The following is a 576,716-nucleotide window of genomic DNA, read 5'->3' as shown; positions in this document are numbered from 1 at the left end:
AGCTAGTTGACGCTGCGTTACATTGTCCCACACCAGTATGCACTTGAGTGGACTGGATCTGCAGCTCATGCAGACCCGTCTGAATGGTGACCAAGGCTTGCTTATGTTGTTGTTTGAATTTTTGTAGCAGTTTCGCGGTCACATCCCTCACTGTGTCCCCGATATCATTCAAATCACCTTCAGTCAAAGTGATTGGGTCAAGTGATGATTTTTTGGCCTTGGACTTCTTCTGCGGCCCTACTTTTTCCTTCTCCCTACTGCGCTTAACCCAAAATGGAGTAGTCTTTGGGTCTGTGCCTCCCTTTCCTAATTGTTATTCTTCTTCCTCCATCTACAGTGAAGGAGACTTCTGACTTCTGTCAGAGTTGTGGTCTTCTTCTTCTTCCTCCTCTTCGGCCCGCTTCTTAGCAGCGCGCTCTACCTTAGCTTCTTCCTCAGCATCCTTTTTCCTTCTTTCGGCCAATTGCTGCATCTTCAGCTGGGCCTCTTCCTTCTTCTGCTTCACAGCGGACTTACTAGACTCAGCTGACAAGTCTGAGGTCATGCACCACTCTCATGTTCAAATCCCTAAGACCGATGTGATTGCATCATCTGTTGCCAGGTATGGGAGATCATACCATTTTTTCTCGGGTTCCTTCCGCGCTCAAATGGAAACACAGTGGAAGTTCGCTTTGAACTCCACATATCTGGACAACTGCTCAAAGACACTTGGGGATAACCTCAGCTTGCAGTTTATTGCAATGTGGATGCTTTCCTCCATCAGCACCCAAAAGATTTTTGTGTCCTTGACCCACGCGGTGTCCTTAGTGGCCCAGAGTGAAACAAACTTCGTTGCTTTAGGTAGATCTGACGCAACCAGAGGAAACTGGCTATCCTTTGGTAATTCCCAGGAAACCAACACAATTGAGAGTAAGATCCAGGAATAATGGAAGGTCTTACTCTCATCTTGTGCTTCTCTATTGTTCACGAGGAACTCACCATAGAGGTAGTGCGCCCAATTAAATTGTACGCCCTTTGCGCACTGGGTCGCTAATGATACAACAGGTGTTGGCAGTTCATCTGCACGACCCTTCCTCGTGATTTTCCCAGCAAAAATATGGGTGGCGACCTTAACCGCGGGGTTGGCTATGCTGGCAATTGAGTATCCACGCGGTTTCTTGGTGAGATTGAATTTTTCCTTCATTCTTACGGCGAGGTCACGCTCGCCCGTCTTTCTACCAAATGCCATGGACGGATTCAACCTTAAATGTGGTAACAACGTGACCCTATGGATCAACATATCCATGATGGGTATCTGTTCTCTTAACCACAGGCACCCATTTTGCACTAATCATAGAAACTGTTTGATCACCATCAAGGTTATGGGCGTGTGGTGGTAATGCGGCACCCATAGCAAGTTTAACAGCCCTGCCTTGTCCACCCCTTTTATCCATTACTGCGGTGACACCAGAATCCTTATAAAACACACAGGTCATAAAGGTATCAGTCGCCATATGGGGGAATCACTTTGTTTCCACCAAGTCCCAATCCTCCAGCTTAAGACTAGGAATGTGCACCAAACACGACCCTTCAAACGTGATCTGGTCTAGAAGCAACGGGGTATTTAGCAGAAATTTCCCCACATCCGGGTCCTTCGGGACCTTCACCTTACCTTAGCGCAAAGGGATGTACTCGGGTAGCATTGAGATAGGGTCTACACCCTCTATGTCAATGTCCTCAGCAACCATATCCACATCTTCAGTGGCCTCCTCAAATTCTAAGTCTACCACCATGCCTTTCTCCTACGCAGTGGGCTTTCCCTTCTGGTGCTTTCTTGGTGACTCACGCATCGGCTATGTTGCTTTATGCTTATCCTTCTTTGTCTTGGGACCCTCTTTGGGCAGCATAGGCCTCGGCCTAGGCGACCTCTATGATTTTGGCACTTCTGCAGGCATTTCCACACTCATAACCTTCGAGGCTGCTCCCTCAGATGCCATTGATCCTCCAGCATTGGTGGTTTCCACAGGTGCCGACATAAGTCTAGTAAGAAGCTCCTGGGTTTCTTTAGGCAATTTGTCAAATACTAAACTAGCCACCAAAGCCTTGAAATAGTCAAGGTTCATGCGCCCCTAATAGCTCAACACCTCAATTCTCATAATGCAAATTTTTTTTGGTTGGGCAACCATCTATAATTTATAGGAAATTTTGAATTTGAATCCGACTATTTCCCCTAAAATCTACTCATAAATGCTAGATTGGCGGCATATTTTCACAGATCTCGCTCTTAAATTCTGACTTAAATGTCGCCCCCCCTCCCCGCTCCACTTAGACATTTTCCCACTATCACTTCATGAATAGTGACGTGACCATAACGATAACTTTCTAGGTGCCCTGCACAGTCTCTCCTTCTATTGCGCATCTCCCTTCACGCTTCCGCCGATATTGTGACATTCCTCGCTTCCGCGCAGTTCCCCAGTCGTGCAACTCTACAACCCAGGTAGTGTAGTTTATAGTCCCACGCCTCCTTTCAGCTGCCTGGAGCACTAATCTTGTGCCTCCACCATACATTCATCTAGCCAGATCCCCGATATATGACTTCAATTGGCTGCCATTCACCTTCCTTGGAAATGGCTCTCCATTCAACTTCACCAGTTGAACTGCTCCACCATCAGTAATCTCGTTGACGACATAGGGCCCCAGCCAATGCATCTGAAATTTTCCTATAAATTTATCAAACTTGTTGTCATACAATAATTCTAAATCATTTACCTTGAAGGTGTGCAATTTGATGTGTCGATCGTGCCATGCCTTTTCGCACTCCTTTTGAACTTGCTTATGGAATCCAGCCAAAAATCGATCCTCTTTGAGTTCTGTAACCTGCGTGAGCTTTTCTTCCAAGGCTCCACGATCCGCCATTCCTATAAATGCTATTATGCGCAGACTAGGTACAATGCACTCCATCGGCATCACAACTTCTATGCCATAAACCAGCGTGAAAGGCATTTTTCCAGTCAACTTTTTGCAAGTCGTCCTGTAAGCCCATAGCACTGCGGGTACATGCACATCCCATTCATTTCTTTGTGCATTGAAAACCTTCATCAACGCATTCTCTAATATCTTATTAAATGCTTCCACCGTCCCATTAGCCTGCAGGTGATACAACATAGTCTTATGATGATAAACCTGAACTCCTTCATCAGCACGTTGATCGTCTCATTAAGAAAATGTGTACCGCGATCGCTCATCAAAATCTTCAGGCAAAAAATCTAGTCAATACATATTCAAAGATGAACTTTGTTGTTGCTACCCCTGTACAGTCCTTCACAAGCTGCGCCTCCGCCCATCTAGTCAAATACTTAGTCGCAGTGATGATGTATCGCACACCCGCCTTCTTTCTTGGAGGCTGAATTGGTCCTACAAAGTCAATCACCCACTTTTTGAATGGTTGTAATGATATCTGAGGATTCAGAGGAAGCTCATCCCTCCATGATGTCCTACCTATCCTCTAACATGCATCACATACCTTACAATAATCCTTGGAATCCTTATGAAGCGTCGGCCACCACAACCCAATGCGTAAAATCTTCTGTGTTGTTGCTTTTCCTACATAATATCCTCCTGCGGCTCCTCCATGAGCTTCGACAAGGTTGTTGTTTCATTCAAAGTCAGGTACATAACATCATAGAATTTCATCCAAGCCCATTTTATATAAATGCCCTGCAATGACATAAAATTATGTCGCGTGCACTACTAGCTCCTTATTTTGTTGACTAGTATACCCTTCTGGAGCCGTCCCCGTCGTTAGGAAGTGTATGATATCTGCAAAGTGATTGTCTGCCACATGTACTACAAAGAGATGTGAGTTAGTCAGTCCTTCCTGCAAATTAGTTGGCTCCTCTCCGGTATTCAATCGTCCTGGCTTCACAATAACTTCGAAATCATATTCCTAAAACAGCAACAACCATTTGCATATCTTCCCCCCCAACACAGGCTTGTTAACCAGGTACTTCAATGCAAAACGGTTTGTATACATCTTGAAGTGTCCACCTAATAAGTAGTGTCTGAACTTCTGAAGCACGTACACCATAGTCAAACCTTTTCACTCTGTTGTTGAATAGTTCTTCTCAACTTTATAAAAATTCCTACTCGCAAACGCTATAGGGTGATCCAATTCTCCCTCACCAGCTTGTGTAAGTACTACCCCGAACGCAATACATGATGCGTCCACATGCACATGAAATTCCTTCTTCCAATCTGGGAAGACTAGGATCGGCGTGGTGACCATATTTTCCTTTAACACATCTAAGCTTTGTTGACGCTCTTCATTCCAACATAACGTAGCATCCTTCTTTAACAGCTTCTCCATCGGCATGTAATCTGGGCATAGCTTTTGATGAAATTTCTATAGTATCCTATATGTCCCAACGTTGCGTCCAGCTGTTTCATGCTTCTTGGTGCCTCCAAATTAATTATAACTATGATCTTAGCAAGGTCTACCATCAAGCCTTGTCTGCATACCACGTGACCCAGCAAGATCCCAAAAGGGACACAGAACAAGCATTTCTTCAAATTGAGCGTGATCGGGTACCTCCGGCATGCATCCAACATCAAGCATAAACTAGCTACATGGAGTTTTACCAACCCAAACACCGTCCAATCATCGAAGTATACCTCCAAAAACTTGTGAATGAAGTCCTTGAACGCCGCGATGACCACACGTGAAAATATCGTCGACACATTCTTCAATCCAAAAGGAATCGCAATGTATTGAAAGCATCCCCATTTAGCCGCGAAAGGCGTCTTACTTCTATCCTCTAGCATGATCTTGATATGATGGTACCTAAAGAACCCATCAGTGAATGAATACGCTTCATGACTGCCAACATTATCCAGTACTTCGTCGGTAAACGGAGTCGAAAAGGGATCATGCACGCAGGCATCATCCAATTTCCTGAGATCTATGCATATCCTTATTTCATCCTTCTGTTTCTTTTCCTAAACTACCATTGGGCTTACCCAATCAAACTCTTCTATTGGTTCAATGATGCTTGCCGCAATCATTTTATCCAACTCTAAGCGGACCCTTTCTTTATACTTCAGATTGAGGCGGCAAGGCCTCTACTTGATCACCTCCGCATCCAGTTTCAATGTAGTTTTCATAACCCCCAGATCTCCTATTATCCCCTTTAGTTCTGAGAACTTCATAGGGAACAACTCCTGGTATTCACGGAGCAATCAAAAACCTTATATACTGTCGCGTTGAAGCGAACAAAGTTCCTTCTACAAATTAATTACTCCAGAAGACTTGGAATAGGAAGATATCCATGAGGATATAAATATTATATATTAATTGTGTGAATAAGAATGATGATGATTTACAATGAGAACGAGAGGCTTGCTTATATATCAAGTAAGTGTCTCTTCATGGAGAGTCATGTCCTATTTAGACATGCCTCTTCAACCTAACTACTAATCATTATTACAGTTATCCTCATTACTTATATTTATATTATTTATAATGAAGTGAACAAAGTTCCTTCTACAAATTAATTACTCTAGAAGACTTGGAATATGAAGATATCCATGAGGATATAAATATTATATATTAATTGTGTGAAAAAGAATGGTGATGATTTAGAATGAGAACGAGAGGCTTGCTTATATATCAAGCAAGTGTCTCTTCATGGAGAGTCATGTCTTATTTAGACATGCCTCTTCAACCTAACTACTAATTATTATTAACTAATCATTATTACAATTATCCTCGTTACTTATATTTATATTATTTATATATTTTATTCGTAACACGCGTCATCCTAGTAGTCCCCAATATTTTCAAACTTCGGCTCCGCCTCTGTCCCAATGTTTACTTGTCTTGTTTTTAGTGGCGCGGTGATATCTGGATTTTCAATTTGCGGTCCTTCAACTTCGCGGTGACCTTCAATCTCTGGGATGTTAATGTTCCTCGGGTTCTCGTCCTCTTCTTCGACAGTCACATTGTAGCACTCCAGCATGTGGCTCAGCTGGGTGGTCCAATCCAATTGAATTAAGTCCAAGGGATCCTACAGTACTCTGAAGATTGTTGCCTTAACTTCCTGCAATGCCTCGTTAATACTTTCAAACCTATCCTCAAAGCTAAACGTCAGCAATAATCCCTGTCGAAACACGTCCCATTCTTCAGTTCCATGGCGGATCTCTATTTCCAAGTACCAATTCATCGGTATTACATCCAAAGTATGAAAAAATAGTTGTACCCAATTAGGCTGAGACTCCGCTCCATAAACCTTAGTCCATTTGGCCAGGTGATCGCGTAGGTCATTCCTTCCATCATACTTCTCTGTTAGCTATAATTGTGGTGACCAAACCGTAATCTCATCATCTTTTTATGCACACGTCAATCATCAAAACCGTCTTTGTGCGTACCCCACCATCTCGCATGCGTAGCGTGCAGTGCCCAATCCAAGGCCTGGAAGCGATGCTTCTCTGGCACTTCCCTTTTTGAATGCATCCAAAAATTTATCGCCATCAGTTAGTCCATCATAGTAAGGCATATTTCTTACCTCTAACGATACACAGCGCAATGACTTAGTCATCATATTACAGCGTAGCATAGATACTTCATGCAGTTGATTCTACCAGTGCTCCAACTCCTCATCTGAATCTGATGTGTAGGAACTTTCTTGGTCCCTAGCAATGCATCCATCTACTGTCGGATTCACCCAATCTTGATCTCACACCGTTATCTTATAAATCTGGTCCAAATCATCATCGCCTTCATAATCATGGATCGTTCAGTATAGCACGATCCTTCTACAGGGTCCAAGGGTACTACTACGCAGACCAATTTATTCTCAAATATCATATTCCACTTCTTCAAATTGATTACCCCATTCATGTCCATGGCCCAATCGATCCCAAGGAGCACAAGGTAGGGATTGTTGTCATCCACAATCTCTATCACTTCAAAATAAGTGAATGCGCTCGTGCCCTCAATATCCACTATCACTCCCTGCAACCTTCCCATGGGGATGATTTTCTGCTAATTTGCCATTCTTAACTTAATCGAAGACCACTGCAACGTAGGCCTCCCCATCCTCTCCCATGTCTGTTTAGGCAGGACATTCACGTCCAACCCCAGATCCAAAATTACTTGATCCATCTCATATTCTCATATCTGCGCAGTGAGCCTCATCTCACACCTCGTTCTTGCCTTATGCTTACCAATCTTTCTGACTACGCAGGTCCTCCATAGTGTTTTCTTTCCCGACACACTTATTTATCAATTCATGTAGTCCTTTCACAGCCTTTCTGTCGCGCAACAGCTTCATACAGGTCTCCAAGAAATTAGTAAGCATGGAAGGGTCCATCTCTTCAGCTAGCTTGTCCTGACTTTCTAAGGTAGAGGCCTCAGCGAATCTTTTATTTGCTTCCATAAATGTTTCTCATGCGTGCTTTAGATCAATCTCGACCTGCTTTTCTGGAGCTTTGCTAACCCATTCACTTTCTTCAAGCTACTTCCCCTTATCTTCACCAGTCGTCATCCCACTCCACAACATAATATTTACATTGGGATCCTCTTCGCGAGGCTTAGCCCTCATCATCTACAGGTTCTGAGTCGGTTGCGGAGGCTGCGCCCCCTTTTCACATATCTTAGCCAACAATACCTGGCAATATTTAGTTGTGTGGTCAAACTGAGTATAATAGCAGCATGACAGATGCGTTGGATTCAGGAAGTCTCACGCGTAGTGTCCTGGTCCTCCACAGTTGTAACAAATGACCTGTCCCTGACCTCTACCAAGTCCTCCTCCACCTCGGCCTCATCCGCGCTCCTCGTATTTTCCTCGTGCTCCCCAGCACCTTGGTCCAGAGGCCGGGTTTCTGCCTACACCCTATATGAGGGCATTCTATCCATCATTAACTCGTAACTACGGCAATTGCACTCATCATGACACACCAATTGAAAGAAGTTGCAAAAGAGTTGTTGTGGTGTCTGTACAAATTTCTGCAGTAAATGGCAATTGTCTGTCGCATGTTTTCTAGCTACCTAACAGATAGCACACCATAGCGCGGGCCCTGTACTCAGCCCTACTGGAGCTTCCGGCCTCAAAGGCATTGGCCCCCCTGCTACAACATAATTTGTGAAGACTTGATAGTGATATTTGTCATGCCCCTGACCTTTGCACTTCAGGCACCAAACTTCTTCCCGCACCTCTAGCCGATTTGTTCTATCTTTCTTCAGACTCTGCATTTCTAAAAGGTTCTGCAACTGCGCATGAATTTGTTGAACCCCCAAATTAGCATCTTGCATTGGTGTCTCATGTAATCTCATCGCAATTTCCAGGGCTTCCACCTGGGTCCCGATATTTTGTTGTGATAACACAACCCTTAGACGAGGCAGGAGCGAAGCCACAAACCATTCGGGGTGTTGCCAATCTGTTAGATTCATGTTAGCTTCGCGGATTGTAAACTTCAATCTTTGATCCAGATCCTATGGCATCTCACTAGGCTTCATCATATCTCTTTGAATCCCACAATTGATTGCGCTTCAGACTTAGGTCTACTGAATTCCTTATTCAACGCGGTCTAGATATCTACCAATGTGGATGTCAGGTTATCAGTGCCATACATAATGTACCACATTAGCGTGCATTCCTGAAAAGTACTAACCAACATTTCTTTCTTCATTTAATCATTTGTGATACCCTGAGCTTCCCATACAGCCTTCGCAACGAACCAAAATTGGTCTAGATCCTCATTTCCCAAGCCCTTGAACACAAGCAGCTTTACTGAATTTTCCAGACTGAACGGTGGAAGAGGTGGCAGTGGTGTAGGCAAAGGTGTATGCAGCGGAGGTGAATATCGAGGTTGTGTGGGTGGATGGGGTATTTGCAGGAACCCTTGCTTTATCAACTAAAAAACGCTCTGCGGAGAAGCCTATGTTACTTTCTCGTCGTCACTCAGAGGAGGTTCAATCAGAGGGCTATATTCGAGGCCTTCTTTCCCTCTATTCCTAAAGTTATTTCCACTTCACGTATCCCCAAACATCAAGGTAGCTGCATAACCCACTTTTCACACAAGAGCATCTTAATACAGGTATTTAAAGACTTCAAATACATACCTCGCGACCCCTTGAATAAGCGTCGCTCTGCTTCACTGTAACTAACTAAGGTATCGACCGCAAACTCTGTCATGAACCCTCCTATGATATGATCGAGCCAGTGATTGAAAACACATGTGATCTTATCTTCAAAGGCTTATAATCTCCGCACTAACTCTGGGGTCCAGATTATTGGACTGTCAAGCCTCCACCTTCCTTAGTCGTCTGCCAATTTCACGATCCACTCATATAACTCAACCGGGAAGGAACAGAAGAAGATCTTTTGTATCTCTATGTACATATGTCCAACCACTGTTCTTTCATCAATCACGGATTCATGTTCTCTTGTGCCACGAATTCGTGGATCTTTGTATCCAACCAGTCTTCGATCTCCTTCTTAGTTGGATTCCAGTAGTGCGACATCACACATCTCTTTATGCAGATCTTGGTCCCGATAATGGAACTATTTTTTGGCTTGATGGGCCCTAACCCAGGTTTAGCGTTAATTAGCCAAGCAAATCCCTACACTACTGGCCCTTTTGGCATCAATCTGCGGAGCATGGACTGAAGTCTCACCTGAAGTAGTATGGGGGGATGCAGGAACCAAGTTCTGCACCCAGAGATGGTAGTGATGTCGTTTTATACCCCAACCCTTCTTTCACGCAGACCGATAAGCATTTTAGGGCTTATCGATATACTTCTCTTATTCAGCTTCGAGACCTTCACGAAGGTCTGCGATCGTCCTTCACATACCCTAAATAGGTGATTCAGACACTTACGCGCCTTTGTGATTACTCTTACTACTGTATTTACCTGGATTATCTTAGGTAGTTGATAACTTCAACATGCATTATGATTATATTCACGTAAACAGATATTCTTACTTGCGTTCATATAACAAAGTAAAACACATAAATTCGCGCATCAATACAGCATTAAATCATAAACCCATTATTCAACATAACATAATCGCGTACATTCATAACAAAAGTAAAATATCTCATACATATGTATTTCCAAAATGATTCTCTTTATTGATGTTCAAATCTCCTTCACAGACTCTAACTACCCTGCGCACAAAGTTGCATGGGTCCATGCACTCAGTTGTAGACTTCTACCCTAGGCCTCTACGCACACAGCTGCAGAGCCTCTCTCCTATGCTAAGACTCTTTGCTCTTAGCTCTCACAGACCCATTACATCAATGACTCTTCAAAACATATCTGAACTGAACTAAAAATTGCCTTAGACTCTTCTAAGACTTCCCTTTTTATACAATCCCATGGTCCGCGGACCAAGGGTGGATCTCATAAAGCCGACACAAGTTACATAAACTAAGGGTGGAAACCCTTGATGACTCTTTACATATTCACGCTCCATGACCACAAAATGCGGAGACTTTACATTCTTTATACAAAACTTGGGCCTTTAGCCCCAAAACCTGGGCTTTTAACCCCAAAATTGACCCTAGGGGACCCATTCCCAACAATACCACAACTACGCCATGCACATACATAATATCGCATGCCCGCAACACAACATGTACAACATGTGCACAATACCATATGTACAATATATACACAGTACCACATGTACACAACACATGCACGTCACCACCTGCACAACACGTACACAACGCCACATGTACACTGCACCACCTGTACAACATTTGCACAATACCACATGTATACAATACCATATACACGACACCACATGTACACAACATCACATGTACGAAATGGACGCAGCACCCCCTGCACACAGCGTCACATGTACAACATGTACACAACACCACTTATACAATCATGCACACAACACCATATGTACATATCACCACATGTACAACATGCACGCAACACCACATGTATATAGCACTACATATCCAACATGTACATAGCATCATCTGTATATATCACTGCATATCCAACATGTGCACAGCACCATATGCACACAACACCTCATATCCAACATGTACATAACACCATCTATACCCAACAATGCATATGCAACATTCACACAACACTATCTGTACCACCTTGCACATAACATTGCATAAGCAACATGTACACACACTATATATACACAACATCTCATGTGCACAACATCACAGATGCAACATGTACAACATATACAACATATGCACAACAATAGTAACACACATCCAAAACCACACTGCCTCTACCAAGAAACCTTGCTTTCAGTGTCTATCTGCCATCCATGCTTATCTTGGCATGACGCAAGGCACATTTTTTTCATTCCACTGATGTATCCTTCAGCGTTACCTATCATAACATAAACATAGGCATAATACAAGCATACAATATCAATTCATATCCACATGATACTGACCTCATATATTTTCATGACTACTCTTCCCACTAGATTCCTCATGAACTAGGAATCTCCTCATTCCATTCACCTGCAGAAGCAATCATTCCTCCACAAGAAAGATTCTTGATGACCCCGTCAGACAACGGTATGCATACATACATACATTCATACACATAAACATTAGCATAAACATGATCCTGTCAAACAACGATATGCATACACACATATATACATATAAATATTAGCATTAAACAACCATGATCCATGAAGACCCTCTCAGACACGACATACATACATACTTACATGTATACATATATAAACATTAGCATAATTATTATCATAACATAAATACCAAATGTCATAAGGCCAAGGTTAAGATAACTCCCTTTATCTGTGCACACCATGCACAACATTGAAAACAATCGTTCCCAACATAGCCAAGGCATTTGGCACCTCAGATACATTTACTTCACCTTTCATGTTACCTTTCTCATGATTGTATTGCCACTGTCCATTTACACCAATGGACCCAACCAATACAACTAGTTGTCATACTCTTTCCTTCAATGACCCTTATACATCCATCGGATTCATCTGAGTCTTACATTGCCTACTAAATGGCGTTCATCTCTCCCTGAGCTCCACTAACTTTCCTCTTTCCCAACCAATTCCCAAGACTCAAAACTTAAAAGGAAAGCCCAAGAAACAACAAGAATAAGACCATGAAAACCAATAACAACGTGACACCACAAACAAAGTGGCAAGGCCATGCATAAGATGCAAACAAAATCACAATCAAGCACAACAAATCACAAAAATACCAAAAACACAAGACTGACAGCAGACACCATGACTCAATCCCCATGGTTCCCAGTTCTTCCAAGGGAAAGCTCAACTTGAGCCTTCTTCAAGATTCCATGGCAATTTCCTTTCCATGCAATCCCTTGCATCATAGTGCCAGTGCTTAAATAAACATAACAATACAATGGTTACCTTACCTTGTTATTCCAAGCACGCTGCCTTGGCAATTGAACACATCCACGCCATCTCTCAAGGGACTCCAATTTCCTTGACAAATCCACCTATAACTAGAGACTAGATAATATACCTATCAAATACATGTTCATGAATATAGCATATATCCCATAATGTCAGACAAAGTCAAGGTTAAGAAGACTTCCTGGATGCAAAGCACTTATTCGTTTGGAATTAGGGTTTCCAAACATAGCCAAAGAAATTCTCTTCCAATTCCTTTCTTTTACCTTGTTACCTTGTTGCAATTGAGGCTTACTATGTACTGTCACATCACCCAACTGTTAGTTATATAAACACATCAATTTTTACCTTGTCACACTAATACCAAGCATGTTTCCTGCAATTGTTTACACATGTCAACCACATGTTCCAAATATCAAGACAATCATATCTATCAATTTGAAATCAACCTTTACCAAAACTAACAATCATGTCATAATCCATATTCAACTCATAGTCATTAGACATAATGCTACAACTATCACCTACTTACACTCAAGTACATATCAACTATCTCAACACATATGTGTTAGTACAATCATCTTAAAACAGCATCATTTGAACACATACTCATATTATGAAATTCATAAAACATTCGTCCAACTTGCAAACATACCATGTTAAATAAATCAACTAGATGAAATAATAGACACCAAACACTCAAACACCAAACAGACGACATAATCAACATTCAAGCACCAAGTAGACGACATAAGCAAATTCATACCTTGATGTATCTCAGGGGAGGCTATCTGGTCTACACAATCAATCTAGATTAGCACGATATAACTTCACAACATATAAACTCAAACATAAATAAGATCATAATATCCATAACAGTCACTAGATAACATGTTCACATCATAAGATCATAAACATTTGTCATTCATGCATAACAATCACGTATGTACGATCACTCTAGATTAGTATGAAATAATATCACAACATATTAAATCATACATGAATGTCATAAACTTAACCATTTACATAGACTAATCCAAATTAGTATGATACATATAACATCAAGATCTTAATGTAATAACCCTAATCTTCAAGTTACTAGCATATAACAACAACAAGTTATATATCATGATCATCAACAACATATAACCTAATCATCAAGCTAACTATCATATAAAAACAACAAAGTTAACTTATAACTTACTCAACAACAACATATAACATATATCATAATCATCAAGTTATCTAACATAAAACAACAATAGCAATGCATAGGACCACAAGTTACTATCATTCATGACTATCCGACACATGTGCATCTAACTACCCTAGTCAACTGTAACCATAACATCAACAGACATGTACATAAACCTATGTTAGGATATTCCGACACATAGGAAATAGTTAAGTACAACTTGGTCTAGTGTAGAGTTAGGTATAGAGTTAGGTAAAGTGTGTTTCTTTACCGTTGTACATTTTGTAACTTACAATCCGACGGTCACGATATGTAGTGATCCGACGGTTCATTCTCTCCTCGGTATTACCGACACTTGATCCGTGGCTTGACACCCGATTGGTCCATGAATTCTATTTAAAGCGCATGGAGGGTCATTTGTAGGGTAATCCGTGCATGAGAGAAACATATGTAAATTTTCATTCTTTTATTAATAAATTGCCTGAAGTGGCCACGTTGGCTCAGGCCGTGGACTGTTTCCCTCTTTGAGGGTTTTAACCACGTCAAAATACTGGTGTATTGATCTGCGATCTGGTTGTGAGCGGTGTCCTTTTGGTGTTCTGTCTGAGGAACTTACCCTGTAAATTCCTACATGGTATCAAAGCTATTTGAGGGTCGCTTCCGTTGGTGATCCAAATCCGAAGCCGGTAGAACTGCATCCGACTGCCGTTTCCTAGATCTGTTGTTTCTGACTGCTTTCGGGCCGAGAGGACTGCTCTGTTGTGTTCGAAGCATCTGTTCTAGTGAGGAACCCCTTTCGTTTCACGCGAAAAGGTTTCCGGTAGCCCTAGCTGCGTCATTTTTAAGATCTGGAGGTATACAGTGTTTATTTGCAGTTTACTGTTATTTTCTCTCTGTTTATTTCGGTTTCGGTTTATTTAGCCTTTTTATTACCGGATCTATACCTTTCATTTCTGCGTATGCTCTTTGCCCTGCGACTCTGTGCGATCTGGGCAAATCAGAAACAGAAAGGAAGGATTTTTCTCATGCGTATGCTCTTTTCCCTGCGCCTTAGGGTGATCTCGGAAAATCAGAAACATTGAGAAAAATATTTAGTTTCCGGCCAAAGCTAACTTTGAGTCGCAAGGTTCATTTTTGAAAATATTTAGTTTTTCAGATAAAGCTAACTTCGAGCCATAAGGTTCGTTTTCTTTGCATGTCCGTGCTGGGTTTTGTGTTTTGTGTTTTGTAGGGAAATAGAGCTTTCTCAAGGCAAGCACGCAACCCAAAGAACCCCCCCCCCCCCTCTCTCTCTCTCTCTCTCAAATTTTTTGTATAGATCAATTGGTTCAAAGCTATTTTAAGAGAGTAGAGGTCTTGGGTTCAAGTCTCCATTTTGTGGGGGTGGACTTTTTCATTTCCGCACATTCCCGCACTTTGTCGGCAACTTCAACAACTTTTTTTCAAAAAGCCATAACTTCTTCATCCGGAAGCCGTTTTCAGAGCCGTTTTTTTTAAACCGGCCTAATTTTTCGAGATCTATCCATTGGAACACTTATTTTCAGCATCTTTAGCTTTAGTTTCCATTGAAATGGAAAGTCAATACCAAGTTACCCTTGACAGCACCAACTACTTCCAATGGTTGGCTTACATTGAGGATTTACTTAGACATAAAGGTCTCTTCAGAATAGCCTCAGGCCAAGAAAAGAAACCGAAGGATGAAGATAAGGCTGCTAAATGGGAAAATAGGCAATATCAAGCACGTGGACTGATAGGGATGTCTATTTCTCCAGATCTTAGATTCCATATTGCAGAAATTGATTCTCCTAAAGAAGCAATGAAACAAATCAATAAAGTTTTTGGCATTAAAAATGAAATTAGAGCCCATCAACTTGAAAATGAGTTGCTTACATTGGACCCTAATAATTTTTCTTGCATTGAAGATTTCTTGTCCAAGTTCAAGACCCTTAGATATCTTTTGGAAGGTGTTAAAGTTAAGAAAGAAGATAGTAATCTTATCTATTCCATTCTTACAAGTTGGGACCAGCCTACTCTGTGTTTGTTTCCACCTTCCATTCTACAAGAGAAGCCTTCATTTCTCAAGGAACAGACTACAAGCCCCCTTCCTTTGACTCTTTTTGTGATTCTTTAATAAGAGAACAAGAAAAACTCTTACACCTTGGTCTTCTTAATCTTGGAAACTCTTCCAAGAAAGCGTTAGCCGCCCAGCAGCAACCAAATTCAAAGAATCCTAAGAAGTCATATCCTAAAAAGAATGGTCCTAAACCAAACAAGGGTCCTAAGCAATTTCAGCCCCAAAATGAAAAATCATTTCAACAAAATGATAAAGCAAATAAAAACAAAGGGAAGAAGACCGATAGACATTGCAATTTTTGTAATCGAGATGGCCACTTAGAATCAAAATGCTTTAAGAAGATGGAAGCCTTGGAAGCAGCAATGAAGAAGCATAACATCCATTTGGGGCAATCTTCAACTTCAACTTCATCTTCAGGAATGGCACTTTCTGCATGTGGTTGTCAAGCATCTCGGTCTAGCTATGCATTAAATGTATCTTCTTCTTCTCATTCTCATGAGTGGCTCATTGATTCTGGAGCTTCTTATCACATGGCCAAAAACAAAGCCATGTTTTCTTCTTTAAATGATTGTAACACCAAAAATATATATGTTGGTGATGATAGATCTCTTAATGTTGTAGGGACTGGAACTGTTCATCTAGACAATGGTCAGTTTAATGATGTATTATGTGTTCCAACCTTATCATGCAACCTTCTATCTGTATATCAGATAACTCATTCAGGTGAAGGTAAAATCGTTGAATTTTCACCTCATGATGTTGTAATCAAGGACTTAAGAGATCCTAAACATATTTTGGCTACTGCCATTGCTGATGATTCTACAAGGTTGTATAAGTTTCACAATTTTGGATCATCAAATCTTCCCTCAGTATTTGTTGCTCATAACGATGAAGTGAGCAAACTTTGGCATGAGCGATTTGGTCACTTAAACTATCGCTCCCTTTAGCATCTATGTAAAGAAAATATGGTGACAGGTCTTCCTATGGTATCTTGCAGAGATGGTGTTTGTTCCGGATGTGTACTCGGAAAACATCATCGGGACAGTTTTGAAAAACGTGCCTCTTGGCACGCCTCGGCCCCTTTACAGCTTGTGCATAGTGATTTATGTGGTCCACTTCCAGTTGTGTCATTCTCTGGCTGCAAGTATTTCTTAACTTTCATTGATGATTTCTCCAGACGCACTTGGGTATACTTCTTAAAACTCAAGAGTGAAGTATTTAACACTTTTTTGGCCTTCAAGGCTTTTGTTGAAAAACAATCTGGACATCAAATTCTTAAGTTAAGATCTGATAATGGCGGAGAATATGTTAAAAATACATTCATCAACTATTGCACTGAGAATGGAATTCAAATGCAACATATTGTTCCATATACTCCACAACAAAATGGTGTAGCTGAAAGGAAGAATCGCACCTTAAAGGAAATGGCTAATTGTATGCTACAATCTAAAGGACTTGGTCTTAGTTTTTGGGCAGAAGCAATTAACTGTGCAAATTACATAATAAATCGCACTCCTACTAAGGCTTTAAAGAATATCACTCCAGAAGAAGCATGGAGCTCAATCAAACCAGATGTAAGTCACTTTCGTGTTTTTGGAAGTGAAGCATGGGCCCATATTCCAGATGAAAAGCATAAAGCTTTAGAACCTAAGAGTGAAAAATGTACTTTTGTTGGATATTCTGAAGATGTAAAAGGCTATAGACTTATTCCATTTAAGTCCAAAAATGTTATCATTAGAAGAGATGTAAAATTTGATGAAAATATATCGGCCTGCGAGCCTAGTCCGGCGGTTGTGCCACCTCTCCCTATCTCTTCTACTTTTGAAAACATTTCTTCTTCAGATGATGAAAGTGAGGATGACAATCCTCCCCCACCATCTCAGGATCCTCCTTCAGCTCCTGAGCTTCCAAAATGGGTTCGTGCTACTCGAGATGCAGCAGGTGATCTTGCCGGTGATCCTACAGATCAACGACGCACACGTTCTCAGTTCGAGAGAGCCTCTTCTTTACTGGCTCAAGCTCCAGTAAATTATGATCCTGACACCTTTGCAGAAGCTTCAGGCCATCCAGATTGGGAAGCAGCTATGAATGAAGAATATCATTCATTATTGGCAAATGATACATGGGATCTTGTTCCTCTACCAAAGGGATGAAAACGTGTTAGATGCAAATGGGTTTACAGAACCAAGTATGGACCAGATGGGAAAGTTGATAAACATAAAGATCGTCTTGTTGCTAAGGGTTTTTCACAGGTTGAAGGCATTGACTACACTAAAACCTTCTCCCATGTTGCCAAAATGAACTCTATCTGCCTTGTTCTTTCCCTTGCTGCCTCTTTCAAATGGGAAGTCCATCAGATGGATGTTAAATCTGCCTTCTTGCATGGGGACTTGCATGAAGAAATCTATATGGAACAACCCATTGGCTTCATACAAACAGACTCCAGCCTTGTATGTCGACTTAAGAAATCCCTTTATGGTCTCAAGCAAGCTCCTCGGGCTTGGTATGCCAAAATGGATAGCTTTCTTTTAGAATCTGGATTTTCTAGGTGTCATTCTGACAATACTGTCTACACCAAGAAAGTGGGAAACTCTCTTATCATCCTTGTTCTTTATGTTGATGATCTTATCCTTACTGGTAGTGATCCCAACCTTATAAACCATGTGAAGTCTAGCCTTAAAAGGAAATTTGAAATGACAGACTTAGGACACTTACACTATTTTCTCGGTCTTCAAGTCTTGCAATCCAAGGAGGGTATTTCCCTTTCCCAGTCCAAGTATGCTTGTGATATTCTACGTCATTTTCACATGGAAGACTGTAAGCCAGCCCCTTCTCCCTTTCAGTCTGGAGTCAAACTTTCAGTCACTTGTAATTCTCCTGAAGTTGATGCTACCTTATACCGTCAACTTGTAGGAAAACTCTTGTATCTAACTCATACTCGTCCTGACCTTTCCTTTGTTGTTGGCCTTGTTGCTCGGTTCATGCAAAACCCCCGTGAAAGTCATTGGAAAGCAGCTAAAAGAATACTTCGTTATGTTCGAGGTACAGTTCAGTTTGGGATTCATTACAGTGCCGAAGCATCTCCTCTATTGGTTGGTTTCACTGATTCCGATTGGGCTGGTGACCCTGATGATCGGAAGTCTACTGCCGGTTATGTGTTCACTCTTGGTTCAGGACCTATTACATGGGCTTGTAAGAAACAAGCTGCCATTTCTCTTTCATCAGCAGAAGCAGAGTATCGTGGTGCCGTAGAAGCTAGTAAGGAAGCCTTGTGGCTTCGTCAGATCCTGTCAGAGTTTGGCTTTCAGCAGCAACATCCGACTACACTTTGGTGTGATAATCAAAGTGCCATTCAGCTATGCAAAGATCTAGTCCAACATCATCGCAGCAAACAAATTGAACTGCACATGCACTTCATCAGAAAGCTCATTCACGACCATGTTCTTGAAGTGCAATATTGTTCAACAGATGATCAAGTTGCAGACATCTTCACAAAGGCTCTCACAGAGGCGAAGTTCACTAAACTTCGATTTATGGTTGGAGTTCAGGAAGTTGTCACTAAGGGGGGATAGGCTCTAGTGCCTCCTTCCTTCTCCTATTGTGTCATATTTGTAAATCGTTCAATCCTATCCCAAGTTGTTCTTAAGGGGGGATGTTAGGATATTCCGACACATAGGAAATAGTTAAGTACAACTTGGTCTAGTGTAGAGTTAGGTATAGAGTTAGGTAAAGTGTGTTTATTTACCGTTGTACATTTTGTAACTTACAATCCGATGGTCACGATATGTAGTGATCCGACGGTTCATTCTCTCCTCGGTATTACCGACACTTGATCCGTGGCTTGACACCCGATTGGTCCATGAATTCTATTTAAAGCGCATGGAGGGTCATTTGTAGGGTAATCCGTGCATGAGAGAAACATATGTAAATTTTCATTCTTTTATTAATAAATTGCCTGAAGTGGCCACGTTGGCTCAGGTCGTGGACTGTTTCCCTCTTTGAGGGTTTTAACCACGTCAAAATACTGGTGTATTGATCTGCGATCTGGTTGTGAGCGGTGTCCTTTTGGTGTTCTGTCTGAGGAACTTACCCTGTAAATTCCTACAACCTAATGTATATAACCCTAGATTTTAGACATCTGTGGTTTATATCTTCTATGTAGGTTTTAACCCCGTACAGAAATTACCTGCATACAAATTCTAAAACACAGGAAATAAACAATGTGAGAGCATAACACATAAAACACATATGCACAGAGATTTTCCCCTGGATCCCAAAACCGGGACTACCAGCTTGATTTTTCATTATGTTCCTTTCAATGTAATAATACATATTTATACATGCCCAAGCATCCAATACCATGGACCAAAAACCATCGCGTCCAAAAAAAAAACATGTGCGAAAATCATGCACAAAACCATAGGTAGGTCCGCCCAACCTAACATAGGGTCCAAAACCAAAATTTTACGGGGCGTTGCCCCGGACCCCATAAAGTGGGGTTATCGGTACACCTCAAAGCCCCTGTGAGCCCCCCCCCCCAGCTACACAATCGACACAATGAAGGGGGTGCTCTTCCCCCTCCTAACCCTCCAAGTTAACTATGTGGGCTAGTCGTGGAAAGAGTATAACACAACCCAACATTCTCCCACTTGTTGTTTTCTTTCCACAAGGGGCCACAAGAGAGCTTAGTCATTTTTCCAGCCCTGCAACACCCATTGTTTCTCTACACCAAGAGAACTTCTTAGAGCTCACAGATTTTGTCAATGCATCTGCAGTATTCTTCAAAGTGTCCACCTTTACCAGCAACACCCTTTTGTCTTCTATCATATCCCTCACAAAGTGATACTGAACATCAATGTGCTTTGTCTTTGAATGATATGCAGGGTTCTTTGCCAAGAAAATTTCACTTTGGCTGTCACAGTCTATCCTTATAGCTTCCTGTACTAACCCCATACTTGAACACAATCTCTACAACCAAACTGCTTCCTTACTTGCATGAGTGGCTGCCATGTATTCTGCCTCTGTAGTTGATAGTGCCACTACAGATCGTTTCTTACTCATCCAACTGACTACACCTCCAAATAGGTTAAACACATACCCACTTGTAGATCTTCTCTGATCCAGATCTCCAGCCCAGTCTACATCAACAAAGCCATGAATATCCAACACTATGTCCAATCCTAGTCTTCCTTGGTAGCACAAACCATAATCACTAGTGCCACGCAAATACCTGAAAACCCGCTTCACTGCTATCCAGTGCTCCTTCCCTAGTTTTGACATAAACCTACTTAATAGTCCCACTGCATGTGCAATGTCTAGTCTAGTACAGACCATTGCATACATCAGGCTACCAACTGCACTTGCATATGGAACACGGGACATGTCCTCTTCCTCTTCTTGTGTCTTGGGACACTGCTCAGCAGATAACCTCACACATACAGGAATAGGAACCTTCACCGGTTTACTATCCTGCATATTAAACCTCTGCAGTATTGTCTCGACATACTTCCTCTGGTTTAACCAGAGCTTCCTCTTTTCCCAATCTCTTTTGATTTCCATGCCTAAAATATAGTTTGCAGCACCAAGATCTTTCATGTCGAATTTGGAGGACAATTGGGTCTTCAAATCCTGGATAAATTCTTTGTCATTTCCAACCAGCAACATATCATCCACATACAAGACCAGATAAATAACACGGTCACCAATTAATTTAACATACACACAGTGATCTGCTTTGCTTCTGGTGATGCCAAGTTCCCGTATAAATGTATCAAATTTTTGATACCACATCCTTGGTGACTGTTTTAACCCATACAAAGACTTCTTTAACTTGCATACTAGTTATTTCTTACCCTTCACTGCAAAGCCTTTAGGTTGCTTCATGTAGATTTCCTCTTCCGGATCCCCATGAAGAAACGTTGTCTTCACATCCATCTGTTCTACCTCAAAATCAAAAGCAGTAGCAACAGATAAAATTAATCTAATAGAAGTTACCTTGGCAACAGGAGAAAAAATATCACCAAAATCAATTCCCGGCACCTGGGAATAACCTTTTGCTACCAACCGAGCTTTGTATTCCTCCACTTTTCCTTCTGCATTTGTCTTCTTTTTGAACACCCATTTGCTGCCAATGGGTTTCCTTCCAGCCGGCAACTCCACCAGATCCCAAGCCTCATTTTTGTGCAAAGATGCCATTTCATCAACCATGGCCTCTTTCCAAAGTTTTCCATCCTCTAAATCTACTGCTTCCTTCACAGTTCTGGGATCATTGTCAGTAATAGATAAATCAAAATTTGAAAAAAAAGCAGATGGACTCTACCTTTCATGCTGCCTTCTTTCTCGAACTGATCTTCTCACAGCCGGAGTTTGTGGCTCTTCATCTTTTGATTCCTCCTCTACTGTAGAGTCTGATTCTTCCTCCTTTAGCTCAAACTCTTTCTTCTCAGGTTCCTTTCGTTGGACTTCATGTTCAATAACAACTTTCACCTCTCTGAACACCACATCTCGGTTGTACACAACCTTCCGTGTGATTGGGTTCCAAAGCTTATAACCCTTTAAACCATCCTTGTACCCAATAAAGATGCACTTTTCAGATTTACTATCCAACTTGGTTCGTTTCTCCATTGGAACATGTACATATGCATCACATCTAAATACCCTCAGATGTGAAAGAGAGGGTTTCTTACCAGTCCATACCTCTTGTGGAGTCTTATCCTCCAACGCTGATGAAGGTGACCTGTTGACCAGGTAACATGCAGTATCCACCGCCTCTGCCCAGAATTCCTGTCCTAACCAGGCACCACTGAGCATGTTTCTTTCCCTTTCCAACAACGTCTTGTTCATTCTTTCTGCAACTCTATTTTGTTGAGGTATATATGGAGCAGTTTTCTGCCATGATATACCACACTTCTTACATAATTATTCAGATTCCTTGTTGCAAAACTCTCCACCATTATCTGTCCTCAGCACCTTTATCTTCTCCTCTGTCTGATTTTCCACAAGAGCCTTAAATTCTTTAAACCTGTCAAAGACTTCAGATTTCTTCTTAAGGAAATATATCCATGTATTCCTCGAGAAGTCATCTATAAATGATACATAGTACACAGACTTACCCAGTGATGGAACCTTCACAGGTCCAAACACATCACTGTGCACAAGCTCTAATATTTGTTTCGCCCTCTTACTACCAAAGGGGAAACTCACCCGATTCTGCTTCCCATATACACAATTTTCACAAAAATCAAAATCCAGAGAGCTATTATTCATGCCTTCTACCATACCTTTACCATGAAGTATTCGAAGGCCCTTCTCTCCAATATGTCCAAGCCTTTGATGCAATAGCATGGTCTTCTCTCCAGAGACCACTAGATTTTCTATTCCACTTTCAGGAACCAGAGAACTATTGCACCCATCAATAACAGTGCTACCTTCAAGGTTGTATAGAGTTCCAATCCGAACTCCCCGCATCAGTACCAATGCTCCCCGAACCATCTTGCAGGTATCCTTCTTGAACACTATTTTTACACCTGCACCATCCAACTTGCTTATAGAAATCAGATTTCTGGCCAATGCAGGAATATGTAGAACACCCGGAAGTGTTCTAACCCTTCCACCTTGCAACTTCAACTTTACTTTTCTGCGACCAATGATTCTAGCCTTCCTATCATCCCCTAAGAAGACATCACCACCATCGTATTTCTCATACTCACAGAACCACTCTCTATGGGGAGTGAAGTGAAAGGATGCACCTGAGTCAATCAACCATGCCTCGTGATCTACATGTGTACTTGAAGAAGCCAAGTACACATCCCCACCTTCATCTGAAGTGGTTTTCGCCTCTGCAGAAGGAGCATCATCAGATCCCTTTCCTTTATCAGGAGCTTTAGATTTACAATCCCTTTTGTAGTGCCCTTCCTTTCCGCATTTCCAGCACACCACCTTTACAGGTTTTCCTGGAGATTTAGATCTCCCTCTAGATTTAGATCTCCCACTCGATGACTTATTTTTGTTCTGTTCTAGGACCGTCCTCGTATAGACAAGGCATCACCATTCTGGCTCTCTGTATTTTTTCGTCTCAACTCCTCCATCAGCAAGGATGAGACTATTTCATCAAAATGCAAGGCAGTTGCATTGCTACCTATTGCAATAACCAGACTATCCCACGAATCTAGTAGAGAACACAACAAACTGATGCACTTATCTTCATTTGAAATTTTAATATCAACAGATGCTAACTGACTTACCACAGTATTAAATGCGTTCAGATGCTCTGTCACCGAATCTCCATCTTTCATCCTCAGGTTATACAACTTTTTCCGCAAGAACAGTTTATTCACCAGAGACTTAGATTGGTACAAAGTCCCTAACTTGTCCCACAAAGCCTTCTCCATAGCTTCCCCTGATACATTTAGCAATACTGAATCTGAGACACATAATCGTATTGTGCTCTTTGCCTTCCGATCCAACTTCTTCCATTCTTCATCGGACACTCCCGTTGGTTTAATACCCAGATCTATCGCGATCCACTGATCTTTATCCACCAATAGATCCTCCATCTTGAGTTTCCACAACTCAAAACTTTGACCATTAAATTTCTCGATCCCTATCTTTCCACTGCTCGTCGTCTTCTTTCACCACTAGAATCGATCTTACAAATCTCCCACTGAACAGGGTCTACCACAGGCCCGAGCAAAACCCCTCAACAACAAAGGCGTTCCCTTGAAGCCAAAACAGCTCTGATACCAAATGTAGGTTTTAACCCCGTATAGAAATTACCTGCATACGAATTCTAAAACACAGAAAATAAACAATGCGAGAGCATAACACATAAAACACATATACATAGAGATTTTCCCCTGGATCCCAAAACCGGGACAACCAGCTTGATTTTTCATTATGTTCCTTTCAATGTAATAATACATATTTATACATGCCTAAGCATTCAATACCATGGACCGAAAACCATCGCGTCCAAAAAAAACATGTGCGAAAATCATGCACAAAACCATAGGTGGGTCCGCCCAACCTGACATAGGGTCCAAAACCAAAATTTTCCAGGACGCTGCCCCAGACCCCATAAAGTGGAGTTACGGGTACACCTCAAACCCCCTATGACCCCCCCCCCCGCTACACAATCGGCGCAACGAAGGGGGTGCTCCGCCCCCCAACCCCCCCAATTAACTACGTGGGATAGTCATGGAAAGAATATAACACAACCCAACATTCTGAGTTAGTTACCGAAGAACCCACAGAAATAACCATATTCTGTCAAGGTTTTAAATCAAAACAACTCACCTCATAACTATTTAAAACTCTCATTTAGCTCTTCTACTATCAACATTCAGAATTAGTCCTGATGATGGATCCCTATTGGGATTTGAAACGTTGACAGAATATGGTTATTATTGTGGGTTCTCTGGTAACTAACTCAGAAGATATAAACAACAGATGTCTAAAATCCATAATCATTTCCCTGTATGAAGGGGATACATGGAGTGAAATCAGTTTACTTGAAAAAATCAGAGTGAAGCTAGCAAGAAGAGCTACAGACCTTCAATTTCTTAAAAACTGTTGTGACAATAACCTTATTCCCTCATTTGTGAAAATTAATCATAGATTAAATAATAAATATAACAATAATGCATTTCTAAGATTAAGAATTACTTTAGTACGGGCAAAAATTAAAAAGGTTAGGGCTTCTTTGGAGGCATATCAATTAAAAAAGACGTTGAAACAGAGGCAAACGCTGAAACAAAGGCAAACACTGACAATCAGGTCAGTAGCAAGCATGATAAGATAAAAAAATGTGGACAATGACAGCTTCAGAGGTAGCGAACAACAAGAGTCAGACAATGATCATCGGTCTTCAAGAAACAACAATGTTATAGCTACGATGTTCAACGAAACCATTGATTGCATAATGTCCGAACCATGTGAAAGGGTAAGGGTAGAAGCCATTGAACAGTAGATTAAAAACGTGGACAATGAAAGCATCAGAAGCAGAAAACAACAATAGTCAGGAAGCATTCATCAAGATCCAGGCTTCCGGTCTTCAGGATACAGCAATGCTAAGAATTTCATTTCCAAAATGAACATCGATACCTCTATCAAGGCGAAGGAATCAGCAGATAGGTTAAAGGAAAAGATCAAGAATGTAGTAGGAGGCAGTGACAGCAACAACGCCAACCCAAAAGCCAGCACTTATGAACCTGATGAAATAAGTCATTTGGATAAAAACCACAATTCTTCAAAGGAAAGTTCCAACCTCTCGGAGATAAAACCCAGAAGAAAAGTGGTTAATTTGTCTTCTCAAGAATTAGGTCCAGAAGTCATTAATGTTCTCAACAAAGGCTTAGGGTTTGCAGTTTCCCCTAAAAACATACCTGTTGAGAATATCATCTGTAGCATAGAGGATGGGATTAATAACCTATCTTTGGAGGATAAGGAAACATTAAGGCAAGAATTTTCACTCATTATGAGAAAGGCAAAAACTCCCAAAAGTAATTTAAGTAAAGAAGAACTTCTTGCACTTAAGTCCCTACGAAATAATGATAAAATTGTAGTTCTTAAGGCTAATAAGGGAGGGGCAGTAGTAATCTTAGATAAAGAAGACTATGTCTGTAAAATGAATGAACACCTCGCTTGTGGTAGTTATAAGAAGCTTAGCAAAAATCCCATTCCCAAAATTATGAGGGAGGTAAAAAAGACAATTTCAGATTCCAACCTTGATGAGAAATTAAAGAAAAAATTAACCCCTTCTTGTGAAACTATCCCAAGAATTTATGGTTTACCTAAAATCCATAAAGAAGGAGTTCCTCTTAGACCAATAGTTAATACCATTGGTTCCCCAACCTATGAACTCGCTAAGTATGTTGCCAAGATCCTTAAGCCTCTTGTCGGGAATACTGATTCTTTCATCAAAGACTCCCATGACTTTGTGAATCTTATTAGAAATGAGAGGATGGACCAAGATGACATCCTTGTGAGCTTTGACATAGTATCCTTATTCACCAATATTCCTCTTGATGAATCCATTCTGGTTATAAAAGATGTTACTGATCCAAAAACGGCAAGACTGGCTGAGATTTGTTTGCGATCAACTTTTTTCACCTTCCAAGGAGGATACTTTGAATAGACATCTAGAGTGGCAATGGGATCACCCCTCTCGCCAATTGTGGCCAACTTATACATGGAATACTTTGAAAATAAGGCCCTTGAATCATACCCTTTGAAACCAGCTTGGTGGAAGAGATTCGTAGATGATACCAATATAAAATGGACTCATGGTAAAACAGAGCTTGACAAGTTTTTTATTCACCTTAACTCTATCTCCCCCGAAATAAAATTTACCATGGAGATGGAAGAAAACATGAGCATCCCATTTTTAGATGTTCTTATCATTAGGAAGGAGGATGGCTCCTTAGGGCATAAGGTATTTAGGAAGTCAACCCACACAGAGAGCTACCTCCACGCCGATTCCCACCATCACCCATCCCAGAAGTTTGGTGTTCTGAACACTCTGGCTATCAGAGCTCTTAGAATTTCTGATTCTGAGCATTTGGACGAGGAGAAGAAGCACTTAGTCTCAGTATTTAAAGGTATAGGCTACAAAGAAAAAGAAATTAGAATAGCTATAGAAAGGGCTGAAAGAAGGGTGTTATCTCAGGAGCCAAAAGCTCAAGACCAACCTCAGTGTGGGAGGGTATTTCTACCTTATATTCAAGGGGTGACAAATAAGATTGCAAAAATCCTGAGAAAGAAAGACATAATCACTCAGTTCTCAGCACTTGGAACAATTAGACAAGGTATGAGGTCTGTCAAAGATAATATTGATAGACATCAACTTAAAGGAGTTTATAAAATAGATTGTTCATGTGGAAAAAGTTACATTGGTGAAACAGGTCGCTCCTTGCAAACAAGACTGAAGGAACATGTAGCTGATATTAGGAATGATAGGTCTCGTACTTTGGCCCTGGCAAAGCATTCCTCTAAAACTAAGCACCATCTCTGTTTGGAAAACACCTCAATTGTCACAAGAGAAGAACATCATCATAGGTGAAAGATTAGAAAGGCTCTTGAGATTATGAAACGTCTACATAATCTCAACAGGGACAATGGTATCGAGATCAGCGGTAGCTGGTTTCCCTTAATCAGAGAAATTAAGACCACCAATACATCCTAGGTGTAACACTCAGTAGGTAGCTATCTCCCTTCCCTATCCATCTTAGGTTAAAATTAGCAAAACAAATTAGTTTTATTACTTTTATTACTATTATTGTTACTCTTAATAATCAATCTCAGGATAATAATAATTAATATTTAATTATAATAATTATTAATCAATTAAACTATTAGTAAGAATTAGTAGTGAATATTTATAATATTTACTACTAATTATTAATTATGACTATTAATTGTTAGTATTATTATTAATTCATATTAAGAATCATTTATATTTAGATTAAAAATTAAGAATAAAACCAATTAATTAATTAACCTCTAAATTATTAGTCAAAAATCATATTAATATTCATTATAATTAATAAATTGATTATAATAATTATTTGTAATAATAATAGTTATTATAACATTTATTATTAACCTTTATTATTTATAAATAACTAATAAAAATTATAATATCTATTAAAACTATTAATAAAAATTAGTAGTGAATATTTATAATATTTATTACTAATTATTAATTATTATTATTATAAATTATTACTATTAATTATTATTAGAAATTATTACTATTAATTAATTATGAGTATTATTATTAATTTATACTAAGAATTATTTATATTTAGATCAAGATTAAGAATAGTTCTATTAATCATATAATTAATCTCTTGATAATTAGATTTAATAATAAATAGTTTGTAATAATTATTATTTTAATATTCTCCAATTAATGAATTAACTTCTAAATTAAAATCATCATAAAATAAAAATTATAGGAATTAAAATAAAAACTTAATTTAATAAAAAACCTTAAAATATGGATAATAATAATTATTAAGCAACTGACCTTCATCTCTTCCTTAAATCAAAACAACTCACCTCATAACTATTTAAAACTCTCATTTAGCTCTTCTACTATCAACATTCAAAATTAGTCCTTATGATGGATCCCTGTTGGGTTTTGAAACGTTGACAGAATATGGTTATTACTGTGGGTTCTCCAGTAACTAACTCAGAAAGTATATAACAATAATTCATATAATAATCCGTTAACTAACATACTTGCATGCCCGACATATAAACTTGTATGATGACATGCTCTTGCCTCGAGGTCCAATGTTGCAACTTCACTTTAATGATCTGCATCTCCTGCTCTATCTCATCCAACACATCAACATCATAACAACCAAAAACATCATGATGAACTAATTTCATACAATGACCTCATGTACAACAACCTTCACCATGAAAATGCATGCATAAAAACATATAAACATTGACATGCATAACAAATGCATGTACAACCATACACTTATGACGACAGTGGCACACACATTCCATAACAACACCATCAACCTTCACATGGCGACATCATTACAACCGTGATCAATGCAAAATGCAACAAGCACATGGACTACAAGCATAAGGAACACATATGCAACCGACATGAATGCACGACCAACACACCTCCCATCCAGTCTGAGGGGTGAACCATCCTCTGATACCACTCTGTAACACCCTCCTCCCACATCTACCCAAGTAACCGTCCAACCAGGTAAACATGCGACGAGAGGTTACTATGATTGGATTCAACCTCCTATGCGACCATAAGGAAACGGAATCGACAGAAACACAACATATAGACCTTCCACATCAGCTACAAGATCCCTGAGGACCATGACAACACTTCAGGCAGCTTGTCCCTAGGTCCCACTGAAGTTTTTGACCACTTGACCTTTGGACGCTCTCATGCTATGGGCATGCCAACGTCCAAGGACCTTTGGACACTCTCACAGGCCTACAAGCTAGTGTCAAAGGACCATTTTGTCTAGTTTTGTGACAGCATCCCCGGGATTTGAGCCACCTTTTCAGGCCCAGAGCCCAGGTCACTGCCCAGAATGGAATGACATCTTCAAAGCAGCAAAATAACAAGGAAAAAATGATGCAAAAGTAATTAGTGTTGAATTTTCTAAGTCTATCCATTAGAAAAATACTTTTTATTTTGTTGGTTTATTTCTTCTACTTGTTTAAATTCGAACAATTTTTTTGATACATTTAAATACTGAAATAAACACAATACAGTCACAACATCTACAGCTCATCAACTGAAAGTAAACAAGCATACAAGTGACACTGTTATTTTTGGACAAATGTCCTCGGAAAAACCCAATGCGAGAAAATTGGTGCAGCTATTATGAGGTTTATATTATTATGCAGTATTTCTGAGTACAACTAGGTTCCGAACCGGCTCACCCGACAAAGAAAAATACACGGAAACAATACCTCTATATCCGGAAATAAGTATTCAGAAAACCTGTACCACGAAACCCTCTCTGGCGCAACTAAAGCTCAGCGCTGGCCCTTCTGGCCTCTGCATCAGCCTCTTGCTAACCTGCGTCAACCCTCTGAAGCACTGTGCAGCCTTTGGGAGCCTCTGTTGTGCTCTATGTAGCCTGGATTGACTGTTGCTCTCACTCTCTCTGCTTCTATGCTGGTCTCCCAATATTGTCCCTGCCTCTCTACCTCGTACTCACTGCCCCTTGCTGCTGATCACTAATTCAACTTTTCTTAGAAACCTCGCTCTAGCAAAATGAATGACTTATCACTCTAGTGTATATTCCAACTAACCCTCAAGCCTCCTCTTATACTTTTCTTGTTGATCCTTCAATGACCAAGATTAAATCTCTAATCAGCGGCTAAGATTAGATTTGGCTTGATCCATGACTTTTGGAACCTTCTAACCCAGTTGTATATTAATACCCATTAACATTTTATTTTTCCTAAGTGTTATAGACATTTTTGTGCCTTACAGATTTAAGCATGAAATTTCCATAATTCAAGGGATCCAAAGTCCCTAAAGATGTTGTTACAGCTCCTAAAGGAACAAGGTCAGCCAATGACAGCTTCTCCCAGAGGTTCTCCACCAAAAACCACTCAGAACTAGTCAAATCAGGATCAATTCAGAAGCTCCACTAGCTGCCTGCGTTGCAAAGCACCCAAATACACTGGCTAGGTGCATTGCAACGCACTTGAATGCACTACCCAGGTGCGTTGAGCGGGAAATGACAAGTGGCAGAGTCATTCAACGAGGTGGAAAGACCATGGAAGCTTCCAGAATCTTCTCCAATGACACTTGCCTCACTGAATTCGACCAAGTGATGAGTAAGAGGCTCTCAGTCTCCAAGTGGAAGCAAGAACTGATAGAGAGAAGCCACAAGTCAAAACATAAGCTGACTCATCCTCTCTACTTACATCTATATATGGATCGCTCATCCCAGAGATCCAGAGGCTGGAATTTTGTACTTTGCAGAGAATTGTTGTTGGTTTGAGATTGAGATTAGTACATTGGGTGATTTATGCTTTGTTGGAGGAGAGGAAGGGATTCCTTTGCTGGGAGGTAGATGCTGGATCGGGACTCACTTGGTTGTATCTCCTCTTGGACTTTCTTATCATATCAATAAAATTATTTGAGTTTCTCCTACATGCTGTGTATCAATGATGTTTTGTTATATTTGCATGTTTAGCTTAATCTGATCCTGAGCTTTTTATGAATGTATATCTATATCTTCGTGTAGTTTCTCTCTCTTGTGATCTTGCAGGAATTCGGTGAAGCTGGGCCGGTAAGGGAGCAGGGAGCTGGGAGCTATTGAAGAGAGGAGCGATTGGATCAACAAACTAGCGAAAGACATGGGTTAGTTACATCCTTTCTCCTCATTTACATCTCATAAAGAAGAATACTCAAGTAGTTTTCCTTGTTTGTTGCTAAGGCACTATCACACCTTAGAGTGGGATAGGGGCATTCTGAATAGATACTTTTCCCAACAACAAATTGGCGACTCCGCTGGGGAACGTATCTAGTTAGTTTATTTGTGTTTCTATTGTTGTTCTTCTCATAAACTTAAGAGTGCTGAATCGAACTGCATTTGCCATTTACAAATGCAAAGTAGAGATCTGCCACTCTAGTCCACTCACTGGGCCTGTTTATGATCTGAACAGCTGATCCACAAATGCTCTAACTGCCCTTTGTGATAGCTCTTAGTCCTCCTTTAAATCATCCTTCTAATTGTACCTTATTGATAGCTTTTATCTGGCCAAAAACCTCAGATCAAACTGCAAACCGTGACCCAGAACCCAGAGACAATTCTCGTTTCTGCTTCAGCGCAGGCTCTGTGAAGAGACTCTGCATTTCAACACAGGTCCCGAGAGGGCTACCTGCGCTGCAATTCAGTTTCTATGTGCAACAGGTGCGCTGATCAACCTTTGCCCTGTGCAGTTGTGGTTCTTTGCATCCTTGTGTTCAGTTTTTTCTCTGTTTTTTGCAGCCTGTTATCAGTGTGTGTACCTATCTGAAAACCCCTTTTCTCTGCCTTAATTCCACCTCAGTTGTATAAAAGAAACTGTATTTGTTTTTGTGTATGTGTTACATCATTTGCAGTTTCCCATTACAAAAGTAAACTAGTCATATTGTCGCCCTTAGATCTAGACCTGTCGTAAGTGTCGTTTTGATCTTAGGAGTAAATTTGTTTGCTGTTGACAGTTGATTGCGCTTTTACTTTTGTCTTTTGGTTTGAATTTGTGAATTTCTAGTGTCGAAACAAGTGTTTACTTCAAAATCATAAAGTGTCGTAATCGTCTTTTTGATTTCAAAAAGAAACTTGTTTGTGTTTTCACTTGAAATCGAATTCAAATTTGTACAACAGCGTTCTTTTTAGGCATCAATATTAAGAAAGTGAAAACAAATACATGCATTTGTGCATTTGCATTTTGACAGTTTGCATGCTTTGATTTAGGAAAAGTGCATTTACAGTGTGCTCTATGCTCTTTGAGAAAAGATTGTGTCTTTCTTTTCCCCTTGTAGTTGGGATTTTCATTGTTGAAAAGAGATAAAAGTTTGCTTATCATCTTTAGACTACATTTAGGAATTGTATATACATCTCGTGGTGATCCAAAAAGGAAAACTTCTAAGAAAGATCAACCTAAAATAAATTGAATGAACTTAACAACGCATTGGAACTTAACGCACAACATAGAGGTCTAGGCTAGAGATGTGTTCTGGCGTCGTAAAACCTGGTGACTGTCGGCCTCACTGATGGTTGGGTGATTCCTCCTGAGAGACGATAAGCGCCAGTACGGATTGTGCTCCCACGTACCGTCGAGTATATATTGGGAGACCCCTATAGGCATAAAACCTTTATCCATAGGAAGCCGTGTCGACCTCCCTACTGATCGCAATGCACTGAACACAGCTGTTGGAGAGGTAAATCCCCTCTGCGGACAGAGGCGATCCCACTAGCCCAAAATGGGTCTAACAACAATCAAATCACGCTACTATGCAAGTTCCTAGTTGCATACTGAAAGTGGATTACGAGAACCAACCTGGAGTCCAACGCTAATGTCGAAGAAGAGTTGATACACCCGTTCCCTTGCTCCGGCAGGTCACAATCCTTGCAATCCCCGCGTATGGATACCTGCACATGCAAAGAACGAAGCGAATACAAGCATAAAATCCACTAAAATACAACTATATTTCAGTCAGAAAGGAAATAAACCAAACATTATCATGATGAACAATGAGATTGGAACCATAACAGTAGTCGTTTATTAATGAATAATCAACAGAGAAAGATACAACCAAGGTTCTGACGTTGAACCTCTCCTCTGGCTGGGCGAGCAGCTATGTATATCTTGCAATAGACCTTCTCTCTCTCAGACTTCCGGCAGCATAACCTCCCTATGCTTCAAGACTCTTACTATCACTCAAGACAAGCATAATCACAACTAGCATTACTCAAAAGCTAGCTTGTCTAATGCATGAGGACAGACTTTTATAGATGGAGAAGGGAGGAAGATACAATGCACCAGGACACCCATTATGGATTGACATTATCTCTGAAAAGTCGCTGCAGATAGATGTCAAGGATAGATGATGACTCTCGACCTCTATCAGATAAACTTTATCCTCAAAAGACTTCGTGATCTGAAGGGAAAAAACATCTGGGCGCGCGTTTGTCAAAAAACATTACCAAACTTGGTTGGCGCGGGTGTTGTTCTGAGACAGAGCGCCAATGGTCGCACCCCCTTTTGAGGATCTCAGTTATTGGCGCGGGTAAGACACTGTGGACCCGCGCCAATGGAAAAAGGGCATTTTTCAGGGATATTTTGCAGAAGGTGTCTTCAGGGAACATGAAGTACATACTCAGGGGAACATAATGCAAATGTTTCTAGGTTATGTCACTGTTCACAGGTCCCAAAATGTGTCCTCCAATGTACGGAAACAGGGGTAACAGGGACGGTGACCAATGGTGACAAATTACTGTGTAACAACAGCATTCGGGAAGATTGATCGCCCGTACCTTAAAAAGTATTCTGCGGTTTTGCGATTGGTTTGGCACACCCTCTACCTAGAACTCCAGAGCAATCCCTTTCATTCCTTTTCAGACTCCTTAACGGAAAAGGTCCATCTAAGCACTTGTCACTTCAGGCTCATTAAAAATCGAAGGAGACTAGAGTCGTCTTTTTCTTTTTCTCGACTCTTTAAAATTGAAAAAGCAAGTTGTGTCCAAGCGTCGTTAAAATTTATTTTAAACGGAATATTCATACCCTTTTTCCTGCGTTGATCTTTAGGTTGATAAAATGGAGCCTACCGACCAAGGAATTCCCCTTGGTGGAAATCCTAGTCCCTTCTCCTCTTGGGGAGATGTTGGTGCGCCCCATATGGCCACATTTTCGCTTCCAGGACTGACAATTGGCTTGCCAGTCTGGCTCTTCTCAACCAATGTCGTTCAGAACACCACTATTCCTGAACAGTCGAATCAGCAATTAGACCAGTCCAGAGTTACCCACCAACCTTCTACTTCCTCTAATTCTTCCTCTCTCCCTTCCTCTTCGCTTGACGGGACTGGCAAAGCTAAAATCCAAGTTCCTAAGGAGAAGAAGGAAAAGAAGAAGAAAGAGAAGAAGAAGAAGGAGCCAAAAGCGGCTGGGGGCAGACGAGTGTCGTCTAAGGAAAATCCACACACTGCACTGACCAGGCCTAAATTGCCATGTGTCATTTGCAAGCGAGACCACTTTCACAGAGATTGTCCCTGCATCCCTTGGATACTAAGGGACTGGTCTCCCCGTTTGCACAATCCGGTGGCGTCAACCTCTGATAGCCATGTTGAAAGCACACCGTCAACTAGCGAAAGTGAAGTCCCAGGACAAAAAGGGAGAACTAGATCTCCTTGTAAACTGTGCGAAGGCAATCACGCCATCCACCGTTGTCCCTTCTTAGACGAGGCTAAAAGAGTCTTGGATGATCGTCCAGTTTCACCGTTACGACTCCCTCCTGGATATAAAATACTCTTGCCGAGTCCTTCGTTAGTTGAGAATCCAGCTGGCCCGCTCAAGTGGTCAGCTGAAGCGCCGGTCATTGAAGATGAACCAGCTGAATCCATACCCGACGAAAGTCAAAAGGTCGAGGCGGCAGTTGACCCAGTCTTGCCTTCAGAGGTTTTATCTTCGAATGATACAGTCACTGAGGAGAATAAGGATGACATCGTCCAAATTCTCTTCATCAACACAGACTCCGAAAAACACAGGGGCAATCCACCCACTCCTTTATCGCAGGAAGGAAGTTCGTCAGAGCGATACCCAGCCGTCTACTCGGTCCCACCACCAAGCAACCTAGTTGTCTCCTTCGACTGGAACCAACAAGGCAGACCCCATTTGCCAGCAAGCATACCATTCAGAATTATTGTCCAAATACACAGAATGGTCATCGTTGGCACCATCATTGATAAGGGGGCATCTGTGAGTATCCTTTCCTCTACTGCTTGGAAAGCGCTTGGTTCGCCATCGCTTTTGCCTGAAATGAGAAATCTGACAGGCTTCGATAAAGGAACCAGTCGACCTTTAGGGATCCTCCCCAATCTGCCCATAACATTGAAAGGGAAGACCGTTCAAATGAACGTGATGGTCGTTCAAGGACCCTTGGATTATAACCTACTCCTTGGACGAGACTATATATATTGCGTGGGAGCCATCGTCTCCTCACTCTTTAGAGTAATGTTTTTTCCGCACGAAGGAAGAGTGGTCAAGCTCGTGGACCAGCTTTCATTTCCCGGATCACGCATCGCAAATAGTCATATACCATCCCTAAATGGTCTCTTCACGCAAGAAATGTCTCAACCCACGGTCCGTCCTCCCGATGAGCGCGAGTAATTCGGAGGGATATGACTGGAACCCAGGGGGCATGCGTCCTGGTCTGCTTTGGCAGGAAAACTTTGGGTATAGGGTAGGTTTCCGCGGGAGAATATGACTAGTCTGTACCCTGTCCGTGATTGGAAGAGGGGTTGTTCTAGAATAAGATTCTCTTGTCAAAGTTATGTGTTTGGCGCTCGTTGTCACTCACCTTTGTCTATCTCGGTAGAAATCGCCGAAGAAATGTTTTGTTTGCTGCGCAAATGAGACAATCTTTGGTAACCTGAAAGAGGTAGGCCTTTCCTGGTAGAACAAATGTTTTATCTGCAAATTGAGGGGTAACCTTGAAATCGTACTTTATACCTGGGGGCATGCAAACCTTTTGGAGTGCAAGCAAGGGGCGGCTAATTATTTTTTAAATTTTTAGGACCTCTAACCCTTTAAACTCGTAGGATTAGTCGTTTCCAAACTTGCATAAAGAAAGGATTCCGGAGCAAAGCTTTGTAAGGCGCAAGCTCCATAAAAAATGGCATCTTACATGAGACATTCTTATCATATGACTGGATAATCGAGTAGTTTTAGCACATAGTTCATGCTCGTTAAAAAATAAACATAAGATCGAGCAAGTGTTTCAACCCGCGTTTAAGCTCGTTATAAAATGAACTACCCTCCGGTAAATAACCACCGTGAATGTAACATTATCAGCCATTAAATCCTTGGTCGTGTTTGCACCGTCACCTCCACTTTTCCATTGGCCGATCATTCACCTCCATTTGATTGTTTACCCATTTTGAGGAACAGCTGCGAAGAGTGATTTCACTAGCCATCCTTGTGACACTGTCGTGCTTGGAAAATTCCAACCCTTACCTGGAATCAGCTGCTACCCATTTTATCACTCGTTCCTCAAAAGACGAGTCTTCTTTAATCTCTTTTCATTTGACTCGTAAAATATGAAAAGATTGCCGAGTTTTGGCCTTCCAGCTCGTTAAAGCGACCGGAAGAGCTATCCCTCCTCTAGATTTTAATCTTTTTGGACCTGAGGGATTATTGCACAAAAAGATCGAGCACTTGTTTTGTTCGGCTCGTTAAAACTATCGAAAATTCATCCCTTCTGTATTGTTTTATACTTTTTCGGACTTAAGGGATTAGATGACGAAAAAGGAACTCTGGAGTTAACTTTACGTACCTTTTCAGACTCTCTAAAAATGAAAAGGACCGAGTTATCTTTGTCGTTAGACTCGTTAAAAAGATTAATAGCGACAAACTTGTCTTTAGACGAGAACGAGTTTCACTATCGCTAGGCTCGTTAAAACATAGCGATGGGTTTGCCTGAAGGGAAAATTATAGAACAAGCATATGTTATCCTCCTCAAGCTTGATAAAAATAAAGAGGTACTGGTCAGCAATGACTGGGGAAAAATTGGGAAGAAACTCAAAGAACCTTTATTGGTAGCAAGTCGCTCTTGAACATGACACTTCCACTCCGTGCCTGAGTCGGGTTGGGTTGTTTCATTCACCGGTCACATCACCATGGTCTCGCCATACCATCTACTTTTGGGGTAAATACTACCATTCCATCACACAAGTGTCGCCGATATGTTCAAGAGAAGTCATCCAGAGAAGTCAACCGTGTCCCATCCACTACCATACATTATACTTCATTCTTTCATGACCGCCACCCTGAACCTTATATCATCAAACCGTTTTCACCTCCATCAAAATCATTTGTTCCGTTCCGTGTCATTGATGTGGGATTCATCAAGGCCCCCCTTTGACGGATCGCTTCTTGTCGACATCAGCTCATTATACAAGAAGTTGATCTAGGAACACCCCCCTCAGTACTTTGAAGCTTGCATGCCTCAATGGCAAGTTTCTCACTTCCGGCGACAGGTATACATCAATGACTTTCGACCGAAAGATTTTGCGTGGTGTTCGACGCCAAGTCCTTTATTCACACCACGTGAATTGTACTGCAGTACCTTGAGGGTCATTATCATTATCGGTGATTCCTCTCGCGCTTGTTAACAGTTTACATCATTGACTGGTAATCAAGCGATGTCTTTCCATGTTCGACTTCAAAACATTTCTCACATGGATCGACTTGTACTTAGAGTGAAGATCGGACGAGATTGAATACCCCGGATCTAGTTTCATCCATCCGGGCTGCGATATATATTCAGGAAAAATAAAGACATTGACATGTACAGCATTGCAGAACAGATAATCATCCTACCAAAAGGATGATGATTTCATCAGAATCATCAGTCTACCATCAGACGATTGTCTATCCTATGTACATAAAAATGAATTTATAAAGCTGAGCATGGGAATGCCCGCCTCAGCTAGATCATGAAAACAATATGAAAAATAATGTATTGTATTGTATCTTATTACAGGTCTCCTCCCAGCATTGAATGAACTTCGGATCCTCCTAATAAAGCATTTCACCCGATAAACGACCTCATACTTTAGGGGGAAACTGTTATAGACATTTTTGTGCCTTACAGCTTTAAGCATAAAATGTCCATAATTCAAGGGATCCAAAGTCCCTAAAGGTGTTGTTACAGCTCCTAAAGGAACGAGGTCAACCAATGACAGCTTCTCCCAGAGGTTCTCCACCAAAAACCACTCAGAACTAGTCAAATTAGGATCAATTCAGAAGCTCCACTAGCTGCCTGCGTTGCAAAGCACCCAAATACACTGGCTAGGTGTGTTGCAACGCACTTGAATGCACTACCCAGGTGCGTTGAGCGGGAAATGACAAGTGGCAGAGTCATTCAACGAGGTGGAAAGACCATGGAAGCTTCCAGAATCTTCTCCAATGACACTTGCCTCACTGAATTCGACCAAGTGATGAGTAAGAGGCTCTCAGTCTCCAAGTGGAAGCAAGAACTGACAGAGAGAAGCCACAAGTCAAAACATAAGCTGACTCATCCAATCTGCTTACATCTATATATGGATCCCTCATCCCAGAGATCCAGAGGCTGGAATTTTGTACTTTGCAGAGAATTGTTGTTGGTTTGAGATTGAGATTAGTACATTGGGTGATTTATGCTTTGTTGGAGGAGAGGAAGGGATTCCTTTGTTGGGAGGTAGATGTTGGATCGGGACTCACTTGGTTGTATCTCCTCTTGGACTTTCTTATCGTATCAATAAAATTATTTGAGTTTCTCCTACATGCTGTGTATCAATGATGTTTTGTTATATTTGCATGTTTAGCTTAATCTGATCCTGAGCTTTTTATGAATGTATATCTATATCTTTGTGTAGTTTATCTCTCTTGTGATCTTGCAGGAATTCGGTGAAGCTGGGCCGGTAAGGGAGCAGGGAGCTGGGAGCTATTGAAGAGAGGAGCGATTGGATCAACAAACTAGCGAAAGACACGGGTTAGTTACATCCTTTCTCCTCATTTACATCTCATAAAGAAGAATACTCAAGTAGTTTTCCTTGTTTGTTGCTAAGGCACTATCACACCTTAGAGTGGGATAGGGGCGTTCTGAATAGATACTTTTCCCAACAACACTAAGTTTAGACTTAGGAACTCCATTAAAAATATAAATTATTTTAATATCTCCCAAACCGAGTACAATCTGTCCAAACCATTTCTGGGTCTTGGAGATCTCATGTGCTTTAGCCTCTCCACTAATTTTTATGGATAGATCACATTCGATGCTACCCCAAATCAAGTTGAGAAAGCCCTTAACCAGACCCCTACTAGCCATGACAAGCATTTCATCAAACATATCACAAACATGTAATCTACGGGTGTAAACAATAGATTTAAGCATAGAGATCTCGTACTTATCTGAGAATCGCTAAGAACCATTGTTCCCTCATGTCATTTGCTGCATTATCATCTATTAAGTCATAGATACATTGTCCATTCATTTACAAGTAAAATCATGATAAGAGCCATACATAGTTGTTGTCATAAAACATATACATAACCAGCATAGTAACAACAGAAATACCATAAATACAGCAGCCATAGAAGCCACAAATAAACCAGTACATTTACACATGAAAAACAAAGAGATGAATTTCTCATTAATGAATGTAGAAACCAACTGGGGATGGTACTACAACGTTCCACCCAACTATAGATTGGCTAAGCCAAATCTCTCTTCAACCAATCACCCATGTGCCATATTCCAAGCATGAATGTGGGACTCATAACCAACAAAAAAGAACCAAAAAAGCATGGATGCTACCAGAGTTCTCCACCTACACTGTGAGGAATTTGAGTGCCTCCTAGTCTCTCAGGCTTTACTGTAATCCATAGTCTGATCCAGGGATCACTAGGCCCTACACAAAAACCCACTCTCCATGATTTACTGTACATCCCATCCCGAGACTACTAGGCCCAACAGATAGCAATCCACCTCTTGGATTTACTATATATCCTGCCATTCACTTGAAAGTATTCCTAGGCCCACCTAGGCACATGATCTTGGCTTTACCACAACCCACAATCTGGCTCAGGGGTTACTAGGCCATTAGCTTTACCGTGATCCACAGTCCAATTCAGGGACCACTAGGCCATGTGTTTGTCATTTCAAAGATCCACCTCACTCAACTTCAAATCCATCCGGCAATATAGCTCAACTGAAGTATGAGAACCCATCTCATCAAGGCTATCTAGAAATGGCAAGGCTAGGCTGAAAACATTATCACACCTGAAAAAACCCATGCCATGACAGAAAAGAACCACATGCAATACCATGCATGTTAAATATAGCAAGGAAATTACACATGCAAATCAATACCTACAAAGAATCTTGTTGTGGTTGATTGACCCTGCTCTTCCTTGCTTGCTCCTTCCTTATTCTTGTCTTCTTTTTCCTTTCTTTCTTCAATGCCAAAGTGCTCCAAGAAAACTCTGAGTGTCCAAGAGTGAGAGAGGGAGAATAATGAGAGAGCTTCAAAACTGAACTGACAATATTCCATGAACTGGCACTCATAATCCTTTTTATCAATGGGGCCTCTATTTTCTTCATTTTCTATTATTTTCCTTCAATTTCCTCCTCACATGCAACCTGTGACCTTTCACCTTCCTTTTCTCGTAATTTCCATTATTTTCATAAATAAATGTGCCAAAATGCCATTTTGTCTTTCCAAAGCCTTTGCCAATATCCTTTAGTCATATAACTAAAATGATCACTAGGATGTCTTTCCCACCATTCAGCTTGAAATATGTGTCCCATCAGTTGTGGCCTTATAATTTTTACATGGATTTTTTACCAGGGCTATTATAGAAACCTCATGGAGGTGCTTCTGCTAGTTCTCCAATGCCTCATTTGAGTATGACAAACTTGAATTAACTCTTTGAAAAATTACTATACCATCTACAGTCGAGTTAACATAATCGTTGCATCGAGTTGTTATATTATAAATGTTATTGAGGTCTACTACATCGAGTTGTTATATTATAAATGTTATCGAGGTATACTAAATTGAGTTCTTCTCTTACAAGTTTGTTGTAGGTTCCCCTTCCTTAGGATCCAATGGAGCAACTACCTATAAATATCCAACCTCAAAAGTCATCCATTTTTTCTTCAATTTAATTATGGCTTGATTGTTGAAATCCCATTCAATACCAAGCAATGCCAAATAAGGGTATATGTCGTCCACATTCTCAATGACTTCAAAGTCTACCAAAATACTTACTTTTTCAATATTAACTTCAACATTTTCTAACTGCCCAATAGGAAATATTATAATTGGTTGGCAAGACACAACTGAATTGGAAACCATTCAAGCTTTGGCTTGCCCATCAACTCCCATGTCGTCTTTGGTATTATATTTACATCAGAACCTCAATCTAATATAGTTTTATCCATATCATTGTCTATAATCTAAGCACTGAACCTAAATTCTTCATTTGTGTTCCTCCTGCACAATTTTACCATCCCCAAGGATACCTACACAAAACTATCTTCCTTCTCCTGTGGATAGTCATCAATTTTTTTTATGTACAATGATCAATCATCCTACGCATTCTCTCTAAAGAATTTTCTTCCTTCATTAAATCTAAAAAACTTCACAAAAAGTTTTGAATGGGGCTTACCTCCCATAGAGTCACTTTAAGTGGAGGCTCACCATATATCGTTAAGGTATCACAAACTAGTGTCCCATGTGGCTATCTTGTCGCACTCGACGCACCCTATTTCACTGCCAATAAATATCTTGTTTTCTCCTTATAGGTATGTTATTCTCTGGCGGGGTCAAACCTCATAGAAAACTTTGTATCCTTATGGACCCACAGGTGAGGTTTCTCTGGATTTACAACATCCATGTTGATTCGAGTTCCACCTCTTGTCACTGGGCACACCTGAGGGTAGTCTCATTGGACTTTAGTTGTAACCATTTGTACATTTTGTCCTAGTTTATCCTACCACTTTGTTAGTAATTATAGGAAATCCTCTATAGCATGGTTGAGTTGCATGTAGTATGTGCAAGTCGTATAAGGGTTCAAACTATCCCTTCCTAGAGGCATAATTATAACATATCACTGGCCCTCTCCCTCGTCTAAAACCTCCTCGCCCTCTTGCAAGTGGGTCATGTCTTCTCCCCAGTGGTCCTTATCCTCGGGCTAGCATGGGGTAGTCTCTAACTAGATATTGTTGAGTGTCACCATCGTCTCCTACACATGGTAAGTGTCGAAGGTCCTCTCATGTAACAACTCCATTGCCTGGCAAGAGCGAATGTCGTGTCCGACAAACTTGCAAAAATCACAAAAGGAAGTATGTCTTGAGATTTAATACTTCTACATCATGGAGCAGTTGGTCAGAAAATGCCCCTACACTTGGAAAATATCGTACCAAAGCCCCCTACCTTGGGCTAAGGAATTCACCACCCCTATAGCCACCTAATCCATCACAGTTAGGGGCATTTGTTGTGGTTGTGGCCTTATCTCCTACATATTGTACACCCCACCTTCTCGCTCTTTTCTTTGACCTTTTCCAAGTCCTGTAATTATAATGTCAGAGTAGTCAACTACGACTGCACTTGCACCATACCTATAATATTGTCCCCACCAGTTGGTGTAGCCTCCAATCACATGGATATTTCCAATGCCTTGGGATGCGAGGTCACCTTCTATTGTGTGAAAAATAGTTAGATATGTGGTAGAAACCTTGCTAAGTAACATTCCCTATTTTGTGGGTTGGGAACTTTAAATGTTAGTATATCCATAAAAACTTTAAAATGATTATTATAATCCCATACTAACTCACAATCATTTTGCTTGATTTCCTTGATTTCGGTGATGCATTGTGATTTTGATTTTGGCTTTTAAAATTTCTTCAATAGTGCCTACTTGATCTCTACCAACATCCTAGGTTGTCCTAGGGGAGTCATAGCCTTATAGTTCATGTACCATTCTAGCGCATGGTTCCAAAAAGTTGTTTCTAACTGGGGCAATATTTGTCCCCTGATTTAGAATCTTCTTGAAATCCCAAAATGCCTTACAGATTAACCAATATTGTTCGAGATCTTTAGTCCCAGTCCCATAGGACATTGCTAACCTTAATGTCGAATAAACACCAACCACGGTTTATCTTCTGGTGCCTAGCTATTCAAAATTCACTATCTCTTTCATGGCTAGAATCACTTCAACTACTTATCCCACCTGTACTTGTTGTTCCCCTCCTTCAACTTCTCCTTCTTCTTCGCTACTATCACTTTCATTGTCCAAATTTCTATGACATTCTAAAATTGATGACTAAGAAAATTCAACAAACAATGAAGATTTTATCTCAGATTGTGAAGGTGTGAGCAGGGTCATTGGTTTGATCTAGGGGATGGCCATGGCATGGACAGCGAGATGCAGTGGGTATTTCAAGTCGATCTTCTTTTTCTTCCTCCTCTATCACTTCTCTACTGATACTCAATGGTCGATACACTTCCTATCCTTCTCTTTTGTCGCAGTAACATTCTCCTTTATCTTAGGTGGTGGGCCCTCTCCATGGTACAATGCTCCAATCCTGGTGTAAGCACTCCTCCTTTGCACCATCCTCTACTCTCCCTTCATCTTGATCCTTGCAGCAACCTAAACCTTCTCTAATCTACCTGCTTTGACTCTGCATGACATGCCTCCTTTTCGGTCTTCCTTTAGAGATCATCTATGTCACAGTTCTCTTACCTCTATTTGAACCATGGACATACCTTGTTCCACTATGCAGAGTGTCAACTTTGTGGATTCCCTCTCCCACTCTTGGTGATGATGTGCAAGTATCCATTGCTCCTAAACTGGCCATGGAAATGACACTCCTCCACCTTCTGGGAGATCTCCACCCCCTCTATAAATCCTCTTCTAGTATTGAATTAGTTGCATCCCCATCACTTGTCCCTTTCTCAGCATCTTTCTCTACCCTTCCTTTGAATCCTTAGCTCTTATACTGCACACTTCTCTATTTCTCCACCACTATTCACACCCCTTGTCCCTTCTCTTATTAAATTCATCCCGTGATCATCCCCTCAGTTCCCTGTGTTGCATAGAGCTTTAGCCACTCATGGTGTCAAACTCTAGTGACATCATGCCCTTATCACATAACATCATTTTAATCCAAGTTGATAATATCCTCAAATACCTTCCCAGTAGTTCTCAGAAGAAGTCTTGTTTGGCTACATTTAAGGACTAGGTGGACTCTACTGTAAATTCAAATATGTAGCCTTCTAGCACCCTAGTTAACTAAAAATAAACAAATCTAAATACTGAGTTACTTACTGTATTTATTCTTCATAGCAACTTTGGCATCTAGTTGTATGACTATGGCTAAGTCCATAGTCCTTGCCACTCTGCCTAGCAATTGAGCCACTCCCATAGGATGATAGGGTACTCCATGAATAAAATCTCATGGAAATAAAAAAAGGTATCTTTACAACCATTTTTTTGGAGTAATATGCAAATTCCTGGTATGTGCTACCATGAACTCATATTGTCTCTAGTCCAGCCACCATTTAATTTCTTCTCTAGTCGATCTCCACATCCCCTATCTAACACAAAACTTTTGGTCCCGACAATAGAAACATTTGTTGGCATGTGATGACCCAGGTTCAATAGTATGCTAGCAAAACCCCCTCAAAATATCTGCATTTTCAACACTTGCGAGTAGGCAATGCCTCACCTGAGGTATATTGATGGGTTTATAGAACCTTTTAAGGTTATTGAAGGAAACAGGGGAAGGAGATAGCTTTGGTTAAAAATAACCTAACCCAATTAATGAGTGTAGTTTTCATATGTCACAAACAAACACATTAAATAGAAATACGTTCGAAAGCCCTTACTGCATACATTAACACATTCCCAACATCTACAACGGGTATTGGTCAAGCATGGTATATGGCTTAGCTGGAAAAGTAAACAATTGATAGGAATTCATTGTATACATGTAGGATTAGCTTCGATGTAAAACAGTAAGAAGGAACAAAGTTCATCCATTTATGCAATGACATAACTATTTACAGTACATAAATTATCAAAATAGAGCATTCCTCAAACAGCCTATAAGGACCCTGTAACTCATTCATGGGTACCGTCGTTGACACAAAATATACAAGCAATAGAACCATGGATCTAGAACAAAGCCTTTGGAAGTCTCACGTTTATATTAAACATCAAAAGTACAATTTACACGCAAGCTCCATATGTCTAACTATAGGAACTTAGACTATGATCATTAATATAGTACTAACTGGCCAACGCCATTACAATACATAGAGTTAATCATAATAATAGATTGATAGAGTATCATAGCATTATCATTCACATAACCAGATAATAGAACAAAGATAGTCTTGAATAAAACAAACAACATAGAACTATCAGATAACAGAAAGTAGTACCACAATAGCATCAAACAAAACCCTTTATCATCAATAACGGCTCCTTATATAGTGTTTTTCTCCAACATACGGCTTCAAGCAATCTCCAGCCAGCTCACCTTTATGAATATTCCTTGTATGTGTCGTCACAATCATTCATCGAACCATACCAATAGTTACCGGTCAAACGAGAAAGTTACCGATTACCCATCTTTTAGAGGGCTTATTTCTTACACTTTAAATTTTTAATGTATCAAGTATGGTTTTCTTTTAAATGTTAGTGACTTTCACGCTGATTTTGAAAAGTGTTAATGCAACATCAACATTTTTTGTTTAGAGGACTTTTTTTTACACTTTAAATTTTCTTATGTATTAAGTGTGGATAAAAAAATTTAAACGTTGATGATTTTCATGTTGGTAAAAAAAATTAAAAAAAAATTTTAAAAAAAAAAAAAAAATATATATATATATATATATATATATATAGATAGATAGATAGATAGATAGATATAACCAAAAGAAATCAAATATTAAACATTAAAAATAAATAAATAAATAATATCAAAAAAAAAGGGAAAATATTAAAAAAAACACATAATTTAAGAAAAAAATAAAAATTAACAAACAAACATCACAAACATTTTTTAAAGGTAAAAAAGTAAATAAATAAATAACCACATACCTAAAAAATAAAAATTAAAAAATTAAAAATTAAAAAACTAAAAATAAAAAAATTTGCCTCGACGACCTAGGTCGATTCCCGGAATCGACCTAGGCCACCCAGACAGCAGGGCCTCAGACTTGCAATATCATCCCACCTAGGCCCGAGGCCCTGCGGCCATGGCCAAGTGTAGCCCTGCCCCGCAGCCCTAGGCGACTAAGGCGGAGATCGACCTTAGTCGAGCGACGCTGTACACCCCGTACCCCCTAGGCCCAAGGCCCCACGACCCTAGCCGCCCAAGGTCGCGAGACGACACTGCACAGCGTCGCTCAGCCGAGGCCCCGCGGCCTGGGCGACGACCCTAGGCGGCAAGGTAAATTCGGAGAATCAACCTAGGCCGGACAGGGTAAAAAAAATGATCTTTTTTTTTTCTAATTTTATTTTGTAATTTAAATTATTTTTTTTTAATTTAATTTTTTTTTTTTTAATATATATATATATATTATGTGGGTAAAAAAAAAAGTTGATTTTGATGTTTTTTTGGTTAATTTTTAATTTTTTTTCATAAATTATGTGTTTTTTTAAGTATTTTCCTCTTTTTTTATATATATTTTATTTATTTATTGTTAAATTTTTAATTTTTACAAGTTAATTTTGTTTTTTTTTACATTTTTATGTTTTTTTTGTCCTTTTTATATATTTTTTATATTTGATTTTGTTTTCATGTTTTGTTATTATTTTTATGTTTTATTACTTGTTATTATTTTTATTTTATTTTTTGTGTTTTTTTTTTCAATGTTTGAATTTTTGTTTTCTTTTGTATTTTTCATATATATATATATATATATATATATTAATTTTTAATTTTTTTAGTGACCTTATCAATGCTCGACTAGCAACTTGATCCCATTATGTGTAATTTGATAGTTGATTTTTAAATTTTTATTATAATGAATCGAGTCTTCCCCCACAATGTGTCAATTTCATGGTTGGTCTTTAAGTTTTTGTTACAATGGGCCGAGTTCACCTTCACTGCGTTTCAATTGATAGTTGATCTTTAAATTTTTGTTGCAATGTATCAAGTTGTCTTAGGCTAAGATTGTAAAATCGCTATACATTTAGCATTTAAAAAGTAAGTCATTCTTGGTATAATAACTCTTTAATATCAAGTTGTCTTAGGCTAAGATTGTAAAATCGCTATACATTTAGCATTTAAAAAGTAAATCACTCTTGGTATAATAACTCTTTTATTTAGCATTTTTGTTGCAATGTATCAAGTTGTCTTAGGCTAAGATTGTAAAATCGTTATACATTTAGCATTTAAAAAGTAAATCACTCTTGGTATAATAACTCTTTCATTTAGATGTTCATTTGTAAACTTTTTTAAGTCATAAAATTTTTCCATAATGTCATGCATGAAATATTTTGAAAACTTAAGATTTTTTTGTAGTCCTAATCATTGGTTCTAATTCTATGGTTGAAAAATTGTCAAGATTTTATTGTTTTTCTAAGTCATGATATTTTATCTTTAATGCTATGGTTGATAAGTATTTTTTCTTTAGCACCACCACTGAAAATTGTTGGAATTTTAAGGTTTTTCAAAGACGTGGTATTTTATATTTAATGTCATGCCTAAAAATCGTTGGAATTTTAAGGATTTTCAAAGACGTGATATTTTATCTTTAATGTCTTGAAAATCGTTGGAACTTTAAAAAATTTCGGAGTCATGATATTTTATCTTTAATGTCATTATTAAAAATGTTGAAAATTTACCAAAAAAACAAAAAACAAAAAACAAAACAAAAACAAAACAAAAAACAAACAAAACAAAACAAAGCAAAAAAACAAAAACAAACAAAACATTATTCCAGCATCAACACTTTTCATTTTTATCCTGTTTTTTTTTTAATGTTTTTTTGGGGTTTTTTGGCTAGATTTCTCGTTTTGAAGTAATAGTTCTCCTTTGATTGGTAACTTTGTTTACCGATCCGAATCGCCACTTCTGCCCATATCTAACCAACTTGCACAATTGGTGGATACCATGTCGACTGATGAATCTTACAGTTATCTCGCACTCATCTCAGCCTCTTGTCGCACATTTGTGGAGTCTGTAAGGAATTTGCACAGCCTGTTGTGTGTAGTGTTGACCACCCTCTCCATAGTATCCCTATACTTAGGGAAATTTTTCAAAAAAAAATCCTTTTTCTTCTTAGCCCCAACAACAACAATTTATTAGCTAGGAGTAACAACACCCTAAAGATGATGGACTAACAACATCTTGCACTAGCTAGATCGATCTGTAAGCATTTCCTCAGCATATTATCAGTGATAACACCCAAAACAACTATTCTCCTTTCAAATGCAAGAAAAACTTAATGGATTGGAGTGACACAAAGGTTTGGCATACCTGAATCAAAATATGGGATATTAGATATAAAGACATGACTATTAAGGGTGAAATAAGAGAAAAAACAGGGAAAAGGATAATAAGGATAACTCAATTCTTGAACCCAATAGTAACTTCATATTTGGTTCTTCCTTCATTACTCATAGAATTCTTGAGTGAATCAAAAAAGATTTTAAGTTCCTCTTTGCATTCTCTTTTTGTTGTATGTGTGCTTGACTCCTCCTTGGAGTTCTCATGATTCTCTTTATAACTTAGTGATGAGCCTCAGTCTTGCAACTCCCAAGGCTACCAGCTTTAATTATCAACTCGGGGTTTATACCAACTTAAGAGGTGACAATGTTGTATGCACAATAGGCTAAGCTCTGCTCAAGTAACTTTGAAGTAATGGAGCAGACCAAGGTATACATATACCACTCTATCAACTGAATCTATATCTACAAGGAAGGAAATTGCATGACAGGAAATTTTTAATCTACTTGCAGAAATGGAAATGTTACTCTTTTTGCAAAAAAATGGAAATGTTGCTTGCTTAAATGTAAATTCTAACCTATTTATATAAATGTAAAGGCTACACTACTTACAGGAATGTAAAGGCTACACTACTTGTATAAATGTAACATTAATCTATTTGAAGAATGTAAATGTTGCATTGAAAGGAAACCTAGTCTATTCATAAGAAATAACAATGCTTGAAATAGAAACCCTAGCTTGAGAAGCATAAATCAAAGAAAGAAAAACTAAACTATCTTGAATAAAGGAAAGATCATGTAATTAGTTCTTTATCATTGCATTCCAAAGAGATTAGATCCAGTGACAGATTTCATTAGATGTTGCATGAGGTAATCAAGAAAATCGTCACTATGATATCCAATTCATAAATCTTTCAAATAACCCTAATTGCTAAAATATGTTGCGACGGTAAAAAGGCAAGTCCAAATAGTCTTTAGTCTTCCTCAATCATGGTTTCAGAGCCTAAGGGACCTTATTCAGGGATAGGAGGCATAAATCAATCTTTAGGGACACTTATGGTCAAGTTTGGAGAGATTTTACAAGATGCCACATGATTGTTATAGTATTGCTACATGATGCTATAAGATTTGTCTTGTTTTCCTACAGAATTGAATCAGTGAGCATTCTAAGGGTGAGAAAGGTGATCTAAAGGTGGAGAATGGTAATGGAGGGTAGATGAAAGTTGTATGAGGCCATTTCCTAGCTTAGTACCCATCTTGCACAAGAACCAATGCACACGATGGCCTTCAAGAAACCAAAATGTACTCTTAGTGAATAATGTTTTGAGGAAGTTGTTGAGGTTGAAGGAAGGAATATGGTGGTGAGATAAATAGTGTAAATTAATGACAATGCCAACCTTGCATACCAACAGTAGTACCTACACTCGATAGAAAGTTACTCAATTTTGCCAAACAACTAGAGCATGTTAACAAAGTAAATTGTAGAAAATTGAAATGACAAAGAAAGGATGAGTTGAATTTTATTGGGAATCTAACTATTGCATTGAAAGACAACCTATCTAGCAATTTGAATAAGACCTGCAACCACAAGAGGTTATGCTTCATGTGCTTAAGGAAAACTACTAAACCAATCACTAGTTTGCAAAAAACATAAATGTAAGAATAATACTAATAACGACTACAAAAGAAAGTAACTATATATTTTTGGATTGCTAATACATTATCCTCAACCACACTTCCCATAAAGGAGGTGGTAGATAGACCTACAAAAGCAATTTTCATAGACAAATTCTACTAAGAACGGAAGAAAATGTTGCTAGGAAATAAAATGCATAGGTAAAGTACTACACATGAGAGAGACTAGAGCCTCTAGGTTAGGCCCTAACCCAAGGGGACTCGGTCCTCTAAAACAAAATCAGATTGAAGATAACAACATGCTTCTCATTAATATAAAATAATGTTTGAGCACATGATGAAAAGGAATGAAAATGACAAGCTCGAGCTCCTAGCTTTTAGTAGTTTCTATATGCTCCTGAAAATTCAAATCATATTGAGCCCTTGTGCTTCCTTATTTATACAAAAATGACTAAGGGGAAACCTAATTGGAGAGACGGTTGCTTCCCTCCAAATTCCCTAGAAAGGTGGATCTATCTCGCTGAGATCCTCGTAATCCTTGAGTGCATTAGTTGTTAGTGGATATTCAAATTGTGGATGAGTAAATCCAGGGAGCAAATTAGGTTGTAGGTAAGTAGATGTAGGGGAAACGTCTCCTACATCTTCTCCAGCTGCCTCCAACGTATCTTTGCATAGTAAATGCACTCAAATGCACTATTTTCCTGCACATTATCATATTAGGCCACGAGATATGACAAACATCCTTTACTTTTCCTAATAAACACATTATGTAGATAATCTGTAGATTCACAAGCTCGTGTAATTTACTAAAACAAGAGACAAGAATCTGCTTCTACTCTTTACAGCGGAAGCACATAAATATCGAGCAAAACAATAATCCACAAGAGGAAGACAATCAATGGCACATAACACAATAAATATCCGGGGAAATCCACAACTCAAAACCCCACTATCTGTATTTCATTAATCAAAAATCCAAGATGATAATACAATGCTTGTTCTCTCAAGAACAATCCCAACACTAAGTAAAATCAATCTCCAACTCACAAGCAAGCTCTAGGCCAACACTTAGCCAATTCTCCTGCTCTCCAAGTCCCTATTTCCTTGTGCAATTCCTACGGTTGATTAGCCCATCTTAAAGGGAAACCAATGCATCCAAAACTATGTAATCCCTTCAAGGATCAGTTCCTGATTGCATGCACTATCTGTACAACTCAGAAAATTATACAACACATAGTACATTGTCCCTGCACTCTAGTCTCAACTAGTTCTTTCTTAGAATCGACATGCATGAATTTCTGATGAGGGAATCTTGAGTTAACTGGAGTAGCACTAGTTAATGCATTAGTGCACCAACTGACTATTAACTCACTATTAGTTCCTCGAACATTTTGGAACTAATTTAATTATAATTAACTCAGTAAACTGAGTTAACTAGTTATAACTCATACTTAACTCATCATGGATACCTATAATATAGGGAGAAAATATACATGATTTCAGAAATACTTCCAACTCAAAATTCCTAAGTTAACTAAGTCAATTCACTCTAGTTAACTATTACAAGTTGTTATGAGAATAAAATTCGATTTTAATTCTCAGTTTAATTCAAGGACAAATTAAACTAGAATTTCTTAATTCTATTTTTATCATTTCTTGTTGCTATATTCAACACTCCCTCTCAACAAGAAAGGAATTCAACATGATCCTGATCCTCAACCATTCGAATGTTCTGCATGCAACACTTCTCTCTAGTGTTGTTGCTCCAGCAACTCCAGAAACAAAAAAACATCCAACCTGAATCAGAATGATGCCTCTTTCATCAAAGTCTCTTACTGTTATTGCCTCTGTCGACTGAAAAAATTTGCGCTTCTGTTGACTCTGCCTTTCTGCACTATTGTCAACCCTTATCTACACTTATTCAATATCTGACTGCTCTAGCCTCGGTCACTTTGATCTTTGACTGCATCAATTCCATTGATTCGTCCCGCTACTATGTACTTTGGGCTCCCGTAGCAAGGTAGGATCCATGAGATAAAACCACTCAATGAACCCTGCCCAATTTTAGCCTTCTTGGGACTATCACTTCACATTGCCCCACCTCACACCTCGAGGCATGTATGCATGTGATCCCTCTGTCCACCTAGCTCGAAATTTGCCCCTATTGGAGGTCTCTACATGACTGGATGCCTCCACTCGATCTCCTCTCAACTTCTCCATTTGTGGTTGCTCCACAACTTCCTGAAGTTGCTTTAGAGGCTTCTTCTTAGGCTGCATGTTGAGAGGTAATTTACTCTCCCTCTCAACCACCAATTCACTAACCTTTTCCTTGCTCCTCAAGGTTTTGCATGCATCTTGAACCTCAAGAGCATGCAGGTTCTTGACCTGTGCACCGATCTGCTTCACCTGTCCCATGGTGATGTGTCTAAGGAAAACCTTTCCCTTACTAAAAACCACATCATAACCATGACCTTCCAATATCGCGACTAAAACAAAGATTCTTCTTTAGTCTTGGAACATACATCACATTTGTGATCCTGAGAGAGGAGCTAGACTCCCTCTAAAAGGTTACTGTATCGATCCCGGTAGCTCTATACCTCTCGTCATCTCCAAACTCTATGCTCTGCTTGAGGTCTTTCTCCTCAAAACCACTAAAGAAATCTCTATTCCCTGTCATATGGAATGAGTCAACGCTGTCAAGATACCACATGCCTCCCATGGCAGTGTCAGCCATGCATGCATTGAGAGTGAAATCAAGTTTGAATTATGAAGCTAGAGATTCACCTGCTACCACTATTGTCGGCTCCTTCTTGCTTTCTTTCTTCTGTAGGAAGTTCTTGGCATAGTGCCTTGCTTGTGACAGTGAAAACACTTGACTTTCATCAAGTCCATATTCCTTCTACCCTCCTCACCTTGGTACTTCTTTCCCTTGGCCTTCTTTTCCTTACTCACTAAGGAAAAATCCTCTTCCACTTCCTTGGAAGAGGTCTCATCTCTGGTGTTCCGTCGAAACTCCTCTTATACCAAATCTTACCATAGTCGTTCCCAATCTAGTAGCTTCTCCCAACCATTGATAGAGTCTTGATAACTATTCCAACTCTTTGGGAGTCCTAGAAGAGAAATACTCTCCATATCATCCTCGGCAACAGTGATTCCAACACTTCATCCCGACAATGAGTGAACTTGGTCAAGTAATTTGGAATTGAGTCACTGGCCTCCATCTTGATTTTTCAAAGTTCATCTTTTAGTGCCAACTTTCTTCAATCACTGTTGTTCTGGAAAATTTCCTTCAATGCTTTCCACATAGCCTACCGAGTTTCCTTCCCATGGAGACTCGAGACAATGTGGTCTTGAACTCCCTCAAGGATTATCTGCCTCGCCCTTGCCACACACTTCTTCCATTCAGCCAGATTCTAAGAATTTGATGCTAGTCGCTTAGGAATGTCCTGATCAATGAATTCCTTCAAGCCATTATACTCCAACATGGCCTCCATCCTATCCTTCCATGCTATATAATTCGAGCTACCATCTAAGTCATACTCGAGCCGCAAACCGTAGAACACCATCTGTCGATCCTGAAGTATGTATTGCAAATTTGAATTTCCCCTGTAACCCAAAACTCAAAATTTTGAAATCTCCTCTATTATATTGTTCTCAGCTCCGATACCATCTAGATATTCCTGTATATTCAAAATATCATGTAATCTACTAAAGCAAGAGACAAGAATCTACTTCCACTATTTATAGCGGAAGCACATAAAGATCGAGCAAAACAATAATCGACAAGAGGAAGGCAAATCAATGGCACATAACACAATAAATATTTGTGGAAATCCACAGCTCAAAACCCCACTATCTGTATTTCATTAATCAAAAATCCAAGATGATAATACAATTCTTGTTCTCTAAAGAACAATCCCAACACTCAGTAAAATCAATCTCCAACTCACAAGCAAGCTCTAGTCCAACACTTGGCCAATTCTCCTGCTCTCTAAGTGCCTATTTCTTTGTGAAATTCCTATGGATGATTAGCCCAACTTAAAGGGAAACCAGTGCATCAAAATCTGTGCAATCCCTTCAAGGATAAGTTCCTAATTGTATGCACTATTTGTACAACTCAGAAAATTATACAACAAATAGTAAATTGTCCCTGCCCTCTAGTCTCAACTAGATCTTTCTCATAATCGACATGCATGAGTTTCTGATGAGGGAATCTTCAGTTAACTGGAGTAGCACTAGTTAATGCATTAGTGCACTAGACTTAACTCAGTAAACTAAGTTAACTAATTACAACACATACTTAACTCATCTTGGACCCCTATAATATAGAGAGAACATATATATGACTTCAGAAAGACTTCCAACTCGACATTCCTAAGTTAACTAAGTTAACTCACTCTAGTTAACTATTACAAGTTGCTATGAGAATAAAATTTGTTTTTAATTCTCGGTTTAATTCAAGGACAAATTAAACTGGAATTTCTGGAATCTATTTTTATCATTTCTTGTTTCTATTTTCAACACATTATAGTGAAAAAAATGTTGTTTAATGTGAGGAAAGAGGTAAATATAGGTTGAAAGAAGCCGAGATGGACCTTATTATGTGCCTATTAATTAGGCCCATTATCACCCCTTGTTTAAGGAGTTTCTCACCCTCTAAGAAACTTAGTTAGTTAGTTCCATCTCATGTATAGCCTTGGTGGCTACCCTAACATCCCAAGGCATCTCTGAAGAAGTTCCCTCTTGAGGATGGAACCCTGCATTTCTTTCTATTTCTACCCACTCTTGTTGTTATTCAATCTGATCCTTTTTTTCCTATAGCCCTAGCAACAAAGGAGGGCTAAACTTGAGTCCAATCTAGTTGGTCTTTAGTCTTTTGAGATTCTCTTATACAAGGGTGTCTTCTCCAAGGCATTCCTCAATCTCTCTAGAGAGTGGTATTCCTGATTCGCAAACTACGGGGAAATGAATGTCATCTTCTCTAACAAATATGCAAGCCCTGGGTTTTAGCAACCTAAACATGTCCTCAAAGTGTTGAATGGCTTTCTCATGTCTCCCTATGTAAAGTGGTGTTAATTTGGGATCCTCAGAGATGAGCCTGTGGTTGTTGATGACAAGGTGGGGAGCCCTCAACTCTACTCTGGTCCATATGGGCTCATTAGTCTCCTCGGATATCATCAATTTTTCATCTTTATCCCTTGCCTCCTCATGGGTAAACCAAGAGGCCAATGCCATCAAATACACATCCCCAATCCTAGCATTTGTATCCCAGAAGTTCATGTCAGTCAACATAAGGTTGTGCATGTAAAACTCAGCCGTATTAGCTCAGTCTTCCACACTAGCCTTATGAAAAAATTCAATAAACTACTTGTCGTGTTGGAAGGGAAATGACCAATATTGCACCAAATTTTTTATTTTAAATTGAAGCCACTACTCTTTGAGGAATAGGGCATGTGTTTTTTAGGGATGTCTGCATTGGGTGGCCTCCTAGCCAAAATTTCCATGGTGGCAAGTTGTCCTTCTTTCTCCTACAGCTACTCTTTTAATCTCTTGTTTTCCATTTGCAATTTTTCCCTCATGGTTACCTCTCTTAGCCTCAAATCAGCCATTTCTTCACCCATGTTCTTCATTCTTTCTTTGTTTAGCTCAAGGAGGATAGGGACTACAAATTTAGTGGGTATGATTCTTCCATGATCATAAAATTTGTAGTAGGACCCAATATCTGGCTAAGGATTGAGATCTTGTAGCTCCTGTGATCCTTCTCCTCCCTATTGATGTGTTTTTGTACCTTCTTGTAGCATTTATTTTCCATCTTGTAGCAGCTTCTCTTCTTCCTGTAGCACTGCCTTGCTTTTCTATAGAATGGCAATTTCTTCTTGTAGTCATTTCATCTCAGCACCCCTAGTTTTTGGCCTTCTTGGGGAGGTTTGGGGCTGATTTCCATTAGCTTTGAGGGAGGTCACTTCTTCAATATTCCCTTTACCATTCGCTATCTCTTCCTCTTGGTGATTGGTTGATCCTTTAATGGTGATTGGGGTAGTTGTGGGAGGTTGAGGCTACCCTGTTTGAGTATGGTACTCCTTCTCCTCTTGAAGTACAAGGGACCTTGCTTGGGATTCCTCCCTTTGAGCTTAACAGATGTGCTAAAGGATTCCAAGGTGGAAGCCACTTCTTGCTCAATGTTTCCTTCTGAAAATCTTACTTGTTGTTCTTGTTTTCTCTTCTTTTGAGGCCTAGAAGATTCCCCAAGGTTTTCTTTGATTGTATCTAGTTTTTCTCTTTCTTTCCCTTCTTCAACTTCTTCTCCCTTTTCATTAGATAAATTTTGAGGCATAAAATGGGCCTCAAAACAAAAATGTACAACCAAAATCAACTTTATAAGAGCGAGAAGGATTCAATATAATGATGTCAACCATGGGGGATGATTCACATTTTTGGAGTGAAAAAAAAATGTTTTTTCAACTCGTATTTTCAACTTATATCCGAGAAATTTTACTCAAGGGATGAGAAGGATCACTCTTTGGATGTAGAATTTAATTCTTCATCCAAGTAGTACCCATGTTTCATACTTTCGAAGGACCCTACTACACGTAAAATGAGAAATACATGAAAAAACGTGATTGCAATCATGTTTTTTCATGTATTTCTCATTTTACGTGTAGCAGGGTCCATATAAAGTATGCAACATGGGTACTCATTGGATGATAAATTACGTTCTACAACCAACAAGTTATCTTGCTTTGAATTTGAGTAAAACCATAGGGAGATAAGTTGAAAATACAAGTTGAACAAGTAGTTTTTTCTTTTTTCCCTCTCAAATTTGATGATGTAATCTAATCTTATTTTATTATTTCCACTTTTATTTTATAATATTCCTTAGGAGGCCCATTTTAGACCTCAAAATTTCTCTAATGCTTCCTCCTTCTCCTCTCCAACCTCTTCATCAGCGGAGCTATGTTTTATGGCCTCTTCATGTTCTAGCAGAGCTTGGGCTTGAGTTTTAATGAAGTCCTCCCTATTCATGTCTACAAATTATGCCCATGACATAGGGTTCTTGATATGACTCAAAGCATCCATGACTATGAGCCTTATGAGTCCATGATGAGCAATAAATTGATGCTTCCCTTCTATCACTCTTTGGATCATTTCCACTATGGAATGAAGAAGGAAATGGGGAATACTAAGTCTGCTTGGGATAAGCAATTTAGTTTGGAACCTCGACTCGTAAAGTAGCCTAAACTCATATTCATAAACAACACTAAGCCTCCCCTCACAAGATATGTATTTTAATATGTTGTAGGCTACTTCATCCCATGGGTAAGGTAGGATTTCCCTCCTAACTCCATTTGTATCCTCAATTGTTTTTTCTACAAGGAGCAAGAAATTACTTTTATTTGTGATGGATTTTGTTCTATCCTCCTTTCCCACCTAACTCCTAAAGCCAATGTGGTCACCCTGCTAATGATTTTTTCACTTAAAAGGATGACAAGCCCTCTTACAATGGTGGTGGCACTATCTCCCCCTTGAGGTTGGAGGGCCATGGAAAATTCATGCGTAATTTCATCATCTTATCCCTTAATTTTCTCAAATAACCCCATCCATTGGAGATTTGTGAATATGTCCTTGACAAGAGGGTGTTGGTGGATTACTTTTTAGTCTGTGGGTTCCCTCCTGTTGAAGCCTCCTCCCATGTTTTCTATCGTGGCTTTCTCAAGATTTATTTCAAGGTATTTTTATGTAAATGATCATTTTTTTAGCAACTTAAGGTTTCAAAACAAAGATGGAGGAATGGTGCTCTTCTTCTCATCAAAGGTAGGAAAATTACATGCAAAATTCAAAACAAATTTACCCTTTTGCTAGCATTCCTTCCACACAAGAAGAGAATAGGGTTGGAAAGTTTTCAATTTTCAGGGGTTTGCTATAGGATGCTATAGAGACATAAATTAATCAATTCCTCAAACTTTTTGTGTATGGAAGGTGAGGAAAATTCACTACTTACGCCTCCCTTGGAGACTCTTTCATGGCTTTGGGGTTTTCGAGGAAAATTTACATACAATCGAGCCCTTTTCCAGCTCTTGGGCCAATTATGTAGCAACTGGTTACAGTCATGTACCACTTGTTTTGTATCATGTAGAACCAAACCCAGATTTTGTAGCATTGAGCCCAAATCCTATAGCAGCTAATACTTAGCCCTGTAGCACCTCTGTATCAGTCTATGGGACCCCTGGTGGTAGCTAGATCGACTCTCTACAATGTAGTGGACCTCTCTTACCATTTTTGGAATGAATATCATGGTACAATTGGGCTTAGGCCTACTTTTTATCCTTTTTTATGGTTTGGTGGTGGGCTCAGTGTGTTGTGTTAGCTGGGCCCCACCTACCACCTTCATAACCTCCTCATAGACCCATTGGCCCACTCCTCAAAATCATCACCCTCCTTTCTTTTTTTTCATTTTATCCACATTGGATGAGAGAGAGAGAGTTAACTCTCATTCAATTGTTTGAGCATGGTGGAGACTATTGGGCCACCTTCATCCTACAAAAACCTTGTTCCTCATGCATTTAAACATTTTCGAACTACTATGCGTTTAAAGGAAGAGGTGAGGAGTTTCATAATTTTTCTTACTAGAGAGTTTATACCTTTGTATTGAATGCTTGATGTCTGCATGTTGCTTGAAAAATATTAGATGATATATTGGCTTCTTGAGGTGCCATCTTCCCATACTTGTTGCTCCATGCATTGGCTTTGTTTTCCAAAAAAAAATGTAATAATTTTTTTTTATTTTTTTTTTTTTTTTTTATGTATGTTTGACTGATTGAGGCTTGTGAGGTTCTGCAGGTGGTGAATCAAGTGTTGTTGTTGAGGAGGAACAATAACCCTGTAGCATCTTTGCAAAAGTCTTGTAGATTCCTAAGATCAAGGAAATGATTCTTCAATGCCTCCATTTTGGTGCTCCCAAGTGCTCTAAATTGTGGTCTTATAGGGTTTGTGTAGACTGCTACAGGATTGTATTTCTTCCTATAGCAATCACACAGACCGCTTTGTGATCACAATATCCTTCATATAATGCTTCCAAAAACATTCATAATTCATGTCATTCTAAGGACAAGGATCAAAATCCTTGGTTGAAGTTAGAGTAATGAAAGAAGGGGTTAAAATGGGGTTTTTATATGGACATAGATGAATATTTGGGCGGAGAAGAAGCTAAATGATGTGGAGGATGGATTATATTAGTGTGGTGGAATTATCCTTTCACTCCTCTATAGAAAACATAAGAGTTGGACCTTTTTTGTCTGTTGATCACAATCATGTAGCAAATATGGACAATCTTGTAGCACTTCAGGAAAACCCTATTGCACTTTAGGATCGAGGAAAAATTGAGTGAGATAGGTGACTTGGTGTTATCTAGGTAAATCCTCTATGCAGACAAAGATGATCCCTCTAGCCCAATGAGTGGGACTAGCAACCTACGTGACAATCTACTAGACAATTTCCTAGGTTACAATTGAAAAGAGAGACGAAGAAGATGGCCTACCTTGTTTTGATGCTATCAAGTTGTCCTTTGTTGAAGATATTGAATCACTTGCGTCATGGGCTCGTTCCTACTTCTCACAGCGTTTATGCACCTACAAAAGAGATCAAGACACAACAAGGCATGCAAATACCAATAGCATATTCAAAATCAACCTACTTAACTAATCAAGGAATGTTAAGATAGATGATACATGAGCATACACATCAATGGAAAATGAACCAACAGTTGTAAATTAATAGAAAAGAAGGGGAAGCATACAACCAAGCCTTGATGTTGATACGCTTTCCTTGAATGAATGTCCAAGTCCAAGCTAATCTCTCCAAGCCAAATGAGTAGCATATAGGCACAATATTAGCATAAGGGTGCAGATAGACTTAGACCAACCATTTGGGAATGGGAGAGGATGAATATATAGGCTCGGAAAGGGAGTTAGGATCTCCCCAAAGATAGAAATAGGCCCTCATCTCAAGGAGGTAGCTCATAGGGAAAAGACCAAGAGGCCAAGTTGGGAGAATTTGACCTTATCTATGTCGAACAACCTCCAGCTCGCTACTCTGGAAGCTTCTAGATCACGAAGCTTCTCATCCTCTTTGGGAAAATTGCCTTTTTGGGATCATCGTGGGTATACAAGTAAACAGAGCGATGCCATCATGGGTTGAGTATGATATAATAGGCGACCATCGTGGTTTTTAGTATAATAAGAGCGATGACTCTCAAATTAGGGTTTAAGAGTTATTTCCTTCAGGGAAAGCTTAAGGCATTTTCCAATCAATGTCTTAGGGAGGACCTGAGCTGCATGTATGAATGAGTACACTACATAATGGTCATGTTTCGGGCTCTTCGGGGTATGTCACAGGGAAGTGCAGGAGGTGTGACAAAATACTGTGTAACAGATACCCCCTAAATCAAGAAGGCAGAATGGGGAGTGATGGTTGAGATGCTTTACAAAATTTTGTAAGGACGAGGACAAACACAGTCAGGAGACCTACAAATCAAGGGCGTATATACATATACATATCTTATATCAAAACATGAATCCACGGTACGGACGCAACCATCAGGATGATAAGGACTATATGAAAGGATCCATGGTATGGGCGCAGACATCCAAACAAGAAGGATCATTTGTAAATCTAAGATCCAAGGTATGGACGCAGCCACCCAATATAGAAGGATCATCATAAAAAGTCCCACGATATGGTCACAACCATCTGTATAGAAAAAGCATGTGTACAATCATGGATAACACATAACTCCACACAACCTGAGTCATATCATACAAGACTCAGGGTCTTGTGCTCCATCCCAACCCAATCAAAGTACGAATTCTAACATGCGAATGAATGTGTCGAAGTCGAACATGCTAGAAAACTACTTGATTACTGACCAATGATGTGGACCGTTAATGGGCATGAGAGAAACCACCAATAATGAAAATGTCTCTCAAGGTACAAAAGTACAATCTGTGAATGTGATAATGAAGTTGAAGTCAAATAGTCGTGGAATCACCCGATTGAAGGCCAATGATGAAAACTTGTCGTCATATGCGAAGAACTTGCCATTAAGGCATACAAGCTCTAAGGTTATGAAAGGGATTTTCTAAGTCATCTTCCCAGATAATGAGCTGAACTTGACAGGAAGTGACCCGTTGAAGGAGGGCCATGATGAATCCCCCATTATCGACATGAAACAAGGAATAAAGTGGAACGAAATGAATAAGATAAAAGACTATAATAATGGGTCAGACAATGTATAGGTAAATAATTGCAGATAGGACTTCTCTTGAACACTAGCAACACGACTCCAGAGAGTGGCAAAATTTGACTTAACATAGGACTAAAGGTCATGATGACAACTGGAGTAGTCATATGAGAGGCAAAAACAGATCACCCAAACTCAGTAGGACAAATGGCTGAGTCAGGATATCCCAAACCCGAAACAAAAACAGAAAAGTGGCATGTTCAAGAGCGACATGCTGCCTATACAAAGGATGTTTCATTTTCATTTTTCCCCGCTATTTCTAGCGAGCACCCCAATTATTTTTATCACAAGTTTGAAGGGGATAGCATATGCTTGTCATGTATTCTTCGAATGAATCCATCCTAGTAAGTTTTACAAGTCCTTAGAAGGAGAAACTCGGTCTAATCATGGTGACGAGTCTTTCATCGTAAAATTTTAATGAGCCTGATGTAAGAATAACTCAGTATATTTTTCACATTTAGAGAGTTTGAAAATAGAGACGAAAAAGAAAACTCCATCATGTCCCTTTTCGTAATTTTTCCCTCGAACCCGAAAAGGTAGAAAACAATATTCGAGAGAACCTCTTTACTATATCGACCAAGGTGTACCTTTTTCGTAAATAGTCAATTTCAGCCCGAAAAATGGGTAAATGTATACTAAGACGATGTCAATTCATTTAATTTAACGAGTTCGAAAGGACAAGTACTCAAAGATCTTTTGATGTTTTGAGAGTCAGAAAGGGCTTAAAGATGACTCCAGGGGGTTTCTTTTTTGTTTATTTTCACGAGTCCGAAAAAGAGATAAAACAAAAACTCGTTTTGAATCAGTCAATATTAATCACATGTTCATCAGAAAATACTTGTAACTGCACAAGGAAATTCACCCATCAATGATATTGAGATATATTAATAAAATATTGACAAAAATGAAACTCAAAAATTATAAATAGGCCATAAGTAAAAATGTTTTTACCATTTCACCAAAGTAAGTTTTGAGAGTGCATTTGTGCCCTAATTTTCTTGATTTTCAAATGACCCGTGCAGGAGATCCAATGTATCATTCCTCGAACCATCTTTAGTAGGTAAGAGATTTGCATGTACTCTTGCGATTCATTGTATTTTTATGCTTTTTCATGCAGTTTTCACTTATCAGTAGGAGGATTTTTGTTTTTAAATCATGCAGGCGATCATTGTGGGTTTCCTCATCGGACCCATGATGATCGCTCTTGAGCCTAAAGACCCTCGCGATGACATCACTCTGTTAATAAAAATAGGCGTGATGGCTCCAAGGCGGAATTTTTTGAAGGAAAAAACCCTCTTTAAAGAAAAATTCTTAGTTTTGATCCATGAAAAAGTTTCTAACTTGTGTTTAATGATGTGTTGCAGGATATTTCTACTACCATGGTGCTAGAATGGAAAGAACGGGGTCATGAGGTAGAAGACCATCATGCAACCCAATATCTCGAATGAATTAATGTTGTAAGGAATTGTGGATTGCTTAAGTTCTTCAAAACTACAGCACTGAGAGATCAAATGGAGCTCCTATTGTATTTGATCAGCTTATGGGACGTTGATCGAGAAATCTTCATAATCAAAGACTAGGAGCTAGTGCTTGAAGAAACAAATGTTTATTTCATCACTGGATTGTCTAGGAGGGGAGAGAGAGTCCAACTCTTTGGATCTTGTCCAGGAGGTGAGAGTACTAGTAGTCTAGTCAGGAGACATTGCCCAGTTTTAAAGATGACCATGGGCATGAAAGTGAAGACAACAACAATCACTAATCTTCCCCTAAGAACTATCTTGTTCACCATAGCTCGTGTATCTAGCACGCAAGCTCTTCATGAAGCCTCACAGTCACAATTCCAATATGTAGTAGATTGTCTAACTCCCACATTCTTCAACTAGTGTGGAGGGCTACTAGACAATATGAAGAGACAACTAACCAAGGGTAAACGAGGGAACCTGAAACAATTTGGTTTTGGTTCAATACTGGTTACTTTCTTCCTACAGCGGGTGCCCTTGTTTTGCAACTAGATTGCGTAGGTACCAGATCCTGCCCCCCAAGATCTAAGGCTAGTGTGGTGGACTCAGTTCATGCCTCGAGGAGGAGGGCGCCAACAGATGAATTTCCCTCCATAGTTTTTTGGTTGGCTATGTCACCAATTACTTGTTGTGGATGATTATGTTTATGTCGACATGGATTTCAAATGGGATCCTAATCTACCTCTACCACCAAGAGAACGGTGGAATGACGCAGGTAAAACTTGTTTTTGGATTTTTTCAAGTTTTATGAATTTTTTGTAAAAGTGTAACTGAGATTTAATTTGTGATAAATGTGTAGATGTTGGACCAGAAAGACCACTTGGCATGTCGCCAATAGCATGACGAATAGCCCAACAGATAGTAGGTGTTGAATATGAGGAGGGGGTAGACCCCTTGGTAGATATGGATCACAACCTGGATGCGATTACCCGGAGGATACCAAAGTATGCCACCATAGATGAGGTGCCACTGCGATGGCAGAGGCACACCATAGGAGTGTCAACGAGACTGCGTCGACTATTAGGCTAAGTGATCAGAGCAGTCTCATGCTACCATGAGCATCATGTGGGCTGATAGCCTTTCTAGTTGTTTTTACACATTTTGTAGGCTTTGAAAGCCAAGTGTCTCGGAACACTTTTTTTTTAAGATTTTGATGTAAACACTCTGACATATGCGATATATATATATATATGGATGTTTTATTTTCTACTTATGTGTTCATGCATCATGATTTTGTGATTGGTATTATAAATTATGCAAATGTCTATCAGAACATAGTTTTCTAATGCATTTGTTAATGTATTCAAATTGCGTGGAATATATTGATATGTGATAAAATCAAAATTTATTTCCAGTAATCAAACACGTAGATGCATATGAAATATCTGTGGATTTCTTACCGAATAATGATTGTTTAACTGTAACACAACGAGTTGTGAATCTAACTTGACAACTAAATATCTAATGCCAAGAGAAACCGCTTATGACAATAGTTCAATGACTGCACTGTATTCAACAATATTATTAGTTGTTCGACCGAGGCAAATACCTTGTAAGTCAATTAACTTGCCATCAGGGACGAAGACTGCCCAAGCTACAGAAGACAAATTCTGTGTGCTACAACAAGCACCATCAGCAAAACTGACGTAATGACCTGGCGACATCTACAAACCAAGTGGAACACAAGGTAGGCAGAAAAACACATGTCTAAAAAGAAAACAAACACACCAAAAATCAAAAAGTGCACACCAATGTATTCACACACTAATTTAAAAAAAGTAATAACACGAATTTCATGCATAATACTTTTTCAAATGGAATCCATTTCCAGACTCAGGTAATCAATTAACAGAGAATAAAACCGAAGTTTCACCATTGACATGACATGTAAGCATCGACTCGGCAAAATAATAGAGTAAAACTCATAAAAGGTTATGCCCCCATGCCCCGAGGCGAGTGAGAGTTATGAGTCATAAGATGAAAACCCCATTGCGATAATGGGCGAATAATAGAGACTCAGTGAAAAAAATCGCATGAAAGGAGGCACGAAAAAATTGATATCGTGATGAGGAAAAGGTGCCCCCAGTTCAAATATTTTGATGATTTCAGGTTGGACTGAAATGTCAGTGGGTAGGGTTACAATAATGTTTCCCATATGACCCTCAAACAGGACTTCATGCACTAAAACAGGTGTTTGAAGTGGTTGCATTGGGCTATGAGAAACGAATTCTTCAATACATGACGGCATCTCACTGAGGCTCGGAACAAATGAATAACGATGATGGAGATCATTCCAAGGAGTTTCATCCAGAGACATAACCTCAATGATACTCTCATTGGTGGGGAATGTCTCATTCAAAGGATCTATAGAATCCCATGAACCAAGCCAAGGAGATGGCACATAAGTATCTAGCTTCATACTGAAAACAACATGACTTTCTGAAGCAGCCGTTGAAGCCAAGACAATTTCTTGATAAGCTTGTTCTAATGGACTTAACGGCATAGAATCACCAAATGAATCAATTTGATCTAGAGTAGGAATAATCCAAGGATCCGTAGAAATAGAGATCATATTGATCGAAGTGATATTCGGAGGTGGGAGAGAAAAAGTACCCATTAAAGCAGAGTCTTTAAAAAGACCTCCCTCGACACTCTCATAAGGAATTTCGGTATTTCCCACATATGGTACATTTTCGTTTGACGTACGGAAAGAGAAAAAAGACAATTGGTCGACAGTGACAATTTTTCCTTCATGAGGAAAACGAAGCCCTCGGAACAAAGAAGAAACCACACAAAACATAGCGTGGGTCCAACTTCGCCTGCGAATAAGGTTGTAGTTGAGATTCACGTCTACAAATTCCACTTCTAGCTCAACGGTCTTTCCTTCCAATGTGATAGGAAAATTTTGGAGAATACCATATGGACAGGAGCCTCTACCATCAAAGACCTCCAAAGTGTTCAGGGACTGATTGAGAGGAGGAGAGTCAATGGCCTTCCAGCATGAAATAAACATGATGCAGGTGGAAGCACCTTCATCAGTAACAGTCTAATGGCTTGTCTTCCCTTTAATGATAACTTGAATCAGAAAAACAAATTGAAGAGGAAGACGAGGAATGTGGTTTTCAATATCAAAGGTAATTAAACTCAAATTGGCAGGATCAATGGAGCCTATAGCAGACAACAATGATTTTCACTGCATTAGACATGTTTGGAGAACTTCCAAAGCATACATCGCCGAAGGTTCTTCAGCTAAATCTTCAACATTATTATAATGTTGTGCGACTCTAGCATTTAGATTATAAGATGATTTCCTAAGCACACCTTTGGGAGATGGTCGAATTATGGATTCATTGTTAGGATGCTCAATATGGAGTGGACCAGAACTAGACGGAGTGGAAGTAGAAGGTATATCAGTGACTTATTTCTCCACCATCTTCTTTTGTGGGGTTTGATAGTCCTTTGTTCGAGTAGCAATCAAAATAGGCGATGAACCTTGCATCATGAAAACTTGGGAATCAGAGGAGGTAGAGGATTGTGTTTGGTATATCAACTACATCTGCTAAGATGGAAAAGGTTCTTTCAAAACAATCAGAGTCCCTTTCAATAAATGGTTAACTTTAGCACATTGAGGACAATCCTTGGTATAATGGTCTTCCTCACAGATGAGGCAAGGATATTTCGGATTTCTCTTGGAAGCATCATCAGCAGATGATTTGGTTGGATCCTATTTCAGGGTATCGGTTTTGGCTTTACCTTTACCCTTTTTATTACCTTTGGAGGCCTTATTTGTTGCAATAGACTGAACATCGTGTACCTCGGAGGTTTTACCAGGATTTGACGAATTTTTCGAAGGATGGTTGGAACCAGTATCTGAAACAGAATTTTGCTTCGAAGAAGTCTTAGTGGAGGTCTGGGACACTGATCCAATTATACCATCAACAGGTGGTACATCAGTAGACTTTGAAGTTTCCAGATTGGGATCCGAAGATGGTCTTGGAGCATCAGGCAACATCTCATATAATGTGCCAGATTGGGAATAGACTAAGTCTAGATACTGGGCACGAGCAATAGCTTGATCCTCGGTAACACAACCACCCATTGCTATATCCTTAGCAATCTTGTTTAAGAATTATTTTTTGAACCATTTGGTCAACAACTCATCAAGAATCTCGAATTCGATGAGGTGATGCCTACGTCTCCATTCATGGATATGATCAGAAATGTGTGTTGCGGTATCTTTCTTGAGAGATGTTAGCAAATGATTGCCAGTTTCATAACGAACTGGCAACTGGAAGTGGGTGAGGAAAGCCATATCTAAAGAGTTAAAGTCATCATATGTACCTTGAGGTAACTCGACATACCATTTCCGGCAACACTTGTTAAGGCTCTCTGAAAGAGGCGAAGACGAATAGAATCATCAACATAAGAATTTGAAGAGCACCATAAGTGATAAGTCATCACATGGGCTAGCAGTTCCTCTTTAGGTTTTCCTTTGAATTTAGGGAAATCTCTTGGAATTTTAGTTGGAACTGGAGGTCCGTAAGGCGAATGAAGAATAGGATCGTTTGTGAGCCTCAAGACATTAGGCAGTTCTAACATAGCCAAGAATGGCAATTGCGGATTAAATGGCATGTAGAGCCTTTGAGGAGGCACAAACTGCAGGTTCCATCCTTACTGGTAAGGATTCTTCCCCCACAGCGAAGTATTTTGACCATAGGGAACTTGAATTTTCCCCCACTGAAAGGTACCTTGACCATAAGGCAGATCTTGTCGAGGGTGGGCTTAATATTGATCTACCACAGGCTATTGATAAGCATTATATGTGGCATATGGGTTGTAAGGCTTTTGGACCTGTTGACCCTGGAACTAAAGAGATTGGCCCTGCTGCTGTAGGGGTTGACCTTGTGTTTTCAAGGGCTAACCTTGTTGATACGCATATTGAACTAATTGTTGTAGAGGTTTAGCTTGCTGCTGCAAAGGCTAACTTTGCTATTGTAAAGGTTGACCTTGTTGCTGTAAAGGTTGACCTTGCGAGTAAAAAGGTACAATAGGATGCTGAAAAAACTAAGTTTGTTGCTGCAAAGGATGTTGAGACTGCTACATAGGTTTCCCCTGTTGTTGCAAAGCTTTTCCTTGCTGTTGTAACAGTTTCCCTTGCTGCTACAACGGTTGTTGGACAATTCCTTGGGATATACCATGTGGGTATTGGAAATTTCCGAATTGAATCTAACCATATCCACCAGGAGTAGTGGATTTACCAAGTTGGACATCGGCACCTGCTTGTGGAATGTAAGATGGGTTGACCAAGGCCTGTGAACCATATGGGAAATAAGCCTGTTGGAGTGTAATCTGAACCGTATAAGGCTATTGATACTGGATATTACCTGACCCAGATGGACCAACAGGGTTAGGAATACCACTAGAATAAGGTTGACTGACTCCAACCATGTGAGATTGTAATCCACTCGCATGGGTTTCACCTGACACAAGAGGAATGTTCAGATTTTCCCCCGAGGCAGTGACACATTATTTCCACTTGGCAGAGGGGTGGAAGAACTAACTGAAACCTGACCTGAAACAGTCGGTTATACCAGAATAGAGGGTTGAAACGACGATACAAGTTGCAATGGGATCCTAGGTTGAACAGGAACTGACATAACATCAGTTTGTACAAAAAATTGAGAGACTGCATTTGGAATGAACAGACCAGTAGTAGGCATGGCAATTGAAGACCAAATGGGATTTTGATACAAAGATGAAGCACTAGGAGTACCTGAAACTAACTGGGCTAGGGTTGTATAACTAGGTGGAAACATAGGCCCATTGGTTTCAAGAAGTATGTGGGATGGGACTCTTCCTGCAAAAGGAAAACCATTTGGAGGAAATTCATACCCTTGTTCATCATTGACATGAGGAGTATGAGCAGCGGAAACTTTCGAATGACCCAGAGAAGAGGTTGGGATCTCACCTTCTGAATCCAGGGTGGAAACAATTGGCGAGGAGGAATCCAAGATGTAAGAGGAGATAACTCCAAAGGAACACTAGGTCGATCATAAGGACTATAAGGACGCTGAGGAGATCCCACAACAGGATCAAATAATGGATTCGACGGATATAAGACAAACCTCTGTGGACTCCCAGGGGTTTCTGGATCAGATTCTTGAGGTGACAAGGAATCTGAAGGTGGTGGACAAGAAGAAAGGGGTTGAATGCTCAGGACAATCCCGAGTTCAAAGTCTTGAGCTTCAAGTGACTGAGGAATTTTTGGATGAACTCCTTGTGAAGACCCTTCAGTATTAGACAACGAAGGGGAACTTTGGGGTGAACTCAATGATTCAATTATGGTGGTGGTAGACAAGTTAAGTAAAGTATCCCATTTTATTCTTGTTCAATCAACATATAAAACTGTTCAAATTGCAGATGTATTTATGCGGGAATTCTTTAGATTAGATGGGTTACCCAAAGTTATGATATCAGACAGAGATGTGAAATTTACATCAGCCTTCTGGAAAAACCTCTTTGTTGACCTGAGAACTCAAGTTCATTTCAGCATAGCATATCACCCACAAGCTGACAAACAAACAGAGAGGGTAAATCAAGTTTTGGAGGATATGCTATGGACTTATGTAATGCAACACTCGAATAAATGGGAGGAGTATCTCCACTTAGTGGAGTTTGCATATAATAACAATTATCATGAATCGTTGAGAATGAGTCCCTTTGAGGTTCTATACGAGAGAAGATGCAATACCCCCATTAACTGGAATAGTCTTGAGGACATATTCATGTTGGGCCTGAGATGTTGGCAGAAATGGAAAATATTATAAAAAGGGTTTGGCGGAATCTAAAAGTTAACCGGGATAGAAAAAATATGTATGCGGATAAGAAAAGGACCTTCAAGTAATTCCAAATAGGGGACCATGTTTATGTTCGAGTAAATCCCAAGGAAAGCACCATGTAGTGGAAGGGGTGTGCAAAGCTGGCCCCACGGTATTGTGGACCCTTCCAAATTTTGCAAAGGATTGGACCTATTGCATATTAGTAGCATTACCCGACTACATGAGAGTTCATAATGTGTTTCACGTATCCTTGTTAAAAAAGTATATATATGACTCTAGACACATAATTAACTAGCAAGAAGTGCAGGTAATCGTATTATTAAATAATGTGCACATTTTATTGAATTGAATGAGATTCTAAATAATTAAAATTTTTAGCATTTTGTAATATTGGAACAGGTAGAACCGAACTGAGAGTTCTTGGTAAAACGTCTATGCATTCTCATTCGGAGAGAAACAACACTACCGAAATGAGCCATCACCTAGGTTAAAGTGCACTGGAGCCACTTTAGCCTAGAAGAGGCCACCTGAGAGGATGAAAAGATGATGCGAGAATCATACCTTGACCTATTCCAAGGGCATGAATAAACACTGAGGATGGTGTTTTGCCCAAGTGAGGGAAGATGTCACACCCTTGGCCATGTAAATAATTAGCATTTACTTTTACTATGCAAGACTTGTTAGTTAAGGTAATTAGCAAGTATTTTTAAAATATGTTATTTTATTTAAAAAAAATACTTTTAAAAGAAATTATGTATAGTCAGGAAATGACTATAGAAAGACTGATAAAAATATATATATTGGTTCCAGACAGTTAAACAATTCTCTTTCCTTCCCGAAAGAGATTAAAGGAAAATATTTTAGGGAGAAAGGCATGTTTTTTTTAGAAGAGTGCCTAGAGGAACGAACAGGAAACTGTATGACAGGACGCTATCAAGAAAGAAAAGTGGTTGTTGTTGGGTCTTCTTGAGCTAGTCAAAACCAGTGGAAACCCAAATAAGATATTTTGGACTGCACTGGGAGTCCTAAGGTTATAGAATAGTCATTGTTTAAATCTCTCTGGTAATTAAGAGGCTCAGGTGGAGAACTTGGACATAATAGTCGGTCTCACTGGTTGGGAGGAATGAGTCTTTCTTTGGTTATCTTCTAGCAAGACGTACAAATAGATAAGTATTAACATTGATTGCAAGGTGTAAATAGAAATATTATGATGTAGAGGTGTTATACATATAAGTATCTTTGTTGGTTGGAAAAAAAAGATAGAAACATTTGTACATATCAAATCGTTATGTTAGCTTCTAAAAGCATTAATTATTACTGTTAGAAAGAAAGAAGAAAAGAATTCTTGGGAATTTCTAAGTAAAGTTTAATGTTAAATACAATTTAATGTCTTAGTTGTGTTAAGGGACACAAGTCCTCTCTGTGAAATCTAGGATTTCAGGACACGGTAATCTGTGTGTGAAAAGGAAAGGGGTATTATAAGCCCGAGTAAGAAAGGGATAAATTTGTATTGTCATTTATTTCATAAGTAAAATTTTCTACAAAATTACGAAATAATTAATAATTACCAAGTTTCAAGTTAAGGGCTTGATTGAGAAATATTATGAAGGGTCATGCATTAAAATAAAAACCCATATATACATATGTTGATAATAATAAAAGACGAGCAAGAACCGAATACCATCGTAAAACCTTAGGTCTAGGTCTAGATCTCATCATGGTTTAATACAATGTACAAATAATAAAAATTGGACGAGGAATCAGGTTATTATCCGCAGCAAGGAAGGGACCTCGCTAGGATAACAGTCCCAGATGTCCTGTTGACAACCCAGTATTTATAAATATCTAATAAGAAAATCTCTTATTTGTTCCACTGCCACAGTAACTAACACAACCAAGATTCCACACAAAAGAAATGTAACCAAAAAATTCATTAAATATAAACAAATGCATGACGACTGTAAAGAAAATTACTTATACAACCTCACTAGAGCAATGCGGAGCCAACCTTCACATAAATAACCAAACAAAAATTGTGATTGTAACGCTTATACAGAGGAAGGGGGTCGTGCCCAAAATAAACATGAAAATAACACTATTGCACTCCAAAACAGAAAACTCATCAAAAGAACAGTCACACACTTGTACATTAGTGCTCTCGGGGAGTTAACAGCAAGAAAAAGGAAACACAAAAATTTATTTCCAACATACTCATAATATTTATGGTATTAGCCACAATTTAATTGTTCAAGGAACCATGGTAGCTAAATAAACAAGAAATATTGTATAATCTTGGAACAATTTTCTAGGTTCTCTTTTAAAAACCCTAGATCAAAACATACATGAATGTCCTGCGACTTCATAGCATATATGCTCAGATAAAAGAATACATTCACTAAATTCAAACCCTAGCTATCCAAGCTTGAGAAAAAAGGGGGTAGAACCCAAGCACCTGAACAAAAGAACTAGGTGAAGTTAATGTCGTAGCTGAAGAAGGTCGATTTGAAAAACCCTGAAATTGGAAGGTCGTAGCTAGAACTCTTACCTAAAACCCCAACACAAAAGGATTATTAGAGCCTAATAAACACCACCAAGAAAACACATAAAAGGGTGTAATGAAAGTCTTCAGACTTGGTTGAAATAAGTTCTAAGTATTAACTGTTGGTATGACTCGAAAAAGGGCAGACCGCAAGTCGCAGTCCTGGAAATGGACAGATTTAGTGCTACAATTACCGTGATTCAAGTCCAGGTGCCAAAATAATTATAGTCGGTGTGATTCTCACCTGTGAAGAAGAACCCACTCTATGTTGGCAAGCAGAGCAAATGTCAAAGGTGTCATACCTCAGACTGTGCAATCTACATCATTACCCGCAGTTAAACCAATAGCAGAAATAGGAAACCAAACATAGTTGTGTTGGAACATAGGTGGAATAAGAAACTCACCGGAGCGATTCCCAGTTGCTTGAACCAAAAAAACCCTAACCTCCTGCAAGTTGCAGAGCTGTGTCGAAAGGCAAACAGAATGAGGGTAGCATTTGGCGCCTAAGGGGTGAGCGGTTGCATTGACCAACACAAACCGTTTGCCACCATAGGATTGGAATCCCGTGATTGGACGATCTGGGATGTGCCATTTGGATTTCGTTAAGGACATGTGGACCATTGCTTCGAAAAACTCCCAATATGAATTAAACCATAATGCATGCAAGTTGTAATTTATACTTATGATATAACATAAAATCATATGTGGAATAATGCACCCAGTTTAACTTTATGGCTAGGTTAGAGGCGAGACCATTATTATTATTGCAAAGATAGCCATGGTCGAATGGTTTAGTGAATATGAGATTTGGTTTATGGAGGATCTATCAAACTATATGTTTAGGTTCGAATATGTAAGAGTAAATTACATACATTCCCTTTAATCAAAGGTTAATAAAGCTAGTAAAAAAAATGATCTTTTTCACGATATTTTTTCTAGTTAATTTTAACCAAAATCCATCATCGCTTTTTAAAAACTTGAGTTTAAGTTGTTTAATCTATAGAATTCAAGAGCCCCAATGGTTATTCAGGGTGCTAAATCCACTTATGCATTCAACAATGCATTTTAAACAATGAAAAATCACATTCTTTCTTGAAATTGTTTTCGCGGATTTCGGTAAAAAAGTCTATTTCGACTATAAGTTAGAATACACCTATATATATATATATATATATATATATATATTCAAAAACATTAATTTATTAGATTATACTATTTTTTGTTTTTATAAATAAAATTATAATAATTTGAAAAAAATGCAGTTTTATCGGAAAGTTCACTTTAACTAAGTGGGAAAAAGTATAGTTACAATAATATTTTTTTGAAATTTTAAAAACAATTATTTTTACTTAGAATGGAAGCACAAGAAACCGGAGTACTTCCCCACATTTCGTGGATGGTAAACCCATGATCAACAACAACTAACAACAATATAACAGAATTTCACTTCTAGCTCTAGAGCACTTGAGCTAACATTTGGGACTAAAAATAGTGAATTGTACATGTTAACTAGATATATACATAGATACATACATACCTACATACATATATACATATTCTAACTAATAGACGAAATGACTTTTTGGCCAGAATACGACAATACAATTTTTTCTAAAATTGTGATTTCTTATTGTTTAAAATACATTTTTGAATGCATAACTGGATTCAACACTCTCAAAAACCGAAGGCATTCAATCTTTGCAAATCAAACAACCTAAATTTATGATTTTTATTAGTTGAACTAAAGAATATTATTGAACTTTAAACTTTTTCTGAACACATGTCACAATTAAAAAAAAATCATCTTAACACCCATCTCCTTTAACCGGTGATTACTTTTAAAAATAAATCCATGTGAAGTAATTGCAAAAAAATTGTTATTGTGAAGAGAATAAATGCTATTTACTCATATATATATATATATATATATATATATATATATATATATATATATATATATATATATTTGTAAGTTGATGCAAAAAACTTCTATTAATCACTGAAAAAGATTACAACATATATACATCCATAAGTGAGCGGTCGTAGCCAACATATTTATCCACACAATACAAAGCATTAAGACTCAGACTAACAACAGCAATAACTGTAGTAACCAGACCCATATCCCATAGCAATACCTCTCTCATCCCCAAAGGTTGTAATTACAACTTCACCTTTAAACCATGTTGCAAAGGAGAGAAAACCGAACCCAGAAAATGATAAGAAAATTACAAGTCGTGAGCACTAGAAACATAACCAAATACCCAACTTACCAACCAATAGTACGTCCAACCACCAACGACAACACCAAGAGAGCCATATTCCATCTGTGATGCCACAGGAATCCCGCACCCATACAAAATTATAACCAAGTCTAAAAGGGGCAACTAAGCTGAAGAAGAAAGAGAGCCAAAGAAATGCATAATCCCATTGAAAACATGTGTGCCCAACCACCAAAAGGAGTTGTATGCCAACATTTAACTGTAGAATTATCAAATTCATTTCATAGAAAGTTCCTTGCCCAAACCAAAAGTGTCTCCACGAGGGACTGCAATAGAAAAAATGGAAACCAAAATTCCATTCTCACTTTTGTGGCAAAAAACAAAAAATCCCAAATGGTCGAAAATCACTCTGGATCAGACAAAATAAGAGTAAGGTCTTGCACACTTTCAACAGGAGGGTCGACGTGATCCCAAGGATCTCCAGGCAGATCTGTGAGGTCCCCTAAGGTAGATTTTGAACCAATGGAATTTTCCACACAAGTCAATCTAGACTCAACAACTTAAGGACATAAAAACCCAGAGCCCCCAAGAGCAGACCAAATTGAAGGAAAAACCTGTGTGCATGCCCTCAACAGGAGCAAATATAATTGACTAACTATGCAAAATAAGACTCAAACAGGATAAGAGAAAAAACATAGGATGTGACTGACCATAAATGTCCAATAAATCCCAGAGGGACGAACTCCATGAACCCAATACACTTGACGTGAAATGAAACCAGGAAAAGCCCATAATACTGACAAAGGAACCATGAGCCACTAATAAGAAGATTAATCACCGGTTGCACCCCCGGCAGAATAATACCACAACACTAACATACATAATTCACATTTGAAGAGAATATGAGAAAAGTAGTGAAACCATATGCGTACTCAATATATTAACTATAATGTATAATACCTTTCGTCACCTGCTCATAGAAGACAGTTGATTACTCTCAAGCTCAATTTCATGCACCAGAGAACCCCATGCGAACACTTCCATATGCACTGTAATAGAGTGGGATGAGGGAGTAGCCTCACCACCCTTCACCCCAAAAACATCCTTTCACCACCCCAAAGGCACGAGACTACATTTATAACGAGTTAACAATTTATACGCTTCCCAACACCCACCTTCAAACCTTCAACACATCATAGCAAATGGAAGGCAATTGGAGCAAGCTCGCTTCACAAGGTGTCATTACCGCATGGGAGAACATCCCCATCGGGGGGCTATTTAAATGTGATTTTACTATTTAAGCATAATAATGAATTTAAAAGGTTGTGGGGACAGTTTTAAAAAGGGTAAGTTTAAAGAAGGAATGGAAAGGAACAGTTTAATGAGGTAACAAAAAAAATTGGTATGCTATCATTTTAAAAGCTTTGCGTGAAAAAGGAATTTTAGATAACAGAGTAGTTTAATGATGTATTTTTTTTTTGGCTAGATTTTTGGATGGATTTTTTGAAATTTAGATAGAAATTAGAAAAGTTGTAATTTTAAGTTGTTTAATCAATATAATTTAAGTGCTTGGTTTGTGTTTTTCCTTTTTTAAGTTCGATATGAGTTGTGAGGGTTTTGAGGTCTTCTGAAACTCTGTGGGTTTTTCTATTTATTTTTCAGGGGAGCTTGAACTTAAACCATTTATTGGGAGGACGGGCATGCAAGAAGGGCGCATATAGGGGATGTCAGAGAGCGAAAAGACTAAATGAGTGACTCATTGAATGAGAAGGAAAATGATGTAGCAGAGATACGCGACTCATATCCGTCTAAAGCAGGAAAACCCTAGATGCAGTGAAAAGCAGAACCTTAATCTAGTAGAATATTCAATTTACAGAAGATCCACTAGAGAGCTACTCCGCGGGTAAAAATAAATAAATTCGTGCCCAGAAAATTCCTAGTCACAGCAAGGGTAATATGTTTTGATCAGTTTTTTGTTTTGATGGATTATATGTCCATGAGACACAACCATGGCTTGAAATAAAGGGTGGATCTCAAACTACATGTAACTACAATTTTGGGGAAAAATTTAAAGTTCGTTGTTTCAAGCATCAGAGAATTGAATCAACTAGAAATGCATTCAAACATAACAACAGGACAAGTAATTTCAGAACATGTGGGAACAAATGACCTAGGGCAGGTGAAAAGTGCCTCATCTGTCAAAGCTGGGAAGTGGGTTGGGTCAATGCCAAACAGTATCGGGGCAATTTTAAAACGAAGACTAGCCCGTCTAAAATGGGAGAAAACAAGGAAAAAATGGTCTCAAAGAGAAAGTACTCGGGCCCTTTGCAATAAGCACTCAAACAAGTCCCCTCTGCAAGCATGTGGCAACAATAAGTCCAAAGGAAAAGACATTGATGATTCTATCTTCTGTAGTCCCACATCCACACTTCTCACATGGTCATCTGACCTTTATGTGAAAGAATTGTTAAACGAAAAATAGAGTTTGGAGGTTTTAGAAGTTAAAGAGCATGAAAGAGATCATAAAATTCATATAATAATAGTTGAGAACAAGGCTTTAGCAAAAAACAATAAATTTTTGAAATAACAAGTGGCATTGCTACAGGAAGCTCTCCTCATAGGGAATATATAATGACAACGCATGAAGTAGATTTGCAAAACATAAAGAAATCTGTAGTTGAAAGTACATAGGTGGTGAATGCGAAACCATCCCAAGATAAAGGGAAAGTGGTTGCCCAAATAGACAACCATGAAGAGAAAACAAGAGAAGAAAGGAAAGGAGATCCACAAAATTTTCCAAACCTTGGGCTTAAGTTATTAGAAATTCTACCAATAGGGAAGGAGAAACAAAAATTCAGGTTGATAACATGCAAGATAGAGAAATCAAGGAAAGACAAAATAGAGCAGCAAACATAATTATTAAAGGGATGAAAAACCATGGGAAAAATGAATGTACTATTGACCTTACAAGGAACTTCTTGAAAGACAAGTTGCTATGGCAAGGACAAATATGCCAAGCAGGGTGGGTGGGTAAGTTTAATAGTGAGAGGGCGAGGCCCATAAAATTCATCATGCCTAGCTTGTGTGATAAATATATCATTTTAATCAAGAAGCATCTCTTAAGGGGTTCTTGCTTTTTTCTAGAAGAAGATTTAACTGTAAGACAACAAGAGGAAAGGAGGGAGGAAATGTTAAAGGTTATGGCAATAAGAGATGAAGGCAAGAGAGCATGGATTTATAAAGGTAAAGTTGTGATAGTGCCATTTGGATCTCCTTCCAAAATAGAGCAGCAAGATGGTAATAAATAATAGGCAACAAACTCTTCAACAGGGAATCAGGGAGCAAGGTCAGTATGGGAAAGCTGGGACAAAGACTCAATTGTGAGTCTTGGATGTCAAAATAAATAGCAATCAAGTCATACCCAGGTTTCCTTAAGATTAGTTTTTTGGAACTACGGAGGTTATCCATGGGGACGAGGACCTGGGTTAGGGCCTATTGTGGAAGATAGAGACATAATTTTCCTCATAGAAACGCATGAGCATGAAGGGTGCAAGACACCTTTGTTTGAAGGATACTGGAAGATGGAAGTGTGGAACAAAGCAGCGGGGAATGGCAAAGGACACTGGGGTATCAAGGTATTAGTGAGGTAAAAAGAAGGTTGTCTCATTTAGTTAGAAAAAGAAGACTCAAATAAACAATTCATTTGGTTTAAAATATCAGAAAATGGAAATCACATCAGAATTGTAACATGTTATTTTGCACTGCAAGTTTCAAAAATCTACAAAAGTAGAGGGCTTGACCACAAAAATCCCTTTTTAGCCTTAAAAGAAGGTATTGCAACATATTATTAGCTAGGTGAAGTTCTTATAGTGGGTGATTTCAATGTTAGGACTGCAAGTGAACAAGTTAGCATTCTTTGTTGTAAAGAAGACCGTGACCCTATTTGGCTTACAGAAGAGAGTAATCATCAGCGGGAAAGAATTTCAGAGAACAAGGGTTGTAATCTCTTTCGCGAACAATTGCTTACTCTATGTGGGGCATTCAATTTAGTCATTTGTAATGGCTTGACTAGATGGGAAAAGTCCAGTAATTTCACTTGCAATACTTACAATGGAGCAAGTGTAGTAGATTATGTAATTTGCTCGCATGTTTTGTGTGAGAAAATGGAGGAAGTTTTGATTGGAGATATGCTTTTACACTTAAAATCATATCACAAGCCAATTTATTTAAGTTTCTCTTAGACTGGGAAAAAAATTAGAGTCAAAAACTCGGTGTGTTCAACAAAATCCCCCAAAGGGAAAAATTCTTTTAACTCCAAAAAATTGTAATACCTTCAAAATGATGCTAGAGCGGCTCATCAAGAAGGAGAAAATCTGAATTCACGGCCTTGATAGTCACGAATTAACACATTTAATTCAAAGCACACTTGTAGAATGCAAAAGAGAAAAAATTAAGAAGTCTGAAACAAATTGCTTTCCGGTTAATGCTTGGTTTGACGAGGAATGCAAAAAGGCAAGGAGAATGTGGAAAGAGTCAAACAAGGATAACATAAATCTCAAAGCTTACAAGCAGCTATTAAGAAAGAAAAGGTCGATTTCATGGTGTCAAGGAGGGAAGAACTAATCTTCCTTGGGAAAATTAATCCAAAATTATTTTGGAAGGAGCTCCAACCGAGAAAGATACAAGCTGAAAATAGTATTACAACTTCTAAATGGTTTGACTATGCAAGACAACTCTGTGATCAGGATCCCAAGGTTAACCCCCCCCCCTAGTCAACAATGATACTAAACTCTTCATGGTGCAAGAGGTAGAGATGGGTATCAAGAATGGTGTTGAAAAGCAAAAGACTTAGTTGAACTCGAAGCAGAGTATCTAAAGTGGCGCTCAAAGATTCTTGCACCTCACATTACAAAAAATTTCAACAACATCATACAACAAGGGTTCCCCACAAATTGGACAAATAGTCTGGCAACACCTCTTTTCAAGAGTGGTGACGTCAATAATCCCTCCAAATATAGGACCATAATGATAAACCCTTTGTTTGCAAAGTTATTTGGAAGCATGCTATAAAATAAAATCAGCAAGTGGGCAGAAGAAGGAGATAAGCGTGTTAAAGGGCAAGCATGTTTTAGACCTAAAGATTCCACAATTGGTCATTGTATAACTTTAAGGCACATCATTGAAAATTTTTGGGAGAAAAAGGAAGAAGTATTTTGTTTCTTTGTTGATTTCAAAAAAGCATTTGACACAGTTCCTAGAGATAAGCTTTTGCACAGAATGGAGGAACTCGAGGTTCCTAAACATTTGAGAGTAGTTGTGCATAGGTTGTATGAAGAGGTGAAAGTCAAAATTAGTACTTCAGTAGGCATTTCTGAAAGTTTTGGAAGCGATATCGAGGTCAAGCAAGGTTGCCCACTATCTCCTACCCTTTTTGGTTTATATATCGACAAGCTTGAGGAGCGGTTGAATTTGCAATGGGGTGATGGTATCTATTTGGGAAAGTTTGTTATAAGGCTTATTTTGTATGCATATGACCTTATTCTAATTGCTAAATCTTCTCTTGGTTTGCAAGAGCACTTACTATCCCTTGAGCATTTTTGTAGAAGGGTGGGATGCAAGTCAATATTAGCAAAACGAAAGTAGTGGTTTTCTCTATAAAAAAAAAAAACATAACCAGCATGAGTTCTACTTTGAATGCAACATTTTGGAAGAAGTTCCAGATTACAAATACCTCGAAATTGACTTCAACAAAAATCTACGTTGAGATGGTTGTAGAAATAAAAGAACTTTGGTGGGTTGGAAAGCATTCTATGCTTTCAAAATAGGTGTACAGAGGTAGAATTATGGGACTCGAAAACCACTCAAACTCTTTTTGGGCTTCTAGTGATTCCGGTGATTCTCTATGGTTGTGAACTATGGGTCAGCAGTACATCTAAAATGGAGTGGAAACAGATTGAGAATCTTAAGAAGCGTTTGATTACAAACAAATTCAAAATTAAAAGTGCAGTTCCTTATGCTATCTTGTTAAGTGAAAGAAACACGGGTTGCTCCTATTGAAGCAAGTGCTATGGTGCGAGTCATAAGGTAATAACAAAAAAATTGAGTAAATGGAGGAGGGCAGATGGCCTAAGGTTGTCTTTAATGACATATTGTGCAAAAGAAAAAAAGACTGGTATGCAACAAAATAACAAATGGTTTAGCAAATGGGGTATTTGCTTGAACGTGTGTCCCATAAACAATAAAGAGATAAAAGCTTTTGCTATGGATAAGTTCCACAAGCGTGCTTGGGATAAGGAGCTAGGGAGAAAGAAAAGTTATTTTGAAGTGTTTAATCCCACTCATAATCATCAACAAAAAGTGTACATAGAGGTCATATTTCTTGGACAGCCAAAATTCTTATTGCTCGGTTAAAGACTAATTCTCATCAACTTCATTGTGAAACAGGGTGTTGGAAAAGGCCAAAAGAAATGTGGGAGGAAAGAGTATGTATTTTTTGTTCTTCTGGAAAAGTGGAAACAGAAAAGCATTTCATTTTAGACTATGAAGCCTTCAAAGGCAACAATGAAAGTTATGTAGATATTATGGCAACTGGCTCTTGGGATAATCTATTTAGTGAAGGGCTTGTCAAGAACATCCATCTCGGGCTTGTCAAGAACATCCATCTCTCTCTCTCACACATATCAATTAACAATAATAGTAATCATTTTTCTGCCTCAAAATAAACTCAATTAACAACCATTAAATATATTTATAACTATATAATATAAATGCATATTCTCTATAGATGAAGAAGAAAAAAAAAAATTCACTACCCTTTCCAGAAGTGAGAGTGTAAAAGATACAAAAGTTCGTAAAAGATGAATAACTTCGCTCAATCACTAAACGTAGGGTGCATATGAACTTTAAGACCCACCTTTTTAGGTGAACACTGTGTCAATGTAAAACACATTATAAATATCGAGTGGTACCAATAAATATGGTGTGATTGTGTACGACAAGCCAGTCCTTGTTTGATAGAAAAGCATTCCATCATGTCAACATAAGGTACATCAATTTGTCTCGTTCATCTAGTAAATCATTCTTCCACGGTTCTTCATTTGACCACAAATTTTTTCAGTTTCTCTAGAAAATAAAATAAACTTCTGTAGATCTTTCTTACACGTTTTCTTATTGTCACACTTATTATTACACGACAAAAAAAGGAGAATAGACATTTAAGAGTGGACCATGACATTGAAAATATGAAGATTTAAATTTAGATTTCAGTTAATTCTTCATATTTTCCTAATAATAAATTATTAATGTTTTTAAAAGTAAAAGTGATTAATGTAATTTTATAAGAGCAAATTATTTTTTAATATATAAAAAATTATTTAAAAAAACACATATATAATATTTGATTTTTATTAAAATTAATAATGTTATAGTTTATTTATTTTAGATTTTAGAGTTTTTTTTGTTGTATAATTATAGTGGAATTTGCTTAAAATTTGGCCAAGAGAGTTTTTAAGGGCGTTGAATCTATTTATGTATTCAAAAACAAATTTTGCATAACAAAAATTCACAATCCAACAAAAAAATATTTTGTTGGATTCTAACCAACAATTTCAAAACATAGAATAGTTAGACAACACCATTAATAATATTTATTATCATTTTCATATTTGACATAAAAATAAATACTTGAATTTTTTTGATAATATGTAAAATCAAGTCATTAAAGTTATGTATATATATATATATATATATATATAAAATTTATTTTTAAGGTCACGATTAAGTTAGACACCAAATTCGTGTATGAGTCTCCCTTGTTTGTGGGACAATGGACCCGCCTTTGCACAACACTTTGACTGCTAAAGTTTATGAAGGTGTACATACTTTATCCCCTTTTGGTTTTGAACTTGTGATCTCTTAGGAGGAAACACATACTCTTAACTATTAGGCCCACTCAAGCTATGTAGGATAAATTATCTATAGTCTTAAGAGCAATAAAAGTTTATACTTATGCCTATAGTCTTGAGGTTTTCTCCAATAATGTGGCAAAAGCTATGCTACACTCCTACAAGGGTTAAATCCCGCCAAAATCTCAATATTCTAAACCTCATCGTAGTAGGGGATTCTAAATTAATTGTTAAGTATCCATTTCTTTATTGGTCTCCATTAGATTTATGGTCAGCATCTATTCTTGAAAGGATCAAGCATGACAAAAGACCATTTGAAAAGGTTCATAGCTATGATATTTTATGTGAGAAAAAGTCAGTGGTTGGTTATAAAGCTAACTTAGTCATCAAGGAAAAAATGTGGTTTTACTCATCACTGGCACAAAATGTGTAACAAATCCCCTAACTATATTATGAAAGCACCATATAACCTTGTATCAACATGGAGCATGGGGAATTTAATGGCACTCTTCTACCACGATACAATGTTTATTACAATGAGACACCATCACCCTTGTCACATGATTGCACGGGCATTCTTCTTCAATAAAAGAAGCATATTACCTTTTTGGAACAAGAAATCCATGGATTGTGTTGTTCTTGATCTAACAATCAACTAAGAGGCATGCTAAAAACAATGACATATTTTTCGATGCCCAAAACCCTTCCTTAACAAGAGATGGATACCAAGGCGCAAAATCAACTAACTCAAGTGGACAAACAAACATCACTGGTGGAAGCAAATGTAAACAGGGAAGCAATAAGAGGCAAGGAGGTTGTAGCTAGTTAACTTTCTCTGTTATTTTTTTACGCATATGTTTGTGGAATTCTATAACTTATCACACCAATTTTCTCAAGTATATATTGTTGGGAACATTAGACTTTTGATCTATTGGAAGTTTAACAACTACTAGATATAGACAAGACCTTTCCTTAAAAGTTCAACTTAGTTCGAAGGTTGTTTTTTTGTTGTGAGCTTCTGCTACAACCTTTTATCAATATATATTCACGAATTTATATTTAATTTCTTTTAAAATAAGTTGTATAATCTTTTTAGATTAATAATTATAATTTTGACAAATCCTACAACACTATAAGATAAAAGAATCTAGCCTCGACTTCTCAAGTAATAGGTTAAAGTGTAATCGAGTATAGTACCTGGTCTCATGTATGAGATTAAGGCTACATGCTACTAGAAAGTGCACAATCCTATGGAAGGTAACCTCAATTATTACCATAAAGGACATTGCCTTTCTTCAAGATATTGTCTAAGTTGAACCTACCTTTTGATCTTATAGTAAAACTTAAAATTGCTTATGGTTTTCTAAGAGCTTGTCTTCCTCACACACGAGGAAACAAATAATGGTCAAAGACCCATAAGCATCTAGCGAGAGTGAAAGTTTTCTCCTGTAATATCCCAAATAACTTTTTTGCAGATAATTGCTTCAAAAAAATTGTCATTAATTTAAATAAATAATTTGCACCATTATGAACCAGAAAATCAACATCAAAATTGGAAATAGATTCTACAATTGAAAAATAAGCAAGATAATATGCACAGAATCTCAACCTTATTTTATTAATATATAATATGTTGATACAAGAAAATGGAAATGGTTGAGGTGATGGCCTCAAATATTTGCAACAATGCCACAACTGGCCTCCAAAATAGACTGAAAATCAATAAGCTGCAACCTGTGAATTCTGGATGAATTCACTGAGGAGAGATTTGGGTACTCACACACTCTCACTGAATCACCTGAGGATTTCTGTCCTAGGGCTACTATGGTAGAGAATTGAATTCTCCAATCCACATCAAAGACAAATGCTCCAATCCAAGATGTCTCTAAATGACTTATTCCTTCTCTTTTATAGATTGGATGGATAGATCTCCAAGCCTCTAGAAGCATCTTATTTTATTATTATTCTAGAATCTCCTCCATTAACTTTGTCTTTTTTCTTTTTCTTTTTTCACTTAAGTCACTTTTGGGCATTTTCATCCATTTAATTATTTTTCCTTAATTAAATGACTAATTAAAGTCATTTTTAATTAAGGAAAATGGGAAATCGCCCACCATCCTCTCTCCAACCACTAGAAGTCACTTCTCAACATCACATCCTATAGATCTTCTCGTTCTGATTCCAACAAGATATTACACTAAGGTGTTCCATCAAGTAATCTCCGTAGAATGCCACCTTGAACATAATTAATTAAGTTAGGCCCCATAATAATGCTAATTTTTGAAAGTTGTCAGAATGCAATGGAACGAAAGAAAAGTTGTGCAGATGATGAAATATGTCAAGGGAATGCCATCGCATCCCATAAAAACTCCTCAAAACTCCCTCAGGACCCCTGATGATGTAATCTTGCTCCTACGACCTAGACATCACATACCTTGGAAACCCATCCTAGTTGTACTATAGAGGAAAATAAAAATGGGGACATGAAAAATCCTCCCACCCCAAGATTGCTTGCCCTCAAGCAATCTATATTTGTCCACCACAAAGGCATCTACAACCTTATACCTGGATCCCATTTGAACCATTGTGCCATGCCATTCCTCCATACAATCTAAACATGAACGGATCCCCTAATACATGGATCCCAATCCCATCTCTGACTCAACCTGCTATTAATAGATCCTCTTGGATCCCAATGCCACCATGGCCAATCAACAACATCCCTATCCCATGACTCTAGTTGTGCTTTGTCTTCGGCTATAACTATTGCTCCATTAATAAAATACCAACTCATCACCTCTCTCCAATCCAACCTCTAGCATAGGTCCAGATCAACCCCACTCTGCTGATGTTGGGCTAGTGCCCCTTGAATACTAATGAACTATCGATCCACATCCCACTACCCACTGAAACATACAGTAACCCTCTCATCTAAGGGCCCATGTTGTATTGTGCCCCTGACTAAGAATGATACTCCATCAATAAGATACCAACGCATGATCTCCCGCCAATATAAGGCATGGACACCAGTGTAAGGTGTTATCACTCCTCCAGATCTCCAAGGCTGAGGAAGAGTCCAGCTGAGGTAACCACAGACCAATATTTTGACTTGGTAGCTAGCCCTACCAAGCTGGAGAGGGCTCTCTCCAAATAATCATAGTCAAGAGGGTTGGATGGATTAGGATGTTAGGCTAGGTATAAAGTGCAGAGGTTGTTTTGATTTGATTTGATTGGGGTAGTCACTGGATGAGTGAATTAGGTCAGAGAGTGCACTAGGTCAGGGCAAAAGAAAATCAGAATTGCAGACATCTAATGGGGCAAGGTAGGCAAGTACTTTAACACTTTGTAGTATATTGATGGAATGGTTTAGACTGATGAGGTGCTAAAAAGAGCATGGAAATCATGAATTCTTTTTAAACTGAAGAAATGAAACAAATTATGATGATTTTCCCAAAACAGAGCATAGAAGATGAATTCTGCTTATCACCCTTGAAAATAAAACATATTTAGAAGTGAAATGGATCATGGAAAATACAAAACATTCACACACATGTAACTGAAGAAGAAACAATATCAAAATACCATGCCACAGGAATCCCACCAAAATAGTTGCAACTCATCCAATATATTCCATGCCAAAGTCTGAAACACTAGTACAACATCCAATGGAGTCCAACCTCTTCCAAGAGTGAAGAAGGGAATGATATAGACATCAAAACAAACTCCTCCCAACCTCAAGGGTCGAATCCATGAGAAGAGGAGCAATTCCACCAAAATCTAAACTGATAGCTAGAGTGTAGGGTGGTCAAAGTGACTCATCCCTAATTACATTGAAACTGATTCATCTAACTTGATGAAGACTATTAACCTAATGTATTTACCCCTAGGTAATAGTAAAAGACCATAATTACATTTATCATATCAATTACATCAGTAAAAAGTTGATTTCCCATAGGTGAAAATCAAATCTGGAGAAGAACAGTGAAAAATTAGGCCAACTGTCAAGTGCGCCATCTTTGTGTCAAGTGCGCAACGACTGTGGCAAGTGCGCAACCCCATCTTCAGACCCACTTTTCCTACCTTCCCAGTGTCCAAATTGAGCCTAGGATAGCTCATTGGAAAGCTTATCCTGTCTAGTTTCCAAATATTCCTTTAGTTTTTAAAATGGCTTTGATTTGAGCCTCAAAAACTTCATTCTCCCAAGACTTGTCAAGTGCACAACAGCTCGCTGAAAAAGAGGGCAAACCAGGGTTGGAAACATGGTTTTCTTAGATGTATTGGTCCTTGTACATCCATTGGTGGCTTCCATTTCTCCAAAAAGTACCCCAAAAAAATGTGTTTGACCATGCAGCTGATATTTAAATTGCCTAAAAAACACAAAAAACATAAATTTGCTAAAATGTGCCAACGGACTTCAAAATTGGTCAAGGAGATGATGTTTAGTGTCGCTAGGCTTGGAGTGAAGCCTCTGCAAGTATTTCAAGCTTCTCCTTCTCTTTTTGGTGAGTTAGGGCTTCAATTTTTGCCTTTGCAGCCTTGAGTTTTGCCCTGGCATTCCTTTCTCTGTTGGCATAGTGTTTTGCCATCTTCTTCTGAATTTCATTTTGCTGGTTAGATTTGTCTAGGAGCTTCTCTAGATGATGATTGACCTTATCAAGCCAATGCTCCCGATTCTCATTGATCAAGATGGCAAATTTCTCATTCCATGTGAGCTCATTAGCAAGCTCAACCTCCTTTTGTTTCTCTAGTTCTAGAGCTCTTTTCAACCCTCTAGTTCTAGGTATTTTTCTAGGTTCTTGCTCTTCTTCAGGTTCACCATACCTATCATAGGCCTCATCTAGAAATTCCTTGGCTTTCATTGCTTCCCTCTTTTCCTTGATGAGCTTAATCTCCATGACATCATGTTTGGCTTGAAGCTGCTTATTCTCCTGCTCATAATATGAGATGATGTATTTTGATCTCTCTAGGTTGATCTGGAGCTCCTTGATGAGTGCATCTTTTTCTTTGATGACAATGCTTGTGCTCTCACTATCATCATGCTCACCTAGGTCAACCAAGTCAAAATCCTGCTCTGTCTCATGGAGGTCCTCCTCCTCATGTTGAATCTCTGTCTTTGTCATCTTTTCCTTGCCCTTCTGTACCTGCTTTGCTGATGAAGAAGGCAAGGTCCCTCCCACAATTTGTGGGGCAAACACCTGCCTATGGCCTCTCTGATAAATGTGTGTCAAAGTGCCCAAATCAGCCCCTTTAGGCTTGATGACCTCAACCTGTTCAATCTGCTCCTGCTCTCTGATTTCATCTCTATTAGGTGAATGAATATGCTCATGAAATGGTGATGATGGAGGTGATGGGGAGGGTGACTGATCAAATAAGGATGAATTATCTATGGGATGATATGGAGGAATGGAGGTGGAAGGGTGAGATGATGAAGGGATATTTTGAACATTCTGAGTAGATGAATCAGTGAATATGGGATTGGCTATGAAGGTACTCCACGCAATGTTGAGCTCTTTGAGATTATAAAGGACTGTGCTTTTAATGAGGGAATGACGAAAGAGACTCTTCATTTGATGTTCACACTCCCTTTTCTGGACAATGTAGGCCATCTTATCAATGCTCTAGAACAGATAGTAGGGTATATTGAACATTTTTACCCTAGTGAAATGCATTAAAATCTGGATGTGATAGGAATAAAGCCTAGAAAATCTACCTTCACATGAAAAGTATTTCATGATAATTTTCATCATGGGAGCATATCTGTCTAGTAGGTGAGAAAAAGGAAAATAGCCCTTTATTTCATTTCGGTACCTTGGTTTTATGAAAGGCTCATAATAATGTCTCTCCAACTCACCTTGTTTAAACCATTTCTCCCCAACATCTGGGATTCTGGTGGCAGCTGATATAATGGCAGTAGATAAAGTAAAAGTGACACCTGCTAAAGTGACTTGGTTGTCTTGGAGTTTGGATATGAAGAGTCTAGTCAACATAGGATGGTGTTGGATTGCTTGAATTTGCTCACAAAAATCATAACAGCATAGATATTTGAAGGATGTCACAGCCATAGGAGATGCCAAGAGTTCCTTGAGATTTGTTGGCTCAAATATGAGTATTCTGCCTCCTTTGTTTGTTTTCTTGACCTCTGTTTCTTCTTCTTCATTGTATGGTTTATATTCCTCTTCTGCCATAATGTTTTAATATTAAACCCTAGGGAGGTATAAGGTTGTTGGAATGTGGCTTTTTTTGTTTTTGGAATAGGGAACGGGGAAGGGAAATATGAAGGAGATGGGTGAAGGGATGTATGTAATTGAGGAGGATATGGGTTATTAATATGATAGATTTTGGGATGGGGAAATTGTTTGCAATATAGGGGGTTCAGGAGCATAGGTAGTTGTAGCACCTAGGACTTAGGGTTTAGGTATAAAGGTTTAGAGAGTATTTGGGATAAAAGGGTTTAGGGAAAGGGAATGAAGGTGTAGGGGGTGTATGAAAGTGTAGGGGAGTTAAAATTTAGGAATTGAGAGTACAAGGGTAGTTTTAGGGATATACTAGGGTTTAGATGTGAAAATAACACCAAATCTTCAAAAAAAATTCAAATCACCATGAGAATGATTTTAGGAGGAAGAAACAGGTAATCTTCAGTGGTTACTTACTTGTGGGAGGTCGAATGCAACTTTGGTGGAGCTGAGGAGGCGATTTTAGCTCTCTTGGAAAAACGCACAGCACCTGTAGCAAGTGTGTAGTGCCTCTGGAAAGCGCGCAATTCCTAAAGGGAATGCACAATGCCCATGGAAAGTGAGCAGCGCCGGGAAAGTGTGCAGTGCCTGAAGAGAACGCGCAACGCCAGAAGAGAACGCGCAACACTTGCTCTGTTTTGCTGATTTTCGCCCAGAATTGTGAAAAATGGTCTCTTGGGGTTTGCTCAAGAAATGATAAGAGGCAAATGGAGTTGAGTTAGATGCTAGGAAGGCCTTTATACTCAAATTAATTTGATCTTTTAGCTTTAAAACCCACTTTCTAATGTTTCATTTCTCCTTTTTGAAATGCTTGCTAATTTCCCTTTACTCTCTGATTTTCTTTTTTGTAGGTTGATGATGCATGGAGTTTTGGCACTCTTCACATTTGAATTTGCTTGGATGAAGTTGGCACATAGTTCTTTGAGTTGAAAACTTAGGAATAGTAACTTATTACATATAATGAACATAAAATTACATAAATTAGAAAAAATATTACATCTCTGTTTTTTGAAATAAAATTACACTCTGAAATAGAACTGATACTTGGAATAAAAATTAGAACTTGGGCAAACACAGTCACACGTTTATCAATCCTTTTTTAAATGACAAAAGGCTATTATTTTTTTCACTCTCATACTTTTTTTGTTGGCTTTATGCAGTGAAGTGGAGTATTATTGGACCTTGAAAAAAATGAAACCTAGTGATATAATGGGACCTTGAATGAGTAGACCCCATGTGGACTTGACTGACACAAAACATGATGAAATGAGCCTTTATGGTCAATGTATGCTCAGTAAGGCACATGAAGGTGGGCTAGCAAATATCGATTTTTGAGAGAGAGTAGGGCTTTTGACATAGGGCTACCATCAATGAGTAAATTTTTAAATGAGGACTTAGGTGGAATGACAAAAAAAATAGAATGGGATCCTAATATGATATAAAAGAGGGGTTTTGATCACTAATGGAAGTATGCAAATACTGACTCTAACATAAGGAACAAGTATGATATGATGATGTTGGTCCACACTCAACTCATGCTGCTTTGTCTAGTTCCCCAACAAGATATGTCCAAGAAATTTGTCCTTCTCCATATAATGGGCAAAAGTGGGCACGTTGTGCTGCAAGCCTTGTCTATGTACTCCTGGAGAAGGTTGCTGCCTATAAATGTTGTAACTTTGTTGGCTACCACTACATCTATTTGCACCTCATCAATGGCTAGAACCAAAGATGGATTCACCACCATCTCCTTCATTTGACGAGGAATTCCACGCTCCTCTAATCTACCACCCTTCTAGTTGTCTGTGCAATACCAACTCAATATCTCTCGTCATCCAACCCCAAGGGAAGGATCGAATGCATGTATACCCATACACATAACAACCCCAAAATGCATATGTTGTGCCCTACACAACTCATGTCACCTCATCTCACTTTCCTAGTAAACACATGAGATTTGACTAGGTAAATCTGCCTCTCTCTCTCCCCAATGTGCAAAGGTAACCCAAAAATGCTATTAGCCCCACCTATGTATGCCTGAAGAGGGCTGCTCCAATGTTTACTCTTGTAGATGTACTATTAGGGAATCTAATTGTTCCCCAACATGAGTCAACTTGGCCACTGACTTGACACAAATTGTTCATGCCATCTAGTTCCTTGTTTCGCTGCAAAATGGTCTCTTGGAATGTAGTGGACTTCTTTCTTAATGATATTAAGACATCCTGGAATTGATGGACCTGTTGTGGGTGGCTAACATCAGCAAACTTGGGCACAACTCTAGGTACCTTTGTGTCTCCTGGCACCTCATCAATGGTGGAAGTGCCTCTCAGCACCTCATCAATGGTGGGTATCTCTGTGTCTCCCAACGCCTCATCAACGAATGGCCCTACGAGTGTAAGCTCAACTATCTTCACCAATGTGTCAACTGAGAATATCAAAGGAATCTCCAATAATGGTGACTCCTATGTCACACAGGGTGTTTCTACATGCTCCTCATCAATGGCTAGTCCAAAAGATGGTTGTTCATCCTCCTCTATCATGGGCTCAACATGAACCTCCAATTGACTCTCTATAAAAGGCTCATTAGGCATACTATGCATATCATCCTCCTCAATTGTCTCATGCTCCACCATATTCTACTCATGTTGAATCGTCACCGGTGTCTCATCACCCGGAATGTCTCCCATAGAGTCCATTGATTGCTCACTATACACACGGGAATATAAATCTGGTTTGCTCTCAACAACTCCACATGACTGCTCATGCTACTTAGATGCATCTTCGTATGAACCCATGGACTCATCCAAATAAGAATCCTCATCCTGAAAGTTAGAAGGAATTTCCTCCTTCTTTACCTCTACCATCTCATCCGCATCTCTCAAGCATGAGTGGTAAGGTCCCCAAGGTTCCTTGCAGATGAAGCAAATATCCTTCCTCCTAGCTCATTCTTGCTGCATGTTTGGTCACCATGAATCCTCCAACTCCTCTTGGGTTAATCATCTATTGAATAGGCCAATGTTTTACCTAACCAACCTTTAAGATAGTTCATAAGCAACAAGTGGGACCAATTTTTCTCTCCTCCAAATGATCAATAATCTAGACTACAACCTCCTACAAATGGCATCATAACCTCCCATACATGAGGACAAAATGGATTGCATGTTTGTTATGACTATGTCATGATGATGTTTCCTAATGTTGAAGAAGATTTGGAACATCTGCAGGATCAAGTTGTCACACCCTAGCTGAAACATGAGGTCATAAGATCTAACCAAGGCCATGGCTTATAGAATCTCTAGCCTCTTCCCAAATGTAGGGCTCTCACTATTATCCAAATCCTAAAAGGCTTCCACTATCAGTGTGAAGACTCTCTTGAAGAATCTCCTCATAATGCCATCACTGTAAGGGGGAATAGGTGCAGTCAACGTCATAATACTATTAATACAAGAGGCAACTAGAAATTTGAATCCTATACATGGATGGTCCAAATATTTGTGTTGTACTAAAGCAAGAATGGATGATTTTAGAGCCCAAATCAAGCTCTTCCCATCTAATGGATCTACCTTGGAGAGGAGTGAAGCAAGCTCTTCCAATTTGAGAAGGGATTTTACTGAAAATCCTACGTATCTCAAATCTATCCCAAATGCATAGATTTTGTAGCCCAACTCATGCTCTTTTTTTATGGTTGCTCCTGCTATAGCAAAGTAAGTATCCCCTTGGAAAATGATCTATTGATTTCCGTTGCTAGTTTATTAAGGAAATTTATGAAGGTTTGATCCATGTTTTAGATTATTCAAATGAGTTTGATACCACATGACATGCATGCAAAACCCATGTGAAATGAAGTAGACCCCAAGTGTTGGAAATGGCCCAAACAATTAGCACACACTGCCAAGAAAATACTATTGCTGCTATTGAATCAGAACTGAAGTTTCTACCTAAAAAATGCTCAAATTCTGAAAATTTAACATGGAGCTCTTCACACCAAAACCATAAAAACTCAGAAACGGTTTAGCTTAACTCCAAGCCAATATTAAGCCCACCAAGTGGTGTGAATTACCCACTTTACCAATAAAATGAATTGCTGAAGGAATGTTGATTTACAACCCGAATACTGCCAAAAAAAATTATGAAATTTTAACCATGAACTCTCACAAAACCCATAAAAATATTAGGAAAATTCAGCTGACCTTGAAAGCCCTAATTAGTGCAAATTCCCTTATTTGCCTAGCTTTATGCATTGCTTCAAATAAGATAAATTCGTACCACATTGCTCCAAATCTTCAGTCTTGAAACCCACTGCGAAATCACTGGCTCAAATGAAAGAAATCTCCTACAAAACCTCAAACATATAAATTAGGCTCTGACAAATAAATTGGGTTCTAGCAAATAAACTCAACCCCAATAGATAAATCTAGCTCCAAAAAATAAACAGGGCTTTGGCAAATAAACTGAGCCCAACAAATAATCTCGTCCCCAATAGACAAATATGGATCCCACAAATAATTACGATAAATGGAACAATAATACGACCTCAGTAAATAAAAATTCTTCAAAAAAAATAAAAAATAAATAAATAAATAAATCCAGAAGTAATTTATGCCAAAATTTTAATAAATTCCAACAAAAATTGGATAGCCGATGAACCACAATTTTTTTATTGAAAAATGCCACAACAAGAAACATGGCCAAATTTATTAATAATACCGAGGAAGAACCTCTTCACCAATAAATTCAACTGCTGCAAAATAATTGAACCTAACAAGAGAAATTAATAAATAAATCCAGAAGTAATTTATGCCAAAATTTTAATGAATTCCAACAAAAATTGGATAGCCGATGAATCACAATTTTTTTATTGAAAAATGCCACAACAGGAAACATGGCCAAATTTATTAATAATATCGAGGAAGAACCTCTTCACCAATAAATTCAACTGCTACAAAATAATTAAACCCAACAAGAGAAATTCAGGCCGACAAGAGAAATTTAGCATGGCAAGATAATTTTGGCCTAATAAGATAAATTTGGCCCAACAAAATAATCTCAATCCAGAAAGATAAATTCGGCCCAACAAAATAATTTCGGTGCAGTAAAATAATTTTTTCCTGCAAACCAATATTACTCCATTCAATATTTTCTCTTCGACACTTTGAGAAATCACATGCAACAATTATTCTTCGACAAATAGATTAAGAAATTTAACCCTCAAACTTTGCTCCTTTATTCTTTAGGAACAATACAATGACTTTGATTTTAACTGACAACTGACCAAAACCATGCTCTGATACCATTGTAATATCCCAAATATTTTTTTGCAGATAATTGCTTCAAAAAAATTATCATTAATTTAAATAGATAATATGCACCATTATGAACCAGAAAATCAACAACCAAATTGGAAATAGATTCTACAATTGAAAAATAAGCACGATAATCTCAACCTTATTTTATTAATATATAATATGTTGATACAAGAAAATGGAAATGGATGAGGTGACAACCTCAAAGATCTGCAACAATGCCACATTTGACCTCCATAATATACTAAAAATCAATAAGTTGTAACCTGTGAATTCTGGATGAATTCACCAAGGGGAGAGTTGGGGTACTCGACCACTCTCACTGAATCACCTAGGGTTTCTATCTTGGGGCTACTATGGTAGGGAATTTAATTCTCCAATCCAAGATGTCTCCAAATGACCTCTTCTTCTTCTTCTTCTTCTATTATTATCATTATTATTTTTAATGTCACTTTTAGGCCTTTTCCTCCAATTAATTATTTTTCCTTAATTAAATGACTAATTAAAGTCATTTTTAATTAAAGGAAATGGTAAATCGCCCACCATACTCTCCTCGACCATTGGAAGTCACTTCTCATCATCCCATCATGTAGATCTTCTCGTTCTGGTTCCAACAAGTTATTACATCGAGGTGTTCCATTAAATAATCTTCTCGAAATTCCACCTCAAGTATAATTAATTAAGTTAGGCCCCATAATAATGCTATTTTTTGAAAGTTGTTGGAATGCAACGAAACGAAAGGAAAGTTGTGTGGATGATGGAATATGCCAAGCGAATGCCATCGAATCCACAAAAAATCCTCAAAACTCCATCGGGAACCTTGATGATGTAATAATGCTCTTGTGGCCTGACCATCACATACCCTAGAAACCCATCTTGAATGTACTATAGAGGAAAATAAAAACGGGGACATGGCAACTCCCTTATAAACCACTATTAAGTTATTTGGGTGGCGTGATTTTCTTGAATAATAATATTGAGTTGGCTTGCATTCATGGACAATGGCTAATGATGGTTGTTTTCTTTGTTAATTGACTACTGAGTTATGATAGGTTTTGTCACTTTCAAAATAAAATAAAATAAAATTTGTCCAACTTGCTATAATAAGAAGGTGGAAATTAAAATATGGTCTTTTAAAATGTCTTGCTTATACTTACATTAAATCTTCATTTCAAAATATATGAACACTACCAATATTCAAAACTTGTTAACTTATTATAACTATGGAGATTTGAAAAGCTTCTCTTTGATCTCCTAAATCATAAAAACACAAATTAAATCAAATTAATTACTTCCTTATAACCATTAATGATTCAAACACACCTAAAAGACACTTGTCTTGGAATTGTTTCTTTGACATATATACTTATCTCTTACCATTTTTCTCAGTGTCCATTATATCAAGATTGGTCTTAGTGGATGGAAACAATAATCATTGTCATCACTATTATTATATTATGATGTTAATTTAATCGCTTTCTTACTTGGAATTCCATATTACAATGTTTTGTCAATATTATCATGTGATGGTTAAAAATTAGCTAGAATATATGTTATTTGTTAGGTATTGTGTATGATGGATATATCATTGAAATTGTGTGCATAATTATAAAAGAGTTTATTTTCTTTTTTTTTTCAATTATTCTCTTGTGGTCTTTTTCATTGTAACAAGTATAAGTTATATTAGAAATGTTGTGGCTGAATTGAACACTTTAGTAATGCAAAAGGATAATGGATGGTTATAACTAGTTATCCAAAACAATAAATTGCATATCTATCTTTATAAGGGGTCTATCTTCCTTGTTCCAACCTCCATAAGCTTGGTAGATGTTCTACCTTACATATTGCTTAAGCAAAAAAATAACATGACAAAACATATTAAACATTGAAAATAAAATGATTAATTCATGACTATGGTAGGCTTATGCTTGCAAGTCCTCATGTGGTTCAATTCTAGATTCATTAGAGCACTTGTCCTTCTCAATTGTAGTAGTAGGGATAACCTCTTTTGTGTCATTGACCAATTCCAAATTTTGAGAGCACAAAGTGTCCCTATGTTCCTCCAAGGTTGAAGAGAGGCCATATAGGGAGGGGTCTTCACATGGGATCAAGTTAATAAGATGGAGTGGTAAATTCACTTTTGGATGTAAGTTGAGTTGGGCCAAAATTATTTGAGATGGTATGCAATTCTTCTAGCTAATAGCTGCAAAGTTCTCAACTATCTATTGAGCTCCATGTGTTTCCTACTACGAACTCCTACTTGTTGTGTCAACCACAAGAATCCCCACTATAATTTTTCTTATGGATGTGCCACTCAAATTCATCTTCCCATTTATTCTAGTGAATGGTTGAATTCATTGTATGACATTATGTTTATGTTGTTTCCATTTCACACCACTTTACTTCTCTCTTCATCTCATTATGTTCATGTAAGACAAACCATCCACTCCTATACTAGAAATGTGCCATTGTAGGCATACTTCTTCTCGATAAGATGTATAATTTTTAACCAACAAAATGAGCAACTCCACTTACTGCTTACACTTGGAGAAAATGTTATTGTCGAGAGTGGGATTTTAGGCCATATCCGAATTCCAAACTTTATAAACCCACATGGCCACCACTTATTCTCGGAGAAGGAACTACAATCTACAACAAGGGAAAATAACTCAGGCTATATGTCAATTGCAAGCCAAATAAAGCCTCATGCATCACTCACCTCTACCATCATACAATGATCAATCACTTGCACCAGAGGATTGACGTAGAAGTGAAGGGGGTGACATTAGTATATTAATTTGTTATCCTACCAATGTTGCATGACATGGGCTCATCAAAATATTATACACATCATTGAAATTTTAGAGAGTTTGAAGTTCTTTGGAGGGACTTTGTGGTGTAGAGATCCTAGAATTACTCCTAGTCCCACCACCATCATTGCTTTTCGAACCCTTGGTCTTTTAACCTTTATATAATGTTAAAACTCCTACCTCATTATTGATTCAGATCCCCATCCCCCATGCAATTTTAGTTTCTTTCATTCATTTAGGTTCAAAGATGATCCATCTCCCCCTCCCCACACCTACCAACCTTGGATTTTCCTTTTGAAGCTCCCCCAGAGAAGACAATATATTGCTTTCATGCTTCTCTACACTCTCAAAACTCTAAATCCCCCATTCTAAGTTGCCAACTTGATGATTGACATGGTATTGTTATCAAATCCTTTGGTTGTTCGCACAAATTTATCATTAAACCTTTGACCCAACTCTTTTATTCTACTTCATAGTTTACTAAAAATATTGGTCTTGCTCCATTTGACCAAATTGTCTCATCCTCTTAAATGTTCTTTTTCATTAATACTTATTTCCACGACTTTGACTTACTCAATATATATCACCACGATATATATTAGCTCCCAATGCTTGATTCATTTTATGTTGGTTCTCTTGTTGCCAACGCTTTTTCATCATAGGGCACTCTTAGTATGTTCTAGTTTACTAAATGATGTGTTTTAGTGTGTTTCCTTTCCTTCTTGAAACAAAAAGCTTTTGATTTCCTTCTTTATGATTTGCATTATTCTTTCTAGAGCCATGAGGGATAAAACATAGTTTATCAAGACTACCTTGCCTAATGGGTTGACCCATTATGACCCCTAATCAATCATTTTGCTTATGATCTTTTGTAGGATTGATGTCCAGTCTAAGGTCTTCATGTATGTGAGGGTAGTCAAAATAACCTAGATAATTGAAGGTCTTCCAACAATTATGTAGAGAGAATTCAAGGACCTTGGCTATTTGTTACATTACTTGGTGGATAACATTCCACTTATAATTGTTGCTTTTTAGGTTGTGGATTTTTCTCTCAATAGCATTGAGATAGTCGTCCAATATCTTCTTAAATCTTTGAAATATAATTATTGAAACTGTTTTACTAAAAATGTATCATATACAAATCACTATTAACTATCTCCACTCCTCTTACTACATTAACAATATTATGATATAATATGAAAACATATTTATAAAATATATAAAAAAAAAACAGATAATAATTTTTTAATTTTTTACTTCTCTTCTCAATTATTTTGTTCTTATTATAATATTTTTTAATAATTTTAAAATTTATAATTAATAATTAAAATTTCATATTATTACAATTTATTTTTATTTACTAAAATTACAATAGATTTTTAAAATTTGAATTATTGATAATACTCAATTTCATTAGGATCTATGGAAATTTTCACCTTTGTCTTGAGGATGAACCACATTAGCTGGTTCAAAACGTCGACCAAATCCTAGTAATATGATTAAACCGAAAGACTCTCTCTTGTTTTACAATATGGATCACAAAAACTTAAGATCCAATACTCAATTTCATGTCAATATTTTTTATATCCATTTTATCTCACCAAATTCTAATAATACTTTGTAAAAAATCTCCTAAAATTAATTCATGAGTAGTTCCTTAATAAGAATAACTTCTAGGTGATGATTGTGGTTGAGGGAGAGGTGACTGGTTCCGCAGGGGATTCTAGGGTTTAACTAAGACAGTGATGGAGGGCTACAGGTTCCCATGGAGGCATAGGGAGGAGGGAGCTCCACTCCCTCCTACAGTAATGTGGTTTTAAACAAAGCAAGAGGAGGGGATAAGAACATGCCTCCACAACCCTTGGAGGTCAAGACAAAAAAACTGAAAATCAAAAGGCGGAAGGCAGCAAAGCCCATGCAGTTCAAGGGACCCACGAAGAAGATCGATAGGAGGAGAAAGCGGAAGACAAAGGTCAGGGAATAGAGAATAGAGCCAAGATGGGGCCTTGTAAACCCAAGACCATAACTAAACCTCGGGTTATTCTGAATGATCCAGCTCTGCAAGCGCACAGGGATCACATGGCAAACTATGCCATCATATGCAAATTTATGGGAATCTAGCCGTCAGAGAAAGCGTTGTACACTTGGATAAAATACAACTGGAAACCAAAGGGGGAGTTAAATATACATCTTGGATCCAAAGGTTTTTTTACAGTGGTGTTCACGAACATGGAAGACAGAGACAGGATTTTTGAAGGAGGACCATACTTCTTTGCAGTTGTTGGTCTCTATATGCGGCCGTGGATGATGAACTTTGTGCCAGAACGAGAAACCTTCACTTCGGTACCGGTATGGATTAGACTCTACTCCTTACCTTTAGATTACTGGATGCCGGAGTCTTTAAAAGCTATAGGCAATAAATTAGGTCATTTCTTAAAAATTTCAGAGGCAACTCTATGGGGAAAATATACCTCCTATGCCCATATATGTGTGGAGATGGACCTATCAGGAGCCCTTCCAGATGAGGTCATTCTAGAAGTCTATGACGAGGAATGGGTTCAAACAGTTGACTATGAACATATCCCGTTCAGATGTCACAAATGTCATGAGCATGGGCACCTATCTAGAGATTGTCCTCTTAATAGAAGGGAGGAAAACCTAAACACTAGCAAAGGGAAAGACTAGACAGGTTTCACCAAAGTAGGAGGAAAAGGAAAAGGAGGGGAAGGAAGACACAAAAGAACCCTATTGCGAATGATAACAAAACAAGAAGTCACAACAGTTTTGAGATCTTAGGAGAAAAAGAAGTAGATGGAGGTGATCAAGAGAGTACAGAGAATTAGTTAGCAAGGGGGAAAGGAAAAGAGACCAGCATGGAGTTCACTCAGGAACATAATGAACACACGACAGACCCTTTGAACACCATGCAAATAGAAAAAGACCAGGAAATGAATCAAAGCGAAAGTGGTACAGAGGACCAAGACTTACAGGAGATCCTGGAAGGGGAGAACCTAGAGCTGGAAAAGTATATAGAACAAGGAGGAAACCTGGGAATAAACTCCATCCCTCAGGAAGATGTGGACAAGGTACGATAGATATTCCTGAACAAGTCACATCAAACAGTTGCAGGAGTCAAAAGAGGACATGATAACCATGAAAATAAAGGGACTTTCTCAATAGGATTAATAATATGAAAACTAACAAAGAATCCAGGCAAGAGGAGGGGAAGAAAAAGACAGAAAGAACTACTGTTAGAGTGCGGAAAACTCATGATTAACTCTGGAAGGATGAAAGACCTTTTTAGTTACCCCTTTAAAACCCCATCTCAATGAAAATCACAACCTGGAACATTATTAGAGGACTAGGGAGCAGAAGAAAACTGAGGAATCTAGGTAACAAGATCAGAGAGGAAAAACCTGACATAGTATCATACAGGAAACAAAATGCTCAATGGAGAAGGTCCGCGAAAAACATAGCAAATGGTTAAATAGATATGAATACCTTGAAGTTAAGGCAATTAAATCTGCTGGTGGCATTCTCACTCTATGGGATCCACAAAAATTTGGTGTGATTGATGTGGAGGCATCCATACATCACCTTTCTCTGATTTTCCAACCGGTGGGTGATAGACAATGTTACATGATCACCAATGTCTATGGTCCACAGCCAATGGAGGACAAACTTTGACTCCTCACAACACTGGAGGATATGAAGAAGAGATACCCAGCTCTACCCTGGATTCTTGGAGGTGATTTTAACATGACAAAATCACTCATGGAGAAGAAAGGAGGAACTAGAACACTTGGTAGAGATTCAGTTACCTTCCAGAACTTCATCATCAATATGAAATTGGTTGATATGGAAACAAGCAATGGAGTCTTCACTTGGAATAACAAAAGAGGGGGCCCTACCCAAGTAGCCTCGAAATTGGACAGATTTATTGTTTCAGAGGAACTTCTTCTCATGGAAAGAAGCATTACTGCGCTCATACTACCTTTTGGAGGTTCAGATCACTGGCCTATCCAATTGGAAGCTTATCTTTTTGGTAAACCAAGGAACTCCCCCTTCAAGTTTGAGAACAATTGGCTCACACATTCAGATTTCCTCACAAACATCGAAAAATGGTGGAAGGAAGAGCTACACCTTCAAGGCACAAAGATGTTCCTTCTACACCGTAGGCTCAAACACATTAAAGGCAGACTCAAAGAGTGGAATAAAAAGGAATTTGGTAATATCTTCAGAGCTAAAGGAGATGTGGAAAAGAAACTAAAGGAAATAAACCATATTCTAATCACAGAAGGCTATACAGATGAAAGGAAAGAGATGGCAGAGTCACTCCAATAGGAATGGGACAATAGATGTCTTCAAGAGGAAATATTCTGGAGACAGAAATCCAGAGTACAATGGATTACAGAAGGGGAGAGAAACACCAAATTCTTTTACAGATCCACCATAGCTCATAGAAACAACAATAGAATTCTGAAACTTACATATCAACATGGAATAGAAAGAAACACTCATGAAGAGATGGAGAAGGTTCTAGTCCAGCATTTTCAGAAAATTGTTGAGGAAACCTCGAAAGACAGATACCAGTTTACGAAAAGATTTACTTAGTACATTCCTAAATTGGTTACTAGAGAATATAATTACAATCTCAACAGACCAATAACAGAGGAAGAAAATGAGGAAGTCGTTAAAGAGATGCACAATGGGAAAGGACCAGGGCTGGATGGCTTCAATGTGGACTTTTTCAAAGCTTGTTGGAGGATAGTAAAACAAGACATCTTGGAGGTAGTGGAAGATTATCGACGATTTAAAACAGGCATAGCCTTAATCCCCAAACAGGAAAAGGCCACCTCTCTAGACAGATTTAGACCTATAGCATTATGCAATGTGGTATACAAAATAATGTCCAAAGTAATTGCCAACCATCTCAAACCACTCCTCCCAATACTAGTGTCAGAGGAACAAATGGGCTATGTGGAAGGAAGACAAATTCTAGATAACATAATTCAAGCACATGAAATGTTTCATTCACTCATTACCAATAAACAGGCAGGAATGATAATTCAGTTGGACATAGCAAAGGGCTATGACAAACTTAGCTGGTCGTACATAAGAGCAATATTAAAAGCCTATGGCTCTCATTACAATTGGATTAAATGGGTTATGGCGTTAGTTACCACCGCTAGCTGTTCAATTCTTCTCAATGGCTCTCCCTCCAAAACCTTCAAGCCTTCTAGAAGTCTCAGGCAAGGCAATCCTCTTTCTCCTTTCCTTTTCATTCTAGTGATGGAAGGGTTAGGGAGAGAAATCAGAGCTGCTAAGGAGGAGGGAGAATTCAGGGTTTGAGACTCACTCAAGGTGGGGACACGATGACACATCAACAATTTGTGGATGATACTATGCTTCAAGGCACACCCACTATCAAGGAAGCCAAAGCTTTCAAGCAGGTTTTGAGTGAGTTTGCTACGGCAGCGGGCACAAAGGTAAGTCTTACTAAATCAAAGATTTTCTTTTTCAATACAAAGAAATCTTTCCAGAATTTTGGGCTTTCAAAGGGAGTCACTACCTGCGAAGTACCTGGGAGTTCCCCTCACCGAAAAACCGCTACACAAGGATATCTGGGAGGCTGTTCTTAATAAGATAAAAGATAAGATTAGCAAATGGACAAATAGAGCACTAATTCTAACAAAGAGACTGATTCTAACTAAGACTATCCTCCAACGTATCCCTATCTATATGCTATCAACCATCTCGACACCAACTGCTATAATTACTAATATAAGAAACATTCAGAGAGACTTTCTCTTGGGAAAGGTGAAGAAAAGAAGAAATGGGCCCTTGTGGCATGGGACAGGGTATGCAAACCTAAGTCCCATGGTGGCTTGGGCCTTCATGACCCAGGAATTCTTAACAGAGTTCTTGGTGCCAAAATCTGGTGGAGATGGCTAAAGGAAATACAAGCCCCCTAGGCAAAATTATGGAAGCAAAAATATGCAAGAGAGTGGCAGGAGAAGAACCTCATCAGAATGACAGGACAAGTAAAAGGTTCTGCAATTTGGAATAGGGCATGGGAGAACAGAGCCCTAGTCCAAAATCACAGTTTCTAGGAGATCAGAAATGGAAATCTGGCCTGGTTCTGGGAGGATAATTGGCAGTAGGAGGACAATCTCCGAAGTGAAGAATTAGCAGACATTCACACCGATACCGTCAATAAAGGATTAAGGTGGGTAAGTGACTATTGGGACCAATCAAGGAATAATGGGAAATGGAGAACATGGAAACTTCCAGATTACAGTGGAATGGGCATGTTGCATACTCAAGCTATAGCCCTTAAAGGTCTTTTAGACAAAAGGAAAATCTTAAACTCAACCTTGGACGATCAACTAAGATGGTGAAAGAACAAGGTAGGTCTCTTCAACCTTAAGGAGGCCAAAAGGATAGATTCAGGGCTTAACCTTCCAAACACTGATAAGACGTGGAAAGAACTCTGGGATAATCCTCATTGGATGAAAGTCAAACTATTCAAGTGGTTGGTTCAACAGGGCAGGATTCTGACATGGGATAACCTAAGAAAAAGAGGCTTTGTTGGCCCCTCAAGATGTCACTTATGTAGACAACAGGAAGAAACTACGAACCATCTCCTGAATAGATGCACTTTCACTATAATACTTTGGAATTGGGTTGGAGAAGTCTTTGAGCAGACAGACAGAAATGTAAATGACATCATTGCTACTTTGAAAAAATGGCGGAATTTTTTTTTATTTATTTATTTTTTTTTTTTTTTTTTTCAGATAATGAGATCATTAACTCCGCCTGGATGCTAACCCCAAGATTCATAATCTGGAATGTTTGGAAGGAGCGCAACAACAAGATTTTCAAGGATAAAGCGAGTCCGGTGAGCAACATCCTTAAGCTAATTCTTAAACAACTTAAAGGCACTGTTCATATCCTGGGAGGTGTAGCTACTGACAAACCCATCGGACAAAGAGAGGCCAGAATTCTGGAGAAGTTAGAGCTCAAGGTTCATCCCCCTCAGGGTTCTATGTAGATCAACAAGAATACCTCAGCAGAAAAGGCTTCATGGCAACCCCCTTCACATGGCTTTTTAAAATTTAACATAGATGGGGCCTCAAAAGGGAATTCGGGAGAAGCAGGATATGGAGGGGTCATGAGGGATGAGGAAGGAAACATACAAGTCATCTTCCACAGTTATCTAGGAAAAACAACCAACAATATGGCTGAGCTCATGGTGATGGAATTATGCCTGGAAATACTGCTCAAGTACAACATTCACAATGTCATCATTGAGGCTGACTCGGAATTAGTCATTAACTCAGTGAAGAGGATAAATGCTGGCGCTGCACCAGAGAAAATCTCAGGACACTGGTGGCTTCTACAAGTCTACCAAAGAATCCAAGCACACCTAAGAATGCTGAGAACTCTTAGGTTGGTGCATGTCCGCAGGGAAGCCAACAAAGTTGCGGACTGGCTTGCCAATGAGGGGGTATGAAACAAGCATATCGACTTGTGCTGTTGGTGGGAGGAGGTAATAGATGACAGGTTGAAGGAGGAATGCTCATCCTAGGCCCTCAGCGACAGACAACAGTATCATGAAAAATCAAGAGAAATAATTTTACTTCATCAAAATGATGGATAAGTTCACTTCAGACGGCCTTTCAGCGGAGATGCACTGTCGGTTTTCTAAGGAAGCTTCTAGAAACAGAGGTAGTAATCGAGACAGAAGATATCTGTTCACAGGAGGAATGATTCCATGGAAGACGAAGGCGTTAAAGGAAGAGATTACTGGGGTCAAAAACTGCCCGAGACATACCACCTACTTCGGGCGACCTTTGACCCGAGAAAAGTTTTCTCGGAAGACAAGCGATGCCATTTAGCAGGCGATGCGTGGAGGTGGATGGTCAGTGATTATTGCCTTCATCGCTGGGTATTTCGTAAGCAATTGTGTGGTCCGATTTGGTCTGTGGCCGTCAGATCTAGAGAGCGAAGATCAACGACCACCTTTTGGTGTGCAAGTTGGTGGGGCCAAAAGGATAAAACCACTAATGGTTTACCACCTTCATCGGGCGCTCTCCAAACCAAAGACGATATTAATGAAAAGCCAACAATTCCACTCAGGAAGCAACACGTGGCGGAGGATTGAAAAAGCAAACCGCCTTCATCACGCGGTATTCAACGGGCTTTTTAAGATGCGCAATATGAACTCTAGCCGTTGGATCCGAAGGAAAAGATCAACGGTTAGCATTGATCGTGTAACTTTAGGGTTTTTCGTGAGTAGTTGTGTGGTCCGATTTGGTCTGTGGCCGTCAGATCTGGAGAGGGAAGATCAATGACCACCTTTTGGTGTGCATGTTGGTGGGGCCGAAAGGATAAAACCACTAATGGTTTACCACCTTCATCGGGTGCCTTCCAATCCAAAGACGATATTAAGGAAAAGCCAGCGATTCCACTCAGGAAGCAACACGTGGCGAAGGATCGAAAAAGCAAACCGCCTTCATTGTGTGGTATTCAACGGGCTTTTTAAGCCGCGTGATATGGACTCTAGCCATTGGATCAGAAGGAGAAGATCAACGGTCAGCGTTGATCGGGCAACTTTAGGGTTTTTTGGGGGCTTCGCCCCTGTGCGGGTTGAATCTTGACCGTCGGATTGTTAGAAGACAAATCTTCGGTCAGTTTTGGGGAGCAGACTTCAGATCCACTTGCCCGCTCTTGGTTCCAGGGCAGTCTAGGCCTTGTCTCTGTCTGATTTTTGGAGGATTTTTTTTGGGTACTTAGGGTATTTTCACTCCCCTTTGGGTGAGTTTGTGCCTCTGGGCATATGTTGTAACATGTGTAAAATATTTTTTACCTAAGTTAATAGAAGGACCATCTCTTGCTTAAGCAAAAAAAAGAATAACTTCTAGGCTATCTCCTTTTCCACACTCTAGACATGTTATAAGGGCATTGTTTAATTATTACATGTTTTGCAGCTTTTGGTTTGAATTCAACAAAACAATTTTTAGTCTTATGATTTTGTTGTTTAAAATATGTTTTTGATTATGAATTTAACATCAAATCCCGAAAACCTGAAATTATGTCACAATTCAAACTTGTAATTCCAACAAATCCCTACGAAATTATAAACAAATTCAACTAGAAAATATACCAAAAAGATTCCAGAAGTGCAAAACTTATAACAATTTTTTTTTCAACTTATGATTTTGTTGTTTAAAATATGTTTTTGACTACGAATTTAACATAGGAGTTGTCTTTAGTGCGACTTTTTGGAAACTTTTCTGGTAAGTTTTTCCGGTCTAATTTCTCTAAAATCCGACAAGAATTAAAAGAAATCACAATTGATGGGTAACCTTGCACAATCGAGGTGCCTTAGGGGTTTTTGACGGTGCTAAATCCATATATACAGTCAAAAAACTACTTTAAATAACTTTTGAATCAGTTACCGGAGAATCCACAGTATGAACATTTTTATGCCAACGTTTCAAATCCCAACTGGGATCCATCATCAGGACTTAAGAATGATGATAAAAGAAGAGCTTCTTAGAAGGAGATCCGCAGCTCTTCTTGCTATCCTCACTCTAAATCTTTCGAGTAAAAGGATTTCACTCCAAGCATCCCCTCCGTATAGGGACAAGATTCTGGATTTAAGAGATCTGTGGTTTGTATCTTTTGAATCAGTTAACGGAGAATCTACAGTATGAACATTTTTATGCCAACGTTTCAAATCCCAACTGGGATCCATCATCAGGACTTATGAATGATGATAAAAGAAGAGCTGCTTAGAAGGAGATCCGCAGCTCTTCTTGCTATCCTCACTCTAAATCTTTCGAGTAAAAGGATTTCACTCCAAGCATCCCCTTCGTATAGGGACAAGATTCTGGATTTAAGAGATCTGTGGTTTGTATCTTTTGAATCAGTTACCGGAGAATCCACAGTATGAACATTTTTATGCCAACGTTTCAAATCCCAACTGGGATCCATCATCAGGACTTATGAATGATGATAAAAGAAGAGCTGCTTAGAAGGATCTGCAGCTCTTCTTGCTATCCTCACTCTAAATCTTTCGAATAAAAAGATTTCACTCCAAGCATCCAAGGATTTCACACAAATCAAGATTTCACCTCAATTTTTTCCGCCGAATCCCAACACCAGAAAGTCCAAAAAATCACACTAAAAATAACTCATTTAACCTAAAATCCACAAAACCAACCATTATTTCACAACTCAAACTTATAATTACAAAAAATTCCTTAAAATGCAAAATTTATAACTATACTACGGCACTGACTGACGGATGCTTCACAAGGCGTGCTTAAATTAATCAATTTTTTGGGCTACTATTACAATTACACTATGTTATTGCAATATTTTAAGGATTAATGTCACGGAAGTGCACTTAATGTGATGTTGAAGCACTCCTCCCATTATCATGGGAAACATAAACAAATTTTTAATATTTTTCAGATATCAAAGCATTTGCGTAATTAAGCGCGATCCAATGAAATTGAAGATAGATATGCCCAGGCTTTCGTCTTAGATTACGTTTTTTATTAAAAATACAAAATGACAGCGAACAAATATAATTTATACATTAAACCAAATAAAGAATATCTAAATTTCATCGAAACACGCATCGTGAGTTGATTTTTTTTTATGAGTATCACGTGGATCCGTGTCAGCTTCAAGCAAATATAAACTATATATACAGCGTCCACGCATACAACATGTTTTGTGCTTGTATTTGTTTTGTGTACAGAGTGATTTGTTCATCTCCGAGGAACAGTAGGTATGGAATATGAATCAGAAATGCAAAGCAAATATAGTGTGCTTAAAGTCCATTTCATTTTTATGTTCATTTGATTTTTTTTTTTCTCGGCAGAATCAGGTGAGGAGTTACAGAAGTGAAGTGAGCGACCCATGGCGTCTGCAACGGTGGGTTTCATTGGACTAGGTTCCATGGGGCTGGGCATGGCCTCCTCACTCCTCAGAGCAGGATTTCAAGTTCAAGCTTATGATGTGAGTTGCTATCTTACCCCCTTCACATTTAAAGTTTGAGATTTAACGAGCTATAGGAAGTTTAGAGCATGGTGTACCTCAGAATGTTGATATTCCCCCTATTCCCTGCTATGCAGTTTGAGTTCTATGCAACCCATTTGGTGAATCGATGCAATTATGCTTTCTTATATGGATTCTTTTGACATCTCTGTAGTTTGTATTCCATAAAAACAGAGAGAGAACTATAAGAAGTAAAGATAGTTTTAATTTTGAGCTGCAGAACCTTAGATCTTTAACTTAGATGAGTATTAAACCCATGTTCTCAGTATATCGTTGGAGTTTCACATTGACTATTCACGAAATTTTAATCACCATGGTCTATTCGTTTAGGATTTTTCCCCTCGTAATTTCTCACCTAGCTGGACTTCTGCTTCTAAATATCAAATTTCAACCTCTGTATTCGAAGATCAAAGTTCAAAGGTCAACCAAAGAATGCCAGCTCCATGTATCTACCAGTAAAACACAAAATTACAAAGAAAGAGGGATCGCATTTCGATCCAAAATCTTGGGGAGATTAAAACCTCTGGATCCATATATTTATGTACACTGGGATCATTTTTTGGTTCATATTTCAGCCGAGGCAGTGAAGCTGATAGACGACGAAGTCCTCTTGCTAATCGCACTCAGGCATCTCTAGCCCAGTATGAAGAGACCATCGCTTACTATTGGGTGTAAGGCTGACGTAATCTTAATTATTGTACATCCCCTAAAAAATATTAATAACGAAATAAATCTCCTTTTCGTGTGTATATATTGTAGATATATACATTACAAAAAAATCAATATTAACAAATTAAATGAAATTATTTTTTTCCTGCTGGAATACAATTCAATATATTCCATCCTAATTATGACTTTGTTAAAGGAAGGAGAGATTAAAATCTTTGATCCCTCTCTACTCTTAATACATTAGGGATTCTTAATATATTAGATGTTAAGATGGATCTACACTATGTAAAACATTCAAAATAATGTTTAAAACTTTAAAGAGTTTAACCCCAGGAAATTTAATCCGTCTCCGGTCTTAATACATAGGGATTAAAGTAGATGTACACTGTTTTGTAGACAAGCAAATTATAGCCTGTTTAGTAGGATGGTGCGCACTCTCTCGAATAAGCTGGGCATATTGTGCCCATCTGACATATACTGAGCCTAGGTTGCATAACTTGACATATACTGAGCATAGGTTGCATAACTAGTTCCTTCTGCACAGGGCATCGTGTAGTGCTATGTATGACACTTTCTCCAATAAACTCGGCATATTGTGCATAACTTTTTCCTTCTGCACATGGCATTGTTTAGTGCTATCTATGGAAGCCAAAGAGAACTGAACCATCAACTACAACCAGCCAAGAACACCCCATTTGGCATTAACGATGATTCGGAAAATGAAGCAGGAATAGCTTTTTGAGATATAGAAGTGTGGGGGATTTTAATCGATCCCAACTTTGTTGTTCCTGTAGAATTATTTGTAGATTCACAAGCTCATGTAATCTACTAAAACAAGAGACAAGAATCTACTTCCACTCTTTACAGCGGAAGCACATAAAGATCGAGCAAAACAATAGTCGACAAGAAGAAAAACAATGGCACATAACGCAATAAATATATGAGAAAATCCACAGCTCAAAACCCCACTATCTCTATTGCATTAATCAGAAATCCAAGATGATAATACAATGCTTGTTCTCTCAAGAACAATCCCAACACTCAGTAAAATCAATCTCCAACTCACAAGCAAACTCTTGACCAACATTTAGCCATTTCTTCAGCTCTCCAAGCCCCTATTTCCTTGCACAATTCCTATAACTAATTAGCCCATCTTAAAGGGAAATCAGTGCATCCAAAATTGCACAATCCCTTCTAGGTTTAGTTCCTGATTGCATGCACCATCTGTACAACTCAAAAATTATACAACAAATAGTACACTGTCCCTGCACTCTAGTCTCAACTGGGTCTTTCTCTGATTCGACATGCATGAGTTTCTGATGAGTGAATCTTCAGTTAACTAGAGTAGCACTAGTTGAGTTCATTAATGACCCAACTCACTATTAGTTCCTCAAATAGTTTGGAACTAATTTTACTAACCTTAACTCAGTAAACTGAGTTGTCTAATTACAACTCACAATTAACTCATATTGGACTCCTATAAAATAGGGAGAACATACACATGACGACAGAAAGACTTTCAACTCGAAATTCCTAAGTTAACTAAGTCAACTTAACTTAGTTAACTATTACAAGTTTCTATGAGAAAAGAATTTGATTTTAATTCACAGTTTAATTCAAGGACAAATTAAACTGGAATTTTTGGATTCTATTTTTATCATTTCTTGTTGCTGTTTTCAACACTCCCTCTCAACAAGAAAGAAATTCAACTTGATCCCGATCCGGAACCTTTGGAATGTTTTGCATGCAACACTTCTCTCTGGTGTTGTTGCTCCAACAACTCTAGAAACAAAAAAACATCCAACCTGAATCAAAATGATGCTTCTGTCATCAAAGTCTTCGACTGCCATTGCCTCTGTCGACTGAAAACTGTGCTTCTTTTTACTCTGCCTTTCTGCACTTTTGTCAACCCTCTCTGTGCTCTTCAGTATCTGACTGTGCTAGCTTCTATCACTCTGATTTCTGACTGCATCAATCCCACTGATTCCACCCGTTACTATGTACTTTGGGCTTCCGTAGCAAGGTACAATCCATGAATAAAACCTCTCAATGGACCTTGCCCAAGTTCAGACCTCTTGGGACTGTCACTTCACATCATCCCACCTCACACCTGGAGGCATGACTGCATGTGATCCCTTTGCCCACTTGGCTCGAAATTTCCCCCTACTGGAGGTCTCTGCATGACTGGATGCCTCCACTTGGTCTCCTCTCAGCTTCTCCAATTGTGGCTGCTCCACAATTGTTTGAGACTGCTTCTGAGACTCCTTTGCTTGAGTGGATCTCTCCACTCCGTCTCCTCTCAACTTATCTAGTTGTAGCTGCTCCACAATTTCCTGAAGCTACTTCCGAGGCTTTTTCTGGGGCTGCATGTTGAGAGGTAATTTACTCTCCCTCTCAACCACCAAGTCTGTAACCTTTGCCTTGCATGCATCTTGAACCTCAAGAGCATACAGGTTCTTGACCCATGCACTGATCTGTTTCACCTATCCCGTGGTGATGTGTCTAAGGAAAACCTTTCCCTTATTAAAAACCACATCATAGCCACGGTCTTCCAATACCGCGACTGAAACAAGGTTCTTCTTTAGTCCTGGAACATACATCACATCTGTGATCCTAAGAGGGGAGCCAAGCTCCTTCTGAAAGGTAACCGTATAGATCCCGATAGCTCTATATCTCTCGTCATCTCCAAACTCTATGCTTTGCTTAAGGTCTTTCTCCTCAAAATCACTAAAGAGATCTCTATTCCCTGTCATATGGAATGAGGCACCACTGTCAAGATACCACACGCCTCCCATGGCAGTGCCGACCATGCATGCAATGAGAGTGAAATCAAGTTTGAATTGTGAAGCTAGAGCTTCACCTGTTGCCGCTACTGTTGGCTCCTTCTTGCTTGCTTTCTTCTGTGGGCAATTCTTGGCATAGTGCTTGTGCTCGTGATAGTGAAAACACTTGACTTTCATCAAGTCCATCTTCTTTCTGCCCTCCTCGCCTTGGGACTTCTTTCTCTTGGCCCACTTTGCCTCACTCGCTAGGGCAAAATCCTCTTCCACTTACTTGGAAGAGGTCCCATCTCTGGTGTTCCTCCTGATCTCATCCTACATCAAATCCAACCATCGTCGTTCCCAATCTGGCAACTTCTCCCTACCATTGACAGAGTCCTTGATAACTATGCCAACTCTTTGGGAGTCCAAGAAGAGCAAGGCTCACCATATCTTCCTCTGTCCCGCCGTTATGAAATTTTCTAGAAAAAGAGCTGATTTTAAATCAGCGATAGCTCCCTCATCCGAACTCTGATTCGACCGATTGTGTTTTTGAATTTGGGTATTTTCTCGCAAGGAATCCAGATCTGCTATTTGTTTCTGAAAATTTTGCACAAAAAATTTCAGATCTTCTCTGCAAACTCGCAACCCAAAAAACAATCCAGCGCCAATACCATGTAGAATTACTTGTAGATTCACAAGCTCATGTAATCTACTAAAACAAGAGACAAAAACCTACTTCTACTCTTTATAGCAGAAGCACATAAAGATCGAGCAAAACAATAATCAACAAGAGGAAGAACATCAATGGCATATAACACAATAAATATCGGGGAAAGCCACAACTCAAAACCCCACTATCTCTATCGCATTAATCATAAATCCAAGATGATAATACAATGCTTGTTCTCTCGAGAACAATCCCGACACTTAGTAAAATCAATCTCTAGCTCACAAGCAAACTCTTGGCCAACACTTAGCCAATTCTCTAGCTCTCCAAGCCCCTATTTCCTTGCACAATTCCTATGGCTGATTAGCCCATCTTAAAGGGAAATCAATGCATCCAAAACTGCACAATCCCTTCTAGGTTCAGTTCTTGATTGCATGCACCATTTGTACAACTCAGAAAATTATACATCAAATAATACGTTGTCCTTGCACTCTAGTCTCAATTGGGTCTTTCTCTGATTCGACATGCATGAGTTTTTGATGAGTGAATCTTCAGTTAACTAGAGTAGCACTAGTTGAGTTCATTAATGACCCAACTAATTGTTAACTCACTATTAGTTCCTCAAACAGTTTGGAACTAATTTAACTGAACTTAACTCAGTAAACTGAGTTGTCTAATTACAACTCACAATTAACTCATACTAGACTCCTATAAAATAGGGAGAACATACACATGACGACAAAAAGACTTTCAACCTAAGTAACCTGACACATGGATTTGGGATTCGTAAGATACAGGGATTCGAGTGTCAGATTCAGACACGTTGACCCCCCGGAACAGGACAAGTAGGATTCGTATATATATATATATATATATATAGATCTATATAGATATTTCTTACACAAATTCTTATTAATGATACAAATTCATTGATTTCAAACATAAATCTTCATCTAGATGTTAGTTTTACTGTTTACAAAGTAAGTTAGTAACATTATAGCATGCATAGTACATACAAAATTCAAATACATGTCACATAAATCATGATTCATAAATGAAAGACAACTTACAAGATAGTAAGATAAAGACACTGACAGCTATAGTTTTCTCATTAAGTCATCAAATCAAAATGTGTTACATAGGTAGTGCAATGCCAATGGCAAATAGAAATAGAAAATATAAAACAACTACAGGTATACAAGTGTCAAGGCAATAGGTAGCCCATGACTCATGAGTCATCAATCCTCATAGTCATCATCAGAATCAACATCAATGACCTCATCATCATGGTCACCACTGCTCTCCTCTGCATCCTCCTCCTCCCCTGTATCCATAGTCACCTCTGCATCTGCTAGTGTGGAGGATGACCCCTCTAAAATATCACCGTCATCAAATCTAACAGGCTCTAGCACTAGATCATTGAGATCCATGTTGGCCAATGCCAACTCAACACTGCTGTCCAGACCCATATCATCAGGAAAGACATCCCACATCTTTGTCTTTCCCCTCAACCACTCTTCCCTCTGCCTGTAAATAAGACGAAGGTTGGTGTGCACATACACCATTGTCTTTGCCCTGGACTGCTCAAGCCTGCTCTTCTTCACACTATACAAATTCCCATATGTGCTCCAATTCCTCTCGCAACAAGAGGATGAAGTCACCTGAGAGAGGAGCCTCATGGCTAACTGCTGAAGAGGAGGGCTTGTTGCCCCATGATTTGCCCACCAAGAATAGAGCTTCTTAGCCGCCTGTCTCTAATCACATCATATCCTGCAAATCTACCAGTGCTAGTGGAAAACTCTGCAAAGGCATCCTCAACCTCATCAAGCAATGCTCTATCGTAGAAAACCCGCCCGAATGCATCTTTCCTCCCCTGTGAGATTTCACCATCCATGTGAGGAGGGAATCTGCAGGAAGGTCCACCATTCAGCCACTCATGGCTGTAGTATTTTGGATTCAGTGAGTGAGCCAAACAATGTAAAGGTGTGCAATTCTTGTCCCATCTGTTGACAATAATATCCTGTATAGTACCACTGAAGGCCTCTGGTGATGTCTCATAGTTGGGGCACTCACTCTGTAGAATAATGCTCCTCACAAACTCAATCATGGAATCCCATCCCTCATAAACCTCTCCTAGGATGGGTTCGTATGTATCTGCAAATCGAAGCAAAAAAATGATAGGATCCATGATCTGAATAATTAGATCTACCCTCTCCCACCAAGCATCATCTAGCACTGTGTCCTTCACTCTTTTAGAGGCTACTTGATCTGTCTTTCTCCAAAAAGACCAAAACTCAGAAATAACCATGGCCCCAAGAGTGGTTTTGACCTCCCTTAACCTCTTCACATGAGGAATGAAGAGGCAAACCGTGTATCAACAATCTTCAACAATGATAAATTGTTGTACTCCTTGTAGATAGTGAGGGCATTTGTATGATTTTGCACAAAGTTATGGGTATGTCGTGCATCCTCAATAATGTCACCAATCCAAAGCACATCAGAAGCAATGGATTTCAGCGCTAAGTTCAGTGAATGGTCAATGCAAGGTGTCCAAAACACTTGTGGATATTTAGCTTCCACAATCATGTCAGCAACCTTGCAAACAGGTGCATTATCTGTAATGATTTGCACACAAGAATCAACACCTACATCTTCAATAACTTTAATAAATAACTCACCCATAAATTGTGCATCCTTGTATTCTCCAAGTGTATCCACTGCTTTCAAGAAAACTGGACCATTCAAGGAAGACACCATGAAGTTGATGAGTGGGTGTCGTGCTGGATCTGTCCATCCATCAGAAACAATGCTAACCCCAGATGTTGGCCATGATGCTTTAATAGGCTCAAGCATTTTTTGCACCTCTTTTTTTGCCTTCGTCAACAATGTGGTTCTAAGCTTCTCTGAACCAGGAGGCACATACCATGATGGAGACCTGTGAGTTAGAGCTCGACACATCTCAATAAATAGAGGTGAGCGTGCAACATTAAATGATATGAAGTTTTGATAGAAAAATAAGGCAATGGTGAGATCAAGCTCTGCTTGTCCCCCAATAGAACTCTCAAATGGAAATTTGGTGGTGCCTTTCCTCAAAAATGGAAAGGGGTCTTCATTCTTGGTTTTTCTTGATTTTGCAGCCACATTTGCCATACCAACAATGAACTCTTTTTCCATTTCTTTCCTCTTTTGTAAAGGAACAACTTTACAAGCTCCAACTCCACAACCTGGTAAAGCCAACAAATGGCCTTTCACACGGTAATATGTGCTTTTGAAAGAACTGTGGAAAAAATTGCATCTCCATTGCTCATTGCCTCTTCCCTTCCCCTTGGTGCTTGTCCCATCCTCTCTTGTGACATATTTCCACATGGGATATTTCTCAATGTTGTCTTTAGGAGGAAGCCTTCCCTCAACATTACTTGCAACAGACTCTGATGATATTGGGGGAGGAGGGGCATCTCCAATGGAGACATTCTTCCCCTTCCTTTGCCCCCTACCTACTGCCCTTGATTGAGCCATGAACACTGTAAAAAAAAAAATGCACAAATTTGTAAAAAAAAATTCATATACAAACTGCTATAATAGAAATGCAAAAAAATAGAGATGAAATGCACTTACCAAGTGCTTTTAGCTCCTTGCTCCAAACCCTTAGCTCCTTGCCCACAACTCACTATTTGCAAAAACGAATGAGAGAAATGGTAAATAATGAAAAGAACAACGTTGTTTTTATGCAGCGGGTTTCACTTTTTTGGGATTCGAATCCCAAAATCGGGACACGACCGGGATTCGATTGTGTCCCATTAGGACACACCGTGTCCCATTTTTGGATTCGAATTCCCATCGAATTGTGTCGGATTCGTGGGATTCAGACATGTGGCCTGTTTTGGACAAATCCGGTTTCAGAGCTTTCAACTCGAAATTCCTAAGTTAACTAAGTCAACTTAACTCAGTTAACTATTACAAGTTTCTATGAGAAAAGAATTCGATTTTAATTCACAGTTTAATTCAAGGACAAATTAAATTGGAATTTCTGGATTCTATTTTTATCATTTCTTGTTGCTATTTTCAACAGTTCTCGTTGTTGCATAAATAAATAAATAATTTTATTTATTTATTTGTTTAAAGTTTATGATATATAGCAGGACCTATCTCTTCCAAGGTTTCTGATTCGTCTTCTGTTTTTTTTTCTTGAACACTTTTCATGGTTTTATTGCATGTTTGTTGGGAAAAGTTTTATCTGAGTTTTCCTTACTATCCTAGGCATATTATGTTGGACAATGTTTGGTGGATATGTTAAATTATTAAGAAATCTATAGGATTCAAAGCGTTTAACAACCCTTGTGCTTTTAATGCACTCTGACTTAGCATCATTTATAAATTATTCAAGGTCTACTTTATAAGATATTCGTGGATAACTTTACTACCAAGTGCAAATCAATCTTGCTTTGTGCAGTAGAAGAAGACAATGCATTTTCACAATAGGATGCACTGCTTTTTACCATAGGTGATTGTTTAATGTGGCCTCGTTACATGATGATTGTTTAATGTGGGGTTGTTTCACTAAGGTCTTTGCTCAGACTTGTTTCTTAGCATCTATACGATGAGTGTATAGCATGTTATGCATAAGGAAGACTGTTAATTTTTGATAACAATGGTATGTTCTGTTGATTTAGGGTAGCATCAGATGTGCTCTAGCCATGAAAATTGGCGGAGAGGCTAAAAAGCATGAGATCTCCAAAACCCAGAAATGGTTTGGGCAGATTTTACCCGGTTAAGGAGATATTAAAATAATTAATATCTTTAATGGAGTTCCATAATCTAAACTTAGGAAAAATAAAATATTAATGGGTATCAATATAAAACTAGGTTAGAAGGTTTTAAAAGACATGGATCAAGCCAAATCTAATCTTAGCCGTTGATTAGAGATATAATCTCGGCCGTTGAAGGACCAACAGGAAAAGTATAAGAGGAGGCTTGAGGGTCAGTGGGAGAATACACCAGAGTGATCAGTCATTGGATTTTCTAGAGCGGGGTTTGCCAAGAGAAATCGAATTAGTGATCAGTTTGCAGTGAGGGGTAGTGAGTACAAGACAAAGAGGCATAGATAGTGCCGGAAGACCAGCGCAGAGGCAGAAAGGCAGATGCAGAGCCAGAGGGAGCCAAGTAGAGGCTAGTAGGGACTGCGCAGAGGCCAGAAGGGCCTGCGTCATCTACGTAGAGGCTGTAGGAGTGATGCAGAGGGTCAGAGAGGCTGTGCAAAGCCTCAGAAGGCTAACACAGAGGGTTTCAGGCTAACGCACAGGCAAGGAGGGTTGAAGCTGAGCTTCAAAATTATGCTGGAGAGGGTTTCATGGGGTAGACTTTCCGAATATCTGCTTCCGAATAGAGAGGTATTACTTCCGGATTATTTCTCTGTTGGGTGAGCTAGTTTGGCACCTAGTTGTACTCAGAAAGACTGCATAATAATATAACCCTCATAATCGCTGCACTGGTTTTTCCAAGTTGGGTTTTTCCGGGGACGTTTGTCCAAAAATAACGGCATCACTTGTGTGTTTGTCTATTTCTTTCAGTTGTTGATCTATAGAAGGTTGACACTGTATTGTGTTTATTTCAATGTTTATATGGTTAAATAACTTGTTAGTAATTAAACAAGTAGGCGAAATAAACCAGAGAATACAAATAAAATTTCTAACGGGCAATACTTAGAAATTTCAACATGGTATCAGAGCATTGCAGATCACAGGAGAGCTAAAGGCACCAACTGAATCAGAGAATTTGCAGCAGAAACAACTGTCCCGAGTGACAAAAGCTGTTCCTAGCAGAAAGCATCAGAGAAGGGTTGATGCAAAGGGACCACATCATCAGTTCGTGTTAGAGAGAGGTCAGCACAAAGGCTGAGGAGCACAGAAGAGGTTCACAAAAATCCATGTAGAGACCAAGAGGGTTGACGCAATTGGCTAGTGGAGCAATTCAGCCAATGCCGGGATTGCGCAGAGCCTAGAATCTCAGTCCTTCAGTCGCTGGGGCATAGGAAGAGATGGGCAGATTATGGGGAATGAAGTTGGTGGGGTGCTGTTGCTGCCGAGACAAAATAGTACCTCGACAGGTTGAAGGAGTAGATAGATCACTTCCTCGATAGGTTGAAGGAGATCCGGGATCAACTGATTTCCATAGGGGCCATGCCGGATCAGGGGTTGACAGTGAGGACCGCTGTAAACGAAGTCTTGGAGGAGTGGGAGACATTCGTCCAGAGTATTCTAGGCAGAGCGAATCTTACAGATTGGGAAGAATTGTGGACGACTCTTTGCCAAGAAGAGATAAGATGACTGACCAAGACGGGAAGCAACAACAAAGGAGCCCGGGTCAAGACAGAGGAGGAAGAGGATGCAGCTCTGGCATTTGTGGGGAAGCAGGAGAAGAGGAAGAAAAAGGACCTCTCCAAGATAAAGTGCTTCAACTGTGGGGAACTGGGGCATTATGCGAACTAGTGTCTGAGGAAGAAGAATAAGGGAGAGGTGTCTGACTCCAAGGTAGCGCCAGCGAAGGTAGAAAAGGAGGTAGAGGAGGATGACGATTGTGCCATGAGTGCTCATGTACCTCTAGAGAAGAGGTGGGGAGACATAGAGCTGTAGTCAAGAAGACTATAGGCAATGAGGGGCAGGATCCTTGAGGCATCCAAACTCTTGCATTATACCTGGCTACAGTAGCCCAAAAGTGAGAGTAGCAGGATGACATATGTCAGTAGAAATAAATGCGGATGAAGCGATAGAGAGTGCTAGAAGTGCAGAAGTCCCATGCAATGTAGAGGGGGTTGCAATAGTACGAGAGGCACAAAAGAGGTTGCAGCAGTGCAGGATTGCACAGAGAGGTTTGCAGTGGTGCGAGAGGCACAAAGTTGTTGTAGCATTGTAGAGGAAGTAGAGGGAGCACGAGATAGCGGCAGAGAGAGCTTCAGCATCGAGAATGTTTCTAGCTTGACAGGGATGTCGGTGGTTGTATGGATTAGTTACTTCTCAGTAACTGAGTTGTAGTGCAGTGGCAGTAGCAGTAGCATGATGCAACATGATGAGAGAGAACTGCAGCGCAGATGCAGTGTTGGGAGAAAGGACCAGCAACAGAACAGATGTAGAGGGAGTTGCCGTACAGATGTAGCAGTGGCAGTGGCAGAGCCATGGGCAACAGTACAGGATGCAACAGTGCAGAGGATGTTGGATGGGGAGGCTTAGCATCAACACAGGTACCGGTGCCGTATAATCAGGGTGATGCTCAATGTGGAGTATTACTAGAGCACAATCCTCGCTAAGAGGGAGTGTTGATTTGGGGTAGCATCGGATGTGCTCTAGCCATGAAAATTGGTGGAGAGGCTAAAGCACATGAGATCTCCAAGACCTAGAAATGGTTTGGGCAGATTCTACCCGGTTAAGGAGATATTAAAATAATTAATATTTTTAATGGAGTTCCTAAGTCTAAACTTAGGAAAAATAAAATATTAATGGGTATTAATATAAAACTGGGTTAGAAGGTTCTAAAAGACATGGATCAAGCCAAATCTAATCTCAGCCGTTGATTAGAGATATAATCTTGGTTGTTGAAGGACCAACATGAAAAGTATAAGAGGAGGCTTGAGGGTCAGTTGGAGAATACACTAGAGTGATCAGTCATTCGATTTTCTAGAGCGGGGTTTGCTAAGAGAAATCGAATCAGTGATCAGTTTGTAGCGAGGGGTAGTGAGTACGAGACAGAGAGGCAGAGATAGTGTCGGAAGACCAACGCAGAGGCAGAAAGGCAGACGCAAAGTCAGAGGGAGACACGTAGAGGCTAGTAGGGACTGCGCAGAGGCTAGAAGGGCCTAAGTCATCCACACAGAGGCTTCAAGAGTGACACAGAGGGTCAGAGAGGTTGTGCAAAGTCTCAGAAGGCTGATGTAGAGGGTTTCAAGCTGACGAAGAGGCCAGAGGGTTGAGCTGAGCTTCAGATTGTGCTGGAGAGGGTTTTGTGGGGCAGAGTTTTTGAATATCTGCTTCCGAATAGAGAGGTATTACTGCCGGATTATTTTCTCTGTCAGGTGAGCTAGTTTGGCACCCAGTTGTACTTAGAAAGGCTGCATGATAATATAACCCTCAGAATTGCTGCACCGGTTTTCCCAAGTTGGGGTTTTTTTGGGGACGTTTGTCCAAAAATAACGGTGTCACTTGTGTGTTTGTCTATTTCTTTCAGCTATTGATCTGTAGATGGTTGAGACTGTATTGTGTTTATTTCAGTGTTTATATGGTTAAATAACTTGTTAGTAATTAAACAAGTAGGCGAAATAAACCAGAGAATACAGATAAAATTTCTAACGAGTAATACTTAGAAATTTCAACATGGTATCAGAGCGTTGCAGATCACAGGAGAGCTGAAGGCGCCAGCTGAATCAGAGAATTTGCAGCAGAAACAACTGTCTCGAGTGACAAAAGTTGTTCCTAGCAGAAAGCAGCAGTTAAGGGTTGACGCAGAGGGACTGCGTCATCAGTTCGTGCCAGAGAGAGGCCAGCGTAGAGGCCGAGGAGCGCATAAGAGGCTCATGAAGAGCCACACAGAGACCAGGAGTGTTGACGCAGTTGGCTAGTGGAGAAATTCAGCGAGTGTCGGGATTGTGCAGAGCCTAGAAGCTTAGTCCTTCAGTTGCTGGGATATAGGAAGTTGTGGGCAGATTGCGGGGAGTGAAGCTGGTGGGGTGTTGTTGCTGCTGAGACTGAACAATACCTAACAGGGCAAAACCATGGTAGAGGGAGTCGCTACCGAGGCGGATTTCTAGCCAAGAAATCCAGATCAGTGTTGCAGATGCATAGGAGATCAGAGAGGTGTGACTCGATGTTTGGTAGACAAATTTCCAGGAGGGAAACCGAGACTCAGAGGGAGTCGAAGAGAGAACTTCCAGAGAGAAGTAGAGACTCGGGGGAGTCAAAAAAGAAGAGCAAAGAGATGGCCATGAACGAACTGAGGGATCGGGATAGGACGGACGAGGCTTCCAACTTTGTCATCTGGAAGGCCAGGATCCTGTCCGTTCTAGATAGACATTGCATCAAGGCCTTCGCCTTGAGAATTGTGGTTATCCCAGTTGACCCAGTTGAAAATGAAAGGTATGAGGATGCGATGGCCAATGCGAAATGCATAATCCTTGATGGGGTCATGGATCATGTGGTCCAACATATTGCCGAGAAGGAGACAACAAAGGAAATGTGGGAAACCTTGAAGACATTGTATCAGCACACTTCCGTGCAGAGGAAAATGTTACTAGAGAATCAGTTGCGGTCATACCAGATGCAGAAGGGGGAGCAGATAGATCACTTCCTCGGCAGGTTGAAGGAGATCCGGGACCAACTGACTTCCATAGGGGCCATGCCGGATCAAGAGTTGATGGTGATGACAACTCTAAACGTGATCTCCGAGGAGTGGGAGACATTTGTCCAGAGTATTCTGGGTAGAGCGAATCTTCCAGATTGGGAAGAATTGTGGGCGGCTCTTCCTCAAGAAGAGATCAGACGGCTGACCAAGACAGGAAGCAACAGCAAAGGAGCCCGGGTCAAGACAGAGGAGGAAGAGGATTCAACTCTAGCATCTGCGGGGAAGCAGGAGAAGAGGAAGAAAAATGACCTTTCCAAGATAAAGTGCTTCAACTATGGGGAACTGGGGCATTATGTGAACCAGTGTCCGAGGAAGAAGAATAAGGGAGAGGCGTCTGACTCTAATGCAGCGCTAGTGGAGGCAGAAAAGGAGGTAGAGGAGGATGACGATTGTGCCATGAGTGCTCATCTATGTCACAGGGTTCGCAAAATTTAAAGCTTGAGGTTCGAAATTCGACGAACCTAAAAAAAATTTCAAATTCGTTTAGGTTCGGCGAACCTAAATTCGAACCTAAACGAATTCGAACTTGAACAGACCCGAACCTGAAGCCGAACCTGAAGTCGAACTTGAAACCGAATTTTATAATTTTTTATGGAAGTTAGGGTTCGCACGGTTTTTTCAGTGGTTTTTAAGATTTATGAAAAAACTGTGGGCGGTTTTGTGTTTTTTTCGCTTCCCGCCAATTATTTCCCGCGGTGCCCACTACATTGGCTTTATTTACCGTTGTCGTTCGTTAATGAGAAATTCAAAACAGCTGATAGAAAGAAGTAAACTCTTCATAAAATCTTCAATCTGGAAATTGAGACAGCAGGGACAGGCTACAACGTCCAAATTACGAGCAAAATATGGTGTTATGGACAAGCATGTGTCCTGGGTCCAGCCTCCAGAGTAATATAACCAACATAAAACAAATTGCAGTCTGCAGAAGTGTTGGCGTCTATGTTTTCCCACCAATAAGTTAATACACATAATTTTCTTTATGGCATTTATAATATGACACTATTTAAAATATTTATTTATAGAAAAAACCGATTATAGTTGTAGGCTGCAGCTGCTCCATTTGGTATTTGTTATTTTTAAATGATGTTTTTAAAAGCTAATTTAATATTCAAATCTGGCATTTGGCATTAGTTATTTCTAAATGATACATGTAAAAACTATTTTAATATTTAAATCATTTAGCATTTGTTATTTTCAAATCATTCTTTTCAAAACTATTTTAATATTCAAATATTGTATTTGGCATTCGTGACTCAATATTATATTTATGTTTGTTTAGCTGCTATATTAAAAATTAAAATAAATATTTATGTTTGCTTAGCTGCTATAATATTTATATTTGCTTAGTATTATATTTATTGCTAATATACAAGGGATGGAATTTCACTATAAAATATTTAATATTGAAGAAATATCAATAAAATAAAAATGATTATTTATTGTAAAAAATAAAATTGAAAAATATAATCTCTAACTTAATTATTAAAAATTAGAAATGTAAACTTGAATACAATCTATAAATTATAAATTTACTTTTAAAAATCAACCTCTAAACTTATTTTTTTTAATTTATTAAAAATATAATTATAATAAAACTGATATAAAGACCAAAATTAGCTCTCCGTAATATAAATTATTAAAAACTATTAAAATTAATTATGTGTATAATAATATTATCAAAACATAAATGTTCAAACATAATCTAGATACTTTTAAAACCTTTGATGAAATAAAAACAAAACACGGAATATATATCTTCAACATCCAAAAATAGAGTAATCCTCGACTAACATTGCATCTTGTATTTGTTTAAATATAATTATTTTCATGTCACTTTTTGGGTCATAGCTATTTATTTATTTTTACATAAGTTCTTTATTTTTATTTTAATATGAATATTTATTATTGTCATTGAAATGTTTTATGTTTTTAAATTTTAATATATTTTTTATTAGTTTTATATTTATTAGTGTAATTGGAATGTTTTATGTTTTTAAATTTTAATATATTTTTTATTGTAATTGGAATGTTTTATGTTTTTAAATTTTAATATATTTTTTATTAGCTTTATTTAAAATTTAATTAGGAATTTTAGAATTGTAAATTTTATTTGTTAAAATTGTATAATGAAAATGCTTTAGAGATTTCATATTTTTGAGTTTGTTAAAATAATTTATGTATTTATAAATGTGATTTAGATAATGTAAAGTTGTGGTTTCATTAAAAATTAAGTCGTCACATAGAGTAATAAAAGAGATTTCTAGTGAAATTCAAAAACTTAAAATGTTTCAAATCTTTGCATATTTATTAAATTTTATTTGTATTTGTATTTTATTATTTTATCTTTTATTTAAATTTTCAAATTTTAATCATAGTATGTGAATAAAATGCAGAAATATTTGCAATGGCACCTCCAAAGTCGAGCAGAAGCATGGAAATTATGTTTTAATTATATGATTTTTTAGAGAACACAAGTATTTGACATTATAGTCATTCTTTTAAATTTTGGAAATTGTAAATTATGCATCCCTTTTTGTATTTGCAAATTGCAAATTACTATGGTGTATGTTTACATTTAACTAATGTCATTGATAATTAGATGCTATAGTATGATTAAGTTATTCATGTATGCTTACCAATCAAAATTCTTACTCATATAGCTTTATTGATTGATTTCAATTTTTTTATTATTTTATGTCATATATATGTATATATATGTTGAAAAATATGTATAGTCGAACCTAATGTCGAACCTCATACGAACCTCATCGAAAAATTTGAATTCGAATTGAACCTAATCGTTGCCGAACTCGAATTCGAACCCGAACCATGTGACATAGTTTGAGACTGCATTCAGGGCTGTTCTCACCATCAACTCTGGATCTGGTGTGGCCCCTATGGAAGTCAGCTGATCTCGGATCTCCTTCAATCAACCGAGGAAGGTGTCGCACTGTTCTCCCTTCTGCATTTGGTATGACCACAACTGATTTTCTAGGAGCATCTTCCTCTGCACGGAAGTATGCTGATACAACTTGGTCAAGGCCCCCCACATCTCCAGTGCCGTATTCTTCTTGGAAATATGTGGTACTGTATGATCCTTGACCTCGTCAAAAATGATACTCTTGGCCCTCGCCATTGCTTCCTCATACCTGTCATTGTTAGCTGGGTCAACTAGGACCGCTATCGTCTTCAAGGCGAAGTGCTTGACACGATTTCTATCAAGTACGAATAAGATTCTGGCCTTCTAGACTATGAAGTTTGAGGCTCCGCCCAATCTGTCCTGGTCTCTTACTCCGTGTAGTGCCATTCCACTGCTCTTCTACTTCCCTCCTGGAAGTTCTCGATGTGACTCCCTCTGAGCCTCGATTTCCCTCCTGGAAATCCTTTTACCGATGTTGATATGCCCCCTACTCTGATCGTCTGTGCAACCACACCACTGATCCAAATTTCTCGGCTAGAAACCCTCGATAGCATCTCCCTCCTCCTTGGCCTTGCCCTGTTAGGTACTGTTCTGACAACAATACCCCACCATCTCCACTCTGCAACTTATCCACAGCCTCCTAAACCCCAGCAACTTGAAGGTGAGAGCTCCTAGGCTCTGTGCAGTCCCAACACCGACAAACTAGCTCCCTAAGCCAACTGTGTCAGCCCTCCTGGCCTCTGTGTGGCTCCGCGTGAGCCTGTCTTTGCCTCCCTCAGCCTCTGCACAACCTCTTCTTAGCTCAAACTTGATGATGCAAGCACTATGTCACCCCTTGCTGTTTTGCTGCTAGGAATAACTTCTGTCACTCGGGACAACTGTTTTCTGCTATTGCTGCTCTGCTCGGCTGATGTCCTCAGTTCTCCTGTGATCTGCAACCACACTCTGATACCATGTTGAAGTTTCTAAGTCTAACAGTTAGAAACCCTCCATGTACTTTCTGATTTATTCCTTCCTACTTGTTCTGATTAATTAACAAGTTATTTACCATGTAAATACTGAAAATAAACACAAGTACATGCTCAAAACATTATAGATCATCCACTGAAGGAAACAGAAACAAGCACACAAATGACACCGTTATTTTTGGACAAATGTCCTCGGGAAAACCCAATGCGGGAAAACCGGTGCAACTATCTAAGAGTTTGATTTATTAAGAAGTTTCAGAATACAATCTGGGTGCCAAATCCGACTCACCCAACAAAGAAAAATCTCGGTAATAGTACCTATCCTTTGGAGACAGATGCTTCGGTTGAAACCATGGATAAACACTTCGGTAACTCCTCAACTCCAATCTGCCCCACGAAAAACCCCAGCGTCAGCCTCTTCTGCCCTCTGCGTTAGCTTTCTTGACAATTCCGACTGTTCCCGGCAGTTCCGGCTTCTGCCCTCTGGTCAACTTTCTCGGCAGTTCCGGCAGTTCCAGTTGTTCCTAGCAGTTCCAGCTTCTGCCCTCTGCGTTAGCTTTCCCGACAATTCCAGCTGTTCCCGATAGTTCCGGCTGTTCCCGACAGTTCCGGCTTCTGTCCTCTGCGTCAACTTTCCCGGCAGTTCCGGCTTCTACCCTCTGCGTCAGCTTTCTCGGCAGCTGTGCTGATCCTCCCGACACTATCTCTGTCTCTCTGCTTCTGTATTCACTGCCCCTCAACTGCAACTCCAGATCACTCTCAACTTTCTTAGCAAACCCAACCCTAAAAAGTTGAAATCTTGATCTCTTGGTGTGTTCTCCAAGTGACCCTCAAGCCTCCTCTTATACTTTTGTCGTTGACAAATCAACGACCGAGATTAAGTCCCTAATCAATGGCTAAGATTAGATCTGGTTTGATCCATGACTTTTGGACTGTTCTAACACAGTTTTAGATTAATTCACATTAATATTTTAATTTCCCTAAGTTTAGACTTAGGGACTCCATTAAAAATATTAATTATTTTAATATCTCCCAACTTGTTTAGAATCTTCCTAAACCCTTTCTGGTATTGGAGATCTCATGTGCCTTAGCCTCTCTACCAAATTTCGTGGCTAGAGCACATCCGATGCTACCCCAAATCAACAAACATCACTTCTTGTGAATCCCAGCTTCATAAGATAACTATCGATCCTCTCATACCAAGCCCTAGGGGCTTGCTTCAACCCATAGAGGGCTTTCTTCAACCTACATACTTGTGTCTCATGATCTTGAACCTCGAACCCCTTGGGTTGTTCCACATATACTTCCTCCTTAAGCGAACCATGCAAGAAGGCAGTTTTGATATCTATTTGATGAAGGTCATCCTTGCGAGGCAACAAGGGCTATGATCGAACGGATGGTGGTATATCGGGGAACTGGTGCAAATATCTCCTCATAGTTTACTCCTTCCTTTTGAGAGAAGGCTTGAGCTACAAATCTAGCCTTGAATTTCTCAGCACTCCCATCAGCGCCATGTTTGATCTTGTAAAACCATTTCGAAGTGACCACAAACTTATCCTTGGGTCTAGGAACCACATCCTAGACATCATTCTTCATGATCGATTCATACTCTTCATTCATTGCATCCTTCCAAACCTGTTGCTTCACGACTTCTTTGAATGTACAAGGCTCAAATTGTACAATGGTACTCATGGAAGCTAAGTACCCTTGGTACCTATTCGGCTTCTTGCTTTCACGAAATGTCCCCCTCGGTGCAATGTGTTTCTCAGCATCTTCAAGAGTATCTTTAAGCCACAAAGGCCTCTTTCTTGTAGTAGAGGGCTCACTAGGAGGTGGATCAATGGGATCCATCGGACCTTCAACATCGGGCATCGGTTCATCGGACGAAGATTCATCCTACTTTTCTGCATCAGCATCATCATTGGCCTTCCTAGGAATAGGAAGATCTCGAATCTTTCTAAGTGCAAAATCTTCATTGAAAGTGACATCATGACTTAATTCCACTTCCCTTTGACTAGACACATAGATTCTATATGCCTTCGAAGTTTCACTATAGCCCATGAATGTTCCTTTCTTCCTAGATGCATCTAGTTTGTTTCCTTTCTCTTTCGGCACATGAAAATATACAGGACAACCAAAAATTCTATAATGAGAAACATCAGGTTTCTCATCAGTGAATACTTCTTTGGGTGTCCTGAAGTCCAAAGCTTGATGTGGGCATCGGTTTTGGACATACATAATGGTGTTGGCAACTTCTCCCCATAAGAACTTCAGAAGACCTTGATCATGAAGCATAGCTGGGTGGCTTCTATGATAGTATGATTCTTCCTTTCGACAACACCATTTTGTTCAGGAGTATATACGGTGGTAGTCCCTCTTAATGCCAACTTCTCTACAATAGTCTTTGAATTCATTAGACTCATATTAGGTCCCATTATCGGTCCTCAATATTTTGATATTCTTCCTTGTTTGATTTTCGACCAAGGCTTTGAAGGAGAGGAACCATTTGAATACTCCGTTTTTCTTTTTTAAGAAATAGATCCATGTCTTGCGAGAGAAGTCATCCACAAAAATAACATAATACAAATATCCACCCAAAGATGTCACGAGCAACATACCTGATAGATCAAAATGGACCAAATGAAGAATAACGGTGGTTTGAGTTTCACTTGAGGGGAATGGTCCCCTTGTATGTTTTCCAGCTTCACATCCCTGACAAACACCTTCATGATTTAAGTTGAATTCGGGCATCCCTGTGACCATCTTCCTTACATCGGGTAAGGCTTTGAAATGAAGGTGAGCAAATATTCGGTGCCATAATTCGGATTGAAGAGAGGTGTCACAAATCATTGCTCCCAACGAACTTCCTCCAACCTGATAGAGACCTTCAACCCTAAATCCTAGAGTGAATGCATCTCTTGGATTCCTTTGCCAAAGACGAACCTTCCCATCAATGAATGACACCTTAAAACCTTTGTCTTCCATCGCAAAAATAGAAACCAAGTTCTTTTTCAAGTCAGGTACATATAGCACTTCTTGTAGGTGAAGGGTTTGACCTTGATTTAAGTGAAGAGTAATGGTCCCAATTCCTTTCATAGGATAAGTGGCATTATCCCCAAGTATAATCTCCATATTTGTCTTCTTTTCAACCAAGTTTGAGAGAGCTTCTTTGTACCCAGTGAAGTGCCTTGAGGCACCACTATCAATCAACCAATGGTCCAATGTATCTGGAGGAGAGGTGGTGGAGAGGGCAGAAATAAGATAAAATTCATTTTGCTTTACAACATTAGCTTCATCATACCTGGAGTTTCTCGACTTCTTGGGAGGACAACCACTTCCATTTTGAGTAGCAGGAGCATTCCTCTTTCCTTTGTTATTGAACCTGTTGTTCCTTCGATTGCCATTGCCCTTGAAGTTGTTGTTGTTATTGTTGTCATCATCTCTGGGAGTATCTTTCTTGTGAGGACACTCTCTAGCAAAGTGGCCAAACTCGTTACAATTGAAGCACCTTCCTTTTCTTCCTTCTTTGAATCCTATTTTGAATCCTTGTCCTTGATTCCTTGGACCAACATTGTTCCTTCTTTTAGAATGAGCGGAGAAGGCAGTAGGATTGTTTCCATTTGAGGGCTTGTCTTTTTCCATCATCCTTATTTCTTCTTGAGTGCATTTGGCCAATAGTTCCTCAAATCTCGAAATCCTGTCATTGTTGAGGATGGTACTGTTGAACACATCCCATTCTCTTGTAAGGCCTCCAAGTGCAATAAGAGTGAGCTCCCTGTCACCAATGACTTCTCCAATAGATAGGAGATCATTCTTGATCTCGGTGATCCTCATGAAGTAGGATTGGATGGATTCTCCTCTATCCATCTTGATGTCTTTCACCTTGTTCTTGAGAAAGAGAATTTGATTTGCATTGTTCACTTTGAACATCCCAACTAGCCTTTTCTACATCTCCTTAGATGTTTCCAAATCAGAAATATATGTAAACAAAGGTTTATGAATAGAATCAACAATAATCTTCTTAGCTTTTACCTCACCTTTCTTGTAATTGGTTTGAGGAGCAGTGGATGCATTTGAAGAGGCTCTGCTATTCTTTCTTTGACATAGTCCATGGCATCATTCTCTTCCAGAGTCAAATCCAAAGTCATCTTCCATGCATGATAGTCGGACTTGTCCTTAATCTTGTCCTCGGATTTGAAGAAAGATGTAGTCATCATTGGGACTAGTTCCAAGTCCTTGTCCAACAACTTCTCTTAGTGATTACTTTGCTTCACCCTTGCTTGGGCTTTGACTTTACCTGAGCTTTGATACCATGTTAATTCTAGATAACAATGGTATGTTCTATGCTTAGGACAATTTACTTCAATGTTCCTTTAGCAGCCCAATGACAAATTCCAATTATATCTAGTAGCAATCACATTAACTTATAAACATTGATAGTAAATGCAGATAGAACATAAAATCATATGCAGAAAACAAGCCAAGACAAGAGGACACAAGATGTGGCAGATGTCAGGGACAAACCCCAATGTGGGGAAACCCTTCGAAGTTCGATCAAATCTTCTTATTATTCTTCAATAGTTCAGTAGAGAGAGAGAGTACAAATATCATAAATGTGAGCCCAAAAGAGATCTGCCAAATCAGCAGACAATGCAGCCCTAAACAGAAAGTCAACGGTGGTCAAAGCTGCCCAAAATGTCCTCCAATCAACTTGGTCAACAACAGTCCAATTCGGCCTTCCAAGAGAGTCAAAATCAGCCCAAAACAAATCGGTCAAACCCAGTCAAAGGAGAGAGAAACACTGCTGTAAATTTCAGCAGTCAAATCTGAAGTCAACATTGGTCAACCTGTCCCAAACTTCTCGATTTTTGTGCCAATAAATGCGGCCTAGAAAAATCAAACTTCTGGCCCAAAAACCGAGGTCAACGTTGGTCAAATCACCCTAAGTCAACGCTGGTCAATGCCCTGAAAACTTCGACTTGTTTTGCCCAGAAAAACTCGGCCTCCTGCCACATGTGCGAAGAAGAGAGAGAGAGAGCTGCCTGCCACATGTGTGAAGAAAAGAGAAAGACCTCCAAGTTGTTCGAACCAAATAAGAGAGAGAAGATGATGTGATGAGTGATGTCCAAATGAGGAAAATTTCTCCTCTATTTATACACTTTGTTGAGGGTGAAGAGACACATCTATTGGGCTTCATGAGGCTACATTTGACTGTGGCCGACCTTGGCAATTTGTGCATAAGAGAAATCAATTCATAATTCCATTTTTGCTTTTCAGAATGAGATGATCTTTATATCAAAATTGTACCTCTCCGAAAGAGGAATCCAATGCAATAATCATCTCCATCATATGAGCTGTCCTAAGGTGGAAGTTGGCCCTAGTTGCCAATTTTAACAAACACATAATGACAAACAACCTCGCAGTCGGGATTTATGGAAGAAAATTAGAATGAAGACATATTATTGAAGTACGGTGAAAGAACTTTAAACTTGGCGAAAGGAGTCTTGGAATGAAAGTGGGACCTTCGAAGTTTGGATGCTTTATGAATGCTTGCCTTCAAAGTTAATCCACCAATTACCAATTACCATTATCAAGTTCAACACCTCTGGAACTTTCCACTGGATTTACATGTAACGAAAGTAAAGCTAGCCCTTATTTGCAGACAAACTAATTTGCCAAACGCGAGCATGGAACCAACCTTATGTTTTTAGTTTTGAACTTAATAGAAACAGGTAAAGAGAAAAACACAGTTCACAAACGTTTGAATCGTTGCACAATTTTCCTACAATGTATTGACTTGTAAATGTTGGGCAATAAACAAAAACGACTTTTGGATTCATTGGTTAGTTCAGCGGTGTTAGGAGAGATGAAAGGGCTGATATGAGATATGTGAAAATTGAAATTATGCATCAGTCAAAGAGAGCATTAGAATTTAGGGTTTATTTGTGTTGAAGAAAATCTTAAGTCCATTGGAGCTTAATAACCAGAGGCAGTGCAGTTGTAACAAAGGCAAGTTATTATTGTGGAAAACGTGGTCATTATGATAATAATTGTAGGAAAAACAATGTTCTTTTTCTCATTTAAAGCTTAAAATCTATGCGACGAGACACTGTCTAGACCAGTGAAACATGAATCTCCGATCACTTGCGATTAATCGAGAGTCAAACTCTGCTCTTCCCTTAAACGATCCGATTCAACTTTGGGCGAGTCAAACTCGCGCTGACCGAGTTTGACTCATTGTCAACATGATTTTGACTTGTGACTCACTGATTAATCGTGATTTAAGCGACTGAGGTGATTTTCAGCCCTCAACTCGTCGAGCAAGGGTTTTAAATTTTAGGGTTCCCACGTTTTTCGTTGCATGGTTTAGTTAGGTTAAAAATTAAACGTCGGTCCATAACTCTCTTCTCACTGCTTAAGCCTGCAACTCAAACACTGAGAAGGTAATAGATGCATGGTTTCAGTTTCAGTTTACGCTGCGTAATAGAGTCGTAGTGGAATAGAGGCGTAGTGTGCAATGTGCTCCAGTGTTAGCTTCAACATGTGCTCTGTCAGATATTTCAGTACCAAACCATTATCGTATAATTTCAGCAGCAATCAAGAGATTTTAGTTACTGCTTTTTAACTAATTAGTATGCAGTATTTTATAAACTTTTAGAAGCTTCTGGTTCTATGTAGTCATTGGTTAGGAGTCAGGACTCAGTACTTTGGACTCATAACATATATGAGATACTTATTCATTCATGATATTTTGGACATCTATTGATATTATGCATTGTTTGGACATGACTTTATTGAATATCAATGAAAAATGTTTTTTTTTTTAATGTGTATATCTTTATTTATTGAATTCACCGATTTTTCTCGATCTGATTAAAACTCTTCGCTCTTTTGTCTCGTCGATTTATTGCCGATTCTGAGTCTGGTAACATTGGTCTAGACTCCCTTCTATGTTGCATCCATGTGAGTAAGCAGCATTCATGGGTCCTACATGTCTGACATGTGTGGGATTTGTCCTATGTCAAACACATATCCCATGCACGTCTGACAGGCAGGAACTGCATGTCCTTGTGTCAGACATTTCGGGTGCTAAAACAGAAATTCAGGGTTGAAACTTTAAAATATGTTATAAAGGCTCGTTTGAGCTGGGAAATCATTCATCATTTGAGCAGGGAGGCAAAGAATGTTCCAATAAAAGTCAAATCTTATGTCGTGAAATTGAGGGTATAAAATATGTTATAAAGACACATTTAAGCTGGGATGCAAAGGATATTAAAAAAAAATTTAATTAAATATAGACATGTATAAATATAAAGGACCTTCAAAAAAATCTAAATCTGATGTCAGAACAAGTTAAAATGTTTATATTTTATTTTCATATTTATTTAAATATAGATATAGATATTTAGTCCATGAAAAATCTCACAAGGAAATTCAAAGAATTCTCAGCCATTCATGTCCGATATCTCTAGTAAATTTGTCAATGTAGAGTAGTGCACCTAACCTAGGGGATTCAAACGAGGCACCTGCTAGTACAGATGGTTGAGTTAGCCCTTTAACTCATTCAAAGAATTCTCAGCCATTCATGGCAGATGTCTCTAGTAAATCTGTCGATGTAGAGTAGTGCACCTAACCTAGGGGATTCAAACAAGGCACCTGCTAGTACAGATGGTTGAGTTAGCCCTTTAACCCATTCAAAATTAGTGTGATAACCGCTTCATTGCACGAATTAGAATTTTTAAAATTAACTTCTCAATTTCCGACCAATACATTAAAAAATTGACTTAATAAAGTTTGATAACAAGTTTAAATGAACGCAATTGAGAAGAGAATAGTAATAAAATATAGACAATGCTCAGAAAATGATAACGAAGTTCACCTCTCTTGGGCTGTCTTTGCTTCCGCTTCAAACTAAGAACTGATCCATTAAAAATAATGAAAAATATATCAAAAATGTCTTCTTTACATAAAAAAATGGCCTCCAATTTGCAAAAGAGGCTTCAAAATTCTTCACAGAAGACAATGGTGCTGGTATGGCATTCTTCTTTGGCAAGAAATATTCTTTGCCCTCTTACCACTAAAAAGGACCTATTTTTCCTATATTTCATACAAAGCACTGCTGTGTTCTGTCTAAAAGAAATTTGCTCCATTATATCAAATGTGTAGCCCATGAGCTAATGGTAGAGCACTTAATTCCCAAAGGAAAAAAGGTAGGGTTCAAATCCCTCTGAACCTGCCTGTTACCTTTTAGTGGGGGATACAAATCCCACATTTAAAGTGATTCGACAAACTTTAGGTTATAAAAAGCATAAATGAATTAAATAAAGGTGTGGATGGGTATATACGAAGTGGGTTGACTTTGTACTTTGTGGGTGCCCCAACATATGTACATCATGCACACACCTCTATATGATCGGATAGTAAAATAATTATTTTTTAAAATCCTTTGAAAATCTTAACCTCCATGCTGTAATATCCGTTGGGGGAATTTGCCCTTAGGGTCAATGAATGACAAGTTTTGTTCCAGTATTACAATATCCTTTTTAATTCAACAAAGATGATATTGAAAACAATGAAAACAAGTAAATGATTCTCAACAGTACAAATCACGTTACAACATTCATTCCTAGTGCTGTTACACAAATAGGGTTTGCTGTACAGCCTCAATAATTTGGTAACATTATCAACTATCACAATATCCTTTTTAATTCAACAAAGATGATATTGAAAACAATGAAAACAAGTAAATGATTTTCAACAGTACACGTCAAGTTACAACATTCACTCCTAGTGCTGTTACACCAATAGGGTTTGCTGTACAGCCTCAATAATTTGGTAACAGTATCAACACTAATTACCCTATCAGCAATAACTAACCAGACTACGATCCTGCTGTTACTGCTTACTTGCCTCATTAACTTGCAGCCTTGCTGTCCTATTTCCACCACATAGCGATAATGGGCCTTGTTGCTGTCCTGGAGAGGACACTGCTTGCTCAGACACCATTCTTCCAGTCCCAACTTCACTTTTCTGCCACAAGGTGTACCTAGTGATGGCTTAAGGACGAGTTGCTACCCTAAACAGTACTCAGATAGGGTCCACAATCATAGGGTGCTCCTCACTCTCAGCCTAACTCCAGATGACCATGCTGCTATAGCCCCTGAGGCCTCCACTATCTCAGATAGGACTCCAGGGAATCTGCACAGTATTGGATAACCACGTTCTGCCACAGAAATCAATCCAAGAGGGCTGCTGCCTGGATGCAGACTCAGAAAATGCCTTAGGGCTACTTTGCTGACACAAAGTTTCCCTTCAGATCAATCCACTGCCACAGAGGAACTTCCTAGGTTAGGCCACATGCAAAAATAAGGCAATGAGGCTTCAGGCCTTGTAACTTGCCTCACATGCCCATGTCGCTACAGAACATACTCTGTTCCAAAGATAAGGGCTTCACTGCCCTAAAATTGCCTTAATCAGACCTTACAGCCACATAATGATCTACCTCCTGCTCAGATGAGGGCTCACTGCCCTAGAATGGGCTCATCCAGGCCCTAGAAGGGTTCCACTGTCTCGGATGGAGGTATGGTGCTAATTTGGTGCTTCACAGAAGCCTCAGACTGCGTCACTGCCCTGGATTTTAGCCACAAAAGCCTTAGATTGCTTTGCTGCCCTAGATTTTAGCCACATAAGCCTTGGGAGTCAGAACAAATGAAAGATGCCACAGAGTGCCTTTTCAAGCCAAATAACCCACAAAAATCTTCTCTTCCTTGCCAAAAACCAGATGAAAGATGCCTCAAAAGATTATGCCAAACAAACAGAGAGAGGGATTGGCTAGGGTGGAATCTTTCACCACTGAAACCAAGTCAGAAATAAAGGGGTCTTAGAACCCTCAGGAGCCTCAGCTCGTAAAACAGAAATATCCAACAACCATGATGAGAATAATGATTCTCCTCCCTCTTATTTATAAACTCCCTTTGGAGTCTTCTTTCCTAAATTTAATTTGAAGGGCTACAATTTTCCCGCCACTTAGCCCCAATTTTGGCTTCTTCCACATGCTTTCCTCCAATTACCCCAATTTACCCAATGTTATCCCAAAACATTGAATAATGGGTTCCCCCTTTACAATTGACTATAGCCTATAGGGTTGGATAGGCTACTTTGTCCTCCCTTGGGCAATTAATTAGAAGAAGACATTACACATGCATGAAGTGTTATTTAAGAATCTTATGATTTGTTGATGTGTTAGTGGTTAATTAGTCCACATCATCCTCAAAGTAGCCAATTTGTACCTCAAAATAGTCGACGTGTCATCTTGCCATTGGTTCACATGTCAACTTGCTATTGGTCCATGTCTCAACATGGCCCCTTGTTTGTTTTCAATTTCACTAGGCCATAACTTTTGCATACGATGTCCATTTGACAACGTTCAAACTGCATTGGAAAACTCTTGATGAGCTCTTTGATATGAAACTATTTCATTAGAATTTAAGAACATCAAATTGGATCCGTTGTAGCTATCCTCTTGGATGAATCCTTCCCCACTAAGAACGTTTTGGACCTCTAAAAGTTTGATTTTATTTAGAAAGCAAGTGAGGGTACAACTCCATCACTTTCTCGATTTCTATCCATCTTGCTTTACTTGGATGCATTCCTTTTAGACCCACACTAAGATATTCCACATCACTTCTTTGTGAAGTCCTCACATTCAATAACATTTTCTCGCAACTCGTCAAGGTATTCAGGAGAAAAATCATCAATAGAAGGAACTTGAACATTCTCACCTTGGTTCATGATCATATGAGGCTCATATAGTTTCAAGTTTTCAAGATTAACCACAAAATATATTTGCATATGTAATTCTAATTGTACCATACTTGATTAGCTTGAGCTTTTTCCCTTCATTTGGAAGGTGTTCTTTGCTCATGTATAGCCCAATGTTATCCGAACCGAACCGGTGATTGAATCATAAAACCCTCTAAACCGAGAACTAGTTGGAATCAGATAGTAACCATTTAAAAAATCGGACCAAAACCCTAGTTGACCAAAAACACATAAAATATTCAAATTTTAAAGAAATTCATATATATTCATGTGCATCCATATGAATCCAAACCATTTAAGCACAAATAAGCAAAAATCATTTATATATCATGTAAGGGTGCACATAACTAAAATAACAGTGAGTGAAATTCCTCTCTGATCTGAAAATACATCCCTCTATCATCCAAAAAAAAATCTTGCTATAACAGATACCCGTCTATCATCAAAATCATTGCCTATATTGGGATCTTCGTCATCAATATCACCCTCTAAGCATTAAAATAAGATAGAGAAAACATAGCATGTCATGTCAAATTTTCTTTGAGTGATGGGTACATTTTTAGTAGGGTCATGATAGAGGAGTTCGACAACCAATGCCACTAACATCAAGGTACATAGGGGGCTTGGTGCTTTTGATTATATACTAGTTCCATACCCTTGTACATGACAAAATCAAATGAAAACGTTGCAATCCCCTCAATTCTGAAATCTTGAAAAACTATTAAGTCTGTTGGATTTTGAGCAAGATCTAAAATTCTACTTTCTCCATATGAAATCCATTTAGTTCGGAACCACTCTCAAACATCCTACGTCATTTCATGGTAATGTTAAAAATTTAAGTAAAAGAATGTCACTTTTACATTAAGAATTTAACATTACCACGAATTACATAGCAATACTAAGGCCATTGGCTTGAATATTAGGCTGCCCCACTTGTAAGTCTTGTTTTCTTTTAAAAAAATTGCGTTTGGAACATCTTTCGTCAAATTGTACAGAATTGGCTAATTTGGTACAAAACCGACTGGTTCAATGAAAAAACTCTGGTTTGGTACCAAACCGATCGGTTCCATTACAGAATTGGTCAATTTGGTACTGAACTGGCCATTTCCGGTTCTAGACCTCGAACTAGACTAGTTTGACCCCCAAACCAGTCGGACCGGCCAGTTCCACCGGTTTCGATTACATTGGTATAGCCAAACTTGATCACCAACTTGGAAGTGATGATCAACTTGATACTTGTCATGCTTGGCCTTATACTTGGGTTGGTGCTTTTCCAATTGTTCTTGTACTATTTGATGAACTAATTGGATTTTGTGAATGAACTCCTTGGCTTTCTCCACATCATTATGTGCATCCGATCTTTATGTAGAAGAATGTATGGAATGATTATAGGCATGTTGTGCATAATATAACTGCTCCTTCCAAAGCTTAGAATGCTTGCTACAATATCCTTAGAGTAAATGTATCATTGTCCTATTGACCTCTTCCATTTGTCCATTGGTGTGGTGATGAAAAGTAGTGCTCTTTTGAAGTGTAGTGTCCATTAACCCCACAAAGTTGACCAAAATTCCCCAAGAAAGTAGGAGTGTCAATTAGATAAATGGATGTGGGCAAACCAAAATGAACCCAAACATGTTAGAAGAACAAAAGTGTGATCTTTTCTCCTGTTATTTGTTTCTTACAAGGAAATAAGACACACACTTTGCTAAATCTGTCCATTACAACATATAAATAATCATTACCTTTCCCAGACATGTGAAAACCTCTTACAAAATCCACAGATACACTTTCCCATGGATGAGAAGGTATAGCAATTAGCATGTACAAACACAATTTTCCGTTACTTGGTTTGCTAGTGGCACACATGACACATCATTTTACATATTTGGACACAATTCATACATTTGAGGCCAATAACAATAGTGTTGCAATTAAGCTACTGTTTTGACCACACCAAAATGACCAAAATTGAGAGAAGTTTGTGCTTCCTTGATTACATGCACTCTTTTATCTTGTGGAATACACAATTTACCATGATGATATAACATGTTATGTATATGATAATCTAATTTTTCCACCTTAGTACAATGGATTAGTGTTTCACATATATCCTTAAAATCTGCATCTTTAGCATATTGTTCAAAACTTCAATGTAACTTTCATGAGCTAAAGAGCTATGTTGTAAAACAATGGATGCATTAATATAAGGCCTTGATAACATATCAAACAAATTTGTTTTGTGTACCTTTCTTATACCTGATGGCCAAATGGAATTGCTGCAAGAATCCAATCCATCGGGAATGTTTTGACTATTGTAGCTTGGTTTGCGATTGGAGATACTGCAAAGGCTGATGATTTGTATGGATGATTGCCCTTTTTCCCATCAAATAGTGTTTTCACTTCTTCACACTTTGAACCAAAGAATACAATTCCTTGTCATAAGTAGGATAGTTTCTTACCGCACTAGTGAAGGTCTTAGAATGGTAACAAACCCGTTTCCTCCTTTGAATTAACACTACTCCCATGCTGTAATCACTTGCATTGGTTTCAATCTTGAATGGTTGCTATAAATCTAGCTATAACAAATATGATACCAAATGACATGGATCTGCTAGACAATGTTATGTTGCGTAGTCAATGTAAGCACACATCGTACACTACCAAGAGTTTCTTCAAGCCTCCCTCTCGATGATGATGTAAATCAATTCTAGAGTCTTGAAGGCTCTTGTGAACCAATTTGCAGTCTTCGACAGGTGGTTTGCTTCTATGTAGGCCTCAATAAAACCCAACAAACTTTACGTTCATTTTGTGATGTGAAATCCACACAAATATTGTCCTTAACACTGATTCCTTATTCATAGGCTCAGAGGCTCTTAGTATCCTTTGTCATAGATGAATGTAGCAAGCTAAGTGAAAGTTAGGAATCAGTGTCAATGTGAATCAAATATAGATCCACGAAGCCAAAATGTCTCTTTTCAATTCAAGTATATGTGAAGTAGTACTCAAAGCTAAGATCTTTGAGGACTAAATGCAGTTCACTGCAAAAAAACAAACCCCAAATGACCAGGTCTAAATATGGGCAAGCAAAGATATCTATGCTCCACTATTAACTGTCAAGATTAAGATTAACACAATTCACTGTATATATCTATATGCCCATATACTTCAAGACTGCATTGATTAAAATGCCCCTTGTTACCACAAAATTTAGTAGGCCTTGGAGAGGGAAACCCTACAAGACAAGAGCTAGACAAAGTGCTAACAATGGGGTAGTGACCAAATGTCACCTCAACCAAAACTCCCTGCTCTTTACAGACTTTTACTGATGGGAGGAGGCTTGGTAGGAAGGATATTGCTTATAATAGATATGCTAGGTATAGGGCATGAAGTGATCAAGCTAGAGCTCATTCGAAAGAGAAGCTCAATAAAGGTACAAGGCTTCAAAGAAACAAATCGATCTCTAAGAAAATCCCTAGAAAAGAGGCACAAGACCGAGAGTTTTGAGGTTTTTCGATGGTAATAGGTATTCACAAGGTCAAGGCCCAAGAGAAAAGACTTCTTATGATATACTTCAACAAGTACTATCCTCGTACAACCTTCAAGGAAGTCTTCACGTTGAGGAGAAAAGAACTTGGGTTCCTGTTGATTTGGGGTAGCATCGGATGTGCTCTAGGCCTCAAATTTTGCAGGGAGGCTTGGGCACATGTATTCCAAAGAACCTAGAAAGTGTTTTGGAAAATTCCACCCATAAGTGATTTTATTAAAATAATTAATATTTTTAATGGGGTTCCTAAGTCTAAACTTAGGAAAATTAAAATATTAATGGGTATTATTCTAATCAGGGGCGAAACTTCTGGAAAAAGACACGGATCAAGCCAAATCGATCTGAGCCTTTGATTAAGATTTAATCTAGGCCGTTGGTTGTCCAACAGGAAGATATAAGAAGGGGCTTGAGGGTCATTTGGAAAACACATAGAGAGATCAAGGAAATCGATTTTTTGAAGTGAGAAGTTCTCAGGAGGAAAAATCGATTGAGGAGATTTCTTGCAGCAAAGGGGCAGTGAGAATTTAGAAGAAGGAATCTCCGGAGAGTATGAGGCAGAGGGAGAACATAAAGACGTCCAGAGGAAGGTTGATGCTTGCCCACGCAGTGCTGATGCAGAGGCAACGTAGTCCTTGAGGGGAAGTTGAGTTTCCTGCTAAGGGAAGTCGAATTTCAGTTGCCATAAGACGGGGTGTGAGTCTGAGAGGCAGAAGATCAATTTTCTCAGCCAACAAAGGATCCGGAAGAGGGGCAGCGTAATACCCAAGAGGGGTGACGTAGTTCTGCATAGAGGCCACACAGAGGTGGACACAGAGCCTCCAGTTCAGCAGGATCATTCACTAATTCTCCAGTGACAGGGTGAGGTCATTTCACCAGTCTTTTGTTCAGTATTTTCTCAGTATCAGATTTCTAGTTGAGCATCCTATAATTGTACTCATATTTTCTCCTGCATAATAATAAAACCCTCAGATCTGTTGCACCCATTTTCCCGCATTGGGTTTTTCTAGGGACTATTGTCCAAAAATAACAATGTCCTATGTGTTTCTATTTTCCTTGCTTAGTTTCTATGTTTCAAAATCATACTTAATTTGGTGTAGGCTGCTTCAGTAATTTACTTCAATGTTTCAAGAAGAAATCTGAAATAAGCTTGTAATATAATTTACAATCTAGGTGAAGTAGATTCAGTTGGATGCAGTAGGATTCCTGAGATGGTTAGATCTAGGAATTTTCACATTTCCCTCTTGAGCAACACCTTGGGCAAGAGATTTTATGGATGAAATTTGAGTGAATTCCCACCAAACTTGGAGAATAGGTAGCCTAAACCCTAAGCTTAATGTTTAGGCTCTCAAATCACCAAAAAGCATCCTCCCTAAAATTTCGCTGCAAGCCCTAGATTTTCACCCTAGCCTTAAAAAGACTAATTCTAGGAGAGAAAATTATGGAAAATTTTGAGGATTGATCACCAATGAATTGGACAAGTGCCTTGTCTTTTAGGCACATGGAGTCAAGAATGAGATAGATAATCTAGATTTAAGGAGGCCTAAAAATTGATGCCCTAGGTATCAATTTTGAGCATTTACCTACTTCAAAAGAAAATGGAGTTTGATGGAGAGATTAAGGATTTCCTCCACTAGGAACATTCAATACACGTTGTACAATGAATAAGATATGCAATACTCAACTAGATAAATTTTCAAAATTAATTTTCAATAATTAGGGCATAAAATAGTATAACCTAGAAGCAACAATTCCATACATTAGACAATTTCAAAATAGAAAATATTCAACAATAAGCACTTTCAAGACAACCTTATGAAATTTCCTTAAATTGCAGCAGCTGGAAATTTATTCTTATAACAGGTTAATTGGCAATTTATTTGTTACGACAAATAACGAATAAATCACATTGCAATTCTTCACAATAAAATCATGCTGTGGAAAATAAACTGGAACTGAGAAAGTAAATGCACACATTAAAAATGACACCAATATTTTTGGACTAACGTCCCCGAAAAAACCTTGAAGGGAAAACTGGTGCAGTAGATGAGGGTTTATTTTATTATTATGCAATAGTGAAAATCTGAGTACAATAATCTGGATTCCAAATTGGCAATCCTCCTGCAAAAATCTCGCCAAATAATTTCGAGAAATTTTCTCCCTCTACCAAACAACTTTGTCTCCTTCTGGCCTGCTCACACTTCATGACTGCATAGTTCATACGACCTCCTAAAATTGCTCCAAACTAGCCATCTAGCCTTCTCTTGCCACTAGAAATTTCTCTTTGCCTTTCAAAATGACTTTTTGGCCTCCGACCACTGATCCAACCTCTTCTCGACAACTCGCTATGCTAATCTGGCTAGCTTGCATCACTTAGACGACTTTCTCTGCAAAATATTTCGGCCTCCCTTCTGCTAGCTCTCTGGAACTGGAAAGATCCTCCGAAACTGTACTGCTGCTCCTCCCTTAATGACTGATGCTTCTTTCTCTGGCTCAAACTCTTCTTCCTGCTAAATCTCTGCACTAGATAGCTTGATCTGCCGAGGAACTCTCTCTTCCTGTGTCTCAACTCTCTCTATCTTCATCCCCAACGATTTGCTCTTATAATCTCTTATTGGATCACCAACGACCATGATTAAATCATATCAACAACTAAGATTGACTCTTTTCGTGCGAGTCTCTAGAGCTTTCTCGATCTTTCTCAATTAATTGTTGTTAATCTCTGTACATTGTAGCATGGGTTTGCGAACCTATCCTGGGTTCCCATTCCACGAACTGGGTGCTAGAGCGGGTACTTCCCAGATGCACCCATACGAACCTAGTTCTTCCCATAAGAACCCGATACTCAATACTTGTGGCCTGGGTTCGTTTGCTTAAACAGGTCTGCTGAACCCCGAAAATGGGTGTGTGAACCTTGAAAATGGGTGTGTTACACTTATGGGTCCTTATGTGGCATCGGGCAAGAAAAAAATTTCCTATCTTAGTAAAACATTTCAAATTTAAAGTTTTGAGGTCTTCAAGTCCCATCATTTCGAAAGAAGTACACACTTTTTTAATTTCTTAGCCATGATTTTTATTAAAATTCCTCTCTTAATAAAAAATAATTCAAAATCTAAAGTGCGGAGGTCTTAAAGTTCCATCATTTCTAAAGTACAGGTTTTTTAAATTTCTTTGCCATGAATTAGTTCCTGGATTTATTTCTTAATGATATAATCACTAATTAGTAATGCATGCCTCTAATTGAAATACAACATCCTTTTACAGAAATACCATTAAGTACAAGTCATCTTAAGAAGGATATATGCATTTAAAAAAAACGTAGAAATACCATTAAGTACAAGTCATCTGAAGCCTGAAGGATATATGCACTTAAAAAAATACATTTCTTTGCTATTAAGCATTCGCTAATTTCCTTGCGTTTCTTGCGCTCTGATAAATTTCTCCACAATGTCAATACCCATATAATATAAATGTTTCCTCTCACTCGACACAACACAGTTCTTTGTTTATTCAGTAGTATCCATATGTGAGGAATATGTTTTTATGGTTTAAAGTTCTTTAAACATATATATTAATTTTATAATCTGCTTTGGTTTCTTCTTTAAGGGAGTTATTGTCTTAATTTCAATATGTAAATTGCAATTTCCACTTGATATCAAATTTGACATTTCAAAGTGAATGTTCATGTTTGAGTTTTTAAATGATTTATTTTTCTTGTTGTAAGTTGGAAGATTTCAAAATTCACATATATTATAATTTATAAAATATATAATATATATAAACTATAATATACCTCCGACGAACCCACGTACCTTGTTTCAAAAAGTGACGCACCCATCCCCGTTCCTGTCCCCGAACCTATGTACCTTGTTTCAAAAAGTGACGCACCCATTCCCGTCTTGTCCCCGAACCCACATACCTTGTTTCAAAAAGTGACGCACCCGTCTCCGTTCCTGTCCCCGAACCCACGTTTCCTGGCAACCTAGCTGTTAATTAATCAAATTTTCTAATTTAGGTATTTTTAACTATTGATCAATTAACCTAATTGAGTTGTCTCTAGGAGTTTTCTTTCGAAAACTTTTCTGGGTTTTGGAGATCTTGTGTTCTTTAGCCTCTCTGACATAAGTCGAGACTAGAACACCTGTTTGATGCTACAAGAACTAACACTCCCTCTTAGCGAGGAAAGTATTCTCTCATGACATCTCCACGCTGCTGATGTCTAGCATCTCTAACACTCTGTCACTGTCCACCAAGCTACTAGGCATGCTTTGATTCATCTGTTAACCTTGTAACTAAACCACCCTGCATTTGTGCTGTTGTTGACACTGCTTTGTGCCTCCTTGCACAACTGCCAACACTGCCTATGCTGCATCTGATCTCATGTTGCTGCTGCTGTTGCAACAATTGCAACTGAGAACTAATCTATGAATCCATTGTGTCCCTGTTGGCTCTGTAGCTGTCTCTTGAGTCTTTGACTGCAACTAGTCTCTGCACTGTCAACAGAGTAACTGTTTGTGCTCATATCAATCTGTGCCCCTCTAATAATTGACTGCTGCTAGTTTTGCACTGTCTCTCAAGATCTAACTGTGCCCACTGACATTGATCCTCCTGCTACTAAAAATTGGGGGCCCCCGTAGCAAAGGTAATGATACAAGAGGAAACACCTATTTGATGTAGTCCTCTTTGGACCTTTCCCAAACCTGCAACTCTGAAGTACTATGCTCCTCCTCATTCTGGAGGTATAGTCTCTATCAATGCAAACTTTTCCAGCCTAGAGGTTAAATCATCTATCTCCGCTAAAGATGTTGTTTGCTGCCCCCCCTTCTTGTCCTTCTTCTTCTTGAGACAATGTGTGCTGTAGTGACCAAGCTCATTGCACTTGAAGCATTTGATCTTTGATAGATCCTTCTCTTTCTTCTCTTCTCCCTTGAGCCTTGTCCCTCACTGGGACCTTTCTTCGCCTTTCCCATACTGGCAAGGGCTACATTCTTGTCCTTCTCAACCTTCGGCCCTTTGTTGCTGCTAGTGGTGTTACCCTGGACAAGACTGAGCCTTAGCTCCTCTTGTGTGAAGTCACTCCATAGGCGTTACCAATCAGGCATTTTTTCTTGTCTAGTAATTCCCTGAATGAATGTGGGCTACTCTTTGGTAAACCCATTTAGTGCTATTCGCACAAGTTCACTGTCCTCTGTTTTCTCACCCTGAAGGATATTTATCATAGAACACAGTAAATAACTTGTATGGATTGACAAGTAGGAGAAGTAACATCAGTTTGCTGCAGTAGGGATTCCGGTTTTAGGATTTTCACATATGCCATTAAATTCACCTAGGGCTTGTACCTAGCTTCACCTACACCCACTCTAGGGGAGGCTTCCATGTTAATACAAGCGTGATTACCTCGCTGTTTGTCACTAAAACACACACACATGGGCAAATTTTTTCTTGTTAATGCAGGAACTCTCCATTAGTAACTGATTATAAGCTTCTGTAAGAGGCTAGTCCATGCAGTCTTGCATCTTGCTTGTAAGAATGGGTAGAGAATTCAATGAAAGTCCTTTATTTCCTGAATCTGGCCATGATGTTGCCCTTCCTTAGCTCCTGGCTACTTTCTTGTGGAATTTTCGTAGTACTGCTTCATAACTGGGATGCTTTATTCTGCTGGAGAATAATCTATTTCACTTTTTAGGGCTAACCTTTTGGGCTCCACCCCTCTCCACCTGCCTTTTCTATTTTACTGTTTACTCTTTTTTTCTTCTTTCGTTTATCTAAGGTTTTAGATTGCTTTGGAGATGATCTAGGCACTTCTTATCATCATTGTCAAATGTTAATCTTCCTAGTTTCATTGACCTAATTTAGCTATTCATGGACATTAATATACTTCAATTTTAATCCTCATACTCTCTTCAGTTACAGCTACTCAGACATCTTTATATCTCACTGCTACATTATTGTGGGCCTAAGGTTTGCTAAAATAAGTAATTTCTTCATCAAAGACTGCCTTTTTCTAACTCTCCCTCTTGCTGATCATTCTGTCCTATTTATATGGCCTGGAATTCCTCAGCTTTGAATATTGGTTTGAATCTGTCTTCATATTTTGTCAATTGTAAAGCAGGGAGAGAAAATATCAGAATGCACTTGTCCAGAAACAGCATAAGAAGTTAAGAACTACTAAGCGGAAAGTGAAAATCTCTAGTTGGTAGTACACAGGGAGCATGGCACAATGTAGCATTGGCGGCTGACTCCCTTGATCCAGGACTATTCTTTATGCACATCTACGGTCCCAATTGACACAGGGCAGAGAGGATTCCTAGCCAACATATCAGTATCTTTTGAACTCTTATTTCTCTTGCAGTTCACTCTAGCCATGATAATATCCAGATTGTAGCGCCATCTTCTTGTGGATGTCTGACCCAGTCTTATTGGGCACATTTGTAAAATCTTGCTCTGGAAAGGGTGCAAGAGGGTTCAGAACCAACTTAGGCTCCTTCTGAACCCTGTATGAGGCTGAATCGAGTAGTTTTATAGCTAGAACAGAGCAGCAGAGGCTCAGTCTGCTGGACATGAGAAGAGCAGTTGGGATTTCGTACAAAAATTTGAAATTTACACAGAAAAGATGTGATATTTGTTCTTGTAATAATTTAATGACATGTTTCTATTAGAATACACTGGCAGCTATTTATTTAAATGATCTAAAATTAATCCAAGAAATTTACATGAGAAGGTACAAATGGGAATATAAATAATTCTGTAAAGCATTTGACATCTAAGAGGATGCTACAGGTATCACAGTTAGCAATGAAACGCTTTAATGAGTGTGGTGGAAAGATCACTTCTACTGCTGCAGATGCAAGCAAAGGTCAGATCACTTTCTTGGTATCTCATTATGTTTCTAGAAGCAAATAGTTATAACTTGGAAAGAGCTCTGTATGGAGAGTGATGCTCATTCAGAATATCTAATTATTTTAAATAAAATGATTTGGGAATCTGGTATTGTCTTTTTTAATTATACAGATCTTGTTAAGGAATAATGAAACACTTTTTCATTCTTGTTAGTGCAAGTTCTTGGCAATTTGGACATATTGTCTCGTGTTTATATATTTGATGTAAACAGACGCTGCAGTGGTGGTGATCATGGTTACAAATTCCAATCAAGTTGACAATGTTCTTTTTGGAACGAATGGTGCTATTTCAGGTTTGAATAACTCCTTTTCAATGGTTCTAGGAATACAAGTGTACATGTGATAAAGTACACTAACTCTCAAGAATCACGTACAAAGAATACTAGTACATAATTCTAATTACAAATGGTTTTTGGGGTTGGAATGCATCTGCTTTATTCATCTTCCTTTCATTTATGCTAAGTATTAGATAAATATGTCCAATTGCTTTTTTTGTTTCCGAATTATTTGATTAAGGTACGCATTTATTGAATGCTTGGACAGGACTATCTAGTGGTTCAGTAATTGTGCTTTGTTCAACGGTATCCCCTGCTTATGTCCAAAAGCTAGGGAAATCTCTTACAGGTAAGCTGAAAAATTAGTTGATCATCTCATTTCCATAGTAATTATCATACAATAAAAGGCTGTCAAGTGTATAACATCATTGTTTTAAATTGCATTTATCTTTTATATTCACTAAACTATGCTGAAGAATGCAAGGCTGACAATTTTTTTGTAAAACATTTCTTGTAATTTTGTATAATGTAACAAAAGAGATACAAGGAAGAATTTCATGAAGTAGTGGACGTTATGCTATGTACATTTCTCTTATTATAATATGCTGCCCATATTAATAAAGTTAGAATATATCTACATTCTTCTTCATGAAATATACTGTCCACATTAGTAAAGTTCGAATATGCACATGTTGCTCTCATATTAACAAAAAAAATATCATCTTTAAGATGGTGGACTTATGATTTTAAGTTGTTTTGAATTTGGTCACCTGATATACGGAGTCCAGACCCAGCTTAGATTTTCTGTAAGATTGGAGTAAATTTTGTGAATTCCATCGAAACTATATGTCATGTTCCCTTCTCATATACATTTGTAATAGGGTGTTGCTATACAATTTTGCACAATTTTGGCTAAGGAAAAGAACCCAACATTTTCGACTTAGGGACTTAGGAGGAAATTCGACTTTATTTGTTTGCTAGTGGAATGTGGGGGCCACCCACATGTGAATTCGAACTAGGCCATTCAAATGGCTTGGAGGGAATTTGAATAGCTGGATGGAGGGGCCCACATGAGGCAAGGAAAGCCAAAGGAGTTAAAAGGAGGAGGAAGCTCTCATTTGGATGGATTCTTACACCTTGCAAATCGAAATTACTTGACCGTTCGCTCTGCTATTTAGCTGAGTCAACCGACTGTTTAGCCACGAATCTCTCAAGCAGGAGATTCAACCTTTCTTTCGGGGGACCTTCTATGCCTGCCCTAAGGAGGCAGTTCCATAAGCATTTCAGGAGATCCAGGAGTGTGTTACAACACTACCATTCAACCACTTACAGGGAGTGCGTATTTCTGGGCTATTTGGAGAATACGCAGGAGGAGTTGGAGCTACCATTGATCAACCATTTGCCAGGAGAGTCATAGGATTGGGAGAGCAGCAGTAGGCCAACATTTCTTGAGAGTTTTGGAGCCAACAGAGCCAACATCCCAGTAGTTCAAATTACTAGGCTTGGGGACAACGCAGAGGGCCAATCCAACATTTTCGTGGGGCTTAGGAGCAGATGCTACAGGCCGGAATCCCATCTGGGAAGTTAGGGGATTTGTAGTAGGGATCAACCTAGCACTTTGGGACATTTTCCAAGAGAATTTACAGGCAGATTCCAGCAGGCTGAGTTTTGCAGTTGTAGCGGAAGTTGGGCTCCTTGGGGGTCGAATTTCAGAAGTCTAAACCAGCTAAATTCCTTTGTGGGGTTTTCTAGGTTTAGGCCAAGGAGTCTGGGGTTCAAATCTTATAATTTTCTGAGCACAGGAAGTGGACTTTCCAGCCATTCGAACTTAGCAGAAAGGCAGTTTTTCTGGGTAACGCAGTGTAGATTGGTGCAGCGGTTAGAGCAGTCATTGGTTCAGCCATTTCTCACCTTGGTTTGGTCATGCTTGTCCATTGAGACAAGCCCAGGTGCACCATTCTATTATCCATTGTATTTTTACCTCAAGAAAGTAATAAAATGGCTCAGCAGCCCCCTTATTTCCAGCATTTCCATGGGTGTTTAATGTGTATTTCGTTTTTATATTTTGTTGAACGGATTATTTGTTTTATATCACTTGTATTCTTATTTAGGAACATTACACTGTACTTTTTTCTCTGGATTTTTTATTTTCTAGTCACTAGAAAAATGGCTACATTGTTATGTAGAGTTGGAATTACTTCTCCCAGTTTAGATATTTTGATCTTCAACCAAACATTGCTTTAACTGTCTTTGGAGGAATTTATCCTTCATATTTTTGTGAATTTTCTTCCGTTAAAATTTAAAGTAAGGCTAAGCTGAAAAAATTACGGCAGGTACTGGCATTCTCTTTGACAAACAAGAAATACGAGGCTTGAATATGAAAAATTTACAAATGGGACGACTAGGTTCGACATGTTTGGGGAACTTAAACAAAGTTTTTGGCAACCTTGAGCACTGTCTCAAGTGTGAAGAAAAAAAGAGAAAACACCTAAACAGAATAAATTTTGACTTTAATAAAAGAAAACTTTACCGTAAAACCTTTACAAAGACTATTTGAACTTTCAAAATCTCATGAAAGGATATTTTTCAAACAAGTGATTGTAGGGATAGACTGATTGAGTGTAGTGGTGGTGGAGTTTTTTGCAGGAAAGTTGAGATGGTAAACATCAAAGAGGGATAAAGACCTTATTAGAGGTTTCTATGTGCGAAGATGCAGAGATAAAATAAGATAATAATGTTCCTTGAATGACCAAAAAAACAACTAAATAGGACTGAAAAGTACAATCTGGTAGTGACAGCTGTGGGAGTGCCAAAGCAAGTCCTAGGTGCTAAACTAAACTATTGAATGAAAAGAAAGAAAGATAGATAAACAGAAAGGGCATTTATGTCAATATCTACGCATAGGCAAAAGCAACTACAGGGACTGAAAAAGTACATTGTGACATTTCATCTGTGTAGGCATTGAGAGGATAGGACCTCATGTCACAGTTAAGAGATTGAAGCTAAAACTAACTATGTAGAAAGAAATTATAAGTGCAAATTCATATACCTAGAGCTTGGCCTCATCCTTGGAGGGTCAATAGAGACAATGAGAAGCTTTGACCTTTTCTTTGATCTTTGACACTTAACTGTCAACTTGGGTAAAGCAAAGGTAATGATCTTCACTGGGTTGGAGAATGTCTTGTCAGATCATCACTTCGTTTCCAAAGGGGAGGAGATTGAGATCACAAATGCCTATACTTACAGGTGTAATTCATAGGGCCTTGTTTTAGTCTGAGCCATGCTTTTCAGCCCTAGGTCAACAAAGGATACACGTCTCTAGCCCTTCTTGAGAGATAATGTTTCAGGCACTGTCTTCATGACATCATGTCCAAGATATCTCTCATGGACACCCTTATCTTCCCCATGTTTCATTATGGTTCAAAGGTTTGGATGCCTTGTTTGCTAGAGTCCAACTGGGACTTAGCTGAGAGAGTACAGACTCTTCCCTTATGCATTATTAGATGCAAATAAACAATCTCTTTTCCCTTTTCTTGCAAAGTTTGGTGCTCGGCCCCTTAGACTTGAGATTGTGTTCAACCTTGTCTTATTTCTACACTATGTTTGGAAATTTTTTAACTTGGCAAAGGGATGAGACCAGTACCTATACTTGGCCTACTATTAATCAATGCCCATTGCTTTGGGCACCCCACTAGGCTGGGTTCAATGTTGGTTTACAAGGGTCTCCAATCTTTTGGAGTCAGTGTGTGTTTTGGTGGACCTGCTTATTCTGCTAAGATACTCCTTTGATGCCCTCGACCACCTCCTACCTACTAGATAAGAGTCGAATAGGATCATTCAAGATGACATTTATAGGTAGTTTGTATAGGTCATGTTGACCACTGGGATGACACCTGATGATTATATGAAAGACTCCATGCCCAGGGATGCTTGAGAGGACACTTGTACCATCAGATATCATCAGTCAACAGAGTTTTTTAACTCTACTTTTATCTTCTCATCATCTTTCTTGTATCCAGATTCCACACCCTGTCGGGAATTGTAATAAGTGATACTAGTAATGAGGAGTTTTGAGTGTGTAACACACATAGAATGTTGAGACTTTATCAACAAACGAGTACACCTTGGAGTGCTTTTTTTATCTGGTTAATTATCATTTTTTCAGAGGCGGATAATTTTCTGGGTTTTTTCACTCACTTTTTACCCCAAAGCCGGGGTGACGGTTTGAAGGTTGAGCTCCTAACACATTTTAGTGTTTAGAGTCGATGTATATTACCATACTAGATCACACAAAAAAATTCGTAGAATTTGGTTAGGTCTAGGTAGTCATTTTTTAATTTCTTAGATTTCTTGCAGGTCAAAAATTGCAACTAAAATTGTATTTAAATTGTAATAAGTGTAGTCTAGATAAGTTGTATGGCATATGAGTATTCAAAATTACACCTCTCATCCTCAACTTTCTACTATGACACACTTTGAGGGGTTAATAATGTGTTTTGGACCATCAAAACCCACATTTCCTAAGTTTAGTGGAAATTGTGGCATTTAATTAGGTTATAATTAAATAAAATAGAGAGAAATAAATTATTCCATTTGACAGAATGACGTGGAAATGACTTGGAAATTATTCTAAGTCAAAGAGTTAAGTCAACGGACATGTGGAAGATGATTGAGCACACTGCATCATAAATACACCATTATTTCATAAAATCAAATTTCCCAGAGATAAAGCAACAGTTACACATGTGGAAAATCGAATTTATTAGAGGAGCTCATGCACTGAAGGAATATTCCATGGTGTATTTGGACTGAAGGAATATTCCTTTACTGCCTCTTTCACATTTATCTCAGGTTCTACTCTTAGCACTCCAGTCTTGAGGGCTACGAGTTGCACATGGAGGAATCACACAAAGCTATCTGGGGATCATCTACATATGTGGCATCACGTGGTTTGAGTTTGCATTTGTTGACTGGAGTTATCATGGTACTTGGATTCACTCATGGATGAGTTTACTATGCCATATGGAATTCGATTTCCCTTGATGTGCACATATGGAATTCGATTTTGTTCTGATGTCTCTATCTTCTCCACATTGAACTTGACTTTTCTTTCCTTGCGATTTGCTCCAAGTTGAGTTCTCACATGCATTCTTCCTTGAGATTTGCTCCCAACTCTTTATATAATGAGGCTATATGCTCTCATATTGTATCATGTAATGAGCTATTGGGCTTGAAGAAACTCTGCCATTTTGTACTTGCATACTTTCTTAATACAAACAAGACTTTGGGGCTATCTGGCTGGAATTCTCTTGGCGTTATAAGGTTATGTCCTTTCATGCTACTGTTATTGTGTTTAATTTCTTTCGCATATTGAATTAATATTATTTTATACTTGCCATCTTGCTTGGATTGATGTGTACAAGCTATCTTGCACATATCATGATTTAGAGTAGTATTCTAGGGATAAGCTTGCCAATTCATTTTAGGAGGAATGTTTGGTTTATCTTATTCATTATATTGCTCTAATCTTGTACAAACTAATACGTGTTCAAGTGTGTAGGAAAGATCTTTTGTATTGTGTGCAGGAATCCATTTGGAAGTGGGAGAAATTTCAATTAGATCAACTCATTCCTAGAGTCACAACAATCCAAGACTCAACCATTTTTTCGCTCCAACTTTTCTATCCAACGAAGAGCAAAATAGAGTTTTCTTGCTCTATAACTACATGATCATCCATTTAATTTCAAATTTGATTCCAGTTTTTTCAAAGTTATATCTCCTATTCAAGAGTCATTTCTAAAGCTAGGCAAGTATGGGGTTCACTCCCATTACTTGAGCCAATACTTTGTAAATTAAATTCTAAGTTTAGTTTTCATTTCTTTTTCCTAATTTCACACTGACAATTGGTTTTTTTATGTTTTGCAGCCCATAGGCTTGAGCATTGGGCAACAAGGAGCTTGAGAAGAAGCTTTGGAAAACTACTCACTCCTGTGTATGCAAGACCCCCTCACGCTATCCAAAGGTTGATTTCTAGGGAGGCCATAAGCACTTGGGAGAGAGTTGCAAACTCATCTCGGCCGTGGGCCTTTTGAGCTTTGTGAATCTTTTTTTGAGAGTTTTTTGCATCTTCAAGTTTGTTGTTGTTATATTTTTTGAGGAGAGAGTCTAACTTTGTTAGAGTCCCATCTTTGTAAAGATCTCTGACTCTCTTGTATCGTGGACTGCCCTCTTAGAGGCATTTTTACCTGCTTTAAGCTCTAATAAAAGATAAAAAAAATTGTTAGAGGGAGCTTGAAATTTTTCCCATGGCATCCCCCTTCCTCATTTAGAGGAGGGATTCTTGTAGGTGGCCTAATCTCGCTTCTAGTTTTCTTAGCTTTTAATTTCTTATTGTGCATAATCAACACATTTCACCCCACATGCAAATTTATACTAATCTTGTATTTAAATTAACACATGGATACGCTTCCAAATTGTAAACTTGAGAAAATCTTATTTTATGTGTAAACATTTCATACTATGACAAGTTTTAATTGTTTCATAATTTCTTCAAGTACATGCTTCACTACTTGGTCAATTTATGCTATATGTCATGAAAACTATTAGAGCACTATCATTTATTTGAAACGATTGTAGCTTAAAGAAATCTATTCCATTTTACTTGCTTATTTTCCATTCAATGGTGCAAACACATATGAGCTTATTTACATTTAGCCTCTCAAGTTTTGCAAACTATTTTTCTTTGAAGCATTTGCGTGAAGCATTAGTTTAATTTGGGGAATTAACACAATTTGCACTTCGTCTGTTAGGATATTCTGACACATAGGAAATAGTTAAGTATAACTTGGTCTAGTGTAGAGTTAGGTAAAGTGTGTTTCTTTACTATGTACTTTTGTAACTTACAATCCGACGGTCACGATATGTTCTAGATATGAAGTGATCCGACAGTTCATTCTCTCCTCGGTATTACTGACACTTGATCCATGGCTTAACACCTGATTGGTCCATGATCTCTATTTAAAGAGCATGGAGGGTCATTTGTAAGGTGACCGTTCATGAGAGAAGCTTATGTAAATTTTCTTTCTTTTACATTAATAAATTGCTTGAAGTGGCCGTGTTGGCTCAGGTTGTGGACTGTTTCCCTCTTTGAGGGTTTTAACCACGTCAAGAATACTGGTGTATTGATTTGTGATTTGTTCGTGAGTAGTGTCCTTTGGTGTTCTATCTGAGGAACTTATCCTGTAAATTCCTACATGGTATTGGAGCTATTTGAGGGCCGTATTTATTGGTGATCCAAATCCGAAGCCGGTACAATTGCATCCGACTGTTCTTTCCTAGATCTACTGTTTCTGACCGCTTTTGCGCCAAGATGACTGCTTGATTGTGTTAGGAGCATTTGTTCCAGTGAGGAACCCCTTTCGTTTCATGCGAAAAGTTTCCCTGTAGCCCTAGCTACGTCATTTTTAAGATCTGGAGGTATACAATATTTATTTGCAGTTTTAGTTATTTATCTCTCTGTTTATTTCAGTTTATTTATCTCTCTGTTTTTTATTACCGGATCCATACCTTTCATTTCTGCATATGCTCTTTGCCCTGTGACTCTGTGCGATCTGGGCAAATCAGAAACAGAAAGGAAGAATTTTTCTCATGCGTATGCTCTTTTCCGCCGTGCCTTAATGTGATCTAGGAAAATCAGAAACATTGAGGAAAATATTTAGTTTTCGGCGAAATTTAACTTCAAGCTGTAAGGTTTGGTTTTTTTTGCATGTCCGTTTTGGGTTGTGTGGTTTTTTGTTTTGTAGGCAAAAATGGTTTTCTCAAGTAAGCACGCACTCCAAATCTTCAAGCCTTTTTTTTGTTGAGTTTCTTTTTCAAAAAACACATGTAACTTATGTTTTAAAGTTACTTTATGTAAAAGTGTTCTCACCCATTATAAAAAGTGAGTCACTTATAATTCTAAAGTTTCTTTATCTTTTATTTAAGTTACAATTTAGTGGGTAGCTCATAAAGTACCATTATAAAAGTGACTTTCACTTATTTATAAAAGTGGGTCATATAATTTTTTTTTAAAAGTGAGCTAATTAGATTAAGTTTGGAAAGAGGGGATTTTTTATTTTAAATATAACATTATCATTCTCTTCCACACATTCACGTGCTTTGTCGACATCTTCAACAACTTTTCTTCAAAAAGTCATAACTTTTTCATCTGAAAGTCATTTTCAGAGCCATTTTTTTGAATCGGCCTAATTTTTCGAGATCTTTCCATTGGAACTCTTAGTTTTAGCATCTACAACGTCATTTTCTATTAAAATGGAAAGTCCATGCCAAGTTATTCTTGACAACACCAACTACTTCCAATGGGTGTCCTACATGGAGGATTTACTTAGAAGTAAAGGTCTTTATAGAATAGCCTCAGGCCAAGAGTTTAAACCTAAAGATGAAGATAAGCAAGCCAAATGAAAAAATAGGCAATATCAAGCACGTGGGTTGATAGGGATGTCTATTTCTCCAGACCTTAGATTCCATATCGCAGAACTTGATACCCCTTATGAAACAATGAAACAACTCAATAAAGTTTTTGGAATTAAAAATGAAATTAGAGCCCATCAACTCAAAAATGAATTGCTTACGTTGGACCCCAATAATTTTTCTTCTATTGAAGATTTTTTGTCCAAGTTCAAGACCCTTAGACTTCTCTTGAAAGGTGTTAATTTTAAGAAAGAAGATAGTAGCCTTATCTATTCCATTCTTACTAAGTTGGGACTAGCCTACTCTGTGTTTGTTTCCACCTTCCATTCTACTAGAGAAGCCTTTATTTTTCAAGGACAAGACTACAAGTCCCCCTCTTTTGATGCCTTTTGTGATTCTTTAATAAGAGAACAAGAAAAAATCTTACATCTTGGTCTTCTTAATCTTGGAAACTCTTCTAAGAAAGCCTTAGCCACCCAACAACAACCAAGTTCAAAGAATCATAAGAAGAAGCATCCTAAAAAAAATGGTCCTAAACCAACCAAGGGTCCTAAGCACTTTCAGTCTCAAAATGAAAAATCAATTCAACAAAATGATAAGGCAAATAAAAACAAAGGGAAGAAGACTGATAGACATTACAACTTTTGTAATCGAGATGACCACTTAGAATCCAAATGCTTTAAGAAGATGGAAGCCTTGGAAGCAATAATGAAGAAGGATAACATCCATTTGGAGCACTCTTGAACTTCAACTTCATCTTTAGGAATACTACGTTCTGCATGTGGTTGTCAAGCATCTCGGTCTGGTTATGCATGAAATGTATCTTCTTCTTCTCATTCTCATGAATGGCTCATTGATTCTGCAGCTTCTTATCACATGGCAAAAAACAAAGCCATGTTTTCTTCTTTAAATGATTGTAACACCAAAAATATATATGTTGGTGATGATAAATCCCTTAGTGTTGTAGGGACTAGAACTATTCATCTAGACAATGGTCAATTTAATGATGTATTATGTGTTCCAACCTTATCCTGCAACCTTCTATCTGTATATCAAATAACTCATTCAGGTGAAAGTAAAACCGTTGAATTTTCACCTCACGATGTTGTAATTAAGGACCTAAGAGATCCTAGACAGATTTTAACTACTAGAATTGTTGATGATTCTACAAAGTTGTATAAGTTTAACAAATTTGGGTCATCAACTCTTCCCTCGGTATTTGTTGCTAATAATGATGAAGTGAGCAAACTTTCGCATGAACAATTTGGTCACTTAAACTATTGCTCCCTTCAAAATCTATGTAAAGAAAATATGGTGATAGGTCTTCCTATGGTATCTTGCAGAGACGATGTTTGTTCCATGTGTACTCGGAAAACATCATCGGGATAGTTTTGAAAAACGTGCCTCTTGGCACACCTCAGCCCCTCTATAACTTGTGCATAGTGATTTATGTGGTCCACTTCCAGTTGTTTCATTCTCTGGCTACAAGTATTTCTTAACTTTCATTGATGATTTCTCCTGACGCACTTGGGTATACTTCTTAAAACTCAAGAGTGAAGTATTTAACATGTTCTTGGCCTTTAAGGCCTTTGTTGAGAAACAATCTAGACATCAAATTCTTAAGCTAAGATTTGATAATGGCGGAGAATATGTTAACAACAAATTCATCAACTTTTGCACTGAGCATGGAATTCAAACGCAACATACTGTTCCATATACTCCACAACACAATGGTGTAGCTGAAAGGAAGAATCACACCCTAAAGGAAATGGCTAATTGTATGCTTCAATTTAAAGGACTTATTGTTAATTTTTGGGCAAAAACAATTAACTGTGCAAATTACATAGTAAATCACACTCCTACTAAGGTTTTAAAGAATATTACTCCAGAAGAAGCATGGAGTTCAATTAAACCAGATGTAAGTCACTTTCTTATTTTTGGAAGTGAAACATGGGCCCATATTCCAGATGAGAACTTAAAGCCTTAGAACCTAAGAGTGAAAAATGCATTTTTGTTGGATATTCTGAAGATTTCAAAGGATATAGACTTCTTCCATCTAAATCCAAAAATGTTATCATTAGAAGAGATGTAAAGTTTGGTGAAAATATATTGCAGCCTACGAGCCTAGTTTGGCGGATGTGCCACCTCTCTCTATCCCTTCTACTTCTGAAAATATTTCTTCTTCAGACAATGACAATGAGGATGACAATCCTCCCCCACCTTCTCGGGATCCTCCTTCAAATCCTCAACTTCCAAAATGGGTACGCGCTACTTGGGATGAAACAGGTGCTCTTGCAGGTGATCTTACAGATCAACGTCACACACATTCTCAATTTGATAGAGCCTCTTCTTTACTGGCTCAAGCTTCAATGAATTATGATCCTGACACCTTTGCAGAAGCTTCAGGCCATTTAGATTGGGACGTAGCTATGAATGAAGAATATCGTTCATTATTGGCAAATGATACATGGGATCTTGTTCCTCTTCCAAAGGGACGAAAGCTTGTTAGATGCAAATGGGTTTACAGAACCAAGTTTGGACCAGATGGAAAAGTTGATAAACATAAAGCTCGTCTTGTTGCTAAGGGTTTTTCATGATTTGAAGGCATTGAATATACTGAAACCTTTTGCCCTGTTGCCAAAATGAACTCTATCCGCCTTATTCTTTCCCTTGCTGCCTCTTTCAAATGGGAAATCCATTCGATGGATGTTAAATCTGCCTTCTTGCATGGGGACTTGCATGAAGAAATCTATATGGAACAACCCCCTGGCTTTATACAAATAGACTCCAGCCTTGTATGTCAGCTTAAGAAATCCCTTTATGGTCTCAAGAAAGCCCCTCGGGCTTGGTATGCCAAAATGGATAGCTTTCTTTTAGATACTAGCTTTTCTAGGTGTCATTTTGACAATACTGTCTACACCAAGAAAGTGGGTAAGTCTCTTATCATTCTTGTTCTTTATGTTGATGATCTTATCCTTACTGGTAGTGATCCCAACCTTATAAACCATGTGGAGTCCAACCTTAAAAAGCAGTTTGAAATGATAGACTTAGGACACTTTCATTATTTTCTTGGTCTTCAAGTCTTGCAATCCAAGGAAGGTATTTCCCTTTCCCAGTCCAAGTATGCATGTGATTTTCTATGCCACTTTCACATGGAAGATTGTAAACCAGCCCCTCCCCCCTTTCAGTCTGGAGCCAAACTTTCAGTCACTTGTACTTCCCCTGAAGTTGATGATACCTTATACCATCAGCTTGTAGGAAAACTTTTGTATCTAACCCATACTTGTCCTAACCTTTCCTTTGCTGTTGGCCTTATTGCTTGGTTTATGCAAAACCCACATGCAAGTCATTGGAAAGCAGCTAAAAGAATACTTCATTATGTTCAAGGTACAGTTCAGTTTGGGATTCATTACAGTGCAGAAGCATCTCCTCTATTGGTTGGTTTCACTGATTCCGATTGGGCTGGTGACCTTGATGATGGGAAGTCTATTGTAGGTTATGTCTTCACTCTTGGTTCTGGACCTATTACATGGGCTTGCAAGAAACAAAGTGCCATTCTCTTTCTTTAGTAGAAACAGAGTATCGTGGTGCTGTAGAAGCTGGTAAGGAAGCCCTATGGCTTCGTTAGATCGTGTCAGAGTTTGGCTTTCAACAGCAGCATCCGACTACACTTTGGTGTGATAATCAAAGTGCCATTCAACTATGCAAAGATCCAGTCCAACATTAGTGGAACAAACACATTGAACTACACATGCATTTCATCAGAAAGCTCATTCATGACCATGTTCTTGAAGTGCAATATATGATCAAGTTGCAAGCATCGTTACAAAGGCTCTCGCAGAGGTGAAGTTTACGAAACTTTGATTTATGGTTGGAGTTTAGGAAGTTGTCACTAAGGGGGGATAGGCTCTAATGCCTCCTTCCTTCTCCTATTGTGTCATATTTGTACATCCTTCAATTCTATCCCAAATTGTTCTTAAGGGGAGATGTTAGGATATTCTGACATATAGGAAATAGTTAAGTATAGCTTGGTCTAGTGTAGAGTTAGGTAAAGTGTATTTCTTTACCATGTATTTTTGTAACTTACAATCTGACGGTCACGGTATGTTCTACACATGAAGTGATCTGATGGTTCATTCTTTCCTCAGTATTACCCACACTTGATCCGTGGCTTAACACCTGATTGGTCCATGATCTCTATTTAAAGAGCATGGAGGGTCATTTGTAAGGTGACCGTCCATGAGAGAAGCTTATGTAAATGTTTTTTCTTTTACATTAATAAATTGCCTGAAGTGGCTGCATTGGTTCAGGCCGTGGACTGTTTCCTTCTTTGAAGGTTTTAACCACGTCAAGAATACTGGTGTATTGATTTGTGATTTGTTTGTGAGTGGTGTCCTTTGGTGTTCTATCTGAGGAACTTACACTGTAAATGCCTACATCCTCTAGGCATTTTAGTATACGAAGGCCCCAATCCTCACTAAAACGTACCTCTAACTTAAGTTGGTTGAATAGACTTTTAGGGACCCTCTACCTTTATTGACTTCCCATTGTGAGATCCAAATATTTGGGCGAGGATGAGGTCTAAGTACTAGAATTCAATTGTAACTTTGCCTTAGCACTAATTAATAAAATAAACCAATGTTGCAGGAAACGTCCCCCCTCCCCCCGGATCTAATGCCTGAAGCGCGTCCCGTATGGATTCGTACAGGAAGCGTCCCCGAAAGTGCGACTCCAAATTTGGAAACGCGGTTCCGCCTGTTTTGGACGCTTCTTGGAAATTCTGGAAGCGTCCCTTCTAAGCACGCTTCCTAATCTCCGAAGCGCGCTTTGTATGACGCTTCGACCGTACGGAGCGCGGTGCTTCGGAGGGCGAAGCGTACGATTCCTGTACGATTCCGTACACGCTTTCGGAAAAAGCGCCGCGTAGTTTAGAAAATCGATTTTTATTTTTTTAATTTTAGGTGAGTTTGCATATTGGGGGTGGGTCCACCTTGGGTTAGGGTGAGGAATGAAGGCAAAAAAAATATAAAAAAAATATAAATATAGCAGATACTCCCTCATGGTAACGTTAAATTCTTAAAGTAAAAGTGACATTCTCCTTTATTTTTCATTTTCATCCTTTTACTAAAAAATTTAACATTACCATGAAATGACTGAGGATGTTTGAGAGTGGTTCCAGACTCATTGGACTTCATATGGAGAAAATAGAATTTCATATCCTATTCAGAATTCAGCAGACTTAACAGTTTTCAGGAACTCAGGATCAATGGGATTGTGGCATTTCATTAGATTATATCAAGTATGAAGGTATGCGATTAGCATTTAATCAAGAGCACCAAGCCCTATATGTACCCTAGTGTTGGTGGTGTTAATTGTTGAACTCCTTTGTCATGCCCTTAGCAAAAAATTACCTTTCAATCAAGTCAAAATCATCGATCAAGCATGTTAAGCTTTTTCTACCATATTTTAAGTCTTGAATTAGGTAGTTTGATCAAAATTGGGCAACATTGACTAATATCCCTAGACAATTGAGGTAGAGGCAAAGGCTAGACAAGAGGAGAAGAATCTAGATTCTAGATGGTTGATGCATCTAAATGGTTGATGCTCAAATAATTAATCATTAATGTACAATGGATGCTATATCTATCTTGATTTATGCAAAAATATGCATGTTTTTATGTCTTCTATAGCTAATTTGGTATTTGGGATGTTTGTTTTGAGTATAAATGCAAAAAAATATATATATATATATATATATATATATAGCAGACGCTTCGCTTCCTAGATTTTTGGAAAATGACGCTTTCGCTTCCCCGCTTCCAAAAAACGTCCCCGTTTCGTCCCCGCTTCGTGCAACATTGAAATAAACCAAGAACAACATTCCATCACATTTGCTTTGTTTGCAAAGTTCTTAAATTTCTTGCTATCTTGATGGTTTAAAGTCTCAAATTCAAATCTTATTTCAAGAGGCACTTTGGATACAAGCATTGTAATCCCTTTTAATTTTGCAATAAGTTTTAATTTTCTTGTACTTGGAAATTGGCTTATCTTTTGGTTTAATTGCATATTGTCATGAATGGTTGATTTCACTTTCAAGTACTATTATTTTGGGCTTGTAAACTTAATTTCATGTTGTTAGCTTGGTCTAACATTTGAGTTCTTTTATCATCTCATTCTCACAAGTAGATTTTTAATGGGATCTTTTTGAGCAAGATAGTTTCCATGCTTTGATTTGTAGATTTATTCATCTTAAAAGCATTTATAATACTTGTGGTAACAATTTATTGTTTCACTTTTTAGGATTATTTTGGCCTTCCATTTGAAAGCATTTCACTTCATTTTAAGCAAATACAATTTCATTTCTTAAAGAGCAATACTTTGAAGGCACTGGTTGTTTATGTATTTGATGCTTATCTTATGTATTGATGGTTATTGCTCATTTCAATTTTGCTTATAAATTTTAAAGAAATAACCTATTTAACTCTAACAATTCTCCTAGAAACTCACATCTATTTAACTTAACTTTTCATTAGGGATCACCCCCCTTAGCTAACTTAGGAGATAGCTCAAATGGAGAGAGTCGGGATTAGTTTGACAACCCCTTCTCTGAGTTCCTTGCCACCAACCACACCTTGTGGGGTTGAAGGCTTTTCTCACTGACTTGTAGGTAGGTGTAGGCAGCAGGGTCAACAGGTCAACAGGTCACTTAGACAAACCTGCAGGGTGGGTTATGTTTGAAGATGGCCATCCATGCTGAGCACTTCAAGGAGTTGAGGGATAGACTCATTGTCTAGACCTCATAAATGCATCATCATTGGTTGCATGGTCTTCGTATTCCCCAAATTTAGTTCAGATTGGGTTCACATAGATTTCGGGTAGAGGAGCAACACCAACTTGATTGGTTAGACAAGATCTTCCAATTGTGCCATCTTCAGGAGGTTGAGAAAAAGGAGCACTTCACTTCCTGTTGCCCCATCTAATATGAGATCTAAGGTCGGTTCCACTGCTTATTTAGAGAGTCAAGGATCTTCTCTAGTTTCTTTAGGTGCTCTAATCAAAGATCTTTGCCCTCATACATGTAGGAGGCCCTCATGCTTTATTCCCATACTCTTTGGTCACCTTGAAGACCAACATCCACATGGATGATCACTTCCTTTTTTATAGTGCTCCCATTTGCTAGGGGCATTTAGAGACAAATTGATAATAGCTTTGATTCTAATTCCATATTAGTGTAGTCTTAGGGGGCCATCCTTAGTTCTCACAAACCTTAGTAGCATTGTCAGTTCAACTCCCATACTAGCAGTCAAGTGAGATTGACCAGGCCCCAATGATGAACGACCTCTTTCAACAACAAGATATACAATCTAGATTCTCGTCTAGCTCTTACTCTAGACAATTTTCGATCTTGAGTTTTTTCCACTCGACTTTGGATGTTAAAGGATATAGTACTAGCATGCAATAATATGTTTCCATTATTTGTACTATAGACTTTGGATCCATCTCCATTGTATATTTTTCTCTCAGATCAACTATTCGTTTGGAAAGTTTGGTTTTCAAGCATTAGTTTAGATTGATTCTTCGTTTTCTGCATCTTGCTTCTTGTAGGAGCCATCTTTTTTCACTCTCACTTTTCATTGACATCATTATTCACAACAATCCCGTTGTCGCCTTAGATGCACACCTAGATTAATGTGGGAAAAGTCTTCAACCCCATGAGGTGTGGTCTTTAAGGCGCAATGCTCAGAGAAGGGGTTGTCACCTATTCCCAACTCTCTCCGTTTAGGTTCTCTCCTAGCTAAACCAAGGGGGGTGGTCTCTAAAGATGATTCTAAGAAGAAAACTTGCTAAGGGTAATAAGCTCTAGGAGATTATGATGTTAATTAGATTAGTTAAGGCTTCACCAATTTAGCAACTTGAATTCAATCTTAAGGTTAGATTGATTAGCAAGTATGAACATTTTGTTGATTTTTGTAGCATCGGTTGTGTTTTAGCCACAAAATTTGGTGGAGAGGTTAGAATACTTGTATTCTCCAAAACCGGTAAATTGTTTTTGGAAATTCCACCTCGAGACGATTTAATTAAAATAATTAACTTTTTCTAAATGGTTCCTAAGTCTAAACTTAGGAAATCTGGTTAATTAAAGGGTATTAATTAAGTCATGGCGAGAATCTTCTAGAAGAAGACATGGATCGAGTTCTAGTTAATCTTAGCCATCAATTATGTTTTAGTCTTGGTTGTTGAAGTGTCAACGAGAGATTATAAGAAGAAATTCAATGGGTTTGGAGTACACACTTGGAGCCACTAGGAATTCGATATTGCTGGGAAATCGAACTCCATAGTAGCAGCTGTGTGTTGTCGGAGGTGATTCAGTAGTTTCGAAGTAGTGAGAGAGGGGCAGGGATAGTAAGGCCGTAAGGAAGTTTTTCTAGTCCAGTGAGTGCATAGCAGAGAGACATCGTACTCCACAAAGAGGCTGACGCAGTGTAGAGAGGCAACAGAGCTTCAAAGGGAGATCCATATTTGCTGAGGAGAAGTCGAGTTTCAGAGGCAAGAGCTGGAGTGGAAGCCTAGAGGCCAGAGGATTGAGTTTCCAGAGCAGCAACTGATCAACAAAGTGAGAGAGATGCTGGTCCCAGCAGGTTGACACAGATCTGCGTAGGCTAACGCAGGGGCAGCAAGGGGCAACTCATCTTGAGCTAAGGTTAGTGTCGGATCATCGATGAAAGTGAGATTTTTCTAACTAGATGTTTGTTAGTTATTTTCTCTACATGGATTGCTAGATTTGAGCATCCATAGTCTTTTACTTAGATTTGCTACTGCATAATAATAAAACCCTCAGTTGCTGCACCAGTTTCCCCAAGTTGGGTTTTTTTGAGGACATTGGTCCAAAAAAAATTGTGTATATGTGTGTGCATCTATTCTTTAGCGTTATTTTTCTTCTGCAATTTTTTTAATTTGTGAAGACTACAGTGTATGTATTTCGATATTTGCCATAGAAAACTGCAAATAATTTGTTTAAGTAATTTAACAAATAGGAGAAATATTATTAGTTGCTGCAGTAGGGTTCAAGATCACCAGATTTTCACACAATAAGGAGCATATAACAATCAACAATTTAGCTAAATCAATTATGTTCACCAGATATCCTGCAAGACAAATATAGGTAGACTAGTGCCAAATATTCTTGCAAGAAATATATGCTTGCAAAGGAATCAACAATAATTGCAAATGAGATATATCAAGAAAATTCAACAAATTGCACAATTGGATAAGCTACAAAGCAAGGGGTCAGTGAAATAAAATCACAAGAGATTATGCACAACTTAAGATATGAGCAATAGAAATAAAATAAGACTTGCAAAATAAATAGAACTTATACTTGTATTAAAGAGAAATGCTCCAAAAGATAGAACAATATCAAAGGACAATGAGCATGTAATTGAAATTGACAAGTACAAGAGCAATAAAATGTAATGTTTGCAAGTAGAATGAAATGCTCACAATTCAACTTGTACAATAACCAATTGCAAGATGAAACAAAGTTATGTGAGTGTGTGATTACAAAGTGGTCTTGGTAAATTTTAGTTAAAGCCTATTCTACGGTGAGACTTCCTCTCAATTCCTCAAAACTTGGTAAGGACTGAGGTGAATTGCAAGAAGGCTAGGGTGAGGAGGCACTTGTTCTTCATTAACGATATCCACCTAGACTTCAAGACAACCCACGTGCCTTCATTTCTAGAAGGGCTTGGCCACAAGAGAACTATGAGGTTGAATGACAATTAGGGAAGGTTGTCCTATATTTCTATCAACCAAACTTATGCTTGGAGGTAAAATTTAGAGAGTGCAAATTAGATCTAAAGTGCAAATTAGGAATGAAATCTAAAACAAGTGCCTTAATGAGATCAACAATTGAACAAGATACTCCAAATGTGAAATGTTTCAAATATGCCAATAGCGAATACCACTTACTTAAATGATCGAATTAGATGTGTTTAGGGTGCTTAGATAAATGAAGCAAATTCAATTTACTTTAATGAAGCAATTGACAATGTATCGATAAAACCACTCAAATGAAGAATGCAAATTAGATCAAGAAAATTGTAATGTTCCTAATTAGGAAAAATAATGATATGCAAAGCAAGCAACAAATTTACACCACAAAAAATTTCAAACTTTAGCATGCACCCATGAAAGACCAGAAATGTAGAAGCAACTGAGCCATTTTATTAAAAATAGAGCAAGAGTACAAATGTATGGAAGGAATGCACTTGGGCTTGCCTCAAAGGAAAGCGGAGCAGAAGCCTAGGTGGATAAATATGAAGCCCGAATGCTGCTGTCAACTGCCCAAGTACTGCTTTGCGTTGCCCCAGTAATTTTGCACTGTCTGCTGGAAAGAAATAGCTAGAATCCCCTCCTTCGGTGCTCAAAAAATTCTCCAAAATTACCTCCAAGCTCCTCAAGAAAAACCCACCAAAACCCAGGAAGGGTTTGGCCTAATCCCGACCTCCGAAAATCAACCCCCAAAGGCCCTATGCTGTCCACTGACTACTGAGATACACTGTCTGTCAATGCACCAACAAACCTCCCCAAAAACACCCCAAAAAGGCTGCAATCCACTCCACAAATGTTATCCTTATTTCTCCCGACAAGTTCCAACCACAATGAGAAAAATCCTCACTCACATGTGTGCCCAGTGTCACCCTTCTGCGCAGGCCCAGGAGTAGCAAATTTACTTCAGAAAATAGCTGTCTCCTACAGCTCCCAAACTCCCCAAAAAGCCTGCAAAATACTTGATCTCCCTTCTCCTAATTTCCTCCGGCAATTGCTCCTCGAAAGAGCACTGAAATGACTCCCTCAAGAGCCTCTCTTGCGTCCTCTAGAAATACACATTGCCTGGCAAATCTGAATGCAAATGCTGGAAAATTCACTGTAAGTCTCCTCCGGATAGGTGTGAAAGAACCTCTCTAGGGTGGCACTCGAAGTCCCCCGAAGAAAGGGTGAGTTCTTTGCTTGGAAAACTCGTGCTGAACAACAAGTGACTCGGCTAAGCAGCTCGAGCAACTGAGTTAAGTTTGATATGCCAAAAGATGTAAATGAAGTTGAGCTCCCTCCTTTTATAATTTCGTGGGCCTTCCTTCCCACGTGGGCCCCTCTAAGCAGTTCAAATTCCCTCCTAAGCATTTCGAACCAAAGGCTAAGGTGAAGTGCGGTTTCATTGTGTGGGTGGCCCCTACACTCCACTAACAAAACAATATGATTCTCTTTTAACTCCCAAGTCTTTTACCAAAATTTGAGTGGGTCCCATAGCCTCCAAAATTGTTCTCAAAATTTTGGGAATTATTCCCGTTCCAAAATAATTTAGGAAGGGACATTACAGTCCTCCCCTCCCAGATGTTGCTTGTCCCCAAGAAACTTCAGCGCTGGATGCTCCAATATGTGCTCACCCTCCCAAGTGGCATCCTCATCCGACAAACTCTTCTAGTGCACCAAATACTCCCTGATTGTTCTTCTCCTTAACATTCTTTCCTTGGTCTCCATAATGGCTTCTGGTTCCAAAACCAGATGCCCCTCATCATCAAGCGGAGGCAACTCCACAACTGCTATAACAGCTGTTGTTGGACACGCGAAGACATATTCCCTAGGGCACAGATGCACTACGCATACAAAGTTTCCCGACAGAGACTACCTTAAAATTAAAAGAGAATTACATAAGTATGATTGTAAGGACCATAAAGGTGCCATTGCATGGGTAAATAAAATGGACACCATTTTCAGAGCAAACTCGCCAATAGGGTGAACAAGAGAAGGTCATGATCGCACCCAACAACCTGGAAGCGGAAGCAGATGATTGGTTCCTATGGTGGTCCAACAAATGTGTAGCACGCTCGTTCAATTGGGAAAATTTAAAAAACGCCTTGCTAAAAAGGTTTCATGACGAAAAGAAGACGATGTTTACAAGAAATTCATGCATCTCAAACATAAATGATCACTAAGCGAATACACCCACAAGTGGGAAGTATTAGCTATAAGGCAAAGGGGATTCTCAGACGAAGAGCTGCTAAAAATGTATTGATGTGGCCTTAAGGATTATATTAAGGAAGAATTAAAACTATATAAACCCCAAACCATGAAGAAGCTATACATGCAACAATAGTTGTTGAGCGGAAAGATACACTCCATAAAACACGATATGCCGGTTCTGAAAAATCCAACAACTACTCAAAGGGGAAGTCAAGTAAACCGTCTCCAAAAAACACTGGTAAGTACATTCCACCACCAATGCACAATGGAGGAAAGCAACAGTCAAATGTGGAAAGAAGAAGGGATGGCAAGTGTTGGACATGCGGAGACAAATATTCCCTAGGGCACAGATGCACTATGTAAAAACTTTACAACTGCGAAGCAAAACAAGAAGAAGAATCCTCAGAGGATAGCTCTGAAGGCGCAGTCCTCACGCAGGTTGATGCAGAACCACGCAGAGTGACGCAAAAGTGACGTAGAGCTAGGAGAAGGGTCTCTAGGGTGTCAGAAAGTTTCCAGGAAAGGGATAAACCTTGTCTCAGGTGTGTTCTCTCAGTAGTGTCTCAGTTTCTCTGTAAAATCATTCCTTGTAAAAGTGATTGTTGCTGAAGATCAATAAAACCCTCATCTGCTGCACCGGTTTTCCCACATTGGGTTTTTTCGGGGACAATTGTCCAAAAACAACTGTGTTGATGTGATTAGTTCTTGTGCTTGTTATTTTCTCTATGAAATTATGTGATAACTGCAATAGAATTTATTTTAATATTTGCTGAAGGGATTTTGTAAATAACTTATTATGAGAAATAAGTAGGTGAAATAAATAAGTTACTGCAGTAGAATTTTGAGTTAGAAATTTCACATGGTATCAGAGCAGAGATCTAGCAATAGGAGAGGAGAATCGGCTATTGGTTAGGAGCATGATGCAGAGGCATCAACTCAGAGGGACTCACGTAGATTTCTAGAAAAAGAAGAACGCACGAGGAACATGGATCACAATTATTCTATGTTAACTTCTAGATTGGAAGAAGAAGTCACTTGCCTAGCAAGTTCTACCTCCTCTGAGGTTTGGTATATAGATAGTGGAGTCTCCTAGCATATGAAAGGAATTCGAGAATGTTTTTCAAATTATCAAGAAGAAAGGATGAATTTTCAGACCACCATGGGAAATAAGGCAAAGTGTACCCCCATAGGAAGAGGTACCGTAGTCTTTCAAACCGAAGCAGGAGAGCGGCTTCGAGCAACCAATGTGCTGCATGTGCCAGGATTGGGGATGAACTTACTCTCCGTATCTCAACTTCAAAACAAGGGCTATGACATTTTCTTCATTAAGGAGAAAGTATATGTCAAACACCCGATTTGGAAAAATAAGGCCCAAATTGGAATCAGAAGTAACAGGCTGTATAGATTACAGCTAGAATCTCTAATGGCATGATAGGCAACATTGGAGATAAATATTTGAATGAACTATGGCACAGGAGGATGGGACACTTACACCATGGGGCTCTGAGAATTATCAGGAAAACAGTATTAGGAGTTCCAGAATTAAGTACCGAATGAGATGATGTATGCAGAGGGTGCGTCCTAGGCAAGTATGCCAAAGCAACATTTTCCGGCAATAGGGCTCAGAGTGTTCTAGGATTGATGCACTTAGACTTCTGCAGACCTATGTCCACAAAAGCTCTTAGCGGTGCTGAATACTTTGTCATTGTCATCGATGATTGTGCCAAGAAGACTTGGATATACTTTATGAAAACCAAGGATGAGGTTTTTGGTCGATTCAAAGAGTTCAAGGCTCTAGTAGAGAATCTGACAGGAAAGAAGATAAAAGTGTTGCGCTCAGACAATGGTGGAGAGTACGTTGACAAGGACTTCACCGATTTTTGCACTAGGGAAGGCATCAGAAGAGAGTGGACAACTCCCTACAGTTCGAAGCATAATGGAGTAGCAAAAAGGAAAAACAGGACTATTGTGGAAGCAGCTAGGGCGATGTTGTATGATCAGGATATGCCCAAATTCCTGTGGGCAGAAGCATGCATCACGACAGTTTATGTCTAGAACAAGACTCCTCACAGGGCATTGGGCAAGATCACTCTAGAAAGTGTCTTCACCGGGAAGACACCTAAAGTCAGTCATTTCAGGATATTTGGGAGTTTGGCGTATTGCCGTATATCCGAAAAAAAGAGAGAAATTAGATCAAACTGCTGAGAAAGGATATCTTGTGGGGTATAGCAAGAATGCTAAGACATGTAGAGTCTATCTTCCAGGGAGTAGGAACGTAGTAGCTCGGCGGGATGTAAAGTTCATGGAGGACAAAGATTTCAGGAAATCTGGAGAAATGCCTTCCGAGGAGTAGTCAAAAGACTATTCGTTGGTCCAACCACTTCGACCAGTAGAAACGAGTACCAACAATTCTCCTAAAGGAAAAGCTTTAGAACAAGAGGAATCTTAGGAAGAGGAAGAGCCGATAGATGTACCCACTACCAGTGGAAGAACGAGTTGAGAACTCCAACACATTCTACGAGATGCAGAGGACTTCATTGGTGTACCCATGAATGATAAAAGGGAGCGAAGACAGCTAGACAGATACGAAGCCTTAGTAGCTCAGGTTTGGGAACCCTCTAGTTTTTAAGAGGCTGTTCAACATAAAGTATGGGTAGATGCTATGGTGGAGGAATACAGTTCTACAATGGTCAATGATATTTGGGAAGTGGTACCTAGTCCTCAGGACAGGTCAATGGTAAGTTCGAGATGGATGTACATACTACAAAGTCAAATATGCTACAGAGGACAGTGTGAAGAAATACAAAGCCAACTTTGTGGCTAAGGGGTATGCTTGGAAGGGATAGACTACGAAGAAACCTTCGTCCCAGTAGCCAGGTATACTTCTATTAGAATCGTGATATCCTTGTAGCACAGATGGGGTGGGAGATTCACTAGATGGATGTCAAGACGACGTTCTTGAACGGGGTGATAGAAAAAGAAGTATACATTGAACAACCAGAGGGTTTTGAGACACAAGAGAAGAAATCTCAGGTATGCAGATTAAAGAAAGCTTTGTTGGCTTAAACAGGCACCTAGAGCATGGTACGGTCGAATTGATGGCTACATGCAGAAGATGGGGTTCATCAAGCATGACACAAATCCTAATCTCGACTATCTTGTCGTAGAGAATGAGCCTTTAATCCTAGTGTTATATGTGGATGATCTTTTCCTGACAGGATCACCTAGGCTCATCAAAGATTGCAAGAAGAACCTAGCCACAAAATTCGACATGAAGGATTTGGGAGGCTGTTCAGCATCAAGTATGGATAGATGCTATGGTGGAGGAACACAGTTCTATAATGGTCAATGATGTCTGGGAAGTGGTACCTAGGCCTCGGCCCTCAGGACAGGTCAGTGGTAGGTTCGAGATGGATCTACAAAGTCAAATATGCTGCAGACGGCAATGTGGAGAAATACAAAGCCAGGTTTGTGTCTAAGGGGTATGCTCAGAAGGAAGGGATAAACTACGAAGAAACCTTCGTCCTAGTAGCCAGGTATACTTCTATTAGAACTGTGACATCCCTTACAGCATAGATGGGGTAGGAGATTCACCAGATGGATGTCAAGACGACGTTCTTGAATGAGGTGATAGAAGAAGAAGTATACATTGAACAACCAGAGGGTTTTGAGACACATGAGAAGAAATCTCATGTATGCAGATTAAAGAAAGCCTTGTATGGGCTTAAACAGGCACCTAGAGCATGGTATGGTCGAATTGATGGCTACTTGCAGAAGATGGGGTTCGTCAAGAGTGACGCAGATCCTAATCTCTACTATCTTGTCGTAGAGAATGAGCCTCTAATCCTGGTGTTATATGTGGATGATATTTTCCTGACAGGATCATCTAGGCTCATCAAAGACTGCAAGAAGAACCTAGCCACAAAATTCGACATGAAGGATTTGGGACAAATGCATTATTTCCTGGGGTTGGAAGTTTGGCAGCAGAAGGGTGAGATCTTCCTTGGACAAGGGAGATATGCTACAAAGATCTTGAAGAGATTCAGGATGCAGGACTGTAGACCTATGGCTACTCCAATGATCACCAACTAGAAGAAGATTGATGCATCAGAAGATAAAGACGTTGATCCCACCTTGTATAGGTAGCTTATAGGGTCCCTGATGTATCTGGTCAATACCAGGCTAGACATTTGTTATGTTGTCAACACCCTCAGTCAGTTCATGGTGGAACCCAAGAGGGCGCATTAGGCAACAGCCAAACATGTTCTCAGGTATATACAAGGAACAATTGAGCATGGGCTATTATACACCCAAGGCAATGACATCAGGCTGAGTGGGTTCACGACGCAGATTGCGCTGGAAGTTCAGTAGATCGGAAAAGTACAACTGGGTACTGTTTCAACATTGGATCAGGAATGACCTCCTGGTGTAGTAGAAAATAGAAATCTGTGGCTCTAAGCTCAGCTTAAGCAGAATATATGGTAGCTAGCATAGCTTTGTGCGAAGCCATATGGCTTAGGAAGTTGCTTGTGAACCTATTCAGGAGAAAGATGGAAGCGACCAGGATTTTGTGTGATAATTAGAGTTGCATCAAGCTTTCTCGGAATCCAGTATTTCATGATCGGTTGAAGCACATTGATATCAGGTGTCACTTTGTCAGAAACTGTGTCCAACAAGGGGCAGTACAGTTGAGGTACACTCCTACAGGAAAACAGGTGGCAGACATCCTCACCAAGGCTTTAGGAAGAACAAAGTTTGTTTATTTTAGGGAGAAGATGGGGATGGTGAAGAATCCATTTCAGTAGTAGAAATAGATAAGTATCGGGAGTTGCAGTGCAATAGTGCTATGGGTAGCATGATGCAACATTTTGAGAGGGAGCTACAGTACAGATGTAGCAGTGGCAGTGGCAGTGTCATGGGCAGCAGACCAAGCATCAGCACAGAGGACCGATGTCGAGGATCAATGTGATGCTTCTATGGTGAAGCATTGCTAGAGCACATTCCTCGCTAAGAGGGAGTGTTGGTTTTGGGTAGCATCAGATGTGCTCTAGATCCAAAATTTTGCGGAGGGGCTAGAATACATGAGATCTCGAAGACCCATAAATCATTTGGAGAAATTCCACCCGAATGAGGAGTTATTAAAATAATTAATTCTTTTAATGGGTTCCTAAGTCTAAACTTAGGAAAATAAAAAAAATATTAACGAGTATTAATAAAGATAAGGGTGAGAAGCTTCTAAGAGACGAGGATCAAGTCTGTTTTAATCTTAGCCGTTGATTAGAGACTTAATCTCGGTCGTTGATTCATCAACAGGAAAAGTATAAGAGAAGACTTGAGGATCATTTGGAGACACACCAGCAGATACTTAGTATCCCAAGGAAAATCGATTCTCAAAGAGAAGGAGATCGATTTCAGAGGGAGAGTTGCAAGGTGGAGGAAGAGGAGGGCATCAACAACAGTCAGTGACTGAGGAGGAGGTGACGCAGAGGTATTGAGAGACAACGCAGAGGGAAGACGCAGTCCAAGAGACACAGTCCTCACGCACGCTGACGCGGAGGGACGCAAAACCACACAAAGTGACGCAGAGCTGGGAGAAGGGTCTCCAGGGTGTCAGAAAGTTTCCAGGAAAGGGATAAACCTTGTCTCAGGTGTTTTCTCTCAGTAGTGTCTCAATTTCTCTGTAAAATCATTCCTTGTAAAAGTGATTGTTGCTAAAGATTAATAAAACCCTCATCTGCTTCACCGATTTTTCCACATTGGGTTTTCTTGGGGACAATTGTCCAAAAACAACTGTGTTGATGTGATTGGTTCTTGTGCTTGTTATTTTCTCTAAGAAATTATGTGATAATTGCAGTAGAATTTATTTTGATATTTGCTGAAGGGATTTCGTAAATAACTTATTGTGAGAAATAAGTAGGTGAAATAAATTAGTTACTGCAGTAGAATTTCGAGTTAGAAATTTTCACAGAATCCAACCTCCCAAATTTGGCCTCCTTTATGGCCTACGCCCTCCAAATTGCTCCAAGAATACGACTTGCAAGGAATGGACACGAAATCCTCCTCCAAGCTCTAAAAGGGAAGCAAACACCATTCCAAGTATTTCCTGTAACCTCCATGACAAAGCTCAGCCTCAAGGACTGATACTCTACCCACCAAGTGAGCTCCTAGTGCTGCCTCTGCACTGGCCCAGGGAGTGCAAAAGTCAATTTTCAAAGAAATAAGATCAACCAGCTCCCAAACTCTCCCAAATGTCGAAAATCCTCCTGAGCCTCCTCTCTGGAAAATCTCACACCCAAACTCCACTGCAAGACACCACCAACAAACTCGACCTCCTCTTCACTGCACCCTCCAGTAATACGCATGACCTGGAAGTGAATGCCACTGCTTGGAAATCACAATGAGATCCTCCTGATGAAATGCAGAAAACCTTCCTAGGGTGGCATTCTAAATCCCCCGAAGAAAGGGTGAGCTCTTCGCTTGAAGAACTCGTGCTAAACAACGAGTGACTCAGCTAAGCAGCTCGAGCAACCAAAGAGAAATCGAAAGATGAATGAGATGAGGAGAGCTGCCTTCCTTATATAGATTTCATGGAGCACTTTTCCCTCCAATTCGTTCTCCATCGTGGGCCCTCACTTAACCACCACCATGCAAAACTTAACCACCTCCATGCAAATCGAACTAGGGAGTGCATATTTCCCTAGTGAGGGTGGCCCCCATGTGTAACTTAACTACAACACATAATTTTCCTAAGTCCAATCTCCTAAAAAAATTTAATGGGATCCGCTAGCTCCAAAATTGGCCCCATAATACAAAAAATTAATCTTGTTCCAAAATAATTTAGGAAGGGACATGACAGTCCTCCCCTCCCAAATGTTGCTTGTCCCCAAGCAACTTCAATGCCGGATGCTCAAGAATGTGCTCTCCTTCCCAAGTGGCATCCTCATCCGGTAAACTCTTCCAACGCACCAAATACTCTCTGATGATCCTGCTTCTGAGCTTCCTCTCCCTGGTCTCTAAGATGGCCTCTGGCTCTAGGATCAAATGCCCCTCATCATCAAGTGGAGGCAACTCCATGACTGTTGTAACCTGTTGCCCCAACACCCTCTTGAGGCATGACACATGAAAGATGTTATGAATCCTGCTCCCTGGTGGTAGCTCCAACTCGTAAGCCACCTCTCCAACCCTCCTGATCACTCTGTATGGCCCAAAAAATCTTGGCTGCAGCTTTTCAGCCCCCTTCTGCTTCAGTGTGGATTGTCAGTACGACTGCAATTGAAGGTAGACCAAGTCCCCCTCCTCAAAATGTCTCTCTACTTGATGCTGGTCAACATACATCTTCTGCTGGTTCTGGGCTGTCTGTAGGTTATCCTTAAGAGCCTTAAGGATATCTTGGCTCTCTAGGATCCAATCCTTGGCCTTTGGGGCCCTGCTGTCTCCAAAAACAATATCAGCAAAAAACAAAGCATCATAACCATATAAGGCACGGTAAGGAGTCATACCGATGGACATATGATGGGTGGTGTTGTAACATTACTCTCCTAGATGCAACCATTGAATCCAAGCCCTCTGCTGCCCTGTCACATAATTCTTGAGATAACCCTCTAACCACTGGTTCACCCTCTCTGTCTGACCATCGATCTGCGGATGATAGCTAGTGCTCAGGGTGAGCTCAGTGCCGACTAGTCTGAAGAGCTCCTGCCAAAATATTCCCATGAATCGGTTATCCCTGTCACTGACTATGGTCTTAGGGAGTCCGTTCAGACAAAAGAACTCCCTGAAGAACAACTCTGCCACCTGTGATGCTGAATATCGTGTCGGTATGGCAAAGAAGTGTGCAAACTTGGTCAGCCGGTCGACCATCACAAAAATACAATCCTTCCCTTGCACCGAGGGAAGTTCAGTGATGAAATCCATAGAGAGGCTCTCCCATTTCCCCTTAGGGATGGGAAGAGGCTGCAACAATCCCACTGGATGGGTCAACTATCCTTTGTTCCTCTGGCAAGCTTTGCACTCCTGCACATGCCTCAACACATCTCCCTTTAGGCCCTTCCAATTGAAGCGCTCTCTCACTGCCATATAAGTCTTCCTAAACCCCTGGTGCCCGAACAAAGGAGAATCATGAGCTGCTTGAAGGATGCACTCTCTCAACTGTGATCCCGAAACAAAAAATATGTGCCCTTTATAATAAATAACCTCATCCATCACCCTGTAGCATTCATCTACATGGTTTCCCTCCAAGATCTCGCACGCCTGACGATCCTTGGAGTACTCTACCAATAATTGAGCTTTCCAGTCATGACAAATGCTCATGAGCGAAAGCCCAACTGGTCTCTTGGATAGTGCATCCGCCACTACGTTGTGCTTTCCCCACACATATTCAATATTAAATCGTAGGCCTGCACTTTGCTGACCCATCTCTGTTGTCTGTCATTGAGGCCCTGCTTCCCCATGAAATGGCGAAGACTGTTGTGATTTGTCTTCACTCGAAATCGTTTCCCCACCAAGTACTTTCTAAATTTGGCCAATGCATGCATTATGGCCAACATCTCCTTGTCGTAAATGGAATATGCCAACTCATGAGGTAGAAACTTCCGACTCTCGAAAGCAATGGGGTGCCCTCCTTGGGACAAAACTGCCCCGATCCCTACACCTGATGCATCACAATCCAATGTGAGGGCTGAGTAAAATTTGGGAGTGCCAATACCAGACAATAACTCATCACCTCCTTGAGGCGATCAAATGCTGCATGAGCTCCCTTGTCCATGCAAAAGATCCCTTCTTAGTCAAATCAGTAAGGGGTGTTGCTAATTGTGAGAAGCCCTTCACGAACTTCCAATAATAGGTACAGATGCCCAAAAATCCTCTCAACGCTATCACATCTCGGGGCTCTGGCCAATCCTGAATGGCCCGAATCTTCTCCTTGTGCACCTTGACCCCATCTGCACCTATGATGTGTCCCAAGTAAAGCATCTTTGTCAGCCCAAACTCACACTTGGACATCTTGGTGTAGAATTGCTGCTCCTCCAATATATGCAAGACTGTCTCTAAGTGTTGCAGGTGCTCCTCCCATGTCTTGCTGTAGATCAAGATATCATCAAAGAATACCAGTACAAACATCCTCAACTGACCTCAGAACACATGGTTCATGCATGACGGAAAAGTAGCCGCTGCATTCGTCAACCCAAAAGGCATGACCATGTACTCGAAGTGCCCATAATGACACCTGAAAGCTGTGTTCAGAATGTCTTGCTCTCTCACTCGGATCTGATGATACCTTGACCACAAATATATCTTATAGAAGTACTTGGCTCCTCTAAGCTCGTCCATCAACTCATCAATGCGCATAATGGAATACCAGTTCTTCATGGTATTCTTGTTGAGGGCACTATAGTCAATACACATGCGGAGAGTCCCGTCCTTCTTCACCAACACAACTGAAGAAGCAAACGGATTGGAACTCGGTCTGATGTGACCCAACGCCAATAACTCCTTGATGGCTCTCTCGATCTCGTCCTTATAGGCCTTGGGATGCCTATAGGGTGTAGTGATGACTGCCTGCACACTAGGTTCCAAGTCTATACTATATAGTGTGCTCGAATCCCCGGTCAAGTGGTTGTCCCGACGGTATATCTTCAAAGACTACCGGATATCTATCCAATACTACCTGTATGTCCAGATGTGGTGGTATAGTCTTTATCCCAACCTTTGAAATCCTCAACTCTACTGCCCATGCTATGTCTCCATGCCTCAAATCGGCCTCCATCCGGTGGGCCGAAACTGTCCAAGGGGGTGATGAATGCATGCCCCTAAGAATCACCGACTTGCCATCCAGTCCAGCAAACTCCATCACCAACTGTTTCCAATCAGTGGTACCCCGGCCAAGGGAATACAACCATTGGACACCCAGCACCACATTGGTGTCTGGTACATCCACCACGAAAAAGTGGTCTGTCATCGAATAGTTCCCCATAGTCACTGTCAGAGCGGGAACATATCGAGTGCACTGCATAGTCCTGTCTCCTGGTATTAGGATTGAAAACCCCTCAAACTCTGCAGTGGTAATGTCCCTCCTCTGGACCATTTGATAATCAATAAAATTGTGGGTGTCCCCACTGTCTATCAAAATTGAGACACGTTGCCCCTGCATCGTACCTCTGATCCTCAGTAAAATGGGAATCCGGCACAAATAAGCTAGGACTCCCCCGACTGGTGTGAAAGATGCTCCTCCCTGAGGTGGTGGTGGTCCTCTCCCTGCTGGATCCTCGCTGTCTCTGCCACCAAACTCCAACTCCCCATCATCCCCCTTACCAATGTTTGAGAAGACCTCGATGTAATGGGCCTTGCCTGTTGTGCACCGATGACCAAGTGCCCAAGGCTCTCGACATGTGAAACACAACTTCCTCCTCCTGAGGTATCTCTTGGTCTCGTCATCCAACTAACCCCGCCCTTGAGTTTCTCTCTGCGCTGTGGGTGCTCTCATGTCACTTCCCTTCTAAGGGTAGGGAGTGCGTGAAGGAAATGGAGCTCGGATCTTGGGAATAGCCTCCTGCAAATCTCGAGTGCAAGTTACTGCTGATGGTTTGCGAGACTTCACCAGTCCCTGCAATGGCTTTGTTAACCCCTCTACAAATGTATATACTCGTTGCATCTGACAAATAAGGTACTATGACTGAGACCCTCAAAAACTTCGAGATATAATGCTTCGGATGCCCTGTCTGTCTGAGTTGGGTCAACTCCCTGAAGTGATCTTTTAGATCCTTCTGATCAAAGCGCTCCACTACTCTCTGCGTGAAGTCCTCATAGGAGGTCACGTTGTCATGCCCCAGAGTGGACAAACCATGAAACCACCAATCGTGTGCCTCCCCCTCTAGGTGCAATGTGGCCATCTTGATGGCCTCTACCTCTGTCATCTGATTCAGCTGGAAGTATGTTTCCAACTTCTCTACCCAAGCACGTGCTGTGCACTTGGTAGTTCCATCATATGTAGGAAAATACATTTTCCCAATAGAAAATGTAGCTCATAGTTCTGCGTACCATAGCCTTTCCCCTTCTTGTTCTGCTTGAGCTTGCAAAAGTCTCTGAAGGTCAGAGCCTCTTTGAAGTCTGCCCCCATGGACTGCCACTTCCGGAAATGTTCCCCCATCAATAATGGATCCTCTCCTCCACCAGTCTCACCTTGTGCCAAAGATATAATAGAGGGTAAAGTAGCTCGAGTTGGCTCACTCGAGGATGGCCGCTGTGTAGTAGGTGAAAGGTGATCGAATTGCTGAGAGGCCCCTGAAGTCTCTCCAACTACGAACTTTTGGTGAGTGCTTTGCTCCTGGTTCTGCATCTTGACCTCGTCCAGCATCTCCTTCTGTCCTTTTGCCAAATCACTCAAACCCTTCAAGAGCCTATCGAAGGCCATCTCCTCCCTACTCTTGGGCTCATCCATATCTTCTGCTACTGCAGTCTTCCCACGATCCTCCGTGTCTGGAGTAATCTCCAACTCCCTTTCCTTGCTCCGGTACCTATGTCCCCTGTAAGTAATATTCTGCCGGTCCTCCTCACTCATAGAATTTTTTTCCCACGACTGAGCCAAAATCTAAGCTCTGATACCACTATAATGTTCCAAACTTAAACAAACAGTGATATGCAAAAGCAAATACGATTTATACACAGAAAAATAAAACGATCAACAAACACTCAATACACATCAGAAATGAGAACCAACTGAGCCATTTTATTAATGGAATGGAGCAAGTACAATAGTATGGAAAATGCACTTGGGCTTGCCTTAAGGGCAAGCTTGACAGAACCCAGGTGTCAAACAATAATCTCAATGCTGGAAAGATGACTGCTCCTCTAATGCTCTGTGTTGTCTCCGAGTAACTATACTGTTGGCTGGAAAGGAACTATAAGAAATCCTGTCTCCAGTGCTTAGAAAATGATGAAAATTCAGCCCCACGCTCCTTGGCCAAAACCCACAAAAACTCAGAAAGGGTTTGGCCTGAATCCAACCTCCCAAATTCGGCCTCCTCTATGGCCTACACCCTCCAAACTGCTCCAAGAATACGGCCTGCAAGGAATGGCCATGAAATCCTCCTCCAAGCTCTAAAAGGGAAGCAAACACCACTCCAAGTATTTCCTCTAACCTCCACGGCAAAGCTTAGCCTCAAGGACTGATACTCTACCCACCAAGTGAGCTCCCAGTGTTGCCTCTGCGTTGGCCCAGGTAGTGCGAAAGTCACATTGCAAAGCAATAAGATCAACCGCTCCAAAACTCTCCCAAATGCTGGCAATCCTCCCTAGCCTCCTCCCAGGAAAATCTCACACCCAAACTCCACTACAAGACACCACCAACAAACTCGACCTCCTCTTCATTGCGTCCTCCAGTAATACGCACCACCTGGAAGTGAATGCCACTGCTGGAAATCACAATGAGATCCTCCTCTTGAAGAAATGCAGAAAACCTTCCTAGGGTGGCACTTGAAGTCCCCCGAAGAAAGGGTGAGCTCTTCGCTTGAAGAACTCGTGCTAAATAGCAAGTGACTTGGCTAAGTAGCTCGAGCAACCAAAGAGAAATCGATATACCAAAAGGATGAATGAGATGATGAGAGCTGCCTTCCTTATATAGATTTTGTGGAGCACTTTTCCCTCCAATTCGTCCTCCATCATGGGCCCTCGCTTAACCACCACCATGCAAAACTTAACTACCTCCATGCAAATTGAACTAGGGAGTGTGTATTTCCCTAGTAAGGGTGGCCCCCATGTGTAACATAACTACAACAAAAATAACTTTTCCTAAGTTTAATCTCCTAATAAAATTGAATGGGGTCCACTAGCTCCAAAATTGGCCCCATAATACAAAATTAATCTTGTTCCAAAATAATTTAGGAATGGACATGACATTTTATCTTAGGTGATCTGATTCACCATATCATCTAACGATTCTGCTTGAGAAAATTTTAAATTATAGAGATTTGTAGGTACGTTAGCCCTTGGACTCCAAGTTCACAGACAGTGGGGAAGAGCTGACTATGTTTGAGCTCTAAGATGTCTATATTGTATTTTAATTTTGTAGAAGGGTTTTTGGCCAATATTCAAATCTTTCGAAAAATTCATTTATCCACTGCTGCTATTACTCAAAATACTTCTCCAATTTTTTAAAATTTGCTACCATTGTATATTTGTAAATAATTTGTAAATATTTCTAACTCATTTGTTTTGCAGCAATTGGGGTTTTATTTGTGTATATATTTGGGGTTTTGGAATTCTTTGATTTAATTTGTAGGTGCTATAATTCAAAATCTAAAGGCAAATTCAAAATTTCTTGGAAGTGAAGCCCTCAAGGATCAAGGAAATTAACTTTTGTGAGGAGGACAAGTCTCACAAACCCTAGACGTCTAGGATTTTAGGCTTATTTTGCAGGTTTGCCAACTTTGGATCAAGGGAAAAATTTAGTTTTTGAAGGCCATAGCGTTCATCCACCCTAAAGGGCTAGGGTTTAAGGTTTACATTTCAGTCTTTTGAGGCTGTCTCACATCTTTGAAGCAGCCGCAAGGGTTTTAGGCCTATTTTGGCTTCTCAGGGGTTCGATCTATTGAACTTGTGGCTTTTTTCCTCAAAAGAAAGTCTTCTAAGACAGCTGCTGGCCCAACAAGGTGAATTTCTGAAGTATTTGTGGCAGAATTTTTGTTTGGGCTAATTCCCTTGGTTTTTGCAGGGGCCTGAATTGTTTTTGGAGGCCTCCAAGGCCCAGCCGAACTCTACTTACCCCTGCCACAACCCTCTTTCTCTTCAATCAGTGGGTCGCAGCCCTTTTGGCCTTCATCCTCTCACCCGTGACCTTGTCCTAACCCCTAACCCTCATCGCTGCCCTATCTAGTCCCATTTCTCCCATCTCCTAGCCCTGATCCACCTCTTCTAGCCCTGTACCTGCCTCATCTCTGTCCTATCTTGGTTGGCAGTGATTTCTGGGCACTAATTATTTGTTTTACAGGGGTCTCAAGTGGTTTTAGGTGGTGGACAAGTTTGTTGGAGGACTTCTAGTTCACCAACAAGGCCTTTTGACCATATGGTTTGCTTCCTATCCTCATCTTTTCATCACTGTTTCATTTGCAGCACTGAAACACTTGTTTGCAGCAGTATAAAATCATGACAGTGGCCTCAAAGACTAATCTACAGTCATCATAATGTTATCTCAAAATCAAGCACTGGAAGGCTGCAGACCAGGTTAACTTCAAGTAACTATTTCAAACCAGACTTTTGACTAAGGCTTAGCCTCCTTAGCCTGAGAGGGCTCTCTCAAAGGTTATTAATTTTGACTAATGATAAGATGGCTAACTCTTGTGAAACACATGAACAAGTATGCTGGCTGGACAAACATTAAACTAATTCCCATTGGGCTTATGGAGTCAATCATACTTCAGTAAACAATGACACTGCTTTTACATAGAAGTCAGGGCATGTGACATTTAGATGCTCAAAACACAACTCATAGAAAACCACAGTTTACAAATACACACAGGAAATCAGAGCAGCATAAGTGAATTCTGAGTGATTGTGTATTCATACAACTGTAAAAAACATCAAGGACAAAGTAAAACCATACATCTTGAACATAGAAATACTGTATGAATCCTGAGAAGAAAAGCAGCAAATTATATTACTGAAACTGAGTTTTTTACACAAGCCAAAACAATACTCTGTTTTTTCAAATATCCAACCCTCATTACATAGATGTTCCAGCTATATATAGAAAATCCTTATTCTAACTACTTCGAGCTTCCTCCTCCAACATGAGGGGAACTCGAATTCTGCCTATGATGACACCTATCTGCTTTACAACAAACTATTAAATACAATTAATGCTAACTGGAGTTCTAAAGAGTTCTAATTTGATTATGACTCTAACTCTATCTTCTTCGTAGAATGATTCCTTCTTGTTCTTTGACACTTGGACTCCTTGCAGTTTGGCTGAGATGGCTGAGATGAGTATTCAATGTTCCATGCTGGCTTTGGATGCTGAGTGCTTTAATGGTTCAGTGATGTTAGGAGAAATCCCCTGTTTTTCGGTTCCAGTCTTCCACCCCTTATTCGAATATGCAGCAGCATGTCTTTAGCTCTTTAACATCCCAAAAATATAGAGCACCACCATGTTTCTGATGTGTTGGAGGCTTCATTGATGGACAGGTGTGAAAGCCAAAACTCCTCGTATGCAACTCCTTCCAAACCCTAATGACCGGTAATAAAGTGACTTTATAACAAAACTTTAAACCTGAGTCAAAACTTTTCACTTTTTTAGAGGTACACCTGTCATAATCTGAATGGTTATGATAGCTTCATTTGGTCTCTTATATGTCCCTTAGGTGTTTCCTTTGAAAATTTCCGATCATCTTATCAAACTGTTTGTCTGCGTTAAAAAACAACACCACGCGCTACGAAACTGCTGAATTGTTTAAACAGCTTGTCTTTTCCCTGAGATATTTACCGCCCAGGCATTTGATTGCAAAAACTCCTTTTGACCTTGGATATATATAGCAGGGATCTACATGTCTTCAAAACAAATAAACTAAGCAAAATTTAACAAAATTTGGAAACAAAACCTTCCTTTGAACAGCAACCTCATTTAGCAGCTAACTGGCCTAGCTGCGCCTTCAAGTCCTCAACTTTCTTTCTCATAGCTTTGTTCTCAGCTCTTAGATGCATGTTTATCTTTCTGAGGAGTTTGGCCTCTTTAATCGCAGGTACTGTCCATGTGTAAACATCAGCTACCGAATCCACTTGGTTTATTAGGTTTTCACTTCCTTTCAAAACAACTTTACGATAATTTGCATACCTGACTGTAGACTCCCTTGTGGCATTCTTCACCTTAACAATCTCATGTTTAGCTGCTTCTAGCTGATTCTTTATAGCTATGATATTACCCCCTTGAGATATGATAACTGTTCTGTTGGTGTCTTTTTGCTTAATTTTCTCTGTCTCCTCTGTTCTAGGCAATTTCTCGGCTTCCTCTGTCCTGGGCTGAGCTTCCTTTACTTGCTTCCTTGTAATAGGTCTTCTGGGTTTGAATATGAATTCCTCACCTGGTTCATCAAACTTCAGCCTCTTTGAAACTTTGGACTTCTTGGTACTTTCTGGTGATGACTGTGTCAAATCAATATGCACTAGTTCAATTTGCTCAAACTCAATGGCTTCTAATAAATCATGCAGACTTGCCTTAGATGCTGGGCTTTCTTCAACAGCTATGGCCTTACCCTTTTCTTTACTTATTTGGCTTCTTGTCCTCACTCTGGAAACTGCTTCAGCTCTGCTTGTTTCAGCTACATTCTTCTTACCCTGAGTCTTTTCTTTTATTGCTTGCTGAGGTTGTTCTTTGATGATCAGTGGCTTCACTGGTCTTTTAAGCTGTGACTTGGTTTGCTTTTTAGCTCTAGCCTCCTTTTGAAGCTCAGCTATTGTGAGTTCTTTGACTGGTTGCTCTCTCACTGGTTGTGGAGTAAGGCCGGTTTTGCTTTGGAAACCAGCCATGAAGATGAACGAATTCCAGTCCCTGCCTATTTTCTGAAGGCCATCTAAAACTAACAATTTAATCAAACCATGGTGAAATAAAGAAGTTTCGCAATCTTCTTTTCTCAACTGCACCTTGTCACACATTTTACTTAGACTGCGAAATAAGTAAAAAGGAATATCTATGGAAGCCTTCCCAGTGAAATGTAAAAGCAACTTGAAATGATAAGAGTAGACCTTATTGTATCTTCCTTCACATGTCAAGTATTTCTGAATGCAGGTGAGAAGAAGGGCATAATGCTCCTTAACATAGTTTTTGGGCACTGCTTTTGTTAGGTCTTCATTCACATATGCCTCTTTTAAGAACTCTTTACATGGATTCATATCAAATTTAAAGTTCTTAAACCACTCTTGCTGCCCTCTTGGAATTTCTGTTACAGCAGCTATTGCCTCCGGAGATACTTGAACTTCCAACATAGCAATTTTTGAATTTAAACCGGTGAAGTTCAAAGCAAACTCTTTGGTTACCTGCGCATGTCCTCCTTGCAGCTTTTTACAGAAGTTCCAGCACCCGGCATCTTTGAATGCTTTCTTCACGCCTTCGTCCCTCAATGCTATGTCTAAACCTTCAGGTTCGGTCCTCTGGCATTTTCCAGATCTGTGTTCTTTCCTCTCCATTTGCTTTTTGAAATCTTTACACTCACAATGACCAACAGCTTCAGTTGAAATAGCGGTTCAGTTCTTTTTAACTCGGGCTCGCTTGTAATCAGGCTCGCTTGAAAACTCAAATGCATCATCCGATAAGCTGGTCACTTATGTAACACTCACGATCATCATCAAGATCCATGCACGGTACAATTCATCGGAATGATATTTCTGTGCGTTTCATCAAATCTATTGGTGGAGTGATGACTAATGAGCGCTTAGACATGCTACGGGAGGTACACAAAAACTGACATGAGAGGACAGAATTGGTGACTCATTAACAGACTTAACACTTTAGGAAAGATTCGCTGCGAAATGCACGAATCCGCGATTTCGCAGCGCGGTTAGTTTAAAATTCTAATAATGCGCTGCGAAATGGCTTAATGACAACGCGCTGCGAAATGACTGAACAATGATTACGCTGCGAAACTGGCCAATAGGAGATTGCGTTGCGAAATCACGAAAGGACTCGGTGAATAGGATAAGACAAGACATGGCTTATAACACAATGATGGTGGAGGAGAACCAATAGGATTAGAGTATAATTTAAAACAAACACCTTTAAAACTCCAAATCCTAAGTATGAAGCATAAAACGAAAACCATATGACAAAGACCTTTGACATTGAACTAAGACCAAGGACTATATGCATAAAATTTTTATTCTAAGTGATAACACATAACATATTGGGAAATCATTTATACTTATTTGTTGGTCAATATCTAGCATCTTTCATAAATTTTGGGGACTGATATTATTTTTGAGTTAAACCAAGTCTGATATAAATGATTTCAGAGGTCTGATCATAAGCATACAGTGGCGTCAAAGTGTGTGACAGTCACCTAGTTTCATTGGCATATCTATTGCATGAGTTGGGTTTGCATTGCGTATCATCTCTTGTGAAATTTTGGAGGACTGTCACGCTAATTTAAGGTCTGGTATAAGCACTGAAAAGTCTGTTAAGGAACATAACAGTGGTATAAAAATAGTTGGCAGTCATCTTATCTCATTAGGCATTCATTTCTTTGCATCTATTGCTCCTTGGGTAAGTGTTTTCTTGTTGACTGGATTGTTTCTGTAGCTGCTGTTAGCATTGGTCTCTTTGCTGCCTCACAATCTCTGTTGTATCCATCTCTTGCATACATAAGGTAATTCACTGTTTGCAATCTCATCTAATCGGCAAAGCAAGTGTGTAGTCATTAAGTCAATTTTCTTAACAAGAAGACAAGTGCTCTAAAGGGTAAGTGGTATACTTTAATCAAATTGCCATTCTTCACATGAGATTATCTTACTGCTATCATAAGTCTGCTCTTGTTATATTAATATCATTAACACAAGCTAAAGGGTAATAAGCTAAGAGTTTCATTGGCATAAGTATCCTTACTTACCATTGGTTGCACTGTCATGGAAAAGCATTGATACATTGTGTTGCCTAAAGAACCGATAACATTTTTATGACATTGTTTCTAAAGGAATATTTTCACTTATCATTGGCTAGTGGATAAATAGTTACATTGCTTTTCATGATCATAATTGGAATAAGCACTTCTTGTGGATTTACTTTGGTGCACTAACTTGTTGTTTCTTGCAAGTAAACTTCACATCTAAGATCATAACCTTGCAATACTTTAACACACTCTTAAAGCACTTAATTGATCACCATTGCAATTTTGGCATCAAAGTAATCTAAAGAAATTGCTACTTGTGTTGAAAGATTATCACTGTCTATTTGGCATTCTTATCTTGTGAAGAGAAGCATTGGATTTATGCGTTTATGATATTTGTCGATTGTGGGATTGCTAATCTTGAAATTGCTTTCACATAACATTTTTTGGCGTCATCTAATTGTTTCATTTAGCACTACTTTTGGTGAAGATTGTCTCTATAATCGCTAAAGTACTTGCTTTGCTCTTAATCGAATATTGCTATTTGGATAATTTGCTAAGTACTTAAAACACTTACCAATCTCACCTAAAGTTAACCACTCATATTTTGCACTTACATCCTAGGCCTAGTTTGCACTAATTAACTAACCTCCAAGCATAAGCTTGGTTGATAGACATATAGGGCCACTCTTCTTCTTTTAGCTTGCGAAGGATAGACCCTCTCTCGTGGTTAACAAGGTGACCTTGCAGTCGTCAGAGCCATAGTCTTTGCAGTGCCAGAGGCATCAGGTAGTTAGATTTCAAGGAGAGGTATCGTTAACCAAATCATTGCTTGCTTCATCTTAACTTCTCTCTACAACCTACTTAAGAGGCTAGCCTCAAAACAACTGAGGTTTAAGGGATACACTTAGCTAGGCATATAATTAAAATCAATAAATATTCTTGCATCACACCTAGATTGTAGGACTTGCACTTCATATAGGATAGCAAAGCATCTAAACAATGGTTGTTCATCCGGTCATCTAGTTTTTAATTGATCTAAAGCAAGTAGTTGACTCCATAAGGCATTGGTCTCAAATAATTCAATCCAATCCTTTAACTTGCTATAATCAACCAAATGGCTAGGCCATTTAATCTTGTCTCCCGGACTTGTTGGTTGCCAATAAGTCTTGCATTTCCATCTTCTGTAGGGACTTTTCCCCATAGTCTGCTATTGGGAGACAGCTAAAACGGAGAGGTCGGGGATCAAAGTGACAACACCTGACCTGAGTTGTTGTAGCACCGTGCCTATACAATTTGAGCGACAACAAGTGCAAACCCTGATAGGTGTAGATCCCCTTGTGTCTCTTTTAGGCAGGGTGTTTGACCTCATAGAGTTGCTTTCCCGTTGTCATCAAACTTAATAACATGTCTGACAAGCTTAATTGGTTTAAGTGAGCCATGTGATGTTAATTAGGTTGGTGAAAGTGAGGTATTATCTTAGCCTCTGTTGAAGCTTTGTAGCTTCAGTTGGTCTTTATAATTTGTATTAGCCCTCCAAAATTGTCTAATAGGAATTGCACAAGAAGCCGGCTCCAAAAAGAACGGAATTTGAATTTTTCAAATTATGAATTTTGCCTCCAAATGTAAGGTTCGCTTTATGTCGGCCCTAGTGAAGGGACACACCCATTTTGCCCCTTTATCAACTAAGGGAGAATTTCAGACCAATCTGAGGGAGAATTTCGGGCTAATCTGAGGCAGAGAAAGGAGGACAAATCTGAGGCCTCATCTAGTGCTGGAAAGAAGGACGAAATTTCTGAGACTATGTTGGTTTGACCTGGACTTGATTCTAATTATTCTTATTTCTTATTTGACTGGAAAGAACAAATGTATTCCTTGTTGAATGGACAAATTTCTCTAAGAAAATGTTGCTGAGTTTTTCCCCTGGTTAGGAGTTTTCCCACGGTAATTTTTATGTCTCTTGTGTTTGACTCTCTCTTCTTGATCCTATCAACATTCTTGTTTATTGTTGAGATTTTCTTGTATAATTTCTTAATGATGAAAGCAGAATAAGATAAACTAATGATTAAAATCATTGGAACTATTATCGTTTCAGAAAATCCTAAAAAATTTATTGGCATTCTTGTTTACTGTTGATGTTTTCTTCTATAATTGCTTAATGATGAAAGCAGATTAAGGTAAACTAATGATTAAAATCATTGGAAGTAATTATCTTTTTAGAAAATCCTAAAAGCTTTATTGACATTCTTGTTTACTATCAAGATTTTCTTGTATAATTGCTTAATGATAAACGCAGAATAAGATAAACTAATGATTAAAATGATTGGAAGTAATTTTCGTTTCAGAAAACCCTAAAATATCAACAGCCTCCACTAGGTTTAAAATCCCATAGAAATGGCTGGTTCTCCCTTGCAAGGGTGGCTGCAAAAGTGATAGAACCCTCATGGCCGTTAAATTGAGCTAAATTGAGCTGGGTGGCATCATGCCCCTTCGGATAACAGTCACAAATATTGTCCCAACTTTGACTGATGGTCATAGGCTTTCAGGGTTAAAGATCCTGGATGATTTCTTTGGAAGTATTCTCAATCCCTTTTTAGTTGTTTTAAGTGGACCTTAAAAGGAGATTTTATCTTTTTTGATTGGAACACTTGTAATTCAATCCTTCTAAGTTGATTTAGGATGGGGTTATTATTAGTTGGTTGGTAGCAATGTTATCAGAACTGAACCGGTGATCGAAACGAAAAACCTTGTGGATTGGGAACCGGTCAGAATCGGATTGGAACCGGTAAAAAACCGGAAAAAAAATCGGTTTGCCAAAAACACATAAAATATTCATATTTTAAAGAAAAACATATATATTGAATATTCATGTGCATCCATATGAATCCAAGCCATTTATACAAAAATATGCAAAAGTTCTCATTTACATAGCATGTAAGGGTGCACATAACCAAACTAGCATAGAGTGCAATCCATCTCTGAACTAAAAATACATCAACAAATAGGCTCTAGATGGCCTCTAGCATAAAAAAAAATCATGTTACAACAAATGCCTACATATCATCAAAATCATTGTCTATATTGGAGTCTTTCTCATCAATATAACCATTAAGGCATTAAAATAAGATAGAAAAAACGTTGCATGTCATGTCAAGATTTTGTTTGAGTGATGGGTACATTTTTAGTAGAGTCATGATAGAGGAGTTTGACAACCAATGCCACTAACATCAAAGTACATAGAGGGCTTGGTGCTCTTTATTAAATACTAGTTCCATACCCTTGTACATGACAAAATCTAATGGAAACGTCACAATCCTCCCAACCCTGAAATCCTGAAAAACTATTAAGTCTGCTGGATTTTGAGTGAAATATAAAATTCTACTTTCTTCATATGAAATCCAATGAGATTGGAACCACTCTCAAACATCCCGAGTCATTTCATGGTAATGTTAAAAATTTAAGTAAAAGGATTTTCATCTTTTTACATTAAGAATTTAACATTACCATGAATTGCATATCAACACTAGGGCCATAGGTTTGATTATTAGGCTGAGAGCTATAGGCTTGAATATTAGGCTAGCCTTGGGGAGAATTAGAAGTGGCCCAAACCACTGAAAAAATAAAAAAATAAAAAAAAAAGACAATTTTTTATGCTGCCCTGTATAGGTACATGGAACCAGTCTTGAACTGGCTGGTTTGGTGAAATAGGCCGGTTTGGTACCAAACCGGCCTATTCAAGTTCGGAGGCCTGGTTCGGACCGCTTTTGGGCCAAAAACGGCCGGACCAGCCGGTTCCGGTCCGGTTCTGACAACACTGGTTGGTAGTTCTTTCCAACAATTGCACAATGGACACAAATAAAATCTAAAGATTATAAGGTTGTCCCCCCTTCCAAAATGGCATACCATCATGGGTGTTTGACATCATATCTCTCATTCTGGTAATCACTGTAATTAACATGCAATTGTTGTGCTACACTAAAAAGAATACCACTGCTCTCATAGCCTACGTCACCAGGTTCATGTTGGTGTCCAAATTTGGTGACAATGGAATTAAAAAAATGCCAGTGCAAAAGGATATGATACAATTTTTGATTATGATTTAGGAAAAACATAAGTCAAAATTTCAAAATTAAATTATGTTTATAAATTAGTGTATAAACTTTAGATAAAATTAAAATTTATTATTATAACATCATGTTTTAAATTTTTAGTTTGTTTTGGTTTTTCTTTTTTTACTTAGTAATACAAAAATATATACAAATTTAATAGATTTTGTCCGCTGATAAGATGCGATAATTGTATTATTTTCCAACAAATGATTGCAAACAAAAGTAGGTCATTTCTCATGGTATTTATTTGTTCGCTCATTGTATTTTCTAATTTCATAAATTTTCCTTGAAATTTGGTGTACATGGTGACTTGGATCATAGCTATTGCTTTTAAGTTCTTTCCTACCTGTTTCAATTGTTATGATCGTATGCACAATATAATTTGTATCAATGTCTCATTTAGAAGCCGTATTCCATGCTCCCACTATGTATCGGCACTATTATACTCAGCAGTTCCACTGACCTGCTTTTGTGGTCATTTGGACATTAATATGATTGTCTTATTTTTATTTTTATCTTTATTTAAATTTGCAACTGTGGAAAATTCCATTCGCAACATCCCTTTTGGCAATGTACAGCGGAGAAGAATATTTTACTTGTAGATGCACCAGTATCTGGAGGTTCTGCTCGAGCTGCAAGTGGAGGACTAACGGTATGATACATCACAAAATATATTCATTCCCTTTTGGCACCTCCTAAATGCATAACTTGGCTATGTCTTTGAGTGAATATGGATTTGGTAATTTTTCATTGTTTTCTGTCCTTTGCCTGTTACTTGTGGAATGGACTTGATTACTATCTAATGTCATTTTATGTAGTAGATTTTTTACAAGCATCATTTATTTAAATGATTCAGATAATGCCCTCCGGAACATCTGAAGCTTTAGAAAAGGCAAGGCCTGCACTCTCTGGTAAGTTGCAAGCTTGTTATATTGCATTTGCAGAGTAATAACTGATTATATATTTAACTTTCAAAATTGCTTGAAATTAAAATTTGTTTATTGTTTGCGCTGATTCCAATCTGACTGGTTTATTCATCTTTCCTGAACAGCAATGAGTGAGAAGCTTTTTATTGTCGAGGGTGGAATAGGTGCTGGCAGGTCTGTAAAGCATCTGATCCTGCTTCCGTCATTTTAAGTTCCTAGCAAGTTAAAAGTTCAGATTATTGTTCTGCTGAGTACTAATATCTTGATTTTTTTTTTTTCACAAAATTGATACTGGAAGAGAAACTTGTTGACCTTGAAAGGCCTTGTAAAATATAAACCTAAATTGAGAACATCATAATTATTTACAGATTGTTCTCTATCTCAGCCCCAATCGACAGTTTGTACCATTGGTGAAAAAATCGGCATTGGCAAAAAATCACCAAGGGTCCATACACATTGAGACATTGTAAAAATAAACAAACTGTGGCCAGCATTAAAAATACAAGATCAATTCATTTTTTTTCAGTTTATTGAAGTAGAAACCAACAGCAACATCAAGTACATTGGTGCATAAATATTGGAAAAATACCGATATACATGATGTACTGGATTGCAAATAATAAGTAATTCATCAAAGTTGCCATTGCATCCTGATAGCTATCCAATTAAAGACTCAAAAGTGAACAACCATTACAAATGACATAACATATATATATATATAAATGTATCTCAATGTTACGAGTCATCTACGATGACAAATCTAGAAACTAGCTAGTGATTCCCTTCATTTTATGGGAAAGGCAATGGCTTGTTTGCCACTAAGTTCCTCCAACATCCCTCTAATGGCCACTGGTTGGTGTATATCAAGGTTTCATGAAGTGGGAGCAACATATGAGCATTTTTCAGAAGCGAAGCGTCTGGAGTATCATTTTCCAGAAATCTTCAGAAGTGAAGCATCTTGGCAGGATATATATATATATATATATATATATATATATGAGATTGCATGAAGCGGGAGCAACATATTAGTGTTTTTCAGAAGCGAAGCATCGGGCGAATGCCAAAAAGGAGAAGACAAGCCAAGACAAGAGGACACAATATTTGGCGGATGCTACGGAAAAACCTCAATGTGGGGAAACCCTTTGATCAAGTCTTTTTATTATTCTTCAAAAATTCAGCAGAGAGAGAGTACAATATCCAAAATTCACTTGCCCAAACACTGTCAAATCTGTCCAGTCAAACTGCAGTCCACAGGATGTCCTAACCAGCAAGTCAACGCTGGTCAACTTAGCAGAAATCTTCCTCCAAATCAGCTCAGTCAAACCCAATCAACTCGGCCTCCAAGGATAGTCCGAATCAGCCCAAAACAACCCCAAAAATATCAATCAAACTTGGTCAACGCAGAGTCAAACTTGCGGTCAAACTTGCTGTGGTCAATGCTGGTCAAACAACTCAGAATGCCTCGATTTATGTGCCGAGAAATGCGGCCTTCTCAAACAGAAATAATTCCACAAAAATCGCAATCAAACAAGGTCAACGCTTCCCGGTCAACACTGGTCAAACTTCCTGCACCTTGTTCAACGCTAGAAACAAAAAATCTCAGTCAACCCTTCGCACGTGTGGAGGAGAAGAAGGCTGTCTTGAAGTTGTACGACCTAATCAGATGAGGAGAGAGAGATATGTGTGAGAATGAATGATGTTCAAATGAGGTAGATGCACCTTCTATTTATATGCAACGTTGAGGATGAAAAGACATGTCTTTTGGGCTTTTTAGCCTACATTAATTTGCTGGCCGACTTTGACAATTTGTCCATAAACGAAATGAATTCATAATTCCATTTGTACATGTCAAAATGAGATGATCTTTAGATCAATCCTACACCTCTTGGTAAGAGGAATCCAATAAAAAATATCAACTTCATCATATGAATTGTCTAAGGTAGACTTTGGCCCTAGTTGCCAAATTTAACAATTTCGAATCATTGGCTTAAGGAGTGCGTATTTCTTATGTGTGTGGTCCCCACATATCATTAACAAAACCAAATAAAATAAAATTAACTTGCCTCTAACTCCTAAGTTTTCTATCAAAAAGCAAATTGGCCCTGTCTTCACCAAAATTGGCCCCCAAAATGTAGAAATAAATTTTGTTCCAAAATAATTTAGGAAGGGACATTACAGTCCTCCCCGCCAAAAATTGCTTGTCCTCAAGCAATACCTAAACAAGTGCCCTCTCTGACTGTTGATCACCACTGTAACCACCAATAATACCAGGGTCCCAAATGTACCATTGAGTCATCCCCAATCTCAGCACTGTCCTGACATGAAGGAATCCCTCGATACCAGGATCCCAAGCCATCCTAATCAATGTGAAGCACACCTTGCTCCACTCGCTATCCAACCAGATACAGGTACCAAAAGCCCTCTGCATACTAGCAATAAGTAGAGCATCATGATAATGTAGGACTCTGCCCAACTCCCCATGAAATTTCCCTACTGAGTAGTCCATCTCATGTACTACAAGAGTAAACTCCTGAAGATCCAATCCAATCTTGGTGGGATTGAACCCTCCTCTACCCGGGTCTCCCTTGATCTCCTCCTATCGATCCCCCTTCCACACTGGTGAACTTCCCCACACCATCAACGAATCACTAAAACCAAATGGAAGATCTGGATGACCCTCCCGTGTAGAAACCAACTCACCTCTACGGGTAGCTGAACTGCTTAGCCCTGTTATGCTAGAGTTCCTTGTCCATCGCAAAAGGAAACTATCCAGATGACATCGTGACACTCTGGTCATGACTCACTGCCTAGCATGCTCGTGCCAGAGCCTCCTCTCCCATAACTCTCGGACATAATCTATGCGTGTTGATTTGGGGTAGCATCGGATGTGCTCTAAGCCTCAAATTTTGCACGGAGGCTTGAGCACAGGTATTCCAAAGAACCCATAAAGCGTTTTGGGAAATTCCACCAAGAAGTGATTTTATTAAAATAATTAATATTTTTAATGGGGTTCCTAAGTCTAAACTAAGGAAAATTAAAATCTTAATGGGTATTAATTTAATCAGGGGTGAAACTTCTGGAAAAAGCCATGGATCAAGTCAAAACGATTTGAGCCTTCGATTATGTTTTAATCTAGGCCGTTGATTGCTCAACAGGAAGATATCAGAAGGGACTTTAGGGTCATTTGGAAAATACACCAGACAGATACTCAGTTGCCCAAGAGAAATCGATTTTCTCACTGGTCAAAGTTTGGCAAGAGAAAATCGATTCATAGGGAGAGTTGCAGGTGGAGGAGAGACAGAGTGGGCTCAGCATAAGTCAGGGAGACAGGGACGAAGACATAGAGCAGCAGAAGGAACAACGCTGGGCAGATTGACGTAGCGTTGGCTTGAGTGATACAGGCATTGTGCAGGCCAGCCTAGATGCCAGAGAAATTGACGTTGGGCAAGCCAGGGAGACACAGAGGGTCAAGGAACCTCTCTCTCGGGTCAGACACTTGTTCAGGAACGTCTGTAAATATTTCTCAGTTCTATACTACTGGGTGAAATTTTGTACATGTTGATTTTTGCTGAAGAATAATAAAACCCTCATCTGTTGCACCAGTTTTCCCACATTGGGTTTTTCCGGGGACAATTGTCCAAAAATAACTGTGTCATTGTGTTTGTATATGTGCCGACATTTTACTTACATTTAATTTCTGCAATGTTTTAATTGTGAAGGCTGCAGTAGAATATGTTTCGATATTTGCCGTAAGAATATAGTAGATAACTTATCTTTGAAGTAATAAATAGAGGAAGTCATATTAATCACTGCAGTAGGATTTCCATTTTAGAAAATTTCAAATGGTATCAGAGCTACAGGGAAGTAGAAGAGGAAAGCTGGAAGATCCAACGCTGAGAAAGGAAAGGAATTTGAAATCCCTACAAGGGTAGAAATTCGAATTTCCTAGAGGATTGAGCAGTTCAAACCAAAGAGATTGGATTTCATGGAAAAACTCTCTCTGAGTGAGTCGATAGAGAGGTAAGTCTTTTCCAGTCGAAATTTATCAGTGGTAGAAAGAACAATGCAGTAGAAGACTCAGCAAGGAAGAGACAACTTTTTCCTACAGCAGTTGCTGGGATAGGTTAGCGTCAGAAATTGGCACAATATGGATACTCAAAATATGCAAGATTTGTCTACCAGATTAGATGAAGAATTCACATGCTTATCTAATTCAGCATTAGTGGATGTTTGGTACATTGATAGCGGGTCTTCAACTCACATGACTGGAGTACGAGAACATTTCTTGAGCTATCAAGAAGAACAAATGGATTTCCAAACAACTACGGGAAACATAATGAAGTGTACTCCTGTAGGGAGAGGCACCATAGCTTTTTAGACGGAAGAAAGGACCGACATCTGAGCCACAAATGTTCTACATGTGCCAGGATTAGTGATGAATCTAATTTCAGTGTCCCAGTTACAAGATAAGGGATATGATGTATACTTCGTCGGAAAGAAAGTATACCTTTAGCATCCAGGCTGGAAGAGGAAGAAGCAAATTGGGGTTCGAAGCAACAAGCTGTATAGGTTGTAGCTCGAATTGCCAATGGCACTGATAGACAACAACTATAATGGTGAGAAGGAGTAAAATGAATTATGGCATAAGCCAATGGGGCACTTACACCATGGAGCACTGAGGATGCTCAAAGAGACTATTATAGGGGTACTAGTTCTAAGCAATGAACATGATGACTTATGCAGAGGATGTGTACTAGGAAAGTATGCTAAAGCAACTTTTCCCAGAAGTAACAATAGAGTAAGGGATGTGTTAGGATTAATACACTCAGATATCTGCGGTCCTATATCCACAAGGGCTCTTAGTAGTGGTGAATACTTCGTCACTTTTATCGATGATCACTCCAGAAAAACCTGGATTCATTTCTTAAAGACCAAGGATGAGGTCTTTCATCATTTCCTAGAGTTCAAGGCTCTTGTTGAAAATAAGACAGGGAAAAAGATAAAGGTATTGTGTTTAGATAACGGTGGAGAATCTACAGACAAGGATTTCATAGATTTCTGCTCAAAGGAGGAGGGCATCAAAAGAGAGTGGACAGCTCCATATAATCCGGAGCAGAATGGAATGGTAGAACAGAAGAACCGAACTATTGTTGGGGCAGCCAAGGCCATGTTGTATGATTAGGATCTACCTAAGTATCTATGGGCAGAATCTTGCAACACGACAATATATATTCAGAATAGAACTCCTCATAAAACATTGGGGAAGAGAACGCCCGAAGGAGTATTCACAGGGAAGAAGCCAGAAGTTAGTCATCTTAGGATATTCAGAAGCGTGGCTTATTGCCACATTCCAGACGAGAAGCATAGCAAATTGGATCAAACTGCAGAGAAGGGGTATCTCGTAGGATACAACGAGACCTCAAAGGCATATAGAATCTACATTCCAGGTAGCAGGAAGATTGTAGTAAGACGAGATGCAAAGTTCATGGAAGATATAACTTTCAGGAAATCTCGTGAAATGCCTGCAAAAGATCAATCAGGAGATGTTCCGTTAGTCCAAGAGCAGCAAGGGTGACAAGAAGGACAGGCAAGAGAGCATACACCTGGGACAAGTACAGTGACTAGTACCAATATTTCCTCAGAGGGAGGAAATGCAGATGCTTCTCAACAGACGAAACAACAAAGTGAGGAGGAAGAATTGGTTGAACCTCCCACCACCAGTGGTAGAACGAGCAGAGAAGTGCGACAGACACTGAGGGATGCAGAGGAGTTTGTTGGAGCTCCTAGAGCCGAGAAGAGGCAACACAGACAACCAGATAGATACCAAGCATTGGTAGCTCAGGTTGGAGAACCCTCTAGCTTTCAGGAAGCTGTTCAACACCAAGTGTGGGTGGATGCCATGGTGGAAGAGTATTAATCCATCATGACAAATGATGTTTGGAAAGTAGTACCTAGACCGGAAAATAGATCAGTTGTAGGTTTGTGATGGATGTACAAGATCAAGTATGCCGCAAACGATAGCATAGAGAAGTACAAGGCAAGGTTAGTGGCAAAGGGGTATGCTCAGAAAGAAGGGATAGACTACGAAGAGACCTTTGCCCCAGTTGCTCGTTACACCTCTATCAGATCTCTTATATCCCTAGCAACTCCAATGGGATGGGAGATTCACCAGATGGACGTCAAGACAACATTCTTGAGCAGGGTGATAGAAGAAGAGGTGTATATAGAACAACTCGAAGGCTTCGAAACTCATAAGAAGAAGCCTCATGTTTGCAGGTTAAAGAAAGCCCTGTACGGGCTCAAGAAGGCACCTAGAGCATGGTATGGTCGAATTGATAGTTACTTGCAACAGTTGGGATTTGTCAAGAGTGATGCTGATCCCAATCTCTACTATTTACTGGTAGAGAATGAGCCACTTATTTTGGTACTATATGTAGATGACCTATTTCTAACTGGATCATCTAGGCTCATCCAGGATTGTAAGAAGAATCTAGAAATCAAATTCGACATGAAGGACTTGGCGTTGATGCATTATTTTTTGGGGTTGGAAGTTTGGCAGAAGAATGGGGAGATCTTCCTTGGTCAAGGAAGATATGCTACAGGAATTCTGAAGATATCCATAATGCAATATTGTCGACCCATGGCTACTCCCATGATCACCGACTGGAAGAAAATAGATGCATCAGAGGATAAAGAAGTAGATCCCACCTTGTACAGACAACTCATTGGGTTGCTTATGTATCTGGTCAAAACTAGGCCAAACATTTGTTTTGCAGTTAACACTCTTAGTCAGTTCATGGTGGAACCAAAAAAGCTGCATTGGGCAACAGCTAGACACATGCTTGGATATGTTCGAGGAACTGTCGGATATGGGTTGAAGTACTCTAGAGGAGACGATATCAGCTTGAATGGGTTCACCGATGCAGATTGGGCGGGTAATTCAGTAGACCGAAAAAGTACCTCTGGGTACTGCTTCAGTGTTGGATCAGGGATGATATCTTGGTGCAGCAGGAAGCAGAAATCGATAGCACTGAGTTCAACAGATCCTGAATACATGGCAGCTAGCACAACTACATGCGTAGCTATATGGCTAAGAAAATTGCTTGTGATCCTATTCAGGAAAAGGATGGAGGTGACCAAGGTTCACTGCGATAATCAAAGTTGCATAAAACTCTCTCAGAATTGAGTATTTCATGATCGGTCGAAACATTTAGATATCCATTGTCACTTTATCAGAGAATGTGTTCAGCGTGGGGTAGTACAACTACAATATGTTCCCACAAGAGAGCAGGCGGCTGATATACTCTTAAGGCTCTCGGAAGAGCTAAGTTTACTCAGTTTAGAGAGTAGTTGGGTATGATTGAAAATCTGTTTCAGTAGCAGGAGTAGGATGCAGTGTTGTGTGGTAGGACTAGCATGAGCATGGATGCAGAGGGAGTTGCAGTACAGATGTAGCATTGACAGTAGTAGTGTCAAAGGCAACAGTACAGTAGCAACAACAACGCAATAGTTGATGGACAGCATGTCAGACATCAACAACACAGAGATGATGCTTCAGAGTCAAAGCAGTGTGCAGAGAGGCAGTATATTGCTAGAGCACATTCCTCGCTAAGAGGGAGTGTTGATTTGGGGTAGCATCGGATGTGTTCTAAGCCTGAAATTTTGCAGGGAGGATTGGGCATAGGTTTTCCAAATAACCCAAAAAGCGTTTTGGAAATTCCACACAGAAGTGATTTTATTAAAATAATTAATATTTTTAATGAGGTTCCTAAGTCTAAACTTAGGAAAATTAAAATATTAATGGGTATTAATCTAATCAGGGGTGAAACTTCTAGAAAAAGCCATGGATCAAGTCAAAACGATCTGAGCCTTTGATTATGTTTTAATCTAGGCCGTTGATTGCTCAACAGGAAGATATAAGAAGGGACTTGAGGGTCATTTGGAAAATACACCAGGCAAATACTTAGTTGCCCAAGAGAAATCGATTTTCTCACTGGTCGAAGTTTGGCAAGAGAAAATCGATTCAGAGGGAGAGTTGCAGGTGGAGGAGAGATAAAGAGGGTTCAACATCAGTTAGGGAGACAGGGACAAAGACACAGAGCAGCAGAAGGAACAACGTTGGGCAGATTGACGCTGGGAGAGGCAGCACTGGCTTGAGTGATGCAGGCATTGCGCAGGCCAGTCCAGAGGTCAGAGAAATTGACATTGGACAAGCCAGGGAGACACATAGGGTCAAGGAACCTCTCTCTTGGGTCAGACACTTGTTCAGGAATGTCTGTAAATGTTTCTCAGTTCTATACAACAGGGTGAAATTTTGTACATGTTGATTTTTGCTGAAGAATAATAAAACCCTCATCTGCTGCATCGGTTTTCCCGCATTGGGTTTTTCTAGGGACAATTGTCCAAAAATAATTGTCATTGTGTTTGTATATGTGCTGACATTTTACTTACATTTAATTTCTGCAATGTTTTAATTGTGAAGGTTGCAGTATAATATGTTTCGATACTTGCCGTAAGAATAAAGTAGATAACTTATCTCTGAAGTAATAAGTAGAAGAAGTCATATCAATGATTGCAGTAGGATTTCCATTTTAGAAATTTTCACAATGCGATGATCGAGGCTAGGCCAATCTTGCGAAAGCGACTCAAAAGTGTCAACGTCTATCACTCCATGGCTAGTCCCAATCTTGAGAAACAATCTGCCTTGTCCTATGGTGAGGGCTTTAGTGATCCCCCATGTGTCGGCCCGTGAATGAATTAGTTCGCTTGTTGTCCATACCATGCTCACTGAGGAGTGGAGTATCCCACCAATCCATTGAATCCCTGGATCCCATAAACATATTGGAGGTCCATAACACTCAATCCTCTCTACCTTCCGCTGTGATATGCTGCTAGCTATTGGGACCCCTCTGTGCTCCATCTCTGCCTCCTGTAGGTATCCAATAGGTAGGCACCAAGCATCAAGAACCTGTGCCGCAAATATCCAGGTGCTTTATGCCTGCCAAATAACACAGTGAGATCTGCTATCTCAGCTCCTGATGATGTGCCCGGGTACTGCCGGAAGCCTAGGTATCATCCTGCCAACAAGAACTACCGTCCTCGCACCTCATGCTCACCTAATGCCTCGAGTTGTCCAGCTGAAAAAGCACCATGTAACTCCCTCTCGGGCACCTCCCCAAGTGTGAGCCTAGGGGTGGAACATATGCTACCTTGACAATCAATCATACTATCCCTAAGCCTGTAACCGTCAACTCATGCACCTACCATGTGTCTTAACTGGAGAGTCTCCTCTTGGCCCATGACACGCGGTGTCTTATCCAACTGCCTAGGGTGAGCCTCCCATTTCTAGCTGCCTAAATGGAGAGTGTCAAAGGGCAACAACCAAACCCTCTACGACTATAAGCAACACTGGAGGATGATGGGTGGGTTTGTCCCAAAGATTATGATCAAGAGCCTGTCGGAATGCTCAAGAGTAATTCTATCGATGACCCTTTCCCTACCTCGGATTTGCTGATAACCACCTCAAGGCCTTGCCTCCACTAAACATAGTGTCCCCAAATTCTCAACAATGTCCTCATCGATCCTAGGTGAGTTGCGTCTAATGGTACGCCTACTGTCCCTATCCATAAGTCTCCTTGGAGGCAACACTCAAAGAGCCCGCTACGCCGCATCATGTATCAATGCATACCACCAAGTACCACCACACTCCTCGACATGCCACTGTACACTGCAACATGTCCCTGTACACCACTGGATACCCCCAACTACGACTATATCATCCTGTACCATCTTGTGTCCTGCCTGTGTCACTGCACTTGTCACTCCCAGCATGTTCTCAATGCGATGTGAGTCACTCCTACCCCACAGTGTAAACCGACATGCTGTGGTATACCACCATGCATCTCCATGCTCTTCTGTATGCCACTGCTCCTCATTGCATAGCCCTACACACCATTGGGTGCAATGGCCTAAAATTGGGTCTGTATGCATCAGGTCACACCCTTTATATTACAATGGACACTACGACCTGACTCTGTGCAGTCTTACCACTGCCTACTGTCATACCACCATGTAACATATGGTATCCTGAATGTGCCAAAGTGTCCGCCACTCTGCTAGTGATCCCACCATGACACCCGTCATGTCTCCTTGTCCATCCTGGTAGACATGAGCACCCTAACTCCACTCTTGCTTGAGGGGATATCTTTGCTGTGTCGATCCTCTATGACCCCTGAGTCTTAAACCTCAATGGGAGAACATCCTCTCCATACAATATCCGGTTTGGTGGCCTACCCATGCCACCTCCTCCAACCAGCTCCTGCCAGAGAATGCTAATCATCTTGCGCCCCATGCGCAACCAACATGCCAAAACAACCAATGGAGTCTGCTTACAAACCACCTGGCCATTAGCGTCAACTGGAACTCCCCTCAGGAATGCATGCTCTCAAGCACTAGGTTGACTACATCATCAATGCCATAGCCATCCCGCATGTCTGATATCAGATAGGAAGCCTTTCCTGGATCCCAATGCCAACCTGGGCCTCCAGTGCCCTTAATGTTTGAGAGCTCCCACTGAGCTTCACTTTGGACTACGACAATCTCCATGAGTCTAGCCCACTCCAACGGGTACCAACTAAGAATCTCTCGCCATCCAACCCTAAGAGAGGGATCCGACAATCTCCATGAGTCTAGCCCACTCCAACAGGTACCAACTAAGAATCTCTCGCTATCCAACCCTAAGAGAGGGATCGAATGCACAAACTCCAGCACATAGAACAAGCCCTCCATCCTACGAGTGTTGCACCCTACGCAACTCATGTCGCCTCAACTCACCATCTTGGTCAACACATAAAATTTGTCGGGGGGTCTCTGCATCTCTCTCTCCGTGGTGCAAAGGTAGTCTAGCAATGTTGCAAGCCCCATCTATATAAGCCCAGAGAGAGCTACTATTTGGAAGTACTGCAACTCTGTTGACGGTCTGTGCATCTATCTGCTCTAAGTCAGTGGTTGGCCCCAAAGAAGACTGCTCATCCTCCTCCACCATGGGCTCAACATGAGTCACAAACTGCCCCTCCATGACTAGCTCACGCCCCTCTATGTGCTCTCCATGTTGTTGTAGGTGACTGTCATCCCGCAACTCTGTCGTAGATCTGGGTGCCTCTGTACCTATCGACTCCTCATCAAGGGTGGTGATGTCTCTCAACACCTCATCATCCTGTTGTGCGCTGTTATCACCTGAAAAATCGGTCACGACCCCAAATACCTCATTAATGGATAGCTCAACAATGAAGGTCACATCCTCAACAGTGGAAATATCTGTGTCTCCTGGAACCTCGTTAATGGATGGCCCTATGGGTTTATGCTCTACTCTCTCCCCCAAGGTGTCAGTTGGTGCTATCAAAGAGGCCTCCAACAATGGTGACTGCTGTGCCACACTGAGTATACCAATGTCCTCACACTCTCGCGTGTCCTTTGCCTCATGCTCAATCTCCTCCTCAAGCCCCTCATATCTAAAGCCAAGTCTGCATTAGTAGAAGGGCCTCCTAGTCTCACCCTCTAACTGTTCTTGTCATGTCTGCTCCTTTCGAGGAGATTTGGTGTCTTGAGTCTGTCGATTTACCCCACATGCTGTAGATGGCTGCACCCCCACGGCCTGTGTACCTCTAGTGTCTCTGCTATATGGGTTTGGTTTGTCACCCTCCTAAACTAGGCCAACCTCTCATTGCCCCAATGGATTCCACCCCAGAATTTTTGCACACTGAATTTCTCTTGAGCCATGGGTTTGTCTATGGTTTCACCTGTTACTGTGCCTACATACTCGAACCTTCTATGATCTTACTGGTTACCCACAACTGGGCCAAGATCATGCTCTGATAACAATTTTCGCCACAATTTTTTAAAACACTTTAGTAAACACCCAGGACAATTAGAAATATGGAAGCAACTTAGCCATTTTATTATAAATTGGTGCAAGAGTACAAAATATGGAAGGAATGCACCTGGGCTTGTTTGAAAGGCAAGCGGAGCAAAGCCCAGGTGAAGCAATGACAACCCGGAGATACAATCAACTGACCAACTGCTGCACTGCGCAGTCCCCAACAATTCTGCATTGTTTGCTGCAAAGATATGGCTAAAAATATCACCTTCGATGCTTGGAAAATTCCGCAAATTTATATCTAGGCTCCTCAGGAAAAACCCACAAAAACCTAGAAATGGTTTAGCTTGATTTTGACCTCCCAAAATCGACTCCCAAAGGCAGTGTGTAGTCTTCAACAATTTTGCATTGTCTCCTACAAAGATATGGCTGAAGACCCCACCTCTGGTGCTCAAACAATTCTGCAAATTTATATCTATGCTCCTTACGCAAAACCCACAAAAACTCAGAAATGGTTTGGCCTGATTTTGACCTCCCAAAATCGACCCCCAAAAGGCCTACGCTCTCCAATAACTATTGAAGCACGGTTTCTGTCAAACCACCAGCAAATTCCTCCCTAGACACTCCTGAATTGTAGCAATCAACTCCACCAATACTTCCCTTATTTCTCCCAGCAAGCAATAGCCCCAATGGCTGAAACTCTATCTCCCACGTATGCCCAACTTCTCTTTTCTACGCTGGCCACAGAGTCTGCAAAATCGCTCCTGAATATTGCTGCCACTTCCAGACCTCAAACTCACCCAGTAGCCAACAAATCTATTGAGCCTTCTTCTCCTATTTTCTCTCGGCAATAGCCCTTTGGAAAAATGATACAATGGCCACACTAGATCCACTACTGCATCCTCTAGAAATACGCATTGCTGGGGCGAATTGAATACAAATGCTGGAAATCTCTCTACAAATCTCCTCCGGGTGATAATGGATGAACCTCTCTAGGGTGGCATTTGAAGTCCCCTGAAGTAAGGGTGAGTTCTTCGCTTGGAAAACTCTTGCTAAACAGCTCGAACAACAAAATCAAAATCGATAAGCCAAGAATACCAATTGAAATGTGTTGCCTTCCTTTTATAACTTTTGTGGAGCCTTTCTTCTCGCATTTTCTTCCCTCTCATGCATTTCAAATCACTGGCTTAGGGAGTTCGTATTTCTTATGTTGGTGGTCCCCACATATCATTAGCAAAACCAAATAAAATAAAATTAACTTGTCTCTAACTCCTAAGTCTTCTATCAAAAAGAAAATGGGCCTCGTCTTCACCAAAATTGGCCCTCAAAATGTAGAAGTAAACCCCGTTCCAAAATAATTTAGGAAGGGACATTAGACTCTGAGATGGACTCCTTACTCCCCTAGCGTGACACTTGAAGTTCACTGAAGGCGGGTGTGGAATTCCTGCTTGGAAATTCCTTGTGCTGAACAACATGGTTGTCTTGGCTAAGCAACTCAAGAGAACTAATGTTGAAATTGTAAAATGACCAAAGATGGCAAAAGTGAGGCCTCTTCTCCCGTTGTGGTCCCCACTCTCTCTCTCCTAATTCACACTTCCTTTTCTTTTCTCTCTCCTCCAATAGTGTGAGTTCTCTCCTTGGGTCAAATTTCTATTTCTTGTGGCCCCCACATTCCACTAGAGCTGCAATTTTCCCTTTTTCTCTTAAGTCCCAAAACCGGAAATGTCTCCTCTTAACAAAATTGCCTCTAATGTAGAAAATAAAAATTGGGGACATGACGCACTCAATTCTGTTTCCAGGTCAGCTTCATTGGTGAGCAGTGCTGTTTGGTGACCTTTGGTTCCCAGTTCTTTATCCCTTGGCAGTTGGGACTCCCTTCATATTATTGCTTTATTTATCATCTGGAAGTTACAGTGCTAGTATGTGTTTTTTGATGAAGTTAGTTCAATCCAATCTTTTTGTCACTCTTGGCAGTATGTATGCAATTGTCTGCCAATGACTCTTTTGATTAAGGATGCCAAAGATTTAGATGCACTAGCGTATTCTGATTTTATTGCATCTTTAGTAGCTCTAAGGAAGAGGATATAAGATGCCATTGTATATAACTTTCTTCTTTTATTTTCAACATCCTTGTGAATATTCTTTTGTTAATATAAGATGTATTTAAAAAAATTAGGTTGTAAATAACTCTTGGCAATGCAATTCACCTTGAAGTCATAAGCAATTATCAGAGAAGATAAACATCACAAGCGGAAGATCAGAGAAGCTCTTGAAATCATCAAACATCCACATAATCTCAACAGGGACAATGGTATTGAGATTAGTGGTAGCTGGCTTCCCTTAATCAGAAAGATTAAGAACGACACTACATCTCAGGTAGAGCTTAACAGGTAAATTTCTCTTTCCCCTTCTAGCAATCAGTGGTTACTTGCTTCTCTATTAGGTTTTATCTAGATTGTTAATATTATTCATAATTATTAGCTATTAAGTATTAATTATTATTAATTCATTAACTTTATTTATTATTATTAATTATTAATTATTATTAATACGTTAATTTAATATTGTAAGATTACTAGTTATTATTAACTCGCTAAAATTAATATTATTAATAAATATTAGTTATTAATTAATTATTAATACTTATTGGTTAATAATTAATAATTAATAATTATCTATTAATTAATAATTAATAGGTATTTATTAATAATTATTATTAATTCATTGGCTTACTTTTATTATTATTAATCATTTGTATTAATTATCAATTATTATTAATTCATTAATATTATTAACTATTAGTTATTAATTATCTATTATTAGTTATTAATCATCAATTATTACTATTAATGCATTAAACATTACTATTATTATTATTATTATTATTCATTATTAGTTATTTATTATTAATTATTAATTATTAGTTATTAATTATAATTTATTATTAACACATTAATATTATCATTAATTATTATTAATTATTATTAATTATTAATTATCATTTATTAGTAACACATTAATATTATCATTAATTATTATTAATATTATTATTAATTATTAATTAATTATTATTAATATTATTATTAACATTAATATTATTATTAATTGATGATGATGATGATGATGGTTAACGTTCGCTGAGACCAAATAATGGTCTATCGGACCTAAAGAAACAAATTATCTATTTTGATTTAAGATTTTATTCCTATGCTCAAAAAGCTTGGAGAGAAGCCTCCCGAGCTCACTATAATTTTGACATTGTAAAAGGCTAGGAAGGTCAGTATTGTAACAAAGATTGTGAAACTGAGATCTAATGTGGTTATACGCGGGGCACTCTAAGAGGAAGTGGTTTTCATCCTCGATGTTCCTATTCTCACATATATGGCAGATCCTTTCCGTCCATGGCGTTTTAGGAACTGCCCAACGACCTGTTTCACTATGGAGCTCATGAGAATTCGTTCCAATCTTTGCTATATTAATTTTCTTCTTTGAGCTAGTTAAAATAGAGAGATACTTTTGATCTTCTAGGGTGGGGTTGATGACCTTCTTATACTAACTTGATTTTCTTTTAGCCGCTAAGTCTTTCTCACACCACATTTTTTCTTTGAACTTAGAAGTAACAATATCTTTAATGTTATTTATGTTTTGCAATGCATCATTTTCGTTGATCTCCCAATAGTTTAACCAGGCCCTTGTGTCTTTATGCCACCCTCGATTGAGCCTTAGGTGGTTTTGGCTAGAATTTAAAGCTAGCTTAGGAAGTCTATGATCGTCTATGTTACTGATTTTGTGCTTGTACAACAGAAACCTAAGCATAGCTAGGCTCTCAATATGGGAAAGACCTACTTCTATAAGGAGAATAGGATAGGGTGTATTACTTTTAATTTTCAGGTTATAAGTTATAAAACGCTTCTGGATTTGCTCAATCTTTCTCCATGATTCTCTAGAGATGCTGCAACCCCAAACCTCACAGCCATATAAGATAACAGGAGTGACTAAAGTTTCAAAGAGGAACTTCTTTTTATCCCACATTACAAGGTTTGCTATTTTACAATTATTTTCAAGACCAAAGTAAGCTTTCCACCCCCCATTAATCCTTTTCTCAATGCTATGGTTCCAGTTGAGCTTGTGATGAATATCAATTCCCAGGTATTTGTAAGAATACACTTCCTCCAAGTTATTATTGTCATACATAAAATTAGCGTAAGTGTCCTTCTTGGATTTGATAATCATAACTTTTGTTTTGTCAGTGTTAACAGTCATACCCATGGTAGAGCAGAAATCCTTAAGAAGCCTGAGTTGCTTATCAAGATCAGATGGGCACCTTGCCAAAAGAACAATATCGTCAGCATAAAGAAGAAGGATGACGACTATCCTAGCTAAGATCGTGCCATCACATCCTGCTTCCTCTAAATAGCCTTCGAGCTTATCGATGTAAATGCCAAATAGGGTAGGGGAGAGGGGGCAACCTTGTTTAACTCCGATGTTACACTTAATATCTTTCGACCACCCTTCATTGCTCTTTAGCTTGGCAATTACATTCTCGTATAACCTTATAGTGGCAACTCTCAACTCGAGAGGAACCTTTAGCTCTTCTAATCTATTCCAAAGGTTGTATCTAGGAACCGTATCGAAAGCCTTTCTAAAGTCCACAAAGCAACAAAATAAATTGGATTTATCATTACGACATTCCTCCGCAATGATCCTAAGCGTAACAAGGTGGTCTATTGTTGAGTTAATACATTAATTTAATATTGTAAGATTACTAGTTATTATTAACTTGCTAAAATTAATATTATTAATAAATATTAGTTATTAATTAATTATTAATACTTATTGGTTAATAATTAATAATTAATAATTATCTATTAATTAATAATTAATAGGTATTAATTATTAATAATAATTATTAATTCATTGGCTTACTTTTATGATTATTAATTATTTGTATTAATTATCAATTATTATTAATTCATTAATATTATTAACTATTAGTTATTAATTATCTATTATTAGTTATTAATCATCAATTATTACTATAAATGCATTAAACATTACTATTATTATTATTCATTATTAGTTATATATTATTAATTATTAATTATTAGTTATTAATTATCATTTATTATTAAGACATTAATATTATCATTATAAATTATCATTTATTATTAAAACATAAATATTATCATTAATTATTAATTATCGTTATTATTAATACATATTAATTATCATTATAACTATTTATTATTAGTATTATTTATTAGTTATTAATCATTATTAATACATTAATATTATTATTAAGGTTAATATTTAATATTTAAATATGTAATATATTAATACACTAAATGTTATTTTTAATATTAAAAAAAATAAAAAATTAAAATTACTCACTTATTATTATTAATATATATATTCTGAATATTAACTCAAGCAATAAACATGTTAATATAATTTTGAATAAATAAATAATTAATTAATAAATATCATTAATAAAAAAAAATTAATTAATTAATTAAAAAAAAGAAAAAAAAAGAAAAGGATTTAATCAAGCAAACAGCCGACAAATTCTAGCAGACATATCTCTATTAAAAACTATTTAAACCCTAATTAGAGCTCTTCTTCTTTCTTCATTCAAGTTTGTCCTGATGATGGATCCCGATTGGGATTCGAAACGTTGATAAAAGAAATGGTTAATACTGTGGGTTCTCCGGCTTCTAATTCAAAATTTTTTTCATTGTCTTGAGAAATCAAGGGCAGTTGGATTAGGGGGATTTTCTCTTATCTTTTATAACTGCTTGTGATGTTCTTTTACTTAACTTGATGTACTTGTTATTAGCTTCTTCTTCACTTGATTATTATTATGTTTTTATCATCAAACAACTACCAAACTATGAAGATCAATGAGACAAGAGGACACAAAATATAGACTTCTAGCTAGGGCCAAAACCTCTTCTCTTGAGAGGAAAACCTACAAGAATTCTTCTCTTCTTATAGAATCTTTAAATAATGAATTCCAAGACCTAAGAATCTTGACAAAGACCCCTCCAAGACCAAGTCAAACTTCTCCTTGATGAGGTTATTTCTCACAAAGTCAACCCAAATCAAACTTGCTTCAAAACTACTGCTACTTCTCTTTTGACCTCAATTTCGGCCCTACAACTTGTGACTGCAATTTTCGGCCTAATTGTAGAAACCCTAGCTTGCACATGTGGGTGGAATATGGTAGGTTTGGTCCTCTTCTTCCTTCGCTTAGGGAGTTTCTTCTTCCTTGATAACTTAGCCTTCAAATCTGATTCCTTTTTAGCCCAAACTTTAACCTTTATGATGACTGCACTTTTCGGTCTTGCTGTAGCAGAAGGATGCCCTAGTTTCCTCACACATGTGAGAAGATGTAGCCCTAAAACAGTCCTTGAACACCTCGTTCTTCCTTTCTTTGTTTTTCCTCTTTCTCATTGGCTATTAGGCTTCTTTTCTTGGTGATCGAACTTGCTTCTTTCTTGAATGTATATGTTCCACAAATGAGGTCAATGGCACACTTATATATACCTTTCTTGTAGCTTGAACAGCCTTAATGAGGCTGACTTGTCACTGCTTGTAGGCCGACTTCGTCTTGGAGGGACTTTCTGACACAATTTGGACTTACATAAATTCTTCTTACATGATACAAGATGCCCAATAGGGTCTTTTACATATGACAACGAATCTTCGACTCCTAGACTTTATGACAAAGCCCTAGAAGCACTCAATGGGTGTTTGACCTATAAATAAAATGACCTTGAGCATGAAACCCATGCTATAAAATAGCATGAACCCATGCTACAAAATAACAATAATAAATTTTCTTTTTCTCTTTACATCAAATACATAAAATCATGATTACATGAGACATTATGAAGACTGAACCTAGTTACATGTTCTAACACATTGCTTGCATCAGAGACTAGAGTAGAACAGCCTCTTTTCATTCCACTAATTAGAGAAGGATCATCTGTCAAGATTCAGTTCCACTTGAGTAATTCAAAAAATTGCCTTTTTGCTTTTCCACTCAAGTGAACCTCATGGATTTCTTCAACGCATTTGTATTCAAGTTGGGATCTGATGGAAAGTATAAATAAAACTTCAAATGGGCATTTTTCTCCTCCAAACACACAGGACTGGGTGCCTAGAAACCTCAATGGGTCATCTTGTGCAGCTGTGGAGTACCCATCTGTGGTGCTATACAAAGTTCAGTCTATCGATTCCTTCCTTGTGTGAAGTAGTGAGTTTTTTTTGACTTTTTGGACTGTTTGAAAGAAACCTCAATTTTCTATCATAAAATGCCGTGGACTGTAAACCAGCACTGTCTATTATATTAGCTGTGTGAAAAGTTAAATAGTTTGGTTAAAAGTTCTTCATTTTTTTTTTCACTATGGTTCTGCCAGGGGTTCTAACTTGTTGTTTCTGTGCTGCAGTAAAGTAAAGATGGTGAATCAACTACTGGCAGGTGTGCATATAGCTGCCGCGGCTGAAGCCATGGTACTTGGTGCACGGGCTGGAATTAATACCCGCATTCTATATGACATCATATCCAATGCTGCAGGAAGCTCTTGGTAAATTTTGACAGACTTGTCTAAATATGTGCAATCTTACAAGGAGTGAAGATAAGAACTCTTTAGGATCAAAAACATTACACTAGTTTTAACTTTTTTGCAGTTAAAATCACTGGAAAAGGTGCTAGTAGCGGCAAGTTTTGGAATTCTAGTGACCAGAAAATGAATGCTAATGAATATTAAATGACATAGCTATGCTGTTTATTTCATAGAATCACATCTACAATGGAATATCTTTCACATTAGCTGAATGCTAACATATCGCTTATTAGAGAGAAGGAAATTACAGTTATATGTTAAGGTGACAAAAATGTATCACTTCTAATTGGAATATCAAAATTTAATAGACAAACTTCTAATGGAAACTAGCTTAATGCTGTAACTATTGACTAAATATCTAACTCTGCTTATCTGTTCTGTTATCCTTACTCCAAGTTTCTGCTGAGATGGAGCACTTTTGTTGTGCTGGCTGTCTGAGGGAATAACAGTGAACGTCCTGTGCCTTTACAAATTTTGACAGGCTGCTTCCTTAGATTGCCTTCGGAGTCCGGACTGCTCCAGGAAGGAAAACAATACTCAATTCACACCCTGAGACTCCTCCGAGACCCTAGGGCCCAGAACCATCGGCAAGTAGACTTCTAGGCCAGATTAGGTCCTCACTTGCATCAGGAGAATTTTTCTGTCAAAATGAGGGCCTACAGATTACGGCCTGTGGCCCTGTGGCTGCCTGTGGTTGTCTGTGGCCTGCGGTGTTATAGACGTCTATGGGATGACTTTGCTACCGTTGAATATATTCATTTGACCATAGAATTCCTCTTCCTTGCTTGTCAGGCTGGACCCGAGCTACTCCAAAGAATAAGCTGTTCCAGAACAAGAAAATAGGTCACTAGGTAGGGTAGGATCACCTCCACTGAAATTAGTCAGAAGAGAAAGGGGTCTTAAAACCCTCATTGCCTCTGGCTCAAAGAAAACAGAGACAAATTGATCCAATACAATGATGATAATTTGATTCCAACTCTCCTCTATTTACAGTCTTCTTCACAGGCTTCCACATTTGAAGGGTTGTGTAAGCAGCCGCCAATTTTGGGCTGTTTTTCCCCAACCAACCCAATATTTGCACAATGAAAATTGGGTTTTCCCCCTTTATCAAGACTATAGCCTATGGGGTTGGACAGGCTACTTTGTAATCCATAGGGAACATTACATTAGACATATCGAAATTCCTGATCTGTAGAAAGAGCCTGTCTTCCCAGAATTTAGAGAAGATTACCCCAGATTCATGGCCCTCCTTATTGCAGTTGATTGTAAAATTTTGAACCTAAAATCTGTAATTCCACAAGTACACTGTAACCATGTAAACGATTACTGCAAAAATGATTTATTTCTGCAAAAAAATGCAGAACCAATTCGAGTGTAATTCACAGCCTCTCTTCATCCCACGAAAAATTGAAGCAATTTTTTGTGTGGTTATTTTAGAGGATTATTCATGTATGCTTTACCCATGTAGGCCTTTATTTTATTGTTCCCTATGGTGTCTTTTTGGTAGAATCTTTATAGTAGTCCGGGATTATAAGAATGTCATATTTGTTATCTATTCTTACAATACATTCGTCTCTTATTCTGACCTGTCTATACTTGTCTATTCAGGGTCTTTGCTGATCGGGTTCCTCAAATGGTGAATGGGGATTACACTCCACATTCTGCTTTAAATATTTTTGTCAAGGATCTGGTAAGGATTTCCATATGCTGTGCCATTGGCACATTTTCATTCCTTGTCTTTCCTGCAGTTGCAGTTTAAAATTGATTACTTTCATGCATTTCGTCTGCTTCAATTTATGAAGCTGCTGTGCCATATCAATGTCTTGAGAAAATCTTTGAGACCAGTCAACTGCAATTCACAAACGCTCAAAAGAGTTGTATAAATCTTGAATTCCTTAGTTGCATTCCTGTTTTAGCACAGCATTTTCTGAGATGGTTTTTGTCTTTGGCACTTTCGTTGCATGTAAATTTGAGTGGTCATTCAATTCAGAATTAATATAATGTCATCTGCTGCATTCCTTAAAGTTAGCTGAGGAATTACCATCTACAGAATTAAAATGTTTATTTTCATATTGGATTTGAAAGGGCTAAAACTTAAAATGGACATGATTCTTTGGATTCTCTACTGTAACCTACTGTGAGCTGGCAGGTAGGTGGGATGAATAGAATAAGGCCTACCCAGAGACAGAGAACAGCCTCAGGAAGCTTTCGGTTTTGATTGCTTTCTATTATAGTTTGATGGAGCAAGTCTACTTGTTATCCTTGTTTGCACTCAGTCTCTCTCTGGTCAAGTGAACAATGTCTCCTTGCTCTTCCATGTTGAAATTTCTAAGCCTAACCCGTTAGAATTTTTTCTGTACTATCTGGTTTATTTCTCCTACTTGTTAATTATTGAATAAGTTATTTAATCATATAAATATTGAAATAAACACAATGCAGTCTCAACCATCTACAGATCAAAAACTAAAAGAAATAAACAAACACACAAGGGACACCGTTATTTTTGGACAATCGTCCCCAAAAAAACCCAACTTGAGAAAACCGATGCAATAGTTCTGAGGGTTTTATTATTATGCAACTTTTTTGAGTACAACTGGGTGCCAAATTGGCTCACCCTACAGAGAAAATAATCTGGCAGTAATACCTCTCTTCGAACGCAGATATTTTGAAAGTCTGCTCCACGAAACCCTCTCCAGTGTCTCTTTGAGGCACTGCGTCAGCCCTCCTGGCCTCTGCGATAGCCTGAAACCTTCTGCATTAGCTCTCTGTGGCTCTGCGTAGCCTCTCTGGCCATCTGTCACTCACGCAGGCCCTCTATTCCTCTGCGCAGACACTCCTAGCCTCTGCGTGGCTTCCTCTGGCTCGCGTCTACCTCTCTGCCTCTGTGCTGGTCTTCCGACACCATCTCTGCCTCTCTGCTATGCACTCACTGCCCCTCACTGCAACTGATCATTGGTTCGATTTTTCTTAGCAAACCCCGCTCTAGAAAATCGAAATCACTGATCACTTTGGTGTATCTCCAACTGACCCTCAATCCCCCTCTTATACTTTTTTCTGTTGAGTCTTCAACGGCCAAGATTACATCTCTAATCAACGACTAAGATTAGATTTGGCTTGATCCAGCCATTTAGAACCTTTTAACCCAGTTTTATATTAATATCCATTAATAATTTTATTTTCCTAAGTTTAGACTTAGGAAGCCATTAAAAATATTAGTTATTTAATATCTCCTTCATCGGGTATAATTTCCCCAAACCATTTCTGGGTCTTGGAGATCTCATGTGCTTTAACCTCTCCACCTATTTTCATGGCTAGAGCACATCCGATGCTAGCCCAAATCAACACTTCCTTTAGCGAGGAATGTGCTCTAGTAATGCTCCATCACTGAACATTACTCTGATCATCCGACACCGGTACCTGTGCTGATGTTTGGCCTTGCTGCCCAACATCCTTTGCACTGCTGCATCTTGTACTGTTGCCCATGGCTCTACCACTGCCACTACCACATCTGTACGACAACTCCTCTGCATCTGCGTTGCTGTTGGTCCTTCCTCCCAATGCTACATCTGCACCGCAGCGCTCTCTAATCATGCTACCTATAGCACTACCACTGCTATTGCTACACTGCAACTCAGTTACTGAGACGATGGTAACTGATCTACCCAACTATTGACATTGTCAAGCTAGAAACCCTCCTAATGCTGGAGCTCTCTCTACCGCTATCCTGTGCTCCCTCTGCTGCCTTTGCACTACTGCAACACCTCTATGCCTCTTGCACTACTGCAAACACCTCTGTGCCTTCCTGCATTGTTGCAACCTCCTCTGTGCCTCTTGCACTGCTGCAACCCTCTCTGCGCTGCCAGGGACTACTGCAATCTAGCATTCTCTGCCGCTTCATCCGCATCCGCTTCTACTGACATCCGTCATCCTGTTACTATCTCTTCGGGGCTCCCGTAGCCAGATATGATCCAAGAGTTAGGGTACCTTAAGGATCCTGCCCCTCATCTTTTGTAGTCCTCCTGACTACAGCTCGATGTCTCCCCACCTCTTCTCTAGAGGTACATGAGCACTCATGGCACAATTGTCATCATCCTCCACCTCCTTCTCTGCCTTTGTTGGCGCTGCCTTGGAGTCAGATGCCTCTCCCTTATTCTTACTCCTTGGACACTGGGTTGCATAATGGCCCAGTTCCCCACACTTGAAGCACTTTATCTTGGAGAGGTCCTTTTTCTTCCTCTTCCCCTGCTGCCCTGCAGATGCCAGAGCCGCATCCTCTTCCTCCTCTTTCTTGACCTGGGCTCCTTTGCCACTACTTCCTGCCTTGGTTAGCCGTCTGATCTCTTCTTGGTGAAGAGTTGCACATGATTCTTCCCAATCTGGAAGATTCGCGCTGCCTAAAATGCTTTGGACGAGTGTATCCCATTCCTCGGAGACTGCGTTCAGGGCGGTCCTCACCATCAACTCCTGATCCAGCGTGGCCCCTATGGAAGTCATTTGGTCTTGAATCTCCTGCAACCTGCTGAGGAAGTGATCTACATGCTCCCCCTTCTGCGTCTGATATGATCGCAACTGATTCTCTAGTAGTATCGTCTTTTACACGGAAGTGCCCTGATATAGTGTCGTCAAGGTGTCCCACATTTTCTTTGCCATATTCTTCTCAGTAATATGTTGGATTACATGATCCTTCACCCCATCAAGGATTATGCACTTTGCCTTGGCCGTTGCATCCTCATACCTTTCGTTATTAGCTGGGTCGACTGGGATAGCCACGGTTCTCAAGGCTAAGGCCTTGATGCGATGTTTATCTAGAACAGACAGGATTCTAGCCTTCTAGATGACAAAGTTGGACGCCCTGCCCAACTTGTCCTGATCCATCAGTCTGTTCATGGCCATTTATGCTCTTCTTTTCAACTCCTCTAAGTCTCTACTTCCCTTCTAGAAGTTCTCTGCTAGACTGCCTCTGAGTCTTGATTTCCCTCCTGGAAATCCTTCTGCCAACAGTCGAATTGCACCTCTCTTATCTCCTTTGCTCTTGCAATACTAATATGGATTTATTGGCTAGAAATTTGCTTAGGTAGCGACTCCCTTCTACCTTGGTTTTGTCTCGTTAGGTACTATTCTGCCTCAACAGCAACAACACCCCACCAGCTTCACACTCCACAATCTGCCCATAGCTTCCTATGCCCCAACAACTGAAGAACTGAGCCTCTAGGCTCTGCGCAATCCCGACAGTGGCTGAATCGCTCCACTAGCCAACTGCGTCACTCCTACTTGGCTAAGTAGGATGACGTGGCTCTTCGTGAGCCTCTTCTGCCTCTCACTGCTTCTGCGTTGGCCCCTTCTCTGGCTCAAATTGATGACGCAGGCCCTCTGCGTCAACCCTTCTCTGCTGCTTTCTGCTTAGGAACAACTTCTGTCGGTCGGGACAACTGTTTCTGCTGCAAATTCTCTGATTCAGCCGCTGCCTTCAACTCTCCTGTGATCTGCAATGCTCTGATATGATATTGAAATTTCTAAGTCTAACCCGTTAGAAATTTTTCTGCACTGTTTGGTTTATTTCTCCTGCTTAGTGTTACTTGGGAGTGGGAGCGAAAGCGGGGAGCGGGAGCGAAAACGGGAGTGGGAGCGACATTTTCAGAAGCTCCTAGTTTGGGAGCGAATCCTGGAGCGTTTTTTTATATATATATATATATATATTTTTATCTTTTTTATATTTTGATACATATATGTCAACAAAAACATGTAGAATAATGAATTAGATATAAAAAACATAAAAAAACATAGATTGAACCATATAACAACAATCATCTAGAAGTTATAATTTTCATCAACCACGTCCACAAGTTAGTAACATAGTAACATACAACATATTGAGTCTCATGATTCACCAGTCTTAAAGTTACAAGCTTTCAAAATTCAATATATAACATTTATCATCATTTATCAACAAAGTTGTACTTGTAAGCTAAGTATAACCATTACAACAAATAATATCTAACATGAAATGAAATGTTATAAAATGAAATGAAATGAAACAACTTTCAACTTTCATGAAGCATCATATTCATAATTCATTACTAATGAGTTATAATTGCCAACTTCAAACTTAAATTGTCATATATTGTTTAAAAAAATATCATAATAAATATGAAAGAGTCAATAGTTATAAAAACTACTAGAAACTAGAAAAGAGAAGTAAATCTATTATCTATTTCTTATGCTCGGGCCTCTTGCCACCACAAGAAATGTCTAATTTTTTAGTCTTGTTGGAAAATCAGGATCTTTGTCATTAATATCACCCTCTAAGCATTAATATCCAGAGGTATCTTTGTCATTACCTCTGTATTTGTATAGGGATCTTTGTCATTAATATCATCCTCTAAGCATTAACATAAGATAGAAAAAGCATAACATGTCAAGTCAAGATTTTGTTTGAGTGATGCATACATTTTTAGGAGGGCCATGATAGAGGAGTTCAACAACCAATGTCACTAACATCAAGGTACATAGAGGGATTGGTGCTCTTGACTAAATACGAGCTCCATACCCTAATACATGACAAATTTCAATGGAAACATTGCAATCCCCCAATCCTGAAATCCTGAAAAACTGATAAGTATGTTGGATTTTGAATGAAATCTAAAATTCTGCTTTCTCCATATGAAATCCAATGAGGCCAGAACCACTCTCAAACATCCTAAGTCATTTCATGGTAACGTTAAAAATTTAAGTAAAATGATGAAAATGAAGATTAAGGAGAATGTCACTTTTACTTTAAGAATTTAACATTACCATGAATAGCATATCAATACTAGGGACATAGACTTGATCATTAAGCTACCTCACTCAAAAATTATTTGTTTCTTTAAAAAAAATTGCATTTCGAACATTACTACAAAAAAAAATTGCAAAAAAGGCAAAACGCTCCCGAAAACGCTTCCGAAAAGGCAGGGAGCGAAATTTTTTTTAGGGAGCGTGCTCCCGACCCGTTCCCGAGTCGCTCCCGCCCAGAGCGCGGATTGGGATCGAGATCGAGGGGGAGGCGCTCCCCCACAACACTGCTCCTACTTGTTAATTATTGAACAAGTTATTGAATCATATAAATACTAAAATAAACACAATGCTGTCTCAACCATCTACAGATCAACAACTGAAAGAAATAGACAAACACACAAGGGACATCGTTATTTTTAGACAATCGTCCTCGGAAAAACCCAACTTGGGAAAACCGGTGCAATAGTTTTGAGGGTTTTATTGTTATGCAACTTTTCTGAGTACAACTGGGTGCAAAACTAGCTCACCCTATAGAGAAAATAATTTGGCAGTAATACCTCTCTTTGGAAGCAGATATTTTGAAAGTCTGCTCCACGAAACCCTCTCCAGTGTCTCTCTGAGGCACTGAGTTAGCCCTCCTGGTCTCTGCGTCAGCCTGAAACCTTCCACGTTAGCCCTCAGAGGCTCCGCACAGCCTCTTTGGCCCTCTGCGTCACTCACGCAACCCCTCTAGCCCTCTGTGCAGTCACTGCTAGCCTCTGTGTGTCTTCGTCTGGCTCTGCGTCTGCCTCTCTGCCTCTGCGTTGGTATTCCAACACTATCTCTGCCTCTTTGCTATGCACTCACTGCCCCTTGCTACAACTGATCATTGGTTCGATTTCGCTTATCAAACCCCGCTCTAGAAAATCAAACTGACTGATCACGTGGTGTATCTCCAACTGACCCTCAAGCCTCCTCTTAAAATTTTTCTGTTGAGTCTTCAACGGCCGAGATTACATCTCTAATCAACCACTAAGATTAGATTTGACTTGATCCATGTCATTTAGAACCTTCTAACCCATATTTATATTAATACCCATTAATATTTTTATTTTCCTAAGTTTAGACTTAGGAACTGTTGGAATTTCTAAGTCTAACCTGTTAGAAACCCTCCATGCACTTTATCTGATTTATTCCTACCAACTTGTTATGTTACTTAACAAGTTATTTACAATGTAAATACTGAAAATAAACACTAGTGCATGCTCAACATATTTCAAGTCAACAACTGAAGGAGACAAAAACAATCACACCATATGACACCATTATTTTTGGACCAATGTCCCCGGAAAAACCCAATGTGGGAAAAACGGTGCAATTATCTGAGGGTTTTCTTGTTAACCAATATCATAGTACAATCTGGGTGCCAAAATTGGCCTACCCAACAGAGAATTTCCTTGGCAATAAGACCTCTCAGTTTCTAACAAATCTCCTGTCCAAAACCCTGGATAGTCCTTCCGGTAACTACTTAGCACCAATCTGCCCTAGAAACCCTGGCGTCAGCCTCTCTCTAAACTGTGTCAGCCCCTCTCTGCCTAGCGCTGGCCCCGCGTCACCCCGGATGGGTCTGCATCAGCCTTAGGAGGCCCTGTGTCAGCCCTCTGGCCCTCTGCATCAGCAACGCTGGCCTCTCTGAGGCTTTGCGCAACTCCCGACTGCCTTTGCATGGCCCTACGTGAGCCTTGGCTGGCTCTGCGTCACTCTCCCCGGTTATTGCACTGCTCTCCCGGTACTATCTATGCCTCTCTGTACTCAATTCCCCTCAGCTGCAACTCTCGATCACTAATTCTATCTCTCTTAGCAAACTCCGCTCTAGAGAATAGAATGACTGATCACTCTGGTGTTCTCTCCAAGTGACCCTCAAGCCCTCTCTTATACTTTTCTCATTGACATATCAACGGCCGAGATTAAGTCCCTAATCAACGACTAAGATTAGATCTGGCTTGATCCATGTCTTTTGGACCATACTAACATAGTTTTATATTAATCCACATTAATATTTTAATTTCCCTAAGTTTAGACTTAGGGACTCCATTAAGAATATTAATTATTTTAATATCTCCTGAATTGTTTAGAATCTGCCCAAACCCTTTCCGGGTATTGGAGATCTCATTTGCCCCAACCTCTCCACCAAATTTCATGGCTAGAGCACATCTGATACTACCACAAATCAACACTCCCTCTTAGCGAGGACTGTGCTCTAGCAATACTCCTCATTGAGTATTACTCTAATCATCCGGCATTGGTCCCTGTGTTGATGCTAGGCCTGCTGCCCACCATCCTCTGCATTGTTGCCCATGGTTCTGCCACTTCCACTGTTGCATCTGTACGACAGCTCCCTTTGCATCCTTACTGCTGTTGGTCCTTTCTTCCAACACTGCATTCGCACTACAACTCCTCTCATCATGTTGCATCATGCTACCCACTGCTGCACTGCAACTTAGTTACTGAGAAGTAAGTAACTGATCTCCCAAATCTGACCTCTCTGTTGGGCTAGAGACACCCGTTAATGTTGAAGCTCCCTCTGCCGCTGACAAGTGCTCCCTCTCTAACCTTTGCTCTCTTGCAACAACTCCTTGCATCTCGCACTGTTGCACGCCTCTTTGTGCCATCCTGCACTAGTGCAACACTCCCGTGCCTCTCGCACTGCTGCAGCCTGCTAGCCTCGTGCTGTCTCGGGAATCTTGCACTGTAGCTCTCTCTACCGCTTCATCTGCATCTATCTCTACCCACATCAGTCAGTCCTGCTACTCCTCTTTGGGGGTCCCATAGCAAGGTCTAATCCAAGAGTCTGGGTACCTCGAGGATCCTGCCCCTCATCGCCTGTAGTCTGCTTGACTACAGCTCTCTTTACCCAAAATCAAATCTTCCTTCGATTTATCCATTCCCGAAGATGTGGGCCAAAATATCTCCCAATTGCCAAAATTGCAAAAATCAAAATTATTCTTAACAAAATTAATTAATTGGGGACATTGCATTTACATTAGTTTATGTTGTATTTGGCCACTTCTTTGAAAAAAAAAGTAGTATTATGCTTACCTGATGCCTTTATGTGAATCCAGGGAATTGTGCTGGATGAAGCCAAGTCACTAGCTTTTCCTCTTCCTCTGACTGCTATAGCACATCAACAGTTTATTCATGGTATTTCCATAGATAAGTGCCTTATTGATGCATTCAGTTACATCAATGCTTAATTACAGAGATAATTATCTCTTCAAATTTTTAAACATATCTTAGAAGTTATTAGTTTGATCTGTGCAAACTGTTGTTTTTTCTGAAATATTTGCAGGCTCTGCTTGTGGATATGGTGAGGAAGCTGATGCTGCAATTGTCAAGGTAATTGTTGAAGTACACACAAGGAATGTTTACTATAGTTATTGTCTTGTGGTTCAATTCATATAATATTACTTCAAAGTGTTTTCGAGATGCTTGAGGCAACCATTCTTGATATGCCTTAGTAATCATAAATATACATCTGTTATTCTCTTACCTTCCATTTCTGTAGATTTGGCAAAGGACAGCGGGTGTCAATGTTGTGGCTCTAGATGAAGGTTATTCTCCCGAACAGATTGCACAAGAAATTATTACCATTTCCAATACAGTGGAGCATATTGGTTTCATTGGCCTTGGAGCAATGGGATTTGGCATGGCAACGCAACTTATTAAATCAAATTACCATGTTTGTGGTTTTGATGTATGTATGACATATATTAGAACTTGTGACTAAGGGCTTAAGGAAGTCCCTATTTATTATAGTTAACATTCAAAATTTGTATATTTGTTGCCTCTGGCTAATGGGTGCTTAATCCTTGAATAAATTATATGGATATGAAGTGCACTTTTTATTTGCAGGTATATGAACCAACTTTATCTCGATTTGCAAAAGAGGGTGGCTTGACAGGAAGAAGTCCAGCAGAAGTTGCAAAAGGTATCTAATATTTTGAAGAAGAACCAACCACTATGTTTCATAGCACCATAGAGCTTCATCGATGATGTTCTAATAATATATTTGATTATCTGATGCAGCCTTGATACCAAGGTTGACATTGGTCACACACAGAGAAGAGATAGAAAGATTTTTTATTAAATGTCTAAGTGTTACATCTTTGTGGTGCTGACCTTAACAAATATAATGGTACCAAGATTGCAGAAAAGCAGAAAGGTACATTGTTAAGATATACATGGGGTGAGTGGATAGCTATAACCTAGTGCTCATCCTAGAGCTACTGTAGTGTGTGCTGTCCTTCTTGTTCTTTTTTTAAAGGCATTCCAACTGACTATCTCGGAATATTGCGTCCTATGCAGCCTTCTCTAAAGTTGAGCCCCTTCTGATATGGCTATATTCTCAACAGTGGAGAAGGAAGTGTTACTCTGTTTCTACCTCCTTTGACTTGTAAATTAGGCAAATCCCATCTTCCCTTTTCTACTTTTTTTTTCTATCTCCCATTTCTCTAGTTTGTTCATTGATTTTACCTCTCCAAGGGATGTTGAGAGTAAGGTATCCTTGTATCTTTATTTCACCTGCGGGGTTGAAATATTCTATGTAGTATTCTTGCTTTTTCTATGCTTTTCTCCTTCGTCTACCTTTCCTATAGCACCCTTGGATGTATACATTCATTGCTCTTTTGTCATTTGGCCATTCTCTTTCCAATATATTGGAAATTTCCAGCTAATTTCTACATCTTAACTCCCAAGTATTATTTCTTCTCTGCGAATCTCTTTGCTGATTTGGTCAGTGTCCTGTCACTCTTTATTGTAACTATATTTTGCTGATATAGAATAAACATCCTTATCGCTTCTAGCTCAATAGGATATAGTCTTGTTTCAACCAACATGATTCCATATGAAGTGGATGCCTTGGTCCTCAAGAGTGAGCACGCTATGTATTTCTATACCTTCTTTTTGACTCCACATGTTTTTGGATATGCTTGGCCCCCTTATGTTGCAACTGTAAAGAAAAACTGATGCGATGAATGTCTGGAATAGGGAGCTAATTATTCTGTAGTCCCACACCTCTGCCACTTTGCATTCGTTTGCCTTCTACCTGCCTTGAAGCCTCTTCCTTGAGCACTGCTCCTAGTTAATCTTCTCTTTAAAGTCCATGCCCGCGTAGTTGTAGATTTGATTGATTCGCAGTGGATTTTTTCTGAACTTAATTTGAGGCTTAATGGTTTTCCTTCTGAGTGAGAATATGGCCACTTTAGTTTTATCATTATTGATCCCTATACCCTCCTCCTTGCAAAATGTCTCTAGAGCCGCTCTTGCAATCTTCTTAGTGTCCTCGCCACCGGAATGGCATCATGTGTGTATAATAGTATTGTGATTATTATGCCCACCATGTTTACACCCCCTCCCCCTTTTTGGAGATCCATGTTTCTAATTTGTCAATGTACAACCTGAGTAGCATTGGGGAGAGAAGACAACCCTGTTGCACCCCAGTGTCACAATTCAAACACTTTGATATGCCTCCCTTGGTTTTGAATCTTGCTCTAACCTATTCATACAACAGTGTGTTGCTACCCCTCTACCTCACTGGGACTCCTAGTTCCATGATCCCTTTTCCAAAGATTCTCCCTCAGGATTGAGACAAAAACTAGAGACAGAGTGAGAGGATAGTAAAATTTTATTCCAGGTCTGTGAGACCAGTTGGTCTTTGGGCCAAAAAGCTTACCTCCCTTTTTGCATTCCTATGCAAAACTAAGAAAACTGAATGCAAACATAAATAGGAATGTGGGGAAGGAAAAGACGTTCTACGAGAGGCACTATGCTACTTCTCTGTCCGTTATACTTTGGGAGGGATACCTACTTTGGTTGTGTTGGCTCATAAGCAGCACTGTGAACGTCATAAGCAGCACTGTGAACGTTGGCATCAACAGAAATTCCTAAAGATCTTGACCTCAGGATGTTAGAAAAACCAATTAAAAAATTGGTAAATGATGTCAAGCAAATGAATTCATGTTGTTTCAATTTGAAAAAAAAACATCAAAATAATTACGTTGCCACATAAGTATAAAACAAACACCCATATATAAGCTGTATAATATGCCAAATGATATATTAAACCTTAATTGCTGACACTGAATCTTAATAGCTGTCCAGTGAACCCTAAAAACTGAGTACAAACTTACACTCAGATATATCATAGATGTATCTCATCATTAGCCTGATGGTCTAGCTTGAGTGGTTAAGTGCTTCAAGTGTCATGCTGGAGGTCTCAGGTCAATCCCTTGGATTGACTACCTCTGTTATGTGCCTGATTTGGTATTCCTATAGTGTTAGGCACTATAATCAACACCAATGGGTTTACACTAGGTAGCTTCTGCAAAATGTGACAAGTGATAGGGGGTTTACCACAAGGTTTTCCTTGTCACAAAAATGTATCTTGTCAACATGGATTAACTACAATGATTAATATAGGAATTAGCTATCAATCCCTTGGCCCCATTTACATGCAAAGGAAATGGATTCATATAGAAGATGGTGCTGAGGCCAACACATTAGCCTCCTTACTTCCAGTCTCCTCCTTCCACTCTAACTGTTGTGGTTCATCCTCCCTTGCCCCCTGCTCATGTTCCTTCTCATGTAACTACTCGAGTGTCTCTGTAATAAGCCTCTTTAATCTCCACTTAGACATGACATCAATGATTTTATATATTTATTTATTTTTAACAAATAATGGTTAAGATTTGTAGTAAAAAAGTATTGTGGTTGAAACAAATAGCGTAGTCATACAAAATGTAAGAAGTCCGACCACAACTTGTTGGCTTAAGAAACTGTTACCATCCAAACTAGCAGGGTTACCAAGGTCCTTGCAACTTGCTAAGATGGCACACACAACAGAAGTGCCCATTGTCACCTTGGGACATGTCCCCACTCTTTAACCCAACTCCTACTAGAATGGCTGGTACATACAAAGTTCATTATCACAAAAAATAGTCAAAATGTTTGGAATATGAAGAAATCCATGTGGACTATATGCAAATAGTATATAAGTATTTTGTAGCAGAAATATGATGATAAGAGTACAATTTGGGTCCTATATATACATTGTACACCTAAGCGGGTGTGCCCATTCATAAAGAGTCATGTCCTTTGGGACATGTCTCATCATAGTTATTTGTTATATTGTATTTAATTATTATTATAATTATTATTTATATTTATTTTATACATATTTATGTTCATAATATTGCCTTCCCCTTTAGAAGCGTTTTGTGCTCAAAACATATTGATGAAAATGCTTTTAAATCTTACTTTCGTTTGTATTGTCTTTACATGATCTTGGTGTTGTCATGGTTGATGATATTAGACAATACAAAGTTTAAACTTCTAAGCATTCAGCAAAAGTGTCGAACTTTAACATGATCTAACCATGTAACTTTGTGCTTATAAGCTTCGAAAGATGAATTATTATCACAAGGCTTAATTGTGTTGACATCAATATTCTTCAGAACGTAGACATTTGTTTCTTTCCCAAGTAATATGGATTTGTTGACTGGTTGAGATGTCTACTCTTATGATTTGGGTGTCAATAAGGAGATATTGTTTCTTGATTTTCCTTCAATGTACTTGCAGCATTTTCTTTACTTATTTTTGGCATATGATCTTTGCATACTGATGTCACTAGTTTGATTACTAGATCTTCTCTTGAACTTTTTGTCTTTTGAACTATAGCATGCAAGTATGTCTTTACTTATTGGATTCAGATTTGAGTGAATTGCGAGGTTAACGAAATCTGTATTTGTTCCCTTTCCTTCAATTTGAATTTCCACATTTAAATATTTTGATACTTCCTTCTTGATACTTTGTTTTCCAACTTCTTTCCTTCTTAAGCTTCTTAATTTGCATAAGTAATTTTTCACTGTGGTCCTTGAGGTGAGAAGTTTCCTCATTTTTGTCTGCGATAATTTTGTCAATTTATTTCTACATAATTTGAATTAATTTATGGTTTTCTTGAATAATTACTTTTGACATATCTTTTATGTTTTTTAGTGTTACTAAATCTGGCTCCAATGTAAAGTCTTGTGGTGTTATTTTTTTCTTCTTGTAGGAAAATGTCAAAAACATCTTTTTCGTATTTAAGATGGGGGCTCTATAGATTCCATCTAGGGTTGACTTAGAATAATGTCGCTATCATCACAAAATAATGTTTTAACGATGAATTGCAAGACAAAAGTATAGTCTCCAATACTCGATCGTAAATTGGTTATGTCATATTGTTTTTCATCCATGTCTAGTGTTTCCATTATATTCGACTCAGGAACCTCTAATTGGTTAGCACATTTGGTACTAACATAATTGTAATTTTGAGTAGGAGCAATAGAGATAATAACATCATTTCTTGCAATTGTTCTTGTTACCCACCGCTTGTGGGTAGCGTATATAGGAGAAAAGTTTTCTCTTAGATGGTTCTCAGCTAGCGACCAACAACCCCTTGCAACCACCCGATAGCTCGATGTGCCATTAACTCCGTCACCTGAGCTAGCCATGTGGTCCCTTGCCCACCTGTTATGATTGTATGTTTGAAGGTGGGCCTCCCAACCCGAAGGTATGGATTTTCATTGGTATAGTTGAGTAATTTTCCTTACTTGTCATGGGCACGTTTGGGCATGGATTGGTGGGGGATTCGACAAAAAGAGTGGGTTAGGTTTGCACTCTTGTCTCCAATGCCTGCTTTCGTGGTTGACCTTGTATCCTAGTCTTGTGGAATCTCCTTTACTGGTCATTAGCTTTAGGGTTGCCACTATACGGGAAATCCCAATTTTGGTTGCGTGGTCCCGCTTCCCAACACCATGTGCATCTCCCACTTCCACTCATTTTAGCCTCATTCATCTCTTTTCCCATCGGGTCCACATGTGTCCACTGGGTCCATAATGACTCAGAGTTTTTGCCCATATTTTCATGTTCAAATATGTATGGTTGTACATTTCTGAATTTAGTAGTTGTAGCTAGTTCATTTCTTCTGTTATCTACAAAATTTTTCCATTTGAAATATTACATTCTTGCTCATTTCATTGTAGGTTGTCCATCTATATTCATATTCCAAAATGGTGTTCTTTTGGCTTATATGTATTATTCCACTTTTGGTTTTCATGATGGTAAACGAGGGTAGGAATAGAAGGGAAGAAGAATAACAAGAGGATAACGGTCCCCATATGAGTGACCCAATGTATGATGAGGAGGAAGGGGATGAAGAGGACATTGAAATGCAAGAGGGGAAAGTTGCATTGACACTCTTGTTGAATTATGTGACCAAACTTGAAGGGGGAAAAGGTGGTGGAAGCTACAAGTTTCTGTGCCGTCATGGTTGTCATGGAGGAAAATCATATAGTGGTTCATATACCTGTGTGAGGAGGCATCTTTGTGGGGTGATGGAAAGTGATGAGAAAAATGATGTCGTGGGGATATCAATTTTCCATAAGGTTTCAACTGAACAAAGAAGAAAATATATCCAAATAGAGGAGGTTGCGCAACAGAAAAACAAAAAGCAAAAAAATCATTCTGAATCAAGTGCAACCTCTATATTTGGTAGCTCATCTCCTCATGGTACCTTTACAACCTCTAGAAGTAGAAGAACAATAGGTGATTTCCTTAATGTTGCTGGGAGGGATGATGTGAATGTAAAGATAGTCCGATTTCTTTATGCTTGCGGTGTACCATTCAATGTGCTTCACTCTCCCTATTGGCATGATATGGTTAAGGGCATCAATGAAGCCCCAAAAGGATACAGGAGCCCCAACTATGAGAAAGCTAGAACAATGTTATTAGAAAGAGAAAAAACAAAGGTTCGAAGAGCTTTGACACGTTTTACAAATGAGTGGGTGGATTGGGGGGTATCCATTGTATCAGATGGGTGGACAGATGTTAGAAACCAACATTTGATAAATGTTCTTGGTGATCCTGCTAGTGGTGCAATGTTTATTGCATGTCATGACTCCTCCATCAGTGCAACTTCCCAAAACTTTGTAGATCTCCTATTGCAATCAATCAAAGGTGTTGGTCCTAATAATGTGATTCAAGTGATCATTGATAATGCAACAAAATATAAGGCAATAGGAAAAATTATTGAGCGTTATCATCCACACATATTTTGGTCTGAGTGCTTGGTGCAGACATTGAACCTTTTGATGCATGATATTATGAAGCATAAAAAATGTGGATGGATTAATGAGCTTTACAAGAGAGTGAAGCAACTCATTAAATTGATCATAGGGCATACAAGGGTAAACTACTTTTATGGCACTTACTCCAAGTTGTAGTTGCTTAAACTTGCAAAAACAAGATTTGCAAGTTATTACCTCAACTTTAGGTGGCTAGTGAAGGTGAGAAAAGTTTTAACTAATATGGTGACCTCTGAATCATGGGATGACATTAACACTGATAAAGATGGTGCTAATGTAGCCATGACACTATTCTTGACAGTCACTTTTCGTGATAGATTAAATATGTTTTGCAATTCACCAAACCAATTTATTACGCGATCAAGTTTGCAGATTCAGATCAGCCAATAATTGGGGAGGTGTATGAACAGGTAGATAACATGTTGGGCAGATTAAAGACATTGTTGAGCCTAGAGATATCACCTTGTACAATTATATTCGTGCAGAGGTGGAAAAACGATGGGATATGTTAAACATAACATTGCATGCCTTAGCATATGTTCTGACACCTAAATACTATCATACATCATGGCTTTTAACACCAACACCTTGGGGGAAGAGGGGGCAGGAGAAAACCACACCTAGATCTAGAGGTTCTATCTGAGCATTGGATAAATTAGTCCTTGATGACGAGGAGTCTACCATGCTACTAAAACGTTTCAGCAACTATATGCTTACCACTGGTCCATTTGGGAGCATGCATGCAATTAGAGATCGATAGAATTTATATTCTTTTGAGTGGTGGAACATGCATGGAGGTGCTACTCCACTTCTATAAACTTTGGCATTGTGGGTGCTATCACAAGTGGTAAACACTCCTTCTGTAGAGAGGTGTTGGAGGTCTTATTCTTTCATCCACGATGTTAAAAGGAGCAAGTTAAATTTAGACCGGCAGAGAGCTTGGTTTATGTTCACTACAACTTGTGATTGTTGTCCATTACTGTGATGATGCAAAGACTAATAAAGACCTTAAGGTTTGGGACAAAAATCCAGAGGAGCCCAATTTGGAGGATGGAGTGTTACGATGAGAGAAATTGGAGGATGCTCTTATCTAGGATGATGATGATTGAGTTGAGATGCCACCCCCATCCGGTCGCATGGTTCTCAGGTTCCATGCTTCAACACCAACAACAAGGGCTTCTTCTTCATCATTTCCACTGCCACATCTTCTTCACTGCCACCATCTTCTTCATTGCCAACACGTGGAGGCTCACATACTGTTCATGGTGGAAGGAGGAGAGATTAGTATATATATTCACAGTTTACCTCTGTTACCCAGAACCGCTCCTGAGAGGTGGAAACCCATTCCAAAGGTTCTCGCTCTCTCGGGAGCTTTGGGACTGTAAGGGAACGTTACCTTTTCAGCGGGAGCTGCAATGGGAGTTGGGGAAAATTCCGAGAGCTTTCAAGACTCCTTTTTTTGGAGTTCCCATGTTCCTTGGGGTTGGGGAATACAAACCTTGTAGAGAAATATGTTGAACAACCCACAAAACATGAGCCTATGTGTTGATTTGGAGTAGCATCGAATGTGCTCTAGCCACGAAAATTGATGGAGAGGCTAAGGCACACAAGATATCCAATACCCAGAAAGGGTTTGGGTAGATTCTAAACAGTTTGGAAGATATTAAAATAACTAATATTTTTAATGGAGTCCCTAAGTTTCAACTTAGGGAAAATAAAATATTAATGTGAATTAATATAAAACTGTATTAGAATGGTCCAAAAGTCATGGATGAAGCCAGATCTAATCTTAGCCGTTGATTAGGGACTTAATCTCGGCTGTTGATTTGTCAACGAGAAAAGTATGAGAGGAGGCTTGAGGGTCACTTGGAGAACACACCAAGAGATCAAGATTTCGACTTTCTGGGGTTGGGTTTGCTAAGAAAGTTGAGAGAGTGATCGGAGTTGTAGCTGAGAGGCAGTGAATACAGAAGCAGAGAGGCAGAGATAGCATCGGGAGGATCAACGCAGTAGCCAGAGAGAGAGGGACACAGAAGCGGCCGAGGGTTCACGTAGAGCTAGCCAGAGCTCACACAGAGGCAACCAGGAGTTGCACAATGCCTCAGAGGGCCATCGTGGGAGACATAGAGGGCCAGAGGGCTAACGAAGTGCCTCCAGAGGCCGACGCTGGGCTGACGCTGGGCCAGAGAGAGGCTGACGCTGGGGTTTCGTGGGGCAGATTGGAGTTGTGGAGCTGTCGAAGTATTTATCCGGTGTTTCAGTCGGAATATCTTCTTCCGAATAGAGAGGTACTACTGCCGAGATTTTTCTCTGTTGGGTGAGTCGGAATTGGCACCCAGATTGTATTATGAAATTGCTTAATAAATGAAACCCTTAGATAGCTGTAATGGTTTGCCCGCATTGGGTTTTCTGGGGACATTAGTCCAAAAACAACGGTGTCACTTGTGTGCTTGTTTCTATTTCCTTCAATTGATGATCTGTAATGTGTTGAGCATGTGCTTGTATTTATTTCTAATATTTGTTAATTAACAGAACAAGTAGGTAGGAATAAATCAGTAAAGTGCATGAAGGGTTTCTAATGTGTCAAACTTAGAAATTCCAACATGGTATTAGATCACAGGAGAACTGAGGACATCAACCGAACAGAGCAGCAGCAGCAAAAACGATTGTCTCGAGTGACAGAAGTTGTTCCTGGAAGAGTAGCGACAAGGAAGGGGTGACGCAGCGCCTGCGTCATCAATATTGAGCTAGGAAGAGGCAGCGTAGAGGTTGAGGGAGGCAAAGGCAAGCTCACGTAGAGGCCAGGAGGGCCGACGCAGTTGGCTGAGGAAACTGATTTGCTAGTGCCGGGATTGCGCAAAGCCTAGGAGCTCTAACCTTCAGGTTGCTAGGGTTTAGGAGGTTGTGGGTAAGTTGCAGAGTGGAGTTGGTGGGGTACTGTAGTCAGAACAATACCTAACAGGGCAAGGCCAAGGTAGAGGGAGTTGCTGCCGAGGTGGATTTCTAGCCAAGGAATCCAGATCAGTGTTGCAGTTGCACAGATGATTGGAGAGGGGCATCTCGATATTGGCGGAAGGGTTTCCAGGAGGGAAATTGAGGCTTAGAGGAATCATACCGAGAACTTCCAGGATGGAAGTAGAGGAGTAGCGAAAGGGCACTACACCGAGTAAGAGACCGATACAAATTGGACGGAGCCTCAAACTTAGTAGTCTGGAAAGCCAGAATCTTATCCGTACTAGATTGGAATCGTGTCAAGTGCTTTGCCTTGAGGATGATAGCTATCCTAGTTGACCCGGCTGATAATGACAGGTACGAGGATGCAATGGTGAGGGATAAGGGTATCATCCTTGACGGGGTCAAGGATCATATAGTACCACATATTGCCGAGAAGAACACGACACAAGAGATGTAGGAGGCCCTGACCAAGTTGTATCAGGATACTTCCGTGCAGAGGAAGATGCTACTAGAAAATCAGCTACAATCATACCAGATGTAGAAGGGAGAACAGATTGACCCATTCCTTGGTCGATTGAAGGAGATCTGGGATCAATTGATTTCCATAGGGGCAACGGCGGATCCAGAATTGATGGTGAGAACAACCCTGAACGCAGTCTCAAAAGACTGGGAGGTGTTTGTCCAGAGCATACTGGGCAGGGCGACCCTTCTAGATTGGGAGGAAATGTGGGCTGCTCTTCGCCAAGAAGAGATCAGAAGGCTGAGCAAGGTGGGAAGCAGCGGCAAGGGGATCAGAATCAAGAAGGAGGAGGAGGATGTTGCCCTAGCATTTGAGGGAAAGCAGGAGAAACGGAAGAAGAAGGACCTCTCCAAGGTCAAATGCTTCCACTGTGGGGAGCTGGGTCATTATGCGACCCAGTGTCCAAGGAAGAAGAGTAACGGGGAGGCCACCAAGACCAAGGCAGCGCCAACAAGGGCAGAGAAGTAAGTGGAGACAGATGATGATTGTGCCATGAGTGCTCATGTGCCACTTCAGAAGAAGTGGGGAGACATCGAGCTGTAGTGAGGAGGACTACAGGCGATGAGGGTTAGGATCCTTGAGGTACCCAGCCTCTTGGATTAGACCTTGCTAAGGGAGCCCCAAAGATGAGTAGTAGTACTGGCGATGTTAGTAGAGACGGATGCGGATAGGGCAATAGAGGGAGCTACAATGCAGAATTCCCAGGACAACGCGAGGCTAGCAGGCTGCAACAGTGCGAGAGGCACGGGAGTGTTGCACCAGTGCAAGATGGCACAAAGAGGTGCGCAACGGTGCAAGATGCATGGAGTTGTTGCAGCAATGCAGAGGTCAGAGATGGATCACTTGTCAGTGACAGGGGGAGCCTCAACATCAGGAGTGTTTCTAGTGAGACGAAGATGTCAGAGTTGGGAGATCAGTTACTTACTTCTCAGTAACTGAGTTGTAGTGCAACAGTGAGCAGTGGTAGTGCTATGGGTAGCACGATGTGGCATGATGAGAGGGGTTGCAATGCACATGTAGCAGTGGCAGTGGCAGGGCCATGGGCAGCAACATAGATGCAGAGGGAGTTGCAGTACGAATGCAACAGTGGAAGTGACAGGGCCATGGGTAGTAGTACTGGATGTAGCAATGCAGATGATGGGTAGCAAGCCTAGCATCAGCACAAGGACCGATGCCAGATGATCAGGGTGATACTTAATGAGGAGTATTACTAGAGCACAGTCCTCGCTAAGAGGGAGTGTTGATTTGGGCTAGCATCGTATGTGCTCTAGCAATGAAATTTGGTGGAGAGGTTAAGGCACATGAGATCTCCAATACCAGAAAGGGTTTGGGGAGATTCTAAATAGTTTGGGAGATATTAAAATAATTAATATTTTTAATGGAGTCCCTAAGTCTAAACTTAGGGAAAATAAAATATTAATGTGAGATATTAAAATAATTAATATTTTTAATGGAGTCTCTAAGTCTAAACTTAGGGAAAATAAAATATTAATGTGAATTAATATAAATTGTGTTAGAATGTTCCAAAAGTCATGGATGAAGCCAGATCTAATCTTAGCCGTTGATTAGGGACTTGATCTCGACTGTTGATTTGTCAACGAGAAAGGTATAAGAGGAGGCTTGGGGGTCACTTGGAGAACACATCAAGAGATCAAGATTTCGACTTTCTAGGGCTGGGTTTGTTGAGAAAGTTGAGAGAGTGATCGGAGTTGCAGTTGAGGGGCAGTGATATAGAAGTAGAGAGGCAGAGATAGCACCGGGAGGATCAGCACAGTAGCCGGAGAGAGAGGGATGCATAAGCAGCGAAGGGTTCACGCAGAGCCAGCCAGGGCTCACGTCGAGGCAGCCATGAGCTGCACAGTGCTTCAGAGGGCTAGTGTGGGAGACGTAGAGGGCTAGAGGGTTGATGCAGTGCCTCTAGAGGCTGACGCAAGCCAAGCCAGAGTGACGCTGGGCTAACGCTGGGCCAGAGAGAGGCTAACAAAGTCCCTAGAGGCTGACACTGGGTTTCATGGGGCAGATTGGAGCTGTGGAGTTGCCAGAGTGTTTGTCCGGGGTTTCAGTTGGAATATCTGCTTCCGAGTAGAGAGGTACTACTACCGAGATTTTTCTCTGTTGGGTGAGTCGGAATTGGCACCCAGATTGTATTTTGAAACTGCTTAATAAATCAAACCCTCAGATAGCTGCACCGGTTTTCCTGCATTGGGTTTTTCTGGGGACATTAGTCCAAAAACAACGGTGTCACTTGTGTGCTTGTTTCTATTTTCTTTAGTTGATGATCTGTAATGTGTTGAGCATGTACTTGTATTTATTTCCAGTATTTACATGGTAAATAACTTGTTAATTAATAGAACAAGTAGGTAGGAATAAATCAGTAAAGTGCATGAAGGGTTTCTAACGTGTCAGACTTAGAAATTCCAACATGGTATCAGAGCGTGGTTGCAGATCATAGGAGAACTAAGGACATTAACCGAACAGAGCAGCAGCAATAGAAATTAGTTGTCCAAAGTGACAGAAGCTGTTCCTAGCATAGTAGTAGCAAGGAAGGGGTGACGCAGCGCCTGCGTCATCAAGATTGAGCCAGGAAGAGGCAGTGCAGAGGCTGAGGGAGGAAAAGGCAGGCTCACGCAGAGGCCAGGACGGCTGACGCAGTTGGTTGAGGAAGTTGATTTGCCAGTGTCGGGATTGTGCAGAGCCTATGAGCTCTAACCTTTAGGTTGCTAGGGTTTAGGATGCTGTGGGTAAGTTGTAGAGTGGAGCTAGTGGGGTACTGTAGTCAGAACCAATGTTGCACGAAGTGGGGACGTTTTTTGGAAGCGAGGACGCGGAAGCGTCATTTTCCAAAAATCTAGGAAGCGAAGCGTCTGCTATATATATATTATATTTTTTTGCATTTATACCCAAACAAACATCCCAAATACCAAATTAGTTGTAGAAGACATGAAAACATGCATATTTTTGCATAAATCAAGATAGATATAGCATCCATTGTACATTAATGATTAATTATTCGAGCATCAACCATTTAGATGCACCAACCATCTAGAATCTAGATTCTTCTCCTCTTGTCTAGCCTTTGCCTCTACCTCGATTCTCTAGGGATATTAGTCAACATTGCCCAATTTTGATCAAACTACCTAATTCAAGACTTAAAATATGGTAGAAAAAGCTTAACATGCTTGATTGATGATTTTGACTTGATGGAAAGGTCATTTTTTGCTAAGGGCGTGACAAAGGAGTTCAACAATTAACACAACCAACACTAGGGTACATATATGGCTTGGTGCTCTTTATTAAATGCTAATCACATACCTTCATACTTGATATAATCTAATGAAATGCCACAATCCCATTGATCCTGAATTCCTGAAAACTGTTAAGTCTGCTGAATTTTGAATAGGATATGAAATTCTATTTTCTCCATATGAAGTCCGATGAGGTTGGAACCACTCTCAAACATCCTCAGTCATTTCATGGTAATGTTAAAAATTTAAGTAAAAGGATGAAAATGAAAAATAAAGGAGAATGTCACTTTTACTTTAAGAATTTAACGTTACCATGAGGGAGCATCTGCTGTATTTATATTTTTTTTTATATTTTTTTAGCCTTCATTCCTCACCCTAACTGAAGGTGGACCCACCCCCAATATGCAAACTCACCTAAAATTAAAAAAAAAATCGATTTTCTAAACAACACGACGCTTTTTCCAGAAGCGTGTACGGAACCGTATGGGATCCGTATGATTCGCCCTATGAAGCGTTGTGCTTCGTACGGCCGAAGCATCGTACGAAGCGCGCTTCAGAGATTCGGAAGCGCGCTTCGGAGGGACGCTTCCGGAATTTCCAGGAAGCGTCCAAAATAGTTGGAACCGCGTTTTGGAATTTTGGAATTGCGCTTCCGGCGATGCTTCTTGGACGAATCCGTATGGGACGTGCTTCAAGCATTAGATCCGGGGGGGATGTTTCCTGCAACATTGGTCAGAACAGTGCTTAACAAGGCAAGGCCAAGGTAGAGGGAATTGCTGCCGAGGTGGATTTCTAGCCGAGGAATCCAGATCAACGTTGCAGTTGCACAGATGATTGGATAGGGGCATCTCGACATTTGTAGAAGGGTTTCCAGGAGGGAAATTGAGGTTTAGAGGAGTCATACCGAGAACTTCCAGGAGGGAAGTAGAGGATCAGCGAAATGGCACTACATGGAAGTAAGAGACCAGGACAGACTGGACGGAGCCTCAAACTTCGTAGTCTGGAAGGCCAGAATCTTATCCATAGTAGACAGGAATCGTGTCAAGCACTTCGCCTTGAGGACGACAACTATCCTAGTTTACCCAGCTGATAACGATAGGTACGAGGATGCAATGGTGAGGGCTAAGAGTATCATCCTTGACAGGGTCAAGGATCATATAGTACCACATATTGCAGAGAAGAACACGGCACAGGAGATGTGGGAGGCCTTGACCAAGTTGTATCAGCATACTTCTGTGCAAAGGAAGATGCTACTAGAAAATCCGCTGCGATCATACTAGATGCAGAAGGGAGAATAGATCGACCCATTCCTTGGTCGATTGAAGGAGATCCGGGATCAGTGGACTCCCATAGGGCAACGCTGGATCTAGAATTGATGGTGAGAACAACCCTGAACGTGGTCTTAGAAGACTAGGAGGTGTTGTACCAGAGCATATTGGGTAGGGTGACCCTTCCAGATTGGGAGGAAAAGTGGGCTTCTCTTTGCCAAGAAGAGATCAGAACGCTGAGCAAGGCGGGAAGCAACGACAAAGGGATCAAAATCGAGGAGGAGGATGATGTTGCCCTAGCATCCGAGGGAAAGTAAGAGAAACGGAAGAAGAAGGACATCTCCAAGGTCAAATGCTTCCATTGTGGGGAGCTGGATCATTATGCGACCCAGTGTCCAAGAAAGGAGAGTAAGGGAGAGGCCTTAGAGACCAAGGCAGCACCAACAAGGGCAAAGAAGGAAGTAGAGGCAGACGATGATTGTGCCATGAGTGATCATGTGCCACTTTAGAAGAAGTGGGGAGACATCAAGCTGTAGTCAGGAGCACTGCAGACGATGAGGGGCAGGATCCTCGAGGTACCCAACCTCTTGAATTAGACCTTACTATGGGAGCCCAGAAGAGGAGTAGCAGTACTGGCGATGTCAGTAGAGACGGATGCGGATAGAGCAACAGAGGGAGCTACAGTGCAGGATTCCTAGGACAACGTGAGGCTAGCAGGCTGCAACAGTGCGAGAGGCACGAGAGTGTTGCACCAGTGCAGGATGGCACAGAGAGGTTTGCAATGGTGTGAGATGCATGGAGTTGTTGCAGCAGCGTAGAGGTCAGAGAGGGAGCACTTGTCAATTACAGAGGGAGCTTCAGCGTCAGGAGTGTTTCTAGCCTGACGGAGATGTCAGAGTCGGGAGATCAGTTACTTACTTCTCAGTAACTGAGTTGCAGCGCAACAGTTAGCAGTGGTAGTGCTATGGGCAACACGATGCAGCATGATGAGAGGGTTTGCAATGCAGATGTAGTTGTGGCAGTGGCAGGGCCATGGGCAACAACACGGATGCAGAGGGAGTTGCAGTACGGATGCAGCAGTGGTAGTGACAGGGCCATGGGTAGCAATACAGGATGCAACAGTGCAGATGATGGGCAATAGGCCTAGCATTAGCATAGGGACCGACGCTGGATGATCAGGGTGATACTTAGTGAGGAGTATTACTAGAGCACAGTTCTCGTGAAGAGGGAGTGTTGATTTGGGGTAGCATCGTATGTTCTCTGGCCACGAAAATTGGTGGAGAGGCTAAGGCGCATGAGATCTCCAATACCCAGAAAGGGTTTGGGCAGATTCTAAACAGTTTGGGAGATATTAAAATAATTAATATTTTTGAGTCCTTAAGTCTTAACTTAGGGAAAATAAATTATTAATGTGAATTAATATAAAATTGTGTTAGAATGGTCCAAAAGTCATGGATGAAGCCAGATCTAATCTTAGCCGTTGATTAGGGAATTAATCTCGGCCGTTGATTTGTCAACGAGAAAAGTATAAGAGGAGGCTTGACGATCACTTGGAAAACACACCAAGAGATCAAGATTTCGACTTTTTGGGGCTAGGTTTGCTGAGAATGTTGAGAGAGTGATCGAAGTTGCAGCTGAGGGGCAGTGAATACAAAAGCAGAGAGGTAGAGATAGCACCGGGAGGATCAACGCAGTAGCCGGAGAGAGAGGGACACAAAAGCAGCTAAGGGTTCACGCAGAGCTACCTAGGGCTCACGTAGAGGCAACCAGGAGCTGCACAGTGCCTTAGAGGGCCAGTGTGGGAGACGTAGAGGGTCAGAGGGTTGACGCAGTGCCTCTAGAGGCTGATGCAAGCCAAGCCAGAGTGAGGCTGGGTAACGCTGGGCCAGAGAGGCTGACACAATCCCTAGAGGCTGACGCTGGGGTTTCATGGGGCAGATTGGAGTTTTGGAGCTGCCAGAGTGTTTATTCGGGGTTTCAGCCGGAATATCTGCTTCCAAGTAGAGAGGTACTACTGTCGAGATTTTTCTCTGTTGGGTGAGCCGGAATTGGCACCCAGATTGTATTCTGAAACTGCTTAATAAATCAAACCCTGAGATAGATGCACCAGTTTTCCTACATTGGGTTTTTCTGGGGACATTAGTCCAAAAACAACGATGTCACTTGTGTGCTTGTTTCTATTTCCTTCAGTTGATGATTTGTAATGTGTTAAACATGTACTTGTATTTATTTCCAGTATTTACATGATAAATAACTTGTTAATTAATAGAACAAGTAGGTAGGAATAAATTAGTAAAGTGCATGAAGGGTTTCTAACGTGTCAGACTTAGAAATTCCAACACTATGTTGCAACCTTCATAGGAAGAAAGGCGAAAGACGTCTTTAACACTGATATCCTTAATTGAGAAACTGGAGCAATCTCTTGATGGGTTAAGGAAGGGTGCGACACCTCGACGTAAGGGTGATATCTGGGATGTCATGCCGATGCGTATTAATTTTGTTGTTTATGTTTATATATCACAAAAGATTGTGTTTGCATATTGTATGTGGCAGTCAATGCTTAACATTAGAGTTTCTTTTCTTTCTCTCTTAAGAATAACTAGAGAAACATATGTAAAACTATTCCTTTGTATTGTTAAGCGAGATTGTTTCAAAGACTAGTCATGTGTATAATGAACTTGACATTTTATATATATAAAAGGGAAAGACTCAGGGAGAGAGACACTCAGAGAATATATTTATATATAAGAGAGATTATATATTTAATTTATTTTAATATTTGAATTTTCTTTTATTATTATATAATTTATATAATTAAAGAATATTTTTTATTTTTTATTTATTATGATGATGATGATGATGATGATGATAGTGGTTGACGTCCACTGAGACCAAATTGGTCTATCGGACCTATAATTTTCTTAGTTTTTAATTGTCTGGCTCCTCGTCTTTCTTGGCGAGATTGATGCTGTAGCTTTCTTTTTTTTTCTCTACGTTCTTCCAACTTCCTGTATCTTGCATCTCTTTCATCTCTTCTGGTTCTTGGGACATTGGTGTCTTAGCTTCACGATCTATTGTGTTCGTCCTCTTCAAGATAGAGGGGGAAGAAGTTTGGTCTAGGAGATCTGCTTTGCTGTTAAATCAAGATTTATTTTGTGCAGTATTCGAATCCTCTTAACTGTTGATGCTTGAGGGGTTATCGAGTTCACTTTTTTGTTGCTGGGCGGGGCTTTCTCCCTGCTTGTCTTGAGAGTTGTTTCTTTCTTGTTATTCAGAGTTTTCTCTAGAGTATTCTTCTTTGATGACAGTGTAGTGTTCTTTTTGTGCTCCTTCCCACCATGTAGATCTGTGGTGGTTTTTTCTAGCAGAATTTTTCTGGGAGGCTTTTGGGCAATTTTTGGCTAGATGGCCCGTCTCAAAGCAGAATCGACATTTGAAGAGGACACTTTCATAATTGAGTTTCTGGTTCCACACATATTTTTTACTTGTTAGGTTTATTTCAGCTGGGAATCCGGTGCTGAAGTCCATTTCCACACAGATGCGTGCATAGGTGGTTCTGGCATATTCCTCTGTTTCTGGGCACCTGTAGTAAAATTTTCCAATTGCATTTCCAATGGCTTTTAGCGAGGAGAGATTCCAGAGATGCAAGGGTAGGCTTGGCAATCTCACCCAAACTGGTGCTGAGGTTATGACTACTGTTGAGGGATCGAATGATGGGTTCCATGGCTTCATGAATAGGCGTAAGTTTTCCCAAAACCAAGGGCTAGAATCTAGAATACATTGTCTGCTTTCAGGATTTTCAAAATCTACTATAAAGAAACCCCTAGCACAGGGGTAGATATTAATTTCATTAGAAATGACAGGCTTCCATACCTCCGAGATCCAATTGTGGAGAGCTGTCAATCGCGGCCAAAAACCATTGAACCGGCAGATTAGGGCACTTTCGGAAAACTTCAAAGCCTCATCGAGTGAGGCTTGGACCACCTGGACAGTGGGAGCTGGGGCTTCACTGACGATATGGGCAGGAGCTTGCCCTCCAAAAGTGGATGGAACTAAGCCAGCAACTATTTTCGCGAAGCTCAGAGCCATATTTTCCCCTAGAAAGTCGAGACCCAGCCGCAGAGAAATAAGGTAGAAGATTAGATCTAGAACCCAGTCGCAAAGAAATAAGGCAAAAGATTAGATCTAGATCTAGTGGCAGAAGATTAGATCTAGAACGCAATAGCAGAGTCTCAGTAAGTCTTTTAATCTGCAAGAAACCCTAGTAGGAAAAATCCTGCTTTTAGTACCGAGAATCAAATCCTACTCCAGATTAAAAAAAGTCACCGACTTTCGCTTCATGAACCACTCGATCCGGAGATGCCCATGTAAAGGAGGACTTGCTCATAGATCTATTTTCGCAGATCTGACATCGGTTATCGTTATGGAGAATGCCAAAAGAATAATGCTTATGAAGAGCACCACATAGAAGCAGATCTGGAGCCACAGATCTGCTCATGCAGAGACGGAAGAACCCTGCCACATCGCAGACAAAAGAACCCAGCCGCAGACGGAAGAACGCAGCCGCAGACACTTCCGATTAAACATTTCCTGCAAATTTTTGGGAAACCTCTAGCCGTTCCAGACACCCATAGCCAAGTTCCCAACGTTCCCACGTTCCAGAAACTCATGCAACATAGCAATTTACTACTTTTGTCATAGATTAGATTTGTAGTCTTGTTGTGAATTTGAACTTTTTTGTCTTACTCTTCCTAGTTTAGTGTGTACTTGAGTTACGGTGGTGGCCAAGTGGCCTATTTTGTTAACATTATTATTTGAATTTTGGACCTGACTCATGTTGATAGTTGCTCACTTGCTAGATAAGTTACTTGAATGTTTGATGATTTTATCTTCTAAATGTTTTATGTTTTATGATATGCTTAAAAATTTGATGTATGTTTGTAATTGCCAGAATCTAGATGGTTGATGCTCGAATAATTAATCATTGATGTAAAATGGAGTCATGGAGGCCATATCTATCTTGATTTATGTAAAAATATGCATGTTTTCATGTCTTCTACAACTAATTTGGTATTTTGGATGTTTTTTTCTGAATATAAATGCAAAAAATATAAAATATAAAATATAACATCTCTCTCTCTCTCTCTCTCTCTCTCTCGATATATATATATATATATATATATATATATATATATATATATAGTAGATGCTTCACTTTCTAGATTTTTGGGAAACGACACTTCCACATCCCTGCTTCCAAAAAACGTCCCTGCTTCGTGCAACATTGCACACATTAGTGGATAAAACACTGTCAACTCCCCAATGAGATATTCTGGCCCCAAAAATAATATATTTCCACTGATGAAGAAATGGCCACCCACACAGAATCAATCTCTTTGCAAGCAAATTGATTTCTTCACAATTTCCGGCAATTTAGATTTGAGCTTCCAACAATGAATTCAAAGAGAAATTTGAATGGTTTCTCCTCGGATTAGTTAGGGTGGGATCTTTCACTATGGAAATTAATTTCTCATCCAAGTATTTTCGTCCAAGATGCTAAAAAGCTCAAGAGCTCTCCAAAAGCAATTTCAAGAGAATAATTTGCATAATGGTGGGAGGGCAATCAATTTCCTCTCTTTTAATTTCCCATTTTCCAATTTCCCCCTTTTTCTCCAATTTGAATTTTTTTCCCCTCTTTTTTTATATTAATTCTTCTAATTTTTTTTCCCATCTTTTTTATTATTTTCACTTTATAACGTCACTTTATAAAGTTGACGTTAATTTGTTGACTCCCTTTATTAATTCTTACATTGCAACTGTAGCCCACGGGAGTCAAAAATGAGCTAGTGAGTCGTCCCTCTGTCGATCATTCGAGAAGGGACATTATAATGAATATATACCTATATGCTATTGCTTGCAATTGTTTTGTTGCCTTCCTGATCCGAATTGGATTCATGAAGAATAATCAAAGCACCATGACTGTATCAAATCAGGACAAAACTTCGAATTCAAGATCACAGAAGCGATCAGGAACGCCTCTGAACAGTGGCAGTTGGCAGCCAGCGAGGAATGATGAGGACCTCGGTCAAAGCGCGTTGACCGAGGCCCATGGAGACCGCGCAGGAGGCGAAACTAGCACCTGGGAAGCCCGGATTGGGAAAAGGAGGCAAGTTTCTGATGCGCGATTAACCCCTCGAGAAGGAGAGACCCCGAGTGCTCAGTCGCATGGAAGCCGGGAAACCCGTGGGGAAAAGCGCTAAAGGCTAAAGGCGGGACCTGCGCTCCAAAACTGGCGGTATATATAGGGGACAACCTTGGGCGGTAAGCAGATTTGGAGAAAAACGAGCGATTCCACTCGGTGCCCTACGCGTGGCAGGCAGAGGAGAGAGAAAATCGCCGCTCATCGCGTGCTAACAGTCGAGCAAGTCAACCGCGCGAAATGAGCGAATGGCATCGGATCTGGGGGCTCCAGATCTAACGGCTGAGATCGCGCCCGATGGGGGAACCAGATTTAACAGGGGATTGAGCCGCGATGTATAAGGATTTGAGATCCGATTTGACCGCTGAGGTGGCGGACGAGTCATTTCCTGACGTAACCAAAGTACTGAACCAACGAGGAAAAGCTGGCTTAGTTCGTAGGACAAGTGGCCACTCCCTGTGAACTGTTAATGATGATGCAGAAGATAGGGAATTCCAAGTGAACAACAGCAGGCGATCCGATGGAGGAAGGAAGAGGAAACGAGTAGTCATGAGAGCAACTGACTTTAAAGCCATGAACAAAGAACAAAAGAGAGAGAGAGAGAGAGGACACCGAGAGGAAGACAAAGAACGAAGACAGAGCGAAAACGCGACAGTGAAGCAAAGAGCAGAAAGACAAAGAGCTGAGCTAACCTGCAGCATAAGTCAGCATCGAGCCATCCCTGAGAGGATCTGTCGGGGAACTGAGCACCACATTGGGCTCCTTCCATTGAAGACCAGAGAGGTCAAGAGATGGTAAGGAAAAAAGGCTGTGCACTCTAGTGGCTTGGAGGATCCAAGAACCACCCTGCCAAGCAATTCTGTTTCAGGAGACTCAGATTGAGCTCCTCACTGTAATTCTCAGCTTTAAAGACACAATAAAAGAAGGCCACCACTGAAAGCTGGACTGGAGACGTAGCCCTGGAGGATAGGGTGAACTCCTCCTTAATTGTTGTGTTCTTGTTTTTGCTTATTGTGTTTCTCTGTTGTTTTCTATTTCCAGTGTCTGTGTATTTTGCAATCTGATCGATCTGTTGCCTTAAATAACATAGACACACACCAACACATGAGTTTGTAATACCTTCATTTAATAAATCTTTAACTGAGATCACTCAAGAGTGATTTTCAGATCAAGTGGTATCAGAGCTCTAGGCTATAAAGGTTAGACAAACTTGTGTTGGTTTAGTTGTTGAATGCTAACTAGATCAAAGCTCAAGTTAGGAGAAGGAGAGTTGGTTGAAACTTGAAACTAATCCTGAAATTGGGAGAGTCTATCCTCAGAAGACAATGTCAAAATAAGGTTCTGTAGGACCAGACCCTCAATTCATAGATAGTTTCCTAGCCATAAAGTCCATGGTAGAGGAAATGTATAGGGACTTTAGAAAACATAAGGAGGAAGATTCATCAGGCTTCAAGCAAGACAAAGGAGAAGATGAGCCTCATTTCCATGACCACTCAAAAGGAAAAGGGAAAGAGGAAAGCTTTCTCACACCTCTTAACAACCCTGAACACAAAAAGAAAGCATCTTTGATCAAACTAGATGTTAAATTTGATTTGCCTATATATGATGGAGAGTTGAATGCAGAAAAGTTGGACAATTGGATTAGACAAATTGATGTTTATTGCAGAGTGCAGAGTATTGATTCAGACAAGAGCAAGATTCAGCTGGCAAGCCTACGCCTAGGAGGCACTTCCTTGGTTTGGTGGGAAGGCAGGACCCAAGCTGACCTGAAGAGACATGGTAAGACTATCTCTGTTTGGAGTGAATTTGTTTCTGTAATCAAAAAGTAGTTCTATCCATTGGCCTACATGCAACAAGCCATGATGAGTTGGCAAACTCTTCGACAGTTGAAAGGGAAAAGTGTGCAAGGGTACACTCAAGAATTTAGAAAGAGAGCATTGATTCTAGGAATCTCATTAGATTCACCAGAGACTTTGTTGAAGTACATTGGTGGTCTACACAACTACATGAGGCATACCATCCTCATGTTTAATCCCACTAGTATAGATGAGGTATCTGTATAAGCTACTCATCTAGAAGCTAGAGGAAAGAATGGAAGTCCAGAAGTTGGGGGATCATCCCAACCCACTGCAAGCAAGAATAAGGAGAAAATAAAGCAGAAATGGAAAGTAAGGAAGGCTAACAGTGCACAGAAAAGCAAGGCTTCATGCACTCACTGTAAAAAGGATGGGCATGATGATGAGCATTGTTGGATTCTGCATCCAGAGCTGAGACCTAAGAAGTTCGAGGGCAAGAAGAAGAACACTGCTACAGCTATTCAGAAAGATTTGGGGTCAGACTCAGGAGATGAAACAACCATTGCAGCCACAAGTATAAAAGGTAAGAATTTTGAAGCATCTACTAGTAATTATGCACAATCTACTATTGATGAAGAAAATGAGAGAAAAAGACATGAGCTTTTCCATATTCGAGTTATTTCCAAACATCAAAAGATTGATACTTTGTTTGATAGTGGCTCACAAGTAAATTTAATTTCTGAAGCAATTGTAAAGAAGTTGGGATTAGTAACTACACCTCACAAGAAAGCATACCTGTTAGGATGGTTGAATGATAATGCACAACTACAAGTGACTAGACAATGCAAACTCAAGTTTTCTTTTGGATCAACATTTGTAGATGAGGTTGAATTAGACATAATTCCTTTGGATATATATGGAATTGTTTTAGAAAGTCCTTACTTGTATGATAGAAAGGCTATTTTCTATAGAGCAGAGAACAAGTATCTACTTGTTAAAGATGGAATCGAATACTTTGAAGAGCTCATAAGATCAAGAATAATTATACTCTCATAAACTCAGGGCAGATGAAACAAATGATAAATTCATGCAAACAATTCTTACTGATGGTTGTAATGGAAAAGAAATCTGATAAAACCAATGTATTTGAGGGCTGTAATGCTAAACAGCAAGCCGATTTAAAAAGGGTTGTTTCAGAGTATGATATCTTGTTTCAAGAACCAAAAGGTCTGCCACCCAAAAAGGAAATAGTGCATGATATTATTTTGCAGCAAGATGCTCCATTGCCTAACATTGGAATGTACAGGTTGTCCACTTTAGAGAATGCAGAAATCAAGAAGCAAGTGTAGGAGTTGCTCGAGAAGGGGTTCATCAGACCTGGCACATCACCATGTGGGTCACCAACCATTTTGGTGAGAAAGAAAGATGGCTCGTGGAGGATGTGCATTGATTGCCGAGCACTGAATAAGATAACAATAAAAAATTGTTATCCCCTTCCTCGCATAGATGATTTGTTAGATCAATTGAAAGAAGCTGTTTATTTTTCCAAGTTAGACTTGCACAATGGATACCATCAGGTCAGAGTTGCAGAACAAGATGCATGGAAGACTGCTTTCAAAACAAAGCAGGGATTGCATGAGTGGCTGGTTATGCCTTTTGGCTTAACTAATTCTCTTGCTACTTTCATGAGATTAATGAATGATGTACTCAGACCTTTTCTTGATGATTTTGTTATTGTGTATTTGGATGACATTCTGATATTTAGAAAAACATGGGAAAAACACTTAAAGCATGTTGAGCAGACACTAGATGTTTTGAAAAGAGAAAAAATTTATGTTAAACTCTCAAAATGTGAATTTGGCAAAACATGTTTGAATTATTTGGGTCATATAGTAGGGGGTGGTGAATTGAAGATAGATCTCTCTAAGGTGGCAGTCATTGTAACCTGGCCTAAACCCAAATCTGCTACAGAAGTTAGAAGCTTCTTAGGAGCAACACAATATTGAAGAAAGTTCATTTCTAACTTTTCCTTAATTGTAGCTCCCTTACATGCTTTAATAGGATTGAACAAGGTGTTTCAGTGGGGAGGCAAATAGCAGAAAGCCTTCGACACCTTGAAAGAAAAGATTAGTACAACACCTGTACTAGCACTGCCTGATCTTCAAAGATCATTTGAGATCCAAACAGATGCCAGTGACTATGCCATGGGAGCAGTGTTGACACAGCACGGTAAACCCATATGTTATCATTTTGAGACATTTAATTCTGCAGTGGTTAACTATCCTACATATGATAAAGAATTGTATGCATTAGTACAGAATGTGAAAAAGTGGAAATATTACTTAATGGGCAAAGAGACAGTAATACATACTGATCATCAACCACTTCAATATCTACACTCCCAAACTAAGTTGCAACAATCAAGACACTACAGATGGATGGGTTTTCTACAACAGTTTCATTTAGTCATCAGATATAAAAAGGGCATACATAATAAAGTTGCAGACATGTTATCTAGACCCATTATAAATGCATCTACTATACTTAAGCATAATTCTGTGCTACATGAAAGCTACATTAAACAATATGCTCAAGATATAGACTTTAAAGATGTATATGCAACTTTGAGTCAAGGCAAACGAGTAGAAGAATTGGATTATCATGTAAAGGACCAACTCTTATACCATTGCAGGAAACTCTGCATTCCACAAACTGAGAGTAAAGATAATTAGAGAAGCACACACTTCTTTGATATCAGGTCACTTTGGGGTAAGTAAAATAGTTGCACAGCTGCAAAGATTTTGTTATTGGCAAAAAATGAACGAGATAGTTTCTAGATATGTAAGAGGGTGTACTATGTGTGCTAAAAGCAAGCCCCACAATAGAAAACTAAGCTTGTACACTCCATTACCAGTTCCTTCTCACCCTTGGGAAAGTGTTTCTATGGATTTTGTTGGAGGACTGCTTAAATCTAGGAAAGGTCATGATTATCTATATGTTGTTGTGGATAGGTTCAGCAAAATGTGTATTTTGATACCTTGTAATAAACAAATTATAGCTGAACAAACTGCAAAATTGTTCTTTGAACATGTATGGGTTCATTTTGGATTACCCACTTCCATTGTATCTGATCGAGACACCCAATTTGCGGGGAAGTTTTGGTCCAGTTTGTGGGAACTGATGGACACCAAACTGAAGAAAAGCAGAGCTTTTCATTCCCAAACTGATGACCAGACAGAAGTAGTAAACAGGACAGTGATCCAGTTACTCAGAGGATAGTGCAACAAACATCCTAAGCTTTGGGATGAACACTTGTGTTATGTGCAACATGCTTACAACAGAGCAAAACATTCTTCTACACAGAGATCTCCTTTTGAGACTTGTTTTGGTTTCACACCAAGGTCTCCTTTGGATCTTGTCTTTGGTAAAGATACCACAGTTGATGGACACAGTGATGTGGACAAGGCAACTAAGTTCATTGAACAAATCCAGGAGATCCACCAGGCAGTACAGGAACAGCTGGAAAAGAGCCAAGCCAAATACAAGGCAAGGCATGACGACCATCAGATGGAGCATGGTTTTCAAATTGGTGACCAAGTCTGGCTGTACATCAGCAAGGATAGGATGCAAGGCGAAGGTAAAAAGCTAAAGCCTATCAGGTATGGGCCTTTTAAGATACTTGAGAAGATTAGTGAGAATGCTTTTTGCCTTGATCTACCATCTTACATGCACATCTACTCAGTCGTAAATGCAGATTGCTTGAGATTGTTTGAACCCTCACTAATTGAGGATCCTGAAGAGTAGAGTCAATTGCCTTCTATTGATGACCTGCTACCTGAATATCTTAATGAATTGCAGGAAGACACAGTTTTAGACAGGAAGGTGAGGACGACGCACAGGGGAGATGTTGAGTACCTCAGAATTGGACTCAAGGGTTCAAAGCCGAGCAGTGCAAAGTGGATAGAGATTGGACAAGTGAGATAATTGTACCCTCACTTAGTCGATGCTTGAAAACCAACTTTTGGTGGTCCAAAAGCTTTTTCAGTGGGAAGGCCGTGATCCGAATTGGATCCATGAAGAATAATCAAAGCACCATGACTGTATCAAATCAGGACAAAACTTCGAATTCAAGAGCACAGAAGTGATCAAGAAGACCTCTGAACAGTGGCAGTGGGCAGCCAGCGAGGAACGACGAGAAGCTTGGTCAAAGCACGCTGACCAAGGCCCATGGAGACCGCGCAGGAGGCAAAACTAGCACCTGGGAAGCCCGGATCAGGAAAAGGAGGTAGTTTTTGATTAATTGCGCATCGCTGGGCAAAACCCCTTGAGAAGGAGAGGCCCTGAGCGCTCAATTGCATGGAAGTCGGGAAAACCATGGGGAAAAGCGCTGAAGGCTATAGGCGGGACCCGCGCTCCAAAACCGGCGGTATATATCGGGGGCACCCTTGGGCGGTAAGCGGATTTGGAGAAAAATGAGCGATTCCACTCAGTCCTCGACGCGTGGTAGGCGGAGGAGAGAGAAAACCGCTGCTCATCGCGCGCTAACGGTCGAGCAAGTCAACCGTGTGAAATAAGCGAATGGCGTCAAATCTAACGGCTGAGATCACGCCCGATGGGGGAACCGGATTTAACAGGGGATTGAGCCGCGATGTATAAGGATTTGAGGTCCGATTTGACTGCTGAGGTGGCGGACGAGTCATTTCCCGACGTAACCAAAGAACCGAACCAACGAGGAAAAGCTGGCACAGTTTGTAGGAGGACAAGTGGCCACTCCCTATGAGCCGTTGATGATGACGCAGAAGACAGGGAATTCCAAGTGAACAGCAGTAGGCGATCCGACAGAGGAAGGAAGAGGAAATGAGTAGTCATGAGAGCGACTGGCTTTAAAGCCATGAACAGAGAACAAAAGAGAGAGAGAGAGGACACCAAGAGGAAGACAGAGAACGAAGACAGAGCGAAAATGCGACAGTGAAGCAAAGAGCAAAAAGACAGAGAGCCGAGCTGACCTGCAGCATAAGGCAGCATCGAGCCATCCCTGAGAGGATCTGTCGGGGAATTGAGCACCACATTGGGCTCCTTCCATTGAAGACCAGAGAGGTCAAGAGCTGGTAAGGAAAAGAGTCTGTGCACTCTAGTGGCTTGGGGGATCCAAGAACCACGCTGCCAAGCAATTTTGTTTTAGGAGACTCAGATTGAGCTCCTCACTGTAATTCTCTGCTTTAATGACACAATAAAAGAAGGCCACCACTGAAAGCTGGACTGGAGATGTAGCCCTGGAGGATAGGGTGAACTCCTTATTAATTGTTGTGTTCTTGTTTTTGCTTACTGTGTTTATCTGCTGTTTTCTATTTCTAGTGTTTGTGTATTTTGCAATCTGATCGATCTGTTGCCTAAAATAACATAGACACACACCAGCACATGAGTCTGTAATACCTTCATTTAATAAATCTTTAACTGAGATCACTCAAGAGTGATTTTCAGATCACTTTCTGTTGAATAGTAATGTTGCAAAAGGTGAATGTGGTGGTCAGTTAAAAGTGTGCAAGACAGTAATTGAAGTTATGTCTCTAATATTTTCTTCGACCTAGATCATGTTCTAGAATATATCCATGTTTCAATATTTGCTAATTCAATAATTCCGACCCCAACCTTCAATAAAAGTTTAAATTCTGATTGCCCAAATGCTGCACATACATACTGGAGAAATGTCATTTTTTGCTAGTTTTCTTGCTTCAATGCAACACTGTTATCTTAGATGCCCTTTTGTTATTTCTGACTCCCATTTCCTTCTGATGGATGTTGAGAACCTACATACCTAGTTTGTTCACGACTTTATAAGGTTCTAGTGATAAACAAGATAATTAATAAATGTTACTGTTCTTGTTCATTCAACTGACTCCATCTTGTAGACAGTAAAAGTTTCATGTTGCTGCACCAACTGTTTGGAATAAGGGAAGTAAAATATTATACAAGTGTCAGAATAAATTATTGACATTTGTTAACAAAGTCAAGGTATACAAAAAATCTTTAAACCCGTCAACAGTGTGGCTTTTGTTTCGTAAATCTAATGTGCAGGGTGGCTGCAATAAGGTGATTGCTTCTTTGTTCGTACAAATAAATGTAGTATTTTCTCAAAAAATTGCACAAACAACTATTGGTTGTAGAAAAATTGACATATTGACGTCAAAGAGAGGATAAAGGGACTCACCAACATTGTGTAGGCTTTCCACAGTTGTGTTCAAGGTAGGATGGCCAGTCTTGGGTGCAAGGTAGGATGGCCACTACCTCATTCAAATCTTCCACTTGACCCAAACATGACCCTTTCCCATACTTCCCAAATCCAGTGCGACAGGATTGTCACCTTCTGCAGCCTAAAAAGCTGTCTACAGATTGACAAAAGAAACAAATCGATGACTTAGAAAGGATATCAGATGATAAAATCAATATAAACAAGCATGGAAAGTCTTGGAATTATTTCTGCAATCACCTTGATCCTTGTTCCAATTTTTTTTGTTTTTTGTTTTATGGTCCTGAGAACAATGGTTTGGCCCTTGTAAGATTGGTTGTTGATGGTTATAATTGCCTTCCCATTCATTCCCAGCAGTTGAAGAGACAAATGAGAAAAAAAACCAAAACCGGCACTTTAAGAGTCTAAAATGGACCTGTTGATTTTTCCTGTTTTGCCAAATTTTGCTGATTTTTTCAAAAATAGCAATTTGTTCAGGCTGATTTTTCATTTTAGGTTTGACATGGTGAAAAATTGTGATGATGCCGATTTTTCTGGGAAAATTTCATCTATGGTTTATACCTCCTATTCCTTTTTGTCAGTGTCATTTGCAAGATGGTCAGAATTTATGATTGGTGTAAAATTGGCATTAGGAATTGACTTATTTTTATTCTGTTTTTCATTATCAAACCAAATTATTTGCCTGTTTGGAAAATATTACAATGTTTATTCTATTGATGGTTTTCATCTGATGGAATTATTTTTCAGGTGCTGAGGTTCTCATAGTTATGGTCACTAATGAAAAGCAGGCTGAAAGTGCATTGTTTGGAGATGGAGGGGCAGTTGCAGGTGTGCTAATGGATTTTCATTAAGAGTAGGAATTGTCTGGTGTCTTTATCCTTCAAACATGTATAGAATGGTGCTGGCTATTCTTTTTCCTTCAGAATCTTATGTTAGTATATTGGTTGTTCTATACAGCTTTGTCAGATGGGGCATCAATAGTGCTATGTTCGACTGTATCACCAGGGTTCATAAAAGAACTAGAGAAACGGTTGGCAGGTTTGCCAGTTTTTTTTTTGTTTAACTTTGTTGGGGTCTAGTTTCCCTTTCCAGTTCCATATCAAATTAAATGGTAGAGTAGGGAGATAGTAAATCTAATTAATCTTGAACCTTAAGAGTCTCTTTGTAGTTTATTCAGAGAAGATATTTTCAGAAGCAAAATATAATACTACAACTGTATATTATCTTCCATGCATGCTAGATTATGATTGGTAGTGTTCTTTTGTCTTAGATACCCTATGCTATTGATAAATTCTTCAGTGCCTATGATAAGCTAAAATAATTTTATTAATGTCCAACAAATGACCACAAAAGTAAGTCAATGGGACTGAAGAAGAGTCCAATGAGTATGTATACAATGTGGGAGTGCAAGTACAGCTCCTAGAAAATGCTGAAAAAATCATAAAGAAAGAAAGAAATGTTAAATTGGCAACTAGGGCCAAACTCCATGTCGGTCGGCTTATTTATGGCAGCTGATATTTTTATTGGATCCCTCTCGTCGAGAGGTGTAGGATTGATCCAAAGATCATCCGATTCCGATAAGTATTTATGGAGATATGAATTTATTTTGTTTATGTAATTATTATCAAGCCGACCAGCACTTATGTAGGCTCTTGAAGCCCAACCGACGTGTCTATTCAACCGCTACAAGTTAGTATAAATAAAAGAGGATTTGATGTCATTTGAGACATACACATTGTGGTGATCTCCTCCTCACCACGTCTTGGGTTTTTGGTGAAGGAGAGAGACACTAAGAGTACGCTGATGATGCCCTAGCCGCAGTAGAAGGTGCCCTAGCTACAGGTCAAAGAGGAGCCTTAATCCGCTCTTAAGGAAGGCTCTAATCCGTTGAAAGAAGAGCTTTAATCCACACTTAATGGAGGCCCTTATCTGCTGTCCAAGAGGCTCTTATGCGCAGTCAAGGAGGAGCCTTAATACGCTAACTGAAGAAGCCCTAGAAGCTGTAATGGAGAAGTCTATACGCAGCAAGAAGAAGGCTCATCATTCGGTCTACAATTGATGCAAAGGAGACTGTGCTTGGGGGCAAAGAAAAGGAGACAAAGGTAGCTGCAGAGAAGTCTGTCCATAACCGTAGTAATGCCATAACCGCAGTGATGCCTTAGTCGCAGCGTGCCCTAGCCGCAGAGATCTGACCGCAATAAACCCTAGTCGCAGAAATCTGGCCGCTGTAAAAGAGGTCACATATACAGCCAAAGGAAATGTTCTATTCACATTGCCATTGTGGTAGCCGCAGTCATAATGTTGTTCAAACCATTATACTCTACGCATACATAAGGATATATATACGCAGGGCAGACAATACAACCGCAAGATTTGTATATGCAATAATGCAGTCACGCAGGCAATTGCGTATGTAGTCAATATAGATAAGAATTTCGCATACTTCCTCACGGAAATTTCAGGTGTGGTAGCCACAGTCAAAAGATAAGGTATTCGTATATGCACTGATCTAATCTCAGGTACAGCAGACCTGCATTCAAGGTTGATAGATCACATTACAAACTACAACTCAGATTATTATAATCCGCAGATCACAGATTGATGGATCAGTTAGAAGGTTGGACCTAGCCACTGCCAAGCAGTTACAGCGTGGAGGATCCATGTTAATGGCACGTAGCTGTAGGTGCTGACATGTATATGAACTAAAGAATGATGCACGTTAATAAAGGGCAGCATGTTAAAGGGCAGCATGATAATGGGCAGTATGATGAACATGGACAGCATCATGAGATATATGGGTTGGATGATGAACATGGACAGCATCATGAGATATATGGGTTGGATGATGAACATGGACAGCATCATGAGATATATGGGTTGGATGATGAATATGGACATCATGAGGTATATGGGAAGTATGATGTAGATCATGGACAACTGATCTCATTGTTATACTAAATGATCTTTGCTCAGATCTAGATAAGTCAAAGTGTTGACTTCTGTTGTAAATGTACTCTCTCTCTTTCTCTGCTGAACTTTGAAGATAAAAGAAGAATTGATCAAAGGGTTTCCCCACACATTGTGGGGTTTGTCCCTGGCTCGCGCCACATCTTGTGTCCTCTTGTCTTGGCTTGTCTTCTGCGTTTTATATTTATGTTCTATCTGCAGTTTATCGTAATGCTGATGTGATTGCTAACTGTGAAAATTTAAATAAATTGCTCTAGCATAGAACATACCTAAACTTAACATGGCATCGGAGCTGAGGTGAAGACAATGCCCAAGAAAGAGTGAAAGAGCAATCACCGAAGACAGTTGGGACAAGACAGAAGGATCAATGGGTTCCTCATAATTCACCGAGGGTGAATTCAAAGCAAAGAATGTTATCAGAATGGCGCAGCGGAAGATTTTGATGGTCCATCTAAAGATCACTTCGTTGGGAAGTTCGGATCTAAGGGTGGAAGGAAAGGCGGATACCTTGTTGAAATAAGTTCGGCCGTTATGCGCAGGAGTGTCCGAATGGCAGAGACACATCTCTTGATGAAGATAACAATCATTCGTAGGACATCTTCAATGATCAAAAGAATGACCGGTAATGCAGGTCATCAAGGAAATGGTCGACTCTTCCTCGAAAGCAAGGAACCCCTAAATCTCTTTTATGTACCTGATCAAACCTGATGTCCATCTCAGAAATGGAAGTCAAAGGTTACACAGTGGCACTTATCGATGAAAAGGTACGTGTTTGAAAATAGATCTTTTAAATATGTTTTTGAGTTCAGGGTTGTATCAAGTTGGAGGAAGTCCACTGGGGACCATGTCCATTGACTCAACACCGGAGGTCTGTGAGTCAGATGGTGACTAGGATGCCTGAATTCAAAAAGAAGCATGAAGGTACATGTTTGAAATGTACCGAAGGAAAATATTATAAGGGGACCATTCCCCTCATGCAGCAAGTTCACAGGTTTGGAACAACCCGAGGAGTTTGAGACTCATGTATACAGGTGGAAGAAAGCCCTCTATGGCTTGAAGAAAAACACCTCAGGCGTAGTATGAGAGGATTGATAGTTGTCTAATGCAGCTGAGATTCACTAGGAGTGAAACCGATCCAAACCATTACTTGAAGGTTGTGGATGATAAACCTCTCGTACTGGCACCTATGTCTGACAGGTGCAGTCCCTCTCATTTATAGGAGACAGAGGGAGTTGGATTCTGAATATGGAAAGATAAGTTGCAAGCCTGTGACTACCTCAAGGATCTTAACTTTAAGAAGTTATATGGTAGTGATGTCGGACCTTATTTGGGAAATGCCTCTGAGTTCCATAAACTCATTCACATTGATGTTCTTGGAGAACCTCCGTCCGGACATCTGTGTTGCAGTTAGCATGGTGAGCTCATATTTGGTTGAGCCTCACTGGATTGGTGCCAAGAATCTTCTGAGATATCTTCAGGGCACAATCTCTCATGAATTGAGATACACTGCCGGAAATATGAAACCACATGATTATTCGAATGATGAGTGGGCAGGCAGTATGGAGGATCACTAGAGCACTTCTCAGTGCTGTTTCTCTTTGGAATCTACCTCGATATCCTGGATGAGCAGGAAGCAGAAGTCGGTGACTCTGAGCACCACCAAGGCAGAATACATTGCTGATAGTATGGCCTTCTGTGAGGTAGTCTGGTTGCTGAAGCTCTTCAGTGAGCTGTTTGTACACATGATGAATACCACTGTGATTCTCTGTGACAACCAGAGGTGGGATTCAATTATTGAGGAATTCCGTATTCGACAATTGCTCCAGCGGACAGACATCAGATACTGCCTTATCTGGGATATGGAAAGTCGATGAGCAAGGAGGCTCCATCGCTCTGAGATGATATACAGGTCGCTAAAGCCCTGGGGGAAAGATCAAATTTGTGATTTTCCTGAATGACTTGGAGTCATCAAGAGACCTTTGTAAAAGGGTCCTGCATGTTGCATACATTGAGCTCTGGGAGCTCTGTGGGGCTTACAGAATCTACTGGAGCAACATACGACCACAGGGTGACTCACCCTCCCTTGGTGGTGCGCACTGGAACAAGATGATTCGCTCTCTTGTGGGACAAGATGATTCGCTCTCTTGTGTAACAGGATGATGTGTTCTCCTGTGAGGCCTGGATTGATGTGTTCTCCATGGCAGCCTGGATTGATGTGTTCTCCATGGTGATTGTAGCAGGATTGATGTGTTCTCCTGTGAGGACAGGATTGATTAAGTTCTCCTGTCGAGGCTTCCTACCCATGCAGTCTGGGACTCATGGGAAGTACCTCTCATTTGATCAATGAGCTGGGAAATGAAGTTAGGGACCATAGTAATATCGATGGACGCATCGTTGTATCTACCGTACTCCCTACGCTAGGATGTCCTCCATTGATTTGGGATCAATGATACTGGTCTGGGACCAGTGGTAGGAGTTGTACATGCTATGACGCTGACTTCGGGTCGGCTGAAGCCTGAGACTGGTCTGGGACCAGTGGTACATACTCCGAGACTGACTTCGTGTCAGTGCAGTACTGGTCTGGGACCAGTGAGAGTGGTACATACTATGACGCTGACTTCGGGTCGGTTGAGACTGGTCTAGGACCAGTGGTACACTCTCTGAGACTGCGATACTGGTCTGGGACCAGTGAGAGTGGTACATACTATGATGCTGACTTTGGGTCGGTTGAGACTGGTCTGAGACCAGTGGTACACTCTCTGAGACTGCGATACTGGTCCGGGACCAGTGGTAGGAGTGGTACTTACTATGAAGCTGACTTCGGGTCAGTTGAGACTGGTCTGGGACTAGTGGTATGCACTCTGAGACTGACTTCAGGTCAGTGGAGAATGATATGACTCATTCTCGATCAATTCTTCTTCTTCATAGTTCAGCGGAGATGAGCAGAGCAGAGCAGAGCCAATAGAGCTGAGCAGAGCAGAGCTAGCAGAGCCAGCAGCGCTGAGCAGAGCAGAGCCGAGCCAGCAGAGCTGAGCAGAGCCAGCAGAGCTAGGCAGAGTAGTGCAAGGCACTAATGGCAGAGATAGTACAGTCGTACATATGGATCAGCGGATGGAGTTCTCCCTAGTTGAGAGGGAGTGTTAAATTGGCAACTAGGGCCAAACTCCATGTGGGTCGGCTTATTTATGGCAGCTGATATTTTTATTGGATCCCTCTCGTCGAGAGGTGTAGGATTGATCCAAAGATCATCCGATTCCGATAAGTATTTATGGAGATATGAATTTATTTTGTTTATGTAATTATTATCAAGCCGACCAGCACTTATGTAGGCTCTAGAAGCCCAACCGACGTGTCTATTCAACCGCTACAAGTTAGTATAAATAAAAGAGGATTTGATGTCATTTGAGACATACACATTGTGGTGATCTCTTCCTCTCCACGTTTTGGGTTTTTGGAGCAGGAGAGAGACACCATGAAAATGTACGCTGACCTATGATGCCCTAGCCGCAGTAGAAGGTGCCCTAGCTACAGGTCAAAGAGGAGCCTTAATCCGCTCTTAAGGAAGGCTCTAATCCGTTGAAAGAAGAGATTTAATCCACACTTAATGGAGGCCCTTATCTGCTGTCCAAGAGGCTCTTATGCGCAGTCAAGGAGGAGCCTTAATACACTAACTGAAGAAGCCCTAGAAGCTGTAATGGAGAAGTCTATACGCAGCAAGAAGAAGGCTCATCATTCGGTCTACAATTGATGCAAAGGAGACTGTGCTTGGGGGCAAAGAAAAGGAGACAAAGGTAGCTGCAGAGAAGTTTGTCCATAACCGTAGTAATGCCATAACCGCAGTGATGCCTTAGTCGCAGCGTGCCCTAGCCGCAGAGATCTGGCCGCAATAAACCCTAGTCGCAGAAATCTGGCCGCTGTAAAAGAGGTCACATATACAGCCAAAGGAAACGTTCTATTCACATTGCCATTGTGGTAGCCGCAGTCATAATGTTGTTCAAACCATTATACTCTACGCATACATAAGGATATATATACGCAGGGCAGACAATACAACCGCAAGATTTGTATATGCAATAATGCAGTCACGCAGGCAATTGCATATGTAGTCAATATAGATAAGAATTTCGCATACTTCCTCACGGAAATTTCAGGTGTGGTAGCCACAGTCAAAAGATAAGGTATTCGTATATGCACTGATCTAATCTCAGGTACAGCAGACCTGCATTCAAGGTTGATAGATCACATTACAGACTACAACTCAGATTATTATAATCCGCAGATCACAGATTGATGGATCAGTTAGAAGGTTGGACCTAGCCATTGCCAAGCAGTTACAGCGTGGAGGATCCATGTTAATGGCACGTAGCTGTAGGTGCTGACATGTATATGAACTAAAGAATGATGCACGTTAATAAAGGGCAGCATGTTAAAGGGCAGCATGATAATGGGCAGTATGATGAACATGAACAGCATCATGAGATATATGGGTTGGATGATGAACATGGACAGCATCATGAGATATATGGGTTGGATGATGAACATGGACAACATCATGAGATATATGGGTTGGATGATGAATATGGACATCATGAGGTATATGGGAAGTATGATGTAGATCATGGACAACTGATCTCATTGTTATACTAAATGATCTTTGCTCAGATCTAGATAAGTCAAAGTGTTGACTTCTGTTGTAAATGTACTCTCTCTCTTTCTCTGCTGAACTTTGAAGATAAAAGAAGAATTGATCAAAGGGTTTCCCCACACATTGTGGGGTTTGTCCCTGGCTCGCGCCACATCTTGTGTCCTCTTGTCTTGGCTTGTCTTCTGCGTTTTATATTTATGTTCTATCTGCAGTTTATCGTAATGCTGATGTGATTGCTAACTGTGAAAATTTAAATAAATTGCTCTAGCATAGAACATACCTAAACTTAACAAAGAACAAGCTGTAGTGCTGCTGCGACACACATATAAGAGGCCATGGCAAGATACAAAATAAAGAGTAGCATGCCAAGAAAGAATGAGTAAGATAAGAATATATGGCGATGGTGCTAGATATTTCAAGGGCTCCTGAGTCTGATGAGCCATGGCAAGGGAGGCGACCTGGGCACAGGCTCACTATAAAAGTCCCTTGAAACTAGTGGTCGGTCTGGTCGTATGATCCAATGAAAGTTTGTGCAAATTCTTGTTGCAAAATTGAAGAAAACAAATATTTTCCTTTGTGCATTCACTTATACGCAAAAATTTTGAATATTGTCAGTGAAAGAGGAGTTTGAGGTGTTGTGGTGCATGTGCTTTCTTGCTGCAACAGTCCTTTTCAGACATTATGAAGCTGTCCCTTCTGATTTGCTGGCTCGTGCTGGCCATTATTTGTGGAACTTCCTGCCAAAGGGCTTTTGAGAGTCCTTAATGGTTCACTTAGAGCACGAATAAAGAATCATTCTATCTGAAATTGGCTCTTACCATACATGGTAATTCTGTTGCTGGTGAGAAAATGAACAATAGAAACTTTGAGAAGACTAAAAAAACTTGTACCAAAGGCATATCATGGTGTAATGAAACTGAGTATGATAAAATCCCCATTTGTTTCAAAATGCGAGGTTGTATGCCATGAATGTAGGCAACACACACTCCTAGGGTATGTTATCACTTGCTGCTTACACCTACTTACAAGTTAGTGAGAAAAGCTTTCAACCCCACAAGGTGTGGTTGGTGGCAGGGAACTTAGAGAAGGGGCTGTCACACTATCCTCGACTCTCTCCGTTTGGGCTATCTCCTAGGTTAGCGAAGGGGGGTGGTCCCTAATGAAAATTTGAGTTAAAAAAGATGTGAGTTTCTAAGAGAATTGTTAGAGTTAAATAGATTAATTTTTTAAGATTTATAAGCAAAACTGATATGAGCAATAACCATAAATACATAAGATAAGCATGAAATAAATAAACAACCAGTGCCTTCAAAGTATTGCTTTTTAAGAAATGAATTTGTATTTGCTTAGAATGAAGTGAAATGCTTTCAAATGGAAAACCAAAATAACCTTGAAAAGTGAAACAATATATTGTTAGCACAAGATATTATAAATGCTTTCAACATGAATAAGTCTACAAATCAAAGCATGGAAACCATCTTGCTCAAAAGGATACAAAAAGAATTCAAATGTTAGACCAAGATGACAACATGCAATTAAGTTTGCAACCCAAAATAATAGTACGTGAAAGCGAAATCAACCATTCATGACAATATGCAATTAAACCAAAAGATAAGCCAATTTCCAAGTACAAGAAAATTAAACTTGTTTAAAAATTAAAAGAAATTGCAATGCTTACATCCAAAGTGCCTTTTGAAATAAGATTTGCATGTGAGACTTTAAACCATCAAGATAGCAAGAAATTTAAGAACTTTGCAAACAAAGCAAATGTGATGGAATGAGTTCTTGGTTTATTTTATTAATTAGTGCTAAGGCAAAGTTACAATTGAACTCTAGTCCTCAGACCTCATTCTCCCCAAATATTTGGATCTCACAATGAGGAGTCCATAGAGGTAGAGAGTCCCTAAAAGTCTATTCAATCAACTTAAGTTGGAGGTAACTTTTAGTAAGGTTTAGTGCCTTCCTATACTAAAATGCCTAAATGAAGTGAAAATTGTGTTAATTCCCCAAGTTAAACTAATGCTTCATGCAAATGCTTCAAAGAGAAATAATTTGCAAAACTTGAGAGCGTATGCATGTGGGAATTTAAATACAAGATTAGTAAAATTTTGCATGTGGAGTGAAATGTGTTGATTTTAGGCATGCATAATATGATAATTAAAAGCTAGAAAGTTAAGAAAACTAAAAGCAAGATTAGACCACCCACAAGAATCCATCCTCTAAATGAGAAAGGGGAAGGCCGTGGGAAAAATCCCAAGCTCCCACAAGCAAATTAGATCTTTATTAATATTACAATGAGAAGAGGGTCCTTCAAAGTCCTCAACTAAACTTCAAGGAGTGTCCTCACAATAATTGCTTGAAACTTGGACACTAGACCTCCTTTCTTGAGAAAGTAGTGATAAGATTTCACAAAACTTATGCAAGGGAAACAAGGTGTGAGTTTCCTCCAAATGCCCACATCTTAGAGAGGAAAATGGGCAGCCCTCTAGTGAACTCGACTTGGCCAAAATAAGCCTAAAAAGGGCTCATGACATCCTTGGAAATCGAACCCCCAACATTTGCCAAAGGGCCTGCAAACACTTGTTAGATGTTGCAGGAGGTTGATCTTCAAAATCCGCCATACAAGAGTTAGCAAACAATCAAACAATGAATGAAAAATAAGTATTAGTGAAAAAATCGACAAGATAAAATGTATATGTACAATTGTAATTTACAAAAGGCTAAGTTAAAGAGTGAGTAAACTCTCGTATTTTCTTAGCCATCTTCAAGCTCTTAGATAGCAAATGAAAGAAATAAAGTACAATGTTTCTTAAAAGAGATTTAAATTTAGAAGTTCTCAGCTTGTGTACAAGCTATACGGCAAAACCCTTGCAAAACCACTTTGTAAGATAAGATTATGAAGGCTCAAAGAACAAATGAGAGCTCCTTTAAGAATGTATCAAGAGTGGGTTGGTCTCTCCAAAGACTTCCCCTTACACTTGATTTTGTGATCCCAACAAGATGTTCTCTTTACAAAACTTCAATCAAGAATTAGTTCCATGTAGATTTAACAATAAACAATGATAAGAAACTCTAGAGATTGATTTAAAACTAACTAGAGCATTCTATACCTAGAGCATACTTCTAAATCAAATTTGAATGCAAGATAGCTCTACATTAACAAATCTACAAGAGCATATGGAAACAAATTAGATCAAAGCATGAGTAAAATGAATTATATCAATGATCAACAATTCATCACACTCCCAAAGTAGGAACAACTCATGAATAAAACCCGAAGTCTTTACTGATATTTTTTAAAGTGTACAAGGCATCAGCGCTTCTGCAAGCACAACAACTAGTAACAATATGATTACAAATGAGAGCTCAATGCTCTATTATAGAACTATGGGAGCCAATCCAAATGTAGAAGTGATTAAACAAGTGGCATAAGGTGACAATCCCAAAGAGAAATTCGATTTTTTTGAATGGAGCTCCAATGCCAAGTGTAAAAATTGAATTTTGGCAAGTGGACATCATTTTATTCTTCCCTTATGTGCCAAATTCGAATTTTATGATGGAATGGAAAGTGTATATGCGTGGTAATCCATGTGGGGACAATTTTGCACAAAAATCTCCATCAAATATTCTCCCCAATCCTCTCAAATGTGCATTAACTTCACAAATTCGAATTTCCAAGTAAACAACTTTCTCATTTAATGCCAAAAATTCAATTTTATTTGAACACATGTCCTTTCCTTGATTTTAGGAGTCCACATCACCTTGGGACTTCACTTTAACTCCCCCATAATTTTCCACCTCATTTCCACAACGTTTAGCATGTGTGGATATTTATTTTTCTCCATTTATTTAATTTTTGGCTTAATTAATTGCCAGATTTCCCATTAAACTTAGGAAAAATGGGTTTTGAGGGTTCAAAACACATTTTTAACCCATCAAAGTGTGTCATAGTAGAAAGTTAAGGGTGAAAGGTGCAAATTTCATTATTCATACCCCATACAAATTCTCTAGACATAACTTATTACATTACAAGTATAATTTTATTAGCAATTTCTGTAGTATGGAAAATTTAAAAAATTAAAAAATAACTCCCTAGACCTAACCAAATTCCACAATTTTTTTTGTGTGATCTAGTATGGTAATATATGTCGACTCTAGACACTAAGATGTGTTAGGGGCTCAACCTTCAAACCGTCACTCTAGCTTTGGGGTAACAAGTGAGTGAAAAACCTAGAAAATTATCCGCCTCTGAAAAAGAAAAGATAATTAACCAGATAAAAAAAAACACCCCAAGGTGTACCTGTTTGCTGGTCGAGTCCCAACATCCTAGGCTTGTTACATACTCAAAAATCATTATTACTAGTATTACTTATTACAATTCCCCGCAGGGTGTGGAATCTGGGTACAAGAAAGACGATGACAAAATAGTAGAGTTAAAAACATTTGTTGACTGATGATATCTGATGGTACAAGTGTCCTCTGGATCATCCTTGGCATGGAGTCTTAACATAATCATCGGGTGCCACTCCAGTGGTCAATAGGGTATATGTTGGACACATTCATATAGTGATCATGATTCAAGGTTTTTTGCAGGTGTGGGAGTTTGTAATATCCCCATTTTCAATTTCCTCTATAGCACAACTAGGATGGATTTCCAAGGTACATGATGGGCGATCACAGGAGCATGATTACATCATCAGTGGTTCTCAAGGGGTTTTGAGGAGTTTTATGAGGCACAATGGCATTCACTTGGCATATTTCATCATCAAGATCAATTTCACATAGTTCACTTTTGGTTCCATTGCATTCTAATAATTCTCGTAAAACAGGGTTATTATTGAGTCTGTTTAAATTAATTATGCTTAAGGTGTCATTCCGGGAGGTATATTTAACGAAACACCTTATTGTAATAGCTCATTGGAACTGGAACGAGAAGATCTACAAGATGGGATGGTGAAAAGTGGATTTCAGTGGCCAAAGAAAGGATGGTGGCTAATTTACCATTTTCCCGGATTAAAATGTGATTTTAATTAGTCACTTAATTAAATAAAAGGAGGAAAAAGAGCTAAATGGAGAAAAAAGGCCAATAATAAAATAAAGGCTTCTAGAAGGATCCATAAGAGCTATAAAAGGAGGAGCAAGCCATTTAGGGATATCTTGGTTTGGTTGATCATTGTTGTAGTGAGAGTTGGAGAATGGAGTTCCCACCTTTAGCTAAGCCCTAGGACGGAAACCGTAGGGTTTAATATTGTGTGTTGGACGAAAACCTAACACCCTTGAGGAGATCCCAACGAGGAATTTCACAAAGCTTCAATGGAAAAAACTAGAGATCAGATCTACAACAGATCTGAAGTTGGAGTGAGGATCATCTAGATTCTCAACTTGGGCATCATTGTCTTCTATAGTATTTTGGAGGCTAGGTTCAACTTGTAGGATATTATCTGGTGGCCGTCTTTTCCTCAACTAATTCTAGCTATTGTATTGATCTATTATATCATTATTAATGAAGTTGAGTTGCAATATTTCTTATGTGTTTTTGAGTTCCATGTTGTAAATATATTTCATTTTTCCATAATTTCATGGTGCTTGCATTGCTATTGTTTAGAAAACTTTATGTTTAAATTCTTATTAAAGCAATTTCCTGGCAAAATTATAATTCGACATATTACAATGGTATCAAAGCTAGTTTTCTTGCTAGCTTGAGGGTTTCTTATTTGCAAATCGATTTTGAGCTTTGATGTCTATTTGCTGGATGCGAATTTATCCCGAACACCAAATTATTGCCCAAATTTACTTGTTTCTAGAACAAAATCAAGCTTACTTGTAGAAAAGGGCCGAATCTCTCTGCTGGGTCAAATTCCTCACTAATGGTCCAAGTTCTGTCATCTCTAAAGGTGTCAGAACCCGGTTCATCTGAAGGCTAAATCAACCTTGCTTCCTGGAGGTCAACTACATTTCTTGGAAGTCGAAAATTGCTCAGAATTTGGGAAGGCCAAGTTGCCTCTAAATGCTGAATTTTATTATTAATTTGGAGGGACGATTCAGTAATTTCCTCATCAAGTTTAGAGCTGAGCCCACCATTTGAAAAACAAAAATCAAGGCCAAATTGAATCTAGACGTAAACAAAATTTTAAGTTACAATATCATCACAAAGGGACCAAGTCCAGTGATTGATTCAAAGAGTAGTAGCACTAAAGCCAGTTATATTTCTATTATATCTCAACGCCATTTATACCATAGGGTCAATTGTAGTTCTCTCATAGGACGAGTGAAGGAACGAGCAACATTGTCGTTAGACAAACAAGGGCCGAGCTCATTAACTCGTCCAGGTCAAGCAACATCGATTTGTATAAAGTGGGTTACTTGTTCCATGCAACAACAAAATGAATTTTATATAATAGTTGGCAATGCTATCATCAGGTCGAATATATCAGTGCATAAAGGTGGGAACCAAGAGCTACGCATTCATCACAATTTAATGAAACAAATTGTTATCTAAAGGAGTTAGTCAACTTGTGGCTCGATTTGCTAGTGCGATTGGTCATCGGCAAGCCGGGATCTTCATGTGTTGGCTATTTTATCAGTTGGCCATATTAATCTCTTGTTGGGGTTATTTCTAGTGAAAAGGGGGTTGATATTCTTGGGTTGTTGCTGAAGGAAGAGGTCGATGCTACCCTTGTGTGTATTTTTGGAGTTTGAGCCGTCTCTTCCTTGCTGGTATGAGCAGAACCAAGACCAAAATTACTCTCTTGCTGGATGAATGTGCAATCTCTGCCATCCCTTGCTGAAGAATATACTGCGTAGGAGTTGGGTGGGCCATCAAGGTCTCATGTCCCTTCTCAAATGAATTAGTCACCGGGTGCAACAACACAATTTTGGCTTAGGAGGAGGACCCCACACGCAAAACTTAGGAACTATGGGCAATTCGATTTATTTTTGGTAGTTAGTGGAATGTGGGGGCCACCACATGCATAATTTGAACTTGGCCAAGGAATGCGTTGGAGGGAATTCGAACTAGTGGAAGGAGGGGCCCACAAGAGGCTAAGGGGGTCCAAAGTGATAAAAGGGGATGGAGCTCTCATTTTGTAGCATTCTGATTATTTGACAAATAAACTTACTCTTGTACGCTCTGCTGCTTAGCGAGTCTACTGATTGTTTAGCCACGAGTCTTCCACAGGGAAGATTCAACCTCTACTTCGAGGGACTTTCCGTGTCGCCCTATGGAGGTTGTTCCATAGAGGTTTCAAGAGTTTTAGCATCGATTCACACTTCATCCGCCACGCAGAGGAAGGGACTGTGTGCTTTCTGGGCTACCAAAAATACGCAAAGGAGAATTGAGCTAGCCAGGAGGTGCCTAACTTGTTGGGAGTTTCAGGAGAAAGGAAGGTAGAGGGCTGAGGGCATTTTCTCAAAGTTTTGTAGCCAGCCAGTCAGTACACACAACAATACGCATTTTTGGGTAGAGGGACTACGCAGTGGCCTCTGGCAGCAAATTCGTGGGGCTTAGGTGAGCAGCCATCAAGCCCAAGGGCCATTTGAGAGCAAGGGATCAGCTACTACAGGTGAAAGCAACATTTGAGGGGTGTTTCTAGGCTATTTCCTGCAAGTCGAATTTGGCAGCAGTAGTCGAAGAGGGGCTCCCAAGAGGCCGAAAATCCAAAGTCAAAATTAGAGAAACTCCCTTCTGGGTTTTTTTGGGTTTTGTCCAAGGAGTCTAAGGTTGAAAGGACAGAATTTTCTGGGCGGTTTTTGGGCACATTCCAGTAGGTCAAAATCAGTGGAACAACAATTTTCTTGGACGACACAGTGCAGAGTGGTGCAACAACTAAACAACCATCTTTCCAGCTATTCCATCCCCTGGGTTTGGTCCATCTTGTCCTTGAGACAAGCCTAGGTGCACCACTTCATTCATATATTATACTCATGCTCTCATATTTCATAATATATGGCTCAGCTGTTCTAGTTTTACCGTGTTTCATGGGTGTTTGATACATGTTTTTAATTTAATGCTACTGCACTATTTGTTTATTTGAAATATCACTTAAATTCCTGTTAAGGAACATTATAGTGGTATCAGAGCCTAATTCTTGGCTCAGCTGTGGGGTTGGTTTCCTATGAGAGGAGAAGACTGGGAGAACATCACTTACCGGAGGTAGAGGTACAAGAACAGAGAAAGGGGGCTAGAAATTACACCAGACACGGAGGAAAGAGGGAAAACAGTGGTCGGAGAGGACGAAATGATAGATCCCAAGAGCAGGGAGGAGATGGGTTTTGATAGCCTCTTGATGGCTCATAGTGACTTGTTCAAGGGCAAAAAGACATGTTGGAGGAGATCAAATCACAAAGCTGAGACAGAGCCACACCTAGAGGGTTTTTGTGTGGAGAGACTTCAGGGGCTTCTCAGCCCTTCGATCATCCCTCACCAACAGTGTAACACCCTTCAGTGAGTGTGCCCACTAGGGCCACACTACCCTCCTTCGTACCAATAACACAGATCGAAACAGGAAGGGAGGAAGACACTCCCCAAATGGGGGATTACTTTAGAGAGTGGCAGGGGATGGACGAAGATTTCAAAGTGTTGAAATTTCTAAGTCTAACCCGTTAGAAATTTTATCTGTATTCTATGATTTATTTCGCCTACTTGTTTAATTACTAACAAGTTATTTAACCATATAAACACTGAAATAAACACAATAAAGTCTCAACCATTTACAGATCAACTGCTGAAAGAAATAGACAAACACACAAGTGACACCGTTATTTTTGGACAAACATCCCCGGAAAAACCCAACTTGGGAAAACCGATGCAACAATTCTGAGGGTTGTATTATTATGTAGTCTTTCTTAGTACAACTGGGTGCCAACTGTTGAATTTTCTAAGTCTATCCATTAGAAAATTAATCTGTATTTTGCTGGTTTATTTCTTCTACTTGTAAATTCTAAACAAGTTATTTAAAACATTTAAATACCGAAATAAACACAATACAGTCACAACATCTACAGATCATCAATTGAAAGAAAACAAACACACAAGTGACACTGTTATTTTTGGACAAATGTCCCCGGAAAAACCCAATGCGGGAAAACCGGTGCAGCTATTCTGAGGGTTTATTATTATGCAATATTTCCTTGAGTACAACTGGGTGCCTAACCGGCTCACTCGACAGAGAAAAATACACGACAATAATACCTCTATATTCGGAAACAAGTATTCAGAAAACCTGTCCCACGAAATCCTCTCCGACAACTCTGAAGCTCAGCGCTGGCCCTTCTGGCCTCTACGTCAGCCTTCTGCTGACATGCGTCAGCTCCAGGACCCTTTGGAGTCTGTGTCAGCCCTCTGAGGTATTGCGCAGCATCTAGGACCCTCTGCGTCACTCTAGCAGCCTCTGCGTGGATGATGCCGTCCCTCTGGCCTCTGCGCTGTCTTTGTTGGGCTCTGCGTGGCCTGAACTAGCTGTTGCTCTCGCTCTCTCTGCTTCTGCGCTGGTCTCTCAATACTGTCTCTGCCTCTCTGCTCAATACTCACTGCCCCTCGCTACTGATCATTGATTCACTTTTGCTTAGCAACCCCGCTCTAGCAAAATGAATGACTGATCACTCTGGTGTGTCCTCCAACTAACCCTCAAGCCTCTTCTTATACTTTTCTCGTTGGTCCTTCAACAGTCGAGATTAAATCTCTAATCAACGGCTAAGATTAGATTTGGCTTGATCCATGCCTTTTGGAACCTTCTAACCCAGTTTTATATTAATACCCATTAATATTTTATTTTTCCTAAGTTTAGACATAGGAACTCCATTAAAAATATTAATTATTTTAATATCTACCAAACCGGGTACAATTTGTCCAAACCATTTCTGGGTTTTGGACATCTCATGTGCTTTAGCCTCTCCACCAATTTTCATGGCTAGAGAACATTCGATGCTACCCCAAATCAACACAAATTGGCTCACCCAACAAAGAAAATAATCTGGCAGTAATACCTCTCTATTCAGAAGTAGATATTTAGAAAATCTGCCCCACGAAACCCTCTCCAACACAATCTGAAGCTCAGCGTTAGCCCTCATGGCCTCTGCGTCATCCTTTTGAGGCTCTGAAAAGCCTCTCTGACCCTCTACATCACTTTTGCAGCCTCTGCATGGATGATGCAGGCCTTTCTGGCCTCTGCGCAGTCCTTGCTAGCCTCTACGTGGCTCCCTCTCGCTCCGGGTCTGCCTTTCTACCTCTGCGCTGGTCTTCCAACACTATCTTTGCCTCTCTGCCTCGTACTCACTGCTCCTCGCTGCAAACTAATCACTGATTCGATTTCTCTTAGCAAACCCCACTCTAGAAAATCAAATGAATGATCACTCTGGTGTATTCTCCAACTGACTCTCAAGCCTCCTCTTATACTTTTCCTGTTGGTCCTTCAACGACCGATATTACATCTCTAATCAACGGCTAAGATTAGATTTGGCTTGATCCATGTTTTTTAGAACCTTCTAACCCAGTTTTATATTAATACCCATTAATTTTTTACTTTTCCTAAGTTTAGACTTAGGAACTCCATTAAAAATATTAATTATTTTAATATCTCCTTAACTGGGTAGAATCTGCCCAAACCATTTCTAGGTCTTCGACATCTCATGTGCTTTAGCCTCTCCACCAAATTTCATTGCTAGAGCACATCCGATGCTACCCCGAATCAACATTCCCTCTTAGCGAGGACTATGCTCTAGTAATACTCCACACTGAGTATCACTCTAATTATACGGCACTGGTACCTGTGCTGATGCTAGGCCTCCCTACCCAACATCCTCTCCACTGCTGCATCCTTTACTGCTGCCCATGTCTCTGCCACTGCCACTGCTACATCCGTACGACAACTCTCTCTGCATCTGTGCTGCTGCTGGTCCTTTCTCCCAACACTGCATCTGCAGTGCAACCCCCTCTCATTATGCTGCATCGAGCTACTGCTAATTGCTATTGCACTGCAGCTTAGTTACTGAGAAGTAAGTAACTGATCCACCCAACTATTGACATCCTTGTCAGGCTAGAAACACTCCCGATGCTAAAGCTCTCTCTTCCGCTATTGCGTGCTCCCTCTACTGCCTCTGCGCTGTTGCAACAACTCTGTACCTCTCGCACCACTGCAAACCTCTCTGTGCCATCCTGCACTGTTGCAACCTCCTCTGTGCCTCTCACACTGCTTTAAGCCTCTTTGCGCTGCCTGGGACTACTACTCTCTAGCACTCTCTACCGCTTCATCCGCATCCATTTCTATTGGCATCCGCCATCTTTGCTACAGTCACTTCGAGGCTCCCGTAGCCAGGTCTGATCCAAGAGTTTGGGTACCGCAAGGATCCTGCCCCTCATCGCTTGTAGTCCTCCTAACTATAGATCGATGTCTCCCCATGTTTTCTCTAGAGTAATGAGCACTCATGGCACAATTGTCATCCTCCTCTACCTCTTTTTCCGCCTTTGCTGGCGCTGCCTTGGAGTCAGACGCCTCTCCCTTATTCTTCTTCCTCAGACACTGGTTCGCATAATGCCCCAGTTTCTCTCAGTTGAAGCACTTTATCTTGGAGAGGTCCTTTTTCTTCCTCTTCTGCTGCTTCCCCGCAGATGCCAAAGCTACATCCTCTTCCTCTTCTGTCTTGACTCGGGCTCCTTTGCGGCTACTTCCCGTCTTGGTCAGCCGTCTGATATCTTCTTGGCGAAGAGACACCCACAATTCTTCCCAATCTGGAAGATTCGCTTTGCCCAGAATACTCTGGACAAATGCCTCCCACTCCTCGGAGACTGCGTTTAGAGCGGTCCTCACCATCAACTCCTGATCTGACGTGGCCCTTATGGAAGTCAATGGGTCCCAAATCTCCTTCAACCTGCCGAGGAAGTGATTATCTGCTCCCCCTTCTGCATCTGATATGGCTACAACTGATTCTCCAGTAATGTCTTCCTCTGCACGGAAGTGTGCTGATACTATGTCTTCAAGGTATCCCACATTTCCTTTGCTGTCTCCTTCTCGGCAATATGCTGGACCACATGAACCTTGACCCCATCAATGATTATGCATTTCGCCTTGGCCATCGCATCTTCATACCTTTCATTTTAAACTAGGTCAACTGGGATAGCCACGGTTCTCAAGGCGAAGGCCTTGATGCGATGTCTATTTAGAACGAACAGGATCCTGGCCTTCTAGATGACAAAGTTGGATGCCCCGTCTAGCCTGTCCTGATCCCTCAGTCCATTTATGGTCATCTCTTTGCTCTTCTTTTCGACTCTTTTGAGTCTCTACTTCCCTCTGGAAGTTCTGTCGTCGACTCCCTCCGAGTCTCGATTTCCGTCCTGGATATCTGCTTGCCAACTGTCGAGTCGCACCTCTTCGATCTCCTATGCACCTGCAACACTGATCTGGATTACTTGGCTGGAAATCCACCTAGGTAGCGACTCCCTCTACCTTAGTTTTACCCTGTTAGGTACTATTTTGTCTCGGCAGCAACAACACCCCACCAACTTCACTCCCCACAATCTGCTCACAGCTTCCTATGCCCCAGAAACTGAAGGATTGAGCCTCTAGGCTCTGCGCAATCCCGACACTGGTTGAGTTGCTCCAATAGCCAACTGCGTCAACTCTCCTGGTCTCTGCGTGGCTCTTTGTGAGCCTCTTCTGCCCTCCTTAGCCTTGTGGCTGGCCTCTCTCTGGCTTGAATTGATGACGCAGTTCCTTTGCACCAACCCTTTTCTGCTGCTATCTGCTAGGAACAACTTTTGCCACTCAGGACAGCTGTTTCTGCTGCAAATGCTCTGATTTAGCTGGTGCCTTCAACTCCCCTGTGATCTGGAACCCTTTGGTACCATGTTGAAATTTCTAAGTCTAACCCATTGGAAATTTTATCTGTATTCTCTGGTTTATTTCTCCTACTTGTTTTATTACTAACAAGTTATTTAATCGTTTAAACACTGAAATAAACACAATACAACCTCAACCATCTACAGATCAACAGCTGAAAGAAATAAACAAACACACAAGTGACACAGTTATTTTTGGACAAATGTCCCCAGAAAAACCCAACTTGGGAAAACCGGTGCAGCAATTTTGAGGGTTATATTATTATGCAGTCTTTCTGAGTACAACTGGGTGCCAAACTGGCTCACCTGACAGAGAAAGTAATCCGGTAGAAATACCTCTCTATTCGGAAGCAGATATTCGGAAAGTTTGCCCCACGAAACCCTCTCCAGCATAATCTGAAGCTCAACGTCAACCCTCCTGGCGTCTGTGTCAGCCTGAAACCCTCTGCGTCAGCCCTCCCGGCGTCTGTGTCAGCCTGAAACCCTCTGCGTCAGCCTTCTGAGGCTGTACACAGCCTCTCTGACCCTCTGCGTCACTCCTGCAGCCTCTGCGTGGATGATGCAGGCCCTTCTAGTCTCTGCGCAGTCCCTGCTAGCCTCTGTGTGGCTCTCTCTGGTTCTGCGTCTGCCTTTTTGCCTCTGCGCTTGTCTTCCGACACTATCTCTGCCTCTCTGCCTCGTAGACACTGCCTCTCTGCCTCGTAGACACTTCCCCTCACTGCAAACTGATCACTGATTCAATTTCTCTTAGCAAACCCTGCTCTAGAAAATCGAATTATCGATCACTCTGGTGTATTCTCCAACTGACCCTCAAGCCTCCTCTTATACTTTTCCTATTGGTCCTTCAACGACCGAGATTACATCTCTAATCAATGGCTAAGATTAGGTTTGGCTTGATCCATGTCCTTTAGAACCTTCTAACCCAGTTTTATATTAATACCCATTAATATTTTATTTTTCCTAAGTTTAGACTTAGGAGCTCCATTAAAAATATTAATTATTTTAATATCTCCTTAACCGGGTAGGATCTGCCCAAACCATTTTTGGGTCTTGGAGATCTCATGTGCTTTAGCCTCTCCACCAATTTTCATGGCTAGAGCACATCCAATGCGACCCCAAATCAACACAAAGAACAAGCTCAAAAGATTACTACAAGCTCAAGTAGAGTGAGAGGAACAAGTGGTACGGAGGATAGGGGACCGAAAACTATGAGCTTCAGAGAACTATAGGGAGGATGTACTTACCTACATTTGATCGCATTGCCAAGTGCATAGCTAGGGCCTGGGTTGAAAGGATGGACACATATTTTCAACTCAACTGGATGACAGAACAAGAGGCCATTAAGATGGCAGCGCTGCACTTGGAGGGGGAAGCCCATGACTGGTGGTTTCACGATCTAACCACTTTGAGGCATGCCCAGATAGTTTCGTATGAGGACTTCACTAGGAGGGTGGTGGAGCGATTTGATCAGAGGGATTCGACACAACTGCGCCAGACAGGCAACCCAGAGTAGTATTTTTTTGATTTTTTGCGTGTGTCAGTGATGGTCCCGATCTGTCCGAGGCTAGGAGGGTATACACCTTCATTGAGGGTTTGCTTGAGCCTTTGCGTGGACTGGTGAAGTCACACAGACCCTCTACGCTGCAGGAGGCAGTGGTGTGCGCCAGAGATTTGCAGGGGGCCATCCCCAAGACCAGAGTGCCATTCCCTGCACGGACCCCTTTCCCACAGAAGGGGCATGAGACTAGACCCCCACCATCGAGGACCACACAGGGGAGGGGGCAGCTAGATGAGGAGACATGAAAGGACCTCCAGAGTAGGAAGCTATGCGTCACATGCAGAGAGCCCTGGGCACCGGGCCATAGGTGCACAATGGGTAGAGCACATTACATTGAGGTCTTTTCCGACAGTGACTAGGAGGACGAGGTGGAGCAGGATTGTGGTGGGACAGATGGAGAGAGTTTGGGGGACAGAGGGCCACCACCACCACCACCTCCATAGGGAGGGACATCTCTTGCCTCATCAGGGGGAGTCCTTACTTCTCTATGCAGGATTCCTAAGTTTTTGACACTCTAGATCAGAGGTACAGTATAGGGACAGAGGGTGTCGGTACTAGTGGACTTTGGGGCTACCCACAACTTCATAGATGCACAACTGTTCCAGAGGAAGGGCCTCACCACGATAGAGTTTGAGGGATTCTTTGTCCTAGTGCCAGGCGACCGTACCATCCAGTGTACTAGATATGTGCCCTCCTTGACAGTAGTTATGGGAAACTACTCGATGATGAACCACTTCTTTGTGGTTGATGTGCCAGACACCAACGTGGTGATGGGTGTCCAGTGGCTGTATTCCCTTGGGAGAGTTACGACAGATTGGAGGAAACCTGAGATGGAGTTCATGGGGCCAGACGACAAACTGGTGGTTTTGAGAGGCATGCAGTCTTATCCGCCTCAGACAGTTTCGGCCCACAAGATGGAGGCAGATCTTCGACATGGGGACATTGCATGGGCAGTCGAGTTGAGGATCTCAGAGGTTGGGGGACAGACACAGTCACCACCAACAGACATACAGGCTCTTCTGGACAGGTATGCAGTAGTGTTCGGGGACATTCCACCAGGGAAACCACCAGATAGAGGGTTTGAGCACACCATTGAGCTAGAGCCAGGTATATAGGCAATCATCACTACTCCTTACAAGCACCCCAAAGCCTATAAGGACAAGATAGAGAAGGCTATTTAGGAGCTGCTTACTTTGGGTCACATCAAGCCTAGTTCCAGTCCTTTTGTTTCTTCCTTAGTGCTGGTGAAGAAGAAGGATGGGACCATCAGGATGTGCATAGACTACAGAGCCCTTAAAGGGATAGTACATCCAAAGTACATCCATCTAAGGGGGGTGACAAGTGATAAATAAGTGGAATGGAGTAGGGAATGAGAGGGGTAATCCTAGGCCACATATTGGGGCATAGGGGTAGCTAGATAAGGGGAAGCCCACACCTGGGTATGTAATGTGTAGGAGGGATCAATTGTGGTACATGAGGTGCACTGATCTTGATTTTTCCACCCTTATTTATATGCCTTTTTCCTTTAGTGAATTTTCTTTAATTAACTGCTCGGGCCTCAAAGGGAAAGAACATGATGTGTAAGATATAACAGTGATTACCCCCTTTTAGGTAGGGCAGTTCATTGCCCCCTAGTGGTTGGGACAATCATGGGTTCCTGAATGGTAAAGGAGGCTCATCTATATGGAACCAGGGTGATGACCATGGATTGGGGTAGAGCTCATGTTTGCCTTTTGCCCATGTGCTAATTATTTTTGTCCCGGCCATCTTTTGCGTTTTGTGGTACACTTTCTTGTTAAATGTGGCCAATTATGTTTTTTTAATTTTCTTTTTGTAGTTTCAACCTCCGAGGCATCATTGCAGGCCTGACCCAAGGTGGGGGCAAGGGGATAGGGAGGTTGACCCTATGTGGCCCCATAATGGAAATGTGGAACCAAGTGGGAGAATGATGAATTGGGGTGTAGTGAGTGGAAAGGGAGTAATATATGCGGATGAAGGAGTGGCACCATGCACCCAAAGTCGGGGTTTCCCAAGTAGTACCACCCTAGAACCAAATGGTCAATAAAGGAGATCCCACGGGGCTAAGATCCATGGGGAACATCCAAAAGAGATCAAGGGAACAAGAGGACCAACTAAGCCCACTCTTTCTGCCAAATCCCCCCATCAATCCATACCCATAAGTTTCCATGATAAGTAAACCCAATACTCAATTACCAAATGACAAGACATACCTTTAGAGTCGGGAGGCCCACCTTCAAACATACGATCAATACAGGTGGGTAAGGGACTACATGGCTGGCTCAAGTGGTAGAGAAATGGCACAACGAGCTAGTAAGAGGCTGCTGGCTGCCCACTGATGTTCATCATGGAGAAAAAATTCTCTTGGAGATATCACCCATGAAGTGGTGGGTAACATGTACTTCTTAAACCCACAATATTTTTATGATAAGAGCAAATTTAATGAGGATGGGGAGGTTGGGAGAGGACTTATGACATGCATTAAAATGTGCTTCCCTGATCCAGATTTTCAAAGCCATGTCTTTGCCCAACTACAGGATTATAGGGCACCAGCTAAATTATTTGCCTATACTAGTGCTATACGAGAAAGGTCTAAGATGTTTCCAAATACCCTTTGAGGCTTGAAGGCTTCATCAATTCATTAAAATTTGTTTAAACTTTATTTTGTATGTTAAATTTTTTTATTAAATTTTGTTGTCTTTTTGAGTTTTTACTATTTATTATTTAGTACTTCTACTCACGAACCCTTGCTACTTGCTAGGTCTTTGGTGGAAAAACTTTGGTGGTGATACACTAGATTTGAAGAGATTCGCCATTCGAATTTCAAACCAAGCATGCAGTGCTTCAGGTTGTGAGCGCAATTGGAGCATGTTTGAAAAAATACATTCTAAGAAGTGCAACTGATTGACATGAAAGCACTTAAATGACCTTGTATTTGTCCATTACAATCTATGACTGTACTTAAGGAATTCACAAGGATTTCAATTGATGAGAAAAACAGAGGAGACTTCAAAGAAGCATTTGGATTCCCAATTGACCCATTGATCTAAGAAGCAAAACTTATGTAATACCTTTTGCAGGAATTCCTTCTGATCTTGTCATAGGCTTTGGCTAAATCCAGTTTGAGAATCATTCCATTTTCCTTCCTCTTTTTAAGGGAATGAATATCTTCTTGAATGATCACTAACGATCATAAATTGGGCAACCTGTTACAAGTCCTCACTGCTATTTAGATATTGGGATCTGCAATAAAGGCTTAAGTCTAGATGCTATCAGCTTTGTTATAATCTTGTGTTCATCTGCGTGTTTAAGCAATATGTGTTTTATGCTTTTCTTTTTGTATTGAGATCTATGATCAGATTGCTTGCATGCATCGATTCATTAGCTATAATTCTTCAAGCTTTTATTACAGATGAGAGAAGGGACTTACAGTTAGTTGATGCCCCTGTATCTGGTGGTGTGGTGAAGGCTGCTAGTGGAAAGCTGACTGTAAGTGGAGTTGCTGTGTTTAGATTCTAGAATCTTGATTTGTTTGAAATATAAATTGTTTGTAATTTACTTTTTCGTTATCAAGAAGTTTGATTGCTTTGGTGCAACAGCTTTTTTTCTTCTGCTTCATATGAAGATCAACATGTAGCAAAATTTATTGGACTTTTTGGTGTTATGCCATAGCCATTCTATTATTTCTTCAAAGGCCAGTTAACACATGAAGTTGTTGTGTAGATAATGGCTGCAGGAACAGATGAAGCATTGAAGTGCACTGGTGCTATTCTAACAGGTAGCGAGACATCAACAAATACAATAAAACAATTCACAAACTGTATTTCCTCTTTTGAATCTTAGCCTTTGTACAATTTTTTATTGTGCGTTGTTATTTAAAGAAACCCAACATTGCTGTTTAATGACAAGCAGCTTTGAGTGAGAAACTATACATTATCAAGGGTGGAGCTGGTGCTGGCAGGTATATATCACTGAAATTATCATTCTCTGAAATATTTTTCAGGCAGTGAAAAAAAGAAATCTTTTTCAGTTGACATGATAGATCAGCAGCAAGTTTTGTTGAAAATGCGAGTGTGTTGCTGAAGTAGTAGTGTTAGGGTGCTTAATGTCTGGCATGGTTTGTGCAGACTGTACAAAGACTCATTATTCAAAGGCAATGTAATCTTACTTTTATGAGTTTGTTGGTTTTGGTAGCTCTGTGAAAATGGTAAATCAACTTCTTGCTGGAGTTCACATTGCATCGGCTGCTGAAGCTATGGCATTTGGAGCTCGTTTGGGTCTGAACACACAGAATTTATTTGATATTATTTCCAATGCTAGTGGGAATTCTTGGTATGTCCTAAAATTTGCTATCAACTGCAGTTGAATATATGTTATCCCAATTTATTTTGAGAATTTCCCCCCTTTTCTATAAATTCACCAAAATGTTTATCTTTGAACTTATTGCTCATCCATATTGCCCCTGAATGGTATATTAAATGTTCTAAATTCAAGTGTCAAAGTTCACTTATTTGTCTTGAAACCTACAATTATGGTGATTAATACAGCTATATTTTCGAGTTGAGACTTTGAAGGCAATAATATCAACAGCTTTGGCCTTTTGAAATATTTCTGGATATAATTATTGCCGCTAGCACCAAAGTCACAATTCAATACCTGTGGCATTACTGGCTGTAGTCTTTGACACCTCAAACGTTGTAATGGAGCACTCAGAAGTTATAAGTCTCAGGTGGAGTTCACATGCCAACTATTCATGTTACCCATTTTTCTTGTTAGTGTTACGGTGGCTAATCTGGACTTAGTGATCCCCTAGTGGTCATTAATGCCATTTATTATACACATCAGTGGATCATTTATCAGAACACATTTGTTGTCAGGATTGGTGTTCAGTAATCTAGTTCTAGCAGCTACAAATGAGGTTCTCACCTCAATTGTCAATTACTCAAGTACAATAAATGATATTAATAACCAGTAAGTCAAAATTGACAACAATAAACACTAATATCACCCCTTAAAATGAGGAAAGGTGGAAATATAAGAAAGCTACTTGAGACCAAATTTCAGCCACTAAAATATTGACAAGTCACTTGTGCATTTGACCAAATAAAGATTACATCCCAAAGCTTCTCCTTGAAGCTTTGTTTTCTTCCATTTTGTCTTTGCACTCTAGTTGGGAAATGATTGGCACCATTATTAATCCCATCATCACTGTTTTGTCTTATATATGTTCCAATGCTTATGTTTATGTTGCAATTCTTTGGTTTACTTGTCTTATTTTCACAATTCCAAGGATTCATTTTTGTCAATGTTTTTTTTTTCCATTTTTGTTGTGATTAATTTTGCTTCAGTTGTAAGCTTCTTGGAATCTTGTACTTTAATTTCAAATTCCATGAGATATTTGTGGGTGTTGCTCCAAGCTGTCGGTTTGTTGATGCAAAATGGATTTTGCAACATAATTTTAATAAATTGATATTTTCACTCTTTATAGACCTTTAAAGTTTAAAGATAATAGCAAATAGAAAAGTCTTCTGTAGTATTCCCAACCCAGAATATTCCTCAAAACCCAGCAAAAACTCCAACCAAATATGTGCAAATGATATAATAACCCAGAAGTGATAAAATAACAGTGGAACAACATATAATAATGTAAACCGGATATATAAGCAGATACACAAGTAATGCATCGAGAAATGTTAAGCCATTTTATTATACTGAGCAATAAACTGAGTACAAGAGGTGAATAGACAGATGACACCTCGACTTGCACAAGGCAAGTGAAGAAATACTCTCAGAATGACAAGAATGGCCTCTCTGCGTGGACGCTGCTGCTAGAAAACAAATGATGATTTGGGGCTGCTACCCTCCTTGGAAAACGCTGAAACTCTGGATTCGGGCCCTACTAAAGAAACCCAAAAAAACCCAGAAAGCTTTCCTGGAATGGCCGACCCCCGAAAAACACCCTCTTGGGGTTCTGCGCAGTTCCTCAATGTCCTGCGCTGCCATTGAAGAAAACCCCTCTAAACGCTACCTGAAACACTGCCTGAAATTCTCCAATGAGACAAGAGCTGGACCCCTACTCAATCTCCCAGTAAAAATCCACCTGCAAGACCCCAATCTAGCACAACAACCAAACAGAACTGCGTCCCACTCCTAGTGCTGCGCAGTCCTCCAAAACGTTGCTAAAACCGCTGTTGGAATGCTGATAAACTACTGCTGAAATGCCAATGGAAATACCTTGCCCGAATAGGCACTCGAAGTCCCCGGGGGCTAAGGGTGAGATATCCAAACGGAGACACTCAATGCACTAAACAGTGCTGCAGACTAGCTAAATAGCCAGCGTGCTCGGAAGTCGAAACGACTAGCTCAAAAATGCACATAACTGAATGATCAAAATGAGGGGGCTCCTCTCTCTTTTATAACTTCTGCCTCTCTCAATCCCAATGCTCACCTTCTGCTGCGTGATTCCCCTTTTGCCACGTGTTCCTCCCCTCCTGTGCAGTCCCTCCATGTGTCTGCGTGGGCTCCATTTCTGCGTCCCCCTTTTGGCCCCCTTGGCTCTCCCTTTAAGTCACAATGTTGTGCTACTAGGAAGTGACTTTTATTTTAAAAGTGAGTTATGTCCCCTTTCTCACTTTTTTTATTTACAAAATAACTATAGAAGGCAAAATTTGGCAAAATCGAATATTCCAATTAGCTGGGGCTAATTAGGAATATTACAGTCTCCCCCGACAAAATGTTACTTGTCCTCAAGCAATTGAAGTGATGGATGCTGTAAGATCTTCTCATTCTCCCAACTGGCATCTTCATCTGACAAATTCTTCCACCTCACCAAGAATTCCGGACCATCCTGCTCTGCAGCTGCCTCTCCCTGGTATCAATGATAGCCTCCAGCTGCAATACCAAATGCTCCTCATCATCCATAGGTGGTAGCTCATCTGTCACTGTTACCTGCTACCCCAATGCCCTTTTTAGGCATGATACATGAAAAATGTTATGAATCTTGCTGCCTTGGGGCAGCTCCAACTCATATGTAACTTGTCCAATCCTGCGTATCACCCTGTATGGCCCATAAAATGGGGCTTGAGCTTTTTAGCCCCCTTCTGCTTCAGTGACGACTGTCGGTACGACTGTAATCGTAGGTAGACCATGTCCCCCACCTTGAACTGCCTCTCTACCTGACCCCTGTCGGCATACAGCTTCTGCTGGTTCTGTGCTGTAGCCATGTTATCCTTGAGAGCTCGGAGGATATCTTGACTCTCTTGGATCCAAATCTTGGCTCTAGGAGCCCTGCTATCACCAAACATCACGTTAACAAAAGATAAAGGATGATACCCATATAAGGCATAAGATGGTGACATACCAATGGATATGTGATGTGAAGTATTGTAGCAATACTCCCCTAGATACAACCACTTTAGCCATGCTCGCTGCTGCCCACTAACATAGTTACGCAAATAGCCCTCCAGCCACTTGTTAACTATCTCTGTCTGCCCATCCGTCTGCGGGTGATAACTGGTACTTGGAGTCAACTCCGTCCCCACCAATCGGAAAAGCTCTTGCCAAAACCCGCCCAACAGCTATCCCTGTCATTGACGATGGTCTTAGGAAGACCATGTAGCCTGAAGATCTTCTTGAAGAATAGCTTGGCCACCTATGCTGCTGTGTAGTGTGCGGATATGGCAAAGAAATGTGCGCACTTTGTCAATCGGTCAACGACGACAACGATACAATCCTTGCCCTGTACCGTGGGCAATCCTGTGATGAAGTACATCGAAATGCTCTCCCATTTCCCCTCCGGAATGGGTAGCGGCTGCAATAAGCCCGAGGGATGGCTCATCTCTCCCTTGTTCCGCTGGCAAACATCGCACTCTCTGATATACCGGAGTACGTCCTCCTTGAGACCCTTTCAGGAGAACCTCTCTCTAATGGCCCTGTAGGTTTTGGTAAACCCCTGATGGCCTGCCAATGGTGAATCATGTGATGCCTGGAGTACCTTCTTCTTGAGCTGAGACCCCTCAGTCAAGAAGATCCGATCCTTGTAATAGATGATCTCATCGATCACCCTGAACCTGTCATCTGCCACCTGCCCGTCTAGAATCTCACGTGCAAACCTGTAATCTGCCACCTACCCGTCCAGAATCTCACATGCAAACCTGTCCTTGGAGTACTCTACTAAGATTCGAGCTCTCCAGTCTGTATCCAAGCTCATAAGAGACAACGTGGCTGGTCTACGTGAAAGGGCATCTGCTACCACGTTGTTCTTACCCTTGACATACTCAATGTCAAAGTCATATGCTTGGATCTTACTGATCCACTTCTGCTGCCTCTCCTGCAACTGCTTCTACTCCAAAAAGAACTTGAGGCTGTTGTGATCAATCCTCACCCTGAACCTGTTCCCCACCAAATACTGCCGGTACTTAGCCAAGGCATGCATGATGGCCAACATCTCCTTGTCGTATATAGAATACAACCTCTCATGCGGAAGGAGCTTCCGGCTCTCAAAGGCTATAGGGTGACCTCCTTGCATCAATACTGCGCCGATCCCCTCTCCCAACGCATCACACTCCAAAACAAATGGCTGCGTAAAATTTGGCAATGCAAGCACTGGGCAGGTGCTCATAACCTCGAGCCTGTCAAAGGCTCGTTGCGTTGTATTCGACCAACTGAATGCCCCCTTCCTCGTCAAATTTGTCAGGGTGCAGCAAGCTGTGAGAAACCTTTGACGAAATTCTGGTAGTAAGTACAAATGCCAATGAATCCTCGAAGTTCTGTCACATTTCTCGGCTCTGGCCATTCTCTGATGGCCTTGATCTTCTCCTCGTGGACCCTCACTCCGTCCACCCCTATGATGTGTCCCAGATACAACATCTCTGTCAATCAAAACTCACACTTGGAGAGTTTGGCATAGAACTGCTGCTCCTGTAAGATACACAATACTGTCTCAATGTGCTGGAGATGCTCCTCCCAAGTCTTGCTGTAAATGAGAATGTCATCAAAGAATACCAACATAAACTTCCTCAAGTGACTACGGAAGATGTGATTCATGCAGGACTGAAATGTAGCTGGGGCGTTGGTTAGACCAAAAGGCATCACCAAGAACTCAAAGTGCCCATAGTGACACCTGAAGGCGGTCTTGGGAATGTCCTGCTCCCTCACGCAAATTTGATGGTACCTAGATCTCAAATCAATTTTTGAGAAGAAATGTGCCCCTCTCAACTCGTCCATCAACTCATCGATCCTGGGTATGGGGTACCTGTTCTTCAGGGTCTTCTTGTTCAGGGCCCTCTAGTCAATGCACATCCTCAATGTACCGTCCTTCTTCTTCACCAACACCACAGAAGAAGCAAAAGGACTCGTGCTCGGTCGGATATGCCCAAGAGCCAACAACTCCTGGGTAGCCCGCTCAATCTCATCCTGATAGGCCTTGGGGTGCCTATAGGGGGTGGTGATCACGGCCTGTATGCCCTGCTCAAGCTCGATGGTGTGCTCAAACCCCCGATCCGGCGACTGTCTTGGTGGAATCCCTCCAAACACTATAGCATACTGATCAAGGATAGACTATATCTCTGGATGTACCGTCTGCCCTGAAGTCCCTGCCTCTGATGCACACAACTCCACTGCCCACTCTATGTCCCCCTTTTGGAAGACTGCCTCCATCCGATGAGCCGAAACAGTCTGAGGTGGATATGTGTGCTGTCCCCGTATCTTCTCATGCCTCCCTGTCTTCTTATCATCCCACTCCATCTCTAGGGTCTTCCAATTTGTCGTGACCTTCCCTAGAGTGATAAGCCATTGAACACCCAGTATCATGTTGGTGTCCGGAATATTGACCACGAAAAAGTGGTCAGTCAACGTGTAGGTGCCCATCGTCACTGGAAGCTCTAGAACATATCGAGCACATGTCATGATCTGATCTCCTGGGACCAAGACTGAAAACCCATCGAAGCTCTTTGTCTGTATACCTCTTCGCTCAACCATTTGGGCATCGATGAAGTTGTGGGTCACCCCACTGTCCACCAAAACTGATACTCGCTAGCCACGTACTATCCCCTGTACACGTAGTGTCAGATATTTGGGTACTCCTCGCAATGCTGCAAGGGCCCCTCCGGTAGGTGCAAATGATGCACCTCCTGCTGCTGGTGGTGGAGGTGCCAAAGGTCCCTGTATGGCATGGCTATCTCCTGCCTCCCCATCATCCTCGTCATCTTCTTCTCCACTGCTCTCGGAGAAGACCTCAATAAAATCTGCTTTACCAGCAACACATCTATGTCCCGGTGCTCACGACTCCTGACATGTGAAGCACAACCGCTTCTTCTTCAGCTCCCTCCTAGCATCATCATCAAGCTGTACTCGTCCTAGATTCCCCTTTGGAGCTGGAACCCTCACGTCCTTCCCCTTAGACTGCAAAGTTTGTGTCTGGGGGTAAGGTGTTTGGGTCCTGGGTAAGACATCCTGTAAGTCCCAGGTCCTGTTGATAGCGTCCTGGAGTGTGGCGGGTCTAATGGATCGGACTAGACCCCAAAGTGGCTCTGCTAACCCCTCAACATACATATAGACCCTTCATGCCGTGGATATGTCTGGCATCATCACGGAGACCCTCAAGAAATCTGCAATGTCGGTCTCTGGGCTCCCCGTCTGTTTGAGCCTCATCAGCTCAACGAAACGCTGCTCTGGATCCCTCCGATCAAATCGCTCCATCAATCTCCTGGTAAACTCAGCATATGTCGTCACCATGGAGTGTCCTAGTGTAACCATCCCATGAAACCACCAATCCTGGGCCTCACCATCCAAATGCAAGTCGCCACCTTGATGGCCTCTATCTCCGACATCTGGTTAAGCTAGAAATAAATGTCTAGCTTCTCCACCCAAGACTTTGCTGAACTGTTTGATGAGCCATCAAATGTAGGCAAGTGGAATCTACTTGCTGCACGATGGGTGTCACCATCATGATAATGTCGGTACCCTCCGTGATGGTTGTGGGGTCTACTATCTCGCTGGAGCTGAACAAAATCACAGAATGAGAGGGCTTCCCTGAACTCCTGCCCATAGGCCTGATACTCTGCAAAATAATCACCCATGTGTCCAGGCTTTGCCTCCTGCTGGGCTACGGCCCCCGTGTCTGCTCCTAAGAAAGTGGGCATGGTAGAGCGTGTAGGGGCATGTGAGGCCACCTGTTGTGCAGTATCACACTACTTTGGCAAATGGTGGGATGCACCCGATCCCTCACCAACCTGGAAAACCCGTGGGCTTTCACGCTGTCTGGCCTCTACTGCCGTGAATCTCTGCCCCATCACCTCAATCTGCCTCGACAGATCCTGCACTGATTGAGGAGCAAATCCACAAATCTCTTCCCGTCATCATCTACCATTGGAGCCTCCTGCTCTGTGTCCACCACCGGCTCCTCCTGTTCTGCGTCCACCACCGGAACACAGTCTCCCTCTTCGTAGGTATTCTCCAACCTACCCCCAACGTCTCTGTATCTCCGACCTCTGTAACAGATATAGGGTTTCTCCCCCGGTGTCATAGATTGCTAGCTCCACAGGCTGAGCCAGATCTATGCTTTGATACCACTGTAATATTCCCAACCCGGAATATTCCTCAAAACCCAGCAAAAACTCCAACCAAATATGTGCAAATGATATAATAACCCAGAAGTGATAAAATAACAGTGGAACAACATATAATAATGTAAATCGGGAATATAAGCAGATACACAAGTAATGCAACGAGAAATGCTAAGCCATTTTATTATACTGAGCAATAAACTGAGTACAAGAGGTGAACAGACACACTCCCCCCCTTGGTCGAGCGACTACGTGCCTCTCCCCCTTGGTCGAGCTCTCTGAGATTAGTGAGGTAGAGGTTGCTCGAAGCTTTCGCCCTAAGATTTGACTAAAGACTATTTCCCAGGCTCCAGCCAAGCCTTCCTTATTACATTCATTCCTTGCACTAGGAAGCGCAAGCCCCTCTGAGACCTTCATTTTAGACCATTCTCCATCCAATCCTCTATGCCCGCCCTTCACGCCACTCGCCCTTCTTGACGTCCAAAGAAAGCCAATCATGGGCAAGAAAAGAGAATAGAGAGCCCCCGGTGGGAATGTTCGAGGGAGTAGACTTCCGGCCATGTGTAGGCTAGGATGGGACCTGGAGTTCTCACTCTTTCTCCCCGTCTACACCCCCGGTTGGGCCAATATAGTTGCATGGGCGGTGGCTCCTGTAGGATGGACAGGACAGGTAATGGACTAGCAGGCAGTTCCTTCGCTCGTCGCCCTGGCATCTCAACTTGCACAAGGCAAGTGAAGAAATACTCTCAGAATGACAAGAATGGCCTCTCTGCGTGGACGCTGCTGCTAGAAAACAAATGATGATTTGGGGCTGCTTCCCTCCTTGGAAAAGACTGAAACTCTAGATTCCGGCCCTACTAAAGAAACCCAAAAAAACCCAAAAAGCTTTCCTGGAATGGCCAACCCCCGAAAAACACCCTCTTGGGGTTCTGCGCAGTTCCTCAATGCCCTGCGCTGCCACTGAAGAAAACCCCTCTAAACTTTGCCTGAAACATTGCCTGAAATCCTCCAACGAGACAAGAGTTGGACCCCTACTCAATTTCCCAGTAAAAATCCACCTGCAAGACCCCAATCCAGCACAAAAACCAAATAGAACTGCGTCCCACAACCAGTGCTGCGCAGTCCTCCAAAATGCTGCTGGAATGTTGATAAACTACTGCTGAAATGCTAATGGAAATACCTTGCCCGAGCAGGCACTCGAAGTCCCCGGCGGCTAAGGGTGAGATCTCCGAACGGAGACACTCAATGCACTAAACAATGCTGCAGACTAGCTAAACAACCAGCGTGCTTAGAAGTCGAAACGACTAGCTCAAAAATGCACATAACTGAATGATCAAAATGAGGGGGCTCCTCTCTCATTTATAGCTTCTGCCTCTCTCAATTCCAATGCTCACCTTCTCCTGTGTGATTCCCCTTTTGCCACGTGTTCCTCCCCTCCTGCACAGTCCCTCCATGTGTCTGCGTGGGCTCCATTTCTGCGTCCCCTTTTTGGCCCCCTTGGCTCTCCCTTTAAGTCACAACGTTGTGCTACTAAGAAGTGACTTTTATTCTAAAAAGTGAGTTATGTCCCCCTTTTTCACTCTTTTTATTTACAAAATAACTATAGAAGGAAAAATTTGGCAAAATCGAATATTCCAATTAGTTGGGGCTAATTAGGAATAGTACATATTCCCATGGGATTGTTGGCATTATGACACAGGTGTTGTCTTTGATGGCAACTCACTCAGATGATAGATCACAATACAACCGGTTAACAGCTCAGAGTTACAGATCAAACTTCACAAAATGAAGAAAGAGAGGTATACACAGGTTCACCATTGGCCAAGCCGCGTATACGTGCGGGTTCATTGTATACAAGTTGCGTATACGTACACACGCATTTTCACAAAAGGAAAAGCGTGTATACCTTGGAAAACTAAGTTTTTGGTCCGAAGTATTTGATCCATGGTATCTATGGTATTGGTCCAAGGTATCGGGTCTGAGGTATTGACCCTAGGTATTTGATCCAAGGTATTGGTCTAAGTGGTTTTGGTCCATGGTATTGAGAAAGGCCTAAAACTATAAAAGGAGGAGAAGATCATTAGGCCAAGGTACTCAAGCATTGAATATCTGATGAAGTGTGAGATCTAGTATGCAGGTTATTGGGTTATGGTGCATTGCTAGATTTGAACCAAGGAGGAACCTTAGCGGTTGATGGAGGATAAGATCTAATGATGGATCGGGATCTTAAGTCGTAAAATGAACTATCATTATGTGTTTTTGCTCATGAATATTCTAGATCTGAATACTGATGCATATATTATTCTGTAAATGATATGATCTGGGTATAACTGAAGTCTGGTATAGCTGCAGAATTATGAATTAATATTTGCAGATGTATACGCTGGTTGGCTTTGAGGAAAGCACGTATACACGCAGGTTCGGCACATGAACGTAGCGTATACCTTATAATCTATGTTTTAGTTGCTGTTGTTTGTTGTTGGGTTCTAGTTACTGTATTCTGGTGACAACATTCTGAAAGATCAGATTGATGGGTTGTCAAAGCGATTGATTGATTTGGTTGTGGTTGGTTCAATAGGAGATTGGTTGATGCAAATATATTTGATGATTGAATGATGTTGTTGATGGATCCATTCTGAAAATTTATGAAACTTGGTCCCTGGAAGAAAGGAGAAGGTTGTAGCCTTCTGTAGGTCAGCACCTACGTACTAGTAAGCATATCAACTAGTACAAGAGCTAGGGAGTTGTAGCTCCCTTCCAGTAGAAGCTGGAGAACGAGAGAAGGTTGTAGCCTTTTGTAGGTAGAAACCTGCGTATTGGTATAAGGCTGCACCAGTACAAAAATTGTAAACAAAATTATCTTATTATTAAAAGAAGACAAAGACGATTGCAGTAAGTGGTTTTCACCCACATTGGGTTTCCACCTTATATCTTGGTGTTTATGTGTGTTGCTTATGTGATGCTTTATTCTGCTTTTACTGCACTGTCTAATGAATTCGTGATATACTGATTAAAGTACTACATGATAATTTGGGTAAATCAAAAGATATTTGCATATACGCTGTTTTCATTAAGTATAGTTGCGTATACACGCTAGTTCACTGAGCTGAAGTAGCGTATACAAATTAGTTTTGAAAATTAAATTATTGATCTGATAACACTGATTTACCCCCCCTCTCAGTATTATTTCCAACAATTGGTATCAAAACAGGGCCTTCAGAAGATGCTTGATCGCTTGAAGGTAGATACATCATCATGAGTAATCAAGAAAGTGGGGGATCCATCAGACCACCAATCTTTGATGGGAGCAACTTCGTTTATTGGAAGGTAAGAACCACAACTTATTTTTAATCTCTTGGAACAAATGTTTGGGAAAACGTGGAAAGAGGATATACATTTCCATCAACACTTTCTATAGATACGGTAGGTAAAAAGCAATATGAAACCAATGCCAAGGCTGTCAATACATTATTGGGAAGTCTGTCACAATCAGAGTTTGTCAAAGTTATGCAACTCAAATCAGCCAAAGAAATATGGGACAAAATCATTCTAAGTTACGAAGGAGACTCTTAGGTAAAACGTGCTAAATTGCAAGCTCCCAAAATTCAATATGAAACTCTCAAGATGCACAATGATGAAAGTATAGCTAGTTACTTCTTACGTATAGATGAGGTTGTTAATTGTATGAAGAATCTGGGTGAAGAGATAAAGGAAGTTACCTTAGTTGAAAATTTTTTAAGATCCTTATTTGCTAAATTTGAATCAAAAGTATCTGCCATAGAAGAAAAACAGAATCTACAGACTATTACTATGACATAGTTTCACAGAATCTTAACTGCCTTTGAGATGAGAAAAGGAGGTCAGATATGAGAGAAGCCGCATTTAAAGCTTCAGCAAAAGGAAAATAAGAACTCAATGGATCAGGACATATTTAAGAAGAAGAAGAGGAAGTAAACTTTGTCAAGAAGCTTCAACAGGGTTCCAAAAGATTCAGAGGTAAACTACCTTTCAAATGTTTTGCATGTGGTAGAGTCAGTCATTATGTTGCCAAATGTCCTCATAAAGATAAATATGATAAAGGGAAGGAATCTTCAAAATGGAATAGAAAAAAAGTGTAAGTAAAAAGAGCTACTATACTTATGAAGATATGGATGGTTTATCAAATAGTGATGAAGATGAAAAGAATAATGACTATAGACTTCTGATGGCTTATGAAGATGATGACTTTTTGGATGCTTTAGATGAAGATGACCTTTATGAAGAAATCTCTAAACTCAAAATCTGTTTAGAAGAAAAGAATATGATTATAGATACCTTGACATACCAACTTGCTGAAAGAGAAAAACACAATGAAAAACTAGAATGTGAAATTGTGGGTCTAAGAAAGGATTTTGAGAAAACAAAGGCTCTCAATCTTAGATTTGCTAAAGGATCAGAAACCTTAAATGAAACTATCAAAGTGTAGTGTTCTCCTCTGATAAAGACAGGTCTTGGATATACTGAAGAAGCATTGCATTCACAGAAGTCGTCAACCTTCACTAAAAGCTATCTTGATGTAGCAAAGAGCAATGAACAGTTTGATAATCGTCAGAAAAGGCATAAAGCAGATCACCAGGTAAATCAGGCTCAATTTACTTCAAGGATGAATAGAAGCCACAATCAACCACAGGTAAATCGTACTCAATTTGCTTCAAAGACAAATATCAATAGAAACTACAATCACCAGGTCAGTAGATTCGATAATCGCAGGAACTTTTTTAATGGTCAATGTTTCTCATGTCATAATTTTGGACACAAAGTTGCTCAATGTGTTGCTTACAAAACCATCATGACTAGAGAAGCACGAAATCAAAGGAATGTGACAGGGATCAAGAAAAGTTCCTATAATAACTTTTCTCTTCTTGAAAATGAAATAGAATGCTCAATCTGTAACAACTTTGGCCATGAAGAATCTGAATGCAGGAGTAAATTTCGGCAAATATCTCAAAAGGAGCAAACTCCATTAAATCCCAAAATATGGAGAAAGAAAGAACCATGAATAGAAAGATGTGGTATAACCTTGTATGCATAAGGACAAGAAAACCAGTGGTACATCGACAGTGGATGCTCAAAACACATGACAGGTGACAAAGAAAAACTACACTCATATAATGCCTTAGAAAAGGAAAAGAGTGTCTCATTTGGAAATGACACTCCTGCTGCCATAAAAGGTAAAGGCTCTGTTTTCTTGAAAGAAAAAGTTAAAGCTGGGAATGTTATGTATGTTGATGGCTTAAAGCATAATCTGTTGAGTGTGAGTCAAATGTGTGATCAAGGAAATGAAGTAGTGTTTCGATCAAATGGATGTGTTGTTCGTGAGCTTGATACAGGAGAAATCGTGATCAAAGGTACAAGAAATCCAAACAACCTATACATACTCAAGGGAGGACAACAACAATGCTATCTAAGCGAAAACTGGCTATGGCACAGAAGATTGGGGCATCTAAGCTTTTCTCAAATAAGAAAAGCATGCAGATTCCAGGCTGTTCGTGATCTTCCAGATATCAACATTCCTGAAAATACTATATGCAAATCATGTCAATTCGGTAAGCAAACCAGATCTCACTTCATCGAAAAGGAAGGGTTAGCTAGTAAGCCTCTTGAACTTGTTCATACTGATTTATGTGGACCATCAAGGAAAAAGTCACCTCGTGGAGAAGAATACTTTATATTATTCATTGATGATTTTTCCAGAATGTGTTGGATAGGTCTTCTAAAGCATAAAAATGAAGCATTTGAAAAGTTCAAAGCCTTCAAAGCTTTGGTTGAAAATGAATCAGATCGCAAAATCAAATGCCTTAGATCTGATCGAGGAGGGGAATTTACCTCGGATGAATTCTTTGACTTTTGTGAACAACATGGAATAAAAAGGCAGTTCTCCACTGCAAGGACTCCTCAGCAAAATGGAGTGGTAGAAAGGATAAACAAAACTGTTCAACAAATCGCTTGTGCTATGCTAGATGAATCTAGAACTCCTGCAACCTTTTGGGGTGAAGTTGCATTAGCTGCCATCACTATTCTCAACCAAGCAAATGTTCGGGTAAACAACACTCAAACTCCACATGAACTTTGGTATGGTAAGACTCCCACTGTAAAATACTTCAAAGTTTTTGGAAGCAAATGTTACATCAAAAGCACTGATGAAAAACTTAGTAAGTTTGAACCCAGAGCAGATGAAGGTATTCTTCTTGGCTACTCTTCCCGAAGTAAAGGATATAAACGTTATAATAAAAGACTTGGGAAAATTATTGAAAGTATTGATGTTGTGGTTGATGAAGTATGCAAAAATCCAAAAAAGATAAAGACTGAAGGTTATGACAATGAAGAAGATGAGGAACATTTTCCCCCATCAAATCACACTGATTCTGAAGAAGAAAGCAATGAAGCACCAGTAGAAGAGATAACGATAGAAGAAAAGACTTCGTCCAGGTATGTTCAGAAAAATCATCCGGAAACTCAAATTTTAGGGGAAAAAGGGGTAGGTGTGCAGACAAGAAGAACCATTGCCAAAGCCTCCAGCTATCTAGCATTACTATCTTCCACCAAACCTCAAAATGTAAATGAAGCATGCAAAGATGAATGTTGGGTCAAGGCCATGAATGAAGAACTTGAGCAAATTGAAAAGAATAATACTTGGGAATTAGTTCCTAGACCTCACGATAAGAATATCATAGGAACTAAATGGATATTCAAAAACAAACTGAACGAAAATGGAGAAATTATTAGAAACAAGGCTAGACTTGTTTGTAAAGGATATGCTCAACAAGAAGGTATAGATTTTGAAGAAACTTTTGCACCTGTTGCTAGACTTAAAGCCATAAGAATGTTTCTTGCTCTTTCTAGTTTTCAGAAATTCAAAGTATACCAAATGGATGTAAAATCTGCCTTTCTTAATGGAGACTTAGAAGAAGAAGTCTATATTGAACAACCAGAAGGATTCATACTTGGAAATGATGCAAAACTTGTATGCAAACTCAGAAAAGCTCTCTATGGTCTAAAACAGGCTCCAAGGGCATGGTATTACCGTCTTGACAAATATCTCCACCAACAGGGTTTTTCAAAGGGGTCAGCAGATAACAATCTATATACAAAGATGGACATTGATAAATTGCTAATAATTGTTGTGTATGTTAATGATATCATTTTTGGTAGCAATGAAGAATCCACGAGTCAAAATTTTGCTTCAGTAATGCAACAAGAATTTGAAATGTCCTTGCTTGGTGAGCTTACCTACTTTCTTGGTCTACAAGCTCAACAAAATAAAGATGGTATTTTTCTCTCACAAACCAAATATCTCAAACAGATCCTGAAAAAGTACAGCATGGAAGATTCTAAACCAGTATGTACCCCAATGGTAACAGGATGCAATCTTAGCTCAAATGATGAATCAGCAGTAGTACATCAACCAACTTACAGATCCATGATTGGCAGTCTGCTTTATCTAACAGGGACCCGATCGGACATCATGCATGCAGTGGGAATAGTTGGAAGATTCCAAGCAAATCCTAAGGAAACACACCTTCAGGCAGTCAAAAGGGTTTTCAAATATCCTCAAGGAACACAAAACTTTGGTTTATGGTATCCTAGAGATACAAATCTTATACTTCATGCATATACAGATGCAGATTGGGCAGGAAGTGTTGATGACAAAAAAAGCACTAGTGGTGGTGCATTCTATATGGGTTCCAGGTTAGTGTCGTGGTTCGGCAAGAAACAAAGTTCAATTGCATTATCTACAGCTAAAGCAGAATACGTGGTTGCTGCATCTTGCTGCACACAACTACTTTGGATGATGCAAACCTTGCAAGACATTCAAATCACATGTACCCCACCCATCTCCATTCTATGTGATAATACAAGCGCTATCAGTATTTCAAAGAATCCAGTCATGCACTCCAAGACCAAGCACATACCCATCAAATATCATTTTCTACGTGAACAAGTGTTTGAACAAAAGGTCAAATTGGAGTATGTTCCCTCCAAAGAACATGTTGCTGATATATTCACTAAACCACCGCCCAGAGAGACATTTGAATATCTCAAACAAAAGCTGGGAGTAGTTGCTGCATCATCCTGCTGTTAAATCCTATCTTCTTTAGAGAAAGGTGGTTGTACGTGAGTTTCATGAAGCGTAGTCGCGTATATACGCTATTTTCTATGGGTACAGTCGCGTATATGTTGGTTTGAAGAAAAGCAGTGAGCTAGACTCAGGAGAAAGGGGTCTGATATGGTTCAGTGCATTATCTGCTCTGCTTGATGATGATTACAGTCTGGAAATATGTTGGCTCTCATAAGTTGTCGATAACTTATATCTGATCGATGATGATGCCTTGATAACTCTTCTGATATATGAAATGATCAGATCTGACAGTGAACATCTGACACAGGTTCAGGGGGAGCATATGCTTCTAATAATGCATTGTTGGCATTATCTTAGAAGATCTCGGTACAGATTCACATAGTTGTTTTTGATTCAGGTGGAACAGGTTCAGGGGAAGAACATGGTTTCTGGTTTGGACGCTGATTGACAGATGCTGCTGATGATAGTTGTTGATGACTATCATGGTCTTGTTTTAAGATATTTGGTCTCTGTTATATATGTCATGTATATGTTTTAATGTAACGGTCATGAAAAGACCTACTTTGTAACCCCACTATGCATGGGATGGATGATGTAATGTTTCTTGTTTTTGACATCTATAAACAATTGATATATCCTCACTTGGTTGGGTGGATGAGTCAAACTTGGTATATCCCCACTTGGTTGGGAGATGGATGTATGTACGAATCATTGGTGATAGGAAGGTCATTTGTGATGTATGTATAGAGTCATGTTCTTCTTTTAGAACATCTTTTTGGAGACTTTGCTTATGTTCAGGGGGAGCATGGACTTGATCATGGGAGCTCAATCAACACACTTCAGCATATCAAAGAATTCAGCATGCACTCAGGGGGAGCATGACCCTTTGCCCTTGATGTCAAAGGGGGAGAGTGACTTGGTGTGGTTGTTGCCATCAAGTCCAAAGGGGGAGATTGTTGGCATTATGACTCAGGTGTTGTCCTTGATGGCAACTCACTCAGATGACTTATCACAATACAGCAGGGTCACAGCTTAGAGTTACAGATTAGACTTCACAGAATGAAGAAAGAGAGGTATACGTAAGTTCACCATTGGCCAAGCCGCGTATACACGCGGGTTCACTATATACAAATCGCGTATACGTACACACGCACTTTCACAAAAGGAAAATCGTGTATACCTTGGAAAACTAAGTTTTTAGTCCGAAGTATTTGGTCCATGGTATTTTGATCCATGTTATTGGTCCAAGGTATTGAGTCCGAGGTATTGACCCTAGGTATTGGTCCTAAGTGGTTTTGGTCCATGGTATTCAGAAAGGCCTAAAACTATAAAAAGAGGAGAAGATCATTAGGCCAAGGTACTCAAGCATTGAATATCTAATGAAGTGTGAGATCTAGTATGCAGGTTATTGGGTTATGGTGCATTGCTGGATCTGAACCAAGGAGGAACCTTAGCGGTTGATGGAGGATAAGATCTAATGATGGATTAGGATTTTAAGGCGTAAAATGAACTATCATTATGTGTTTTTGCTCATGAATATTCTAGATTTGAATACTGACGCATATATTATTCTGTAAATGATATGATCTGGGTATAACTGAAGTCTGGTATAGCTGCAGAATTATGAATTAATATTTCCAGATGTATATGCTGGTTGGCTTTGAGGAAAGCGCGTATACACGCAGGTTCGGCACATGAAAGTAGCAGATACCTTATAATCTACGTTTTAGTTGCTGCTATTTGTTGTTGCAGTGTTCTGGGTTCTGGCTTGGGTTCTGGTTACTGTATTCTGGTGACAACATTTTGAAAGATCAGATTGATGGGTTGTCAAAGTGATTGATTGATTTGGTTGTGGTTGGTTCAATAGGAGATTGGTTGATGCAAATATATTTGATAATTGAATGATGTTGTTGATGGATCCAGTCTGAAAATTTATGAAACGTCGTCCTTGGAAGAAAGGAGAAGGTTGTAGCCTTTTGTAGGCCGACACCTACATACTAGTAAACATATCAGCTAGTACAAGAGCTAAGGGGTTGTAGCTCCCTTCCAGTAGAAGCTGGAGAACGAGAGAAGGTTGTAGTCTTCTGCAAGTAGAAGCCTGCGTACTGGTACAAGGCTGCATCAGTACAAAAATTGTAAACAAAATTTTCTTATTATTAAAAGAAGACATAGACGATTGTAGCAGGTGGTTTTCAACCACATTGGGTTTCCACTTTATATCTTGGTGTTTATGTGTGTTGCTTATGTGTGATGCTTTATTCTGCTTTTACAACACTGTCTAATGAATTCCTGATATACTGATTAAAGTCACTACATGATAATTTGGGTAAATCAAAAGATCTCTGCATATACACTGGTTTCATTAAGTATAGTTGCGTATACACACTAGTTCACTGAGCTGAAGTAGCGTATACAAATCAGTTTTGAAAATTAAATTATTGATCTGATAATACTGATTCACCCTCCCCCTCTCAATATTATTTCCAACAACATTATGGAAAATGTTGAATTCTAAATAACTCCATTGGAAGTAATTATCAGATTAGAAAATCAGGTTCTATTATAAGAAAAATCAACAGAACCATGAATTTTTTTACAAGCGGTTTTCTTGAAAGGTTGAGAAACTTGAATACCTATTAAAAAGGAATGCTGGTCATATATTGAAGGAATAAAACCTCTTTTAGGAATACTGAAAAAACATTTATGCAGTCTTCTTTTCTATAGAAACAGTTCACAAGAAATTTAGAAATTTGAATATTGGATCAAATGATTCACTGGTCATATATTGAAACTTGAAAGATTAGAACCTTTGTTAGTAATGCTATAGAGAGCAGTTATGCAAACTTCTTTTCTATAGAAACTATACTTTGAAAGCATGCAGGGAGATAGAAATTAATGCAGTCATGTAATGCAAGTGGAAAAAGCACAGCTGTTACTTTTCAAATTCAGATAAAATTCATAGAAGTCATACATGGCATTCGTGTGACTTTGTCTATAATTGTTTTTGTTGGGTTTATACAGGATGTTTGGAAACCGTGTGCCACACATGCTGGAGAATGACTACACCCCACATTCAGCTATTGACATCTTTGTGAAGGATCTGGTGTGTTGTAATGATAAGGGAATGGAAATAATAAGTTCTTGTGGAGTAAATATTCTCACTAACCACATAGGTGTATTAACTCTTTTTTCATCTGTTTGTGCATGAAGGGAATTGTGCTTCACGAGTCTAGAGGACTAAAGATTCCACTTCACATCACAGCAGCTGCACATCAACAATTTTTATTAAGTAATTATTCTTTATTTACAGTTAGAGGAATGTAAAAGTACCATTTAAAGATTGCAAATCTGTTATTGAATTTGATTTGGATAGTATACTATCCAGTAGTGACCAGCAGTTCTCAATCTTTTATTATAAACTTATACTTAGATCCTGAAACATGACATTGAATGTATTGATAAAGTACTAACATATATAGAAATAGTACTGTATATGCTAACCAAATTATCAAAATTTTGGGTCCGTAGAACAACGTAGAATTGCACTTGTTTAGTATAGGGCAATTTTGGCTAGACTAATGTCAGCCAACAATGTTCCAGCCTTGAATAAAGATTCATTATAAAGTTAAAAATAACAAAGGACATGCATATTACTCGTTGATAAAATACACAGCCATATTCGTCATTCAATAACATTTGTACCAAACATTAAATAATATCTTACTAGACAATAAATGACAATTGTATTAGAAGAATCTGGTTGTTTCTATTTCCTAATAGAAACTTGATGTTTCTATTTCTGTAAATATCTCTGTATTACTTATTGAGCTTCATTTGCTCATGTAAATCAATTCAATTCATTCATTGATTTAAGAAAAATTCTCGACGTGAAATCACAGGGCGCTGCTCTTGAAGTAGGAAGGAATCCCAAAGAAATCGTCTTCCTATAAAGAACAATGGTTTCGTAGAGTATTTATATTGTCTTAGATATTGTATGGGAAATAGAGATCTGTCCATCTGCGGTTTTCTTAACGATACGAACTGATAATTATGGTATTAGAGCTCGGGTATTTTTTTCGAAATAATTTTTCATTGTTTGAAAAATTTTGCTTCATTTCGAAATAGCTTTCTAGAAGTCTGAAATTTTTTACTGGGCGTCAAATTTTCTGAGCCGCAGTAATCAAAGGATTTTTTTTTCTTCTTTCCCGCTCTTGTTCTGAGATCTCCAGTGCCTCAGTACGACCGTCGATGAACTTGGGAAAGGATCGGACAGTGCACATTCTGTAAGTTATTGCTCGCCCTCGAACCCTAGAGAGGTTCGTGCTGCATAGAGGCAGTTTGCCAGAGGGCTCATTGCTCTGGTGATTCACCGGCTCCATCCACACAAGTTATAAGGGCCGAATCCATCATTTTGACGGCTGGATAGAGTGGTCGAGGAAGCCAAAATATATCAAGACAATTTTTGCTGGCACCGAGTTTTATCATTTACGAGGGCAGAAATAATTAGAGGACGAATTTGCTCAGTGCGAGGATCACCGTGTTCTGTCCAACATCGCAGGCACGTCCGACGCTTCATGCAGGCTCTACAGCGGGCTCCACGTGAATTTTTTTTCCCGCACATCAATTCGGTTGGCGTCTCAGACACAACAATCTCCACGCTTATCCATTCGACGCACCTTCCATATTTCTGAAGCCATGTACTGTGCAATATATTTATCAGTTTGGTGATCTATCTCTGCAACCAAGTTCAGTGTCTTCTTTACAAGATTTGGCGTTGAGTTCTGCCTGTCGAAAGGTTATCTTCAGGAGAAGACTGTGTTCATTTGCAGAGGATAGTTCCAGTTTATGAGACTGTTTCGACTCGGTCTAGTTCTTCCGATACAACTCTTTTGGGAGGGGTACGGGAATCAATCGTGGGTTCTGTACAGTCTTCGCAGGTTTCTCCTGGCGGTTTGCATTCGAAACCTAGCGTCCGACTTTCTCCTAGCAGTTGTGCTATATGCCTTGAGGCAATAAAACCAAGAATTACTGTATCGTTAGAAGCTGTTCGTTGTGCTGCAGCAACAGTAAATACCTCCGCAACATTAACCGCGACCATCCTTCGTGGCTCAATTTTTATCGACCAAGGTATTTTAATTTATTTTTATTTGTCGAAAACTTCTTCCGATTACAGATTTGATGTGGGTTTTGTGATATTTCAACTGGGTAGTCGTCAGAATTTTCTGGGTGCATCGTTTTCCATGCCTCGATTTTCGAGTCAGCGGATTTGAATTTTGTTTCCAGCACCTGTCAGATTTTGTCCAGATCAGTCGGCATCTGCATTGAAATCTGTGCCAGACTTCTTTGTTGTTTTCTGTGTCTTGGGAAACGTGCAAATGGCCTCGTTAACTAATCTAATGTTGGAAGGCAATCAGTGCTTTAATGGCACCAATTATAACATCTGGAAACAGAGAATGTTGACCATTTTTGAATATAGGCGTCTTGATTAGCTCGTTCTGAACAAAGATCTCCGTCCTGGTACAGCTGGCACCAATCAAGATAAGTTTAATGATCGAAATCGAGAGGCCGTTATGCTTCTCAAGCTCTCTGTGGTTGATCATCAGTTATTGTAGATTCCTTCTGGCAAGACAGTTGCCGAGATCTGGCAACATTTGAAGGAACTGCACGAGACATCCGACAAGAGCAGAGCTTTCTTTCTCAAGAACCAATTGTTCTCCATCATGATGGACGGACATGTCTTTACACGAACATCTTAACAAGATTAAAGACATTCGAGATCAGCTCGAAGTCATTGGTCGAACCATGGAGGAAGAAGATATGGTAGTTATCACTCTGAAAAGTCTACCAAAATCTTATGAGCACTTCATAGAAACAATCAACATTACCTCCACTAATGTTGATCTAAAGTTTTCGGAGTTATGCACCAAACTCATGCAGCAGGATCGTTGGAAACCATAGTTTGGTAGTGGTGCCTCATCAGTCTCCTCAGAAAATGCTTTTGCTGCCAAATATCAGTCCTCTCAGTCCTTTCAGCAGAGAGGTTCTTCTCAGTTTTTTGATCCTGCTGGGAAGAAAAATGTGCAGTGTAATTACTGTCACAAATTCGACCACATGAAGAAAGATTGCCGACAGAGGATTGCTTCTGAACAGAAGAAACAGGGAGGGCCCCATCAGACAGCGAATGTTGCAGAACATTCCGAGCAGACAGAATCTGCCTTTTACGCCTTTATGGCTAAAAGGTCTTCAGATCATGTCCCGTCTTCGGCCTGGTACATTGACTCTAGTGCATCACGCCATTTCTCTCACAGGCGTGACTGGTTTATTGACTTCTCACCTTTCAGTGATTCAGTAGTATTCGGTGGAGGTGAAGAGTACACCGTGGTTGGCAAAGGTACAGTTCAGATCTAGTCTGGTGGGCGCACACTCATCTTCCTGAATGTGTACTATGTTCCTAGTATGGAAATTAATTTGCTGTCTGTCAGCTAGATTATGAGGAACTCTCCTCAGCTTGATGTAGTGTTCAGTGCGCACAAGTTCTCCATTATCGACAGGGACACTAGTCTTACGATTGTTGTTGGCCTAGAGGATCATGGTCTATACAGGCTTCTTGACACTGGAGATTCTCTAGAAGTAGCTCTAGCAGCTCGTGTTTCTCCCATCAGCACTCTATGACATCAATGATATGGGCATCTAAACATGCAGTATCTCTCTCAGCTCTCTCGGGAGGGACTTGTGTCAAGGTCACCTAATATTCAGACTCAGCAGTTGGGAGTATGCGGTGCCTGTCAAGCTGGAAAGCAACATTGGTCTTCATTCAAGGTTGGAGAATCTTGGCGTGCATCTAAGGTACTCCAGTTAATTCATGCTGATATTTGTGGTCCTATGCATACATCTTCTATTATTGGTTGCAAATATTTTTTTCTTATTGTAGATGATTTCAGTAGAAAGATGTGGGTGTATTTTCTAAAATATAAATCTGATGTATTTAGTATCTTTCAGAAGTTTAAATCCTTAGTTGAAAAAGAGTCTAGCTGTAATATCATAACTCTTAGGACAGATAACGGGGGGGAATTTTGTTCTTCTGCTTTCTCCAACTTCTGTGATACTCATGGCATCAAACGTCAGTTAACTACACCCTACACTCCTCAGCAGAACAGTGTTGTCGAACGCCGCAACCGTATGGTTGTTGAAATGGCTCGTTCCATGCTACAACACAGGAATGTTTCGAACAAATTTTGGGCTGAAGTAGTATTTACTGCTGTCTATCTTCTTAACCGATCACCTACTCAGGCTGTTAAGGGGAAGACTCCCGAAGAGGTTTGGTCTGGCCATAAGCCTAAGATTAGTCACCTCAAAGTATTTGGCTCAGTTGCATATGTTTGGATTCCAGCTACTAAGCGCTCTAAGTTGGATTCCAAAATCCAGAAACTCATGATGACAGGGTACAATGATCATCACAAGGCCTATAGATTGATAGATATAGCCACCGGTCGTCTTAGCTTCAGTCGTGATGTAGTATTTGATGAAGACAGAGGATTCTCTTAGTCTCCTCCTTCTGAGCAGTGTTCTGAGGATCAGCCTCACAATGTTCTTCTTCCGGTAGGTCCACCTGATGGGAGGGATGATGTAGCATCAGTATTTGATGATGCACTACCTGAGCTTCCTTCGGAAAATAACCCTCCTCTTGCTGCTCCTATTGTTCCTGAGCCTTCTCCATCTCCTCCTGATATTGGTTCCTCTACTCTCCGGCCTAAATGGTGGGCTAAAACCATTTGTGATCTCCGGGATAATGAGCTCCTTGAAGGTAGAACTTCTAGACATAAGATCAAACAACAGTCTACAGTAAATTTTTCTCTTATGGCTCACTTGCACAATATTTTTGAGCCTCAAACCTATTCAGAGGCTAAGGGTACACATGAGTGGGAACAGGTTATGGAAGCTGAATTCCAGAGTCTTCAGAAGAATCACACTTGGACCCTTTCTGATCTTCCTGCAGGGAAAAATCCCATTAGCTGCAAATGGGTGTATAAAGTGAAATACAAAGCAGACGGAACCCTAGACAAGTATAAAGCTCGCCTTGTTGCCCAAGGGTTCTCACAGAAGGAAGGCATTGACTATGAGGAGACCTTTGCTCCTACAACCAAGATGAGTACCATACGGTTTGTCCTTGCCTTAGCAGCTCAGTTCAGTTGCAAAGTCCATCAGATGGATGTAAAGAGTGCTTTTCTGAATGGTGACTTACAGGAAGAAGTCTACATGACGCAGCCTCTAGGATTCAAGGTTGCCGGTCAAGAACAAAAAGTCTGTAGATTAGTCAAAGCACTCTATGGTCTGAAACAAGCTCCTCGGACTTGGTACATGAAAATTGATCAGTACCTCACAGATCATGGTTTTCAGCGGAGTCCATCTAATGCAAACCTGTATATCAAGCATACTGGTGATGATATTCTATTTGTGGTTGTCTATGTGGATGACCTTATCATTACTGGTAGCTCAACACATTTGATCCATGGGATCAAACAGGATTTGTGCAACACTTTTGATATGGCAGATTTAGGACTTCTTCATTACTGTTTGGGGGTTGAAGTCTGGCAGGCTGAGAACAACATCTTTCTCTCTCAGTCCAAGTATGCTAGAAATCTTGTGGACATATTCAGAATGCAGGATTGCAAACCTGTAATGACTCCTATGGAACCAGGGCTCAAACTTTCAGCTCAGTCATCCTCACCCCTTGTGGATGAAACTTTATTCAGGCAATTAGTGGGCAGCCTCATCTACCTTACTGCCACTAGAACTGACATCAGTTTTGTAGTGAGCTACATTTCCCACTTCATGTCAGCTCCTAAGGCTTATCATTGGATAGCGGCGAAGCATGTGCTGCGTTATGTGCGTGGCACTCCTAATTATGGACTTCTGTACACTCGAAGTTCCGATCCTATACTCAGCGGTTACATAGATTCTGACTGGGCCGGTTCGGTTGATGACCGTAAATCTACAACTGGGTATGTGTTTAATCTAGGATCTGGTGCTGTCACCTAGACTAGTAAGAAGCAACAGGCAGTGGCTCTCTCCTCAATAGAAGCAGAGTATCGGGGAGCAGTTAAGGCATCTTGTGAGGCAGTTTGGCTTCAACGTATGCTTGCAGATATGCATATTTTCCAGACAGGCCTTACTCCCTTGTTCTGTGATAATCAGGGAGTGCTCAAACTTGCCAAGAATCCAGTTTTTCATGAACGAACAAAGCATGTAGAAACCCATTGTCACTATATTCGCCAGCTTGTTGAAGACGGATCCGTTCAGTTGCGATATGTTCTCACAACGGAGCAGCCCACCGACATTTTCACTAAGCCTCTTGGTCTTGATAAGTTTGTAAAATTCAGAGTGTCTATCGGTGTTGTAAATAGATTGACTATTAAGGGAGGGTATTAGAATAATGCTATTTAGTGTTTAATGCTCATTCTTATTAGCTGTTTCTATTTTTATCTTTTTAGCAGTTTCTTAGAAGAAACTGGTTGTTTCTATTTCTGTAAATATCTCTGTATTACTTATTGAGCTTCATTCGCTCATGTAAATCAATTCAATTCATTCATTGATTAAATTGTATTAGACGTTGAATGACAATTTTATTAGATATTAATAACAACAATAAACTCATTAAACAACCACATGTCCCAAGTACTGGAAATGTGAAATGCCAGACAACAAGGAATGATTACAGCAAGGGCACAATAAGCATCTGGAACTTGTAGTAGACATCTTTGGAAATAACATGAAAAGATAAGACAATTGTTTTAATATCTACAAATGGCCAAAGAATGGGTCAATAGGAATAGAAAATACATCTAGTTAACATTGGAAAATGGGAGTGTTGTGGTCACTTCTAAATTTTAAATATGAAAAAATACAAGAAAAGTGCCATATGTGAAAAGAAATACATGAGAAAAAGAGAATTGAAACTGTAAACCCTATTGAACATTGATGAACATTAAAGATAGGGATAGGGGTAGATGATACCAGTGTTACATTTATCAATAATATATTGCATGGATCGCGATACATCACGAGTCATTCCTCAAGACATTAATATCATTGATAACTACCATGAGCAAAGTTGCTTGAAGCATCCCCTCCCCCCGCTGCTACCCCCACCTCGTTTATCCTAGGAACTACACTCTAAGTAGGCGTGCTAAGGGAGAATTCTTGGGAGTGTACTTTGGCCCAATTTGGCATGCTCCTTGTCAATTTGGGAGAATGACGTTCCCATAGACACTCCCATGTGTTGAAACCACGAAACCATGCTCCCCATGTGCTCCCTTTGCTGGTCGGATGCTCCCACACAGACCCAAAAAGATATTTTTTATTCTAATTTCAAGTGGAGGTGGGGCCTAGGGTAGGTGTAGATTTGAGGGAAAGTGAGGATGAGAATAAACTACCTCTCCCCCCGCTATTTCTTCATCCTATCATCTTGTTTACTTGAGCTTGGAGGAGAGAACAAAGGATAGAGCAAAGTTTTGATAAGCTTTTTCATAATGATCATCTTCAATCCTTTGTGTTACAAGGCTCAACATATTGTACTTTAACATAGTCCAACAAAAAACTTAGCGCATCCTCCTTTTTCTTTTATTTCCACAATGAGATCATTGGAGGGATGCTCATGAAATTCTATAACAAAGTCATTAGTCCTTTCTTGCATCCTTCTTTGCATGCCAACAGATACATAAATATCTTCAATCTCTTCATACCCATAGATCTGCTTTTGAAAACTTTTGATGGATTGAGGGAATGATTTTATCTATTTGGTCTCAAAGCTACAATAACATTTCCATATTTCATACCCTTGCATTGGCCATGCAAAGGCTTTCGCTAAATCATGTTCGAAGACAATGTTAGTATCTACAATATAATTCATAAAAGACTAAAAAATCTGGAGCTAACCATGGATTACCATTAAATTTAAGAATATGCACATGCAAATTACCTATGGTAAAATGTGGAAATCTCATAATGCATGATAAATCCAAAGGAACAAATACATCTTTAATAGAAAACATTTCATGAAAAACCATGCTACAAATATTAGTATGATGATTACTTAAATTGATAATTTTGCTTAAAATCATAAAATCATAAAAGTGGAGGCACCAATATTTATATTAATTCTTAACCTAGAGAGCAACCTTTTGTACTGTACCTCTTTAGATTTTGTTGAAGTGGAGTTGCTAGGTGAGACCCTGCAAACTATTCCTTATCTCACCAACTACAAATACAAAATGAAAAAGTGTCATGTCCCTTCTCAAACACATTTGTAACAGGGTGTTCCCACACGTTTTTGCACAATTTTGGCTAAGGGAAAGAACCCAACATTTTCGACTTAAGGACTTAGGAGAAAATTCGACTTAATTGTTAAAATTTGGGTACCAGAGAACAAGTGGTTCCCTAAGGCTTTGATCTTTGGCCTAGGGAAACGTGTCCAAATTTATTTGTACTTTTCTCCTAAAGTGACTTTATAAGTGGTAAAGTCAATTTAATTTAAAAGTGACTTTATAAGTGGTAAAGTTACATTCTAATTTAAAGTTTACTTTATTAAAGTCAATGAAGAATTAGAAAGAGAAAAAGTGATTATGGAAATGAAAGGTTAAGGGGGTCTTTATTTAAGTGGGTGAGTTAAAAAATAGAAAGTGAGAATTAAATGCACATTTATTCTCATCCCTAGATCTAAATGAATTTCAGCCATTAGATCTTAGGGTAACCCAAGAGGTCATTTAGAGAGTAAAGGGAGAAGAGAAGAAGAAAGATCAATTCATTCTTTCATGAACATTTGAGAGAAGAGAAGAGAGAGCAAAGAGAAAATTTCTGAGAAGTGAAGAAGTGAAGGAGAGCCGCAAGAAGACATTCCAGCAAATCTGGACAACAACATTTATTGGCATGCATTCCAAGGCAAAACCGTACAGCAGGAGAAAGGCACATAAATCGAGGAAGAGGGATAGCACAAAAATTGAGGAAGTGGGACAACAACAAGGGCATGAATTTCAAGGCAGATTTGGGCACAAATTTCAAGGCTGTTCGCTGATTGGCATGATTTTCGAGGCGGAGTTCAGGCATGGAAATCGAGATAAGATGTAATTTGTGGTTGTTGGAATTTTTTACTGTGTATTTCAGTCTCTGTAAAAGCATTTTCAGAAATAAAGAAGAGCTCTCAAACTAGTTTTCCCCAAGAGTTGTAGGGGGTTTTTCCAAGGTCACATTGACCAAAATCACTGTGTTATTTTCTGTGTGACTGTCATAATTTTGTTGTGTTTTATTTCTGCAATTTCAGCAGTTGTGAAATCTCTAAATTTGTGTCTTCAGAAAAATATTGTCATTTCCAGATTTTAGAATTTTTATCATGCTTGGATTGAAAACTAAATGCATGGGGTGATAAGAAAAACTGATAACCAGAGTGGGGGTTGAAATTTCTTCATGGTATTAGAGGTCGGTTGGTTGAAAAGTGTAGTTTGGAACAACAAAGTGAAAATTACAGCACGCTGATCTTTTACACAGAAAACAGAAACCTTTACAACAAATTTGAAAATTTCAGTTTGGTAGGACAGTGAAACATGTCTTTGGGTTTGAGAGTGGAAGATAGGTTGGATGGGCATAACAACTATAGTGCATGGAAGGAGAGAATCCAGAGCATTTTTGAAGAAGCAGAAGTCTGGAGCATTATGGTAAATACCACACAGAACTCAGTAGCAGTCCCTGTTGACCCTGTATAGTTGGCAGAGTTTAACAAAAAGAATGCTAAGGCAAAAAGATTGATTCTGGAAAGAATTAAAGATCACGTCATTCCTCATGTGAGAGGAAAGACTTATGCACATGAGATGTGGACAACCTTGACCAGTCTTTACCAGAGCTCAAATGGAAACAAAAAATGGTCCTAAAGGAGAAATTGAAGGCCATTAAAATGGTTAAGATTGATAGTGCTACAACATACCTCACAAAGATCACTTCAACTAGAGATGAGTTGGCAGACGTAGGTGAGATCATTGCACCCACTGAGTTGGTGAGGATTGCTTTGAATGGTCTTCCCAAGACTTGGGAGAATTTTGTGGATGGCATTGTTGCATGGGAAAGCCTTCCCGATTGGGAGAGGTTGTGGGATGATTGCATTCAGAATGAGATCAGAAAGAACCATCTTGGGGCAGCCAAATAGGTGGAGGAGGATGACAATGTGGCATTGTTAGCAAGAGGCAAAAGGGCAGAGCAAAGAAGCAAGCTTTCAACAATGGAGGCAAAGGCAAAGGTAAAGGCAAGCAACAAAACAAGGAGAAGACTATTCCAAAGTCAAATGTTGGAATTGTCAAAAGTTGGGACACTATGTTGTTGTGTGTTCAGAGAAGAAGAACAAGAGAGGGAAAGACAAACCCATGGTAGCTTCTACAGAGATAGAGAGCTTTTCAAAGAGCTTTGATCGAGAGTTTGGGTTCATAGCTTGTGAGGCCACTAGTGCAGAATCACCTGCCATACAGGTCCAGAGGGAGTGTGCATTCCCCGCTAGTAGTAGAGCATCTTCTTGCATTTGGTATGTTGACAGTGGCGCTTCCTGCCACATGACAGGAGTCAGAGAGTACTTCTCAGAGCTTTCAGAGGGTGATACTGATATGGAGGTAGTACTAGGTGATGGCAACATTGTTAGAGCAGTCAGTGTGGGGACATTGACATTTGATAGGGGACCCAAACCTCCCTTGAAAGTGGCGAATGTTCTATATGTGTCTGGAATGAAGAAGAACCTGATATCTGTCTCAACACTTGAGGACATAGGGTATATGTGTTGTTCAGGAGAGGGAAGGTGCTTATATATCCTAGGGGAACTCCAGCTTCTTCAGCTAGAGACATTGGTGTGTGCCATGCCAAGGTGTACAAGTTCTCATTCCAGCCCCTGATGGCATTGAGTAGCAACACCCGAGACAGGACCGACAACAGATCTAGCAGTTCAGAGTTGTGTGAGATTTGGCACCGCGGATGGGGCACATGTATCATGGGGCCTTGAGTACATTGCAGGAGATCACCACTGGTGTGCCATATTTCAATTATGATCATCTTGATTTATGTAGAGGATGTGCTATGGGGAAGTTTTCCAGATCCCCTTTTCCTAGTAGTGACAGCAGAGCGACCGGGATCCTTGACTTGATTCATATTGATGTGAGTGGTTGTATGTCTCATGTATCCTTGAATGGCTGTGAGTACTGTGTTTTATTCATTGATGACCACTCCAGGAAGACCTGGATTTATTTCTTGAAGACCAAGAGTGAGGTCTTCAAGCGGTTTCAAGAGTTCAAAGCTTTTGTGGAGACCCAGACAGGTAGGAAGATCAAGGTCCTCAGGTCGGACAATGGAGGGGAGTATACCCTTGGTGAGTTTGTTGATTTTTGTGCTGAGGTAGGTATTAGGAGGGAGTTCACATTTCCTTATTACCCCCAACAGAATGGGGTTGCAGAGAGGAAGAACGGATCCATTGCAGACGCTGCCAAAGCCATGCTTCATGATTAGGGGTTACCTTTATTTTTGTGCGCAGAGGCCTGCAACACTGCTGTGTACTTGTAGAACAGGAGTCCACATGGTGCCTTGGGGAATGTGACTTCGGAGGAGGCTTTTTCTGGGAAGAAGCCTAATGTTGGGCACTTTCGTATCTTTGGGTGCCTTACATATTCCTATGTCCCCAAGGAGAACAAGACCAAGCTAGAGCCCACTGTAGATAAGGGAATCTTTGTGGGTTATAGCGAGACTTCGAAAACTTATCGGATTTATATTCCTGTGCAGAGGAAAGTGGTTGTCAGGTGGGATGCGAATTTCGAGGAGGAGAGAGCTTTCAGGAGGTCACGGGAGTTAGAGTATCTAGAGTCACCAGACCCTCAGGAGTAGCTGAGTTAGTCACAGGGATCCAGTTGTTGAGCTCTGATACCACTTGTTATAGGTCTAACCAAAAAATATGTGATAATAGAAATAAACCCAAGAATAATAAGATTGAAATAGATAGAAATGATTCTTTATTAATCAAAACCCTTAAGGTAGGGCAACACCATACATTCACTCCTTAAGGAAGGAGAACACTCCACAAGCCATATGCCTGTTCATACAATAATCCTTGACTATCTTCCTTGACATTCTCCATGTGGAGTCTCTAGCCTCTATATAGGCCTCATACATACAATACCATGGGTCATACCATGGTTCCCTTATACCATCCAACTAATACCATGGGCCCATTACATTATTACTAACTACTTGTGGTCCTTTACATGATATGGGTTAACCACCTTATTTATTACTATGGCCCATCCCATTATTACATTATTACCTTGGGTACCTCCCTTGGTACCCCATATTATCCCCCCTAGGTATATAACATTCCACCCCCCTTAGCATGTTTCGTCCCCGAAACATGGGAAGAACACAAATAATAAGATCTACTCAAAAGAGTAGTCCACTGGTACCATGCACGTGCATTTAGCCATCCAAGAGAAAGGTGAACCCTCTGTCTCGCTGGTGCCTCGCTCGCTTGAGATGGAAGTTGACTGTGGTAGCTCTTCTGGGTTGATGCGTAGTAGGTGGATCTTCGCTCCTCTCTATCTGTCCTGCGGGGGTTGTTGCCCGTGTGGCTAATTGGTTGCCATCTTGATGGTTGTCTTGCGGGGTGATGTGGGTGATGATATGTTGAAGTTTTAACCCACGATGGCTTTTTCTTTAATTCAACCTGCTGTGGTGCCTGTTGTGGAGTCTTCTTTTCCAATATGACTTCAACCATTGAGCCCTCCTCTGATGTATCATCACCTGTAACCTTTTCTGCTTCAACCTCTTTTTGTGTTTGATTGTCTATCATCACTGGCTCATCATTTAATATGTCAGACCCTGGAACATCTTCTCCTTCAGCCTCCTTGGACTCTACCTGTTTATTAATGGAAATATCCTATAATGTAATTTTCTTCTTTTTATACCAGAGCTTCAGGAATTTCTTTTGCACATTAATATTGACCGTACCCACAGATTCCATCCAACGATATCCCAAAACAACATCCATGTTATCCATATCTGAATTATAAAAATCACAATGCAACACATACTTATCCATAGAAAGCTTCAAATCTTTATAAACTTGAACATCCTTATTATCAACTTGTATGTTTTCAATGTGTTTTGTTGGAACTTGCAATTTTTTTGCCAAATTAACATTGATAAAATTATGCTTACAACTAGGATTTATAGACACAAGGATCTTCTCCTTTTGAATGAATCCATGAACCTGCAATAAGAAGATACCAGTAGAAAATAACCCCACATGTTTCTCATCATCTTGTTTTCTAGCATGAGACCATCTGTATAAAAGGAATTTTTCAAATGCTTCATCAGGCAGGTTGTAACACTTCGTTTTGTTAAGTAATCCCCACCATGTGGCCGCCTCATCTCTAAAATCCTCCACTACCCACCATTTCCAATTGTTTTTCCATAACCACTTCTGTTTTTTAATGTATTCTTCAATAGTAGGACCACTATCTTTTCCTGTAAAATAAAAAACCTTGCTAGAAGCCATGAAGAGAGTTTTGAAAAAAATTCACTTACTTGGTGAAAATTTGAAATTGTCAAAGTTTAGTCAATATTGCTCAGAATCCCTATTATGACCTGTTTTTGGAAATGGAACAACCATTCTGTATCTGCCCATGTGATAGAAATTTTGATCCAGGCAATGAAATTTCAAATCTGCGCTGCAACTCTCCTACCGTCACCAAAATTTCTGCAAAAAAGAGCTGATTTTAAATCAGCGATATCTCCCTCATCCGGACTCCTATTCGACTGATTTTTTTTTGAAATTGGGTAATTTTTCTCAAAAAATTTAGATCTACAATTAGATTTTGTAGATCTTGCACCAGGACGTCTAGATCTGCGCCGCAAACTCGCTGCCCCGAAAAATTGTCTACAACACCACTGATTTTTAGATTAGCGATATCTCCTTCATCCGGACTCCGATTCAACCGATTTTTTTTTTGAAATCGACTATTTTTTCACAAAGAATAGAGATCTGCAATTAGATTTTGCAGATCTTGCACCAAAACATACAGATCTGATCTGCAAACTCGCTGCCCCCGAAATCCTGCAAAAAAGTTAAAAAAAAAATTCTCCACTTTTGTGCCCAAGAAAGTGCTCTGGTACCATTTGTTATATATCTAACGCAAAGATATTATGATAATGCAAACAAACCCATAAACAATAAGAGATAAATAGATAGAAATGCTTCTTTATTATCAAAACCCTTAAGGTAGGGCAACACCATACATTCACTCCTTAAGGGAGGAGAACACTCCACAAGCCATATGCTTGTTCATACAATAATCCTTGACCATCTTCCTTGACATTCTCCATGTGGAGTCTCTAGCCTCTATATAGGCCTCATACATACAATACCATGGGTCATTACCATGGTTCCCTCATACCATTCAACTAATACCATGGGCCCATTACATTATTACTAACTACTTGTGGTCCTTTACATGATATGGGTTAACCACCTTATTTATTACTATCGCCCATCCCATTATTACATTATTACCTTGGGTACCTCCCTTGGTACCCCATATTATCCCCCCTAGGTATATAATTTCGAGGAGGAGAGAGCTTTCAGGAGGTCACGGGAGTTAGAGTATCTAGAGTCACCAGACCCTCAGGAGTAGCTGAGTTAGTCATAGGGATCCAGTGGTCAGGGATTAGGAGGTACATCGATTACAGTTTTAGGTCCATTAGTGAGCAGTGGTTCTCAGAGTCAGGTGGGTGGTTCTTCGGGCAACATGCAGTGCAGTCCGCAGAGCAGTTCACAGGGTAGTCCTCTAATGGACAGTTTGCATGATACTTCAACATCTATAGGCACAGATTCAGGCATGAGGTCAGTTGGCAGGCCTTCAGGAGTTCAGGTTTCTGATGATGATGAGGAATCTTTCACTCTGGTGGGAGAAGTATGCTCAGGGAAGAGGGAGCCCAAGTGGCTTCAAGATACTTAACGCAAGGCCACATCAGTTGCTGGGCCAAAGAGACAGGTTAGAGAGAGTAAACCACTTGAGCAGTTCTGTAGTTACATGGCATTGGTAGCAAACATTGTTGACTCCGAGCCTTTTAGTTATGAGGAGGCAGCCTGCCAACTGGTCTAGAGAGAGGCAATGATGGAGGAGTATTCTTGTATTATGAAGAATGATGTTTGGGAGGTAGTGTCGAGGCTTGAAGGTAAATCAGTTGTTACTTCCAAATGGCTCTACAAGCTAAAGCATGTTGCAGATGGAAGCATCGAGAAGTTCAAAGCTCGATTTGTGGCAAGAGGGTTCTCACAGGTAGAGGGAGTTGACTATGAGGAGACCTTCGCTCTTCTAGCTCGGTATACATCTATTTGTTCCATTATATCGATTGTAGCAGAGATGGGTTGGAAGATCCACCAGATGGATGTGAAGACTACATTTCTCAATAGCTTCATTGAGGAGGAGGTTTATATTGAGCAGCGGCAGGGCTTTGAGGTGGCATGGGAAGGAGTTGCATGTATGCAGATTGAAAAAGGCACTCTGTGGCTTGAAGCAAGCTCCTATAGCTTGGTACTTGAGGATTGATACATACTTGCAGCAGTTGGGTTTCACAAAGAGTGAGGCTTATCTGAACCTACACTTCATTGTGGTAGGTGAAGAGCTTCTCATTCTGGTGTTGTATGTTGATGACTTGATCATCACTGGTGCAGAGAGACTCATTGAGGGCTGCAAGAGAGTTCTTGCTTCAGAGTTTGAGATGAAGGTTATCGGCTTGATGCATTATTTTCTGGGATTGGAGGTGTGGCAAGAGGAGGGGCATTTCTTCCTGGGACAAGGGAAGTACATTGTGGATATTCTTAGCAGATTTCACATGGAGCACTGCAAATCCATGTCTACACCTATGATCACTAACTGGAAGAAGCTTCACGCTTCTCATTCTGAGTTGGTGGATCCTACTCTATACAGATAGCTGATTGGTTGTTTGATGTATTTGGTCAACTCTCGACCGGAAATATGTTTTGCAGTTAACACTATGAGTCAGTTCACGGGTGAGCCCAGGAGAGTGCACTCGGTGGTTGCAAAACACATTTTTCGTTACTTGCAGGGGATTGTGGATTTTGGTCTGGATTATAGACAGGGTATGGAGTGAGACTGGCAGGGTACATGGATTCAGATTGGGCAGGTTGTGGTTCAGAGAGGAAGAGTACTTCTGGGTGCTCTTTTGGGTTGGGTTCGACAGTTGTGTCGTGGATCAGCCGGAAACAACAGTCAGTTACATTGAGCTCAGCTGAGGGAGAGTATATGGCTGCTAGTTTGGCTAGTTGTGAGGCCATATGGCTTTGCAAGATGTTGTTTGATCTATTTGGTCAAGCATTGAGACCTTCAGTAATTTACTGTGATAATTAGAGTTGCATAAATCTCATGGAGAATCCAGTTTTTCATGACAGGTCAAAGCATATTGAGATCAAGTATCACTTCATTAGAGACTATGTCCAAAAGGGCGCTGTCAAGCTTGAGTACATTTCAACAAATGAGCAGGTAGCGAACATTTTCACCAAAGCCTTACCATAGGGGCAAGCATGTCTACTTCATAGACAAGATGGGAGTGGTGAGGAACACTTTCCTCGGTAAGAGGGAATGTTAAAATTTGGGTACCTAAGGACAAGTGGTTCCCTAAGGCTTTGATCTTTTGCCTAGGGAAAAGTGTCCAAATTTATCTGTACTTTTCTCCTAAAGTGACTTTATAAGTGGTATAGTCAATTTAATTTAAAAGTGACTTTATAAGTGATAAAGTTACGTTCTAATTTAATGGTGACTTTAGTAAAGTCAATGAAGAATTATAAAATGAAAAAGTGACTATGGAAATAAAAGGCTAAGTGGGTCTTTATTTAAATGGGTGAGTTAAAAAATAGAAAGCGAGAATTAAATGCACATTTATTCTCATCCCTAGATCTAAATGAATCTCAACTGTTAGATCTTAGGGTAACTCAAGAGGTCATTTAAAGAGTAAAAGGAGAAGAGAAGAAGAAAGATCAGTTCATTCTTTTATGAGTATTTGAGAGAAAGAGAAGAGAGAGCAAGGAGAAAATTTCTAGGCAGTGAGAAAGTGAAGGAGAGCAGTAAGAAGACATTTCAGCAAATCTGGACAACAACATTTATTGACATGCATCCCAAGGCAAAACTGTACAACAAGAGAAATGCACATAAATCGTGGAAGAGGGATAGCACAAAAATCGAGGAAGAGGGACAACAACAAGGGCACAAATTTCAACGCAGATTTGGGCACGAATTTCGAGGTAGTCGTGCTGTTTAAATCTGTATGGTCCGTACAACAAGTTATGGGCACATTTTTCGAGGCAGGCCATAAAACATTTAATGTTGTTTTATTGCTGTAAAAATTTATGTTTTGGCTATTTGCTGATTGGCACAATTTTCAAGGTGGAGTTCAAGCATAGAAATCGAGATAGGTTGTAATTTGTGGTTGTTGGAATTTTTTTACTGTATTTCAGTTTCTTTGTAAAAGCATTTTCAGAAATAAAGAAGAGCTCTTAAACTTGTTTTTCTCAAGAGTTGTAGGGAGTTTTTCCAGGGTCACATTGACAAAAAATCAGTGTTATTTTCTATGTGTGGCTGTCATAATTTTGCTGTGTTTTATTTCTGCAATTTCAACAGTTGTGAAATCTCTAAATTTGTGTTTTCAGAAAATATTGACATTTCTAGATTTTAGAATTTTTATCATGTTTGGATTTAAAACTAAATGCATGGAGTGATAAGGAAAACTGATAACCGGAGTGGGGGTTGAAATTTCTTCATTAATTTGGTTGCTAGTGGAAGGTGGGGGCCACCCACATGGGAATTCGAACTAGGCCATTTGAATGGTTTGGAGGGAATTCAAAGTGTTGGATGGAGGGGCCCACGTGAGGCAAGGAAGACCCACAAAGATAAAAGGAGGAGAGAGCTCTCATTTTGATGCATTCTTACACCTTGCAATCAAAATTACTTGACTGTTCGCTCTGTTGTTCAGTTGAGTAAACTGGTTGTTTAGCCACGAATCTCTCAAGTGGGAGATTCAACCTCTACTCTGGGGGACCATCTTTGCCCACCCTAGAAAGGTAGTTCCATAAGTATTTCAGAAGTTCCAAGAGTGTGTACAACACTACCATTCAGCCACAACAAGGAGTGCGTATTTCTGGCTAGCTGGAGAATACGCAGGGGAAGTTTGGAGCTATCAATGATCAATCATTTTCCGGGAGAGTTAGAGGATTGGGAGAGCAACAAAGGGTCAGTCTTTCTTGTGAGTTTTGGAGCCAACAGAGCCAGGATCCCAACAGTTCAATTTACAGTTACCCAGGGCTTGCACAGAGAGCCACCACTAGGCTCACGTGGGAGTTGGAGGAAGGAATTGTAGAGTTGGAGTTGGCCGGGAGAAGTAGGAGGTCACTTAGTGGGGCCATTTGAGGAGGATTTTTGGAGTTGGGAGAGCAGAGATTGACAAGATTAGTCACAGAAATAGAATTCGAAATTGGAGGAGGGCCAAGTTGTGAAAGGTCAATTTTTGAAGGTTGGAACCAAGGGAAACCCTTTTTGGATTTTTTTTGGGTTTTTGGGAAGGATCATACTCTTGATTTTATAGAATTTTTTGGGCAGATCTAAGGGGTCAAACAGGGGTCCCAACTCAGCCAGCAACTAGAGGAGCTAAGGGGAATTTGGGCCAAAATTCTGAGGTTAACATTTGGCCAATTCTGTTGTGGGTTTTTCTAGGTTTTAAGCCAAGGAGCAAGGCGCTGAAATCTCATAATTTTCTGAGCACGGGAAGCAGTGATTCCAGCCCTTCAAAGTTAGCAGACAAAGCAGTTTTCTGGGGCAACACAATTCAGTTTGGTGCAACAGTTGTAACAACTTTCAGTTCAGCACTTTTTCACTTGGGTTTTGTTAAGCTTGTCCATTGAGACAAGCCCAGGTGCACCATTCTATTTTACTCTTGTATTTTTCTCCTGAAGAAGTAATAAAATGGCTCAGCAGTTCTCTATTTCCAGTGTTTCCATGGGTGCTTAATGTATATTTCATTTTTCTGATTGTTGGATTGTTTGCATGCTTTGTATATCACTTACATTCCTATTTAGGATCATTACAAAAAGCTTATGAAAAGGGTGTTGTCGTATACAATTAGAGTTCAAAATGACCTCCACAACAATGATACCAAAAAATCTTACTGGTCTTGTAAGCAAGGTTGCTGAAGAAGCTTGCAACTTGAAAAAATTGGCATACATAGGACAAAGGTCTACGAGCACCTTAGTCCAAGTCCGCACTCTTTAAGCCCAAGTTCCAACTACCTCCAAAATGACTATGATGTTGATTTGGGGTAGCATCGGATGTGCTCTAGCCACGAAACTTGGTGGAGAGGCTAAGGCACATGAGATCTCGAATACCCATAAAGGGTTTGGCTATATTCTAAATAGTTTGGTAGATATTAAAATAATTAATATTTTTAATGTAATCCCTAAGTCTAAACTTAGGGAAAATAAAATATTAATGTGAATTAATATGAAACTGTGTTAGAATGGTCCAAAAGTCATGGATCAAGCCAGATCTAATCTTAGCTGTTGGTTAGAGACTTAATCTCGGCCGTTGATTTGTCAACGAGAAAAGTATAAGAGGAGGTTTGAGGGGCACTTGGAGAATACACTGAGAGAGACCAATCAGTGCAATTTCTGGAGTGGGGTTAGCTGAGAATTTGAACCACTGGTTTGGAGAGCAGTCAGGAGGTAGCAAGTATGGAACAGAGAGACGAGAGATCAGCGCAGAGGCAAAAAAGGCAGACGCAGGGTCAGAGGGAGCCACGCAGAGGCAACAGAGACTGCACAGAACCAGCAGGTCTCGCGTCATCCACACAGAGGCTGCAGGAGTGACGCAAAAGGCCAGAGAGGCTGCGCAGAGTCTCAACAGGCTGACACAGAGGGTTTCAGGTCACGCAGAGGTCAGTAGGGTTGACATTGGGTTCAGAAGAAGTGTTGGAGAATTTGTCTATCTGTGGGTAAGCCAGTTTGGCACCCTGTTGTACTAGAAAATTGCTGAATAATAAAATCCTCCCTTGCTGCATCGGTTTTCCGACATTGGGTTTTTCCGGGGACATTAGTCCAAAATAACTATGTCAATGTGTTGATTCTTGTGCATATGTTTTTTTCTGTATTACGGTGTGATATCTACAACAATATTTATTTTAATGTTTATTGAAGTAATTCATGAATAACTTATGGTGAAATAAGTAGGAAAAGTAAATCAGTTGCTGTAGTGATAGAATTTTCACATATGAGGGGTTTCTCTTGGGTAACTTCAACCAACACACACAAGACCAATGCCTTGAATGAGGTGTAATGGCTGAAGAGGAGTTATATACTGCTGCCCTATTGGTCTATTGTGTAAAATCTGCAGAAAAGTATTTTAAACCAAAGAGAAAAGACACCAAGATTGACCAAAATATAGCGTGTGAATAGTCAACATGAGTATGCAAGAAATATGCTAACCAAATCTTGAATTATTTCTACAATTAAGACCTTTGTTAGAGGAGTTGCTTTGCAATTTAGCTTGTTGTTCTATGACTGTAGTCTGCAAAATTTAGAGAAAATTGTAGAAAATACCAAGGAAATCCACTTTGAAGACTACCCAAACATGCCCAAACACTCCTAGATTCGAGGTCTAGGGGTGGGGCAGCTATAAGACAAAATATAAGTCACTTTAGACCACTTCCAAGTCTTAAACCCACAACAAAATCAAATTTCTAGCAAGCTAGTGTTGATTTGTGGTAGAATCAGATGTGCTCTAGCCATGAAAATTGGTGGAGAGGCTAAGGCACATAAGATCTCCAAGACCCAGAAATGGTTTGGGGAAATTCCACCTGGTTGGAGAGATATTAAAATAATTAATATTTTTAATGGGGTTCCTAAGTTTAAACTTAGGAAAATTAAAATATTAATGGGTATTAATATAAATCTGGGTGAGAATGTTCTAAATGACATGGATCAAGCCAAATCTAATCTTAGCCGTTGATTAGAGACTTAATCTTGGCCATTGAAGACTCAATAGGAAAAGTATAAGAGGAGGCTTGAGGGTTAGTTGGAGATACACCATATTGATCAGTCAGTTCAAATTTTTTTGGGACAAGGTTTGCTGAGAAAGTCGAACAAGTGATCTAAGTTGTAGCAGAGGGGCATGGATAGTTGGGGTTGGAGAATCTTCTTCGAGACCCCGAATACTCAGTAGAGAGAGGCAAAGATACACCAGAGGAGGTAGAGCAGACCAAGGGAGGCTAACACTGGGCCAAGAGGGCCCATGCATTGCTTGACACAGTGCCAGCATAGGGGAAGAGCTGCCCTCCTACAGAAGTTTGAATTCAGCGGGGAGCAGCAGGATTAGCCGAGAAGGCTGGCATTAGAGCGCGAGGAGGTAGAGGAGGGAGCGCAGAACTGACACAGAGTCTCAGAGTTCTCCACACAAGCCCACATAGCTACTGCGAAGGGGAAGCACAGTTGTAGCTGGGGATAGTCAGTCCAGTTGCTGGATCAGATGGATTTTGCCGGGTGGTTTCTGCCAGTATATTTTATCTCTGTAATTGGATAGCTGATAGGGCATCTAGATTTGTATTCAGAGCTACTGCTTAATAATAGAAAACCCTCAGAGCTGCTGCACCGGTTTTCCCGCATTGGGTTTTTCCGGGGACGTTTGTCCAAAAATAACGTTGTCCCTTGGGTGTTTGTCTCATATCTATTTCAGTTTATGATCTGTATGTTAGTGTAGTCTGTGGTAGTGTTTTTCATCACTGTTTATGAATTAAATAACTTGTTGAATGTAATAACAAGTAGGAGATGATAAACCAATGATTGCAGTAGGGTTTCTGAAGTGTAGATTCAGAAAATTTCACAGCTAGAAATTCACTTGTTGAGGTTATGGGGTCAAAATCCCTTGGGTGCAAACCCATAAAACTATTCCAAGAAGATATGAATGTTTCACTCGCTGGAAATGATTACTTTTGGCCCCAAATTAAAGATATAAACTTGTAAAATCAGATTTAAAGCTAATACAAGGTGTGTTTAAGATACTTGAAAATGCACCCTTTGTTGTGAGAAATCTATAGAAAATGTTGTGTTACATTTGTAACTTTCTACAAATCTGCCAAAATAGCTCAATGCACCTGTGAAATATGTGTAAACTATGCTAAAAAGGATACAATAATTCCTCGGTTTAGATATAGAAAAAATTGTTTTTTACCAAGGATTTACTAGCTACATATGATGAAACATTGAAACTTATGCAACAAGCTTGTAAATAAAACAAAAAGGAAAATTTTGGATTTTATGGATGAGGTGGTTAATAAAGTGAGCTTACCTTGGCCTTTTACTTACCACTTTGCAAGGTTGCAATCACAAACCTCTCTTTTTTAGCTTTTCCTTGAGGACTAGGGTTGAATGAGATGTCGGGGTGACATTGTACCAATCCAACTAATCTAGAACACTTGCAAGAAATTTGATCCCACTAGAGAAATCTATTCATTCAATATGCCCCAACCGCTTTATCAACAATGTTGGACATTGGATAAACCAACACTCCCCGTGTGTTTCGCGATATGGACTAACCGCCTCTCGTGGATCCTTATCTCTGGCGATGCAATCGTTGATTAACACCTGCGGGATTTGGTCTAACAGCAATCATGATTCTCAACAAGTGGTATCAGAGCATAGGTCACGAGTTTGATATACACCCCGCTCGCGTTGGGGAGGAGATTGTTGGACATTGGATAAACCATGCTCCTTGTGTTTTTCGTGACATGGACTAACTGCCTCTCGTGGCTCCTTATCTATAGCGATGCAATCGTTGACTAACAACTGTAGGTTTTGGTCTAACGACAATCGTGATTCCCAACAAACAATAATACCAATATCCCACATTCTTGTTGAAGATACCCCTTAAGAGGGTTTGTCCAACACTAGGATGTCTTCTTGATGCTAGTTGAGGGTGGGGCGAAGGCTTTGGGTCTATATCTCCCCTTCCACGTGATTGTTTGGCCCTCAATGGATTGCTATAGTAGCACTATGGTGACCAAATAATACCTGCAAATTATTCTATGAAGTACAAGTTAAAGGCAAAGCTAAGAAGAAAAGGAATCGAATAATCAACCCAATAAAACAAGTATTTTGCAAAATGGTTTCTTTATTATGGCATAAATGATCTCATAGTTCAACATCTCTAGAGGAGAGACAACCTTTTATAAAACTTTTATAATGGCTATATAACCACTATCTGATGGCTAGATAACGACTATGTAATGGCTAGTTGGACTCCTCTCAAAAATAATCTTTACTAGACATCCAAATGTCAGAGACTTGGTAATTTAATAAAATATTACATTAAATTCGTGAATTTTCCCACTAAGGAGTTGAATTGACTCAAACTTCCCTTGGAGGTCCACATTCCCTTTGCTTATGTACCTAGAAGACCAAAAATAAAGAATAGTAAACTTTGGAAGCCTATGTTGATTTGGGGTAGCATTAGATGTGCTCTAGCCATGAAATTTGGTGGAGAGGTTGGGGCACATGAGATCTCCAATACCCAGAAAGGGTTTGGGCAGATTCTAAACAGATCAGAAGATATTTTTAATGGAGTCCGTAAGTCTAAGCTTAGGGAAAATAAAATATTAATGTGTATTAATATGAATCTGTGTTAGAGTGGTCCAAAAGACATGGATTAAGCCAGCTCTAATCTTAGCCTTTGATTAGAGACTTAATCTCGGCCGTTGAGATGTCAACATGAAAAGTATAGGAGGAGGCTTGAGGGTCACTTGGAGAATACACCAGATGATCAGTGATTCTATTCTCTAGAGCGGGGTTTGCTGAGAGAGATAAAATCAATGATCGGGAGAGAAGCTGAGGGGCATTGAGTACAGAGAAACAGAGAAGGCAGAGATTGTGCCGGGAGAGCAGCGCAATAGCCAAGGAGAGTGACGCAGAGCCAACAAAGGCTCACGCAGGGCTACGCAGAGGCAGCCAAGTGCTGCGCAGTGCACCAGAGAGGCCAACGTAGATGACTTTGAGGCTCCTAGAGCTGACGCAGGGCCTCCTGGGGCTGGCGCATGCCAAGAAAGGTTGACGCAGGGCCAACGTGAGATAGAGAGGGGATGACGCAATCTAGATTGGGCAGATGCTGGGGTTGCAGAGCAGTTTTGTGCTGAGGAACTGCCGGAAGGATTTTCCGGGGTTTCAGCAAGGAGATTTCTCTCAAACTCTGAGGTATAGCTGCTAAGGAAATTCTTTGTTGGGTAGGTCAGTTTCGGCACCCAGATTGTACTCTAATATTGCTTAATAAGAAAACCCTCAGATAGCTGCACCGGTTTTCCTGCATTGGGTTTTTCCGAGGACATTGGTCCAAAAACAATGGTGTCATGTGGTGTGTTTGTTCTTGTTTCTTTTAGTTGCTGATCGACAATATGTTGAGCATGCAGTGGTGTTTATTTTCAGTATTTATTTTGTAAATAACTTGTTAAAGAAAAATAACAAGTAGGTAGGAATAAATCAAAAAAGTGCATGGAGGGTTTCTAAACTAAGTAAAATTAGAAACTTCAACATGGTATCAGAGCGTGATTGTAGATCATAGGAGGACTAAGAGACATCAGCCGAGCAGAGCAACAACAACAAAAAACAGCTGTCCTGAGGTGACAAAAGCTGTTTCTAGCAGAGCAGAGGCCAAGAAGTGTGACACAGAGCCAACCAGAGCTACGTAGAAGAAGCCGGGAGCTGCGCAGAGCCTCAGAGAGGCCAACATTGTTGATGCAGAGGGCTAGAGGGCTGACGCAGGGCATCCCAGGGCTGATGCAGAGCCATCTGGGGTGATGCAGAGCCAACATGAGGCAGAGAGGGGCTGACGCAGTTCATAGAGAGGCAGTTGCTGGAGTCTAGAAGGCTACAGAAATATTGCAGAGTGGAGCTGGTGAGGTATTGTAGTCAGAACAATACTTGACAGAGCAGGGCTAGAGGAGTTATTACCGAGGGTTCCTAGCCGAGGAACCTGGATCAGCTGTGTAGTTGCACAAGACGATCAGAGTAGGGGGCATCTCAACAAGTGACAGAAGGATTTCCAGGAGGGAAATCAGGACTCAGAGGGAGTCTAGAAGAGAACTTCCAGACGAGAAGTAGAGACTCAGAAGAGTCGAACAGAGAACTCCCAGGAGGGAAGTAGAGGAGCATCATTGCACTACACGGGGTAAGAGACCAGGATAGACTGGACGGAGCATCGAACTTCGCAATCTGGAAGGCCAAAATCTTATCAGTGCTTGACGGGAATCGTGTCAAGAACTGCGTCTTTTTCCATCCCTTCGAGCTGCTCTTGTAATCTCTCGTTGAGACTTCAACGACCAAGATTAAATCTCTATCAATTAGACTTCACCAATAGAAGCCTCTAGGGTAATCTCGAACATCCTCAATTAATTAACTTAATTAACCAACTTCCCTAAGTTAGACTTAGGAAATAATTTAATTATTGGCTAATTAATTTAATTAAGGTGTTTCAAAGCCATATCTTCTGAAACTATTTCTGTGTATTGGAGATCTTATGTTCCTTGACCTCTTAGCATCTTATGAGGCTAGAACACCTGTCCAATGCTATCTCAAATCCATAAACTAACACTCCCTCTTAGTGAGGAAGGTGTTCTTCACTACATCCGTATGTTTTTTAAAAGAGATGAACTTAGCTCTCCCTAGAGCTTTCTATCATGTCCCTTCTCACAAAGATTAGTCACAGAGTGCAACTACACATTTTTGGCACAATTTTGACTTAGGAGGAGGACCCCACACTTAGACTTAGGAACTTTGGGGCAAATTCGAGTTTATTTAGCAGCTAGTGGGATGTAGGGGCCACCCACATGGGGAATTCGAACTTGGCCATTCGATATGCTTGGAGGGAAATCTAATGGGTGGATGGAGGGGCCCACATGAGGCTAAGGAGGCCCAAGTGAATATAAGGAGGGATCAAATCTCATTTTGGACTACCATCTACATTTGCAAACAAACACTCACTTGTACGCTTTGCTGCTTAGCAAGTCTACCAGCTGTTTAGCCACAAATCTCTCATGTGGGAGATTCAACCTCTACTTCGGGTGACCATCAGTGCCCGCCCTAGGGAGGTTGTTCTATAGGAGTTTCAGGGAGTCAGCGACAACAACACACTTCAGTCATCAGCACAAAGAGGGAACTGCATATTCCTGGGCAGTCGAAAATCACGCAGGAGGAGTTGGAGGCCAGCGAGGGGATTCATTGCTTGTTGGGAGATCCGGGAATTGAGGAGGCAACATAGGGAAGGCATTTTCGTTGGAGTTTGTAGCTAGCTGGACCAACACATCAGCCAGTGGTATTTCTGAGCAGAGGGTCAGTGTAGAGGTCATCCAACAATGATTTGTGGGGACTTGGACAGCAACTGATCTTGGCCAAGAGCCATCCGAAGAGCTAGGAGTTAGATAACATAAGTAAATCCAACATTTTGGGGGAGTTTGCAGAGGGATTTGCAGGCAGATTCCTATAGGTCAAAATTGGCAGCCATAGCTAGGGAGAGGCTCCAAGTAGGTCGAAAATCTGGGGTTTTCTGGGTTTTGTCCAAGGAGTCCGGGGTTAAAAGCACACAATTTTTTGGGCGGTTTTTGAAGCACTTTCCAGCTAGTCGAAGTTCAGTAGTGCAATAGTTCACTGGGGCAACGCAGTGCAGAGTGGAGCAACATTTGGGCAGCCTTCAGCTCAACCATTTTCCCACCTAGGGTTGGTCTTTCTTTTTCATTGGGACAAGCCCAGGTGCACCATTCTAATATATATTGTGTCTAGCCTGCAAATTTTTATGTAACGACCCATTAATAAAATTTTAAACTTTAAACTTTATAATATATATATATATATATTAAATTTTATAAAGTATATAATTAGACTTTATAATATGAATTTATAAAACATATCATTAAACTTTATAACATATATAAAGAAATGTTATAAAATATATCACTTAACTTTATAACATATATAATTGAAATGTTATAAAATATATCACTTAAACTTTATAGCATATATAATGTAAACGTTATAAAATATGTCATTTAACTTTATAACATTTATAATGTAAAATTATAAAAGATATCAGTGAACTTTATAACGTATATACAGGAAATGTTATAAAACATAAAGGGAATTTATAAACGTAAATCTAAGCTGTCCTAAAGAATCTATATATATATATACCACAGTCCATTAATAAAGACGCGTCCAACCAACTGAATACTTATTACAGAGCGCAGAGGACAATAAGAAAATATCTGAGAGCCATCAATGCGTGGAAGGCGGTGGCTGCAAGTGGGAGGGCGGCCACCGCCAGGCCGGTAAATAAATAGCAGAGGCCTGAACCGAGAGAAGGGGGGGAAAACAAGAGAGGAGCAGAAAGAACCAGGAGCAGAAATTCACCAGGAGAAAACCAGGAGGAAGTTAATTATCCATTGGAAGAGCTATAAGCTGTTTGAGGTTCTGGGCACAGAGGGACAGAGAGCTTTTGTTGTGAAGTTTTCTGGATTGAGCAGCTAGGTTTGCTCAATCTGGCTGGGTGGTATTGGTCTCCCGGAGATTGGATCAAAACAGCTACGACAGCACCAGCAGAATCAGCAGCACCAGCAGAATCAGCCGCAGTTAAGGTAAGTACAATTTAAATTCTTCAGGCTTTCTGTACTTCAGATTTTAGTTACTGTGTGTGATTGTTCATTACAGATGGTATCAGAGGGTTTTGTTCAAACCCTTTCGACCTCATAGGCCCTTGTAGTTCTCAAACCCTTTGTAATTTTCTGTTGAAATGCTACGTGAAAACTTTAGGTAACCCTCATCTAGGTAAAAATAAATTTATGCAGGTCAACATAAACTTCTGCCTGCGGTTAGCGGGTTCGGCCCTCATTACAGAAGTACCAACGACAATTTAAGGGTTCATAATGGAGCAGTAAGAGATAGGGTTTTATTGGTTTTGAATAATGTATAGAATGATAAAATTGTTGTCGTAAACGTTGTATAGAACCCTAAAACTGTTATCATAAACGACCCTCTAAATACGGTTAATTGTTTTGCTGCTGTAGCATTATGTTATGAACTATTGAAGCATTGTAATTTGTGGACTGAATTTTTCTAATGAACTATTGAATTATTCTGTTGGATCTTGTTAAGCTCTGTTTAGAATCGCTTTTGATGGATTGAAAAATTGCACTGTGTACAATAAATTGCAGTATCGTTTTCTCTCTCTAGTTGCCTACTATTTACGAATTGGTCGCACGTTCCATTCGGAGTTCACTTCATGCTTCAATACAAGCTCTGGAACTGCCAACCGTGTTAAATCGGGCACTCCTTCCATCGAATGTTATGTTGGCGTCGCCTGAGAGATACGCTCTAATTTCGTCGCTTAAACCTAAAATTCGACGGGTCAAAACCCCGCCCAACTCTTCCGGCCCTTTATATGGATATTATATGTTTAAATAATTTCCGCATACGCCACATACCCGCGTCGGGCTTGCTCCGATACCATTACAGATACCAACGGCTTCACACCATTTTTTTTTAAGTCGAAGGGTGGCATATTATTTTGGGGCGTGAATATATTTGCATATAAAATTTAAATTTTTTTTTTATTGCGGGATAATAGTGTACAGGGTTTATATTATACGTAGAATGCATTACGGGCGGATAAATATCGGGGATTATAATAATTGCATCTGGCCATTTGCGAAACTCTACATAGTCTTTGCATAACAACCAGTTCATTGAAGTGACACTCTAATGCCATCTGCTGCTCATAGTCTACTCTGTTCTTTAAAGGTCAATATTTATCAGTGTGCAACAGTATTACCGCAAGTCATTGTCTTTAAATGATCAACGAGTCAATTTCATTAGATGAGTCCATAGAATCTGTCAACCTATACAACTCTTTGGGAGTACAATAAGGAGTGTTGTATTGTTGATTGTCAATGAAATATCATCAGGCTTTTACTAGATCACAGCTGGATTCAACAAGTTCACTTTATCAAACTAGATTAACTCAATCAATATGCTGTCAACAATTATGTTTCCAAATCAGACTTATTGCCATAACCAGATTATTGGTCAAGGTTATTGTCAAATCTGCATTTAAGTCACCGGGTTACAATTTTATTCACTTGTGTTTACGCTCAGCTTCTCATGTCATGACAACAGGCTACAAAATTTGAACTTCTCGTGCTACAGCAAACAAAGGTCACCTTCAATTATGCCTTTGAGTGTGACTGTGTATGGATAGTATCAAAATCCTTGTCTTGCAGACCTGAACAAAATTGTCAATACATCACACCCAGAATTCAGAACTCCACTCACCTGAGTGCGTATACTTCTTAAATTTTGTTGTAGGTTTTCTGCCAAAAAGGAAAGCAGACCCTTGCTTGCCTTAAATACCACAAGGCTGAAGCCAGAACATAATATCCACAGAAGCTTTAGATCCGCAAGGGAGAAATATTTTCACAAGTACTTATGTGTGTCCACTGTAGGCAAAGCTTCTCCTTTTCGCTGGACAAAATCCATAGATAATTGAGCCACAGGGATGTAGGTTCTTTGATGTCCTTCATTTGTCCTTGAAACAATTATATTAAGAACTGCAAGCTGGAACTGATGAAGGCTGTCCGCGGAGATATGATTAATTTAGGCCGCAAACTGATGCCTCTAAACCTCTTTCCTGGACGTAGAACAACACTCAAATTCTTCGTTAGACTAAGATCCGCTTAGATGATGCCCTCTCTTAAAGATTTTCAGAACATAATCATCTCTAAAAATACTGTAAAAATCATCTTCTTTTGGATCTTTTAGATATTTCTGAATCGTTAGAAGGTGCATCACTAATCTCAAATTCTTGCTTATCTTCAGTAACTCTTGAATTACCCCGCATAACTGAACTATTATCCTTGTTAATAACACAGACAACACTCCTAGCTTAAGGCATATTATCCTCAGTTATAGGCCTATCATCTGAATTTTGAGACTTATGTGGCTGACTGTCTGTTCCCATGGTCTGAGTTTGTTCCAACTCATATTCATCCAGGTTCCCCTTTTAACTTTTGGAACCTGAGTGAAGGGTGAACCTAAAATTGACTGATTTAAAACCTCTGATTCGTGGTTAAACAATGGAGAAGCCTCCCATGCAACTGTCTGACACATAGTGTCTTAAAGCTGTCGTATCTTTTAGTTGTGCTTTCGCCAAAGAATTACCTGTTGGATTAGCAGAATGCTCTAGTGATTGGTTCTCCTCTGGGACTTCATAACTCTGTTCATGCACCCTATGTTCTGAGTGCTTGTTATCAGGCCTAAGCCTTATAATCAAAGACATTTTTATCTCCATCTTCAATCTTTTGTGGATCACCTGGGCATACAGGTATGTTGGAGGGGCCTTGCCTTGCTGGCGCAGGTACTGAAGTGTGTCCCTTCCTAACATCAGACTGTGCTTTTCTCAAAGTGTCAGGACGGACTCTGCTAGCTCCCGCATTCTTGGGCATGGCAAGTTTTGTGTTTGATCTGTGTTTCTGCAACACTATTCAACCAGGGGTGGTGGCGCAGTTGGTTAGCGCATAGGTCTCATAGCTTAACCGAGAAATCCTGAGGTGAGAGAGGCTCGAACTCTCGGAGCTTAGGAGCTAATAACCATACACTTCTGCATTATTCATATTAGGATAGAATACCCTGCATTAGGACAAGGAGGTCGCGAGACCACCCTCCTTGACCTCGGTACCAGTAAGATCCGCCTAGCGGGTAAAAATAGCAAAACTATACCCGTTTATAAATGTGAAGTTGCAAAGAAAATTGTGTGTTAAAATTCGGTTACCCACCTCAATTTTTTTTATATATAAAATTTTATTTTTTCAGGGACCATTACCATGGTAAGGACGTATGAGCGACGACGACGTGACCAGGCAACATCATCACCATTAATGCCGCCACCGTCGCCATCACCATCCCCATCACCTTCGTCACCACCAAGACAACCGTCAACATCAAACGCTCCAACGCCAGAGTTGACTGTGATAATGAACTCTTTGGAAGCCTTATTGGAGACATTAAAGGAATCAGCTAAGGCTAAAAACAAAGAGGAATTTCAGCATGTAGCCACCAGTTCAGCGGAACCAAATAATTTGGAGCCCAGAGGATCGAGAGAAGACATCTCTAGAGAGCTTCAGAAAATTAGACTCCCAGAATTTTCGGGAGGTCGAGCTGGTGAACACGCTGAGGCATGGTTGGAAGGGATGAACCGGTGCTTTAGGTTAAGAGAATATTTGCCTTCAGCAAAAACAAAAATTGCCGTGTTTCAACTAAAGGAAAGTGCCTTGATTTGGTGGGGAAATCTGGAAAAGCAGCTGCACCTTACATCGGATAATGTTCCTTGGGAACTATTTGAGGAAAGGTTCCGCGCAAAGTATTTACCTCCATACTTTCAACAACAGCAAGCCAGAGCCTTTCATACACTAATTTAGGGAGGTAAAACGGTGGAAGAGTACGAAATAAGGTTTATGGAGCTGGTAAAATACATTCACTACTTAGACTATGATGAACGTCAAGCTGAACGCTTCATATTTGGGTTAAATCCTCGCATCAGAGCCTTGGTGAGTATGTGGAAACCATCATCTGTAGCCGAGGCAGTCGAATGTGGCCGTTATGCAGAAGAGCACCTTGGAATCAAAAAGGATATAGGGCCAGCAGGGCCTTTACAATCAGGACTTCCAGGGAAGGCTCCCCGAAACTTCTTCAGAGGAGGTAGCTCGAGGCCACCTTAGGTAACAGGTTTACCCCAAATATGGGGACAAGAGTTCCCATGGTTGTAAACACTATAGCTGCGGAATCGTCCAACACCAGGCCATGGGCATCGCGAGGGACTACCGGTAGAGGAAGGAGTGCGAGAGGAATCAACATGGGAGGACGCGGCTCGTTCTCTAGAAATTCACACCTTGATTCAAGAGGATCAGCGCAGCTCAATTGTTGGGGATGTGGGGGGCCGCATTTCCAGTGTAACTGCCCAGAAGCGTCATCGGATATATTGCAAAGGACTGGGAAGGAGCCGATATCAGCCAATCAAAGTAATCATAGAATTCATGCAGTAGTCAACCACGACCAAGCAGCCCATCAATCCACTGTAGTGGAATCTTCAGGTATTATCAATGGTGTAAAACTCAAAATCTTATTTGATACTGGTGCCACAGATAGTTTCATTTCGTCATATGCATTAAACAAATGTGGGTTGGCAGCTCGTAGACAAAATGATTTCCACCAGGTGGAGATGGCCTCAGGAGAACTCCAAACCGTGGGCTTGAGTGTGGATCAATGCAATATTGACCTAGGGGTCTGTTCGACTAAACTAAGAGTCTATGTCACAGCCTTAGGGACGTATGATCTTATCATAGGTATGGATTGGCTGGAAGCTCACCAAGCTTGGGTAGATTGTTATGGAAAAAGGATTTTGGGCTTAAATGATGAAGGAGAAGTAATCCAAATTCAAGGAATCAAGAGAGAAGTTTCTTTACGCTACATTTCGGCAATGCAGGTGAAGCGTTGTTTAAGAAAGGGTTGTCAGGCTTATGCAATTCACGAAGTAAGCCAGGAGAAGGGACCATCCTTAGAACAATATCCGGTGTTAGCCGAGTTCCCGGATGTATTTCCAAAGGAACTACCTGGATTACCCCCGGTAAGAGAATTGGATCTCACTATTGAATTAAAGCCAGGTACCCAACCGATCTCTAAAACGCCTTATAGAATGACAGCTCCAGAACTTCAGGAATTGCAAATCCAGTTGAAGGAACTACTCGATATAGGGCTTATCCGGCCCAGTACCTCACCTTGGGGCGCTCCTGTAATTCTTGTGAAGAAGAAAGATGGATCCTTAAGATTATGCATAGACTATCGAGACTTGAATCGAGCTACAATAAAGAATCAATACCCTATGCCGCGAATCGATGATCTTTTCGATCAAATGAAAGGAGCTGCTGTCTTTTCAAAAATTGACCTTCGATCAGGGTATCATCAGCTACGGATTTCTGAAAATGATATCTCTAAGACTGCATTCCGGACACGTTTTGGGCACTATGAATTTATTGTGGTACCATTTGGGTTAACAAATGTGCCAGCCGTATTCATGAATCTTATGAATAGTGTTTTCCGTCAGTATCTTGATAAATTTGTACAAGTCTTTTTAGATGATATTCTCATCTATTCCAAGAATGAAGAAGAACATGAAGAGCATTTGCGGCTAGTATTGTCCTGCCTTAGAGAACGTCAGTTATATGGAAAACTATCCAAGTGTTCTTTTTTTCAGGAAAAGATTCATTATTTGGGTCACATCATATCAGGTGAAGGGATTTCAGTAGATCCTGAGAAGGTAAAAGCGATCATGGAATGGCCAATACCGAAAAATGCACATGAGATACGAAGCTTTATGGGTTTAGCTGGTTATTACCGGAGATTTGTGGAGGGATTCTCCAAAATCGCAAAGCCAATCACAACCCTTCAGCGTAAAGGTGTTAAGTATGAGTGGACCGAGGAATGTAATAAAGCATTCTCTGAACTCAAAAGACTACTCACCAGTGCACCAATCCTAAGAGTCCCCGATATGGGCAAGGACTTCACGGTATGTACTGATGCATCCAAGCAAGGGCTGGGTGCAGTATTGATGCAGGATAAGGGAGTGATAGCTTATGCTTCCAGAAAGCTAAAGCCTCATGAAGAACTCTATGCTACTCACGATTTAGAATTGGCCGCTGTAATGCTAGCTTTAAAGATCTGGAGACACTATCTGGTGGGACGAAATTTTACACTTAAGAGCGACCATCAAAGTCTACAATATTTGTTCACCCAAAGAGACTTAAATGCCAGGCAAAGACGATGGAGTGAATTCCTAAGTGAATATGACTTCGGAATATCATATATTAAGGGAAAGGAAAATGTAGTAGCCGACGCCTTAAGCAGGAGACCCCGGATATTTTCCCTCATACCCATTAAAGTGGACTTAAGACAACGAGTACTAGATCGTCTTATAAAAGACAGCTGGTATTTAAAGGTGAGGGCAAGTCTTGAGGGAATTAAGGCAAAAGAATCTAAGTTTGAGGGTTATGAATTAGAAAGCGATGGGATCTTACGATTCCATGGAAGGATGTACATTCCTGATGATAAAGATCTTCGAGATACCATCCTTAGGGAAGCTCACAAAGCAGTATATTGTGCTCATCCTGGAGTAGGGAAAATGTATGCGGATACCAAGAAACTCTTCTTTTGGGCAGGCATGAAGCGTGATATCACTCAATTTGTTGCAAAATGTATGGAATGTCAGCAAGTAAAGGCAGATCATTGTCACCCAGCAAGCCTCTTACAACCCCACGACATTCCTATGTCTAAATGGGAGACCATTTCTATGGATTTTATCACTGGACTACCTCTTACTTCTCAAAGACACAATGCCATTCTGGTAGTGGTGGATAAATTAACAAAAAGCGCCCATTTTATTCCGGTAAGAGATACTTACGATGTTGCTGACGTGGCTCGAGTATTCATAAATGAAATTATCAGATTTCATGGAGTACCTAAGAAGATTATATCCGATAGAGATTCGCGATTCACTTCCAGATTCTGGACGTGCATGCAGACAGCCTTAGGTACTCAGCTAAATTTAAGCACGGCTTACCATCCTGAGACTGATGGGCAAACTGAAAGAGTAAATCAAGTACTTGAAGACATGTTGTGAATGTATGTAATGGATCAGCAATCACACTGGGAAAAGTATTTACCCTTGGTTGAATTCGCATACAACAACAGTTACCACAGTTCGATTGGGATGCCTCCATTTGAAGCTTTATATGGTAGACCTTGCAGAACACCGTTAAGTTGGGACAGGTTAGAAGATCGAGTGATAATAGGACCAGAATTAATCCATGAAATGGAAGCGCAGGTCAGGCAGATTAGACAGCGATTAAAGGAAGCACAGGATAGACAAAAGAGTTATGCTGATGCTCACCGAACTGATAGGAGGTATGAAGTGGGGGACCAGGTCTTCGTCCGCATCAAACCAAATAAAAGTACTATTCGATTCGGAAAAGGGACAAAGCTGTCACCCCGATTTATAGGACCGTTTAAAGTCGTGGAAAGAGTTGGACCTGTTGCCTATCGTCTTGCCCTGCCACCCCACCTGCATAGAATTCATAATGTATTTCATGTTTTTGTATTAAGACATTATGTAGCTGATCTATCTCATAACATCCAGTGGAAAGAATTGCAGGTATCGGACGAGGGAGTCATAACGGTCGAACCTTTACGTATACTGGAACGTAGAGTTCGACAGTTGAGGAACCGTCTGGTGGACCAAGTTAAGGTCCAATGGGACAAGTATAGTCCTGGATCAGCAACTTGGGAAAATACAGAGGACATATGTCAGAGATACCCTAATTTATGTCCATTTTGAAGAACTTTACAATATGTTTTGTATATATTTACTTCACTACAGTCAGAGACTCAGAAACATTTTGAATGATTATGGATAAACATGAAACTTTATGGCGTAATATATGTTTAAATTTCGGCTGGTACATGGATACCAAAATAATATATGTGGTTCGTTTTACTAAATTATAGTTGTCAAATAAGGTTAAAGGCCGTTAAATGATTTTACTTCTGATAGAAATTAAAACAATATAAATCTGTTTCATTTATGCATGTCAAAAATGAGCAACTGAAGTGGAAGACAGGAAGTGAATACATCCTAAATAAAAGTCAAACTACATGCATAGAATATGACAAATTATGTTATGCTGTAGTATCATATGTAAAGAATACATGAGTTATTTTGAATATGCTGATGCTCATTTTACAAATGCATGGGTAAGTGTATGATTGCAGATAAACTTGCAGATAAACTATGATTGCCGATAAATGATCCAATTTCCGGGATGACCACGTGATGACAGAACCTCAGACCGATTAAAGCTCAAAGTGATTCTATGATAGGGTAGTAGCCCTAATTTTACTGGGAGGGGTGGAGGTGTTACCCACCGTTTATCCTCCGAACCATGGAGTCATGGGAGGACTGTGCGAGTCACGCTCCCCTAGACGTGTGATGATGACTGCCGGATGCCTACTGGGAATCAGGTCGGTATAGCCAACGCTGTTACCCTCGTGTTATGAATGGTTAGGTCAGTAAAATTGACGCTATGGCATACTCTAGTAGAGGACGGATAGGATGGGAGCAGAAGAGATTAGGGAGGATAGGATGAGTTTGAATAGCTTGGGGTCCTGGATAGAAAAGGTCATGTCCATTAAAACCTTGAACCTAAAGCTCTAACTTCGGGACGAAGTTTTCAGAAGGGGGGATGTATGTAACGACCCATTAATAAAATTTTAAACTTTAAACTTTATAATATATATATATATATATATATTAAATTTTATAAAGTATATAATTAGACTTTATAATATGAATTTATAAAACATATCATTAAACTTTATAACATATATAAAGAAATGTTATAAAATATATCACTTAACTTTATAACATATATAATTTAAATGTTATAAAATATATCACTTAAACTTTATAGCATATATAATGTAAACGTTATAAAATATGTCATTTAACTTTATAACATTTATAATGTAAATTTATAAAAGATATCAGTGAACTTTATAACGTATATACAGGAAATGTTATAAAACATAAAGGGAATTTATAAACGTAAATCTAAGCTGTCCTAAAGAATCTATATATATACCACAGTCCATTAATAAAGACGCGTCCAACCAACTGAATACTTATTACAGAGCGCAGAGGACAGTAAGAAAATATCTGAGAGCCATCAATGCGTGGAAGGCGGTGGCTGCAAGTGGGAGGGCGGCCACCGCCAGGCCGGTAAATAAATAGCAGAGGCCTGAACCGAGAGAAGGGGGGGGGGAAACAAGAGAGGAGCAGAAAGAACCAGGAGCAGAAATTCACCAGGAGAAAACCAGGAGGAAGTTAATTATCCATTGGAAGAGCTTTAAGCTGTTTGAGGTTCTGGGCACGGAGGGACAGAGAGCTTCTGTTGTGAAGTTTTCTGGATTGAGCAGCTAGGTTTGCTCAATCTGGCTGGGTGGTATTGGTCTCCCGGAGACTGGATCAAAACAGCTACGACAGCACCAGCAGAATCAGCAGCACCAGCAGAATCAGCCGCAGTTAAGGTAAGTACAATTTAAATTCTTCAGGCTTTCTGTACTTCAGATTTTAGTTACTGTGTGTGATTGTTCATTACATTTTAATAATATGGCCCAATAGTCCCTTACTTGCAGTGTTTCCATGGGTGTTTAATGTGTGTTTCATTTTTTATATTCTGCTGCACAGTGTATTTGCTTAATATCACTTGCATCCCTACTTAGGAACATTACATTTTAGTGAGTATATATGCAATTTTTTGCTTTGTGGGAACATGCTATAGCTGGACTAACCACGCTGCTGATGTTTGACATCTGTTATAGCTCTTTTCTTCGCATCTCACACTAATCCCTTTGTTGGTGATGATTGATGAAGATGCCTTAATGCTTCTTGGATGATCTTCTTCCAGATGATGTCCTTGCTTCAATAAAAAGGAGATTGCCTTTTTGATGATGACAACGTCTTTTCTTCTAGCTTCTTTTGGATGAGTAGTCTTTTAAGATACTTTCCACTTAAAGATTAAGTGCGGATCCCAAGAATGCTTCTTTGATTGAACTAGGTTTTTTCTTCAAGATAATAATGTGATCTTTGTCCTTGAAGTGCTTCTCTTAGATGAATGGATTTCAAGTTGCTTGGATTTGTAGATTTCTTCAACTTGAGTAGTTGCAGGGTCTTGGCCTTCTTTTGATGATGATCCAAGACTACTTATTCGATCTAGGGTTTTGACACTTCTTCGTAGATTTTGACTTCAATTTGATATCCTTCTATTTGCTTTGATGTTTTTCTCGAGATTTGATCCTTGAGTGTCCCTTGATAAGATGCCCTTCCTGGATATTGTCACCTTAACTTTGATACCATGTTGAGAAATCTAGGGCATAGGCTTTAGGTGATTTCTCTTCTAATGATAACTGCTTGTGAATGTTTTTACTTCATTAGATTATGATCTTCTCTTTTGTTAGATTATTATAGTGTTTTTCATCAAACAACTACCAAAGCATAAAAAATAAAGAGACAAGAGACACAGAATATAGGCGATCAGCCAGGGCCAAAACCTCTCCCACTTGAGAGGAAAACCCAAACGAATTCTTCTTCTTATAGAGACTTCAATTGACGAATACCAAGACCAAGACCCTTGACCTATTTGCCTCTCCAAGACCAAGTCACAAAGCTTCCTTAATAAGATCCTTCTTCCTTGAGTCAACGATAGTCAACTCTCTTGCTTCTTCCTCCTTCTTGGCTACCCTTCAGAACTTTGGTCTCTTGAATAGATCTGAAACTTTTCGGCCCTAATTCAGAGAGCCCTAGATTTGGTCCTTGAGCAATTTTGTCCTTCAACCTTCTTCGCTGGAGAGAGAGAGACTCACCTTCCTTTAGAGGATCTATTAGAATTCCTCCAAATCTGCCTTCTTCATGATGATTGTAACACCTGAAGTATCTCGGCTCTTTCTATAACAGAGGGTTTTGAAATCTCGCATGTGTGATGTGTATATTACACAAAAACAGTCCCAAAAGACTTCAATTTTCCTTGCCTTCTCTTCACTGGTTATATGACTCCCTTTCTAGTGATTTCCACACTTCTCCTTATTTTAGACCTTGACCGAAATTCTTGCTTCTAAAATGAGGCCGAGCTGCCTATTTATAGTGGTTTCCCATGAAAATAAGCCAACATGACATGTATGTGAGCTGACATGTCCTTTTGATGTAGATCCTTGATTCCATCTTGAAGCCAACTTGAAGGAGATGCTTTAGCTTGGTCTTGGAGGGCCTTTTTATCCTTTTAATGACTCATACAAATATGCAACATGCCCAAGAAGGGTCATTCATACATGACATTGACTCAATTTGACTTTTATGACTTGTTGTCAAAACCTAAAGGTTCGCAATGGGAACCTTAACTAGAATAAAATTCCTTGATCATGAACCCATGATTCAAGTACTACAATTTGTTTTTTTTTTATATCAATTACATAAAATCACAATTACACATGTCATTATGAAAACCGAACCTAGTTACACTTTTCAACAGACGTGTCCTAATAGTTAGAGCCCGATGTGTAGCCTGGGCGCCTCCAATGTTAATTTTCGGGTTAGGTAGTGGCCGGGTGGGCTCCACCCTCCCCACTCCTACTTGGCACGAAGCGTTTGAGCGCCATATGATATCCTTTGACTTGCCTCTCTATTGTATAGAACTCCAAAGTGCGGTTGGGTTCTATCCCCCTCGACTATTCCTTCCGAGCGGTCCCCACTTATAAGTCCACCAACGCTGAGCTGGCCCTAAGCTTTACTCTTCCTAGTTGCTTAGACTTGGGCTCCAAGTGAATCTTCTGGAGGTACTCACTTATACGTCTGCCAATGCTTCCTTCCCAGTCACGTAGACTTGGGGCTCCAAATGATTCTTTTGGGCTATCCCTTCATAGATGACATGGCCTGGTGCATCCTTCCTGGTCGTGTATACTTGGGTTTCTAAGGGTACTTCCGTGTTTGACAGCTCCGACCCACTGTTTACATTTATGTCAAGAGATTTTGTTTGAGGATGATCCCGGCTTCGACAAGAGACAAACTTTTCTCAAGGGCAAAAATTGTCTAAGTGTTGTCCTTTTTAGGCTTACTTCTGCCTCAACTCTCTTCACTCCTCCCAACTCTCTACGCTCGAATCCTTCGGTAAAGTAACAATATCACTTCTGTCTGGCTGCTCCCTCTCAGCTCTGTGCTCGACTCTTTCTCTCTCTACACTGTGCACATAACACTATGTAGTTCTCTCATAGCCTTTCATGGCTGTATTGTGCGCGTAACACTACTCCGATTTTGTAAACAATGCTTGTATAAAGGTGCAATTCTCTCCTGAGTTTTCAATCGCAACAAAATGCACTCTTAACAGTCATTCGAAGATGGATTCCTTAGAGATTCGACTGCTTATCTCTCCTGAGCTTTTACTATATCTACAAAATCGTGTACCTCTACACCCACAACGCACACACATCTACAGGTTCTCGATTTATTTCAAAGGAATTAAAACTATGAACACACATGTCTTCATACAGAATTGTAACAAAATCTCTATTGCTGGGAATAAATATGTACACAGATTTACAAGAGGCCGATTTGGCCTGGTTTTACATTAAATGGCCCATTCTAGCCTTAAGCCAGATCTCGGCTTCCCAAGCCTCTCGCTTGCACCCTCTCTCACATCTCTCTACCACACCTCTATCACACCTTTATCACACCTTCTACGACTCCTTTCTCTCATTTTTATATATTAGAAATCCATAAAAAGGATTATGAACTAATTCACCTAAACCACTAATGTAGGATTCTTAGATAAACAAAAATCTCTCACTAGTCTAACTTCCCTCTAAATTCTGAAATATTCTCGAGATCTTCTTCTTAAAAGAGATCTTATTACATATTTCTCTAGAATCCCTTTACAAACTTAGGAAAAATACAAATAATTAAATATTTACACTCAATTAGGGAACCAACTCCCTTGGTAAATGAAACAACCCCTAGGTCTAGTCAAAAGTATTTGACTTGGAAGTGGAATGCTCCTGCATCAGGTTGGTAGAGGGCAGCAGAGATCAACAACCTTGCAAGGGTTTCAAGCTTGGTTCAACGCAGGGAAACTAGGTTTTTTTCAGATTGAAACAATTATTTTGTAAGAGATCAATTTCTCAGTTTTTTCTATCAATAAAATTCTTATCTGTTGAGAAATCTAGGGCATTGGAATTAGGATATTTCTCTTTAATGATATCTGCTCATGAATGATTTTTACTTCTTTAGATTATGACATTTTCTTTGATTAGATTATTATAGTGTTCTTCTATCAAACAACTACCAAAGCATAAACCATAAAGAGACAAGAGACACAGAATATAGGTGATCAACCAAAGCCAAAACCTCTCCAACTTGAGAGGAAAACCCAAACAAACTCTTCTTCTTATAGAGACTTCAATTGACGAATACCAAGACCATGAACACGACCCCTGACCTATTAACCTCTCCAAGATCAAGTCACAAGACCTCTTACTTTAACCTCTTCTTCCTTGAGTCAATGATGGTCAAACTGCTTGCTTCTCCCTCCTTCTTGGTTATCCTTCAGATCTCGGCTTCTTGGATCAGACCTGCAACCCTCGGCCTCTTCAGAAACCCTAGTTGCAGCACGTGTGATGGATGTTGACCAACTTTTTGCACCTTGTTACCACTTCGCTTGGATGGAAAGACTTCCTTCTATACTTCGGCTTGATGAATGCTATGTCTTCTCCTTTGATTCGACTTCTAGGGTGACCTTACTAGCCTCGACCCTTCTCTGCAGCAGACAATACTAGATTCTCACACGTGTGGAGGTGTTAGCCCAAAAATAGATCAGAAAATGAACTCAGTGATGATCCTCCTTTGCTTGCTTGAAGATAAGACTCTCCCTGAGATCTTCGCATTTCTATTTCTCTCTTTCTTGCTTGACCGAATTCTTGTTCTCAAATGGAGGCTAAGCTGCCCTATATATAGTTGTTTATTCATCAAAATAAGCCGACTTGAACTAGATCCAAGGCTGACATGTCATACTAGAATCACCCTTAGGCCGACTTGCAGGTGAGCTTGTGACATGGTCTTGGGCTAACAAATTTTCTTTTACAATGAATTACATGCCCAAATGGGTCTTCAATCCTTGACATTGACATCACTAGACTTTATGACTTGATGACCAACCCTAAAGGCTCACAATGGGAGCTTTTAACTATAAAATAAAATTCCTTGATCATGAAACCTATGATTGAAGTATTACAAAAATAATTTTATTTTCTTTGTTTCATCAATTACATAAAATCATAATTACAGATGTCATTATGAAGACCGATCTTAGTTACACTTTTCAACACACCATCTTAACTAGGGAGGTATTCATAATCCATACAAGGTACTTGGACATTCTCAATCTGAAGAACTCTGATAAGAAGAGTCGGATTGGTAACCCATCTGTATAGCTTCATATTATCTAGCATTGTAACATAGCAAGGCCTTGACTAATCGCTCTATCTCTCGACAAGATTAGAGCTCAATGCTGGCGAGAAAAATGATGTATAGACACCCTTATCATTGTCTCTCTCGGAACATACCCTACCCGGGTTCTCAGAGTGTGTTCCACCAGGACTATTCTTATCTTGTATTCCCAGTCCTCAAAGAATATCAGTCCTCTATGACTACTCTTATCTTGGATTCCCTAACTAATCCTCAAAAAGTATTGGATGCCAAATGTTTACCCAATCCTCCATATTGTATTCCAAAGCGAAGACAAGAATGATGTGTCTATCTCTCCCTCTTAGCTTAGGGAGGACAACCCATTCCACTGAGGGAATGTACCCATTCCTATAAGAGGAATGTACCCAAGCTCCCTCTCAAATAGGGACTTGACCAAGCTCCCTCTTGACCAGGGACTTGCTTCCAGCAACTCTCCAGGTGGAGATCATGGGGTAGCTAGTTGCTTGTAGAACTCCTTCCTTTGATGTCATGAATTTCTTCTTTGTCATAGAGTCCAAATATTTTGGGACTTCATTGTAGGGTACAAACCATCCATCACTTTCATCCATGAACCTGTCAAGTCATCATTTCTTTTATTGGAAAGTGATCCATTAGTCCATATTTGGTCTTCCTTCATGCTATGTTGCCTTCTTCATGCCATGTTTCCTTAAGGATCTTTCGTCCTGCTATATGGTTATTATTAGAATATTTCTATTTAGTATTTAATGCTCATTCTTTTAGCTGTTGCTATTTTTATTCTTTTAGTAGTTTCTTAAGATGAAACTGATTGTTTCCATATTCTACATAGAAACCTGATGTTTCTATTATTGTAAATATCTCTGTATTATCATTGAGCTGTTTGCTCATTCCTAATGAATTCATTCAATATTCTTTTATGGTATCAGAGCACAGGGATTTTTTCAAAATAATTTTTCATAGTTTGAAAAATTCAGGAGTTCATTTCGAAACTGCTCTCAGGGTCTGTAGATTTCTTGATCAACTATCCGCTTCGTATTCTAATCCCTTGAGTTCCTTCATTCCTTTCTAAGGTCGAGTCCTCTGTAAGCCAGGTAGCCTTCACTGAGTCTTAGCCTCGGCTTTGCTCACTGTGATAAAAGCTTACAGTCGTCAATCTCGATACAGAAAGGGATTCTTCTCCTGCATTGTCATTTTATGAGGAATTAACTTTGTGGCGGAATCGTGAAATTGCCTTGAAATTAAAATCCGGCATTTCGAATCCGGGGGCAGCAGTCTATTTGTCGGTTGAACAGTTTATTTGTTTGAAGCTTTGTTGTCTCATCGTGGCACTTGAAGCCTAGCCACTGAGAATATAAGTGTTCGCTGCTCAGCTGAGGATTTGCTTTGCCACACGGGAACGTGGCAACACAGTCTACACGCCCGACGCCCACACAGTCTTCGCTACACGGGAATCGCACGCCCGAATCATATCAAGTTACAGTAATATCATTCCATTGGCTGCCCCCCGTGGTATCAATCTATTGACTGTCTCCTCCACCAGATCGAGGGCCTAACCGGAAGCGGTAGCGGAAACCGAAGTTGAAGCGTTTGCGTCCAAAGTCGAAGCTACAGTTAAACAGTTTTTTTTCCCTCACGTATTTTGGCTCACGTATTCAACAGATCGAGATCCTCCAGAGATTTAAGCCCCGCTTGCATCACGTGACGGCATTTTTCAGATTATAGTGACGGCATTAAAAATATCACGCATTTTCCAGTGACGGCATTTTCCAGTGACGGTATTTTCAAGTAACGGCATTTTCCAGATTCACGTGTTTGATTAGCGATTTGATTAAAGTTTATTGTGATTTTCCTTTGAAGCGGTGGGACCAGAACAACGTATACATAATCGTGGACAGCTTCAGTCTACGTATTCTTTTTCTCTCTCTTCAAATCAGCTTTAATTTTATGAAGATACAGATCTGAGTTTTTTTGGTCTGGTGTTTTTGATCTGGTGCACTGATACAGATCTGAGTTATTTTTGTGCAAGACTATTTCTTTCAAAGCAGAATTTGTTAAGGTTTGGTACAGTCATCTTGAAAGAGGAATTTTAAGCAGGCAGCTACATTTTTTTGTGTGTCAGACTTCTGTATTGTCTTTGGGAAAATGGCCACGCTCACGAATCTGATGTTAGAGGGAAATCAACGCTTTAATGGCAGCAACTATAACATTTGGAAACAGAGAATGCTAACCATTTTTGAATACAGGCGTCTTGATCAGCTCATTTTGGGCAAAGAGCCTCGTCCCGGTACAACTGGTACCGATCAGGATAAATTTGATGATCGAAATCGAGAGGCTGTTATGCTTCTCAAGCTCTCTGTCGCTGATGATCAGTTACCACAGATTCCTTCTGGCAAGACCGCTGCCGAAATCTGGCAACAGTTGAAAGAACTGCACGAGACATCTGACAAAAGCAGAGCATTTTTTCTCAAAAATCAGTTGTTCTCCATCATGATGGATGAACATATGTCTTTACAGGAACATCTCAACAAAATTAAAGACATTCGAGATCAGCTCGAAGCCATTGGTCGGACCATGGAGGAAGAAGATATGGTAGTCATTACTCTGAAAAGTCTACCGAAATCTTATGAACACTTCATAGAAACACTCAACATTACAACCACAAATGTTGATCTGAAGTTTCCAGATTTATGTACCAAACTTCTGCAGCAGGATCGGTGGAAACAGCAGTTTGGTAGTGGTGCGTCATCAGTGCCCTCGGAAAATGCATTTGCTGCAAAATACCAGTCCTCTCAGTTCTTTCAGCAGAAAGGCTCTTCTCAGCCGTTTGATCCTGCTAGGAAGAAAAGTGTGCAGTGTAATTACTGTCACAGGTTCGGTCACATGAAGAAAGATTGCCGACAGAGGATTGCTTCTGAACAGAAGAAACAGGGAGGGCCACATCAGACAGCAAATGTTGCAGAACATTCCGAGCAGACAGATTCTGCCTTTTACGCCTTTATGGCTAAAAGGTCTTCAGAACATGTTCCTTCCTCTGCATGGTACATTGATTCTGGTGCATCACGCCACTTCTCTCACAGGCGTGATTGGTTTATTGACTTCTCACCTTTCAGTGATTCCGTAGTATTTGGTGGAGGTGAAAAGTACACTGTAGCTGGCAGGGGTACAGTTCAAATTCAGTCTGGTGGACGCACGCTCATATTTCTGAATGTATACTATGTTCCCGGTATGGAGATTAATCTGCTATCTGTCAGCCAGATTATGAGGAATTCTCCTCAGCTCGATGTTGTGTTCAGTGCACACAAGTGCTCCATCATTGACAGGGAGACCAGTCTAACAGTTGCTGTTGGCCTAGAGGACCATGGTCTATACAGGCTACTTGACACCGGTGACTCTACAGAAGTAGCTCTAGCAGCACGTGTCTCTCCCATCAGCACTCTATGGCATCAGCGATATGGGCATCTAAATATGCAGTATCTCTCTCAGCTCTCTCGGGAGGGACTTGTGTCAGGATTACCTGATATTCAGACTTAGCAGTTGAGGGTATGCAGTGCCTGTCAAGCGGGAAAGCAACATCGGTCTTCATTCAAAAGTGGAGAATCTTGGCGCGCATCTAAGGTACTTCAGTTACTTCACGCTGACATTTGTGGTCCTATGAATACAGCTTCTATCACTGCTTGCAAATATTTTTTACTTATTGTAGATGACTTCAGTAGAAAGATGTGGGTGTATTTTTTAAAAAATAAATCTGATACTCTTAGTACCTTTCAGAAGTTTAAAACCTTAGTTGAAAAAGAATCTGGGTGTAATATCATGACCCTTAGAACTGACAATGGGGGGGAATTTTGTTCCTCAGCTTTTGCCAACTTCTGTGATATTCATGGCATCAAACGACAATTAACCACACTTTACACTCCCCAGCAGAACAGTGTTGTCGAGCGTCGCAACCACATGGTTGTTGAAATGGCTCGTTCCATGTTACAACACAGGAGTGTTCCAAACAAATTCTGGGCTGAAGCAGTATTTACTGCTGTTTACCTTCTTAACCGATCACCTACTCAGGCTGTTAAAGGGAAGACTCCTGAAGAAGTTTGGTCTGGTCGTAAGCCTAAGATCAGTCACCTCAAAGTATTTGGCTCAGTTGCATATGTTTGGATTCCACCTGCTAAGCGCTCTAAGTTGGATTCCAAAAGCCAGAAACTCATGATGACAGGTTACAGTGATCATCACAAGGCCTATAGGCTGATAGATATAGCCACTGGTCGTCTTAGCTTCAGTCGAGATGTAGTATTTGATGAAGACAGAGGATTCTTTCAGTCTTCTTCTTCTGAGCAGCGTTTTGAGGATCAACCTCACAGTGTTCTTCTTCCGGTCGGTCCACCTGATGGGAGGGATGATGTAGCATCAGTATTTGATAATACTCTATCTGAGCTTCCTCCAGAAAATAACCCTCCCCTTGCTGCCCCTATTGCTCTTGAGTCTACTCCACGTCCTCCTGATATTGGTTCCTCTACTCCTGATATTGGTTCTTCTACTCTTCGGCCTAAATGGTGGGCTAAAACCATTGGTGATCTCCGGGATGATGAGCTCCTTGAAGGTAGAACTTCTAGACATAAGAACAGACAACAGTCTACAGTCAATTTCGCTCTTATGGCTAACTTACACAGTATTTTTGAGCCTCAAACCTATTCAGAGGCTAAGGGTACATCTGAGTGGGAACAGGCTATGGAAGCCGAATTCCAGAGTCTTCAGAAGAATCACACCTGGACGCTTTCTGATCTTCCTGCCGAAAAAAAGCCCATAGGCTGCAAATGGGTGTATAAAGTGAAATACAAAGCTGATGGAACCATAGACAAGTATAAAGCTCGTCTTGTGGCTCAAGGGTTCTCACAGAAGGAAGGCATCGACTATGAGGAGACTTTTGCTCCTACAGCCAAGATGAGTACCATAAGGCTTGTCCTTGCTCTAGCAGCTCAGTTCAATTGGAAAGTTCATCAAATGGATGTAAAGAGTGCTTTCCTAAATGGTGATCTCCAAGAAGAAGTCTACATGACGCAGCCTCCAGGATTCAAGGTTGCTGGTCAAGAACAGAAAGTGTGTCGGTTAGCTAAAGCAATCTATGGATTGAAACAAGCTCCTCGGGCTTGGTACATGAAAATTGATCAGTACCTGACAGATCAGGGTTTTCAGCGGAGTCCATCTGATGCAAACCTGTATATCAAGCATACTGGTGGTGATATCTTGTTTGTGGTTGTCTATGTGGATGACCTTATCATTACTGGCAGCTCTGCACATTTGATTCATGGGATCAAACAAGATCTATGCAGAACTTTTGAGATGACAGACTTGGGACTTCTTCATTACTGCCTGGGGGTTGAAGTTTGGCAGACCGAAATTCAGATCTTTCTCTCTCAGTCCAAGTATGCCAAAAATCTTGTGGAAAGGTTCAGAATGCAGGATTGCAAACCGGCCACGACTCCTATGGAACCAGGGCTCAAACTTTCAGCACAGTCACCCTCTCCTCTTGTGGATGAAACTTTATTCAGGCAATTAGTGGGCAGTCTCATCTATCTTACTGCTACCAGACCTGACATCAGTTTTGCAGTAAGCTACATTTCCCGCTTCATGTCAGCTCCTAAAGCTGATCATTGGATAGCAGCAAAGCGGGTGCTACGATATGTGCGTGGTACTTTTGATTATGGCCTCTTATATACTCGCAGTTCAAATCCTATTCTCAGTGGCTACACTGACTCTGACTGGGCCGGTTCGGTTGATGACCGTAAATCTACAGCTGGGTATGTGTTTAGTCTAGGATCTGGTGCTGTTACTTGGACTAGTAAGAAGCAACAGGCAGTGGCTCTCTCCTCAACAGAAGCTGAGTATCGGGGAGCAGTTAAGGCATCCTGTGAGGCAGTTTGGCTTCGACGTATGCTTGCAGATATGCATGTTTTCCAGACAGGGCCTACTCCTTTGTTCTGTGATAATCAGGGAGTGCTCAAACTTGCCAAGAATCCAGTCTTTCATGAACGAACAAAGCATGTGGAAACTCATTGCCACTACATTCGCCAGCTGGTTGAAGACGGCTCAGTTCAGTTGCAATATGTTCCCACAACAGAGCAGCCAGCCGACATTTTCACCAAGCCCCTTGGTCCTGATAAATTTGTAAAATTCCGAGGGTCTATTGGTGTTGTAAATAGATTGAGCATTAAGGGAGGGTATTAAAATATTTCTATTTAGTATTTAATGCTCATTCTTTTAGCTGTTGCTATTTTTATTCTTTTAGCAGTTTCTTAAGATGAAACTGATTGTTTCCATATTCTACATAGAAACCTGATGTTTCTATTATTGTAAATATCTCTGTATTATCATTGAGCTGTTTGCTCATTCCTAATGAATTCATTCAATATTCTTTTAGTTATTAGTGGTGGAAGACATCCACAACTCTACCCTTGGCGGCCTTGCATAAGCCCATCCAGATATCATATGAAATGAACATTAAATCAAAATTACCTTTGTGATGGTCTTTCATCATGACATCTTCCTATTTGCATCAACATCCTTCATACATGATGACACATCTCCAAAAGATATACATTGTCAAGGGTCTCCTTCTTTTTCAAACTTCATCAGGGTCTTCATATCTTTCATGGAGATATCATAGTCAAATCTCTCAGTCCTTGGATGTTGATTGCCTTCTTCATAGTTGCATATCTAACAATCTCTTCCTTTCTTTCTTCACACATTTTTTTCCAGGAACTTCCGATCATAGTTCCTCTAATTATTGTCAACCACCTCATATTTCATATGAGGACATATTATGTTGATTTCATCTAGTCAATGTGTGACCCATGCCTTCTTGCATCTCTTCAATTGAGGAGATCCTATTCTCTTGATCATGCTCTTGAGATAAAGCATTTATCCGAGTTACTTGCAACCATATGACATGACTAGTTTATCAAATACAGGCATACCTACCTCATTTTCCTTTAGGTCATCTAGACTTCCTTCAACAACTTCCTTGATTGAAAGAACCTCAATCCATTGACATGTTTTACTTCTTTTGACAACATACCATCCTCCCTTGTATTCCTACAAGTTGGAATTCTTGATGAAGCATTTGCTTCCTTTTGATTGGTGGACCTTTCGATGAAGATTCTAATAGAGGATCTTGAGTATCCTCATCCAACAAATGTTTCCTTTTGACTGATGTATGATGAGCTTTGTACTAGATGACTTTTCTTTTCCCCATGAGTACCACTTATGCTTTTAATGAGGTTACCAAGAGATATATTTTCTTCCATAGGTGATTGCCATAGACTTCTATTTCAACGATTTTTCATGCTTCCCTATGATGATGTCACGAGCTCTTGCTTTTAATGCTTCTATGATGCCATGATGCATCCTATCTGCGCCTCAAAGACTTATGATTGCCATACCTTACAACAGAAACTTGAAAAGAACTAGGTGAGGAAGACAATCTCAATCATAGTAAAGATCTTTTACTTCCTCTTTCTTGGATTTCTTCTTTTCAACTTTCTCCACTTCTTCGGTAATATGGGCTTCTTCTCTTCCTCTTTTGTTATTGTCCTTCTTGAGCTTAGGACATTCTCCCTTGTCGTGCCCATATTCCTGACATCCATAGCATTGAACCTTGGCCATATTCTTCTTCCCTTTCTGAGGATCAAATTTCCCAAACTTTCCTTTTCTCTTTGCCACAAAAACATATGCTTGATTTTGCTCATTTGATCCTACATCAGTTTTTTCCTTCAGCCTAGTTTCTTCAATCTTGTATAGTGACCATAAATCCTGGAATGGAGTAACTTCTTTCTTCCCATAAATGCTTGAGGCAAAGTTACCCCACTCCTCTGGTAGTGCATTTAGTACTACAATGGTCATCTCCTTGTCAGAGATTATTACTCCTAGATTTGAAGTTGATCCCTTATTTCAGATATCCTGATAAAGTATGAGGCTATTCCTTCTTCTTTTGATACCCTTAGCTTGTAGAGTTCTTGCCTTAATGAGATAACTTCTCCTGCAATGCTTACAGAAAACAACTCTACCAATTTGTCATATATTTCTTTTGAAGTTTCGAGTTTAGATACATATGGGATGAGGGTATCCTTGATGGATTCTATGAGAATCCTTTGAGCCCTTACTACCCCTTCCATAAACAATGTAAGTGCTTGAGCATCTTCTTTCGATGGTTTGGTGATTGAGCCTTTGACATGTTCCATGACCTCATTTTCAATGAGATTTAGATTTGTCCTCTTCTTCCATGCAAGAAAATTTGAAGCCCCAACCAATTTGTTGCTTTCCTTGCAAAAAGGCATTTTGACAGATTCAGATGTAAACATAAGTATACTTGTGAAGATGCTTCTTCCACTTGCTGCCTCCTTGAATTTGATGATGATGTAGATAATAGAGAACTTCTCCTTGATGAAGATAGTTCTCTTCAAGAATGATCCTTGACTCCAAAAAGAGGGAGATCACTTTAGATCCTTTGATGGTGATGTCCTTGTTGATGATGATCAATGATGACTTCTTGATGATGTCTTGATGCTTCTTGGATGATCTTCTTCAATGGTAAGGACCTTGCTTCAACGAGAGGGAGATTGCCTTAGAACCTTTTGAAGATGATGACAACGTCCTTGATCTTGCTTCTCTTGGATGAATAGTCTTCAATATACTTTGATTTGTAGGCCTCTTCAACTTGAATAGGGTCTTTGTGGTCTTTTGAGGATCCCAAGACTTTTCCTGGTGTAGACTTCTTCTTCGATCTAGGGTAGTGACACTTCTTTGTAGATCTTGACTTTGCTTTGATGTCCTTCGAGATTTGATCCTTGAGTGCTTGTGTCTCCCTTGATGAGATGCCCACTCCTTGATTTGTCACCTTAGCTCTGATACCATGTTGAGAAATCAGGGCATTGGAATTAGGAGATTTGTCTTTAATGATAACTGTTTGTGAATTTTTTTTACTTCTTTAGATTAGTATCTTTTCTTTGATTAGATTATTATATTGTTATTCTTCTATCAAACAGCTACCAAAGCATAAACCATAAAGAGACAAGAGACACAGAATATAGGCGATTATCCAGGGCCAAAACCTCTCCAACTTGAGAGGAAAACCCAAACAAATTCTTCTTCTGATAAAGACTTCAATTAACGAATACCAAGACCATGACCAAGACCCTTGACCTATTAACCTCTCAAAGACCAAGCCACAAGACCTATTAGTTTAACCTCTTCTTCCTTGAGTCAACGATGGTCAAACTGCTTGCTTCTCCCTCCTTCTTGGTTGTCCTTCAGATCTCGGCTTCTTGGATCAGACCTGTAACCCTCGACCTCTTCAAAAACCCTAGTTGCAGCATGTGTGATGGATGCTGACCAACTTTTTGCACCTTGTTACCACTTCACTTGGATGGAAAGAATTCCTTCTATACTTCGACTTGATGAATGCTTTGTCTTCTCCTTTGACTCGGCTTCTAGGGTGACATTACTAGCCTCAACCCTTCTCTGCAATAGACGTTACTAGATTCTCACATGTGTGAAGGTGTTAGCCCAAAAACAGATCAGAAAATGAACTCGGTGATGATCCTCCTTTGCTTGCTTGAAGATAGGACTCTTCTTGAGATCTTCGCACTTCTATTTCTCTCTTTCTGGATTGATAGAATTCTTGTTCTCAAATGGAGGCCGAGCTGCCCTATATATAGTGGTTTGTTCATCAAAATAAGCCAACTTGAACTAGAGCTAAGGCCGACATGTCATACTAGAATCATCCTTAGGTTGACTTGAAGGTGAGCTTGTGACATGGTCTTGGAGGGTTAACAAATTTTCTTTTACAATGAATTACATGCCCAAATGGGTCTTCAATCCTTGACATTGACATCACTAGACTTTATGACATGATGACCTACCTTAAAGGCTCACAATGGGAGCTTTTAACTATAAAATAAATTTCCTTGACCATGAAACCCATGATTCAAGAATTACAAAAATAATTTTATTTTCTTCTTTTCATCAATTACATAAAATCATAATTACACATATCATTATGAAGACCAAACCTAGTTACACTTTTGAACATCATCAAGCAGAGGATTGTCCTAGTTGGGTTCCCTTGACAATTCTGTGCTTTTGAATTGTGTGACCGTGCCTTTATCTCTGTTCCTATTCTGCTACATCTAGTAGAGAAATTTTGTGTTTATGTGAGAATAAATTTTATATCAGATTGGTCATATTAGTAGATCAGAATTTCGTGGATTTTGTACATTTTTTGGCTATTTGCACTGGCTTCTGCGACCCTCTAAGCAGATAATTTGGCCCCCTGTCTCCTGCCAATCCGCCACTAGGGAAAAAATGGAAAACTCTCCAGAATCCTCCTCCTAAGTTTTCCGCTGCTCCCTCTCTTTGATGCTCTACCTTTGCTTGAACTGCGCCCTCACTGAAGTTGTGAACTGGGTAGCCCGATCTGCCAAGATAACGATACTCTCACAACTGTGAACTGTGTCTTTCTCCATCCCTTCGAGCTGCTCTTATAATCTCTCATTGAGGCTTCAACGACCAAGATTAAATCTCTATCAACGACTAAGGTCAATGAGACTTCATAAATAGAATTCTCTAGAGCAATCTCAAACATCTTTAATTAATTAACTTTAATTAAACAACTTCTTTAAGTGAGACCTAGGAAATAATTTAATTATTGGCTAATTAATTTAATTAAGGTGTTTCATAGCCTTATCTTGTGAAACTATTTCTGGGTATTGGAGATCTTGTGTTCCTTAGCCTCTTAGCACCATCTGAGACTAGAACACTTATCTAATGCTATCTCAAATCCATAAACTAATACTAGCTTCATTTCAGCTGAATGTTACTCCAATTTTCCTTATCGTGCCCTGTGTTGCAACATCATCTCCACATCTGCCACATCATCATATCCTTGTGCTATATCTCTAAAACCCTAAGGAACATAGAAAATGTGAAACATGGGTTTTGTTCCTCTTTTCTTGTAGGCCATTTTTGATATAATGCATGTCTAAAATTGTTCAATGCTGCCCCTATTTTGCCACTTAGAAATTTATGGTATCTGTTGATGAAATTTGATGAATTGTAACTTGACAATGCCTTCACTAATTAAAAAAATTAAACATGGCATGTTATCCTCTCATCAAACTGAACAAATTGGGATCAACTAGAGTTTTTAACTTCCGGGACCACTTGCATTGGGAAATGTAAACTACCTTGGAATTGTGAGAAGTTGACTTTATGAGACTATGATGCGTGACAACTATTTGAGGGATACTGCGCCAAGGGCAAGGTAACATACAAACTCAATAAATACATAATCTTGTGATAAGACATAGGTGCACACTGATGCATGCTGGACTAGCCCATACACTGGTGATCACCACTACGTAAGCAAGCTCCTCTAAAACCATGAGTCTTGAAGTAAGTCCATCCAAGGCCATCCAATCCTATCTAGGATGAAGGGAGCCATGAATGAACCCAAAGGGATCGTCCATGGTCTGACCAAACACAAGGTCTAGGACACCTAATACAAGACATTTCTGCTAATATTTAGATATATCTGTGGACATTTGTACTTTACTACATAATTTTGACTTAAAAAAAGTTATCTAAAGTCCATTGTTAGACATGATTTTATTTGAAATTGTTCTACAACTTCGAGTACTTCGAGTTAGCACACAATTTTATGTTATTGCACAATAAATCACCACTGGCTGAGATCTTAGGGAGACTATTTTATGCTAGCGAATTGTTAAGTTGAAAATCATAACATGGATATTATCAGTAGAGAATACCTTCTTGTTATAATACATGGATTTGGCTACCTTCGCTTGAACCGTACAAACATTTTCATACTTTTGAAATGGAATTATTACATTTGGTATGTACGCAAATTCTAGGATCGTCGCATGGACTTTGCTGAAAATGTGAATCACATTTTGAAATTTCTTTTTCGATTGTACTAGTTTCCCAAAATGTTTTACTAATTTTCTTCATTTTGGAATAGGTTCTGCTGCTGGTTGGGGTCGATTGGATGATGCTGCTGTAGTTAAGGTGGTTACTATTTCCTTTTCATGAAGAATCAAATGAATGCTAAGACAGTCATAACATAGAACATTTAATGTTTAAAAAACCAAGCCCTTGGGAAGAAAAATCAATCCGTAATAATAGCCGAAGCATTTCTCACATCATAAATTTGAGTTCCAATGACTAATATTACTTACAAGATCCTAGCTGCTCTGGCAAATGTCCTTGGCATCTTTTCTACGTATAGGATGTTTTGAAGAATTCAAGATAGCCATTACCATTTGATGTCTTCAATTTCTATTAAAGAAGTTATTTTGGGAACACCATTCCTCTCTTGAAGATATCAATGCTAGTTAGTCCACTTTAAAACAATTATGATTGAACGATTCGTCTTCCTTGGTTTTAAAAGGTGCAAAGATTCAAGGATATAATATGAGGGCTACTTGTAGGGATTTATACAAGTGCATACATAACACTATAATATATATATAAATGCAGAGAGAATAATAAATGCCGGATCTGTTAATGATTCTACAACATGTATATGAATGAAAGCCAAGGTAGGTTACTCACTTTACAAATGTGACTCTCAAGCATTCTTGTCCTGAAATAGAAATCTTAAACCTTCGTTCCCCTTTCAGATGACAGTCGCTAATGTAAAACATGACCCTTGTTCCAATATTGAGTACCTTCTTCTTTGTCTATGCTCCTTGGCAACACTGAGATTATAGAAGCCTCTTTGAGTCATACAGTTGTACGCCTTGATTACATTATTTTGAACTGAAGCGTCCCTCCAATTCATGGTCCGACCTTTGTTCTGAAGATCACATATGGGTAAACTTCCATCCACTAGGTTGCTGGATAAACATTGCCTGTTATCTAGAAGAATCCCCTACCATGTGATTTGTCTGTATTTTATTGTTTGGTCTGTCTCACTGGCTTATCAGGCTTCTTTGGCTACTTTAGTACAACCAACTTCTTTGGTTTCTTTACACAACTGTTTTTTGTCTAGGTGTATTGATTAGGGCGCACAAATGTGACTCTCAAGCATTCTTGTCCTGAAATAGAAATCTTAAACCTTCGTTCCCCTTTCAGATGACAGTCGCTAATGTAAAACATGACCCTTGTTCCAATATTGAGTACCTTCTTCTTTGTCTATGCTCCTTGGCAACACTGAGATTATAGAAGCCTCTTTGAGTCATACAGTTGTACGCCTTGATTACATTATTTTGAACTGAAGCGTCCCTCCAATTCATGGTCCGACCTTCGTTCTGAAGATCACATATGGGTAAGCTTCCATCCACTAGGTTGCTGGATAAACATTGCCTATTATTTAGAAGAATCCCCTACCATGTGATTTGTCTGTATTTTATTGTTTGGTCTGTCTCACTGGCTTATCAGGCTTCTTTGGCTACTTTATTACAACCAACTTCTTTGGTTTCTTTACACAACTGTTTTTTGTCTAGGTGTATTGATTAGGGCGCACAATCCTTTCCAAGGTTTCGCTGCGACATATAATTTATTTTTAGTGTTTTTTGTATGAATTCTTGGGTGCAGGTTTCTGTGTAAATCTAGTTCTACTTCTTCCCGTCTGCTTGTAGCCTGCCTGTATGTGTTTCTGCCTGTCTTTGTCCTTCTACTCAGGTGTTATTTTAGTCGCATCTCTTTTGCGTGCTTTATGTTGCTTCGCTATGTGTTGTGTAGGGATGTTTTTCGTTGATCAACAAGGGTATTATTATTGCAGATCGTCGGGGTTGGCTCTCTTATCTTTTGTAATCTTGCCATAGTTTTCATATTCGTTGCGGTTTGTGAAAATTTAAATCATCGTATAAAGTTTAGAATTCACCATTTAGTTTCTCCCTCTCCAGTTGAATTCTCCGAAATTGGACTTAGACGCCTACAATCTCTTCATTATTCTCCCTCTCCGGTTGAATTCTCCGAAATTGGACTTAGATGCCTACCATCTCTTCATTATTGGCATGTGAATCTGTATCTATTCGGACTCCTTGTCCGAATTTATATGAATGAATGATATTTTAACGTCCATGAGATTAAAAATAGTCTATGGGACCCCAGCCTCTCTGTTTTTCGCCTTTTGCAATTCAGTAATTTTCTTATTCAAACTGACCTTCTAACAGTTCCATCGTTGAAAAGACAATTCCAATGGACCGATTCTAACATATTGCCATAACTGTTCTTGATGTCTTTGAAAGAATCACATTCCAAAATGAAATGTTTTTCTGGTTTCACTGCTCCAAAAGTGCATAAAGTACACACCTGTTCTTCCCAAGCTTCTTTAGGCCTTTTCCACCATCCCATTTCACAGTGAAATTGATGCGAGTTAATTCTTAACTGAGCAATAAGAATCTTTACTCTCCACGAAATGCTAGCTCCAATGTACTCTTTTTTGTTGGAGATCTGGAGATCACAAGTGGGGTTGAATTCCTCAACATAGTACTTCTTCTTTCTGCCCAACTCTTTTCTGCAACAAAATAGTGAGTACTCTTTTTATTATGAGTGATTACATAACAAAATAATGGACACAAAAGTGTAAAAAGAATAACAAATGTCAGAGATACATTAACAAAATAAATAGTGAGTACTCTTTTTGTTATGAGTGATTACATAACAAAATAATGGACACAAAAGTTTTGTAAAGACTGTAAAGAATTTAATGTAAGGATTGCAAAAACAGTAAAGGGTTTCTTAAAATCATCATGAACCTGTGATAAAATTACATGAAATTTTATAAATCTAACTAACAGAATTAATGAGAGTACCTACCTGTATTCCTGCGGTTGATGATGCATCAAGCTACTCCTGCTTCAGTTACCAAAAGATTGAAACTACCCAGCCAAACTGAGCAAAACCTCGCTACTCAGTCCAACAATCTTCCCAATTGAAGCAAATTGTTCCCTCGTGCCCAGAAACCTTAGAAAAACCAGGCTCTCCTTCTGTTGGTAACTCCCGTTTATCAATTTCGTCTCTTTTCTGTGTGTTTCTTCCCTTCGTTCTCTCTTCTCTTTTCTTCTTCCCCCTTCAAAATTGTTCCCTGCTCCCTATATATATAGTTTCTTGGCAGTGGTCGCTCCCTCCACCTGCAACCCACCACTTCTCCTTATGGTGACACCCTTCCCATGTCACGTGATATATTTTTCTTTTAAAGGTATATTGATTTTTGGTTTAATATCTTTTTGTTTGTTTTTAATATAGAGGTTTAGGTTCATATTAAATACTTTAACTTCAATTTATTTTTATCATTTTATTAATTTATTAATATTCTAAGATATATGATTAACCCTTTTAACATCTATCTTTTATAACCCTTTTTCTTTATACTTTTTAACTTAATATCATTGGTAATTGCTCATTAATCATGACACATTAAGTGATATATGTGCTGATGGGTGAATGCGACTATAGAATTTGAAGGAGTGTCAGGATATTTAATATTTTTAGTTAATTTAGAATATAGTTACTAGTGCGGTGCATGTGATACATGCATATGTAGCTATCATATGCATGCATCGTATGCATGCTAATATTCTTGTGCTGTCATTACAAGTGTGAAAAGAATAATAAACGTCAGAGATAGATTAATGGTACCGATGAGAATTATAACTGTCAGAGATACATTAATGATATTGCAATGAGTAAATGAATGAGATTGGGATAGGCTACCTACGTTAAAAAGACTCATTTCGATGTTTAAGGAGATTAATTTTTGGTAGAACTAGTGACATGATTTAGGATGAGATTGTAATATTCTATTGTTTAAATTGTATTTTTAATGTAAAAATGGTTTCAATATTTTTTAGAAAATGGTATTGAAATCATGCATACTCAAGTATTTAAAACTGTCATTTTTTTTTTAAATTTTTAATTAGAATTTTGAACAAAATCTTCTGAAACACTGTTTAGAAAAAAACTAAGAAATTTCCTCATTAAACTATCACTGTCAAAAATAATTTTTTGTAAAGTTACTAATCAATGAATGGATTGAATTGATTTACAATGAGCTATGAAGCTCAATAAATAATACAAATGTATTTACATAGATAGAAGCAACAAGTTTCTACTAAGAAATAGCTAATAAGAAAGAAATAGAAACAACATTAAACACTAAAGTAGCATTATTATAATACCCTCCCTTAATGCTCAATCTATTTACAACGCCTATAGACCCGCTGAATTTTACAAATTTATCAGGACCAAGGGGCTTGGTGAGGATGTCTACTGGCTGTTCCGTTGTGGCAATATACAACAACTGAATGGATTTGTCTTCAACAAGCTGTCGAATATAGTGACAATGGATTTCCACATGCTTTGTTCGTTCATGGAAGTCTGGATTCTTGGCAAGTTTGAGCACTCCTTGATTATCACAGAACAAAGGAGTAGGACCGGCCTGGGAAACATGCATATCTACAAGCATACGTCGAAGCCAAACTACCTCACAAGATGCCTTAATTGCTCCCCGATACTCTACTTCTGTCGAGGAAAGAGCCACTCCCTGCTGCTTCTTACTAGTCCATGTGACAAGCACCGGATCCCAGACTAAACACATACCTAGCTGTAGATTTACAGTCATCAACCGAACCGGCCCAGTCAGAATCTGTGTAACCATTGAGTATAGGATCGGAACTCCGAGTGTACAGAAGTCCATAATCAGGAGTGCCACGCACATAACGCAGCACACGCTTCGCTACTATCCAATGATCAGCGTTAGGAGCTGACATGAAGCGTGAAATGTAGCTCACTGCAAAACTGATGTCAGGTCTAGTGGCAGTAAGGTAGATGAGGTTGCCCACTAATTTCTTGAATAAAGTTTCATCCACAAGGGGTGAGGATGACTGAACTGAAAGTTTGAGCCCTGGTTCCATAGGAGTCATGGCAGGTTTGCAATCCTGCATTCTGAACCTGTCCACAAGATTTCTGGCATACTTGGAATGAGAGAGAAAGATTTTGTTCTCAGTCTGCCAGAATTCAACCCCCAAACAGTAATGAAGGAGTCCCAAATCTATCATATCAAAGGTGCTGCACATATCTTGTTTGATCCCATGGATCAAATGTGCTGAACTGCCAGTAATGATAAGGTCATCCACATAGACAACCACAAACAAAATATCATCACCAGTATGCTTGATATACAGGTTTGCATCAGATGGGCTCCGCTGAAAGCCATGATCTATTAGGTACTTATCAATTTTCATGTACCAAGCCCGAGGAGCTTGTTTCAGACCATAGAGTGCTTTAACTAATCTACAGAATTTCTGTTCTTGACCGACAACCTTGAATCCTGGAGGCTGCGTCATGTAGACTTCTTCCTGTAAGTCACCATTCAGAAAAGCACTCTTTACATCCATCTGATGGACTTTCCAACTGAATTGGGCTGCTAAGGCAAGGACAAGCCGTATGGTACTCATCTTGGCTGTAGGAGCAAAGGTCTCTTCATAGTCGATGCCTTCCTTTTGTGAGAACCCTCGAGCAACAAGGCGAGCCTTATACTTGTCTAGGGTTCCGTCAGCTTTGTATTTCACTTTATACACCCATTTGCAGCGATTGGGCTTCTTCTTTGTAGGAAGATCAGAAAGGGTCCAAGTGTGATTTTTCTGAAGACTCTGGAATTCAGCTTCCATAGCCTGTTCCCACTCAGGTGTACCCTTAGCCTCTGAATAGGTTTGAGGCTCAAAAATACTGTGTAGGTTAGCCATAAGAGCAAAATTTACTGTAGACTGCTGTGTGCTCTTATTTCTGGAAGTTCTACCTTCAAGGAGCTCATTATCCCAGAGATCACCAATAGTTTTAGCCCACCATTTACGCCGGAGAGTAGAGGAACCAATATCAGGAGGAGGTGGAGGAGGCTCAGGAGCAAGAGGAATAGCAAGAGGAGGATTATGTTCTGGAGGAAGCTCAGGTAGTGCAGCATCAAACACTGATGCTACATCATCCCTCCCATCAGGTGGACCTAACAGAAGAAAAACACTGTGAGGCTGATCCTCAGAACACTGCTCAGAAGGAGGAGACTGAAAGAATCCTCTGTCTTCATCAAATACTACGTCCCGACTGAAGCTAAGACGACTAGTGGCTATATCTATCAGCCTATAGGCCTTGTGGTGATCACTGTACCCTATCATCATGAGTTTCTGGCTTTTGGAATCCAACTTAGAGCGCTTAGCAGCTGGAATCCAAACATATGCAATCGAGCCAAATAATTTGAGGTGACTGATTGTAGGCTTACGACCAGACCAAACCTCTTATGGAGTCTTTCCTTTAACAACCTGAGTAGGTGATCGGTTAAGAAGATAGACAGCAGTAAACACTGCTTCAGCCCAGGATTTGTTCGGAACACTCCTATGTTCTAACATGGAACGAGCCATTTCAGCAACCGTACGGTTGCGACGTTCGACAACATTGTTCTGCTGAGGAGTGTAGAGTGTAGTTAACTGGCGTTTGATGCCATGAGTATCAGAGAAGTTGGTGAAAGCAAAAGAACAAAATTCCCCCCTGTTATCTATCCTAAGAGTTAGGATATTACAGCCAAACTCTTTTTCAACTAAGGACTTAAACTTCTGAAAGATACTAAAAGCATCAGATTTATGTTTTAGAAAGTACACCCACATCTTTCTACTGAAATCATCTACAATAGGCAAAAAATATTTGCAACTAGTAATAGAAGATGTATTCATAGGACCACAAATATCAGCATGAATTAACTGGAGTACCTTAGATGCGTGCCAAGATTCTCCATCCTTGAATGAAGACCAATGTTGCTTGCCAGCTTGACAGGTGCTACACACTCCCAACTGCTGAGTCTGAATATCAGGTAACCCTGACACAAGTCCTTCCCAAGATAGTTGAGAAAGATACTGATTGTTTAGATGCCCATATCGCTGATGCCACAGAGTGCTGATGGGAGAAACACGAGCTGCTAGATCCACTTCTGGAGAATCACCAGTGTCAAGAAGCCTGTATAGACTATGATCCTCTAGGCCAACGACAATCGTAAGACGAGTCACCCTGTCAATAATGGAGCACTTGTCCGCACTGAACACCACGTCGAGCTGAGGAGAGTTCCGCATAATCTGGTTGACAGACAACAGATTAATTTCCATACGAGGACATAGTACACATTCAGGAAGATGAGTGTGCGCCCACCAGACTGGATCTGAACTGTACCTCTGCCAACCACTGTGTACTCACCTCCACCAAATACCACGGAATCAATGAAAGATGAGAAGTCAATAAACCAGTCACGCCTGCGAGAGAAATGGCGTGATGCACCAGAATCAATGTACCGGGCAGAAGACGGGACATGATTTGATGACTTCTTAGCCATAAAGGCATAAAAGGCAGATTCTGTCTGCTCAGAATGTTCTGCAACATTCGTTGTCTGATGGAACCCTCCTTGTTTCTTTTGTTCAGAAGCAATCCTCTTTCGGCAATCTTTCTTCATGTGACCGAACTAGTGACAGTAATTACACTGCACATTTTTCCTTTTAACGAGATCAAAAGGTTGAGAAGAACCTTTCGGCTGAAAAGGCTGAGAGGACTGATATTTGGTAGCAAAAGCATTTTCTAAGGAGGCTGATGAAGCACCACTACCAAACTGTTGTTTCCAATGATCCCGTTGCATGAGTTTGGTGCATAACTCTGGAAACTTCAGGTCAACATTAGTGGAGGTAATGTTGAGTGTTTCTATGAAGTGCTCATAAGGTTTTGGTAGAGCCCTCCAGTTTGCGTCCAAGCTCATAAGAGACAACATGGCTGGTCTACGTGAAAGGGCATCTGCTACCACGTTGTTCTTACCCTTGACATACTCAATGTCAAAGTCATATGCTTGGATCTTACTGATCCACTTCTGCTGCCTCCCCTGTAGCTGCTTCTGCTCCAAAAAGAACTTGAGGCTGTTGTGATCAGTGCTCACCCTGAACCTGTTGCCCACTAAATACTGTTGGAGCTTGGCCAATGCGTGCATGATGGCCAGCGTCTCCTTGTCGTATATAGAATACAACCTCTCGTGCGGAAGGAGCTTCCGGCTCTCAAAGGCTATAGGGTGACCTCCCTGCATCAATATTGTGCCAATCCCCTCTCCCGACGCATCACACTCCAAAACAAATGGCTGCGAAAAATTTGGCAATACAAGCATTGGGCAGCTACTCATCACCTTCTTGAGCCTGTCAAAGGCTCGCTGCGCTGTATCTGACCAACTGAATGCCCCCTTCCTCATCAAATCTGTCAGGGGTGCAGCAAGCTGTGAGAAACTCTTGACGAACTTCTGGTAGTAAGTACAAATACCAATGAATCCCCGAAGTTCCGTCACGTTCCTGGGCTCTGGCCAATCTCTGATGGCCCTAATCTTCTCCTCGTGGACTCTCACTCCGTCCACCCCTATGATGTGTCCCAAGTACAACATCTCCGTCAATCCAAACTCACACTTGGAGAGCTTGGCATGGAACTGTTGCTCCTCCAAGATGCGAAACACTGTCTCAATGTGTTGGAGATGCTCCTCCCAAGTCCTGCTGTAAATGAGTATGTCATCAAAGAATACCAACACAAACTTCCTCAGGTGACTGCGGAAGATGTGATTCATGCAAGACGGGAATGTAGCTGGGGCGTTGGTTAGCCCGAAGGGCATCACCAAAAACTCAAAGTGCCCATAGTGACACCTGAAGGCGGCCTTGGGAATGCCCTGTTCCCTCATGCGAATCTGATGGTACTCGGATCTCAAATCAATCTTTGAGAAGAACTGGGCTCCTCTCAACTCATCCATCAACTCATCGATCCTGGGTATGGGGTATCTGTTCTTCAGGGTCTTCTTGTTCAGGGCCCTGTAGTCAATACATATCCTCAATGTGCCGACCTTCTTCTTCACCAACACCACGAAAGAAGCAAAAGGACTCGTGCTCGACCGCATGTGCCTAAGGGCCAGCAACTCCTGAATGGCCGCTCAATCTCATCCCGATAGGCCTTGGGATGCCTATAGGGGGTAGTAATCACTGCCTGTATGCCCTGCTCAAGCTCAATGGTGTGCTCAAACCGCCGGTGCGGTGGCTGTCCTGGCGGAATCTCCCCAAATACTATGACATATCGGTCAAGGATGGACTGTATCTCTGGGTGCACTGTTTGCCCTGTAGTCCTTGTCTCTGATGCATGCAGCTCTACTACCCACTCTATGTCTCCCTTCCGAAAGACTGCCTCCATCCGATGAGCCGAAACAGTCTGAGGCGGATATGTGTGCTGTCCCCATATCTTCTCATGCCTCCCGTATCTTCGGAGGCGAAATCCTCACGTCTTTCCCCTTAGGCTGGAAAGCCTGTCTCTGGGGGTAAGGTGTCCGGGTCCTGGGTAAGGCATCTTGTAAGTCCCGGGTCCTGCTAATAGCATCCTGGAGTGTGGCTGGTCTAGTGGACTTGACTAGAGCCCGAAGTGGCTTTTCTAACCCCTCAATATACATGTAGATCCTCTGTGCCGTGGATAGATCTGGCACCATCACTGAAGTCCTCAAGAAGTCTGCAATGTAAGTCTCTGGGCTCCCTGTCTGCTTGAGTCTTGTCAGCTCAACAAAGTGCTATTTCGGATCCCTCCGGTCAAACCTCTCCATCAATCTCCTGGTAAACTCGACATATGTCGTCACTGTGGAATGTCCGAGTGTAACCATCCCATGGAACCAGCAATCCTGGGCCTCACCATCCAAATGTAATGTCGCCACCTTGATGGCCTCTGCCTCTAACATCTGGTTAAGATGGAAACAGATGTCCAGCTTCTCCACCCAAGACCTTGCTGAACTATTTGATGAACCATCAAACGTAGGCAAGTGGAATCTACTGGCTGTGTGGTGGGTGTCTCCATCATGATAATGCCGGTGTCCTTTGTGATGGTCGCGGGGTCTACTATCCCGCTAGAGCTGAACAAAGTCTCTGAATGAGATAGCATCCCTGAACTCCTGCCCATAGGCCTAGTACTTTGCAAAATAATCACCCATATGACCAGGCTTTGCCTCATGCTATGCTCCGGCCCCCGTGTCTGCTCCTAGGAAAGTGGGCATGGTAGAATGTATAGGGGCATGTGAGGCCACCTGCTGAGTAGTATCATGCTGAGTGGCACCTTGCTCTGGCAAATGGTGAGATGCACCCGATCCCTCTCCAACCTGGAAAACCCATGGGCTCTCACACTATCTAGCCTCCACTGCTGCGAATCTCTGCCCCATCACCTCGATCTACCTCGACAGATCCTGCACTGATTTGAGGAGCATGTCCGCAAATCTCTTCCGTCCTCATCTGCCATCAGATCCTCCTGCTCTGCGTCCACCACAGGCTCCTCCTGACTTGCGTCCACCACAGGCTCCTCCTGTTCTGCGTCCACCACTGGAACACAATCTCCCTCTCCGTAGGTGTTTTCCAACCTACGCCCAGTATCTCTGTATCTCCTACCTCTGTAACAGATGTAGGGCTTTTCCCCTGGTGTCATAGATTGCTAGCTCCACACGCTGAGCCAGATCTATGCCCTGATACCACTGTAATATCCCGTTTCCAGGATATCCCTCAAACCCAAGCAAACTCCAACCAAACATGTCCAAATGATAGTGACTGGGAAACTCAAAGTGATAAATATAACAGTGGTACAACATATAATAATGTGAACATGAAATATAAGCAGATACTTAAGAAATGCAGAGAGAAATGCTAAGCCATTTTATTATACTGAGCAATGGAAAGAGTACAAGAGATGATCAGACAGGTAGCACCTCGACTTGCACAAGGAAAGTGAAGAAATGCACTCAAAATAGCAAAGGAATGGCCTCTCTCTGAACTGCGTCCAAGCTGTTGGAGAACTGCCGTGCTGCTGCCAATGTTTTTAAAACCGTTTTGAAAAACCGGTAACCGGTCAAACCGGCCGGTTAGCTAGCTGGCCGGTCTGAACCGGCCAAAAAACCCGGTCAGATCCTTCATTTCTCCGTTTTTGGGCCCTAACCGGTGAAAACCGACCGGTTTAGGATGGAACCGGCCGGTTTGTATCAAACCGGCCAGTTTATGGCATGCCCACTGAATCTTGGAAAAAGGCGTTGGTGGTTTGTGGTTTAGGGGTTTTGGGGGGAGGTAAAGGTATTTTCCCTCCAAAAACACCCTCTCCAAGCTATAAGAGACCCCTCTCACTCTCATTTGTCTCACACAACTGATTTGGAGTGTTTGTGAGTGTTTGTGAGTTTGTTTGTGAGCTTGGAGAGTGTGGAGTTTTTGCTGAAGTAGTCATCTTGGAGTTGGAGTTGGAGCTATTTTGGAGATAGTGTGTAGCTGTCAGTGGAGTTGCCATCTTCAAGAGGAGGCTAAGGGAGCTAGTTTGCATTTCCAGGTAAGGATTTGCACTTGATAATTCCTCATTTGAGTCTGCTGTCCATGAATTTTTTTTTAATGTGTTATACTTATAAACTTCTCACTTCTATGATCTATCATGTATGCTATAAACTCTCTAGCTCTATGCTATCAAATTTTGTAGCTTGAGCCTTGCATGTGCATTTGTTTTCCTACATTTATCTTTGGTTTTCCATTTTGCTTAGCTGCAATTTTTTTTTAAATGGCAGATTTCTTTGCAAATTGTTATTATTTCAAGCAAACATGGCTCCAAAAGGAAAGGACAGTGCATGGGCTCATTGTGATGTAATTGATGGAAAAATGATATGCAAATTATGCCATAAATCTATTGGAGGTGGGGGTATTCTTAGGTTGAAACAACACTTGGCTGGGATAAGAGGCCAAGTAAAGCCATGTGATGCACCAAATGCACTGTTAGGTCCTATTAGGGCAGAATACATTTCCAAGCTTGAAAAATTTTATGAGGATAAGGCTAGGGAGAAGGCCATCCAAGATGACATTGCAAGGAAGAGGGAATTATTAGAAGCCATGAAAGAGAGTGGGTATGATGATTATGAGATTCAAGACTCCACTTCTATCCCTTCCACCAATGACCCCTTTCACTATGTTCATCCTTCTGTTGGACTTGGCCAACCATCAAAAGGAACAAAGAGAACAAACATCCAAAGTTATTTCTCATCTTCTGCGAACATTGCCTCTTCTAAATCTAATCCCACTTCCTCCCAGCCAAGTTCTCAACCCACTTTGGATCAACATTGGAAAAGACAATGCAAAGAAAATTCTCACCAATACATTGCTAGATGGTGGTATGATTCAGATATCCCATTTAATGCTGCTCGCTCACCTTATTACCAAGCTATGTGGGACTCTGTTATAGCTGCAGGAAAGGGCTTCAAAGGCCCTAGTATGCATGACTTGAGGGGAGCTCTTTTGCAAAAAGAGATATCTTCCATTGATGAGTATTTGGTTGATTTTAAAGAGTCATGGCTCAAAACAGGTTGTTCCATTATGTCAGATGGATGGTCCGATGGAAAGAACCGCACTATCATTAATTTCCTTGTTTCTTGCCCTCAAGGAACCATGTTTTTGAAATCAGTTGATGCATCTGATAAGGTAAAGGATGCAATCCTTCTATTTGAGCTTTTGGATAACGTTATTCAGGAAGTTGGGGAGCAGCATGTTGTGCAGGTCATCACTGATAATGCCTCAAACTATGTTCTTGCTGGAAAGATGGTTGAGGCCAAATATAAGACCATATTTTGGACTCCATGTGCTGCACATTGCATAGGACCTCATGCTTGAGGATATAGGCAAAGTGGAGTGGGTAAAAAACACTGTAGAGCATGCCAAGTGCATTACAAAATACATTTACAACCACTCATGGGTATTGAACCTAATGAGGAAACACACTGGAGGCAAAGAGCTTGTTAGGCCTGCAATTACGAGATTTGCAACTCACTTCCTCACGTTGCAATGTCTCAATGGTCAACATAAAAACTTGCAGAAAATGTTTTCCTCTGAAGAATGGTCTGAATCTCGGCGGGCTCGTAGACCAGATGGAAAAGACACCAAAAAGAAAGTGTTAGACACTTATTTTTGGAAAAGGTCTATAGAGCTTGTGAAAATTACCGAGCCCCTTGTTAAGGTGCTAAGGTTGGTGGATGGGGAAAGATTGGCCATGGGCTACATTTATGAAGCTATGGATCAGGCAAAGGAGCAAATACGGGTAGCTTACAAGGACAGGTTAGCTAAATATGGCCGTATATGGGAGATCATTGATAACAGATGGAACAATCAACTCCATCGTCCTATACATGCAGCCGGGTATTTTTTGAACCCAAGGTATCACTATAAAAATCGGCTAGGAGATCAGCATGATGGGGAGGTCAGAGCTGGATTGATTGATTGCTTGGAGCGCATGGTCCCTAACCATGTAGACCAGTTGGAAATACATAGACAACTTACTATTTTCAATATGGCAAGTGGTACTTTTGGCAAAAACTTGGCAAAGATGGCAAGAGATGTGGAAATTAGGTGGCTATCCTGGCGGAATCTCCCCAAATACTATGACATATGATTGGAGCTCCTTGAAGGTAGAAATTCTAGAAATAATAGCAAACAACAGAGTACAGTAAATTTTGCTCTTATGGCTAACCTACATAGTATTTTTGAGCCTCAAACCTATTCAGAGGCTAAGGGTACATCTGAGTGGGAACAGGCTATGGAAGTTGAATTCCAGAGTCTTTAGAAGAATCACACGTGGACCCTTTCTGATCTTCCTGCAGGGAAAAAGCCCATCAGCTGCAAATGGGTGTATAAAGTGAAATACAAAGCTGACGGAACCCTAGACAGGTATAAAGGTCGTCTTGTGGCTCGAGGGTTCTCACAGAAGGAAGGCATCGACTATGAGGAGACTTTTGCTCCTACAACCAAGATGAGTACCATACGACTTGTCCTTGCCCTAGCAGCTCAGTTCAATTGGAAAGTTCATCAGATGGATGTAAAGAGTGCTTTCCTAAATGGTGACTTACAGGAAGAAGTCTACATGACGCAGCCTCCAGGATTCAAGGTTGTCGGACAAGAACAGAAAGTGTGTAGATTAGCTAAAGCTCTCTATGGATTGAAACAAGCTCCTCGGGCTTGGTACATGAAAATTGATCAGTACCTGACAGATCATGGCTTTCAGCGGAGCCCATCTGATGCAAACCTGTATATCAAGCATACTGGTGATGATATTTCGTTTGTGGTTGTCTATGTGGATGACCTTATCATTACTGGCAGCTCTGCACATTTGATTCATGGGATCAGACAAGACTTATGCAGCACCTTTGATATGATAGACTTGGGACTTCTTCATTACTGTCTAGGGGTTGAAGTCTGGCAAACTGAGAACAACATCTTTCTCTCTCAGTCCAAGTATGCCAAAAATCTTGTGGAAAGGTTTAGAATGCAGGATTGCAAACTGGCCACGACTCCTATGGAACCAGGGCTCAAACTTTTAGCTCCGTCATCCTCCCTCCTTGTGGATGAAACTTTATTCAGGCAATTAGTAGGCAGCCTCATCTACCTTACTGCCACTAGACCTGACATTAGTTTTGCAGTGAGCTACATTTCCCGCTTCATGTCAGCTTCTAAGGCTGATCATTGGATAGCAGCAAAGCGTGTGCTACGATATGTGCGTGGCACTCCTGATTATGGACTCCTATACACTCAAATTTCCGATTCTATACTCAGTGGTTACATAGATTCTGACTGGGCCGGTTCGGTTGATGACAGTAAATCTACAGCTGGGTATGTGTTTAGTCTAGGATCCGGTGCTGTCACCTGGACTAGTAAGAAGCAGCAGGCGGTGGCTCTCTCCTCAACAGAAGAAGAGAATCGGGGAGCAGTTAAGGCATCCTGTGAGGTAGTTTGGCTTCGACGTATGCTTGCAGATATGCATGTTTCTCAGACAGGTCCTACTCCCTTGTTTTGTGATAATCAGGGAGTGCTCAAACTTGCCAAGAATCCAGTCTTTCATGAACGAACAAAGCGTGTCGAAACCCGTGGCCACTACATTGCCAGCTTGTTGAAGACGGATCCGTTCAGCTGCGATATGTTCCCACAATGGAGTAGCCCGCGGACATCTTCACCAAGCCTCTCGGTCCTGATAAGTTTGTAAAATTCGGAGGGTCTATTGGTGTTGTAAATAGATTGAGCATTAAGGGAGGGTATTAGAATAATACTATTTATTGTTTAATGCTCATTCTTATTCGCTGTTGCTATTTTTATCTTTTTAGTAGTTTCTTAGATGAAACTGGTTGTTTCTATTTCCTAATAGAAACTTGATGTTTCTATTACTGTAAATATCTTTGTATTATTATTTAGCTTCATTTTGCTCATTAAAATTAAAATTAAAGCCAAGAAAAATAAGATTAAAAAATAAAAATAAAGAAAAGGAATAAGGATACAAGACACAGAGGGAAAAATGGCACAATGTTAAAAAAATAAATAAAAGACAATCAAGGAAAAACTTGGGAAAGTCGTTTGTAATGTGAAGGAAAGAATATAAAATCATAAGGGATATTTTTGAAGGTACAGAGAAGGAATATTTAAAAAAAACCTAAAGTTCATCTCGAAAAAAAGAAGAAAAAAGAAAAGATAATGGCTGTGAAGAAAAGAATATAAAATCATAAGGGATATTTTTGAAGGTAGAAAGAAGGAATATTTAAAAAAAAACTAATGTTCATCTCGAAAAAAAGAAGAAAAAAGAAAAGAAAACGGAGACTAGTAACGAAAGATTTCCTAAAACTTTTAGTATATGTGTCAGTGCACTTTTTAGAATCAAAGAATCAATTGCAGGAAATGATGTTAGCATTTCTATTGATCCTACTCAAAATAATAATTATGTTAGTACTAAATGTGCTAACCAATTAGTGATTCCTGAATCAAATATAATTGAAACAAATTTTGTTGACACAGGTGACAAGCAATATGACATAAGCAATCTACAACTAAGTATTGGAGACTATACTTTTGTCTCGCAATTCACTGTTAAAACCTTATTTTGCGACAATAGTGATATAGTTCTCGGTTCGCCCTGGATCGAATCACTAGGATCTTTTATCCTAAATATGAAAAAGAGGTTTTTGACATTTTCATACAAAAAGAAAAAAATAACATTACAAGATGTTACAGTGAAGCCAGAGTCTGTAACACTAGAAGATATGCAAGATATCGCAAAAATAATTTCTCAAGAAGGTAAAAAAGTAATACAAAATATGCAAAGGGAAATTGACAAAATCACCATTGACAAAAATGAAGAAGTTACTCGCCTCAAAGACCACAGCGAGAAATTATTGACGCAAATTAAGAAACTTAAAAATGACAAGAAAATATTGAAAAGCAAACTAGAAGAACTCAACACAGAAAACATATCGAAGTCTTCAAACAACAAACCAAGTTGAAGAAAGAGGAATGAATACTGATACAGTGAATATCAGAATTCAAGAAAATGTCAACCCAGTTGAAGGGAAAACATATTCAAATGTTGCAGTTCCAGATGAGGAAAAACCCAAGTGAAGATTCTATAACCAACTCGACGACATCAAAACCTGAAGTAAATCAGAATCTTGCCTCACATATGATAAGGGAAAGACAAACCAAAAGAACTCCTTATCTACACCCAAATCACAAGAACAAACATCTCAATCAATTTACAAATTCGTATCACATAGAACATAAACAACAAAATTATGTTCCAAAGAAAAATGATGTTAGCACAATCCAGTCTGACGATAACAAGTTATCTCAGTTATCAAGTAATTGCCAAGTCTCACAGAAGATTAATTTAGGATGGTCTGATCCCTTCTTAGTGCGACAATTTTGTTTATCACTTAGAGGATCATATCGTCTTGTTTCGATGAAGATGACAGTTCCGAGACAAGAAGACATTCGAACAAAAAGAAGAGATCAAGCGTTTCATCATTAAGCTTTGATGACAAATTTTTTTTGGAGGAGGAAGGCAATGTTATGAATAAATGATATATATAAATAGTAAAAGTAATATAAATAATAGTAAGACATAAACAACGATTAATTAACTAATAATTAGTAGGAAGAGGCATGTCTCTACAGACATGACCCTTTGTGAAAGGGTACTTCCTGACTATATATACAGGGCCCTCTCTACCAATTGTATCATCATTCTTATTCATATATTTAATATATATATTTTGGTATCTCAATGGAGATCTACATATTCCAATTCTTCTGGAGTATTTAGCTTGAAGAACAAACTTTGTTCGTTCCACTAATTTGCACAAAATGTCGAAATGTTTTAGAGTTTACAAAACGTTTGTTTAGATACGTCACCTCCCAAAATGGAAACCAAGTCTATGTTAACTCTCATAGATGGTTACACGATGGCCAAGTTTTGGTTGAGTTTCGAGTATGCGAACTGCCCAAAACGCCGTGTTCCTAGAAGTTTCGTGCAACATAGGCACATGGCTATTGGTGATAACTCTTCCCCAAATGGAATACCAAGATATCTAACAATCACCTTGGTGCGAATATAAGACCATGGAGCAAATATCCAATCTGGAGGTGAATGCACCCCAACAAGCCAAAAGTCGATTTTTTGAGGATTGATGATGGCATCAAAAGCACAACAAAATGTATCAAGCAAGCACCCCTTCAATTCAGCCCTAATCTACCCTCATAGGAAGGGGGAATCATTTGCAAAATAGTTATTAACCGTCTTTGAGCCATTTGGAAGCCTGATACCCCTAACTTCTCCTGTAATTTCAGCAAGTCCAACAAGTATCCCAAGGCATTTGTAGTAGAAACATATAAATAAGATGCTAGGTGGCAACCTTGTCTAATGGATCAATGAATATCCATGGGGATAAAGCCTTGTTAATAGAAACAAAGGCCAAATCACTAGTGAAGAGGGTATTTACCATATCAACACACCGGAAGCCAAAACCCAGGTATGTCGACTTCTTAATGATGAAAGACCAATCGACTCAATCATATGCCTTGTCAAAGTCAATCTTCAACTTAAGGCATTGTGGACCCATTTCTCTAGCCCATTTTGAATAGGTGTTCAACTGAATCGCACTTGTTTACTTGTCAACTAAGTCACATGACACAAGGACACGAGACACGGAGGACACGTAAATACGAGTATTCAATATGAAACGCAGCGACCCGGAAACAGAACACGGGGGACACGTTTTATATATATTTAATAAAAATATATATATATATCTATATATCTATATATCTATATATATACCGAAATATAGTTGTTTATCCATATTAAATTGCAGGTTGCAGCTTATCTAATCAAATTAAAATATAATTACTTCTCAAAGTTCATAGTTCACTTTAAAAAAATAAATAGAATCAAAATTTACAACTTACAAGCACATAAGAAAGTAAGTAGTAAGTACTTACTACTAATTATAAATTTAGAACTTAGATATTAAAACCATAAAATGCATATTTTCCATTAAGTCATCAAAATCAAAATATATCACTGTTCAATGTTTACAATGTACATAGATAGATCATAGATCATAGTAGATACTGACTCCTGAGAGAATGCCAATGGAAAATACAAAAGAGTAGATACAAAATAAGTAGGAATATCATAGCTCGGTACTGGTCCATGAGTCATGACTCATCACTCTATCAATAGTCCATGTCCTCTGGCTCTATGTCATAGTCACCATCACTGCCACTGCCATCTAACTGTACTCCATCCTCCTCCTCTATGCCCAATCCAGGATCTGCTGCTGCATTTGTTGGTGTGGAGGATGACCCCTCAAGATGCTGTGTCTCATCATCAAAAGTCACTGGCTCTAGCACTGGGTCATTAAGATCCATGTTGGCTAATGCCAACTCAATACTGGCGTCCAAGCCCATATCATCAGGAAACACATCCCACATCTTTGTTTTTCCCTTCAACCACTCCTATCTCTGCCTGTAAATAAGATGAAGGTTGGTGTGCACATACACCATTGTCTCCACCCTGGATTGCTCAAGTTTGCTCTTTTTCAAACTATATAGATTCCCGTAAGTGCTCCAATTCCTCTCACAACAAGAAGATGAAGTAATTTGAGAGAGGACCCTTAAGGCTAACTGTTGTAGAATAGGGCATGCTGCCCCATGAGTTGCCCACCATGCATAGGCACTTTTGACCCCCCTATCTCCAAGTACATCATACCCCCCAAATCTCCTGGTGCCAGTGGAGAACTCTACAAAGCCTTCCTCCACCTCAAGAAAAGATGTGCTATCCTGAAATATCCTTCTGAATGCTATCTTCCTCCCCTATGAAATCTCTCCATCCATGTGAGGAGGGTATTTGTGTGAGGTCCCACCACGGAGCCACTCTTGACTGTAGTACTTGGGATTCAAAGAGTGAGCTAAGCAATGCAAAGGTGTGCAATTCTTATCCCACCTAGAGATAAGAATATCCTGTATGGTGGACCATAAGCTCTCTGCTGATGTCTCATATGCAAGGCACTCATTCTCCATAACAATAGTCTTCACAGACTCAATCATGGAATCCCAACCCTCATAAACCTCTCCTAAGATGGGTTGGTCCGTGTCTGCAAACCGCAAGAAAGAAATGATAGGGTTCATGATCTTTATGGTAAGATCCACCCTTTCCCACCAACCATCATCTAACACTATGTCCTTTGCCTTTTTTGAAGCTGTTTGATCCATCTTTCTCCAAAAAGACCAAAGATTTGAAATAATCATGGCCCCAAGAGCGGCCTTCACCTCCTTCAACCTCTTAAGCATGATGAATGAGGAAGCAAACCGAGTATCTGCAATCTTCAACAAGGATAGATGTGTGTACTCTTTATATATTGTGAGGGCATTGGTATGGTTTTGCACAAAATTTCGGATATGGCGTGCATCCTGAATAAGATTGCCAATCCATGTCACATCTGAAGCAATAGATTTGAGTGCTAAATTCAAAGAGTGAACAATGCATGGTGTCCAAAATATTTGTGGATATTTAGTTTCCACAATCAAGCCAGCTGCTTTGCAAACAGGTGCATTATCTGTGATGATTTGCACACAACTTTCAATGCCTACTTCTTCAATAACTTTAAAAAACAGCTCACCCATATATTGTGCATCCTTGTATTGTCCAAGAGCATCAACTGCTTTCAAGAAAACCGGTCCATTTTGAGAATATATCATGAAATTGATGAGAGGATGGCGTGCTGTATTTGTCCATCCATCAGAAACAATACTGACACCAGATGAGATCCATGATGATTTAATAGGTTGTCGAATTTTATCCACCTCCTTCCTTGCCTTCACCAACAATGTGGTTCTATGTTTTTCTGAACTTGGAGGCACATACCCAATTGGAGCCCTATCAACTAGAGCTCGACACGTCTCAATAAACATAGGAGACCGTGCAACATTAAAAGAAATGAAGTTGAGATAGAAAAAGAATGCCAATGTAAGATCAACCTCATCTCGCTGCTCACGCCGAAAAATCTTGTCCATTGGACCACCATAAGTTTGGGCTGCCCTCTTTTTTGTTGGCTGAATTTCTTTTCTCCCAAATCTACTACTATTAGAATTCCTCAAGAATGGAAGAGGATCTTCATTTTTACTAGTTTTCCTGCTTGCTGCCACCACATTCCCAGAGCCAGCTACATCCTCCCTTTCCAAATCCATTTTTTCTCTAGGACTGATCTTTTTGCATGCTCCAATTCCACAAGGAAGGCCCAACAAATGGCCCTTAACTCGAAAGTAAGTGCTCTTAAATTCACCCTTGCAGAAATTACAAGACCAATGCACATTCCCTCCTGGACCAGTCTTTGGCACTTGCTTCTTGGTTACATACTTCCAGAGAGGGTATTTTTTTAGCTGTGCTTGTTGTCTTGCTGCAACAGCATCATATGTTAATGTTGGCTGAGAAACACCTACAGCTTCACTTGAAGCACTTGGGGCACTATGACCAAGAGAAGGTGAAACAGAAACACTTGGAGGGGGGACCACGAAAAGCACCGCCCTTCCTTTGACCTCTGCCGGCTGCCTTGGATGATTGAGCCATTAATCTTCTCACTGTTATAAAGTCCACACACCTTCACCTACAAAAAAAACAATTAAAGTTAAACAATTATAATTTATAATTTATAAACTTATAAAGTTAACTCAGAACTGTTATATGATTCAATATGTGCACACAGACAGTGAATGGGCAGTGAGTAATGGTATATCCACAACACTTAAATATTGGGGAAATATACCAGCCTTAAGGCTCATTTTACCACAGTAATTCAAGAGCAGATTTGTAATCAATGACATGAGTGAGCACTGAGCAGTGAACTGATACAAGCACATTTACCACAGTAATCTAGGACAAATTGTTACCATGAATAGTATGTTATCAAGAGTGTAATCACCACAATTAGTCAGTGATGTAATGATGAATTTCCAGCAGTGAAAGGGCCAGAACTAATTTCTGTCATCTCTTAAGGAGGCCACTTCATTAAAAAGGGGAGCTATCTAATATATGTCTACAGTCAGCTTCAGATGCAGGTTTGTCTTGGCCGAGTTCATAAACCAAGTGCTGTAGCAGCTTGTTAAAGAGGACAGAATTAGAGTAATCATCGAGCCTGGTTTATTTTTACCAATGTTGCACACATCGCGATCGGGATTTAATCGGCGCCGGGAAAAAAGCGGAAAAAATCGTTAAAATCGGGAAAAAATCGGAAAAAAGCGGGAAAAAATCGTTTGGCACAAAAATATTCATTTTTTTTCAATTTTTTTCAATTTTTTTAATATCTAAACCATCTACAACATAAAATAAATACATTGACACATAAATATGATAAAAAAACTAATATATAAGATGTTTAATATCATTTCTAGCGCTAAAATCACACATAACATTGAATCATGTCCTGAATAGTAAGTCCTGAGTCCCAAGTCCAACTCAGCCTCAAAATATCAACAAAAAATATGATAATGTATCTCATCATGTCATAATGTCATATACAATAAAATGAAAGTCTAATCCTATTGATTTCCTCTGCCCCTCTTGCGAGAAAATGGCACAACTTTCTCTTTCCCTCTAGATGTAGAAGCTGGTGCCTGTGGTGGTGGAAATGGCAGTGGAGTCTGACGTGCTCTAGCAGCTGAAGAACTAGTAGTAGCAGCTATAGGAGGCTGAGGTGGACGGAGACCACGTCCTCTACTGGTGGTAGTGGTAGCCCGGGTAGCCCGGGTAGGCGGTGTCACCTCCTCCTCCTGCTCCTCCAACTCCTCCTCCCCCTGCTCCTGCTCCTGCTCCTCCTCCTCCTCCTCCTCCCCCTCCTCCTCCCCCTCATCCTGCACTAACCAATCCTCAGTGGGATCCATGAGAGGCCTCTCGGTCTCAACCCTCCATTCAGCAGTGGTGTCAATCCCATCCAATGAGATGGCTTCCGTATCAGGTGTCTTCTCTAGTTGTTTCACCCACAATCGAAGATTGTAGTAGACATAGACCATGTCATTAAGTCTATGGGACTCCAACCTGTACAAAGTTCATGAAATAATAAATTAATAGTTAATAATTAATATTATAAAAAAAATATTGTTTAAAACTTTAATGAATTCAAAAATTTATTTGGAAATTTGCAATATTTTAAATGTTTAAGTGTTAACCTATTGCGCTTCTTGTTGTGTATTTTTTCAAATACACTCCAATTGCGCTCACATCCCGAGGAGCTGCATGTTTGGCTGAGGATGCGTATGGCAAGATTTTGCAAAAGGGGTACTCTGCCACCATACATCTTCCACCATGCGTCTACAACAAAATTACAAATAAAATTTTAAATAAACATAAGAAAAAAATGGAATTTGAAGAAACAATGAAATTTGAAACAAAGTTACAAAGTACATACTACAAACTAAAAAATACCTGGCATTTTAACCGTCCTATCAATGACAGCCATATCAAAGCCAAATAAGCCACCTGACAACTTATATTGCTCAATTTGTCTAGAGATCTCCATACGTTCTTCTGAAGATCTCACCATCTTCTGGACACAGGTTAATAATCCTTCCACGACCTCAACATCAAAATTAAACCCACATGCATAAGAAAATGCAGGGTTCAGGAAAAGCCCAGCAGCATGAATGGGACGATGGAGTGTGTTGTTCCATCGCTCATCAATGACCTTCCATAGAAGGAGTTGTCTCTGGAACCCATCATCTCCCTTGTCATCATAGTAGGACCGAATGGCTTCTTTGGCCCTGTCCATGGCTTCATACAAATAGCCCATTGCGGGCTTCTCACCATCTACCAACCGAAGAACCTTTACCAAAGGTTCAGTGACAGCGCACACCTCCTGCACTCCCGCCCAGAAGTCTTCTTGGTATGAAACAAGTCTGCAGACGGCCTCTCCTTCTGGTTTGCGGCTCATTGGCGAAGAACGCCACTCCTCTGAAACAAACATTCTCTTCAAATCCCACATAGAATTCAAGAGGGATTGAAGAGATATGAAACTCGTCGCAAACCGTGTAATGGCGGGGCGCACCAACTCTTTGTTGTTGGTGCATTTTCTCATCAAGCTAAGCACAGATGTGTGATTGTAAATAAATTTTGTGATGGTTTTTGATGAGTCAACAGCCTCTTTGACAAAGGGAATTTTCCCTATGTCCTCTAACATCAAATCAATACAATGGGCAGCACAAGGTGTCCAAAATAAAGTAGGATGCCTGTCCATAAGCATTCTACCAGCAGCAACATAATTTGCAGCGTTGTCCGTTATGACTTGGACAACATTTTCTGCACCCACCTCCAAAATAAACACATCCAGCAAATCACATAAATTTTTTGCATCTTTGATTTGATGAGTTGCATCAACAGATTTGATAAACATAGTCCCCAAGGGACAACTAACCAAGAAGTTTATAAGGGTTCTCCCCTTTTGGTCAGTCCAACCATCTGACATAACAGTGCATCCTGTTTGTGCCCATGATGCCCTAAAATCCTCCAATCTTTGGGTGCAGTCACGCTTTTCATCTTGAAGAAGCCGGCCTCTGAAATCATGAAGAGAAGGGAGTTTGTACCCCGGGCCAACACTGGCAACAGCATCAAGAGTAGGTTGGAAAAATGGATTATTCCTTATAATGCTGAAAGGAATATCACTCCAGAGGAGAAATTTTGTCATCAACTTGTCAGCTTTTTCTTTTTCAGTTCTTTTCATCATTGAACCGATAGTTGGTTGTGAACCAGGTGTGGTTCGAGGAACAAAATATGATGATGCAGCAAACGGATTGACTGACGCTGCAGTAGAACCTGTGCCACTTGGCCCACTTCCTTCAGCTGACCTTTTTAGTTGCCTTTTGAGTTCTTCTTTGGCGTCTCTAGTGTGCTCTAATTCTCCCAATGCTCTCATGGCTTTTTGGATAATTTCAGCATTTGTCTTTAGACAGGGCCCCACATCACGTCCAGGGATTTGTGCAAGGTGGAACTTCAACCTGTATATCCCCCCGAATATTTCCTTTCCACACAACTTGCAATACAAGTTTTGTCTATCATTCGGAGTTTTAGGGTCACCATATTCCCAGAAAGGATCCAATTTCCTTGGCATGTTTGTTTTTGAATTTTGAATTTGCAAACCTATGGAAAAATAAGGATTAGGAAATAGGAATTTAGGATTACATAAATGATAATAGTAAATACAAATTACAATTTAGCATTTGCAAAATTACAAGCTAATTATTTCCAAAATCCCAATTTCTAAACCCAAGTCACCCAACCAAATGCCAAAAAACAATGAAAAATCAAAAAAAATAAACAATGTTTAAAGAAAATGAGAAAATAAAAATCAAAAATTGGTTCTCATAGTCATAACAAATAACCCATCCCAAATCAATGAAAAATTTCCAAAAATTCTTTAAAAACAATGAAAAACAAAGTTTTTATTGAACCAAAACAAAAAAAAATTAATCTACATACCTGGTTTATGGACAAATTGGCGATCTTGGCTTGGATTCCTCCTAAAATCGCTTCGATTCGCTCCCACAACCGACGGCAACCCTCTCCCTCCCTTCTTCTCCTTCTCCTCCGCGGCGGACTGCTGAATGAATAAAAAAAAAATCGTTTTTTCCATATAAAACCCCGCTGCCCGCGCCCTCCGCGATTTTAACCGAAAAAATCGCGATTTTATCGAAAAAATCGCGCGATTTTTTCGATAAAAATCGCTATAAAAAAAATTGGCGATTTTTTCGATAAAAATCGCGCTTTGAATCGGCAAATTTAAAAAATCGCGATTTTCCGATTTTATCGCGATTTTATCGCGATGTGTGCAACACTGCTTTTTACAGTAGGTAAGTGTTCCAATATATTCAAGAGAATTATCATATTCCTGTAGCAGCCTGGCAGTTAAGGAGGCCACATTGTACTCAAGGGAATCATCAAATTATCAATTCTGATTTTTCCTATCAGTTTCAACTTTCGAGGTTATCCCAGGTGTTGTTCTTCCATGGCATTGAAAGGTAGATTCAGGGAGCAGTGAACAGTACTTACAATTGAATGAAATGCACCAGCGTGACATGCCAGAGGTCTATTGTCAAACAATGACGAGATCATGTGATAATAGAGTGATATGATAAAGTTAGCACTAGTAGCCAATCAGCATGCCTATAGTGCTCTAAACAAAGTCAAGACACCAACATTCAAACCGCAGTCCAATGGCTAATCTTGCAATGCTCCAACTGACAAAACTGCATGAAATAGATAGTGAACAAAGGCAACCACAGTGAAGTTTAAAGAAAGATAATATATGTTAGGATAATAGGATTCAAAGCTTTGTCAACTGTGTTACCATCAGACAATGATGCACAGTACCCCAAACACTGGTCAAGATAACTGAAGTGTAAACAGAGCTTACCCACAATGAATGCTGCACCGGTTTACGGGCCGGTCTTGAACGCTGCACAACAATCGCACCAACCGCACCACGATCTGCTCCGGACTCCTCCACACGACAGCTCCAGACAGCACAGGACGAAAATAACCCGCAAAAACCCATCGCGCGGCCTTTAAATTACACTTTTTGCAGCATACGTATTCAATCGGTCGAAATACGTTAGGGCCACGTTTTCAACAAACGAAATACGCGTTTTCGAAATTCAAGACACGACGAAAACCATAGAATACGTATTCAATTTTCCAGGACACGATAAAAGCCGTATTCAACACGTATTAGGGCCGTTTTCGTGTCCAATACGTAAAATATGGGACACGGGACCCAGGAGGACGTGTCCTGTGACTTAGCTTGTCAATTATTGGTAAATTTTTCAATCAAATGATGGTAGTAATGAACAATAGTTAAAGACCTAATGCCCCGAGGATCTGTGTGGGTTTACAATATTCCAAATGAACTGAATTTTATTTACAATCTTGAACCCAGAGTCCAAACTATAGAACCTAGCAACCTGCCAATAGAACTTGTTAGGCTTCTTGCAGTTGACTGAGAGTCTAGCAACTTTGTAAATCTTTATAAACTTTTACAATGCTTGTTTAGGGGTTTCCTATTTCTCATGGAGTGAACAACATCCAAGAATAACTTCACGTTACGTGCTGACATTTTGTAGAGTAAATGTAAAATGACACTTGAAAAGCGGGAAGGGCATCATGAACACAATTCATTTTATTGCACATGTAAATACTCCTTTTACTGGTAGAAAGATCTTCACTATGTTCTCAACAATGCTAATCTGTTTATACAGCAAGAATCACTATTGATAGAAACAGATCTTGTGTACCTTAAACTCTTCCTCAATAATCTTAGAAGGGGTGTGATGGCACATCTTTACTGATAGCCTCATTTCAAGTTGGAAATCCAAATAAATTCTGAATTCACCTAGCTTTGTCAAAGATACTGAAGAAATCTGTTTAACGTTATCTGAACTTCTTTGCAGACATGCAACTTATCTGGCACGAACTTCTTTTGAGAATAAATATTAAGTTGATATGGCATTTTAAACATGATTTTTAATCAGGAGCTCAAAATAGTATGGCAAGTGGGTACAAGGGGGTGAGTAGAAAGGGTCAGTAAGAGGCGCATACGTACATACTACACACCAAAATCATATCCATTTGTCTGATGCCCGCTGATGTTGCATACTATTTTGGGAATTAATTTTCGCTTTTTCCGAAGTGAGCAGACACAAAGACAAGAAATATTGTCTTACTCTCCGGCAGAATGTCTATGCATCATGCGGCTCGTTTTTGGAACTTACATGCACCATATTTTGGATGCATGCGAGATGTTTATGCGAACTAAATGATGCAGAATAAATTGATTATGAAAGGTTGCAAATTATATTCAAAATAATGATAAGGTTTTTATTTAATATGGATATGAAATTATCATGACAATATTTATGGAAACACATGTATGCATGCTTGTATGTATATGTTGACGTTAGAATGGGCACCTAAAGTAGATTAGCTTCCTGCAATGCAATCGCTGATGTAGAATAGAAGAGTAGAAAGAAATTGAAGTCAAGAATGTCTAGCATTGCAATGTAGCATGTTCCTTTTCGATACTTCGATTGCTTGAGAGATTATAGATTGATCTATCATTCCAATTTGCATTCATGCAAGATTTTACTGACTCATAATATATATTCGCATGTTGGCTCGCACAGATTAAAATTTAAAGCGATGTTTACAATCAGATCATTCAAGGTTGCATCTATATTATTGGCTACATAAGAAAATTGGCACTGTGTGGGCTAGATTTTAATTTTACATGAGATGCTTTGCATATGCATTTGTACATCCTGCACACAACCATGGCTTGATTATTTCACATTCGACCTGCAGATATTTGAGAAACTAACTGGAGTGAATGTTGAAGCCAAACTTCCTGTTCTTCCCAAAGAAGAAACATTGAAGTCTCTTCTGCCTGAATGGCATGTAGACCCAACTGAAGAAATTCAAAAGCTGGAACATAATGGAGTTGCGAAAGTATTAATTGTGCTTGATGATGACCCAACTGGAACACAAACTGTGCATGGAGTTACTGTATTAACAGAGTGGTAACTTCTTTAACCATTTAGTATTCATAAATATTAGGAGTGTCCACGCTAAATTTGCACCATAGTTTCCTGTTTAATATTGCTTTTATCTTTTAGAAAGTACTTTTCAACTTTAAAGTTTAGAATATAGTAAACTTGTTATAGTGCTTTTCTCTGGAGTTGTTTGTAATTTTTCCTTCAAGACCTGGGACTAGCATTGATGCCACTTGTTTCAGATGTAATTGAAGGATATTTTGGCCTTCCTGGACCACTGGCCCATGCTTATTTGTTATAAAAGGAATTTCCCCTCATTGTGCAGGAGCATCGAGTCCCTTGTTCAACAGTTCAGAGAAAGACCATCATGTTTTTTTATTTTGACAAATTCTAGAGCTCTGAGTACTGAGAAGGTAAAGACAAATAAAGTAGCAGATATTATACATAACCTACAGTGTTAAGGATCTTTCTCGTGAGATGTAAATAAGAATAGTACCTGTTGGGGAATTTTTCAGGCAATCTTGTTAACCAAGGAGATTTGCACAAATGTAAAGATTGCAGCTGCATCTGTTGAAAATATTGGTTACACAGTAGTTCTAAGAGGAGACTCAACACTTCGTGGGCATTTTCCAGAGGCAAGAACCAATGTTTGTCTTTCCTTAAATTTGAATGGAAATAACTCAGATGAGATTTGAGTTTAATTTTGAAAAATTGAGTGCATCTGTCTGAAACTAAAAAGTTATCTCAGGAAGCAGATGCTGCAGCATCTGTAATAGGGGAGACAGATGCATGGATTCTTTGTCCGTTCTTTCTTCAAGGTGGGCGATACACAATTTCTGATGTGCATTATGTAGCAGATGGTAACAGGTATACCAGATTTGCTGTGACATGAAGTGTATTCTAGGTGTATTTCCTTCATATTACCAAATCTTGTATTAATGGATAAACATTGTGGGCTTGAAGACTTGTTCCTGCAGGCAGGACCGAATTTGCCAAAGACGCTGCTTTTGGTTACAAGGCTTCAAATCTTTGTGAGGTGCATTTGGTTAATAAATTTCATATTGAATAATTGCATAATAAAGACCCTGTGTGTTTGTCTATCTTATTTTGTTATTTTGTCTGAGCAGTGGGTTGAAGAGAAAACAAAAGGACGTGTATCTGCTACAAGCGTTGCTTCAGTCTCCATTGAGACCATAAGAAATGGGGGTCCAGATGCTGTTTGTCAGCAACTTTGCAATCTGCCAAAGGTAAGGATGCATGGTTCTCTTCTTTTACAAGTCTAAGAAACAAACATTTTACTGTGTCGGATATGTGACTCCTATATTAATCATTAAGTTTATTCTATTGGCACAACTTGAATGTACATCTTTTAGTGTAATCTATTGAAGATTTATCTCATGGATGTTATTGCTTAAATAAGATAATTTATATCTGTGTCATTTAGTGGAGCTTATTTTTTCTCTAAAGAAGTGCTATAAGATCTTTGTGCAAAGATTTTGGATTAACGTAAGCATGATGTTCCAATGTTTTCTATAATAGTAGACATTAAAGTAGATAAAATAGGTTTCTGGAGCTCGAGGGAGAAACAAAAGAACCATTATTGATCTAGGGGGATGTTGGTGGCCACCTGCCTATCCCACTTGGACCACTACAACTATCTCTTTTTGTTTTTTAGTTTCCTTAATTGTAGCACAATTTACTATTTTTGGCAGTTTTTTTTTCAGGTCCTAAACTTCCGGAGCTGTTTCAAGACCCTAAACAACGTCTTTTGGGAAAACGGGGGCCAACATGGGACATAGATTGATGTTGGCCATTTGAAAGTTGTAGTCCTTGGATAGATCTTTCTAATGAGGTATTGTGCGCGTCAGACAAAGATTGTATGCCAAAGTTACGAATTCAGGAAGTTGATGTATCAATTTACCCAAACGGGGCCCATAGTTTGGCGCTTCATCTCCTAGGGTTAGGTTTTTGGATGTTTAGGGTTTTCCATTGTTTCTCAACAATAAATAGGCCTTCAAGCCTCATTGTAACACAGTTCAGAGGCATGTAGCCGCCACATCTCTTCTCAGAGATAAGCTACCATCGCCCGAGCTAGTTTATTTCCATTTTTGTTTGTAAGCATATTTCAGTGTTTTACATTAATGAAATGAAGTATTATTTCCGTTACATCTATGTATTTATGGTTATATCTGTCATTTGTTGCGTTCCTGTTTAAATTCAGATCAGTGGTATCAAAGATCTTTGTTTGCCTCCTCTACAATGTATCCCTGGATCAGGAAACTCTCCAACTGGAAAACTATCTCTGCCCCTCACTGCAAGAAATCTCCTTGATGAATTCTTCGACAACCGCTGCACTGCTCTCTTGAGAAAATCGATCTTTGATCTCTCACTCGTTGTGTCTTCCAAATGCCCATCAAGCCTCTTATAATCTTCTCGTTGAGTAACCAACGACCCATATTAGATTCTAATCAATGGCTCAGATCATTTTTGCTTGATCCTCGTCTTCTTCTAGAAGTTTCACCCCCAGTTTAATTAATACCCTTTAATTATTTTAATTTCCTAAGTTTAGACTTAGGCATCCATTAAAAATAATTAATTATTTTAATAAAACTGTCTTTGGGTGGAATTTCCCAAAATGATTTCTTGGTATTTTGTAATACATGTGTCCTAGCCTCCTTGCAAATTTTGAGGCTTAGAGCACATCCGATGTTACCAGAAATCAACACTCCCTCCTAGCAAAGAATGTGCTCTAGTAATGCAACTTGCTGAAGCATCACCCTTCCATGTAACATCTCCATTTGCATTGTTGATGTCTGACATCACTACCCACCAACTACTATGTAAATGCTGCATCAGTGTTGCTGCTGGCCCTTGCCACTGCCAACACTACATCTACACTGCAACTCTCTCCTATTGCTGCTGCTGCTGCAACAACAATGGAAAAGCATCCAAAATACTAAACTTGGTGTTCAATGTGCTGCATCTGCTGCTGGAGTTCTGATTGCTGCTAGTCTCTGCGCTGCCACTGAAGCCACTGTGCTGCTGCTGACTCTGCTCTATGCCAACTGCACTGTTGCGAACACTAGCTCTACGCTGCTCAGACTCTGGTGCTCCTAGCCACTGCAACTGTCACTCCGACACTCCTCTGCACCAACTGACCATGGTCCATCCTGCTACTTTTGATATGGGTTCTTGTAGCAAGGTATTGATCCAAGAGGTGGACTCGTCAAGGATCCTGCCCATCTGCAGTTCTTTCGAACTATAGTACTGGATCATCGCACCTCTCCCCTGGAGGTATCTGGGCAATCATGGTGAACTGCTCTTCCTCTATCTTTGTGGTTGTAGCTTATGGATCATGTTTCTTGTCCTTGTCCTTCTTCTTGAGAGGATACTGGGTAGCGTAGTGACCAAATTCACAACACCTGAAACATTTGATCTTTGAGACATCTCTCTTCTTCTTCCGTTGCTCCTATTGCCCCTTTGATGCAAGGGCTGCATTCTCTTCCTCCTCCTTGGGCTTCGTCCCACTGTTGTTGCTTCCATCAAGTTTGCACTTAACTAAGTCTTGCCTCATCTCTTCCTGCTAAAGAGCGGCCCACAACCCTTCCCAATCCGACAAACACCTGCCATTCTTCTTAGACTGAATTCAAGACCAACCTCACCATCTTAGTGGGCTGAGGCACTGATCCTACAGCTGCCAACGAGTCTCGGATCTCCTGAAGCTTTGATAGCAACGGATAAATGCGTTCCCCCTTCTGCATCCTTGTGGATCTCATTTTCTCCTCCAAGTACATCTTGAGTTGCTCTGAAGATCCTTGATACAACGTAGCCAAGGCATCCCACATCTCCTTGGCAATCCCTTTGCCAGCAATGTGACACACAACCTAATCCCTCACTTTGTTGAGGATCAACCGCTTGGCGTTTGTCATTTTAGCCTTGTACTTCTTAAGTGAATCCGCATCTGCAGGTTCAACTACCACACTATCGACATAGGCTTTGAGATTATGCTCATCTAGAAGGCATGAGATCCTAGCCTTCCAAATCACATGGTTGGATGTTCCATCCAACCAATCTTGATCTCTTAATCCATTAGCTACCATATCTACCAACAAAATGTCAAATTGCCTCCTCTCTCCTCTACATTGCTGCTAGGCTAGCCTACGCACTCCTTGCTAGAGTTAGTAGATCTACTCCTCTCTATAGCTGCTCAGCAATTGAGAAATCGAATTCCCTGGGTCAGAATTCTCTGAGGAAGAAATTCCCTCAAAAATTGTCTCTTTCCTTCTTCTGTTGATTTTTTGCCCCAACAACTGCTGCAAAAAACTAGGTCTCACCTGAAGACTACTCAGCGCTGGATCTGCTGCTATGCTGCTCCCTCTGCCACTGACAAATCACGAATTGGAAATATTACCTCTTTGTCAACTCACTCAGAGAGAGATTTTCCTCGAGAATCTTGCCCTCTTGGTTTGGACTACGCAATCCCTTTGGGGATTCGATCTACTGCCTACGTAGCACTTCGATCTCCCTTCTCTTTAACGCTGGGTTCTTCTGGTCTGCTCTCTTGTTTCACCTACGCTCTGATACCATGTGAAAATTTGGATAGCCAAATCCCCTACTGTAGCAAACTGATATTAGTTCTCCTACTTGTTAATTCATGCAAGTTATTTACTGTGTTACACTGTAAATATCGAAGTAAATACAACTGCAACCTTCACTAATTAAATTATGTGGAAACAAGAACTGAGCAACAAGAAATAACCACACACAAAATTGACACCATTTTTTTTGGACAAATGTCCCCGGAAAAACCCAATGTGGGAAAACCGGTGCAACAACGAGGGTTTATATTATTATGCAGTAGTTTCTGAATACAATCTTTCGATGCCTTACTGGTTATCCGATACAGAGAATTTGACTGGCAAATTAGTGAGAAATACCTCACACTATCACTGGAAATTTGATACTGATCCAGGCTCTGGATGGTAAGCCCCACATTGCTTTTGCGCTGCCTCTGCGTTAGCCTACACAGTCCAGTGTTATAGCTACTAGGCTTTGCGCCACCCTCTGGTCGATTTGCCTCTGGAACTTCAACTCTTCTGCCCTTCCGGTCTCACACCTCGGCTTTTGGCTCTAACACTGGACTCTAGCAAATTTCGAATCTCCTCTCAGGCTTTGTGCTGCCTCAACGTGGCTCTACACTGCCCATCGTGGCTTTGCACTGCCTCTGTTGTATCTCTCTCCGCCTTCTCTGCAATATATTCCTGGATCAGGAAACTCTCCAACCAGAAAACTATCTTTGCCCCTCACTGCAAGAAATGTCCTTGATGACCTCTCCAACATCCGTTGCGCTGCTCTCTTGAGAAAATCGATCTCTGGTCTCTCACTCGATGTGTCTTCCAAATGCCCATCAAGCCTCTTCTTATAATCTTCTCGTTGAGTAACCAACGGCCCAAATTAGATTCTAATCAATGGCTCAGATTATTTTGGCTTGATCCTTGTCTTCTTCTAGAAGTTTCACCCCCAGTTTAATTAATACCCTTTAATTATTTTAAATTCCTAAGTTTAGACTTAGCCATCCATTAAAAATAATTAATTATTTTAATAAAATTGTCTCCGGGTGGAATTTCCCAAAATGATTTCTGGGTATTCTGGAATATGTGTGTCCTAGCCTACCTGCAAATTGTGAGGCTTAGAGCACATCTAATGCTACCAGAAATCAACAACCCCACCTCACTCCTGGAGCTATAGTTGCAAACGTAGCGAAATTTGATCTACTCATACTGCTGTTGTTACCGCATTGCTGAAATAATGAGTCTTATCTTCCCAGATCCTGAAGTACTAGCTTCCATAGGGCTGCTCCCGCTGAAATTAGACTCTCTTTATGTCTTGATCTCCCTAAGGAAAATCTCTCTGCTCCCTCCTGACAACTCGCATTGCCCACTGTAATAGAAACTAGATTACGTAGCTATGTGCTAGGAATTTGATAGCTAGAACTGCAACTGCAATTTGCATTGCTTGTGTCAATATCTAGCTCTGCAATTGTCTCACGTGTATTGATTGCAACTAGATATGCAACTATCATCTGAATGACTAGTCGTGTCTACTGGCACTGAACCCGCTACTATGATGCTGTGGGCCCTCGTAGCAAAGGGATGGTCCTGTTGCAACAACCGGGAACTGATCTGACTAATCTCCTTGTTGCAACTGCGTTGGACCTTGCCCATATGACACACTGGAGTCTCATACTCCACCTGGATCTGGTGCCCCACTTTCTCCTTTTGAGCCTTGTCCCTTACTGGGACCTTTCTTTGTTTTGCAACTCACACTAGACAACTCACACTTCCTCCAACACTTGTGTCCGACAACTGGAAGTTGATCTGTTGCCCAGGTCGTTAACTCGTACAACCTCCTCTGGCAATCCTGTATGCCATCTTTGGAAAGTTGCAAAATCTGCGAAACTCAAATAACTGGGAAAATATACAAGAATCTCCTCCTCTTTTGCTCGGCTGCTAGCACTGCTACTTGCACTCCCTTGTGGAGTGAGAAAATCTATTTGTTGCTATTGATTGTTGCAACTGGAAATATTGGATTTCTAAAGCTGGAAACCCTCTGAGAGAAACTCCCTTTGTGTGTGTACTTTCTCTTCCACCTGGCGTTGATTCTACTCTAACAAACCTACAACAAAACCCTTTTGCACCCAGACAAGAAATTTGCTCAATGAAAATCTGAGCTACGACTACTCCCTCTGCCTACTGGAATCACTCAAACTGGCAAGTCTAATTTTTCTGCAACCTTGCACTGAAAAATCAAACTGCCCAACAATTCGCACGACCTGACTAGGCACTCCGCAACCCTTGGAAAATTCGTCCTACTGCTCCCTCTGAACAACGAATTTTCTTCTAACGCTTCTGAGCTTCCCAGTTTGATCAGAATTGCTTCGATACCATGTGAAAATTTCACCACTGATTTTCTATTGCAACAACTGGAATTAATTCTTCTAATTGTTAATTAATTTAGCAGTTTATTGTTACGACAACAATGAATTTCAATTAATCACATTGCAATCTTCACAAAATTAAATACTGTGGAGGACAAACTAGAAATTGAGAAAATATTGGCACACACATACAAAATTATGACATAGTTATTTTGAACTAAAGTCCTCGGAAAAACCAAACATGGGAAAATTGGTGCAACAACTAAGGGTTTTTATTATTAAGCAACAGTGAGAAAATTTTGGGTACAACTGGATGCCCAAACTGGCAACCCCCTATAGGAAAACTAGCCACAAAAATTAGTGAGACAAATTTTGTCTCATCCGGCACTGATCCAACTCCAAAACTGGCTCCAAATGGGCTTCAAGAAACCCTTGCATCAACTGTTCAACATCTACGTCAAATCTGCGTAGGCACTTGTACGCTTTGCCTGGAACTGCAACTAATCAAGCCATCTGCCCAATTCAGTCTCTGAGAATGACTTGTTGGACCCTTTTGGAAAATCCTCTGGCATCTACCAACTAAATCGACCCTCTGTCTGGATAAATCAACCTCTTCCTCTGAAGCTTTTGCGCTAGCACTGTGTAGCCTCACTGACGAAACTCGACGCTTTTGTAGTTGACTTTTCGGAACTGGAAGACTTCCTACGGACTCACTGTCTCTACCCCTCTCTGTCTCTGCTTCCCTTCTCTAGCTCAAATTCTTCCGTCAAACTGCTATTGTAGTTTGGAAAGTCAAATGGCCCAAGGAAATCGATTTCAAATGTGTTCCTCCATCTACCCATTGATTTCTTCTTATAATCTCATTGTGGGACTCCAACGGCCAAGATTAAATCTTAATCAATGGCTAAGATTATTCCTAGTTGATCCGTGTGAGTTTCTATAGAAATCTCACCTTCCTCAATTAATTGCTATTAATTAATCATTTTTCCGAAGACCAACATTTTGCCGGAAGAGTTCGTGCCAGAGAGGTGACACAGAGATAGAGAGGGTTAGAGACAATGAATCTGGAGGAAGTCTTCCAGTTTCGAAGAGTATCTTGCAGAGAGGTAGACATACCCAGCTGCTATAGAGAGGTTGCTTAAGGGTTGCGTAGTTGCCTCTAGAGGGAAATTCATTTTAGTTAAAGGAAGGGTCATTTCAGGTGCTAGTGGCCAGAGGAAATTCTAGAGGTCCAGGCTAGAGGCTTCGAGACCAGCGATAGTCAGTCGGTAGCTGATTCAAGGCAGTTCTGAGCCAGCGAGTTTCAGGCCTGTGCAGAAGTGCGCAAAGCATGCGTAGACGCAGTTGGAGAGCCAGTTCGATTGGCTTGACTGAGGCAGGATTGGTTGTGGGGGTGAGGAAAATTCCTCACAAAAGTTTTGCCGATATTTTTTCTATAGGATTGCCAGTTTTTCAGCATCCAATTGTACTCAGAATTTTCTCACTGTTGCTTAATAATAAAAACCTTCAGCTGCTGCACCGATTTTCCCACATTGGGTTTTTCTAGGGACTTATGTCCAAAAACAACGGTGTTATATTTTGTGTGTGCGGTAGTATTTTCTCAGTTTCCAGTTTATCTTCCACAGTGTTTACTTTGGTGAGAATTGCAGTTGTGAATTATTCATTGTTTTCTGTAGCAAATAATCTGCAAAATTAATTTACAGTTAGAAGAATATTTTCCAGTCGCTGCAATAGTTAAAGATTTCACACAAGGGAGGAATTTAGTTGTCTTCAAGTTAACTAACTAGTAAAATCCCATGCCCTGAACTGGAAAATTTAGGATCCCGGTAACCATTTGTGCATTAAAATTTCACATGAAAAAATAATCTTAATGACACTCTATTAGTCTGAAGATTAACTTTTGTATTGAATTTCATTCATGTTTTGTTGACCTAGTAATCAGCTGAAGACCAAATCATACTTAGGTGTTAAGACTATAGAAAATTAACAGTTCGATCCAGTGTTGGACTTGGTGGGTTACTCTTCTGATGCAAAGGAGAAAGCCTAAAAATTCTTTGCATAATTTGGACTTACCAAGACTGGTGTTGATGATATTGCCTCTCTCTGAAGGGATTTTCTACTTTTGGTGTTCCATTTGATCTTCTGATTCATATTTAACATGGCTGAAACAGGCTTAACAATCTCAGCAAAATTAGGTGAAAATATTTTAATAAAATTGATGTTGCCAGAGAAAGATAGGATTGTCTTTTTATTAGTAGGCAATGGTAGCTTCTCTATCCCCTCTACTTTGTCTGGCTCAATTTTAACCCTCTCTTAGATACATTATGCCCAAGATCTTTCCTTCATGAACCCCCAAAACCAACTTTGTAATATTAGGAGAAATTTAATATTTTCTACACCTCTCAAGAGCTTTCCTAAGATGATGGATATGCACTTCTATATTAAGGGAATTTTATTAGATCATCTCGATAAACCACAATAATCTTACCCATTATGTTTTGGAATGCATATTCCATCGTTCTTTAGAAGCTGGATTTGACATTAAGTAACCTGAATGGCATTCTGAGATATATGAGTGTACCTCATGGTGTGGTGAATGTGGTCTTACCTTGTTCTTTTAATGCTACAAGTGCTTGATTATATCCTGAAAATCCATCCAACATGGATATCATACCTGATTCTGTAACCTTCTATAACAAATGATCCATATTGGGAAATGGGTAGCTCTTTCTAGCTGGGATTAGACTTGTCCCCCAAGATGGATGTTCAATAGGACCAATCATTCCAACTTCCAACATCTTCTGTAACCCCTTTTAAATGATTGATGCAAGATTTGGATTGATCTTCCTTTGTATTGCTAGAAGGATTTTGATCTTTTAATAGAATTGTATGCTTGAAGATACCCCCTTTATAGGCTTTAAGATCTTCATAGCTTCATTTGAATATGCCTTTATATTCTCTGATTATTGGAGAAGTAAATCCCCTCTGCGGACAGAGGCGATCCCACTAGCCCAAAATGGGTCTAGCAACAATCAATTAACGCTACCATGCAAGTTCCTAGTTGCAAATTGAAAGTGGATTATGAGAACCAACCTGGAGTCCAACGCTAGTGTCGTAGACGAGTTGATACTCTCGTTCCCTTGCTTCGGCAGGTCACGATCCTCACGATCTCCGCGAATGGATACCTGCACATGCAAAGAACGAAGCGAATACAAGCATAAAATCCACTAAATACAACTATATATCGGTCAGAAAAGACATAGATCAAACATTATCATAATGAACAATAAGATCGAAACCATAACGATAGTCGTTTATTAATGAATAATCAACAGAGAAAAATACAACCAAAGTTCTGACGTTGAATCTCTCCTCTGGCTGGGCGAGCAGCTACATATGTCTTGCAATAGACCTTTCTCTCTCTTTGATTATGAATACACAGCTCAGACTTCTGGCAGCATAACCTCCCTATGCTCCAAGACTCTTACTATCACTCAAGACAAGCGTTATCACTACTAGCACTATCACCACTACTCCAAAACTAGCTTGTCAAATGCATGAGGACAGACTTTTATAGATGGAGAAGGGGAGGAAGATACAATGCACCAAGACACCCATTATGGATTGGCATTATCTCCAAAAAGCCGTTGTGGATAGATGTAAGGGATAGATGATGAATTTCGACATCTAGAAGATTAGCTTTATCCTCAAAAGACTTCATGACTTGAAGGGAAAAAACATCCGGGCGCGCGTTTGTTAAAAATCTTTTCCAAACTCGGTTGGCGCGGGTGTTTCTCTAAGACAGAGCGCCAATGGGCGCGCCTTCTTTTGAGGATCTCCCTCATTGGCGCGGGTAGTACACTGTGGACCTACGCTAATGGAAAAAGGGCACTTTTCAGGGATATTTTGCAGGAGGTGTCTTCAGGGCACATGAAGTCCATACTTAGGGGAACATAATGCAAGTGTTTTTAAGTTATGTCACTGCTCACAGGTCCCGGAATGAGTCCTCCAAAGTACGTGAAAGGGGTAACAGGGACGGTGACCGATGGTGACAAATTACTGTGTAATAGATGCCCCCTAAAGCATGAGGCCCGAGAGAGAGAGGGGTGAAATGCTTTACAAGAACACATGTAGCTACCGCCGAGAATCTGCATCGAGAGATACAACTGATAGCTCAAGTACATGATATATGTGGTATGGTCGCAGCCATCCATAAGAGAGTACATAATAATCTAGATCCATAGTATGGGCGCAACCATCTGGTTAGGACCAATGAATAGACTCAGGTATGGTCGCAGCCATCCAGTGAATGAGTCATGTAACAAGAATCACGCCTGGATTACAACAGACAAAATCCAGGGTCTTGCGCTCCATCTCGACCCGAACAAAAGTACAAGTTCAAGCATGCGAATATATGAGCTGAAGTCGAACATGCATGAACATCGTCTGATTACCAGTCAATAATGAAAACTGTTAACAGACGCGAGAGGTACCACCAATAATGACAATGGCCCTCAAGGTACTATAGGTACAATCTACGGCGTGCGAATTAGTGATCTGGCGTCGAACACCCGTAGAATCATTCGATCGGAGGCCAATGATGAAAACCTCACGTCGAACATGAAGAACCTGCCATTGAGGCATGCAGGCTCCAAGGCACCGGAAGGGAGTCTCTAGATCAGCTTCCTGGATAATGAGCTGAAGTCGACAGGAAGTGACCTTGATCGAAGGTGGGCCATGATGTTTCCCACATCATCGACACGAGCCAGAGAGATAATGTTGTGAATCAGGATTATGTGAGCTATCAGAGGGAGGTTGTTTTTCTGCAGAGGTCAACTTCTCTTGAACATATTGGCGGCACGATAGTGGAATTGGCAGTATTTGACATCAATGGATCAGAGGTCATGGTGACGAGGTAATGAGCAGATGAGAGGTCAAACAGGATTATCCAAATCCACGGAGGCAAGTGAAAAATGAGATGAGATATCCCCACCCAGACACGAAAGCAGACAAGTGCCATGTTCAAGAGCGACATACTGCCGACACGACAATAATTATGGTTCCATTTTCCCCCGCCATTTCTGGCGAGTACCCCAATTATTTTTAACAAGCTTGATGGGGATAGCATATGCTTGTGGTGCGTCATTTCGACAGAATCCGATGTCATCAGGTTTTAACGAGTCTGACAAAGGAAGAACTCGGCGTCTTTTCATGTTTAGAGAGTTTGAAAAGACAGCAGAAAAGGAAACTCCAAGGGTGTCCTTTTTCGTAAAGTTGTGTCTCTCGAGCCCAAAAAAGTATAAAACAATGCTCGAAAGAACCGCTCGACCATTACGATCGAGGAGTACTTTTCATAAATAGTGATTTTGACCTAAAAAAGTAAAAAAGCGATCAAAACCACGTCGTTTCGTAACTATTAACGAGTCTGAAACGACAAAAACCCGGTAATCTTTTTATGTTTTAACGGTCAACAAAAAGAACTTAAAACGACCGCCTCTTATTAACGTTTAACGAGTCAAGAGGAGTAACTCGGCAATCTTTTCGTCTTTAAACGGTCAGAAAAGAGCTGAAAGCGGACCTCAAAGTAACCTTTTCACATGTTTTACCGAGCTTGAAAAAGTAAAAAAAAGGAGCTCGTTTCGTCACTTGAGTTGCACCAACACCTGTCATCATACCAAAAACAGCGTAAAACCCATTTTGATATAAATATATTCAAAAAATACCCAAAAAATAATATTTTTAATGTATTTTAGGTCAAAAAATGCTATAAAATAGTGAAATGGTAAAAAACAAATTCACTTTTTACTTTTCACCTTGTGAGTTTACCATTGGAGGGTTTTGGGTGCAAACTTCAACCGTCGATTGTGATCAATCCAGGAAAGCAATCGAGCCGCCGTCTGGAGCAGGTAAGAGGTCTTGTCCTTAGCTTCATTTTCGTTCTGTTTTTTCAGTTTTCCATCCATAGACGAATCCCCTGCAAGGGGATTTGCAAAATTTAGGGTTGCGCCATTGGCGCGGGTTTCCCACTCGGGACCGCGCCAATGGGATTATTTTCCAAAAGGAGGCGCGCCATTGGCGCGACTGTTTTCAAAACAGTCGCGCCACCCACACGACCTAATTTTCCCGTGGATTTTACCATTAATTTCGCAAATTTCTTTGAATTATGGTTTCACCAGTGATCTAATGATGGTATTTTCGACTTTATGGTTGCAGGGATTCGTCAAAATGGTTGTAGAATGGAGAGAAAGAGAGCATGATGCTATAGATGCTCTGGCACTAGAGGATGAAGCCTGCATGGATGCCTTGAGGGATTGCGGCTTAAAGAAGTTTTTCCTCACCTCCTATTTGCGTGCACAACCGGAGCTACTACGATTTATCGTGGATGCTTGGGACATAGAGGATCAGGTATTCCGCTTGCGAGATCAGACATTGGAGCTGGATGTTTCCGATGTCTATTTTATCACTGGGTTATCGCGGAGAGGTGCACGACCCATTTTGACTGGAAGTAGGCCTTCCGGAGAAAAGATGGGGGAGGTGATGGACCGGGTTTGTCCAGGGGCACAGTTTGGACAGAACAGTGCCAAGGTAGATATCGCTACAGTTCCAGACCTAGTGCTACGGGCGATACTATTCACTATTACATGGACGGCGGGGGTATAGGCGCCCCATGAGGCCAGCAAGAATCATTTACTGCTGGCAACCGAGTGTCTCAACCCTACTCTGTTTGACTGGGCCACAACTGTGACCCTTAACATCAAGAGACAGCTTATGAAGTGTAAGCGTGGGGCAATAAACAGTTCGGGTATGGATCCATTGTGGTATCCTTCTTCTTGGAGCGATTGCCGATTTTCCGGATTCAGGGAGATATAGTGGCAGATCCAGTGCCATGGGAACCGAGGATGACTCGATGGGCAGCACTCATGCCCAGAGGAGGAGGGGGCCAACAGATGGCCTGGAGGCCCGAGTTCTTCATATGGCTTCATCACCAGATGATCGTTATAGAGGATTGGCCCTATGCGGGCACCGATTTTACTGGAGACCCAGATCTCCCATTGCCTGCGGGAGAAAACTGGGATGAGGAGCTTGGTAAGAACTCTTTGTGGTGTTTTATGTATTTCCATTTTTTTTGTTAATACATGCATGTTCTGATGACAATTATATGTATATGCAGATGTGGGCCCAGAGCGTCCAGCCGGTTTGTCTCCTATAGCGAGGAGGGACCAACCTGCAGCTGACCCTCAGGCAAGAGGTGCCGTGGGGGAAGAGCTGGTGCAGAATCTCGAGGGACTTACCCAAGGGATTCCAGGCTATGCTAGATTGGCGGATGTGCCGTTCGCATATCAGAGGCACACGGTGGGGGTGCCGTCCCGCATCCATCGTCTGTTGAGACGCTTGGTGCGCGCGGTGACGTGCTACCATGAGCACCACCATGAGTAGACTCCTAGGTTTCTTTCATGCATATTTTTGAGGGACATGTTGTCCAAGGATGTATCAGAACACATATTATTTTTTGGGTTATGTAACGCGCACGGCGCAAACATTATGACACACACGTATATATATAGATATGCCTATGGTTTATTATTGTGCTTTCATGTGCTTGCTTGTATAATGTTTTGATTACAAATTACGCAAATGTCTATCTAACACATGATTAGCCAATGCATCAGATAATGTGTTTAATTGTCATGGAATATGCTGATATGTGATAAAATCAAAGTTCCTTTCTAACAATCTCACACATAAATACAACCTTAGAATGCGATGGTCTCTGACGGAATATTGTCCGTTGAGCTGGTGGACGACAAGTTGAGAGTCCAGGTTCACTACCAATGCACGAATGCCGAGATTAATTGCTTTAGCAAGTAGCTCTATTACAGCACAATATTCGGCGACATTGTTAGTGGTACGACCCAAACACACACCCTGAAAATCTATCAGCTCGCCATGAGGATCATAGATCACCCACGCCGCAGAGGACAAGTTGCGAGTACTGCGGCAGGCACCATCAGCGAAACCAACATAAGGTGCATCAGACATCTGCACAAGAAGCAAAAGACACAATAAGTGGCAGTTACACCTTTAAAACTGACACACATACACACAACACACTTGCTAGAGTACATGTATGTACAAAATAAAGTGTACAAGCATCATGCATAGTACTTTTTCAAGTACAGCCCGTTTTGGGGCTTCCCGAGAGGGTTCCCTTCATAATCAATTAGCTCGTAGGCCCCTTTTTGCAAAACTTTCTTGACAATGTAAGGGCCTAGCCACATAGGCTCGAGCTTTCCTGCTCCCAGCTTATCGTTTGCCTGATCGTATAGCAGGACTAAATCTCCCTCAACAAAAGAACGTGGATGTACAGTCTGATCGAAGTGAGTCTTGACTCGCTTCTTTTGTGTTTCGATGGCCAAAGAGGCTAGGCGACGAGTCTCATCTAGCCGTTCCAGGTAAAGAAGGCGTTCTTCTAATGGAGTAGTGTTGGGAAGTAGTTCGACAGCCAATTTTAATGAAGGGATTTCGCACTCGATTGGAAGGGTAGCCTCTAGTCCATAAACTAGCTGAAATGGAGTGAAACCAGTGGCGTCCTTCACGGAGGTTCGGTAGGCCCACAAGGCAGGGAACAACATCAAATGCCAGTTAGACTTATGCATGCCAACGGTACGCTGAAGCATTGTAACCAAAATCTTATTGATAGCTTCAACTTGGCCATTGGACTGAGGGTAGTATGGAGTCGAACTATCGTGCTGTAAGCCTAGCTGGGTTGTTAGTTCCGACATCATATGATTACGGAAATGCTTCCCGTGATCAGTGACGATGGCTTGAGGGACGCCGAATCGCGAGATAACATGGTTGAATAAAAATTGCGCCGCTGTGTGACCGTCTTCAGTTAATGTAGGCATCGCCTCGGCCCATTTAGTAAAGTAATCGACGACAACGATAATAAACCCATGCCCCCCGGCCGAGCGAGGGTTACAGGTCATATAATCAATGCCCCATTTTGCAAAAGGGTCGACGGTGACAACAGGGTGCAATGGAGCGGGAGGCGCTCGCATCTTCCGCTGGTATATCTGGCACTCATGACAAGAACGGACGGCAAGAATGCAATCCTTAAAGATAGAGGGCCAAAAGTAGCCAGCACGGAGGATTTTTTGGGCAGTAGCATATCCGGACATGTGACCACCACAGGCACCAGAGTGGCAGTCATTCAAGACACGCTCAGCTTCCTCGAGAGTTAGACAACGACGGAGAACAGAGTCGGTGCCGAGGCGATATAGTGTATCCCCAATGATACGGTATGGTTGAGACTGATGACGAATCCTTCGCCGAGCGTCTTTGGACACGCCAGGGCGAAAGGAGGACGTCTGCAGATATATAATGATATCTCCGTACCAGGGATCGAGGGTGCTGATGAGAAATAAAGTCTCATCCGGAATTTGATCCTCTGTATGAGAGGGCGGGGAAGAAGATGGCAAAGAGCAAAGTAACTCAGCAAAGACAAGGGATTTCTTGGACTTGGCAGTGGTAAATTCCAAGTCGAACTCTTGGAGGATGACAATCCACTTTGAGTACTTGCCCCCCAGCAACTGGCGTGACAAAATATAGGTCATGGGGTTGCAATCAGAAATCACGATAGTAGTGCGCAGCAGAATATAATGACGGAAACGTTGGACAGCACAAACAACGACCAAAGCCAACTTCTCGACATGAGCATATCGAGTTTCCGTATCTAAAAGATTGCGGCTGAGATAATATATAACATGCTCAGTGTCATCATCGTCAGTTTGAACGAGAACCATGCCGATAGTGGTGTCGGCGGTAGCCAAATACAGAGTGTAGTCACGATGATAGTTCGGAGGACGAAGCAATGGAGCAGAAACAAGGAGACCCTTGAGACGCTCAAAAGATTCTTGAGCAATGGTATCCCAATGAAAAGGGACATCTCGCTTTAGTAATCGTGTGAAACCTTTGGCCACCTCGGCATAGTTTGGAACGAAACGTCGTAGAAAATTTGCTTTACCCTGCAAGCTTTGCAATTGCTGTAAAGAAGCAGGGGGAGGAAGATTCACTATAGCCTCGACTTTAAGGGGATCCAAACGGATGCCCTCTCGGGAGACGACAAACCCGAGAAGTCGGCCGGATTCAACGCAGAAGACACATTTGTGAGGATTGAGTCTAATTCGGTAGTGTCGACAGCGAAGAAAGATCTCGCGAAGGTGAGTAGGGTGGTCCTGACGTTTGGCTAAATGAGCCGGAAGATCATCCAAGTATGGCTGTACAATGTGTCGAATGTCATGAAAAGCATAGGACATTGCACGTTGGAAGGTAGCACCGGCATTTTTGAGACCGAAAGGGAGCTTCTTATAGGCAAAAGTGCCCCATGGACAGATAAAGGCGGTCTTGTGTTGATCAGCGGGAGCAATATTGATCTGGTTATATCCAGAAAAACCGTCCATAAACGAGTACATTTTGCTTCCGGCACACTCGTCAATAATTTGATCAATGAATGGTGTGGGGAAATTATCTTTAGGACAGGCCCGATTAATATCACGATAATCGACACAAACACGGATTGTACCCTGTTTTTTATTCACAGGTACGATATTGGAAACCCAATCTGTGAGCGGGATAGGATAAATAAAACCGGCTTTAAGAAGCTTCTCTACTTCGGCCTTAATAGCTGCAGCCTTTCTGGGGTGTACAGGGCGTAAACGTTGACGAACAGGCTTAGCACCTGGGTACGTGATTATCTCATGCACCACTATGCTAGGATCAATGCCGGGCATTTCTTCATAGGACCATGCAAAGACGTCACGAAATTCGCGAAAAAGATTGGAATAAAGTTGAATTTCCTCCGGAGTACAAGTGACTCCAATGTGAAGATGTTCGACAATCCCTGGTTTCACAGAGATGTCGATGGGCTAGGTTTGCGTAATGTTCGCCATATTTCCTTCAGAGGACACTTGATAAACTTGGATAGGTGTTTGAAGGATTTGAAATGGGAGACAAGGAGCAAACCGCTCGAAACAAGTAAGCATATCCTGATGGGCAGGTAGAAACGAGGAACGATGGTGAGAATCATGCCAAGGAGGTTCCTCGAGAGACATAGTCTCAATAATGGCTTCGTCGGAAGGGAATGTTTCTTTTAAAGGGTCCGAAGAAGTCTCATCTACAAGCCCTGAGGATGGAGCGAACGATTGGAGAACCTTGCTCGAAAGGGCAAGTTCAGAAGAGGGAGCCGATGTAGCAATGATTTCGACATAGTTGAGCTCGGCAGGACTCAACGGCATCTGGTCGCCCCAAGAATCTACTTGGTCGGTGGGAGGGAGGATCCACGGATCAGAACAAGTAGTAATCATATTGACGGAAGCGACATTAGGAGGTGGGAGCGGAAAAACACCCATCAGGGCGGGATCTTTGAAAAGCCCGTGACCCAGACTCTCAGATGATCTGGCGGTATGCTCCACAAAAGGGATGTTTCCTTCAGAAGAGGAAGCGAAGAATGACAGCTGGTCTACAGTAACAATCTTCCCTTGATGAGGGAAACGGATGATACGAAACAAAGATGAAGCTACAGCTTGCATCGCGTATATCCAGCTACGTCCGAGAAGGAGGTTGTAGGTAAGAGTAGCATCAACAACTTCAACTTCCATTTCGACCGTCTTCCCTTCCAAAGAGATGGGCAAACGTTGGAGTATACCATAAGGATAGGATGCTCTTCCATTAAAAGCTTCCAAGGTTGTGGGAGACTGGCTCAGCGTCGGAGATCCAATAGCTTTCCAACAGGCAACAGACATGATGCAAGTAGAAGCACCTTCATCAATGACTGTACGATGAATCGTTTTGGAATCAATAATAACCTGTATAAGGAATGCGATTTGGGGAGGCAGTCTCTGCGTATGGCGTTCCAAGTCAAAAGTAATTAAATCCGAGTCGGCCGGGTCTATGCCACCGATAACGGATAGCAAGGACTTCCTCTGAGAAGGGCAGCTCTGGAGAACTTCTAAAGCGGACATAGCCGATGGAGTCTGAGCTAAGTCCTCAACGATATTGTAGTGCTGTGCAGCACGGGCGTTTGGGTTGTAAGAAGATTTCCGGAGTACTCCTTTTGGAGGGGGTCGAACAGGCGTCTCAGTACTAGGTCTCTCGATGTGGAGCGGGCCTGAACTGAACGGAGGAGCACTGGAGGGGACCTCAGGCTCTTTCCCGGCAGATGACGGATAATCTTTTGTTCGAGTACTGATATTGACAGGTATTGTTCCAGCCATAAACACTTGAGAACCAAAGGAAGAGGGAGGCTGAGAGGGGTCAGCCACCATTTGAGTTTGTTGTGAGGGAAAGGGTTCTTTGAGCACCGCAGGAATCCCGGGAGCACCTTTCAACAAACGACTAACTTCGGACCGCCTAGGGCAGTCTTTGGTATAGTGATCTTCATCACAGATAAGACAAGGATACTTAGGTTTGCGCTTGGCACCGTCCTCGGGCGGAGGTTTAGGGGAGTCCTGTTTAGGTTGATCTGGCTTATTCTTCGCTTTCCCTTTCTTCTTTCCTTTCGAGGCTTTGTCTGCCGCGGTGGATTGGACGGCATTGACCTCGGAAGTAATATTCGAAGCGGGTGTTACCTGAGAAGTGGGTTCATTCGAAGCACTTGATTTTTGCTTCCCAGGGTTCGCGGAATTTTTCTTCAAGGACGAATTAACAGAACCAATAATACCGTCAACAGTTGGTGTTGGCGGGGCTTTGGATGTTCATGGTCTCCGGGCGTCAGGCAGATAATCATACAATGTACCTGACTGAGAATAAACCAAGTCAAGGTACTGAGCACGCGCGATAGCTTGCTCTTCAGTGACACACGCCCCCATGGCAATGTCCCGAGCTATTGGAGGAACGAACGAAGTCGTAAACCAATCGGTAAGAAGTTGGTCGGGAATCCAAAATTTGATCATACGTCTACGCCGTCTCCATTCATGGATATGATCAGAGATATGCGTAGCCGTTGTCTGTCTTAAGGATGTCAGGAGGTGTGTACCCGTTTCATATCGAATGGGCAACTGAAAATGAGTGAGAAATGCCATAGCCAATGAGTTGAAATCCTGAAAGGATCCGCGATTGAGCTCAATATACCACTTAGCTGCAGAGCCAGTGAGAGTCCTTTGAAAAAGGCGAAGCCGAATTGAATCATCAAGCCATGAATTGGATGAACACCACAGGTGATAAGTCATGACATGAGCTTGTGGATCTTCATTAGCTTTACCATCGAATTTTGGATAGTCACCGGGGATTTTCGTTGGAACCGGAGGCCAATATGGATTATGGAGAATAGGATCATTGGTCAATTTGGACACATCCGGTAATTCTAAAGTCGCTAGGAAAGGTAACTGAGGATTGAAGGACATCTGGGGCTGCTGGTGGGATGGAACACCAGGGTTCCAACCAACTGGCGGTTGTCCCCAAGGGCTTGGTCCGGACGGATTTGGCCCTATAGGGTTTTGTCCGTAGGGATTTGGGTTTTGCCCCCCAGCGTTCCATGGATTACCAAACGGTCCTGCAGGAGCACCATATGGTTGCGGATAATTCTGATAAGGATTTGCCTGTATTTGTTGATAATTTTGATATGGGGCAAACAAATGTTGCCCTTGAGGTTGCTGGTAACCATACGGTGGCTGGACTCCAAACTGAGTTTGAGAAACAGGTTGAGTTTGATAGATTGTTTGGGATTGAACTCCAACTTGCATTTGAAGACCGGATGGGGTTTGGGGTCCAGCTTGGGGCAAAAAACCGGGTTGAGCAGCGACAAAAGGATGTCCTGTAGGTTGGGCTATCTGGCCAGAAGGATGACCTTGTTGATATTGAAGTTGGCCTACCTGCCCAGAAGGTTGTACCTGTTGGGAGTGGAGTTGTTGTTGCATAGCTGAAGGTTGTCCTGACGGACCAGATGGCTGAGTGGGCTGGGCAGTTGGTTGGCCTAATTGGGTTTGAGGCTGACCGACTTGCCCAGAAGGTTGATTATACTGGGCGATGGGCTGACCAGGTGGTTGAGCAGCTTGTCCAGATATTGGACCATACTGGACATTGGGTTGATTTGGGTTAACAAATGATTGACCAATTTGTCCAGTAGGATAACCTTGCTGGATACCAGGTTGGGCTTGTTGAATAGAAGATTGACCTGAGTTACCAGAAGGTTGAGCATAAAAGGTGAAAAACGGACCACCAGAGGCGAAAGGGTTTCCTTGAAAGGATTGTCCTTGTAGGTCTTGATGAGGTGGTCCTTGGGATTGCGCAGACGATGCTTGGCCACCATGATAAGAGGTGGGACCCCAATCAATTGACAGCGGAACTGAAATCTCAACAGTCGGTTGAGACAACAAAGGCCCACCAAGATGTGGTACATACTGATCGTATGGGCCCTCAGGTGGGACGTTTGATGTAGGATCGAAGACTCCGAATAAAGAGGCCGAAGGTCGACTAAAAATAGGAGTCGAAGAAGCCACACATACCGTTGGAGCGGTTGTGATTGAGGTAACAGACGTACTGCGACTTTGTGGAGTGAAAGGTTCCGTGGTGGAAAAAGTGAGTTGTGACCAAATGGAACTCGTGAAGGGAGTTCCAGAAGACATAACATTGCTTATTGCTTTATAGCCTGGAGGTAGTCTCCCAGTAGTAGGAGTGCTACTAACAGGCGTAGATTCCGTTGCGGTGGGAATTTCACCGCTCGTCGCAACGGATTCGTCAGTCGAAGTAGGGGATACGTCCTCCATGTCGGAAGAAAATGGTGGGGCTGGAACACGAGGAGAAGTGTATTCCCAAAAAGGGATACCGTCCTCAGAAGGTTCCCAAACAGGGTTCCAATGAAACTCGTAAGTCTCGTCGCCTGGAGCACGAGAACTAATCGGTTGTATACTCGGAACAACAGAAAGAGTTTCACTCACAACCGGTATCTCGGAAGACGAAATTGGTAATTCCGCCAGGATGAAACTTCACAAAATCCTAGGGAATCTAACGAGACAAGACCCTACTCAAACTAACGCAAACAAAATCTAACCGGGTAAATGTGTATCGTGGCCGAATAAATTTTAAGACAAAGGAACTGAACTTGACCTTTTCATGTTTTAAGAGTCGAGAAAAGGACAAAAAGGTGACTCTAGTCTCCTTCGAATGTTTAATGAGCACAAAGTGACAAGACGCTCACTGGCACCTTTTCTTTTAAGGAGCCCGAAAAGGATCAAAAGTGACTACTCTGGAGACTCTAGGCAAAGGGTTTACCAAACAATCCGTAAAACTGCTTATACACCTTGGCAATCAGATGAAAACCAAGGACTTCCTGTACGGTAGTCAATCTTCCCGAATGCTGTGTTCAGTGCATTACGGCTTGTAAGGCGGCAGACACGGCTTCCTGTGGATAAAGGATGATAACCTAGTGGGGTCTCCACATATACTCGACGGTACGTGGGAGCACAAATCCGTGCTAGACCACTACCGAGTCACAAAAGGAGGAATCACCCAATCGTAATGTGAAACAATAGTGGCTAGGTTTAACGACGCCGGAACACGTCTCTAGCCTAGACCTCTAGAATGTATGCGTTAAGTTCCAATGCGTTGTTAGATTCATCCAGTTCATTTTACAGTTGATCTTCAATTAGATTTCAGTTTTTAGGTCCTACCGTATGTGATCTCTCAGAATTTCCTAAATGCAAACTATATGCGAAAATATATCATTCCGTTCAATGAATGCTAACTACAGAAGAGTTGAGATTTTCAAACAAACAAAATTATCACCAAACAATCAACAAAGATCCTAATGCAGCTAATAGCAATAAATGAAACTTTTTCCTTTTCTTTTCTTAAAAAGTGACTAATTGCCAATAACAATGAAGAATGCTAGCTAATGTAATGCAAAAAAGATCATTTGTTTTTTTTTTTAAATGGCATAGTGCATTTAAACAAATTTCGAGAGATGATAACAAAAGTAAACAGACAAATTTCACTCAATGCAAGTAGAACCAAGTCTGAAATACCAAGACAATCTGTCAAAAACCTCACAAAGACCTCAATGAACTATGTGATCTAAGCCCAAAACGAAGTCAAGTGAAATTCAAACGATCAATAAGTAGACTGCTCGAAGCACACAATAAAAGGTTTTGTCAACCACTAGACAAGTGCAGAAAACAACCAAAGAGTTGACTGGACAATCAAAGAACCAAAACTCCCATAGAAGGCTCGATGTACCAAGCCACTAGATGCTCTAGGGCTGGGATATAAGATCGATGGAAAAAGGCAAACACCCGAAGGATAATGGTAAAAAACCAATCAACCAGAGTTCTAACACACTCCAGTAGCTGAAAAGGATGTAAAAATACAAAAATCTGAGTTTAAAAAGCTTCCAACAAACAAACTGGCAAAGTTCACAGGACTGGCGCGACTGTCAGCCTGTAACTCGTGCTATTAAGGAATTAGCGCGAGTTGCTTTTGTGCAACCTGCGCCAACTGGTGCGACTGTCAGGTAGAAAAACGCGCTAATAAAGTTTGCTGGCTTAAAAAATAAATCAAGCAGTTCAGGGTCTAGTCGACAGTATTCAGACAGATCAAACAGCAAGAAACAACTTTAAAACTAACCCAGAAAGCTCATTTACGCAAGCAAGCAAGAGAAAACCAAAATACAAGACAAACTCCAAGCTGTTCGGTTCATAAACCAAACCGGAGATTGACTGAAGTGGCGTTGATCTACTTCGCTAATGCAAAGCAATAACGTTTCGAAGGCTGCCTGGCTGTACTTCAGGCTCCATCCAAGGTTTATGAATCAAACAACAAATAGCTTCCCCAGCGGAGTCGCCAAATTGTTGGAGAGGTAAATCCCCTCTGCGGACAGAGGCGATCCCACTAGCCCAAAATGGGTCTAGCAACAATCAATTAACGCTACCATGCAAGTTCCTAGTTGCAAATTGAAAGTGGATTATGAGAACCAACCTGGAGTCCAACGCTAGTGTCGTAGACGAGTTGATACTCTCGTTCCCTTGCTTCGGCAGGTCACGATCCTCACGATCTCCGCGAATGGATACCTGCACATGCAAAGAACGAAGCGAATACAAGCATAAAATCCACTAAATACAACTATATATCGGTCAGAAAAGACATAGATCAAACATTATCATAATGAACAATAAGATCGGAACCATAACGATAATCGTTTATTAATGAATAATCAACAGAGAAAAATACAACCAAAGTTCTGATGTTGAATCTCTCCTCTGGCTGGGCGAGCAGCTACATATGTCTTGCAATAGACCTTTCTCTCTCTTTGATTATGAATACACAGCTCAGACTTCTGGCAGCAGAACCTCCCTATGCTCCAAGACTCTTACTATCACTCAAGACAAGCGTTATCACTACTAGCACTATCACCACTACTCCAAAACTAGCTTGTCAAATGCATGAGGACAGACTTTTATAGATGGAGAAGGGGAGGAAGATACAATGCACCAAGACACCCATTATGGATTGGCATTATCTCCAAAAAGCCGTTGTTGATAGATGTAAGGGATAGATGATGAATCTCGACATCTAGAAGATTAGCTTTATCCTCAAAAGACTTCATGACTTGAAGGGAAAAAACATCCGGGCGCACGTTTGTTAAAAATCTTTTCCAAACTCGGTTGGCGCGGGTGTTTCTCTAAGACAGAGCGCCAATGGGCGTGCCTTCTTTTGAGGATCTCCCTCATTGGCGCGGGTAGTACATTGTGGACCTGCGCTAATGGAAAAAGGGCACTTTTCAGGGATATTTTGCAGGAAGTGTCTTCAGGGCACATGAAGTCCATACTTAGAGGAACATAATGCAAGTGTTTTTAAGTTATGTCACTGCTCACAGGTCCCGGAATGAGTCCTCCAAAGTACGGGAAAGGGGTAACAGGGACGGTGACCGATGGTGACAAATTATTGCGTAACAATAGGTATTGCTCCCCAGAGTTGGGGACCTGTACCGATTGTATCCCCACACTTGGGAGCATTGGAGCTTGTTGGGAACACTCTAATTTTGTTGGAAGCTTGATCTATGTGTTCCATTTCTTTGGGAGCTTGTAGAAGCTCCATGTTTGTTTAAGATCTTTGAGAAGCTCCTCAATAGGAAAGAGGCCTCTACAAGCTCACCTCCATGTAGCCATGGCCTTTTCTGTGATTTGCTGCCATCAATCACCAAGGAACAAGCACCTTGTATTTTCAAGAATTTCGAATTGTTTTGCACTTGAAACTTGTGATACTCAAGCTGATGTGTTCACTCACTTCCTTTTGTAGTATCTTTCCAATTTGGCCAATGGTGGAACCAATTTTTGTGAGGAACTTCTTGTTGATTTGGGGTAGCATTGGATGTGCTCTAGCTATGAAAATTGGTGGAGAAGTTAAAGAACATGAGATCTCCAATACCCAAAAATGGTTTGGGCAGAATCTAACCAGTTTGGGAGATATTAAAATAATTAATAAAGTCCCTAAGTCTAAACTTAGGGAAAATAAAATATTAATGTGAATTAATATAAAACTGAGTTAGAATGGACCAAAAATCATGGATCAAGCCAGATCTAATCTTAGCCATTGATTAGGGACTTAATCTCGGTCGTTGAATTGTCAACGAGAAAAGTATAAGGGGAGGCTTGAAGGTCACTTGGAGAACACACCGAGTTGATCAAGAATTCGATTTTCTGGGGCAGGGCTTGCTAAGGAAATCGAAGGAGTGATCAGAGTTGCAGCCGAGGGGCAGTGAATACAAAAGTAGAGAGGCAGAGAGGGTATCGGGATATCAGCAAAAAAGCCGGGAGAGAAAAACGAAGAGTCACCTAGAGGCCATGCAGAGGCAGCCAGAGGCCACGCAGAGGCAACCAAGAGCTGCGCAGTGCCTGTGGAGAGCCAACGTGGGTGACACAGAGGCTCCAGAGGCTAACGCTGGGACAGAGAGGCTGACGCAGTCCCTAGAGGCTGACACTGGGAGATTTCGTGGGGCAGATTGGAGCTGAGAGCCATGGGATTGTTCATCCGATGTTTTTAGCTGGAATATCTGTCTCCGACTGAGAGGTACGTAGGAATTTACAGGGTAAGTTCCTCAGACAGAACACCAAAGGACACTGCTCACAAACAGATCACAGATCAATACACCAGTATTTTGACGTGGTTAAAACCCTCAAAGAGGGAAACAATCCACGGCCTGAGCCAACGCGGCCACTTCAGGCAATTTATTAATAAAAGAATGAAAATTTACATATGCTTCTCTCATAGACGGATTACCCTACAAATGACCCTCCATGCGCTTTAAATAGAAATCATGGACCAATCGGGTGTTAAGCCACGGATCAGGTGTCGGTAATACCGAGGAGAGAATGAACCGTTGGATCACTACATATCGTGACCGTCGGATTTTAAGTTACAAAATGTACAAGGTAAAGAAACACACTTTACCTAACTCTATACCTAACTCTATACTAGACCAAGTTGTACTTAACTATTTCCTATGTGTCGGAATATCCTAACATCCCCCCTTAAGAACAACTTGGGATAGGATTGAAGGATTTACAAATATGACACAATAGAAGGAAGGAGACACTAGAGCCTATCCCCCCTTAGTGACAACTTCCTGAACTCCAAACATAAATCGAAGTTTAGTGAACTTCGCCTCTGTGAGAGCCTTTGTAAAGATGTCTGCAACTTGATCATCTGTTGAACAATATTGCACTTCAAGAACATGGTCATGAATGAGCTTTTTGATGAAGTGCATGTGCAGTTCAATGTGTTCGCTGCGCTGATGTTGGACTGGATCTTTGCATAGCTGAATGGCACTTTGATTATCACACCAAAGTGTAGTCGGATGTTGCTGCTGAAAGCCAAACTCTGACAGGATCTGACGAAGCCACAAGGCTTCCTTACTAGCTTCTACGGCACCACGATATTTTGCTTCTGCTGAAGAAAGAGAAATGGCACCTTGTTTCTTGCAAACCCATGTAATAGGTCCTGAACCAAGAGTGAACACATAACCTCGAACATAACGAAGTATTCTTTTAGCTGCTTTCCAATGACTTTCACGTGGGTTTTGCATAAACCGAGCAACAAGGCCAACAACAGAGGAAAGGTCAGGACGAGTATGGGTTAGATACAAAAGTTTTCCTACAAGTTGACGGTATAAGGTAGCATCAACTTCAGGAGAAGTACAAGTGACTGAAAGTTTGACTCCAGACTGAAAGGGAGAAGGGGCTGGCTTACAGTCTTCCATGTGAAAGTGGCGTAGAATATCACAGGCATACTTGGACTGAGAAAGGGAAATACCTTCCTTGGATTGCAAGACTTGAAGACCGAGAAAATAATGTAAGTGTCCTAAGTCTGTCATTTCAAACTTCCTTTTAAGGCTAGACTTCACATGGTTTATAAGGTTGGGATCACTACCAGTCAGGATAAGATCATCAACATAAAGAACAAGAATGATAAGAGACTTGCCCACTTTCTTGGTGTAGACAGTATTGTCAGAATGACATCTAGAGAAGCTAGATTCTAAAAGAAAGCTATCCATTTTGGCATACCAAGCTCGAGGAGCTTGCTTGAGACCATAAAGGGATTTCTTAAGCCGACATACAAGGCTGGAGTCTGTTTGTATAAAGCCAATAGGTTGTTCCATATAGATTTCTTCATGCAAGTCCCCATGCAAGAAGGCGGATTTAACATCCATCTGATGGACTTCCCATTTGAAAGAGGCAGCAAGGGAAAGAACAAGGCGGATAGAGTTCATTTTGGCAACAAGGGAGAAGGTTTCAGTATAGTCAATGCTTTCAACTTGTGAAAAACCCTTAGCAACAAGACGAGCTTTATGTTTATCAACTTTCCCATCTGGTCCATACTTGGTTCTATAAACCCATTTGCATCTAACAAGTTTTCGTCCCTTTGGTAGAGGAACAAGATCCCATGTATCATTTGCCAATAATGAATGATATTCTTCATTCGTAGCTGCTTCCCAATCTGGATGGCCTGAAGCTTCTGCAAAGGTGTCAGGATCATAATTCATTGAAGCTTAAGACAGTAAAGAAGAGGCTCTCTCAAACTGAGAACGTGTACGTCGCTGATCTGTAGGATCACCGACAAGATCACCTGTTGCATCCCGAGTAGCACGGACCCATTTTGGAAGCTGAGGAGCTGAAGGAGGATCCTGAGAAGGTGGGGGAGGATTTTCATCCTCGCTTTCATCATCTGAAGAAGAAATATTTTCAAAAGTAGAAGAGATAGGGAGAGGTGGCACATCCGCCGAACTAGGCTCGCAGGCCGATATATTTTCATCAAACTTTACATCTCTTCTAATGATAACATTTTTGGACTTAAGTGGAATAAGTCTATATCCTTTGACATCTTCAGAATATCCAACAAAAATACATTTTTCACTCTTTGGTTCTAAAGCTTTATGTTTCTCATCTGGAATATGGGCCCATGCTTCACTTCCAAAAACACGAAAGTGACTTACATCTGGTTTGATTGAGCTCCATGCTTCTTCTGGAGTGATATTCTTTAAAACCTTAGTAGGAGTGCGATTTATTATGTAATTTGCACAGTTAATTGCTTCTGCCCAATAATTAAGACTAAGTCCTTTAGATTGAAGCATACAATTAGCCATTTCCTTTAAGGTGCGATTCTTCCTTTCAGCTACACCATTTTGTTGTGGAGTATATGGAACAGTATGTTGCATTTGAATTCCATTCTCAGTGCAAAAGTTGATGAATGTGTTTTTAACATATTCTCCGCCATTATCAGATCTTAGCTTAAGAATTTGATGTCCAGATTGTTTTTCAACAAAGGCCTTAAAGGCCAAGAACATGTTAAATACTTCACTCTTGAGTTTTAAGAAGTATACCCAAGTGCGTCTAGAGAAATCATCAATGAAAGTTAAGAAATACTTGTAGCCAGAGAATGAAGCAACTGGAAGTGGACCACATAAATCACTATGCACGAGCTGTAAAGGGGCTGAGGCGTGCCAAGAGGCACGTTTTTCAAAACTGTCTCGATGATGTTTTCCGAGTACACATCCGGAACAAACACCATCTCTGCAAGATACCATGGGAAGACCTGTCACCATATTTTCTTTACATAGATCCTGAAGAGAGCGATAGTTTAAGTGACCAAATCGCTCGTGCCAAAGTTTGCTCACTTCATCATTATGAGCAACAAATATTGAGGGAAGATTTGATGACCCAAAGTTGTGAAACTTATACAACCTTGTAGAATCATCAGCAATGCCAGTAGCTAAAATCTGTCTAGGATCTCTTAGGTCCTTAATTACAACATCGTGAGGTGAAAATTCAATGATTTTACCTTCACCTGAATGGGTTATTTGATATACAGATAGAAGGTTGCAGGATAAGGTTGGAACACATAATACATCATTAAACTGACCGTTGTCTAGATGAACAGTTCCAGTCCCTACAACACTAAGAGATCTATCATCACCAACATATATATTTTTGGTGTTACAATCATTTAAAGAAGAAAAAGTGTCTTTGTTTTTGGCCATGTGATAAGAAGCTCCAGAATCAATGAGCCACTCATGAGAATGAGAAGAAGAAGATACATTTAGTGCATAGCCAGACCGAGATGCTTGACAACCACATGCAGAAAGTGCCATTCCTAAAGATGAAGTTGAAGTTGAAGATTACTCCAAATGGATGTTATGCTTCTTCATTGCTGCTTCCAAGGCTTCCATCTTCTTAAAGCATTTGGATTCTAAGTGGCCATCTCGATTACAAAAGTTGCAATGTCTATCAGTCTTCTTCCCTTTGTTTTTATTTGTCTTATCATTTTGTTGAAATGATTTTTCATTTTGAGGCTGAAATTTCTTAGGACCCTTGTTTGGTTTAGGACCATTCTTTTTAGGATACAACTTCTTAGGATTCTTTGGATTTGGTTGCTGCTGGGCGACTAATGCTTTCTTAGAAGAGTTTCCAAGATGAAGAAGACCAAGGTGTAAGAGTTTTTCTTGTTCTCTTATTAAAGAATCACAAAAGGAATCAAAGGAAGGGGACTTGTAGGTTTGTCCTTGAGAAATGAAGGCTTCTCTTGTAGAATGGAAGGTGGAAACAAACACAGAATAGGTTGGTCCCAACTTAGTAAGAATGGAGTAGATAAGGCTACTATCTTCTTTCTTAACCTTAACACCTTCCAAGAGAAGTCTAAGGGTCTTGAATTTGGACAAAAAATCTTCAATGCAAGAAAAATTATTAGGGTCCAATGTAAGCAATTCATTTTCAAGTTGATGGGCTTTAAGTTCATTTTTAATTCCAAAGACTTTAGTAATTTGTTGCAGTGCTTCATCAGGAGTATCAAGTTCTGCAATATGGAATCTAAAATCTGGAGAAATAGACATCCCTATCAACCCACGTGCTTGGTCTTGCCTATTTTCCCATTTAGCTGCCTTATCTTCATCTTTCGGTTTGGTCTCTTGGCCTGTGGCTATTCTGTAAAGACCTTTACTTCTAAGTAAATCCACAATATAGGACCACCATTGGAAGTAGTTAGTGCTATCAAGAATGACTTGGCATGAACTTTCCATTTTTAACAGAAACTGAAGCTATAGATGCTGAAACTAAGTGTACGAATGGAAAGATCTCGAAAAATTAGGGCGTTTCAAAAAAAACGGTTCTGAAAACGGCTTCCAGATGAAGAAGTTATGGCTTTTTGAAAAAAAATTGACGAAGTCGCCGACGAAGTGCGGGAATGTGCGGAAATGAAAAAATCTGCCCCCACAAAATGGAGACTTGAACCCAAGACCTCTACTCTCATAAATTAGCTTTGCACCGAGTGAGCTATACAAAATGTTTGAGAGAGATAGAGAGAGAGAGGGGGGGGTTGATGCTTTGGGTTGCGTGCTTGCTTTGAGAAGGATTTTTTTTCCCTACAAAACAAAAAACACAAAACCCAACACAGACATACAAAAAAAAACGAACCTTACGGCTCGAAGTGAGCTTTAGCCGAAAAACTAAATATTTTCAAAAATGAACCTTGCGGCTCAAAGTTAGCTTTAGCCGGAAACTAAATATTTTCCTCAATGTTTCTGATTTTCCAAGATCACACTAAGGCGCAGCGGAAAAGAGCATATGCATGAGAAAAATCCTTCCTTTCTGTTTCTGATTTGCCCAGATCGCACAGAGTCGCAGGGCAAAGAGCATATGCAGAAATGAAAGGTATAGATCCAGTAATAAAAAAAGGCTAAATAAACTGAAACCGAAATAAACAGAGAGAAAATAACTGTAAACTGCAAATAAACACTGTATACCTCCAGATCTTAAAAATGACACAGCTAGGGCTACTGGAAACCTTTTCGCGTGAAACGAAAGGGGTTCCTCACTAGAACAGATGCTCCCAACACAACAAAGCAGTCCTCTCGGCCCGAAAGCAGTTAGAAACAGTAGATTTAGGAAACGGCAGTCGGATGCAGTTCTACCGGCTTCAGATTTGGATTACCAACGGACGTGGCCCTCAAATAGCTCTGATGCCATGTAGGAATTTACAGGGTAAGTTCCTCAGACAGAACACCAAAGGACACCGCTCACAAACAGATCACAGATCAATACACCAGTATTTTGATGTGGTTAAAACCCTCAAAGAGGGAAACAGTCCACAGCCTGAGCCAACGCGGCCACTTCAAGCAATTTATTAATAAAAGAATGAAAATTTACATATGCTTCTCTCATAGACGGATTACCCTACAAATGACCCTCCATGCGCTTTAAATAGAAATCATGGACCAATCGGGTGTTAAGCTATGGATCAAGTGTCGGTAATACCGAGGAGAGAATGAACCGTCGGATCACTACATATCGTGACCGTCAGATCGTAAGTTACAAAATGTACAAGGTAAAGAAACACACTTTACCTAACTCTATACCTAACTCTATACTAGACCAAGTTGTACTTAACTATTTCCTATGTGTCGGAATATCCTAACAGCGCAAAAGCCGGGAGAGAGGGACGAAGAGTCACCTAGAGGCCATGCAGAGGCAGCTAGAGGCCACGCAGAGGCAACCAGGAGCTGCGCAGTGCCTATGGAGAGCCAGCGTGGGTGACACAGAGGCTCCAGAGGCTGACGCTGGGACAGAGAGGCTGACGCAGTCCCTAGAGGCTGACACTGGGAGATTTCGTGGGGCAGATTGGAGCTGAGAGCTGTGGGATTGTTCATCCGATGTTTTTAGCTGGAATATCTGTCTTCGACTGAGGGGTACTATTGCCAAAGGCATTCTTTGTTGGGTGAGCCATTTTTGACACCAAGATTGTATTCTGAAACTACTTAATAATAAAACCCTCATATAGCTACACCGGTTTTCCCGCATTGGGTTTCTCCGGGGACATTAGTCCAAAAATAATGGTGTCACTTGTGTTCTTGTTTTTCCGTCAGTTGATGATCTGTACTTGTATTTATTTTTAGTATTTACATGGTAAATAGCTTGTTAATTAACAGAACAAGTAGGAAGAGATAAATCAGAACGTACATGAAGGATTTCTAATAGATAGACTTAGAAATTTCAACATGGTATCAGAGCGTGATTGCAAATCTCAGGAGAACTGGGGGCAATAGCCGAGCAGAGAAGCAACAACAAAAACAATTGTCTCGAGTGGTAGAAGTTATTCTTAGCGGAGAAGCAACAAGGAAGGGGTGACACAGTACCTGCGTCATCGAGTTTGAGCCGGGAGGAGGATCAACGCAGTGGTAGAAAGGAGCAGACCTGACCTACACAGTGCCCGACCATCTTTCTTAGTCAGGAAGGATTGATGCCCGTGGCTAGGAGGTGTGTATTACTGCTATTGCTGGGATTACGCAAAGCCTAGAGGCTCTAACCTTCAGTTTGCTAGAGCATAGGAGGCTGTGGGTAAGTTGTAGAGTGACGCTGGTGGGGTACTGTAGTCAGAATAGTACCTAACAGGGCAAGATGAAAGAGGAGGGAGTTGTCGAGGATTTCTAGCCAAGAAATCCGGATCAATGGTGCAGCTGCACTAATGATAGGAGTGGGGGCATCTTGACATTGGCAGAGGGGTTTCCAGGAGGGAAATCAAGGCTCAGAGGGAGTCACACTAAGAACTTCCAAGAAGGAAGTAGAGAGACTCGAAAGAGGCGAAAGAGGAGCAACGAAATGGCAGTAAACAGGGTAAGGGGTCGGGACAGACTGGACAGAGCCTCAAACTTCGTAGTCTGGAAGGCCAGGATCTTATCTGTTCTAGATAGGAATCGTCTCAAGCACCTCACCTTGAAAACGATATCGATCCCAGTTGACCCAGCTGAGAAGGCAAGTACGAGGAGGCAATGGCGAGGGCCAAGAGCATCATCCTTGACGGGGTCAAGGACCATGTAGTACCACATATTGCCGAAAAGTAAACGACATATGCGATGTGGGAGGCCTTGACGAAATTGTATCAGCATACTTCCGTACAGAGGAAGATGTTACTAAAAAATCAGCTGCGGTCATACCAGATGTAGAAGGGAGAACAGATTGACACCTTCCTCAGTTGATTGAAGGAGATTCGTGATCAACTGACTTCCATAGGGGCCACACCGGATCAGGGATTGATGGTGAGGACCGCATTGAACACAGTCTTAGAGGATTGTAAGGTATTTGTCCAGAGCATACTGGGCAGGTCGACCCTTCCAGATTAGGAGGAACTGTGGGTAGGTCTTTGCCAAAAAGAGATTAGAAGGCTAACCAAGGCGGGAAGCAGTGGCAAGGGGTTCAGAATCAAGGAGGAAGAGGAGGATGTTGCCCTAGCATCTGAGGGAAAGCAGGAGAAATGAAAGGACCTCTCCAAGGTCAAATGCTTCCATTGTGGGGAACTGGGTGACTATGCGAGCCAATGTCCGAGGAAGAAAATCAAGGGAGAGGCTTCTGAGACCAAGGTTGCGCCAGAGGAGGGTGGAGTAAGAAGTGGAGACAGATGATGACTGTGCCATGAGTGCTCATGCGCCACTTGACAGGAAGTGGGGAGACATTGAGCTATAGTCAGACGGACTACAGGCGATGAGGGGCAGGATCCTCGAGGTACCTAACCTCTTGGATTATACCTTGCTACGAGAGCCTTGAAGAGGAGTAGTAGGACTGGCGGATGTCGGTAGAGACGAATGCGGATGGAGCGACAGAGGGAGCTACAGTGTAGGAGTCCCAGGACAGCATGAGGCAGCAGTGCGAGATGCATAGAGTTGTTGCAGCAGTGCAGAGGTCAGAGAGGGAGCACTTGTCAATGACATAGAGAGCTTCAACATTGGGAGTGTTTCTAGCCTGACGGAGATGGCAGAGTTGGGAGATCAGTTACTTACTTATCAGTAACTGAGTTGCAGTGCAGCAGTTAGCAGTGGCAGTGCTATGGGCAGCACAATGCAGCATGATGAGAGAGATTGCAATGAAGATGCAGCAGTGGCAGTGGTAGTGGCAGGGCCATGGGCAATAACAGAGATGCAGAGGCAGCTACCGTACAGATGCAGCGGTGGCAGTGGCAGGGCCATGGGTAGCAGTACATGATGCAGCAGTGCAGAGGATGTTGGGCAGCAGGCCTAGCATCAACACAGGGACCGATGCCGGATGATCAAGGTGATGCTCAGTGAGGAGTATTACTAGAGCACAGTCCTCGCTAAGAGGGAGTGTTGATTTGGGTAGCATCGAATGTGCTCTAGCCACGAAAATTGGTGGAGAGGCTAGAGCACATGAGATCTCCAATACCTAGAAATGGTTTGGGCAGAATCTAACCAGTTCGGGAGATATTAAAATAATTAATATTTTTAATGAAGTCCCTAAGTCTAAACTCAGGGAAAATAAAATATTAATGTGAATTAATATAAAACTAAGTTAGAATGGTCCAAAAGTCATGGATCAAGCCAGATCTAATCTTAGCTGTTGATTAGGGACTTAATTTCGGTCGTTGAATTGTCAATGAGAAAAGTATAAGAGGAGGCTTGAGGGTCACTTGGAGAATACACTGAGTTGATCAATAATTCGATTTTCTGAGGCAGGGCTTGCTGATGAAATTGAAGGAGTTATCAGAGTTGCAGCTGAGGGGCAGTGAATACAGAAGCAAAGAGGCAGAGAGGGTATCGGGAGCATCAATGCAAAATCGGTAGATAGGGATGCAGAGCCAGCTAGAGGTCACGCAGAGGCAGCCCGAGGCCACGCAGAGGCAACCAGGAGCTGTGCGATGCTTGAGGAGAGCCAGCATGGGTGATGCAGAGGTTCCAGAGGCTGACGCAGGGCTAGTTGGGCTGACACTGGGAGATTTCATGGGGCAGATTGGAGCTAAGAGCTGTGGGATTGTTCATCCAGGGTTTTTAGTCGGAATATCTATGTCCGACTGAGAGGTACTACTGCCAAGGGCATTCTCTGTTGGGTGAGCCATTTCTGGCACCCAGATTGTATTCTGAAACTGCTTAATAATAAAACCCTCATATAGCTACACCGATTTTTCCGCATTGGGTTTTTCCGGGGACATTAGTCCAAAAAATAACGGTGTCACTTGTGTTCTTGTTTTTCCTTCAATTGATGATCTGTATGTGTTGAGCATGTACTTGTATTTATCTTTAGTATTTACATGGTAAATAACTTGTTAATTAACAGAACATGTAGGAAGAGATAAATCAGAATGTACATGAAGGATTTCTAACAAATAGACTTAGAAATTCCAACACTTCTTGTAGGTATTTTCCTCTAGAAATTCCTCTCAGTGGAGTTGCTAGATGAGATCTTTCATCAATTATCTTGAAGCATAATCTTCAAAATTCCAGGCAATAGACTAGACTTATTTGGCAGTGACACCTATTTATTACCTTCTTAACCAGCACTTCAGAAAAGAATCACATATCTAACATATAGAGTGTGACAAGTATTTAAAAATTCCTACTTTATTGGAGTGTTAATACTCCAACATTCTCCAGGACTGGTTTGGAGGCCAAACTTGTACAGACCAGTGTTGCAGGAACCCCCCCCAAAGGATCCAAAGGCAGATCCATGTCCCATACGGATCTGCCACCGATCCTTAAGCGAAACCGCGGATCTGAAAATCAAATCCACGGTTTCTCTTTTTTTTGGCGATTCTTGCAGATTTGGATTTGTGGGGGCCCGATCCGCGGCTCCTACTGCTTGATCTGCGGATCTGGAAAGGATCAGGTGCGGATATTTGGAGGTTCGGGCATGTATCCACCACGGATCGCGAGCGAATTTGAGAGAAGGTGGAAGGTTCAGCGGGGATTTTTTTGTTTTTGGAAATTTCAAACTGTTCTGTGAGAAAGTACACTTTCTTAATACTCCCAAGGTGCCTCTTGATGCTCCCTAGACGCTCCCTAATGGTAATGTTAAATTCTTAAAGTAAAAGTGGCATTCTCCTTTATCTTTTTACTTAAATTTTTAACATTACCATGAAATGACTCAGGATGTTTGAGAGTGGTTCCAACCTCATCAGACTTCATATGGAGAAAATAGAAGTTCATATCCCATTCAAAATTTAGCAGACTTAATAGTTTTTAGGATCAATGGGATTGTGGCGTTTCATTGGATTATATCATGTATGAGGGCATGTGATTGGCATTTAATCAAGAGAAACAAGCCCTATATATACCCCAATGTTGGTGTTATTGATTGTTGAACTCCTTTGTCATGGCCTTAGCAATTATGTACCCTTCACTCAAGTTAAAATCATTGATCAGGCATGTTAAGCTTTCTTTACCATATTATAAGGCTTGAATTAAGCTGTTTGAGCAAAATTAGGCAATGTTGACTAAAACCCCTATAGAATTGAAGTAGAGGCAAAGGCTAGACAAGAGAAGAGGAATCCAGATTGTAAATGGTTGATGTTGGAATAATTAATCATTGATGTACAATGGATGCCATATCTATCTTGATTTATGTAAAAATATGCATGTTTTCATGTCTTCTACAACTAATTTGGTATTTTGGATGTTTTTTTTGATATAAATACAAAAAATATAATATATATATATATATATATATATATATATATATATTCAGTGTTACTTGGGAGCAGGAGCGAAAATGGGAGCGGGAGCGACATTTTCAGAAGCTCCTAGTTTGGGAGCGAATCCCAGAGCGTTTTTTATATAATATATGTATTTTTTATATTTTTTATATTTTGATACATATATCTCAACAAAAAAATGTAGAATAATGAATTAGATATAAAAAACATAAAAAAACATAGATTGAACCATATAACAACAATCATCTAGAAGTTATAATCTTCATCAACCACGTCCACAAGTTAGTAACATAGTAACATACAACATATTGAGTCTCATGATTCATCATCTTAAAGTTTCAAGCTTTCAAAATTCAATATATAACATTTATCATCATTGATCACCAAAGTTGTACTTGTAAGCTAAGTGTAACCATTACACCAAATAATATCTAGCATGAAATGAAATGCTATAAAATGAAATGAAATGAAACAACTTTCAACTTTCATGAAGCATCATATTCATAATTCATTACTAATGAGTTACAATTGCCAACTTCAAACTTAAATTGTCATATATTGTTTAAAAAAATATCATAATACATATGAAAGAGTCAATAGCTATAAAAACTACTAGAAACTAGAAAAGAGAAGAAAATCTATTATCTATTTCTTATGCTTGGGCCTCCTGCCACCACGAGAAATGTCTAATTTTTTAGTCTTGTTGGAAAATCAAGGTCTTTGTCATTAATATCACCCTCTAAGCATTAATATCCAGAGGTATCTTTGTCATTACTTTTGTATCTGTATAGGGATCTTTGTCATTAATATCGCCGTCTAAGCATTACCATAATATAGAAAAAGCATAGCATGTCAAGTCAAGATTTTGTTTGAGTGATGGGTACATTTTTAGGAGGGTCATGATAGAGGAGTTCGACAACCAATGTCACTAACATCAAGGTACATAGAGGGATTGGTGCTCTTGATTAAATACGAGTTCCATACCCTAATACATGACAAAATTCAATGGAAACATTACAATCCTCCAATCCTGAAATCCTGAAAAACTGACAAGTCTGCTGGATTTTGAATGAAATCTAGAATTCTACTTTCTCCATATGAAATCCAATGAGGCCGGAACCACTCTCAAACATCCTAAGTTATTTCATGGTAATATTAAAAATTTAAGTAAAAGGATGAAAATGAAGATTAAGGAGAATTTAAATGACATTTTCCTTAATCTTCATTTTCATCCTTTTACTTTAAGAATTTAACATTACCATGAATAGCATATCAATACTAGGGCCATAGACTTGATCATTAAGCTGCCCCATTCAAAAATTATTTGTTTCTTTCAAAAAAAATTGCATTTCGAACATTACTACAAAAAAAATATGCAAAAAAGGAAAAACGCTCCCAAATAGGCAGGGAGCGAAAAATTTTTTAGGGAACACACTCCCGATCCGCTCCCAAGTCGCTCCCACCCGGAGTGTGGATTGGGAGTGGGATCGGGGCGGGGGCTCCCCCGCAACACTATATATATATATATATATATAGATTAGACATTTCCGAGATGCTTCGCTTCCTAGATTTTTTGAAAATGACGCTTTCGCATCCCCGCTCCCAAAAAACATCCCCGTTTCATCCCCGCTTCATGCAACATTGGTACAGACTATAACAATGTAAATTCTGCGGCAATCCCTGTGAAATTTTAAATTGCAATAGGCTGAAATATATTCTCTCTGGCAAATTCATTTGCACTTGATTATAGTCTTTACCTAAGAAGTTTTGATAGTGGGAAGATTGGTTTCTGCTCTGATACAGTTTATAATGGCCCAAGAAATACTGAATCAGAGTAGCCTAAGAAATAATGTGTCAACCAAATATAGATATGAGCACAGATCCAAACTGTGAGACTGGTAGTGAGTTGGATTACTCCCATGAAATAGGAGAATTTCTCCCAAAAACTCTGAAAGGTAACAATATCAAATAATCATGTTTATCTGTGTGGGGGAATGGCTGTAATAGCTTCCTCTATATGCTAAGTTCTTATTCATTCATCATATGGGCCCAATTTCTGGCTGACGTACTATTTGCATTATATGTATACAAGTGGTCCCTTGCATGGACTCGAGAAATCACACCAAGGTGGGATTCTAAATTTAGCCATCCCATACTTTTTGTGTAAAGGCAGAATGTGAATACAGTGGACCTTTGCAATGGAATATTTTATAAGCTTTTGGGGCATGCTATCCTTCATATAAATTTACTAGAACAGTAGATTGATTTTGCACGTTTTCACTGCTGCTACTCTGTCATTGTGTATATGTCATATACCTTTTTTTACATCAGGTAAGAATCTGCATTTCTTTGTTTGAAGAAGATTGGTTGCATGCATGATTATTCTTGTATTTGTATATTTGGATTCTTGCATTTTACAAATTTTAAATTGGAGATAATATTGTTCAAAACCAAATTAAAGAATAACTAATGAATTTGAGTGTGTGTGAGAGAGAGAGAGAGTATAGACTAAATAACCAAAGTGGCGACTTCCATCCTTGACTTCTTATCTATTGATGACAGGGATCAGTATGTGTAGTCAATGCAGCCAGTGACAGAGATGTTTCAGTATTCGCAGCAGGCATGATAAAGGTGGCTTTTACATCTGATTTTGATTTATTTCAAATCAAGCACTACCTGAGTAGTGAAGTTTGGCAAAGAAGTCTACAACGCTTATTAATTCTTGGCAATAGATTCGAAATTTTCTTTGAGCTGCAATTTTCATATTAACAGCCGGGCAACCTGTAAATGAATTACAGGCGGAGATAAAAGGAAAGAGATTTTTATGCCGTACAGCTGCAAGTTTTGTTTCTGCTCGTATTGGGATAAAGCCAAAGGACGCAATCACTCCAAGAGAACTTGGAATTTTTGGCAAGCAAAATGGTGGTCTTATAGTTGTCGGCTCATATGTTCCGAAGACCACAAAGCAGGTTCATGCTTTTTCTAGTCTGATATCTATTCAAGTTTTTTTATTCCCATTTAAATCAATCTGAATTTTAGTTTATACATGTCCAACCACTTCAAGCTTAAGCATCTCCGCTTTGTAGGTTGAGGAGCTAAAGGCACAATGCGGACACTTTCTGAAAAGTATTGAAGTAAGTAATATGAAAATTTATATTGGAATGGTCGAGCATTCAGCTCTAGAATTAATTTAAATCTATTTAATAAGCATAAGCGAGTTACAGCAATCTTCTTTACATGATTACTTAAGCTTCCCAAGAATCTGCTATCATAGAAAATATGAACAATTTTCTTTTCTGACAGTGTGTTTTGTGAGGCAGGTAAGGGTTGATGCCATTGCACTGAAATCTGAAAAGGAGCGGGAAGAAGAAATAACTCGTACAGTTGAACTAGCAGATATTTTTCTGAAATCCAGGAATGATACTCTTGTAATGACTAGCCGAGAACTTGTAAAAGGAAATAGTACGTCTCTTTCTCTCTGTATACCTTTTCATCTCTAATTCCATGGGCACTTTAGTGATGTGAAGATTAATAAGAATTTATTTCAATTGCTCTATCTTTAACTCATACGCACATGCCCTTGCCTTGAATAAGAAGTTTAGCATAGAGACAGAGGTAGCATTATGCATCTTCAATCTACCAACTCAGCTTAGATTTTGAGAAACTAAAGGTAATTTACATAAATTAGGGACCAACATAAATAGTTGATGGTCATGTGGGCCCACCTATAAGAGGCCTTACTACCTGCCATCCTACACACATGTTAAAACGCCATGCAGTACTGTAGAAAGCTGACCTCTGCATCCATGCTTTGACTAGTATAATTAGGGGGTGAGTGCGGCTAAGTTTTTATCACCTCATGACTTCCAGAAAATTATCACTCCTCTTCTCTAAATGCACCAACTTCATATATTTACTAACAATGGCATTTTCCATTCTGAATTGGGTTTTTGGCACAGCCACTATGGCAATAATCCTCTTCTCTCTTACAGGACTTCGTTAAATATTAATACACAACACTATTTCTTAAACTGCAAACCTGGATTTTTATTTTTTTTAATTTCTATATTGCGCTACTTCAAGGAGGAACTATTGCCTTAATTAAGAAAGAATTTGTCCAAGACATTGACCAAAGAAAAATGTGTTTTTATCAAAGTGTGTTTTTTGTGTACTTGAATTTAAAATGGTTTTCATGTACTTCTTTTGGAAAAGAAAAATGCTTTTTGTTAGATTTCATCATCATAAGCATTAGATTTTATCTTAGAATTGATGGTCATAGTCTTGTCTTGGCATTTCTCCTTATTAACTCATAGTGGGTTGCCATCTTAGGATGTTAACAACCTTCATTTTCTTGATTTATAAGGATCGTAATAGCTATTTCAAACAAGTGGAGCCAACACCATGTGTGACTTTTATCTCATAGACAATGATGATTAACATATAGTGGCGCTGACCATATGTGACTTTGAAGAAAGGTAGGTTGGTGTTGGGTTTGTCTGATATTCTTATTCAAGGTATCCTGATCCAGATTAGATCATTATATTGTTTGTCATCCATCTCAATGCTTTCAGAGTGGAAAAAGTGGAGGAAGCAACTCCCCTGACCATTTTTACCGACATGACCTAGTTTGCCAAAATGGGGTTTGAAACCTTCTGGGAGCATTTTGAGGCATCAAATGACATTTTTTTGGGTTAAAATTTTGAAACTTAAGCACAACACCTTTTTTTTTCCTATTTTACACACAAAGACCTTTTCAACTGTGCAAGAATCACATCAATTAGAGTCCATATGCGAAAGTTATGCCACTCAGAAATTGTCCTTCCTGTTTTCATCACCATAATTCATGAGGATGCCACAACAACCCCCATTATTCAGGAAAAAGGGGCTAGTCATTTGATTATGACGTGGAAGATTCTACAAGAGTCTATATTGTAACATTGGTTAAGAGTTGAGGTAGTCAAACCTAACCACGAGTAGGTTATTGGATTGTGTTATAATCGGGCCACTAGGAGGAAAATGGGTTCCATTTTTCTTTTGAGTGCATTTGTTCTATATTTGAGCAAAAATAGCCAAGAGGGATAGAAGATAGAATATATAGAGAGGATTTGTGCACTGTAGTAGCCCATGTTGAAAAATGTAACTAGGTTCGGTTTTCAAAATTTTTATTTGAGTCATAATGAAACGTATTTATCAAAAGAAAGAAAAAGAAATTATTATTATTATTATTATTATTATTATGACTTATTAAAGCACGGGTTCATACTTGGGTCATCATGTTTTAGGTCAAAGTCCCCATTGAGGGCTTCTAGGATTTATATTGAGTCATTAGAGTTATTGTCCATTAAAAGAGACCCTTCTTGGGCTTTTGAATCATGTAAAAAGATTTATTATTGAGTCAAATAAGTTATTTGTCACCTCCACACCAAGTCGGCCTCAAGGAGATCAAGTCGGCATCAAACAAGGTAATTCGACCTCACCATAAGACTATATATTGGAGCAGTTCTATTCATTTGGAGGACACTCACTCACACAAGTTTGATTTACAAGAAGAGGCAGCTAAAAAGTGCGAAGTTGGAAAAGGAGGAGAATTGGAGGGAAGGTCAAGATCGAAGTATCTACTGCTGCATCGAAGCTGCTACTGCCAATTGCTGCCAGGTCGAAGTTGTTGTTGCTAGGTCAACGTTGCTGCTGCCAGTTGTTGCTGAAAGGGTTATCATCTACAGAAGGAAGAAAGGGTTGATTTGGTGTGGAGGAAGTCTGTGTCTAGGTCAAGGGTCTTGGATTATATTGTGAAACTACTAAAGGAAGAGTTGTTGACTGGGTTTTCCCCTAGAGTGGGGTTTTTCCTTGGTTGTCTGCCTACTTCTAGTGTCTTTGATCTTCGTCCTATTGTTTTGGTAATTGCTTGATGAACTAAGATAAAAGAAGAACACAAGAAAGATAATAAGATCTTAAGAATCTCACAAGTAATTATCAACATAAAGAAAATCTTTCCACCTTTTTGATTTTCTAACACGGTATCAGAGTTAAGGTAAAGAAGAAAGAAAAAAGCAGCTTGAAGATCTATTGAAAGGAAGAATAAGGAGTTTTAATAAGTTTGAATAGGGGTCATCAACAAGATCATATAAGAAGTCAAGCCTACCATCTTCAAGGACAGTGTCTAACTCAATGAAGGGAGAAAACAAACTAGAAGGAGCATGTAACTACAAGGCATGGAAGAAGATGATAGACCTCATCCTTGAAAAGAATAAAGTCTTGGATCTAGTCAAAGGAAAAGTAAAGAAGCCTACAAATGAGTCAAGTGATGCAGAGAAGGAAAAGTTCAGAGAAACAAAGATATTGGCCATGACACTAATGTTGGATGGAATAAAGGATAACCTTATCCCTTATATATCCAACACAGATTTTGCTCAAGAGATGTATGAGGCATTATCCAAATTATTCACAATCAAGAATCTTGGTCAAATAGCAAGTCTTAAGAATGAACTAAGATCTATAAAGATGACAAAAGAAGACACTATGGCATCCTTCTTTGTGAGAATAGCTAGAATCAGAGATGAACTCTAGGCAATCGATGAGATAGTACCTGAAAAATAACTTGTAATGACTGCACTTCTATGATTACCAACATCTTGGAGTGTCTTTTCATCAGGTTTGAACAGCTAGAAGGAAACTCCTACATTTGAACAATTATGGAATGTATGCAGTCAAGAAGAAGTTAGAATTTTTCTAGTAAGCAACAAAGAGAATGAAGAGGAAAATGTTTCAAATGCCTATTCAGCTCATCACAAGAACAAAGGAACCTTTAGGAAGTCAAAAGGGCCTAGAAGGAAGGTAGACCTATCCAAATTCGAATGCTACAATTGTTACAAGATGGGTCACTATAGAAGTGATTGTCCTGAGAATCCAAGAAATAGAAAGAGAAATGGGGATCAAGCAAATGTTGCCGTTGAAGGACCACCAGAGAAGAACAAGAAGGAAGAATCTAAAGTCAAATATTTATTTTCTAGGGACTCTTAGGGTATCCCTCAAGGTTGGATTAATAGGGATCCCTCACCATTTTCCAAAGACAATTATCTTACTCCTTGTATTATCTTTTATATTTGATTTTCCTTTTCCTATCTGGATGTGGTTATACTAGATGTTAATAACATTTCTTTTTATATTTTCCTTGTTTAGGAAAAGCTTACTGATATGCTCAAGGGCTATGAAGAAGACTTCACAAGACAAAGCAGAGAAGTTCTATTGGAATTGATATTAGAATATTCCTATTTAGCATTTAATGCTCATTCCTTTTAGCTGTTGCTATTTGTAGTCTTTTAGCAATTTCTTAGATGAAACTGAGTGTTTCTATATTCTACATAGAAACCTGATGTTTCTATTATTGTAAATATCTCTGTATTATGATTGAGCTGTTTGCTCATTCGAAATTAATTCATTCAACATTCTTTTATGGTATCAGAGCGAGGTTAAGAGATTTCTTGAACAGTTATTCTCTCTGCATCTTAATCTCTCGAGTCCTTTCTAAGGTCGAGCCCTCTGTAAGCCAGGTAGCCTTCACTGAGTCTTAGCCTCGGCTTTGCTCGCTGTGATAAAAGCTTACAGTCGTCCATCTCGATACAGAAATGGATTCTTCTCCTGCATAATCATTTTTCTGAGGAATTAACTTTGTGGCGGTGACTGTTTCGTGGGAGCGGGATTTTTTTTGGCTGGCGAATCCGGTTATTTTCTTCGAAGTTGTGGAACCTGTGGATACACCTCGGGTATTCAATCAAGCTCTCGTATATTGATAATTGAACCCTCACGGCTTCCAGCGTTGCTCTTAACTCTGCGTTCTCGGCTTCGAGTGCTTCAATTCTCGCCTCGGTCTGCTCAAGCCCATTCACTTTCATGGTCAACAGATACTATCTTGGAAATGCGTGGATGAATATTCAGTAAGTATATACTTCACACGTCTATGCTGTTCGATCTTCGATTTAGAGGGAATTGCTTGTCGATTTAATATACCGCGGAACTGTGGACGTGAAGCCGTAACAAAAATTAAATCGTAGCTGAGACGTGAAGACGTGGGTTCATTTTTTTTGTTTTGTGAGCCGTGAAAAATTAAATCGTAGCTGAGACGTGAAGACGTGGGTCCATTTTTTTGTTTTATGAGCCGTGAAAAATTAAAATCGTAGCTGATATACCGTGGAACTGTGGACGTGAAGCCGTGAAGAAGACGTGGGTCCATTTCTTTTTTTTCAATCTACGTATTTATTTTTCAACAGTCTTGTCTGCCGGCAGTTGTTTTCCAGTCAGCGAATTTTTTTCTCCATCGTGATCATGACAGCCTCCATTACAACTCAGATTTGAAGGAAAATTACCTGTTTATAGCTTGGACATTGCAGCAGTATACGCTTGTGGTAGATTTGCATTCTCAGACCTGTGGGAGACTGTATACTCAGACCTGTGCTTACCTTAGGACAAATCTCAGAACTGGACAGAGAAAGGAATCTCAAACTTTACCTTATGATTTGGACCTGTCACATTCATTAAAGTTCTGTCCTGTGGTATTTGCCTAAAGAAGGGTACAGCTACAGCCGTATTGCTATTTTTTAGACAGGGAGAGATATTTTTGCTGGGTAATTTTTTTTTTCAGAACAAAATCTGTTTTGATTTACATCAGGATAAACAGGCAGCTACATTTTGTTTGTATCAGACTTCTGTATTTTCTTTGAGAAAATGGCCACGCTCACCAATCTGATGTTAGAAGGAAATCAACGCTTTAATGGCAGCAACTATAACATTTGGAAACAAAGAATGTTGACCATTTTTGAATACAGGCGTCTTGATCAGCTCATTTTGGGCAAAGAGCTTCGTCCCGGTACAGCTGGGACCGATCAAGATAAATTTGATGATCGAAATCGAGAGGCTGTTATGCTTCTCAAGCTCTCTGTCGCTGATGATCAGTTACCACAGATTCCTTCTGGCAAAACAGCTGCCGAAATCTGGCAACAGTTGAAAGAACTACACGAGACATCTGACAAAAGCAGAGCTTTTTTTCTCAAAAATCAGTTGTTCTCCATCATGATGGACGAACATATGTCTTTACAGGAACATCTTAACAAAATTAAAGACATTCGAGATCAGCTCGAAGCCATTGGTCGGACCATGGAGGAAGAAGATATGGTAGTCATTACTTTGAAAAGTCTACCGAAATCTTATGAACACTTCATCGAAACACTCAACATTACCACCACAAATGTTGATCTGAAGTTTTCAGATTTATGTACCAAACTTCTGCAGCAGGATCGGTGGAAACAGCAGTTTGGTAGTAGTGCTTCATCAGTGTCCTCGGAAAATGCATTTGCTGCAAAATATCAGTCCTCTCAGTCCTTTCAGCAGAAAGGCTCTTCTCAGACTTTTGATCCTGCTAGGAAGAAAAGTGTGCAGTGTAATTACTGTCATAGGTTCGGTCACATGAAGAAAGATTGCCGACAGAGGATTGCTTCTGAACAAAAGAAACAGGGAGGGCCACATCAGACAGCAAATGTTGCAGAGCATTCCGAGCAGACAGAGTCTGCCTTTTATGCCTTTATGGCTAAAAGGTCCTCAGATCATGTTCCTTCCTCTGCATGGTACATTGATTCTGGTGCATCACGCCATTTCTCTCACAGGCGTGATTGGTTTATTGACTTCTCACCTTTCAGTGATTCTGTGGTATTTGGCGGAGGTGAGAAGTACACAGTAGCTGGCAGAGGGACAGTTCAAATTCAGTCTGGTGGACGCACACTCATATTTCTGAATGTATACTATGTTCCTGGTATGGAAATTAATCTGCTATCTGTCAGCCAGATTATGAGGAATTCTCCTCAGCTTGATATTGTGTTCAGTGCACACAAGTGCTCCATCATTGACAGGGAGACCAGTCTAACAGTTGCTGTTGGCCTAGAGGACCATGGTTTATACAGGCTACTTGATACCGGTGACTCTCCAGAAGTGGCTCTAGCAGCACGTGTCTCTCCCATCAGCACTCTATGGCATCAGCGGTATGGGCACCTAAATATGCAGTATCTCTCTCAGCTCTCTCGGGAGGGACTTGTGTCAGGATCAGTGTTGTTAAAATCGCGATAAAATCGCGATTTTATCGGAAAATCGCGATAAAATCGCGATTTTTTCCTCTGCCCGATCAAATCGCGATTTTTATCCGTAAAAATCGCCACTTTTTTTTTATACCGATTTTTATCGAAAAAATCGCGATTTTTTGAAAATATCGCGATTTTTTCGCGATTTTTTACGTAAAAATCGTGGGAGGCGCGGGCAGCGGGGTTTTATATGGCAAATTCGATTTTTTTTTAATTCATTGTGCTGTCGCCGCGCGGAGGAGGAGGAGAAGAGGTGAGGGAGAGGAGCTGAAGGGTTTCCGTCGGATTTGGGAGCGAATCCAAGCGTTTTTAGGAGGAATCCAAGCCAAGATCACCAATTTGTCCATAAAAGAGGTATGTAGATTAATTTTTTTTGGTTTTGCTTCTATAAAAACTTTGGTTTTCATTGTTTTTAAAGAATTTTTTGAAATTTTTCATTGATTTGGGATGGGTAATTTGTTATGACTATGAGAACCAATTTTTTATTTTTATTTTCTCATTTTTTTTAAACATTGTTTATTTTTTTTGAATTTTCATTGTTTTTTGGCATTTGCCATTGGCATTTGGTTGGGTAACTTGGGTTTAGAAATTGGGATTTTGGAAATAATTAACTTGTAATTTTGCAAATGCTAAATTGTAATTTGTATTATGTAATCCTAAATTCCTATTTCCTAATCCTTATTTTTCCATAGGTTTGCAAATTCAAAATTCAAAAACAAACATGCCAAGGAAATTGGATCCTTTCTGGGAATATGGTGACCCTAAAACTCCGAATGATAGACAAAACTTGTATTGCAAGTTGTGTGGAAAGGAAATATTCGGGGGGGTGTACAGGTTGAAGTTCCACCTTGCACAAATCCCTGGACATGATGTGGGGCCCTGTCTAAATACAAATGCTGAAATTATCCAAAAAGCCATGAGAGCATTGGGAGAATTAGAGCACACTAGAGATGCCAAAGAAGAACTCAAAAGGCAACTAAAAAGGTCAGTTGAAGGAAGTGGGCCAAGTGGCACTGGTTCTACTGCAGCGTCAGTCAATCCGGTAGCTGCATCATCATATTTTGTTCCTCGAACCACACCTGGTTCACAACCAACTATTGGTTCAATGCTAAAAAGAACTGAAAAAGAACAAGCTGACAAGTTGATGACAAAATTTCTCCTCTGGAGTGATATTCCTTTCAGCATTGTAAGGAGTAATCCATTTTTCCAACCTACTGTTGATGCTATTGCCAGTGTTGGCCCGGGGTACAAAATCCCTTCTCTTCATGATTTCAGAGGCCGGCTTCTTCAAGATGAAAAGCGTGACTGCACCCAAAGATTGGAGGATTTTAGGGCATCATGGGCACAAACAGGATGCACTGTTATGTCAGATGGTTGGACTGACCAAAAGGGGAGAACCCTTATAAACTTCTTGGTTAGTTGTCCCAAGGGGACTATGTTTATCAAATCTGTTGATGCAACTCATCAAATCAAAGATGCAAGAACTTTATGTGATTTGCTGGATATGTTTATTTTGGAGGTGGGTGCAGAAAATGTTGTCCAAGTCATAACGGACAATGCTGCAAATTATGTTGCTGCTGGTAGAATGCTTATGGACAGGCATCCTGCTTTATTTTGGACACCTTGTGCTGCCCATTGTATTGATTTGATGTTAGAGGACATAGGGAAAATTCCCTTTGTCAAAGAGGTTGTTGACTCATCAAAAAGCATCACAAAATTTATTTACAATCACACATCTGTGCTTAGCTTGATGAGAAAATGCACCAACAACAAAGAGTTGGTGCGCCCCGCCATTACACGGTTTGCGACGAGTTTCATATCTCTTCAATCCCTCTTGAATTCTATGTGGGATTTGAAGAGAATGTTTCTTTCAGAGGAGTGGCGTGCTTCGTCAATGAGCCGCAAACCAGAAGGAGAGGCCGTCTGCAGACTAGTTTCATACTAGGAAGACTTCTGGGCGGGAGTGCAGGAGGTGTGCGCTGTTACAGAACCTTTGGTAAAGGTTCTTCGGTTGGTTGATGGTGAGAAGCCCGCAATGGGCTATTTGTATGAAGCCATGGACAGGGCCAAAGAAGCCATTCGGTCCTACTATGATGATAAGGGAGATGATGGGTTTCAGAGACAACTCCTTCTATGGGAAGTCATTGATGAGCGATGGAACAACACACTCCATCGTCCCATTCATGCTGCTGGGCTTTTCCTGAACCCTGCATTTTCTTATGCATGTGGGTTTAATTTTGATGTTGAGGTCGTGGAAGGATTATTAACCTGTGTCCAGAAGATGGTGAGATCTCCAGAAGAACGTATGGAGATCTCTAGACAAATTGAGCAATATAAGTTGTCAGGTGGCACATTTGGCTTTGAGATGGCTGTCATTGATAGGACGATTAAAATGCCAGGTATTTTTTAGTTTGTAGTATGTACTTTGTAACTTTGTTTCAACTTTCAAATTTCATTGTTTCTTCAAATTCCATTTTTTTCTTATGTTTATTTAAAATTTTATTTGTAATTTTGTTGTAGACGCATGGTGGAAGATGTATGGTGGCAGAGTACTCCTTTTGCAAAATCTTGCCGTACGCATCCTCAGCCAAACATGCAGCTCCTCGGGATGTGAGCGCAATTGGAGTGTATTTGAAAAAATACACAACAAGAAGCGCAGTAGGTTAACACTTAAACATTTAAAATATTGCAAATTTCCAAATAAATTTTTGAATTCATTAAAGTTTTAAACAATATTTTTTTTATAATATTAATTATTAATTATTATTTCATGAACTTTGTACAGGTTGGAGTCCCATAGACTTAATGACATGGTCTATGTCTACTACAATCTTCGATTGTGGGTGAGACAACTAGAGAAGAGTAAGACACCTGATACGGAAGCCATCTCATTGGATGGGATTGACACCACTGCTGAATGGAGGGTTGAGACCGAGAGGCCTCTCATGGATCCCACTGAGGATTGGTTAGTGCAGGATGAGGGGGAGGAGGAGGGGGAGGAGGAGGAGGAGCAGGAGCAGGAGCAGGAGGAGGAGGAGTTGGAGGAGCAGGAGGAGGAGGTGACACCGCCTACCCGGGCTACCCGGGCTACCACTACCACCAGTAGAGGACGTGGTCTCCATCCACCTAAGCCTCCTGTAGCTGCTACTACTAGTTCTTCAGCTTCTAGAGCACGTCAGACTCCACTGCCATTTCCACCAGCACAGGCACCAGCTTCTACATCTAGAGGGAAAGAGAAAGCTGTGCCATTTTCTCGCAAGAGGGGCAGAGGAAATCAATAGGATTAGACTTTCATTTTATTGTATATGACATTATGACATGATGAGATACATTATCATATTTTTTGTTGATATTTTGAGGCTGAGTTGGACTTGGGACTCAGGACTTACTATTCAGGACATGATTCAATGTTATGTGTGATTTTAGCGCTAGAAATGATATTAAACATCTTATATATTAGTTTTTTTATCATATTTATGTGTCAATGTATTTATTTTATGTTGTAGATGGTTTAGATATTAAAAAAATTGAAAAAAAAATGAAAAAAAATGAATATTTTTGTGCCAAACGCTTTTTTCCCGCTTTTTTCCGCTTTTTTCCCGCTTTTGTCGATTTTTTCCGCTTTTTTCCCGGCGCCGATTAAATCCCGATCGCGCTTTGTGCAACATTGGTCAGGATTACCTGATATTCAGACTCAGCAGTTGGGGGTATGCAGCGCCTGTCAAGCGGGAAAGCAACATCGGTCTTCATTCAAAAATGGAGAATCTTGGCGCGCATCTAAGGTACTTCAGTTAATTCATGCTGATATTTGTGGTCCTATGAATATAGCTTCTATCACTGCTTGCAAATATTTTTTACTTATTGTAGATGATTTCAGTAGAAAGATGTGGGTGTATTTTCTAAAAAATAAATCTGATGCTCTTAGTACCTTTCAGAAGTTTAAAACCTTAGTTGAAAAAGAATCTGGTTGTAATATCATGACCCTTAGGACCGACAATGGGGGGGAATTTTGTTCCTCAGCTTTTGCCAACTTCTGTGATATTCATGGCATCAAACGTCAATTAACCACACCTTACACTCCCCAGCAGAACAGTGTTGTCGAGCGTCGCAACCGCACGGTTGTTGAAATGGCTCGTTCCATGTTACAACACAGGAGTGTTCCAAACAGATTCTGGGCTGAAGCAGTATTTACTGCTGTTTATCTTCTTAACCGATCACCCACTCAGGCTGTTACAGGGAAGACTCCTGAAGAGGTTTGGTCTGGCCGTAAGCCTAAGATCAGTCATCTCAAAGTATTTGGCTCAGTTGCATATGTTTGGATTCCAGCTGCTAAGCGCTCTAAATTGGATTCCAAAAGCCAGAAACTCATGATGACAGGGTACAGTGATCATCATAAGGCCTATAGGCTGATAGATATAGCCACTGGTCGTCTTAGCTTCAGTCGGGATGTAGTATTTGATGAAGAAAGAGGATTCTTTCAGTCTTCTTCTTCTGAGCAGTGTTCTGAGGATCAGCCTCACAGTATTCGTCTTCCGGTCGGTCCACCTGATGGGAGGGATGATGTAGCATCCGTATTTGATACTACTCTATCTGAGCCTCCTCCAGAAAATAACCCTCCTCTTGCGGCCCCTATTGCTCTTGAGTCTTCTCCAGCTATTCCTGATATTGGTTCTTCTACTCTTCGGCCTAAATGGTGGGCTAAAACCATTGGTGATCTCCGGGATGATGAGCTCCTTGAAGGTAGAACTTCTAGACATAAGAACAGACAACAGTCTACAGTCAATTTTGCTCTTATGGCTAACCTGCACAGTATTTTTGAGCCTCAAACCTATTCAGAGGCTAAGGGTACATCTGAGTGGGAACAGGCTATGGAAGCCGAATTCCAGAGTCTTCAGAAGAATCACACATGGACACTTTCTGATCTTCCTGCAGACAAAAAGCCCATAGGCTGCAAATGGGTGTATAAAGTGAAATACAAAGCTGATGGAACCATAGACAAGTATAAAGCTCGGCTTGTGGCTCGAGGATTCTCACAGAAGGAAGGCATCGACTATGAGGAGACTTTTGCTCCTACAGCCAAGATGAGTACCATAAGGCTTGTTCTTGCCCTAGCAGCTCAGTTCAATTGGAAAGTTCATCAGATGGATGTAAAAAGTGCTTTCCTAAATGGTGATCTCCAAGAAGAAGTCTACATGACGCAGCCTCCAGGATTCAAGGTTGCTGGTCAAGAACAGAAAGTGTGTCGGTTAGCTAAAGCAATCTATGGATTGAAACAAGCTCCTCGGGCTTGGTACATGAAAATTGATCAGTACCTGACAGATCAGGGTTTTCAGCGGAGCCCTTCTGATGCAAACCTGTACATCAAGCATACTGGTGATGATATCTTGTTTGTGGTTGTCTATGTGGATGATCTTATCATTACTGGCAGCTCTGCACATTTGATCCATGGGATCAAACAAGATTTATGCAGAACTTTTGAGATGACAGACTTGGGGCTTCTTCATTATTGTCTGGGGGTTGAAGTTTGGCAGACTGAAAATCAGATCTTTCTCTCTCAGTCCAAGTATGCCAAAAATCTTGTGGACAGATTCAGAATGCAGGATTGCAAACCGGCCACGACTCCTATGGAACCAGGGCTCAAACTTTCAGCTCAGTCATCCTCTCCCCTTGTGGATGAAACTTTATTCAGGCAATTAGTGGGCAGTCTCATCTATCTTACTGCTACCAGACCTGACATCAGTTTTGCAGTAAGCTACATTTCTCGCTTCATGTCCGCCCCTAAAGCTGATCATTGGCAAGCAGCAAAGTGTGTGCTACGATATGTGCGTGGCACTTCTGATTATGGCCTCCTATACACTCGAAGTTCCAATCCTATTCTCAGTGGTTACACTGATTCTGACTGGGCCGGTTCGGTTGATGATCGTAAATCAACAGCTGGGTATGTGTTTAATCTAGGATCCGGTGCTGTTACTTGGACTAGTAAGAAGCAACAGGCAGTGGCTCTCTCCTCAACAGAAGCCGAGTATCGGGGACCAGTTAAGGCATCCTGTGAGGCAGTTTGGCTTCGACGTATGCTGGCAGATATGCATGTTTCCCAGACAGGGCCTACTTCTTTGTTTTGTGATAATCAGGGAGTGCTCAAACTTGCCAAGAATCCTGTCTTTCATGAACGAACAAAGCATGTGGAAACTCATTGCCACTACATTCGCCAGCTTGTTGAAGACGGCTCAGTTCAGTTGCAATATGTTCCCACAACAGAGCAGCCCGCCGACATCTTCACCAAGCCTCTTGGTCCTGATAAATTTGTAAAATTCAGAGGGTCTATTGGTGTTGTAAATAGATTGAGCATTAAGGGAGGGTATTAGAATATTCCTATTTAGCATTTAATGCTCATTCCTTTTAGCTGTTGCTATTTGTATTCTTTTAGCAGTTTCTTAGATGAAACTGAGTGTTTCTATATTCTACATAGAAACCTGATGTTTCTATTATTGTAAATATCTCTGTATTATGATTGAGCTATTTGCTCATTCGAAATTAATTCATTCAACATTCTTTTAATTGATGTCCTATAAGGTTTGTCTTACTCAAAGGTATGTCTCAAACTATAAGTTTTGTTTCTCTTCGTGATAAAGGTATATTCATTCTAAAAAATATGTGTTACATTACTAACAAGTTTCATGTCTAGGACCTTTGAATCATAGAGATTCTTGTTTGGGAGATTAATCATTAGATTGACTCTACCCTCATTAAAATCATTATGTTTGTGGAATCCTAATAGGTTCTTTATAAAACCCTAACCTAAGGGTATGCTAATGTGAAATCCCTAGTCTACCTAGGGTTATTAATGAAATCAAGAAAATACTATTCTTTGGATGTTTGGGGTTTCGATGGTAATGTCATGTTTGGAGTTTTTGTATTATTATGGAAACCCTAGTCCTTTAGGGTTGGATGGTAATGTGTTCCTAGACCTTGAGGTTTTGGTAAATTAGGGTTTATGAGTAAAACCCTTATGTATCGCGGGTAAGCTTCTAGGAATCAATAGTAGGGAGAGAATATATCACATCCTGCTCACAACCATATGTAGGGAAGGATAAACCACATCCTACAGTCACACATCACAACCATCGTAGGGAAAGGATGAACCACATCCTACAAGAATGAAAAACACGGAGAGTAGGGAAATGATGAACCACATCCTACACGCATGCAAATGACCAAGAGTTCATATACTCAGAAGAATGCTTCGATACCAATGTAACGACCAAAAGTCGTATATGCAACGGAAATATTTAAAATACTTCATAGACAAATACATCCATTGTAGGATAGTAAGTGTAAGTTGTATATTATATAAAGAATTGATGTAGGATGAGTACAAATGAGAATGAGGGTCTTGTATATATAGCCAGGTAAGTACCCTTTCACGATAAGGCATGTCTCTAGAACATGCCTTTTCATTATTAACTAACTAACCATTAGTTAATTTACTTATTATTTATTATTATATTTATATTATTATGGTTATTATTTATTATCTATTTTTATATCATTTATGTTCATAACATTGCCTTCCCTTTCAAAAAGCATTGTCGTCAAAGCTTATTGACGAAGGATCGGTTCTCTTTTGTTGATCAGAATATCTTCTTATTTTTTAGCGTTCATCTTTGTTGATACAAGACGATATGATGTTCTTAGTGATAGAGATAATTATCGTACTGAAAACGGATCAGACCATCCTAAGTTAATCTTCTGGGAAATCTTCTGACCCTTGGAGATGGGTGGTGAATAGTTACCGTATGACTGGATTGAGCTTATTTCAGTGTTCTTACGAACATAAGTTTGTTTATGTTCCACATGATATAGATTTGTAGATTTATTAAGGCGTCTACTCTTGTGATTCAGATGTAGATAAGGAATTTTTCTTGTTTGAACTTCCTTAAACGTTTTTATGGCAGTTTCCAGATTCCCATCAAGCATTGTTGTTGTTGACTTAACTACTGAATCCTTATTTGGGGTGTCCTCTATTTGAACAACAACCTCTGAGTATGTTTTTACTTTAATAGGGTTTGGATTTACCTGAACTGTGAGATTAGTGGTATTGATGTTTGTTTCTTCAGTTTGGACTGCTACATCTGGAGATTTTGATGCTTCCTTTGCGACAAGTTCTTTAAACCTATTCATCAGTGATTTCTTTCCGTCCTTAAGTTCTTTAATCTGTTTGAGCAGGTTTTGATTATGATTTTTGAGTCGTAAGCACTCCTCGTTCTCTGAGTCAACTTTATTTTGGCCTTCACACTTCTTGTCTTTTAAACACTTGATTTGTTCTACTAATGTTTGGTTAAGGCTCTTTAAACAAAATTTTTCTTCGTCTTATTCTAATAAACGCTCCTTGAGTTCCTTCTTTGATGCCTTAGCTTTCTTGACTTGTTCAAGTAGTTTTTCTTGGTGATCTCTGAAGCACGGAATTTCTTTCTTTGCTGCAAATGACTTCTTCAAGCTCTTTTTGCTTCTTTGATATAGTTTTTTCGTTATCTTGAAACATCAAGTCTAAGATATCCTTAAGGTCTTTTAATGAAGATTTTATTGATTTTGAATTACTTGTTATGTCTCAAAACATGACCATCTTCCCTTTATAAGGAAATGTCAAAACTTGTTTCTCTATGTTTAACATGAATGTATCCAAATCCTTTAACCAGGGTTGACCAAGTATGATGTTAGTATTTTTATCCATCCTTACAACATGAAATTGAGATATGTACTCTTAATGACCTATTGTCACTTGTAGATCACTAATTTTATATTGTTTTTGGTCAAAAATAATTTCCTTTACACCAATGCTTAGCTTTGGAACTAATAGTTGATTTGCCAATTTGATGTTGATATAAATTTTATTGTTGCTTGAGCTGATGACGACATTAACTTCTCTTCCTTGGATACTTCATTTTAATATAATTACTCCGTGATCTGTGACTGAAAGACCATTATAGGAAAACCTTTCTTCCTTCGTCATTTTAGAACTGAGCTCCATCATTTTTTTTCAATAATTGATCCCATTTTGTTTTGTCGAGATGAATTTAGGTATATATTTAAAGTTCCTTTGGACTTTATACTTAAGCCTCCTTTAAAGGTGCCTTTTTAATATTATTTTTTATAATTCTTCAAAACTCTTTTAATCGAATTTCCTATTATCCTTAATATTTCAAAACTCCTTTGTATTATTTTTATATATTTCTACTTACACTTTTTTCCTTTTGTAATTTAAAAAGAATATTTAAATATTGTTTCAATTGGCTTCTTTTAAGTAACCTTCTATAATAATACCCGCTTTATACTTATATATATATATATATATATATTTTCAATAATTTTATGACTTGAAATTTTCTTTAAATACCTTTTTATAATATAAAACTTTTCTTTACATATCTTTTATTTATAATATTTTCTTTTTCTTTTTGAAAAGTTATAACCGTAGTGAAACATGGCTATTCATCTCTTTGGGGTATAATATAAAATATATGTCCACTTATGTGCTTTTGACTCAGTTAATGTTCTCTACATAAAAAGTAAAACTTATCATTCACATAAAGAGTTTTGTATTCCTTTTGTTTTTCTTTTACCTTGAAAATACCTTGGGCAATTACCTTGGGTTGCTAAAACCACGGGCTTGTAAATTACTTAATGAATAATCAAGATAATATTATCTACTCTTTCTTCTCTTACGTATAGTTTTAAATATATTTGGAAAGATTCCCTCTTAACTTTATCATGCACTTTTTATCAATATTGTAGAACCTTTTTATATGTATGAATGTTCTCCTTCAAAATTTACATCGGAATATATTTATTTATATTTATTTTTAAATATTTTTTTTTAATATTTATATGTACTTATTTTATTTTATTTTTTCTTTTTCTTCTTTTTTTCTTTGACTATCTTATTTTTTCTTCCTTTTTTTCTGTTTAATGGCCAAAATCCTGAATGACGAAACAGGTGGAATGGAGATTCTCCAAGACTGGTGTAGCGAAACGCTTAAATCACAACAACAACAAAATTGCTGATGGGTTGATGGCCAAAGGCCGGATCAGACGTAGCTCTGATACCAATGTAACGAACAAAGTTTGTATTCTCATAAGAATGTTCCGATACTAATGTAATGACCAAAAGGTTTATACACAACAGAAATATTTAAAATACTTCATAGACAAATACATCCATTGTAGGACACTAAGTGTAAATTGTATATTATATAAATAATTGATATTTGATGTGTACAAATGAGAATGTGGGTCCTGTCTATAATATATATAGCCAGGTAAGTACCCTTTCACAAATAGGCATGTCTCTAGGACATGCCTTTTCATTATTAACTAACTAACCATTAGTTAATTTACTTATTATTTATTATTATATTTATATTATTATGGTTATTATTTATTATCTATTTTTACATCATTTATGTTCCTAACAGAGAAGCAATAGCAGGGAGAGAATATATCACATCTTGCTGACAAACATATGTAGGGAAGGATAAACCACATCCTACAGTCGCACATCACAACCATCGTAGGTAAAGGATGAACCACATCCTACAAGCATGCAAAACACCGAGAATAGGGAAGGGATGAACCACGTCCTTCACGCATGCAAATGACCGAGTAGGAGGATCTTGCATGTGGGGTAAGGATGAACCATGTCCCAGTGACATGTCCAAAAGCAGATGCATGAATGCATCTCTCACTGGGGTACCGCAAGAGAAGGTGAACCACTCATCCTACTCATATGCCATAGGAGAAGGTGAACCACTCATCCTATGCATATGTCATCAACAGTAGGGGAAGGTGAACCACTCACCCTACATACATGTGTCCGCAATTGTAGGGGAAGGTGAACCACTCACCCTACACACATGTCAACCACCATGGGGTATCACAGGGGAAGGTGAACCACTCACCCTGTACACAGCGCACCAATAGGGGAAGGTGAACCACTCATCCTACGCATATGTCATCAACAGTAGGGGAAGGTGAACCACTCACCCTATATACATGTGTCCACAATTGTAGGGGAAGGTGAACCACTCACCCTACACACATGTCAGCGACCATGGGGTATCACAGGGGAAGGTGAACCACTCATCCGATACACAGCACACCAATAGGGGAAGGTGAACCACTCACCTTATGGTCACTCATAGCTCCAAAAAGTACCCCAAGCCCCCAGGAGCTCCCAGAGCTCAATTATAATCTTAACCAAGGATTTCATCAGATAGGACACAATGTCAAACTGCTTTCTGAAAATCAAAACTAGATCAATGTAACAACCCATCTAATTGACCCATTAATTAAAATGTTAAACTTTATAATATATGAATATATCTATATATATATACATTAAATTTATGGTATATATAGTTAGACTTTACAAATAGCATTTAATAAAAATATATATATCATTAAAAGATTATAACATATTTTGAAATGTTATAAGTATATATATACATCATTAAATAATTATAGCAGATACTTGATAAAATGTTATAAGTGAAAACATTTAATGTTTGTAAATTATATTAAATAAAATGTTATAAGAAATATCATTAAAGTTAAACTATGTATTAAAGAACAATCATGCATATACATAAATATAAGCTAAAGTTATGAACTTAAGCCATAACGTGACAACAGGGATGTCAATCACAATATATATATATCACATATAATGGGTCGTATAAACAAAATATCTGAGCTAATAAAGACTACCCCTACCTACTGAAAATTGATTGCAAGAAATATCGCGGAGGAACTTCAATGCTGAGGGGCGGTGGCTGCAAGTGGGAGGGCGGCCACCGCCAGGCAGGGGGGGATATTTATAACAGCAGCCTGACCCGGGAGCAGGGGGGGAAAAACCGGAGAGGATTGAGAATTGATCAGCAAAAACAGGAGAAGTAAACTTGAAATGGCAGAGTTTTGAGTGATCTGAGTTCTGGGCACAGAGGGACAGAGAGCCTCTGTGGAGAGCTTCTCTGGATCGAGCAACCAGGTTGCTCTGTCTGGTAGGGTGGTATTGGCCATCCCGAAATTGGATCAAATTAGCCAGCAGTTCAGAATTGCTAGTTCAGCAGCAGCATCGGAGGTCAGCCAGCAGTACAGGTAGGTGCAGCTTACAGTTTTATGTATTACTGTTTTCAAATTTTCATATGAGTGTTATCTGTTTACTGTAAGTTCGAATTCAGGGCACTACACATGGTATCAGAGCCCTGTTCAAACCTTCGGACCTCCCAACCCTACGCTCCTGTGCGCTGTGATTTAATTCTCTTTAATAGCTTTTGTTCTGTTGGATTATGCAACCGCAGGCTCTTAAACCCTCTAAGGTTTCCTTTATCAACCAAGAATTCATTCCACCAGCATACTGTTGCGGTCCTGGTTTATATAGCTGTGTTTCTGGTAGTTATAGGATAGCTGCGTTTTTGGCGGTTCTTACATATCACCGCATTCGTAGGTTTGATGATAGCATACTCAAAATCTCAGCTAACACAATGTTTTATCAGTGTTTTCCCCACCGGTTGCCATACCCGGTTTTGTAGTGTAGTAATATCCAAATATCCATGTTTTAAATTACCCGTTCGAAAGACAGGATTGAATTTCTTAATCTTTTTGTGACTTTTATTTAATGGTATAGTCAGCTGGAACTTTAAATCATATTCACAGTTACGGATAAAAGCGTCAAACAATGTCGTTGTGGCACATTGGTAGTGAAAATGGTGTTGGCCTGTTGGCTAAGGCGGAATGGTGGAAGGGGTGTGATTCGATCACCCAACCCCACGGTGTCTATTGCCGATTTTTACGATTGGGGCAACGACACCAAGTTAGGGCTTTTGCGGACGTGAAAGTGGAATAAAACGCGTCCTAATAGTTGGAGCATCCTTCATATACTTACATTAGGGTTTGAAGACAATCCAGTGTTGCATACAACGGAGCGAAGTAGAAGGAGCGGCAGGGCGAGGAAGGAGCGAAGTCATACCAGTTAATACGAGGTTGCGAGGTCGAATTTGGTTATTTTTTTTTTGATCGAAGATGCCTCACTCCGCAGTCTGGAATTCTCATCCCAAGAAATATGGGCCCGGTTCCCGCACCTGTCGGGTGTGTGGCAATCCACATGGCTTGATTAGGAAATATGGTCTTAATTGTTGCCGACAGTGCGTTCGCTCTTATTCCAAAGACAACGGATTTGATAAGTATCGCTAGGAGAGATGGAATTCGTTGGTGAAGGCGGTGCAATGTTGGCAGTGATCTTTCCCATTATCGAGTCAATCGAAATAATTCAGTTAGAAATCGGGGTTTTGGTTTATTGTTTATTATTATGTTGTTCAAATTTCATTCTTATTTCAGAACTTACCGATGAAAAGATTGAAATGCTTCATAATTTATCAAATTTTGTCAAGGCTGATTCAAGCTGATTTATAACTCTACATAAAGGTTATATATGTAGAGCTTTAGTAGACAAATTTTCTGAAGTTCATTGACGAATAGAATCATAATTTGTAGTTGATTTAAATCCTTGGTTAATGGGACAACGAAATTATTTAGTTTCTATTCCAAAATCCACTATGGAGAATTTATGTTGTGCTCTTATGGTTGATCGTCATTTTTTTTCAATCTCCTTTGTCTATTTGCAATATCGATTTTACAATCCATTTATCATGTTCGTTTTGTTAGAGGCTCCTTTTCAACCAAACTTTATTTTGTAAAAGTAATCATTTTGACATTTATTCTTTTTTTCATGATTGGATTTCAAGCATTTTATAATGGTACATCCATTCAGATTCCTCTGGTTAAATTAAATCAGGAAAGCTTTTTCGTCTATAAAGAAAATATAATGTATAATGCAACTGTAGGGAGCCTTTGGAAGGCAGAGGCAACGAAGACATGAATGAAATAACGACGTACTCATTTTCTCAACGATGCCTAGTTGACTGTTCCAAAACACATACTTGGTTTATGAATTTGTAGAGCCTACGAACAGAATGCCCAATTGTTCCAGAAATCCAGAACAGAGAATGCCGATATTGTTTTAATTTACCTTTTTGCATCCTTTTGTCTTCAGCTTAAGCTCCCATAAATCATACTATTTTACCATTGGTGGAGTATCATTTTGTTTGAATTAACTTCAATTTAGTTGGTTTGATCTCCTTTGGAAGCAGCTTGTTGTTTTCAAATTTGCTATGTTGCTCTGTGTTTGCTAATTTTTCTTTCAATTGCTTTGCATTATAAAGTATTTGAAATGGCATTTACCAATCATTGCCAGAGTTTAGGGATAAATAATGATAGTAAATATTTTTTTAAATGCACACAACCATCCCCTTGAGGATGATTGGATGAAGGTGTGCACTGTGTGCAAAAATGCACACCCAGTTGTCCCATATGTGGTTGTTCCTGCATTTTTCTTTTATTTTCGGGAGGTCGAGCTGGTGAACGCGCTGAGGCATGGCTGGAAGGGATGAACCGGTGCTTTAGGTTAAGAGAATATTCGCCTTCAGCAAAGACAAAAATTGTCGTGTTTCAACTAAAGGAAAGTGCCCTGATTTGGTGGGGAAACCTGGAAAAGCAGCTACACCTTACATCAGACAACGTTCCTTGGGATCTGTTCGAGGAAAGGTTCCGAGCGAAGTATTTACCCCCATATTTTCAACAACAGCAAGCCAGAGCCTTTCATACACTAATTCAGGGGAGTAAAACGGTGGAAGAGTACGAAATAAGGTTTATGGAGCTGGTAAAATACATTCCCTACTTAGACTCTGATGAACGTCAAGCTGAACGTTTCATATTTGGGTTAAACCCCCGCATCAGAGCCTTGGTAAGTATGTGGAAACCATCATCGGTAGCCGAGGCAGTCGAATGTAGCCGTTATGCAGAAGAGCACCTTGGAATCAAAAAGGATATAGGGCCAGCAGGGCCTTTACAATCAGGACTCCCAGGGAAGGCTCCCCGGAACTTTTTCAGAGGAGGTAGCTCGAGGCCACCTTACAGCAGCAGGTATACCCCAGGGATGGGGACAAGAGTTCCCATGGCGGTAAACACTATAGCTGCAGAATCGTCCAGCACCAGACCATGGGCATCGCGAGGGACTACCGGCAGAGGAAGGGGTGCGAGAGGAACCAGCATGGGAGGACGCGGCTCGTTCTCTAGAAACTCACACCTTAATTCAAGAGGACCAGCGCAGCTCAATTGTTGGGGATGTGGGGGGCCGCATTTCCAGCGTAACTGCCCAGAAGCGTCATCGGACATATTGCAAAGCACCGGGAGGGAGCCGATATCAGCCAAGCGAAGTAATCATAGAATTCATGCAGTAGTCAACCACGACCAAGCAGCCCATCAATCCACTGTAGTGGAATCATCAGGTATTATCAATGGTGTAAAACTCAAAATCTTATTTGATACTGGTGCCACAGATAGTTTCATTTCGTCATATGCATTAAACAAATGTGGGCTGGCAGCTCGTAGACAAAATGATTTCCACGAAGTGGAAATGGCCTCAGGAGAACTCCAAACCGTGGGCTTGAGTGTGGATCAATGCAAAATTGACCTAGGGGTCTGTTCGACTAAACTAAAAGTGTACGTTACCGCCCTAGGGACGTATGACCTTATCATAGGTATGGATTGGCTGGAAGCTCACCAAGCGTGGGTAGATTGTTATGGAAAAAGGATTTTGGGCTTAAATGATGAGGGAGAAGTAATCCAAATTCAAGGAATTAAGAGAGAAATCTCTTTACGCTACATTTCGGCAATGCAGGTGAAGCGTTGTTTAAGGAAGGGTTGTCAGGCTTATGCAATTCACGAAGTAAGCCAGGAAAAGGGACCGTCCTTAGAACAATATCCGGTGTTAGCCGAGTTCCCGGATGTATTTCCAAAGGAACTACCAGGATTACCCCCGGTCAGAGAATTGGATCTCACTATTGAATTAAAGCCAGGTACCCAACCGATCTCTAAAACGCCTTATAGAATGACAGCTCCAGAACTTCAGGAATTACAAATCCAGTTGAAGGAACTACTCGATATAGGGCTTATTCGACCTAGTACCTCACCTTGGGGCGCTCCTGTAATTTTTGTGAAGAAGAAAGATGGATCCTTAAGATTATGCATAGACTATCGGGACTTGAATCGCGCTACAGTAAAGAATCAATACCCTATGCCGCGGATCGATGATCTTTTCGATCAAATGAAAGGAGCCTCTGTCTTCTCAAAAATTGATCTTCGATCAGGATATCATCAGCTAAGGATTTCTGAAAATGATATCTCTAAGACAGCATTCCGGACACGTTTTGGGCACTATGAATTTACTGTGGTACCATTTGGGTTAACAAATGCGCCAGCCGTATTCATGAATCTTATGAACAGTGTTTTCCGTCAGTATCTTGATAAATTTGTACAAGTCTTTTTAGATGATATTCTCATCTATTCCAAGAATGAAGAAGAGCATAAGGAGCATTTGCGGTTAGTATTGTCCTGCCTTAGAGAACGTCAGTTATATGGAAAACTGTCCAAGTGTTCCTTCTTTCAGGAAAAGATTCATTATTTGGGTCACATCATATCAGGTGAAGGAATCTCAGTAGATCCTGAGAAGGTAAAAGCGATCATGGATTGGCCAATACCGAGAAATGCACATGAGATACGAAGCTTTATGGGCTTAGCTGGTTATTACCGGAGATTTGTGGAAGGGTTCTCCAAAATCGCGAAGCCAATCACAACTCTCCAGCGTAAAGGTGTTAAGTATGAGTGGACCGAGGAATGTAATAATGCATTCTCTGAACTCAAAAGACTACTCACCAGCGCACCAATCCTAAGAGTCCCTGATATGGGCAAAGACTTTACAGTATGTACTGATGCATCCAAGCAAGGGCTGGGTGCAGTATTGATGCAGGATAGGGGAGTGATAGCTTATGCTTCCAGAAAGCTAAAACCTCATGAAGAACTCTATGCTACTCACGATCTAGAATTGGCCGCTGTGATGCTAGCTTTAAAGATCTGGAGACACTATTTGGTAGGACGAAGGTTTACACTTAAAAGCGACCATCAAAGTCTACAGTATTTGTTCACCCAAAGAGACTTAAATGCCAGGCAAAGGCGATGGAGTGAATTCCTAAGTGAGTATGACTTCGGAATATCATATATTAAGGGAAAGGAAAATGTGGTAGCCGATGCCTTAAGCAGGAGACCCCGGATATTTTCTCTCATACCCATTAAGGTGGACTTAAGACAGCGAGTGCGGGATCACCTTATAAAAGACAGCTGGTATTTAAAAGTGAGGGCAAGTCTTGAGGGGATTAAGGCGAAAGAATCTAAGTTCGAGGGTTATGAATTAGAAAGCGATGGGATCTTGCGATTCCATGGAAGGATGTACATTCCTGATGATAAAGATCTCCGAGATACCATCCTCAGGGAAGCTCACAAAGCCGTATATTGTGCTCATCCTGGAGTAGGAAAAATGTATCTGGATATCAAGAAACTCTTCTTTTGGGCAGGCATGAAGCGGGATATCACTCAATTTGTTGCAAAATGTTTGGAATGTCAGCAGGTAAAGGCAGATCATTGTCACCCAGCAGGTCTCTTACAGCCCCACGACATTCCTATGTCTAAATGGGAGACCATCTCTATGGATTTTATCACTGGACTACCTCTTACTTCTCAAAGACACAATGCCATTCTGGTAGTGGTGGATAAATTAACAAAAAGCGCCCATTTTATTCCGGTAAGAGATACTTATGATGTTGCTGACGTGGCTCGAGTATTCATAAACGAGATTATCAGATATCATGGAGTACCTAAGAAGATTATATCCGATAGAGATTCGCGATTCACTTCCAGATTCTGGACGTGCATGCAAACAGCCTTAGGTACTCAGCTAAATTTAAGCACGGCTTACCATCCTGAAACTGATGGCCAGACTGAAAGAGTAAATCAAGTACTTGAAGACATGTTGCGAATGTATGTAATGGATCAGCAATCCCACTGGGAAAAGTATTTACCCTTGGTTGAATTCGCTTACAACAACAGTTATCACAGTTCAATTGGGATGCCTCCATTTGAAGCTTTATATGGCAGACCTTGCAGAACTCCGTTAAGTTGGGACAGGTTAGAAGACCGAGTGATAATAGGACCAGAATTAATCCATGAAATGGAAGCGCAGGTCAGACAGATTAGACAGCGATTAAAGGAAGCCCAGGATAGACAAAAGAGTTATGCTGACGCCCGCCGATCTGATAGGAGGTATGAAGTAGGGGACCAGGTCTTCGTCCGCATCAAACCAAACAAAAGTACTATTCGATTCGGGAAAGGGACAAAGTTATCACCCCGATTTATAGGACCGTTTAAAATCGTGGAAAGAGTTGGATCTGTTGCCTATCGTCTTGCCCTGCCATCCCACCTGCATAGAATTCATAATGTATTTCATGTTTCTGTATTAAGACATTATGTAGCTGATCTATCTCATAACATCCAGTGGAAAGAATTGCAGGTTTCGGACGAGGGAGTCATAACGGTCGAACCGTTACGTATCCTGGAACGTAGAGTTCGACAGCTGAGGAACCGCCTGGTGGACCAAGTTAAGGTCCAGTGGGACAAGTATAGTCCTGGGTCAGCGACTTGGGAGGATACAGAGGACATATGTCAGAGATACCCTAGTTTATGTCCATTTTGAAGAACTACGCTATGTTTAGTATATATATTTACTTCACCTCTGTCAGAGAACCAAAAACATTTGAATGATTAGTGATAAACATGAAACTTTGCGGCATAATATATGTTTAATTCCTGCTGGTACATGGATACCAAAAATAATATAGGTTTAATTCCTGCTGGTACATGGATACCAAAACAATATATGTGATTATACTACTCAATTATAAATGTTGAAGTAAAGATTAAGACCGTCAAATGTATTTACTTCTGGTAGAAATTGAACAATATAAATCTATTTTATTTTATGCATGTCAAAACGAGCAACTGAAATAAAAGACAGGAAGTGAATACATCCTATAGAGAAGTTAGAATACATGCATGAGAAAATAAACAAAAATCTGTTATATATAGATAATACATAAGTTATTACGAATATGCTGATGCACATCTTACAAATGCTGGGTAAGTATAAGATTGCAGGTAAACTTGCAGATAAACTACGATTGCAGATAATTGATCCAATTTTCGAGATGACCACGTGATGACAGAACTCAGATCAGTTAAAGCTCAAAGTGATTCTTTGATAGGGTAGTAACCCTGGTGCTACTGGAGGGGTGGAGGTGTTACCCACCGTTTATCCTCCGAAACCTGGAGTCATGGGAGGACTGTGCGAGTCACGCTCCCCTAGACGTGTGATGATGACTGCCGGATGCCTACTGGGAATCAGGTCGGTATAGCCGACGCTGTTACCTTTGTGTTATGAATGGTTAGGTCAATAAATTGACGCCATGGCATACTTTAGTAGAGGACGGATAGGATGGGAGCAGAAGAGATTAGGGAGGATAGGATGAGTTTTGAATAGCTCGGGGACCGGGATAGAAAAGGGTATGACCGTTAAAACCTTGAACCTAAAGCTCTAACTTCGGGACGAAGTTTTCAGAAGGGGGAATGTATGTAACAACCCATCTAATTGACCCATTAATTAAAATGTTAAACTTTATAATATATGAATATATCTATATATATATACATTAAATTTATGGTATATATAGTTAGACTTTACAAATAGCATTTAATAAAAATATATATATCATTAAAAGATTATAACATATTTTGAAATGTTATAAGTATATATATACATCATTAAATAATTATAGCAGATACTTGATAAAATGTTATAAGTGAAAACATTTAATGTTTGTAAATTATATTAAATAAAATGTTATAAGAAATATCATTAAAGTTAAACTATGTATTAAAGAACAGTCATGCATATACATAAATATAAGCTAAAGTTATGAACTTAAGCCATAACGTGACAACAGGGATGTCAATCACAATATATATATATCACATATAATGGGTCGTATAAACAAAATATCTGAGCTAATAAAGACTACCCCTACCTACTGAAAATTGATTGCAAGAAATATCGCGGAGGAACTTCAATGCTGAGGGGCGGTGGCTGCAAGTGGGAGGGCGGCCACCGCCAGGCAGGGGGGATATTTATAACAGCAGCCTGACCCGGGAGCAGGGGGGGAAAAACCGGAGAGGATTGAGAATTGATCAGCAAAAACAGGAGAAGTAAACTTGAAATGGCAGAGTTTTGAGTGATCTGAGTTCTGGGCACGGAGGGACAGAGAGCCTCTGTGGAGAGCTTCTCTGGATCGAGCAACCAGGTTGCTCTGTCTGGTAGGGTGGTATTGGCCATCCCGAAATTGGATCAAATTAGCCAGCAGTTCAGAATTGCTAGTTCAGCAGCAGCATCGGAGGTCAGCCAGCAGTACAGGTAGGTGCAGCTTACAGTTTTATGTATTACTGTTTTCAAATTTTCATATGAGTGTTATCTGTTTACTGTAAGTTCGAATTCAGGGCACTACAATCAATGGGAGTCTCATAGCTCCATTCAGCAGCATACAAATGTATATATATAGCAAACATATTGATTTACAACAGAGATCTTGGCAGCACTTAGCAATCCTCTGTTTCTTGCACATCTTGATCAAGAAAATATTTGACTGATCTTACTCCCTCTTACTCAGGGAGACCACAGACTAAACTTGTCTTTTCAGGGCACACATTGTCTATCAGACAACCTGCTTATCATGAGATCAGTCCACTTACACATGCCATAAAACAGGTATGTCATTTGTTGTGCCATATAAAGTGGTATGTGAAATACAGGAACTTCTGAATCCTCTTCAGCAATATACAACAATGGTGATCATGTGTATAAATGAGTGTTGGAGAGTTTCCTCAAATGGCCATGCTTGTTGCCTTATACACTCTTCTTCAATAGTTCTTCAGAGTAACAGATTTCAGTCTTTAAGAAATAAAGGTGGACCTCAAGAGATGTAATACTTAAATGTGCTTTTACCATCTACCATACTGCCGATCCAACCTCTCTCTGCAATGTACTTCAGATCATACTATCTTAATGAGCAACTATCCATCTTCGTATCAATGCAAACAATTGATAGAGGAGAGGATGATTATCAACATCAATAGCTGAATCCAAACATCATGTCTCCCTCTGAATATTAAGAAGGTAACCTTGCCTATAATGTAACCATCTACAATCTGCTATTAATCCTGGGATTTTATAGCTCCCTCTGAAGCTTTGTTTTGGATGATCATCTAGCCTTTAATCAGGTGCTATCCATACGAGAGATGAGACTTCCATGAGGCAACTGATCCATGATGGGGATGGTTCCTTTGCATTCATGTGACTATATCTATACGATGATTCCTTATAAGATCCTGGCTTAAATCAGGATCTTCTACTTATCGTGCTTGACAAGACATAGAATCTGTCATGTGCCCTTTTTAGGACACCTTTGATTTCGTGCTGATGAGTGTTTCCCCAAAAGAAACTGTTCCATAGTGCCATGGACTTATTCTCTTAGCTGATCTTTAAAATAAAGGCTCCAGGTGTGCTGCATTTATCAAAAGTGTTGTATTTTTTCTTTTACTAGAAGATCCCAGGAGCTTCTTCATAAATAACATTTCAAAAGATGAACTATCCGACTGTTTTGTTCACAACAAGACTATAACACAGTCGACAATTTACAGGAGCTTCAATATATCATCATGGCTTCTGGACTAAAACAATAATGCAGTAAATGATGCTGAGCTGGATATGCCATATATATAGAAGAGAGGATATAGGGCAAAAGTGTATGCTGATACAAACTACCAGAGATATGATGTCATTACCATTACATTGACTCTCATGGCATTAGAATGAGTAAACCTGAACATGAGAGAGACCTGTAACCACGGATGAGCGAGAGTGTGGAAGAGTGAGGATTATGCGATGACCGTTATGGAGATGCCATTTCATAATGCAATCTTTTGTGTAATGTAGTGATTCTGCTTCAAATAGAGGTTGGAAATTGAACTAAGTAGTAATGCCAAAGAGATTTTCCAAATTCTGTCTGTGGAAAATGTACATTATTCATAATTATATAACAAATTTTATTAAGTATTTCTACACAATAGACTATGCAGAGATATCAGTGAATTCTAGATCAGAATAAGAAGGCGAAAATTCTGTGTTTGTCATAATGAAACGTGGACTTTGCTGAACACATCATTTTTTCCTTCCTAGGTTTTGGGCTAGTATGGAAAGGAAACAATCCTTCTTTTATGGATTAAATCCACATCCCAGTAATAAATTCGGGACATAAATATATATATGACCCCCCTTAAATGTAATAGTCAGGTTGAGGTATGACGGGTATGTTACCGATGTACCTTGTGAACGAGACATCTAACATTTTCATTTTGTGGATGTTGTTAGGTAAATAAACCTTAGATGTCTTACCTTTGGAGCTGATAAACTTCTGCATTATTCATATTAGGATAGAATACCCTGCATTAGGACAAGGAGGTCGCGAGACCACCCTCCTTGACCTCGGTACCAGTAAGATCCACCTAGCGGGTAAAAATAGCAAAACTATACCCGTTTATAATTGTGATGTTGCAAAGAAAATTGTGTGTTAAAATTCGGTTATCCGCCTCATTTTATATATTGTATATAAATTTTATTTCATGTTCAGGGACCATTACTATGGTAAGGACGTATGAGCGACGACGACGTGACCAGGCGGCATCATCACCATTAATGCCGCCACCGTCGCCATCATCAACCCCATCACCTTCGTCACCACCAAGGCAACCGTCAACATCAAACGCTCCAGCGCCAGAGTTGACTGTGATAATGAACTCTTTGGAAGCCTTATTGGAGACATTAAAGGAATCAACTAAGGCTAAAAACAAAGAGGAATTTCAGCATGTAGCCACCAGTTCAGCGGAACCAAATAATTTGGAGCCCAGAAGATCGAGAGAAGACATCTCTAGAGAGCTTCAGAAAATTAGACTCCCAGAATTTTCGGGAGGTCGAGTTGGTGAACGCGTTGAGGCATGGTTGGAAGGAATGAACTGGTGCTTCAGGTTAAGAGAATATTCACCTTCAGCAAAAACAAAAATTGCCGTGTTTCAACTAAAGGAAAGTGCCTTGATTTGGTGGGGAAACCTGGAAAAGCAGCTACACCTTACATCAGATAACGTTCCTTGGGATCTGTTTGAGGAAAGGTTCCGCGCGAAGTATTTACCTCCATACTTTCAACAACAGCAAACCAGAGCCTTTCATACACTAATCCAGGGAAGTAAAACGGTGGAAGAGTACGAAATAAGGTTTATGGAGCTGGTAAAATACATTCCCTACTTAGACTCTGATGAACGTCAAGCTGAACGCTTCATATTTGGGTTAAACCCTCGCATCAGAGCCTTGGTAAGTATGTGGAAACCATCATCTGTAGCCGAGGCAGTCGAATGTAGCCGTTATGCAGAAGAGCACCTTGGAATCAAAAAGGATATGGGGCCAGCCGGGCCTTTTCAATCAGGGTTTCCAGGGAAGGCTCCCCGGAACGTTTTCAGAGGAGGTAGCTCGAGGCCACCTTACGGTAACAGGTTTACCCCAAGTATGGGGACAAGAGTTCCCATGGCTGTAAACACTATAGCTGCGTAATCGTCCAACACCAGACCATGGGCATCGCGAGGGACTACCGGTAGAGGAAGGAGTGCGAGAGGAATCAACATGGGAGGACGCGGCTCGTTCTCTAGAAATTCACACCTTGATTCAAAAGGATCAACGCAGCTCAATTGTTGGGGATGTGGGGGGCCGCATTTCCAGCGTAACTGCCCAGAAGCGTCATCGGATATATTGCAAAGGACTGGGAAGGAGCCGATATCAGCCAATCAAAGTAATCATAGAATTCATGCAGTAGTCAACCACGACCAAGCAGCCCATCAATCCACTGTAGTGGAATCTTCAGGTATTATCAATGGTGTGAAACTCAAAATCTTATTTGATACTAGTGCCACAGATAGTTTCATTTCGTCATATGCATTAAACAAATGTGGGTTGGCAGCTTGTAGACAAAATGATTTCCACCAAGTGGAAATGGCCTCAGGAGAACTCCAAACCGTGGGCTTGAGTGTGGATCAATGCAAAATTGACCTAGGGGTCTGTTCGACTAAACTAAGAGTCTATGTCACAGCCTTAGGGACGTATGATCTTATCATAGGTATGGATTGGCTGGAAGCTCACCAAGCTTGGGTAGATTGTTATGGAAAAAGGATTTTGGGCTTAAATGATGAGGGAGAAGTAATCCAAATTCAAGGGATCAAGAGAGAAGTTTCTTTGCGCTACATTTCGGCAATGCAGGTGAAGCGTTGTTTAAGAAAGGGTTGTCAGGCTTATGCAATTCACGAAGTAAGCCAGGAAAAGGGACCATCCTTAGAACAATATCCGGTGTTAGCCGAGTTCCCGGATGTATTTCCAAAGGAACTACCTGGATTACCCCCGGTAAGAGAATTGGATCTCACTATTGAATTAAAGCCAGGTACCCAACCGATCTCTAAAACGCCTTATAGAATGACAGCTCCAGAACTTCAGGAATTGCAAATCCAGTTGAAGGAACTACTCGATATAGGGCTTATTCGGCCCAGTACCTCACCTTGGGGCGCTCCTGTAATTTTTGTGAAGAAGAAAGATGGATCCTTAAGATTATGCATAGACTATCGAGACTTGAATCGAGCTACAGTAAAGAATCAATACCCTATGCCGCGAATCGATGATCTTTTCGATCAAATGAAAGGAGCTGCTGTCTTTTCAAAAATTGACCTTCGATCAGGGTATCATCAGCTAAGGATTTCTGAAAATGATATCTCTAAGACTGCATTCCGGACACGTTTTGGGCACTATGAATTTACTGTGGTACCATTTGGGTTAACAAATGCGCCAGCCGTATTCATGAATCTTATGAACAGTGTTTTCCGTCAGTATCTTGATAAATTTGTACAAGTCTTTTTAGATGATATTCTCATCTATTCCAAGAATGAAGAAGAACATGAAGAGCATTTGCGGCTAGTGTTGGCCTGCCTTAGAGAACGTCAGTTATATGGAAAACTATCCAAGTGTTCTTTTTTTCAGGAAAAGATTCATTATTTGGGTCACATCATATCAGGTGAAGGGATTTCAATAGATCCTGAGAAGGTAAAGGCGATCATGGAATGGCCAATACTGAAAAATGCTCATGAGATTCGAAGCTTTATGGGTTTAGCAGGTTATTACCGGAGATTTGTGGAGGGATTCTCCAAAATCGCAAAGCCAATCACAACCCTTCAGCGTAAAGGTGTTAAGTATGAGTGGACCGAGGAATGTAATAAAGCATTCTCTGAACTCAAAAGACTACTCACCAGTGCACCAATCCTAAGAGTCCCTGATATGGGCAAAGACTTTACGGTATGTACTGATGCATCCAAGCAAGGGCTGGGTGCAGTGTTGATGCAGGATAAGGGAGTGATAGCTTATGCTTCCAGAAAGCTAAAACCTCATGAAGAACTCTATGCTACTCACGATTTAGAATTGGCCGCTGTAATGCTAGCTTTAAAGATCTGGAGACACTATCTGGTGGGACGAAATTTTACACTTAAAAGCGACCATCAAAGTCTACAATATTTGTTCACCCAAAGAGACTTAAATGCCAGGCAAAGGCGATGGAGTGAATTCCTAAGTGAATATGACTTCGGAATATCATATATTAAGGGAAAAGAAAATGTAGTAGCCGATGCCTTAAGCAGGAGACCCCGGATATTTTCTCTCATACCCATTAAAGTGGACTTAAGACAACGAGACAGCTGGTATTTAAAGGTGAGGGCAAGTCTTGAGGGAATTAAGGCAAAAGAATCTAAGTTTGAGGGTTATGAATTAGAAAGCGATGGGATCTTACGATTCCATGGAAGGATGTACATTCCTGATGATAAAGATCTTCGAGATACCATCCTTAGGGAAGCTCACAAAGCAGTATATTGTGCTCATCCTGGAGTAGGGAAAATGTATGCGGATACCAAGAAACTCTTCTTTTGGGCAGGCATGAAGCGTGATATCACTCAATTTGTTGCAAAATGTATGGAATGTCAGCAAGTAAAGGCAGATCATTGTCACCCAGCGGGCCTCTTACAACCCGACGACATTCCTATGTCTAAATGGGAGACCATTTCTATGGATTTCATCACTGGACTACCTCTTACTTCTCAAAGACACAATGCCATTCTCGTAGTGGTGGATAAATTAACAAAAAGCGCCCATTTTATTCCGGTAAGAGATACTTATGATGTTGCTGACGTGGCTCGAGTATTCATAAATGAAATTATCAGATTTCATGGAGTACCTAAGAAGATTATATCCGATAGAGATTCGCGATTCACTTCCAGATTCTGGATGTGCATGCAGACAGCCTTAGGTACTCAGCTAAATTTAAGTACTGCTTACCATCCTGAGACTGATGGGCAAACTGAAAGAGTAAATCAAGTACTTGAAGACATGTTGCGAATGTATGTAATGGATCAGCAATCACACTGGGAAAAATATTTACCCTTGGTTGAATTCGCATACAACAACAGTTACCACAGTTCGATTGGGATGCCTCCATTTGAAGCTTTATACGGCAGACCGTGCAGAACACCGTTAAGTTGGGACAGGTTAGAAGACCGAGTGATAATAGGACCAGAATTAATCCATGAAATGGAAGCGCAGGTCAGCCAGATTAGACAACGATTAAAGGAAGCACAGGATAGACAAAAGAGTTATGCTGATGCTCACCGATCTGATAGGAATTATGAGGTAGGGGACCAGGTCTTCGTCCGCATCAAACCAAATAAAAGTACTATTCGATTCGGAAAAGGGACAAAGTTGTCACCCCGATTTATAGGACCGTTTAAAGTCGTGGAAAGAGTTGGACCTGTTGCCTATCGTCTTGCCCTGCCACCTCACCTGCATAGAATTCATAATGTATTTCATGTTTCTGTATTAAGACATTATTTAGCTGATCTATCTCATAACATCCAGTGGAAAGAATTGCAGGTATCGGACGAGGGAGTCATAACGGTCGAACCGTTACGTATACTGGAACATAGAGTTCGACAGCTGAGGAACCGCCTGGTGGACCAAGTTAAGGTCCAGTGGGACAAGTATAGTCCTGTATCAGCAACTTGGGAGAATACAGAAGACATATGTCAGAGATACCCTAGTTTATGTCCATTTTGAAGAACTTTACACTATGTTTAGTATATATTTACTTCACCACTGTCAGAGACCCAAAAACATTTGAATGATTAGTGATAAACATGAAACTTTGTGGCATAATATATGTTTAAATTCCTGCTGGTACATGGATACCAAAATAATATGTGTTTAATTCCTGCTGGTACATGGATACCAAAACAATATATGTGATTATTTTACTAAATTATAAATGTTGAAGTAAAGTTAAGGCCGTTAAATGATTTTACTTCTGGTAGAAATTGAAACAATATAAATCTGTTTTATTTATGCATGTCAAAGATGAGCAACTGAAATGGAAGACATGAAGTGAATACATCCTAAAGAAAAGTCAGAATACATGCATAGAAAATGACAAAATTATGTTATGTTGTAGTATCATATGTAAATAATACATAAGTTATTTCGAATATGCTGATGCACATTTTACAAATACATGGGTAAGTGTAAGATTGCAGATAAACTATGATTGCAGATAATTGATCCAATTTTCGAGATGGCCACGTGATGACAGAACCTCAGATCAGTTAAAGCTCAAAGTGATTCTATGATAGGGTAGTAGCCCTAATTCTACTGGAGGGGTGGAGGTGTTACCCACCGTTTATCCTCCGAACCCTGGAGTCATGGAAGGACTGTGCGAGTCACGCTCCCCTAGACGTGTGATGATGACTGTCGGATGCCTACTGGGAATCAGGTCGGTATAGCCGATGTTGTTACCTTCGTGTTATGAATGGTTAGGTCAGTAAAATTGACACCATGGCATACTCTAGTAGAGGACGGATAGGATGGGAGCAGAAGAGATTAGGGAGGATAGGATGAGTTTGAATAGCTTGGGGACCTGGATAGAAAAGGTCATGTCCATTAAAACTTTGAACCTAAAGCTCTAACTTCGGGACGAAGTTTTCAGAAGGGGGAATGTATGTAACAACCCATTAATAAAATTTTAAACTTTAAACTTTATATATATATATATATATATATTAAATTTTATAAAGTATATAATTAGACTTTATAATATGAATTTATAAAACATATAATTAAACTTTATAACATATATAAAGAAATGTTATAAAATATATCACTTAACTTTATAACATATATAATTTAAATGTTATAAAATGTATCACTTAAACTTTATAGCATATATAATGTAAACGTTATAAAATATGTCATTTAAACTTTATAACATTTATAATGTAAATTATAAAAGATATCAGTTATAAAACTTTATAACGTATACAGGAAATGTTTATAAACATAAATATAAGCTGTCCTAAAGAATCTATATATATACCAGTCCATTAATAAAGACGCGTCCAACCAGTTGAATACTTATTACAGAGCGCAGAGGACAGTAAGAAAATATCTGAGAGCCATCAATGCGTGGAAGGCGGTGGCTGCAAGTGGGAGGGCGGCCACCGCCAGGCCGGTAAATAAATAGCAGAGGCCTGAACCGAGAGAAGGGGGGGAAAAACCAGAGAGGGGCAGCAGAGAACGAGAAGCATAAATTCATCAGCAGGAAGCCGGGAGAAGGGATTTACCAATTGAAGAGCTTTAAGTGGTCTGGGGTTCTGGGCACGGAGGGACAGAGAGCCTCTGTGGAGAGCTTTCTGGATTGAGCAGCTAGGTTTGCTCAGTCTGGTTGGGTGGTATTGGCCTTTCGAAAATTGGGTCAAAACAGCCACGGCATCACCAACAGCGGGATCGCTAGTTCAATAGCAGAATCAGCAATCAACTAGCAGTTCAGGTATGTACAGATTCCATTTTTATGCATTGTTGTTCTCCAGTTTATGAGTATTTACATGTTTGCTGTATTTCGAAATATGGGCATTACACGTAGATATTAAGTCAGATCCAAGGCTCCAGAGATTGTCAGAGAACCAAACTACTAGAAATTTGTGGAGCCAATGTTGCTTACAGCTTGAAGATATTCGATTAGACTTAAAAAATGCTTGGAAAACCTTAGATCAAATTTTCACATGAAGATAATGTGGAGTGAAATTAACGATAAGACGATCATGTATTTCCAATTGTTCTACCGGTGCATATGAGGATAGCCATGAATTGATCTCAAGCCTTATTGTTGATAATAGATTTTTCAAAATAGACTTTGTGGTTTCAGAAGAGGGACCAAAACCCTTCTGCTCAGACTTGATGCCCTTAGACAGAGGTTCAAGTGCATCATCAAACAAGCCCTTCTTCAAGAACGAATTATAGATAACATGCTTTGTTAAAAGGAAACCATTTACAGACAACAGATAGGATACTTGTCTTCTTATATGTAGGATGCATCAACATAGGTTCTAAATTTTGGCTTCAATAGAGATATTGACCAAGTATCATTGTGAATATGTCACTGCAATGTGTATCAGGACCGAAACAAAAATGCTTCAAAATTCCCATGTTACTGTGAACTGGATTGTAAGAAGTTGCTTCGATGATTGTTGCTCAAACCATAGAGACTGATCATAAACTCATTCACTGCTACTAGAGTAGATAAGGAGCTTGATTATATATGATTTATGGGCTGCTTTAATCATAAGGGACAAATCCTACTGCTGTGACAACCGAGACCTCTTTACAGTGGAAGCCCCTTTAAACTTAGTATTATACAATGGACAGACTTTGGCTTCAGAGTAACGGACTCACCCATTGTTATTCTATAGAACATATCATTGGTATTTAAGTAGAGCAGAAATGAGACGAAGGTATTCTTCAAACTTGATCCAATCTCAGAGAAAGATCATCGAAACTATTTGTTGGACTTTAGGTACCCTTCTTTAATGATGATCTAGGTGAAGTGACCGTCATGGTTTGTCATATCAGGAAGACCTCTTCGAAGCTCAGACACATCACAAATAAAGGTCACTATTTTTCTCAGAATTTTCTATAGCTCCACACATCCGATTAGGCAATAGAATGCTCAGAGCTTCGTTCGAATGACTGTTGTAGGACAGCGGCCAGGATTAGCATTTCATTCTTACAGTGATACTACCATAATTCCAGCAATACTTCTCACTCTTTTTTAGAGTATAGGAATCAAGTCAGCCAATCTTCCACAGCACTGATGAACTCAGATCATAATAAATTTTGAGTTGCCTTAACTCCACCAGGCCAAAGGATTTGGAGTTCTTATTCTGACATATAAATCATTTTATGTCACTATGACACCTCAGAGTCAAGGCAAGGATCTTAAAGGGAAACATCTCCTTCTATATGCTTATGATGATGATACAGTCTGAAGCTTGATTGGATAGGACTGCTAAATATTCCTCTGAAAATATCTTGAAATTACTTAAAACACACCTTATAAATACTGAAACATACCTTGATGACTTCCAACCTTTGCTCGTAATGATTGAGTTTCTCTTGAATTGGTGCCCATGTTCACTAATTAGGGCTTGTAGTGTTGAATTTCTAAGTCTAACAGTTAGAAACCCTCCGTGTACTTTCTGATTTATTCCTTCCTACTTGTTCTTATTAATTAACAAGTTATTTACCATGTAAATACTGAAAATAAACACACGTACATGCTCAACACATTACAGATCATCAACTGAAGGAAACAAAAACAAGCACACAAATGACACCGTTATTTTTGGACTAATGTCCCGGGAAAAACCCAATGTGGGAAAACCGATGCAGCTATCTAAGGGTTTGATTTATTAAGCAGTTTCAGAATACAATTTGGGTGCCAAATCCAGCTCACCCAATAGAGATAAATCTCGGCAGTAGTACCTCTCCTTCAGAGACAGATGCTCCGGCTGAAACCTCGGATAAACACTCCGATAGCTCCTCAGCTCCAATTTTCCCCACGAAAAACGCCAGCCTCAGCCTCTAGGGACTGTGTCAGCCTTTTCTGCCCTCTGCGTCATCTTTCCCGGCAGTTCCGGCTTCTGCCCTCTGCGTCAGCTTTCCCGATAGTTCCGACTGTTCTCGGCAGTTCTGGCTTCTGCCCTCTGCGTCAGCTTTCCCGACAGTTTTGGTAGTTCTCGGCAGTTCTCAGCAGTTCCGACTATTCCTGGCAGTTCTGATAGTTCCGACTGTTCCTGACAGTTCCAGCTTCTGCCCTCTGCGTCAGCTTTCCCGGCAGTTCTAGCTTCTGCCCCTCTGTGTCAGCTTTCCTCGTTGCTGCGCTGATCCTCCCGACACTATCTCTGCCTCTCTACTTCTGTATTCACTGCCCCTCAGCTGCAACTCCAGATCACTTTCTCAACTTTCTCGGCAAACCCAGCCCCAGAAAGTTGAAATCTTGATCTCTTGGTGTGTTCTCCAAGTGACACTCAAGCCTCCTCTTATACTTTTCTCGTTTATAGATCAACGGCCAAGATTAAGTCCCTAATCAACGGCTAAGATTAGATCTGAATTGATCCATGACTTTTGGACCATTCTAACACAGTTTTATATTAATTCACATTAATATTTTAATTTCCTTAAGTTTAGACTTAGGGACTCCATTAAAAATATTAATTATTTTAATATCTCCCAATCTGTTTAGAATTTGCCCAAACTCTTTCTAGGTATTGGAGATCTCACGTGCCTTAGCCTCTCCACCAAATTTCGTGGCTAGAGCACATCTGATGCTACCCCAAATCAACATTTAGAAGGCCTTAAGACAATATCACAGATTTGTCATTCTTGAATTTGGACTTGTCCTACCATAGAGGGCTGAAGGTTACTTCTCACTGAAATTCCTTAGATGCTTCTTAGTGATTACAATCTCTTAAGCTTGGGCTTGTCCTCACCTGAGCTCTGATCCCATCTTAATTTTGAGTTAACATGTTCTTTGCTTAGGTTAGTTACTTCATTTTCTCATTAATCCATTGCAATCACATTAATCTTGACTATAACTAATGAAAGAACATATATGATAAATGTTGAAGACAAGCCAAGATAGAGGAACACAAGAATATGGCTCAAGCCAAGGAAAAATGCCAAGATGGGGAAACCCTTGATCAAATCTTCTTATTATCAAATGTTCAGCACAGAGAGAGAGAGATATAGAGCACAATGATTCAAAGTCAATACTAACTTGCCAATTTGAAGATCTAATCATCACAATGCTTTAGACAAATGATGACCTATCTAGAACTGCAATCTGCATACATGCTACTGAAAAGGATTAGACTGATTAGGGTTTCTTACAAATCACTGTTAACTGCATCAAGAACCCTCCTCATGACTGCGACTGAGCTTGACATACAAGGAGCTATTCTAGCCCTCTTCCATTTGATCAAAAACACCTCTAGTAGCTGCGAAAAGTCTTCAAACAAGGTCTATGATATGATACGGTTAAACTGCGCTGGTACAAGCCCTAAAGAAGACTTGCAGCTCTACAGTATCAAACTTGACCTCCATATAACACTCGATCTAGGCCTGCAGTAGCCCTAAATCACAGTGGCTCTCTTCTGTATCAAACTGGACCTCCATATCACACTTGATCTAGGCCTGCAGTAGCCCTAAATCACAATGGCTCTCTTCTATTCCTATTCGGCCTCCAATAGACTTCAATGATGCCCAAAATTACCCTAAGAGTTGCGGCTATCTCTCAAAAGACTATCAACCCTGTGACAGAAGAGAACCCAAACAATCAAACAATCCTTCAAGACCTCAACTGCCTTAGACACATATTCGAGCAAGTTGATTTGTGTGAAATGAGGGAGTAGGTGTTGATTTCTGTAGCATCAGATGTGCTCTAGCCTTGAGATTTCGCAAAGAGGCTAAGGCACGTGCATTCTCCAAGACCCAGAAATCGTTTGGGAAAATTCCACCTAGAGATGGTTTAACTAAAATAATTAATCATTTTTAATGTATTCCCAAGCCTAAACTTAGGAAATGTGATTAAGTAAAGGGTATTAACTAAATCTGTTGTGAATCTTCTAGATAAAGACGAGGATCAACTCCTAGTTCATCTTAGCCCTTGATTATTTTTAATCTTTCCCGTTGGTGCTCCAACAAGAGATTATAAGAAGGAGCTTGATGGGCACTTGGAGAACACATGAAGATAGTGAGATCTAGAGATTGAATTTTCAAGAGTAGCAGCGCTAAGTTGTCGGAGAGAGATCGAGTGATCTTCTTGCAGTGAGGGGCAGGGATAGTAGACCAGAGGGGATTTTTTCAGTCCCGGTGAGTGCAAGGCAAAGAAGGCATCGAGAGGTCCAGAGAGGCAGCACAGTGCCATGTAAAGGCAACACGGTGCTTCAGAGGGAGTCTACAATTTTGCGGGGGAGCAGTCGATATCTAGTGCTAGAAGCGAAGGTGTGAGTCCGGAAGGCCAGGAAGTCGAGTTTCTAGCGGGCAAAAGATCAGAAGGAAGGGTAACGCAGTCCCTTGAGCTGTGACAGAGTGACTCCATGAGCCCACACAAAAACTGCATAGAGATAGCGTAGGATCTCATCCACAGCCCGGATCAGTGTCGGATCACCTGTGACAATGTCAGATATTTTCTCACTACCTCTTTGCTAGTTTATTCTCTTTATCGAATAACCAGTTTGGGCATCCAACGATTTGTATTCAGATTACTAAAGCATAATAATAAAATCCTCAGCTGCTGTACCGATTTTCCCACAATGGGTTTTTCCGAGGATGTTTGTCCAAAAACAATGGTGTAATTGTGCGTGTGTTTATTTCTTTCCTGTGCAGTATTTTGTTTCTGCAATATTTTATGTTGTAAAGGTTGCAGTAGATTTTATTTCGATGTTTACCATGTAACACTATAAATAACTTGATTCAAAAATTAACAAGTAGGAGAAATTTAACCAGTTGCTGCAGTAGGGGTTCAGGTCACCAAATTTTCACTTGGTATCAGAGCATAGTTTGTAAGCCAGAGAGCTCAGAGTAGAAAGGGAGAATGGGGGTCGAATTTCTACGTAGGCAGGAATTCGAAATCCAAGGGGCGACGCATTTCCTTGGCCAGGAGGGTCAGTTTTTTGTGGAAATTTTACTTCTCTGAGTGAGTCAACAGAGAATAAAATTTTCTAGATCGAAGAGTACCAGAGGCAGAGGGAGTAGCAGCAGTTTCCTTGTAGAGCAGATCTTTAGCTGGGACGCAGATTTTGCAGCAGTTTGCTAGTGCGAATAGCTTCAGGAGGAAAGAAGAGCACATACTGAGGGTATTCTTTCATCATGGGACTTCTAGCCAAGAAGTTCGAATTTTCCTAACAGAGCAGTAGTAGTTGTGTGCAGAGTTTCTCACTCGAAAAGGGAGTGCGAATCACTGGGTAGCAGTTGCGCAGAGGAGAAGAGGAGTTCGAAATTTTCAGAGATATGGCATCAACAGGGTTGAGATATCAAGATCGGTTGGACGGAGCCTCCAACTATGTGATCTGGAAGGCTAGAATTTCCTGCCTTCTAGATGAACATGATCTAAAGACTTATGTCAATAGTGTGATAGTTGTGCCCGTAGATGCAGATCCGCTTAAGAAGTATAAGAAGTAGATGGCGAAAGCTAAGAGGCTAATTCTCGATGGGGTTCGAGATCACGTGGTATCTCACATAGCTGGGAAAGATACTGCTCGACAGATGTGGGAGGCATTAGCTACGTTGTACGAAGGATCTTCTGAGTAGCGGAAGATGAATCTTAAGGAGAAGATGAGATGCACGAGCATGCAGAAAGGGGAGCGTATAGACCCCTTCCTTACCAGGCTTCAGGATGTCTAGGACCAGCTGTCTTCAGTAGGGTCAGTGCCCTAGCCTACAAAGTTGGTGCGATTAGCTCTGTATAGCGTTTCGACGAATGGCAAGTTTTTGTCTAGAGTATCCTGGGCAGAGAAAAACTGGTAGAATGGGATCGTATGTGGTCTAATTTGCAACGAGAGGAGATGAGGCAAGATCTGGTGAAGAGCACCATTAGTGTTACTAGTAGCAGAAATGGGACAAAGCAAGTAAAGGAAGAGGAAGATGTGGCCCTCGCATCTAAGGGGCAGCAGGAGCAACGTAGGAGTAAAAAGGGAATTTCCAAGATCAAGTGCTTTAGGTGTGGTGTGCTTGGCCACTACAACACTTAATGTCCTCTCAAAAAGAAGGACAAGGAGGAGAAGCAGGATCAGTAGTCTGCATCCGCAGAGATCGACAAACTATCCCCCAGATTGAAGGAAGAGTTTGCCATGATCACTGTTACCTCCAGGGGTGAGGTGGGGTGATTTGGAGTTGTAGCCCCAAAGAGCTACATGATGGGCAGGATTCTTGAGGAGGTCCACCTCAGGAATCAATACCTTGCTACGGGAGCCCAAAACAAGTAGTAGCAGGATGGATCAGTGGCAGTTGGTGTAGTCATGTGCCAGAGTGACAAATGCAGTAGCTAGTAGCAGTAGCATTTTGAGTTGTGCAAAGCAGAGTTGGCAGCAGTGCAGTTGGCACAGTGCAGAGTCAGCAGCAACACAAAGGCTTCAGTGACAACGCAGAGTCTAGCAGCAGTCAGGACTTGGGTGACAGATGCATCACACTAACCACAGTTGGTTCAATATTTTGGATGCTTTTTTGTTGCAGTTGCAACAATAACAGATGGAAAGGGAGTTGCAGTGTATATGCAATGTTGGTAGCAATACAACAGGGTTAGTAGCAACACAGATGCAACAATCAGAGTTGCATAGTAGTTGATGGACAACAGAGCCAGACATCAATAGCGCAACAGGAGATAGTGTAGAGATAGACTGATGCTTCAGTGGGTTGCAACACTAGAGCACATTCCTCGCTAAGAGAGAGTTGATTTATGTAGCATTGAATGTGCCCTAGCCTCGGGATTTTGCAGAGAGGCTAAGACACATGCATTCTCCAAGATCCATAAATCGTTTGGGAAAATTCCACCTAGAGATGGTTTAATTAAAATAATTAATCATTTTTAATGTATTCCCAAATCTAAACTTAGGAAATGTGATTAATTAAAGGGTATTAATTAAACTTGGTGTGAATCTTCTAGATAAAGACGAGGATCAACTCCCAATTAATCATAGCCCTTGATGATGCTTTAATTTTTCCCATTGGTGCCCCAATGAGAGATTATAAGAAGGAGCTTGATGGGCACTTGGAGAACACACCGAAATAGTGAGATCTAGAGATCGAATTCTCAAGAGTAGAAGCGTTGGGTTGCCAGAGAGAGATCAAGTGATCTTCTTGCAGTGAGGGGTAGGGATAGTAGACCAAAGGGGTTTTTTCCAGTCCCGATGAGTGCAAGGCAGAGAAGGCATCGAGAGGTCCAGAGAGGCAACGCAGTGCCACGCAGAGGCAATGCAGTGCTTCAGAGGGCGTCCATAATTTTGCTAGGGAGAAACCAAGATCCAGTGCCAAAAGTCAGGGTGTGAGTCAAGAAGGCCAGGGAGTCAAGTTTTTAGTGGGCAGAAGATCAGAAGGAAGGGTGACGCAATCCCTTGAGCCATGACACAGTGATTGTGTGAGCCCACACAGAGACTACGCAGAGATAGCGTAGGGCAACTCATCCAGAGCCCGGATCAGTGTCAGATCTCCTATGACAATGTGAGATATTTTCTCACTACCTCTTTGCTAGTTTATTCTCTATATTGGATAGCCAGTTTGGGCATCCAATGATTTGTACTCAGTTTACTACTGCATAATAATCAACCCTCAGTTGTTGCACCAATTTTCCCACATTGGGTTTTTCTAGTGACGTTTGCCCAAAAATAATGGTGTAATTGCATGTGTTTATTTATTTCGTATGCAGTATTTTGTTTCCGCAGTATTTTATGTTGTTAAGGTTGCAGTAGGTTTTATTTCTATCTTTACTATGTAACACTGTAAATAACTTGATTAAAAGATTAACAAGTAGGAGAAATTTAATCAGTTGCTGCAGTAGGGATTCAGGTCACTGAATTTTCACAGAAGGAACCTTTATATATACAATTCGATGGGAGTCAAGAGACGTGACCATTGGGCTTGATGAGTCGACATGGAGGTGAAGCCGACCTTTGATAATTTACATAAATTCAAAAACCCACTTTTCCTTATTTGACGATCTTTAGATCGATTTTGGTCCTCTCGAAGAGAATAATCTAATGCCATAATTATCTTCTTCAAGAGAGTAGTCCAAAGTGGAATATGGCCCTAGTTGCCAATTTTAACAAAATACCATAGAAAGATAGACATGCATAATAAAGGCAATATTTTTACCTCGGGGAACCCAACCTAGGGAGAAAACCCATCAACTTTTCTTAAGGAGAAATTATTCTTTAGCAAATTTACAAATCAATATTTTTTTCTAAAAATTTGTGCCAATATCCAAGTCAAAATACCAATCAAACTTGGTCAATCTCCAACAAGTCAACAGTGGTCAAACCAACCAAAACAATTAGAAGTCAACATTGGTCACATTGCAGTATGTAGTTAAATTCAGCCTTGCGGTCAACTTCTCTGGTCAAATCCACACATGTGGCATGTAGTCAACTGCGGTTAAACCCGCACACGCGACCTTAGAAATTCGGTCAAACAAAACAGTCAACACTTGGTCAAACAACTCAATCAAATATGGTCAAAAGCGTCCTCCTTCTCCACACGAGTAGTTGTTTAAGAGAGAGAAATAACCCTTAGAAAATCAAATCAATGTTGCTCTTTGTTGGTTGAACAAATGAGGTGCATATCATTTATTTATACTTGTCGAACGGGTGTGACAACCCAAGAGACATATCACTTCACTTCTCTGGGTCGACTTGACTTTCCTGCGCCAACTTGATGCTCCAAAATTAATTTCTTATTTTAATTTCCCTCATAATTCTTCTAAGCCGACTTAGGTATGCGGAAATACCTCTTGATGCTACTTAAAAAATCAACATTTGGGGCCTTGGATATGCCTCTGTTATCACGAATACTAGTTGTTGTGCTCAAACCATTAACTTCAACCTCAGGGGACTTCGGTGTGTTTACAGAGGGTTTATTTGGTGTGTTTCCACAAAGGGATTATTCATTATACTATTGGAATTTCTAAGTCTAACTGTTAGAAACCCTTCATGTACTTTTCTAATTTATTTCTGCCTACTTGTTCTGATTAACTAACAAGTTATTTACCATGTAAATATTGAAAATAAATACAATTACATGTTCAACACATTACAGATCATCCACTGAAGGAAACAAAACAGGCACACAAGTGAAGATGTTTTTGGACCAATGTCCATGGAAAAACCCAATGCGAGAAAACTGGTGCAGCTATCTGAGAGTTTTAATCATTAAGCAATTTCAAAATACAATCTGGGTGCCAAAACCGGCTCACCCAACAGAGAATAATCTCGGCAGTAGTACCTCTTAGTCGGAGACAAATGTTTCGGCTGAAACCTCGGATAAACACTCTGACAGCTCCCAACCCTTTCTGGCCCCACGAAAACCCTAGCGTCAACCCTTTCTGGGCCAACGTCTCTCCAGCGTCACCCTAGCTCGCCCTACATCAGCCTCTAGAGGCACTGCATCAACCCTTAGAGCCTCTGCGTCACCCACGTTGGCTCTTTGAGGCACTGCACAACACTTGGCTGGCTCTGCGTCCCTCTCTCCCAGCTGCTGCGCTAATCCTCCTGGTACTACTCTGCCTCTCTGCTTCTGTATTCACTGCCCCTCAGTTGCAACTCTGATCACTCGTTGACTTCCTCGGCAAACTCTACCCCAGAAAATCGAAATCTTGATCAACTCGGTGTGTTCTCCAAGTGACCCTCAAGCCTCCGCTTATACTTTTCTCATTGACATTTCAACGGCTGAGATTAAGTCCCTAATCAATGGCTAAGATTAGATCTGGCTTGATCCATGACTTTTGGACCATTCTAACTAAGTTTTATATTAATTCAGATTAATATTTTATTTTCCCTAAGTTTAGACTTAGGGACAAGATTAAAAATATTAATTATTTTAATATCTCCCAAACTGGTAAGATTCTGCCCAAACCATTTCTGGGTATTGGAGATCTCATGTGCTTTAGCCTCTCCACCAATTTTTGTGGCTAGAGCACATCCGATGCTACCCCAAATCAACATATATGTCCATAGAAGACTCTTACTTGTGCTTACCAAATAGAATTGAGTTGTTTCAATAAAATATGTTGTGCCAGAACAAAGAAATGAAGTGACTAACTAGGGTGGGATCGCCTCCATCGAATCTAGACAGAGGATAAAAGGGGTCTTAAAACCCTTAGAGCCTCAAGCTCAAAGAAAACAGAGATAATTCAATCCAATTCCATGTTGCTCAATTGATTCTATCTCTCCTGAATGTGAGGGGTTCATGTGCAACCCCCAATTTGGGCTTTATGCCCCAACTACCCCAAAATTCATTCATTGTTGCCCCAAAACATTGGATATGGGTTTCTCCCTTTATTAATGACTATAGCCTACGGGGTTGAATAGGCTAAATCATTTTCCCTTGGGCCATTAATCCATAGGGGACATTATAGGGTGCCGATATGCTTTGGCTTCGCCCCCTCTTCTAACTCGATGCTATGCTCAAATCCCTTGTCAGGAGATCTCCCTAGTATAACATTCTCGAAGACCTTGCCATTTTTGTCCAATAATGATTGAATATTTGTGTGGTAATGCTTGTTTCTATATGATGATTTCTTTGATGTAACTAGACACTTTATTTCCCAAGATATGTCACCATCCGTAAATATACTCTCCATCTATTTCGTTGTAACAACTTTAGAGGCACCATTGGTCATTCCCCTCAAGACCACTTTCTTGCCATCCGCTATAGTGAACTCCATCTTCATTGTCTGATAGTCCTTCCAGTGCCTCCCTATAGATATAAGTAATTGAACACCCAATACAATATTGGTGTCAACTAGCTCTACCGTATAGAAGTCATCATTGAGCTAGTAGTTCCCATATTTAGCTCCAACTGTGGAACCCTTTTAGTGCGAGTCATAACATAACCATTAGCCACTTCCACATTGACCCCTCAAATTTTTTGTAGGAAGGCCTCTCTTGGCTACCAAAGCTAAGTCAATAAAATTATGGGTTGACCCACCATCTATCAGAACAGTAACTTGTCCCTATATAACTCCTCTGTCCCAAAAGGTATTATATCTAGAACAATATGAGAGTTTTGTTATGATTCCACCTTTATGATCCACCTATGTTGGTTCCTTCTCTGTACTGCTATATTCATCATCGTGAGCCTGTTGACCACTGGAGTGGCACTTAATGATTATATGAAGACTCCATGCCCAAGGATGATCCAAAGGACATTTGTACCATCAAATATCATCAATCAACTGAGTTTTTTAACTCTACTTCTATCTTGTCATCATCTTTCTTGTACACAAATTTCACACCCTGCATGGAATTGTAATAAGCGATACTAGTAATGATGAGTTTTTGTGTCTGTAATAAGCCTAGGATGTTGGGACTCAATCAACAAACGAGTACACCTTGGAGTGTTTTTTTATATCTGGTTAATTATCCCTTCTTTTGCAGAGGCGGATAATTTTTTGGGTTTTTTCACTTACGTTTTACCCCAAAGTCGGTGTGACAGTTTGAAGGTTGAGCCTCTAACACATCTTAGTGTCTAGAGTCGATTTATATTACCATACTAGATCACACAAAAAAATTTGTGGAATTGGTTAGGTTTAGGTAGTCATTTTTTTATTTTTTAGATTTTCCGCACGGCAGAAATTGCAAATAAAATTGTATTTGTAATGTAATAAGTGATGTCTAGAGAGATCCCAATCTCTACTATCTGGTTGTAGAGAATGAGCCTCTAGTACTGGTATTATATGTGGATGATCTCTTTCTGACAAGATCATCCAGGCTCATCGAGGACTGCAAGAAGAATCTAGCCACAAGGTTTGACATGAAGGATTTGGGACAGATGCATTATTTCCCAAGGTTGGAAGTTTGGCAGCAGAAAGGTAAAATCTTCCTTGGACAAGGGAGATATGCTACAAAGATCTTGAAGAGATTCAGGATGCAGGACTGTAGGGCGATGGCTACTGCAATGATCACCATCTAGAAGAAAATTAATGCATTAGAAGACAAAGATGTTGATCCCACCTTATACAGGCAACTCATAGGGTCCCTAATGTATCTGGTCAATACCAGGCCAGACATTTGTTACATTGTCAACACCCTCAGTCAATTCATGGTGGAATTGAAGAGGGTTCATTACGCAATAGCCAAACATGTTCGTAGATATATACAGGGAACAATTGATTATGGACTCTTGTAGACCAGAAGTAAGGATATTAGATTGAAAGGATTTACTGATGCAGATTGGGTTGGAAGTTCAGTGGATCGGAAAAGTACCTCTAGATACTGTTTCAACATTGGATTGGGGATGACCTCCTGGTGTAGTAGGAAACAGAAATCCGTAGCTCTGAGCTCAGCTGAAGCAAAATATATGGCTGCTAGCATAGCTTTGTGTGAAGCCATATGGCTTAGAAAATTGCTTGTGAACCTATTCAGAAGAAGGATGGAAGCGACTAGGATCATGTGTGATGACGAGAGTTGCATTAAGCTCTCCGAGAATCTAGTATTTCATGATCGGTCAAAGCACATTGATATTCAGTGTCACTTTGTCAGGCACTGTGTCCAACGAGGAGCTGTACAGTTGAGCTACACTCTTATAGGAGAACAAGTGGCAGACATCCTTACCAAGGCCCTTGGAAGAACAAAGTTTGCTTATTTCAAGGAGAAGATGGGGATGATAAAGAATCCATTTCAGTAGCAGAAATGGGTATGGTGTTGTAGTGCAGATGCAGTGTTGGGAGGAAGGACTAGCAACAACATGGATGCAGAGGGAGTTGCAGTGCAAATGTAGTGTCGGGAGCAAGGACCAATAGCAGCACGGATGTAGAGGGAGCTACAGTACAGATGTAGCAGTGGAAGTGATGGAAGCCATGGGCAATGGTACAGGAGCAAGCAGTGCAGAGGATGTTGGGCAGCAAGCCACGCATCAGCATAGGTACCGGTGTCAGATGATCAGGGTAATGTTCAGTTGTGGAGCATTACTAGAGCACATTCCTTGCTAAGAGGGAGGGTTGATTTGAGGTAGCATTGGATGTGCTCTAGCCATGAAAATTGGTGGAGAGGCTAAAGCACATGAGATCTCCAAGACCCAGAAAACATTTTGGAAAATTCCATTCGGAACAAGAGTTATTAAAATAATAAATATTTTTAATGAGTTCCTAAGTCTAAACTTAGGAAAATAAAAATATTAATGGGTATTAATAAAGATAAGGATGAGAAGCTTCTAAGAGACAAAGATCAAGTCTATTTTAATCTTAGTCGTTGATTAGGGACTTAATCTCGGTTGTTGATTCATCAACAGGAAAAGTATAAGAGAAGGCTTGAGCGTCAGTTGGAGATATACTGAGAGAGACCAGTCAATTCGATTTTTGGAGCGGGGTTTGTTGAGAAATTCGAACTAGAAGACTGGACTGCAACAAGAGGTAGCGAGTACGTAACAGAGAGGCAGGGATAGTGTCAGAGGACCAGTGCAGAGGTTAGAGAGGCAGACATAGAGCCACTCAGGAAGACGCAGAGGCAATTGGACTGCGAAGTGAATGGAGGGGCTATGTGGGTGACACAAAGAGGCCAAGTGCTGACACAATGAGGCAGAGTGCTAACGCAAAGGGTCTGGGAGTTGCGCAGATGCTGGCTGGACTAACATTGAGCCTAGGGGAGGTGCCGAAAGATTCATCTCTGTTGGGTGAGCCAGTTTGGCACCCTAGTTGTACTCAAGAAAAGCTGATTAATAAAATCCTCCTCTGTTGCATTGGTTTTCCCGCATTGGGTTTTTCCAGGGACGATTGTCCAAAAATAACTGTGTTGATGTGTTTGATTCTTGTGCATGTATTTTGTTTCTGTATAATGGTGTGATATCTGTAATAGAATTTATCTTAATATTTACTAAAGCGATTTCGTGAATAACTTATTGGAAAATAAGTAGGTAAAATAAATCAGTTGTTGCAGCAATAGAATTTTCACACGTAACATCATCATAGAGAAGCATGAAAGATGGTTGAAATTGAAGTCCATGGCAACCACCCATGGAAGGATATAGCTCTTGGAAACCTCACTAGTAACAGAAGTGGTACTTATGGAAAAGAAAGAAAAGGCCATCTAGTACAAGGCTTATCATACATTTGTCAAAAGGAAATATTTGTTGGATGGGAATGCTCTAGATCCTCAAGATTCTCTGATGGAATCTTCATCGAAGGGTTCACCGATCAAGAAGGGAAGCAAGTGTTTCATCAAGAATTCCAAACTTGTGGAATTCATGGGATGATGATATGATGACATAAGAGGTGAAGCAGATCAAGGGATTGAAGCTCTTTTCAATCAAGGAAGTTGTTGAAGGAAGTCTGGATGACATAAAGAAAAATGAGGTATGTATGCTTGTATTCGATATTGTAAAGTCATGTCATATGGTTGCAGGTAACATGGATCAATGCTCTATCTTAAGAGCATAATCAAAAGGAAGGATCTTCTCCTTCAAAGGGATGCAGGAATGCATGGGTCACACATTCACTAGATGAAATCAACATATGTAATATGAGGTGGTTGACAACAATTGAAGGAATTCTGATTGGAAATTCCTGGGAATGAAATGTGTGAAGAAAGTAAGGAAGAGATCATGGGATATGCAACCATGAAAAAGGGCAATTAGCATCCAAAGACCAAGAGACCCGACTAGGATAACTCCATGAAAGATATGTAGACTTTGATTGAGTCTGAAAAAGAAAGAGACCCTTGACAATATATATCTTTGGGAGATGTGTCGACATGTATGCAGGATGCCGATGCAATCTAGAAGATGTCATGATGAAAGACCATCACAGAGGTAATTTTTTATTTCATTTCTTATTTTTGAACAAATATTTGGGTGGACTTATGTAGGGCTGTCGAGAGAAGATCTATGGATATGTTCCACCACCGATGCCCATGTAATAGGATGAAAGATCCTTAAGGAAACATGGCATTAAGAAGGCAACATGGCATAAAGGAAGACCAGATATGAACTGATGGATCACTTTCTGATGATGACATGACTGAAAGTGATGGATGGTATGTGCCCTACAATGAAGTCCCAAAACATGAATACTCCTGAATAATGAAAATAAGTTCATGACATCGTGAGGAGGAGTTCTTCAAGCAGCTAGTTGTCCCATCATCTCCATCTGAGGAGCTGTTGTAGGTCCCTAATTAAGGAGGAGCCTGGAAACAAGTTTCTTAGTTGGTAGAAACTCGGAAGCAAAATTCCTAAGCCAAGAGGGAGCTTAGGTACATTCCTTTATTGGAATAGGTATGTCCTCCCTAATTAAGAGGGAGAGATAGACACATCATTCTTGTCTTCACTTAGGAAGACAAAATGGACGATTGGGTAAACATCTGGCATCTAATACTCTTTGAGGATGAGCTAGGGCATCCAAAATAAGAGTAATCGTAGACGACTGCTATTCTTTGAGGATTGGGAATCCAAGATAAGGATAGTCTTGGTGGAACACACCCTGAGAACCCGGGTGGGGTATTTTTCGAGAGAGACAATGATGAGGTTGTCTATACATCATTGGTCTTGCCAGCATTGAGCTCAGATCTTATGGAGAGATAGAGTTGTTAGTCAAGGCCTTGCTATGTAACAATGTTGGTTGATATGATGCTATACAGATGGGTTACCAATCCGACTCTTCTTATGAGAATTCTTCAAATTGATAATGACCAAGTACCATTATGAATACTTCCCTTGTTAAGAGGGAGCATTGAAAAGTGTAACTAGGTTCAGTCTTCATAATGACATGTGTAAATTGTGATTTTATGTAATTGATTAAAAGAAGAAAATAAATTTGTTTATGTAGTATTTGAATCATGGGTTTCATGATCAAGGACTTTTATTTTAGTTAAGGTTTCCATTGTGAACCTTTAGGTTTTGTACTCTAGTCAGAAAAGTCAAAGAGAGTCAATGTCATGTATGAAGGACCCTTCTTAGGCATGTTATATTTGTATATGAGTCAATGAAAATGTCAAATTGCCCTCCAAGATCAAGCTCAAGCATCTACTTCACGTCGGCCTTAAATGAAATAATGCATTTGCTCCAACAATCATGTTGACTCACCCATTGCTAAAGTCGGCTTATTGAGTCTCCAACAACTATAAATAGGACAACTCGACCTCATTTCAGAGCAAGAATTTCGATCAAGATCAAGTCTGAAATAAGAAGTGCGAAAATCACTTGGGAAGGAGCCTAATCATCAGCGAAGAGAGAAAGAAGGAGAGCGAAGTCTTTGGCATCATTTTGGATCTGTTTTTGGGTTATGTTGATCTCACACGTGTGAAGAAAGGGATTGTCTCTATTGTAGAAGAGGCTGAAGTATTGCAGTCTCATTGGAAGGTCAAGGCAAGGAGGAAGAAAAGGTGTATATCAAGCCGAGTTGTCAAGGAAGTTGCCCCCACCTATAGTGAATGGAATCAAGGCTTTAAAGTTGATAGTTTACACGTGCTAGGGTCTCTGAAGGAAGCCGAGAAGTTGCACGTCTAAAGAAGAGAAAAAGAAGGTTGAGATCTAATGTATTGCTGAGGTACGAAGGTAGGTAAACAGTTGGACCAAGTGTTGTCTTGGGCAAAAAAGAGAAGTAGTGAAAGAAAACTTGAGTCTTGGTCTTGGAGTGGCAAATAGGTCAAGGGTCTTGGTCTTGTTATTCACCAATTGAAGTCTCTATAAGAAGAAGAATTTTTTCGGGTTTTTCCTCTGAAGTGGGAGAAGTTTTGGCCCTAGTTGATAGCTTATATTATGTGTCTCTTGTATCTTTATGGTTTATGCATTGGTCACTATTTGATGAAGAATAACACTATAATAACATAAGTAAAAGAAGATCCTAATCTAAGAAGTAAAAAACATTCACAAGCAGTTATCAATAGAAGAGAAATCACTTAATCTCGAATGCCCTAGATTGCTCACCATGAAAGTACCTCTACATAATGTACCTTCCCACTTCCCATGCACTTGTGATCCAGTTCCCATGGCTTCTTGCAGTTGAAGCAACTTTCTTTCTCCTCAGCTCCTTCCGGATCTCATCATCCATCCTGTTTTTCCTAGACCACTCCTTTTGTAGGGTCTTCTAATCATTGTTCTTCTCAGGAAAGAAGGATTTGGAAGGAACTTTACTGTTGGGAATTGTGTGCTCCATTTCCCTTGTTCTAATGATAACATCTTGTAAGGAACCTAGTTTGAATGCCTTGACCCAACCACGTAGGGGATCATACAACTTCTCAACAAATAGCATGACTAATCTGTGTTTTGATACATCGGTCACCATGACTACTAATCTCTGAAACTCAAAAATGTAAGCATTAGGGGTACCGGTTTGTCTAATTTGTGCAAGTTCTCTTAAATGCATCTTAGGGTTCTTCTTATCAAACCTATCAATCAACCTCTATGTGAACTCCAAATAAGAGGGGATGCTAGAATGCCCCAGTGTAACTAGCCCATGGTACCACCACTCATGAGCTTCTCCTTCCAAATGTAGTGTTGCAAACTTAATGGCTTCAATCTATGTCATAAGGTTGACTTGGAGGTAAGTGTCCAATTTTTGTATCCGTGCCTTGACAATGTAACTAGATGATCCATCAAATAAGGGAATGGATAACTTCCCCAATTTCCTTGGGAGTTCATAATTTTGGGGACCCCTGTTGAATTGTCTAGGCCTATTCTTGTATTTGATAGTGAAAAAATCTTGCAAGGACATGGCTACATGAAATTCCTCCCCTAGCACATAATACTCCCTTATATAGTCAGAAAAACTTTTGTCTAGTCCTTGTTGCCCTTGGTTTTCCACTGGCAGTTCCTCTAAGAATTTCAGTAATAAGGACCTAGGTGATACTTGATGTCTGGGAATTTTTTTGAGTTGGAATATGGAAGTGGATTTTCTCAATGTGATTCCCATTATGACCGTTAGATCCTCTTGCACCAATGATGTTGGCATTATGTAGGCTCCCTTGAATGTTTTCCATGGATTAGTAATACCTTGTGCCAACTCTTGTTGCCCTTTCACTAAGTTGTGCACCAAATCTTGCTACCTCTTTACCCCTTTACCAAGTCATTTAAGGCATTCTTGATGCTTCCCAATTGTTGCTCATTATTGGCACCCATTTCTTCTTATCATTTTGATTTTGAAAGACAGAGGTCTTTTCCCTTTTTCTATATCATGTAGTATGCTCTATCCTCCAGTTTCATCAAAGTAGCATGGACTCATAGGCTGGCAGGAAAACTAACTTTGAAACCATTGTAATATCCCCTAATTACAAAACTTTTAAATATTCTTCCCAGTGTTTTTACAAACACTTTGCCAATAATTTATTTATTAAATTTTTGCATGCGAGTAATGAGAGACATTGCACAATAAAACTAAGAGACCACTACTAATTAATTTTTTACATAGCACGTTTACTTAGATGGACACCAACTGTTCCAGCCAAATTCTATTGAGCCAAGTCAAGCGTTTACAATGTACATGCAAAAATAATTTATTTATGTAACCCTGGAACATGGAACCTTGAAACATGCTCCAGCAATTAGCATGATCTGAGATGAAAAAATCAATGCATCCTCCTTAGTGGAATTTTGTCCTCCAAAATAATTCGTCCTACCCAGTGAATTCAACCCTTCAAAGTCCAAAGAGAAATAGGTCTCTACAGAATGAATTCGGCTTCTGAAATTTAGCCTCTACAAATTAATTTGACCTCCAATTGAACTCGGTTTCTCAAATTGAATTTGAGCTCCACAAATAGACTTAACTTCTACAATAAAATTGGCTCTCACAAATTGGTTGGCCTCCTAGAGATTAACTTGGCCTTCTTAATTTCTTTGCAACACCTGAAACAATTCGGCTTCCATAAGAACAATTGGCCCACTAGCTAAATTCGGCTTCAATAAAATAATTCAGTCTCCACAAATTTGCTCTGTTGCTGCAAGGATTTCAACCTCCAAGATGAAATCGACCTGCCCAGAAAAACCCCAGAACTGCTACAATGAATAAATTGCCTCCATCTCCAAGTTTAATTTATTTTTGTCTTCTTTGTGATATTCCTAATTGGAAAATAACAGTAAATATAAAAAACATGAACTAGGAACAACAACTAAAATAAAGTCCAAGCACCCAAATCAGAATACCATAGAAAATAAGGAGAATAAATGAGCCATTTATTAATCGATGGGACTCTAAGTACATAATGAGTAAGAACAATGGAACCTGGGCTTGCTATGCAAGCTATGCAAACCCCAAGTGAAATCTTGCTGACACAACTACTGAAATGGCTCCAAATTGATAATGCACACTGACTAGAAAATTTGTTATAGGCTACCAAATGGAACTAGAAGTTTTGCTGAAAATAATGCCTGGAATGCTCTAAAGTTGCAGCCACAAGCTCATCTCCTCAAACTTGAAAATACCTAGAAAAGGTTTCGCCTATCTCCAAGCCAAAATCGAACCCACAATGTGATGTGAATTCCCTAGCTAACTAGCAATTCGCCCTTCTATAACAGTGAGGATTTCAAACCAGAATATCACCTAAAAAAATATGTAAAATTAGTTGGAGGCTCCTCTCAATAAACCCACAAAAACCCAGAAAGGGTTTGGGTTGAATCCACTAACCCCTGTGACCCCCAACAAGTGCAAATTGCCCAATTTGGCCAGAAAACGCCCCACAGTCTTGATACTACTGAATTAAGCCCAAATACACCATTGGAAATCTCTCCCAAATATTGCTAAATTCTCCCTTTGAGGTATCCAACCTCTGGCCCTTCTCTCTCCTCAACCTCTATTCTTCAAGCCCTTGCACAAGTCTACTTGGAGACCCCTGTGCACTTCCAAAAATGTAGAATTTCAGCCCCAAGAATTCCCTCAAACTCAACCCTACTAATCACCACAAAATATCCAGATAAAATAATGGAAAACACCTGCATATCCTCTAATGTTCTGCTCCTCTGTAACTGATCTCCCCGCAAGTAATTCGAACCACTTTTGGGCCCTGGAAGAAACACACACTAGCTGTAATAACTTGCAAAGATGCCGAATGAAAACTTTGGATTGAGCTCCCCAAATTTGCCTTAGTAGGGAGACACTCTAAGTTCTTCGAAATGAGGGTGGAATTCCGCTTGGAACTCCTGCTAAACAACACTTCTCTTCTTGTGCTAAACAAATCCAAGATAAAATGTATTGTGAAGTGTAATAGTCAAAAGATGATCAACAAATGAGTCCCTCCTCCTTTTATAGTTTCTCCCCATGCTTCTAGACTCCCTTTTTAATTATTATTTTATCAGTGAGGGCCATTTTCCATTAAGTGACTTTTTCCTTCATTTTAATAAATTAATAATTTTCCGCCTATCTCCAATAAAATAATACTTGTCACCTTTCTCCAAAATAATATTTGCCCCTTTTAATTAATATTATGAAAATTGGGCAAAATTCTCATGCTCACAAAATTGGGGATATTACATTCTTTTTCTCATTAAATCCTTATGAAGAATCTGAATGATTCTTCCCTTGGGTTGGCTAGAGTGAATATGTCTCACCACTGAAACCAATCTTAACTAACTAGGATGGATAGTCTCACCATCGAAACTTATTACTCACATGGGTTTCACTCTGCATATTAAGCTACAAGTGCTCTCAAATTCAATTTCGCAATAATTAGTTCATACCCCTAGTGAGCTCAAATGCCCCTTTTATAATTTTTTGCAATCATTAGAATACTATGTGTCATCAACATTGTCATGGGTTGATAGCATGAGTCATAAAATAACTCCACTTTTTTAAATTTAATTACTCAACATCACCTTAGAAATGGTACTAAATAATTAAATTGATTGATCTCCCTCTTCCTACTATGCCCTATGGGAATCAGATAGGCTACTAAATCAAACTCCTATAGCCATTACTCAAAAAGGGGCATTACAAAATTTAACCTCTAGAGTAACAAGTGTAACCACCGAATACCAAATAATTCAATTCGTAAATGGACTACAATCCAAAATACGAAGCTTAGTAGTTCTAGTGTTTAATGTCTTAAGGTAGCACATAGCTTAAAAGTATGCAAAGTAATTTTAAAATTGTTTAGAAACGACCAAAACCTTTAAAATTGCGATAAACCGAATCTATAATAGAGAGATTCTCCAGTCGAGAGAGGACGAACAAACAAGAGATATTCTAGAGTCAATCAGTCGGATAGAAACTTTAGGCTCTAGAATGACAAGTATGTTCATTCATCTCCAAAAACTCAGACTCCTCTTGAAGAAAGACAACAATTTCCTTAAGCCATTGTTGAGCCATTTGCTTTCTCTACTTCCAGGTCATCATCCTACCTCAACCTTTCATGAGATTAATAATACAACAAGCAACAACTTCCCATCAAAGGATCGACCCCTAAGCACCTACTGGCCTAGGAGAGTGGTTCCAAACTCTTTGAACTAGGGCTCTGCTTTAATTTGCACAAAAGCATGGCAGAATTGATGGTTGTACAGCAGAATTGATGTCTGTACGGAATGCTATTGACAACTCCGGCAACGTAGTGCACAAGTACAGAACTGCTGATTTTGGCTATATGGATTGACAGATTGAAGAATTTACTTACAAGATTTGGCCAAATATCTCACAAAACATGAGATCATGAAGAGAAATTAGAACTTCTACAATTAAATAAAGCTAGTCTAATAGGATCTCTTAAACAGACTATAGCCATGTACATAAAAGCTCAAATATCCATGTTACCATTTGCCGCCTATCTGTTTTTGGGTGTCCAAGTCAAGTCAGATGATCCAAACAGATTTCCAGGTTTGACCCATAAACTGGTGTGATTATCTCTCATTTTCAACCTGAGTCATGAAATTTCCTGTGTGTTTTCATGGATTTAGAATGCTGTTGAGCAAGTGAAGTCTACTACTAACAGACTGCCATTAAAATCAGGAAGAAGTGAAACTCTATGCAAACATTGTGTTAAATTATGGTATGTTCTATGCTTAGAGCAATTTACTTCAATTCCATTTATTAGCCCAATGTCAATTCTCAATATAGCAATCACACTAACATACAAGTAAAATGCTGATAGAACATAAATGAAATCGACAGAAGACAAGCCAAGACAAGCGACACAAGATGTGGCAGCTAGCCAGGGACAAACCCCAATGCGGGGAAACCCTTTGATCAATTCTTCTATATTCTTCAATAATTCAGCAGAGAGAGAGAGAGAGATAGTACAATATTACAAATCTGTGATTTACAAGAGGAGCAGTGTAATTCAAATCAGCAAGGTCAAAGCTGGTCAAACAGCTCACCAATGACCTTAAGATATCCTAGGAGAACTCGGCCTCCAATAGCAAGTATGTGCAGCCCAAAACAGTCAAAGTAAGATGGTCAAATCAGCAATGAATGCTACAGCAAACTGCAGCCAGCCCTAACCAGTCAACGCTGTCCCAAATCAGCTCTCCAAAAGTCAACGCAGGTTGTCCAGCACTTCGTCTAGCCTAGGAGAGGCTGCCCATACAAAGCTGCAGTTAAAGGAGGTAGTATGCTGGTCAATGCAGGCCTAAACCACTTACTGCACCTTCATGCATCCTCCTCTGCCCTAGCTGCGTCCTCCTCCAATGCTGCCCTAGAGATCTGTGTCCTCCTCCATTGCTGCCCTAGAGATCTGCGTCCTCCTTCAATGCTGCCCAAGAGATCTGCGCCCTTCTTCCTTCGTATACCCAAGAGATAACGAAGAGATGAGAGGTCATGATCATGAGAGTGAGTGAAATGAGACACAATGTCTCCTTGTTTTATATGCAACGTTGAGGTTAGCTGGGGGTGTGCAACACAACTTAACTTGCTGGCCAACCTTGACAAATTGTCAAGAAATACAAATAAATTCATATCTCCACGAATACAAGTCGGAATCGGATGATCGTTAGATCAATCCTACACCTCTCGATGAGAGGAATACAAGAAAAATATCAGCTGCTATAAATAAGATGACCTACATGGAGTTTGGCCCTAGTTTCCAATTTTAACACTCCCTCTCAACTAGGGAGAACTCCATCTGCTAATCCATCTGTCTGTTGGTACTATCTCTTCCATCAAATGCACTGCTCGGCTCTGCTCTGCTGAATTATGAAGAAGAAGAAATGATTGAGAATGTATCTTACCATCCTCTACTGACCCGAAGTCTGTCCCAGATACAAGAGGGTGTCCAATAACACTCTTACTAACCCGAAGTTAGTCCCAATGAAGAGAGTGTGTCATACCACTATTACTGATCCCAGATCAGTTCCAAAAGAGAGAGTTATATCACTCTTACTGACCCGAAGTCAGTTCCAATTGATCCCAGATCAATGTCATCCTAGCATAGGGAGTACAGTAGATACACGATACGTCCATTGGTACTACTATGGTCCCTATCCTCATTTCCCTACTCATTGGCCAGATGAGAGTTACTTTCCATGAGTCCAGACTACATGGGTAGGATGTGTCGGCAGGAGAAGGATGAACCACTCATCTTGCCTACATGTCGCCACGAGGTATCACAGGGGAAGGTTGAACCATTCACCCTATACACAGCGCACCACTAGGGGAGGGTGAGTCACCCTATGGTCGCTCGTTACTCCAAGAAGTACCCCAAGCCCCCTGGAGCTCCCAGAGCTCAATGTATGCATCATATAGGACTCTCATAAGAGGGTCCCTCAATGACTCCTAATCGTTCTTGGAAATTCAAGAATTTCACCTTTCCCAGGGGCTTCGTCAGAATGTTGGCGACCTTGCTCATCAGTCCCAATATGATGGAGCCTTATTGCTCCTCGCTGTACCATATCCCGGATAAAGTGGTACCTGATATCGATATGCTTGGAGTGATCATGAAATACGGGATTCTCAGATAAACGAATCCCACTCTGGTTGTCGCAGAGGATCATGGTAGTATCCAATGTATGTTCAAACAACCCACTGAAGAGATTCTTCAACCTGACAACCGCACATGAGGCGATACTCGTAGCAATGTACTTTTCCTCAGCGGTGCTCAAAACCACTGACTTCTGATTCCTGCTCATCTAAGAGATCGAGGCAGAACCCAAAGAGAAACAACACCCAGAAGTGCTCTTTCGGTCCACCACACTGCATGCCTAATCAACATCGGAATATCCATGTAGCCTCACATCTCCAACAACGTATCTCAACCCATGAGTGGTTGTGCCTCGAAAATATCTCATAAGATTCTTGGCACCAATCCAATGTGAGTGATGAGGCTCAACCATATATTGGCTCAACGTGTCGAATGCAAAACATATATTTGGACAAGAGTTCACCAAGAACATTAATGCTCCTATGAGTTGACGATACTCTGAAGCATTTCCCAAAGCAGGTCCAACAGCACTACTGCATAACTTCTTGAAGTTAAGCTCCATTGGAATAGTCACGGGCTTGCAGTCCACCATACCAAATCTCTCCAAAATCTTTACCACGTATTTTCCTTGAGATAGGAAAATTTCTCCTGGATTTTGCCAAACTTCCAACCCAAGGAAATAGTGCGTCAGTCCTAGGTCCTTCATCTCAAATTCGGAAGCCAACTCCCTCTTACATTTGTGAATGAGAGGGTCTGCACCTGTCAAAAAGAGGTCGTCAACATACAACACCAGAGTGAGAGGCTTATCATCCAAAACCTTAAAGTAAAGGTTTGGATCGACTTCACTCTTAGTGAATCCCAGCTTCATCAAGTAGCTATTGATCCTCTCATACCAAGCTCGGGGTGCTTGCTTCAGCCCATAGAGGGCTTTCTTCAACCTGCATATGTGAGATTCCTGATTATGAATCTCAAACCCCTTGGGTTGTTCCACATACACTTCCTCTTTAATGGAACCATGCAAGAACACGATCTTGACATCCATCTGATGAAGGTTCCATCCTTGCGGAGCAGCGAGGGCTATGATCGAGCGAATGGTGGTGTATCGGGAAACATGTGCAAATATCTCGTCATAATCTACACCTTCCTTTTGAGAGAAGCCTTGAGCAACAAAGCGAGCATTATATTTCTCAGCACTCCCATTGGCTCCATGCTTTATTTTGTAAAGCCACTTCGAGGTGACAACTGTTTTGTCTTGGGGTCTGGGGACCACATTCCAGACATCATTCTTCATGATGGACTCGTATTCCTCATTCATAGCATCCTTCCATACTTGATGCTTCACGGCCTCGTCGAATGATGAAGGCTCATTTTGAATGATGGTGCTTATAATGGTCAAGTATCCCTGATACCTAGTCAACTTCTTACTTTCACGGAAAGCCCCTCTGGGTGCAATATGTCCTTCGACATCATCAAGTGTCCCCCCAAGCCATGAGGGCCTCTTCCTAGAAGAGGAAGGCTCTTGCGGAGGGGGATCAATGGGATCCATAGGTTCTTCCACATCGGGCATCGTCTCATCTTCCTTCTCATCTGGCTTCCTAGTGTCAGTGTCTTTATCTTTCCTTAGAATAGGAAGATTGTCAACCTTGCTAAGAGCCATATCTTCGTCAAAGGTGACATCATGACTTATCTCTACTTCCCTTTGACCAACCACATAGATTCTATAGCCCTTAGAATTTCGCTATAGCCCACGAAGATTCCCTTCTTTCTAGATGCACCCAATTCGCTCCTTTTCTCTTTCGGCACATGAAAATATACGAGACTTCCAAAAACTCTAAAATGAGAGACATCAGGTTTCTTACCAGTGAACATTTTTCAGGAGTGTTGGAGTCCAATGCTTGATTAGGGCATTGATTTTGAACATATACGACAGTTTTCGCAGCTTCAACCCATAGAAACTTCGGAAGCCTTTGATCATGGAGCATGGCACGAACCACTTCTACAATTGTGCGGTTCTTCTTTTCTGCCACACCATTCTGCTTAAGAATGTATGGTGTTGTGGTCTCCCTCTTAATGCTAGCTTCTTTGCAAAAGTCATGAAACTCATTAGATTCATACTTGTTCCCATTATCAGTCCTTAAAATCTTGATCTTCTTCTCAGTTTGATTCTCGATCAAGGCTTTGAAGTGACGGAACCAGGAGAACACTTCATCCTTCTTTTTCAAGAAGTATATCCAAGTCTTGCGAGAATAGTCATATGTAAAAGTGAGATAATATAGATATCCTCCCAAAGAATTCACAGGCATCATACCAGATATGTCGGAGTGAACCAACTACAAAATGTCGGAGGTCTTGCTATGGCTTGAGGGGAATGATCCCCTTTTGAGCTTTGCTTCGGCACATCCTAGATATACACCTTCATGCTCTATTTTGAACTCGGGCATCCCTGTCACCATTTGTCTCACATCGGGTAGAGCTTTATAATGAAGGTGGGCAAACCTCTGGTGCCATAGTTCAAACTGTAGAGTTGTGTCGCAAGACATGACTCCCAACAGACTTCCTCCAACTTGATATAACGAGTCAACCCGAAACCCAAGATTGAAAGCATCTTTAAAATTCTTTTTCCATACACTTACCTTGCCATCAATGAAGGCCACCTTGTAGCCTTTGTCTTCCATTGCCATGGACACCAAGTTCTTCTTGAGATCAGGTACATATAAGACTTCTTGCAAATGGATCATTTTACCCTAATTTAAGTGAAGAGTAACATTCCATACGCCCTTTATGGGAGAGGTGGAATTGTCTCCAAGAATAATTTCCAAGTTTGTCTCCTCTATCAGATTAGAGAGATTCCTTGTAACCAGTGAAATGCCTTGATGCACCACTATCAATAAGCCAATTGCCTAACGAGTCCGGAGGAGTGGTAGTGGAGAGGGCGGATATTAGATAATATCCATCTTGCTTATTGTTAACAACATTTGATTCATCCTTGGAGTTCCTTGCTTTCTTGGAGGGTTGACCACTACCTTGATTTCCGACATTCCTCTTTCCTTTGCCATTGAACCTACCATTCCTTTGATTGTGGTTGGAGTTGCCCTGGGAGTGATTTTGATCATTGTCATGAGATGTGTCCTTCCTATTTGGACACTTCCTCGCATAGTGGCCAAATTTATTGCAAGCGAAGCATCTTCCCTTTCTTCCACCCTTCGATCTAGCCTTTCATTTGAATTTAGACCCAGAATTATTTATTCTTTTAGCATGAGAGGAGAAAGCAGTGGGGTTGCCTTTGCTTGAAGGCATTTCTTGCTCTACCATCCTTGTCTCTTCTTGAATGCATCTCGCCATCAATTCCTCAGATCCCAGAATTCGATCATTGTTGAGAAGGGTGGTTCTAAATACATACCATTTGGATGGGAGCCCTCCAAGTGTAGTGATAGTCAGTTCCCTGTTAGAAATGACTTCTCCAATTGATAGGAGATCATTCTTGATCTCAGTGATCCTTAAGAAGTAGGATTGATTATCCTCGTCTTTGCCCTTCTTAATATTTTTCAACTTATTTTTGAGGAACAAAACTTGATTTGCATCACTAATTTTAAACAAGCCTACCAATCTATCATAGATCTCCTTGGAGGTGTTCAACTCAGAAATGTAGGCCAACAGACACTTGTTAATTGAGTCCCGGATGATCTTCTTTGCTTTGACTTCACCCTTAGTGTACTTGTTCCTTGTAGTAGCCGGTGCATTTGATGGAGGCTCCGTAATTCTGCCTCTCACATAGTCCAACACTTCTTGTTCTTCCAATGTCATATCAAGAGACATCTTCCATCCGTGATAGTCAGACTTCTTACGGAGCTTGTTTTCGGCGAGGAAGTGTGATGAGGAACCCATGAAGCCTTTTGACTTTTTCCAACTATTTTCGGTGATTGCCCTTGCTCTTGCTTGGGCTTTGTCTTCACCTTAGCTCTAATACCATGTTAAATTATGATATGTTCTATGCTTAGAGCAATTTAATTCAGTTCTTCTTATTAGCTCAATGTCAATTCTCAGTATAGCAATCACATTAACATACAAGTAAAATGTTGATAGAATATAAATGAAATCGACAGAAGACAAGCCAAGACAAGAGACACAAGATGTGGCGTTTAGCCAGGGACAAACCCCAATGTGGGGAAACCCTTTGATCAATTCTTCTATATTCTTCAATAATTCAGTAGAGAGAGAGATAGTACAATATCACAAATTTGTGATTTACATCAGCAGCAGTATAATTCAAATCAGTAAGGTCAAAGCTGGTCAAACAGCTCATCAATGACCTTAAGATATTCTAGGAGAACTCGGCCTTCAATAGTGTTGGCATTATGATGAATGTGTTGTACTTGATGGCAACCCTCTTGTAGCAGAACAACTCACTTATACATGGTAACTAGATGAATCTTCCCAAGAGATATCAGATGTGACATTAATACATGGTAGTTGTGTTAACAGATATGATGCAGGGCAGTTCAAAGGAAATGACAGTTCACAGTGCAGCAAGTTAACATTATGATACAGGTGTTGTCCTTGATGATGAAGATCAAAGTACTACAGGTTAACAATATTGAATCACAGTTCAGGCTCATAGAATGAAAGAAAAGGAGGTATATGTAGGTTTACCTTGACCAAGCTGCGTATATACGCAGGTTTATCAAGCAGAAGGCGCGTATGCATATACATGCACTTTCACACAAGGAAAAGCACGTACATGTCGGAAACTAAGTTTTTGGTCCATGGTATTTTGGTATTGGTCCATGGTATTTGGTCCAAGGTATTGACCCCAGGTATTTAGACCAAGGTATTGTTTCTAAGTGGTTTTGGACCATGGTATTGAGTAAGGCCTAAGACTATAAAAGGAGGAGAAGATCATTAGGCAAAATCACTGAGAAAGTCTCGAATATTTGATGAAGTGTGATATCCAATATGCAGGTTATGGGTTTATGATGCTTTGCTTGATCTGAGCCGAGGAGGAATCTCAGCGGGTGATGGAGGACAAGGTCTAATGATGGATCGGGATCTTATGGCTTGGAATGAATCATCTCTATATGGTTTGATCATGCTTATTCTAGATCTATATATTGACACATGTAATGTTCTGTAAATATTATGATCTGGGTATAACTCAAGTTTGGAATAGCTGCAAATCATGAATGAATATTTACAAATGTATACGTTGGTTGACTATGATAAAAGCGCGTACATACACAGGTTAGATACATCTAAATAGCGTATACCATACAAATTATGATGTTTGAAGTTACAGGTGGTGCTGGTTTTTGATGCAAAGTTCTGAGTTCTGGTGACTGTTTACTGGTGTCAGTATTCTGCATATTCAGATTGGTTAATTGTGTTTAGCTTCAGTGTTGATGGATGAGATCTAATAATGGATCAGGATCATAATGACTTATCTTTATGTGATCTGATGGACTAGATCTGGTTGCTAACACACGTATTATCCTTGTATATGTAATGATCTGGGTATGTCTGAAGTCAGGAAGTGCAACGAAGTTATAAGTAAGTATTTGATGACATATACGCTGCTTCGCTTTGGTGAAGTTACGTATACACGCTAGTTCGGCTCTTCCAAGTAGTGTATGCACTCTGATGCATGATTTCTGATGATACAGTTGGCTCTAAATATTGTTACAGAGTTCTGTGTTCTGCTCTATGTTCTGGTGACTGCATTTTGTTGACAGGGTTTTAGTGATTTAGTATTGGGTGATTCAGAGATCGATGATGCATGTGGTGATTGATTTTGTGCTTCAATGATATTGATGGATGAAACGTGGCCTTCAGATTATGATGTTGTGTTCCATGAATATCCAGTTTGAAAATTTATGAAACGTGGTACCTGGAGGAAGAAAGAGAAGGTTGTAGCCTTCTGTAGGTCAGCACCTACATACTAGTACATCAGCTAGTACAAGAGCTAAGGGGGTTGTAGCTCCCTTTCAGGAGAAGCTAGAGAACAAGAGAAGGTTGTAGCCTTCTGTAAGTCGGCACCTACATACTAGTACATTAGCTAGTACAAGAGCTAAGGGGATTGTAGCTCCCTTCCAGAAGAAGTTGGAGAACGAGAGAAGGTTGTAGCCTTCTGTAGGTAGAAGCCTGCGTACTGGTATAAGACTGCACCAATACAGAAATATTGTAAAAAGAAGTTTCTTATTAAAAGAAGATAGAGACAAATTGCAGCAGGTGGTTTTCACCCACATTGGGTTTCCACCTTATATCATGGTGTTCATGTGTGCTTCTTATGTGTGATGATCTGTTCTGTTTTACTGCACCTGCTTACTGTTCATATGGTTAATAATGTTCTGATGCACTCATTAAAGATCAACTAACTGAATCATAAGTTTACTAGATATACGCTAGTTGCATTAGACACAGTTGCGTGTACACGCGGGTTCCCTTAACTAAAGTAGCGTATATGAATCTAAGTATGGAAATGAAAAAGTTAGTGATTTGATAATACTGATTCACCCCACCCCCCCCCCCCCCCCTCTCAGTATTATTTCCAACAATTGGTATCAGAGTAGGTCCTTTGGTAGAAGCTTGATCGCTTGAAGGAGATCCGTAGAACAATGGGAAAGAAGCTAAAGAAGAAAGCGCCTCAGAAGAAGAAGACATCTCAGAGGAACTATGACAGTGGAAGAATCAATTGGGGAATATGTGGAAGCAACACTTCAAATTCAGAATCACCTCAGAATGAAGATGAACAAGCAAAAGAACTATCAGGTATGAGTTTGTTATCCTCTAGTGATACATTTCTCCATCCACTTGAAGATGATGAAAGTGATAGCGAAACAATTGAACTTGCTCTTATGGGTGAGGATGAAAGATATCAAATAGAGACAGAATTTAAAAGGCTTACGGACAAAATTAAAGATCAACAAGATCTATTGGACAAAAGGGAATGTGCCTCCAAAGAAGAAGCTACCAAACTAAAAGCTCAACTAGAGGAAGGAAACAAGGTAAGGAAGCTATTCAAGGAAAAGGAAGATCAATGTCAAAAGCTACAAGATGAAGTGACATCATTAAGAAATGAAGTAAATGAAAGGAGCACAACAATAAAGAAACTCAGAGAAAGATCCAATTACTATGAAAGTCTTGAAGCTAAGATCCTCTTGCTAAAAGAAGATCTTGAAGAATCAAATAAGCAGAATAAAGAACTACTCCAAGCTCTTGAAAAACAAGAAAACGGAGTTCTTGAATTAAGACATCAGTTGGAAGAAGGAAGAAAAGCTGAACGAATCATGAAGAAGTAGTATCTTGAAAAGGAAGTGCAACATCAAGTTGAGGTAAATATTCTAAATGATAAATTAGAAGAAAAGGATAGGCTCTTACGATTTCAAGATAGTACTAAGATCTTGGATGATATTATTAGTAGTCAAAGGTCTCCTGCTATCAAAATTGGTCTTGGTTTTTATGAATCTGTTGAAGATGAATCTAGCTCACATGGTGAGGCAAGGAACTCTAATGAGAAATCTAAAATGATCAATAAGGAGATGAGAGGACAACCCCATCAACAGCCAAGGAAAGAAATTCCTCAAAGAAAATCTTTTGCTCCTTACTGTGGAAGTGATAGATGATTATTTCCTTTGATGAATAATGTTGAATGTTATGTATGTCATAATCTTGGACATGTTGCAGCCAGATGCAGAAGTAGAATGGTTCAATACTGTCACACAGAAAGATCATCACGTTCCAGGTACTTTAAGGGATATTGTTTTACTTGCAATATGTTTGGTCACAAAGCCATTGACTGCTATAGAAGGAATATGAACCATATGAGATGTTATGCATGTAACAAACTTGGACATATAGCAAAAGAATGCAGGAACAAAGTACGGGCACCATACCAAAAGGAGAAAACATCATCACACTTGAAGATATGGAAGAAGAAGGAAGTACAGTCAGAAGGATGTGGCACAACACAATGTACAGACACAACAGACTCAGAGGAAGCTGAAAGTGTGAAACTTCAGTGTTCTAAATCTCATACGCAGGTTTCATGAAGATAAGTCACATATATACGCGAGTTAGTCACTGCACAATCGCGTATATGTTAGTTTGAGGAAAAGCAGTGGGACAGGCTCAAGAAAAAGGGTCTGATATGATTCAATCCATTATTTGCTCTGTTTGATAATGATTACAATCTGTTGATGATGTGTGGAAATGTCTTGGTACTCATAAGATGTTTAGAAGTGTTTTTGATCCTAACTTGATGATGATGATGCCTTGATACTTCTTGCTGATATATGCATGATCAGATCTGATAGTAAACAGATGGCACAGGTTCAGGGGGAGCTTATGCTTTGAATAATGCATTGTTGGCATTATGGTTAGAAGTCCTTGGTGATGATGCTTATATGGCTAAATGATACATCTTGCTATGATATGGTTATGAGTTGTCCATGACAAAATCTCATATGATTCTTGGGGTTACATAGTTGGTGTTCAGATCAGATTTGTGGTTGATTCTCTGATGATGCATATATGTTGCTTACATGGTAATCTTCATAAGGATAAGGAGAAGTACAAAGCTTGAATACACAACTTCATTACTTGATGATGAGTCACTCATATGCTACTGCCATCATATGCATAAATATCATATAATACAATTATGATGCAGGATTCCTATAGTTCTTGGCTCTCACATAATTGACGATTGTTGTTGTTGATGATATCAAGAAGTCTTGACAAAAGATCTTGAGCTCAAGGTTTGCTAGATACATAGTGATATATATAGTATGCTAGATACATGAAGTTGCATTGTTGGTTGGCCAAGATAATGGAGTTATTGCAGATCACATGAAGACATAACTAATTGAAGACATGATGATGATGAGTTCTTACCTATATAATGATAGGTTGATACTCACATATGTTGATTGATGCTTATCAGATGTGGGATGTTCCCGAGTAATGATACATGGATGGTATAAAAGATCATGCAGAGCTTGATGATGATGTGATGGCTATGATGTTTTTCACATATGATATAATGTGAATGATTTTTGCATAATTGATTCATGGAAGGTTATGAAAATTCTCAAGATCAAGAGGATGAATTGATGTAGACATACCTTGTCACAAGTTGATGTTATCTAGACTAATGGACAAATACAGGTTGATGGTCTGGATGCTGTTGACAGATGCTTATGGAGCAGATCATACATTGTGTATGATAGTTGTTGATGATTATCATGGTCTTGTTTAGGTATTTGGTCTCTGTTATAAATGTCATGTATATCATTGACTGCAAAGGTCATATCAAGACCCATGATGTAATATTTTGTCTCTATCTATTGTAGTCATGTGTTGAATCCCTTTTGATCATATGATGTAATTTCTACCCCCACTATGCATGGGAAGGATGATGTAATATGTCAGTGATGTATAAACAATTGGTATCTGGTATATCCCCACTTGGTTGGGTGGATGAGTAAAGTGTATTCCCACTTGATTGGGAGATTGATGTATGTATGAGTCATTGGTGATAGGAAGGTCATACTCACTTGGTTGAGTTGTAGAGTCGTGTTATTCTCTTGAAAAATATTTTTGCAGACTTGGCATGTGCTTAGAGGGAGCATGGACGGATTGGTACATCTTGGCATGTACAAAGGGGGAGCTCAATCAGAGATTTCAGCATTTACTCAGGGGAAGTATGGATAGCAGAATGTATATCAAGGGAGAAATATCTTGGTCCGCCCTTTGCCCTTGTTTTCAAAGGGGGAGAGTGACTTGGTGTTGTTGTTGCCATCAAGTCCAAAGGGGGAGATTGTTGGCATTATGATGAATGTGTTGTACTTGATGGCAACCCTCTTGTAGTAGAACAACTCACTTATACATGGTAACTAGATGAATCTTCACAAGAGATATCAGATGTGACATTAATACATGGTAGTTGTGTTAACAGATGTGATGCAGGGCAATTCAAAGGAAATGAAAGTTCACAGTGCAGCAAGTTAACATTATGATACAGGTGCTGTCCTTGATGATGAAGATCAAAGTTCTACAGGTTAACAGTATTGAATCACAGTTCAGGCTCATAGAATGAATGAAAAGGAGGTATACGCAGGTTTACCTTGACCAAGCTACGTATATATGCAGGTTCATTAAGTAGAGGACGCGTATGTGTATACACGCATTTTCACGCAAGGAAAAGCGTGTACATGTCAGAAACTAAGTTTCTGTTCCATGGTATAAGGACCATGGTATTTGGTCCGAGGTATTGACCCCAGGTATTTAGACCAAGGTTTGGTTCTAAGTGGTTTTGGACCATGGTATTGAGTAAGGCCTAAGACTATAAAAGGAGGAGAAGATCATTAGGCAAAAGCACTGAGAAAGTCTCGAATATCTGATGAGGTGTGAGATCCAGTATGCAGGTTATGGGTTTATGATGCTTTGCTTGATCTAAGCCAAGGAGGAATCTGAGCGGGTGATAGAGGACAAGGTCTAATGATGGATCAGGATCTTATGGCTTGGAATGAATCATCTCTATATTGTTTGATCATGCTTATTCTAGATCTGTATATGCATGTAATGTTCTGTAAATATTATGATTTGGGTATAACTCAAGTTTGGAATAGCTGCAAATCATGAATGAATATTTATAGATGTATACGCTAGTTGACTATGATAAAAGCGCGTACATACACAGGTTAGATACATCTAAATAGCGTATACCATACAAATTATGATGTTTGAAGTTATAGGTGGTGCTGGTTTTTGATGCAAAGTTCTGAGTTCTGGTGACTGTTTACTGGTGTCAGTGTTTTGCATATTCAGATTGGTTAATTGTGTTTAGCTTCAGTGTTGATGGATGAGATCTAATAATGGATCAGGATCATAATGACTTATCTTTATGTGATCTGATGGACTAGATCTGGTTGCTAACACACGTATTATCCTTGTATATGTAATGATCTGGGTATGTCTGAAGTCAGGAAGTGTAGCGAAGTTATAAGTAAGTATTTGATGACATATACGCTGGTTCGCTTTGGTGAAGTTGTGTATACATGCTGGTTCGGCTCTTCCAAGTAGCATATGCACTCTGATGCATGATTTATGATGATATAGTTGGCTTTGAATATTGTTGCAGAGTTCTGTGTTCTGCTCTGTGTTTTGGTGACTGCATTTTGTTGATAGGGTTTCAGTGATTCAATATTGGGTGATTCAAAGATTGATGATGCATGTGGTGATTGATTTTTTGCTTCAATGATATTGATGGATGAAACGTGGCCTTTAGATTATGATGTTGCGTTCCATGAGTATTCAGTCTGAAAATTTATGAAACGTGGTACCTGGAGGAAGAAAGAGAAGGTTGTAGCCTTCTGTAGGTCAGCGCCTACATACTAGTGCATTAGCTAGTACAAGAGCTAAGGGGGTTGTAGCACCCTTTCAGGAGACGCTGGAGAATGAGAGAAGGTTGTAGCCTTCTGTAAGTTGGCACCTACGTACTAGTACATCAGCTAGTACAAGAGCTAAGGGGATTGTAGCTCCCTTCCAGAAGAAGCTGGAGAATGAGAGAAGGTTGTAGCCTTCTGCAGGTAGAAGTCTGTGTACTGGTGTAAGACTGCACCAGTACAGAAATATTGTAAAAAGAAGTTTCTTATTAAAGGAAGATAGAGACGAATTGCAGCAGGTGGTTTTCACCCACGTTGGGTTTCCACCTTATATCATGGTGTTCATGTGTGCTTCTTATGTGTGACGATCTGTTCTGTTTTACGACAATGGTTAAGAATGTTCTGATGCACTCATTAAAGATCAACTAACTGAATCATAAGTTTACTGGATATATGCTAGTTGCATTAGACACATTTGCGTGTACATGCGGGTTCCCTTAACTAAAGTAGCGTATATGAATCTAAGTATGGAAATGAAAAAGTTAGTGATTTGATAATACTGATTCACCCCCCCTTCTCAGTATTATTTCCAACAAATAGCAAGTGTGTGCAGCCCAAAATAGTCAAAGTAAGATGGTCAAATCAGCAGTGAATGCTACAGCAAACTGCAGTCAGCCCTAACCAGTCAATACTGTCCCAAATCAGCTCTCCAAAAGTCAATGCAGGCTGTCCAGCGCTTCGTCTAGCCTAGGAGAGGCTGCCCATACAAAGCCACAGTCAAAGGAGGCAGTATGCTGGTCAATGCAGGCCTAGACTGCTTGCTGCACCTTCCTGCGTCCTCCTCTGCCATAGCTGCGTCATCCTCCAATGCTGCCCTAGAGATCTGCGTCCTCCTTCAATGCTGCCCAAGAGATCTGCGTCCTCCTTCCTTCGTATACCCAAGAGACAAGGAATAAATGAGAGGATGAGAGTGAGTGAAATGAGACACAATGTCTCCTTCTTTTATATGCAACATTGAGGTTAGCTGGGGGTGTGCAACACAACTTAACTTGCTGGCCGACCTTGACAAATTGTCAAGAAATAAAAATAATTCATTATCTACATGAATACCTGTCGGAATTGGATGATCGTTAGATCAATCCTACACCTCTCGACGAGAGGAATACAAGAAAAGTATCAGCTGCCATAATTAAGATGACCCACATGGATTTTGGCCCTAGTTGCCAATTTTAACACACTGCTTCAGCAAGTCTAGTTCTGTGCAAACACTGTGATGCAGGAAGTAAAATGTCAGGGTAGAATAACTCCTGCTACAGATAATAATGGAACAACAAAATATATGTGCATTCACATCAAAACCACATGGTGATGTCAACTGGAGAAAAACTTTTCCGGGTGGAAAAACTCCAGGAATACATAAATGGAGAGAAGAATAATATACATATTTATGTACAGAGAAATTCAGCCTTCTTGTGTCCTAAGGTTGGCAGCAAGGATTTACATTCTATGTCCTGTGCTGTGTCATGCTATGACTGCAGTCTTTTCCCATCCTCTGCCTTTAATCTGTTTACCTTCTATCCTCTCCATTCCTCTTATCTTTGTAATTGAGCCCTTTGTGCTCCTCTCAGGGCATTGGTGGTTACAAATTCTGCAAGAGGAAGTTACTCTCTTGCTGTTCATTGTCTTCTCATCATCACAGTTCAGCCATCTGACTCTTGCAGACCTGGACAGTTGCACCCAGGAACCATTACATTTCCTGATGATTCTATTTTTCCAATCCGGATCTGACACTGCCTTTCTTTCTGTCCTGGATGGTTACTCGTGATGTAGCATCTATGTGTGCTGGGGTGGTCCCCTGCTGAAATCACTCCAGTTCTGTTTCAACTTAAAGTTTAATAACTAAACCAGATGCCCTCAGCCTCTCACATACATCACTTGGCCACCTTGAAACATAGTTAGCCTTTTTCTACTACCTTGAATGTGCTTAGCGATTTGGAAGATTTATTTGACTGGATCCTTTACATATCATAAGATCATTGAATGCTAGAAGGGAAAAGAAAAAACAAAACAAAAAAATTCGATTTTGTGGATGAAAACTTGGCATTGCACATTAAAATATTTATTTCAAATTCAGTGTCTCTTCTACATATGCACAAGAATCACAAAATGAAATGTCTACTATTTTGATTTGAAAGGTATTCTTTCATGAACACGTTTTTCATTACAACGGTACATTTAATTTTTGTGTAACGGATCTTAAAATTGATATCACTGCATTTAATTGGCTGGTTTCTTGTAGGAGTGCTCCCATTATCCACTCACCCTTCATATTTCCATACAAGAAACTGTTTATTAATTACAATGAAAGGAAAAACTATTTATACAGTGCCATAAAGTGCCATAAAATCACAATTTTCTGAAAATTTAGAAACTTGTTTTAACAGGTGCTTCTGAAAGTCTAGATATAAACAGCAAGGTGAGCTCTGCACTAGTCGAAATTGTGAGACGTATACAGACACGACCACGATATCTTCTTGCCAAGGTACAAATTGTTATTTTGACCAAGTACAATATATATGTCAAGTTTCATAATTGGAATTGTTATACCTTTTCTGCAACATCTGCAAGAAAGAAATCTGAAGCTCTATGGGTATCATTGAAAGGAGAACAGCCAGTTGAACTATGGAAGAGAAGAAAGATAATTAAAGGCATCGGGACCAAAAAAATTGTGTTGTGGGGGATTTGTTGTGTCCTTTTAGTTATTGACATCTTATTTTCTTTATCCTTACTTGGATTAAACCATTTCCTATATTGGAAAATCTGACCATTTCCTATGTTGGACAAGATTCCTCAAGAGAAACAGCCTTCAGAATTAGATTGGACCCTAAACCAGTGAATGTATTTTGTTACCAGTTATAATAATGAAAAACCTTTCTTGATTTCGATTATTATATGTGTTTTCGCTTTAGGGTGGTATTACCTCATCAGACCTAGCTACAAAGGCAATGGGAGCCCGTCATGCAGAAGTGATTGGGCAAGCTTTAGCTGGTGTACCCCTATGGCAACTAGGGCCTGAAAGCAGACACCCTGGTGTTCCTTATATTGTGTTCCCAGGTATTTTGAAATACTTGAATAATATTTGTTAGACCTATGAAATCTCTGCTGAATGTAGCTTCAAAGATCTATGAAGTCTGTGCTCAATGTAAGTACTGACATGGAGATTTCTTACAGGTAATGTTGGAGGCAATGATGCATTGGCTCAGGTTGTGAAGAATTGGTCTCCTCCAGCCAGACCTTCAACGAGAGATCTCCTTCTTGTGAGAATTCATGATCACTTTTGCATGAATTTCTGTTAAAATATATAATTATGCAACATTGCAATGTATCCAACAAACTGTGCTCTTTGATTTCATTAGGAAGCTGAAAAAGGTGGCTATGCTGTGGGAGCATTCAATGTTTACAATCTTGAGGCAGTCTCAGCTGTTGTAGCAGCTGCCGAGGCCGAAAAAAGCCCAGCCATTTTGCAGGTGAGGTTGGAGATTTTCTGGAATACTTCTCATGAAAACACCATTAGTTAGCAAACCCAAGAATGGGTATGATTGGGCTTTCACTTAAACTGCAGGAGATAATGCATCAGCAGAATATCTATATACCAAACAGAAAACCAAGAACATGTAATTAACAATCCTTAGACTTCAATATTTTTAGAAGATCCATTGTTTTGTGCCCTCTTTCTTAAGACATTTCTTTAAGCAGACACAATAGAAGGGAAATTAATAAATTATTAACTATCTTACTGAACATGTATGTATAATACTATAACAAACATCCAATGACAATTGTCTTTCACATTTTTTTTCATTATAGAATACACTTATTTATTTATTATTATGATTGTTATAATAACTTGTATTTTATTTTTCTTTGCTTCATTTTAAGTGCTGTTTCATTCTTCTTGCAGATCCATCCAAGTGCACTAAAGCATGGAGGATTACCTTTGGTTGCATGTTGTGTATCTGCTGCAGAGCATGCTGCTGTATGTAGCTAAAAAGCTTCTCGTGTCTATTTGTAAATAAAAGAAATCACTGCTAAGGCCATTTATATATTTATTGTGTAGTTTGAAAGTTGAAACCCATTGAAATATTTTCTTGTCCCGAGAAAAGAATTTGATGAATACAAAAATGGTGCTGTTAGAAACGGGGCCCAATAGGGAGCAAAAGTCACTGTCGTTTGGAGTTAAACAAAAACCAACCAGGGATTGAAAAGTAAAAAGAGAAGAACTTGATTTATTAGTAAATGTTTTCTCAATTCTTGACTAGTTGACTGATATAGAAGCACTATCATCTTGGACCATATTTTTGATTTGGCAGCAGTTGAATGATTTAATGAGAGGTTGCCACCTGTCTTCAGTGAGGGTTCTAGGTAATTGTAATGATGAGCAGAATATCTGCAGTGGTAGCTGTGGAGGTGCTATAACTATGCCATCTGGTCCTGCCAGTCAGAGCTTCATGAGAATTAAATGATCTTATATCCATGATTGTATCTACAATCAGATTGTTTTCCCTTAATTGTATAGAAGTAAATTAATGTTATTTTCATTCTAGTTTCATAATAAGTAGACAAAGATGGTATATCTTGACTAGAAAGCCTCATCTGTGTCTTTTGGGCCTTTAACATTCGGACAACTCTAACACTCAACTAACTTGGACAGGTTCCAATCACAGTGCACATCGATCATGCTACTGACAAGCAGGAATTGATTGAAACATTGGAAATGGTATGTAACTTATTACTGAATCATAATTATCTTTTGAATAGTTGTTGATATAATCACCAATTTTCAGCTTTAAATACAAGTTAGAGAAACCAATAGATTTGCATGCTTGTATTGTTACATAATTTGGTGGAGATGCCATCACAGTGTCTGCATTTTTGTTTTCTTATCCTGCATATTATGTGCTGTGATTGGCAAGAGAATTTTTTTCTTGACATTTAATATAGACTCTAGAGAAATCAGAAAGCATACGGACTCATAATTGTATAGAATAAACACTGGATATTTGAGCATTATGTGCTTACTGCAATCTGATACAGTGTTTTATTGTTTACCAGGGCATTGATTCGGTAATGGTTGATGGTTCACATCTTCCTTTCAGTGAGAATGTTTCATACACAAAATATATAACAACCATGGCCCATGTAAAGGGTATGACTGTGGAAGCTGAACTAGGGCGATTATCAGGTACAGAAGATAATATAACAGTTGAAGAGTATGAGGCAAAGCTTACAGATTTGACTCAGGTTGGCTACGTCATTCACTCACAATTATAGCACAGAAAGATAGCTTAAATTGCAATAGGAATCTTGTAAAGCATATATGGCTATGAAATTTCTGAAAATGGAAACTCTTCCCAGCCACTGATTAACTCTATGCATGTTAGGCTGAGGAGTTCTTAAGTCAAACGGGAGTTGATGCTCTTGCAGTATGCATTGGGAATATCCATGGAAAATATCCTCCAACTGGCCCAAATCTTAAGCTGGATCTTCTTAAGGTAAAGTAGATCTTAGATTTGATTTCTGAATATTGAAGAGTTAGAAACAATTATAGTTATAATAGGGGGACTAGCGCCTGCTACTTGTCTATTTTGATTGGTTTACATTGCTCTATGCAACTTATAGAACATTTTCCTCAATCCTATAAGAAAGAACTTCGATTCTATGTGATTATTTTCTTGTGTACTTATCTTAGACTCATAAGTACATTCATCAGAAATCATACTGATAATGAAAACTCTGTGAAGAAACTTGGTACATGATATTCATAATCATCATGCCGGTTTCCAGCTTCTGTATCAATTCACTTCCATGGGCTATAAAATTAAGTGATTGTTTGAGGCAGGGCCTGTTATAATTAAACTGCTTGTGGCATTTGTTTTGTTGTTAACCTAAGGATCTCTGCATGGTTCTACTGAGAAAATCCACTAGGGTCCTTTCTACTGCTATTATCATGCATGACACTACTCTTTTTGCATCCATGTCAGAATTGATATTGTGTGATGATCTGTTGCTCTTCAAGACATCTGAAGCTGTTGTATTTTTGTTGAGGCACCTATTTATTTCTACATGGATTTTCATGCATTTCAAATTTTCTTGAGAAATCATGCTTCACCTGTACCTGTCTCTTGAATTCCTTTAATAATCACTGAACATACAGTATTCTCTGTGATTTATCTATTGTAATGAATGAGGTAATATTCCATAATATGGACTCAAAATAAGGCACATACAGCAGTGTTACGCTCATCATACAGTCCTTTGATATATTCGAATATTATACACTAGTTCTTAGTTTCATTGGTAGCTTTTCTTCATCCTCGATTTTTCTTTTAGCTCCTTTCTGATTCTTTCTGCACTTTGAGTGTTGGTTATTGTTTCTTCTACTATGGTTGTTTTTTATAATCAATTATAGATTTTCAACTCCTTAATGAATTGAAGTACCTTTAATCTTGTTAGCATGTTAGGTGCACAATAAAATAAGGTATCTGTTAACTAAAATGATAAATCTGATACCATTTAAAAACAATTGAGTTGATATTAAATGAGGAAAGGCATTTTCTTCATTATCTGTGTTGAAAGAAGTTGTCATTGATGTCAAGGGCTGTCCAAATGAAAGTGAAATCGACATATTCAAATTAGCATGATTTGAAATATTGTTTTTGAATTTTTGAAGTCCCATTTTGGATACCCTATTTTTGAATGCATTTTTACTCCATTTTCATAGCTCAAATGGAAGCATAACATATTTGGTTGGAAAGCTTATTCGGAGACCTTTCCAACAGTATATGACACTCCCTCTAACTCCTCATGGTTGAGGAGAAATGATTTTTCGAAGATTCACTATGTATTCTGTCAGTTACACAAGCTGGTGTAGCTAGTGGACAAGTCGGCCTAGTCTAGACTCTGAATGCACTATGAATAGGTGTGAGAAGGAGCATTTCAAGTCACTCGCTCAAGCAAGTTCGGATTTCTTCAAACAAGCGAAGAAAAGGACTTACGAGGTTTATACCTCATGAACCAAAGGTAAAAAGGAGCTGATTTGGAGACTTTATAGGGAAGGATTTTGGGCACATTTTTGAAGGGTATTTGGCTTATTTTGGAAGGATTTTTGGCACACTTTTTGAAGGTTTCTGGTCTTGGTTAGAATGTTGATTGCATAACTGTTCTTGAGGGCTGAATTATGTGCCCTTTGAAGGCCAAATTTCAGATCTGTGTAGAGGGCTGAATTCTAGTGTGGAAGGCAGAGTTTCAGGTCTATTCTGAGAGAAATGACCTATCCCTGTTGAGATCAACTTTCAGGACTGAAGTTCTAGTAAAAAGAAGGTTGAACTCAGGCCTGTTTCGAGGTCCAAATCCTGGTGTGTTTTATGGTGAGTTTTAGGACTGTTCTTGAAAATCTAACATTGTTCTTTGTTGAGGAGGCCAAACCTTGTGGAGGATGAAGAATTTCAACCTCCACTCAGTTATCAGTTTTCCTTATCACTCCATGCATTTAGTTTTAAATCCAAGCATGATAAAAAATTCTAAAATTTGGAAATGACAATATTTTCTGAGAACACAAATTTAGAGATTTCACAACTACTGAAATTGCAGAAATAAAACACAGCAAAATTATGACAGCCACACATAGAAAATAATGTTGAAATTTCTAAGTTTACTTAGTTAGAAACCCTCCATGCACTTTATCTGATTTATTCCTACCTATTTGTTATTTTCCTTAACAAGTTATTTACAATGTAAATACTGAAAATAAACACTAGTGCATGCTCAACATATTATAGATTAACAACTAAAAAGAAACAGAAACAAACACATCATATGACACCATTATTTTTGGACCAATGTCCTCGGAAAAACCCAATGTGGGAAAACCGGTGCAGCTATCTGAGGGTTTTCTTATTAAGCAATATCAGAGTACAATCTGGGTGCCGAAACTGGCCTACCCAACAGAGAATTTCCTTGGCAGTAATACCTCTCAGTTTCTAACAAATCTCCTAGCCGAAACCCTAGATAATCCTTCCGGCAGCTACTTAGCACAAATCTGCCCTAGAAACCCCAGCGTCTGCCCAATCTAGACTAGTTCAGCCTCTCCTAGCGCAGCGGTGGCCCTGCGTCAGCCCCAGGAGGCCCTGCGTCGGCTCTCTGAGCTTCTGTGTTAGCCACACTAGCCTCTCTGGTGCTTTGAATAACACTTAGCTGCCTCTGCATGGCCCTGCGTGAGCACTGGCTGCTCCTGCGTTTCTCTCTCTAGCTGCTCTGCTGCTCTCCTGGAACTATCTCTGCCTCTCTGTCTCTCTGTATTCAATGCCCCTCAGTTGATCTCCGATCACTAATTCTATCTCTCTTAGCAAACCCCTCTCTAGAGAATAGAATGACTGATCACTCTGGTGTGTTCTCCAACTGATTCTCAAGCCTCCTCTTATACTTTTCTCGTTGTTCCAACAACGGCCGAGATTAAATCTCTAATCAACGGCTAAGATTAGATTTGGCTTGATCCATGACGTTTGGACCCTTCTAACCTAGTTTTGTATTAATACCCATTAATATTTTATTTTTCCTAAGTTTAGACTTAGGAACTCTATTAGAAATATTAATTATTTTAATATCTCTCAAACTGGTTAGATTCTGCCCAAACCATTTTTGGGTCTTGGAGATCTCATGTGCTTTAGCCTCTCCACCAATTTTCATGGCTAGAGCACATCCGATGCTACCCAAAATCAACACTCCCTCTAAGCGAGTACTATGCTCTAGTAATACTCCTCATTGAGTATCACCCTGATCATCTAGCATCGATCCCTGTGCTGATGCTAGGCCTCCCTGCCTAACATCCTCTGCACTACTGCATCATGTATTGCTACCCATGGCCCTTCCACGGCCACTGCTACATTCGTACGGCAGCTCCTTTTGCATCCGTGCTGCTGCCCATGGCCCTGCCACTGCCATTGCTGCATCTGCACTGCATCCCCTCTCATCATGCTGCATTGTGCTGCCCATAGCACTGCCACTGCTAACTGCTGCACTGCAACTAAGTTACTGAGAAGTAATTGATCCTCCCAACTCTGACATCTCTGTCAGGCTAGAGACACTCCCGACGTTGAAGTTCCCTCTGTCGTTGACAAGTGATCCCTCTTTAACCTCTGCACTGCTGCAACAACTCCATGCATCGCGCTCTGCTACCTCACGTTGTCCTGGGACTCCTGCACTATAGCACTCTCTGTTGCTCCATCCGCATCCGTCTCTACCGACATCTGCTAGTCCTGCTACTCCTCTTTGGGGCTCCCATAGCAAGGTCTAGTCCAAGAGGCTGGGTACCTCGAGGATCCTGCCCCTCATCGCCTGTAGTCCATCAGACTGTAGCTCGATGTCTCCCCTCTTCTGCTCAAGTGGCGTGTGTGCATTCATGGCACAGCCATCATTTGCCAAAACTTCTTTCTCTGCCCGTGCTGGTGCTGCCTTAGTCTCGAAAGACTTTCCCATGTTCTTCTTCCTTGGACACTGGGTTGCATAATGACCCAGCTCCCCACAGTGGAAGCACTTGATCTTGGAGAGATCTTTCTTCTTCCACTTTTCCTGCTTCCCTTAGATGCTAGGGCCATGTCTTCCTCCTCGTGCTTAACTTTGATCCCCTTGCTGCTGCTACCCGTTTTCGACTGCTGTTTGATCTCTTTTTGGTGAAGAGATGCCCACATCTCGTCCCAAGGTGGAAGTGTCCCTCTGCCTAGTATACTCTGGAAAAATACTTCCCAGTGTTCTAAGACAGCATTCAGGGTTGTCCTCACCATTAGCTCCTAGTCTGGTGTCGCCCCTATAGCAGTCAACTAATCTCAGATCTCATTCAGTCCTCCGAGGAAGGTGTCAATCGATTGTCCCTTCTTCATCTGATACAACCTCATCTGATTCTCAAGCAGCATTCTTCTACGCATAGAAGTATGTTGGTACAACTTCTTGAGAGCTTCCCACATCTCAAATGCCATTTCCTTCTCAGCTATGTGTGGTACTACATGATCCTTGACCCTATCAAGGATAATGCTCCCTGCCCTTGCCATCGCCTCCTCATACCTGTCATTATCACTAGGGTCGACTGGGACAGCTATTACCTTCAAGGTGAAGCTCTTGACATGATTCCTGTCAAGTACGGATAAGATTCTGGCCTTCCAGACTGCGAAGTTCGATGCTTCGTCCAGTCTATCCTGGTCTCTTACTCTGTGTAGTGCCATGATGCTCCTCTACTTCCCTCTTGGAAGTTCTTTGTTCGACTCCTCTAAGTCACCACTTCTCGTCTGGAAGTTCTCTTCTGGACTCCCTCCGAGTCTTGATTTCACTCCTGGAAATCCTTCTGTCGCTTGTCGAGATGCCCCCTACTCTGATCATCTTGTGCAATCACACCACTGATTTAGGTTCCTCGGCTAGAAACCCTCAGTAGCAACTCCTCTGGCCTTGCTTTGTCAGGTACTGTTCTGACTACAGTACCTCACCAGCTCCACTATGCAATATTCCTGCAGCCTTCTAAACCCCAGAAACTACCTATCTGTGGACTGCGTCAGCGCCTCTCTGCCTCACGCTGGCCCTGCGTCACCCCGGATGGGTCTGCGTCACCCCTGGGAGGCCTTGCGTCAACCCTTTGGCCCTCTACGTCAGCAACGCCAGCCTATCTGAGGCTCTGTGCAACTCCCGGCTGCCTCTGCGTGGCCCTGCGTGAGCCCTGGCTGGCTCTGTGTCACACTCCTTGGCTTCTGCGCTACTAGAAACAACTTTCGTCACCTCGGGACAACTGTTTTCTGTTGCTATTGCTTCGCTCGGCTGATGTCTTTTAGTCCCACTATGATCTGCAATCATGCTCTGATACCATGTTGAAGTTTCTAAGTTTACTTAGTTAGAAACCCTCCATGCGCTTTATCTGATTTATTCCTACCTACTTGTTATTTTCCTTATCAAGTTATTTACAATGTAAATACTGAAAATAAACACTAGTGCATGCTCAACATATTACAGATCAGCAATTAAAAAGAAATAGAAACAAACACACCATATGACACCATTATTTTTGGACCAATGTCCCCGAAAAAACCCAATGTGGGAAAACTGGTGCAACTATCTGAGGGTTTTCTTATTAAGCAATATCGGAGTACAATCTGGGTGTCGAAACTGGCCTACCCAACAGAGAATTTCCTTGGTAGTAATACCTCTCAGTTTCTGACAAATCTCCTAGCTGAAACTCCGGATAATCCTTCCGGCAGCTACTTAGCACAAATCTGCCCCAGAAACCCCAACGTCTGCCCAATTTGGACTGCGTCAGCCTCTCCTAGCCCAATGTTTGCACTGCGTCAGCCTATCTTGGCCCGTGTCAGCCCTAGGAGGCCCTGTGTCAACTCTCTGAGCTTCTACGTTAGCCACACTGGCCTCTCTAGTGCTCTGCGCAACACTTAGCTGCCTCTGCGTGGCCCTACGTGAGCACTGGCTACTCCTATGTCTCTCTCTCTGGCTGCTCTGCTGCTCTCCCGGTACTATCTCTGCCTCTCTGTCTCTCTGTACTCAATGCCCCTCAGCTGTTCTATGATCACTGATTCTATTTCTCTTAGCAAACCTCGCTTTAGAGAATAGAATGACTGATCACTCTGGTGCGTTCTCCAATTGACCCTCAAGCCTCCTCTTATACTTTTCTTGTTGTTCCATCAACGGCCGAGATTAAATCTTTAATCAACGGCTAAGTTTAGATTTGGCTTGATCCATGATGTTTGCACCCTTCTAACCCAGTTTTGTATTAATACCCATTAATATTTTATTTTTCTAAGTTTAGACTTAGGAACTCCATTAGAAATATTAATTATTTTAATATCTCTCAAACTGTCTAGATTCTGCCCAAACCATTTCTGGTCTTGGAGATCTCATGTGCTTTAGCCTCTCCACCAATTTTCATGGCTAGAGCACATCCGATGCTACCCCAAATCAACAAATAACACAGTGATTTTTTGTCAATGTGACCATGGAAAACCCCCTACAACTCTTGGGGAAAACCAGTTTGAGATCTCTTTTTTATTTCAAAAAATGTTTTACAAAGAAATTGAAATACATAGTAAAAATTCCAGCAACCAAATTACAACTTATCTCGATTTCTGTGCTTGAACTCCACCTCGAAAAGCGTGCCAATCAGCAAACAGCCAAAACATAAATTTTGACAGCAATAAAACAACATTAAATGTTGTACGGCCTGCCTCGAAAAATGTGACCAAAACTTGTTGTATGGACTATACGGACCGTATGGATATCAACAGTATGGTTGCCTTGAAATTTGTGCCCAAGTCTGCCTCAAAATTCATGCCCTTGTTTCTATCTCTCTTCCTCGATTTCTGTGTTGTCCCTCTTCCTCGATGTCCTGCTGTACGGTTTTTCTTTGGGATGCATGCCAATAAATGTTGCTGTCCATATTTGCTGAAATGTATTCTTGCTGCTCTCCTTCACTTCCTCACTGCTCATAAATTTTCTCCTTGCTCTCTCCTCTTTCTCTCAAATGCTAATGAAAGAATGAATTGATCTTTTCCTCTTCTCTTCTCCTTTTATTCTCTAAATAACCTGTTGGGTTACCCTAAGATCTAATGGCTGAGATTCATTTAGATCTATGGATGAGAATAAATGTGCATTTAATTCTCACTTTCTATTTTTTAACTCACCCACTTAAATAGAGACCCACTTAGCCTTTTATTTCCATAGTCACTTTTTTGCTTTCTAATTTTTCATTGACTTTAATAAAGTTACTTTTAAATTAGAATGTAACTTTACCACTTATAAAGTCACTTTTAAATTAAATTGACTTTAGCACTTATAAAGTCACTTTAGGAGAAAAGTACAAATAAATTTGGACACTTTTCCTTAGGCCAAAGATGAAAGTCTTAGGGAACCACTTGTCCTCTGGTACCCAAATTTTAACACTCCCTCTTACCGAGGAAAGTGTTCCTCACCACTCCCATCTTGTCTCTGAAGTAGACATGCTTGCCACGTGGTAAGGCTTTGGTGAAAATGTCTGCTACCTACTCATTTGTGGAAATGTACTGAAGCTTGACAACTCCCTTTTGGACATAGTCTCTAATGAAGTGATACTTCATCTCAATATGCTTTGACTTGTCATGAAAAACTGGATTCTCCGTGAGATTTATGCAACTCTGATTATCACAGTAAATTATTGAAAGTCTCAATGCCTGACCAAATAGACCAAACAACATCTTGCGAAGCCATATGGCCTCACAAGTAGCCATATACTCTGCCTCAGCTAAGCTTAATGCAACAGACTGTTGTTTCCTGCTGATCCACAACACAACTACCGAACCCAACCCAAAACAGCGCCTAGAAGTACTCTTCCTATCTGAAGCACAACATGCCCAAGCTGAATTCGTGTACCCTGCCAGTCTCACTCCATCACCATGTTTATAATCCAGACCAAAATCCACAGTCCCCTGCAAGTAACGAAGAATGTGTTTTGTAGCCACCTAGTGCACTCTCCTGGGCTCACACATGAACTGACTCATAGTGTTAATTGCAAAACATATATCTGGTCGAGTGTTGACCAAATACATCAAACAACCAATCAACTATCTGTATAGAGTAGGATCCACCAACTCGGAATCAGAAGCGTGAAGCTTCTTCCAGTAAGTGATCATAGGTGTAGAAATGGGTTTGTAGTCCTCCATGTGAAATCTGCTAAGAATATCCACAATGTACTTCCCTTGTCCTAGGGAGAAATGCCCCTTCTCCTACCACACCTCCAATCCCAAAAAGTAATGCATCAAGCCGATATCCTTCATCTCAAACTCTGAAGAAAGATCTCTCTTGCAGCCCTCAATGAATCTCTCTGCACTAGTGATGATCAAGTCATCAACATACAACACCAGAATGAGAGGCTCCTCACCCACCACAATGAAGTATAGGTTCGGATCAACCTCACTCTTTGTGAAATCCAATTGCTGCAAGTATGTATCAATCCTCGAGTACCAAGCTCTGGGAGCTTGCTTCAGGCCATAGAGTGCCTTTTTCAATCTACATACATGGGACTCCTTCCCATGCACCTCAAAGCCCCGCGGTTGCTCAATATAAACCTCCTCCTAAATGAAGCCATTGAGAAATGCAGTCTTCACATCCATCTGGTGGATCTTCCAACCCATCTCTGCTGCAATCGATATAATGGAGCGAATAGATGTATACTGAGCTATGGGAGCGAAGGTCTCCTCATAGTCAACTCCCTCTACCTATGAGAACCCTCTCGCCACAAATCGAGCTTTGAACTTCTCGATGCTGCCATCTGCAACATGCTTTATCTTATAGAGCCATCTGGAAGAAACAATTGATTTACCTTCAGGCCTCGGCACTACCTCCCAAACATCGTTCATCATAATAGAAGAATACTCCTCCATCATGGCCTCTCTCCAGACCTGCTGGCTGGCTGCCTCATTCATAAGTCATACCTAGAAGGCTCGGAGTCAACGATGCTTGTTACCAATGGCATGTAACTACAGAACCGCTCAGGTGGTTTACTCTCTCTAACCTGTCTCTTTGGCCTAGCAACTGATGTGGCCTTGCGCAAGGTATCTTGAAGCCACCTGGGCTTCCTCTTTCTTGAGCATACTTCTCCCACCGGAGTGAAAGAATCCTCATCATCATCAGAAGCCTAAACTCCTGAAGGCTTGCCAACTGACCTCATGCCTGAATCTGTGCCTGTAGATGCTGAAGTACTGTGTGAACTGTCCCTTAGTGGACTACCCTATGAACTGCTCTGCAGACTGCCCTACATGCTACCCGAAGAACCACCCACCTGACTCTGAGAGTCACTGCTCACTGATGGACTTGACACTGTAATCGATGTACCTCCTGATCCCTGACCACAAGATCCCTGTGACTGACTCAGTTGCTCCTGAGGGTCTGGTGACTCTGGATACTCTAACTCCTATGACCTCTTGTAAGCTCTCTCCTCCTCGAACTTCACATCTCGCCTGACAACCACTTTCCTCTGCGTAGGAATATAAATCTGATAAGCTTTCGAGGTCTCACAAAGATGCCCTTGTCTGTAGTGGGCTCTAGCTTGGTCCTATTCTCCTTGGGGACATAGGAATATGTAAGGCAACCAAAGATATGAAAGTGCCCAACATCAGGATTCTTCCCAGAAAAAGCCTCCTCTGGAGTCACATTCCCCAAGGCACGATGTGGACTCATGTTTTGCAAGTACACAACAGGAAGCATGGCTTTGGCAGCCCCTGCAATGGATCTGTTCTTCCTCTCTGCAACCCCATTCTGTTGGGGGTTGTAAGGAACTATGAACTCCCTCATAATGCTTGCCTTAGCACAAAAATCAACAAACTCACCAAGGGTATACTCCCCTCCATTGTCCGGCCTGAGGACCTTGATCTTCCTACCTGTCTGGGTCTCCACAAGAGCTTTGAACTCTTGAAACTGCTTGAAGACCTCACTCTTGGTCTTCAAGAAATAAATCCAGGTTTTCCTGGAGTGGTCATCAATGAATAAAACATAGTATTCATAGCCACTCAAGGATACATGAGACATCCAACCACTCACATCGGTATGAATCAAGTCAAGGATCTTGGTCGCTTTGCTGTCACTGCTGGGAAAAGGGCATCTGGTAAACTTCTCCATAGCACATCCTCTGCATGCATCAAGGTGATCAAAACTGAAATCTAGCACACCAGTGGTGATCCCCTGCAATGTACTCAAGGCCCCATGATACATGTGCCCCATCCTGCGGTGCCAAATCTCACACAACTCTGAACTGCTAGATCTGTTGTCGGTCCTGTCTCGGGTGCTGCTACTCAATGCAATCAGGGGGCTGGAATGAGAACTTGTACACCTTGGCATGGCGCACACCAATCTCTCTAGCTGAAGAAGCTGGAGTTCCCCTAGGATATATAAGCACCTGCCCTCTCCTGAACAACACATCATACCCTTTGTCCTCAAGTGCTGAGATGGATATCAGGTTCTTCTTTATTCCAAGCACATATAGAACATCTGACACTTTCAAGGGAGGTTTGGGTCCCCTATCAAATGTCAATTTCCCCACACTGACTGCTCTAACAATGCTGTCATCACCAAGTACTACCTCCATATCGGTATCACCCTCTGAAAGCTCTGAGAAGTACTCTCTGACTCCTGTCATGTGGCAGGAAGCGCCACTGTCAACATACCAAATGCTAGAAGATGCTATGCTAGTAGTGGGGAATGCACACTCCCTTTGAACCTGTATGGCAGGTGATCCTGCATTAGTGGCCTCACAAGCTATGAACCTAAACTCCCGATCAAAGCTCTTTGAGAAGCTCTCTATCTCTGCAGAAGCTGCCATGGGTTTGTCTTTCCCTTTCTTGTTCTTCTTCTCCGGACATACAACAGCATAGTGTCCCAATTTTTGACAATTCCAACATTTGACTTTGGAATAGTCCTTCTCCTTATTTTGCTGCTTGGCTTTACCTTTTCCTTTGCCTCCACTATTGGAAGCTTGCTTCTTTGCTCTGCCCTTCTTGCCTCTTGCTAACAATGCCACATTGTCATCCTCCTCCACCTATTTGGCTGCCCCAAGATGGTTCTTTCTGATCTCATTCTAAATGCAATCATCCCACAACCTCTCCCAATCGGGAAGGTTTTCCCGTGCAACAATGCCATCCACAAAATTCTCCCTGTTCTTGGGAAGACCATTCAAAGCAATCCTCACCAACTTAGTGGGTGCAATGATCTCACCTACGGTTGCCAACTCATCTCTCACTAAAGTGATCTTTGTGAGGTATGCTGTAGCACTGTCAGTCTTAGCTATTTTAATGGCCTTCAGTTTCTCCTTTAGGACCATCTTTCTGTTTTCATTTGAGCTCTGGTAAAGACTGGTCAAGGTTGTCCACATCTCATGTGCATAAGTCTTTCCTCTCACATGAGGAATGACATGATCTTTGATTCCTTCTAGAATCAATCTTTTTGCCTTAGCATTCCTTTTGTTAAACTTTGCCAATTGTACAAGGTCAATAGGTATTGCTACTGGGTTTTGTGTAGTATTTACCATAATGCCCCAGACTTCTGCTTCCTCAAACATGCTCTGGATTCTCTCCTTCCATACACTGTAGTTGTTCTGCCCATCCAACCTGTCTTCAACTCTCAAACCCAAAGACATGTTTCACTGTCCTACCAAACTGAAATTTTCAAGTCTCTGCTAAAGATTTTTGTTTTCTGTGTAAAAATCAGTTTGCTGTAATTTTCACTTTGTTGTCCCAAACTGCACTTTTCAGCGAACCAGACTGATACCATGAAGAATTTCAACCCCCACTCTGGTTATCAGTTTTCCTTATCACTCCATGCATTTAGTTTTAAATCCAAGCATGATAAAAAAATCTAAAATCTGGAAATGACAATATTTTCTGAAAACACAAATTTAGAGATTTCACAACTGCTGAAATTGCAGAAATAAAACACAGCAAAATTATGACAGCCACACATAGAAAATAACACAGTGATTTTTGGTCAATGTGACCCTGGAAAAACCCCTTACAACTCTTGGGGAAAACTAGTTTGAGAGCTCTTCTTTATTTCTGAAAATGATTTTACAAAAAAACTAAAATACACAGTAAAAATTGTAGCAACCACAAATTACAGCTTATCTCGATTTCCGTGTTTGAACTCCACCTCGAAAATCATTCCAATCAACAAACAGCCAAAACAGAAATTTTTACAGCAATAAACAACATTAAATGTTGTACGACCTGCCTCGGAAAATGTGCCCAGAACTTGCTGTATGCACCGTGTGAATTTCAATAGTATGGCTGCCTTGAAATTTGTGCTTAAATTTGCCTCAAAATTCGTGCCCTTGCTGTTGTCCCTCTTCCTCAATTTCTGTGCCTTTCTCCCACTATATGGTTTTTCCTTGGGATGCGTGCCAATAAATGTTATTGTCCAGATTTGCTGAAATGTATTCTTGTTGCTCTCCTTCACTTCCTCACTGCTCAGAAATTTTCTCCTTGCTCTCTCTTCTCTTTTTCTCAAATGATCATGAAAGAATGAATTGATCTTTTTCTCTTCCCTTCTCCTTTTATTCTCTAAATGACCTTTTGAGTTACCCTAAGATCTAATGGCTGAGATTCATTTAGATCTAAAGATGAGAATAAATGTGCATTTAATTCTCACTTTCTATTTGTTAACTCACCCACTTAAATAAAAACCCACTTAGCCTTTTATTTCCATAGTCACTTTTTCACTTTCTAATTTTTCATTGACTTTGATAAAGTCACCTTTAAATTAGAATGTAACTTTACCACTTATAAAGTCACTTTCGGAGAAAAGTACAAGTAAATTTGGACAATTTTACCTAGGCCAAAGATCAAAGCCTTAGGGAACCACTTGTCCTCTGGTACCCAAATTTTAACAGAGGAGGCAGAGTTCTAGAAGCCGAGTTCTGATTCCTTGAGGACTGAGTTTAGGTGCATTAAAGTCCAAGTTTAAATCCTGGTTTGGGACTCGTTGAGGTAGAGTTTTGTTGATAAGGAGGCTGAGTTCAAGGATCATTTGTTGAGAGAAGTTTTGTTGCTAAGAGGGTTGTGTTTGGGAAATCCAGCGCTTGTGTCAAGAATAGAGGAGCAGCGGCTAGGAGGGAAAACTTTCTTTGACTAATATTGACTGTTGTACAAGCTTTGGTACTTCCTTTTAGTTGGTGCTAATAAACTAAGGAGTTGGTGCTTTCTTTTAGTTGGTGTTTATAAACCCAGGAGTTGGTGTTGATAAATTTAAATGTACACTTTATCTATATTAAGAAAAGCATTCTGTGGTTTTCTCTCACTTAGGGCTTCCATGTAAAAAAAATTGTGCTCTGTATATTTATGTGCTTTGCTTTATTTTTGTGGATGAATTTACAATTTTTTGAAGTTAAAAATTGTTAATACTAATTCAACCTCCCCTCCCCTCTCATTATTGCTAAAGATTCCAACAATTTGAAGTAGAATGTCCCTTGTCATTATTTGCATTGTCTTTCCCCATTAGACTCAATTATTTGTTACTTCTTTGATTCATATGAGCCCTAAGTTTTTCTAGCTAAAAATAAAATCCCATTGTATATTGGTCGATACGTTCAATGTAAGTTAAATTATTGTGATTCCATGTTTTACTCGGACATTTAGGACTTAAAAGTAGTCTTAGTCTTCACTCAATCACATCTAAAATTTAACCCTATGCTTTGGGATTTAAAGACCCAAGGTTTAATAGACATGATGTGCCTACATTTCCATTGCTTAAAATGGCTTCCAATTGTCATTCTCGAAGAGACAATTTAAGTGATGTTGGCCCAATCTTCATACAATTATGTGTTGGTTGTTTTCAGCTCTATAACTATTACTATGATGAAAAGGTACATGTGGCTTAGATCGTTGTTAAGAGGTATTATCACTTATAATATAAAGTTGGACCATAGACATGTATTCAACCATTGAAAAGCCTACAGGAATTCATATTGTATTATCATCTTTAAATTTTCATTTGGAGCATTGTTTCATGATGGTCTTTCACACATGGACTATTTAAATAGGCAAGTGACTTAAAATAGATTACATAATACCATCTGAAGAGTCCACACTCAAAACCCACAAACTATTATTTCCAAGTCCTAGTCCTAACTACCACTTCCAACACTCTATTATTCTTATATGGAGATGGCTACCTGTTACCCACACAAGTGGCTAACCCATAGGAGCAAAATTTTCTCCTGTTATGTTCAGATTGCCTTCCAGCAACCCTATGATGATCTGTACATAGCGAACCTTGAAAGGCCCTCCACCTATGCTCTGGTCAGTGCTTATTTATATTTAGCTTACTTATCAAATGAAGATGTGTCATCCATTATATGATACATTATCCATTTCATTCTCAAGTGTTTTCATATAATGTTTAAGGGCGTTTTAGATGAATCATAGGTTGAATGTGATAACCCAATATGGCTCACTAATAAAGTATCCAAAACACTTGGAATATAAAAGCATCCAATAGGTTAAAGTAATAATATAAATAAATGTATGAGTATGAATAATATGATATGGTAGTACATGTTGAAGAATGTAACTAGTGTCGGTCTTCATAATTGTATTTGTCAAAAGAAAAAGAAAAAGAGTTTTATTGTAAAAGAAATATATTTTTTAAGCATGGGTTTCATGCTTTTTTATTTATTTATTAGGTCATAGCTTCCATTGAAGGCTTATAGGTTTTGTCTTGAGTCAAAAGAGTCATTGTCACATTTATTAGACCCTTCTTAGGCTTTTGTATCATGAAAAGAAATTTATTTTTGAGTAAAAAGAGTCATTTTACCCCTCCTCACTATTGAAATTTCTAACTCTGACACATCAGAAATCCCTACTGCATTATCTGGTTTAATTTCTCCTACTTGTTCATTCCATTAACAAGTTATTTATAAATATAAATACTGAAATAAACACAAATGTAGCATTAACTCATATACAGATCAGCAACTGAAATACTGAGACAAACACACAAGGGACACCATTATTTTTGAACAATTGTCCCAGGAAAAACCCAATGCAGGAAAACCGGTGCAACAGTTCTGAGGGTTTTATTATTATGCAGATTCTTGAGTACAACTAGAGTGCCAAAAATGGCTCACCCAACAGAGATTTTTACACGACAGTAATACCTCTTCTCGAAGACAGATATTCAACCTCTCAACTCTAGTCTGTCCCACGAAAATCCTTCCGGCGCTTCCTCCTGAAGCCTCTACGTCAGCCCTGCTAACTTCAGCTTAGCTCTTGAAGTCTCTGCATCAGCCTCCTGGCTCTCTGTGTCAACTCTTTGGCCCTCTGCGTCACCCACGCAGGCCCCTCAGCCTTTGCGCAGTCCCCAACTGCCTCTGCGTAGCTCCTGCTGCCTCTGCATAGCTCTAGCTACCTCTGCGTAGCTCATGCTGCCTCTCCGTAGCTCTAGCTGCCTTTGCGTCAGCCTCTTCGATGTCTGCGCTGACCCTCTGGCACTATCCTTGCCTCTATGCTATGTACTCATTGCCCCTCGCTGCAACAGATCACTTGTTCGACTTTCTCAGCGAACCCTGCTCCAGAAAATCGAACTGATTGATCAACTTGGTGTATCTCCAACTAACCCTCAAGCCTCCTCTTATACTTTTCCTGTTGAATCTTCAACGGTCGAGATTAAGTCTCTTATCAATAGCTAAGATTAGATTTGCCTTGATCCATGTCATTTAAAACATTCTCACCCAATTTTATATTAATACCCATTAATATTTTAATTTTCCTAAGTTTAGACTTAGGAACCCAATAAAAAATATTAATTATTTTAATATCTCTCCAACCGGGTGGAATTTCCCCAAACCATTTCTGGGTCTTGGAGATCTTATGTGCCTTAGCCTCTCCACCAATTTTCATGGCTAGAGCACATCCAATGCTACCACAAATGAACACTCACCAAGTCGGCCCAGTTGGAGGCAATTCAACCCTGTGGAAGCACAATAATAGAGACAGTTCAACTCATTTGGAGGAGCGCACACACGAGTTCAATTTGCAAAAGAAAGAGGATGAAAAGAAGAGTGAATTGCAGGAGAAGAAGACCTAATCCAAGGAGAAAGAAAATTCGAAATTTGGAGTATCTCTCTCTCACACGTGCGAGTTTTCTAGGGTTTTTGGGCTAGTTGCAAGGGCTGAAATTTCTGTAGTAATTGCAAATCCGAAATTTTGTTGCTGGGGTGTCGAAATTCTGGATTTGAAGCAATATTTGAGGAGTTGACGCTTGGGAGGATTTGACAGAGTTTGTCTACAAGAAGGAAGGGTTGACTTGGTGACAGGAGGAGGTTTTTGTCTAGGTCAAAAGGGTCTTGGATTGTCTCATCTTGATTTGGATCTACTAGAGGAAGAATTTGACTGGGTTTTCCCCTTCATAGGCGTTTTTCCCTGGCCGAGTGCTTACATCTTGTGTCCCTTGTTTTTGTGATCTTCATGCACTTTTGATTTGGTAATTACTTAATTAAAGACAACATAATAAAGAAATAAAAGAAACCAACATATATCACAAGTAATTATCAAGTAAAGAGGAATCAAACACTAACATCTCCTTGCATTGATTTCTCAACAGTAGAATGGGGCAGTGTTGCACAAAGCGGGGATGTCTTTTGGAAGTGGAGTGTTGGAAGTGTGATTTCGAAAAATCTTCATCTTTATATATATATATATATATATATATAGAGAGAGAGAGAGAGAGAGAGAGAGAGAGAGAGAGAGAGAGATATTATTTTGCATTTATATTTATAAAAAACATCTAGAATACCAAATTAGTTGTAGAAGATATGAAAACATGCATATTTGTGCATAAATCAAGATATATATGGCATCCATAGTTTATCAATGATTAATTATTTGAGCATCAACCATCTAGATTCTAGCAATTACTAGCAATTATTAAATTTTTAAGCATATCACAGATAGTAGAAGATAGAAAGTATCAAATTGTTAAACATATAATAGAAAGTAGGCCATTAGAAGATAAAAAATTCAATAACTTATCTAGCAAGTTAACAACTGTTAACATGACCAAATAGTATCGTTTACAAATGGGCCACATGGCCACTACCATCTACACACTAAACTAGGAAGAATGAAAAGTTCAAAAGCACAACACTAAGGTCTAAGAATGATTTACATCTGTAGACTATGACAAGAAAAGTAGTGAAATGTGAATCTATCTACTAGTCTCTCCTTCTTACACCATTGTGACCACTATGTGAGCCTCCACGTGGTGGCAATGAAAAAGATGGTTGTTGTTGATGATGACTTGAACATGGGGACCATGGCACTGGATGTAGGTGGCATCTCAACACGATCATCATAATATTGGATAAGAGCATCCTCCAATTTCTCTAAATGCAACACTCCATCCTCCAAGTTTGTCCTCCTCTCGATTTTTGTCCCAAACCTTCAAGTCCTTATTTTTCTTTGCCTCCTCATAGCTTTGGGACAACAATCGCAAGTTGTAACGAACATAAACCAAGTTCTTTGCCCAATTTACATTTAACCTATTTCTTTTGACACTGTGGATGAAATATAGGTGCTCTAACACCTCTTTGCAGAAGAAGTGTTCGCCACCTGTGAGAGCACCCATATTTCTAAACATTGTAAATGTGAAGTAGCACCATCATGCATGTTCCACCACTTGAGCGGAAGACAAATTCCCTTGATCTCTAATTGCATGATTGGTCTCAAATGCACTAGTGCCAAGGATATGGTGGCTCAACTATTTTCGTATGGTGTCACACTCCTCATCAGGGACGATTCTATCCAATGCTTTCATATAACCAGCTAGAACCGTTGGATATTGGTGTGGTTTGCTCTTGCCCCCCCCCACTAGGTGTTGGTGTTGAAAGCCATGACACATGATAGTATTTAGGTGTAAGAACATATCCTAAGGCATGCAATGCCATCGTCGTTCCACCTATATACGAGTATAATTGTACAAGGTGATATCTCTAGGCCCAACAATGTCTTCAATCTGCCCCAACATGCTATCCATCTACTCATACACCTCCCCAATTATTGCCTGATCTAAATCTACAAACTTGATCGTGTAATGAACTGGCTTAGTGAATTGCAAAACATATTTAACTGGTGACCAAAAGTAACTATCAAGAATAATTTCCTTCACTAAATTAGCACCATCTCTATTAGTGCTCATCTCATCCAATGAATCACATGTCACCATAGAACTTAAAGCTTGTCTCACCTTCAATAGGTGCCTAAAGGTGAGGTAATAGCTTGCAAATCTAGTTTTTGGAAGCTTAAGCAACTACAAGTTGGAGTGAATGCCATAAAAGTAGTTGACCCTTGTTTTCCCTGTGACATATTTAATGAGTTGCTTCCCTATCTTGTATAGTTGATTAATCTGTCCACATTCTTTATGCTTCACAATATTATGCATTAGAAGGTTCAATGTGTGCACCAAGCAATTAGACCAAAAGAGTGTGTATGAGTTTGCTCAATGATTTTTCTTGTTCCCTTACAATTTGTTGCATTATCAATGATCACTTGGACCATATTATTAGGACCAACATCATTAATTGTTTTCAGTAGGAGATCTACAATGTTTTGAGAAGATGCAACGATAAAGGAGTCATCATATGCAAGAAGCACTGCACCACTAGTAGAAACACCAAGAACATTTGTTAAATGTTGGTTTGTAACATTTGTCCAACCATCTAATTTAATGGATACCCAGCAATCCACCCACTCATCTATAAACCATGTCAAAGTTCTATGAATCTTTTCTTTTTCTTAGTCTAATAACAAAGTTATAGCTATCTCGTGGTTGGGGCTCTTGTATCCTTTTGGGGCTTCATTGATAGCCTTAACCAAATCATGCCAATAGGGATAGCAAAGCACATTGAATGGAATACCACAAGCACAAAGAAATCAGACCACTTTTGCATCCCTCCCACCAATATTCAGGAAATCGGCTATTGTTCTTCTAGATTCAGAGGTTCTAGAAGCACCAAAACGAGATGAAGTGTGTTCACCAAATCTAGAGGTTGCACTTGCATTGGGCTGCAATTTTTGTTTCTTACTATCTTTTTTGTGCATCCTCCTCTATTTTGATGTATTTTTTTTCTTTTTTCCATTGATACCTTAAGGAAAATTGAGATCCCTATAGCATCCTTATTTTCATCACTCTCCATCACCCCACGAAGATGCCTCCTCACACGGGTATATGAACCGCTATAAGGTTTCCCACCATGACAATCACAAGGTCATATAGATTTGAAGGTTCCACAACCTCTCCCCCCTCTAGTTTTGTCATAAATTTCAGTGCCCTATTCAAAACCTTCCTCCTCATCATACATTGGGTCTCTATGAGTGTGATCTATCCTCTTCTTCCATTTCTTCCCTTCGATGCCTACTCCCCACCAACACCATGAAAACCAAAAATGTAATGATAAGCCAAAAGAACACCATTTTTCTCAAAGCTTAGATGGACAACTTGCAATAAAATGAGGAAGAAGAAAGAATGGGAAAGAGTAGAAGAGGAGATAAAACACAGACAAGAATGACAAGAAAATAAGGGAGTTGAGGTTTGCACTTACCTCTTTAGCTCTCGAGAAGTTGAGGTAGATAACAACCCTTCTTCACTCCTCCAAGCTCCTCTTTCTTCTCACCTACAAGCTCTCCTTTGTTCTCTCCTCCAACCTCTCACAAATCTGATCTCAAAAGCTTGCTATCTCCTCTCTTCTCCAAGCTCAAGCCAATGATGCATGAATGAGGAAAAGAGAGGGGGAGAGGTCTTTTAACATCATCTTCCCTTTCCCTAAACTTGCCCTTCACACACCCTAGGCCCCACTTAAACCATAGTTTATTAAAATTAAAAAAATTGAAAGGCCCCCTTGAGGAACCATGCATGTTCCATCTGAAACCATGCGGGAAGTATTCTAGAATCGTGGTTCAACCTACGAAATTGTGCACCACACCATCATGGTTCCCACATGTGTAGGAAGCACCATTTCTCATGTGAAGTGTGGTTTTGATTGTGGGTTCTGTGGTTAGGCACATAACTGCACAGTTCATGGTTATGATCTCTGAGCCGTGGGGTGGGGGGGATGGTTCTTGCAACATTGCAAATGCGACCCTATATATATGCCTAAGCAGAATGCCCTTTCATTAATAGACATGTCCTTTCATTATACTAATTATTATTTAATTATTTATGTTCATAACATTTTCTTCCCCTTAGAAATGATTTGTTCTCAAAGCATTGCTCTGGCTTCTAATGTCTTTGCACAATTTTTTATTATTGATGATGTCATGGTTGGTGATACGAGACACTATGATCTTTTAAGTGTTGAGCAAAATTGTCGAACTAAAAAATGATCTAACCATCCCATTTCAGTATTTTGTGAAACACTGCACTTATTGATACCCGAGATAAATTATTATTATAAGATTTAATTTCACTAGCATCAATATTTTTCAAAAGATAAGCTAGTTGTTCTTGTCTTGAGTGATACTAATGCTTTGATATGATCTTATGATTTGGATGTTGATAAGTAGTTCTTGTAATATTGTTTTCACTTATCATGCTTGTAGCATTTTCTTGGTTTACTTCAAGTATATTCTAAAGCCCTAATTATGACAATTAAGAAATTAACAGAATTTAATGAAATTTAGCCAGAATTTAACAATTCATTTGCAGGTACTTACCTGAAACTCTCGTGTGAAGGCGTTTTTGTTCTACAGTTGCTCCCGCTCCTGCTACCAAACCGACCCTTTTCCTCCCAGCCTATCTGGGATCAACCTATCTTGTTCCCAGATCCATAATACTTCAAAATGGAGGTCTTCTAGCCCCCATGCCCAAAGCTCCAAGAACAATTAAGACTCAATCTTACTCTTTGTCCGTGGCTTCCTTGAATTCCTTCTCTGATTGTGAAATCCTCCCCAAAACTCCCCCTTTTATGTCGTATTCCTTCTCCTTATATCCCCAAAACCACCGTCTTCCACTGTCTCAACGTCCACATTAAAAATATTTTTTTCCCTGCCCCTATCCTATTACATGGAAACCCAAAATGATCTTCTATCCGCTTTGGAGGCGATCACACCTTTTCTGCATAAATAACCCTATTTGACTAAATAACATTTGATTGAGTTGGTTTAACTTTATTCGCCTTTAGAGGATATGTTTTGTCGATAGGTTAATCCATAGGTTTTTTTTAAAGGTTATAATGTATTCAAATGTTTATGTCATATGCCCTTTTAATTATATTTATTTAGTTCCTTTTTGTTGACATAATTATATTTATTATATTTCTTTTACTTAGTAAAAAACATATAGTTCTTTTAGTTAATATAAAAATAATATATATATTTTAATTCACTTTTATTTATACAATCCTTTGTATTTATTGATATTTTTTTGAATAGTGTTGTGACTAGTTTCATATTATGATGGTGGTATACATAACAAGTACCCCATTGTAAGGCTTATATTTTACAGAATAACATGACCATCAAAATACTATTTAGATTAACCAATTTAAATGCAAATATGTACCTGTATATCCCGTTTGAAGTCGATCCTTGGACTGACGATCCTCTGAGCTTACTCGCGCTACCAAACTGACAGGTTCCTTCCTGCCTATCTGATTCCCAGATCCAGAAAACTTCAAAATTGAAGTGCTCTGGCCCTCGCGTCCAAAACTCCAAGAACAATACTCAATTCTCCCAATTTCCAGTCACGTCTCGAGCCCCAAGCTCATCCCTTACTATACACAACTCCTTCAATGTAATTTTCTCCTTTCCTTCAGTCTCCTCTCCTTTCAAAAGTACCCTTTCTCCCTTCCTTCAATGAGCTCTACTGCCTAGATTGTATGTTTTCCACTGCCTCTGCACCAGGAAAATATATCAAAAACCCTCTCTGTAACTTTTCTTCCTTCGAGATAAATAATCTCCTTTAGGTGGTCACCGCCCTCATCAATTGACTGCCCTTTGAAAAATATCCAAGTCCCTCAATTTTCCATCTTTAAAAAAAAATATCCACGACCGCCCTTTGAAAATATCCATAATCATTATTACCTTTAATTTTTGCATAATAAATATACACCCTTATATTTACTTATTATGTATAGATATTTAAATAATATTCTTTATTTTATTTCAAAATATGGGATACGTGAGATTGAACGAGGTAATATGAGAGGTTAACGATAGTCTTACTTTATTTATGAGAGGTTAACAATAATCTTTATTCCTACAATTGACTATTATTATGAAGTAGTTCACCTTTTTAAATATTTAGAATACCAACTATAATTTTTGTAATGTTCCTAAACAGAAATTGAAGTGATATTCCAAATAAATAAATAGTGCAACAGTACAAAATTAAAAACATGCATCAAACACCCATGAAACATTGTAAAACTGGTTTTGCTAAGCCATATATTATGAAATATTAGAGCATGAGTACAATATATAAATGAAGTGGTGCACCTGGGCTTGTCTCAAGAACAAACTGGACCAAACCCAGGTGATGGAATAGCTGAAATGATGGATGTTCAGTTGCTGCACCACTCTGCACTGCGCAGTCCCAGTAAACATATGATCTGCTGACTTCGACCTGCTGAAATGTGCCCAAAAACCTCCCAGAAAATTCTGTCCTTCTAGCCTTAGACTCCTTGGACAAAACCCAAAAAAACCCAAAAGGGAGTTTCTCTGATTTTGACTCTGGATTTTCGGCCTCCTTAGAGCCCCTCTTCGACTACAACTGTGAAATTCGATTTGCAGGAAACAACTTGCAAATCCACCTAGAAACACCCCTCAAATGCTTCTTTCGCTTGTGATAGTTGATTCCTTACTCCCTGGATGATTCTTGGCCTAGATGATTGCTCTCCTAAGCCCCATGAAATTGCTACTAGAGGCCACTTCGCAGTTCTGCCCAGAAATGCGTATTGCTGCAACTATTGACTAGCTGGCTACAAAATTCTGAGGAAATGTCCTCAACCCTCTACCTTTCTTGCTCCCAAAACCCCCAGCAAGCTAGGGACCTCCTGGTTGTCTCAATCCTCTTCTGCGTATTTCTCGCTGCCCAGAAAATATGCAGTATCCTCCTCTGTGTGGCTGGGTGAACTGTAAATTAATGTTGGAACTCTTGTAATCTCTGTGGAACTGCCTCCTTGGGGCAGGCACGGATAGTCCCCCGAAGTAGAGGTTGAATCCTCCCTGCAGAAGACTTGTGGCTAAACAGCCGATAGATTCGCTAAGTAACAGAGCGTACATGGTAAGTTTGTTTGTCAAATAATCAGAATGTTGCAAAATGAGAGCTCCTTCCTCTTTTATCACTTTGGGCCCCCTTAGCCTCTTGTGGGCCCCTCCTTCTACTAGTTCGAATTCTCTCCAACGCATTCCTTGGCCAAGTTCGAATTATGCATGTGGGTGGCCCCCGCATTCCACTAGTTGCCAGAGATAAAGTCGAATTGCCTATAGTTCCTAAGTTCTGCGTGTTGGGTCCTCCTCCTAAGCCAAAAATGATGCCAAAATTGTGTAGCTGCACCCCATGACTAATTCATTTGAGAAGGGACATGACAGTCCTCCCCTCCCAAATGTTGCTTTCCCTCAAGCAACCTCAAAGCCGGGTGCTCCAGTATGTGCTCACCCTCCCAGGTAGCATCTTCATCCGACAAGTTCTTCCAGCGTACCAAGAACTCCCTAATGGTTTTGCTCCTCAGTCTCCTCTCCGTGCTCTCCAATATGGCCTCTGGTTCTAGCACCAAATGGCCCTCATCATCCAATAGAGGTAGATCAGCTATTGCAGTCACCTGTTGTCCCAACACCTTCTTCAAGCATGAGACATGAAATACATTATGGATTCTACTCCCCGGAGGTAGCTAGAGCTCATAAGCCACCTCTCCAACACGCCTAGTCAACTGGTAGGGCCCATAGAAGCGTGGTTGTAGCTTCTTGGCCCCCTTCTGTTTCAGCGTAGACTATCTGTACGGCTGCAATCGGAGGTACACTAGGTCCCCGGAGGTACACTAGGTCCCCCTCCTCAAAGTGCCTCTCTATCCTTTGCCGATCTGCATATAGTTTTTGTTGATTTTGGGTTGTCGCTAGATTATCCTTGAGAGCTTTGAGGATATCTTGGCTCTCTTGGACCCAGTCTTTGGCCTTTGGGGCCCAGCTGTCTCCGAAAATAGCATCAGCGAAAGTCAGAGCATCATAACCATAAAGAGCATGGAAAGGAGTGATATCGATAGACATGTGGTGTCTGGTGTGTGGTGTTGAAGCAGAACTCACCCAAGTGCAACTACCAAATACATGTCCTCTGCTAACCTGTCACATAGTTTCTCAGGTACCCCTCCAACCATTGGTTGACCCTCTCTGTCTGGTCGTCCGTTTGAGGGTGTTAACTGGTGCTAGGAGTGAGCTTCGGCCCAACCAGCTTGAAGAGCTCCTGCCAAAAGCCACCCATAAATCTACTGTCTCTGTCACTCACAATGTTCTTGGGGAGTCCATGTAATCTAAAAACCTCCCGGAAGAACAACTCGGCAACCTGGGCAGCTGTGTATCTAATGGGGATGGTAAAGAAGTGGGCAAATTTGGTCAGCTTGTCGACCATCACATATATGTAATCCTTCCCCTGTACCGTGGGGAGGCTAGTGATGAAATCCATTGAGATACTTTCCCATTTCCCCTCTGGATTGGGAAGTGGCTGTAATAGCCCTGCAAGGTGAGTCAGCTCCCCCTTGTTCTGCTGCCAGGCCTCACACTCCCTTACATGCTGCAGCACGTCCTCCTTGAGGCCTTTCCATGTGAACCTCTCCCAAACAGCCATGTAAGTCTTCCGAAACCCCTGGTGCCCGGACAGTGGTGAATTGTGAGCTGCCTGGAGTATCCTCTCCCTCAATTGCGAGTTAGGCACCAAGTAAATGTGCCCCTTGTAATAGATGACCTCATCCATCACACAGTAATGCTCATCTACATGTGTCCCCTCCAGCACCTCACAGGCCTTCCTCTCCTTTGAGTACTCTACCAACAGTTGATCCCTCCAATCCTGGCAGATGTTCATAAGAGATAACCCAGCTGGTCTCCTGGATAGAGCATTGGCCACCACACTGTGTTTGCCCCGCACATACTCAATATCAAAGTCGTAGGCCTGCACCTTGCTGACCCATCTCTGCTACCTGTCACTGAGGCCTTGCTGCCTCTTGAAATGTCAAAGACTGTTGTGATCAGTCTTCACTCTGAATCGGTTGCCCACCAAGTACTGGTGGAACTTGGCCAATGCATGCATAATGGCCAGCATCTCCTTGTCATATATGGAATATTACTGCTCATGCGGTAGGACAATACGGCTCCAATGTGGTAGGAATATTACTGCTCATGTCATAGGGTGCCCCTCCTATGACAATACGGCTCCAACTCCTACCCCTGATGCATCACACTCCAACGTGAATGGCTGGAAAAATCCGAGAGTGCCAAAATAGGGAAACTGCTCATCACCTCCTTGAGGCAATCGAAGGCCGCTTGTGCTCCCTCCGTCCATGCGAAGCCCCTTTCTTGGTCAAGTCGGTTAAGGGTGCTGCCAACTGTGAGAAATATTTGATAAACTTCTTATAGTAAGTGCAAATGCCCAAGAAGCCTCTCAACGTAGTCACGTCTTGTTGGAATTGCTGAGTTTGACATGTTAGAAACCCTCCATGCACTTTACCAATTTATTCCTACCTACTTGTCCTGTTACTTAACAAGTTATTTACAATGTAAATATTGAAAATAAACACTAGTGCATGCCCAACATATTACAGATCATCAACTAAAGGAAACAGAAACAAGCACACAAATTGACACCATTATTTTTGGACCAATGTCCCCGGAAAAACCCAATGCGGGAAAACCAGTGTAGCTATCTCAGGGTTTTCTTATTAAGCAGTTTCAGAGTACAATCTGGGTGCCAAATCCGGCTTACCCAATAGAGAATTCCCTTGGCAGTAGCTCCTCAGCTCCAATCTGCCCCAAAAACCCCAGCGTCTACCTTTCTGGCCCTGCGTCAACCTCTCTCTGCCTAGCGCTGGCCCTGCGTCACCCTGAATAGGCCTCCGTTAGCCTCAAGAGGCCCTGCGTTAGCCTTCTGGCCTTTTGTGTCAGCTATGTTGGCCTCTCTGAAGCACTGTGCAGTGCTTGGCTGCCTCTCCGTGAGCCCTGGTTGCTATTGCGTCACTCTCTCTGGCTCCTGCGCTGATCTCCCGAAACTATCTCTGCCTCTCTGTCTCTCTGTACTCACTACCCCTCAATTGCAACTCCAATCACTGATTCTATCTCTCTTAGCAAACCCCGCTCTAGAGAATAGAATGACTGATCATCTGGTGTATTCTCCAAGTGACCTTCAAGCCTCCTCTTATACTTTTCTTGTTGACATATCAACAGTCGAGATTAAGTCTCTAATCAATGGCTAAGATTAGATCTGGCTTGATCTATGTCTTTTGGACCATTCTAACACAGTTTTATATTAATTCACATTAATATTTTAATTTCCCTAGGGACTCCATTAAAAATATTAATTATTTTAATATCTTCCTTACTGTTTAGAATCTGCCCAAACCTTTTCTGGGTATTGGAGATCTCATGTGCCTTAACCTCTCCACCAAATTTCGTGGCTAAAGCACATTTGATGCTACCTCAAATCAACACTCCCTCTTAGCGAGGACTGTGCTCTAGTAATACTACTCACTGAGTATTACCCTGATCATCTGGCATCGGTCCCTGTGCTAATGCTAGGCCTGTTCCCATCATCCTCTGCACTGCTGCATCCTATACTACTACCCATGGCTCTGCCACTGCCAGTGCTGCATCCGTACTACAACTCCCTCTGCATTCGTGTTGCTGCCCATGGCACCACTGCCATTGCTGCATCTGCACTGCATCTCCTCTCATCATGCTACATCGTGCTGCCCACTGCTGCACTGCAACTCAGTTACTGAGAAGTAAGTAACTGATTGTTGGGTTGTGTTATATTCTTTCCACGTAGTTAACAGGGGGTTTGAAGGGCACCCGTAACCTATGTCACATGGTTCGAGTTCGAATTCGAGTTCGACAACGATTAAGTTCGATTCGAATTCAAGTTTTCCGATCAGGTTCGAATGAGGTTCGGCATTAGGTTCGACTATACATATTTTTCAATATATATATATATATGACCTCGGTCTAATGGAGCAGGAATAACCTTGTATAATGGACGTTGCAAAGATTGAAGGATTAGACATTCTCGGCATATCTGTTTTAGCATACAAATCTACCTAGACATATCACAATTGCACAGCTAGTGATCTCGACATACCTGTGAGGATCTCAGCTGAATGGAGTAGCAAAGATCTAGGACAAAGGCACAATGTCAATGGATCTCGCATAGCAGTCTTGGCATCAAGGCCTCGGTGATACTCATGTAGAAGTCTAGACTCTAGACAAAGAACAACAGTGATAGAACCTCTCTCTCGGCCTAATAAGATTGATGTTAGATGTTGTCTCAATCACACACACACACACAGATATATATATATATATATATATATATATATATATACTACAATTGTGGCACAATAACAAAGCCGCAGAAATGATCATTCTCGGAGGATACAATCCCTGCATAACAAAGAGCCACAGTAACCATTACAGTCTCGGAATAAATGAGACAGTAAGGACCTCAGTATAGTGAGGAATAGTATCTCATCTCGGTGGATCTATTTCTTAACAGTCAATGTATATATATATATATATATATGTAATGGAAAGATCTTTGGATCCCTCACTATCTTTACATGATCTCACTGTCTCGGTGTAAGAAAGATCACAATGATCCTGTAGTCATGGAATACACTCTCGCATGATCACAGTCAACATGATGGTCTAGAGTACAGTGATGAAGGTAGGATAAAACAGCTATCATGGCTGTCATAATGAAGTTCTTAGTGCATCATTAAAAAAATCGAACCTTAAAAAATTCGTTAAAATTCGCCTTCAGGTTCGTTCAGGTTTGTTCAGGCTCGTTTGGGTTCGAGTTCGTTCAAGTTCGACTTGAGGTTCGAATTTCAGGTTCGGTGAACCTGAACGAATTTCAATTTTTTTTTCAAGTTCGCCGAATTTCGAACCTGAACCTTCAGGTTCGCTGAACCCTGTGACATAGCCCGTAACCCCACTTTATGGGGTCCGGGGCAGCGCCCCAGAAAATTTTGGTTTTTGGACCCTATGTTAGGTTGGGTGGACCCACCTATGGTTTTGTGCATGATTTTCGCACATGTTTTTTGGACGCGATGGTTTTTTGGTCCATGGTATTGGACACGATGGTTTTCGGTCCATGGTATTGGACATGATGGTTTTTGGTCCATGGTATTGGATGCTTCGGCATGTATAAATATGTATTGTAACATTGAAAGGAATATAATGAAAAATCAAGCTGGTAGTCTTGGTTTTGGGATCCAGTGGGAAAATCTCTGTGTATATGTGTTTTATGTGTTATGCTCTCGCATTGTTTATTTTTCTGTGTTTTAGAATTCGTATGCAGGTAATTTCTGTACGAGATTAAAACCTACACTGATCTCCCAATTATGACCTCTTTGTTGGGCTAGAGACCCTCCTGATGTTGAAGCTCCCTCTGCTGCTAACAAGTGCTCCCTCCCTGACCTCTGTGCTGCTGCAACAACTCCCTGCAACTCACACTGTTGCACACCTCTCTATGCCATCCTGCACTAGTGCAACACTCCCATGCCTCTCGCACTGCTGCGGCTCGCTAGCTTTGCGCTGTCCTAGGAATCCTACATTGTAGCTCTCTCTGCTGCTCCATCCACATCCATCTTTACCCACATCTGCCAGTCCTACTACTCATTGGGGCTCCCATAGCAAGGTCTAATCCAAGAGGTTGGGTACCTCGAGGATCCTGCCCCTCATCGCCTGTAGTCCATCTAACTACAACTCGATGTCTCCCCAATTCCGCTCCAGTGGTGCGTGTGCAGTCATGGCACAGTCATCCTCTGTCTCCACTTCCTTCTCTGCCCTTGCTGACACTGCCTTAGTCTCGGAAGACTTTCCCTTACTCTTCTTCCTTGGACACTGGGTCGCATAATGACCCAGCTCCCCACAGTGGAAGCACTTGATCTTGGAGAGATCCTTTTTCTTCCATTTTTCTTGTTTTCCCTCAGATGCTAGGGCAGCATCTTCCTCCTCCTCCTTTTTGACTCTGATTCCCTTACTACTGCTTCCCACCTTGGTCTGCTATCTGATCTCTTCTTAGCGAAGAACCGCCCACATCTCCTCCCAAAGTGGAAGGGTCCCTCTGCCCAGCATACTCTGGACAAATACCTCCCAGTCTTTTGAGACTGCATTCAGGGTTGTCCTCACCATCAATTTTTGATCCGGCGTGGCTCCTATGGAAGTCAACTGATCTCGGATCTCATTCAATGCTCCGAGGAAGGTGTCGATTGGTTCTCCCTTCATCTGATCTGACCTCGTCTGATTTTCTAGTAACATCCTTCTCTGCACAGAAGTATGCTGGTACAATTTCTTTAGGGCCTCCCACATCTCATTTGCCATTTCCTTCTTGATAATGTGTGGTACTACATGGTCCTTGACCCCGTCAAGGATGATGCTCTTGGCCCTCGCCATTGCCTCCTCGTACCTGTCGTTATCAGCTGGGTCAATTGGGATCGCTATCATCCTGAGGGCGAAGTGCTTGACACGATTTCTGTCAAGTACGGATAAGATTTTGGACTTTCAGACTGCAAAGTTTGAGGCTCCGTCCAATTTGTCCTGGTCTCTTACTCCGTGTAGTGCCATGCTGCTCTTCTACTTCCCTCTTGGAAGTTCTCGATGTGACTTCCTCTGAGTCTCGATTTCCCTCTTGGAAATACTTCTGCTGATGTCGAGATGCCCCCTACTCTGATCGTCTGCGCAATTGCACCACTGATCCGGATTTCTCGGCCAAGAACCCTCGATAACAACTCCCTCCTCCTTCGCCTTGCCCTATTAGGTACTGTTCTGACTACAGTATCCCACTAGCTCCACTCTACAACTTTTTCACAGCCTCCTAAACCCCAGCAACCTGAAGGTGAGACCTCCTAGGCTCTACGCAATCCCGACACTAGCAACTCAGCGTCCTCAGCCAACTGTGTCAGCCCCCCTAGCTTCTGTGTGGCTCTACATGAGCCTCCCTTAGCCTTTGCGCTGCCTCTTCCTAGCTCACCCTTGATGACATAGGCACTGCGTCACCCTTCCTTGTTGTTGCTCTGTTAGGAACAACTTCTGTCACTCGGGACAACTATTTTCTGCTGCTATTGCTCCACTTGGATGATGCCCTCAGTTCTCCTATGATTTGCAACCACGCTCTAATACCATGTTGGAATTTCTAAGTCTGACACATTAGAAAATCTCCATGCACTTTACTGATTTATTCCTACCTACTTGTTCCATTACTTAACAAGTTATTTACACTGTAAATACTGAAAATAAACACTAGTGCATGCTTAACATATTACAGATCATCAACTGAAGGAAACAGAAACAAGCACACAAAATGACACCGTTATTTTTGGACCAATGTCCCTGGAAAAACCCAATTCGAAAAAACCGGTGTAGCTATCTGAGGGTTTTCTTATTAAGCAGTTTCAAAGAACAATTTGGGTGCCAAATCCGGCTTACCCAACAGAAAATGCACTTGGCAGTAGTACCTCTTAGTCTGAGACAAATGTCCCGGCTAAAACGCCGGATAAACCCTCCGGTAGCTCCTCGGCTCCAATCTGCCCCAGAAACCCTAGTGTCTGTTGTTGGGTGTGGAGCCTGATTATCTTCTATATTCAAAGGTTTCAACTGGATGTATATCCCAGGAAGACTGTACACCCCTCCATGGGGGGGGGGCTAATCCCCCCCCGGAGCTAAAAATAGATGTAAAATTGCCTTGTAAAAGTCTAGTAATTTCTAGTCAATTTGGGCCGTTCATTAGGCGGATGATCTGATGGTAGAAGTTATGTTTAATTTAGGGTTTTTTTCCCTAGAAGGCAACCCCTCACTATATATGAGGGAATTGTATTGCGTCTATGTATATCTGTATTTTGAGTGAGAAAGATAGAGGAGATTGAGAGCGAAGAGGGTGTTACAGTGGATCTATTGTAGGTTGTATCTCTTTAGTTTGCTGGATAATATAATAAAAGAAGGACTGATTGTTTCTCCATGGACGTAGCCCAAACTGGGTGAACCACGTATATCTGTGTCTCTCTTGTTTTATGCATTTTTTGTGTTTATATTTCTGCAATATTTTGTGTTTCATTTCTCTGTAATATATAATTTTCTAACATCTGCCTTTCTGGACTGCGTCAGCCTCTCTCTGCCCAACGCTGGCCCTGCGTCACCTTGAATAGGCCTTCGTTAGCCTCAAGAGGCCCTACGTCAGCCTTCTAGCCCTCTACGTCAGCTACGCTGGCCTCTCTAAAGCATTGCATAGCTCTTGGCTGCCTCTGCGTGGCCCTGCGTGAGCCCTAGCTGCTACTGCGTCACTCTCTCTGGCTCCTGCACTGATCTCCCGTCACTATCTTTGCCTCTCTGTACTCACTGCCCCTCAGCTGCAACTCCAATCACTGATTCTATCTCTCTTAGCAAACCCCGCTCTAGAGAATAGAATGACTGATCATCTAATGTATTCTCCAAGTGACCCTCAAGCCTCCTCTTATACTTTTCTCGTTGACATATCAACAACCGAGATTAAGTCCCTAATCGATGGCTAAGATTAGATCTGGCTTGATCCATGTCTTTTGGACCATTCTAACACAGTTTATATTAATTCACATTAATATTTTAATTTCACTAAGTTTAGACTTAGGGACTCCATTACAAATACTAATTATTTTAATATCTTCCTAACTGTTTAAAATCTACCCAAACCTTTTCTGGGTATTGGAGATCTCATGCGCCCTAACCTCTCCGCCAAATTTCATGGCTAGAGCACATTCGATGCTACCCCGAATCAACACGTCTCGGGAAACTACCCAATCCCGGATGGCCCAGATCTTCTCCTCATGAACCTTCACCCCGTCTGCTCCAATGATATGCCTAAGATAAAGCATCTCTATGAATCCAAACTCGCACTTGGAGATCTTCACATAAAACTGTTGCTCCTCCAGAACACGCAGCACCTCCTCCAAATGTTGGAGTTGCTCCTCCCATGTACGGTTATAGATCAGGATATCATCAAAAAAGACTAGCACGAACCTCCTCAGCTGCCCCCGAAAGATATGATTCATGCAAGACTTAAATGTGGCAGGAGCATTGGTCAGCCCAAATGGCATGACCAGAAACTCACAGTGCCCACAGTGGCACCAGAATGTTGTCTTCGGGATGTCCTGATCCAGAACTCTGATCTGATGGTAGCCTGAACGCAAATCGATCTTAGAGAAGTACTTGGCTCCTCTATGCTCATCCTTTAGCGCATCAATGCGGGGAATGGGGTACCGGTTCTTGAGGGTCTTCCTGTTAAGGGCTCTGTAGTTGACACACATCTTGAGGGTTCCATTCTTCTTCTTCACCAACACTATGGAAGAAGTGAAAGGGATGGAACTAGGCCTGATGTGACCCAAAGCAAGTAGCGCCTAAATTGCCTTCTCTATCTCGTACTTATAGGCTTTGGGGTACCTGTAAGGAGTAGTGAAGACTACCTATATACCCGGCTCCACCTCAATGGTGTGCTTAAACCCTCTATCTGGTCGCTACGCTGGTGGAATGTCCCCGAACACTGTTGCGTACCTGTCCAGTCAAGCCTGTATGTCTACTGGTGGTGACTGTGCCTATCCGCCAACCTCTAAGATCCTCAACTCGATTGCCCATGCAATGTCCCCATGTCGAAGATTTGCCTCCATCCTGTGGACCGAAACGGTCTGAGGCAGATAAGATTGCATGCCTCTCAAGACCACCAGTTTGCCATCTAGCCCCATGAACTCCATCTCAAATTTCCTCCAGCCTGTCATGACTCGCCCAAGTGAATACAGCCACTGGACACCCATGACCACATTGGTGTCTGGCACATTGACCACAAAGAAGTGGCCTGTCATCGAGAAGTTTCCCATAACTACTGTCAAGGTGGGAACGTATCTAGTACACTAGATGGTACGGTCACCTAGCACTAGGACACAGAACCCGTCAAACTCTGTTGTGGTGAGGCCCCTCCTCTGGACCAGTTGTGCATCTATGAAGTTGTGGGTAGCCCCACTATCCACTAGTACTGACACCCTCTATCCCTGTATCGTACCTCTATCCCTGAGTGTCAAAAACTAGGAATCCCGCATAGAGAAGCAAGGACTCCCCATGATGAGGCAAGAGATGCCCCTTCCTGTGGAGGTGGTGGTGCTGGTGGCCCTCTGTCCCCCCGAACTCTCTCCATCTGTCCCACCACAATCCTGCTCCACCTCATTCTCCTGGTCACTGTCAAAAAAGACCTCAATGTAATGTGCTCTGCCCGTTGTGCACCTATGGCCTAGTGCCCAGGGCTCTCTGCATGTGAAGCATAGCCACCTCCTTCGGAGGTCCTTCCGTGTTTCCTCATCTAGCTGCCCCCTCTCTTGTGTGGTCCTCGATGGTGGGGGTCTAGTCTCATGCCCTTTCTATGGAAAAGGGGCCTGTGCAGGGAATGGCACTCTGGCCTTGGGGATGGCCCTTTGCAAATCTCTGGCGCACACCCTTGCCTCCTGCAGCGTGGAGGGTCTGCATGACTTCACTAGTCCACACAGAGGCTTGAGCAAACCCTCAATGAAAGTGTATACCCTCCTGCCCTCAGACAGATTCGGGACCATCACTGACACACGCAGAAAATCAGAAAAGCACTGCTCTGGGTTGCCTGCTTGGCGCAGTTGTGTCAGTTCCCTGAAAGATGCCTCTGAATCCCTCTAAGCAAATCACTCCACCACTCTCCTGGTGAAGTCCTCATACGAAACTATCTGGGCATGCCTCAAAGTGGTTAGGCCATGAAACCACCAGTCATGGGCTTCCCCCTCCAAGTGCAGCGCTGCCATTTTAATGGCCTCCTACTCCGTCATCTGATTGAGTTGAAAGTATGTGTCCATCTTTGCAACCCAAGCCCTCGCCGTGCACTTGCCAGTGCCATCAAATGTAAGGAAGTACATCCTCCCTATAGTTCTCTATAGCTCATAGTTTTGGGTCCTCTATCCTCCGTACCCCTTGTTCCTCTCACTCTACTTGAGCTTGCAATAATCTCTGAAGGAGAGGGCTTCTTTGAAATCTTTGTCTATTGCATGCCACTCTCTAAAGTAATCCCCCATCTGGGGAGTGTCTTCCTCCCTTGCTGTTCGATTTGTGATATAGGCAGGAAGGAGGGTAGTGTAGCCCTAGTGGGCACACTCATTGAAGGGCGCTGCACTACTGGTGAGGCATGATTGAAAGGTTAAGAAGCCCCAGAAGTCTCTCCACACAAAAACCCTCTAGGTTTGGCTCTGTCTTGGCTCTGTGATTTGATCTCCTCCATCATGTCTTTCTGCCCCTTGGCCAAGTCACTTAAAGCCCTCAAGAGGCTATCGAAAGCCATCTCCTCCCTATTCTTGGGCTTTGTAATTTCCTCCTCTCTGGCCACTCTTTTCCCTTTTTCCTTCGTGTCTGGTGTAATTTCCAGCTCCCTTTCTCTGCTCCTGTACCTCTGCCTCCGGTAAGTGATCTTCTCCCGTTCTTCTCCTCTCATAGAAAACCAACCCCACAACTGAGCCAAGAATTAGGCTCTGATACCATTGTAATGTTCTTAAACAGTAATTTAAGTGATATTCCAAATAAATAAACGATGTAGCAGTACAAAATTAAAAACACGCATCAAACACCCGTGAAACACTTTAAAACTAGAACTGCTGAGCCATATATAATGAAATATAGAGCATGAGTACACTATATAAATGAAGTGGTGCACCTGGGTTTGTCTCAAGAACAAGTTGGACCAAACCCAGGTGATGGAATATCTGAAATGATGGTTGTTCAGTTGCTGCACCACTCTGCACTACGTTGTCCAAGTAAACTACTGATTTGTTGACTTCGACCTGTTGGAATGTGCTCAAAAGCCGCCCAGAAAATTCTGTCCTTTCAGCCTTAGACTCCTTGGACAAAACCTAGAAAAACCCAGAAGGGAATTTCTTTGATTTTGACTTTGGATTTTCAGCCTCCTTGGAGCCCCTCTCTGGCTACTGCTTCCAAATTCGATTTGCAGAAAACAGTGTGCAAATCCACCTGGAAACACCCCCTAAATCCTGCTTTCACCTGTGATAACTGATTCCTTGCTCCCGGGATGATCCTTGGCCCGAATGACTTCTCTCCTAAGCCCCACAAAATTGCTTCCATAGGCCACTACGCAGTCCCTCTGCCCAGAAATGCGTACCGCTCCAACTACTAACTGGTTGGCTACAAAACTCTGAGAAAATGTCCTTAGCCCTCTACCTTTCTTGCTCCTGTAACCCCCGCCAAGCTAGGGACCTCTAGGCTGTCTCAATCCTCTTCTGTGTATTTCTGGTTGCCTAGAAAACACACAGTCTCTTCCTCTGCATGGCTAGGTGAACTGTAAATCGATGCTAGAACTCTTGTAATGTCTGTGGAACTGCCTCCCTAGGGCGGGCACGGATAGTCCCCCGAAGTAGAGGTTGAATCATCCATGCGGAAGACTTGTGGCTAAACAACCGATAGACTCGCTAAGCAATAGAGCATACAAGGTAAGTTTGTTTGTCAAATGATTAGAATGCTGCAAAATGAGAGCTCTTTTCTCTTTTATCACTTTGGGCCCCTGCTTCCACTAGTTCGAATTCCCTCCAATGCATTCCTTGGCCAAGTTCGAATTATGCATGTGGGTGGCCCCCACATTCCACTAACTGCCAGAAATAAAGTCGAACTGCCTATAGTTCCTAAGTTTTGCGTGTTGGGTCTTCCTCCTAAGCCAAAAATGATGCCAAAATTGTGTAGCTGCACCTCGTGATTAATTCATTTGAGAAGGGACATGATAATTTCATTTAAACGATTGAGTTTAAAAGCTTCCTTTAGTTTGTGTATTTTAATATGATATTCAAAATATCTTTCAATGTATATATATATATATATATATATATATATATATAGATATAGATATATATATATACACCTGTTTATAATCACCCTTAATTTTAGGTATATAGAATTTATATTTATTTATAATTTTAATTTATAAATTGAAATTACATTGAAATCAGAGTATTGTTTATCAGTTATGATGTAATGAGCAAATATGTTTATTGATGAGTAAGGATATAACTCCTAAATGAAGGAGTGTTATATTATGGAATATTTATAATCAATTAGTGCACACTGTATACTAGTGCAGTGCATGCGATGCATGCATATGTAACTATCATATGCATGTCTCACATGCATGTTAATATTCCTATGTTCCATGTAATTTGAGGTGGGTCATTACAGCGATTCTACATATTAATTACATTCTGCTGAGTTAGTTATTTATTTAGTGGTTCAATAATTAATTCATTACCCTATACTTGGACATTTTTCATAATTAATTAGTACGTATACTAGTGCAGTACATACGGTGCATACTAGTATTCCTATGTTTCCTGTAATTCGATGGGTCATTAAATATACCTCTCCTTTAGAAAACTTCGTCCCAAAGTTTCAGTTTATATAATATCAATAACTATTTTAGCGATTAGTGTAATCATGTAAGGCTTGTGTCCCATAATTCAATTTTCGTTTAATGTGAGGACACTTCAAACTTTGTGTTTGAACACATATAGTTTTACAACCATAATAGTCATGCCCTATCCCATCCAGGGTCCCAAGCTATTCTAGAATCATTCTATCCTTCCTAATCCCTTCCACTCCCATCCTATCCGTCCTCTACTAGAATATGCCATGACATCAACTATACTGATATAATTATTCATAAACCTCAAGTGTAAAAAGCCTAATCTCAAACTATTTTCAAAATACTAGAACATGAAATTTAAATACAAAATTTAATAATTAATCTAATGAATACCAACCTGTCTGCTCTGCTGCAAATTTGCCTGCTATGTTGCAATTCTTGTCTGGCTGCATTACCAAAACGACCAAAACCACCGTGCCGAACTGGATACAACCTGGGTACATAGTCTCAAAATGCTTTCCAATCGAAGCAATCTAATCCTTGTTGCCCAAAAACTCCAGTACAATCAGAACTGAAGAGTGTCTGTATCTCTGTGTTAAAATTGAAATTGCTCTCTGTTTTTCCTCCCCCCTTCTCAAGATTTCCTTCCTCCTTTTAATTCCATGTCCACCGCCTTCCTCCCATCTCTGTGTCATTATTTTGATACATGTAATTTTATAAAACGAAATTTTATTTGATTATGTTGATTTTATTCAGATATGGAGATTTGATTTGATAAAGTTTATTTATTATTTTAATTAGTTAACTAGATTTATTTAATTTATAATTTTAATTAATTTATATTATTATTTTATTAATTATAAATTATAAATTTTAATTTGTAAATTAAAATTAACATTTTCTGTTAATTTAAGGATTTATCATATATATATGATATTCTAGTGAGGTATTATTCATTACCTTAATTTATATCTCCTCCTGTAGTAACTAGCTTATATATAGTGTGATACATGTGGGTCCATGCATACGTAGCTATCGTATGGAGGTTTCGTATGTATGCTAATACTTGTATTTTATTTATAGTTATAGGTGGGTCATTACATACATCACTCCTTCCAAAAACTTCGTCCCGAAGTTAGGGTTTCTAAAATATATTAGTGATTAATGTGAGTATATAAGTCTTTATATTTCAAGATTGAATTCATTTTATATGGGTACTTAAAATTTGTTTTCTTCAATATTTTAAGATTTTACAACTATAATATTCATGTTCTGCCCCAGTTGGTTTCCTAGCTACTCTAGAATCATCCTATCCTTCCTAATCTCTTCCGCTTCCATCATATCCGTCTTCTAGTAGAGTGTGCCATGGCATCAGCTATACTGACTAACCATTCATAGGCTCTCAAGAGTATCAACGTTGATTATATCAACTTGATTGCCCAATAGGCATTTGGCAATCATCATCACACGTTTAGGGGAGTGTGATTTGCACAATTCTCCCATGGCTCCAGGTTTTGGAGGATAAACAATGGGCAATACCTCCACCACTCCTAGTGGGACCTGAGTCAATGCTCTTTCATAGAACCTCATTGAGCTTTAATTGTACTAAAGTTTTTGTCATCACATGGCCATTTTGGTAATCTGCAATGTAAACACTTGTCCATATATTATAACATATGCATCAATATCTATAAAATAAACAGTTTATGTATAGCTCATACATATTGTTATCTCAGTATAACATAGTCATGTCCTACTCATGTTATTGGCTTTCATATTGAATTGTAATCATTCTTTTATTTGTATCTCACTAATCATATCGATAGGCATAAATGAAGCAAAATTTATAATATCTTATTTCCTATCATAATTCATGATTTAGATTTTATAGCAAGGTTAATCAAATATTGAACTTCATCTTGGTATCGATAACTTAGTAAGGTTAATTTAAATAACATATTTCATCTTTGTATCCACGTGCCAGTAGAATTTAGTAGATAACATATATTATATTTTAGTAACATAAAAATTCTTTCCAAAAATGGTTTTGAGTATCTGATTTAAAGTAAAGTAAATATATACAAAATATGGCTTAATGTTCTTCAAAATTGACACAAGTTGGGGTATTTCTGACATATGATTTCTGTATCTTCCCAAGTAGCCGATTTAGGGCTATACTTATTTCACTGGACCTTAACTTGGTCTACCAGACGATTCTTGAGCTGTCGAAAATTACATTCCAGTATACGTAATGGTTAGACCAAAATAATTCCTTGGTCCAATACCTGCAGTTCCTTCCATTGAAGGTTATGAGATTTGTCAGCTATGTAATGCCTTAATACAGATACATGAAATGCATTATGAACTTTATACAAATGAGGTGGCAGTGCAAGACAATAGGCGACAGGTCCAACTTTTTCCATGACTTTAAATGGTCCAATAAATCGGGGTGAAAACTATCACTTTTCCGAATTGGATAGTGCTTTTATTTGGTTTGATGCGGATGAAAACCTAATCCCCTACTTCATATTTCCTATCAGTTCTGTGAGAATCAAGATAACTCTTTTGTCTATCCTGTGCTTATTTTAACCGTTGTTTAATTTTTTTTACCTGTTCCTCCATCTCTTGGATTAATTCTGACCCTACTATCACCCGATTTTCTAACCTGTCCCAACTTAATAGTGTTCTGCAAGGTCTGTCGTATAATGCTTCAAATGGAGGCATTCCGATTGAACTGTGGTAACTATTATTGTATGCAAATTCGACTAAGGATAAGTACTTTTCCCAGTGTGATTGCTAATCCATAACGTACATCGTCAACATATTTTCTAGTACTTGATTTACCCTTTCTGTTTTCCCATCAGTCTCAGGATGATAAGTTGTACTCAAATTTAGTTGAGTCCCTAAGGCTGATTGCATGCAAGTCCAAAATCTTGAAGTGAATCGTGAGTCTCTATCTGATATGATTTTCTTAGGTATTCCATGAAATCTGATAATTTCATTTATGAATACTCGAGCTACGTCAGCAACTTCGTAAGTATTTCTTACGGGAATGAAATTGGTGCTTTTTGTTAATTTATCTACTACCACCAGAATGGCATTGTGCCTTTGTGGAGTGAGAGGTAGTCCGACGATAAAATCCATAGAAATTATCTCCCATTTGGTCATAGGAATGTCGTGAGGTTGCAAGAGACCTACTGGGTGACAATGATCAGCTTTCACTTGCTGACATTCAAGACATTTTGCAACGAATTGAACAATATCGCATTTCATGCCTAACCAGAAGAAGAGTTCCTTGGTATCAGTATACATTTTCTTAACCCCTGGATGTGCACAATACATTGCTCTGTGGGCTTCCTTAAGGATGGTGTCTCAGAGATCCCCATTATCAGGAATATATATTCTTCCATGAAATCGCAAGATTCCATCATCTTCTAGTTCATAACCCTCAAACTTAGGTTCTTTTGACTTTTTACTATCAAAACTAGATATTACCTTTAAATACCAACTATCTCTTATAAGATGTTCTAGTACTCGTTGCCTTAAGTCTACTTTGATAAATATGAGGGAAAATATTCGAGGTCTTCTGCTTAAAGCATCTGCCACTACGTTTTCTTTTCCTTTAATGTATGATATTCCAAAGTCATACTCACTTAAGAATTCACTCCATCGTCTTTGTCTAGCATTCAAGCCTCTTTGAGTAAACAAATATTGTAGACTTTGATGGTCGCTTTTAAGCATAAAGCTTCACCCTATTAGAAAGTATTTCATATATTTAAAGCTAGTACTACAGCAGTTAACTCTAAATCGTGAGTGGCATAGAGTTCTTCATGAGGCTTTAATTTCCTTGACATACGCTATTACTCCTTTATCCTGCATTAATACGGCACCTAATCCTTGCTTGGATGCATCAGTACATACAGTAAAATCTTTGTCCATATTAGGGACTCGTAAGATTGGTGCATTGGTCAACAGTCTTTTGAGTTCATAGAATGCTTTATTACATTCCTCAGTCCATTCATACTTAACACCTTTACGCTGGAGGGTTGTAATTGGCTTTGCAATTTTGGAGAATCCTTCCACAAATCTTCGGTAGTAACCGGCTAGACCCATAAAGCTTCACACTTCATGTGCATTTTTCGGTATTGGCCATTCCATGATTGCCTTTACCTTCTTGGGATCTACCGAGATTCCTTCACCAGATATGATATGACCTCAATAATGAATCTTTTTTTGAAAAAAAGAACACTTGGATAACTTTCTATATAGCTGGTGTTTTTTGAGGCAAGATAATACTATCCATAAATGGTCTTCATGCTCTTTCTCGTTCTTGGAATAGATAAGAATATCATCTAAGAAAACTTGTACAAATTGATTAAGATATTTGCGAAAAATGTTGTTCATAAGGTTCATGAATACTGCTAGTGCATTAGTCAACCCAAATGGTACCACTGTGGATTTATAATGCCCAAAGCGTATTTGGAATGCAGTCTTAGAAATATTGCTTTCTGAAATCCTTAGCTGACGATAGCCTGATCATATATCAATTTTTGGAAAGACAACAACTCCTTTCATTTGGTCGAAGAGGTCATCAATTCGAGGCATTGGATACCAATTCTTTATTGTAGCTCGATTCAAGTCTCGGTAATCTATGCATAACCGTAAGGAACCATATTTCTTCTTGACAAAAATTACAGGAGCACCCCAAGGTGAAATGTTGGGCCGTATGTGTCCTATATCCAATAGTTCCTTCAATTGAATTTGCAATTTTTGAAGTTCTGGTACTGTCATTCTATAAAGTATTTTAGAGATTGGTTGAGTACCAGGTTTCAATTCTATTGTGAGATCTAGCTCTTTCGGGGGGTAATCCTGGTTGTTCGTCTGGAAATACATCCAGAAATTTGGCTAACACCGAATATTGTTCTAAGTATAGTCCTTTTTCCTTGCTTACTTCTTGAACCACATATGCCTGACAACCTTTCCTTGAGCAACGCTTCATTTGCATTGTTGATATATAGCGTAAAGATACCTTTCTCTTGATACCTTGACTTTGGATCGTCTCGCCTTCATCATTTATACCGATAATTCTTTTCCCATAACAGTCCACCCAAGCTTGATGAGCTTTTAACCAATCCATACCTATGACGAGGTCATAAGTTCCTAGGGCTGTGACATAAACTTTTAATTTAGTCGAACAGACCCCTAGATCAATTTTGCATTCCTCCACACTTAAGTCTATGGATTGGAGTTCTCCTGAGGCCATTTCTACCTGTCTGAAATCATTTTGTTTGCGAGCTACCAACCCACATTTATTTAATGCATATGACGAAATGAAACTATCTGTGGCACCAATATCAAATAAGATTTTGAATTTTATACCATTAATAATACCTGAGGATTCCACTACAGTGGATTGATGTGCTGCCTGATTGTTGTTGACTACTGCATGGATTCTATGATTGCCTTGGGTATTTGGTGTTGGTTCTTTTCCTGCTCTATGCAATATACTTGATGAAGCTTCTGGACAATCACGTTGAAAATGCGGTCCTCCACATCCCCAACAATTAACCTGGGTCGATCCTCTTGAATCAAATTGTGAATTCCTAGATAAAGAGCTTCGTCCTCTTATGCCACTTCCTCTCACATTTCTTCCTCTATTAGCAGTTCCACGAGATTTCCATGGACTTGTGTTTGATGATTCAGTGACTATAGTATTAACTACCATGGGAGCTCTTGCTCCTACTCCTCTTGGGGTAAATCTATTACCATAAGGCGGTGGTCTTGAGCTACTTCCCCTGAAGAAGTTCCGGGGAGTCGTTCCTGAAAATCCTGGTTGTAGAGATTTTGTTCGCTCGACATCCTTTTTTATTCCTAAATGCTCTTCTACATAGCGGCCACATTCTACTGCCTTGGCTACTGATGATGGCTTCCACATCTTAACCAAGGCTCTGATGCGAGGGTTTAACCTATATATGAAGCGTTCAGCTTGACATTCATCAGAATTTAAGTAGTGAATGTATTTCACAAGCTCCATATCATATTCTTCCATTCTTTTATTACTTTGGATTAATGTATGAAAGGCCCCAACTTGTTGTTCTTGAAAATATGGAGGTAAATACTTAGTGCAGAATCTTTCCTCGAACAATTCCCAAGGGACATTATTCGTTGTGAGCTGTAGTTGTTTTTCCAGATTTCCCCACCAAATCAAGGCACTTTCTTTTAATTGAAATACAACAATTTTTGTTTTTGAAGAAGAAGAATACTCTCTTAGTTTAAAACATATGTTCATTCTTTCTAACCATGCCTCAGCACGTTCTCCAGCTCGTCCTCCAGAAAATTCTGGGAGTTTAATTTTCTGTAACTCTCTAGAAATATCTTCCTTTGATCTTTTATACTCAGAATTTTTTGGTTCCATTGAATTGGTTTCTATGGGTTGAGGTTGCTCTTCTTTGGTCTTATCCATTGTCAACCCTTTTAATGTTTCCAATAAGGCTTCCAATGAGTGCATTATCACAGTCAACTCCAGTGCTGGAGCTATTGGTGTTAATGATGGTCTCGATGGAGGCGCTGATAGTGGTGGTGATGAAGATGGTGATAACAACGGTGGTGGCATTAATGACGCGGTTGTTGCCCGATCACATCGTCGTTGCTGATATTTCCTTACCATCATAGTGTTTCCTGTATACATAATAAAATTGTAAAAATTTGAGGTATACTTTTAAATTTAACATATAATTTTGCAATTTCAAGTTTACAAATGGGTATAGTTTTTTTGCTATTTTTACCTGCTAGGCAGGTCTTACTGGTATCGAGGTCAAGGAGGGTGGTCTCGCGACCTCCTTGTCCTAATGCAGGGTATTCTATCCTAATGCCTAATAATTCTTAGTAAGATGCATGGGTCTTCATAGACCATAGTATTTATTTCGTAATTTACCTAATTATGCTATAAAATATTTACAAAATAAATGAGTTGAACAAGAATAATTTACCTTTTTAATTCCTTTCTCCTCATAGTTTGGACATAATGCTCAAAACTAATATCTTAAATCATATTAATATATATATATATATATATATATATTTAGAATTTATTTTAATAAAATCTCCATATTATATAAGGTCTCAATATAATATATATAAATGTGCCCCTTGTAGACTCCTCCCTTGACTCGATATGTTAAATTGAGCAGGTTGATTGTTTGGGGGACTTCTATAATATATATGGTAAGGTCTATTAAAATATAAAGTCTCAATAATTATTATAAGATCATATATTACATTAATTATCATTTATTGATTTTATAAATTTATGGTACGAAACCTAAAATGTTGGTTCTCCTCTAGGCATCTATCTTATTATTTCATTATGAGCATATTCTTGAGACCTTTCCGAACAACAAGGGGAAAGACTAATTTCAACATTAATATTATAAACTCATAAATTACTTCAGCTGTAATGGGTTTGACCCTAACCCTGAGATAACTCATAAATTACTTCAGCTGTAATAGGTTTGACCCTAACCCTGAGATGCTAATCTTTTTTTTCAGAGAGTGAAAATCAGCATATATTATATTGAGAAAATATAAGAATATACATATAAACCATTATAGCAGGCGTGCTATTGAGCCTCAATATCAGGAGTAGTCCATCCAATAACATTCCAGAGGACATGTACAGGCCATGATGAGACATAGGGCCGGATAAGATCAAAAGGAAATCCATATGACGATACAACGAGATGCTAAAGACAGAAAAAACAGAAAATAGCATGGAGCCTACAATAATTTGCAGAGCCATACAATCCTGAAGCCGAGAGACTAAAACCGTTCTGACATTGCACAGCGAGGAGGAGCCAGTGATATAAAAATGGCCAGGAACAAAATAGAGCCAAAAACCCACGGCCGCTTTAGAGGGAACCTGTGCAAAGACATGAAAACTTGAAGAAGGAACAGAGACATCAACATGATGAATTTAGCATCGCCGATATGTGAATGAGAAGGGAGAGGATTGGTTCTTTGGAATCCTGAAAAATGCATGCATTTCTCCACTTCCAGAGACACCAACAGGTAATGATAAATAAAGATTGCCACTCTTGACATTGAGCAGACCACCACTTGAAACCCTCCTGCACAGATGCGAAAACCTGCAGAGCAAAACCATGAGATATTGAAAGTTCATACCAGATTTGAGCAGTTCCTGGGCACTGGAAAAACATGTGGGCGTTCGTTTCCATCGCTTGTCGACACATAACACATCTGCTTGGACCCGACCACCCCTTCCGCTGAAGAACCTCCCATGAGAGATTACGATCAGAAAATAGCAGCCAGGAGAATAAAATGGCCTTGAGCGGGCAATGGGCTTTCCAAAATTTGTAAGGGAAGATTGGAGAAGGCCGCTGTTGGAGATTGGACAAGGCAGCAACGTATAAATCGGAGACCCGAATGGGCAGAGTTGAATTCGGCTTGGTCCATATCAATACATCAGCATCACCTGTCTGAACAATTCTCTTGTCTGCAAAAAATTTTGAGGCCAGCTCCCAAGGCTGTTGCAGCGAAGGAGGAAGCCCAAGGTCCTGCGCACTCTTCCAAATCGGCATGGAGGATGACCAAGATAATATCAATTTGTCCCAGGTGAAATAACCCCGGGTGGGAGATGCTAATCTTTAATATGAGGACATGTAATGGTTTTAATATTCTTATACATTACGTATTTATAATATATTTTCATGGTTGCGCTTGATGTAATAAGAGAATTTCCAATTAGATTAGTGGAGTATATGATTTATAACCTATGCTAATTATATCATAGGAATTTACAAGAGCCATCGACTAGGTGTTTTAACTTTAGCATAGGTTAATAAATTTTAAAAGCCTTTAGACACGGATTTGCTTCATTCCAAATTATAATTCCATTCCGGCTACGATTATAAAATTAGTACTACTGTAGTGATGAGTGATAGACCTATCATTTGTATATATATATAATAGTATATATAATGAGTGAATAAACAATGGTCCCTACTGGATGCTATAATGCATTGATCATATAAATGGAAACTCTGGCTGTGTTAATTTATATACTCGATCATTTAAAATTTGCGGAAAACTTATATAACGATAAGTTATTGTAGCTACGCTATAAGTTGATAGCTTCTATGTGTATAATTTATTGGTTGACACGTTCTCTGCCTCTGTCGAAAAGCTATCATCAAATTACTTATATAACCCTTTATACATGTTATAGAAAAGCAATGTTTAATAAATATATTGCAATTGTTTCAGCGAATAAAATAATGCGTCAAAGTAATCTTATGGTATATATTTATATAAAAATTAAAGATATTGGAATATACGCTTCTTTTTAGAAATAGGATGGGAATGTAAGATTAGACAATATGGTACAATAAACAATTATGTTACTTCGAATTTTATATATATATATATATATTTCTAGATTCTTTAATATATAAAAAATATAAAATAATATTATAGACTATACATATTTTTTTAAATTGTAATGAATAATTTCCACATTCATGGTGTGACGGTAGTCATGTGGATTGGTTATGCGGTGGTGCAAGATTTGAATCCCATTGAGTCGTATCCAGAACTTTTGAATTAACAGAATGTATTATCATAAATAACTATATTTCCGAAATACAAATTTAAATTTAAATTTAAAATTTATAAAATAATAATATATCGATACATTTAACTGTGCATATAATAATTTATGTTGTGGTGGAGTGTCCGTCTTATAACCAAGAGGTTATATGTTCGAATTCCGCTGGTGGTTGACATACGTCAAACACCATCATATGACACCAAGGGCAGCGCCTAACGAGCCATATATAGGGTATTAAATGCCTTTGAAGATGCAAGGGACATAACCTGTTAACACACGAATTGTGAAATTCGCCACTAAATAAAAAAAGACAATTCGTGTGTTAGCGGGCTATGTCCCGTGCATCTTCAAAGGCATTTAATACCCTATATATGGCTCGTTAGGCGCTGCCTGACACCAAGTGCCACTCAAGAAATGGGTTCTCACGCGTCAAACTATTGAGAAAGGGTGAGTGAGCACCGTGGCTTTCTTAGCGCATGCAGGTCTGTAGATTTGTGGCTGATATATATTGTGTGGCTACAGACCATTCTCTCTGCTCAGTCCATTTTTCTGCTGGCAGAGGTCAAGGTATCGAATCACCCTGCTTATACATTTGCGGCTTGATACATCGAATTTGAATTTGATAGCGGAACAACTATGGATGAGTAAGGAGGCATGGGAAAGACAGAATAATGAAGACAGCTAATGCAAATTTCCTTGAATAGAAAGTATGAATTTATAAAAATTTCACAGCATATATATATATTATTGACTATCTGCACTTTTGACATGTAACTGATTGCCATTGACACCAAGTATGGCAGTCGTGGGCATAAACCAGTTCAGCAAGGGTTTAAACAAATTTGCCCAAAAGAAAGGAATTAAGGCAAGTGGGTAGGGGTTTACTACTTCGGCTAGCACTCGATTGTACAAATGTACACACTCTGGTCACTTCCCATAATGACTGTAACACAGGTGCAAATATAACGTTGTAGATGTAAATCATCGTGCCAAAGTTGGCTTGTTCTCTAAGGAAATCATCTTTAAAATCCTCATGAGTGTATTATATTTGAAAGAAAAAAAACAGTTGCATACAAAAGGTTTGATATATTACTATGGCTTATTCGATATAATATTGTGGCTTATTCATTAGTGACTCTTATTTTCTGAGCTTGGATGCACCCTTTTTCTTTTTTTACACAAACAGGATCTCACTAGAGGTCCTTATGTTTTTTTTAGATCCAAATACACCAGGATCCCATTGCTTCAGCCAGTGTAAGACCTTTCTATTTGTTTGTTCATCACTCAAGAATTCAGTAATTTTTGAATTCAATTGTAACCTTATCTTAACAGATTTAAATCTGTAAATCTTAACAAACTCAACAGGTCCGAGAGTTTGAACTAAGCTCTAATACCAGAATGTAAGAACCCTAATCTTAAACTATTTTCAAAATACCAGAACATGAAATTTAAATACAAAATTTAATAATTAATCTAATGAATACCAACCTGTCTGCACTATTGCAAATCTGTCTGCTCTGCTGCAATTCTTGTCTGGCTGCGTTACCAAAACGGCCAAAACCACCCTGCCGAACTAGATACAACCTGGGTACACAGTCTCAGAATGCTTTCCAATCGAAGCAATCTGATCCCCCATGCTCAAAAACTCCAATACAATCAGAACTCATTAGTGCCTGTATCTCTCTGTTAAAATTGAAATTGCTCTCTGTTTTTCCTCCCCCCCTTCTCAAGATTTCCTTCCTCCTTTTAATTCCCCATCCACCACCTTCCTCCCATGTCCGTGTCATTATTTCGATATGTGTAATTTTATAGAACCAAATTTTATTTGATTTTGTTCGGATATGGAGATTTGATTTGATAAAGTTTATTTATTATTTTAATGAATTAATTTGATTTATTTAATATATAATTAAATTAATTTATATTATTATTTATTAATTTTAAATTTTAAATTTTAATTTGTAAATTAAAATTAACATTTTCTGTTAATTTAGGGATTTATCATATATATATGATATTCTAGTGAGGTATTAATTCATTACCTTAATTTCTATCTCTCCTATAGTAACTAGCTTATATATAGTGCGATACATGCGGGTCTATGCATATGTAGCTATCGTATGGAGGTCTCGTATGTATGCTAATACTCATACTTTATTTATAGTTATTGGTGTGTCATTACATCAAGGGTGACAACGTTGATTATATCGACCTAGTTTTCTAGTAGGCATATGGCAATCATCATCACACATCTAGGGGAGCGTGACTCGCAGAGTCCTCCTGTGACTCTAGGTTTTAGAGGATAAACGATGGGCAACACCTCCAACCCTCCTAGTAGGACTAGGGTCAACACCCTATCATGGAATCTCATTGAGCTTCAATTGTTCTTCGATTTTTGTCCTCACGGGTTAGTTTGGTAATGATACTATTTGCAATGTAAACATTTGTCCACACATTATAACATGTGCACCAATATATTCAAAACAAATTGTATTCAAATAACAAATTTTGTGCATTCCAAATATGTTTCTATCTACAATATTGATTTTTGAGTTCACATAATGTATTTGGCTATGTTCGGCCCATATATCTGTAATTTAGCTTTCATATTAAGTAGTCAAATGTAGTCATTCTTTTATTTCCATCTCATCATTCATGTTGATATATAAAATAGGATTTATAGACATCACATCCATGACATAATTCAAAATCCATATTAGTATCATGTACTAGTAATATTAAGTAAATAATAGACTTCATATTGATATCCATGTACCAGTGATGTTAAGCAAATAACATATTTCATGTTAGTATCCATGTACTAGCAATGTTAAGAAAATAATTTAAAATCATTCTTACTTGTAATAGTTCAAAATGAGTCTTAGGTATCCAACCAAAATAAAGTAAAAATATACAAAATAAGGTTTTAAGTGTTTCAAAATCAAAACAAGTTGGGGTATTTTGGCATATGGCCTCTGTGCTTTCCCAAGTAGTTGATCCAAGACTATATTTGTCCCACTGGACCTTAACTTGGTCTACTAGGCGGTTCCTAAGCTATTGAACACGATATTCTAGTATACGTAATGGTTCGATCGAAATGGTTCCCTCATCTAATACCTGCAGTTCCTTCCATTGAAGGTTATGTGATTTGTCGGCTATATACTATCTTAATATAGATATGTGAAAAACATTATGAACTTTATGCAAGTGGGGTGGCAGTGCAAAATGATAGGCGACATGTCCAACTTTTTCCAAAATTTTAAATGGCCCAATAAACCAAGGCAACAACTTTGTTCCTTTTCCAAACTGAATGGTATTTTTGTTTGGTCTGATGCGGATGAAAACCTGATCCCCTACTTTGTAATTCCTATCTGTCCTATGAGTATCGACATAACTTTTTTGTCTATCTTGTGCTTCATAATAATTGTTGTCTAATTTGTTTACTTGCTTTTCCATCTTTTAAATTAATTTTGGCCCTACTATCACTTGATCTTCTAACTTGTCCCAACTTAACGGTGTTCTGCAAGGTTTGTCGTATAATACTTCAAATGGAGGCATTCCGATTGAACTATGGTAACTGTTATTGTATGCAAATTCATTCAAGGGCAAGTACTTTTCCCAGTGTGTTTGTTGATCCATAATGTAAATCCTTACTACTTAGCATATCTTCTATTACTTGGATCACCCTTTCCGTTTTCCCATCAGTCTCGGGATGATAAGTTGTACTTAAATTTAGTTGAGTTCCTAAGGTTAACTGCATACAAGTCCAAAATCTTGAAGTGAATCATGGATCCCTATCCAATATGATCTGTTACAAAATCAGAAATGCAAAAAGATTTCCTTTATGTTGATAATTACTTGTGATATTCTTATTATGTTCCTCTTTTATCTTTAGTTCATCAAGAAATTACCAAAACAATAGCACAAATATCACAAACACTAGATGTAGGAGGACAGTCAGGGAAGTACCCCTATCTAGGGGAAACCCAGTCAACAACACTTCCTTAATAACTTCACGAGACAATCCAAGACTCTTAACCTAGACACAGACTTCCTCCACACCTAGTCAGCGTTTTCTTCCTTCTGTAGATGATAATTCTCTCAATGATAACTTTGACCTAGCAGCAACAACTTGTAGCAGCGACAAAACTCCTGTCCAGCAACAACTTTGACCGAGCAGTATCTTTGTCCTTCCAAAAAATATCCCAGTAAATCCACATGAGTGAGAGAGAGACAAACCCAGAGACTTCCATCTTCCTTTTTCCAGCTATTTCGCACTTTTCTGCTCTTCTCTCAGATATCAAACTTGTGAGTGTGAGTGAGTAATCCAAATGAATTCAAACAACTTCAATATATATGCTTTTGGTGAGGTCAAATTACCCTATTTGAGGCCGACTTGGTATGGAGGTGACAAATAGCTTATTTGACTCAATAATAATTCTTTTTACATGATTTAAAAGCCTAAGAAGGGTCTCTTTAGATGGACAATGACTCTAATGACTCAAAATAAATCCTAGAAGTCCTCAATGGGGACATTGACCTAAAACATGATGACCTAAGACCGAGTCTAGTTACATTCTTTAACACTCCCTCTTAACAAGGGAGGTATTCATACTTACATATACAAGTACATGGAAGATCTCAAAGCACATAAACCATGATGAGTTTAGGCACTTATGGTGCCACGAACTAGATTCCTGACCAAGGTAATCTATCCAGGTGGGACTAAGATGGAATAAAGCTTTCAGCCTCTCTGGGTACCATTAGGCTTAATTGCTAACCATCAAACCGAGGATCTAGGTGCGTAATGCAAGGTCAGAGCTCTATGATGAACGCCATCCTCCCTACTACTTCGGGAACTAGACATCAAGGCATATGTCGACTAGATGTCCTCCCAAGCATTATACACACTCAATGCCTCAACATATCAAATCTCCTTAACATATCAAATCTCTCTAACCTCAAGCATGCTTTTCAAAAACCTTGAGAGATTTACCTGAACATTCACAACCCCTTAATCAATAACAATCTTTCAAATACTCATGAGTAAACACAAACCTTCGGGGTCTTCTGACTTCTTGATGCTACCTCACAATTCATCACAATAGGACTTCGAGGCTTCCCAAACAAATCTTGACAAAGGTTTCCTCAATCATTCAACTTCCTTTCCTACTTCACATGCAACAACCAAACCCTGCTTTCCTTCTTTCAGCAGCACCTCAATATTCATTCTCCAATTTTCTTCTTCAAGGTATCCATCATGACTATAATATGCCCTCCCTCTTAACTTGGAAGATATCCTTCCTTTTATCTCGACTTCTTAACTTGGGGAGATCAACTTCTTTCTATGACATTAGAGAATCTTTCATGGCTTCCATCCTTCTTGATCATCATCATTCATATAACTTCATTCATCATGCTTATCAAATCAACTTTACTTACGAACATCTTCATCATCTTGAAGATTATGTACATGCACAACTTAGATAGCAAGTACAACCAAATACATACATATAGAAGCATGAAGTTAACCATATGAAAGCACTAAATACCAAAGCTTAGTTATGTTCATAATCAACAAGAGACACATACTTTTATACTTCAACTTCTTTTGCTTGGATTAGGATATAACCCCTAGATCACATTAGTAATTCAATCAAGATATCAGTCTCATTATATCTAGGGCCTCATGTAAAACAGTATTTAAATAAAATAAATTAAATTAAGTAATCTACGTACACTAATGCCTGACACACTCACGCTTTTGGCCTCTCAATGAAATTGCAATAGAGTGCACTCAGAAATTTATTAAAAACATAAAAATCAGTGCCTTAAAAGTTCAGTTGTATTTTGATTTCCCTAAAATCTACTAATAAATTCCAAATTCGCCTAACTTACACTATTATTGTAAATCGATTTTTCGATGAGTAGTAGGCTACCATGAAATGAAAATCAATTGAATTTGATCCGTCCAAGTATTTTAGAATGTCAGAGTAATATGTAGATTACTTAATTTAATTTATTTTATTTAAATACTATTTTACATTTTGTATCAGAGCAGGTTCAACCTCTCGGACCTTGTAAGAATTCTAAATACAATCCCTCATGTATGATTTCTAACATGTCTGCAATACTGCAAATTTTAGACCGTGACCCTAGTCTTCTTTTGATGGGCTTATTATTTTCAGTTTCCTTTAAAGCATATATTTGATGAAAGTAGTTGCTTTGTTCAGACCCATATTGTTATTAACATTCGTTGATGCCGAATGAACCAATTGGAAAATAGGTTAACATACTCGATAAGGCAGAAGTTCCAATATCACAAGTATGCTTTGTAAGCGAACATACATATATGTCTAGCTAAAGCCCGTACTTCCGTTGACCTGGGTGGGCAGCTTGCTGTCCCTCCTGTCTCGAATCGTTTCTTCAGTTTGGGAATAGCTGACCTTGTGACTCGGGATCACCATTCGTTAATCCAATAGGTTCAGAGGAATAGCAAGATAACAGAATGCTACACCACTGGCCAAAAAAAAAATAAAATAAACGCACTCCTTCGGGCCCTAATTGACAGGGGTAGAATAAATAGTTGTTCCGCTTCCTTTTGTCCCTGGAACTCATTTTTGTATAGAATATAGAAACTAGGGCATGAATAAACCTATCCCCATTTGCACAATTTATAAATTTTCAAATCAATCCCATTCTTGACACCAAATGTAAAGACCGACACAATTTAAATCATTAAACTCTACAGAATTGACAATTACAGCAGCCATTAATTTCTACATAATTTACACCATTTAAGTCAATTACAGTGTATGCATAATTCACCAATTGAATTCACATTTTCATACCTGGTTCCCTAGTTTGATGTCAATTCCTTGCTGATGTAGCTCCAATTAGCTCTGATACCAAATGTAAAGACTAGCACAATTTAAATCATTAAATTCTACATAATTGACAATTACAGTAGCCGTTAATTTCTACAGAATTTACACCATTCACTCAAATATACATATTAAATACTTTGTACCAGTGTTGCGGGGAAGCGCCCCCCCCCCCCCCCCGATCTCACTCCCAATCCGCGCTCTGGGTGGGAGCGCGCTCCCGAAATCACTTCTGAAAGCTCCCGAAATCACTCCTGAAAAGGGAGCGATTTCAGGAGCGCGCGCCCTAAAAAAAATTTCGCTCCCTGCCTTTTTGGGAGCGTTTCGCTTTTTTTGCAATTTTTCTTTTGTAGTAATGTTCAAAATGCAATTTTTTTTAAAGAAACAAATAATTTTTGAGTGGGGAAGCTTAATGATCAAGTCTATGTCCTTAGTATTGATATGCTATTCATGGTAATGTTAAATTCTTGAAGTAAAAAGATGAAAATGATTCATCCTTTTACTTAAATTTTTAACATTACCATCAATGTTCCACCAAGGTTCCGGACAAGGGGGCGAGGGAGCGAGGGGGCGCGGGAGCGGCCTATGCAAAAGCTTCCTACCATTTTTTAGGAAACGTGGGGGAGCGTCAGCGTCTTAAAAATTTATAAATATAAAATATAATTTATTAATTGAGTCCACTATGACAATTTGGTTTAAATTGAAAAGTTGCAAAGCATGATCATTGATATGAATTCCTGGAGCAAGAAAGCAATGAATTTGAAAATTTACACAATCCTTCTTAGAAGAAAACTTAAACATAGAGAGAACTCAGAAATATAGTGGATTATGTATAATGATTTTGAGAAACTGGACTTCTAAGTTCTTGACATATTAGTTAAGCAGGCCGTAGATTTTCAACTGATAATATTAATATATGAATAGCCTATTTGGCAATGCTTCCATAGGACTAGCCCATAGGTCTGATATACCTTCACAATTCTGTTTTAGATACTGCTAACCTAGAGAAAAAGTCTAAAAGAAATCATTTTTGGAACTTGGACTAAACAGAACCTTGATGCTTTTTCCACAGGTAAAGACCATAGGCCTAATATAGTAATAGGCTGACTGTCTATTGTTTATTCAATTCCCAGGTAACCATTGTGACAGCCATAACCTTGTGCCATAGATTTTTCCATCGGCAATCTCATGCAAAAAATGATAGACACGTAAGTGGAAGTTACTTTCTTCTTTTCATGTTGTTAACTGCTTAGTTAGTTTCCATTTTACAGAGCCTGCTGGTTTTTTTCTTTGAGCGAATGTATATTTTGAACCCTTTAAGTTCTCATGGGATCAAAATTAGATGTCAGGGTAGAATTTTGAGAAATCATCTAGGAAAGTATTTGGGTGGCTGGTGGAATATTAACATTCTGTATTTTAATCAGGTCTTATTATATCAACAATATTATATTTCAGTCAGGTCTCATCAACACAACGCATGGTAGTCAAGGAGGCAGTCTTTTAAGTTTTTACAAGTCGGATTTTTCACCCAAACTTGTGGTTAATTGGTTCCTGGAAACAAAATAGTCAAATCCACTTTTCAGAACATGTGACAGTAGGCTCTTTTCCTAAACCTACTATCACCATGAATGGGGAGAGCCCATATTGAACCGATTCAAGGTCTTGGTTTTCCTAGCTTGCACTTTCAACAAATTGTATTAATTCACTAACTTTTTTTTGGTAATTTACCTTTTGTATACAATTCCTAATACACTCAATAATGATGCAGGCACTGTTTATTAAAATTCGAACAGTGAAATCCAACGCTGTGAGTGGAGCGCTCAGCGAACTTGCAAAGGCTGTGAGTGTGTTGTTCATGGTTCAGGGTGCCGTTTTTATAACATGAAACAACGATTTTCCAAAACCCTAAACGTTAATTAACTCTTAATTAAAGATTAAGTTCAGCGTTTAGTTAATTAAAATGGTTTTTAATGCATTAAAGGTGTGCCACGACCCCCCTCACCCCCCCACGTCCCCCCACGTCCCCTCTCGCCCCCCCCCCCCCCCCCCCCCCCGCCCCCTCTCGACCCCCCACGTCCCCCCACATCCCCCTTTTCGGAAACGCCCCCTCAGGGAAGGGAAACGTTTCCTTGGCACGTCCCCCTGAGTTTCCTCCATTTTGGGAGCGTGGGGAAACATCCCGTACTCGTCCCCAAGTCCCCGGTGCGTGGGGGAGCGAGGAAACTAGACCCCTAGGGGGGGGGGCGAGTCCCCGTGGAACACTGATTACCATGAAATGACTCAGGATGTTTGAGAGTGGTTCCGGCCTCATTGGATTTCATATGGAGAAAGTAGAATTTTAGATTTCATTCAAAATCCAGCAGAATTATCAGTTTTTCAAGATTTCAGGATTGGGGGATTGCAATGTTTCCATTGAATTTTGTCATGTATTAGGGCATGGAGCTCCTATTTAATCAAGAGCACCAATCCCTCTATGTACCTTGATGTTAGTGACATTGTTTGTTGAACTCCTCTGTCATGACCCTCCTAAAAATGTATGCATCACTCAAACAAAATCTTGACTTGACATGCTATGCTTTTTCTATCTTATGTTAATGCTTAGAGGGTGATATTAATGACAAAGATCCCTATACAGATAGAGGTAATGACAAAGATACCTCTGGATATTAATGCTTAGAGGGTGATATTAATCACAAAGACCCTGATTTTCCAACAAGACTAAAAAATTAGACATTTCTTGTGGTGGCAAGAGGCCCAAGCATAAGAAATAGATAATAGATTTACTTCTCTTTTCTAGTTTCTAGTAGTTTTTATAACTATTGACTCTTTCATATTTATTATGATATTTGTTTATAGAATATATGACAATTTAAGTTTGAAGTTGGCATTTATAACTCATTAGTAATGAATTATGAATATGATGCTTCATAAAAGTTGAAAGTTGTTTCATTTCATTTCATTTATAACATTTCATTTCATGTTAGATATTATTTGTTGTAATGGTTACACTTAGCTTACAAGTACAACTTTGTTGATCAATGATGATAAATGTTATATATTGAATTTTGAAAGCTTGAAACTTTAAGATTGATGAATCATGAGACTCAATATGTTGTATGTTACTATGTTACTAACTTGTGGACATGGTTGATGAAGATTATAACTTCTAGATGATTGTTGTTATATTGGTTAATCTATGTTTTTTTATGTTTTTTATATCTAATTCATTATTCTACATGTTTTTGTTGACATATATGTATCAAAATATAAATATATATATATATATATATATATGATATAAAAAACGCTTCGGGATTCGATCCCAAACTGGGAGCTTCTAAAAATGTCACTCCCGCTCCCCGCTTTCGCTCCCACTCCCAAGTAACACTGCTTTGTACTTACCAGGTTGTTAAATAAAATTTACAATTCCAATCCTTCTAATGTAAATGTTGATCATTACAGAGTTGAGTTATAAGTCACATTATTGTTTATATATATCTAGATTTTATTATTATAAATTAAACTTTATAAAAGTCAAAAATCATTTAAATTTAACTACGTCAATCATATCAAACTAAAAACACACCCCATCTCCCATTACATATGAAAGCCTTACCTGTCAAATAAAATCGAATAAAATCTAAATGAAGGCAGTGGAAGAAGGTGGTGACCGCCTGAGAAGAGTATTTATCCCAAGCATGCTGAGGTAGAAGGGGAGATTGGTTGGGAAGTAAAAGAATAATGAGAATGGGAGATTGAATTCTGAGTTGGGTATCTGAATCGAAATTTCAGGACTGAGCAATTATTCTTGAGGCTTTTGGGCACGAGGGAGTAAAATACTCTAATTAAAAAGTATTTTGAAGTTGAGTACCAAGGTTGTGCTCAACTTGGCGGGGAGGATTTAGTCATTTGGTATCAGAAGTAATTGGAGCTACATCAGCAAGGAATTGACATCAAATCAGGGAACCAGGTATGAAAATGTGAATTAAATTGGTGAATTATGCATACACTGTAATTGACTGAATTAGTGTAAATTTTGTGGAAATTAATGGTTGTTGTAATTGTCAATTCTGTAGAATGTAATGATTTAAATTGTGTTGGTCTTTACACCTCAATATTTCTTCCAAAGATATGACATACTCTACTATACTATATTTAAAACCCTAGAAGCAATTCAAACAAGTATAATTCTACAATGCATCCAACAACTTTAAAATTCATATGTTCGACTTCTACTAGGATTTAATGCAAACCCTAGATTCCATGCATGAGACACTAAGCCTTAGATATCAACAAATAAAACAATTATAACACAATCCAAGGTTTCAACAACATGACCAACTTCTACTAGGGTTTGTTGTAATCCCTAGATTTTAACATCATAATGGAAACAACATCATCACATCATATCAAACTTCTACTAGGGCTTAGTTACAAACCCTAGAACTTATCAACAAATAGGTTAGCACAAATACATATCTAGGATAATTATGCACAAGTATAACATATATAGGACAATCCCAAGATTCAAACATCAATACATTTAAAGTCAAACATATAACAATCTAGATCAGACTTAGGTTTGGATCAAACAGACAAACATTTACCTAGGGATTCATTCTTAGGAGCTAACTCTTGATACATGAGGGTTTTACTTACAAACCCTAATTTACCAAAACTTCAAGGTCTATGAACACATTACCATCCAACCCTAAAGGACTAGGGTTTCCATCACAATACCAAGACTCCAAACATGAAATTACCATAAAAACCCCAAATATCAAAAGATTATTATTTTCTATGCTTCATTAGTAACCCTAAGTAGACTAGGGTTTTTCACATTTGCATACCCTTAGGCTAGGGTTTTACAAAGAACCTTTTAGGGTTCCATAAACGTAATGATTTTAATGAGGGTAGATTCAATCTAATGATTAATCTCCCAAACAAGTATCTCTATGATTCAAAGGTCCTAGACATAACACTTGTTAGTAATGTGAAGCAAATTCATTTAGAATGTGTGAATGTACCTTTATCTTGAAGAGAAACAACACTTATAGTCTAAGACATACCTTTGAGTTGTTTTTCTAGACAAAACTTATAGGGCATCAATTCCAATAGGACTTCTATGCTTTGTCTTGTGAGGTCTTCTTCATAGCCCTTGAGCATATCAACAAGCTTTTCCTAGACAAGGAAAATATAAAAAGAAATGTTATTAACATTTATTATAAACATATCTAGATAAGAAAAGGAAAACCAAAGATGAAAGATAATATAGGGAGTAAGATACTTATCTTTGGAAAAGTGGTGAGGGTCCCCTCTTAATCCAATCTCGAGGGATACCTATAACTAAAACAATTCAACATCTTTCCAAAGAATGTTAAACCTATAAGTGCTAGAAATCAAAATACAAAACAAATCAAAAGCTTAGAGTAGAAGGATAGAGTCCCTAGAAAATAAGTCTTGGACTTCAAATTCTTCCTTCTTGTTCTTCTTTGGAGGTCCTTCATCAGCAACATTTGCATATTCCCTTTCTCTCTTTCTATTTCTCGGATTTTCAGGACAATCACTTTTATAGTGACCCATCTTGTGATAGTTGTAGCATTCGATTTTGGATATGTCTATCTTCCTTTTAGGCCCTTTAGACTTCTTGAATGATCCTTTGTTCTTGTGATGAGCGGAGTAGGCATTTGAAACTTTTTCTTCTTCATTCTCCTTGTTGCTTACTAGAGAAATTCTGACTTCTTCCTGATTGCATGCATTCCATAGTTGTTCAAATGTAGGAGTCTCCTTCCAGCTGTTGAGACCTGATGAGAAGGCACTCCATGATGTTGGTAAACCTAGAAGTGCAGTGATTACAAGCTCCTTCTCCGATACTATCTCATCAATTGCCTGGAGTTCATCTCTTAATCTAGCTATTCTCACAAAGAAGGATGCCACAGTGTCTTCCTTTGTCATCTTTATAGATCTTAGTTCATTTTTAAGACTTGCTATTTGTCCAAGATTCTTGATAGTGAATAATTTTGATAATGCCTCATACATCTCTTGTGCAGATATAGGGGATGAGGTTATCCTTTATTCCATTCACCATTAGAGTCATGGCCAATATTTCTATTTCCCTAAATTTTTCCTTTTCTGCATCACTTGACTCATTAGTAGTCTTCTTTACCTTTCCTTGACTAGATCTAAAACTTTATTCTTTTCGAGGATGTGGTCTATCCTCTTCTTCCAAGCCCTGTACTTAGATGCTCCTTCTAGCTCGTTTTCTCCCTTTATTGAGTCAGACATTGTCCTTGAAGATGATAGATTTGACTTTTTTATATGATCCTTTTGATGACCCTTATTCAAAACTCCTTATTCTTCTTTCAATAGATCTTTGAGCTTCCTTTTTCCCTTTTTCACTTTAGATTTGATACCATGTTAGAAAATTAAAAAGGCAGAAAGATTTTCTTTATGTTGATAATTACTTGTGATATTCTTAGGTTCCTCTTTTATCTTTAGTTCATTAAGCAATTACCAAAACAATAGCACAAAGATCACAGACACCAGATCTAGGCGGACAGCCAAGGCAAAACCCCTATCTAGGGGAAAACCTAGTCAACAACTCTTCCTTAATAACTTCACGAGATAATCCAAGACTCTTGACCTAGACACAAACTTCCTCCACACCAAGTCAGCCTTTTCTTCCTTCTGTAGATGATAACCCTTTCAACAATAACTTCGACCTAGCAGTAACAACTTGTAGCAGCAACAAAACTTCGATCCAGCAACAACTTTGACCCAGCAGTTAGCCCAACAACAACTTCGATCTAGTAGTTAGCCCAACAACAACTTTGACCCAACAGTTAGCCCAGCAACAACTTCGACCCAATAGTTAGCCCAACAACAACTTCGACCCAACAGTATCTTCGTCCTTCCAACAAATATCCCAGTAAATCCACACGAGTGAGAGAGACAAACCCAAAAACTTCGATCTTCCTTCTTCCAGCAACTTCGCACTTTTTTTGCTCTTCTTCTCTTAGATATCGAACTTGTGAGTGTTAGTGAGTGCTCCAAATGAATTTGAACTGCTTCAATATATAGGCTTCTGGTGAGGTCGAATTACCCTGTTTGAGGCCGACTTGGTGTGGAGGTGACAAATAGCTTATTTGACTCAATAATAATTATTTTTACATGATTTAAAAGCCCAAGAATGGTCTCTTTAGATGGACAATGACTCTAATGACTCAGAATAAATCCTAGAAGTCCTCAATGGGGACTTTGACCTAAAACATGATGACCCAAGCATGAAACCCATGCTTTAATAAGTCATATTAATAATAATAAAAAAATTTGTTCTTTCTTTTGATAAATACATTTCATTGTGACTCAATACAATTTATGAAGACCAAACCTAGTTACATTCTTCAACATGATCTTCTTAGGAACTCCTAAAATCTAATGATTTCATTTATAAATACCTGAGCCACGCCAGCAACCTCATAATTATCTTTTACAGGAATAAAATGGGCACTTTTTGTTAGTTTATCTACCATCACCAGAATGGCATTGTGCCTTAGTGGGTTCAAAAGTAGCCCCATGATAAAATCCATAGAAATCACTTCCCATTTAGTCATAGGAATGTCGTGAGGTTGCAATAGACCCGCTGGGTGATGATGGTCAATGTTCGCTTGCTGACATTCAAGACATTTTGCAACGAATTGGACAATATTGTTCTTCATGCCTGCCCAAAAGAAGAGTTTCTATGTATCAACATACATTTTCGTTACGCCAAAATGTGCACAATACAATGCTCTATGGGCTTCCTTAAGGATGGTGTTTCGAATATTTCCACTATTAGGAATATACATTATGCCATGGAATCGTAGCAATCCGTCATGTTGAAGAAAGTGTAACTAGATTCGGTCTTAATAAATGTAATTTTGATCTTTTTACTTGTAAAAGAAAAGAAATATTATTTTTGTAAATTGTAAAAATGAGTTTCTTGCTCATTGCATAGGTCAAGCACATGTTTGAGTGTTTCTAGGAAAGTCAAAGATTCATTGTAATTGTTTAAAGACCCTTGTGGGCATGTTACACTATGTAAATCTATGCACTAGAGTCAAAGAATGACCTCCAAGCAAAGTCATAAGCCTCCTCCATATGTCGGCCTCAATAAAAGAAGTAATTTGGAATTTAAAAGACAAGTCGGCCTCAATTGATCAAGTCGGCCCAATAGGAGGGACAAACTCCTATATATAGGGCCATTTGACCTCACCAAAAGACCACCAAGTGATCTCTGAAATTTGTGAAAAAGAGGACTAGAAAAGGGTGTGAAGAAGGCAAGAGAAGGTGTCTCTACTTCAACGAAGAAGGAAGGGAAGAAGGCCGAGTTTGGAAGGACGATTTCAGGCCTTATTACAGTCACATGTGCAAAGAGAAGAGGCTCATTCTGCTACCACATCAGACCTATTATTACAGTCATGCGAAGAAGCTTGTTTGGGCTAGCAAAGAGTGCTAAGTAGGCCTCTTACTCCAGCAAAGGAAGAGACTACTCAAGCAAAGGAAAGAGAGCATGCATAGCTGCAATTCTTGAAGGTATCCCCTCACACGTGCGAAGAATTAGGGCCATACTACTGTTGTCCCAGATCTGCAACTACATCAGAGAAAAGAGCTTAGTTGGGTTAAGAATAAGGTCCTCTTCCTAATTAAGAAATCCTACATCTCAAGCGAAGGAAGGAAAGAAGAATGTCCCTTCTAGGGCATGCAAACTAGGGTTGTTGCAATAAAGCTATCAGTTGTCAGAAGAAGGACAAAGAAGGAGGACAAAGTGCTGCAAGAGGAAGTGATCTCGGATCAAAAGGAAAGGATTGACTTGTGCTTGGAGGATCTTCTTGTCAAGGGTCTAGGGTTTGGCATTTGTCAATTGAAGCTTCAATAAGAGAAATTTGCAGAAGGGTTTTCCTCTCTAGGAGAGAGAGGTTTTGCCCTGGCTGAGAGCCAACATCTTGTGTTCTTGTCTCCTTTTGTTTTGGTAGTTGTTTGATGAAATAAGAGAACACACACTAATAATAATAAGAGAAGATTGTGCTAATAAGGAAAGTAAAAAGTACTTCACAAATTGTTATCATTGTCGGAAGAATCTCATCATAACCTAGATGCCTTAGATTATTCAACACGTCATCCTTTAGTTCATATCCTTCAAACTTAGGTTCTTTTGGACCTTTACTATCAAGCCTAGATCTTACTTTTAAATACCAACTATCTTCTAAGAGATGTTCTAGCACTCGCTCCCATAAGTCTACCTTGATGGGTATAAGGGAAAAGATCCTTGGTCTTCTACTTAGAGCATCGGCCACTACATTCTCTTTCCCTTTAATATATGAAATTCCAAAGTCATACTCACTTAAGAATTCACTCCATTGTCTTTGCTTAGCATTCAAGTCCCTTTGGGTAAACAAATATTACAAACTTTGGTGTCCAAGGCTGGGAGTAGTGGAAAAGGGGTCAGAATCAAGGAGGAAGAAGAAGATGCAACTCTCACATCTACGGGAAAGCAGGAGAAGAGAAAAGAAGGATGTCTCCAAGGTCAAGTGCTTCCATTGTGGGGAACTAGGTCACTATGTGAACCAGTGTCCTAGGAAGAAGAGCAAGGGAGAGGCTTCTGAGACCAAGGTTGCACCGACTAAGGTGGAGAAGGAAATGGAGACTGATGACGACTGTGCCATGAGTGCTCATGCACCTCGAGAGAAGAGGTGGGGAGACATCGAGTTGTAGTCAACGGACTACAGGAGGTGAGGGGTAGGATCCTCGAGGTACCCAACCTCTTGGATTATACCTAGCTATGGGAGCCTCGAAAAGGAGTAGCAGGATTAGCGAGTGTCGGTAGAGACAGATGCAGATAGAGCGACAGAGAGCTATAGTGCAGGAGTCCTAGAACAGCGTGAGGCAGCAATGCGAGATGCATGGAGTTGTTGCAGCAACGCAAAGGTTAGAGAGGGAGCACTTATCAGCGACAGAGGGAGCTTCAGCATCGGAAGTGTCTCTAGCCTAACAGAGTTGTCAGAGTTGGGAGGAACAGTTACTTCTCAGAAACTGAGTTGCAGTGCAGCAGTGGCAGTGCTATAGGTAGCACGATGCAGCATGATGAGAGGGGATGCAGTGCAGATGCAGCAGTGGCAGTGGCAGTGGCAGGGCCATGGGCAGCAACACAGATGCAGAGGGAGCTATCGTACAGATGCAGCAGTGGCAATGGTAGAGCCATGGGTAGCAGTACATGATGCAGCAGTGCAGAGGATGTTGGGCAGGGAGGCCTAGCATCAGCACAAGGACCAATGCTGGATGATCATGGTGATACTCAGTGAGGAGTATTACTAGAGCACAGTGCTCCCTAAGAGGGAGTGTTGATTTGTGGTAGCATCCGATGTGCTCTAGCCATGAAAATTGGTGGAGAGGCTATAACACATGAGATCTCCAAGACCCGGAAATGGTGTGGGCAGAATCTAACCAGTTTGGGAGATATTAAATTAATTAATATTCTTAATGGAGTTCCTAAGTCTAAACTTAGGAAAAATAAAATATTAATGTGAATTAATATAAAACTGGGTTAGAATGGTCCAAAAGTCATAGATCAAGCCAAATCTAATCTTAGTCGTTGATTAGAGATTTAATCTCGGCCGTTGATGGACCAATGAGAAAAGTATAAGAGGAGGCTTGAGGGTCAGTTGGAGAACACAATGAGAGAGATCAAGAACTTGATTTTCTGGGGCAAGATTTGTTAAGGAAATTGAGTGAAGTGATCTGAGTTGCAGCTGAGGGGCAGTGAATACATAGCAGAGAGGCAGAGTTAGTACTGGAAGCATCAGCGCAGAAGCTGGGAGAGGGTTGACGCAGAGCCAGCCAGAGGCCACGAAGAGGTAGCCAAAGGCCACGCAGAGGCAACCAGGAGCTGCGCAGAGCTTGAGGAGGGCCAGCATGTGAGACACAGAGGCTCCAGAGGCTGACGCAGAGCCCCGAGAGGCTGACGTTGGGCCAGATAGGCTGACGTTGGGCCAGAGAGGCTAACGCAGACCCTAGAGGTAGCGCTGGGAGATTTCATGGGACAGATTGGAGCTAGAGAGCTAGATAGGGTAACACAGTCCCTATCAGGGTGATGCAAAGCAACAGAAAGTTGTATTGTTGTTGTGGGATCATTCATCCGGTGATTTAACCGGAATATTTGTCTTCGACTGAGAAGTACTATTGCCAAGATCATTCTTTGTTGGGTGAGCCATTTCTGGCACCCTGGTTGTATTCTAAAACAACATAATAATAAAACCCTCTAAATAGTTGCATCGGTTTTCCCGCATTGGGTTTTTTCGAGGACATTAGTCCAAAAACAAAGGTGTCACTTGTGTGCTTGTTTCTTTCAGTTTATGATTTGTATGTGTTGATATTGTACTTGTATTTATTTACAGTATTTACATGGTAAATAACTTGTTAAGTAACTGAACAAGTAGGAAGAAATAAATCAAATAGTATAGGAAGAATTTCTAATAGATAGAATTAGAAATTCCAACATACCTCTCTATTCGGAAATAGGTATTCAAAAAACCTGTCCCACGAAACCCTCTCCAGCCTCTCTAAAGCATTGCACTGGCCCTTCTGGCCTTTGTGTCAACCCCAAACCCTCTGCGTCAGCCCTCTGAGGCACTGCGCAGCCTTTAGGACCCTCTATGTTACACCAGCTACTCTCTACATGGATGATGTAGGCCCTCTGGGCTCTATGCTTTCTCAGATGGGCTCTGCGTGGCCTGCTCTGGTTGCTACTTCTCGCTCTCTGCCTCTGCGCTGGTCTCTCAGCACTGTCTCTGCCTCTCTATCCAGTACTCACTGCCCCTCACTGCTGATCATTGATTCAACTTTGCTTAGCAACCCCGCTCAAGCAAAACGAATCACTGATCACTCTGGTGTGTTCTCCAACTGACCCTCAAGCCTCCTCTTATACTTTTCCTGTTGGTCTTTCAACGTCTGAGATCACATCTCTAATCAATGGCTAAGATTAGATTTGGCTTGATCCATGACTTTTGGAACTTTCTAACCCAGTTTTATATTAATACCCATTAATATTTTATTTTTCCTAAGTTTAGACTTAGGAACTCCATTAAAAATATTAATTATTTTAATATCTCCCAAACCGGGTACAATCTGTCCAAACCATTTCTAGATCTTGGAGATCTCATGTGCTTTAGCCTCTCCACCAATTTTCATGGCTAGAGCACATCCGATGCTACCCCAAATCAACACTTTTATCCATTTTCCAGTTTCAACGATGTTGATCCCAGGCCTCTAACATCATAGCTTTTGTTGTCACCCAATTCCACTGCATGAGAACATGACTCCTTGATAGTGTATGAAGTTGTTTACTTTCTTCTATCATATGTCGTGACTTTTGAGTAGCCAAGAATCCTTGACTTTTGACCTTGTTGAATGAGTAGTATATGATATTCTTGATCCAGCTTCTAGCAATGTTGATACCCATTCTTATGTAGTTCATCAAAGAGGGAGAATCCATGCCAACAAAGCGATCTTTGACTTTTCCTTACCTTAGCTTTGATACCATGTTGGAAAATCAATGCAAATAGATTAGGGTTTGATTCTCCTTTCTTGATAATTACTTGTGAGTGGTGTTGGCTTCTTTTACTTCTTTATTATCTTATCTTTCATCAAGAAATTACCATATTATGTGTGTATGAAGATCACAAAACAAGAGACACAAGATGTAGGCACTATGCCAGGGAAAAACCCCCCTCGAGGGGAAAACCCAGTCAAAAATTCTTCCTTTCAATAGTATTCTTTGAGACTCTTCACCCTAGACAAAGACCAAACCTTCCCTCCACACCAAGTTATCCTCTCATATCTTCGACCTCTTTTCCAGCAACTTCGACTATGCAGCAACTTCTGGCATCAGTGAAACTTGGAAGACTTCGATCTTCCAAATTAGGGCACGAAACAGAGAGAGAGAGGCACCAAAAGTTCAATTTTCTTCTTCTCCTTAGACGCCACCCAACTCGCACTTCCTTCAGCTTCTGTAGACCCACTTCGAACTACTTCGCACCTCTCCAGCTTCTCTTGAGATATGGAATTAGCTTGAGAGGAGGTGCTCCAAATGACTTCGACTTGCGTCTATTTATAGGCTCCAAGTGAGGTCGAGTTAGTGTCTTTAGGTTGACATGGTGTGGAGGATACATAAATTATATTTGCCTCAGTTGTAAACCTTTTTACATGGTTCAAAATCCCAAGAAGGGTCTCTTTGAATATACAATGGCTATATAAACTCAATATTAACCATAGGGGTCCACAATGGGGACTTTGACTAATATAATGATGACCCAAGCATGAAACCCATGCTTTAATAAGTCATTGTTACAATAATAAAAAATATTTTATTTGTATTTTTGACAAGTACATTTCATGATGACTCAAATACATTAATGAAGATCGAACCTAGTTATATTTTCCAACAGATATGGACAATAGCCTGAAGGTGTGGTTAGGGCCCACAAGAGTTTGACAACAATATTATTGATTGACAAAGTTACAACCCTCAAAGGGAGTGAGAGAGATTGTACCAATCATAGAATGGTAGTCAGTTGATTTTCTGATTTCGAGATGGGATCAACTGATTTGAGATGCCAGGACAGGTTGGATGGGGCCTCTAACTTTAGTCAATGGAAGGAAAGGATAGCATTGGTTATCAAGGAGAACAACCTATGGGAGTTTGCAACCACTAAGATTACAACTCCTTCAGATGCTATAGCTCTAGTAGCTCATAAGTTGAAAGATGAGAAGTGCAGACGTATCATCATGGATTGTGTGAAGAATCACATAATCCCTCACCCAACAAAGAAGGATTGTGCCTTTGAGATGTGGACTGCTCTTATGGGCTTATATAAGTGATAATCACAATCGGAAAATGGTGTTGAGGAAGATGCTCAGGAACAACAAGATGATTGAATCAGACGTTGGTGCATCATACCTCACAAGGGTTTAGAAAGTTAGAGATCAGCTTGGAGTTGTTGGGGTAGCCTTGCCAGATGATGAACTTGTAGGGACAACCTTGAGCGGGTTTTCAAAACTCTGGGTTCCATTTGTAATGGGCGTTTTGGCAAGAGAACATCTCCTAGATTGGAACAGACTCTAGGATGACTTGACCGAGAAGGAGCTTTAGGAGGAAACCTTATCTGGAGTATAGCAGAAGAGTTGGGATGATGAGAACCTTGCTCTTTCTAGTCACGCAATGAGGAGCAAAGGTTTGAGCAACATGGGTGAGGAGTCAATCTCACAACCGAAGGAAGACTCGACGAAGGTCAAGTGTTTCGTTTCTCATAAGACGGGACACTACGCTTCATAGTGTCTAAAGATGAAGAAATGGGGAAAGAGAATGCAACCAACCATAGTTGCATCGACAAAAGCTCAAGACAAGTTTGCCAGGAAGTTCAAGATGGAATCTACACTTGTTTCCTACCTTACCTCAAGCACATTACTAGTAAGTGCATGGCTGCTAGATAGTGGATCCACAAGGCATATCACAGGAGCATGGGATCAATTCAACAACTTGACCGAATGGGATTTAAAACTATATGTGGGGTTTGGTGTTGATGCCAAACATGCAGTTAAAGGGGTTGGAACAATGATATTCATGTTAAAAAAATTGTCATTGATGTCAAAGGGTGAATGGGCCAGCATTCCTTTGATGATTTGCATGCACAAATCAATTGAATTTGGTTGCAAGGGCCTCCTAGTTTGGTAGCCTTTGTTAAGCCATTTCATTTTATAGGTGGCACATTTTGTGGGTCCTTTTGGTTGGAGAGATATTATTTTTTAAAGATTGATGCCCCAATCAATGGGTTTCGCACCAGCACATTTGCTCCAAGGGTTTTTGACCTTAACTTTCATTTCTTGCCTAAAAGGAAGGTCAAAATTTATAGATTAAGAAGCCTAAATTTATTGGTTCAAGTCTGGCTTGAAAGGAGATTATAAGAAAGGCAATTTTTTATTTTTTAAGTGTCCTAAAGCCTCCTTGTATAGGTCAGCTTGATAAGAGTTCAGGTCAGTCATGACCATTGATAAAAACATCATTATGTGCTCAATTCGGCCCCAGTTAAGAGCCCCTGCAAATCATGTATATATAAGCCAACCATGCACAAATGCAGAGTGAATCCGTGGGATCTGAGGTAGCAAACCAAGCAAGAAAAAACTGGGGCTCGAGCTTCATTGAAGATCTGTTGAAGGAGGCCGAATACCTGAAGTTCTCTAACTCATTTCATATAGCTTTCTGTGGAGATGTTTCTGTTCTGTGATGAATTTTTTGTCAAGTCTGAGGCAATTCAATGGGTGAATAGCAGGTTTGAAGGATAATCTTTAAGCTCTACTCGGCCCTCTTCTTGACAGGCATCTGTAGCATATACTCACATTTGTTGAGGCTACTTCATGAACCTCTTCTGAGGCTTGGATTAGTACCAGGCCTGAGGCTTATCTCGGCATTCTTTGTAACTCTTTTCACTGGATCTGTGGTCGAAATTGATCCTGGTGTGCGGCTTACTGTGGCCTCTCCTGAACCTTGTTCTGTGGCTTAAGCTCGCTGGTTCTGAGGCAGAGCCTAACAGATCTCTGTGGCACTATTTCATGTCCCCTTCATTCTGCGATTGAGTTTGGCCTTGTTTAGGGCATAACAAAAGTGACATTCAGCCCTTCCTCTGTGATTGATTTTTCAAATCTGAAGTGATCCTTCTGCCTGATCTTGGATCTTCAAGACTGGTGCTATGGATGTATCCCGTCTTCTCTTTGAGCTGTCATAGGGCACGCATAAATTTATTCAGTCTGTGTTATTAAAAAGGGTGTTGAAAGGAAGCCTAAGGGAGAGCAGAATCAAAGGGAGTTTAATGAAGCATCTAGATTGAAGTAATCTTGATGACTGAAGAAGTTTGGAGCAAACTTGGTAGCACACTTTAACACTTGTAGAATTCCTGAAGCAGAAGTTGTACTTTGATTTGTGGCAGACCTTGAGGCTTAGACATTCTGAGTTGTAGCAGATCTTTTGGAGTGGATCTTGAACTTGTAGCTGACCCCTTCTTGATATAATTTTGAGGAATAAGTTCCAGGGGCAAAACCTTGAAAGGAATCCATCTCTAGCTTGAATAAAGTCACGAGTTTCAAATTAGAAGTTGTCTTTATCACCATGATTTTGGTCTATGATCCTGATACATGGAAAGACTATAAAATTACAGAAACAAAAATTGCTTTTGAATCTATGTATGACTTGACAGTGGACACTGACTTTTAAGTTTTAAGCATCCATAAATTAGCAATATTGTTTATGCTTTAACTCTTTGAATATATCATTCTATTTTTTATATCAACTTTGTACAACTACTGAAACTGAGAATTCTTGCTAATAACATAATATAATTGTGTATCTGCTTTCCTGTTCAGGAATTACATTTTCTAGCATCAAGAAAGGGGGTCATGCTTGTCTTGCATGGAGCTTCTGGACTGCCTGAAGAGCTTGTAAAGGTAAACCTGTTTACTTTTATTTGACATTCAAATTCAAAAAGTATAATCGTGAGCAACACTGGAACTGAGAGTTAAAAGGAATCGATTCACCAATTTTAAGAGTTTAAGCAAAATGAATAAATAAAATATAGCACCAGCATAATATTTTCTTTTTCATGATAGAAATATAGATGTTACGTAGCTATACTTGAGCATCTGCATGGCTTCAAGGATAAAAAGCATTTCACAGACAAGAATATTTCAAAGATACTTCCTCAAAGGAAGCTGTTACGTGGCCTTGGTCAGGTTTAGTGAGACTAAGGGTTGTTTAACTAGTAGATCAATTAGAATATATTCTGAATTTAAAATATATCAACTAAATTATCCATTCTTTTAATGGTGTTTTAAAGAATTCGGTTAAAATTTTAGCAACGGATCTATACATTCTTGTAACAATTGTTAAAGAATACTTTTAAGTGAAATAAAATATGCTGAATTGAGTTAAATCAATTTTGCACCTCTGTAATTTGCATTTAATTTGTTTTAAGTTGACAGGCGGTCACTTCACAATATCTGATATTCTCAGATAACATCAAGTTTGTTTATGGTCTTTTCAGTATATCTGTCATACATAAGGCCAATCTTAGAAGTTTGAGAAGGATGTGAGAGGTGTAGATCTTACTTAACAATCAGACCTCGTCGTTTTCTTGTCTGCCCTGGCCCTTGAATAACTGATGTAATGTCTTCTTTATTTATAGTAAAGAAACATTTTTCAAAAACACATTCGTTTGTTGATAACTGAATTCTATCTGATTCATCTACCAGTGCATAATGGCCTGATAAGATGCTCAGTTCATTTTTATGGAAGATACCAGCATTTGTAAAGCTGCCGTAATTCCAAAATCACCAATTATCATATGCTCTCCTCCTTCCCACCGTTCACTGTGAATTTTGAGTGTGTTTAGATATGATGCTTCTTTAGAATTTCAGAAGGAAATTATTTTCAGTGTCGTACATCCTCAACTCACGATGATGTTCATGTTTCCAAAAGAAAACCGGAGTGACTAAGATTCTTAATATTTTTTGCAGGCCTGCATAGACTTTGGAGTAAGGAAGTTCAACGTCAACACAGAAGTTCGAAGTGCTTACATGAATGCTCTCCTAACACCCAAGAAGGACTTGATAGATGTGATGTCCTTCGCGAGGGAGTCCATGCAAGCAGTTGTTGCAGAGAAGATGCACATTTTTGGTTCAGTTGGCAAGGCATATTAAGTTAATTGCTGCATTGCTGTAATTGATGTCGTATTGTTTGAAAAGAAACCCATGCTAACGTGGTGCTGATGAAAACATGCCCAAGTTTGGCGTATCACTAATAGCATGTTAGAACGGCTGTTTACTTAATAAACTTTGAGTCGAAACTCTTTCAATGGATTGGGCAACCTATTAATCAAAGAAGATTGATGTGCGGAGGTTAACAACTTTAAGGGATTTTTTTCCGATTTTAAACTGGTAAAGCTCAAGGCTCAAACTTAATGCCGTGCTTATTAAGCACCTGTATTCTCACCGTGGCTTGGGAGGTCCACATCTATAGTGAATATTAATTCTACATGAGAGAGTGAAATGTGGACTGCAATACAGCTATTAAGATATTATGGGCCATTTTTTACAGCTTTATGCTCTATTTTGAGTTTTGCATTGAATCTTACTAGCCAATTTTGTAAATATTGAAGCCAAATAAATCTACCCCTAAGTCCATAGAATTTAATGGCTTCTTTCATCCCTACCATGCATAGGTAATAAGACGTAGGTGTTTCTTGTTTCTGTGCTTAAAAAATTATTTGAGTTTAGTCTTCTAAATGGTAAGTTTAATCTTCTGATAATAATCTAATGCTTTCAAGAAATTATTAGAATTTAGAACTTTGTTTCAAATATATTCTTATGGTTCTAGGGATTTTTCTCAAATAAATTTAAATGGTAACATTTGAAGTATTAAACAAGGGGGGCTGGGGGCATCAAGTCCCTGCCTTAGAATGGGCATTTGTTAATTTTAGGTATGTTCTATGCTAGAGCAATTTATTTAAATTTTCACAGTTAGCAATCACATCAGCATTAAGATAAACTGCAGATAGAACATAAATATAAATCACAGAAGACAAGCCAAGACAAAAGGACACAAGATGTGGCACTAGCCAGGGACACCCCACAATGTGTGGGGAAACCCTTTGATCAAATCTTCTTTATCTTCAAAGTTCAGCACAAAGAGAGAGATAGTATATTTACATCAGAAGTCAATTCTTTGACTTATCTAGATCTAGCATATATCATTTCGTATAACGATGAGATGAAGACATTCTGATTCCATTGATTCTCCAAGGTGACGGATTCACCTATCTTAGTGTTGCATCTGATCCACTTGCTGCACCACTGCATGCTGCACTAATCATGATTATCATCATGCTGCCCATGTCCATGATCTTATCCATCCTCATGCTTCATGCTGCCCATGCTGCTCATGATTTCATCATGCTTCATGCTGCTCATGCTGCCCATGATCTCATCATGCTGCAACATAATTATACAACCAAATGTATATCTGCCTTCACTGTTTTCTATGGCTTGCAGCATAGCAAAGCAGCTAGGCTATAGTTCCACGCAGTCCCATCTTAAACAATCCTTCTATTGTCATGCTGTCCCCTACAGCAATACTTGAGACCTTGTTAGTAGTGACTGGAGCCTTCATCAAACAGTGTATAGATGAGATTATATCTTCTTCTTGACAGCAGTTAGAGCTCTATTTATAACTTCATTATATAGCGTATGTCTTATTTAGGACTGTGTATGAACAGTAGCTCCACTCCATTGTTGCGTATATTATATGCATTCTGTGCCTCTATGTATTAGGGCCTGCGTATGTCCATGACTGTGTTCCATATGTCATGAAGCGTATATATATATATATATATATATATATGACTGAGTCTAGTTGATTGTGTTCCATATAGCGTAGCGTCCCATGATTGCTGCGTTCCATATATCAGAATGCCCAGCGTATTATGACTGTCCAGTGTTTCAACCGCATGGTATATCTGCGTTGATCTGCATAGAGGTTTCATGACCCAACGTTCTGCCTACATGTTAATAAATGACTTGATTTCCCAGTGTATCATGATCTGCGTGGTATATTGCCCAGCGTATCATGATCTGCGTGGTATATCTAATTGCCCAGCATAGCGTGGTATATCTGCGTTGATCTGCATAGAGGATTCATGACCCAATGTTCTGCCTGCGTGTTAGGTCTTTGATGATGCGTATATATATGTGGTTCCATATAACGTGGTTCCATATTCATATGACTACATATAACCATTCCTCATATGACTGCGTATAACGTGGTTCCATATTGCGTATATATACGTGGTTCCATATAACATGAACAGCGTTGGATATATAACATTATGTCCTGCGTTTTCTTCATAACTGCGCTTTATGTCCTGCGATTACTTATATCCCTGCACCTTTATTCGTAGATGAATACATCTCCATTGCCTGTTGATTCATGACTGCATTCTCCATTAGGGCATCGTAGATATTAGGGCACTCCTTTTAGATCTCTTCTCCATCAAACCCAAAACAGGATGAAGAGAGATCACGAGAGAGTGAGTGTGTCGAATGACTTAAAGTCTTCTTCTATTTATACTAAAAATGTATAAGTGAATAGACATGACATTTGGGCTTCTAGAGCCTACATAAGAGCTGGTTGGCTTGATAATAATTACATAAACAAAATAAATTCATATCTCCATAAATATGTATCGGAATCGGATGATCTTCGGATCAATCCTACACCTCTTGACGAGAGGGGTCCAATAAAAATATTAGCTGCCATAAATAAGCCGACCCACATGGAGTTTGGCCCTAGTTTCCAATTTAACAGCATTCAATGATCGAACAGAGCAATACAATCAATTTTTACTGTAGAACAAATTTGAGTTTGCATTCCATGTTGAACATGAGATGTGATAAAAGGGAGAGGGTAATTTTAAACGGTAGAAACGATGACTGTTTTGTTATTATTTCTATTGCTGTGATTTGATGTAAAGAGTTTCTGTCTAAAATATAAGAATGTTCCAGAGCAAGTTTTGTTGTTTTGTTTTCTTTACTGTCCTCTTTTGAATTTCTGCACATCTTGAAGCACAATGGATGTAGCATTTTACAGCAAGAAACAAAATGGAAATACTATAGCTGAATTTCTTTGTTGAATTTCTGCACATCTTGAAGTACAATGGATGTAGCATTTTACGGCAAGAAACAAAACGGAAATACTATAGCAGAGTTTCTTTCCATGGTCCTATAGGCTGAAGCACAAGCTCATGATAGTTGGGCGTGGACCACATCCCGGCCTCAGCCTTGGTCCAAGCGAAGCGTTAAGAAATAAAGGGTAACAGATGTTGTAATATTGCTAATGGAAATATACAATGTTAAACAAAGCATAGGTAGCAAAAACATGTACAAAATTTTACAACACATTTAACAACCAAAAATCCTATGAACTACGTTGATCTGAGCCATTTTATTAATAAATAAGAGAGTACAATGTGGTGCTAGAAAGAGTGCACCTGGGCTTGCTGAAGGCAAACTAGCTAAGCCCAAATGAACAAGAAAAATCCCTCTCAAATCTATTGTTGGCTGCAAAAACTGCTGCTAAGGCCTCCTCGGATGCTCAAAAAATTCCAAAAATTTAACCACGGGCTCTCCACCAATAACTCAAAAAAACCCACAAAAGAATTGGCCAAATGTTGACCTTGGAATTTCAGCCCTATTTTCTCCTAGCTCCTCTAGCTGCTAGCTGAGTTGCGTTTGCTGCTTCGCCAAAATTCTGGAAAAGCCCCCACAACACTTCCCGGACTCCACCTCAGTTTCAGCTCCTAACTCCCTTCACTCCACAACCTCAAAGCATGCCTCCTCCAAGAGCTACGCAGTCCCTATATTGTTGTTGCCAATTCTCTCCACAAACTCGCACAACCTGTTGCTGGTACGAATTGATATAGGTAGGAATCCCTCCTTGGGCTGGCACTCAAAGTCCACCGAAGCAAGCGTTGAGATCTCCGCTCGGAGACACTCGTTTGTTAAACAACACTACAGACTTGGCTTCAGCTCAAGCGTGCTATGTCAAAGACACAATTTCTGAATAGATGAATCAATAACCAAAATGAGTGTCTCTTGCTCTATTTATCAAAGAGCCTCCAAGATGCCCATTTGGGCCCAACTCTATTTTCCCCACCAACTTTGCTCCAATGAGAGCATCTTCCGCATGGGAGTTGTAATTCTCCATGGAGTGGCCCCCTCGCTCCACTAGAGTCGCAAGATTTCCTTTGCTTCCTAATGTTTAGGCCCCCACTTAATCCCAAAATTCATGTGGGACCTCTGAACCCACATCTACTAAGTGCAAATATGAAATAAGACAAAATTGGACAAGATTGATATTTCCCTTAGCAATATTGCTAAGTGGAAATATCACAGTCCTCCCCACCAAAACATTGCTTGTCCTCAAGAAATTGCCAAACAATGCTCTCTCTAGTTGTTTCTCCTCATTGCCATTACAAAAATGTGCCAAGGTCCTAGATGCGTCACTAATTCGTCCCTGACCTCTGCGCTGTGCACTGTCCTGGCATGAAAGAATCCCTCAATACCAAGATTCCAAGCTATCTTGTCCCACCTGAAGCTCCCCTCACTTCACTCACTATCTTGCTAGCCCACCTGCCATGCTAATGAAGTCCCCCATGCCATCAACGAGTCAGCAAAGGCCAATGGAAGATCTGAATGATCTTCCCTTGTAGAAATCATCTCATCTGCAAGGGTAGTTGTACTGCCAAGTCCTGTGATGCTAGGATCCCACGCTAGTCTAAAAAGGGTGCCACTATGTTTTCGTTGTGCAACTCTGATCATGACGGATTGCACCTCATGCTCAAGTTGTATCCACCTCTCTTGGGACCTGACGCCAAAACATCTATGGAGTCCCAACGCATCTGAACCAAGTACCTCCATGATGTCACCTCCTACCCATCCAACACTCGCCTTGATCCGTAGCGATAACAAGGAAAACCAACATTGCCATGTGATCAAGGCCTCAACAGCCCCCACATGTCAAACCAAGGGTGAGTTGGGTCATCCCCCTCCTGATCCCACTCACCATGAAGCAGAGTGTCTAATCGACCAACCAAACCCCTGAATCCCACAACCAGAACTACTGCGGCATAGTCTTGATAGTGGATGGAACCAACCTACATCATGTGTCAGGTCCCTGCGTGCAATCAATATATGAACTCCATATATCACGAACCAATCTGGTGCATGTGACACAACCCTGCGCTTGCCATACCACATAGTGGGATCTGTCATCCTGCTTCCTAAAAGTGCTCCCCAATGCTACCCGAAATCTAAACATCTGCCTCTAAGCAAGGTCCACCAACTGCTATAGATGCTCCAAAGACACCTCGAAATGTCTCACCAAAAGATCAGACTACCCTCGAGCCTACATCCTCCAACTCATGTCCTGGCCATATGCCACAACTAGAAAGCCTCTCTCCTAATGCATTGTGTCCCGTCCCACTGTCTCAGATGAACCTCATGGGTCGTGTTGCTCGTGATGAGAGCATCAAGCGATGATATCCAAGTCCCATGTGTCAGTGTGCAATGTTGGAGAGTGATAAATGGAAGCTCACGGTCGGCCCTGTGATCAACTCACTCTCCAAATCTGAGTGTGCCAAACCCAATGGTGTGCCTGATGCCCTCGTCAAGATATCTCTCTGGCAACAACACTCTGACAACCTATTGTGCATCATCTTGCTCGGCTGCACACAAGTACGTACCCCTACACACCTCTGCATAGCACTGAACTCCGTGGCACAACTCCATGCACCCCTCGATACCAACACTCAATGCCATGCCCCCATGTACCATAGAGAATCCCATATGTTCCCATGCAATCACCACGTTGCTAGTACACCTGCAACAAAGTGATCTATACCTCCTCATTTGCCCTGGTAGACCTGAGTAACCTAACTACACACCTGCTAGAGCGGATATCTCTGTTGTGCCGATCCTTAGTGACTCTTGTTCCCAATACCCCAATGGGAGAACATCATCTCCATATAATGCCCGATTTGGTGGCCTACCCATGCCACCTTCTCCCACCAGCTCCTGCCAGAGAATGCTAATCATCTTGCAACCCCATGCACAACCAACATGCCAATACAACCATGGAGCCTGCTCACAAACCACTTGTTCGCTAATGTCCACTGGTATTCCCCTAGGGGATGTATGTGCTTAGTCACTGGGTTGACTACCTCATCAATGCCATAGCCATCTCGCATGTCTGATATCATATCGGGAGCTCCACCTGGATCCTAATGCCAACCTGGGCCTCCAGTGCCATCGACGTTTAAGAGCTCCCACTAAGCTTTACTCCAGACTATGACCATCTCCATGAGTCTAGTCCACGCTATTAGCACTTTGATAATTCCTTTGAAGTAATAAGAAGGAAAAACTAAAGGTAACCACTATCTGCTTTTGGAGATCAGGACCTAGCCTTCCCGATGCTTAGAGAGGACTCTCTCTTTACAATTTAACTTTGTTTTAGTTAAGAAGTTTTAGGCTAGCTATGATTGTTCAAGGGTTTTGATTTTATTTGAAATTGGGTGGTGGGATCTCTTAAATAGATGGATAAATTGATGTCTTTTAGACCATTGGGCTATGGAGTCAACTGATAAGGAAGCAAGACTGGATAAACTCAGTAAAGGGGATGTTCCAAGGGCAAAATTGCAGAGTGTATTTCAGATATTTGAGACAGAGGGGTGAAAAGGTTTCACTCAGGGTGAGAGAGCAGTGAAGGGTTCTCAGGCGTGGATAATGAATGAGGAAGGAAGGAGTAATCGAAATCAAAGGGCAATTAAGAATCCTTTAACCTGGATTGTTCATGAAATCAATCTAAAGCAAAGAGCAATTAAGAATTCTTTAATTTAAATATCAAAAGAAAACATTCAAATGCTTAACTGTTAAAACAGAGTGTGATTTAAACAAGTTCTTAAATTTTATTCTAGTTATAGCATTTAGATTGAAACGCATATAAGATTATGAATGACCTTGAGAAAAATGACAATAACAAGAAAATACTTGTCTAAAATTTGTTCAACACATGAATCCTTGGAAAAGTCTGATCTTTATTAATCAATCCAGCTTGTTGGCTCATCCACTAATACAATAACCTTCTGGGTCTTCTTGATAAAAAAGTCTATAGAAATGTCTAATAGAATCCAGCCCACATACTTCGAATTGTGAAGTATTTATACAAAAGTTTATTACAAAATATCTCAAACTGATTTGAGATTTAATTTAGGAAATAAAAATATCTTCTTGCAAAAACATAGAGATAGCTATAGAACTGCTTCATGCTGTCCCTTTTATTTTGGTATTGTTGGCTTTTATGGTTTGATTTTAGCCCTTTATGCTACTTTGTTGTTTGATCTTTCACGCTGGAAGCTTCATTTACTTTAGGCTTTCATTTGATACACTTTGACAGTGATACACTTTGACTCTGTTGATTTTTCTTCATCCTTTTACCATGATGTTTTACTTTCACTGTACATTAACCACTTTACTGCATATTTCTACATGAAATCAATTAATTTCTCCCATGCTTCAACATCAAGTAATTGGATTTTTAGCATCCTCCTATATATTTCATCTGCCTCGGTGTATTTGGCAAAAGTAGGCTTATTGATAAACAAGTGTTTTACCTCATGTTGGAGGTAAAACAAGTTTTCAAATGTGTGGTAGAGTACTTTGCCTATTGGTAATGCTTTTATAAATGATGTACTTACCTGCTCTTTCGCTACCTCTCTTATTTTCTTGTTGTAATCCTCTTGTGTCATGAGCTTGTCATTTATCACTAAGGGACTGGGTAATCCCTTTTCTCTCAAAATTTGGAACTTAGCCATAAATTTGTCGATGGCTATCTGCATATTCTGACACTTGTCCTCCAAGTTTTGCATTAAGTTCCTCTTGGAGAGGACCTTTCTAACCTCCAAAATTTTTTTCGTTCTATCCTCTATTTCCAATTCTTGAAGCTCATACTTATTCTTGTTGTTAAGGAACTGCATAATTCTGGCAGCTTCATCTGGCATTTCTCCTAATTCTTCTTTTCTTCTTTGGATGGCCTCTGTAGCCATCTTTATTAAATCTACCTGTTCAAAAATCACTTGAATAGATGGCCAAATATCATTCACAGATTCAATGATATTGGCCCATAATAGTTCCTTAGCTTGCCCAAGGGGTTCCTTTAGTGTTAGGTCCTTTTCCATGGCTTTTAATCTCTCACTCATCCTGGCAGCGTTTTGCACTACTTCTTTGTGCATGATTTTAGCAAGCTTGTAATCAGTTTCCAAACTTGTCACCTTTTCTTTAAGCTTATTCATTTTTGTTGTCTGTATGGACATTTCTTCCATAGCTTTAAGCAACCTTGTTGCATCTTCACCTGATGTACCTGCCGCTGATGTAGATTCTGTAGAAATTGGTTGTGTTGTAGCCATTGGAGTTGTGGGAGCCAATGAGGAAGGAACAACGATTGTAACCGTTGGGATGACATTCACTGATGTAGTGCCAAGATCACTTTGCTTCAATTGGATTAAATTGTCCAATTCCTTTTATGTCTCCCTCAACTGATCATTTAGTTTAAGGACTAAGTCCATCAACTCTTCATGCCTTGTTTGATTTTCCAATACTTCCTGTGTCTGGGGATGCTGCAGTTGAGGTATCTTCAATTGCTTTTTGAGTGCTGCAATGTCATCATTCTTTTTCTTGATCAATTGTTCAGTAGCTTTGATGTCTTTGGGATCATGTCCCAATTCAATCACTAAGTCTTCCAAAGACTTGATTCTGGTGTCTTTGGCCTGTGAGGAGGCCTTTTCCAACTGATACTGGGCTGAAATGTTGTTCAATGAATTCTGCAATTGATGGGAAGCTATGGATTTTCCTGTAAGGGTGGAGTAAATAATTTCTCCAGCCTGTTTGTGAAATTCAATTTGGTCAATGGGATGAATATCCCTTGCCAATACCTCAAAATCGATCTTCTTGAAATCTATTGATGTCCTAGGTTGTTGTACAGTTGCCTTTATGAAGGACATTTGCATCTTTCCTTCTGTGATGTCAAAAGCTAACATCAACCTAGTTTGATTGTTAGGTGTAAGCTTGAGATACTGTGCATAACACTGTGCCTTCAGTTTCTCATTTCTCATTTTCATTTCTTTGAACCTGTCTTTAATGTCCTTATCTCTATCAACATGCCTACTAAATGAGGACACTTCTACACTGAGCTTCCATTCCAACATTTGTGTTTGTGAAGTAGATGGCTCCTGTGTTTCCCCAGATGGAGTTGTGCCCTTGCTCATGTCTAACTCAGTATTAGTTATTTCTATTGAGCCTTTTGTGTCTTCTTGTTCTGAAACAGGATTGAGCCTTGGCCTTTTACTCTAGCTGGCTTCACACTATACATTGGATGTCTCCATGCCTGAACTGGAGGCTTCTTCTTTGTTCCTTTTAGGATTCTTTTCCTCATTCTGAGGAGTCTGCAAAATAGTAGGGGTAATCATGGTTCCTTCATGCTCTAGTACCTGCAAGAATGAGCTTTCATCAAGTTGTCTCTCTAAATCAAACAAGGTATTCTCAACATCTACCTTTGTACTATCCCTGTTTATGAGAGTGTTTTCCAACCACTCAAATTGATTGGCATATCTATTTCTGGTATGGGGTGATGAATGTAAGGTCCCAATTTGACCTTTTGTCTTAGTTTGGTAATAAACCCTTGGGGTTCATACCTCCACATGAAATTATTTTAGAAGTTCATTTGTTGCATAATGTGATCTGCTTCCTGCCATGCTTCTCTACAATTGCAAATGAAAGGGCCTAACTAATTTTTGACTTTGAACTGAGTTCTTTTCTTGGCTGAGACAAAGTTGATTTCACCAGAGTTCATTATCTGCCTATAGTACTCTAGAGCAAATAACCTCATGCGGAGGTATTTGGGCAGTCTATATGGTGCAAGCTAGCAACCATAGATTCTTATTTGATTTGGTAAAGGTACCAATCTCCCACCTTACTTTGCTTGGATAATTGGAGCACTCTTTTGATTTCTTGACTTATTCTGGATGGAGGGCTTCCTGTCAGCATGGTCATGATTGGATGGACAAAAGAGTCAATGAAGTATGTATAGGTGTATGGTGATGAATGCTTTGTTGAATAATGGTGTCCAAAATATGACAAACCTAGGTTGGCCTCTAGTATCCAACGTCTAGATGGTGAAGGGAAATCTATCTGACTCATAATACAAAAATATGTGGTATAGCACAAATGAGTACTTGAATACTCTCTCATTGTGCATTTTGGTAAACTGCTCATGCATCCTTTTAGCTATGAATTGGGCATAGTTGTACAAAGTAGCAGGAGGCTTTCCCGGGGTGAAAATGGACATGAAGGCTAGGATGAGCTCATCAACAGATTTATCAGCAGTACAACCTAGAATACATGATATCATAGTCACAATATGCTTGCCCCTTTTAGAGAAAATGGCAGAAACATATGGAGGGGCATCTTTAGGAATGTGTTTCTCTTCTACAATGAAAGTTTGGAATATTTGGGCTAGTCTAGATGGACTCAACTTGGTGTACAAGTCTAACAAATCCCCAATGGAGAGTGGAGTCAGGTTTGGACCTGGCTGGACTTGCAACATCTCATTGATTGACTCAGTTGTAATGATAAACAAGACTTTTTGGTCAGGGGACATTATAGCTCTCTGGCTGGGAATGTAACAGGCATGGCACCTATGGACAATCTCAGGAAAAATATGTACTTGTGGAAATTGATATTTGGGCAAATTGGAGTCCCAAAGGCAAATGTCATCATAATGGTTCAGATATCTGTCTTTACTCAAACAATGAATTTTGAGGAGGATTTCATATGCACTTGTGTCTCTGATTTGAAAATCCTTGTCTTCCAGGGGAAGGTGGTCAAGGTCCAAATGGGAAGTTGTGATAGATCTGACATCCATGGCAATAGGGGCAACCATAATTCAGTTTTTGTGGATTTGAATTTGGCAATACTGGTTTATTCAGAGGTTTTAAAGGAAACTCGGAAGCTTTCAAAAGGGTTTGGGCAAACACTTTTAAATTTAAAGTGATTTCAATTAATTTTACTTAATTAAAACAATGAACGTTTTCAAATTTGAAAGGGTGTTTGGTAATTTGTTTTCAAATCCCTGGAATTTGGGTGAATTGACTTGAAATTCGGTGTTCTCGGCAACTGCGGAGGTTCAACTGGCTCTGGGATGGACTAAGAGTTTGGTTGGGGTCTATGTAACTTCTTTAGGATTGAAATTTGAGGTCAATTAGCGAATTCAACGTTTGCAGGTGTCGTAATGGTTTGTATAGGTTTACACAGAAAATGAGCGAAAAAAGGCGAAATAGGGCTTCTTGGCCTTTTTATTGAGCAATGGTCACTTTTTGGCGGGTAATTCTCAAATGAACAGTGGGCAGTTTTTCGAGTTGAGCGGGGAGGCGGTTTTCCAAGTCATCGCACCACTTTCATGGAGGAAGCGGTATTTTGGAGGGGTCACCCGATCTATGCCAGCGCTTGACACGTAGCAGAGATGGGGCCGGGCAAAACCACTTTATCGGGCAGGTAAAGGTCGGTCATCGAATGAACCCGATATGGTTGTGGACCGTCGGATGTGGGTGGTGATAATCGGACGGCAGTCGGGCAAGCGATGTGCGCGGATGATATGAGCAGAGGTTTTGGGGGACCCGGGTCTTTTAATCCTTGGCGGTTTGGTATTAATTAAGAGTAAATCCTGGGATTAAATGATCGAGCGGGGTTTAATGACAAGATTACTTTAGCTTTACTGAAAAGCGGTGAATTAAGTGGGCTTTGTTGGGAATATGGGGTAAAGTATAGTTTATAGATAAACTAAGGGTTGGGGCATTATATACGGGATTTAATTATATACGGGAAACGATATTTTGGGAACTATAGTATTATGTTGAAAAATTAATATGAAATGAAATGAGGGGAGTGAACATACCCCTAAG

At 40.0% G+C, this 576,716-nt stretch overlaps 2 protein-coding genes and 1 pseudogene across 2 annotated transcripts; 2 read left to right on the top strand and 1 right to left on the bottom strand.

The window, feature by feature from the left end:
- The first annotated feature begins 107,842 nt into the window (after positions 1-107,842).
- On the top strand, positions 107,843-565,248 carry LOC149251276 (ketose-bisphosphate aldolase class-II family protein). Its single transcript, XM_089459330.1, has 43 exons — positions 107,843-107,997; positions 108,091-108,227; positions 146,779-146,854; positions 147,110-147,190; positions 147,441-147,521; positions 190,931-191,004; positions 191,209-191,263; positions 191,404-191,452; positions 210,605-210,742; positions 212,390-212,471; positions 220,657-220,735; positions 220,884-220,930; positions 221,100-221,288; positions 221,447-221,522; positions 250,693-250,773; positions 250,903-250,983; positions 275,378-275,454; positions 275,689-275,743; positions 275,878-275,926; positions 276,160-276,297; positions 294,670-294,751; positions 294,859-294,937; positions 348,931-348,977; positions 376,662-376,876; positions 377,175-377,262; positions 377,365-377,484; positions 377,598-377,716; positions 377,813-377,885; positions 377,977-378,096; positions 416,322-416,390; positions 416,558-416,728; positions 416,846-416,893; positions 417,080-417,221; positions 490,800-490,897; positions 491,325-491,469; positions 491,587-491,672; positions 491,772-491,882; positions 492,317-492,391; positions 493,067-493,132; positions 493,468-493,656; positions 493,797-493,907; positions 563,521-563,601; positions 564,670-565,248. Exons 2-43 carry the CDS (start codon positions 108,129-108,131, stop codon positions 564,850-564,852), a joined length of 4,125 nt encoding a protein of 1,374 aa, XP_089315456.1. The 5' UTR covers positions 107,843-107,997; positions 108,091-108,128; the 3' UTR covers positions 564,853-565,248.
- LOC149251278 (uncharacterized) lies at positions 371,019-373,954 on the bottom strand. The gene is made up of 2 exons (XM_089456510.1): positions 371,483-373,954; positions 371,019-371,351 (listed from the first exon to the last, which is right to left on the bottom strand). The coding sequence occupies exon 1, from the start codon at positions 373,414-373,416 to the stop codon at positions 371,728-371,730; it is 1,689 nt and encodes a 562-aa protein (XP_089312636.1). The 5' UTR covers positions 373,417-373,954; the 3' UTR covers positions 371,019-371,351; positions 371,483-371,727.
- Positions 436,752-437,405, top strand: LOC149251277 (small ribosomal subunit protein uS14z/uS14y/uS14x pseudogene; annotated as a pseudogene).
- Positions 565,249-576,716: the final 11,468 nt, after the last annotated feature.

The sequence above is a fragment of the Pinus tabuliformis genome, chromosome 7 (genome assembly GCF_031772625.1).
Source record: "Pinus tabuliformis cultivar Carrire ecotype Pingquan chromosome 7, CPIR1, whole genome shotgun sequence".
In the NCBI taxonomy this organism is placed as follows: Eukaryota; Viridiplantae; Streptophyta; class Pinopsida; order Pinales; family Pinaceae; genus Pinus; species Pinus tabuliformis.
This window is presented reverse-complemented; position numbering and strand designations above follow the sequence as displayed.

Excerpts from the sequence above, each read along its gene's own strand:
- LOC149251276 (XM_089459330.1), top strand. The coding sequence starts at position 108,129 with ATGGCGTCTGCAACGGTGGGTTTCATTGGACTAGGTTCCATGGGGCTG. Across the intron at positions 221,289-221,446 it reads ACCATGTTTGTGGTTTTGAT|GTATATGAACCAACTTTATC; the intron begins GTATGTATGACA and ends TTTTATTTGCAG. Across the intron at positions 493,657-493,796 it reads AGCTTACAGATTTGACTCAG|GCTGAGGAGTTCTTAAGTCA; the intron begins GTTGGCTACGTC and ends TATGCATGTTAG.
- LOC149251278 (XM_089456510.1), bottom strand. The coding sequence starts at position 373,416 with ATGCCAAGGAAATTGGATCCTTTCTGGGAATATGGTGACCCTAAAACT.